At 40.3% G+C, this 576,716-nt stretch overlaps 4 protein-coding genes and 2 long non-coding RNA genes across 6 annotated transcripts; 1 reads left to right on the plus strand and 5 right to left on the minus strand.

The window, feature by feature from the left end:
- The first annotated feature begins 85,430 nt into the window (after positions 1–85,430).
- dpp10 (dipeptidyl-peptidase 10 (non-functional)) lies at positions 85,431–395,464 on the plus strand. The gene is made up of 26 exons (XM_085375032.1): positions 85,431–85,490; positions 264,790–264,904; positions 269,118–269,213; positions 331,044–331,138; positions 333,858–333,932; positions 356,521–356,573; positions 361,137–361,218; positions 365,594–365,714; positions 366,562–366,716; positions 369,673–369,770; positions 370,331–370,454; positions 372,446–372,484; positions 374,881–374,988; positions 378,374–378,465; positions 379,435–379,482; positions 380,047–380,168; positions 382,300–382,344; positions 386,011–386,109; positions 386,317–386,386; positions 387,537–387,731; positions 389,936–389,990; positions 390,202–390,301; positions 392,023–392,081; positions 392,754–392,826; positions 393,132–393,205; positions 395,327–395,464. Exons 1-26 carry the CDS (start codon positions 85,431–85,433, stop codon positions 395,462–395,464), a joined length of 2,391 nt encoding a protein of 796 aa, XP_085231158.1.
- Positions 110,977–113,122, minus strand: LOC146616498 (uncharacterized). The gene is made up of 5 exons (XM_085375146.1): positions 112,778–113,122; positions 112,500–112,655; positions 112,079–112,171; positions 111,555–111,590; positions 110,977–111,294 (listed from the first exon to the last, which is right to left on the minus strand). The coding sequence occupies exons 1-5, from the start codon at positions 113,120–113,122 to the stop codon at positions 110,977–110,979; spliced, it is 948 nt and encodes a 315-aa protein (XP_085231272.1).
- Positions 153,917–154,905, minus strand: LOC146616499 (uncharacterized). The gene has a single exon (XM_085375151.1). It carries the CDS (start codon positions 154,739–154,741, stop codon positions 153,917–153,919), a length of 825 nt encoding a protein of 274 aa, XP_085231277.1. The 5' UTR covers positions 154,742–154,905.
- LOC146616500 (uncharacterized) lies at positions 318,093–319,174 on the minus strand. The gene is made up of 3 exons (XR_014906972.1): positions 318,850–319,174; positions 318,708–318,774; positions 318,093–318,184 (listed from the first exon to the last, which is right to left on the minus strand). It is a non-coding gene; the product is annotated as an uncharacterized LOC146616500 (long non-coding RNA).
- On the minus strand, positions 325,620–326,685 carry LOC146616501 (uncharacterized). Its single transcript, XR_014906971.1, has 3 exons — positions 326,581–326,685; positions 326,439–326,505; positions 325,620–325,915 (listed from the first exon to the last, which is right to left on the minus strand). It is a non-coding gene; the product is annotated as an uncharacterized LOC146616501 (long non-coding RNA).
- A 17,342-nt stretch (positions 395,465–412,806) lies between the features above and the next one.
- LOC146616502 (inactive dipeptidyl peptidase 10-like) lies at positions 412,807–560,188 on the minus strand. The gene is made up of 26 exons (XM_085373762.1): positions 560,132–560,188; positions 485,874–485,985; positions 484,756–484,851; positions 467,916–468,010; positions 467,554–467,628; positions 452,441–452,493; positions 452,091–452,172; positions 444,648–444,768; positions 442,649–442,803; positions 439,330–439,427; positions 439,120–439,243; positions 438,987–439,025; positions 437,781–437,888; positions 437,244–437,335; positions 437,120–437,167; positions 435,395–435,516; positions 431,221–431,268; positions 429,750–429,851; positions 424,137–424,206; positions 423,656–423,850; positions 423,523–423,577; positions 423,319–423,418; positions 422,746–422,804; positions 416,026–416,101; positions 415,667–415,740; positions 412,807–412,923 (listed from the first exon to the last, which is right to left on the minus strand). The coding sequence occupies exons 1-26, from the start codon at positions 560,186–560,188 to the stop codon at positions 412,807–412,809; spliced, it is 2,373 nt and encodes a 790-aa protein (XP_085229888.1).
- Positions 560,189–576,716: the final 16,528 nt, after the last annotated feature.

Here is a 576,716-nt window from a genome sequence, read left to right on the forward strand (position 1 = left end):
ACGCAAGAAAGAAACACAAGGAGAGAGGAGCCAGGGCAAAGAGCTCAAATTTAAAGTGATGTCTGATAAGAGGTTTGAAACAGTTTTATTATCAGTAATTTCGTTATAATTCAAATTTTAACATTCCACCTGTGTGCCACGTTTCTTTAATACACTGAAGGTAAAAGCACCTCCTGTACAATTCATGTAGCCTCCTCACTACACTCTCTTTCTGACTCTTTTTAGAAATTGATTTTGAGTGATTTCTGGGTCACAGGCAGGAAGACGGAGGTGACAAAGAGGGACAAATTAGTACAAACAGAAATGTTTCATGCAATCCGATAGGTTGTGCTTCATTAGAATTTCTTGTTCTAATGAGCAACAAGTAGACCTGTAAAAATGAATAATATGAACCTATATTGAATAAATTCTACTGGGATAAGCAATTAACTACCTGAACACAGATGGAACTAGATTAAACACGTCACACCAAAGAGGCAAGGAGTAAAACTTAGGAATGATTTAAAAAATAAACATCACAAATTCCAAAGCAGGACATTGGAATTTAATAACAAACATTAATTTCAATCAGTACTCTAGTTCCTGACATTAGTTATTAGGATTTTAGCTCATTTCTGATTGTTTTATGGACTTTAATTTGTAGGTTCATGAATTGTACTGCAATACTCTTGATCAAGATCACGAATTACCAAATTCACTTCACATAGCGTCTCACCACCCTGTTCCTTCAATATAAAAGAGTAGTCGTTGCCAAATCCATTTAAGTCCTCCAGTCTGTCACTAAGGATGTATTGAATCCTCTCTAGGTGGAGGGTATCAGTCAGTGTTGTTATCCAGGACTGAAAGGTTAGCCCATCCTTTTTCTTCCAATAGAGAAGAATAAGTGAACAGAGGAGGCCGTAGGACAGGAGGTGATGACAAAATATTGCCACCCAAAAGTTCTGAAATTTAGAAGAACAACAAGGTCGTTGGAAGGACAGGTGCTGCAAAGCACACATCACAGCATCAAAACACTTTGAACACTATTTATTTAATAAAATGCTTGATTTAGGAAGATGTGAAAAATAAGGTGATAAATAATGTCAAGAATTGTGGTAAAATGGCATTATATTTTTTGTCATTAGTCACTAGGAATGCTGGTGGATTTTTTAAAATGTGCTATTACATAATACTTATTAGCAGTCCCAACGTTAACTACCAGATTATAAAAACAGAACCAAGTAAAACCACCAGATTAAGGATCTTCATCTTTGAAAAGTCCTAGCATGGCTTAATCCAGTGATTTCCCCCCAGTTTGTGATGATTAAAAACACAGTTATGGTCTACCACGATGGAGAAGAGACTCACACTCTTGCCCCTGATGAATGTCCTCACATTTAGAACACTTTCGGCGTTAGTACCCCTAGTCCCAAGTGATTTTTGGAATTTGGAGTTTTTACATCTTTGCACCCAGATGAAGGTAAAGCTTTGTTAATCTGCTGGGTGTAATAAGCCATAGTCAGTAATTTCACACTACAACCTCTGTTGCAAAAGGACACTTGACTGTGTTGTGTGCAGTGCAAATTTGGTTTCTGGACCTGATAAAATATTCTGCATATTTAGAAATGTTCAGTGTGTCAGCTGTGAGCAAATAGGCTTACTGCATGTCTCGACTGCTGTGCCTTAGGAAGCCCCACAGCCACAAGACTGGCATGCTTTATGCTTTTTTTATGGTGTCATAATAAATGTGTTCACCTGTGTGTTATTAAATTATTCTGTTATTATATGTTACCTTATATATGTAATCAAAGTAGTTGAATTAGAATACTGCTGTAGATCACATTATACCCTTTAATATAGAGTGTGTGAGCTGTATGTAGTTTAGTTCTCATTATACTTTTGAGTTAACAGAACATATTCACATATTAGTTCATTAGATAAATGTGCATCACTCTGTATCCTTGATCTGCTGGGAATGTGTTACACTGTTTTCTTGACATGCTTAAGTGTTGAATCATGAAGAGAAGGTTGTAAGCAGGAGACTCTGTGTCTAAAGACAGGGGAGATAGATAGACCACATTCCACACCCCCACCTTACAGAAAGCAGAGAAACAACTGCCGAGGTCATAACTTAGGCGCTGTAACAGAGAAAAAATGTGATGTTTTGGCTTTTACGACTAGCTGGGGGCCACTAGAGACTATAAAAAGCTGAGCAACCCGTCACCATTTTGAGACATGTGCCTGACCCTCTGGTAGCATCTCTCCCGTCCGGACGTTGTAATGCTCTTATTGTTGAATTGTATTGAAATAAATGATTGTTGATTGAGCATTTATACACCGAGTATTGTCCTTCCTTCAGCCCAAAGATTCAAAGAATTGGGAAAATTCAACAACTTGGTGCCGTGTGACCCGGATCTTTGGTGTGCTGAGGAGGTGCAGATTTGACCTTTGGTGAGATCGTGAGGCGAGGTGAACAGAGGACCGGTCCAAAAATAAAAAGGTAAGCACAGCCTGTTGTATTATAAATACCAAATGTGCATATTGGGCTTTCCAAATTAATCTGTTCGCTGAGTCACATGTATTTTCACAGTAAATTTGTCGGTGTCTGGTTTTTGGCGCAAGATACTAACAACATAAGTTGAGGCTGAATTCCAGTGTGTTAAATAAACTGCTTCTACCGAGATACTAATAACATACTACGTTGGACTAGTTGCAGTAAACTGCTTCTACCGAGATACTAATAACATACTACGTTGGACTAGTTGCAGCCACTTTACCTTCCACATTTAATTTTGTCTAATACTGGCTTCTGTAGCAATAATACATTAGAGTTTCTTCTGAAGACACGGCCATTAGTTCAGTACATTGAAGTCGAGGTTTGAAGTTTGTTTATGGTGTCGGTTACGTCCTGGCTCTTGCCGGCTATGAAATAGAAGTTGATTTAAGGAAAAGCAGATGCTGGCTTCACGGTGCGGTTGAACGCTGGCAACGCGAGAGCGAAACACGTCCGTAGGTTTGGTTTATGATACGGCCGTGTTCCGGTGGTGCGGCCGTGAAGTGCAGTAGTGGTTGGTGCTAATTTTAGTACATTGAACAGAGGCTTGACGGTGGTTTGTGGCGTCAGTCGAGTTTTTTTTTTAAGGGCTGCGGTCATAAAACAAAGTAAAATTTTACTTGCCAAGAAGTACATAGAGCAAAACCTGGTTTATGATGTCGGGTATAACTTCGGGGATGCAAGCATCACTTTTATGATGCGACTTTGCCCCGTTGTGGCGGTCATAAGCGCAGAGAAAGGGGTATTTTGGTCTATGGTGCAGTGTGCTTTAAGAAGATCTAATAGTTGAGCTCAGAGGTTTCTGTGCAAATTTCTGCTGATGAGGAGCGCTCTCTGTGTGTCACACTGATGGTGTAACGCGCTGTGTGTGTAAGGCGCGCTCTGGCCGTGGGTGAGGCGCGCTCTGAGTGTGCTTTTTGTGTGTGTGAAGTCTGAACACAGTGACAGTGACGGTTGATGTGTTTGATTAGGAGGACATTAGAGCAAATACACATTTTAGGATCAAAGGTTGATGCCTAGTGTACCTGTGGAACATTTTGCCCTAGGAGTGGCGACCCTCCTGTCCGTGGACGCGTGGCCAGGACCGGCGTCGTCCGGGTGCCGAGGTGGTGACTTGGGGAGGTGAGGGCCCCCGCATAGCTACGGAAATAACACTGGAACGGCCGTGTAATCACGGGTTCACATTTATTCCGGACTAGAACAAGACACATTTTGCGAACAAACGTTGAGTCTAGATTAGTAAAGAAATATAAAAAGGTTGAATTCCTCGTTTCAGTGGTTGAAATTGTTGTGTGCCTGTCCCCTGACGAGTGTGAAATTAAAATAAAGAGGGAATTTGGAGCCACATAGAGATAGACGGGCATAATTGGGTGTATTACTCTGTGGTGTAATAAAAATAAAAAGGAGAGATAGTAAGAGGTGTGCAGTGGAGAATTATGGAGGAGTAGAGAGAGGAATGTGTTGGGAGACTGGCGTACAGTTTACGCTGTCAAGGTAGGCGGGTTGCCTGCTTATCGGTTTAAAAGTGATGAAAATGAAATTAAAATAAATCTCTTAGTGTGTTAATACAGGAAGCTGCGGACCTGGACCAACTGCCCCCACAAGCACAGCGGCCAAAGCAAAATTATAGGTAATGGGAACCACACCCAGCACGAATCAGCAGCTGTGAAAAAGACAGCAGCGAGGAGAGAATTAGAGGAGAAATTAAGAGAAGTTTTAACACATAAAATTGGGGCCAACGGACTTGTGGAGGTTGGGAAGGCGTCCGGAGCATCACAACAAAAAAGGTGAAACAAAAACACACACAAGCAGAGAAATCTGAGAGAAAGGCTCCTTTTAAGGTAACGCCTAGTTTGAGAAAAGATAAAATTAACCTGCTTTTATACAAATGCACATACACGCAATGAAGAAACAGCTTACACTCATGAACACGTGAAGATTTTCCAGCAAGGTTAAAGAAAAATTAACATACTTAAATGATGAAGTCTATACATTACTGACAAAGAAACCCTCTGGGTTGCAGGACAACAATTTAACTAAAAAAAAAAAAAAAAAAAGGAACACTGGTCTAACCAACCAGGCAAGACACAACAAATTTAGTGGTTAAAAGATTCAAATTGTGACATGTTTTCTGTTGATTGATTAATATAAGTGATTACTGAATGAAAGAAAGTTCCTTTTTTGGGCTTTTAAACATGATCTTAAGAATTTTAACATATACCGGTGTTGTCCTGTCAACTTGGTGGGTTAGGAGTTGATTATATCGGGAGACAAAAAACAAAAAAAGGGGGAGAGAAGGCTGACACAGGGCCTGGCCCCATTGTCTCCCCTCTGAATAACACAGCCAACACAACAACATTTTCCTGTTCGTTTGTTTTTGTTTTTTGTTTTTTGTTTGTTTTTGTTTTGTTTTGTTTTTGTTTTTTCTATACATATTTAATTACAGGCTGCTTTGCCGGCCCTGAAAGCCGAGGCTGACTGGACTCCTGCTCTCCCCCATACGTGACACTGACCAAATGCTGCAACAGCTGGACCCACAACAACGACCTGAGAATGTCAACAGACCTGCAGGAATGTGATCTCATGCAGCCGAGACGGAGAGCACTAAACCTAAGGCCCGTTTCACTACACGGGGGAAAATTCCCAGACTGCGTCAGCTGACAGAGCTGTGACGAGACGCCCGCCAAGCCCGAATGAAAAGTAAGGCCGAGCGAAAGAATGCTGACCTTGATAACTTTGCATTCACACTGTGCAGGACAGTGATGGACCAACACGGATGATCGGGTGGCGAAAAAGGGCGTGACCGAGACAAGAGGAGTAACTGAGGACAGAAGGCACCTCAGAATGGACAAAAAACACAGAAGAAGATGCAGGTTTCACCTGCGGTGAACATCGACACTGGAGAAAGGACTGCCCCAATTGGGGTCAGAACCAGGACGGACTGAACTTTGGGCAGCAGCAGCAGCAATGGTCGCGAACGAACTGAAAAGGAGGGGGGCAGGACCCCAGGCCATGCTTCAGGCAGTGGTTTACCCAGAACACCAGAACAGGAAAGTGATGAACACAAACACCCACACAAACACACACATCTACATGCACTGACTCAGAATGAAGAGAAACAAACACACACACACACACACACACACACACACACACACACACACACACACACACACACACACACACACACACACACGTCTCCAAACACACAGATTCAGAATGAAGTGAAATACACACATGAACACGTGCACTCGTTGAGTGAGTGAGAAATGACACACACACACATATACACACACACACACACATACACACACACACACATTGGAATGCTGATTCACTGAGAAGTGATCCACATACACACACACACACACACGCTGATGCAATGAAGAATGCTTTGCTTATGCTGATATGCAAAATGCTGCACACAAACATCCCAATGCATAATTTTTATGAGGAGCCATTGATTACTTAGAATGTGTTATATGTCACCTAGAAGGCATTTATGTAGATTTTAGGAATAAGGTCTAAAAAAGTTTGGTTATGAAAACAATGTCTGTGCGTGATGTCTGTTTATGGCTCAAGGCCTTGACTGAATTCTTTGCTGTGCTTCACACAGCCCTGATGAGGAACAGTGGCACAGAGTGAAAATGATGAATTAATAATGTAAGTTTTAGGTCGGAGTACGGCATTTTCTGTGATTGAGTTTTAATTCAAGGAGGAACAAAAGGTGTTACGGCACCTGAGGTTCTCATTCCCACACAATATTGTCCCGGCAGGAAGCAAAATGTTCCTGTGAATTTCTGGTTGATTGTTTGGTTTTGTTTAGCGCTAGCTTGATTTTATCAGTGAGCTTTGGCTTGTGTTCTTTCTCGTAAGCGAGAGAGGGATAGTTTTATGCTTGGACATGTCTGCAACGGGCCCTAGTTTGTGTTATTTTAGTAGTATTTTGTTGGTTATGTCTGTTTTCGTTTTTGTTACAGTGCACTGGAGAAAAAACATCTGAGAGGTGTGATCCACCGGTGGTGATATGTTGATATTTTGTGAGTTTATGATTTAACAATCAGCTCTTTAAACAAGGCCTGAAAGATTGAAATTTAAAGCGCTATGAAATATTCTTACAAAAACAGTTGCAAAGTGTGCTTCTCCATGATTGTAATTGGCTTGGGAGAAATTCACTTATAGGGAACACTGAGAAGTTCTGAGTCTAAAAGGATTGCACCGAGTCAATCCGGCCCAAAAAACAACAAGGAATTGTTTTCCTTTAAAATGATGACGTCATCTTGCTGGTGATGGATGCTCGAATAGGTTGCGCGTGAGACTCCATTATCAGCAACATCTGGTATGAATGTGTATGGAGGTATGCATGTGAATGGACTGTGATGGACTGACGACTAAAAGCTTTGACTGACTTGATACTGAGACAATGACTGCACCTACTTTAGGATTAGTAAATGCCAATAAACAATTCACCCAGCCGACAAGAGAAGGGTGGATGCTTCGCTTTGTTTTGTTTTGTTTTTTCAGGAGCAGGAGGATAAGAGAGACTGGAGGAGGAGACTCTAGCTTCACATAAGTATGAACTGCAGACTTAACACTGTGGTTGCTGATTTTGAGTTACCGATGTTTGCATTAAGAAAACTGTGCTATATTAACTGTGTTTTGATTAAGGTATCATGTTATATTATTGGGAATGCCAAATGCTACAGTGGAGAAGACTTTTGATGCCACTCATGACTGGAACATGTTATTATTAACCATAGCAGGCCACTGTAAAAAGTCAATTAAATTTTATAGAGGAAAATCGCCAAAATTGAACAATACCTATGAATGACTGGCCACATTCAGAATAGAGATATGCAATAATAAACATTGGTCCACGTGATTTAGGTTCTCACTTGAAATAGTAAGTTATTAAATGTAGAATATAATCGACAGGGACATTTGATAGGATGTGGTACTGCAAAAGAACAAGAGCAAAGTAAATAAAGAAAATATTGTGTTTAGTTTGGATAAATTCAAATTAAAATGTACCATTACACTCAGAGGATCAATATGAAATAAAACATATGCAAAATTTGTAGGAAGTACATGACTGATAACTGTTCTGTCCTGAGCGTTTGTTTCTAGAGCACCCACTTGACCACACCAACAGTTTCTCGCCACCGAGGAGGGGTACTTGCAAAAAGAATAAAATAAAAATCTGAGTTTAACAAAACATTTTAAATGTAAATATCAAGATTACCTTTCTTTTTCCATGAAATGTGCTTGTGGGCACGCCAGCCATTTTGAAAAGGTGGGCAAAACAATTTGCAAGGCCACACCCCCACACATGTGATATAATTTTAAAGGTACTGTTGCCCTCTCTAAGAAACATCAGGAATTAGAGGAGTGGCAAGTAGAGTATGCGAGCTACAAGCAAAAACTAAAATGTGTACTACAGTGTGCAAAAATGAAATACTGGGTCATCAGGGGGACATGAGGGACATTTATAAAACTAAAAGTCCCACTAACCTTAAAGTGCACTTGAAAAGCTCACACAAGAAGGCTAACCTAGCTTACCTAGAAGACCTCATCAGGGGGAGCACACTCCCCCTCCTTGAAGAGCTCACCCACTCAACCCGCATCCCCAGAAAACAGCTAACCCCAGATAAGGCAGCGTGATGTATCCCGAGACAACAGGACTGGGACATCTAAATAAAGGTGTGAAACAATCGCCTTCAAAAGGTTATCAATTCACTTGAACCAAAATTAGGAACACTCGGTGCGGCAAGAGTTAATAGTTATTAGTCTCAACACCCAAGGATAACCAGAAGAGCATGACTGATATGATGGAACTGGGATTTTGTTACACTTAATTTTTGCAAAACACAAACAAAACTAAATTGAAACTAAGGATTTTCAGAAAATAAAAACTAAACTAAACTAGCAAACAATTGGTAAAAACTGATTAAAACTGATGAAAATTGCAAAACTATTACAACCCTGGTCCAGACTAAGATGGTGTTGGACATCTTCAGGGCAGAAAAGGGTTGGTGTGACCAAGGTGTGGTTTGGCTTGTTGTATGTACATTTCAAAATGTTACAGCTCTGGATGGACCAGTTACCAGGGCATGGAAGGATGACAGACTTTATTACATGAGGAGAAGGGACATTTTCGGGATCGAAGATCCTCAGGGATGACAAGGCTGGAGCAACGGTACTCGAGAGAAGAATTTCTGATACTTTCTGAGATATGATGTCACTAACCTTCTCTTTTAATTGTCTAGCTCCAATGAATTGACACATGGGAGTGTGTCAAAAAGGGGGAGTTGAGTTTGAACATCAAACAATGGTGATATGAAAATTTCTATGAGTTTATTTTTGTGTTTAATAAATTAGCTATGGTAAAACTTAAGCTTATAATGTGTTAGACTTAGAAAGGGTTCACTAATTTTTTATTTCTTTTACACACACATAGATTATGATTAGAATAAGTCCTGAACATAATATTTTAAACCAAATTTGAATCATTAGAAGAACAATGGATAACAATATTAGATTATCAAGGCTAGGGAGAGAGGTGTTTTGGTTTTCTGTCTCTTGCAGAGAAAGGAACAGACACCAGACGGGGACCCGGAGATGTGAGGACCCTTCACAGCAGGGACAGATGTAGGGACTGCCGAGACAGCAACTGGGGTCAAGTGTCATGACGTTTGGGCTCCTGGAGAAGATGGATCCCACAAACACAGCAATAACCATGAAGGGGTTGGCGAAAACCAGGAACACCAGACCAACGAGGTTCGAGAGGCTCTTGGCAAAAAGGGGGACACGCCGGTGACCCCAAAATACACAGATCTTTGTTTGAAATCGGGGCAGAATAATCCCCAGAACTGTGCAATGACTAAAGGGTGGTCTAACCCCGGAGGTCGAAGAAAGAAGCTGAGAATCACCCAAACTGGAAGACACTGGTAGCTGCAGCAATAAAAATAAAGGTTAAAAGCTCCTTAGACAGAGGTTCTAGTCTAAGTACATTTGAAAGGTATAAGGGGGCATTAAAATGGGAGTGGAAAACTGGAGCACCAAAATAAAGCTGTGGGAGAATTGGGGAGTGATGGGAGTGTCATCTGTAACTGCTGTTATGGTTGTAAATCTAACTTTGCTTGCATCTGAACTGCGTGAACACAGAGGTCATCCCACATATGGTCCACCCGTTAAAGGGGGACAGAGGGCCTCAGGATCAAGAAAACTTGGACCTTGCGACCCTGGAGTGCATGTTGTAAGTGATCTCTTTCAGAGATCAAAAGGGGGAATTATTAAATTATTCTGTTATTATATGTTACCTTATATATGTAATCAAAGTAGTTGAATTAGAATACTGCTGTAGATCACATTATACCCTTTAATATAGAGTGTGTGAGCTGTATGTAGTTTAGTTCTCATTATACTTTTGAGTTAACAGAACATATTCACATATTAGTTCATTAGATAAATGTGCATCACTCTGTATCCTTGATCTGCTGGGAATGTGTTACACTGTTTTCTTGACATGCTTAAGTGTTGAATCATGAAGAGAAGGTTGTAAGCAGGAGACTCTGTGTCTAAAGACAGGGGAGATAGATAGACCACATTCCACACCCCCACCTTACAGAAAGCAGAGAAACAACTGCCGAGGTCATAACTTAGGCGCTGTAACAGAGAAAAAATGTGATGTTTTGGCTTTTACGACTAGCTGGGGGCCACTAGAGACTATAAAAAGCTGAGCAACCCGTCACCATTTTGAGACATGTGCCTGACCCTCTGGTAGCATCTCTCCCGTCCGGACGTTGTAATGCTCTTATTGTTGAATTGTATTGAAATAAATGATTGTTGATTGAGCATTTATACACCGAGTATTGTCCTTCCTTCAGCCCAAAGATTCACACCTGACGTGTGCAGCGAGGTCTGGTAGTTACAAGACTGGCATACTTTGTAGTGTTTTATTATAATGTGACAAGATGAATGGAATATTAACTAAAAACCTTATACCTTTAAACCCCCGCCAGAACTGCAGGTGTGAACAGAAAATTCACTTCGACTTTACTTATGAACAATGCAGACTGTGCAAAAGTTTAAACTTTATCAAACAGAGCACAGCATCAACAGAACATGGATTAACTTAATTCAACCCCTTATTCCAGACAGCTTCTGTTTTATTCATTCTCAACTCTATTTCTGTCTTTTTACAGAGATATCAAAAGAAATCTGTCCATGACAACTTGAAACTACTGGAGTGTTGCTGATACAAACACCCCCTGAATGTAGAGATCCCCAACATCACAGAGCCCTGACTTCTTCTTTCTTGGTCTTCTTTTTATTTCTTTCATCTAACTATGTAACTATTTAAGAACATATATAGATATTTTTCTGGCCTAGTGTTGACTCTTTGATTTTATTGGTGATTGCCCTTTCTTAGTTATTTTATTACTGACTTCAGTCTATTGATTTAGTTTAGTTTTCATCTATATGCTGTCACGCTGCAGTCTGTGTGGTTGCTCTTGTGTCGTGCAGCGTATTGTGCTTCAACCTGGAAAAAAAAGGAGCTAAATCACTACAGTTTTGCCCACCTGCTGTGAAAGTGGCACAGATGATGTCCTCTGAAAGACTGACTGAACAGGTGTTGAACTGTTGAACGATGAATGTTGTCCTCACCAGCTTGTCAGTATGTAACAAATTTAATTTGCATATGAAGAGCTGCTGGGCTGGAATAACTGGATTTCATTTAACTCGACATTGACTATTTGTAAGGCAACTGTCCTGCTGCAGCAGTATGTAATGAATTTGAATGTTCGAGTCATGAATGTCAGTTTAGTCCCAAGCATTGCTCTGTGGGTGTTTGGCACAAAAAGCTGAACTAACGTGGATTTATAGGATCCCGTCATGTTTCTGACACTGGCCGCTGTTAGCAGCTCCCTCGAGAGGCCTTATAATGCAGCTCTATAACACCCATACAGCAGTATTTACAGCATCACCACTCAGCAAGCATTTGATATGAGCTTTTATTCATTCCCAAAGAGGAGAAGCACATTTTCCAGAATCGAGTTGCCTTTTTTTTCCCACCCAAAGACTCGGAAGAAAATTATTTTGTTCTCAAGACCACACACAGGCAGAAAACGCCATAAAGAGTACTGATTACATTAGCTAAAGCTGTTATTGCCTCGATACCATTACCTCTAACTCCCATGGTGATTTCCTGCTAATAGAAAGGTGTGTAGCTCACTGCATGTGTGGGTGAGTGCGTGCTGCACACCCACAGCTGTGGATGTGTTTGCATGTATTTGACATTATTATTTTCCTGACTGCAGGTCACCCGGCAAAATAACAGCATACATTGTGCACTGTGTTAATTATAAAATCTCAGTTATTTCCTGTAGTCGATAAGTGTGGAGTCTAATGGGGTTTTGTGGATTTGTGTCACTGACATGCTTTGGAGAAATGAGCTCAGGTGTAGTGACATAACAAGGGAAAATGCCAATTTACTGTTGTGTATCAGAGCTGACCTTATCAAGGTCCTGAATTTCATAATTCCAGAAGAAATAGCTGTTCATTATAAGTTTAATTTGACAGTCCAGTGGTGTGTGTCCTGGTGAACTTCTCATTAAAGAATCATAATTAATCATAGCGTGTGTGTGTGTGTGTGCCTGATATGATATTTCACAAATAGGTAGCCTTTATGCAGTGCCTCTGTGTGAGTGGTTATCTAAACAAAGGCCTCTGCGTGCTCTTAGACGGGAGTCACGTAACAGACGAGCAGGTTTTATGGATTCAGCTCAGTGTATTTGCTTCGACCTGACAGCCTGACAGGAAGCGCTGTTGCTCCAGCGGCGGCCTGCACAGTACAGTTGCAGGGGCACAAAGGTGACACGAATGTGCACAGCCGGGGTTCAAGTTGCTCAGCTGGTGAACTGCTGAGTGAAGATTGAAGTCACTTCACATGCTCACATTTTGCAGAAGTTCACACAAGGAGTATTCAGAAGCATCGTGATGCCACCGCTGTCAGGTGCAGTTGTGTCAAAGTGACAATTACGTGAATGCAGATAAAATCTGCTCCTCAGTAGAATTTTTTTACCTTCAGTTATCAGAGAGTCTACAGGTTGAAACGAAATGAATATAAAACTTTAAAGTCTGTTTTACGTACTATTTGAAATTATTTTAATCCAAACTTTAGATAGTCCAAATAATCCAAACTTTGTTGTCTTTTGAAGAAAAGATACTGAAGCTTGCCCATAGTGAAAATCGATGCATTTATCTTTTTAACTGCCTATCCAGATAAAGACTGGCCCAGCTGTCACAGGGCGAGAGGTGGGCTACACCTTGAATATATGGCCATGAAAGAGCCAAAGCAAAGAGACAGACAACAACCAGCCATGTCTTTAGGCTGTGAGAGGAAGCCCACGCAAGCACAGGGAGATAAAAACCTTTCTGCTGTGAGGTGATGATGCTAAGCACTGCACTTCTGCCTCAGAATGGACAGTAAGGTACGAATAAAGTTAAATCTAAGAACATTTCCCATGTGCACATAATAGTGGAACAAGACAATAAAAAATTGGAGAACTGCAGTTTTTTTTCTACACATTTTTTTTAGTCATTATAATATTAAAAGGTTTTTTCGTAAACTTGCATCTCCCCATTTTCACAGGCTGGCTGACAAGGCCTTTTTTATTCATAATTTTTAAGGTTTCTAACAGTAGATTAGGCTGCACATCTTCCCTGACTCCTACCTCCATTGATACCAGTTTTCACACATAAAACTTATGTGAAAGGTCCAGTCAAAGAAAAATGAAAAACAAAAGACTGAATAATACTTTAGAGTCAACTGGGATAGGCTTAAACTCTAAGCTGTATGAGTGGTATATGGGTGGATTTTTGGCCAATATCTATCTACAAATGTTGACTATTTGGGTAGTTAAAAATAAGTATTCAATCACCAGTTGATGGGGGATTGACAGAAGATGCTTGCTGTCACTAGGGGAAATCGGTTTCAAAGAGCTATTAGCTATAGCAGCATTGGTTGCTGGGAATTCTCACACTTTTCAGTTTAACAAAGTAACAAAATAATTCAATAGCTTTTACTCTTATGAGTAAATGTACATTGAAGATTTTCAGCTGATTGGAAATTGTTATGTTAAAATACTATCATGGTACAGTATTTGTTGGGTTATTTGACCTGGTTCATTTAACTTTATTTGAAAATATTAACACTGTTTTCCAGCGAGTTGTAGGCACAACGAATAAAAATAACAGTAGTTTCAACAAGCACAGAAGATTCAGAACCTTGACTTTCTAATATTGTAGGGTCTTTACCTTACAATACAAAGCACCTTGCTGTTGTGATTTGGCACTACATAAATAGAGTTGAACTAAACCGAACTGAACTGTGTTGATGATTAAAGAGAACTGACTTTAAAACAGTTCTTGTGTCAAACCTCGAGAAAATGTTGTGTAACTATCAAACTACTGCAACGAGTCCACAGGCAGCCAGGAAACATAGTAACAGCTAACAAGCTGAGAAACATGGACCGGTCTTGCCAGCCTCGAGGTCAACATTTGGTCTCTTCTGTGTACTGATGATCATGAACAGAAAGCATCAACAGCCCTGCAGGTATGGGAGCTGGTATAATCAAGAGTAGTCGAGTTGAGTTTGCAGTACACCGTAAGCCCCTCACCACCACTAGTAGCAAGCTTGCTACTTGCTACAGGTGCATTGCACAGATATCTGATTAAGAGAAGAATAAAATATTAGAACTCACAAAAACTTGAAGACTTCTTGGTTGATCTGTTAGTAGAATTAACCCAGCAACAGCCATATTATATTATTTTGTAAGATTTTTCTATTAAAATGTGCCACAGAAGGCACCATCCACCCAATTAGTTAATCCGAAGCCCCAAAAATGATCAGCTACAACTACCTAAGTGGGTGCACTTGTTAAGTTGTTATGTCACTAACTTTATGAAGACTGAAACTCTTTCATGTATTAGACTGGGAACCATTCTTACGCCATTTGTCTAAGCCCTCCACAGAAAATAAGTGAAGAGAATATTTGTATACGTGCTACATTTACAAGAAGATTTCACATTATTCTGAAAGTAATGACCCAACTGTTACCAAGTGCCTCCTTTTAGTGACACTTACTGTGTGAATAGCCTTGATATTAGATACAGCAAGGTTTAAATAAAACTTGAATTGCAGCCAGATCTCACCATAGAAATTATAACAAAGCGTAACCATGTTGTCAGTAGCCAGTGTGACGTACCCTATTAGTTTGTGAAGGGGTTGGTAACACTTTATAATACGGCTTGTGGTTAAGGACATATAAATCCTGTAATTTAATGTAATTTCATTGTATTTTGTTCAAAATTATGTAAATATTTAAATAAAGATAAATAAATAAAGGTAAAAAAAGAAATAATTATGCTATAAAGTATTGCGTAACTTCAGCTGTTTCACAGGAAAAGAGACACATCCATCATGCACATCAACAGATGTAAAAAACAATAAAAATAAAGCTTTAAAAAGGCTAGAGTAATCCACTCTGTAATACTGCATGCACCATGAAAAGTACAGTGTACTTACATCAAACGTGATGAGATATAATTTTTTCAGTCACTCATTGGTCCCTGCAGCACCACAGGTCCCCATCCAGCCAATCATGTAGGCGCTGGCATGCTTGGATTTCCTTGAAGGAAGCCGGTGTTCTGACAAAACACCCTACCTATCAAGCTGTCCTACTTGTTGTTACTGTGCATGTTTTGGTGTTAATAGTACACGCCTATTATTTGATCCTACCCCGATCTCGTGCGTGCGAAAAAAAGACTAGTATTATATGTTTTACTTCTTTATTACAGTTGATACTTGTTTTCCTTAAGCTGTTGTCAATTTGTTAACTTTTCAAGCTAACATGCGTTTTGTTTTTTGTGCAAAACTTCTGTAAACTGGCATACAGCTTAAACCTTGTCAATTAATTTTAGGCCTCCTGCAGTTAGTGGACACCACGCTCCGTTGTTATGTCGAAGAAAGTAATATTGCACTAGCAGGAGGCATGTTTTGATAGTGTGATTTGGCCATCAGAACATCCTACCTGTAGATACGTACGATGGAAGCATAAACCACATAAGGTAGTATACATTTCACTGTGTGTTATACTTGTATAACTATGCATGTGACAAATAATAAAGAACCTTGAACCTTGAACCTATATTCTGATAAGGTAGCATGGATTGATAGACATGACTATAAATTTACGCTACTGTATGATGTTTTGACAAAGTAGGACGTTTTGTCAGAACACCGGCTCTCTTCCTCCGAGGCCAGGGGCCGTAACAGTAAATTCAATTAAAATACAGTAAAATTCCATTTAATTACAGGAGAATTACACCCTTGGTCATGCATCATATTATAAATTGTTATAAAGTCCTGTTGTGATGTTGTGAGCCTTGAGCTGTTGTCATGTTTCCAGTTTTGAAACTGGATGTGAGAATGAAGCCCCACACTTATTGTCTGACTTAGATAATCCTCCTTTCTAGCACTTACAACAATCAAAATTAACAAAATGGGCTTTAATGTTCTATTCAGTGACCTGAAAGAAGTGATTAAGATCAATATACCGATCAGGAAAGTGTTCCCAGCGCTCGGAGCCAAAAACTGACAGTGCTCAGAAAAGTTCTTACTACTGGAAAATACTCTGTTAGGATTAGATGAGAGTGGCGCCTGGGTAGAACGCACAGGAGGCAGGACACATTTTTTCCGCTCGCTCGCTGTGACTACTTCAGATGACCTGCTCTGTTCTCATACAGGCTCAGCGGGCTGTCACAGACTCTGTACTCACGAGTTTCTGCCTGATCGTTAGCGTTTTCATTCGCACATCCTCTGAGCAGAACAGTTCGGGGCTGAGTTGTGCGTATCTTCAGCTTATCTCACCAGATGTGTTTGGGGTGAAAAGAAAATTGCTTGTAATTATTTTAATACTTTTTAATTGCAACTTTTATTTCACTCTTGGGTTCAGCTTGAGAGTGTGTTCTGCTTTTCTAATGTAATTTTTATCTCCACCCGGGACAGTAATGAAGTGAAAGCAATTAGAGTATTACAGTAATGACAGCGGATCATGAAGTCATTTAGAACTATTAAAATATGAAACGCAATCAGGTGATTCACATCAGTTCATTACTGGGATCATGAGAGCAACAGGGGACCTCGACTACCCCTCCACGCAAACGTCCTTGGACCTGATGATTATCCTCCATTGCCATCCCACCACCACCCATCCCCCACACACCTCTCTGTCTCTCTTCTCCTCCTGTTCCTCGTTCAGGTGTTTTTCTCTCCTCCTGCCTAATGATTCATGCTAATTGTTTTTAAATGGGATTTTTTTTGTGCTGGTGCACCTTCCATCTCTTCACTTCTATTATATGCACTGGACCATGAAAAACCAGGGAAAAAAACCCCAACAAAAAAATACGTCTAAATACAATTGCAAGAAAACTTGATGGGCTTTTGAATCCCTCCCTTTTTAGCCTTTACGTGAAATAGAAAAGAACAAAGAAACTATTCTGATATTGGTGCTGCAGTATGCTCGGATCGCTCCAAAAACTGCCTATGAACCTTCAATACCGGCATCACATTATGTGCCAAATGCAACAGAAGGCATGGTTATTTCTTCCTCAGCCACAGCAGTTTAAGTGGAAGATAATGAATGGCTTTGAACATGGAACGCTGTATCAGTTGTTCGCTTTGTTATCCAGTTTATGATTATAATTTCTGCTACAGTACATCCCAGCTCCATATGGCACATTTTAACTTTCCATATCCCTGCATTATCTTTTATTACTTGCCTTGTTGGCAGTGACACAAAAAATGAGAAGCGCCAAGAAACAGTGCCTAGAAACAATGCTCGCAAAGATGAAAGGAACAGGTGGGGAAAAGGAAGGGAGAAAAAGATTTTTTAAAACAAAATATATGTGTGCGTGATTTTTTTTTTTACTTCTTTTCCTCCAGCAGCTGTTCACGGCTTTTTAATTTCATCTGAGACTGCTGAGCGTGATGAGCTTAGTCTTGTTCCGAATCCCTTCACGCGGGCTTCTCCGGTGCACCCCCCCATGCTCTGATGGAGCTCCATGAATTCCCCTTATTGCTGTTTAATGGAGATGGGTACCCAAACAAATGAGCAGCCTTTGCCTGGCTCAGCACCATGGGTTCTCATTAATCCGGATGCTGAGACGCTGATGGCACTAATTTTTCAGACTAAGCGGCGTCTGCGCCTTCGCCGCTTCACGGCGCTCCCACAACAAGAGAGAATTTGCTTCAATCAGAGACACAGCCCAAAGGCAAAGAGGGTGTAGTGTTCATGTCACACCTGGTCTGTTGAGCTCTCTGCCTCACTGTTGGAAATCTCCCCCTACAGTGCCCATCTGTGTCAGTGGGAATGCACATAGTGATGCAGGCGTGATGAGAGTCCCTGCCTCAGTATTAAAGGGATTCTAAAGAGAGACATAAGTGCAAATTACATGTGAAATAAAATTTTATCAGCTTCACTTTCCTGTGTAACTTTTTAAAATTAAGGCTAAAAATAAGAGTCTGTAATAGGGGGAGTGCTTCAGAGGTAATTACACTGAGAAAAAAACACACAAAAACACTCATGAACAAGGTTATTTAGCCACATGGCAAATATGATATTACCACTAAGAAGAGATGAATACACTTAGCACAGCATGCGGTGGTCTAATAAATGTCTCTTAAGTGTAGATGTCAGTGCTTTAAGTGTAGCTCAGGAATTCAGGGGCTTGTTTCTGCCTCATTATTTACCATTTATACAAAATCTGGAATTGGCCGTGGATACTAATGGTGGAAGGTGGAATATATATGAGGTTGTTTACGTGAAGTAAATCCAATCCTGACTTCTGGAAATTGCATTTACGCAGTAAAGGTTGCTGGTAATTTGCAACAGCAAATGTGGTTCATACATTTAATCAAAATAGTTGCAGAGATCACATACTGAAAGCGGCAGTAAAACTCCCCAACAATATTTCCTCATAGCTGCTTTACAGTCATGTTTACAGTTATAGTCAAAAGTGCCAGAAAACAAGAGAAATGAGCTTTGGATGGATCTGGGTGGAGGCAGAGTGCTGCTAAATGACTGATCATTTCATTTTTATTTCATTTCATATGACCCAGCCTGAAATAATCATGAAAACTGATTCGTTTGTTTGTGTTTAGGGGCAAACATGAGTCTTTATTTGTGTCTAAGTCAGCACAACATAAAACCTGAATGGTTTTCAAGCGGATGTTTGTTTCATGCAGATGCGAGGGGACCATACACTGTATATAAAGGATGTAAGTAGCTGAAGTGACGTCACTCATTGGTCATCAAAGTCTGGTTTTGACAACTGAAGGCAAACATTATCTCGCTCACCATCTTGGTGTCTTGAAACAAGACAAGTGAGAGTTGAATTTAATGGGGAAGTGAGGGACGATGCGTACTTATATAGTAGCAATCTGTAAATCACGATACAGACACACCCTAAGGCAGGGGTCAGCAACCTTTAACACCCAAAGAGCCATTTGGACCCGGTTTCCACGCAAAAGAAAACACTGGGAGCCGCAAATACTTTTTGACATCTAAAATGAAGATAACACTGTATATATTGGTTTTTACCTTTATGCTTCAACTAAGGTGTGCTGCTTATGAAATCCATGAAGAGAAAATTACATTATATTTATGTAATTAACACATTTTGAACTCTTAAAGAAATATAACTAAAGGAAAGACACCCAGCTGAACTAAAACGATCCATGTAGCAAACAAAAACCGTTGTGAGCCGCCACCCTTATATCGCCTTTGGGCTTTTGGAGCCTTGACCTGGCTTTTAAAAAATAATTGGGAAAAAAAGCACTATTAAAAAGGAATGGACTTCATATTTAGACTTTAATGACACTCCCGGAATATCTGCTTCTGTTCTATGGGAAGCAGGGAAAGCTGTGATGAGAGGTAAAATAATTTCTTTCTCATCACACAAAAAGAAAGAAGAAAACAAAAATATTCAGGAATTAGAAAAAAACATCAAATCACTAGAAGAAGCCTACGCGTCCCACCAAGATCAGGAAACATTGAACAAAATATGCAAAACAAAACTAGAATTAAATGAAACTATTAATAAAAAAACACAATTCCTTATACAAAGACTTCGCTTGCAGAATTTTGAACACAGTAACAAATCAGGTCGATTTCTAGCTAACCAGCTAAAAATAAATAAAGAAAAAACAACTATATGTGCTGCTAAAGATTTATCGGGGAACACAATATATGATCCTGGAAGAATAAACAACATTTTTAGGGATTTCTATGAAACTTTATACTCACCACAAATAAACCCATCTAAAAATGAAATTGATCTGTTTCTTGACAACGTAACTCTTCCAAAATTACTAGACAGTCAAGCAATGGAATTGGATTCGCCACTGACGCCAAGTGAACTCCAGGAAGCCCTGATAAGTATGCCCAATAATAAGGCTCCAGGTCCAGACGGCTTCCCTGCAGAATTCTACAAAGAATTCTGGACAATTTTGGCACCAGTATTCCACAGCATGTTGCAGGAAATCGAGGAAAAGGGCAGACTACCACCAAATATGAATTCTGCCAACATTAGTCTCCTGCTAAAACCAGGCAAAGACCCTTTATTTCCCTCAAGCTATCGTCCAATTTCTCTTTTAAATGTAGACCTTAAAATAATCTGCAAAGCTCTCTCAAAGAGATTAGAGAAAATGACCCCCCTCTTAATTCATCCTGACCAAACTGGTTTCATAAAAGGTCGGCACTCCTCAACAAACACTCGTAGATTACTTAATTTAATAGACTACTCATACGATAAAAACATCGAAGCCATAATATTATCTCTAGATGCAGAAAAAGCATTTGACAGAGTTAATTGGAAATTTTTATTCGCAACTTTACACAAATTTGGTTTTGGAAACTCTTTCATAAACTGGATAAGAATATTATACAATTCCCCAACGGCTCGTATCAGAACAAATGACCAGACATCCTCCAGCTTCTGTCTCCTGAGGGGCACCAGACAGGGATGCCCACTCTCCCCCTCACTTTTTGCAATTTTTATCGAACCTCTAGCAGCAGCATTTAGACAGGCTACAACAATTAAGGGCATAAAATGTAAGAACATAGAACATAAAATCAGTCTCTATGCGGATGATGTGTTGCTTTTTCTGCAAAACACACAAACCAACCTCTCTGAGGTAATTACTTTAATAAACTGGTTTTCAAGAGTTTCAGATTATTCAATTAACTGGCCAAAATCTACAGTTCTCCCCATTAACTGCTCCTTCCATAATTCTTCCTCTGCCCCACTGCAATCCGGAAACATTAAATATTTAGGTATTAATATCTCTCCTAAGCTTTCAGACTTAACTAAACTAAACCACATCCCACTTCTAAAGAAAGTAGAAGGCGATCTGACTAGATGGAAATCTTTACCCATATCACTCATGGGAAGGGTCACCACTATAAAAATGATGATCTTGCCAAAAATAAATTACTTATTTTTGATGATCCCTAACAAACCATCACAAGATTGGTTCAGATCTCTGGATTCATATATTTCCAAATTCCTTTGGAAAGATAAACCCCCGCGTATTAGCTTAAAAACGCTACAAAGAACCAAGGATAGAGGAGGATTAGATCTGCCTAATTTTCACCAATACTTCTTAGCCAATAGGCTTCAGTTCATCTCAGAATGGTTAAAACATACCTTCTTAGTTGAGCCCTGGCTAGATGTTGAACAGGCACTATGCAAGGATCTAGAGATTTCAGACCTACCATTTATTAGCTCAAACATCAAAAGACATGAATGCTTTAAAAGTATCAACATCAGCTTTTCTCTAACAGCATGGTGGGAGTTTCTAAAAATAACGGAGTCTTCATTAATCCCATGCAAACGTACACCTATCTGGAATAACCCTGACATATTACAAAACAATAATATGATTAATTTCCCAGAATGGAGTTGTAAAGGAATTAAATACTTAGAACATATATTAGAGGGAACAGAATTTATTCCATTTGACAGACTAGTTGAACAATATGGGATCAACAAGACAAGGTTTTTAGAATATCAACAAATTAAATCCATAGTAAAAAAGAAATTTAACCTCAGTCAAGTTGAATTACAAACACCACTAAGTGCGGCACATTTTCTTACTCTTAAATCCCCCAAATTATTATCTAAAATATACAGAACACTTTCTAAATTAGATGAATCAATATCTCTTCCTACTGCAAAGTGGGAAGCAGATTTATCAGTCAACCTAGACCAAAACTTCTGGTCTCAGATTTGCTTAAAAACTTTTAAATTAATTAAAAATCCCAGTCTGCAATTAATACAATACAAAATACTTCATAGAGTGCACTATACAGGTCATCGGATGTTCAAGATGGGCTTTACATCTTCCAACAACTGCTCACACTGTCAAGGCAATACACCAGACAATTACATCCACGCTCTTTGGTTCTGTCCACCAGTGCAAAAGTTTTGGCGCGAGATATGTGAAGACTTATCAAAATGTCTGAAATGTAACATTCCAACCTCCCCCTTAGTGTGTTTGTTGGGCAGCTTAGATAATGTCACTGATGGTCCTTTCTGAGATTTATTTTGAATTTGCATAGATTTCAGTGAAGGATGCGAGCTAGTAGAGGAAGGAGGGTGGCTAAGAGAGAGAGAGAGCGCTTCCATTTGCAGCAGTGATACCGCCTATTTTAGAAATTCAATATCTGTAGTGTGGTTGAGAGCTGACAGTATAGATGAAGGGAAGGCGATGATGAGACCTTGCACTATGGGGTAATAACCTTCAGGGAACGTGGGCTGAGATGTAAAGTCCAAATAAAAAACCCGCAGATGTTCTTCCCTATGGATGCTCACATGTGCTGATGCTACATTCTCAGAAAATAAAGTACCATTTTGTACCTTTGGGGCAAAACAGCTTGTCCCTGGGGCGGTTCACTCTAAGGTGCTGCTGTTGTAACCTTGACAGAGAAAAATCACCAGGCACAAGGAGAGAAAAATACACAGGATTTGACATCTGTTCCACCCAATCCCTCAATGTTAAAGCGTTACCTAATGCAAAAGTTTATTCATCTTCTATTTATCTTTATTTTCATGCAACATACCACATACTTTCAGGCTGTAATTAAAATGCATTTAGTTGATCCAGCTGCATATTGCTGCATATCTCTGAGTCCTGTCTCCATGGTTGTCTTACTGTGTCAAGTTTGTATGTTTGAATCTTTCTCTTGATCTAACTTATTTGTTTTGATAGTTTCTTGGTTCATGTGCTTTGTCCTGAGTTTAATCTCCTTTGTCTTGTAATTCCTGCTTTGTTCCCACTGTGTTTCCCACATGTTTCCTGTTCTATTATCATCCGGTGTGTGTTCATTGCCTGAGTCTCCTCTTGTCTTTTGTTGTGTCCTCCCTCTATGCTCTACACTCCTCTGCTCTGTAGTTCACGGTTTTCAGTGTGTTTTGCTCCTGCCTTGCTCTGTGTATAATTTTTTGTTTTCGCTGTGAGTTACCAGCAATAAAAGCTGAGTTTTGAGTTCACATTTTGTCTCCCGAGTCCTGCATGCTGGGTTAGATGTCGGCATATATTAGTTAATCAAGGACCAACTTCCAACCTTCCTTTTATATTTAAAATCCTTCAGAATTATTTTAAGTCAACTGTGTGATCAGTTCCAGAGTTTCAGTCAGGATTTATAAAAAATAACACTAGTCAAGGTTACCAAAGATTTTTCCTATGGCCTCTGATAGTTGACTTGTGTGAATCATTCAATGCAGAATACACTCTTGCTATTAAAGGAATAGTGTTACAATAGTTACAATAACTATTTGTTATGCAGTATCAATACATTTTCAAATGGGTTCTGTGCTAGAACCAAACATGCTAGCATACATAAAAGCTTCCCTTAGGCAATATTATCAGAAAGCACTGAATACATTATACAGATGATATCCAGCTATATTTATATATGAAGCCAAATGGCACAGATTAAGTAGTTGAACTACAGGCATGTCTTAAAGACATAAATACCCGGATTACCTCTAAAATCCTTGTGTTTCTCATAATTATAGTGTCTAAAAGCATACTGTTACTCTGGATGACATGACCTCATTCTTTGAATGTAACACACTGAAGAATGTGGAGCCAGAATATGTCCTTCAACATTCACATTAAAGAAATATGGAGGACTGCGCACTGTGGCTAAAATTAGAGAGAAATGATTTCATAAATTGGTTACTTATAGACTTGATTATTGTGATTTATTATTATCAGGCTGTTCTAAAAGCTCCCTGAAAGGTTATCATTTGATCCAAAATGCTGCAGTGAGAGTACTGATAGGGAAGAGTAAGAGAAAACCTAGAAACCCAGAATCAAATGTAAAATCTTTCTCCTCACATACAAGGTTCTGAAAGATTAGACCTCATTGTATCTTATAGGCTTTATATTACCATATTATCTCAGCACTGCACTTCTCTCTCAGACTTCTGATTACTTATGGTTACTAGATTTTCTAAAAAATGGGAGGCAGAGCCTCTGCGGAACCAGCTCCCAGTTTGGATTTGGGAGACAGACATGCTGTCTACTTTTAAGATTAGGTATAAAACGGTCCTTAAACGTATAGTTAGACCTAGGTCAGTAGATCCTTAACCCCTCTTTAGTTTAGCTGCTGTAGGCTAAAACCACTTTGGGACTTCCCATGATTTTACTGTTGCTCCACTGCCCATGTTAATATGCCACAACTACATGTCATAAATTTTTATTTTGCCTTTCCTGTAGTTTGTTATACCTTTGTCTCTCAATGTTCTCCTGTGTTATTGCTTCCTTTCACCCTCACCCCCACAACCATGGGGGGCCAATGGCTGCCCTCCCTGCGCCTGAGTCTGTTTCTTCTGGTTAAAAAGGAGTTTATCCTTCCCACTGTCACAAAGTGATGTTCTAGGGGATTGTCTGGTCACTGGGTTCTCTCTCCAATGTTCCAGGGTCCTTATCTTACTAAAAAGCAGCTTTAAAGGATTGTTGCCATGTGCTGAACTCAGTTATTCCCAAAGACTGGGCCAGGCTCCCCTGATGGGCTATGAAAGTAGTGAGATAGTGGGTCACTTAACACTTTATGATTACAACAGGGTACCATTAACAGTTTATAACAACACCTCTTAAGTTTTTTTTAAATTGATTTTTTATGAAAATTTATTATTTTCTCTTGGATTTTTATTAGAGGGAAGATTTAAGATTGGATGGACCCCATAGGTGGGCTGCAGGACTCTTGACTTTGGGAATGGCTGAATAGGTTATGCACAGATATGTACCTGTGCTCTACTCATATTTGTGAGAGTGTAGCCTCCGCCTCACTGAAGAAAAGCAGCGTGTAAGTGAGGCTGATTTGCATTGGTACATCTTTTACAACTTTCTGATGGATGTTCAGCATCTGCTCATTTACACGAGATGATCTCTCAGCATGAACCATCATGCTGTGTTACTCCCACTGTCTTTTTGCTGCTTGAACGAATGTGCAGAAGTTCCCCAACACCCCAGATGAAATAGACTATTCGGAGATCATCTTTTTGGGTGGAAGTATCATCCCTGCAAAGAATTTTTTGCCCGATATTGTATTATTCATGAATTGTGCAGATTCTAATTAAAAACAATAACCAGATGCAGACAGTAAAATATCTGCAATATTGGGAGAGCTTTCAGTTATGACCCCCTGCAGTTTGTATTTTGCGGTGCTGTAATACATTTCAGACCACATTTAATCCTTTGATCATGAATGCCTTTAAAACATTTGATACAGAGAATGAAATTCAGTTGGAAGGCCTTGAGATTCATTCTGTGATGGATGCCACTCAAGAATGAATTTTTAAAACCTGTATGTATCTGCAGAGCAAATAATGAGAAGGTTACAACAAGAAAGGAGATTTCAGGACATCCGTGATTGCTTGAGAACGCAATATTCAATCAAAGAAAACTCATCAGTCCATTTTCTATACCCACGTTACCTTCCATCTTACCTTCTTCAATCCTTGCTTACCATCTTCTCTTGTAAAGGCCACTGAGATGGAAGTTTCACAAAGCCAGATTATTAACCCTTTAAGACCTACCATAGAACCAAGTCCGCCAGAGCTTATATTATATTTTTACATGCTGTGGAGCCATTTTTGGGAGCATTTCAAGTTGCTATACATCAATACAACCATTACAGCCTAAATTTTAATAATATGTCTGCATTAGGTGCATAGTAATTACATAAATTGCAAAAAAGTGCAATAAACTACAAAAAAATTGAAAATCGTTTTTGTTTTTTTAACATATATTTCTAGTTAGAGAAATTTAAGAGGCTTATCCCTCAAAACTGTAAATACAAAAAAGTTGCACAAACTAGTTTCCCACCACAGGAAATTTATTTTGAGTGTCTTCATAGTTTTATTTTTGAAATACACCAATTTTTATACACTGCAGGAAAAACGAAAATAAATATTATAGTGCAAATTTGCAAAATAACAGCATATGCATCAAAATAAACTATTTCCAGCAGTGCAATATGAGTCCTAAGCATCCCAGAAACGACACAGAAAGTCATAAAGTCAAACATAACTTTTTAAAACACAAGTATAGGCTCATAAGGCCCCGATCGTAAAAAAACTACATTTCCGCAAAATGACGTCACTTCCGGTTTCGGGCAGGTCATGCGGTCATGTGATAGTTCGCGCTGATGGACGTAGGAAGTGTTACAAACAGCTGATCGGATCGGCGAAGCGTGTTTCTGGAATATCATGTTTTTGTTGCTGCAAGTGATTTTTATGCAGTTTTTGCAAAGCTATATGTGGAAGGAAACTGTGACCTAGGACAAGCTGATGGCATCAGATGTAAGTACAACTCCTCCGGTTTCATATGCAAAAAAAATTATTGCGCTAGCTTACGCGGTTGCAGAGCTACCGGGATTTAAAAATATTTACGCAAAATGGAGCGTGCCCGCTCCAATCGGCTGTAAAGGGTTAATAAAGCTTTTTTATTTCACAATATTTTTACCTTGGGTTCATGATGTATTAATCAATAAAGAGGCTGATTTGTTCAGGACACTAAAGTGGATACACAATTTTCCTGCAGAGGAGCCATGTAACATGGCAGCAACAAATTCCTGTTTCTCCTAAACCGCAGTATATACAGACACATCTTAGCCCACAGTAATGCTCACTAATATAGCATTATTTTCTCTTTTACCCTCTTTTAACATAAATGACAAATATGTTTATTAGCTGTGGCATCATGAATACATTCTTTTCCTCTGCATTTTATCTTGCATTTATTATAACAGAGTACGGTATGCATAGTAAATGTGGACCGGCAGCAGGGTTCCCTTTGATGAATAATATGGTAGATCCCAGCTTTCGGACTCAAAATAACCTTATGTCATCCTTAGTTTCTCTCCAAACCAACAATTCGGTCAGTAATTTAATATCGACCTCAGATTGTTGCTGATATTTACCCAAAGTAAATCCAGGGAAGAGATGGTGAATGCTGAGGAGCTTAACAACTATTTCTGAAGCACCAGGAGGTTAATGTCATTGGAAATGAATTTTTAAACTCTGAAGCTGTCTGAAACGTTTTTGTTAGTATGAAAACTTTTACATAAGAGATCTGTGAGCCTGCACAGGTGCAACAACCAAAACGCTGGGTCTGTTTAGCAGCAGAGTGCTAACATTTTCCAATAAGGGAATTTTAAAAAATAATGTCGAAACGATTTTCTTTGCATATCTGATGCAGGTTGATAGACGACAAGTGCAATGGTAAGTCATTTACATGTTATCACCATACATCCATGTGCAGTTTATGAGTCATTTTAATACATGAGGTCAACATTACCCTTGAAATCTGACATCACCTCAGTGATAAAAAATGAGCACCTTGTTTGTATTTGTTGGGTTTTTACTTCAAACTCCTAATAGAATAGAAAGAAGGTAAATACACAAAAAACATATATAATAATTTGTTATAACTTGTTATAGTGGAGTGAAACCAAACAGCTGCTGCCTCTACTGTTTTGATCTTTGATGCCGTCTCGTGTTTCTCCCTCTTTGTACTAAATTCCACCGTTGTTTCCTTTCTGTTTTGAGCCAATGTTTAAACCAATCAGTCTTTTATAATTGCTGTCAAGCTCTGAGCTGCTAATATATATATTGCTTTAAGAGTAATACTTCTCTTTAAATGACCTTTAACAAACTCCATTTCCCACTTGTTTTGTGTGTTTGTGGATAAATGTCACCACTTCAGTATGACTAGTATTTGAAAAGGCTGCAGATAGAGAGAGCATCTCTCTCTCTCTCTCTCTCTCTCTCTCTCTCATCAGCTTCATTTTTCAGCATGAGAATCATCCAAACACAATGCCAGTGAAGTAAAAATCATACCCGGTTAAAACAGTGGAACACTATCATGGATGGCCTACCTCAGCATTATTGTAGTAGTGTGGGATCGTGATGACAGAGAATCGAACAAAAGCCAGAAACATCTAAAGAAGAGCTTTGAATGTCTTTCAAGAAGCCTGAACTATTCCTGGAGACTATTTAAAGGAATTATAAGAAAGCTGCCTGAGAGAGTTCAGTCTGTGTCGAAGAATAAAGGTGGTCACCCAAATGTTGACTTTCAAACTTATCAGAATTTTGCAAACTCTGTTTTGCCCTCATGTACTGTATTTCAATATGCATTTATCCCCCCCCCCCCCCCCTTTTTTTTTTTTAGCAAAAAAGTAAGATGTAACGAGAGACTCTAGATTTTTGCACAGTGGTGTGTAGGGAATACACCAAGTCACAAAGTTTTTTTTCTTTGAAAATATCAGAAAGTCAAGCCCAGCAACATGTTGCATTTTTCAGAAAGACCAGAGATTGCACTGAGTTACAGAAGCTGGAGAGAGACTGGTTGTCCCAGAGGGCTTCTGAATGTCTGATTTCAGGACTTCAGATCTCGATAGCAGTACCAACATTAGCACCGCTACTAGTAGAAATACTTTATTAGCAGCAAAGGCAGTACTGAAGAGGTACTTGTGCTATTGATCCTGTGAGGACAGCAGCATGGTGGCTTTACAATCCAGCCTCCCCTGAGAAATCTCTGCGCTGTTTTGCATTAGCAGTTTGTTACTGGAGATGCACTGAAACGCTGACACGCTGATAAATGTCCTGTCACCCGGGGACATACTTAATAAACATTTTATTAGCTCTCGCTAACAGCCTACGGAGGATCAAAGACATGCTTGTTTGACATTTGGATGCATTCAGCTGATTGGCAATTCATCATCTTGCTTCACACTCGGCAACGTTGCCCTTCCATTCATAATTTATCTGCCTATTCACTGAATGCTTTCTAATTCAATAAATTGCTAGGAAAATTGGTTTGGGAAATTCATAATGCCATTAATAATGTGCCTGGCCTTGAAATCTGAATACACAAATGCTGAGTTAAAGAAATTCAATTATGGAGAAAATAATTTGTTTTGTCTGTTTTATTGCTAATCTGTGACACGGTGAAGGGGCTCCTTTATTCCTTGGCACCGAGTAAAAAAATAAACTGTGTGTTGCGGAGTTGAATAAAATGAAAAAAATACTCACCATTTGCAGTTGACCACACAATTGAAAAGATTTAACCTGTGAACAAGCTGCTGCAGGAACATTTGAACACAAGAGGTGAGAAGTTTAACTTTGTGAAGACTGACGGCAGTTTTCAGAGTGTAATGGTGGACAGTGGCAGTCATAACTCACATACATTTTAAAATGCCACAGGCACGTTTTGTTTAAGGTACAGACATCTTTCTTAAAGTCTAAGGACACTCTGTCAGTTATGTAGAAATTGTTATTTGGCTCACAGAAAACTTGAAATGCAATTTTAAGATGTTCCAATTAATTTGGAAAGTACTGGGACATAGAAACTAAGGATGACTTAGGAAGGATGACCTCCACAGGGAAATTCTGCAACAACTCCACATTTATGATCACAATAACGTACTTACTAGTATTTGAAAAGGTGACTCTGCTGAATTTTGGTTCGAGGTCAAACTTGATTAAAGTCTGTTTTATGGGGTTTTATTTAAGGCTGCTTTATAAACAAATATCAACTAAACATATGAAGTGAGTCACACAGCGTACTGTTGCAAAAAGGCTCTGTCAGCGTACTCATAAATGCATTTTCATACATTTGAATTCTGACATTTACATATCCATTCAGAGCACAAATCGGGGTATAAATAGTATCAAACAGAATCTTATTGGTTTTACATATAAAAGTCTATCATGGATGCCTGCCACAAATGCCAAGCTGATGTACAAATGCCTCAGTCACACACCCACACACACACCCACATGGATAGACATACAAACTTGGTGGTTTCTCTGCTTTCATTAGTCGTGGTCTATTTTACTAAATGAGTAGGCTGATGCAGAATTAGAGTGTCCCTGCAGTGCGTCTTTCACTGCGGCTATACGCTCCTAATAACAGCAGTTTTCTCTGTATGTGTGTGTGTGTCTGTAAGAAAGGCAGAAAGCAAAGATACACTGGAACAGTGTGTGTGAGAGGTGCACAGGGAGTGAGGGGAACCTTCGCTTAACAGAGGTAACACTTGCCTCAGGGAAGAAGGAGAGAAAACGTGGCCTTGGCCATTTGTCATGTTTCCCATTTGCCTCCCTTTAAACACATTTTCTTTCCACAACCTTTCGCCTCCCACACACATGCATTCGCGCATCTATACATACTGTGCACATACGTTCTTGAACAATGACACCCATGTTTCACAAAGTGCTAATGAGCTCCCTGTACTGAAAGGATTCGCTAATAAATCTGCACCTACACAGCAAATCCAGCATGTCCAAATTAACACTGTCGGATTTGATTTCAACACTATTAAAGTGTCTATATGGGTCCACACCAGAGAGTGTTAATTTAACTCTTTTTGGAGAGTTGGTACGTTAACTCTGATTTAGTGTTAAACACCAAATCTGTCTGGAGTTGATAATTTAACACTTGGTGTTAAGAGTTTATATATTAACTCTCAAAGAGTATTTTAGTTTAACTACATAAGAGTTATCTTCTAATTCATTCTAAAAAGCGGGAATTTTACTGTTCTGAACTTCTAGAAATTTCTTTTGGAAATAAACATTTACTAAAAAGATGCAATGGTTTTTGAAAAACATTTATTCTGAACTGTGCACCACAATTTCAAAACATTTTCTGAAAGATGTAACAGTATACATGTTCTCACTTTCATTAGAATTTTGTTTATCAAAAGGTCTGACATGGTAAATGCAAATAACAGCATTCTCATCACTTATTTCTTCAATACAATATGCATGTCCTTCATTCATCACTTTGTGGAACTTCAACGCACTTCTGCTCTCCCCCATATTCCATCTTCACAAGCATATCCTGTGCGGAGTTTGAATAAAAATTAGTTGACACTAATTAATGGCACAAATAATCCAGTAAACAATTGCAGCACAGTAAAAAAAAAAGGAATCCTTTTTGAGCCATTACTTGTGTAAAGTATTTTCCCAAAAGACAAAGACACAGGCAACAGGTAATACTGAACTAAATGTAAAACCTCAACCTTTTTCATTTTTACTTAAACCATGTGCACAAAACTCTGGAGGGATCTATGCTAACGTAGAATCCAGTCAGGACGCCTGCTACTGCTGTTTGCTCGTTTTTTTTTTTTATTTTTTTATAGGCGATCGTTTTCAGGCTTCAAGTAGCACCATTATACCAACATTTCACATTCTAGACATTGTTTTAGGTGTATTTGACCAAATGTTTGACTGAAAATTCACATGCAAGCTTTTTTTCAAGGCTGTGGTATTTGCCCGCAAACAATACCCTTCAGCTAGCTAAAACAGAATATTATGCTATCAGCGAGCAACATGGCTAATGCCTTCCACACAGCTTTGTCTCAACTCCAAAGAGCCACAGAAGTAAAAGCTCATAATAATAACAATTGAAACAATCTTTGAAAAAATGACTTACCAAGCATGGCAAACAACTCAAATATGTAGAGCAAAATGTTCTGAAACGGCTTCACTTCAGCTTCGATTGGAGCCGTGCTGGGGGCGGAGTCTGTGAATTTACTCTATTGGTGTCATAGCCCCTCTAGGAGTTCAGAGTTAAGAGGTCAAGAGTTAATGTTTCCATTGTAACACCTCCAGATTTGACAGAGAAACACTCATTTTTAACACTCGATTTTAACTACTATCATTTTACACCTCAGAGTTACATTAAAAGAATGTGACTCTGCTTAGAGTAAAATTAACTCTACTTTTGCAAGAAGACTATTAACACCAAAAAATTTAACACTTTTGAATTTGCTGTGTAATGTGATATTGCCTGTTGCACACTTTAACTCCAAGAAGCTGTTCTTTTTGAAGTCACCCTGTAGATTTTAATGGTGGAAACAAGTCTTGAAATGAACTAACTTAACTGGTTCATTTAGATATAGTGGACTATATATAACAGATGGACACAGCCACCATTTCTGGACTAAGCCTGAATATTTTGGATGCCACCATGTTTTTTTTTTCTTTTTGGAACCAGTAGTGAACAAATTTGAACATTTGGTTAGCAAGCTGGCTCCACAGACTGTACAGGTGTAATACACAGATACCTGCTAATTAGCAACAAGGTTAATAAAGACTAACAAAATGCAAGGATTTCACTCACTAAAACCAACATACAGACCTCTCGGGTGGGCTTTACGCCATAGAATTCAAAGCTAGATAATGAATTTGGCCTACACCTTTCAGATTCCATTAAAAGTAGTTTAAAGAGAACCAGTAAACCAGAAACACAGTTTGAGAGGTCCAGTTACATGAGACTGAAAATGGATGGAATTTTTGTGCATTTGGTGTCTGATTGCAAAGAGTTGCACCAACCAAGTGGTCACTCACAGGCTGCATGTGCAGCACCTTCAAACTCTTGGTGACCACTTTCAATCTCAAGGTGATTGCACAGGTAGTCTGGCTGGAGACACCTGTCTCTAACAATCACAGCTTGACTCATACTAACTGCAAGCACTCTCTAACATGCTTGTGAAGGTTTGCAAAGAAATCCCGTCTAATTTAACAGGAAGGTTATTATTGAGTTGCAATCAGAATTAGTCAATCTGAGAGCATGAGGGTGGGAATGGATGTTTGTGTCTGTGTGTGCCTGTATGTCAGTGTCAATATGTCAGGTTGGGTATCAGACGCCACCTCTCTGGGGACACCTCAGGCCCTCCAAGGTTTGGAGGCCTATCTCCACCCACCACCACTTCCCCTGCCGGTGGCGGACTCCCTCAGGTGTCGGTGTGTTGGTGGTTCTTTGTGTCTGGGGGTGGGCGTCCGGGTACACACCGGCTCACTCCTTGGCGGCCGCTTGTCGGGGCCTGGGGCCTGGGGCTCGCTCGGGCCCCTTTGGAGGTGGGGTGCCCCCGGCCTCTCGGCCTGGGGCTCGGTCACTCAGGCACAGCTGGGGGCCGGCGGAGCTCACGGGCGCGTCACTGCAACTCCCCCTGACTTCTGCTCCGCGGCTGCTGGACGAGCCCTCATCTGGGACTCTCCTCAGCTCTTACTGGAACAGTGGCGCGGCTGCCCCTCTGTTGGTCTTCCATGGTCTCTTGTGTTCTGGGGGCCTCTGGATGTCTGGAGTTTTGATCTCCTCCATACCCGCTTCACACCCTGGAGGACGGGGCTGTGGCCCCCCCACACTCCCTAGCAGATCATTACATGGAGAAACCTTTGGAATGCAAGCATGCTGATCCACACAGGTATGCACACATGGGTATTCACAGACGCGGACTAAAGCTTTCTTGGCTGCTGCCTCAAAGCACACTGTGCGCTGTCTATCTTGCGTGCTGCACAATATCGTTTATTATTTAGTAAATATTGATATCTATGACTAGCTAGTTTATTGTGATGGTGCTTTGTTTTCTCTATTATTATGTTGCTCTTTGTTGTTTGCTGTCTCCTCTGTTTGTTTTTTTGTTTGTTTGTTTTTTTCTCCATACAGGTGACCCAGGAGTTCTTTTTTTTTTTTTCTCTCTCTTCCCCCCCCTTCTCACCGTCTCTTCTCCCCTTTGGTTTTCTTTCTTTCTCTCCCCCTCTTTCTCTCATTCATTCCCCCTGTCCTATTTATTAAAAAAAAAAAAAAAAAATGACAAAGGATGAACTGAAGCTCTGCCATCACGTAATGTCGCATACTGCTGTTTCTGATGTCATTTAGAAAAAAAAAAAAAAAAAAAAAAAAAAAAAAGAATTAGTCAATCTGCACCCTTGCAACACACTGTAATGCGTCCATTTGCAACATCTGGTTGCCACCTGCTATATTCTGGTTATAATTTTGCAGCTAAAATCTATTCTTGCAGCAACTACGGCACTATTCGTCAATGAATTTCTGAATTTTTGCTTCACATCAATGAGGTTCTGGCTGGAGTCTGAATTTCAGTAGTTCATGTTAATTTCTGGGTATGTAGACTGCAACAGATTTGTGACTTTTGAAAATTTATCACAATTAATTGCTGTGTGTAATTGTCAATTCGACAATATTACAACAAGAAGAAGACTGACTCCATTTTATTGACATTTCAACTGTCTTTTGATGCACCAAAGTTGTGCTGATGATGGCAACTGACTGAAGTGGTGCAGACCTGGTTCCCAGCTTTGAAGCAACCATTTCAAAAGAAACCACTTTAACAGCAATACTTTTTACTTTAATACTTTGAAATAGTGGCTCCGATCATCAGAGTGCTTGATGTTCCTGCATGATAGGAACATAGCTCCCCATGTTCCTATCATCAGAATGAATTACAAGAAAATACACTCCTGTACAATTATTATGAAACTGGAAACTATCCATAGAGACCAAATCTGTTCTTTTGTATCAGGCTGTAAACGTGTTTGTTCCTACTGTGAAGTTGGACACCTTAACATGGGAGTCTATGGGAACTCACTCAGTATTGGAGCCAAGTGGCCAATAAAGGTTGCTGCCTAGTACATATAGTACAAAAACAATATCATATCGTATTTTTGGAGTCTCTTCAGTTAGAAATGTTTCATATCAGGACCAATGCAGTCATGCGGACTGAACACAGCTCACAGGGTCTGAACTGTTACCCTGCTGTGATTTGATATTTTGTGTTCCAATATGTCTGCGTGCCCACCTGACAAAGAAAGATTCTTTCATATACCATACCCTACTTGACCACAGAAAGTCTGACACTGATACAGCGCTTCAGGTGCGACATTATTCAGAGCTGTCACACTTGAGCAGTTATTTGCCTTGCAGGGTTTTTCATAGAATGTATGCACTGTTTGCACTGTGCAGAAAAATTTAGGTGATTCTGAAATCATCATCTGTGGAAGACGCTTTGCCCTGGGCAAAGATAAGCAGTATACTCTGCAGCACTTGAGGCGCAATGGCACGATTGTTCTACTGCACCACTCAGTGAGGTAAAGGCATTTACTTTCCAATTCTGTGATAAACACATTGCTTCTCCTGGAATTTCTGCTATAATTTCTTCCTAATAAAAGCCTTACAGGTTCAACAGGGGAAATCTAACACACTCTGAGGATTCACACACACTATTGTCAGTGTTAGCAAATGCAAAAAAGTCATATGCAATTTTATATTCAGCACAAATATATATTTTTTGTAGAATAGTATGTAAATGCTGAAAAAAGTAGATTATAAACTATAAATTAGCATGACCTTATACATTGTGACAAACTGTGTGTGGATGTCAGGGACCAAGCAGTAAAGCATAAAGGACACCGGTGGTTTTAATTCAAAAAACGGGTTTTATTGACCCAAAAATATGAAAATATATTTAACAAAGCCAAAACTTAAACAGGCAGACCAATAAAAGAGGTCAACTCAACAGACTAAACTCAAGATAATAATTAACAAAACCTCAAACAAACATATGGTAAACTGACCTGCTGAAATGACACACAGGGGGACTTAAATACTGGTTTAGCTAAACCAAATGACACACACGGGGGAAAACAAGATGGCTGCCATATAACCAACTAATACAAAACATTTAAACAAACATGAAACACCCCCCAGGCAATGAAGCATGTGGTGCAATCCAATTAGGCTGTCAGCAGTACTTCAGGTCTCCCAGCCCTTTGCCACACCTTTTGCCAGACAGGAGGAGACACCAACCCCCAGGTAACATGTGTGGCATGCCATCACAGTGGATCAAGCACAAATTCTCTAACCTGCTGCATTGATTTGGACAGTTAGGTGGATTAAATTCTACAGTTGCCCCTAATAAAACACCCTTGAGTGTGTGTGCCTCGTGCCCCACATACAAGCTCTTCTGATGCGTCAGACTGGATGCCACTTAAGCTCTAGAGGTCTCAAATGTCTGTCAGCTGATCCACGGTAATGTAAATATAATCTACCACAACAGTTCTTCTCAGCTGCCTGGAGGCTTCTCATGAAATCACAATTATTGATCTGTCAGGCAACTCAAAAACATTTTAATCCCAGTCATCTTCACTGCACCACTGCGTCAGTCCCTGGGTAAAGACCTTACTGACCTTTAGCAGGCTCAATATGTCGTATGTCTGTCAACACGCTACACGGTTAATGTATAGTGGAAGTCATAAATAAATGTCTCCAGGCACGAAACAGCTTGGTTGCACCATAAGACACCCGGCTGGATACTTCTGACCTTGGCCAGGTAATATAACTCAGGCGCAAAAGGAGGAAAACTGAATGCTACAGTATGTCCTGTGAATTACAGTTTCACCTCAGCAGGTGGTCAGTCTTGGTTAGAAAATTGTTCTTTAAGTTTTCCATTTAGCTTTTCTAGAACTGAATAACACCTTTGGGTAACACAAGTGGAGACTGACATAATGGCAAAAAGTAAAATGTTACAGTTAGAAAAGCTAGTTAGAAAATGATTTTAAAAAACTTACAGAAGTTCATATAATGCAGAGTTGCTCAACAAAAACGGTATCATGTTATGTATGAAATATTAAATGTTTTCTCCAAAATGTTAAAGGAAGATTTCTGAATTGTTCCCAGAGCTACGGGAACAAGTTGACCTACAATGATCCCATAGTAGAAAAATTGGCTGCAATTTACTTGAAAGCACAACAAGGGGCGTAAGTAAACAAACGGGAAGAGTTCTTAACGAAAATAAAAAGCATCTTTGGTGCTGACATTTACTTTTAATTTTACAAATTAAAATAAAGCCCTTCAGTTTTTCTCACAATTTTTTAAAATTACAAAACTGTAGCATGTTGCTAATAGTTACTGATCGGTTGGTTAAGTATTCATGTCACACAAAATGGAATTCACCTTCACAACTTTGACAACAGACACCTATCAGCCTAATTTAGTTTTGGCACCTGCAGTTTAGTCGTGGGACCAGCATGTGCTTTGTGAGTCAGATGCAGCCCAAAGAAACCAGGTGTCAGTTGTGTGTCAGCAGCACACCTGATATCTGGTGCCATTAAAGGTGGACCTATGGCTGAGATCGGCCAGTCAGACTCACCCTGGAGTCAAAACCAGGTGCCGGCCACAATCTTTATGTGGCTTTAATTAATTTACTCAATTAAAAATGTCTTATGACTTACAAGAGGTAAAAGCTAAAAACAAAGCTGGTGTTGTGTCATAAATAAAATCAAGTGAAACCACGCAGCTTTCCACACACCCAGTCTCAGATGGATAGATGTGGGTGCCATTTTCGGGTTTCTGCAGTCATCATCTTGGTTAATAGTCCTGACCTGTTCCTGTTTAACAGGTAAAGAATTTCATCAAAGTTATATCAGAAAGATGATATTGTATATTAAGTGTCACTGTTTTAAATAGTCTTATTTGTATTAAATCTGTTTTATGTATAAGCATTCATCAGTGAGCCTGCACAAGCAACCTGAATTTAAGCAACATAAACATGCAGAGCTGCACAGCGTTGTGATGGAGTCTCAGGGTAGATAAAATAAAGTCAGAAGACAGAAGAAAGGATAGAGGCACTGATGCGAGGAGACTTGTTTAGTGACTTGTTTATAACCCTCATTACAACTCAAACATGGACAAGACTCTGGACTTCTTTCAAAGGATACATTGCTGCCAGTTTTTATCAATACTAATTTGAGATTTTTTGGCGTGGGGAGGGGCATTTTCCCCTTTATTAGATAGTGTAGTGAAGAGAAGGCAGAAAAGCAGGGTGGTCTTTAACAGATCCATATGCAGGCCACCAAGGAGGCGGACAAGCAACGAGTGAAACAAGAGAGATTTTAATTGATTTGCAGAAATAGATAAAGCATTGCAGGCAGGTTGAAGGATATTCCAATTAGTTGATGGGATTGGAGACAGTTAGAAGTAGAAATTGGAAAAGACACAAGCAAAAGATGCAGTATGGTGAAGAGACAATCCAACAATGACAGAATGGAAAGATACACAAAGAGGGCTGATTAGGAAATAAGGCAACACAGGTAGGAAGAAAAGAAAGAAAGAGGTGGAAACGAGGTTGGGTGGCAAATCAGGAAAGGAGGGACGAGAAAAAAAGGCAGGAGGTAAAAACGCAAGAAGAAAAAAAAACAACTCCCAAAGAAAAACAGCTAACGGTGGAAACCATGAAGACACAACACTGATGATTTCCAACATGGACTGACTCTGTGGCTCATGAGTCGTCCCTGCATTATGAGTTTTGACTGTCCTTGAACAAAATGACAGCTGCACTGATGCATCTAGCCAATGCAGCATCTCCATGTTTATCTCTTTGCACCTGACCCAATGATGAAGCTCCTTATTTAAGTCATTTCTCACCCGATGGAGTTCATGAGTCTGTGAATCCATTTAACCTTACCTTGGGCTGGCAGTCATGAATACCACAGTGAAGAGGGAGAGCCATTCTTCATGGACTGATGGTCACAGCCGAAAAATGTGCCGAGCCTGCCCGTCACATTGCTCTGGCTGACATACAGTGTCTGCTTTACTCTTCTGATCTTTCAGGCATGGTCAATGATGTGGAGAAACCCACATGCTATAAAAATATAATGCAGAAAACGCCCAACAGAAAGCAAGATAAAGCATTCTGATTAGGGTTTTCTCAACAGGTAAACTCTCAGGACTTAAATATGAACTACAGTTCTTCCATGCTTCCTTGCAAAGTGTCCTATATTTCCTAGTCATTGGGTTTTATGAAGGAAGTGATCGGAGCTGCCTGTACCTGTAAACCACACTGATAGAGCAGAGGTGGAATAAGTGGATGTAATAAATGCAGCAGACTATAGCTCAGCACAGACACCACCACATATAATGTGGCCTTGATGGGACCAGAAAATGCCTGTAGGTCGTCTCAGCTGTAAGTGACTCACTGCTTAAGATGTGGACACTCGAGTGCAGTGTTTAGGCGTCATATCAACGGATGAACACTCATATATCTCCGCTCTGACCCTCTGAAGCTCATCCATAAAATCAGCCCGGTAACACTTCAGTCATAAAGTGCAGTTCATAACAACTGATGTAGGCTGTCATAAAAACAGATGATGTTTATGGCTTTAATTAAGCTCCTTAACGGCTTAATTCTTCACTGATCATTTGTTGTTGCTCTTATCAAACCTCATTGCTTAATCTGTGATGAGAGTGATTAAATGAGACACAGATCCATTTCAGGGAGTTCACTGCTTCATCTCAATCTTACGAGATGCTGTAAAATGTTCTCATCCAGAATTCAATTTTGGTCGGCCCATTCCAGACAAAATGAAAATCAAGGAGCCTCCAAAGTGCTGTGAGTCAGAGCTCAGAGAACAGTTTCAGTGGCCTGCCTGTGTGACGGAGCGCAGCACTGTGACCGTGTGCCATAGCAACTTGGGGAGAGCAGCACAGCAGCGTTGTCACTAATGTTCAGGCGATGATGACTTCCAATTGGAGCTCTGATCACAGCCGGGCTTTTGAAATGTCTAATCTTGTGGTGACCCTGAAAGCTCGAAGCGCTTTGGCTCAGGATGACGCACCCAAACAGACAAAAGACAAGGAAATGAAGAAAAGCTTTTCATCAGTTTGACAGCGCATGCAAAGCATTTAGAAAAAAAATCCCCTCCAAATCCTGAAACACACTTCAAAAGAAAAGGAAACAAAAAAAGCAATTACAGGAGCAGACAGGAAAAACAAATCATACTTTAAGACTTTGTGTCCCTCTACAGTCTCGCCTTCAGTTTCTGAGTTACAGTATTAAATAATAGTTTTTTCCCCATAGAATTACGAAAAAAAATGGATCTGGCTACGAGTTTGTCACCCACTGGTGTAAATGAACTGCAAAGGTACAACATGAAGACACACACATCTAGTTTAGTTTTAACTAGATCACAAATTTCTTTAAATGTTTACAAGGAACTGACAACTCCAAAAGATGACCAGCCTAGCAGACAGCCAGTAGCTACAGCTGTCTGTATTTCACCTGTCAATCAAAGTGGCCACACCCCTCACATTACACGTTACCAAAATCCACATAGCTTAATAAACGGTTACCCTCGATTCAGCTGTTATTAAATGGAAATGACTAAACAGACCAACTCCATTTTTGTATTAAGCTGTAAGCATGTTTGTTTCCGCTGTTTGAATCAGATAAACATGGGAGTCTATGGGGCCTGACTCACTGCTGGAGCCTCATGTGGACATGAGAGGAACTGCAGTGTTTGTCTTAGGTTCTTTTTTTTTTTTTCTTGAATTCATAGCTTATTTTCCTCCAACATTTAAAATCACAGTGGCGGTGAACTTTCTTGACATGAAATAGCATCATCATAACCATCATAATGCTTTTAGGCATTTGTCAGAATTTTGCCATAATTTGTGTATAAATTATGGATAAAATACTGTGTGAGATCACAGAGGTCGTGACCTTTAGCCCTCAACAATAAAATCCGAATAATTTCTCTCTGTTAGAGTCCAAAAATATTTGTGCAAAATTTGAAGAAATTCCCTACAGGTGCTCACAGATTTTATGCTGGAATATGTGAATGACGGATGGTTTTACCAACTGAAAACACAATGTGTTCCAGTCATTATCACGGGGACATGAGCATACCTGCGAAAACAGAAAACAGAGAAGAGAAATGTGAGGAAGACAAAGGAAAAGCACGGGTGCATTCCCCAAAGAATAATGAACATGCTATGTGGGTTTTCCCCTCACAGTTGACAGACTTGCCAAATGATGATTTGGGGCAAAATAGTGCATAGTTTATTTACAGTTTACGAACCATAAATTGTTATATAATTTAAATTTTTCATACACATGCACAAGATATATTTCCAGATAAGTTGCGAAGAAAAACTTTGAAAATGTTGGAAAGTGCGGTTGTCCTTGAATGCATCATTGCTCAGCTGGTCTTCGGCACAGCCGGGATTCCTGCTTTGCGTCTTGGGCTAGCTTTTCCCGTACTGTGTCACCCATGATGTTTATTTTGATGGTAAGTGCTTCATGAAGTTGTACAAGTCACAGTGTATTGTCATCCCAGTGCATCAAATACAGCTTCTCTGCCAGGTGTTGTTGTTGCAGTGATTTGTGCATGGTGGCTTGATGCAATGACTGTGGCAATGTTAGACATGGAGATAACTGCAGTCCTTCAAAATGCCTGCCAAAGTCTGTGTTTGAGGGTTGAGAGGAGGAGGAAGCTGCAATTTGTGTCTGTATTAGAATGTTTTGGCTCAATTGTCACTTGCTTTTTAAAAATGTGTTTATTTATTTTGTCTTACTTTAAATAAAAGCACCTTGCAAAGTTTATGCACTGACGTATTTGGCTGGGTTGAAGAAAAGAAAGTGTGGTTTCAAATATGACAAAATTAAACCTGCATGTTAAAAAAGCTGCTTTAGCAGTGCATTAAGCTGCTATAAACCAGGTGCGTCCCTGAGCTTAAGGACGTCTTGGGATTATCTGTGAAATGACAACAACTTTGACAAAGTGGCAGGATTTGGTGTTGTGGGAAATGGATCATGTTCAGTTTTATTTTGTTTTGTTGATACCACGGCATTATAGTCTTTTGCTTATTACTGGCCTATTAATCCAAATAATATAAAACTTCTGAATCATGCAATCGGAATATTAAAACAACCAACAATTTTTCCTTCTCTGCTTTTTATTAGGGAATCGTGTTGTGCAGTATTTGTGCTCTCAACACTGGGACACATTTTATAACCACCTAGACATTACAGTTCAGTTAGAGCAGCGCCCTCTTTTGTATTTAAACTGGCAAGAAATTGTAAGGGTTGCATTGTTTTTACAAAATACCTCAATACGTCTACTATCTGCAAATGATAAAAACACAGAAATTCCTAATGGCAGCTGGAAGTGAGAAAGTTGTTGAGTGGGCAATTCATATGAGCTCCACTCTGTTCTTTAAAGCAGAGACAGCAGAGATAAATGGTGCACACTCAGGGGGTCTCCCATGAAAAAGTAGACTGGGGTGGAAGCTCACCTGGTGTCTGATGGAGCTCTGGATAAGGTCCATTTATCAGCCTGACTCACTGAGAGATAGGCCTGCCAGCATATCCACTGCTCACAACGGGCTATGTTGAATAAATAATGGGTGACACGTAGGAGTGAGGGAGTGCCCCTGCCATTGACCACACCTGAAACAGGATCCTCTGTCAGCTGGATGATGAATTGTTTTTGTTGGGCTGATGAGGCCCGTTTTCTGAAGAGGATGACAGCTGCCGCTTGTCCACAGAGCTGATACGAGAGGAATGAATGTTTCGAGTGCAGCTTTCAATTTTCTCTCTAATTTAGAAATGACTGTAATGAATTAGAAACATAAATTACTTGATGCATCTGTCACAAAAACTGGCAGCAAAATCTATTCTCTGTAATCCCTGTGAATTAGAGTTTATATTATAGCTCTTTGCTACAGTTTTCTCCAGCTTATGCTAAAACCCATGTTCAAGTCATTTTCATTGATTTTAACTTGTCATAAAACCAAAACACAGACAGGTGACCCGGTTTGGTGTGGAAGAACTTGACTGGCCTGCTCAGAGTCCCAACTTCAACCTGCAGAACACCTTTGGGATGAATTAGATCAGAGACTGTGAGCCAGGCACAACATCAGTGTCTGACCTCACACTTCTTGAAGAATGGTCAAAAATTCCCATAAACACTCCTAAATCTTGTGGAAACCATCCCAGAAGAGCTGAAGCTGTTATAAATGCAAAGGGTGTGCTGGCATCTTTAAACCCTGTAATACGATTGCCAGTGTCATTTGTATGATGACCAGATATAATAGATTATAATGAGTTTCCCTAAGTCAGCTGTTGGCAGAAGTATAGTCCTCCTATCTGAAAAACTTGTTCCACTTTTTAAATTAAACTTCTAATTTAAAAAAGTAGCTGCTGGTCCCTCGATACAAGAGTTAGCCTTTATGTTTGAGCTATCTGAAGAAGATTTTCACTGAAACGCTCTAAAATTCAGTTTGCTTCTGTCTATAAAGACATACTTTAGCATTCAGTCCAAGGCTACATTAATTCTTATTAAATCAGTAATATACAAAAAGGTAAAACACATGGATTCCTTATAGGCAGCAACACCTCCTGCTTAAATGTTGACCAGTTGTAGAGCTGCTCATTCACCTTTTCCCTTTTCCTCTTTTTAGCTATTATTAGCATTTCTTGAGCTGTTTGATTAAACAGTCATGAGGTTTGCAGCTGTTACATCGATGCTTCTTCAAATGAGGATGTTTGTTCCTCAGAAACATCCTGTAATTCACTGAGCATTACAGACTGAGGTGATACTATTACACAGTATTTCACAAGACCATTGTGGGATGGAAATTTTGTCTGACCTCCATTTTCAATAATAAAACAAAGAGTCAATCACTCCAGTCACAAAGAAAAAGAGTTTGTGTGATTGGAATAGACCAAATTTATCAACCTTACCTCAGTCTACCCTGCAGATTTCCTAAGACTCTGCATGCAGGCAGTTTTTAATCCCTGCTTGAGTTTTCCTCAGTGGTTTGGTGGAATTCTACCTTGATTAATAATGTAGCACAGTCTTCACATAAAGTGTCCAAAAATTGAGAGGCAGCCTTTTTACTTGATGCTCCTAAAACAGTGCAGGAGGGGAGATTTAATCCTTTTTTTGGGTGGGTGGGGGGTCCACAACATGTTAACATGAGTGGACCCAGAAATACACGTGGGGGTGGTGCAGCTTTCCACCTGTTGTAAGCTATCCCAACCTTGACTCATTTCTCATTTGAAAGCTCTCTGATGCATCTTTTTAATGTTTGTGGAGTCAGACAGGAAGGTTGGCTTAGTTGAGCTTTATAGATATGAGGAGGGAACACTGCAGGAGCATCTCCAAAGATGGACGGCTTGTCTAACTTGTTTTATGGTGTTATTTACATATTTATGAAGTAATTAATTTGTGTCTCAGAAGCTGAGATCAGTCGTCCGATCAGAATGAAGTACAGATATGGTTGTTGTACCCTGAGTTGGGCTTTCCTGATGGTGCTTCTTTTTAGGGTGTCTACAGTTTACACCACTTTCTGAAGGTGTTTTCAAAGAGTGAGTGGCCGTCACCGCTTGCTCTCTTAAAGGGTGCGTATATAGTGGTGGGTAGCTGAAGCTTTATTGGCCACACATGCTTCGATGCCACTACTGGAGTTTATGATAATTCAACTTTTCAGCTTGTTGCTGCTGCTTAATCCGTAACTCCAGGGAAAAAATATTTTACAGGTTATCTAAAAGAGACACCCTTTTCACCCCTAGAGCAGCGTTCCCAAACCTCCGCCCGAGCCGCAACTCTGCTCGGGTGTGAAATTGATGGTTTTCAGGGTTTTTATCGTTAACTCAGTTTCCCTGGGTTTTTTCCCGTGTTGTGGTTGTGTGTCTTATTTTGAAAGAAATATTTACCCATTACTATAGTGACCAGAGAGCATTAAGGGGCAGGTAGGAGGATGTTACTCTCAATGTTGTTGGCGCATTTCAGGAGGACGCTACTAATAAAGTTACACAATTACACAGTGAATTTGCATTTATTATTATATTTACAAAATACCACAGTTTTGTCTTGATCGTATCATTTTGTTGTATTTATCCAGGACACCAGGGCGGTCCATGAAAACATTGTCTGACATTAAACCGGTCCGTGGCGCAAAAAAGGTTGGGGACCGCTGCCCTAGAGCATGAACAGATCAATGGAGAGTAAAAAAAAGGAAGCAGTTTTGACATTCTTGATATTGGTCAGCATATTTACTTTATTGTTTTTTTTAGTTCTGAGTCTTCTCCCCATTCAAAGCTATTACTTGCCCTATTTAGCTATATAATAGAAAATGAGCTCAGCCACAATGAGCTTGTCTCGCTGCTCACACGCATCAGGTGTTAGCTCAGCTGATAATTATTGACATATTCAGCTGACAAGTCTCATATGGATCATGCTGTCTAACCCAGTGCTGTTAATCTACAAGCTGCTTTGCAACCCATCTCAAAGAGGAAATGGACAGACAGACAACTTGGCTTCTGCCACGGAAACTACAGGTGACTGCGGCAATCTGCTAGCTGCAATCATAATAAAGATTGTGTAATAAGGAGGGTGCTGCAACAAAGAGGGTGGTGCAGCATCCAATGCAGTGGAGGTTAAGAAATCACGTTCAGCAGCTTCATTAATTTGACAACACGTGTGGGTGTGATTTTCAGGAGAAAATGCTGAAGTAGAAGCATGTTTTAATAACTGGTGTTGTACTGTATTAATCTAAAGTGATAATCTTTAATATTAACAATATTAAATGGCTTTGAGTCCATTATTTCCCATAGGAATAGATGATTCTGCTTGAAACACCTTCAGTGTTTTTATTGAAACTCTCTCTCTGTCTTCGTTGGAACGAACACTGCTTCCCACAAGTATTGGAACAAAACCCAAGGCTAGTAAGTGCTAGTATTTATTATGGGCAATAACATTAATGAAGGTGCTGTGCCAGAGTCATGCAGTTATCGATAAATAATGCATAGCCTCTGACCAATTAGAATCAAGTATTATCCTTGGGCATTGAATACTTTAATATCTACAGAAAATGTTCTTACTCAGGGGCTGTCATTCACAAACAGTCCTTCTGTGGAGAGTTTGGTTATTTATGCCAGTTTATCCAACTGCATGGGTGTTAGAGATACTTATGAGTCATCTGCTGGATAAAAAGACCTTTTCATCTGGTTTTGAAAATGTGCAGAACCTTTATGGGGTGATGCTGAAATACGAACAGGGCTTGACCTTATTTAGTAAAGTAATCAAAAGTAGTTCAGCTACAGTGAACCCTTTAATAAAGATAAGAGAACAATCAAGCCTTCCGCCTCCTAACACAGATTCTCATCTGTAATTGAACGAGGCAAACAGTTTGTGAAGCGTTGAAAGCAAAAGTCACCATGATGGGGCGTAAACAGTCAGGATCAGCTTGCACACTATGCACCAGGGTGCATTTAGTAATGATTTAAATATTATTTTTCAGAGCAGTTAGATTAGGCTAAACTTTCTGAACCCCATGAAAGGTATTTAATTATTCATCATCTTTGATCAAATGATTGATGCCTCTGGGGAATGCAGAAATTAAGCTTTAAAGGGGCACTTCATAAAAAATGTATAATCTTTTTTTTGGTGTTTTTCTCATTGAGAGCATCTTTAATTTCTTATGGAGATTAGAGGATGTGTTCGGCTTGTGTAAAAAGCAGCAGGTCAGTGGTCATTTAAAAAGGCTCACAGATCTTACTTTGAAAGTACATTAACTCAGCTAAGAGTACTTTTCCACTAAGTTTGGTGACAATAACAAATCTCTGCGCTTTGATATTTTCTGCACCAAGTCAACCTGACTCAGAGCTCTCAGTGTGACATGTTCTCATAGGAGGTGATCTTTTGTGAGCGTGAATATCAGTGACTCTTGGCAACGTCGCCTCTCAGCTCAGACTGAGTGTGGTAAATGCTAGGACTTCATCTGCTAATTAACTTTTATAAACTTTGTTTCCACAGAACACGTTCATAAGAAACTCCTTGATGTTACAGTTCAGTGGAGAAAAACAAACAAAAAAAGCTCAAAGAGATCATTTAGATCTTAGATTTAAAAAAACAGGAAGCCGAATTGAAACAGATGCTATTCTTGACACAATCATGTGTCAGCCATGTAAGAGCTTGAGTCTTAAAGGATTCCAGTTTAATTAAAAGAAAAACATTGCTTTGGTTCCACAAAAAATACTCCTGGTGTGAAAAACAAAGCACTCCAGAGGTCCCAATTGTTCCTGAACATAAGACAGATTTTAATAACAACAGTCATTTCAAGCTAACGTGCCATTAAAAATGGAATTTCAAAGGAAATGCACTTATAAACTGTACATAAAAGATGGATGTAGCCACAACACTGTTGCCTTTTTGTTTGTGAAGTTTGTAAAGCGTCACAAAACACTGCATGTCTTTATAGCAGCAACTTGTTAGTCACAAAGTAGCCACGCCCTATGTCAAGGCTGATTTGAAGGAACCAAATGTCGACACGGAAAGCTTAATGAGCCGAACTCAGAAAACAACAACAACAATTAGTATCACAATATGCTGTGTGGGCTGTTTTATTGCGAACCCAAATGCAGAAACACAGGTGACGGGAGTAAGTGTGAGCAAAGCCAGAGGATGCAATGTTTCAGGAAGCACTAACAAATAGGGATGCACCGATACCACTTTTTTGGAAAACGAGTACGAGTACGAGTACTTGCATTTCAGTACTCGCCGATACCGAGTACTTACTGATTGACAAATGCCAGCCATTTGACTTTCTGGTAGTAATAAGGGAAATGTATTTCATATTATATATATTGCATACATTTGTATTTGTGTATTTTAGTTACAAATATATAATATTTCAGATGTAAAATAATCTTACATTTAGTACTGTATTTTATCAGTGAATACCTATAGCACACAGACTTTACCTTGGGTCAAGTATGGTGGAGATGAAGTACAGTGGGTTGGTCTCGACGTCACTGAAGCGCTTCTTGACAGCTGCCTGTAAGGTTGCTTTCATTGCCTTGACGCCGTGGTCCTTGTCTGTTTCTCTGTTTAGAAGTCTCACTAGCACAGTCACAGCTGGGATGACATCAGAGGCTAGTGCGTCGTAGCTGCTCACTTTTTTAGTGTTTACTAGAAGGTTTTAAAATTTCTGTACTTTTAGGTGACAGGAGACATGTGGCCTGGTCAAAACACAGAGAGCTGCACTCTAAAAGATCTTTAAACATAGTAAACATACCTTGTGTGCCACAGACTGCTCCCAAACACGAGGGGACAAGTAATACCTCTAAAACACTTAAGTTGGCTTTATTAAACATTAGATCTCTAGCTGGGAAAACATTAATGATTTAATCACTGAGCACAGCCTTGATTTTATGTTTTTAACTGAAACTTGGTTGGACCAAAGTAACAGTGGAGCTGTTCTCATCGAGACGACCCCTCCTAACTACAGTTTTATCAGTGAGGTCAGGGCGAGCAGGAGAGGAGGAGGGGTTGCTGTCTTATTTAATGAATCATTTCAATGTAAGCAGCTATCTCCTGGAAGTTTTCAGTCTTTTGAATATGTGCCTTTACAGCTGAAGGCCCCATCCAAAGTTGTGTTTCTTAATGTTTACAGGCCTCCCAAATACTGCACAGACTTTTTTAATGACCCCAGTGAACTGCTGTCTGTGATCTGTGTTGATTTTGACTGTGTAATTATTGCTGGGGATTTTAACATTCATGTGGACAACCCTCAGGACAAAGGGACTAAAGACCTGAGTAACACTCTGGGCAACTTTGGGCTGACTCAGCATGTAACAGAGGCCACACATAATAGAGGACACACTCTTGACCTACTGATCTCCAAAGGCCTGAGCATTTCAAAGGTTACTGTGTCTGATGTGGGCCTGTCTGATCATTACTGTGTTTTCTTTGAAAGTAAAATCTCAGCCCACACAAATATATCAACAACAGTGATCACAAAACGGTGTATAACTGAACACAGTAGTGCAATTTTTAACCAGGTCTTCCCATTAACACCTGACCTGCCCAGAGGGTCAGTCAATGAGCTCGTCAATAGCTTCAATGCTAACATGTTAAATGTAATGGACACTATTGCTCCCATTAAGGTGAAGGTTATCTCTGGAAGGAAAAAGTCTCCATGGAGAAACTCCACACTGGTGAAAAATGAAAAAAGAGATTGTAGGAAAGCTGAGCGCAGATGGAGAAAAACAAACCTCCAGGTTCATTATGACATTTATAAAAAGAAACTTCACAATTATAATTTACAACTGAGGAATGCAAGGAGGTCCTACTTCTCTGACATCATCACTAAAAACAGCCATAATGCTCGGGTCTTATTTTCTACAGTTGACAGGCTAACAAACCCCCCTGTGTCAGTGGCAGCTGAACTTCATTCGACCATGGCCTGCAATGACTTTGCCAAATTCTTCACTGCAAAAATCCAAAAAATTAGACAAGCAATTGGTACATCAACAGCAGATCCAGGATATGTACTGTGTCCACCAAAAAACTGTTTAAACACCATGAAACAGTTTCAACCTATTAACAGCAAAGACCTGGAGGACATCTTAGGTCAACTGAACTCCTCCTCCTGCTGTTTAGATGTCCTGCCAACAAGTTTTTTCAAAAAGGTCTCAAAGACTTTAGAGTCAGACCTGTTACAGATCGTCAACTTTTCTTTATTATCAGGTGTGTTTCCAGAATCACTAAAAACTGCTGTAATCAAACCTATACTGAAAAAGGACAATCTTGACAAGACACAAATGAACAACTACAGGCCGATCTCAAATGTCCCGTTTTTAAGTAAGATCATTGAAAAAGCAGTTTCTCAACAGCTCAGTTACTTCTTAAAACAGAATAATTGCTACGATGCCTTCCAGTCAGGTTTTAGACAGAACCACAGCACTGAAACCGCTCTGACCAAAGTGTTTAATGACATATGTCTGAATACAGACAGTGGAAAAATGTCAGTCCTAGTTTTACTGGATCTCAGTGCAGCATTTGATACAGTTGACCACAACATATTACTCAAACGACTGGAGAACTGGACAGGTCTTTCAGGAACTGTACTAAACTGGTTCAAAACATACGTAGAAAACAGGAAATACTTTGTATCAATAGGTAACTTCACATCTGAGCAGACAAGTATCACATGTGGAGTTCCCCAAGGTTCCATCTTGGGACCCCTTCTGTTTAACATCTACATGCTCCCACTGGCACAGATTATAAACAACAACAAAATAAACTATCACAGCTATGCAGATGACACACAAATATATATCACAATGTCACCAGGAGACCGAGGCCCTGTACAGGCTCTTGGTAAATGCATTGAGGAAATCAATGACTGGTTGTACCACAATTTTCTCCAGCTAAACAAAAACAAAACTGAGGTAATAGTCTTTGGCGCCAAAGAAAAACGATTACAGGTCACCAGAGAACTTCAATCTATACATCTAAAAACCACAAACCAGGCGAGAAATTTGGGTGTAGTGATGGATGCAGACCTAAACTTAGAAAAACACATTAAGACAATAACAAAGTCAGCTTACTATCACCTCAAGAATATATCAAGGATAAAAGATCTGATGTCTCAACAGGACCTGGAAAAACTAGTCCATGCATTCATCTTTAGTAGGCTTGATTACTGTAACAGCATCTTTACAGGTCTACCTAAAAAATCAGTCAGACAACTACAGCTCATTCAGAACTCTGCTGCTCGAGTCCTCACTAAGACCAAAAAAGTGGACCACATCAGTCCAGCTCTGAGGTCCTTACACTGGCTGCCTGTCCGTCAGAGGATAGACTTTAAAGTTCTGATGCTGGCCTATAAAGCTCTGAATGGTTTAGGACCAAAATGCATCAATGACCTCCTGACCCAGTATGAACCATCCAGATCCCTCAGGTCATCTGGATCCGGTCTTTTATCAGTTCCCAGAGTCAGAACCAGACACGGAGAAGCTGCATTCAGCTTTTATGCTCCTTATATCTGGAACAAACTCCCAGAAAGCCTCAGATCAGCTGAAACACTCAGTTTATTTAAATCCAGGTTGAAGACTCACCTGTTCTCAGCTGCATTTGAATAAAGCACCAAATCCACACTTTAAGCTTAAATTTCAAAACTTACATTTAACTACTGATTTTATCTACTGTTCTGATTTTATCTGTTTTGATTTTATATACTGTTGTTTGTTTGTTTGTTTGTTTGTTAATTAGTTAGTTCGTTTATTTGCTTGTTTTAATCAATTTGAAATCATGCTTTTTATTTGTTCTTGTTTCTAATGTCTCTGTAAAGCACTTTGAATCACCTTGTTGTTGAATTGTGCTATACAAATAAACTTGCCCTTGCCTTGCCTTGCCTTGCCTTAGTTAGTTCCTCAAAGGGGGTGAGGATGGCAACAGTAGTCTCCATAAGAGCCCATTGGTGAGCGGTGAGATAGTTTGGGAGTTCATGCTCGGACACATACACCTCCAGTACTTGCTTTTGTTCAATGAGGAACTGGAGCATGTAGTACTGGTATCAGTCCCCGGTATCGGGGGACTTTTAATGAGTACGAGTACTTTAAAAAATGTGGTATCGAGGCCGATACCAGATACCGATATTGGTATCGGTGCATCCCTACTAACAAACACGTGGAAACACACAGCTATGTGGGACAACTTAACAATGGATATGGTGAGGCTGAGAAAACAAACACAAGAGGTAATGAGGGAAGAGGAAAACAGGTGGGGACGATAGCTGAAGCTAACCACAGAAGATGAGACGAGAAAAGTAAAAGTCAATACAAGGCACAAGAGACAAAGACTACCAAAATAAAACAGGAAGTAACTAAAGATTGAGACAAAGACACTAAAATAGAAACTTGGCACAGATGGACACAAGGGGAAGAGTAAGAAACAATGACACTATTTTGTTATATATTATTATACACCTAAGGCAGAATAGAATGTGGTGATATTAACTGAAACAAGTAACTAAGGCTGAAAATACTAAGAACAATGGTGATCACAATAATCCCTTGACAAACTGAGAACCAAATGGAATATCAAATAATAACAGGGAGCAGTAAGTAAGTAAAAAAAGATAACATTTCAGGCCCGGCCATGAGGCTAGGCAGAGGAGGCAGAGACCGTCTAGAGGCTAGTGACCTTTACCTGCCTCTAGCGGTGACGGTGACCCTCAGGAAGTCCAATGGGGGGCCAGCAGTGGAAGCATAGATGATCTTCAGGCTTGGCTAGAGGTAGGCAGTTGCAACAAAAGTGGGACCCGTCAGGATGCTTGCAAACTGGCTGAGCATGATGATGGAGTGAAGTGAGACCCCTCAGGTGGCCTGGCTGACAGTGACCTTGGATCAATGTGGGGCAAATGGTGACTGGGGATGGGTGGTAGGACAAATTCTGTACACTACCCAGAAAAGGAACACACCAACATCCATACGTATTTCCAGACCTTAACATATTGTTAAAGAGAGCTAAAATGGCCACAGTAGTTGTGTAAAATTTTCACTTCACTAAATAAAATAACAAGAAATAGTACTGCACCAGGTGTTGATAGATTTGGTATGTGGATTATTTCAGAGCAGAATTCAGTGGGATGATGAATCTGGCATAAATCAGTTTCTTTTTAAATTGTTGTTGGTTTTTTTTTTGGCATTTGCCTTTTATTAGATAGCGACAGTAGAGACAGACAGGAAAGTGGAGAAAGAGCGAGGAAGACATGCAGCAAACGGCCACAGATTGGACTTGAGTCAAGCCACTGTTTTCTGGCTATGTGGCATATGGTTGCCTGCTCACTGGCGCCCCTAAAAATCTGTTTCTTAATTGTGTAGCGCATGCTTTGATGCACCTGAAATATTGGTCTGAGGGCAGACGTTCAGGCAAGTGATTGGCAGGGTTTGGCTGGAGCTGCAACATACTTTAGCAGACAGCCTGATGTATGTGTTTCTTTTAGAGCAGGACTGTGAGTTGGTGATCTTTGTGCAGTTTTTCTGCACAGCTATTAGCATACCATGAGTAAGAGTAGCCCTGCATCACACTTTGAGTGATGCAGGGCTTAAAGACAGGAGAGTTCTCAGGATATAAAGTCTTTGTTAATGAGGCAATGAGTGATGTATGTCCTTACGAGCTCTGCTGTGATGTGTTTGTACCCAGGAACCTGAAGCTAGAGTCTCTCCACCTCCTCTCCATTTATATTCAGTAGTAGGTGGGAATTCTGATTTCTCCTAAAATCAACAATCAGCTATTTGGTCTTTTTGGTGTTGAGAAAGAAGCTGTTCTCATTGCAGCACTCTGTCAGCTTCTGAACCTCCTCTTTGTATGCAGACTCATCTCCTCCAGTGACCTGTCCCAGCATTGTAGTGTCATCTGCAAACCTGACAGGTAAGAGGTTTACGTACTTGATTGTAGATGGAGACTCACTTTCACAGATTGAGCTCACATTCACACAGATAAAGGAAGAGAAAAGAAAAGGCAGATCCACGCACCCTGAATCACTTCACAACTTACTGTAAATGTAACCAGAATTTTTTAAAATGACCTCAGTGCTGTTCTGAGGAAGAAACGATTGCTTGGGGCCACACATCAGGACATTCAATTTCATAGACTTCTATAGAAACATCTTATTGTAAACAGAGCAGTTACCCTGTGCTGCCCATTAGCCAGACTGCAGGTTTATGGCACTTCCACATTGAGACAGCACATTTAAGTAATTCTTGCAACTGAGGAAAAAACGATTCACGGCTCTCCGCTGAATTTTTATTGTGTTTTATTGCGTGTTTCAGGTGCCAAAGGGTGGAAAGCAGCAATAAACTGTGGGCTCCTGACACGCAGTATATCTGTGGGCTCCAAGCATAAATCAAACCAGATGTCAGTTTTATCCAGACGTATTTCTGTGTTATAGTGGAGTGTGAACCATTCACAAAGCTGTAAGTAACTCGATTAGGCTTAAAGTAGCTTGCTATTATCTCTGGTGGTATTTGAATGTCTCCATTATGCGTTTGTTGATTCTGGATTAATATTGTTCCAGCTTTACTGAGGTCAACAACCTCTATATCAAGAAGCACAGACATGGCTGTTATTTAGCATTTTAGCATGTTTTAGTATGTCTTGCTCTTTACGTTATCTCCACAGTATGGAGAGCTGAAGCAACAGCTAAACAGCAGCTGATCTGTCATGGTCTCAGGCTTTTCTTTAGTTTTAAGTTTTGGATTCTTGTTTGTTTAACAAGACAGCTTGGCTTTCATTGTGTCAACTTGCTCACCAAACCCTAACTTTCTCTGTTAAGCGGGGCTTTCTGTTTCATGTTCTGAGCACGCTCGTGCAAAATGGGGTGTTTCGCTGGTTCGACTGTGACTCTTGATCTGCACAAAATGATTCCTATAAGTCGAGTCTACTCCAGTCAGAGATGTTTCCAGATGATTCTGATCAAATGATGATAAAACATATAGAGAACATACAAATCTAACAATAAAATGCAACACATTTGTAAATAAGACAAGAAATTAATTCTTAATTAGAGATTAATGAAGATTAAAAATAGATATCAAAAATCTGGTTATTTAGTAAAATAATTAAAAAAAATTATTTTAATAATGAGTGCACTCTCGGTGCTGTTGTTTATTTCTAACGTGACAGCAGCGGATTAGAGCGCTGAAACTTTAAACAGGATCTATTTAAACATTAAAGCTTATTGTTAGAAAGCTAAAGCTTAACAAGTTGCACATCTAAAACAATCTTTTCCCCCAGCAGAGAACCTACACATGCTGTAGATGAAAGAACCAGTCAAACGTGTTGCTTCCAGGCCTGCCAGATAGAGTCATCCAGCTTTGTAGCACAACAAACCCTGAAATTCCAAACTTTACATGGCTCAACAATGTATTAATATTGCTTTGTCACACACCCCTTTGTTCAGATTTTAATGTACTGTTGTCATGTGAAGCTTCACTTCCTGTTGTATTTGTGAATTCTGGTTCTGGTTTCATTACTGTCATGGTGGTGTTGAAGGTTTTGATTCTGCTGTGAGTTTTTTACTTTGTAGTTATTCTAATGAAATTTTAGAGTTTTTTTTTTTTTAATGTTGGTTCTTGATGTAGACGCCGCAGTATGTCTGACTGTCTGCTGTCATGCTTTTGGTTAGTCTTTTGTGTCAGGTTGTGTTTTTGGTAGAGTTTGCATACATGCTCATCACTCTGTATGTAAGCACGACAGCTGAAAAACCTTTGATTGAATACTGATCAACTTTTGTAGGGGCGTAGACTGGAGTCATGTTAACAATCAACGAAATAAAATACCCTTACAATGTCTCGAAGGAAAACGTAATAATTTATTGATGGAAGAGTCTTATAACTTAACAACTAGAAACTATATAAAGATTTAAACTATCATGTCACATTTGACCTCTGTCTTCACTTTTACATTTCACATCTGCCTTTCTTGCAAGTTAACCATAAAATGTGTTATATCTCTTTAGAAAGTGCTGTCAGGAGAAAGAGCAGCCTCATTAGTTAGAAATATATTGCAATGCAATATTATATAATAAGCTCAAGTTATTCATGTCCAATTCCTTACAAATCCATGCCTATTATCGATTGCCCACCCCTATATAATGTTTATGTAATCAAAGTAAACATCTGTCAGGATACCCCTGTCAAACTTTTACTGCACTACAAACTTTGTAAAGTACGTTTAAAGAGAATAAAGAAAAAATATATAAAAAATATCTATATTAAAAAATATATAATAATGTCCCCTGAAAATATAAATGCTTCCTAGAGGGTCAGCTGCCTCCGTGGAGTTTTGCGCTCTGTGAGTGCTTGTTTTCTTTCGTTTGTTTCTTGCTTTACTTTGAAGGTTACTTTTCTTTCATGTCACATTTTTTTCTTTCGTTTTTCTCCTTTCTTTTTCTAATTTTTAATATCTGCTCATGTCAGTATCTGTTATTTGTTTCCTGTTTTACTTTGGTTGCTGGTTTTCTCCTGTCTTGTTTGAAGTTTGGCTTCCTCCTTGTGACTGCTTCCCCTGCACTCCTGGTTTTCATCTGCTGCTTAGTGCCCTCACCTGGGTCCTCTTTTTTGTGTGAATCCTCTTCACATACAGGCTTTTTGCTTTGCTTTATGTCTCTGATGATCGCCTGCCTGAACAGATACATTAACTGCACACACCCATTGAATTGCTTTGTGGGTTTGCACTGAGAGATGGATTTATTTACATGTACAGTGCATTTAACAGACAATTTGGCAACTTAAAATTAAAATTAGAATACACACATTTTGGATGTGTATTTTTGACTTATTCATAATAAAGTTGGACATTCAGATTACTGAATATTCTCAGGAAAAAGAGCAAGAGTGCAGGATGCTGGTAGATGCTCTCAAAATACACAAGATTGGGAAACATGGCAGGTGAAGACAGGGTGGAACAACAAGCCTTGAGCACAGTGGAATTAAAGTTTTAAACAACCAAATGCTTTTTATGTATACTGTTTAACTCTCCAGACGTTTTGGTGCATTCTGTCTATTGGCTTCACTTTTCAGAACCAGAAGTTATGTCACGGTTTATTTAGTATAAATCAACTACAAACAAAGGCTTTTGCAGCCTAATAACTATAATACATTTATTGTTAGTTTAGTTGTATTGGGATGTGATATTGTGCAACATAAATCTAGACAGTAGTCCATCTCTCATTATTGATTTTTCATTTAATCCTTGATGTTGTTGTCCTGAAGGGGATTTCAGTGTTTTCCAATCATCATTCCTTTGCAATAGAAACATAAAAAAAATAAATTATTATTGAAAAAAATGTTTTAGTTCTCAGTATCACCACCAGCTGTAATAGCAGCTCAACACATTCTGTCCTTCATTTTTTTGCTGCAGGCACACACTTACAGAGCGCAGATGTATTCATTGCTTCCAGGCCAGATCTAATCTATATATGAGGATGGATTAGGTTATAGATTATTAGTCTAAAGATGGATGAGGACGATGAGCTGTGTGGGCCTCAGGGTTTTGGCTCTGTCACTGAGAATTCTGGGAAATCTATCTGGGATCTTTTACTTGGTTCACACTGGTCTGTCACGGAGGGGACATGCCCACTGTGGCTCCAGGGGAGCATTTATTCATGTGCTGGTGCACCATCGTGGAACATCTGCACCGTCCGTTTGCTATCTTATTGTGCTCTGTTTGCACAAAACGAGGGGAGGTGGGATGGGTAGGGGGAGCAGCTACACAGCCTACAGAGCATTAACCACTAACTTCTAATTGTCACAAGATGAAAGATGAGGCATCACATGCTGATCTTTTTTTCATCTTGTTAGTCAGCATCCCACAGCATGCAACGTTATTGCCTTTTTTAAGCACGCTCTGTCTTTGGTGCCCGCCGTGTCACAGAACCACTTGAAATGGGTTTTTCATGAGCCATCCTCACCCTCATCCACAGCACTTTTCTAATCATGGAAATTTAATTGTCTGCTGTGAGGGAAGCAGGAGAGCGACTTCATATGCATTCATCCTCCGGGTTGTTTGAAGGAAGAGTGGACTACGGTGACAGAGGACCTTGCATGTGGGTGGAGTCAGAAGTTTGTTGGAGGTGGGGACAATGTTGTCTGTTTGAAAATAGTTCCTCGGTTTGAAAAGTAAAGCTTTAGGTCCTGTTTTCCTTTTAGAAATCTAAGAAGTTTATATATGTCAGACATTCACATATCACAAATTCACAAAGACATTTTAATCACTGAGGAACGACCGAGCAGTATTTCGTTTAAATTGAATGCGCACCATGTTCTCAGACTGTATATAAGGACACCGCATGCCACTCATTGAATTGTGATGTTTTTAAAAGAATAATTTCAACATCTTTGCAGAAAATATATCAGTGACTTGTGAATCTATTCAATTCAGTTTTAACTATATAGAACAAATACCACAAACAATTGCCTCAAGGTGCTTAACATTGTAAGGTAAAGACCCTACAACAATACATAGAAAACATCAACAGTCAGATAATCTCCTACTGTGCTTAAGCACTTGGTGACAGTCGGGAGGAAAAACTCCTTTTAACAGAAAGAAACCAGGCTCAGGGAGGGGTGGGTCATCCCACCATGACCAGGTGGAGGTGAGGGGAGAGAGACCAAGCTAGGAGCTGGTACCACGGAAGAGGAGTCTGAAAACTGAAGGCTCTGCCTCCCATTTAAATATTATAGGAAACATAAGCAAACCAGCAGTCTGAGAGAAAAGTGCTCTATTGTGATGCTATGAGTCTATGAGGTTTTTAAGATGGGGTCTGATTATTCAAGACCTTGTATGTGAGGAGGAGGACTATAAACAGGGAGCCAATGAAGAGAAGCCAATATAAGAGAAATAATATCTCTTTTTCTAGTTCCTGTCAGTACTCTTGCTGCAGCACTTGGAGCAACTGAAGGCTTTTCAGAGAGGTTTTAGGACATCCTGATAATAATGAACTACAATCATCCAGCCTAGAAATAATAAATGCATGAACAAGTTTTTTTAAATTTTTTTTTTTAGCATCGCTCTGATACAGGATGAGTCTAACTTCAGAGATATTAGATAGAAATACAAGAAATCAATCCAACATATTTGTTTAATATGTGCATTGAAGAAGATATCCTCAGATATCCCCAGTGTTGTTGGAGGCCAAGGTAATGCCAGAGTAAGATCAGAATAAGTATCTGGTTAGACACCATGTTTCTGAGATTTTTAGAGTCTTAGAAACATGGTGGTGAATCACAAAAGAGGTATGTCCTGAATCTCACCCTCATTTCTCATTTATTTAACTCCACGGTACTGTGGAAAAGCCTCGAGCCATTCTTGTTTGCTGATAATCTTTTAAAGTTGTTCTTTGGACATTGGATGCTTTTTCACACATATTTAGTCACTGAACCAGATCATTTTTGGAATAATGTTTTTATTAAGCTGCTTAACACTGACCTATAAATCCATCAGACATATAAAAGGCACCTAACTCAAGAAAAAAGCTCAACACAACTCAGCATTGTCTGCACATAACAGACAGTTTAAAACTATTTTTAATTTCATAATTAGGCTCTTTGTTACCAGTAGCCTGTCATTTGTTCCCATTTGTTTAGACGAATCTGTGAAAAATGTCAAATACAACCCAATCTGAAAATCACCTTGTTGATGCAAAAATACTATTAAATTCTATTCAAAGAGCTATTTGCAGAAAGCTTGGTATATTTCAGCATGCTGTGTAACGTGTCCTTAAAATTCAATGAATATGGGCAAGGAGAGGACAAAAGAAGAAAACATATATTCAGTAATATGAAGAAAGAATATTGACACAGGACATCTGGAGCTTCAGCTGATCCATCGACTGTTCACTGAAGTCTTGTCAGAAATGGTCTCTGAACATGATACTGCAAGATGACTTAAAACTAGTGTTTGGGACTATAAAATAATCAGGGAAGTGTTTCTTGAGGTGTTAGATAAAGTGAGAAGTAGGCTGTATTCTCATGAACTTGTAGACTTCTAAAGAATCTCACTTTTTCCAGCCAGGGGACTCACCCCCTGCTGGTTGCACTTTGAGTATATGTGAGAGCTTCTGTAAGCCTTTCTTTAATTTTTGTCTGGTTCTTTTCATAGATATATAATTGTTAATGTTCAAGAACTTTTTCGCTCTACTTTACAGTCCATTTCTGTGGCCTGTGTTGCTTGCAGGTATTCATTTCAGGTAACAGGAAGAAAAAAAAAACTCAGACCAAAATTCACTTTGTGCATCACTGCTGCTTGTTAAGCTTGTTTCACTGAGGAAATGGTAATACGTCTGACTGAGACGTCTCATCTGCATTGTGGTGGCTCCAGAATAAAAGGATAGCATTTAAAGAGACTGTATTACTGCATTTAATCACACAATAAAAACTATTAAGAGTGGAAACGTAGCCCATGGCCAATTGTATAGCTCATGGTAATGTTAAGATTGGGAAGAATTAATGTCTTTTTTAACTGCAGTTACAGTGCCTACTTTAAATTTATTAGGACAAAATCTCCCAGAATACACTTTTTTTAAATTTTTGCTAGATAGCAGTTTGAGGTGTAGAAATCACCTTTACTGGGTTTATACCTTTTTGTAATTTGTCACTGCATTTTGCTGCAGTAAACAGTGACTGTATTCAGAGCTCAGACATCACGAATGACAACCTGCCCACGTAAAAATGTACAAGCAAACACGGGATAAAAAAGGAACATGTCAACAGGAAGACAGCAGACAGATGAACAGTAGTGAACAAACCAGAAGGAAAAAGCATCCACAGATTTTCTTTGTCCATTAGAATAAATCTACAAGACAATAAAGTGAAGGGGGGTAAATATTTTCTGAAATACTCTGTATTTAAAATTCCATTAAGTTGTCTGTTTCTTTGTTGTGCAGTAAAACACTCACAGATGGAAGCAAATAATCCCAAGTAATATAATACAGCTGGGTCTGCACATGTTGGAAAGTGAGACAATTTTCACACGAAGTAGATTTGAAATAAAACAAGAAACAACTGCAGACTTTCAGCTTTAATTAGATAGCTCAAACAAAAGTATTGGATGTTACAGAGTGTGGGCTGTTTCTTCATAAATTGAGCAGGTAAAAGGTCTGAAGCTGATTCTGAATGTGACATTTGCATTTGAAGCTGTTGCTCTGAATCCAAAACCAGGAGTCAAATAAGTGAAACAAGATGTTCTTGGGCTGCAAAAAGTAAACAGATGTGCCAGAGAGAGTGAAAACATTAGCAATAAATAAATAGAGTACATCCTGGAAAACACACACACACCAGTGAGCTCAGCAATGTAAGATCTGGATGTCAGTGAGGAGAATAGTGGCTTTAAGAACATTTTCACAGATGTAAAGAATGTAACCAATGGTAGCATGTAGAGCCAAGGTTACATCTGCAGTGTCTACATTAAAGCACTATGATTCACTATACGATAATACAGGACAAATTAACAATATATGTAAGTGACAAACAGCAAATGAATTCAACCGTAGCCACTTTGTCACAGTCCCCTGTAAATGTACTTGTACTCTGGGAAACCTGTTGGCTGGTGATATCCATGGGTTCCACACCTCAGTCAGTTATCAACAAATCTTTAAAATTAACATTTTTTGCCCTTAAATACAAAATTGATGCAGATTTTAGTTAAATTTGAAAATATGGGACTTTAATTCTTATTTTTGTTCGATCTCAAATTTATTTGGGACGTCAGTATATTCGTTTATTTGTCAATACTTCCCCCAACCCCTGCCTGAGTATATTTGCTGATTTTCTTTTTAGGCTAAATACATGCAAAGTTGTTGACTGCACTTGGAGTACCTCCTTATCCTCGGATTTTACTGGATTTCCCCATCTTTGAATAGCAGCTCATGTGCACAAACCACCCTGTCAGCCATATTCTAATACTGCCGACCAACATCGAGGTAGTGCTGAGAGGATTAGTGCCAAATACAAACAAAATAATCCAGGTGTGATGCTTTCATCTTCTTCTGCATATCTTACAGGCTTTTATCCTCGAGTCTCTAATACTTGGAGAGAGAGTCGGCATCTGTTCTCTTTATGGTTGTTTTGAATCCTGCAGTAATTATTCCAGCCTCTTCTCTAACATTTCTTTGCCGATTTTTCCTCAGAGTGCTGTACAAAGATGCACTAATTGTGAGTTATTTTTTCCATTAAACTTCTACTGTGGAGTTTCCATCTGTTTGTCATCTTGTACTACTGTTTTGCACCACAGCAGATTTCTTTATTTATCCCTAGCACATATTGTTTAATGGACCTATTTGTGTGTATTGTGCTGTATGGTTTTATTTATAAAGCTGGCATGACCTACAGCAGTTGGCTCTAATCATTTCACTTCCTTCTATTGTTGCACATCCACTCAAACTAATCATGTGTAATGGAGTTTCTCTGATTGCGTTCATTGGGAGAGTCCCATTGGCTCTTGGTCTAATTGCCAAACCTGATTGCTCATGTTCCATCACCCTCATAGATCCTACACCATATGGAGTTATTAACAGGTGCAAATATGTAATTTTGAGAGAAACTAAGCATGGTGCTTAATTCAGTCTGTCAAACTGCTGTAGCAAATTATGGCTCTGTGAGATGACTGTGCTGTGGGGTATTGTTTTAATTATGAGAGCGGATCAGTGAATGTTGAAGACAGCCACATAAAGAAGGGCCCTAGCTATTTCACTAGCATCCTGTTTGACTCCCAGTGTTGATGACCTGCTCGGTAAGCTGTTCCAAAAATGGCTCCTTGTGTTGACCCCAAAGTCCCCTAAAATATATGGTGAGATACAGCATCACATAAAGTGTCTCATCACCATCAGCACCTGTGAATGAACTGCAAACCAATTCATGCATGATTGTTTGCTAGGACCTACCTACCCATGCAGCAGAACACAGACGCCAGGGAACTGCAGTGAATGGTGTTTATTTACAATGACAGGGAAAACATGAAACACAGATTCGGGACGTGCAGGAAAACTGGCAGAGGACTTGATCGGTCTATGGGAGGAGAACAGAACAGAGTTAAGGGGTGAATCTGAAAGTCAAGGGTTAAAATATGTTAGGTGGAGAGTTGGAGAGCTTACTTGGCACAAACTGAAATACAGACTTGGATGGAGTGTTCTCGTGACCGGAGGCCGAGCCAGGTAAACGTGTAGGCAGGTGGTGGGACAGGTGGGTGAGAAATCCCAGTTCTGACCGAGGAAAACGATCTCCAGAGGCACAGGCAGGTGGAAGGGCAGCGTAGCAGGCTAGCGGAAGGAAAACAGGCAAGGAAATGAATCATAAACACTCGGCACTATATTGTGGCGTGCTGGGGGAGCAGCTAGTTCTCTCCCATCATGCCTTGGGACAGGTGCTGCTGTTTCGATGTTTTTGTTTTATTGTTTATGGTTATCTTACTTTTAACTGTTATCTTGAATGTTGTGTTTATACTGCGGTTCAAAGTCACTGACAGTAATTGTTTTATAGAATGAATGCAGTACCATAAGTGAGTTCTGTTATGCTGTTATTGACCATCGAAGCACAGTGTAGCATCAGCAAGTCTGTTTATTAGAGAGCGCCCCCTACCAGCTTGGGATCAAACAGCAAGCTCCAACTTTCTGTGGAGCTTCTTTGCTAAGATTCCTCTGCATGCCACAATGTTTTAATAATAATTTTTAAATAATGGGAACTAATGCTAGCTGTATATATTTATTTGTGATCAATTTGGTCTAATAGGGCTAGTGGGAAAAGGTCAGTAGGTGCATTGTGACCACTTCAGTTAATCAAGGGATGGATATCAGCTCTTCAGTCAGTTGGTTTCAGTAGATTACAGTTTTCTTTGCTGATTACAATCCAACCACAAACTTGGAAGATTATTCAATAGTAAGCTAGCAAGTCTAACATGCTAGAAAAGAAAGGTACATGAATGCTTCAGAGAAATCACCGTAACATTTCAAAGGCACATTTGGAGCTGAAAAATGAAGTAGAAATGCCTGAAAGTTTATTTCACTTCAGTGGTCACTTGAGGTTGGTTCCAAACTCAAGTTCATCCCCATAGAAATGAATTAATTTAGTTAAGACCTTAGAGACAGTGATCAACTTCAGAAGGAAGAGTATAGCTTCATGGTCATGATTTCAAACCAACAGAATGGCCCTAAGGCGTCCTCAGACTCCAGAAGCAGTTCAAAGGTTTGTTGACAAAAGTCCAAATAAATTTGCCTGATAGTGACAGAAAGAGCCAAGGAGAAAGAAGATGAGGGCGAGAGAAAGAATGAGAGAAGAAAAATGAGGGAAAGAGCACAGAAGTCAGTAGTTAATGTTCGATTGGTTGTAGGGCTAATTAGCAGGTATCATTGTGACACACCCATGTAGTTTTTAGAAGCAGCTTTAGGTAATAGCTTCCCATTACACTTGGACGTCTAAATATTTTTTTACTACAAGTTATCTTGGTAACTCCTTGATCTGTACAACCCAAAGAGAGCATTAAGATCCTCCAGCCAACTGCTCCTAATGCAACCAAGGTCCTGTTTAAAAACCAGAGGTGACCGTGCTTTTGCCATTGCCACTCCTAGACTCTGGAATAATCTCCCAGTTGATATCGTGCATCGGAATCAATTCAATCGTTCAAATCACACTTAAACTTGTCCAGCTTGTCCAGAATGCTGCGGCTCGCCTTCTGACTGGCACTAGAAAGCATGCCTCTATCACCCCAGTTCTTATTGAGTTGCATTGGTATATGCATATATATCGCATTGAATTTAAAATATTGTTGCTCACCTTTAAAATTATAAATAATTTAGCCCCTCGTTATCTTGTCGACCTATATGTTCCTGGGCGAGCCCTCAGGTCTTCAGCCCAATTACTCCTGGCTCAGCCTAGATCTAGACTTAAATCTAGGGGTGACCGTGCTTTTGCCCTGGTTGCACCGAATCTGTGGAACAACCTTCCTATCGCTATCCATGCGTCAGACTCCGTTTTATCTTTTAAATCCCGTTTAAAAACTCATTTATTCAACATAGCTTTTCCATCTAGTTAGTGTCTCTATTTTATATTTGGTTCAATTTCTTATTTATGTACTTTATCTTTTAGCTATATCTGTTCTCAGTAACTTTGTTCTTATATTCCCTTTTATTGCTGTATAATTAGTGCTCTTAACCTGATGACATATGTGGTACTTTGTTTATAGTGTTTTATTTATTGTCTTAATTTTCCTGTTTTTATTGTAAAGCACTTTGGTGTGCCGCTGGTCTTTTAAACGTGCTATACAAATAAAGTTGTATTGTATTGTAAACACACACCTGTTCAACTTAGCTTTCGAAGCGAATAGTCTGACTTTAATTCGGCCTGCACTACACCATGTAATGTAATTTTAATTGTAACTGTCCTATTTGTTCCTTCTTCTGCCTGCATTGTGGTTTTGTGAAGCACTTTGATGTACACTAGTCTTTTAAATGTGCTATAGAAATAAATTTTGACTTGACTTGACTTGACTTATACAGAAAACTGGGCAACTTTGACAATTGGCTAAAAGCTAGACTCAAATGCAAAAGGAAAGTTTATACACAGACAGGGGAGTATTTAGCTGATAAGACTCAGGTGAGGTGGAAATAAGTATATGTTGATAATGGTGAATTTTCCATTTGCTGTGTCATGCTCACATATGAACATTAAGGGGGATGGACTTAATACTAACAGAGATAATCTTGCCTGGTCAAGATCTGTCAGTGTTTTATTATAAGGGAGTGCTTACCGGTAGTCACAAAGGCCATCAGGACATGAAGAATGATGGTAATATAGTATGATGATAGTAATTCAGTTGACTATATGAGCCCTATTAATCTTGTGTGGGTGAAACCCATTACAGTGATTAAAACTCACACCACTGTCAGAAAGGGCAGCCTGTGGATTTTGATAGATTAGCACACACCAAGACCTTAGCTTATAAAACCTCAAAGTGTTCAATATGACATAAATTAAAAAAACATAAATTCGGAAATAAATATTATCATGAAAAAATGATTTGGAATAAATGCAAATCCCAAATGGAGACAGTGAAGGGAGTAGAATCTCCCATTCAGCCCATTTCTCCATCTGAAAGGTTTATGTTCCAGCAGACAGGAATACATTACAGCCCTGCTATAGCCTGCAGCCTCTGCAGTTTACACCACTCACCTCAATCTCACACAATCAAAAGAGCACTTCTTAGACATCGGCATTTCCTTCGATGTCTAAGGAGAGTTACATAAAGAGTTTGGAAATAAACTCACTGTGGCCCTACAATGCAACAACAGCATCATCAGAGGTTACCGAGCAGAAGGCCCACCACCAGCACGTAAAGACATCTATGAAGCTTAAAGATACCAGCGCTGTTTTAAGTGTTCTGTTTGTTAAATGAAAGAGTTCAGCATTCCCAAAGCAAGCCACATTTTGATCCAAAGTTACCATTGACATGTGAAAAAAGTAAATCCCAAATTGTTGATTTAGAGAAGCAAACATTTGATCATCTTGATAAAAAGAACCTGTGCTCAACATGGCACTCCATCAATCCTATAAGGGAAGTTTGCTGTGGAAAAAGTAACTACACCCCTGGCACAAAAAGCTAATTTTATTCTTTTAGGAATGATTTTTTTGGTGCTTTTTTAAAAATTCATTTTGCATAATTGTTTGGTGTGATGAAACCTTTGACAGCATTACTTCCACTTTAAAGATGCTTAGTTTTCGATTTGTAGTTTAATAAACAATTTTTAACAATTTTCTTTGCATGTCTCAAAGGTTATGAGATATTTTAAACAAGGAAAACAATACCCGTGGATTTAATTTGCTTTTCCTGTGACTGAATGCCTTCCTGTGTCTCCAGTGATAAACTCTTACACCACCTTTATTTTTTTTTTTTATCATAAGAGCAGAATAAAAAGAGTATAAAAACATCCTTTCTACCACAGAACTTTGAATTTTGAAGTCACCCCATCTCCTTGTGGTCTCAATGAAGATTTTGATGTAGGATTTTTTTTGTAAGTGGTGTAATTTGGCTCGTTTAGACTATTTGGTGAATGTCTGGCAACCAACAGTCACTGAGAAAAAGTTATTATTTGCAGGCTTGTTACAAGTGGTGATTGTTAAAGCTCATACAGGCCTAGAGTGGCCTAGAGCGGCGGTCCCCAACCTTTTTTGCGCAACGGACCGGTTTATGCCCGACATTATTTTCACGGACCGGCCTTTAAGGTGTCGCGGATAAATACAACAAAATAAAACTAGTACCGGTACCGAAAAAAAGAAGATTTATTCATAACACACGTGAAAAGACCCAGGAAAACCGAGTTAACGATAAAAACGATAACAAAATAACGCTGAAAACCGATAAAAACCCTGAAAACCATACATTTCACACCTGAGCCTCAACTCTTGCGGCCAGGTACCAAACGACTCACGGACCGGTACCGGTCCGAGGCCCGGGGGCTGGGGACCGCTGGCCTAGAGTATTCCGTGACTATTTGGCGAGTCGCAGTTGGAGGTTGCTGGCATTTGCCATAGTTGTCTTTTTACTGCCATCTTTATTCAAAATCCAATAATTACCAAGAGAATTAGAGGTAAAAATTAACTAAAAAAAATTTAATTCAAATGCAAAATAACAGAATTTTACAGGTTAAAGTTTAAACTTGTAGATGGTCAAATGCTGTTTTCGAACAGTCTGCTTTGATTCCTCCCATTATCACTTGTATTTCCTATTGCCACTTTAGAATATGATTGCAATATTGGAGGAGCTGTTTAGACCCATTTATTTTTTTTCTCAGAGATGGTATTATGTAACTCACAGTTGGAGTTCTCATATGCCTGGGATCAGCATGAAACCCTCCCAGTGAAATTATCACTACAGAAGCTTAAGAGCACCGTTAGTAAATGTAATTTTCTCTTATAAATAGTAGAAGGTACAAGCCCGAGTTCATAAAGACTTTGATGTAGACTTTGATGCTTTGACGAGTAACACAAAGCTTAACATTCTGTTATACGTCTGCGCAGAAGCTCAAAATGCTGTGAAAACTGAAAATGCAGTCTTTGATCGTGCCAAAATCATGTCAAAACATGATTTCTTTGAAATAAGGTTTAAATTTAAAGAAAAGGGAAGTAGCTGTCACATGTCACAAACCTATAGATCGTAGCCTACAAGCCCCCATTAGGCTAAGTGGAGCCCCTGCTATACATCAATAGACAAATCACATACAGGGTGCTCTATTTAAGCAGCTTTGCAACCCCTTGTGATGTTTGACATACTCAATGTCACACCTGTTCTGTCATTGATATTCCTCTGTATCTGTTCTGTGCTCTACATTTCTGCATGAGTGTGGAGGTCCCACAACAAATTCATACAATATTAATTTCTGCACATGAAAGAACATTTGGAAAAACTTTGCCATACCAGAGGTCCCTGCTGCTTCACAGCTCTAGAATTGCCACAATCACGTTCAGCTCCCGTTCCTGTCTTAAATATGCAAATTCAATGACTAGTGCCAAATCTTTCCATTTAGTTCCTCACATTCCTTTTGCCTTTCCATTTTTTTTAAACTTAACAAACTAAAAACCCCAAAAAACAAACATTCACACTGCAAACAGAGAAAAGTACAGTGGTATAAAAAGGCCATTCTGAGTTAAAAAAAAAACAAACAAACAAGAAAGGATATTTAGAGGAGGAAGCGCTCTGAGAAAAACAATTAAAAAAAAATCTACAAATTCTGAGATCAAAGCTGATAGTTTCATTAATAATAATATAGTAATATAGATAAAGTAGATAAATCAATAGAAGTGGGAGGTGGCTCTATCAGTTAGCTTTGACCACAAATTCTGGTCTCACATACACTACCCTTCAAAAGTTTTAGAAAACCCCAATTTTTCAAGTTTTTTATTGAAAATTATGCATTGTAATGTCACATTGTACTCTGAGATGAAAGCATAGTAGAAATAAGCAAATGGAGTTAAAAAAGAAATCATGGAATCAATTTAGAGACCAATTTATGGTGAAGGGTTGGAATAAATAAATGTGCACCTCTTCCTAACTGATTCAGAACCGCTGAGGCAATATTGAAATGTATTTTGCTGTATTTTGAGCAGCATTTTTTCTTCTTTTCTTTGCTAAATGAACTTCTGTATATTGTTTAAATGATCAAAATAAATAACCTAACAAACAAATAAGCAAACAAAAAAAATTCATTCTAAGCTATGAACTCATTAAAGTGGCCACTTTTAACAGATATAACAGCCGAACACACCCGTGGCATTCTTTCTACAATAGAAATCAAATATTCTTCAGAAAGTTCTTCCCAATATCTGTTGCAGAAGTTCCCATAAATGTGTGGCACTTGTAGGTTTGCTTTCACTCTTCTGTCCAGTTCATCCCAAACCAGCTCAATGGGGTTTAAGTCTGGCCACTCCATGTTTTCAAGCTTACCATCTTGTCTTTTTTTCCTGAAGTACTTCTGTCATAGGCAGAAGGCTCTTTGTCTTATTCTGATGTCTTAGCAATGACCTTCCTTGCGGCAACTCATCTGTCAAACCTGCAGCTCAAAGTCACAGTTGAAACTCAGACTTGCTTACTACGAACACTATTTAGCTACGCCGTTGTCCTGTGAACCACCTATCATGCAAGTTGTTAACTCTCAGAAACCTCTCAGTTTTGGTTTCAGGTCTGCCAGACCTACTGTCAGAATTTGCCCCAGTTTCTGTGCGCCGTTTGATGGTGAAGGAACTGTACTCACTGACACACTGACTTTCTTTGCCATTTCTCTGTAGGAAAAACATACATTTTAAGTGTTATGGGAAACTCTGCCTCTCTTCCAGTCTTAATTGCCTTTTTCTTGGATTTTTGTAGCAACACACTAATTTCTGCAGTACAATACTGTTCCACTGATTCTCACATGGATATGGTACCACAATGTGTTCCAACACTGCTTTTATGCAGACAGAGGGGGTTGTAAGTAATCCAGAAAAGTTAGAACAGCTGTAGGAATTAGTAGGAGCAGCTTAGTAGTTGATCAACCTCCTTGTGTTCCCTGAAAAAAAGAGCTGTTACTCCCCACATGCACTATTAGACAATTACATGGAGAAACCTTATGAACACAAGCTTTCTCACGCACACAGGTGTACACACAAGTGTTCACACAGGTGAGCGCGCAGGTACTCACAGACACACTCTATCTTGGGCAGCTGCTGCCTCTTGAAATATCTTGTATTTTTAATACTGTGTGCTGTTCAGTAACAGTGTCATTGCTATTTATGCATATACTGCTTGTTGCTGTGGTTTCTCCTGGATAAATGGTGTGTTTACAGTTGCACCCAACCATATTTGGGCAATGATGCAATTTCTGTAGCTTGTCTCTTTTTTTTTACCATCACAGTGGAGTTCAATTAAGATATCACTGAAGTGCACACTTTCAGCTTTAAATTAAAGAGTTTAATAAAAGCATTTAAGCAACTATTTACAGGATTTTTTTAAGAAGAGCTGCCCATTTTCAGTGGGTCAAAAGAATTTCTGGACATGCAACTTCACAGCCAGCTAAGGCCTGTACGCTCGTGATGTCATTACCGATTACGTGGATAAAACATCTGGAGTATGAGGTCCAAAAAGATCCTGTTGTTTTGATTTAAACCCTACTGTGTTGGCGTACAGACTAAAAATTGCACAAATTGTGTCACTGTTCGAATACATATGGACCTAACTATAAATATGACTTAACATTACTAACCTGCAATGTCCAGTTACTGCTGTAAGTTGCTTGGTCTTTGGTTTAAGGTAATCTCTTCATGTTAGCTAGTGTCACTAGTGTCATTTCACATTTCAACACCACCTAGCTAATTTGTTAGCTAAGTAGATTATGTGAAGCCTTATGTTGCTATATAAACAAAAAGCAGATTTCATGATATAATGTTTAGCTACAGCCATAACTGGAGCAGACTGGCTAATGCTTAACTGATTATTCTAACTTAAATCTACAAATGCTGACATATGCAGGTTATGCAGTAGCTACATGTCAGGATTTATACCTGTGTGCACTGTATTGATGATGAAGTCTAGTTACATTTCTGGGGACATGTATGTCAGGTTACATCACAGGGTTTTAGAAGGGCTATGATGTATCTATGGCATAGATTTAATACAGAAGGGTAAGTCTGTTAGATTCTGGCAGCAGATATAAAAGCTACCATAATAGATAGCTCCACATGTTTGATTTGGCAGTTTACTTCCCCCTCACCGCCTAGACCCCTAGGTCTAGGTGTATGATTCTCGCTTTGGGTGCGAGAGGTCCCGGGTTCAAATCCCGGACGAGCCCCCACTTGTTACTTCCCCCTCACCGCCTAGACCCCTCAGGGGAACGTAACACCAAGGAAATACATAAATCACTATACTATAGAGCCACACAGAAGCTGGTAGGAGCTTCTGTGTAAAGATAAAAATATCTGACTAAGAAGAAAAGAAAACCACTGACAGTGTGACATTAACATTACTCTTAGCAAGCTCTGATGTAACAATCAGCTGACTTTTAAAATTTGCTTATTCAGCAAATCATTATATTTCCCTTCATTGGCCTCCATATTAGCTCTTTTCATCTGGCTGCTGTTATCTTGTTATCTTTCTTTCAATTTTGTTTGTTTAAGTTTAATCTGTTTGGCTGCGGGTCATTAATGTAATGTAATGGATGTTGTTTGTTTTTTGTTTGCCACCTAATATTTTCCTCACCATCTGTAATCTGTTTCTTCTGAGCAAACAGGTAGATGAAAGAGCTGAAACTACATTCTCATTTCATGGTCTTGTTTCCCCTGTATGACAGGTAGGCTGCCAGCTTCATCATAAATTTAGCATAAAACATGTGTGTCGGTATCAGCGCCTAATGGTCCCTTTTTGTCAAGCTCCCGTCCGCAGGGTAACAACTCAGCGGCCATGAAGATTTGGACAGGTAATTCACTTTCCCAGCCACACTTTTCATGCAGGCAACTCAGCTGAATGCAACAGAAGGTAGAAATGGCTTAAAAATCTCATTTGGACTCCATTGCATGGGCAAGGCAGGCAAACCCCAGAAACGGTGACCCATGAAATCAGGGTGAGGACAACTGCCTCCACTAGGCCCCATCCTCATTATAACGTCTTGAAAAACTGGAAGGAAAAGGTCAGAGAGGGTACGAGAATGAGGAGATGTGAAATGCAACGCTAAAAATGTATCTCAGGACATATATATGTGCCAAAATATGTAATGGACAGTGTATGCCGTGCAACAAACATCCCAGGGATGCTGCGATTATGCAGGATACTGTACGCCTTGACCTTAAGCACAGTCTTGACATGGTTTGGGGGTATCGTGACTGCCTGTAATCAGAGTGTAGAGTTAGATGAAAGGGTTTGCTTTTCATTTAGTCTCTGCATGTTCAAAAAAAGTCAGGTAATCAGACATTGTTAAGCCAGCTTAAAAAATGCAAATTGCCAGCTTTTGGTTTCACAACAAAGAGTAAAGAGGGACAAGTCTTTGTGTCCCACTGAGCTGTGATGGACTCGGCGAGATGAGGAAGCTATTTCCCCTTCAAAGCAAATTGAACAGAATTGATTCCGTCCCATCCTCTGTGAGAGAGCGGCTTCAAAGAGAATGTTTCTCCAAGGCCTCGTAACTGATGTCATCTTACTGAAGCAAAACCAAATCCCCTACGTTGTATGTGTGATCCGGTCCCCAATGAACGAGCAGTTAATTAATTCCTCTAAAAGACAATTAGTCTCTTCAATCAAATCCTTTGGGCATGTTTGAATTTTGGTGAGTCCAGTTTTCCTCCAAAGCAAACGATTAATCACACGGATTGCCCACCGCGCTCATAAATAGAGCTTTCACACATCTACACACACACCAGAGTAGGTTAACCTTTCTTATTAGTGATCGCAGGATTTTGGTCATGCGTGATGATTCACACCACAGCATTTTGGGTGTTTTTTTATGACTCTTTGCACAAATGACTCATTAAACTTTAATGCTGATCACAATGCATATGCATGACTTTAAGTATTATATTTACATATCAAATGGGTCATATCTGCAGTGCAAATGTGCTCATGTTGTGATCCTTGCAAAGATCAGCTCAAAGTTCAAGATGTTTGTTAGAGAGAAGAATAAACACTCAGGCTTGGGTAATTCAGCATTCAAGGTTTCTGTGTTTTCACAGCTATATAGCCATGCTCTAGGCTACAGGTTTTTCATATCCATGGAAACACAAAAACCAAGCTGGATATTTCCCCCAAAGGGGCTAGGAAGGCTGAGGCTAGGAAATAAAAAGCCAGGAAACAATGAGACAAAAAGGAGTTCCATGAGGACAAACAGAAGGATCAGTATTCAGGTCAGAAGTTCAGAAATATAAATACTTTTTGCATCATTTTGCAGAAATAGAAATCGTTTTTCTTTATTTTTGTGTTGAAACCGAGAAACATTCTGCAAATTGCTATAATATCTTTCACACTAGCTAAAGTTCAATGAAATGTCCCCAGCCGTAAATGCATTTTTTTCCTTGAACATTGTATGTGTGTGTGTGTGTGTTTATTTTTCATTCATGAAACCTTTTTTCTAACCAACAGTGCTCCAAAGAAGCTTAGTAAATCGCTAGTTACATGTGTATAGCTTTCAAATATTTGGTAGCTAAAGGGATGAAAAGCTCCACATATGTAGGTTGTGTCCATTAGCACCAGCTTTTGCATGTTTCTCTTTTATGTAATGCAAAGCTCCCGGTAATCACTTTAATGCTCAGCACAGTCAGTGCGAAGAGAAGGCATTCACCCATTCACTGAGTTGGGTGAATCCAGTTTCGCCTGCAGGTACCAGGAATCTATTAGCCCCATCCACCCCTCTCTGTGCATTGAGCACTGTAAACTCAATGGGGCTTTGTGATAACGGAACAAAACCTGGAAGTCAATGAAAGAACTACTCCATGCATGCATGCTGTAAGGCATATCACCTGTAGCGCTACCCTTATAGCCACCCTAAGGAGGAAATATTAGTTACTGAAGAGTGATTTCAGTCCGATATGTTTCGTTTTTTTGCACCAGCAATGGTGAGGATATCTTTATATTTTCTATTATCCAAGCATAAAGATGCTAATTTAGTGGCATGATTAATTTCAACACCCAGAAATAGTGATATAGTTCAAACAAGTCCAATCAACATAAACGTGTAATGTGATTTTTTGGCGCTTGGAAGATAGTTCAAGCTCTGAATGGTCAGTAAGACTTATTTAGCAAGTGGTAAAAAAAGGCCTAAGTGGTTAACTGGCGACCTGGTGAATGTTAAGAAGTTATTAGGTTAATGGAAAACAATATCCTTGACATCATCGTCCATCAACAAAACCCCATTTTGCACTATCATATGTATGTTCAGTTTGGTGTAGCTGTGGGAGCCTGAAGGAAGCAGCACACATTGGCCTGCCAGTTGTGAATACGCTGGAATACAAGCTGTGGTTGTTGCACATCACACAGACTTTGCACTTGGAGGTGGCAGGTTAAAGACTGGCTAATGTTCAATCAAACTGCCTCTGACATCTGTGTCCTCACATTAACCCCCCATCAGGTGTTGTCTGGAAAGGTTCAGGGCTTCGCTGCATGTGTGAAAAAATTACCCGCAGATACATGCGTAACTACAAGATAAACGCACACCCCTGCATGTGACCCTACACATCAACACACACCCTCATCACCTATTCAGGCATGACAGATTAAAAGCAACCTGAAGCTGTTAGCATAATGAAAGTGTGCATCCCACCCTTGCATGAAACCAACCCCACACATTTATCCTGAACTCACGGTGCAGCCCATTAATTCATCTGCCAATACACATCTGTACTAATTACCAGAGTCTGAACATGTACATTCACCCACCATTAGTAATTTACACCTGGCTGCATGGGGCAAATTATCTTTGTTGCAAATGATCACCTGCCTCAAGTATTCCCACTAAGCCTCCAGTTTGTATCAAAACTTTAAAGGCTTCCTTAAGTATGATGTTATTCCTGGCATTAATACACTGCTGCAGTTTGTCTTCTGATTGAAATGCAGCCTCGCTTGTAAGGCGAAGACCCAGTCGAGATGCAACAGGCAGGTCTGGTATACAACATTCCTCTAATGAACCCTCTAGATAACAGTGCATGATGGGAAGCAGATGTGCTACAATTGTTCATTTAACCCCCTAGTCCTTTGATTCAGAAGGTCTCTCAATATCTCAACATGCTCAGCCATAGCTATCTGCAAACCAGGACCCAGGGAGACATGGGGAGGACAGAATGAGACAAAGAGAAAAATAGAAAGGAAAAAAAGGATGAAAGACATGCTTTTTCCCCCCCTAAGACAAAGAAGCAAAGCTGAAACGCCACAACACCAGAGAGCTGCCTACATGTTATTTATCAGCTTCTGAAGGCCACCGCAGACACATTTACTCACTGTGTCATGAAGAAACATTTTTCCCCTGCCAGCAGAATCACCTCATATCAGAGCCTTTCCCTGTAACTGAGAGTTTTCCTCTGTAGTGTAATAAGATTGTGTCCCTATATCCCTACCAACCATGATTAAGGTATTTTTCAATGTTAAATTCCATTATTGATGCACAAACTGTCAAGAATAGTGAATTAGGTGCAGTGAAATTGGGTGGATTCTGACTACTGTTCCTAAGGTGTGCCATTGTAATAGCTTGTATGAAAAAGTACTAAGACATCCTATTTCTCATTTCACAAGTGTAAAAATGACATTACACTTCTCAGATATCAAGGGAAATGCTTTGGGGGAACAATTAATGCTGGGCATGGGAGTTCTAGCCAAGAGTACAGCAATTAAGGTTTAGCTTTCACTTTTCATCTCTATTTGTCACATTTGCAAATAAACAAAGTGGACTCAAGTGTGAACAAATGGAGATGGACTGGCACAGAGATAAAACTGTAACATAACAAAAGGCATTGTTCGGGAAAGCAGGGGAGTCCAAGACAGAAAAGCAAAGAAATCCAAGAAGAGAGCCAAAAGGAGAAAGTAACAAAGGAGACCGAGGAAAGCAAGGGACTAGAGCCCTGGTGAATGTCACAAAGGCTGAGGATGCCATATCATAGCTGTATACAAAAGATGGACATGGCAACAATTAGGTCATGCTTTGGTTTTTGGGCTGTGCATTTTTTAAATGGTAAATGGCCTGTATTTGTATAACGCTTTACTAGTCCCTAAGGACCCCAAAGCACTTTACGCATTCAGTTATCCACCCATTCACACACACATTCACACACTGGTGATGTCAAGCTACATTGTAGCCACAGGCACCCTGGGGCGCACTGACAGAGGCGAGGCTGCCGGACACTGGCGCCACCGGGCCCTCTGACCACCACCAGTAGGCAATGGGTGAAGTGTTTTGCCCAAGGACACAACGACCGAGATTGTCGTAGCCGGGGCTCAAACCGGCAACCTTCCGATTACAAGACGAACTGCCAACTCTTGAGCCACAATCGCCCCATTTTTAAAACCAAAATAACTAACAGAGAATGAGGCAAATGGTTGTTGGGTGGTAACTTATTAGCTAATGCTAAAAACTTGGTTAGCAATCTGTGTTCATGTGAGTCTGTGCATTGTGTATGACAAACAGCCATGTCTCCAGTTCATCTTAACACCCCTAACCATTTATTGAGGAGGATTAGTTGTGAAAGTAAGCCATGAAGAAGGAAACTTTCCATAGAAGCTGTGTCTAAATATGTATATTACTTCACCTAGTTTAGTTCTGGGAGGAGACACAAACCCATCCTAGGGAGGGCACAGCTAGTATATTCCTAATGTTGGTCCCAAGCCCGGATAAATAAGAGTGTTATGAAGAAAGGAATCTGGCGTAAAATCTATGCCAAAACAAATGTGCAAATCTGTCTGCTGTAGCGACCCTTGGGAACAGGAATCAGCTCCAAGTATCTTCTGCTTTAAAGTTGGAGATTTTAGCATGGGAGTCTACAAAGATTCACTCAGTTTTGGAGGCAGCCTCAAGAGGCCAGTTGTGGAATTACGCTTCTATATTTGCTTCATTTTTCAGCCCTGGAGGTTGCAGCCCCTATGGAACTCCAAAGTGTTCAAAATTAAATAAATAAATAGGTCAAGATGAAATAAATAACTATGTGAATAAATAAGACACAGATATGTAATGTGAGAATGATATTGTGAAATCATGGAACACATTTTGAAAAAAATGCTCATTATTGTGAAATATATTGCATTCTGCTATATTAATTTACTTATTATTGTGAAATATTATTTCATGGTCATTATTTTTCACAATAACAGAGATTATTCCTGAGGCATTTTATTTATTTCCAGCCGTTTTTATTCCAAAATGTCCTTTTTTCAAAGTCAGTCTTTATTTCAAAATCCCGTTTTTCCCGATGGTCTATTTATTTCATAATGCGACTTTTTAGCAGAATGACTTTGTCTGTCAATCAAGAGAGACAGGGCGGAGCCAGTTGTGTGATTGGTTGCTCCTTTACTCAGACATAAGTAATAGCACATGAATTGTCGATTTAGGTTTAATGGTGCAATGCGTCTCCTATGCAGCTGGCGGCAGTATGCAGCTCAAAATAAAATTAAGGCACCGACAAATGCAAAACACTGGGCGCGAATAACGTTACAGGTGTATCAATTCTTGTGAAGGGCATGGCTGCAGGAAACAAGTCCGTTTCTGAGTTACTCAGAGAACTTGCTAACCGCTTAGATTGAACGTCTTCACCTCAGTCTGCGTATTGCAGCAGTGTACTGGAGATGAAGTGGTCCCTGGTCCAAGTTCTCATCACAAACGCAGTGTTAACGTTAGCAAATGCTAACGCTATCACAGCTAGCTCCACTCCACGAAACGCTGTTCAGGGTAAGTAACGATATGTTATTATTGCTTGGTTAGTCTGTCTGTCTGCCAAAAATGAGCTTTTTAATCAGTTCAGTCACAGATTTTTTTTAATACTGTTTTTTATCATAACAAAGAATTCTATAAATTAGGTAAGAGAAAATAATTGTCTTCTGGGTTAATGTCTGTATTACTATTTACATTGTTGTAGGTAATAGTTATTCATGACTGTTTTAAAGTGGCTTATGTTCTGTGCTAATATGGAAGACAAGTAATCTATGTGAAAGAAAAGAAAGCAATTTTAGTTCAACGTAGTGATTTTGTAAGTGGGTATAATTTGAAAATGCTTTTATTAGTACAGTGGATGTTCTTTAAATATTTAACATTTAAAGTGTGTGTCACTTTACAGACTCCAACTTCAGTTTTGGTTTGGTCTCACCGTTGTAGGTCATAACACAAACAAGTCGTCAAGTCAAGCAGCTGAGGAAAGGGCTTAAGGAAACCATGGTATGGCCGCTTCTGACAGAAAGATCAGACATCATTCCTCTTTTCTTACCAAGGGAATCAGAGACTGCTCCCTGTTGTGAGGTAAGGTCAGGTCACATCTTTTAACATCTGAATAGTAAAGGTTAATTTATGAAGGATGAACGTTAATTGTTGACACAAAACACCAATATACTATTTTATATGCTTGGGTTAGTTGAACAGCTGGGTTACATTTAATAAAAATACACCTAATGTTGCTGATACAAGATAAGTAAAGCTATAAAATGACTGTGGCCTGCCACAGAAGATGAAGATGAGGAAGAAGAGGAATGCTCTCGAGGATAAATGCAGAGTGGCAGGTTACCTTCGATCCTTCATTGAAAATGGTAAGTCTGCTGCGATAGGTATTTTGCCATTGGTTTTCTCTGATTATACTTTGGTAAATTACATACAGTCCAGCGATCTTGGGTCATTAACAAAGTACACTATAGTATAATTTTGTTTTGTTATTTGCTCCATGCAATACATAAAAAGAGTGGTGGCATTATCAGTTGCACTAGAATTGTATGTAGACTACTTTTAGCTTTGTTAACATGATATCTATAACAGCTACAACAGTAATTTGAGTGGGGCAAAAATGTCTGGTGCCCTGTATGTAAGTGGTCATCTTTTATGGTATTTTTCCATAAAAGATTCAAAGTAATGAATATAGGATGTCATTATAGTTTAAAACAATCTTCTGTTGCAGCATCTTGTGCACAACAAAAAGCCCTCATTGAGTTTTGGACAGGATGGGAAGTCCTACCGAGAGAAATGACTGTGGAAGTGGTCAACAGCAATCTTCCAAAGTCTTCCACCGGTTTTGAAGTACTACGCCTTCCCGCACACTACTGTACCTATGAGTCATTTCTAATGGACATTCAGGTGTGTCTCAACTCTACTGACTCAGGTTTTGGTCTGGTTTACGATTGATTCCATAACCACATGGTAAGATTAGACCATTTCTTCTTTCTTGCATCACATTACTGTATTCAGTGTTCAAAGAAACAGACAATCTAGTGAGTTCTAGTTCTTTTTAATACACTTGACAGTGAAAAATACAGAGTACAGGTGAGCATTTATGGCTTTTTTAATATAAACTGATGAAGAGTTAAGATATCAAACTCAGTTGTTCACTGTACATTATAAATTACACAGTATGTTTTGTTTATACTCGCTACTGGTACAAAAACATTTCTAGAAAAAATTATTTGAATTAAGATGTTACACTACTGTACTGTGTTCATTGTATTAAATCTGCTCAGAGTTGACATGTACTGTATATCCAACCAAGAGATGAATATCATTAAAGTGACAGCTGTATAAAACAAATCCTGTTTTATAGCCACTCACTGTTTTGTTGAAAATGAAATTGGTTATGCTGTTTTGAGTCAGTATTAGCTACAAAGCCATAGATGTAGAAATTTAAAAAAAAATCCTCCTGACATAGAAACTGATTAAATGTGATAGTGTCTTTCTACAAGTGATTTTGAAGTATTGGTAGCACAGCAGGGTCTTGTTCATTCAGTGCATGTGGGAGCTGAATCTCAGGAATGGTGATCTCATTTGATGGGCAGCGATTATGTGGTCCTGTCCAGTCCACACCATAATCCTCATCAACCTGAAAGAGCATGCACATGTTTTAAATCTAAACTGAAGAGCTGTTTCCTGCAGCTGTTCCTAGATGGACTTATTGAGTCTGCCAGGGCCTATGTGAGTTGCTTAGGCATTGGCTACCAACTAATTATTCATTCACCCATTCTAGGTCAGGATTGGTTCTCTTCAGGTATAACAAATTTAACTTTGTTTAAAGTATTGCCATCTATACCTGACAGGTGGGATAAAAGGAGAGAATGGCTTGGGAGACATTTCCACTTGCAGGAAAAAGATTTTTGGTACACCAACTTGCACAGTAGAAAAACTCATCTCCACTACAGATAGCAGAGTTCTACATACAAGAACAAATATGGATCAAATAGTCATGTACCTGTGACAAATCTTGTCCCTCCTTTCTGTGCAGCAACCAGAGGTGCAGGGGTGAATGGTTGTTTGCTTTTCTGAGTCCATGCTGATTCCATGCTTCCTGGAATGACTGAAGATGATGTTGAATGTGATGCAAAAAGCATCTGTGCAGAGCAAACAAGTGCATTCTTTCACCAGGGTTGAGCAGTCCTTGAATCTCCAGCTGGGTGAAGATGTTTTCATATACATCCCTCCACAGGCGCTCAATGCTGATTTCCATCTATATGCCAAAGGTGATTTGCTGCTGATACACTGTACTGAAAACGCCTTGCAGTCTTAATAGATAACCGTCGCATCTTGACCCCTTCTGGATTGACTCGTCTCATTGAATCCATCAGTCGAAATCCTGATTAACAAACAGATCATGTCTTAGTACTAACAACTACAAAAAGACTGTATTGTAAACACTAATGCATATGGGACAGATCATCATTGTGTCAGGTAAGTATCCAGGTGCTGTACAGATTTAGTGAGGAGAGAGAATCGTGTACAGACTGGTTCAAACAGGAACATAACTGCGTAACAGTGATAAGAAGATGCTAGTCATTTTTGATGCCTACATTAAAATATCACATCAAGGCCGGAAACTGATGTTTGGATATTTTAACAATATCAGCTTACTTTGAATGTATATGCCTCTGGATCGTAGATGTCCCATCATCATTCTGCAGTCGGCCACTGAATGTCCAGCACTTTTGAATCCAAATCCACATCTCCAATAGAAGAATTCCTATCAGATTTTCTGCACATAAAACATTTTTTCATATAACAGCAAATCTCAAAGTTTTCCAATTAATGCTGAAAGAACCAAGGATGTAAATGTATTCTTGTTTTAGCTTTACCGAAGACACCAGAGAAAGTATGATATCTATAATGCTGCTGAAATAGACAAAACCATTTCAATAAACTCGCTATTTAACATCAACCTTGTTATGCGTTATCAGAGAACAATCAACTGCAAACAGCAATGAAACATTCAACTATGTACTATTTAAAGCACTAATGACCCTGCTGTCTAACAAGATGTGATAAGTAAGTAGACTGTGGAAAGCTGGTGGGTCTACTCTCTGTGTAAAAGGTTCCTACAGGCTCCACTGACCCCAGTCTCCGAGTTAACACACTAACAGCTAACACTGCTAAACGTGTCTCAACGCCGAGATGGCGCCGATAGCTTTAGCCGTAGCTGCCCCACTTAGTTTAGACCGTAACAAAAAAAAAGTAAGCGATAATAATTCATTGTCAAACGTCATAATTAAGGTCAACATCTAAACAATGCTGTGTACAGAATCACACAGGTGCTCAATTACAGCATAAATTTACCTTAGACCTTCCTCCGTCATTTCCCTCCTAATTGTGCTCGGAGACACAGAAAACGTATCGACAATTACCTCGATGGTTATCCCGGACAGCACTAAAGTGCTGCACTGGGATTTCAAGACGTGGATGGCCAACATTTGAAGACTGTTCTTCCTCGGCGTATTCCAAACGAACACGGTGCTGAATTGATCTTAAACCTTCGACAATGCTGTCATCGATGCTAACATCTTGAAGAGCAATTATCATCCGGGCATTTCAGAAACATCTAAACGACTCAAAACAGTATCTACAGGTAAATGATCCCTCTCTATCTGATTTGCTTAAATGAGCAGAACTGGCTGAAGTTCACACCAGTCCGCCATCCTCCGTGACTTTTGACCTAGCACGCTGTTGCTAGCTGTATTAGCCGTCCGCGGAGGCGGTATCCAGGAAAACTAGTCGATGGAAAACGATAAGCCAATAGGTGCAAAGGTCCAGCCCACTTACATTGATTGACAGACAAAGTCATTCTGCTGAAAAGTCGCATTATGAAATAAATAGACCATCGGGAAAAACGGGATTTTGAAATAAAGACTGACTTTGAAAAAAGGACATTTTGGAATAAAAACGGCTGGAAATAAATAAAATGCCTCAGGAATAATCTCTGTTATTGTGAAAAATAATGACCATGAAATAATATTTCACAATAACAAGTAAATTTATATAGCAGAATGCAATATATTTCACAATAATGAGCATTTTTTTTCAAGATGTGTTCCATGATTTCACAATATCATTCTCACATTACATATCTGTGTCTTATTTATTCACATAGTTATTTATTTCATCATGACTTATTTATTTATTTAATTGTGAACACTTTGGAGTTCCATAGCAGCCGGGATAAAAAACACTAAAATTAAATACACTAGTACAACACAGGGATAATATGGCACAGGTGAACTCAATCAAAACAGTTACAGAGCTTCTAATGTAACAGAGAACTTCCTTTCTCTACAGTCTCAGTCGTATATTCTAAAAATGAAGCTGTGGGCTAAACATTTTTCCTCTGGAAATGTTCATATTTCAATATGAGAGCATCTTTTTGGTTTCATGTGGAATTGTAAATATTTTTTTTTATATCTCTGTCTATCTCATCAGAATACACACCTATCCATCTGTCTGAATTTCAGCCAATATTCCACAATGTGAAACAGAAAAACTGTAAAATAAAACAGGAAGCAGAATGAAGAAAGGTGAAGAATAACTCACACATATGCTCTATATGTGTGAGGTATTCTATATGTTGGGCAGAAAATAAGAAACAGCATTCAATAACATAAAGAAGGAGAAAACTGAGCATTGCAGCAGAAACCACAGGCAATTATAACGACAGACTCTGACAGTGAAAGCAAATAACTTTACAAGGGAAAAATAGGACAGCCCCCCCCCCCCCCCCCCCCCCCACACACACACACACACACACAAAAGTACATTAACAGTGTAATACACCATGACAGTAAATTCATCATTATCATCCTCCATCATGTGCAGTGTAATTATTTTAGAGTGAGACTTTTGGTCAGCATTGTGTCTGACAAGTTTCTCTATCATATTCGCCATTAAATCAAACCACAAACATGAAACGAGCACACCGATGATGATATCCATTTGCGTCCATTATCTTGTAGCGCAAAATGAAGACCAGCTAAATTACAAAGGCAAGGAAAATTTTACCCGAGGCATGTAATTACTGCCTGTAACTCTCCAGCCTTGTTGTAGAATCACTACCATTTCATAAATGCACTATATATGCTCTGCACAGGACTGCTCTTTATCTGCATTTAATTATGCACCAGAGAATAATATAATTAGAGCCATAAGCACTTAAGATTGTTGATGAATGTGAATTGAATAATTGAATAATCTTAATGATGGCTCCAAATTTTATTTGTCAGTAGGTAAGACATTTCTATAAGTGTAGTCCATGTTAAGTTTTAAACTACCAAAAAAATAACTAAAGATGGCAAATGTCAATATTATTAGGGAAAGGTTACATGAAGTCCCAGAGATACAGTATTATTGTCACATAATACATATCAGATACATCTTGATTTTACATTTGAGGATGCAGAATTCATTGCAAAAGGGTTCAGGATCTCATAATGTACAGGAAAGCACATGGTGGTGGGATTGCACTTTATATTTAAGAGCCAATTGAGATCAGAGGTGATTTGACACCAGATGAGATTGAAATGGTTGCAAGTGCATTTACCTACTTGAGACCAACATCAGTGTGTTGTTGTTATAGAACAACAAGTGCAAATATTTTTTTCTGGATATAATTTGTGAAAAATTAGATCAGGTCATGTGTGTGATCTTAATAATAAACTCTAATTTATGGGTGACCTGAATATCTAATGAAATTTACAGAGCTGTCAAATGAAAAATAGGCTCCTATATAGCAAATATTTGTGGATTATCTCAAGTAAATAATGTTCCAACAAGAACATGGCAGAAAAGTGATGGCACAGAAATCTCTAGTTGTATTAATTGACACATCTTAACCAATTACAATGTTGCAGTATCATGGGCCAAAGAAATATCTATACTGTTAGGGTGTAGTGCTAATAATTGAATGGAGCAGCATTTGTTGTCCTTTGTTGTGGGTATAGAACAAACTGCAATGATGCATAAATGTCTTGACTGTTTAGCTGTAAAACAAACAGTTTACTCTTGTGTTTATTGTTGCAAAAAGCCAGTTATTTTGTACAAAAATGTCTACTTTAGTGCAAACAGACATGATTGTTCGACCAGACACGGTACATGGGTACAATTATTTTTTTTTCACCCACAAAACAAATCAATTGAACTAAATTGTGTCAGACTATGAAGGAACGGCATTCACAACCAAAACAGATAACACAAGAAACGAGTAAAATAATAAAAAAAAAAAAAATCAACTTCAAAACAAAATCTATTTGCCCTGACTCTTAATCACAGATAAAAAAAAAAAAAAATACTGAGACGTTTGGATCGTTGTATGTATGTGTGTTGTAATAATGTATGTTATTTTCAAATGATGTTTTATTTCTCTGTGTAGGCTTTTAAAGTGCACTGTCAAAGCGTAAAGGTTTGAGGCCACAGAAAGAACAGCTGCTACATTGCTAAACTAAACTCATATGGCAATCATGACATAAGAGCTACAGAAGAAAAAAATTATGTACAATGAATAGTTAACTTATTTAAAAATGTGTGGACAGCATATACTACAGTGATTTACACATCACACTGAGACAATCTAATTCCATTTAGTTTATTAATTTTTGTGGATATTATGCTTACATGGTGCACCTGACCACGTTTATGCTTAATCAGATTACTGCTAATTAATTGATGTATAGCAAACATGGGCATATGTTGCATTCTGATGCTGGCTGGTTTATTTGACTCTGGGGCAAAATATAATAAAGCTGCTATGTTTAGCCTGCTGTGCCCACTTAATGGCAAATTAAAGGCGTCCAGGGTGCATTTGTGAAGAATCAACTGTAGCTGTAGAGTGAAACTGAGCTTAAGATAAAATAACATAATTTTTTGATGCTCAGTTGCAGTTTACAGGAGACATTTAATCCTGTGTATGATATTTGATTTTTGTGAGTTTTTGAGACCTTTACATCATCAGTGTCAAATTGCACAATAAACCTACCTTTAAGCAACAAATTGAACAATTAATATAAATTCCCTGATGTAACAAAACTGATAAAAACAAAATAAAATGACTTTTTTAAAAGTTTAACAAACACCCAGTTTCAAAAAATTATTTTGCATTGTTTCACAGGGTTAAGATAATGTGTTTCAGCAAGAATTCTGCTCCTTCTCAGAACCTTTTTGCATACTTTTGCGTATCTTTGTTGTAGGATGATTTCAGAGGTACTATAAAAGAGAAAACATATCAGACCTCTTCCTCCTTTTCCTTCTATGTCTTATGGTTATTGACTGTCTACATGACACCAGAGAAGATGCTGTGCAGCTGCTCACTGAGATCATGCTGAATACTGTCTTTGTGAAAATGTGTGCTGAAAAATAGTAGCCTTATAGCCCAAAAGATGAAGGAGCTGTATGGACTAATATTAATTTTTGGGAGTAACACATAATATATAAAATATTGCCAGTCAGACACACTGTCAAACAGTTACATGGTGGCATTTTAAGTGCATTTGCACAGTGCATGTATATGGGTATTACTTGCCTGCTTTGTGGTGTTTTTAGCCACATTGTTGATTTAAAAAAAAAAGTCAGTTTGGCAAACCTCCAACAGAAGTAAATTATTCTGTAATAATGATGTTGTGATACATCCGAGGTTTTCACCTTCGCCACCCCTTTCAGATTTTTCTGCAGCCGCCCCTGGTCACCAGCCACCACCGGTCATTTGTGCACATACCTACCTACATACCGCGCTGCGCGAGGCACATACAGTGCCTTCAAATGCGGTTGCGCGCTTCCACCGCACGGCAAACAAAGAGCGAAAACAGTGAGCATCCCTGGCTGTAGAGTTGCACCTGCAGGAGGGCTTGCTTTGATTCTTTTCTCGGCTGTTTTGTCTCACTTGGATAGGAGGACAGTTTGTGTCTGTGTCCCAAGATGAACCAAACCGCCACCGTATCGCATCAAGTGAAATGCCAGTCTACAAAGGCCATCAAGGTGAGTTGTATGGATTATTCTTATTCGCCGCGGTGAACTTATTGGTGATTTATCGAACTGTTTGTCGGCAGGAGCTCCGTGACAGCTCCAAACTTCAGTGCGGGTTTGGCGAGCGGGGATGCGCATTGACGCACAGCACTTTGGAGATGGTTAGGGGATATACGCGTGAGCATCCCCGTTACAGCAACATCGAGTTATTAAATAATTTTCCTTTATGAGACATTCAGATATAAAAGAAAGAAAGATAACAGGACTCCAGTGGCTAGGTTTGAACGAGAGACGTCCAGTTTGAATGCCTTGGATGAAGAGTCACACATTGGCGCAGTGGCGAGATTTCATTCATATCACGTGGTGCTTCTTGTTCTTATTTTGTCTGTATGTGCTGACAGCAAATTAGAGGATATCCCTTCGGACTTTAAGGTGGTTGGTGAGGAAAAAATGTGAACATTTGTGCCTTTGAAGGTGCTTAACTTTACCTGTGCACGGTCCCGGGAGATCATCCCGAATCCCGACCTGTTGTCGGGACAAACAAATTGATTTTAAACCTTCTGGAAGGGGGGGAGTAAGAAGTGCCAGCTCGTAAACGTGAAATCAAGACAGAAAGAAAGAAAGAGAGAGAGAGAAAGAGCGAGAGAAGGGATAGCGGCGTTTTCTTTTCCAGTCACGATCGAGAAACGTCTTCGCTCGGTGGCATCCGCATTGTCTTCGTATAGCGCACCTAAATCTGGGTTGAAGGAGTGTGAAATGTGTGTGTGTCGGTGTGTGTGAGGGGTTGCTTCTCCTGCAGCACGCATGTGTGCGCGCGCACGCGCCTGCGTTTGTGTGTGACTCAACAGCTCGGTATCGATTTTGCCGCGGGTTCTGCATCACTTTTCAACCTCCAAGTCCCACCAGAGAAATTTAGCTTGGGGCAAATTTATCGATCCTCCTTCCTACTGTCCCAAAGGCGAGCAATTTAGGAATACAAGGCCGAGTGTTTGGAATTACCCAACTTCAACTTTTGAATGAAACATTTTGTGGAAAAAAAAATTATTTTAATTGAATTCTTGAGGTATTTCACCAGTCTCAGGCAGCCATCATATACTGTGTGCACCTGGTGCCGTTTCCTTCTCCGGGACTGTTGAGCTGAAGCCAACTCTTCGTGTGTCATGTGGCTTTGTGCTGCTGATGGAGCTCAGTGCAGGATGCTCATAAAAGCCACTGTGCTGTGTTCAAAATGAGGCTGCTGTCACGTTTTTTTCTACCTTTTGGAGGAAGGGCATAATGGGATGCACCCAGCTGAGTTCAGGACTGCTCAAAATTCAAATACAGTACTCTAGTTCTTTTAATTTGAAATGTTATCTTCGACAAGACTTTTAATTATGTGGTTGGTTGGTGAAAAAGCAATTTTTCAAATTGCTTCTTCACATACTGGCAACCTGAGTTTAAACATGGTTTAAAGGTACTTACTGTAAATTCAAATTTTTTGTAAATTAATTGATCAATGCTAATCAACGCTCAGATACAAAAATACTTCAGTCTTTATTGTTTTGAAGAGGTATCAACAGAAGTTGAACTACTGTAGGCCTGGGCTGTAGTTACATGTAACACCAGTTACTAGAAAATTCTTCTTTTAGCTTTATTCCCATTCTCTCAAGAAGCTTTGCCTTTTCCCAGGTAAATGCTGTCAAAATATAACTGTTAATTTTCCTTGATAAATAAAGGTTAGAATGACTCAGTACACCATCTAGTGGTCTATACTACTATTGTGAGAAAGTACAGCCAGGCTCTAGGTCAACTTCAGTTGGTGTCTCTTAAACACAACACACAGATATTTTTTTTAAAATAAAGTCAAAACAGTCTTCTATTTACCTTCTGTTATTGGTGTTTAGTTTTTAAAGAATTTTAAAACATGAATTTACAATAAGTACCAATAAAGGAAACTGGTTCACTTGAGTCCTGTTTGTCTGCAGATTTGCTTACGCTTTCTGTCAGTTATTACGCTCAGATTCAGTGCAGAGATCTTGGAAGATTGTGAAGTTTTCTCCATGCTATGAGTCAAATGAGGGAAACCTGGTGCATATAACTGAAAATGTCACTACTTTACCAAAGCTCAGCGATGAACCCAGTGAAGCAGTGTATCTGATATGAGAAGCGTGGTTAGAAAGGCCAGTTCATGCTGCGGGCTGCAGACCGGCACATGGTCACTGGACTTGGTCTTATACCACAACAGGAGGTGTGTGTGTGTGTGTTCATGTTCCACATGTGCACGCTAGAAAGCATAACACCCAATAGCCAGTTTTCTTTGCTGAACTACATTAAAAAAACATAAGAAGCTGCAAGTGAAAGAAATATGTTGGTCTGTGAATACAAACGCTGCTGGATAATTGTCTACAATCCAAATAACGAGTTTGCAAGAAATAATGCACAATACACTGACCGGCATGAGATGGCAAACAAAAAGGGATCAAAAGTGAATTTTCCAAACACCACAGTGGCACAGATAGATGGGTCGAGGTGGTAGCACTTTGATATACCTTTGACACGCCAAAACCAAAGAAGCACAGGTGTTTTAATGATCACAGTGGGATGCTGTACTATTGTGCTTGCTGATTCAGCCTCCACCCAGATCCTGGAGTGCTGGGACTTCACTAAACCGAGCCTTCATCTGTGTGATTAATTAGATTTGCACTTTTCCTGCTATGTCCAATCGCACAGTCTAATCACCACACATCCACTGCAGTCTGACATGACTCAGAATTACATAACATAGTCTAACTGAAATTGAGATCACCCCTATCTGGCACACTGGGCACAAGTGGAGTACAGCACATACACCAGTTTATTTTTCTCAGCATATGCACTGTTGCTGTCAGGTCATGCTGGGTTGGACACAAGAGGCTGGACACAATTCCTAACAACACAGTAATGCTAGTTGGCGTGGATGTACGAGGCATTTTCAGGATTTCTTGGAGTGGCGCAGACCAAAATAAAAGTAGAGGGCCCTCAAGAAAATCAGAATATTTGATTACAAGTAAGTATATTGGAGAAGCAGGGTATATTATCGATTTAGTCTTCTGAAAGTGGTGACACTGCTGCAAACGGTAAACACAATTCTGGGCTTTTTAGACCTTGTACAAAACACTTGTGGGGTTGTTTTCTGGGGTTGGATTTAAACATTTTTAGCTTAGTTTTAACTGACAATACAACATTTCACATTAAGAGGTTTGATACTAGAGTGTCATAACATACCTCCACTTATATCATGCATTTTATTCACTCATGCAGCCAGTCAGACTGGAGCCACCCATCTTTTCCATTTGACTTGAAGTATCTACAAGCTGTCACTAGGATGGGGAGGGTCATTTAGGAGTCACTCACTGATTTAAACCAATCAGGATTGATGAATGTAATCAGAAAGTCATCTGGTGTTTGCAGCCAGTGCAAAGTAAACAGAGTGGGCAGGCGTTCAGCTCACTTTAATTTGTTCATATTGAAATACAGTCTGAAAAGAAGAAAAGGAAAGATTGAATGTTTAATTTATGCTACCATGAGTGTGTCCATTTTTGGAAGTATTTGCCTACAGAGTCTCTACGGACAGGGGTTTTCAACCACTGGAAACATGCTTACATGCAGTCCTCCAAACTACATGGTACTCAATGTGGGTGATGTTTTGCATCAGTTGAATGCTAATTGGTTGACAAGTAGGCTGGAACCGGGAAGGGGGAAACAGTGGAGTTCACCAGGAATGGGAGAAGAGAAAAAAATCCCCAAACACCCCAGATTAAAAAAAAACAAAAAAATGGAGCATGAGAAGAACACACAGGATTTTTTTTTAATTCGATAAAGATTATGACCTGCTTCACACCATCAGAGGTTTTGTTGTGTCACTTGTGGTCTGTCACTCAGCAATAATTGGCAGCCATATGCATCTTTACATTGTATATATACACTTTATGGATGCAGCTTGCTAACTAAGCTTGCTACAGTCTGTAGATAACCCATCACTCCATCTTATTCTCTAATTATCATGCAGTTTGGCTCTAACAAAACAAAATGGTGGAAGCCAAGGGCTAATAATGAGGCTTCAAAATGTAGAGCCTGCAGAGTAGTGAGTGAAATCATGGTAACCTTTGCTTTGTACATCTGTTATATACAGTCCTCAGGCATAGCTAGTAAATGTGGGCTGTTTAGATTCTGTTAGTGTGTGTTATAACGTTAGTTGTTCTAACTAGGATGACTCAATGGCTACAAAGTTCGCACGAGCTGATGAGAAGATTCACCCATATCTTCTGTTGCATGGAGAGCTGCTGTGTACGAATGCCCTGATGGTTTGCGGGAGAATCTGCTTTCTGAACGTCACCGAGCAATGCTTTTCTCTTTTCACACTTTCCCTTTCTTTGTTTCTTTGGGAGATTCTGAGCTGAGGCAGCATTTACGCTCTTTATTGTTTAAAACCGCTGCACATTATAACAGTGGTGAACAACAGCCCGGATGTCAGACACCCCGAGGCATCTGCTCCAGATCAGCTTGATGCTCTTTGCTTTCACCTCTCAATGAACCTGTCTCTATAATCAGTGAAACAAGCAGGGATCATAGACAGGATTAAGTACTCCAGAACTCATCTATGTTGCGCAAACCTCGCCATCTAATCTCTCCCATGTCTGACCCCCGTCGAGTGGCACAGAGGTCTTAACGGCTTTTTATCATCCTCTTAAATGTGCCCTCTTTGTAACATGGCTGTGTCCTTATGCCACGAGCCAAGATAAAAAAAAATCCAATTAGGAATGAGGCAGCAGATTTTTCGTGGGCCTTAGATCCTGTGGTCTCACCAAGTTTAACATGGCTGGCTAAAGCTCGTGCCATCAGCGATCTTTGGAAGTGTCAGGTCCACCCACATGCAGGCTGCAGTTATAAACCGGGATTGTCAGAGAGGCAGGGAGCTGTGTCAGTGCTCCACTCCTGCTGCATACATCAGTGTACAAGGTCGTAAAAAAGAAGGCGCTATATTTCTCCGGCTGTGCTGTTACACCGTGGACTTGAACTAACTTCACTCAGCAGGGATCTCGACAGAAAGTTTGGGCAAGAGTGACAGTTTTAAGTAAGTGCCAAAGGACTGAGTCTCTTTCTCTGAAATCCCAATTTTAGGATACTGTTTCATGATGACAAGATAAAGTAGATCTGAGTGTGAGTGTGCAGCTGTATCTGACACCCACTACCTTCAAGCCATTTATAGTCACATCACTTATGCTTCTTGAGTGACAAAAAGCCTGGAACTTAAAATTAAAGTGACACGAGTCTTTAAGCTGTGTGCACAAACAGTGTCTACAGTAAATAAGAGTCTGCTGGATGAAAACATCAGCCTAGAGAGAAAGATGACTGAATAGAGTTTCTGAGCCACAATGCATGAAACTCTTTATGAAAAATAGACAAAAACCTGTAAATGTCTGATATTCTGAACCTACACACTGATTTCTGTCACACATATTGTGTCATGCGCTGTGATTATTAAGTTCTAAAGTACTCCCATAAAAAACTAAGCAATACCTGATTGAGATTTGAACAGTTTCAAGGTCATCTGCAGTCTGTTTCCAGCACTGGTGCTAATGTCAGATTGTTTCTGGTGCGCACAGTGAACTTGGATCTGATTCACCTTCTTTTGGCTTGTGGTGTTTGGCTTTAGGTTTGCAAACAAAGCCCAAGCCACATCACAAGTATGAGCTGATTCTGAAGCTCAGCTGTTTTAGAACCGCACATCTGTCACTGACCAAAGACATTCAGAAATAAATTTCAATCTCAGATAAAAAAAAAAAAAGATAGTACTGTGCAGCAATACAGACTGAGCCACGTCTTATTTCTTTATTTTTTGCATGAAAATAAAATATTGCTGCAACAGTTTATTGAAATGTATACGCGTCAGTGGAAACGCAAAGTTTAAAAGTTGATAGGAGCTTGAAAGTCAATATTTCGTATGACCACCTTTATTCTTTAACACAGCCTGAGCTCTCTTAGACAGCTGTCTTGTAATTTCTTTAAGCAGTCTTCAGGAATAGTTCTCCAAGCTTCTTGAAGGACATCCAAAGCTTTTCTTTGACTGTTTGCTGCCTTTTGTGCCATCCTTCATCAAGCTATTGTTGCTATATACCTTCAGTATATTTATGTCTTTTAAACTATGTTCTCTTTTTGTACTTGAATCATTCACAGGTCAGTGTTAAGTGGCTTTACTAACAAACAAACTAAAAACAAGATACAAGGACTGGATAGAAAATATGTGTAAAAGCAACCACTGTCCAAAGAAAACCTTTGAAAGACCTGGGAAGTCTGGAAAAATATTGCACAAGGCCACTTTAAATATTGCATCAAAGTCTGGCTCCTTGAAAGTAAAATTAAAAAAAAGAGGGGTGGCTCCAGATGTTTGCACAGCACTGTCATATCTTCGGGTCCATATTTGACTGGGCTGTCTCTTTAGAGAGTTAATTTCATTGCGGCTTACCAGTTTTTATCGACTGCAAATTGCAATGATGAGTCTCATTGTGAAAATCATTATTTGGAACGCAACCCCAGTGATATTAAATCACTTGCTCCACATTACACCGGCCAAGTGGAGGAAAAAAACGTTCAGCATAGTCTGTCATGTCAACCATGAATACTGTCTGTTCTCAAAATAGTTTTCATTTCCCCACTGGAGATATATTGGGAGTTTAAACACTGACGTGCTTTGATCCAGCTCACACAGCGCCCCATTTCAGATAAAGTACTTTGACAAGTTCTTTTGCTGCAGCTGAAGTGAAAGCCAGTCCGATTTTAAAGATAAGTAATGAGGACATTGTTGAGACGCTGAGCAGTAATCAAACTCTGGCTTAAGTTGGGGAGGGGGGGTCTACTTCAGAGAAGTCATTGAACTGTTTAATGTGAAACTTGTCTATCTTTCATAGTGTCTGCCTTCCATGTGAAAAGCCAAATCCCAGCAGATGTTCCATTTATTCAACAGTTCAAGTGATGCTGGCTCGATTACTGCTGGTTGCTCTGTATTGCATAATGTGTTTGTGCTTTGAAAGCTAGACAATTACCAAATGATCCAGAATATTCACAGAGACTAGAAACAAAAACAAAAATGTTTCTTGGATAAACAAAATATCAAATTCCAAAACATCTCACTTTCAGTTACATTTCACATTAAATATACACAACAGCATGCACAGAATTTCCTTCTGAGCTTGCATTTCTGCCTGGAGCATTGTTTGCAGTCACTCCGCCAGCAAACGGCACCGACGGCTCTCATCTCAGTAACTCAGTACCATGGATGCTCGACAACTCAGCCAGCAGGTTATTGAACCTGCGAGGCGTTCCCCTGTTCAGAAGATATATCACATAAACAGTCTTTAAAAACTGCTGGGGACCGGCTCGCTCTGCACGTGATAGATTGCTGGAATCAGTCTCATAAGAATGATTGCATTGGCTCTTGAGTCAGTGAGTCTATAAATTACAGAGCTATGCCAGCTGATCTCAATATATTCTCCCCTCCGAGTACACCTCTGTCCCCAGCCTCGCTGAGGAATACAGCATGTGATAGATGTGTCCCTAATTTGTTTTGTGGTTGAGACATGTCTGACACTCATTTGCATAAGAGTGTTTTCTCCTGAGAAACTTTATTTGTCCCTGTAAAGAAAATTAATTAAACTCGCACTCATGGGACCTATAGAGTGTTTAATGATGTGTTATGACCTCAAACTTGAATATCTCATGAGCAGCTCTTAACAGAAATCGTTTTGTTTTGTTTTGTTATTGCAGAAAAAGCAAAAACATGCTGAAAAACTTAAGGATGAAAGAGTGAAATGAGTAAAAGATCTTCCCTGAGCCAGAGAGGTTTTCTTGGAGGTCACATTTTCCAAAAAGAGCTCAGTGTTCTTGGTGATTAATGGTTTCAGAAATTAAATGTTTCTCTTTTGAAAACACAATCAGAAAGATTGAGTTCACTCATTCTCAGTTTCTTCTGAGTTTAAATGTGTGCTAGAAATGAGAATGCAGTGCAAGAGAAAATACCATTTAGAGACTTCATTAAAACAAAAAGTTTCACAGTTTTTTTTTTCCAATAATAATCTTCCATTATTCCTGTAAATGTATTTATGTGTCTGTAAGATGAATTAAAGTCAGTCTGAGAGATTATCTCAGGGCCAAATAGGCTTTACAGCCCGCTGTGCAGTCAAATTAAAAGCCATAGATATATCATGAAAGTGAATCTTGAGGTGCAGTGTGAGAGTAACATAATGAGGGAAAACACCATCGCTGCACAGAAAATTATACAAATCTTTTTAGTGGTAATGATCATCTGCAATATTAAAGAAAGTACGTTTTTGTTGGAGTGGAGAATGGCAGGTGGGATGTCATGTAACGGTTTGGTGATTAGGATGCAGAAAATCTTTAGATTTACAGATCTAAAGTGTCTAAAGTGGAACCCATATGGCGGTAAATTCTTTTTTGATGCTGTATGAAAACTCTCCATAAGGCAGACTGTAGGTGTTCATATCCCACAAGTGTTGTTTGTTTTTGTTTGCTTTATTATTTTCATCTTTTGTGCTGTCTCCATATGGTTGTACCACATGCTTTCGTCTTATCTGGCTGTCCCGTTTTTGTTTTTTTGGAAGAAATGTTTGGAAACATGGATCTGACTTTGTGTTATTTTTCAGAAATCATCAACTGAAAGCAAACTTTGCAGTTAATCCCTATGTTAAATATAACATGCTGTAGAACAGGAATGGCAGCATTCTCAGACATGTAAATGTCACTTTCTTATAGTGAACATGTTCTGCTTTTCTTTTATTTTCTGTCACACATTTATTTTCCAATTCTACTCATATTAAACATAAGAAACCTAAATATTAAAACACAAGGTTATTAACAGAACACTATGTACTCCTGGGAAAAACTAAGTACAAGTACAAGTTAGTAGCAGACAGGTGATACTAATCAGGGGCTTTTGATTAACTGATTATCAGTAAGTGTGCATACATCTATAAAAGCAAATGCTTTAGCAGTTTCTGTTCTGCCGCATTGAAGTATGTTGACACAAAGCCACACTCTTCCCAGCAAATTTACCTTAAGGTCAGATCGTTCAAGTTAATCAAGCCAGTAAAATGAACTGAGGCAATAAAGAAGCGGTGATACGTGTGTTCTCCTGACCACTGAAATAAAAGTTATGGCCGACGCCCTATTCATTTAGATGGGTGATTCAGAATAACTGCACAAACAGGGTGCAAAGATGGCCAGAATAAAGCTGGAGTAGCAGTTTGGATAATGCTAAGAGAATGGGCTGTTACATCTATAAAGGTAAGTCCAATAAACAAGCTATAACTACCATCATATCAGTCACATGTTTTTCTTTTCTTTTTTATTTCATACCACTTGCAGCTATTTTCTATTAAACCACTCATAAGCAACATTACAGGGAGATGCAGCACAGTCACTTAACACTTAACATGATCACAAGAACATTTTACTCGCTATATTGCCTTTGGGATTTCTTAACTGAAGATATTTAAATTTGAAAAGTATTGTATTTGAAAGTCTAAATCCACCATTATGTTCCCCAGTAAGAACCTCATAAGCAGTTTATGATGTCCATTCTCATACAAACCAGATTTGGGCTCAAGCACACATGGCTGGAACTGAGAAGTTTCCATTTCAAATCAAGAGAGAAAAATTGTGCTTGTGGTTACTGCGTCCTCCTCTTACTGATGAAAGAAACTATGTTCTGCTTGGCAAAAGATGGAGCAATCAGAAGAAGGTGGGCTTTTGGAGAAGGGCCTTCAGAGTTCCAGGATACAGTAAGATAGATATGAATTATATTGAGCCATGAATCATGCTAAGCTGCTGTAGTAGAGTTAATTTGAAGCTGGAAATGAATACAATGTTTCCAGTACTTACTATGTTCATGTTAATTTTTCATACACAAGATTATGTATGAATGAATGTTTGAACCTGATCCAGAAGGGACACATGGAAAACCTACTGAAACCTGATATGAATACATTAATTTTCAAAAAAAGAGAAACCTGATCTGAGTGAGACCAAAGCACAGCCAGACCCGATATTCAAGGATAATTGGACTTAATCCTTCATGCAGTAGACCAGAACAGATGCTTACATAATGAGCTAATATGAAATCATGGAAACTAAAACAATTCATTTATATATTTCAAAGACGAAACTGCCAGACCTTCAACACCAGATGGAATAATCATCTTTTAACATTGATAAATTATAAATGAAGTCCTCATTATACATGAAAGAAGATTATATGGTCTATTTGGATCCACACAGGTAAACTGGTGCCTGGCAGATCTGTGGCAGCAAAACGAAAAACATTTCTTGAACATTTTCTACATTTAAAAACAGGGAGCTGACCTGAGATCCAGTCTGATTCAGGTGTCAGGTTGGGTTGAAAACCCCTGAAGACCTGTACAGTGTTGTTGCATCAGTGCAGTGAACCAAATCAAATTTTGAGAGGGGATTTATGAAACTTTCAAAAAGCATTTTCAAAATATGCATTGCACCTTTCAAAACTGAGAAATTGTGTCATAAGTGTGAATTTCTTTCAAAAAAATCCCAGTGAAAAATCAATATATGTCAAGAGGAGCACACAAGAAAAAAAAAAGAAGAACCATTTCAGATAGATCCAGATCTTTCAGTTTGAACAAGACGTACATAAGTACACACAGATGTGAGAAGACCATAAAATCTGTGTAGGCTGAAGTGAGTGTGACTTGTAAAAACAGATAAATGCTGAATCCATGAATTACAAAGGAATTCATCGTAGCTTGCAGTCTATGATGTTGGAGCAAAAATATAATTATATATTATATATAATAATTAAATGTAAATATAATAAACTGATGAACTCAGACACTAAACTTACCAGGAATTTCAGGGCACCTTTAGCTTTAGGCTCAATATGAAAAGTGAAAAAATCCCTCTTTCAATTCACCATTCTTTTTTTCTCCACATGTTCTTTTCTCTAGTCAAAGTCTGATGCCTAAATTACCTGAAATGCAGAGTTCATCCCCATCCCTATTTTGTGGCTGCCTCCGGAGTGTTCTTTTTGCTTTAAAGCGGTCAGGATTCTTATAGTTATTGTTGTGTGAGACCTTCTCATCCTTCTATGTGCATATGTGGAGGCAGAGACAGCAGCAGCAAGACCTCAAATATGAAAATGATTAAGACAGAAAAAGTACAAAAAGGAGGAGATGTGAAGGTGTGATGTGAAGGTTGCTGAGTAACAGATGTAGAGGAATGGTGGGAAGTACAAGACATCTTAAATAGAAAAACCAAATGGATGTGTGGTAAGAAAGCAAGCACTGAGATACACTGGATTAATCTATTCTTTGTGACCTGCCAGAATTAACTCTATCATTAAATGCAAACAATTTTATCCAATTCAAGGTTGTAGGGGGACTGAAGCCTATCACTGCTACCATAGGCCAGTTATACACACATATCAGTCTGTCACAGGCTAAAACAGAGACAAACAACCATTTCCACCCATATTCACACCTTTAGGAACTTCAGAATCACCAGTTCACCTAACCCCATTAACTGCATGTGTTTGGACTGTGGGAGGAAGCCATGGAACCCAGAGAAAACCTCAGCAGATTCAGGGAGATCACGCAAAGATCTCAAGGACCTTCTTGCTGTGAGGCAATAATGCTAACCACTGCACCTCCATCTTGATCGTTGCTGTATTAAATTTGTTGAGTTTCAGGTGAATTTTTAGACCTGGTATCACTTGATTGGAAATAAGAACAACCCTAGGTTTCTCTTCAGCACTGATGCCAGGCTGACAAAAAGTCAGAGTGCTGTTGTCTGTTGTCTAGTAATGACTTTGTGAATTTATTTACAAATAAAAAACTATTAGACAAAAAAATTAATTCGAACATCTAACAGATGTAAAATTATGTACATTAACTTTCAATATCATTGATATTTAATTAGACTGTTTTTTAAAAACTTTTAAATCTCAAGGTGGTTTACTGCTGGAGATTACTTCCTGTTATAAGGGAGTTTTTCCTTCCCACTGTTGCCAAGATGTTTCCTCACATGGGGGTCATATGATTGTTAGGGTTTTCTGTTTTCTTTGTATTATAGTAGGGTCTTTACCTTACAATATAAAGTACCTTGAGGCAACCGTTGTTGTCATTTGGCGCTATAGAAATCAAATGTTTCCAGTTGGAAATGTTAAAAAAAGAGAGAAAAAAATGCGCCTTCCCTCTTGAGTCAAAATCATTGGTTTCTCTGCAGTAACTCCGTCAATGAACAGCATGCTGTCTCCTAAAACGTTTTTAATGCAGTTTTGGTAGCTCCAGGCACAGAAACCACGTTTTAAAGTTCCAGGAAAGGATATCTTAAATTAAATTTTTGGCCAGTTAAACATACATATTTAATTTATATGTGTATTTATTTATTCTTATGTTGAAGTATTTTTTACAGTAGGATTGGTGAACCTGCCTATGGGTCACCACCTCAACACAATGACCTGTAGTGGTGTCGCGTAATTACACTCTTCCATCTTAAGCTGTTTGTCAGTCAGAATGCATCTACAGATACCTTGAGTTGAAATACATCTTTGAAAAACAACAAACATCAGATTTTCAGGTGATACTTCTTAAAATTTCACTTCATCTTTGCAGCACGGAGGAAAAAGAACAAATCTTTTCTTTGTCGAGGTAAAAGGTGAACAGGAGAAAGTGGATTTTGTCAGCAGATGATGAAAGGCTTCTTGTCGGCTTCTGGTTGGATTTGCTCAGCAGTGTTGACGTTGGACTTTACAGAGCTGTTGTGTTTTTGGAGTTGGGAGATAATAATTAGGGGAACAGCTGGCAGAGTGAATCAGAGGAGAACTTTTTGAAGTGAGGTCACGGCCTGGTGAGACCTCGTGCAGAGAGGAGGGAGCAGCCGCGGTTCCGGCTTTTTCTTGTTAACAGTGAGATTTGATGTGTTAGAGATTTGTGCAACACCACTGGCACCACAAACGCTGCTACTCCAGCATCCCTGCTGTATAATTAGGACAATTCCACCCTTGTGTTGATCTGAGGATTATGCTATAACTGTTGCATGTTTCTAATTTTTAAATAACACATAAAAGAAAAGAGTGTTTTCAGTTTAAATAAATAATTTCTTTACACACTATTTTTAATGCTGTTCCTGGATACATAATAATATAGAGTCAAACAGCAGCTTTTTCTCCAGGGGGCTGAAGAGTGAGTGTGTGTGCGTGTGTGTAAAAATAAAAAAAAATAAAATAAAAAAAGCTGTTTGTTGTTTTAATGTTTTGATGAAATTATACTTGAGGATGAGCCCAGAAATAACCAACCACACTGCTGTGAGCACATTAGTATGTCAGCCATATCGCCCATTTCCTTTGCAAAAGCAGTGAGCCCCCTGATGGGCGAGAACAAAATCCAAATGTTTTTATTCTAATCAGCAGCAGGACACCAACACCAAAGTGTGTCTGGGCTGATTTGCAGCTATCACAACCTCTTCTTGAATGAAGGTGGCTGTCTGATGTTGCACATATAGTGAGTCTGTGAAAAACAAAAACAGGTGTGGGTTTTATGGCAGGTGTAGACAGAGGTGGAGATATTAGTTGTAGCTCAGATGCTAACTATAGCTACCAAACCAAAACCAAGTCATTATTTCCATCACCTGTAGACGCTGTTGGCATGCTGGTTTTTGCTTGGAGGGATTTTTAGAAGCAGAGAAGTTTATTTTAAAGATATTTTCAAAGAAATGACAGCTATGGACCCTTTTAGGGACTTTTAGCTTAGTGTTTTCTTTTCAGTCTCCCTGCTCATCAGCACTCTTTTCAACATAACAGACAGCTGTTAATTTAAAAAAATAGTGTTCTCACTTTCTCTTCTCCAACGAACTCTCCTGTTTACAGTGGTGCAGTTTTTACCTTTCTAAAAGCCCCAGCTTACCTCCCCAACAGGTTGTAGCAGGTCAGCTCCAACCAAGATCCAGCTTTTAGATTAAATTGCTTAATAAGAAGTTGTAAGGAAGAGAAGTGAACCCCAGAGAGTGGCTGACTAACTGGTTTTTAGAAACCTGTCAAATATGCTGATGCTTGAGATGAAAGCAGAAGGGGATGTTAGCCACGACAATAGTCGATGCTCACAAAGTTCGTATAAGCACACAGAACTGTCTGGAAATCCGTTGGACAGGGGACTGGTGTTCATATTTTGCTGCATTTCCACCCCTTGCTTTCTAAAGCTTTTACTTATGCACCAAATGTACTTGATAAAGTTTAGATCCAAACACTAGGATTGGGAAAATGTTGTAATTTGGGTTAACTTATGGTCCATAACAGCATTATTAGCAAAGTTAACTGGATTCAATTCTGATGTTGAGTGTTCCTGTTTAAGCATCCATATGTGGCATACTGGAAGTTAAGTTTACACTTAAATTTCATTGTTTTTGACAAACAAGGAGTCTGTAAGGTGCTCATAAGTTAATGCAGTTAATTGCATGCGGACAACTTTCTCAGGCTTTTAAACGCAATGCAAGATGACTGAATTACATCAAGTTATTTTAGTTTACAGTTAAGTTTAGTTGCCAGTTATCCCTTCCATCCATTCATCCAGTCTGAGCAAAGATACCCAGACACATGTATGTGTGCATGTGTGTGTAACAGGTGTTACTGGCCTGGCTGTGGGCAGAGCTCAGCAGTCAGGCGGGAAACCATCTGTTTCACAGCTTGCCAGCAGTCTGTCCAGTGGTTTTCAGCCTCTGAACTCTGCCAGGTTTTGATGTTTAAAGCTGAGGGGGACATTTGTGGTGTGGGTACATGAACCAAGAAGAGGGCAGGTGCCAAACTAGTGGTGATGAGAAGTTTATCTGTTGCCTAGGACTAAAGAAAAGGACCTTTCTGATATTGAGTTACTGAACGATGACAACCTGTGGCTCTCATGCCTTAGGTAGAACAAAGTATGTTATTTGTGATCATCAGGCTGCTGATGCAATGCATTAATTTAACATCTCTTTTAAAACAGCACTTATCTTTTCCTACCTTCAAACTTCCACTCTTTTCATCACTCGACAGCTGTCAAACACTCTTGAATGTATCTAGTTAAAAGACGCCTTGTTCAACTGTTCTTTCATCACGTAAAACATCTGAGACTATTTCGGCATAGCAGTAAATATGTTTACCCAAAGCTTGATATTAAATTTCATGGTCTTATTTAATGAAGCACTCTAAAGTTCTATTTCAATGCACATTAAAATTCACTGAGAATGCAGAATGCTTAACTATTCCTTTTAAGCAGTAGCATTATGTAAAGGTCACATCACATTCACAAGCGGGATATGTGTTTCCCCGAAACACTTCCAGCAATACACTTACCCAAATGGTATGTCACATTTTGTTGTACTTCATCTGGAGTACAATGTTCTCAGTAGATGCATGTGAATACGCTTTTGCAGGAATGTTTATTAACAGTAAAGACTTACTCTCCCAGAGAGATGATGCAGTGGGAAAGAAAGCTGAACCACAGGAGACGAACTGGCATTAGTATGTGTTGTCGTCCTGATGTTACTGTAGGTATGACCAGCTAAGGGCCACCTAACTCTGAAAGGACTGTCTCCTGGTGATAAAAGACATTTCGAAAGGTTTTATTCAGAATGTTAGTGTGGACCTAAAAGGCATTCAGTGACATTTCAAAAGTAGTTTTCTTTAGTACTTTAGTTCTGGCAGGTAGAAAATATTCCTTTCATCTATATTTTAGAAGATGATACTGAGAAAAAAATTTGTAAATGTCGAGTTATCCCTTTAGGACAGAATATTTTAAACATAAATTGATATCATCTCCCAAAGTATAATGCAGAAACCAGAAGAATAATAAAATGCGAACTGGAAGAGAGTTAATTGTCAAATCATAATTGTACTTGTTTTTGTCAAAATAGCCTTGAGAAATAGACAAATAGGAGTATATGCTATATTAGAAATCAGTCTGATTTCATGAAAACATCTTTTTTTTTCCTATAATGTCTGGGTTGTCTAACGCTCATATTGTAGTGCTTTTGGTCTTTTCTTCATAACGAGGTACAGAGCTAGGGTTTGCAGAGTCTGCAGAAAGTGGTGCAAATACCTGTGAAGAGCCTTCATAATGCAGACCACGAAGGTCTTAATGGGACAGAGCTTCAAAGTCTCTGCATCTCTATGTCAGCCAAAGACATGGACTTCTGGGTCTAAAAACTGAAACCAGCACAGAAGTCCTTTAAATCTGCATTCTATTTAATGGCCACCAGAGGGCAATACCTATAGCCGCCCCTTTCAAGTCGCATTCGGTTTCAAAACATTAAAATGTGGATGATAGACGCTCTCATTTCAAGGCTTTGAAGTGTGGGCTTTAGAAACCAGCAGATGACGTCATGTAGACATTAGGATTGGACTGCTTTTGTTGGCACCTGTATGCTACATGCTTATTTAAGAAGTTTAAGAATTTAGACAAGGGTAGAAATGAAGATAATAACTGTGCCAAGATTGTTACACTAAATTATTTTATAGTGAAGTTGACAGTTTAACACAACACCAAAAGTAATGTCATAGGCTGATAAAAATGTTAGGTCAGCTAGTCAGCAATGTTTTGTTTTATATATTTGGTGTGTGTGTGTGTTTTAATTATTAAAGCATTCTTCCCCTGTTTCCATGTAGCCAAGATGGCTATGATTCAGGGTGAGAAGTGTACAGCTTTCAATGTTTACTGTAGGGTGTCTGTGGTGCTTTTGGGGACATTATAATTCTTTGAAACAGATCAGAAGATTTGGATGTGTTATGTGGGGACCTGGAGCAGGTACTCTGAAGTAGACATTAAAAAGAACAGGCCACAAAAATGTGGTAAGTAGGGATTTCATGATTTTCAAATATCTGAATACTGACCGACTTAAAAAAACAAAACAAAACCCACAAACAATTTTTGCAGCTTCTCCTTGAATGTATGTTTATTTTATTTTTTAAAACCTTTTTTACCATTTGCAATCCAGAAAAACAGAAGATGTTAGAATCTACCACATGCTGCGGTGTGGTGAGATTAGATGCACCATCTGGAGAATGATGCAGGCCATGAAGGTTCTGGAAACCAACCAAACAAAAAAAGATGTCTATTGTCTAGTGCAAACTCCACAAACCCCACAATACTACAGGTATGACTGTCATTTTAGAGATTTCAGGAGTAAAAAATATTCAAATAGTTCCCTGTAAATCTCAAACAGCATTTATGTCTGAAATGCCCATCTTTACTGGTAAGCTCAGCTCTTTTGATGTGTAAGATCTGAGCTCCGCAGATTGCTTGCTGAAGATTAAGGACATCTAAGTAATTTATTTTGTAACTGATTTCTCACTAAGCCTTGCGATCACTCCTGGGAACGAAACTACTTCAACAGAGACGGTAAAAACATTGATTTTGGTATAGCATGTGAAATTCTTTTGTAGCTGCGTGTTTAATCGACAGCAGGGGGATCAGTGGAGGATGATGTAAGCAGTAACACTGTTGCCTCAAATAAAAACAAGCTTCGGTAGATGAACAGGAGGAAAATATTCTGCCTGAAAAACTTTGTTCAAGAACTAATATTTATGTTTGCAGGTCAGGTTGCATTCATCCACATATAACGACTGAACCTGCAACAACGTTATTTATTTTCGGTGGTGATTAGCGATGTTTTCAGGAAACTCCTGACCTCCCACAGTCAGGACTTAAAGTGCAGGCTGCTGGTCAAGGTAGAGCTGATAACCTGCGGCACTATCTGACGTGATCCTTTTCCTCTTGGGGGTCTGTGTGGGAGAATGTCTTGCTTCGCTCTGCTCTCGGCTTGAAAACAACAGATTTGATCTGTCCAACTGTACCCACCATCTGCTGAAAGGTTGTACTTTAAACAGAATATAAGATGAACAGTGTTTTTGTCCCAGTGATTGTTATAGCTGCACCTGGTTGAGGAGGCTTTAGACAAAGAAATGTTTCAACACGGAGGACAGCTGCTCTTGTGGAGGGAAGTCCTTTAAAAAACCTTTACTTTGGAACCGGGGTGTTTTTGTTCTGTTACCCTTGTTCATTTGCCTGAGAGAAAAGGTGTTGATTAGTGTTGCACTTTGACATCGGTGTGTGAAAACCTGGCCAATTAATAGTGTGTATGAAAACTGTACTCCCTTCAGTGTGAAGGTTTTTCTTTCATATTTTTTAATAACTTAAATAAAAGTTGATAGATCCATTGGCAGGTTTAGATTTGTTTTTAATTATTTTTGCAAAGTTACATTACATATATGTATGCTTGGAATGCTTCCACCAAGTCACAATTTAGGGCTTAGGTTTGTCTGCTTTTTAGCCACATGCTAAAGAAGCCTGGTTTCAGAAACTAAAAGATATTTCTTACATGTATTAGGTTTTCTGTCGCACTGCATGTAAAAGGGTAAATAATGGCCCAAACCTAGTAATTAAAAAAAAGGGACAAATCCCTTTAGCGGTGGTAGTTATTATCACAGTTTTGTATTATGGAGGAGGTTGGGGTAGATGGGTGGCACAACAGGCCGAGTCTCTATATTACAAATATTTTTTGTTTTTTGACGGTTTTTCTAACACTAATCAAGTTGTTTCTGTAAAGTAAACCCAACTAAACTTTTAACACTTGTAATACCCACATCATGGAAAGGATGGTTTATATTTGGGTTATCTCCAGACATGGCAAGCTAATATTAGTTGTGTTTTAGTTTAAGATCACATTACATATGGTCTGTAGGTTGTAAAACTAGTGTAATGGACAACAAGTGCAGATGATGATTTTTGACTTATAACTAGACATTTGTCAGTACCCTAAAGCTTAATTAAAGCAACCTTTTACCAACCCCTTTAACTTTTTTACTTTTCTAACCGGCTAAGAGAAATGTGGTGTCAGTGCTTCCAGGCACCTGCATGTAGAATACATTAAGAACGTCTTGCAGTCCCAGTCTGGATATTCACTGAACAAAATAGCCTGGACTGTGAAATGAATGTATTCCTCATTGCCTTTGCAGTGGCCTCAGGCTGCCAAAGAACTCTGGGGAGAGAGAAAGGAGTTATTGCTAAAGTGTGTTATGTTCATGCTCTGCGCATTTGTATGTATAAAGTGCTGTACTGATGTGCCTGAGGAGGAAGCCAAAGCTCATCCCTGTAACACAGTAGAAGGGAGGGAGGAGGTGTCAACACACTAATGAACAGTTGTGTGCTACTTTATTCACGACTCCAGTGTAGTGACACAGCTGCAATAATAGGGACAGCACATAATGAGTTGAGTAGAATAAACAGAAAAGTGCACTTGCACATAACCACATACAAACTTGCACACAGAGTTGTACACACTGCAGAAGAGACTGTCTTCAAAAGACCGTCGAGAAAGAGAGCCGCTGGCCCCTATTGGCTGCCAGAGGTAGTGACCGAGAGTTGGAAAAATTCAGCTGGAATGATTTCAATTATTTAATGCGGTGGCTTTGAACTTTCTTTTTTGTTCTTGACTTTCACTCACTGAACCTACAAGGCCTTGGCATGATGGATATTTTTAAATATGTATTGTAGTGGTGCTATTCAGTACTACGCGCACTTTTGGACAGGTTTACAAAGTACTTCAAACTGTTTTAAGTTCAAACTGTTATAATATCTATGGCAAGTGAAAGTACTGTTAATTGGCTCTTTTTCGCTCAGCCTTATTAGATTAAGTTTAGTCTGTGTCATTGGTATCAAGAGCAAAAAGCCAACACAAAACCAACCAAATATATGTGCTTCAGTCTCACTTGCAAACCACCAAATGTTTTCTCATTTACAAAGAAATGAACTTTTCATGGTAAAGAGACAGAAATCAACCAAAAATCCAGAAAAAATGGATTTTTATACATCCATTTGTATGTCACTGAGTGAAATAAATATTTTATCCTGTAAAACAGGGGTGGGGGAACTCCAGGCCTCAAGGGCCGGTGTCCTGCAGGTTTTAGATGCGTCATTGATCCAACACAGCTGATTCAAATGGCTAAATTACCTCCTAAACATGTCTTGAAGTTCTCCAGAGGCCTGGTAAGGAACTAATCGTTTGGTTTACGTGTGTTGACTCAGGGTGATATCTAAAACCTGCATGACACCGGTCCTTGAGGTCTGGAGTTCCCCCACGCCTGCACTAAAATATAACTTAGTACTTGGTGGAGAAACCCTTGTTGCATGAAGTTTGAGACTGATTTCTTACTGATTTCTAAATAATCACATGAACACTTGTCACCATCAGCCTCTTGCGGTGAGTCTGTGGGAGCCAGAATTCTGGCTGGGTTGTAGGGGATCAAATACTTTTTTCACTCAATTACATTTTTATGACTTTTATGTACCGGTAATGTGATTTCTTTATCTGGATTCTCCTTTAAAATGAAACTACCATAAAAATGAGAGACGATTCATTTCGTTGTAGGTAAGCAAACTTACAATTCCAGCAAGGCATCAAATAATTATTTCTCTCACTTTATATTCTATATATTTAGTGGAGGGCAAGTGCCTTTGTAAAACTGATCTGCACATAATGAAAATCCTGCTGTATTCATTCAGAAGTAAAATCAGTGACTGACCATAAACTCAGATAAGGTTCTGGTGGTGCCATAGATGGATATAGGTAGAGGATCATTTACTTCAACCTTTGTGAGAAAGAATAGAAATTTTAGAGACTTCAATATTGGCTCCATTTTTGTGCCAAAAATATAACACGTAAATCCCACCTAAATGAATGAAGTGACATTGAAACAATATCCTGGAATTTCACTCGTGAAAACTGGAGCACAGATTTCGTGGACAAAAAACCAAACCAAACCCCGAGTCCATGACACCTGTAGGCCTTTTCAGGTATAACTTGCTGGACACAAACTCTCAGCATTTGTTGAGTTCAGTTAGCTTCAGATCTTTGTACTAAAGCCTCCACCAACTGAGCATGAGACTTTTAAGGTTAACATTCAGACTTTTTTATTTATTGGCTTTTTATGTAGTTCTTTTTACATTTCTTTGTGAAGCTGTCACTTAATTATCACTTCAGACTGGCAGCATTGAAGGCTGTCAGAACAGAAGAAGTCACTCATGTCTATTGGGGACTAGATAATCACTTCTCTTCCTCATGTACAAACAACACAATTCCCCAGAAAGTGAGCCAGTTCACGATGTAACAGGATTTAATGGTGGCAATAATCTCTTGCAGGGAAATCTGACAGGTGGTGCAATTTCCCAGGCCTTTGCTGTTCTTCTAATCTGGCCTCTAATCCCTTAGCATGCTCATAGCCCGACTTGGAATGACAGGCTACTCGGAAAATTATTTACTTGGAAAGAGATTATTTGGTGCGCTGAAAGGTGATGCAAGTTTAGCCGGGGATTGTTTTTGCCAGCGTGCATCTCCAGGATGTTTTGGGGGCTGACAGGGACACAACACCAGCTCTTCATTGGTATTCTGGAGGTGCTCTGCCTGTCTTGCTGTACTATACAATACATAGACTTTGTGACAAAGTTGATGAAGCATGCATTTTCATCACAGTGCCAGGGCAGAGCACCGACAGTGGCGATGGGAGCATTAAGCAGCAGTGAAGAAGGAAGTTTGGGAGGACATAAGCAGTGCAGAGTTATGCAATGTGTGTAAGATAGAGTGTAGAAACCATGTGTGTGTTTGCTTGTGTTTGTGTACTGCTGTATTTCTATATAATGAATCTGTGCATGGCATTTTGGGTGTAGCGTGCAGTATTTCTACCCATGTATTCACACATACTGTCCTCTGGAGTCAAGCTGAGTAGGAGGATTGGCCAGTTGTTTATATAATAAGCATTTTACTCTCATTACTTGTTAGAAATGAGTTATCACTTGGCCTAGAGTAAGCAGCTTACATAGGTCTAATCATACTACAAGAACTTATGGAATCAGATAATGTAGGTAAAAACCATGAATAATGTGAATAATGTGTAGGCTGTGTAGTATATATAACTGTCATGTCATTACTCGACTGGAGCCCTGAGTAACTGCCTACAGTGAATGAATGCAGATACCAACCTTACAGAAATGAAAGCCGCTGGTACTAATGCTGCTACTATTAGCTACATTCTGACTATTTCCTACTCCAATGTTACATGATTGGCCTAAATTTAATCAAATATTAAATCAAATGCAAAATTACTTTCTAGGAACCCCTCTTCTACCATAGATAATTGCTGGAGGATCCAATGATGACGCGGATACAGAGTATTTATAAAAAATAAAATGCGGGTGTTACTGTCTTTTGCCACAACTTTTGAAAGGCCAACGGTGCACCCAGCTTTGACCATGTTGGATGGTTCACCTTTATTTATGTTAATGTTAATCCGTGAGAGACTGCAGTCCCCATCTCTCACAGTTCGCTAAATGCAGCTACCTGTTCCAAAAGTAAAGACTGCCTGGTGGGGTCATCGGTGCTGCAGTGCACTGCTATTATACACTTATCTGTATAATTGTATCATCTGGTATATATAAACAATTTAGTGTGATATACACAGCCAGAGGAGACTGTTATCTGCGATGTCTGCTCCAGATACCACAACTTCTCCTTTCAATGTTTGACCTTGGCTGAGAATGTGTACATTTAACATTTTTCTCAGCATAACAAGGGACCCAACTTCTAATATCCAGCGCTGTGTATATACTTTTTTTTTTATTACTGGACTTTACTATAGGAACTTTGGACAGTTTAAAAAACGCTTATTCCTAAGGGTATTTTAAATTGTATTATTTTATGCCCTTATTTATAACCCATATTTATCTTATACCATGCTCTGATGCTACCCAGTCTCTGAAACAAGTCGTTCATCCTCCCTAAGCCAGCTTTCTTCTGATGGGCTGCCCCCATGAGATAATTCAATAAGTAAAAATAAGTAAAGAGAGCCCCCCTCTACTGTATACAGAGAAAAAGTCTGAAGCTAAATAAACTAAAACTGAAACCTGAGCTTTTTACTGACAGGGATTACTTATACATACACAGATATCATTATTTGAATGTTACTGTGATTATCCATCTCTCTAACAGTATGCTGACACACTAGCTTTAGACCCCAAACACGCTACACATCGCAAATCTCTCACATCTCAAAGCACCGCCGTCACTCCTAAAACTCCCCCCTCCCTAGAAACTAAATGCCATGTTGCCATATAATTTTTTTGATTGGTCCACATGGTACATTTTTGCACCAATGGGAAACGGGAGGGAGGAGGAGTTTGGGTTTTGTTTTTGCTCGCAGGCGGAGAGTGCTTTTGAGCGCTTTCCTTATAAAACGCCGTTTTTACCGTTTCTTCCCACAGTAAATATAAACAACGAAAGTATTCGGGAAAAGACCCAAACATTGCATATATTTTTATAATAACTCTGGTTTTACGTGGCCTATCAACACAATTTAAAAACTGGTATAAAGTCCGCACTTTTTCCGTCAATTGTCCTACTCACATCTCCAATGGTTGTACGCGTTGTCATTAACGTGGCTTCACTCCACATCAGCCGCTTTGTTAGCTAAAACGCCAGTGTCGGCACATAAGGACGCTGTCATAGTCTTTCAACGACGTTGATTAGCTGCGTATATACGAATGTGAATCGCATCATTGGCTGGACTATGGGATAAGGTGGCATCGTTCTAATCCCATACTGGAGCAGCCAGTCACTTACTGACTAACACTGCAAAACAGAATTGTTAACGTATTTCAGGGATTACACCACTGATCTACAGATTAGTAAACTACCAGCTCTACATATTGAAGTACAGCATCCTGTTGCTACTTTGCCATGGTGTGCACCAATGAATGCTAAAGGAGCGTGAATCACTGAACCCATGGCACCATTCTCCTTTCTTTATGCATCCCCCAGGGATCTTGTGGGTGCACTGGGGGTGCAGTTGGGTTTTGTGTGGGAGAAGCCCACCCTGTGAAACCTTGCAAACCCTGGTCTTAACTGCACCTCATGTAGGCAATTAATATGTGTAGATCAATTAATAGTTCATGAATCTGATTAGGTACTCTGTCGTTTAGCCTACTAAGCTCTAAGACTAATGAAAAACGCTCGAGGCATGTTTTAATACACCGCTATGTGTGGTGATATTTTTTTAGTGTGAAGGATGCCTTCTCGCTGTGTTTTCAGTTGATGTGGTTTAGAAGGATCAAATGACTCTTTCCTGTTCACTCAAAAAAATGAAACGTTGACTTTAATTAAAATTATTTTGTCAACAGGTTCCACGAAATTGAATTGTGTTAGTTTAAAGCAAAAGTCTTTAGGTCATCTAATTTAATAAACTTGCATTAAAGTAAAACAATCCTTTTGAAGTGAGCCAATTTTATAAATCTATTTAGGATTAATTAACAAGCAATATTTAAGACCACCTAAAACAAGTTATGTTGTATGGACATAAATTATGTATTTACAGGTTAGATAGATTAGATTCGTTTTGTGAACACATTTCTTGTTTGTGGTATTTAAATGTTAAATTTAAGTTAGATTAATTAAAATATTATATTTTCAGCGAAATTGTGCTTTACTAATTAGTTTTACACAAATCTATTTTGTCAACAGGTTCCACACAAATGAATTTAATACAAGCCACTTATTTTCTTTAATTTCCTTTATTGCCAAGACATTCATTAAACATTTCTTTAACAAAACAGCTGCACCACACATTATTAACCCATTAAGGTTAGTAACTAATAGTATGCACACAGATGCACCATAAAAATAACGATTTTAAATTAAATGTCTCTGCCAGAAACAGAAGAAAAAACATTTAAGATCACATAATAGGTTGACCACAAAACCTTTAACAAATCAAAATGAACTGTTCACCTTAACAGCCACAATCCTGGACGGCATCCCATGACAAATTTGTGAAGAACAGAATAAACAGGTTCCAGTCACCAGGTTAGATAAAAAAAAAGTAATAATAATAATAATAAAAACAAATAGTCTACTAATATTCCCAAAATGATATCACCATCCCAAATAAAACTTGAATAAAATATGCAAACATTATGATCTGACAATAAAACAGCTTGCCAGTTTTCAGTTTTTTGCAGCAGCTTAACAGAACTCATTTAACACTTGCCACTGACAGCATTTATTTTACCACTGTATAGGGAAAAAGCTCAAGTGGCAAACATTTTAACATGGAAAGAATTGTTCTTTTTTAAAATGCGGCAAAATGCACATTCATCCTGTATCGTCTCTCAATGAAACCATTTAAATCTAAATACTTTGAATAATCTTTTAGTAGGCCCTAAACCCCCCCCGCCCCCAAAAAGAGTAAAATCTCTGTAATTGCAATTGTTTACAAACAAATGTTTTAAATCTCTCTCAAATTTTGGTTCCCCCCCCCACCAAAAAAAAACAACATTTTTTAAACCAAATTTCCATTTTATTCGCCTCCCAAAAACTTCTGTCCATCTGACAGAACATTCATCCAAATAAAAGAAGGGTTGGATTATTCATACAGTTTATTCTTGAGCATCTGTACCTTTGTTGAGAGTCTGCTGGCATCCAGATGAAGGAAGACCTTCTGAAGTACCTCAAAGAAAGCTTTCAGTTCCCGAGGATAACTGAGATTGAGTGCATATATCACACCCATTAAGACCGCACACGCAGAGGCCATGTCTCCCAGGTCATGCAGAACTTCAACACCCTCGATGGTTATACCCACATCAGCTGGAGGAGTGCTGGCATCACCTCCTTCAACACTGATGGTGAAGATACCAAGGGTAATTTGTTCCAGCTCCCTTTGAACAGCTGTAGCATCAGAATCCTTTAAAACAGAGAGTAAAACAAAAACCCATCGCATTGGGAATTAGACACAAAAACACAGAAAAATGCATCCTTAAAAAAAAAAAAAGCCAAAGTCACCCTTTAATGAAATAAACACAATATCAGGAAGACTAATGATTCTGCACCCTGGTGCGCCATTATTTTCGACTACAGTTTTAACAAAAAATGTTAAATAAATAAATACTAAATAGAATCACCATTATATATATATATATGCATCCTCTAAGTATTATGTATTACTAACTTTTTAGTATTGGATTGCATTACATTGCATAACTCTTCCTGAAATGTGTGTATACATAAAGATTCCTGTTGAAAGATTTTATTATGTTTATGTATAGAAGTACATTTCATTTGAGGTTCTCTAGATGTGTTTGCTCTTTTTACTAGAGAAGTTACACTGTGCAAGCTCAGCACGAAGTCTATGCCATTGTATGTTATCTCTTCCTGCATGTGATGAAGTCTCTACTGTTATATGTTATCTCTTCCATTCATGTGACTGTGACGCAAACATGCTTGAGTATAAATAAAGGGTGGTGACTGCTGCGGAGTGTGAGTCTCCGTTTGAACTCTCACCCATGTGCACGTTAAACCTGCAAACCTGTCTGAGTGTCATTTATTCTGACCTGAGTTGCATTACAGGAAAACTCCTAACATTTCCCCAAAGCATTTAAACAGATTCCATGCAAATTATAACAATGTGACAACATTAGTTATTCAAGATTTGGTTTAATACAGATAAAGACTACGCTAAAATTACCAACCAGGTATTCTTTAAAGAGGATGCTTGGGTCTTCATTTAGGTAAAGAGGTAGTGCCCTGAGGACACACTCCCTCCTCTTTTCAATAGTTTCATTCTGGAGAGAGTGACAGAGGTACAGAAAGAGAAAACAGAAATACTTTAGAATGACACAAACTGACAGTATATGCAAAATGAATGACATATCCACTGCTGACACAGACATGTACACAAGACCAATTAATGATCACATGAATATTTAACATGTGGGCAGGGTTTCCACCATATTATACATATCCATATTAAGCAACAGAGGGAAAGACAAACTAATACGGCATCTTTTTTTGCATACCAAAATGGAACTTACAGGTACTATACACTAGCTGTTTAAATTTGAAAGTGATCTTATAATGCCATAACATTTTGCTGCGAACAGAAAAACGCACCTGTGTGGCTGGGGCCAAAATTTGCCTGATTTTCCTCCCTGCAGCGCCTCCTTTATTCTTGAAGACTTTTATTAGTTGGTCAGTGTATTGGTCAAGTTGTGCAAGAAACCTCGGAACCAGTGGAGCAGTAGTAATCCTTACAAATTCTGCTTCTACCTAAAAACATGTCAACAAACACAACATACTGTACTGTAACTATATTTATATATACTATACGTACACATATACATACTACTGGAGCCATTACAGCTTTTATTGTTATTTATAAAGATTCATACCTCAGCCACACTAAATAGTCCTGGCCATCTGATCTTGAAGTCGGCGATCATGGGATTGTTTTTGACAAGTTCCTGCCTCCTGTATGCAAAGGTCCTGGCCATCTTCTCTTTGATAACTATCTCATTATGCTTCTTCTTGACCTCAGTTAGCAATGCCAATCTCTCCCTTTCAAGGCTGTCCTGGGTCTCTCCAGCCGGATAAGGAGGACAAAAATTTACCTCTGCCTTTCTAGGTTTTTTGACAGCATATGCTGGGTGACATCGATCGGTTGGTTTGTGCTTGAGGGAATTAATGCTCACTTCTGGGCACCCCAAGTTTCTAAGCTTTGTCCTATAATTTGCCATCTTGTACTTGAGGCTAATCTTCCATCCGTAGAAACCACTGAAAGATCCTTGTTCTCTTAAGCATGGATGTGCTTTGATTAAAGCTTCAGCAACAGATTCTATTTCCAAGTTTGAAGGATATGCCTTAAACGTCATGATTTTCTCAGCTAGAGCTTCTAAAATGTCTGACTTAAGTTTGTGTCCTGGGTTCAGAAGAATTCCATTTGATATGAAAGCCTGGTTTGCACTTTGAAGTTGCATCTCCACGTCATACGGAAACTTTGGTATTTGGAATTCTGCAGGCCACTGAGATCGAGCAGTTTCGGAGTCAGAGGATGAAAGTAATAGTGTGTCAGAAGATGATAGTGACGTTTCTTCCCCACTTTGGTTCATCCCAACTTCACCAAAGTCTGAAGCATCAGTCAGACAGATGACTTTCACTGTGCTCTTGTCCTGAATATCATCCATTCGTTTAAGGTTGATAAACTCATTATCAAAGTCACTGTCCATGTACTGGAGTCTAATGTCCCCCTGAATATCAAACTGACGTTTGATCTCATCTGAAAGATCCTCCACAGACTTTGGCATGCCTGATGCTATCGTCAGTTTTTCAGTATTGTTGGAACCAAGGATGATCCGCAGTTTTACTGGTTCAGCCATCATTCGATTCCGTGCTTCAGTCTAGAAAAGAAAAAATATATATACATGAACATAAATCCAGTAACTACGTACAAAATTGAAAGTATTAAAATTGAGATGTCAACATCTCTGATGTTGAACTTCTACAACTGTGCCATCAGCAGCGTTCTGACGTATGGATTTCTAGTGTGGTTCCCCAGCTGCACCAAGGCCGATCAGCAAGCACTCCAGCGGGTGGTGAAAGAAGCTGGCAGAATTATTGGAACAAGTCTGCCAGAGATCAGTAATATCTTCCCAACTCGCTGTCTGAGGAGGGTGCACAGTATCCTGCGGGACCAACATCACCCTGCGCGCCACCTTTTCCATCTGCTGCCCTCAGGGAGAAGGTACAGGTCTATACAGGCCAGAACATCCAGACTGGCCAACAGCCTGTATCCACAGGCTGTGAGGCTCCTGAACTCTCTGCCCCCCTCTCACGGACAATAACCATATCCAACTTCTTAATAGCAATGAACTGGTCTGCATTGGTGCATCATATCTTTATTCTCTTCCCCCTCCTGCCCCCCCCCCCCCCCTCTTTCTTAAATAGATAACTATCATATCTGATATCATATCTCACAGTACAATAATATTGAATGGGTTGCATTGTTGTATTTTGTCATGTTTCTCAGGTCTTTGTCTGAATTTCTACGAACATTATTGCTAAGGATTGTCTTATTGCATTGGAGTCACACTGGGTTAAATATGTACACTTGGGTTTTAAGGGGTATTTATTATTTTCTTCTTTTTTTTTTTTGGGTTGTATGGAAGCCCCAAACGCAATTTCATTGTTCTTGACAATGACAATAAATAAATAAATACTAAACATGTTTCACAACGGTACTTAACAGAGAAGTGAGAAAAATTCTGGCTAATCTCAACATAAACACAGATTAAAGGTTTTCTTGTCTAGAAGATGTACTGATGGGCCTAACAGACTGTTAGATTCAACAAGTCACAAGGAGTTAGTGGCTGAACATCACAATAAAGCCAGATGCTACTTTAGGTGCTTATGCCAGTGAGATTAAAGTGCATATTGAGTAAGGTATTAATTACAGCTGTTTACTCACATATTCATTGTGTGCTTTTGATGTAAGGATATCTTTTCAATGTAACCATTCGAAGGGGACCAATGAAGTAGTCATTTAATGGGTACTTCTCTGCCAGTTCATCATATGTTATCAGGGACATTTTGCCACTTGTACATGGTTGCAGTTCAAAGGCCCGGTAGTGCTCCCTAAACCAAGACGAAAACTTGCTGACAATGAAATTCAGTGTACCCTGAACAACACATAATCTGATTATCTCTCCAAATTCAGGCAGCCCATCAGTAAAACCACAGATAACGATCATTCTATTTCTGTAGTTGATCCCTCTATAGTCTGCACTTTTAGTCATGTTTACTTCTGTCATGTCAGGATACATCTTTTTGATAGGCAGAGAAATGTCATCTTTCAGAACCTCAAGTGGAACTCTTGATGCACTTGACACTTCAACTCCAGATTTCTGTGGATGTAATGAGTGTAAGTGATAGGCAATCAGCATTTGATGTTTCCTTGACAGTGTTAGAGCAACATTCTTGAAACACTTGGTATGATGAGCCACTTCCTTGAAAAAACTGTGTTTTCCCTCAAATCGCATTGTCCATAATCCAACAAGAGGACCAAAACATCGGATCATCTGAGGGTAATGTTCCAAGTAGTGATGCTTTGGCAGAAGTTTTTTGTTGGGAAATGCTTCTTGATATTTCTGTCTGTGATCAGAAATTTTGAACTGAAGATATCCAATTGATTCTTCTGTATGGATCTGGGCAACAGCAAGTTCCACTATCTCCTTTAAATCCAAAATGATTTCCCACACTGGATCACCGTCAGGTATAACATCTCCAATCAAGAAGGGCAGCAATCTTAACAGAGTCCAATTTTCCGCTGCATTGCCACCTATTGTATTTTTTCTTAACAATGTTCGTGGAACAATATGTGGACGGTTTGTTTTATCTTTTCCCTTATAGGGAAAACTGACAATCACTTTATTTAAAGAGTCCAAAGTGATGTATTTTTTGGATATGAACATACCCAGACACTGTGCAAGTTCCACTGGAACAACACCTTCCAAAAGATCGTGGAGTATGTCAGGTGGATATCCAGTTGTCACATGAAAATGAGAAAGATTTTCCGTCAGCACACATGGCCTTTTTACTCCAACACAATGCTTTCCACTCTCTACTGCATGTTTGACATGTTCTTTGTGCAGGTCTTTGGATCGAAGAGTAAACTCTCCAGAAAGTACCGGTTTGGTCTGAAAGTCGCTGAAGCGTCCTGTGCAAAATCGACAAACATACTCTCCTGAAAAGCTCTCCACAAAACCTGCAATCCCATGAGCACCTAGATTGTCTGCAGCTACACACTGTACCGTGCCTTTAATATTTTTTCCAATCTGTGGGACAAATACCCCATGCTCCTCCAAGACTGCCAAATCACACAAAAGAGGTTCAAGCACTTTTTCATACCCATATTCCTTGACGTAGCTGCTTTTACACAGTATTGCCAAGTAGATGGATGACAAAGAGGAGTGTTGGTCTTGGGATAAGTTGCTTAATATCCAGTACACTGCACAAAGTTTGTGCTTCTTTCTTGAAGTACCGAGAGGGTTGCATACTTCAAAATCATCAATGTAAAGCATCACGGTAATTCTCAATTCATCAGCAGACAGGAACTGATTTTGTTTGAAAAATTCTCCATCTTGAAATGATCTGTATTCTTGTTGCATACTTTCAGTTTCCTTGGATTGAGCATTGTAGTTTTCTACTATGTCATCTACTATACCATTCTTTGTTAGGAGCTGTTGTAGGGTCTGCAGTAATGGTATATATTGGTAGGTGTGGTTGCTCTCCTTATCCAAAATATATTCAATTGGTTCAACGACATGGAACTTTTTGCTGAAGTACTGTTTCCGCTTAAAAGCAGTTCCAAGTGTACCCATATGTCCAAGTGTTTTTGTCAGAGGGTTAGAGATGCAGACTGCAGAGGCCAAATCCTCAATTTCTTTCACATTAAGATTAATATGACTTTGCTTTGTACAAAAATCTGTAACTATGGCATTTATTGCAGTCAGGGATGCAGAACTCATCAGGAAGTGCAAGTCCTGCAAAAACTCATCCACTGCACTGCTTGGAACATGGAGTACATTTTCCAGCTTAAGCAACATCACTGCAAATTTCTCTTCTATCATCCTCTCATCACTTTTAGAGATCCCAGTCTGAGACAAGTCTTGCACTTCCACCTGGCCTTCGTCAAATACTTCACTGTCTTCATGTTCCCCTTCAGGAGCTGGCCTGTTAAAACGGTCTCTTACTGTTACTATTCCACCTTTAAAGTCACTGTAAGAATAACCAAGATGTTTTCTATTTTTATGTGATTTGAATGTTCCATAGATGTTTGTCATAAATGTACAACCCTTGAACACGCATGGGACCGTTTCATTTGCTTTCAGATGCAAATTTATGTGACTAAAATACTCCTTTTCAGAGGTAACTTCAGAGAATCCACAAACATGGCAGTTGAATGTGGCCAGTGACAATGTTTGCTGTGATTTCTCTCTGTTATGAATCCTACAAAAATGGGACCTGAGTGCATTCCATGACTTAAATGTGCATGGACAACTAATATATGGGCAAGGATATGGGCGCCAGTGCCCATAATCTGGATGTTTTAATCTATAATGTTTAAGTAATTGGCCCCTAGTTGAGGTCCTTGCACTGCAACCTTTACACTGCCACATTCAGATCTGGAGAAGACATAAAAGTAAAGTAAACAAAACTTAACTCGTAAAACAGTTTTTTTTGAAAAAAGTATGACAGTTCACATACCACATGCAAGCACAGGCATACCACATACACCACATCAGTATAAGAGGGAGCAGGTAAAGGCCAGGAAAAAACTTAAAAATTATTGATTGAATTACAAGTAAATAAAATCTTACTCAGAAGAAAAGCAAGAGATTGACACTGCCATGTGCCAACTTTCTATAGAAAAAATTATCAGGTCTGTTGACCTTCTGTCTGTCCAGTTATTTTTCGTCAATAATTTCATTTAAAAAAAATGTAGTGTTTATTTAACAAAATTTAATTTATAACCATGTTGATATGTATAACTCTGCTAGGAAACATGCTGTCTTTACAGACCATTTTCATATAATACAGATGACTGAGAGCACAACAATGGTGTCACAGTGGCTTCTGGCCCTCAATTTTTGGATTTTAAATGTCACAACTTCATGCTATCATTGTTATGCTATTAGACATTTGTGTGATTCTCAAATTACAATAAAGCAATCTCAATAAAGCAAGTGGAAAAATATCCTAGAACCCCTTTAGCTAATCACTTTAACAAGCAAAGAAACATTAAAAATGTGTCTTACACATTCCGCAAAGTAAGGATATTAACATGTTAGCAGTTAATACAATTGTTTACAATAACCTGGGATAAACAGGCACACTAAATTTTATCATTTGTACTATTATATCTCATCTTATTCCCAGGTTTGCTCTATGAGGGACATACTTCATCTGTGCATCTATTCTGAGCGCAGTAAAAAAAAGAAATGCAAGCTCAAATGTTGCATTTTGTGGAGAAAATTATTTTGATCTTAGAAAAGTTTAATTTCAGCGAAAAAATTTCATTTCTGCATGCAAGAAATGTATTTCAGTGTTTGCTATTATCCATATACACACACAATGACAGCCCCTCTCGCTCAGTTGTTTGCATTTGCTCTTGATCAGATCCGCTCAACTCTCTGTACACCGTTTTAAATGTGCCACAAAACCAACCAATCACAGACTTGGATGCTAAAATTCTGATTGGCTGCTACAGTCTCCAATCAGCTTGCTAGCTACTACTTTCCAGAAACACGGTCCAGAATGTAGCTAAATCGAGTTTGGAGAGCAGAGATCTGAGCAAGAGCAAATACCAACTAGTGATGGGATTTCCGGCTCTTTTTGCTCGGCTCACTAAAAAGAGCCGCCTCTTTCGGCTCCGAACCGGCTCTTCAGGTTGTTTTGTTGCTTTAATTAATTTATTATTCACAATAATATAAAATTATGCACAAAAGGAATTACTAACGTAAAAAAGTGGTTTTATTTATATATGTTTATATATAAATATATGCGGTGGCCCCTAGAGACAAAACACGTACAAACTCCAAAACACATTTCTAGCATGAACTGAACTTCCAAAGCAGAGCTACTAGATCACTTAAATTACACAATTGAAAGCATGTGTGTATTGTTTGTGTATTTATACACAGGCACTCAAATATATTCAAATAATTTAAAAAAAAAGTTCATCTACCTGTTACTATCACACACCAAATCCGGTCGTTGGTACTTGCTGGATTGTGTAGCCACAAGATAACAAAAGCTCAACACTGCGCCCAGCATCCTGGAGCACTTCTGTTGTCTTTTGTAAGTGTTTTGAGTTTTTATGTGCTTCGGAGTTTGTACGTGTTTTGGAGTTTGTACGTGTTTTTACGTGTTTTGGAGTTTGTACGTGTTTTTACGTGTTTTGGAGTTTGTACATGCTTCAGAGTTCGTACGTGATTTGAAGTTTGTATGTGCTTTGTCTCTAGGGACCACTGTAAATATACTTTTATTTATTCACGCCACATAAAATGTAATAAATAAATCATATAATACAAAAATCAACTATTCACATTTCAACTTTTAACTATTTAAATTTTCAGCTGTTTCCTTTTACAAATTTAAAGTGAAAACAACACAAAACACTGCAAAACACAATTAAATATAAATTATAATATGAAAACAAAAAGAAGATGCACATTCTCTGTCATATGGGCCCGCATGAATCCGCACTTTCTGAATCCTTTATCATCTGCAACCGAAAATAGTTGTGGATGATTACTATACCTTTCTAATGTGAAGTTGTTGTCCCTGGCTCTCTTTCTCTCTCTCTCCTTCTGGCTCTGTTCCTGTGCTACTGAGTGTAACTACCGCCCCTCCCCCCTCTGCCCAGCGTAAAGCACAAGGCTCGCATGCAGAGTGAAGCAGAAAAAAGTGCGAGAGAGGGTGAGAGAAAAAACCCCCCCCAAAAAAACCCCCACGAGCCGTCACGGCTCGCGATAAGGAGCCGACTCTCGTCGTTCACGTCAAGGAGCCGGCTCTCGTCGTTCACGTCAAAGAGTCGGCTCTAAGAGCCATTTCGTTCGCGAACGACCCATCACTAATACCAACAACTGAGTGAGAGGGGGTCACGTCGTGTCCAAATTCATGTGTAGATGGATAATTGCAAACAATACATTTCTTGCACGCAGCAATGAATTTGGTTCGCTCAAATTAAAATTTTATTCACTCAAGAATTTTTTTCTCAAAATGCAACATTTGCGCTTGAATTTTTTTTAAAAATTTTTTTTACGTGCGCTCAGAATAGAGGCACAAAAATACCGCCCTAGATGTATACCTATACACACCAACTTTCCAATGGTCTCTCGGTTCCCTTGTTTGGATGACAGGATGAAATATCTGACATCTCTAACTTGTCTAAGACCCAGTAAAACTAACGCAGCACAAGCATAGACAACATATGTAACATGTCTTGTGCGACAAACACAACATATAACCATGCTCAATATGAAGATACTAGACAACATAGTCAAAGAAAGACGTGGTCTTACCTCTCACAAATGAAAATCCAACTGCAGCTTGCCGCCAAAACAACGTTTTTTCGATAAATTTCAAGTCTTGCGCATGAGCAGGCCCAAGCCTGTTATTCTTTGGTTTTTTATGACCTCTGTTGTTGGATTACTGCCACCTTGTGGATATATGAAGTATATCAATCCTAATTAACTTAAATTAAATGTTATGTCTTCAAGTAACACATTAGTCTTCTGTACAGACAATAATAGACACAATTATGTAGACTTTATTAGAAAAACATATTTTAACTCAACAAATACATATATTTTAAGTAAAATGAAAATAAATAATTATTTTAAACTGAACAATTCATCCCGTTCATTTTTTTGAGTGTTGGTAAGCTCTTCAAGTGACCCTCTCCTCTAGTGCAAAGGTGCTGCACATTTGTCTCTGGCAAAGACACAATGGGACTGCTTTGGTGGAGAAATGATACCGTGATGATTAAATAGCTGACTGCTGAGCTGGGTTCAGTAGTGATGGCAAGCTGCGGCCTGTCTCCCACAACCCATAATTAAACCATCTGAAGAGGCGCAAAGTATAGTGATTATTTGTAGTTGGTTTATGGCACATTCAGCTGGTGCCTGCAATACTTTCTTTATCTTGTCATGTTCCCTCGTCCCCTTAAATAAGCCTCGTTCGTTACACCCCGTTTGCCCTGTGAGGAGCTCTGTTAAAGGGCTGCACTTTTCCCACAGCTTGTGCTGGGTGGCTCAGGGCTCCATCTGCAGAATTCATCCACGGCAACAAAAACACATTCTTTGCTTTTTTGAACCACTTTCAATAATAAAAGAGAGGAGCTAGAAAGACCTCAAGTTTAAGAGAAAGTAAAAAAAAGTGATTTACATGTAAAGTCTGTAATATTTTTCTTTTCAGTCTGCGAATATAAACTGTAGAGAAATGGAAAGGTTTTAATGGCAGCCTTGATTTTTTTGTACCTTTTGCACTTGTAGGGCTGAACAGTAGATGAGCATGTTTGAAGAAAGAGCAGAAATATGCTTGTTGAATAGTAGTGAAGTTCAGAAAGTCAGTTTTTTTTCTCTTCCTTTTTAGTCAATAAGCTCGTTGACCTCTAAGTGTTCCCTAGTATTCTGCTTTATAGAGGAAAGATAAGATGGGTTTTGCACCGTTAGCCAGAATTTTGATTTCAAGGTTTTTGTCACGATGCCATTGTAGCTCCGCTTTAACAAAAGTAAAGGGGCCACTTCACACTTGTGTCTGACTGAAATGTAGGTTAAGAGATCAGTCAAGTCTTAAGAATTGTCAACTTGTCTCAGTTATTATTAGCCAAGTTAGCTGCAGAAAACAAAAGCATATTTACTTGACTTTATACACCTAGAATAGGAAATACAACTAATACTGCCAGTGCTGCTTTTGAACACAGTTGTGTGCGTTTTGTGGCTCTGGAGGGGCTTTCTCATATCTAAAAAGAAGCCTGGCGATGTTGTTGTGTAACTGAAAGCTTCCTACAAAACTCAAAAGCTATCGGCACGAACAGAGGGATGGATAAAATTAAAATAGACATGCAGTTATATACCGCTCTAAATTTGGTGGCTGCAATCAAAGAAGCACATGTTTATAGTGATGAGTCTTCCAACCTGAACCACCATATCGACCCCCTGAATACTAAAGAGCTAGAAACACAAACAGCACGTCTTTAAAGAAGCACTCATGACAGTTAATAAACATGTACGACGTTGCAATTTACAGCATTTATTATAGCAGCTAAAAATAATTTTCATAATAGTTCACAGTTTTTGCCCAAATGATATTTGGAGGAAATTATAAGACAATAATCCAGTTTATACTGTAGCACATGCAAACAATAATTTATGTTTTGGTTCCTGGTGCTGTTGCATGGTGTATTTAAGTAAGTAAAGTAAAGTAAAGTAAGTAAAACTTTATTTATATAGCACCTTTCAAGATAAAAATCACAAAGTGCTTCACAGAAGCTAAAACCTAAAAATAAAAATCAACCAAAAGCAAGTTTAAAAAGATGGGTTTTTAGCTGTTTTTTAAAAGCGACCACTGAGTCCACAGATCTCAGGCTCAAAGGGAGAGAGTTCCACAATCTGGGGGCCACAGTTCCAAAAGCTTTGTCGCCTTTTGTTTTCAGCCTCGTGTGTTGGACAGCAAGCAAGCCCTGGTCACATGACCTCAGGGACCTGCTGGGAATGTATGGATGTAAAAGTTCACTTATATATGTTGGTGCTTGTCCATGCAGAGCCCTGAAAGTCAAGGTCAAAACCTTAAACTGGATTCTGAATTTAACGGGGAGCCAGTACAGCTGAATCAGCAGGGGTGTGACATGGGAAAACTTGGAGGACTTGGTCAGAAGCTTTGCAGCAGCGTTCTGAACAACTTGCAGACGCTCCAAAGAGGCTTTACATAAACAAGTAAACAAAGAATTACAATAGTCCAGACGAGATAAAACAAATGCATGAATGACAATTTCTAATTTGGAGCGCGATACAATGGGACTCAGCTTAGCAATGTTTCTCAAATGATAAAAACAGGAGCGAACCAAAGATTTTACATGGGCATCCAAAGTCAGAGCTGAGTCAATACTAACACCAAGGCTCCTGATAGACGGTTTTGCAAATGTAGCAAGTGGACCCAAGTAACACTAGGTACAAAATTTTTAGGAGCACAAACAAGAACTTCAGTCTTCTCCTCATTTAGTTGAAGAAAGTTTCCAGCCATCCAACATCTAATGGAGTCTATGCACTTGTGCAAAATCTGTAGCTTGGAAACATCATGGGGCTTAAAGGAGATATATAACTGAATATCATCTGCATAGCAGTGATACGAAATGTCCTTAAATGTGCTCAATAAGTGTTGAAGAGGAAGTAAATACAGTACGAACAATAAAGGCCCCAAAACTGAACCTTGTGGCACACCATAGGCAAGAAAAGTAGAAGAGGAACTGTACTTAGAGGTAGCCACAGAAAAGGCTCGTTCATGCAAATAGGATTCAAACCAGTCCAAAGCAGCCCCTGATATACCCACCCAGTCTCTCAGTCTATCTAGCAGAATATGATGGTCCACAGTATCAAAGGCAGAGGTCAGATCCAACATCAACAGAATGGAGCATTCTCCTGCATCACATCTCATCAAAATGTCGTTGGAGACTCTAAGAAGTGCTCTACGAAAGCCAGATTGGAATTTATCCAGAATGCTGTATTCATCTAGAACAGCTATAAGCTGCTTAGCCACAACCTTTTCTAAAATCTTAGAAATGAGCGGTAATTTTGAAATCGGTCTATAGCTACTGAGAAGAGAAGCATAAAGCTTAGGTTTTTTTTTAACAGTGGGTGAATAACAGCATTCTTACAATAAACAGGGACCTGGCCAGAAACCAGTGAGGTATTGATAATTGTGAGCACACAGGGACCAATAGACTGAAAGACATTTTTAAACAAAGATCCAGGTAAAATATCAAGAGAGCAGGAGGATGCTTTCATTGAATTAACTAACTTGACCAGCTCAGGTAAGGACACAGGTAAAAATCTTTCTAAAATTACAGGCCTAGCTTGAGTTGGAGCAGACAAGAGAGACACAGAAGGAGAGATATTGTTCCTCACGTTACTGACTTTTTCAACGAAGAAAGAAAGAAATTTTTCACAATCTTCATTTGATGAAATTGGGACAGCATGTGGAGCAGGAGCAACAATATCACTAATTGTGTCGAATAGTACCTTAGGGTTACCTCTGCTCTTAGACACTAAGTCTGAGAAATAGGCCGCCCTCGCATCTCGAACTGAAGTGTTGAAAGTGACTAAAAGGTCCTTTAAATGAAGAAGATGGACATGCAAACGCGTGTTCCTCCATAAACGCTCAACCTTACGGCAGCAACGCTTTAAGAAGCGAATGCTGTCATTTATCCAGGGAGACGACTTTGAAACCGGAGCTAGTCTAACTTTGACAGGACAAACATTGTCTAAAATACAAAGACAATGATTATTAAAAAGATTTGTTAAAAAAATGAACATCTTTATAAGGAGATAAAACTAAATTAAAAGCATCGGAAAATTTAACAGCACTAGAGGAAGTTAAGATGCGAGAGCTAACCACATGTCGAATAGGAGAGAGTCTATCATTAGTTTGGTTTGCTGAGGGCACTGTACTGCTGAAACTGCCCTACATTGTTTATTTACCATACTATTCTTATAGTTGACTGTATGTCAAAGGTGGACACAGTCACACAGCATCACCCAGTATTTTGTGGACAACTGATTTTATGTCTTGAGTTTTGCATTTTCTTTGTTTTTGGAACTAGAAGTGACCAATCCACTCTCTTCTCAATACATTAGAAACGGATGAGTAATAAAAGAGTTGCTGCTAAGGGGGGGAGGGGGGGGGGGGGTTACCTTTGTCCCTGAGGTTACCTTATGAAATCCCTGAATTCTCCACAGCCAAAATGACACTCGGTGTACAGGCTCATTTTCGGCTTCACACAGGCACACTTGCAGAAATAACCAAATAATTAAGCTTATGTCACATATCCCTCAGTGCTACAATGATTCAAAAACTTTAATCTGCACTTACTGAGAAACACAACTGAATTGTATTATGGGAAATGGAAATCCATGTGGATTAAAAATCTGAATATGTAGCCGCCTCTACTGCTTCAGCTTCCATCATTCTTATAATGATCTGTCTCTCACAAGCTGCCCACCTCCATGAAAGTTCAATATAAAGTCAGTGGAAAATTTCTTTATTATGAACAGCTTACATGGCTCACTGTACCTCAATAAAAAATGGCCAAAATGAGTCTTGAGACAGCTCTGTGGCTGACTCCTTGCCTCCAGGTATTCCCTTCTGCTGCATTAGTGGCTGTATCTGAATTCTGCTTCCTCATTGTGGACAAAACCAAAAGATTTTTATGGTTTGAAGTCTTTGGAGATGTCCTACATCACACTGTAAAGAAATATAGAATCCTTTCACATGCAATCTTTATATTAGTGCTGAGACATAAAATCACTGTAGGATAGTGAAAGATAGGTAACAAAAGAAGACCTGTTACTTCCGAGCAAACGTGGAGATTTGAAAATAACAGAGTTAAAAATAAACAGGGAAACAAACGTGTTTTTTGCAATCACTCTGAGTAAAAATGAAATAAATTTGAGTGTGGCTGTTTTGGTAGTTACTGTGATTCAGTCCCATAAACACACACGCAAATATTAACTTTACTCTCACCTACTCATTCACACTCAGGCCGCTGTGAATAAAACTCACACTTAAAAACTCAGACACAGTCACACAGACACACGTGTGACTGAAATCTGGTGATATATAGTTGCCAAGGCGCTGACTTATTTATTTATATTCTCTCTAGATAGCTGATCATAAACCAAAAAATCCTAGAGAGGGGAGCGAGGTTGTAGAGAAGCAGCTTGATAAATGGTTGGGTGAAAAAAATGGACACTTGATAGGCCACTGTGATGGGAGAGACACGGATACTGGCCAGAAAATAATAACCCCTCCCTCAGCTGTGAGATAACACCTCAATCTGTCTCTTAAAGCAGGGGAGAAAAACGGAGCGATAATTCCATTAGGGGGCACAACCAATTCTTTTCAATATCTTTAGACAATAAGTGTGCTCTCGCGTCCCCTTCTCCGAATGTCAATTGTATCTGTTGTTGCTGCTGCTCGGGCCGCCAGTCAATATGTAAACCTGGCAGAGATGGATCGGTCGCCAATAATCAGTTTCCTCTGGGATTTGCTGATTACCAATCCTAGAAAATTGAATACAGAGAGCAGACAGAGGTGCAAAAATGCATTTTCCATTGCTTTGAGCCTGGGATGAAGCAGAAAACAGATGCATTTGTTGGACGTTGCAAAAAGCTGCCCTGTGTCCTGCCTGAATGAAAGGAATGAGGAGCTTAATGGGCTTCCTATTGCTTCTCATTGAGGTGAATGCTGTTCAGTTGTCCCTCATTCTGTGCATATTAAGAGAACTGCTGCTGACATCAACTCTATTAAATACAAACCCCCTTCTTCCTGAACTGCGTGTGCTTTGAATATCCGATCCAATCAAGGCACCCTGTGCAATTTCGTTTTTGTGTTCAGAATTATTTATGTGAGCTGCACGAATAACCAAAGGTGATGGTTAGAGTCTCACACACAATAAGCAAGCCTTCAGCATCCTTTCAGACGGGATAAATGTAGAATGAATTCAGTGTGCATTGGTTAGGATGCTCTACTGCACATATACACCGCGGCAACGTCTCGGGAGAGCAGCAGCTTGTCACGTCTCGGGTGTTAGAAGATCTTTGTTGCTGTTCTGTCTGTGAGAAACTTGCATGACGGAATCTGGATCGTCCTCAGTGAAAGCTGTTGTTTTATGTGAACACCCTGCTTGTGCATTTCCTTCTTCTTGCCAGCAGAAGTCACCATTGCTCTGCCTAAAAGAGAAGAAGTTTTGCCCTTCAAAAGCAGCTCCTGTTCAAAGTAGAGTTGGCTTGATGAACTCTCTACCAGATGGGAAAGCACAGTGTTCTCATCAGCAGGCATTTCTGAATAACCTTCACAAATCAGAGCCATTATTTTACCCATTCAGAATTCCATTAAAAAAATAATAAAGATGATATTATAGACGGACATGCAGGAAACTGAAGGGGGAAATACAGGACATAAAAAAAGTTTAAGACCACTTGAAAAATGCCAAAAAATAATTTTGCACGGTTGGATCTTAACAAGGTTCCAAGTAGAGCTTCAACATGCAACAAGAGGGAATGGGAGTGAGATAAAACGTTTTTTGAGCATGCAATTTATTGAAAACAATGCTTAAGCTGACACAGGCTTCATGTGGGCTTAAACTTTTGTTCAGGACTGAAATTTGCCTTACAGTGATTACCCTTTATTTAAAATGTGGTTGCCACAATTTTTGATCTTTTCACCTTAGTCAGAAGCGAGATTCGCGGTGTTTTAATTTAGCTTTAATGTGGATGGCTGTCTCAGTATATTTGAAAATGGAAAAACACCTCTGTGAAGCCTGAAGTCCCCAAAATGGTGAAAATTGATGAAACAATTGTCAGTCCAAAACTGATAAAACAATTGAATTCATTTATTTATGACTTCCTTACACTGAAAGTGCTATCCATGTGACCATAGTTGAAGTGACACATAAATATAGAAAACATCCATGCATACAATTAGAATGCTGACTTTGAATTAAATTAGAAAAATAATCAAAAAATTAATGAAAAATTGGTTTGAGGGTCACACCTTAACCAGCAGTACAATAAAAATCTTCTGATAGTTCTGTGCAGACTCTGAACTTAACCATGAATTGATGCTACAAACAGATAAACTGTGACCATGTGAGTTGAAGACAATGTTACAGATTTACTGTTAGATTTTCACAAATCACGTGTGTCAGATACAATATTATGTAATAATTTTATTTAAGGTTTGGTGTGCAACTCTTCTGCTTTCAGCTGCTGCTGTGGCTCCTGGTTACAGGAATTTAGGAAAAACTCCAGGAAAGAGTACAAAGAGCTGTAAGCAAGAAACACAAACGTGTTTGTTATATTTTATCATAAAAATTTGCTCTTTGAGAACCACTAACAGACTGATCTGTTAGAAGCTAAGCATTATGCTGAAAATATATCCTATGTGCAGAAAATTCTTCTTTCTTTTTAAATAAACGTATTTTTGGCACAAGATTCATTTAGACAGCGTGAGAGCAAAAAACTTTAGGTGATAGCACATGTCTAATGCCAGAACAGAAGTTGGCTATGCTGGTGAAACAGATCCCAAAATGTCACATTCTGGTCTTAACCTGTAAAGCCCGAACCATGAAATAATTGTTTTAATTTGTATTGTTTGTATCATTACATATTACTGGGTAAATTCCATTTTATCTAGAAGTTTACTGTTGGTTTGTGTCTCTGTAGAAAGAAGTGGCTTTAGAAAGATCTTTAATGCCTTCTTACCAAATAAGCTTTAAGTTCTATAGCAGCAGTGACTCACTGAAATGTTCCTTCTGAGGATGTCTGAATGTAGGGCAATGTCAGGTCTTTTTTTTTAATCTGCAAGAGGAAAGTGGAAGAAGAGGAAATGATGCCAAAATCAGAGATAGGAAAGCTAAGGGGGGCTCATGCTATAGACAGCAGGAGACGGTGAAACCAGAACAAGAAAATGTCACACTGCACATAGAAAGATAATAGCAAACTGCTCATGCAGTCATGGGATCACTCTGTGCACTATGGGGTCACAGCCGGTGCTTTTTTCATTGCTTCCAGGCCTTGCCGGGGTCTGACATATACACACATACAGGCATTTCTGCTGGCGTAAGCTCACACTGTCAGCATGGAGGATTTACTGTGAGCAGGCCTGGCTAACGAGAGGTCACGCAGAGACCCCTCCTCCTGGGTTCATCATTACTCCCGCCAGCCGCTGTCGAAAAATCGATTTTCAATTCTTTGACGGTGCGAGATTGAGGACTTTGCTTAATGCTTTTATGCAGTGTAACACTCAGCAAGTGATCCCATTTGGAAAATGTTTGGAGTCACCGTGTAGGGTGGTGTGATCAATGAACATAGCTATATGCGCCCCTCTGGTGATTAAAGTGCAAGCATCATTGCTTAGATCTTCACATGACCCCTCAGACTGCATCGCAAAGACAAGATGAAGATGATCCATCTTCATTTACAGCCCCTCATATCTGACTGAGCTGTTGTCTGTTTATTCAATTGATCTGTTCATAATGTTATGAATTTATATAAGGCAGAACGCCTATCTGCATTCCCCGCGCTCAGATCTGCCTCTCATCTTTCACATATCAGTATAATCAGCAAGAACAACGCTGATATTCAGAGCCTTGACAGTAAAACAGCAGGGACTCCTTGGCATACTAAATCACACACAATATGAATACAAAACAATGCTCCGAGCCTCTTGTGATGCATGGATGTGCATAATTATACAACGCAGGATTTTTCTCTCAAGGCACTCCTTTGTTTGGAAATTGTCCTTCTTTCTGACATAATGTTTTTTTAGTAAGTTGCCCCCAATATATTCTGTAAGAAATGGAGAAATGTGTATGATTTATTTCAAAGTGGCAGTGGAATGAATGTAAGGTTGGTATTATTGTATGCTACATGTTTTTTTTATTGTCATCAAATCCAATAGATAAAAACCAACTAATAATAATGTTTGTGTACCAAAGTCTAGATATAATATGTGCTTTTGCTCTGGGCCATAGAGCTCCATTGTCTCACATTAAAACTAATCAGAGAGCTCCAGTCCACACAGGGATATATGTTCCTCCATTACCACGAGCACACAGTGATGTCTATTTTCACTCGGCTCCACAAACACCATCCTGCTGCACTACGTATGTAAATTTGTAACAATACACCAAATCGGAGTTATTCCTCCATTAAAAATAGTCCCCAGACAAAATGCACTATTGCGTTCTGTTTTTTAAAACCTATAGGTTGCAGGTATTTAATAAGCTCAGTGGAAAGACTCCTTCAAACAGCTGTGAGGACCAAACCCAAATGTAGCTCCTGGTAATGTTTTGTCAGTGCAAATGTCTCATGGCACCGTTGCTTGTTAAAGACTTATGAAATTCATTCGTTCCCGAGGGTCTTTCGTAAGTCAAAAATTTTCGTAAGTCAAAGCACCGATCACGCCTTTTGAGTGAGGCGACGCTGAACGATAGGCTATAGGCTAATTGCTAACTAGAAGAACAATACGTCGTTCAAGTGGAACAGCGAAGCGCAATTACGAAAGCCAAGGGGTTGTCACATGATTCGGAAGGCATTATGGTCATTCTGGGCTCGGCCAACCAGAGCCAGCGGATTTCGCAACACGGGCATTTTGCTGTAACACGGGCAGAAATATTGCCGTTAAGTGCCTTTGTAACTTTTTAGTTTAACGGGGTATTCGTAAGTCGGGGTTCCACTGTATTGAGTATGTTGGTTGTAACTCCTGTATAACCGGGCAGCTGGTACTGTACTCTAATACAGCCAGGGGCTTCACATCATTCCCCTGATCTGGGCCAGCTTTTAAAAGCTGATAAATAACACAGCACGCAGGGAAGAAGGAGACTGTGAAGTGGTAACCTTGGATTTTGGATGATGTTTACTTTCCTAAAAAATTTATGTAGTAATGTAATTAGAAAGTAGAATGTAACACTTTAATACACATTGGGGATACACTTATTATTGAGCGACCAGCAGAGGCTGCAGGTTTAAGGCAATGTGGCATGGGCTCCCATCACCTGATAGATTAAACTCTTCCTGAACACAGTAGAAAATTCATTTTGTAAATTATGATCCTTGTTAGAGTCAGAAAGCAGGATAAAGTATTGGAGGCTTTTGATTGTGAGTGACTTGTGGTCGACAAGGCATCCATAATATTAACTGTCCAAGCTGGTGTGATTAAGCTTTCCAGGCATCCATTAAAGTGAAATAAATTTTTAGTTGAAAATGCAGTCTGTAATTTTATGGATTACACTTTGTCTGTTTCTCTCAATCATCCAGATAAACAAAGACCTGGCCTTCCTTTTCAAGCTCTCAAGACTGCAACAAGATTTTATCCAGCAAGCACATATACATCACAATTTGGACATCTTTCCTTATACCTCTAAAGGGGAAATATATTACCAGTTTTAATACTAGTGTGAAATGATGGTAGAACGAAAACAGATAACCAAAAAGACACTTAATAGTGGATGAAAATGCCGTAGGACTTCAACATGCATTGCATCAAAAAACATTTGTGCATCTGTACACATTATATATTATACTGTGGCCTACAACACAAAAGACAGTCTAAAGTTTGTCTGGCATGTAGTCCGAAATATCCTGCGGTCTGCAGCAGGGGTAAACTGTATATAAGAGAGGCATTCAAATGCTGTACATCAGAATGACCAGTCAGTGTAGGGGCTGAGCCCTATTGATTTATTCATCAAAGAGAAATTTTACTGATGTTTGGAGCTTGGCAGGTGTTTGGATCAGACAACAGTGCCAAAGTTTAGCGCTGAATCAGAATGATGATAGGCGGCCAGTGGGATTTTCGTTTGCGTGTGTGTGGAGGACAGAAGAGAGGCTTGAGCTCAATTCATAGCACCTGCAGGGAGAACTGATCCACTGGAGCAGCTCATTTCATGCTGGTGATGGAGAGAATGCATATGTATGGACAGGAGTGTCTTGGAAAAGGTGTCTTTGTTTATGTGCATGCGCATGTGTGTGTGTGCTTTATGTATGAAAGTAATGCAACAGCTGTGTTCGAGGCACTTTTAATGGCAAGGCCACAGAGCCATCTGGTGGATTATTATGTTAAGCCTTGTCAAGCCTCGTCTTCTGAAACGAGGCGGCCAAGCAGAAGCCACTGCTCACTTTGCTAAATTTAGACTTTGACATTTGGGAAGATTTTCTTTATAAATTAAAAATCCATACCACTGTCATGGTGAGAGCATAAAGCTACAGCCAGAAATGTGTTTATTTGCTCTCCTGACAACTATTTCTTTAGTAGTCAGTAAAAGAGAAGAAGAAATCCAAACTGCTTCAAATATTCATTAGTGGAGGAGTGTGTGTGATTTTCAAAGCAGAGTGTTTTCTCTTTTATATATCCCTCCCAAAGGAATACACATTGTGGTGCGCATGCTATATGGCCTACACATGTACTGTATACTCGTATGGTTGCTTCTCGCTCGCTGAAGTTCATCTGTTTGAAATTCTCAGCTTGTATCACAGTAACTATCAAAGTATGGCTGTGGAGGAATTAATTACACCACAAATGGTTACCCACAGATGGCAGCGGGAACCAATCAGAATTGATTTGAGCAATCCGTTAAGCATCTCTATCTGACCTGTGCAGAACACTACCTCATCTGATATGGACATTGTTATGCACTCCATTGATTGCCTGGTCAAAGGAACAGATAATTAAAATCTTTGTTTGTGTGTGTAAGTGTGTGTGTGCACGCGCGCGGGGCAGCCTTCCAGATAATCTGTAACTTTTTCTCTGCTTGTTTGAAGTATCACAACAAAGAAAATATTCCATAAAAGTTTTGAAAGGTGTGAAAAATTGCTTTGAACTATCTCCACCGGCTTCCAGTAATGTATTTCTTATCGCAGCTGCGGTGTCTGTAATGCACCGTGGCATCGTGTTGTTATTAGATGCATATTGCAACTTTTAGGGATAATTCCAATTTTCCATGAGATAGGAAGAGGCCGCTTCTTTGGCTTGAGAAAACACCAAGCCCAGCCTGAATAAATGCACCATTTGGCAATGCAGATACCATTATGTAAACCTTGCAGCTCATTTAAATCAGAATTTAAATCATAGTCACAACTTTTTACTTATAGCTTTCATTATTAAAGATGGTGCTGGCCAAAAATAAGCATCCTGTTTGTCAAAACATAACGTTTGTTCCTGTTTTGTTAGTTGAAGGTTTGAAAATATGTCAGTTAACTGGAAAGTTATTTTTAAGCATAACAATGATCCCAAACAAATAATGCAATTACAGTAAAAGTATACCTGGATACACACAATGGAACACTATCTGTCATGGATTGGCCTCCCCAGAGCCTGGACCTCAAGACAGAATGGAATAAAAGGCAGCCAACATCCAAAGAAGAGCTCTGAATGCCCTTCAAGAAGCTTAGAGAACTATTCCTCAAGACTACTGAAAGAAATTAAAAGACATCTAGGAACATACAATTTCTTATGAAGGCGTATTAAAAGATGTAATAAAGGTTGCCATCAAATGTTGACTTTCAAACTTATAGGAAGTGTAGAAACTCCATTTTCCCCCATATACTTTCTGTGATGGTCCTGGGTGTCTGGTCCAGGATTTTCAACATTAATGCAAATCAGTTTCAATAAAGGACTGGAGCCAATTTGTCATTTCCTACTGAAATATAAGCGACAGAGGGGTGGCCCAGGACTTTTGCTCATTATTTACTACTGATTACTACTGATATTTATACTGATTCTGTTGATTCAGTATAATTGTCTTTGGTTTGTTTGATCTTTTTAAATTATTCCTTGTAGATTACCCATCGAGTGACTTTTTGCAATAATACTACCGTCTTACTGTCTTAAATGTGCTATACTTATGTCTTTTAGACCTCACCTCCATCACCTACTTTGTTACCACTAATGCTAACACTGACGCTTCAAAATGCAGAGTACATAACTGACTGATGGTGACATGGTGCCTACATCGCTTTTTTATATAAAAGATGTGTTCTAAGCCTCACGATATTTAATTTTGGATTTATTTGGATGTTATGTTTGTCTCTCAGTGAGTATTCTGCTATAAGCAGGAACTCACCAGCTATCATGAGGAAAAGGCACGAAACAGAAAACCAGCAGAACAGATACTCGGAAAAATAAAATTACATCTTAAACCCCTCAAAGTAGGTCTCATGTGATGCTTGATGATAAAAAATTGCCTCCCTTTGCCAAACAACATTTTAGCCTCCAGTGCACTAAAGCAGCAGTTAGACTAAAATGCCTAACTGCTGAGAACCTTTTGAAACCAGCTCTCTCTTCATTTAATCTTCTTGCTCCCTAACCTGATTCCCCTTCATCTTCTTTGCCGACTGTGGCCTTGGGAATCTAATTCATGAGAGGTTGATGACAGAATGGGGCCTGCGGTCCCGTTAAAAGGCTCCTGTGCTTTTGCCACTGCAGTGAGATTACTGTGTTGTTAGAGCTGGACATCAAAGGATGAGTGTAACAGGGTATTTATGAGAGTGGTGTTACTGAAGTTGAGATGAGCTTGACGGAAAGTTATTTGAACTCCGACTGTATACTGTGACTACTAATATTGATACTTCTGGAAATATAACTTAACAACCACTGAAATAGAATTTGGCTATCTCAGATTCTGTGCTGATTACCAATTCTAAATGTCTAAGATACTCACCCTATTCGTGCACCATATCCTTTATGATAATGCTTTTTGAGTTTTAACACTTTTCATATTGTAAAATGTTAAAGGGAACAACTTCTTCTAACTAAAAATACTGATGCTATGCAGGCACATTTTCCCAAAGGGAAAAAAATCTTCATAGTGTATTCTGTGGATACTAATGGGGAAAACAATGTTTATATACAGGAGTGTAAAAAAAGTGCTTTTTGTTTTTAGGGAGACGGCAATCCTTTAGGAAAATAAGGGAGTAGCCAAAAGTACCTATTATCCCTAATTTAAAAACTTGTAAGAAATGTGTTGTAGTTTGAGTGAACTGATTCTTGAAATGCATTATTAAAATGTGCTGTTTTGCCCCATGGGAATCAATCTTTTTGTTGTACCTTGCTACCCTGGTAAATGTCCACATTTCTGAAATTCTGTGTGCCTAGTTTGTATCATTTTTTGGATACTGAAAGCTTCTGTGTGCATAATTTGTATTTTGCTTGTTTTTAAAACAAAAACATGTATTTGGTGTTTTCTGCAGAGGATGATGTATCGCAGATTTTGAAGCCTTTTCTGTGTCATGTTTCCAATGCTAATCCAGTGAGAAGCTATAAAAATAAAGTATTTCATTATGCTTGGCAAGAAAGCCACAAAGTCAGGCTTAACCAAAATGTGGTAGTTGGTAGGGTCAATACCTTTTCATGTATCTAATCCAAAACTTTCAAATCTTTGATTTACTTTATCATGTCTGTGGCTGCTATGAATCTGTAAGCTGCCATGCAGTCCACCTTCAGCCCATCCCCTCTGCACTGATGCCTGCTTTGCTCTGGACAAGGGGTCCTGGTGTTGCTCTCCATGCATGTGAAGGCAGGGAGGTCCCACAACAGAAACATCTTGCTAAAGATGAATTACAGCAGATAAAAGTGACAACCCTTTGATTATAATGGCCCAGGCTCAAATGTGATAGGCTCATGTGTAACTTCTGGCTCACTTTAAAAGTACATATGCTATTAAGCTAAGTAGGTGATTTCTTATTTAAAGTTCAGGCAAAGAAGAAGAGGCTGGTGTGCTTTTGGGAATTTTTTTAATGAAGTTTAAGTTTATCAGGCACAAACTTATTTTTCAAAATTGCCCACTGGAGCAACAGTAGAAGGCCTTTCCTCTATTTTGTCTCTTCCCTGCATAAATACATTAAATGCCAGACAGAAAATGCCAGCTCACTTTCACATCATTTTCATGGCTCTAGTAGAACAGAGCAGGAAAAACCTCAGTACCACTGTGCTGCTGTTGCTTTGGTCAATTTATGGTTCATATTTTGTTGCTATTGACCGGCCTTCAGAGAAGAGCTTCTGGGTTGCCTACAAAAGTGATTTCCCTCCTGCAGCATGAGCACCCCTTGCCCAGGCATGAAATTGACCTTGGCCTGCAGGCTCAGTGCTGAGATAAGCCCAAACAGGCGCGATAAAAACCCGATTCCCTAGGCATCCATGAACAGAGCAGTGAGAGAGCAACCTTGGGGCCATGACGTCAGAGAGGTTTTATTACCCCCTTGCTATTGGCTGGAAGAGACATGCAGATAGTCTGAACATAGCACACCTGCCACCTGCCTGCCTGTACTCTTGTGTGGCTTATTAAAATTCATGAGCTGTGTTGGTTTGAATGCCAAGGTTTATGGTAGTGTTCTCCCTCTGCATAGGTCCTGGGGGATGAACACTGGGAGAGATTAGAGAAGGACGGTGGAGAGAGATATGGGATCAAGAGGGGAAAGGAGTGAGAGGAAGAGATATAGAGGATGGAAGGAGATAAGGGAAGAAAAGAGGAAAGGGAAGTTCGAGATAGTGGATAGAAGTAGAAGACTCTGCAATATTGCCAGACAGACTTGTGAGGGTTTACACTTGGATTAACTTCAGTGTGTTTCAAATGTATCTGCACACGGCGAGTAGTGTTTAGAGTTTGGAACCCATTGAGGTCATGATTTAAATTACTAATGAAAAGCCAATTTTAAAAAATAACATAATTTAATTCAGGGGAAAGACAGTGTGTGTTCTATTTATTCATATGAAGTTAAAATCTAATTTGTTTTAATGAGGCTTTTTGTTTAAACATATAATGCAGACAAGGTGGCAACCCTGAAGTTGTGCCGCAGCACCAGCATGCCAGCATTTTAACAGGAATCTGTGATCTTTATAATTATTACCCTCATCAGAAGGATTATTAGTCTTTTAGATTCATTCAGTCTTTGTAATTTGTACTGGTAACATACTAGCCACTGCTAATAAGCTGATGCTGATTAGAACAGATATTTGGTAAAGTATTAGTTAAAAACTTAAAAAATTGGTAGACATGCAACACAGAGTATGACCAAAGTTATTATATTTCATCCAGATGTGGACATGAATGTGTGAGCCAAATGGCAGCAAATCACGTATTTGCAGAGACATGCAAGTTAAAATTAAAAATGTAATTCTGCTTGTGGCACTTAAGGAAAGGGTAAGGAGTTAACAACAACAACAACAACAACAACAACAAAAGCCAACACGTTTTGCCAAAGTCTCTGGTAGATATTTAGATATTTCACTACATCATCAAAAAATGAATCCTCACGAGCTGTCATCTTAGCATCCATCCATCCATCCATCCATCCATCCATCCATGTATTCTCTCCTTTTTGTAGCCTGTCTGAATGCAGTTTTGTTTTGCACTTTCCTTTATCTGTTTATTTATTCATTTCTATTAGTGTTATTTCTGTTATATGTGTAATATGGAAATGTCTCAGCTGACAGGCAGGAGGAAAGCTACACTGTAATGACCGTTGATTAAAATCAACCAGAAGACCAGGAGATGGTGCTAAAGAATAATTTAGGGTCTCATCACTATTAATGGTAAGTATAGTGAGAATAGCAATAATAATAATAATTTAATAATTTCATCCTTTGGATGTCATAAACACCACAAGCTTTTAACATTGTGCTTAAATTATTAATATCAGGCAGTCTAATTATATTAGAGGCATGATTATTGGAATTAACCAAAGTCAGTCACTTTAAATGTTTAGTGTTATATTCTGTGAATCCTGGGATGTGAGCAGGACCTGAAATACATTTTTGTCAGCGTCAAGGCAAGCAATCAATTACATTAGAAGGTTACCGGGACTGTCCACAAGTGAACAGCTGTAAGCTTCGGGTGACACGTGGTGAGTGAGCTGTTTCCAGTGTGGGCGCAGCTTAAAGCACTCAGACATTCAGCAAGGGCTGCAGTTATTTAGGAATTTATTACAATTCATTGTCTATATTAATTTGAACCCAGTGAGACATAAAAAAAATAGTACTGAAAAAAAAAAAAAACCTGACACCCCTAATAGTTTGACTTTTCCCCAATATAATTTTAAAAAAACTTCCTACCACTGTCATTATTGCCAAACTCCCATAGGTTACAATGGAGAAATCACTGAATGCCCCGTGTCTCTCTCTTATGTCTCGACTTTGCACACTATAGATCCATTCACCACACTGACCGCCACATGTTATTCTTTGCTTTGTTACATGAACACACTTCCCTGTATTAGCCCTGAAGATTGTTGGCATGTGTACTAGTACTTCTTAGGAATACTGTGTTGACGTGCACTGTAGTCTGACCATGGAACATGGCAAACATTGTTGAGACAAAAGATGGGTTATAGAGACAGCCAGAGAAGATGAGGTGGCAGGAGAGAAAAAAAACAAGTGTAAGAAACTAAATGAATTAGATGTGGCCCAGAAGAATGAATCTGAAGAGGTCTGAACTACAGCAAGCTCGGGCAAGCTTCTATAAAAGTCACAAAACATAAGAGGCTTTCAGAGAATAAAATGTTTGCGTGGTAGAAAGAAAGAAAGCCTGACCAGTGCAGGCTGCTGACAGTTAGAAACCTGGCAACCAAGAAGTGTACTGTGATGGATGGGGGGAAAGTACAGGTGAGTGAGTGAAGGGGAAGTGAGGTGTGCAAATAAGGAGAGAGGGATGCAGTGACTGAATGAGCGGGAGACTGACAGACTGAGAAAGTGAGGCACTGACTGAATAAGGGAATGGGACACGGCTGACTGACAGATAGAGAGAGAAGGCGAATGAGGGAGAGATTGGGTGACAGTCTTACTTAGTGAGACTTTGGATGGAATAAGAATCACAGAAATGTGATGGAAGAAGAGATGTGCTGTGTTTGGGCACAAGGGGGCATTGTTTCATTGAACACTGAATCTCACTCTGCCCTACAAAAGTTTATGATGATGGTCTGATGTTGATCAATATCTTTACATAAAGTTCATCTGTAAGATTGCCCAATGGACTGACATGTAAACATTCAATAAACCTTATTTTGCACACCACTACAATCATCCATCATGCATCCATCTATATGAATATGAAGTACTGTTTGTTGATATTGCATTCAAGCACATTGATAAAGGGTGTGAGGTGTTTCTCCAGGCTCAAGAAAAACAAACAAGCTACCGCTAAATCTATTTAAGCTTCGGGTACATTTATATACAACGTGGTGTATAAAAACATAGTAAAACTTCTTAAAAACACATTTTCAGAGTTCTGTGCTACATAAATTTTTAACCATGTCATCACAGAAATGGTAGTCCGTCTTTCAAAAGCTCCACTGCTGATTTCTTGTTCCAGACTAAACACTTCACAGAGATGCTGGCATAGCAGAACATTCAGTCTTACTGTGGACAGATTGCTACTAAATATCTCACTGGACACAGAAAATGTATTAAATTTGTTTAAAACAACAGAATCAGAATACTTTAATAACCCCTAAGGAAATTATGTGCTATATGATTATGTGCTATAACAGAGCTATAATATTAATGTTGGGCGAGTTTTTCCCTTACCTTTGCCTTGCCACACATCACAAAAAACACATAAATAAATAAAATAGATGCAAGTCTCTCTAAAACCAGTGCACTTTTTTCCATTAGCAATCACTTTAGATCATTTTAAGAGCTTGCTTGTCAACTGAACCCTGCAAAGCATCCAAAGAAGTCAAGCATCCAATTTTAGTGTGATGCAAACAACCTTCTTTTATAATATTTGTTCTGATTTACTCGAAGCTAAAGCACTTTTGAAGCCTATTTTCAGCAGATCGACCGATGTGCAGTAAAGCTTCAAGTTGATGTGCTGAAGTTAAGACCTGCTAATCAGGATCCTGAACTAAGGGCTGCTGTAGAGGTGTTGAGAACTACAATTCCAATTCTGAAGGCAGGAGACCATGAACAACACAGAAATAACTTTCTGTGTAGTTATTTACACTATTAGATCAGACAACTCTTTTCGTGTAATAGTAAGTTTATTTTTGTTAACAGTAAATCCACTTTGTTTTAATGTTAGCCCTACACTGTCTACACAACACTGTCAGCTGAGAACTGACTCTTGACACAGTGAATTAGAGTAGCAGTGAAACTAAGTAGGTGAATATCTCACACTTAATCAGCTGGTTATTAATGGCCTGTCAGTGCTGACTCTTAAAATAACTGAAAAAACAGGATCCCCAAACACCTCATTTAAATGGAAATGTACGGCTTTCCCCTTCGCCTTGCTTTTCTTGACATTTTCAGCAGTCGCAGTGAGATGCAAATATATGCTTGTAGGAAGAGTTCAGATGAGAGCCATTCCACTACCCATTAATCCTGCTACACAGAAGTTGGCTGCAAACCAGCCTAAAATGCACTAGGGGGCGCTTGCAAGCTAATCCTCAATATTTTTATACACTGGCTTCTAGACCTAAAAGTCCACATTTTATTTTAGTTTTTATACTGCATTGATAATGTATCTGAAATGAAATGAGATATCACTAGCTTACCTTAAAGTTGAGGTTCTCCTGGTCTATTAAGGATTTACAACAGGACATATGTCCTTGATGTGTCCTTGAGTACATTTCTAAATAATACCTGTGTGTAAGATGTGTATTTAAACCACAACAGAATCCACGTGTGTCTAATAAGCAGCTGGTGGTGGTGGCTGAAACTTTTATCTGAAGGCAGTTTCTAGAAAGGGTCTGTAGCTCTTTAGATTGAGCTTATGTAAGGGGCTTTAAGATCTCTCCAGTGACGCAGTAGAAAGGAGAAACTTGACTGTTATTTTGCATAAACTATGCATAACTTGACTAGAGGTATGACTGTTTATCTATTAATTTATTTTGTTGATAGCATGTTTTTCTGGTGAGATTATTTTGCATTAAGTCTTGAAGTTAATGCTGCAGTCACATCAGAGAAAACTGTGGTTAGAGACTGTGGCATGACATAATGATGACTTGTTGCCTTTGGTTGCTTTGAAGATGGGGACCAGGTGTGCACCCACTTGGCATCTTCAAAAAGACTTTGGTGCTTGAAAATGGCAACACAATGGCAATAAGATGGAGTAAGTCTGCTATCAGTCTGCAACTAAATGGAGTCAGGCTGGCAATTACATACAATCTGTGATAGTAAGGTGATTAAATCGGAATAATCTGTGAAAATTGCAAAAAAGTTGCAGTGTAGTTGCAGAGAAATTCACATTTACTGTCCATCATGTAGAAGAGAGTAGAAATCACAGAAATTCAGAAATTCCTCCTGAAATAGTGACATATCTGCTGCAGAATAGTGATGTCACAAAAAATGATGTAGGTGCTCAACATCTTTGCATTTATATTGGAATATAACCAGAATACAGCCAGTTCGTAACCAATTGAGTCTAGGTGAGCAAAGAAGAGTTGCAGTCATTGGCTCAGGCTGAGTAATTGATTGCAACACAATAATTTGTAACCCTTCAGAAGTCTGAGTGACTACAGTCGGACTGGAGCTGTTTGGAGTGAGGTTGCCCCACCGTACAGGTGACCTGTGCAATTGCCTTATGATTAAAAATAGTTAACTAACTTGCACTAGATCAATGAAAAAAAAAAACAAGATCAATGTAACCAGTCAGTAACCACTGACTTTTTCTAATTGCAAAAATGTTGCCATTCATTTTTACTCTAGTGTGACTGAGCCATAAGTGACACACTTTGACAAATGGTGCTATTTAAAGGTCATGTTTAACCTCCTAAGACCCAAACTCTTCCATGGCGTGCATTTTTAATTTCTCTTTGAAATTTGGGCTGATTGGGATCCGATGAATGCAAAAACAAAGAATTACCAGATTTTTTTTTTTTTTTACCTGATTTTTGTTTCTGTGAAAATTAGAGCCACATATGAGAACATTCGTCTAAAATGTCAATAGAACAGTGGCATTATAATGTCCTCGTAAGTGGATATCAGGCCCTTGTAGAGCAAAATTTAGTATTTTGGTCTAAACAACCCAAAATGTGATGTCCACATATGTGGACGCCAGGTCCTAGGAGGTTAAAATAGCATTTGATCTAATATACTGCATTTTGGATGCAGCCCTGTGTGTCCAAAAGAAGAACAGACATAACATGGAACTTTAAATGTATTTGCACATGAGCAGGAGTTACTTTTAACTTCCATCCATGCTATTAACTACTTAACCACACAGGGCAATGGAAGGACTGGAGCTCATCCCACTGGGTATGCTAGTGCTCACATTCACACATATGGCTTATTTAAAAATCACTTAACATGTCTGTGAATGTTTGAGGAAGCCTGTACCCAATCAGGAAGAGAGAAAACAAACTGCAAACTGCACACAGAAAGGCCCCAACTAGCCATGATATTCAAACAAAGAACTCTCTTACTGTGAGACGACAGTGATGACCACTGTACCACCTCAAGTTTTTTTTCTTAAAAGCACAAAAACGTTAGAAACTTTAAGTTGAAATTCACAATTAGTCTTTGAACACTGCATGGTTTTGCAAATAAATGCATTTCAAAAATCTGTCCCCACAACAAATAAAATGAAACCCTAGAAAATAACAATTACAGTGGTCATTAAATCGCTCTTCATACATACAGTATGAGCACTTCATTAATAGAAATTTTTTTTTACGCCTGCTCTGGTTCAGTACCATTTAAATATTTACAGCCCATATTTTTATACCTACTTTGGGGTCATAAGCTGCATACTTAAGAACTTCATAAGGGTCAATAATTCTGGCTTTGTGATCCTCCTCTACAGATTAGATGTTCTGTTTTGCACTGGCAATAATTAGAAAAGGCTTACTGGGCACGTCCTCACGGGTGTTGTCCCCAGAATGTGGCTCTTACGCTGTAAAACACAAAGTTAATTGCTGTGTTGAGTAGTTGTACAATTGACCCATCCACACTTATGTTCTTTTCCCCTCCTTCGATTTTTTTTTCCTTGTCTCTTGTACTCAACAACCTCTGTTTCTTCCCTACTTCTTTGCAGCCTCTCTTTGGGCACTATGACATGAGGAAATGAGTCCTATTTTAAGATGGGGCACATCAGACTCAAAGACCCTGGAGTGTCTCTTTCTCCTCATTGGTCTTCCTGTGGTACATTTTTTGCTGTTAATTATGCAGCCCCTCTTTGCACAGAGCTAGACATTTTCTCTTAACTAGATACAGTTTTGTTCATCAGTCCTTTTTTGAAAAAATAAAATAATAAACAAACCCCAAAGATTTTACACTTCATAGCATATTTTAACAATACATTCTGAAGCCTTGTGTTTGTTATCATGGCAAAGGCCTCATGGTAATATTTTGAAACCAGACTTCCTCAGTAAGGTTTTGACCTGACTGAGAAACTAAGGGATGCTCATTTGCTAGATTTGTCATTCCCAAGATGGGCATATTGGGGCTATTCTAAGAAGAATTATTAGCTCATTTTGAATTTGATATCAGTAACATATCTGGAAAAGTTGGGGCAGGACCATGTTCACTACTGTGTAGGATCCTCCTCTTCTTCTTCAGTGTAGAATATGGAAAAGATGTATATAAATCTTATAAAGTTTGTATCTGTCTTGTGTGAAACTTGTATGAAAAGCATACAAGAGTGAAAACAGATATAAGATCCTTTGAAAAATTATATAAATGAAACTTGTATGTTTTGGATACTTATTAAAACAATATATGAAAGTAATGAGAAAGTGGCCACTTTCATGAGTAAATCATATAAGCCTTATGTGATTTACTATATGAAGCAAGCCAAATCGGATGCAAGTCTTTTATAAGTTTTTTCTATTTCTTTTCCATATGGGTGAGGAGATCCATTGCTGGAATTTTTGGGAGAGGACTCTATTTTAAATGAGCTTTCACTTAGAGAAGACGGGGCAATGTCTATATCATCTTTACATATAACTTCTTTGCATGATATAGTTTTTTACAGACTGGTGAACCTCTGCCCAACTTTATGTCTAGAGACTGCCTCTCTAAGATGTTCTTTTGATACCAAATCATATTACTGATCTGTTGCCAATTAACCTAATTATTTACAAAATGTTGCTACAGCTGTTTCTTTTTAGCACCACTTACTTTCCCAGCATTTTGTTGCTGCCATCAAATTCAAAATGAGCTATTATTATTCATTAGCTCATAACATTTGATATTTTTTTCTATCTTCAACTATGAATAAAATATGTGTTTATGAGATTTGCAGAGCATTGCATTCTGTTTTTAAAGTACATTTTACATAGCATTGCAATTTTTTTTGGAAGCGGGTTTGTATAAAATGAACATCATGTCATATTCAATTTGAAATCACACTCTCATGAGGAAGATCTTTAATGAGCAATAGGGTGGATTTCTCATGGACGTCTACGCAGCCAGACTTCATGCTACCACGTGAGTTGCCCAGTGCTGGCCATTTAAAAGAAAAGAGTGACATCTTTGAAATGCCTTGTTTGCCTAAGGAACCGTGTGCATTTGAGAGATGGAGGTCTGGAGACATACGCAGCTGTAGGCAACTGTTAATGATCCTTCCATGGGTTCACTTGGGGAAAATTTGTTAGGACTTTTACTTTCTCTAATTAGATCTTGATGACCAAAGGCCCACTTTCAGGCTTGAGTTAAACTCAGTGACTTTGGGTTTAAGGGAGGGGAGGAATGTAGTGCTGCAAGGGAAAGGACGTGCTTGATTAGTAAAGCAACAAAACAAAAAATAATGCGGTAAATTAACGGGTTTATCCAGCTTCCAATCCAGTGAAATCGAAAATCCTAATTGAAATTAAAATCCTATAGAGTGCCCAAAAGTAAATAGCTCACTGGAGTTGTTAACCAAGTAGTGTGGACCAAATTGCCAAACTAGTGCATTTTGCTGTGCTGTGAATAACAAAGAGTTTATCTAACAGACTTTCTGTTCATGTTCTCCAAGTTTTGTGTGAAATGTTTTGCTGCTACTAATTTGACTTTCCCTGCTACTGTACTGCAGGTCTGAGCTGATCAGGTGATGGGGAAAGTTTCATAAATCTGCTCCCCAATTAAAGACGAGCATAAAAGAGAGAAGCACCCCGAAGGTGATGTGATTTAAATAACTCCTTTTAATAGGCAGTGGCTCGGAGGGGTTCTCTGGCAATTATCACTTGTGACCCACAGCAATTATCACCTGCTCCCAGCAGACAAAAGGCAATTTTCAACTAATTGAGTGCTAAGCCACAGGAATTGTGAGAGCTTGACCTTTTAGTGCTGGTTTGGAAGAGGCATGGCCACATTTTTAAGGCCAAAAAGCCATTTTGAAACAGTGACAATCAGCTGTACCTTCCAGACTTTAATGATGTGCAGAAAGCCTGGGGAGGGAAGCAAAACCCCAGGCTTGCTCACCGTATGACTGTACATCCCATCATTTGTAGAGCCTCCAAGTCTAATGGCATTTTAAATGGCATTTTGGTTTCACAAGGATTAGGTCAAGTCTTTGAAGTTTTTTACTCAATCAGCTGAAGATGGCCTTCTGTCACCAGGTGTTCATAATCACAACACTCCTGAGGATAAAATTGATCAGTTGGGCCGCATTATGTTTTTGCTTGTTCAGAGATAATCGGGAATATCAGCAAGTTATTTTCAGACTCAGGTGTTATGTTAATTTTCTGCTATTAGTGAGGCGGCTCATGTAATCACATCCATGTGCGAAAACCTGAGCAAATGTTCAAAATTTAAAACACCAATCAGCTTACGTATGAGTGAGAACCAAAAATGCTAATCGTCACCATGTTGAAGGTCACTTTTTGTCCTTGCGCAGCTAATTATATGAGCATTGTGAGTGGTAAAGTTGGATGGTTATTACACTGCTTTTCCATGATGCTGACATTTGTGCATCTCTTCACTCTCAGATGTGCTTTTGTTCTGCGCTCAGAAGCAGAAGAACTGCATTGCATAAAAGTGCAAATGTAATAAATCTTTAAGTTTCATGGTTTCATAATTAGCAGCCAATGTCTGATTTACATTCAGTAGACTACAAGATCTCTTAAGATGCAACACATAAAGCGATGCATGCTTTATGTAAGCAATGAACAATGAATGCCAGAAATTTAACTCGGATGAAACTAGAACCCCCAAACAAAATACAATAGATATGAGGTAAGGGTTTATTTTAAAAAAATGAGTGGAATAATTACAGACTCGAAAGAACCCTGTTCCTCCTACGCAGCCCCTCACCCACTGGAAGAATAGATACGGGTCTGTGTGGATAGATTTTACATGGCTTGAGCTGAGGGCGAGGTTGAAGTAGAGTAGACTCGTAGAAAAAGCTCATTTCTAAGAAATACCATAGCAGAACAGTTGGTGTGGGAGTGGTTCGGAGGCAACAGTCAGGCAATCCAATGTGGAGACATGTTGTCACGGTCTGCCAGCCAGACCGTGGGGATGTGGGGAAAGGAGGACCCAGGCGCGGTGCTCTATGTATAAACAGTGTGTTTATTTACAGAGTGGAACAAAAACAACAATAAATCCCCGTGTTCTCCCAGACTCCCGTGTCGTGTCTCTGCGTGAATAGTTCGTGTCTCTGTGCTCTCCGCTCCCGTGTCAGCACCCCCCGGTGCTCGCTGCTCTTCGTGCCTTCCACGCTCCTCGTGGAGTCTCAAGGAAATGATCCCGCGTCGGTGGGAGCTCCAACTCTCTCCTAAGTAGCTCCCCCGACGAGGCCTGATCAGCAGCAGGTGTGTGACTTCGGGTGTGGCCAGTCCTTCCGCAGGGCCACACCCCTCAGGCCTGCAGGTGGCTGAGCTCCATCCTCCAAGCATACCCGCAGAGACACACACACACACACACACACACACACACACACACACAACACACACACACACACTCTCACATCTACAAGCATGGAGAAGAGCAGCAGCAACACCAAAATACATATAATAATAATAATATAATTCATAACTGCTCAGGGATCCTGGGTTGCTCAGACCCAGGACCCTGACAGTACCCCCCCTCTAAGGGTCGGCTCCCGACGACCCCAAAACCAAAACAAAAAACAGCACAACCAACCCAGGGCGGGCGGCTGGGGGAACCAGGACGGAGGGCCAGAACCAAAACAAGCAAAAACAACAAAACAACAAACCGACCCAGTCCACAGTCTCAGAGTCAGACCGCGCATCCCGCAGCGGTGCAAAAAGAAAACGAAAAGACGCCACAAACAGTCACAGGCGGCCCATCAACACAACAAGAGAGTTCAGGGGGCCTACCTCGAGCCCAACGGCGGCGACGTAGCAGCTCCGGCGGACGGCCCCGGGTCCGGCGGTAGCAGCAAAACAGTTCAGGGGGCCTGCCACGGGTCCGGTGGCGGCGGCGCTGCTCCTCCGGCGGCCAGCCACGGGTCCGGTGGCGGCAGAACGGTTCTGGTGGCCTGCCACGGGTCCGGTGGCGGCGGCGCTGCTCCTCCGGCGGCCTGCCACGGGTCCGGTGGCGGCAGAACGGTTCTGGTGGCCTGCCACGGGTCCGGTGGCGGCGGAACGGTTCTGGTGGCCTGCCACGGGTCCGGTGGCGGCGGCGCTGCCCCTCCGGCGGCCTGCCACGGGTCCGTTGGCAACCAGAGGCGGAGCCAGACATTTGAAACACCCGGGGCTTAGCCCAAAGAGTAGTATGCATGTGGGATTTTTTTTTTTTTTTTTTGGGGGGGGGGGTGTAGAAATGACTAAAAGATTAATAGGCTCTGTTCAAAAAAGAATGACTTCATATAGGGAAAAATATATATCACATGTGCAGGACACCTTAAACTAGTTTTTTAATTAAGCAGCAAGGCAGAACAAGGTCAGGGCTGTATCAAGACACGAGGACTAAACCCCAATTCAACCAGACCCAGAACTGATCCAGAATTAAAACAGGACTCCAACAGTTCAAAATCAGGACTACTGAGGACTTAACCAAGACAGAACCAGAATCAGAACTAGATGATAGCACTAAAAATCATCATAGACCTGCACTACACTTATTTTTTAATTCTACCAAAGTCCACTATTTAGATTGAGAAAAGTTTATATAATTATTTAGCCTTGTTGTGCAAACAAGCCTGCAGAACTTAATAAATACAGAATTTGAAAAATAACAAACCTAAAAAGAAACACTAGGTACGAGATACATGAGGACCTATGATACGGTGATACTTTTGGTAAACAACCATTTGACTAACATGTGTGTCTCACCTGCTCTTGTTCATCTGTTCTGTCCTCGTTCTCCTCTCTCTCCCTCTTTGTGCTGACAATCATCAAATATACAGTTGAAACCAGATATTTACTCTTCAGATAAAAACACTTTTTTAATTGTAACATCAAATCAGACTAAATGTTTATTTTTTTAGATTGATAAATATAAAAACATATTTGTTAACTTTAAGAGTAAAGAGAGAAACTATCTGTATTTCTTAATTGCAAATGGCACCAAATTGTATTCAAACTTGAGCCACATTTATGGAGCGCCACAGTTCTTTTCCTGGTGTTTTGGTTGATATCTCTTGATTTTCCCATGTCAAAGAAACAGGCTCTGTGTTTTGCCTTATATGCATCCACAGCTGTGCCACCAATTTACTCACATGGACTCTACTAACCTATCAGAAGCTTCTTCAGCTCAGAATGGAATCGTCTGGAGTTTTCTTATTAATTAACAATAAATTTAGTGTACATGTACTCCTAAATTTGATGAAAGTGATAAAAATAGCTCTGTCTCTCTTTATTCTGAAATTTAACTAATTCAAAATATATTTCAATATTTATCTAAAACAAAAGTTTACTCTAAATTGATGTTGTACAGTAAAAATGTTTTATGTTTTCTCCCTAAAGTGTATGTAAATATCTGGTTACAAATGTGAATATCCTGCTGTGTACTGAAATTCCTCTTGTTTTGCATAGAAATATACTGAACAACATAGTAAGCATAATATATAAAATAACATTTACCTGAGTTTTTTCTTTGAAAGTGTCACGGTTCTGGGTCCGTTGGACCCAGTATTTTGAGTTTCTTATGTTTTGGTTTATTTTGCATTATGGATTAGTTATTTTCTGGTGATACTGTTTTGATTACAATTATATTCTGATTCTTTAGTTATCTGATGATGTTGATGATGATTATTTCTGGTTTAGGTTTTGTTATCTTGCCCTTATGTTTGGTTTAGGTTGCCTGTGCTTAGTCTTCTCTGCCCGTATGTCCCTCTGTTTGTCCATGACGTCATTATGCCTGTTTACAAGTCTGTCTCTGTCTGGCGTGTGCTTCCTGTCTTATTTTGTAGGTCTGTGTCCTTTGTCAGTGCGTTCAGCTTTGTGCTCTCCCTGTCTCGTCAGTGTAATCTACGTCAGCCGTGTCTCCCAGCTGTTTCCTCTTTGCTCCGTTCACCTCTTGTATTTAGTGTCTGTGTCTTCCCCTACTCGGTGTCGCATCGTTAACGTCTGTTCACCCTCATGCCGTGTGTGGATCTCCCTGTGTCTCTCTGTGAATTCTTAGTTTGTAGTTTTCCCAGTTTAGTTTTGTATTTCCTATGTTCTGCCTCTTCAGCAATAAAGCTGCTTTTTGAGTTTATTCCCTCGTGCCTGTGAGTCCTGCATTTTGGGTCCTACTCCTGCCTGCCACACAGCCGACCATGACAGAACGATGCGACCATTTCCTGGACCCAGCGGATTCATCCCGGGAACATGACCTCTCCCGCATCCACCGCCTGATCGAGCGGGTCTCCCACGCTAAGGACGCTAAGACTATGGCAGTTGGGATTAACGCTATAGAAGCGATCCTGGAGGGGAGTCCTCATTTGCGCACACTAAGGGGATTTAGGGGCTTCATAGACCAGCTGCATGAAGCCCAGGAGGTGCTACGGGCTCGGGAGCTTGCAGCTTTTGTCCGCGCCCAGTATTCTTCGCCGAAGCCGTTGCATCGGCAGCAGCCGCAACACAAGGAGCTCTCCGCGGAGTCGGCCGCCGTACAGCAGCAATTGCAACAGAGGAAAGGCGTTTCCGCACCGCGGCCACAGAGCTCCACTTCTTGCCGCTCAGGGCTTAGTTCACCTGCCTCCTGCTTGGCGGCGATGTGGTCGCAGGACGAGGACGAGGACGTCTTTTCTCCATCGTCACCAGTTTCTCCTGTCGCCTCAGCCCCTGCCGCCAGGAGGAAGCGGCGCCACCGCCGTCATTCCTCACTACAACCGGAGCCCAATCACTCGTCAGAACAGCAGGCAATGAGTAGTGAGGTGAAGGCGGTTTGTTCCATGGACGTTCACCCCGGCCCAGTAGAAAGAAAAGACTCCCTGACTCATTATGTTGATGCCTTTTCCGCTGAAGAACCAGAATGTATGGGCAAAACTCTGATTGTGCACCCTCTGTTGGAGCCTGCTAAGAACTTTTCTGTCGATACAGAGTTAACCCCGGACAGTTTGAATTCGGTTCTGACATGTACTGCTGAATCTATGAATGGCGCTGTGGGTTCGCAACCCAAGAATGGGGAGGGGGACTTAACGGGCTGTTTCTGCCCTGTTCTCTTAGAGCAGAGAAGCCTAAGCAGAACTGTTTCTTCTGAACTCCTTCAGCTAGTTAAACCGAGCCCTAGAGGCTCAGGGGAGCCTATACCACCCCCTGCATCACGCTCACTACAAACACCTCCTCAACCGTTAGCCCGTTCAGCAGCCCAGCTAGCTGTTCAGCTGCCCTCAGCTCAGTCAGCTGCCCAGTTAGCCACTCCGTTACCCGCAGCTCAATCATCTGCTCCTTCACTAGTTTCATTCTCCCCACAAGGGTCACTTCAGTCTTTCTCAACCCAGTCTCCTGCTGAGCAGCCATCTTTTCTCACTCGTATTAAGCAGGAAAACATGCTCAACAGGACTGTTTTCGTTCCTCGAAAGCTGGCCCGATTAGAGACATTTACTACCTCCAGGGCCTCCCCAGAGTCCGAGTTTCAACCCGCAGTTGACTCTGGACCCCTGGGGGCTAAGGAGTCAGCCGATGACTGCACCCAATTGTGCCTCCTGAGCCTAACCTATGTGTTGCTCAGCCCCAGTCGGCATCAACGCTGCCAGAGGCCCGTGTGCCTGCTGGTCCTGTTCTGTCCCTGCCGGAGGCCCGTGTGCCTGCTGGTCCTGTTCTGTCCCTGCCGGAGGCCCGTGTGCCTGCTGGTCCTGTTCTGTCCCTGCCAGGGGCCCGTGTGCCTGCTGGTCCTGTTCTGTCCCTGCCAGAGGCCCGTGTGCCTGCTGGTCCTGTTCTGTCCCTGCCAGAGGCCCGTGTGCCTGCTGGTCCTGTTCTGTCCCTGCCAGAGGCCCGTGTGCCTGCTGGTCCTGTTGTGTTCCTGCCAGAGGTCTCCGCACCTGCTGGTTCCGTTCTGTGTGTGCCAGGGGCTCCAGTGCCCACTGGTTCTGAGACTGTTTTTGCTGGGGGGCCCGAGGAGCCCGTCCAGCCTCCTTCCTCGTCAGCTGGGGGGCCCGAGGAGCCCGTCCAGCCTCCTTCCTCGTCAGCTGGGGGGCCCGAGGAGCCCGTCCAGCCTCCTTCCTCGTCAGCTGGGGGGCCCGAGGAGCCCGTCCAGCCACCAGCTGCTCCACCTGCAGCCTCTGTGTCTCCACCCACGCCAGCTGCAGCCTCTGTGTCTCCACCCACGCCAGCTGCAGCCTCTGTGTCTCCACCCACGCCAGCTGCAGCCTCTGTGTCTCCACCCACGCCAGCTGCAGCCTCTGTGTCATCCTCCACGCCGTTGCCTGGTCCGGATTCAGCATCCTCAGCGTCGCCTGGTCCAGCGCATGCTTCGACTTCATCCGCCTCGCCTGGTCCAGCCTCCGCATCACCTGCAGTGGCCTCCTCTTCAGCTTCCTCATCAGCTGCTTTGCCTGGTCCGGCATCCTCATCTGCATCGCCCGGTCCGGCATCCTCATCTGCATCGCCCGGTCCGGCATCCTCATCTGCATCGCCCGGTCCGGCATCCTCATCTGCATCGCCCGGTCCGGCATCTGCATCGCCCGGTCCGGCATCTGCATCGCCCGGTCCGGCGTCTGCTTCGGCGTCCTCTTCGCCTGGCCCGGCATCTGCATCGCCCGGTCCGGCGTCTGCTTCGGCGTCCTCTTCGCCTGGCCCGGCATCTGCATCGCCCGGTCCGGCGTCTGCTTCGGCGTCCTCTTCGCCTGGCCCGGCTCCAGCCTCCTCACCAGCCGCTGCCTCGGCGTCCTCTTCGCCTGGCCCGGCTTCAGCCTCCTCACCTGCCGCTGCCTCGCCTGGCCCGGCTTCAGCCTCCTCACCTGCCGCTGCCTCGCCTGGCCCGGCTTCAGCCTCCTCACCTGCCCCGGCCTCGCCTGGCCCGGCTTCAGCCTCCTCACCTGCCCCGGCCTCGCCTGGCCCGGCTTCAGCCTCCTCACCTGCCCCGGCCTCGCCTGGCCCGGCTTCAGCCTCCTCACCTGCTTCGGCCTCGCCTGGTCCAACTTCTGCATCGTCTGGTCCGGCCTCCGCTTCGCCTGGGGCTGCAGGGGCCACGAAGCCTTCAGGTCCCCTACTACCGCCTCCACATCGTCGGTCATCTGCCAGGCCGCTTGTTGGGCATCTCCGCCACCGTAGGCGCCCTCCTGAACACCCTCCTGGACGCCGCCACTGCCTTCCGCGTGGCCGGCCCCCGGATCTGCTCTGTCGCCGCCACTGCCTTCCGCGTGGCCGGCCCCCGGAACTGTTCGCCCGTCGCCGCCGTTGCCGTGTGCACGGTCGGCCTCCGGAACTGTACGCCCGTCGCCGCCGTTGCCGTGTGCACGGTCGGCCTCCGGAACTGTACGCCCGTCGCCGCCGTTTCCGCGTGCACGGTCGGCCCCCTGAACTTTTTGTGGACTCTTGGTGAGCTCTGGTTTCATTTTGTTTTTGATATGCTCTCCTGCGTTTTTTGGACTCTGGTGCTCCTTGTTTTTTTTTGTTTGGGCTCTGTCCCTCCATCCTGGACCCCCTCCGCCCGCCCTGGCCTGGTGCTTTGTTGTGCCTTTTTTTTGTTTGGGGCTGTCGGGAGTCAGCCCTTAGAGGGGGGGTACTGTCACGGTTCTGGGTCCGTTGGACCCAGTATTTTGAGTTTCTTATGTTTTGGTTTATTTTGCATTATGGATTAGTTATTTTCTGGTGATACTGTTTTGATTACAATTATATTCTGATTCTTTAGTTATCTGATGATGTTGATGATGATTATTTCTGGTTTAGGTTTTGTTATCTTGCCCTTATGTTTGGTTTAGGTTGCCTGTGCTTAGTCTTCTCTGCCCGTATGTCCCTCTGTTTGTCCATGACGTCATTATGCCTGTTTACAAGTCTGTCTCTGTCTGGCGTGTGCTTCCTGTCTTATTTTGTAGGTCTGTGTCCTTTGTCAGTGCGTTCAGCTTTGTGCTCTCCCTGTCTCGTCAGTGTAATCTACGTCAGCCGTGTCTCCCAGCTGTTTCCTCTTTGCTCCGTTCACCTCTTGTATTTAGTGTCTGTGTCTTCCCCTACTCGGTGTCGCATCGTTAACGTCTGTTCACCCTCATGCCGTGTGTGGATCTCCCTGTGTCTCTCTGTGAATTCTTAGTTTGTAGTTTTCCCAGTTTAGTTTTGTATTTCCTATGTTCTGCCTCTTCAGCAATAAAGCTGCTTTTTGAGTTTATTCCCTCGTGCCTGTGAGTCCTGCATTTTGGGTCCTACTCCTGCCTGCCACACAGCCGACCATGACAGAAAGAACCCTCGAATGTCCATTCTTATGTTTCAGTACATAACTGAAACCGATTTAGTCGGGGAGGGTAAGAACTGAAAATATGAAATAAACACACGTAAGCTAAGACTCTCTAAAAAAAAAAAAATAGCATTTGTTCGGCTTTTCATTTCGCCATTTGTTGATTCACTTGAAGAGCAAGTAACGTAATATTGGTCAAGTGATCAGTTTGATATCAATCTTTCGTGATGCACCGTCATATTTACATTATTTGTACGGTACGAATGATTTGCTTTGGTACCTGCTCAAACTTAAGCTCTCCTTAGTATGGCTGGTTCCGTCTCTCCAACAGCGCACTGACGGGCAGCAGCTGCCCCGCCCCCTCGCTCAGTCGCTTAGTGCCTGAGCTTGGATCATACCAATATCAGGGGGGGATTCACGCACAGTCGTAAATTCCCACAGTGTGCACTATGTGCTTCGAATATTGTGTGTACTTTTTGTTTTATACAGTTGTCAGCCAGGCATCTAACTATGAAAAAATTACACTCCAAAATACCCCGGGCTTCTGACAAAACAACCCGGGCTTAAGCCCCGTAAGCCACCCCCACGCTCCGCCCCTGTCCGCTGACCTCCTCGGCCGGCAGCGAGAGCTCCTCCTCGGCCGGCAGCGAGAGCTCCTCCTCGGCCGGCAGCGAGAGCTCCTCCTCGGCCGGCAGCGAGAGCTCCTCCTCCGGCTCGCTGAGCTCCTCAGCTGGCAGAGCGGGCTCCTCCGGCTCGCCGAGCTCCTGCTCGGGCATGCTGAGCTCCTCCGGCTCGCCGAGCGCCTCAGCTGACGGTGCGGGCTCCTCCGGCTCGCCGAGCTCCTGCTCGGGCATGCTGAGCTCCTGCTCGGGCATGCTGAGCTCCACAGCTGGCGATGCGGGCTCCTCCGGCTCGCTGAGCTCCTCAGCTGGCGGTGCGGGCTCCTCCGGCTCGCTGAGCTCCTGCTCGGGCATGCTGAGCTCCACAGCTGGCGATGCGGGCTCCTCCGGCTCACTGAGCTCCTGCTCGGGCATGCCGAGCTCCTCCTGCTCGCTGAGCTCCTCAGCTGGCGGTGCGGGCTCCTCCGGCTCACTGAGCTCCTGCTCGGGCATGCTGAGCTCCTCCGGCTCGCTGAGCGCCTCAGCTGACGGTGCGGGCTCCTCCGGCTCGCTGAGCTTCTGCTCGGGCATGCTGAGCTCCTGCTGCAGCTGGACGAAGTCTGAGGTTTCCCGAGCTTGCACTACCCCCCGGGCTTTACGCAGGGTGCAAAGGCAGGCGGAAACTCCCTTGAGCTGGCCGAGGTAGGGGTTTCCCTCCAGGATTGCCTCGATGGCGTTTAACCCCACCACTCCTGCCCTTGCGTTGGTGGTGTGAGTTACCCAGTCCATCAGGCGTTGGACGCGGGTGAGGTCGCTCTCTCCGGACAAGGCCGCTGGAGTGGGCAGTGGAATGGAGGCTGCTGCTGGTGGAGAAGATGGCTGAGCGTGTGATGTGGATGGTGAACAGGATGAAACGGTAAGCGGTGAGGTAGATGTCGCGGGGGATGATTCAGCAGGTGACGGCTGGATCACTAGCCGGGCAATAGGCTGAGGTACAGCGACCAGCTGGGCCGCGGGCTGCGCTTTGGCTACCGGCTGGGCAGCTGACCGTTGTTACCGCGCCAGATCCGCGGCCCCGAACCGTAGTAAGGAAACCTCTGGCAGTTACTTGACTCGCAGCCGGCAACAGCTTACTATACAGGTCAACTCCGCTAGCAAGAAGATCGAGGGAGGCGTAGGAAACTGCTTTACCGAACCTTTATTTCTCCTCCAAGGCACGAACACCGCGTACAGTGGGCTGAAACAGTTTACTCACAGCGGGCATCGCCGATACAACTTTGGCTGCCGAGGGAGTTATTATATTCCTTTTATTTACTTTCTCTTCGTCTCTTCTGTAGTTAACCGTTACTTTTCTTTTCCTTCTCCGCTCACCCTCACACACCCGACAGGCAGTTCCGCTACACACACCCGCATACATTTCCCATCAGGCTTCACCCTTAAAGGACCATGCCTGTAACACTACCCCCACTCTGGATGATAATTAAACCCTTAACATCATTCCAGCACATGAACCCCCCCATTAACAAGGAAACATACAGCATTCGTGCCCCCAGTCCAAAAATGGCGATCCTTAGGATGGAACAATCTTGAAGTAGACAACTGTCCATATTTTAAGCACAAGAAAACATAGGATGTACAGGGTTCACTTTGAGGAGGGTGCAAGTCAATGTCCATATCCCGCCCTTCACATAGACAGTATTCATAAAGAAAGACATTAAGGCACTACAGCTGAACGTTTACCCCTATATCCAGCTTTACCTCATTAGTATAAACAGTTCAAACAATAACTTGCAGCCCGTCGACAGCCATGTTGCCAGGAAACAGCAAGACAAACAAGCCCAACAGTACACGTAAGAATAGCCCCCTGTAACAACTCAATTTACAACAGTCATATCACTTAACATATGTAACATGAACAATTTTTTTTTTTTTTTTTTTTTTTTAAACTACTGAGCAGGGCAGCGATCCGCCTACACCCCGACTCAGTTAGGACATACTAGCCTAGTGACTGACCCAGTCACCAAACATGTCCGGCGCCCGCCGCACACGCTGTGGTCTGGAAGGGGGTGTGGACCTGAAGGAAGGGTGCTGTTCTGGTCCTTCAGCCCCATCCACGTAAGGCTGAACAGGGCTGGCTGGCAACCCACTACCATCTCCTTGAGCGGGTGGCGGAGAGCCAGCTCTCAGGGAAGCACCAGTATCTGGTTGATCTGCCCCAGCTGGGGTCTCCCACAAGTCGAAGGGGCCGAAATCAATGTCAGAATCGCTTTCGTCGAGCGCTGGAGGAGGCACCTCGGTGGGTGCTGCCTGGTCGGAGTCTTGGAAGACCCAGCTGTTGTCCAGCGGCGTTCTTGAGTGATAAGGCTTGAGTCTGTCGTGATGAACCACTTTAGCCTTTGCTCGGGGCCCCTTTTTAATGCAGTAGACTAAATCATCCAACAGGCCCACTACGAAGTAGGGGCCCTCATAGGAAGGCAGAAACTTGCGAACCTTGTGCCGCACTCTCTTGGTCCCTTTGATCAGATGCCACACTGCAGCGCCGACTGGATACTGAACTTGGCAGATATTCTTATCGTACTGTTTCTTAGCGCGCTCAACAGATTTCCCGAGAGCCTCCCGTGCCAGTTGGTGGGAAAGCTCCAGCCTTTCCCTGAGTTGCACCACATACTGTGGTGTAGTGCAGTTGGGGGTGTCGTCGGCCGGCAGACCCGCGACCAGGTCAATAGGCTCGGTTATCTCTCGGCCCAGAAGCATCATGTTTGGGGTCAATCCTGTGGAACTGTGCTTAGTTGCCCGATAAGCCATGACAGCATAGGGGATCATTATATCCCAGTCCCAGTGGCAGCGCTCCGCGGTGGTGGCTAAGGCCTTCTGCAGGGTAGCATTAAAACGCTCTACCTGGCCATCGGACTGTGGATGAAAGGGCGTGGTGCGTGTCTTTTTGATTCCGAACAGTTCACACATCCCCTGGAACACAGCCGACTCAAAGTTGGTGCCCTGGTCGCTATGCAGAGACTGTGGGGCTCCATATCTACATACCCACTCCGCAACAACCTTTCCTGCCACCGTGGGCGCTTGTGCATCGGGGACTGGATAAGCCTCCACCCACTTGCTGAAGTAGTCTTGTACCACCAATATGAATCGGTTATGCCTTTCTGTTTCGTTCAACGGTCCCATCAGATCGACTGCAATCCTCTCCATGGGGGCGCCAACACGTACCGTGCCCATCGCTGCCTGGGGGGTTTTTGGGGGCCGCGCCCTTTCAGCACAACTGGTGCAAGTGCGGCACCACAGGGTCACATCATCTTTCATGTTGTACCAGTAGTACCTATTCTTCAAGCGTGCCAGGGTCCTTTCTGCCCCAAAGTGGCCACCCACTGGGCCATCGTGCATCTGCTGCATTACGGAGTGACGATAGGCGTGAGGCAGAAGGATTTGGGGGAAAAACACATTACTTTCTGTACAGTGGAATTTCCTCACCAGCACTCCATCTTTTAGGTACAGTCTCTTCCACTGCGCCCAGTAGGCTTTGGTTGCGGGGCTGCATGCCGCTACATCGGCCCAGACGGGCCGACCTTCCCCTTTTTCCTTCCATTCCCAAACTGGGCCTATATCCACATCGTTCTTCTGGCTAGCCAAGAGCTGTTCTGGGGTCCAGCCACTGAACAAGCTAGTGTGATGGGACTCATCCACCCGGTGGATATTTGGGCAGGTGTCGTGGCTACTACTGGAACAACAGTCCACTGCTGCTACGGGTGCACACTCTGGTTCTGCTACCCGGCTTTTCCCATCGGTACCATCAGGCCCCACTACCCCCACTGGGGGCTGCCCTGGGGGGGTCATGCTGGTACCACAGTCCTCTAAGTTACACTGCACACCTTTATGCTCGAACCGGTCGCTGTTGATGGTGGGCTCTGGGAGTGTGCACGGGCATGAAGCGCGGCAGGGTCTCCTGGAAAGTGCATCCGCATTCTGGTGGTTTTTCCCAGGTCGGTGCAGCACCTGGAAGTTATACTCTGCCAGCTTCTCCAACCAGCGGGCCAGCTGGCCCTCGGGCTCCCTCAGCCTGGTCAGCCAGCGGAGGCTGCTATGGTCAGTCCGGACAGTGAACGGCCTACCCAGCAGGTACTGTCTGAAGTGGGAAGTGAACGCCACAACCGCCAGAAGCTCTCGCCTGGTCGTACAATAGTTTTGTTCGGTAGCCGACAGCCGCCTGCTCCCATAGGCCAAGACCCGCTCCTCGCCCCCTTGCACTTGGGAGAGAATCGCTCCAATCCCACAATTGCTGGCATCAGTGTCGAGGAAGAAGTCACCCTGGTCCAGTGGGTAACCCAGGACAGGGGCTGCCGTAAGCCGTCTTTTTAATTCCTGGAATGCTCCCTGGCAGTCGGCAGTCCAGTTAAAACGGGCATACTTCTTAGTGAGTTCGTGGAGGGGTTTAGCCACTGTGGCAAAGTCCTCCACGAACCGGCGGTAGTATGAGGCTAAGCCAACAAACTGACGCACTTCTGTGACGGTCCGCGGTGCAGGCCAGTCCGTCACCTGCTGGACTTTCTGGGGGTCCGTGGAAATACCTCCAGCAGAGATGATATGGCCCAGATAGGCCACCTGCTCCCGAAACAGGCAGCATTTAGATGGCTTCAGTTTTAGGTTGGCTCCACGCAATCTGATGAACACTTGCTCGAGCCGCTCCAGCATCTGGGTGCTATCCTGGCCCAGGACAATGATGTCATCTAGGTACACTAGGCATGTCTCCCACTGCAGCCCAGCCAGGACTCTGTCCATAAGCCTTTGGAATGTGGCCGGTGCGTTGCACAGTCCAAACGGCATCACATTCCACTCGAACAATCCCTTACGGGTACAAAATGCAGCTGCTTTTCGGGCTCTGGGGGTCATCTCTACCTGCCAGTACCCTGAAGTCAGGTCTAGTGTACTGAAGTACTTGGCAGTAGAAAGCGTGTCAAGGGTGTCCTGGATGCGTGGCAGGGGATAAGCGTCTTTAAGGGTTCGCTCATTTAGTGGTCTATAGTCCACGCATAGTCTGGGACTCTGGTCCTTCTTCTTCACCATCACAATTGGAGCAGCCCAGCCGCTATTGCTAGGTTGAGCTAGCCCAGCCTCCAAGCTCTGCTGTACTTGCTGGTCGGCCGCTATTTGTTTGTCCCCTGCCATCCTGCGCGGCGGGTGCTTAACTGGTGGCCCTGGCGTGGTCAGGATGTCATGCTGGACAACACCAGTGCGACCAAGGTCATTCGGGCCAGTGGAGAAGACATCACTGTAGGACCTCAGCAGGCCTGCCAGATCGTAGCGGGCAACGTGAGTCAAACCGGGGCTGCTCTCGGCGTAAAGGGCCTGCAAATGGCTTGGTACAGAAGCAGGGGGAGTACCATTAAGTTCGAGGGCTGCCAGGACCCTTGGTGGGCGACCCCCCGACCCCTCCAGGACCTGCACGGGCTGAAGAACCCCTGCCACGGCACCACGCTTTAAGGTGACAGCTGCGGCCCCAGGGTTAAAGACTCTGATTGGGATGCTAGAGGGTTTACTAGGTTGCACAACTGCGTGAGCTACCAGTACTTGGTGCTTCTCCACAAAGCCCTTTGTAGGGCTTAGCATCATGTCTCTATGGGCGGCACAGTGGGAGCTGGAAAACCCGGGGACCACATACTCGCAGCCTGGTTCCAAAACCGTAGTGCGTGCCACCCTAACAACAAGCACCTGGGGTCGAGGGCCTACGCCAGAACATGGTATCTTTTCATTAAACAGGGTTATCTCTTGGCGGCCGTAGTCTAAGCAAGCGCACGATTGTTGCAGGAAAGGGTGCCCCAGAATAACTTCAGTGCCTTCAGCCATGTCGGCCAAAAGAAAGTCTACATTTTCAACACCGCTCCCCACCTGTACAGGCAGGATGACCTCGCCCAGAACGGCCAATCCCTCTGGACCAATGCCTTGTAGAGTCTGAGCAATGGATGCCTGCACCTGAGGTCTTGACTCTGCGGGGATGGTGTTAAAATAGTGGAGGGGCAGCACATTCCGCCGTGCACCAGAATCCAGCAAGGCCCGTATTTCCCGTCCCTGTATTGCTATCTGGACACACATCACATCTTGGCCTCCGTTGTGGAACACTGTGCCTGGGTCAGGGGCTGGGCCTCTAGCAGCTTTTACAGGCTTTTGGGCAGGTGAGCGAGGAGAGGGGCAGTTCCTCTGTAGATGTCCTATGCCGGAGCAGTTATGGCAAACAGCCTCCTTCCTGCTTGACCTGTTAGATGTGCTCCAGCTTTGGCGCCCACGCTGGATAGGTCTTTGGGCCCTCTCCGGTGGTTCATAACTTAGCATATGAACACTCTCCCGTAATGCAGCTGTTCGGGTCCCCTGTGCTGTAGAGACTCGTGGCCCTGGCTGCATAAGCTGTGTGACTGCCCTGGCGGCCCTTTTCGTTGTCTCGAACCTGTGGGCGATTTCATAGGCTCTTGCCAGGGTGCGTGGTTGTTCTTCCAACAATTTCTGGACCATTTCAGCATCTGCCAAAGCATTAGTGAAGATCTCTACAGCAATGCAGTCCTGCTCCAGCTCGGAGCGGTTGGCATACACAATGGAAACCTTCTCGTATATATCATCTCTGAGGGTGTGCAGGGCCTCACCTGGTTTCCGGATTCTCTGCCGTAGCTCAATGCCAATGGCTGCTGCATGCTCTGAACACGGCCCATAGGCAGCCTCCACCTCCTCCACAATCCTCTGGTAACTCCAGCGAGCAGATTTGGGGTTTTTGTGGATTATGGCTCCAGCTGCGCCCCTCAGGCTGAATCTCAGTTGGACAGCCATGGTGTTCTCCGTCCAGCAGTTGGCCTTTGCACAGGTCTCGAACTGATAGAGAAAGTCTTTCCATGACCCTGACCCATCGAAATGGTCTGGTTGTAATGTGGGAATTTTCTCCTTGCCCCTCGTCTGTCCATCAGCACTACAATCTGCAAAACCCCCGTCTTGCACTACACCAGGAAAACAGCCGCGTGGCCCTGGCATGGCTTGTTTTGAACTGTGACCCTGGTCATGCTTGCAAAGCCCACACCCCCCATCTGGTGCTGGTATTGCCATGCGAGTTGTTGGGGAAAAATAGCCCTGAGCTGGCATTTCATAGCTGTACTGCGCAGGTTGGGGTATACCCGGCATAATGTGTAGCTTCGCTGGCTCAGTAAACGGCGTTTTTCTAGGGACACTGCAGGTACAGTTCATGGCGGTGAATGGCTGGCTGCATGGCCGAGATGTAACAATCCGAGGTGGGTGATCATGCGAGCCATGCTGTCCCACTGTGAGCGGTGTAGATGCAGTGTTACCAGGGCCTCCGCAGTCTGAGCACTGCAACTGCTTAAACTCACTGCACACTGCATTCTGCTTCGCTATTGGTGTTAAGAAAGGGTTGGTGTGAGCTGAAGGTGGCGGGGTGAGATGCCATGCAGCCTCAAACTCCGTCGTATAGACTGCTGCTATGCTCGCCGCTGGCGTTAACTCTATGTCCGTGATGAAGGGGTTGCTGCTGTGGATTCTATTGTTTACATAAGTGGCACGGTCCACATTAGCTGTGCCACTCTCTGGGGTTTCTGGCAAAAATGGGTTGCTGCTCTTACTGAAGTACATTCCCATGCCATCCCCTTCAGCATCTCTCGGAGCCGCCATTTTCTCTGTCGTCCGAGGGAAAAGAGAAAAAGAAAGTTCGCTCCCTCTCTCTCGGCGCTTTGCGGAGTTTTATCCCGGAAAAGAGCCCCCAGTGTTACCGCGCCAGATCCGCGGCCCCGAACCGTAGTAAGGAAACCTCTGGCAGTTACTTGACTCGCAGCCGGCAACAGCTTACTATACAGGTCAACTCCGCTAGCAAGAAGATCGAGGGAGGCGTAGGAAACTGCTTTACCGAACCTTTATTTCTCCTCCAAGGCACGAACACCGCGTACAGTGGGCTGAAACAGTTTACTCACAGCGGGCATCGCCGATACAACTTTGGCTGCCGAGGGAGTTATTATATTCCTTTTATTTACTTTCTCTTCGTCTCTTCTGTAGTTAACCGTTACTTTTCTTTTCCTTCTCCGCTCACCCTCACACACCCGACAGGCAGTTCCGCTACACACACCCGCATACATTTCCCATCAGGCTTCACCCTTAAAGGACCATGCCTGTAACACCGTATAAACATAGCCCCAGAGTAAACAGTTGAGGTGAGTGACGATGAATTGTCCATATGACTCACCACAGCCGGCTGTTGAGATGTCTGTGGATTTAGCTGCGGTGAGGAACGCTGGCGGCGCGAACGTCGTTTCCGTGTCGGCGTCGGGGCCGGCGTCTCAGGCAGTGAATCCACCAGCTGTCCGAGCTGGTGGGCAGCCTGAGGAGGAGAGTGGAGGTGGAGGGTGGAAAGTAGGAAGTCCAGGACCACCGCATTAAGGGAGTCCACCAGCCAGGGGAATTTAAAAAGCATCTCCTGCAGCCGCCTCTCCACGGCGCGACGCAAACCTTCCGCTGGCTTCTCCCACCACACCTCACATAGGTGGTACACTTCGTCCATAACTTCCCTCCTGAGCCTCTCCTCGGAGACCGCTGGGTCCATTAGAGGCGGGATCATTCTGTCACGGTCTGGCTGGCAGACCGTGGGGATGTGGGGAAAGGAGGACCCAGGCGCGGTGCTCTATGTATAAACAGTGTGTTTATTTACAGAGTGGAACAAAAACAACAATAAATCCCCGTGTTCTCCCAGACTCCCGTGTCGTGTCTCTGCGTGAATAGTTCGTGTCTCTGTGCTCTCCGCTCCCGTGTCAGCACCCCCCCGGTGCTCGCTGCTCTTCGCGCCTTCCACGCTCCTCGTGGAGTCTCAAGGAAATGATCCCGCGTCGGTGGGAGCTCCAACTCTCTCCTAAGTAGCTCCCCCGACGAGGCCTGATCAGCAGCAGGTGTGTGACTTCGGGTGTGGCCAGTCCTTCCGCAGGGCCACACCCCTCAGGCCTGCAGGTGGCTGAGCTCCATCCTCCAAGCATACCCGCAGAGACACACACACACACACACACACACACACACACACACACACTCACATCTACAAGCATGGAGAAGAGCAGCAGCAACACCAAAATACATATAATAATAATAATATAATTCATAACTGCTCAGGGATCCTGGGTTGCTCAGACCCAGGACCCTGACACATGTATAGCAAAATTTACAAAAAGATTAAGCCAGGCTGACTGTTACAAAGCCTACAATCAAGTGATGTGGACAGAAGCAATTGGATGATTACAGAGCCCAACCCTACCACCTCTAATACCAGAGAAAGGAAGGAAAACTATCCTAACTGAGAAGGAAGCAGATGTAGTGGATGTATAAATAGGGCTATGCGTAAAGGGGGTCTATTATACCCATTTCTAACTCCACCAAGCGTTGCTTTGCATATTATTACTTCCACCAAGGAAGTTACGTTTCTGGCAGCGTTTGTGTATCATTCAATCTGCTCAAAAAGTTTTGAATAAATTCTGATGAAACTTTATAGCAGTTTAGAGTCACATCATATTTACCTCTGAGGTAAACTCCTTGATTTATTGGTCAGAAATTGACAGAAATTCTTATAACTTAGAAACTATGATTCTTACATGTGTGGTGTGTATTCTCAGCATAAAGAAAGTACTGTTTAAATATTTAATATATCTTGTCACAGTTGACCTCTGACCTCACTTTCAAGGTCAACAGATTGATGTGAATCAGAATCAGAATCAGAATACTTTATTAATCCCGAAGGAAATTAGGGTTACAGCAGGCAGCACGCTAATGGCGCGTGCGCACTAAGGTCAAAGGTGAAGGTGAAGGTCAAAATGATAATAATGCTATAGAGCGCCAATTAAACCTATGTTTCTTTCTGCTGTTTATATTGATAACAAGAACGTGTGCAGGGAATAATATATGAGGTTCTAAATATAAAGTAACTTTGCACTCCTGACCTCTTCTTCAAGGTCAAAATAGGTCAAACTTTCTTGAAACGTCTTTTATCTTTAAAACTGTGCTTAAAATTGTACTGCACTGCCTTTTTTGTATTGGCAACATTTAGGAAATAATACTGGTATATGTGGATTCTAAATATCACATTAAAGTTGACCCAAGTTTATCCCAAAATGTGATGTATCTTTAAAGAAAGTGTTGTCAAAACAATTAAAATGAGCTGCCTTCCCAGTTATATACTGTGGTATGATATCACGCTCAGGTTATTCTCATCCAGTTATTTACAAAGCATTACCTATTATCCATTACCTACTTCTACATAATGTTTGTGTAATCAACATCTGTCATGCCACTCTTACCTGATTTGTACTGCACTACATATTTTTTAAAGTATGTCTTAAAAAGAACAAAGAAAATAAAATGAATATATACAAAATATATTACTTTTCCCTTAAAAGTAAGTATTGCCCAGAGGGTGAGCTGCTTTGGCAGAGGTTAACGCTCTCAGAGCTCTTGTTTATCTTACATCTTATAAAGCTCCTCAGTTCATCTTCTGCCTGCAACAAGCCTCTGTAGCTGCTCCTGGCTTCTTTAAGTTAACTTTCTGATAATTTGCGGTGTCTTACAAACTAAAGGTTTGAACAACAGGTGGTTGGGCGCTTTGTGTTCACATCTATCAGAGTATTTCTGAGATAACTACAATAATAGATACTCATGCAGAGCCAACAGTGGAGAAAATCTTTGAGTTTTGGCTAACTTCTAGATAACAGGGACTTTGTTGTGTGTACACTGACCTAATGATTTGACCACACGTATTATAAATGTCAAGTTAAATCTGAAACCAGTTAAAACATCTTAAAGGTTTAGTTATTTGATTTAAAAAAAAAAAAAATCACCAAATCTATTAAAATATCTTTTTTTTTTTGCATTTCTGTCTTTGTACTGTAGCATGTAATTGAAAGGGGCATGGTATGACAGCAAAGTCTTTCATTTCACTCTCACTGAAGCCAGATGAAGGAGCTATTTTGGGCGTGCTGAGCGTGCTGAAGGTCAGCTGAGACCGTGTGCTTTGATCTTGGAGAAAGATGCAGCCCATGAATGAGTAGGTGTGAAGCGCTTGCTTCAAAGTCCCAAAAGAAAAGAGATTAAATGCTTACATGTCTGAAGCTGTTCTTCCTTTCTCATTTATGATCAAGAAGACTTGTCATTTCAGTAGACTGCAAGATTTTACTTTGCTGTTATTTTTTGCAGTTCTTCTGAAGTCAGTGCCCTTCTGTACGGTGCTCATACGGATGGTTTTCAGAAGCTCCACTTCCATTCTGAAAAAAAAAAGTTGGTAGTATTTATTTGTCAGTAGGTGAAAACCACTCAATTTGTATTTATTTCGGCTACTGCCATCTGATGTTTTAGGAAACCACACATTATAATTATTTGATCTAGTTTGACTATTTGCTAATCCTGGCTAACTCTAGCTGGTTAGGTGGCTAGCTAGTTAGCTAGCTGTTTATTCATAATTTACTGGAATACTAATGCTATGCTAATTGTAGCTATTGAAACCTGACCTTACAGCAATAATACATCAGTGGTTCTCTTTTTGGTCAATCCAGCACATGAAAATCAAGGTGACCATGTCTTGATTTTTGCACAACCTTATTTCTTAGTGAAGTACCGCACATAAAATTGAATTCTTTCTGTAAAGTTGGGAACTTAAACATAAAAGTCTATGAGAAAACAGCCCTACTGCTGGTAACTGATCAAGTGATCATTTGAGAACCTTTTTAGCTTCAGATAAAAGTTTTGGCTAAAGAGCAGGAAAGGTTTGCACTCTTCTTCTGAGTTCCTATAAATAAAAAGTCTTTTTCTGTAAAGTTTTCTCATACTTTCATACCACGGGTAATCCATCATTTTGAGACCGCTTTTTTTGTTGGTTAATGACAATAGTAAACGACAAATAAAAGCAAAAATTAAGTCCAGGAGACATGTTTCATGGACGAAAGTCAATGTAGAGGTGACAAAGAAAGATACAAACAAAACTGTTTGATATCACCGAGTTTTCTCAAATGTTGGCTTTTTCCTTGGGCTTTCGTGAAATACTGCTGCTTTTAATAATTGGTTCATGTGTGGTGTTGTGTGTTGTGTTTTGCTCTTCATAGCCACCGTAGAGGCTGAATAAATCCTTTTGTAAAGCATTGATACAGACAGTGTTTTGTTGTACAGACACATTCTTATTCATTCATGCTGAATAGAAAGCAATATGGGGTTATTATAACTACAGATATGTTGGTCCTTGCCAGAAAACAACCTTTCAAAGACACATTCCCTAGGCGATGGTCAGTCAGGACTGAGTGTAGATGTTTATGGTCCACTGCTTGCAGAAATAGCAAACCCAGTCATCTGCTCCCGCTCGTGCTGTCTGGCTCGGCTGATCAGTGATTAGGTTGCCGATTGCTGACAGTCCCCGCGGACGATGGCAAGAAAATCATTTACAGTGTTACTCTGAAACATCATCACATCTCACTTTAATGTTGGGGCTATCTTTGTGGATGAAAACTGTCAAAACACAGTGAATAAAATAGACTATGCTCGCCTTCTAGATTGGAGATACAGAAATGCATATAATAAGCTTTTCTTGGTTCGATTTGGATGGGATGCAGCTTCTTATACTTTTTCACCTCTTGCTGACCTTTGCCTCCCACTATCAGATCTACTTATTTGATATTTGCCACAAATCAATCTCTCTGAAGCAGTCAGTGTTTCAGAGCTTCTCCTACAGCACACTGATACACATACTATCTACCTGCAGTAAAGTCTTTTCAAACCTCTCATACCTGCAAACTGTCTTTTAAACCTTACATACATATGTCAAAAAGCTAAAACTTTTAAATAAAACATGGTTTAAAAGTCCAAGAGAAATGATCTCTGAATTCCTGTGAGGTATAGCTGCGTTTTATTGACAATACAAAGAAACCTGATGTGTTTTTCGGGCCAGTCCTATGACCTGTTAAGTGTATCCGTCAGTCAGAAGCTCTGCATAGCTTCTCAAGGTTATGTGAAATTTCCTCTATGAATGGTTTTCTGCATGGCCTTAATGTTGGTAATTCCAGATGAAATATGTAACCTCTCAGGGTTCTACAATGAGCTCTGCCTTGAGTATCACAGGCTCATTGAGTCAGGTGATGGACAGCAGTGTTCATCTGCCTTTATTAAAATTATTTACCCCACCTTATTATTGCCAGACACATACCTGAATCAGAAAACCATGAAACACCTCATTTATTCTGTCCTTATAGTTATTCTACTTGTAATTCTTTGCATGGTAATTATTTTTGCAGATGCTAATTTCTGCAAATTTCAATTTGCCTGCAAGGGAATGTTTTTAGGGAATTATTAAGCAAATGCAAATTAGAGATGAAAGCTGATGAAGAATTTTGCCAATTAGCAGGTATTGCCTAAATGAAGAATTTAAAACCAATCAGACACGTGAAAATGAACGTTGAGATAAAAAATAACAAGAACTGATGGAATTAAATTATGTGTCCTTCCCCTGCTTATTACACTGCTCTTTTCCTATAGCACACTCTATAACTGACCTTTCATATGTAAATGGAACATTAGCCATTTTCTATGGCTCACAGTATAAAAGTGTTGTTGATGTATTTTCTGCTATTTCTTCATGTCTGTAAGCTCGGTCATTCATTTGAGCCAAGTCTGGTAGCAGTGAATTGTTTCTTGCTGCGCACATGTTAGCGTGGATAGCATGAAATAGCTTATTGATTACTCTGGTGCTGGGGGGTGATTAGAATTCATCGAAGGAGAAAAACCACAACAGCAGGCATGGAGACAAAATGCTCAGCCTGACCTTAAGGGCTCTACCTAAACTGTACATTTCAGTCAGTTGTTGTCCAGTTGCTCATCTGCCAGGACATCGGCTCGGGTGCAGAGGTTGACAATCAATGTGTCTGTATTGACGTTTGGGCTATACATTTATATAGAAATTGTGGCTGTATACATCTTCATAGAACTCTGCCGTGCTGAGATAAGACCTCTCTGTCTCAACTCAGATAATGGCAACCTGATACCTTTCTGTAACTGTGCACTCTGTCATCAATAATTTTTAATCCGGATTCACAGGTCAGATGCCGCTGATTTGAATAATGGATTCATTTGGTCTAACAGCCTAAAAAAGACACTGTCAAAGCTGTACTGACTGTAGATCCAGCAGACAAGGTTTTGCATTCCTAGTTGTGCTTGTACTCTGAGTCACATGAAGCAGCATGCAGACCATCCACGCAGCTTCATGCAGCCTCTGTATTTTTTGTACTTTTAAGGACAGATTAAATAGTAAATCTAAAATCTTTGTGCTCTTTTCAAAGGTTGTGATAAAAACACACACATAATATGATTTTATAGCATAGAATTTTATAGCTATATACAGATAATTAATTTGGTGTCAGCGTATGTATTTCTTGTTTTTTGCCATCTTATCCTACACAAAATCTACAGAATTTTAATAGAGCGATGTTACCAAACATAATTAACATGCATGGTTACTGGAATCAAATGTACGACACCGCTTGTGTTTTAAGAGAATTTCTCACACGTTTGTTTCATGGAAAAGAAAAACATTTTTAGAACCTTCATCAGTTTTCTGAAGTCACGGCTCTTCATTCATTCTCTCCAGCTGTGACCATAAGCAGCTGAAGGGCAAAATCTTTTCTAGTGGAGTAAATTTGAAAAGGAAAACTACTCTTATATTCATAACAGCAGGACAGAGGCAACTGAAGAAAGTAATGAGATTCCCTCGTCTTTTTCTTATCCTCATCAGCCTCATGGAGATCCTTGCTGTTTTCATTTAAACTCTTATCAAAGAAAAGGTGCTACAGGTTAGGTGCGCTAGCATGTTACTGTGACAATAAGCTGAACTCTTTTGGAAGTTTGTTGCATGGTGAACTTGGTGTGTGTCTTTTTCTATTCTAATCTTGAATTTTGGCTGGAAGAAATACATCCAGCCACTAATGATGTTACATCCCCAAATTATTTTTCAATCAGGACTAGATGTGAGCAAAAGAGATTCAGCTAATGTTTCTTGTGGATTAAAGGTATGCTGGGGCTTTGCTGCTTATAAAACTTTCAGGTGTGTTATCATTTAGTTTTGTTGTTTCTGGAGTTCTAGAGATCTTGGTCTATATTTGTGGAGTTTATCTTGCTGTTTTTTCTGTTCTCACTCCAGGAGTCATAGTCAGAATCTTATGCCTTTGGGTTTTATGTCTGGTTATTTATTCTTCCCAATTTCAACTGATTTCTAGTTGTAACACTTTTTGTTTTTATGATACATCCAGGGTCTTGAGGTCTTTTAGTGTTTTCAGTTCTTATTTATCTGTTAAGATGTTTTCGGTTGATTTAATCATGATTGTTTGTTCTCAGTTTTGCATTTTAATTGGATGATTAGTCTTTAGGATTCTTGCTCTTTGGAGTTTGTTATTTTTATTTGGGTCTCTATAGTTTTTTATTTTTATTTTGCTTATGTCCAGTTTGTAGTTTCATTCTTGTGGGTAATTACCTTGATGATTTTCAGCTGTGTCTTGTTTCCTTCCTGTTTCCACATCCATGGTTGTCTTCGTGTGCATATATGTAGTCTTGTTGTATTTTATCACCATGTATCCTTCCTGGTTAGTTCCCTGAACTTAAGGGTTTCAGTTGGCTACATTGTGGATCTATTAAACTATAAGACAAATCTTTGACTTTGGTTTAAAAGCCCAGTTATTTCTCCCTGTCTTTTTGAGTCCTGCATTTAGCTCCTATGGTAAAAAAAAATCTTGAAAAAGTCATTAACCTGATTGCTGGTAAAAGATTAGCTGATACTTTTTGGACTGAACAGTTTTAGTTGAGTAAGCATACTGCACATTTTTCCCCTCAGTGTGGCTTTAAGGTAAACTTGACATAATTCCTCAGTTGAATGAATCATTTTACTTTTCTGGAAAAACAAAATCAAAATTCATGTCTGTGAAGGTTCTCCAAGCTCCTAGAATATCAAAACAGCATTTCTTTCGGGTTGTAATCCTTTGTAATCTTTGTTTTGTAATGTACAATTACAAAACAGAACATGTGTAATGACTGAATGTGATTTGGCTGGGACTTCTTATCAGATCACTCTGGTTCTAGTGATGATGACAGCCAGCAGATAAAACTATTTAGTGTTTGATACATTCTACATTTCAGACAGAATTGTTGGCAATCATTCCCACTAAGACATACCAGAGAATAAGCAGTTTTTAGTTATCTATGATAGTTTTCACTTGCCTTTACAGCCCAACAAAGAAAATCTCAACTTTTTAGCTTCTTTTTGGGACAAATCAAAACATTAAAAAATATTGTTTAGATAAAAAGAAACATGAATACGTTCTCTCGAGACATTTGCACTGGGAGCTAAGACCAGAATACAAAGTGGTTCAGGCTATTGTCTATTGTATTTTTTCAGCCATAAGGTGCAATGCACTCTGACTGTCAAAGAGTGGATTCTGTTGATAAAAACAGTCTTCATTTTGTCTGTCTATGTTAGTTTCTTTGGAGGTTTCAGCAAAACTTGTCTTATCTGCCTTTTATATCTTATGTAAAGTACCTTATGTGTATGCCCTGTTGTTGAGAGGTCCTATGCAAATAAGTTGCCTTGCCTTCTGCAACTCTTTGGCAGAAATATGATTCAGTCACTTTGCATTAATAGCTAGGGGTTAGCACAACCCTACTTACACACATAGACAAACAAGATCCACTGGCAAGAATGCAATATGTAAAATAACAATAGACTTCTGAGCCCAGCCGTGTGTAGCCTTGTCTTGCATGGCATTCCTACAGCAGTATACTATGTAGTTATTTATTATTCATCCTCCAGATCTTTAATAAATAGGGACTGTAACAGTTCCTATTTGGTCAGAGCCAAACACAATGTCTCAGATCAGCAGAAATGGGTCAGCCTCTGTTCACTGTATTGGCTGAAATACACTGTTCTGCTTTTTGTCAATTTGATTGTCATAGATCAATCTGTCTGCACCCATGCTGAGGTCACAGCATTTGGCCATGCGACTGCATTGTGACCAAATGGATGTGAAATTGATATTGATCTTCTGGTTTGCCCAATTGTAGGTATTATTCATTCAGCAAGAAAGTCGAAAATACAGAAAACGGGTGAAGAGAAGGTGAGCAAGGGTAAGGAGGCTTGGTGCATTTATTTTATTGGGGTTCGAATCTGATAGTTTTGTTGTAATGACATAAGACAAGAAGACAAACAGTGTTTAGTGTTTATAGATGACTTCTAATCGAATGGATTTAAAGATCAAAATGAGTCACGGTGAATCATAACTCGCATTCCTTCTTGTTAATTCGAGCAGGTCAACACAGATCAAATGGTGTCTTGAGGAGAGGCATTTACAGATTGCTTTTAACCATCTAACATTGATATGGTACATATGAGTATGGATAAAATTAGAACTTTAGAGACTCTGTGCAAATACAACAAAACAAGCATTAATGTATTTCAAAAATGTACTTCTTGACTTTCCACAACTGAGTTTTCCATTCAATTCATGTTTTAGGAAAAGAAAGGGTACTTGATTGCATCCAAGACAATTAGTAGAAGCTTTTTAATACCCTTATCATTTAGAACATGGGTGAGAAGGAGCCAAAAGAGACGGCTCATATCAGCTTCTAGTACTCATTCCTCTTACACAGTCTCACGCTCACTCTCAAGTACGCGTGAGATACAAGCCAGTGATCACATGAAATTCTTAATGCATGCGCACTGCTACAACCCACATACGTGCTGTTGAAAATGTCAAGAAAGAGTCATGACTTCTGTTGTCTGTTTGATGGAGTGAAGAATAATGTCACACTGAAGAGGACAGTTAATGCGACACATAACGCTTTGGCTTTGTGGACGGAAGCGGCACTTTAAACCCTGTCTTTATTTGCTGGACTAGCCAGAAAGAGGCTGTAATTAGGAGATCCATTTGTAATATAAATGCTTCAGTGTGCAGTGAGGGGAAGTCATTGTCCCCTCTGCCTCATGAATTAATAATGAAAGACATCTCAGTGATGGAAAAGGAAGGGGTGGCATCTTGAAAAATGAAATATCTGACCTGCTTCTGTCACAGTACGGTAAAAGATTTCCCTCTGTGGTTACAGAGAGGGAAAGGTACTCTATAGGATGTATAAAAATGCAGCTGTTTGGGAACTTGTTGATTGTCATAGCTCAATGGGCAAGGCAGCAGCATTCTTGTACTGTAAACACCAGGTTTTGAAAAAGGAGAAGAAATATATGGCATTAAAAAGTTGCACAACATAAATCTTTTATGTTGCGTAAGCAAGGTTGTAAATGGAAAAAAGGGTGAAAAGGAGTCCTGCATTCTTCTAGAAGAAATTCTACTGGCAAATTGGGACATTTACCTTAACATAAAGATATATGAAAAATGAAGAGGACCCAAAATTTGCATCACCCTTAAACTGTTTTCTCAGTTTACCTGATAAATTTTATTTCTATATCCAGGAGTTCAGTGAGTCTAATCCCGTGACTTATTTCAGTCGGGACAGTTCAACGTGCAGGTTTTTGCATTAAAAGATTAAGTAGTTAATTTACCCATTCACTTCTTGTTATTGCTAGAAAGTGTAAACTATTTCTCTTGCTTTCAAATTGTAATTTTTATTGAGTTTAAACTTTAGTTTTGATGTTAACAATAGGAGATCAACTGATATTTTCCTTCGTGTCCATGGCACTGCCATAGACAGGCAGCAAGTCCAGGGTAAACCCCGCCTTTGACAGCTGGAGTGGACTCCAGACCCTCACGGACCCTGGTTAGCAGTCAGATGGATAGATAGACTGCTGTTTTTTCATTAATATGATTAATTAGATAAGTCCAAAATGGGTCATATTACATAACTTCCAATGCTTATGTGCACTCATGTGAATAACATGTAAAATGCACAACATTTTATATATGCATGGATAACTGGCAATTCATCATCATAAATGATCAATTACAACAACAACAATCTTTATTTATAGAGCACATTTAAAAGCCTTGGGCATACCAAAGTGCTTTACATAAAACAATAAAAGTTTCAAACATTGATAACGGATAAAAAAAATAAAAAATAACGAGTTATGTTCATAGATAAAAGCTACCAATAAGAATGACTACAGCACATGGGTAATAGCAAGATAAAAGCTGTACCACCATAATAAAAGACACCAATAGAAAGATAGGAGGGAATTAATACAAGAGGTCAATAGGTCACAGCAACCAAACAAACAAACAAACAAACCAGCAATTAAAAGGTGGAGAAGGCAAGTTTAAAAAGATATGTTTTAAGCTGTGATTTAAAAGAATGAATAGAATCAGATGCCCGGATGCCAATCGGGAGATTGTTCCACAGCACAGGTGCAACAAGAGCAAACGATCGATCACCTCTAGTCTTAAGTCGAGATCTGGGCTGAGCCAGCAGTAACTGTGACGATGACCTTAAAGCCCTAGCAGGAGCATAAGGGTTTAAAAGGTCCTTAAGGTAGCTGGGTGCAGTGTTGTTAGTAATTTTAAAAGTAAACAACAAAATTTTAAATTGAATACGATATTTGACAGGCAACCAGTGCAGATCGGCAAGGACAGGAGTAATGTGGGCAAACTTGCTGGTTTTGGTTAGAATGCGAGCTGCAGCATTCTGAACTGTCTGTAATCTCTGTAAAAGGGAAGAGTGGAGACCACAATAAAGTGAATTACAATAGTCTAGCCTCGACGTTACAAAGGCGTGGATGAGCTTTTCGAGATCTTTATGCGGGATATAGCGCCTAGCCTTAGAGATAAGACGAAGCTGGTAAAAACTAGATCTGACAACAGCAGACACTTGTTTGTCAAGTGAAAAGGAGCTGTCAAATAAGACACCCAGATTCCTGACAGTATCAGAGAGAGAACAACTAAGAAAACCAAAGGCATCTCGGAGTTTGGCACGAAGGGCATTACTACCAAAAATCATAATCTCGGTTTTCTTCTCATTAAGGATAAGAGAATTCGACAACAACCACTTCTAGGGTCACACAAACAATTTCACAGGACAGTATATTCTTAGTATACAAAAACAGTAATATTCAAGTGCTTAAATTATACTCTTAAAAAAATCTACAAAACTCTATTTTTTTTTTTTTTACAGTATTTTGCAGCATCATTGAGAATTGCTAATGACATACAGGGTAATTAATAATATACTGACTTCATGTCACTTCCCAGGAGTTCCCAGTAGTTTTCCGTGCTACCTAAAATTTCCTGTAAGTAGTCTACACATCCACTGTGAGTTTCACTGCTGCTTTCTAAAGCAGGAAAATGAATAGCAATACTTGTGCATTTCCCTAAGTAAATAATATGACTCTATCTACTACCAGTAGGTCAAATAATGTTGTTCTCATCTGAATCTATTTTATTTGGTGCTTTACATAAGATCACGTTCAGTTTTCTAAATGCAAATAACTTGCATCCCAGATTGCTTGTGTTTGTCCCTTTTGGTATAACTGAAATTACACTGTGATAAATAGCTTCTCCTTGGCACAATATTAAGCATGTCCTCTGCTCTAATAGTGTGATCTCAAGTGGTGGATGGCCTCATGATGATGGACTGTCTGTCCTCCAAACTGCTCGCCATCCATCCACATCTTGAACTGTGATTTGGCTAAATGTTTCCCAGCATTGCCGTTTGCTGCCAAGTTATGGTTCAGCAAAGATGATAAACAGAATCTATGCTGCCCGTTCTGGTCCTGATACTGCTATGTATGGAAAAGCACCTATGTGACATTGTTGCAGAGACACGAGAGAGATGCACAAAGGCAAAAACGCTACTGGACACATATAGAGAGGACATACAGTACACAGCTCCATCACAATGTTCAGCCAGGCTGCATGATGCACTATAACGCTGTAGATACAGATATTGGATGGCGAGTTTTCAGCAGCGCAATGAACCACAGCACCAATATACTTGTAATGCTGTACGGAATGAAAATGTAACCACACAGCACAACATATCCACTGACAGGATGCAATGACCAAAATAACCACCAGACACTGACAGCGGTCCCACAGGGCTAATAGCAGCTCTGTCCCCGCACCCCTTGGCTTAAAAATATAATGTCTGGGCACCGAGGCGATGCTGAAGCTTGTGTTGCCAAACATCGGCGTGCCATTATCACTGCTTCCATAGTGGCAGTGAGGCGGAGACATTTAGCAGGGTGTCAAACTCACTGGAGTCCTCCATCAAACAGCAGCAACCAGAATAAAGGCTCTGTCAGAAATACTGACAGCTGTAATATTTCACTTGGGCCCTGGAAGCCATTCCATCAGCCAAAACACAGAGGCAGAGAAATATTTCTTTTCTTTAGCCCCCACACCCCTTGTATGAATATATATGAATATTTTGGGGGTTATTGCATACCCAGTTGTTGTCAGTGTTGGGTTAATGCAGAGAGAGTTAGAAGAGCAATTTTCTTTTATGCTACCTTTGATGACATTCGGATTCAGGTGGACTTTTAATGGATACATTCTCTCATTGAGCACTTTTTTCTTCCAGTTTTAGTCATTATTCTTGCTCTGATAAAATGTTTTCAATTTTGCCTAATTGCATCTGGCAGGAGATTGAAAAGCAGCTTCAAAGTATAACTCCACCTTCCGTTATGGATGTTCCACTGAGGTGCAATTTTGCTGTTGCACAATTAAGAAAAGTGCAGGGGGAACTTTCATATCATTTATAGCATCTGCAAAGAAATCCAAGGGCAGGGCTGCAATTTTTAATCAATGTAAGTAAGTCATAGATTTACATTAATGCCACGTTTCTTAGCAGCATGGATTTATAGCTCGGCCGCATCATAGTCTTTAAAGGACAGTAGGCACCATCTGCTCTAATTTCTAATATAACCTTCCCACACCTTTAATTGTGATGCTACTGTCTGCTGTTTTGTGAGCAGGGATAATGGTGGGTTGGCAGGACAGAGGTGTGATTTTTTTTTTTTTTTTTTTTTTATTCTGTTTAAGACTTCACTGATGTTTAGCTGTCCCTCTGAGATCTAGTACTTTACCTACAGTAATGCACACTATCTGTAATTTAAACGTCATGTTTACCGGTCATAATTAGCAGATGTGAATGGGCTCATATTGCACTTCGAAGTGTACCTAATATTTTCTTATACATGAGGAAGACATATCATGTTCTACGTGTATTTCATGTTGTAGGACAGTCTCGGTCGTTGTGTCCTTGGGCAAGACACTTTACCTACCGCCTACTGGTGATGGCCAGAGGGGCCGATGGCGCGATATGGCAGCCTCGCTTCTGTCAGTCTGCCCCAGGGCAGCTGTGGCTACAACTGTAATAGTGGAATTGTAAAGCACTTTAAGGGTCTCGAAAAGCACTATATAAATGCAGTCCATTATTATTTTCATCAGGTTCAAGTGCTCAGAATACTCTCTAGTATTAAACCGCTTTTATGCTCATTTCCAGCTTCACATTCTTCTTCTTGTACTTTTTGCATAATTTGCAAACTATTCCTTATTTGTATTGTCGGGGCTTTGATTCAACCCCTCCAATCTCTAAAACAAGCCTTTTTAGCACCCTTGAATGCGTCTATCTTCTGGTTGGGTGCCCATTGTAGACAGAAGGATTGAACAGCAGGTGTGGGGTTTCTGTGCTCACAGTCACAGACGTGTGCCTGAGATGTTCAGATTAGGGACATTTATGACATTAGAAGATCTAAGAGAAGAAATAAATATCTGAAACTGAGTGTTTAGAGCTGACTGCCGCCTGAAAATTAGGAGTCTCTACTGATTGCCACCTTCATAGTACCCCTTACTATCAAGTCTCATTAAGAAATATTCTCATGTTGCTGCTTTTGTCTCACTTTTAGCCCTTAGAGTAAAAAAGGCAAGATCTGTCCTCTAACACACCATGGCTAACTGATTTAATCTGTTTTCCGTCATTAGAAAAGGTGAAATATTTGGTTCATCCCCTAATATAATAGTCCCCTATTATCTCATATATAAGTAACCTTACCTTTCTGAAAGCACCTTGAATGTCTTTCTCGCTGTATTTCCCCGACAACGATCATTTTTAATTGATGTCACAGGCGCTATACTCAGTGTCACTCCTGGAGAACCGATACAGGAAATTGCCATTCATTTTTCTTATTATATATTGAACTGTCCACAGTTTCACAGCAGCGGGAGAGCTTTATGATTACATCACAAAGCACGCGAGTGCACACATTACAGCTGGCTAACCATAAGCACACAGCATCGACTTAGCGCACATCAATACTAATGCATGCAGTGTACATGCAACCAATCTGCCAGTGCTCTGTCAATATTTATAGATGCATGGATCCCTCTGCCATCAAAATGCAATGAAGACCAAAACCATAATCTATCATTTAACACTGTCATGCTGACAGCAGGCTAATGGCTGCTGAAGACCTGACACTGATGGAGTGGACCAGGGGAATATTGTAGCTTATCAATATGTCACTTCCCCTTTGTGTGACATTACAAGCACAGTATAGGAAAGCCTCTTTATTTATGCAGACGCTTTAGGCAAGGAAGCCAAGAAAGCAATTCACCCCTTCAAGATGATATTAGACTCAAATGAAAATAAACATTAAAAGTACTGTGTAGTGGTTTTGAGTGCTAGCAGTGACCCCAGGAGTGGCTCGTCAAGCTCTGCAAGATACACATTGGATTTGCACTATTCAGCTCAAAGGTTTTCGCCACGCACCTGCTAAAGGCAGAAAGAATAAGAGTACAAGCATATATGCAAAATCCTGCTTTTAAATATTTTAAATTTGAATGTTTTAAGAGGAAAGAAATGCACTGAACTTGATTCTTAAAACCCATAGAGGCACTTTTGAGGTCTCATGTTCCCAGACTAACATTTGCTTCATATGAACTGCAGGTCTGTGTAATAACTTTCCTGTTAATAATCCGGTGCACTATCACTCAATTTCAAAGAAATAGGGAAGACGTTAGGGTCCTTGTGTATCACAAAGAACAAGGTGGGCTGTATTACTCTAAATCAACCCAATGAAGTGAACATCTTCCAAACATAGTGTTTTTCCTGTGGACAGATCACACCAACCAATGTGTACACACTAGATTTAGCTAACTCAGGCTGCTGAATCCTCAGGGATGGTCAGTTTTGTCCTCCAGTCTTTTTAAAGTCTTGTTGCTCCACAGGGGATTGCATAATGGCCAGTACAACAAGACGAACAATTAATCTTACATTCACCCTCTTTGTACTCATGCCTGCAGGTGAAGATCATTGCTCAGGAGCTTGATCACCCACTGTGAGGAAATCATGTTGTGTTGTAAGTGTATTTCAAGAAATAATTATAACTAATAGAAGAATGGACATGGGTTTAGGGTCATGCTTTTACCTGGCGGAAAAACCTATTTTATTTCAGTATTTTTTTAAAGGTCAGAATTCAGAGAAGCAAATGGAAGACAACAAATGTGGCCAAGTGCATCAAAGTGCATTTGTACAATTGCCCACTGTACAGTCATTATAAAGCATCAGTAAACTTTTGAGTCCATTACTGCTTGTAGCAGCTCTAAGCCTCTAACTGCTGACTTCATTTTAAAGACCCAGAGGATTGAGGATCGTATAAACGAATAATTGCCTTGTACAATCCTACTTAAAAACATTGAGCTTACGCATTACATCAATAAGTGTTTAACATTAAATCCTTATTTTTATGTCCAGCTTTGGACACAAGTGCACACTTATTTCTTGAACATTTCTGTTTCCTGTAGACTCTTATCTAATGGCAAACTATTGAAGTTGAACTTCTCTTCCAGAAAAGCTCTAAACTAAATTGAAAACGGATTTTGTTCGGAGGTGGGGTGCCCCCGGCCTCTCGGCCTGGGGCTCGGTCACTCAGGCGCAGCTGGCTGCCGGCGGAGCTCACGGGCACGTCACTGCAACTCCCCCTGGCTTCTGCTCCGCGGCTGCTGAGTGAGCCCTCATCTGGGACTCTCCTCAGCTCTTTCCGGGACAGTGGCGCAGCTGCCCCTCTGTTGGTCTTCCATGGTCTCTTGTGTTCTGGGGGCCTCTGGATGTCTGGAGTTTTGATCTCCTCCACACCTGCTTCACGCCCTGGAGGATCACACCCACAAACTACACCCTTTTTGGCTCCTACCTCAAAGCACACTGTGTTCTGTTGATCTTATGTGCTGCACAATAATGTTTAACATTTAGTATTTACTGTCATATTCCCATATATCATTGTGATGTTGTTTATTCTATTACTCTTGTTCTCTTCTGCTTGCTTTCTTTTTTCTTTCTCAGCAGGTGATCCAGGTGATTGATATATGCATTTTTTTTCTCTGCCCGTTCTGTTGGTTTTTGTCTTTTGCCCTTCTCCCCCGTCCCTCTTCTCAGCTGTTTCTCTTTCCCTCTTTTTTTCTCCCCTTCTTTCCCCCAGTCAAGTCTGTCTCGTATTCAGTAAGTGAAAATAAAATAAACAATAAAAGGTGAATCAAATGGACCATTACGGCAAGGCTGGGATGGTCAGTTTGGTAAAGTAAATCCGTTGGGCATCTTTCTTTGCCTTTAGACAACAATTCTGATGGCAAAAGAGCCAAACGGGACAGGCCAAAAAAAAAGAAAAAAAAAAAGAAAAAAGAAAACGAATTTTGTAAATCATAGAACCGTGATACAGAAACTCCAAACAACAAGAACATACTTCACTCTGTGCACGACACAAAATGAACAATTTAGCACCACTAAACTATACCCCGAAACACACAAAATGTTTTTTTTTTTGTTTTTTGGGTTTTTTTGTACAGCGTGTAAGATCTTTGGCAGAGGGTTCCAGCCATGGTTTTCTCTACTTTCTCTAAAAACAGTCCTGTACTTGCCAGAATTTCTGTTTTTTAATGACCTTTCCAACTCAGGACGATGTTTTGCCAAGACATCTCTGCTGGCTTTACAGATGCCCAAAAAAATAATGAGTTGGAAATAGAAAGCTACAAATTCAGTGCATATACAAATATTGCTTGGTGATTTTATAGATAGAAAACATAAACAAACGTTTTGAACTCGGGGTGGCTCTAGCTCAGGAGGTAGAGCAGGTCATCTGGTTGGCGTTGTGATCCTTGACTGCTCCAAGCGTGAAATGTTTGTTTGTGCATGCCTGAATAGCCTTGAGCAAGATACTGAACCCCTAGTTGCTCTCTAATGCATTCATTAAAGTATGAATGTGTGTGAATGTTATATAGAAAGCAGTTCAATGGGTGAATGAGGCATGTTGTATAAAGCGCTTTGAGTGCTCAAGTAGAGTAGAAATATACAGGAACCAGTCTATTGCACAGAAAATCAGTGATTAGTACAATAAAACCCTTAAATATCTCCAGTGGGATGGGAAGATTATATTGTTATATATGTATTTGTAACCCAAACATTTTACAATCATCATTACAATCCACCACCCTTAAAAAATAAAATAAAATGTTTAGATTCAGTTCACAGGCTTTGCTTTAGGAGAGTTCTACCTTGTGATGCTGTTGCAGTATAAGTCTATATTGTCCTCTCAATCATACCCACCACTTGCCTTTTTGGTCAGTTATAGTAAAATAGCATTATATTAAAATATGCTTAAAATAAAGCTGTTTATCTGGTGGCATCACATATGCATAAAAGTGCTCAGTCAAGATAATTCTAACGATGACACAGAGAGACTGTTTCCTTTGGTTGTATTTTATTAAATAAAGAAATGTCAGAAATAAAGTCTAACTGACCAAAAAATTCTGATGTTATCAAAAGACTTTTAACTTTCTTCACCCTTTCTTCAGAAGCACCTATATGTAGGACTGTTCAGCACTTTTCATCTATCACATCAGCAGCCTGGCAGAATATTTCCACTCCACCTCCGGCTGCCTTTACTAATTAAAGTACTTCAGTAATTGAACTTTCTATTTTCACCTGTACTCGTCATATGCTGGCATGAGTTAAAGGATGGTATTAACGACACTGCTGCCACAGGAAAGCGTGAGTGTGAGACTGTAATAAGGTCAGAAGAATTGCACCACTGTGCACGTGTGCTTGCTGATCTTCATGAATAGCTGAGCTGTTTTTTTAGATCGAAGAGGCACAGGGTGGATTTGTGTGTTGCTGCGTTGTAAACATCTGTGATCTACCTTGTGTGTGGGCACAGCGTGGCATATGTGCCCATTTCCACCGCACACTGAAATGATGAACAGGTGGGTCAGCGTGTGAAGAGCAGCTGTCAGAGAACTAGCCCATACATCTTCCCACACAGCCGAGGCATTTGCAGGCAGCGCACGGACAAAGAGAGACTATCCCCAGCTTAAGAGGCGAATTGCATTAGAAAAAAAAAATTAATTCAATTGCGTCTCCAGCTTGTCCTCAGACAAAAGATCGTCAGGGAAACAAATCATTGATCTTTTCAAGAGCAAAGAGGAGATGCTTGCTCGTTATGAATTTTCTCGTCGTGACGGTGAATTGTTTGCCAGTAGAAGAGGAGTGCACGCTTCATTAAATGTGTGAAATCCTGCACTGCTTTGACAATCACTCTGCAACAATCATGCAGTCTGATTGCACACTATATGTGTAGTCAGTACATGGATGAGTGCAAGCCTGTGAGAAAGAGCATGACTGAGATTCCCTGTGCCCTTGTTTGTCTTTCTATAATAGAGGCTCATTGGTTAAAATGTCAAGAGGAGCAGTCTCCAGAGACAGAGGAGCCACGCTGTGCTTCATAAGGGAAGGGCACCTTTGGCTGGATTTGTATTCTGCGTCCGATGCTATTCACCCAATCAAATGACATCACGGTCCTCAATCTCAACACCATCCCAGGCAGAGGAAATGAATAAAAATAAGTCACCAGAAAGAAAATAACAATCCTGCTTTGGTAAAATGTTCAAATTCAGCTAAAATATTAAGTGAAAATGGGACCGGTATTGACTGTACATAACCTCTAAAATGAGGATATAAATTAAAGTTTTCACATTTGAATTTGTAATGTCTGATTTGATTCCCTCAATTTAAAATGAAGGGGAGAAATGGAAAAAGCATTTTTGTTTAGAATAATGAGAAGCTTTTTAGGCATCCATCCATTTTCTTAACCACTTACCCAAGCCAGGGTGTCTGGGGGGCCTAGAGCCTATCCCACAGGTTAACAAGATGAGAGGTAGGTATACCTTTAGCAGGATGGTAGTCCATTACAGGCCAACACAGAAAGATAGACAGCACTCACATTCACCCCACATAACTTAACACCCGTGTCTTTAAACTGCGGGAGCACGCCAGTGTACCTGCAAGGAACCCACACTGGTACAAGGAGGACATGCAAACTTCAACACAGAAATCCCCAGCCAGATTTAAACCAAGCAACTTCTTACTATATGGGTAGAGTGGCAATGCAGTGATTAGCACTGTCAAACCAACTGAGTTACTGCAAAATCAGATTGCAAGATCAGGCAATAATAACCAGAAGATAAAAGACATCACATGTAACAGAATCGCTTTAAAGCAAGCCTTTAAAAATATTTTTAAGGCGTGATTTAAAGGAAGCCACTAATTCTATGAACCAGATCTCCTCAAACAGAGTCTCAGTTTTCAGATGGTGTCAGCAATTCCATGTGTCTCATCCAGTTGTGCTTTAAAAGTGATTAGTAACTTATTAAGATCAGTTCTAAAATGTACAGGAAGCCAAAGCAGAGAAACCATGATAGGAGTGATGTAATAGTGTCGGCTAAAACCAGTAGGTTTTGTCCTTCTGTGACCTTTCTCTGCACACGATTCCTGCTGTACTCATTATGGCCAAAATCCACTATTATTCTCAGACATACTACACAATTTGCACTATGCAACTCTACATCAATGGGTTCAAAGCACACTGGTGCCTCGCAATCTGCATTAACACATACCTCTATTACTTTCTACTCGAATGTTTACTCAGCAGTAGTAAGGTGCAGAGCCTCAGTGGACAGAATGTGCCATTTCCTAGTTTTGATGCCCCAGAAAAGAATCGCCTGATATACCTCCTTCATTTCTCACACGACCATCATGGTTTCACTTCCTTTGCTGGCCAGGTGATCGCAGGTCCTGACACTCCACTCTGCTCTTGTAACTATACAAGAAATGAAAGAGAAGCTCACTGATGAGGTAGGAAAATATGGTGACCTTTACATCCTGTGATCCTGGGAGTGTAAAGATCATTTTAAAAAGACATAATGAAGCATAATGGAGGTTGGTGCTCAGTGATGAACCCAAAAGATGTGACACAGCACTCAAGTGAAATTGGTGCATTTAACTTGAACCTTTTCCAGACACTGAATTAACTGGGAAAGTTCAGTTAACTCAGTAAAAGCAGGTAATTTTAAGTCTTGTATAAGTTATTTCACTAAAGAATTTGTGCTTGGTTGTTCATGTATTTCCTGCAGCTTCTTCTTCTACACAATTCAGCAACTAATGTTGCTGTAAACAGTGTTGTAAACTGTATTCCATTACAGTTACCATTTAAAAAGGTGGTATTCAGAATATAGTTACTTTGTTGAAATAAAGGGATTACACGGCGGTCTTTTCCTGTTTCATATGTTAGGCTATGCCCTCTCTATTTTTGGTAATTCCACGCCGGTGGAAACCCAAACAAAACACGCATTAAGAGCCTCTAATGCCTGGGTCTCAATCTCGCAGCCCATGTCATCCTCTACTTGCGGCCCGCATAATGACGTGATGAAATATTTTTAAAAATTATTGTTCCAAAAATTATTCAATATAGCGACAATAGGCAGAGTGTTTTACAATCATCACTCTAAAGAATTTAGCCTCATGGGCAGTGTAGCCCAGTTGTAAGTAAGCTATTAAGACTCGACTGTACACTGTGTTCGTCTTTTCCTCCGAAACAATAAGTTCTGTTGGAGCAGCCTTTCAACGCCTCTCTCTGTCTCTCGCTAGCAAAGTTGACCCCGACAACAAAGTAAAGCTAGTTTTTAGTTACGAGCCCGACACAGAATCCGACATATTAGCCAGAGGTCCCTTTACTACCGTTCGGAGCCGTGGATCTGTTTTATATAGGCATGGAATAGTTTTCTGTCATGGTTCGTTGTGTGGCAGGCAGGAGAAGGACCCAAGATGCAGACTCACAGACACGGGGATAAACTTAAAGAACACAGCTTTAATGCTGGCACGGCAGAACGTAGGAAATACAAAACTAAACTGGGAAAACTAAATACAAAGCTCGCCAAGAAACACAGGGAGGAACACACACAACATGAGGGAGAACGCGACGCCGAACAGAGGGAGACTCAGACAGAAATACACAGAGGGTAAACGAGGAAAGTGGGCACACACGGGGAACACAGGTGACACTGATAATCATAACGAGACAGGGCGGGGTGAACTGAACATGACATGTACAGGCACAGAGGTTCAGACAGGAGGAGAGAGAGCACGGGGAAAACACAGACATAACGGGCTGGGGAAACATGAAACAACCACAAAGGGAGACGAGGGCTCATAAATACATAGAGGGCACACAGGGGGGAGAGAGAGCGCACGGGGAGAACTTAGACATAATGGGCAGGGGAAACATGGAATAAAACATAAGGAGAGACGAGGGCTCACAGATACACAGAGGGGCACACAGGGGGTAAAAGCCATGAAGGGAAAACACTTAGGGAACAACACAACAGGGCAACTCAGAAAACATGGCCTAAATAAGGAACGAAATACAAAAATACAAGGAACTAAGAATACTGGGCCCACATGGCCCAGGACCATGACATCACCCCCCCCCCTAAAGGGCTGGCTCCCGACAGCCCAAACCCGAGAAACAAAAACAAAAACAGAAAACAACCCACCCAGGGCGGGAGGCGGGGGACCAGGACGGAGGGACCAGAACGGGAAACAAAACAAACAACAGAAAACACAGGAGCACATGACCATAGTCCAAATAAAGTTCAGGGGGCCGACCCAGAGCCCACAGGCACAAGAGTTCACGGGTCACACGGTCGGGGGGCCGACCAGGCGGGTGGCACAGGTGACAGAGCTGGTCCGGAGGCCGGCCGTGCGGAAGGCAGCGGCGGCGGCGAAGGAGACGACGGAGCAGTTCAGGGGGCCGACCGCGCCGAAGGCAGCGGCGGCGGCGAAGGAGACGACGGAGCAGTTCAGGGGGCCGGCCGCGCCGAAGGCAGCGGCGGCGGCGAAGGAGACGACGGAGCAGTTCAGGGGGCCGGCCGCGCCGAAGGCAGCGGCGGCGGCGAAGGAGACGACGGAGCAGTTCAGGGGGCCGACCGCGCGGAAGGCAGCGGCGGCTCTCCAGTGTCAGGCGTGCTGGCCATGGCCCGGTGGGCACAGGACCAGACGAAGCACAGGCTGAAGACTCAGAGGCTGGACCAGACGAAGCACAGGCTGAAGACTCAGAGGCTGGACCAGACGAAGCACAGGCTGAAGACTCTGAGGCTGGGCCAGACGAGGACGAAGACTCTGAGGCTGGGCCAGACGAGGACGAAGACTCTGAGGCTGGGCCAGACGAGGACGAAGACTCTGAGGCTGAAGCCGGAGCCGGACCAGGCGGAGCAGGAGCAGCTGATGCAGAGGCCGGACCGGGCGAGGATGAAGGCTCTGAGGCTGCAGCTGACGAAGCACAGGCTGGAGCTGCAGCTGACGAAGCACAGGCTGGAGCTGCAGCTGACGAAGCACAGGCTGGAGCTGCAGCCGACGAAGCACAGGCCGGAGCTGCAGCCGACGAGGCACAGGCCGGAGCTGCAGCTGACGAGGCACAGGCCGGAGCTGCAGCAGACGAGGCACAGGCCGGAGCTGCAGCAGACGAGGACGAAGACTCTGAGGCTGGGCCAGGCGTAGCAGAAGCACAGGCAGAGGCTGGCCCAGGCGTAGCAGAAGCACAGGCAGATGCAGCCGGACCAGGCGACGACGAGGCGGTCGCAGGTGGCGGCTGGACAGGCTCCTCGGGCCCTCCAGCTGATGCGGCGTGAGGCTGAACGGGCCCCTCGGACCCTCCAGCTGACGAGGCATGAGGCTGGACGGGCCCCTCGGACCCTCCAGCGGAGACAGGAGGCTGGACGGGCCCCTCGGACCCTCCAGCGGAGACAGGAGGCTGGACGGGCCCCTCGGACCCTCCAGCTGACGAGGCATGAGGCTGGACGGGCCCCTCGGACCCTCCAGCTGACGAGGCATGAGGCTGGACGGGCCCCTCGGACCCTCCAGCTGACGAGGCATGAGGCTGGACAGGCCCCTCGGACCCTCCAGCGGAGACAGGAGGCTGAACGGGCCCCTCGGACCCTCCAGCTGACGAGGTAGATGGCGGCGTGGGAGCCGCGGAGTCCTGGATGAGCTCATCCGAGCTCCCAGCAGGAGCTGATGCAGAGCCAGAGAGATTTGAGACCCCTGGCTGGATGTTAAGCTGACCAGCGGACCGTACTGCTATCGGGGACTGGGCTACAGGAGCTACTGGGGCCTGCGCCACAGGCGGCACTGGAGCTCCTGGGACCTGCGCCACAGGCGGCACTGGAGCTCCTGGGACCTGCGCCACAGGCGGCACTGGAGCTACTGGGACCTGCGCCACAGGCGGCACTGGAGCTACTGGGGCCTGCGCCACAGGCGGCACTGGAGCTACTGGGGCCTGCGCTACAGGCGGCACTGGAGCTACTGGGGCCTGCGCTACAGGCGGCACTGGAGCTACTGGGGCCTGCGCTACTGGCGGCACTGGAGCTACTGGGGCCTGCGCTACAGGCGGCACTGGAGCTACTGGGGACTGCGCTACAGGCGGCACTGGAGCTACTGGGGACTGAACTGGGGGTGACACTGGAGCTACTGGGGACTGAACCGGGGGTGACACTGGAGCTACTGGAGACTGAACCGGGGGTGACACTGGAGCTACTGGAGACTGAACCGGGGGTGACACTGGAGCTGCTGGAGACTGCACCGGGGGTGACACTGGAGCTACTGGGGACTGAACTGGGGGTGACACTGGAGCTACTGGGGACTGAACCGGGGGTGACACTGGAGCTACTGGGGACTGAACCGGGGGTGACACTGGAGCTACTGGAGACTGAACCGGGGGTGACACTGGAGCTACTGGAGACTGAACTGGGGGTGACACTGGAGACCCAGGTGACACTGGTGTACTGGGGTGAAGGCAGCGAGGATGCAGTCTCTCTCTTAAGGGAGGATCGAATGATTTAGCGATAAATCCTGACGGGAAAAGATGCCGATGCTGAAAATACCAGGCAGCGGGGGCTTCCGGGAGGGTAGCCGACTGAGCTGTGAAGGGCTGCGAGGGAGCTAACTGAACTGAGGGTGGCTGCGAGGGAGCTAACTGAACTGAGGGTGGCTGCGAGGGAGCTAACTGAACTGAGGGGGGCTGCGAGGGAGCTAACTGAACTGAGGGGGGCTGCGAGGGAGCTAACTGAACTGAGGGGGGCTGCGAGGGAGCTAACTGAACTGAGGGTGGCTGCGAGGGTGCTAACTGAACTGAGGGTGGCTGCGCAGGCGATAAGCAGCTCGCTTTGACCTCCGCCACACAAGACACAGCTCCTGAATGAACAGTCATAATGTCTGGAAAAGACACAGAGTCCTCACTCACCACAGCAGGTGAATTAGGAGTCCGAATGTCCGGCTGTGGGGTGGTGCGACGGCGGCGTGAACGCCGTTCCTTCTTGACTGCAGCTCCCGATGAACCAGACAACGGCGCTTCATGCGCGCCGGGCGGCGTCGCAGAGGCTGGTGAACTGGGTGCTGATGGAGCGGTAGATGAGAGTTCCTGGAAGCTCAGGGGACCCCCGAGAGCCAGGCGGGTTCCCCGGAAGATCTCCTCATAGTCAGGAGCTAGCCACGGCTTCCACCGGAGCTCTTCATCCAGTTGATCGCATGCTGCACGCTGCCGCTCCTCCAGGTCGAAATCCATGACCTCCCCCGCATCCTCGTGTGGCTCGTTGGAGGGCGAAACATGCCGTAGCGCGGGGCGACGGCGACGCGAACGCCGCTTCCTCTTTGAGGTGGTCGTGGATGAAACTTCGATTTCTGTGGCGACCGGCTCCTCGTCTTCTGACCACATCCGTGCCAGATAGGAAGCGGAGGACGGGTAGGTCGGTCGAGGCGGTGAGGGTGAACGACTGAGCTGCGACAGCGAAGTGGAAGCCGGCGAGTAGAGGGACGGCGCCAGCGTAGAGGAGTGTGGTGCCGTGGCGAACCTCAGCGTGCCGACTTGTATGCTCACAGCAGGCGGAGGGGAGGCTGCGCGGCCACGGGGCTGTGGTGACGCAGTCCGCACACCGGACCGCTGATGCTGCCGAGGGCAGGCTGGGAGGATGGTGCGGAGGAAGTCCGAGATCAGAGGGGGTAGCGCCTCCCATAACCAGGGAAAAACCGTGACGCTTGTCCCCAGCGAGGAAAGTAACTCCTCCCTCTCCTCCTCACTAGAGCTTCGGCTCCACTGGTAGCATAACGACTCCACCGCTTGTATTACGTCTCTGCCAGGAGTCGCTGGGTCCATATCGTGGTCGCGTTCTTCTGTCATGGTTCGTTGTGTGGCAGGCAGGAGAAGGACCCAAGATGCAGACTCACAGACACGGGGATAAACTTAAAGAACACAGCTTTAATGCTGGCACGGCAGAACGTAGGAAATACAAAACTAAACTGGGAAAACTAAATACAAAGCTCGCCAAGAAACACAGGGAGGAACACACACAACATGAGGGAGAACGCGACGCCGAACAGAGGGAGACTCAGACAGAAATACACAGAGGGTAAACGAGGAAAGTGGGCACACACGGGGAACACAGGTGACACTGATAATCATAACGAGACAGGGCGGGGTGAACTGAACATGACATGTACAGGCACAGAGGTTCAGACAGGAGGAGAGAGAGCACGGGGAAAACACAGACATAACGGGCTGGGGAAACATGAAACAACCACAAAGGGAGACGAGGGCTCATAAATACATAGAGGGCACACAGGGGGGAGAGAGAGCACGGGGAGAACTTAGACATAATGGGCAGGGGAAACATGGAATAAAACATAAGGAGAGACGAGGGCTCACAGATACACAGAGGGGCACACAGGGGGTAAAAGCCATGAAGGGAAAACACTTAGGGAACAACACAACAGGGCAACTCAGAAAACATGGCCTAAATAAGGAACGAAATACAAAAATACAAGGAACTAAGAATACTGGGCCCACATGGCCCAGGACCATGACAGTTTTCTATACGAGATCGCTGCAAAAAGTGCAGCCTTACCTAATGTCCACCCTACTGTTACTCATTTTATATTAAGATTTAAAAATGTAGTTGATATTTGTATGGTGAGTAGCCTTCAGTAATAGTAATAAATCACACAGCAATAGTACATTCATGGTAATATATTAAGTAATCCAAAGTATTCAGAATACGTTACACTCATTGAGTAAATTAACAAAATAAATTACAAAATACATATTGCGGCATGTATTCTGTAATCTGTAGTGGAATACATTTTAAAAGTAACCTTCCCAACACTGGCTGTAAATGGATGTTGCTTAAGATTGGGTAAAGCTGAATTACATACAGTGAGAAAGGGACAGTTCAAGCCCAAAGTGTCACGGTACTGGGTCATGTGACCCAGTGTTTGAGTTTTAATGTAACCTTTTGCATTCATTTGTGTTCTAGTTTCAGTTTAGGTCATCTAGTTAATTTCTAGGTTGCTGTTTAGTCCTTTGTTTCTTAGTTCATTTTGTCATCTTTCCCTGTACTGGATCTGCCATGTTTCATGTCTGTGTGGTTCTTGTTGTCAAGGTCGTGTCATGTCTACGTCTCCATGTTTCCTATTTTATTTTGAAAGAGTCTGGTGTTCTTTGTTCATTGTATTCAGTTTCACTTCCCCTGTCCTGTCATTGGGATCATGTGTGTCAGCTGTTCTCCCTCATGTGTTTCCACTTCCCCTGATCATCCCTGTGGGTATTAGTCTCTGTGTTTCACTCAGTCTGTGTCGCATCATCTGCGTTACCTTCCCTGCCCTTTGTCACAGTTTCCCAGTCAAGTCATAGTGAGAGTCACGGTTTCCAAGGTTATGTTTAGGTTTTTCCTCAGTCTCAGTTGTTGTATTTCCGTGAGTTTTCAGCCCTAAATAAAGGCTTGCTTTTCGTTAAGTCCAATCTTGTTTCCTCGCCTCTGTCTGCACTTGGGTTCTCTACTCTCTCCACATGGCCTGCCCCGGCAGCTCATGACACAAAGTAAATTTAGATGTTTTTACTCTGGCTTAAACAGCTATTTGTAAATAACTGTACTAGACTATTCTGGTAGAGAAATTTCTGCAATTTCTGGAATTTAACAACTCAGAAGAACACCTCATGGTTCCCACATTTGTGTCCTTTGCAAGAAATCCAGGCTCTGCAAGAAATCCAAAACATTGCTCTGGAAAACTGGAAGTCAGGAAAACATACAACAGAAAGGACCAAATATGGAAGAAACAAGGATGGAAATGTATCAAAGGATGTAAAACTGACAGCAGCAACAGTTACAAAGTAAACAAAAACACTTATTTCAGCTAAAACATAACACTCCAAAGCTACGGAAGTGTTGCTGATGTTTCTGACAGCATTAGGAATGTAAATACTAACAGCATTCCTCTCAGCAGAGCTGTAACATTAGCCACACACGTTTGATTTGACAAAAGGGGAAAAAAATCTCTTATATGAGGCAAACACCATTTAGTTCCATTAAACAGTCAGGCATCTCTACAGCTGATATCTCAAAGACTCTTTAGGGTGAATGTTCTATGACTTGCCACTTTAATTTAAGAGACAATTCACAGCAAAGTTTTTGGCTTTGAACTTCTCACTTTAACTATTCTGCACTCAAAATAAACAAGTTCTTGCAACTCTCCATCAAAGGTTTGCTTAATTTTCCTGCTGTGAGCTTGCATTTTGAACTGCTGCTGTATCTTTTTTGTTTTTGTTGTTTGAGCGTGTAGAGTCACATGTTGATGATAAAGTAAGTGCTGGTTGTTATTATCACAGTCAGCAAAAGCAGACTGTGTGGAGAGTGAATAGACAGTTGGAAACAAAACTATAATTTAACAAAAGGTGAGCTGTTTCATAAGGCTGATTTTTTTTTTTTTTTTTTTTTTTAAAGGCACAAAAATTGCATAAGGCAAACCGAGACGAGAATAAACTGTAACCTAAACTGGGAAAACTAAACATAAACATGAAGAAATCCTAAACATGAAAATGGAGACATAAATACTTGGAACATGGAACCATGGCGTGAAACAACAGACGAGCTGACAATGAATGCATGACAACAGACCACATAGATACACATGAGGGTGATGAGGGCAGTGGAAACACATGGGGATACAACTGAACATGACTCCACAGGGGCCTAAGACACACATGGCGGTTGGGGAATGAGAAACAAGGGGAAACACGTAAAGAAGAGGAGGCAGACACGACACTAACCAACATAGTGGGGGAGACACAGACATTCGAGGAACCTAAACTGGGAAACCTAGAGAACTCAAAGAGACCTAACTGAAGCTTAAACTATACAAATAGAACATAATAATACAAAAAGGCATGAAACTCAACATGCTGGGTCAAAGACCCCAAAACCATGACCGCTATAAAGTTAACAGTGTCACAGCTAATGTACAAAGCTGAGCGTTTTGTCTCTGGAGGAATTCCTGAGTCAAGGGAAGAACAGCAAATTACCTCAAAGTAACTGTCCTGGAACAAAAACATTATATTTACAACACTATTCAGTTACAGTAAAAACACAATTGGCTGCAGTGCTGTCATTGTTGATTCCCTTTAACCTCTGTTTGGTGAAGGTCGAGCATCACGCTATGATTCTGGAGATGAGTTACTGGTTATCACATGCAGTCTCCTATTAATCTTCTCTTAATCCAGCTGATATATAACCACAGTTTGTGCTTCAAAGCTGAGCTGTTGTGTAGAGGCAGAGACAGAGTCTGATCATGTGCAAAAAACATTGAATGCGAACCGTTGCAACACTCTGCCTCATGTCTGAAGTAAGGACAGTGAGATGGAGGATGCACAAGTGGCTGTATGTTTCAGTGTTATTTTGATACAGATCAGCATATCATTGCAGCAGGTCTAACAGACCACGCACGAAGCAGTAACTACACTATCCATGCTATCTAACAGGTTAAATAAACAGCTCACTGACTGCCGGACTACATGCACAGGTGTGCATGCTTTTCCACCTCACTCAGTGAGCGAGTAACAAAGTAGCACAAATAGTGATTTCATGAAACTAAGCACGCAGGATCCTTAAGGGAAAACTTCATCACCTTAAATGAAAGCAGTGTGCATATGGGAAACCCAATCAACAAAAAAATCTGGAGTGCTACTGTTCGCTTATCTTTTTGAGCCCTAGTGTAAGTCTGGTACTCCCTTAATAGTTTTATAATATTCCAGCAGTGGCTTACAACATATCAGGTGTGATTTAGTGACTTTCCAGTGACTATAATGAGGAGGAAAAGACCAGTTGCACTCTGGTGTGTAACACTTGTCCCTTCAGGCTCGTTGTTTTATATTTGGTTCATTTCTCCTCCTGTTCTTTTTCGGAATAGGGTTGAAAGTGCTCACAGAGGACCAGAAGGCAGTGCCATTAGGTGAGTTACTTGCTGCGGTGTCTTCAACATGCACTTGCCCTACAGTCCCTCCCTGTTCTCCTCCTCTGTGTCAGAACTGTCTAGCTAAAGCCCATTTCAGGTCTCTTTCCTGCAGCTCCCACGTTGCGGACTTAGGCTCTGACAAGCCACATTTTCCGCACTAGCAATGTAGTTACAATTCTTCTTTGGAGAACTAATAAGAGAAAGCCTTTGCCAGTCAAACAAAAAATCCAATTAAACAGCAGGTTTCAGTGCCAGTAATTAAAGAAGCTGAGCTGAGGCTGCTAAATAAGACACAATAAACAAAAAAAAAAAAAAAAAAAAAAAAAAAAAAGACACAATAAACACACACTTATTACTGCTCCTCATCCCATTGTAATGCGACTTTTGTTTCAAAGTTTTAATTCGTAGCTAACCTTACAGTAAATGTAAATGCTTCTCTTATTGTAACTCCAGCAAAGTACCAACACAAAAGAAAAGAAAAAAGAAAACAAAACAACATTTAAAGAAACTTTTTACAACAATTTGGGGCCGCACTTATTTCAGGTGTGCAACATATGTTGAGGTATATGTAACGTATATGTTGCATCAGCTGTATATAAAAGAAGGACATAGGCACCGTGACATCAGCTATAAGTTTGTAGTCATCTTGGGTTTTTAACACTAGACATCAAAATTGAAGGGCGGATCTATACTCTGGAAAAGTCCACAGATCTCAAAATAATGTTAGTGACTTGTTGGACACAATCTAGCCAAGTCAAGTGAGAAGTACAGCCCCTTTTTCCTAGAGTAGTACAGAAAAATTAATTTTTTTAATTTGTTCATTTGCCAGAAACTACAATCACATCTGTGTGCTCTTTTAAGCCTTTTATGTCAGTTAGTATTCAAAATCAGTCAATCAATAAATCAGTGAATCAACACATTAACATCAAATTGTAACATTTGTTGCAAAATTGCATTCATTTTATAATTCTGATTCAAAGATATGGGCCAAAAAACCCCAATATAACTAAAAGAAATTTAGGCTGTCTGAAAAGCTACACGCTGTAACATTCATTAATGTGCTGCTGTTCTGTGTGCTAAAGGTGAACACTATTGTTCTTATTTTCAGCCTAAAGGCTTGTTTATGTTTAAGTAACTTACTTGGTTATTTCTGAACACTTTAAGCTTGACAACTAGTCTTTCTATTGCAGTGTGTATTGCATGTGTATGCCCTCTAAAAGACAACTACTTTTTGTCTCTGATCAACACAACGCTGATGTCTGTAGGTGTTAGTTGCACATTGAGTCCCTGCTATTAAGCATCAGCAGATATGTTTTCTGTAAACACTGAGGCACAGACAGTGGATGTCAGAAAGCACACCACACACCACGTGCTGTTGCTTTGTCTTTACATGCAGGTAGAACACTGACCTGCTATTTCCTCCACATTCTTGGCAGAAATCTGTTTTCCCAGTCATGAAAGAAGAATGAGTGATGTGGCCGAAGCCCTCCCCTCCAATTCTTTCTCTTCACTGCCTCTCATGTATTTATTAAATGTCAAGCAGCCAAAAATTACTCTTTTTTTCCCGGTGTACAGACTCTTCAGAATGGGATGTTAGGGTTGCAACGGCGAGGCAGGCGGCACTAACCTGGATGGATGAGCACCCAGGACACAGCCTGTAATTTAGATTTCATTATGATAGTGGTGCAGGTACAGTAAAAGACGAGAGGCAGTTTGGTGATCCATCACAGCTCCCCACCATCTTCTTCCTCACCAAAGGATAGCGTTGCACGGTGGAGGAGAAGATGGTTGTAGCACATGGTAATTAATAGGATGGATTTGGTTTTTTAAAAGAGGGCTTGGGAATGGTGACTTTGTTTGTTCTAAGGCATGAGGCCTGCTGAGTTGCAGAATGGGCACTTGTGGATCAAAAGTTGGACTCTGATGAAAATTGATGGGGAGGTGAAGTCTGGAGTGGCTTCTAAATTAAGGCAGTGGTGAGGATGGACATTAGGGAGGACACTCCCTGTGAAGCAATTGATGCAACAAGACTTACATCAACTGTTCTGTGTCCCTTTGGCTCGCGACACAGCTTAAGAATCAGAGCAGCGGGATTAGCGTAATAACATAATTTCCCTGGGATAAAGCTGGAAACTGGTCAAAGCATGCTAATGTTCCAAATGGGTATTTAATAAGCTATGCAAAGCAAGTCAAGCGAACAGTGAGCTGCATACATTGCAGTCCTATTAAAACTTTACCACATCTCAGCTCTTACCTCTGATCTGTCGAGCTGCAAACCCTAATCTCGCTCCCAGCTGTACCTTTTTTTTTTTCTGATGCCAAAGGTCTGAATGTCACCTCCTGCAGTCGCTTGTTAATTAGATGTTGTTAAGATGTCCACTCTGCAGCAGCCTTATCAGTTTAATTGTCTTATTAATGAGCTTCAACGGTCTAAATGATTTAGTCTTGACATTTCAAAGACTTTTTTGATGAATTTGTACTCCAGCTATAGACAGTGTCCTGAATCATGAGCTGATCATAAATCTTGTCACAATTTCAAAAGCATTTTCAAAAACATCCAGAACATTTTCTGCCTTTTTCTATTCATGTTTAATTCTGGTTGTATTTTCATTCAAATTACTTTTGATTTTGAAAAACTTTTTAAGAGGCACTATTTTGCTCTTAGAAATACCTGATGAAGTTATTGTGCTTTGCACTCCAATTAACTTTAGTCAAATGCCAATTTGTTGACTGCAGCCTGTTGAGGCTGCCTTTCAAGTTTTATGCACTTTTGAAAAACCTTTTAGTATTGCACACAGGAACACCTCAAATCCACCCTCAAATACAGTTTCTGAAATTAGATGTAGAGTGCAGTAAACTGGATGTTGGGAAGAAAATAGATGGATGGGTGGACTTAGGTTCATATTCATGAGACATAGCATCCCAAAACAGATAAGTGAGCTACATTCTGCTATCAGAACTAGTTGTCTCCACTCTTTATGTTCAGTGTTGGTCAAGTTACTTGAAAAAACTAATCATAACTAATTACTGATTACTTCCCCAAAAAAGTAATTACTGATTACTTCCCCAAATAAGTAAAGATTATGCAGTAAAAGTAATTCTACTTTTACTGCATAATCCATCATACAAAATGTAATCAAATGGAAAAGTCTCTTTTTTTAACTTGTTTTATCAGTTTTAATCTTTTAACTTTATGCATCAAGCAAAAATTTAATTATATGCAACATTCTCTGACTTGAATAAATTAGTTTAACATTTAAACCTATTTTCTGCACATTCCAGCACATAAAATAAAATATTTTTTGTGTTTACACTCACTCTTTCAAATAGATGCAAGTAAAACACAGCAGAACATAAATAAAGTCAAAGACTCAGCGGTCCTGTTGCTCTACTTTCACCTGTAAAGCAGGACTACGGTAGGCGGAGGTTTACCCTGGTGCAGGTGTGCCGCGGTCAGTTGAAGAATCCGCGACTTTCTCTGTGAGTTTCCCATTACTTCATAGCGCACTCGGTGCTTGCTTGGAAGTTTAGGGGGTTTTTTCGCTGTAAAAAGAAGTTTTCTTCCCACGCACAACGGACGCTAATGTTTTTGTCACTTTTTATGGAATCAAACTCAAAGTAAGGTCAGTACTTCCACGCTTTAAACGCTGCACGCTCATACTCTCTCCCACAATCGATATGTGATCCATTGTTGATCTGCACACAGCTGTTGTCACTAACGGCGCACTCGCTTACGTCACTGTCGTGAGACATTCTCGCAAAAAATCACGGTTTTAGTAACGCAGTAACGCAGCGTTCCTACGGGAAAGTAACGGTAATCTAATTACCGTTTTTGCAATAGTAATCCCTTACTTTACTCGTTACTCGAAAAAAGTAATCAGATTACAGTAACGCGTTACTGCCCATCTCTGTTTATGTTATATAAGGCTAACCCACTGCTGCCTGTATCTTCTCCTAACTCTTAAATAATATTTAATTAAAATAATTAAAAACAAAAAACACACAAAAACCACGGGAAAACTATAAAAAATTCACATGCACTGAACTGACACGCTATTTTCCTGCACTCTCCTTACCTGTTGCGTATAGTCACCAGCTCTACTGCTGTGCTTACTGCCGCTCCAGTGAAGAACAACCGCACAACTCCCAAACAATCCTCCAGAATGTAAATTACCTTCAGCATCGCTGCCAGCTGAATTACAATTACAGTGCACACTTTATATTTTCCTTGATAGCCCGACAATCAATGCAATGCTTCCTGGATGGCAATAAGTGCAGTTGAAATGCTGAATCTCACAGGTAAAAAAAAAACATGCATTCTGAGAACTGTAGTCTGACTTCTTTTTTTTTTTTTTTTTTTTTTTTTATAACAACAAATGTTGAGACCTGGAAAATGTTATATTTGGAAACGCTGCAAATGTAACAAAACCAAAAACTCACAAAAACTCATACAGTGCATGCCTGCAGTGAAATGCAAACCAAAGGTCACAGTGAGAACTCAGAGTCTACAGATGTGGAAAATGCATCCAGTTGCAGTCAGTCAATGAACTATGTTAAAATCCTCAAAGACAGCTTGTCCTGTCTGCTTCACACACACAGTTCATTTCTGTACAATCCAAAACTATTCATATTAACAAAGAAAAGAACAGTTGTTCTGAAAAGGAAAAGCAAAAGAAGGAGTAAAGACGATGATTATTTCTAATTATGTCACAGGCTGGGTCTCCGACCCAGCACTTTGAGCTTTCTTTGTATTGTTCTCATTTTTTGAGATGTTGTTAGTTTTGTGGTATTTCCTATTTGCCTTTAGTTTAGGCAGTTATTGTTCCTGGGTTTTCTGTTTGAGTTCTTGCATTATTCATCACGTATTTGGTATGTTAAGTTTGTATTGTCATGTCTAGTTTTAGTGTTTCCTGTTTTATTCTGACAGTGTCATGTGTTCTTTGGTCATTGTATTTAGTTTCACTCCTCCTGGTCCTGTCATTAGATTCATGTCAGTCAGCTGTTTCCTCATGTGTCGCCACTTCCCCTGATCACCTCATGTCTGTATTTAAGCCTTTTGTTTTCTTCATGCCATTGTCAGTTCGTCTGTTTATTCTCACCAGAGTCATAGTCATAGCCTGTTTATTTTTCCACCTCGGTCATAGTTATAGTTTTTGGTCTTAGTACCTTTAGTGTTTTGTTTCTTAGTGTTTTGTCAGTTCAGTGTTTTGTTTCTTAGTGTTTTGCCTGTTTGCTTTGGTCTCTTGGTTCATTTCCTGCCGTCATCGCAATAAAGGTTCACTTTTCTGTTAATCATTACTATTCCTCGTCATCATCTGCTTTTGGGTCCTGTTTCCGCACACATCGGCGCACCCCGCCGTGACAGAACGAACTGACCAGTCATGGACCCAGCGGATTCTGCTCTCACCGAGTGTCTGGAGGAGACTGCTCGGATCCAAGCGATCCTCGACCGCTTCTTTACAGCGCCCGATTTGAAGAGCAAGCTAGTAATGATCAACGCTGCTGAAGCTATTATGGAGAGGGATCCCCGCCTTCTCCAGCTCCCGGACTCACCTGCCATCGTTGATGCCTTTACGAGGATAAAGGAGATGCTGCAGGCCCAGGGACTGTCGAGTCAGGAAATGGCTTCCAGCACCCACCAGTCACAACAACCCCACAATCAGTCATCTCCATTGCTGCCTCCGGAACCTGAGTGTGTTCGTGTCGGTTCGCTGAGATTCGCCGCAGCGTCACCACCTCTCAGCTCACCAGTTTCCACGCCCTCATCACAGTCTCGCCATACTCCTGTCACAGTTCAGCGCGAGGAAGCGCCGCACACCATAGACTTGGACGACGACGAGCGCCAGTCTATATTCTGCGCTCTCTTGGAGGAGGAGCTCCGGTGGAAGCCGTGGCTCATTCCGGAGCACGAGCACTCTTTCCGGGGAACTCGACTGGCTCTCGGGGGACCTCGGAGTTACCAGGGACTTCCACCCATCGCTCCGCCGTCTTCCACTCCTAAGAAAAAGCGGCGTGCGCGCCACCGACGCTCCGTATCACAAACGCAAGTGAGTGATTACATTTTGGCTCCTCATGTTTTCTCTCAGGAAGTTGTTGAAATTGACACTACTTTTCCGGTTAATGAGCCCGGCTATACAGAGACTGTTTGCCCTGGAAAAGCTAGCCATCAGGCTCAGCTAAGCTGCTGTGGTACTGCTATCCAGGCCGGTCTGGAGCCAGAGACGGAGGTACAGCTGGTGCGGCCAATTTCAGTGTCAGCCGGAGGGCCCGGGGAGCCCGTCCGGCCTCATGTTTCGTCTGCTGGAGGTTCAGGAGAACCCAGCCAGCTTCATGCTTCATTTGCTGGAGGTTCAGGAGAACCCAGCCAGCTTCATGTTCTGTCTGCTGGAGGTTCAGGAGAACCCAGCCAGCTTCATGCTTCGTCTGCTGGAGGTTCAGGAGAACCCAGCCAGCTTCATGCTTCATCTGCTGGAGGTTCAGGAGAACCCAGCCAGCCTCATGTTTCGTTTGCTGGAGGTTCAGGAGAACCCAGCCAGCTTCATGCTTCGTCTGCTGGAGGTTCAGAAGAATCCAGCCAGCTTCATGCTTCATTTGCTGGAGGTTCAGGAGAACCCAGCCAGCTTCATGTCTCGTCTGCTGGAGGTTCGGGAGAACCCAGCCAGCTTAATGTCTCGTCCGCTGGAGGTTCGGGAGAACCCAGCCAGCTTCATGTCTCGTCCGCTGGAGGTTCGGGAGAACCCAGCCAGCTTCATGTCTCGTCCGCTGGAGGTTCGGGAGAACCCAGCCAGCTTCATGTCTCGTCTGCTGGAGGTTCGGGAGAACCCAGCCAGCTTCATGTTTCGTCTGCTGAAGGTTCAGGAGAACCACATCAGCCTCGCCATGTCCAGCCTCACGCCACGTCTGCTGGCGGGCCCGAGGAGCCCGTCCAGCCTCACGCCACGTCTGCTGGCGGGCCCGAGGAGCCCGTCCAGCCTCACGCCACGTCTGCTGGCGGGCCCGAGGAGCCCGTCCAGCCTCACGCCACGTCTGCTGGCGGGCCCGAGGAGCCCGTTCAGCCTCATGCTTCGTCAGCTGGAGGGCCTGAGGAGCCCGTCTGGCCACCTTCTGCTTCACCACCTGTGGCTGCCTCACTGTCACCTGGTTCTGCCTCTGCTACGCCAGGACCAGCTCCAGCCTGTGCTTCGTCAGCCGCAGCTCCAGCCTGTGCTTCGTCAGCCGCAGCTCCAGCCTGTGCTTCGTCAGCCGCAGCTCCAGCCTGTGCTTCGTCAGCCGCAGCCTCAGAGCCTTCGTCCTCGCCTGGTCCGGCTTCTGCATCAGCTGCTCCTGCTCCACCTGGTCCGGCTCCGGCTTCAGCCTCAGAGTCTTCGTCCTCGCCTGGTCCGGCCTCGGCTTCAGCCTCAGAGTCTTCGTCCTCGCCTGGTCCGGCTTCTGCATCAGCTGCTCCTGCTCCACCTGCTCCGGCTTCAGCCTCAGAGTCTTCGTCCTCGCCTGGTCCGGCCTCTGCCTGTGCTTCTGCTACGCCTGGTCCGGCCTCTGCCTGTGCTTCTGCTACGCCTGGTCCGGCCTCTGCCTGTGCTTTAGCGTCACCTGGTCCTGTGCCCTCCAAGCCTCGGCCGGTACGCCTGACACTTGGGCGCCGCCGCCGCCTTCCGCACGGCCGGCCACCTGAACTGTTTCTACGCCGTTGCCGTCCGCACGGTCGGCCCCCTGAACGGTTTCCATGTCGCCACCTTTGCCGTCCGCACGGTCGGCCCCCTGAACGGTTTCCATGTCGCCACCATTGCTGTCCGCACGGACGGCCCCCGGAACTGTTCGACCATGGACTTCTGTGCCGTCGGCCTCCGGGCCGGCCCCCTGATCACATGAACTATGATTTTCTGGACCGTCACCCTCCGGGTCGGCCCCCTGAGGAGTCATGAACTGTTCCCTGCGCTCCTGTGATTTTTGATGGACGTTTTGTTTTTGGTTTTTTTTGGCCTTGTTTCTGGCCCTCCGTCCTGGACCCCCACCGCCCGCCCTTGGTGGGTTGTTTTTGGTTTTGTTTTTCGAGGTTTTAGGGCGTCTGGAATCCGCCCTTGAGGGGGGGGCTCTGTCACAGGCTGGGTCTCCGACCCAGCACTTTGAGCTTTCTTTGTATTGTTCTCATTTTTTGAGATGTTGTTAGTTTTGTGGTATTTCCTATTTGCCTTTAGTTTAGGCAGTTATTGTTCCTGGGTTTTCTGTTTGAGTTCTTGCATTATTCATCACGTATTTGGTATGTTAAGTTTGTATTGTCATGTCTAGTTTTAGTGTTTCCTGTTTTATTCTGACAGTGTCATGTGTTCTTTGGTCATTGTATTTAGTTTCACTCCTCCTGGTCCTGTCATTAGATTCATGTCAGTCAGCTGTTTCCTCATGTGTCGCCACTTCCCCTGATCACCTCATGTCTGTATTTAAGCCTTTTGTTTTCTTCATGCCATTGTCAGTTCGTCTGTTTATTCTCACCAGAGTCATAGTCATAGCCTGTTTATTTTTCCACCTCGGTCATAGTTATAGTTTTTGGTCTTAGTACCTTTAGTGTTTTGTTTCTTAGTGTTTTGTCAGTTCAGTGTTTTGTTTCTTAGTGTTTTGCCTGTTTGCTTTGGTCTCTTGGTTCATTTCCTGCCGTCATCGCAATAAAGGTTCACTTTTCTGTTAATCATTACTATTCCTCGTCATCATCTGCTTTTGGGTCCTGTTTCCGCACACATCGGCGCACCCCGCCGTGACAAATTAGAATGGTTATGAATATAAACAAACAAGCATGTTGCTTTGACATACACTGCATTCATGTGCAGATAACATGGTGTAATTTCCTTGATTTTACATAATCACAGTGTAATATTAAAGTGTCTGCTTGTAGTTAGCTCTGGTGATGAGATGTGATAGGCCAGCTAAAAAACACAAACACACTAAATGGGAGTGGCACAACAATTTCATTATTCCATTCAGCAGTTTCCTGTTGTCTCATGATGTGATTGAATTTTAGGCCTGTCTTCTTGACTCAGTAATTGCTCAACTCATTATCTAGCAATAGCAAAACCATTTGTTCTGTATTCATCAGGTAATTAGTTTTACAGATTAGTTAAAATGCATTTTTCAACACTCAGTTCAACTCAAACCCACTCTGTGTCACTTATCAACAATGCACAAATCCTCAAAAGTCTCAAAAAAAGAAGCAAAGAAAGTCATTGTCCTTCTTCTTCTTCTTCATCGGCCTCCACTGGGGCCACCGCTGGTTTCTCTTCAGGGACTGGCTCAGGCATGGTTATTCCTGTGTCTTCTGTTTGCTGCTGGAAGACTGAGGGCTTGTGGGGCTTTTTTCCTTTTTATTTCTCCCCTCTCTCTCTTTCTGTTATTCAAAGCTTTCCTGGCACTCAAGTCACCCACGCCCTCCAGTGAGCGAAGAGTTTTGGAGATATGACACCCTTGGGGAGTTCAAAAAGAGACGCACCCAGAGTGAGACCTTGTTAAGGTGGAGACAAAAGAGGATAATGTGATGTTGAAAAGGGTCACATTTGCAGGATGACGAGATTAATAGGCTTACTAAACCTGTTGAGCTTTTGAAACTTTGCTGGACACATACAGAATACACTGAAACGAGTACTAGGCGATTAAGTTTTTGACACTTTATCTAGCTCCTTGCAGTGTCAGACTAATCTCTCACTTATCACCTTTTATGCTCACATTAAAATTGAGATCAACAAGCAGTCTGACTTCCTTGTGAACTGAGTTTGTGTGATTTTAAGATTTTTTTTTTTTCTTTTTCCTCTCAAGAGGTAATTTGGGGCTTGATGGCATCAGGCAATCTGATTGTAGAAGCCTGCCAGCGATGTGGGCTTCGAGCCATCAGGCTGTGTGAGTGTAAAAAGCCACTATTTGCTTCTGTAATTTAGAGCCACGGAGAGTATTGTGGGGATTTAAAAATCATTTGACGAGGCTGCCATCCTTTCAGGAAAGCAGCCTACGGTATGCCAACAAGTGATTCAATTCAACCTGTCAGGCTTTCCACAAACAAATATCAAAACTCTTAAATCAGAAGTGAATGAGCAATCCGAGGCCTCTATCCAAGCTCGTATTGTAAAATGTAATACTTGTTTCACAGTGATGCTTAAAACCGGACAGCTGTAGGAATTTCAAATATACACAAGCATCTGTTCCTTTGATACTTTCGACAACCTGTTTGAAGGCAAATGAATCAGCAGCACTTTTCCACATTCCTGTGTGAGGTAGAGGTGATGGCATCTAACATGTGGCTAACAACCTCGACTCTTGGATGGAATGCAGCCTTGGCCTGCAGTTAGCTGAATGGCGATCCAGGCTATCCATCAGGACGGGTTATTTTCTCCACATCAGCTATGTTGTTCCCCTCCCACACAGAGCTGCGAGAGATTCGGCTTTGCAGCATGCAGTCACTCTGTCCTTTGCTCTCCCTCTTCATCGCTGTTCTGCTGTCTCGCCTCTCTTTTCCTCCTGTCCCCTTTTCTCCCACCTTTCTCTGTCAGATCACTGAAAAGCGAGAGATTCCCCTCAGTTGTTCCTTAATCCTGTCAGCTGCTCCATTTAAGGTTTTGTTTCTTTTTGTTTTGACAGAAATGCCTTGAGGCAGCAGTGTAGACTGCTGAGTCAATGCAGCAAGTCACTTTCTGTGTGCCATAAGCAATTTCAAATTTGAATTTTATTTCTGTATGTGAATAAACAAATGCAGTTTGGAGTGGTGCGAAGTATTTGATCTCTGTGTACCTAAGTAAGTACTTATTTCCATCCAAAATGAATATTCATTAAAAATTTCATTTTACCAAAATATAAGCCTAAGTACAAGCACCAGGTGAAACGGCACAAAGATGCTGCTGCACCAAAAACCGTCTTGCTTTGGCTGCTAGGAAATTAAAGGAGTTTTTTTGCACTTTGCATGGAAGATGGCAACTTCCACAAATGCTCACCATTTACTGCACTTTGTAGTTTATCTGCAGAAATCCAGTAGTGATACTTATTTGAAGTGCTCTGCCAGCAGTGAATCAGACTGCAGGTCAGCGAGTTCAACCTGAACATCACTGGATACATTATCCACACCGCAAGTGAAATCATGTGCATTTCACTCTCAACTGTTTTGACGTCTTCAGTTCGCCTTAAAAAAACGATCGTGCTGGGCTCCAAACATGGGTGAGAGCCAGCTGAGGCGATCAGCTGATGGTTTGGCTTCTTTCACTGTTTCCATGTGAGCAAGAATGTTGCTCTCCAGTTGGGTTGAAAGAAACTACAACTTTCTGCAGACTGAATGTTTCAAATGCAAATGCAAATGCCTTACAGTTTGGTGTTTAATTAATTCATGAGTGCAGTCACATCAACTGCAGGAGCAAGACCTGCCTTCTGTTCTACACCTGAATGTCCCCACCTGTTTCATGCCTATGCTGAACCACCTGATTGCTGTGTGGTAGCTCATTTCACCATGCTCAATCTCATGAACCTGGAAAACGCAACAATCTGTTTGGGATTCAGTGCTCTCACCCTGAAGAAGTTAACCACATTGTTGTTGATGTTGTAACTAAAATATTGAATTTTAAGCAGCTCCTGATGTGTAATACAATGCAAGGATACTCATTTCTGTCTTGGGTTCATTTCAGTCATTTTATGTTACATCCTATTCAAATGTCTGAAAACCATAGAAAAATTACAAGGTTTTAACACCTGCCAGTTTGTCCCATTTCAGCCCCAGTCTAACCAAGCATGCGGTCATCTCCTTGAAGTCACTCCCTGTCATAGTCCCTTTCACTGAGTGCGTCGCTGCCAAATAATCCATAATTGCTGCTCTATTAATGGATGTGCTAATCTCGGTTTTAAAAAAGCCCTTGTTGCTTTTGAAGATGTCTGTTTCTGCTATGCATCAGTCTTATATTTCTCAACATATTTAATCTTGTAATGGCAATCTAAACTCAAACGCACTAATCTGTTCTCCAAAAACTACGCCCATGGCTTTACCTCTGAAAAAGTCCACTTGTTGTTCAAAATCCTACATTCTGCGTCAACCTATTTTTTTTTTTTTAATGTGAGTTGACATCTTTCAGGACTAGCAAACTAACAGACTTTAGAGCTTTTATTGTCATTGTGTGGTTTCTTGCACAGCGAAACTGGGTAGCTGGACCACAAAGGTGCAAAAGTAAAGAAAACAATATACAACGAGGAAAAAGCAATATATATATAACAGCTCTCATAAACATCTGTGCGCACACATTTACAGTAAAAGCAGCCTTGCATTGACACACACACACACACATATATATATATGTATGTATGTATGTATGTATGTATGTGTGTGTGTATGTCTGTGTGTGTGTGTGTGTGTGTGTGTGTGTGTGTGTGTGTGTGTGTGTGTGTGTGTGTATATATATTTAAAGTTTAAAGTTTAAAGTTCTTCAAAATAAAAGCAAAGAAAGTTGTTTTCTGATTTCCCACAAAACTGCAAAAAAAGAGTGAGAAAAAAAGCAAGAATTATTTATTTGAGCTACGTAACATTGGTGGCGAAAAAAAACTCAGGATGGGTCACCACAAGCCTTCATTGGTTAGGATGAAATAAAATATATCTTTTTATTATGTGTACTAATGTATAGAAGTCTGCAGTGGCCAGGATGGCCTACTGAGCAACTCCACCTGGAGGACTCCACCAGAAAGACAACAATCAGACATTAAGCACTGAGAAGGTTGAGGACAGGTCGTGAACATGGAGCGCTGAAGCCAGAGATATGCACAGAAAAGTACACTATGAGAGTGAAAGAAAAGGCAGAAGACAGTGCAAACTAAGGGAGAGAGAAGACAGAGTTTATGCCTCGCAGCAGTGGAATTTAAATGAATGGAGAGGAGAAAGAGAAAGGGTTTCCAGCAGCCTGGCCCTATAGCAGCACAACTAAGGGATGGTTCAGGGCTACCTGATCCTAACTATACTCTTTATCAAAAAAGAAAAGTTTAAAGCCTGATCTTAAAAGCACAGATGGTGTCTGTCTCCTGAATCCAAACTGGGAGCTGGATTCATAGAAGAGGGGCCCGATAGCTGAAGGCTCTGCCTCCCATTGTGCTTTTGAAAACTCCAGGAACCACAAGTAAGCCTGCAATCCGAGAGCAAAGTGCTCAGTTGGGATAATATGCTACTACGAGGTCTTTAAGATATCATTCAGGCTTTGTAGGAGGAGAAGGATTTTAAGCTGAAGAGGAGCTGGTAACGGAGAAATATGATCCCCTCACTCTGTCTGCACTCATGCTGCTGAGGACCTCGAATGCTGGATTTTTACTTGCAATGGAGTATTTGTAAAAATAGTATTTAATCTGTGCTTTTGCTCATTTAATATGTGAACCAACAATATGAACAATAATAAAATGCATCAAAAGGTACTATAGAAAATAATGTGACACAGCACTGTGGTGTTTCTTCTGATCCAATTAACACTTCAATGTGTCTTTTTTTATTTGTATTTTTGTTTGTTGTAGTATGTGTACAACAAATGTGCAATTTTTTAATATCATCACTCTCACCACTGTTATAGAGGCTTTCTTTATTTCTTTTGTTCTTTTTTTTTTTTGTTTAACCACAGCAGGCATCTGTGAAAAATCTTTAAAAACTCATTGGTTTGGGCAAGTAGTGTACAAACAGCAAACACCAAGACCAGCTGGTAAACCTAATGTGTCCATCCATCCATATATCCAGTGTTTTCCAGTTCTTCCCGGACTGCTGGGGTCCTCCAGTTAGAGTTGCTCAGTAGGCCATTGCTGCAGACATTCTATAAATTGGTACACATAATTAAAATAATTTAAACTCTTTGTTTTTTAGCTTAAATAACAGTATCATCTGGTAATAAAGAGTCACCTGTTTCTTTAATGTAACTATTTGTGTTATTGCTGTCTATATTTTCTGCACATGCTTTATCAAAGTGAGAAAAGTCCCTTTGTATCTGTAAGCTTCCTGAATGTGAGGTTTGATGGATAAGGTGACAATGAAGGCATAAATGAATTAAACTGAAACCTGAGACTAAACAAACCTAAGTTCCACATCCACTCAGACTGAGTGGACTGGTATTCCCTCTGAAGAGCCTGGTGGAGGGCTATTGCTGCTGTTGCAGACACTGGCCCACTTAAGGGCCACTGGTGAGTTTCTATCTGGGCTATCATTGATCCCAAGGCAGCTCCCAGTTAATGTTTAAGCTACCTAGGGCTAGCTGTCACGAGCAACACTGATCCTCACTGATCTCATCTGCAGTCTGCCTCTCCCGTCTATTTTTGTACCCATGGGGGAAAAGTTTGCTACTCTAATTCCTTCCATGTCTGAGAAGAACATGCACACTTCTGTTAGCTCAAGCTCTTTACTCCTTTGGGGACTGAGCATGGAGGACTGTGGATATGACTCTAGTTGTAAGAGACCAGAATATTTCTTGCAGGAAAGGAGCCAGTGATGTTGTTTTGAATTTTATGTAAGATGTGAGTATTTTGCTGTGCTGCATTCCCTTCTAAATATGTTCACACGCAACTGGAAAGGTAATTTTAGCCAATCAGCATTTACTTATGATTTAAATTGTTGTGTTTCCTCAAATGATACAAGTTTTAGCTCCTTTTTGTTTTTTCTTACTGTTTTGGTATGTTTGCATTAATTTGCTTTCAGTGGAACTACCACAAACATAAATATACTATACATCATACAAAAATACTGAGCAGGAAAATGTCATATTTTGAGCAGTGAATGCGAGCGATGCTATTATAAAGTGGTTGTGCTGATTGCATGTCACCACAATAATGGCTCTCAAATTCAGTGATTCACTGAAAGCAAAGTATGAGAAATATTAATAATTACAAATATTTGCATGGTAAGAATTAAGCTTGACTCAGCAGTTTATTTTGTGTAAGTGCATCCTGAATTTCAAGGCTCTGTCTGATACTACAGTTGGATCATGGCCAGCTACAAATGCAGAACAGAAAGAGCTGCCATATTTTTGATTTGAATATACCAACTTTCCCACTAAGAGACCTTACTTTGGTAGTTGGTCTCGAATTTTTGTTTTATTTCCTTTTTTTTTTTCTTGTTTTTTGCTAAAAGGAAATCACAACAGTTTAGTCACTGATGACCAGCTAACCTGTCCCTTGTCTTGTGGTTTCTCTGTTGGTAAGAAGGCCAGCTCTGTATAGTTATGCCAGTGTTACCAGAGTCTTCGACCTGGACCTGACAGGCGCCAAGTCCATGACTGTAGACTGAAACATACAATGTTGGTGTTTTCTTGCTCTCGAGATCTGCTTTGAGCTAGATGGTCATGCTAACCAGGACCTTCAGCAGTGGGGAAGTGGTCATATGACAGTGCACTGAGATCGCAGAGGCTGGAGGAAAAACATAACAAGTGTCATTGCCAGTTACAAAAGTTGAGTTAGAGCTTGTCCACAGGATGAGAAATTCATGGAAGAGCCAGCAACTACTACTAGTGTTATTTATGTGGAACGAACAGCAAGAAATAAAGGGAGCAGGAGCATCCCCATGTCTCCACTACAAAGCAAATTCACTAGCCAGTATTTTCATTGTACATTATAAATATGCATCCATATTTATTGTGTTAATGTTTCACTTACACGACATGAAACTAAAGCTTGAGGATTGTGAGTTGTGTTTTACCTGCTTCTTATTGATTCGTCCATCTCCACCACCCGCCAGTCAGAGAGGGTTGTGCTAAACTACCCCAAGTGCCTGAGTTTCAAATATTACAACAGCTTTAAAACACTTTATCAAAAGCATTCAGAAAGCCTCTGGAAAAGTATAAATTTGTATTTCATATGGAGTTCAATTAAAGAGTTGTTTTCTCGTTAGGTTTTGAATAAAAGCCTATATATTAGTTGTATTATTAGGTTCAAACAAATGCAAATATGTCCATTTGCATCTGCTTGCACATGCAAACTCCTTCATAACAGCTTTTATAATTGATTCTTCCATCTTTCAGAAAAACCCCTTCCTTTATTTTTTAAAGATTAGAATATTCTGATTGGATGGCTAATCCCTTAGTCGAGTCAGCAGCATTGCAGCCTTGAGGAAAAGAAGTATTAAGGGCTTTCACAGTCCCTGAGGGAGACCTTAAATACCTCCCAGTTTCACAGTGACAGTCTCTCGTTGTTAAACTTTGGTCTAAAGAACTTATTTTATATGACTCAAAATAGATATTCTTATGTCGTACGTGCCTGGTATAAGCAATCTATGCATTGCCTACAGGCGTTCCTGTCTTCCCTGAAAGTACATCTTTAAGTCTTAATGTCTATGAAATACACATATCAATCTAGCGCATATTTTATTGAAATAGCATATGATGCACGAGTCAGAAAGGAAGGACATGTAAACCAGTAGGGACCATACCGTGCTATTACATTAGAACAAATCAGGTTTTGCCCAATCACCTCAGAGCCTGTAGGCGTGAATATAATGAAACATCCTTATGTGCAAAACTCGTGTCAGTAATTAGGATGACTTTACACAGTGCAAGCTGCCTTAGCTTCTGAAACATTGCACCCAATGTCGAAGAATGCCTGAGGGCTTTCCGTACCCTTTACACTGTAGCCAAATTCTCGCCTACTTCTGTTGATCCATGATGCACAGAATTCAGAAACAAGCTTTTGAGAAGTGAGAATGCTGAGCGCTTCGACTTCGTCACAAGAGCAAATGAGGCAGAATGTTTGATCATAGAGGAAGGGCTGGAGCTTCCCGTAACGACCCCGAGGCTATATTGATTTAGAATAAGGCTTTGTGTGTCTTCTAGCTGCATACATGCATAATTTGCCTTCATTATGTTTAGTGCAGGGGGCTCTTTGCCTATATTTCCAAGGCAGGTTTGTTTTTAGTGGCAGAGGATGGAATTAGGGAGAGAAGTGAGGGCAAGTGGGGAAACAAACATTTTAAATTGCAGACGGATGACTTTGTTTTAAGTTGTAGTTTTGTGTACTTTCACTGACCCGTGCTTTAATATATACTGTGCCGATGTATGAGAGGTGGCACATGTTTACTGTAGAGTTGGCTCCATAATGTGTGGTCACAACTATTTAAAAGTGCAAAACTGACAATTTTCTATGTTTTTATTGCTTTCTTACAATTCTTCGTACCTGCGTAACTCTTCGACACGCAGCGTTTATTTGTGTCCGTTGTTAAAGCTTGAGTGACAGGCAAAAAAAAAAAAAAAAAAAAAGCTTGAGACTGATGTACCCTAGATGTTCTAGTTTTGATTCTGTATGACGTTACTGATTGTGCATTGTGGCCATGACACAGCAGAAGGTCCACCCATATTCTGGCTTTTCTTCTGATTTTTTCTGGTTTTCAGCAGATGATGACCCAAAGAGCTTCAACAAGGCCCAGCATTGAATGAACAAGGTTTATTTTGAACTGTGAGCCGTGCACAGCTACTCTAATAACGTCTAAGAATATAAATATAGTGCTAGAAATGAGTACAATAGATTGCCTAAAAAGCATATTATTTAACTAAAGTAGTTGGAGTCTCGTTTTTTAGAAAGCTGTACTCAAACAAGACAAATTAGTTCATTTGTTGATGATTTTTCAGGATTGAGCTCTAGCACAGCTGTAGCACGATGATAGAGCTTGCAACTTAGAATACATGCACTATGTGTTTCCATGCTAATGAAAGTAAATGTTCCACTTTGTTTTGTGGCTAAAATATTTTTACACAGGTGTGGAGCTCTGTGGTATACAGCATAGAGAATCTAAGCCATATAAAGCTTTGGAAACACACAATAGTTTACACGGGACAATAAGAAACACAGTATTGATAGCCTTCTGTTTTACAACCTAACAAATAGGGCTTATTTGTGTACTCAACATCAGGTGAGACTCATCTAATGGCTCTTACAAATAAGTCCTAAAGCATCTATATCAACCTGCTCAAGGCTCTAACCAGCTGCTTAAAAAATATGAGTGTGAGTGTGCTGCACTTCTGAAATGTGGAGAGCAGTATATTGTTATAATGGAGTGTGAAATGCTGGACTTTATTGATCCCTGTGGGAAATTCTAGCTTTTCACTCTCTGCCTTCCACAGTTAGTGGTTAGTTGTTAGGAATTCAGTGTTTCGGCTGAGGACACTTGGGCAGAGTGATTGCCTGTGGGTGCTTTGCTTGGGCCTATATCCAATAAAACATCCAGCTTTTCTAACATTGATCGGATGAATTTATTTGTGATGGTGAAAAAAAAGGCTTTTCGACTAGTGTTTGCTGCTTTTGTTTTAAACATAGTATATGCAATAAAAAATGGAACTAAAAATCTACCTGATTCAGGTGTGTTTTACATTTTGAGGCATTCATGTCATTACAGAATTCAATATTTATTATTTACTGTGAAATATACCTGCAATTTCGACTTGGTTAAAGTTTTTGGGAAAAAAGTAACACAATGCACATCTTCCAAATGACCTCTGTAGTGTAGCTATGGGAGTGCTGTAGAAAAGAGCAATATGTCCACATTAAGAGACTGAATTTGTGGCTGTTGTGAAGTAACTCATAAGTTTGTCGGGCAGAAGGCTGCAGCTTCTGTTCTGTCTCAAATTGTTTTTTGCACATATTTTGCTTTTTTCCCCACTTGCTGATTTGTTTCATTTTTACTCCATATTTCCTTTTGTTTGTTTGTTTTAACAACTTGGTTTCAGAAAAAGGTAAAATATACTCATGCATACTAAAAAGAATCATTCTTACCCCTTGCAGTTTTAGATTCCTTGTCAACCAAGGCCAAGAAACAAATTCAGAGTGATGAAAAATGAAAAACAGTTCCTCAAACGGCCACTCAAAAGCCAGCCAGTCCCTGAAAAATTTGATGTTAAAATGTCCAAATTTACAGCAGATATCAATGCGATATCAACCAGACTTGAATGTCACTGGTAACAAGGTGTTGAGTATTAGGCAAAGAAATGAAAATGTTCTATCTTGTCAAAAAAATTATAGGAGCCTGTGATATAGAATACTTTTTGAAAGCCTTGCGTTGCCCCTCATTTCTTTATATTTTGCTTCAAAAAAGCAAATGTGATGTTGAGCGAAAGTTCTTCAGGTCTTTCTGAACGACTTCCAAAGTTCTTTTTTGGATGTTTGCTGCTTTTTCACTTATTTTCAGTCCAGTCATTATACCTGGTCATCTTCAGAGGAGTGTTAGTTTTTTCAGTATCTTGCCAAAATTAATATACTTATGAACGCAGAGTAGCACTATTAGACAGTGTTTGGGGGTTGTTATGGAAAATTTAACAATAACCTGCAACACAAAGGAGCAAATGTGATTTTGAGCAAAAGTTGAGCTTGATTTGAAGTGGGTTTAATAAACACATTGCAATGTGGAGAGAACCACTCCAGTCAAACACTAGGGTGATCTCTGAATTGTGGCCACGACCTTTACATCTTACATATAGAGACGCAGACAACATTTCACAAACTCTTACATGTTGCCCCATCTCGGGGAGGGGGCTATACCTCCTCCCTCACAGAGAGAATTATGACCTTGTTTTCTCCTTGGCCGTCACCTAAGGATTTACATCTATGATAGGCAGGAGGAGTCTCACTATCTGTTTAACATCTCCCATTACAATGGCCTCACTGTGTGTGTAGAGCATAAGGCCCCTCTGTAGTGAACATACATACAACTAAGTGAGAAAGTGACATTACTATTACTAATGTGATATGATTAAATATGTGATTAATACAACAGAAAAGAAATCTGCTTCCACAACACTTCCATGCAGTAAAAGCTTTGCAATGCGACATACACAGCTGAACAATATCAATAAGGGATTGGCCTCCCCAGAACCTCAGCTTTGTTGAAGCAGTGTGGGATCATCTTGACAAAGAACAGAATGACAGCCAAGATCCAAAGATGGTCCTTCAAAAAGCTTGGAGAAATATTCCAAAGGAAAATTCAAGGAAGCTCCCTAAGAGAGTTGAGACTGTGTTGAAGAATAAAGGTGATCATACCAAATATTGACTTTAAAGCTCATTAGAAGTGTACAGACTCTTCTTTTATGTCTTATATACTGTCTATCCACATATGTTTGCAAATGTTTCAATAAATCATTGCCTTTATTTCCCGTTGTCCCAGCAAAAGTATATAAATAGAAATACAATCACCGTTCAAATACTGCTCAAATACTGGATTTGACCCCATTTTGCCTCCAGAATTCCCTTAATTCTTCATGCCACAGATTCACCGAGTTGCTGCAAAAATTCCTCAGAAATTTTGGTCCATGTTGACACGATAGCTTCACAGAGTTGCTGCAGATTTGATGGCTGCCTGTCCATGATGTGAATTTTCCTTTCCAACAGATCCCAAAGGTGCTCTTTTGGACTGGGGTCTTGTGACAAGACTGTTTGAGTACAGTGAACTCATTGTCATGTGAAGGAAGCCAGTTTGAGGTGATTTGAGTTTTGTGCCATGGTGGTGGCCGGAAGCAGCCATCAGAAGTACACTATCATCAGAAAGGGATGGACATGGTCACAAACAAGCTATGTTGTTTAAATGATGAGCAGCTGGCCCAAAGTGTGCCAAGAAAATAGCTTCCTGTTTCAAGTTCAGCAGAATGTCTTGGAGAGGTCTACATGCTGAAATGCTAACAAGGAGTTGTATAGGTGTATCTAATAACAAGGTTGGTGAGTGTAGTTAAAATACATCCTCTTATACTGAGTGACCCCCTCATTAGGATTTCATTCAGCTCATTTAACACACCCCTCGATGGTATCAACAAGCACAGCGGGATAAGACAACAGTAATAAAAGGATTACACTAGCTGCAAAAATGAATGACGTTGCAATGTCAACAGCAGGGTGCCTCGGAGCTGTATAATCTGAGCCCTGTTGCATAAAATTGACTTAATGAATTAATGTTTGCTGGATGGAGCACATCGTGTTTCCTTGTAGAGACTGAAGCTTGCTGCAGCTCAGTGTGATGGCATTTGGCCCTTAATCAGTCCACCCTCTGCATTTATCCTTTCTAAATATAATTACAGTTACAGTTACTTTGATCTATAGCTAAAGATGACAAAGCCATAATTTCTCCTACTATTCATTACCATTTAGTATATCTGTTGCTACACAATAAACTAAATAACCCTGATATTCATTTTTTAATTGCAAAAATTATGCACCATGTCTTCCACATGGGCAGTTATTGGGAAGTATTTTTCAGTATTATTCTTATGGTCACTTCAAAGGGACTACTGGTGGTCATTTGGTAGCTCTGATCTTAGATTGTCTGAAAAACTGAAATTGCTGTTCAAATATGAAAGAAAACATGGAGAAAAGGCTGCTGTTTGGCTTAGTGACTGTGTAGATCTCAAGAATGACTAATCCATAAATACACACGATCATCTTTTTTTACATTACAAGCTATAAGCCTGGATCTCTGATGGTATGGGGTGTGCAAAATATCAATTCCATGATTACTGATATCAGTCAGTTTGGCTTGGTGCAGCTACAAAACAGGATGCCTTGCATCAAGGCACTTGACAGAAAACACCAATAAGAAATACGCAGTGAAATCCAAGGTCAAAAAATGTCATTAAAAAGAATGCCAGAAATACATATGACTAAAATGTTTGGAGAACTCTGTCTTCACTTGCTTGTTATCCCAGACTGAATCCTATGGCGCCAAGATCAGGCCTCTGAGTGCATTTGTTGCAGGATTGTGGCTAAACATGGTGCTACATGACTCTGGCTGTATGTTCCAGTTCTTCCTTGTGCGATGGCATCTGTGTTTTTACTGGTTGAAACCAAACCTACACTTTGGTTGCTCTCAACATTTCAAACATATCTTTGTTTTTGAGCTTGATTTACTTCGTAATAATAGTCATTATACAGGATTTTCTTGCACCGCTTCCAAAGCTGATCAAAGAAATACGTGTGCAGTATGGCTTGGAAATAAAATCCCTGTTTTCTATCAACACTGCCCACTTTTATCAGCAGCGACAGCTTCCCTCTGCTTTTGAATGCAGAACTCAAATCCTACACTCAAGATTACAGGGAAAAACCCTCAGGAAGAAACAAATCACTCTTTAGCATCTGTCATTTTGAGTGACTTTGCATTACAAGGAAATGTCTGCTTATTGCAGAAACTAAAGAATTGTACATGAAGAGTACCAACCAAGGAAGAGCTTGACTGCTATTTATTAGAGAGTCAGAGTGGTGATATTGCTCCCCATCAGAAGTGCCAGCTGTTGCTGTAATAATGTGATGTGCTGAATGTGAGCTGCTGGGGCTAAGCCACAGAAGCAGACACTGGAGTTTGGTCATGAAACTTTCATCAGTGGTGAGGTGGCGTGGAGTTCCTGAGTGTCTGCACTAAATTGCCCCAGGGTCATAAATACTTTATCAACAGCAGACACCTCGGCGAAACACCTCCCCAGGGGCTCTCTTTCCCTCCCTCTCTGTGTCCCCACCTCTCCATCGCCTCCACACTTTCCTCTGCTCTTCACACCCACACACTCTGTCTCTGGCACTCCACAACTGTACTGGGTTGTTTAAAATAAAGTATTTCATTCTCACACTCTGGGTACCTTAAAATTCAGTTGTCACGTTTCCAATTATAATATACTCCCACACAGAATTACAGCACATCCAGAGATGTTTTTCACTCTTCATTGTTGGAGTGACATGCTCGCCCATCTCTCACAAACTGATCTTGTCACTTTTTTTTCATTACAATTCACTGCAACCCCCCCACCCCCACCCCCCCAAAAAAACACACACACACACACACAAACATCAAACATACCCAAGCAAAACTCCAAACTTAGATCTTTTAAGGCACAGACTTTGATCTTCATGCTAGCAGTTCAGCCTAGCCTGCTTAGCTTTAATGCCACCGCCTTTATTCTCCCAGTGCTGTGCATCATGTTGTTAGAAGCAAGACACCAAGAGAGGTATTCATCCAAAGAACCTCTGCAGACCAAGCTTCTGCATGAGCACATTTATGGGGGAAGGAAAAAAAAGTGAGCGCTTGTTGTGAAGTGCACAGATTACACTCAAATCCCCTCATCAATCTGACTGCAATCAGTGCAACTGTAACTCAGCTGTGTCATGAATCCAGCTGAGAATGTGCTGGAAGTCATCAGTGACACAATGCAGATCGGCTCAGTTCAGTTTCGTGCAGTTTCTTTATATTTGTCTGTGCATGTTAAAGGTTTAAATGTTTAAAGTTTTGATAACTCTAGATAACATTCGGGAAGTTAAGGTGTCAGTGTTAATGTATACTGTGCAGTTAAATCTATTTTGGTTATACCATGTTATAATCAGTTCGTTGAAGTATTATTTTATAGCCACAGACGGCCCAAAAGGTGAACTGTGGCTGCTACTTGTTTGTGAATTAGTGTTACAATTACAATACAGACAATTGTTTTCTGTTAAGAGCATTTACATGTGCATGTTTCAAACAAGCAGAAATTCTATGTAAATTAAAAAATGTTAAGCAAACTGAAACCCCAGTCCTAGATGGGTCACCAGTGATGTTATTATATTGATTATTTGCAAATCACTTTGAACGTAAAAACATTTGATGTTGTAGTGGAGAAAAACCTGAACTCCTGACAACAGATTCCAGATCCACAGTGAGAGAATCTGGTGGCTTCGTTATACTTTGGAAAGATGTCCCTGCAAATCAATACAACAGTCTGCTGTGTGATCATCTTTATCTGCGATCAAGCACTTCTCTCCTGAGTGGTCACTTCCAGGATGACAATACTGAAATGGTTTGATGAGAGTGAAAATGAAACAGCTGTAATGAGAATTAGCTCCTCCAAGTCTGAAGCCATAGTTCTCAGGTGGAAAAGAAAGGGTTAGGAGCTCAGTGATTCTGGTAGAGCTCACAGTAGCGCTGCCGTGTCTCCAGATCTAAAGGAAACCAGTGGGGATGTTTTAGGCTTCTCCAACTGGGTGGAGATCCCTGGGCAGACCGTGCAGACCTAGACCATCCAGGAGAGATTATGTTTCTTAGCTGTCTTTGAAGAGGGAGGTCCAGGCACCTCTGCTTACACTTCTCTTCCATGACCTGGACCCTGACAAGTGTGAGAAAATGGATAAAAGGGAGGCTGTAAAATGATTTATACGCTGTTATGAGGTCATAAGATCTCAACATATTTGAACACCTATTCTGCACCAGTTTGTGCACGGTATATTTATTGGTGGCTTCACTACTGCCATTTACAAGCCAGCTGTCAGTTTGCTTGTTGATACAGAGTGAACAGCAGTGTTGTGAGGCTGAAACGGCAAAAGTCCTCCCTAAATATTCTTTTAATTTGAGGCAACCGTGGTCATTCAGTCACATACAGTGACGGCTGTTCTGTGTTTATATTAAGATTTTTTTAAAAAAAAGAAAGAATAATGAATAATGAAGTAGTAAAACGTAACACTGTTGTCTTTTCACAGGGTGCTTATGTGCACTAATTACAAATAATATTTTTCTTTGTGAACAACATATGGTATATTCTGAAAAGTGGGAGATAAGCTCCCTGGTGTCTCTCAGATTACTGCACAGATTAGTGATATCACAATGTACCTGTTTCCACTAAACTGTAGCTCTACATAACTCCAGTAAAGTGAGGCATTAAACCACTCAAAAGTTTAACAGTTTGCTGAGTTGCTATACTGAACTTAAAACTTTAATTTTCCCTAAAAACAAAATAATTCACTTATCGATAAATGCTGCATTGTAAAGTCTAAGGAAGTTCGATCTGCCGACAGCCAGTTCAAACTGTATAAATATTAGCCAAAAGCTATTTACAACTAAACAGGAAATCTCACTCTGTCGTTTCTGGGAAACATTGCCCCTGCTTGCATCTTTCCATTGGTTTCTAAATGCAAACACATCAGGTTTAAAATTCATTCTTTCTCAGCAACCTGTCCTTAAAAGCAGTGTGTCCATCCTGTGTTCATTTACTGTTTCGAAGTCAGCGGTATGCAATCTCATCCTCTCATCCAACCAAGTCAGAAACTCATAGTATTAAGGCTGAAAGAAACTTTGAAGATGCTTATGGAGGCTAACCAACTTAGATCCAACCTTTACCTTTAAATTAAACAATTTTCTAAAGGTTATCGCATATATTCATCATCCAAGCAGATCCAATGTGTGCATCACTCCCTCTTCCCAAACAGGCAAACTCCATTAGTCTCCCTCAGAAAGTGGTACACGCAAGCAAAGGTTAAGAGGAATTTATGCAAATGTGAGCTCCACTAATGCACTCAACACACCCACAAAAAACATGAAACAGATTTTTTTTAATTTTATGATTATCATGTCAAATTCTTTTCAGACCCAGAAACCTTTGTCTACCATCACAGATGACCGCCCGACGCTGTTTGTACGTTTGTTACGCTGCATGTTTACTTTATATTAATTTCACGTCTCTGACATTCTGAAGGTAGAGCTGCTCAAACAGAACGTCAATATTTGAGCATCGCTGTTTTGGGCGAGAGATATGTTTAGTCTGCCCTCGATGCGAGTGTGAAGGTCTTCTGCTGGCATTTCTCCCAGTTCCTTGAGATATTTGACAGGGGATTTACTCTGCGTTGTCACTGTGCTGGAGATGGAAGTGAATCCAAGTTCTTCTTTCTGAAAAGCAAATTCCACATTCTATGCCCTGTTTGGACTTTTACACTTAGAAAGCAACTCTTCCAGAATGTCAGGGGCCAAAATAGTCCACGGCTGGCCCCAGGACATTTGGGTTTTTCCCTGCCAGCTAATAACCTGAGTGGACAGATGTGTGGTGACAGGGAAGAAAATGAGTATTGCTAAACGTCTCCCCGAGCAGGGATTTGCTAATCATAGCATATCAACCTGAATTAGGAATATTCACCCCGTCAGGCTTTTGCTTTTTCCTAATTGTGGGCTTCATGTGTCTGTATTAAGAACTATACACAGCATTTTAGGAGTTTTAGTATTTTTGAGGGTGGTACAGGATTGTAAGCTTTTGCAAGTGTTGCTAGCTTACAACCTACGTTAGTAACCAAGCTGATTTCAGTTTCCACATCCATTTGTTTTTGGAGGTCTGTGGTACTAGAGGTGGGAGTAAAGTTTGCTCCCCTAGGCTTTGTTAGCCAGCAGTACACATAAGTATCAGGCTTGTTTCCTGAACTCTTTATCAGCCGGAGAAGATGCTGATGTTTTGACTGAGATAAGCAGATTCATCAGCAGTCTGTCAGTCAGAAATGTGATTGTAATATAAGAACAGTACTAATGGAATGCCAATTAACAACACTGTCAGTGTTTTATGAATGGTTTCTCAAGTGAATGTTGAAATCTGTGTTTCCACAAAGTCCGCTTCAGCTGGTGTAGAGTGCAGAGCTGAACGGACTGAAGCTCAAGACACAAGTTCACAATTAGTGTTGGACTGTGATTTTTCACCCAACTTCCTGGCAATTCTTATGAATAAGTGGATGTAACATTTCCAACATTTTCAAAATTCTGGGGTCTTCACTAAACGTGGAACTATCCTGGAATGTGGAAACAATTAAATTCAAAACAAACTGTTTAAAATTGTAAAGACATTTTGAAGAAGTGTGTGTGGTAAAAAAAAATCATCCCCTCAAAGCAGCTGATAAAAATCACTATCGGTGAAGATGGACTGAAGCCAGGGTCCTATGTTAAATCTACTTTTAGCACTGTTATTGTTTGGGGATCTAAACTATTCAGATCGCCACAAACTAAAACATATGGTGGTAGGTGGAAGGGGAATAGTCAGGGGCAAGAGGACATTAAATTAAATACATTTCTGTTGTCCAGAAATGTATTTAATTTTTTAAAATTTGAGGTCATATATGTGCTGCTCCCTGCTTCCCAGAACAGAGTCCGCTGGCGTGGTGTTGCGGACCTATGCTCCACCAGGAGTCTACAGGAAAACTGATTGATGTGCTGTTCAGATCTGCCGTGCTTAAAGCTGGAAAACAACAGGTTAATCCAGACCTTTTTGAGATAACAAGAGAATTTACAAAGAAATCTAAATGTGGAAATTTTATTTATGTATTTACACTCTATAGGGTTTACATTATATAAGACAAAAACATATCAGAACGTTTTTGTTGTTTTCTTAGGAAAAAAAGATAAGTAAATGATCAATTTTGCTTCTCTTAATACTATTGCTGCAGTAGCTGCACTATGTGGAACTGAAGGCTGACTTGGACTGACTTCCACTTCAAAGTGGATTGATTACTCCTGTCCACAAAATAGAGCACGCAGATCGATTTGTGTCTTTATTATAATACAAACAGACCACTTTTTCAACACTGCTATATTCCACTCCACTCCTGTCCAATGAGATATCATCTCTGCGGTTCTACAGACGGATAACAAATGAAAGATGAAAGACATCTGAGTACAGACTCTTCCACGGCGGGTCACCAAATGATTTTATGAAAATGATGATGGCTTTCACGATCACATCAGAATAGACTTAAAAAAACAACAACATTTAAACACCAAATGCAGGAATCTCTTTTGGAAAAAGAATGGGGAGTGTATAGTGCAGTGTATTTAGTATATATCAGTATATTTTGATTCATTTTGGTGATTCATTTTAGTCTCCCGTGAGTTTTCTTTTGAAACTGTGGAATAGAAAACAGTTTGAAGGGTAATCAGTAATGCAGGGCCAGTTTCAAACTGCTGCAGGTCTGAGAGGAATGCTTGTACATCTGGAGGCTGTCCCTGGAGAATGTCGAGCTGTCAATGAGTGAAAGCAGGGATATGATTAGAGCACCATGCACACATGTCTCCGTCATTGTTGGAGCTTAATTTTGAGTTTACATCAAAGCTGTGAAAAATGGAAACAACAAACAAAAAATATTCACAAAATGCTAGAAAAAGGTGAAGTTTGATTGCCTTTGAAGAAGTATGTGTGGTTAAAAAAAAAAATCAACCCCTCAAAGCAGCTGATAAAAATCACTGAAGATGGACTGAAGCCAGGGTCCTATGGTAAATATCTACTTTTAGCACCGTTATTGTTTTGGGATCTAAACTATTCAGATCGCCACAAACTACAACATATGGTGGTAGGTGGAAGGGGAATAGTCAGCCACACACACACACACACGCACACGCACACACACGAGCTTATTAACTGTGATTGAAACCAAGAAAAAACAGGAAAATATCTAAACACTTTTAAAGATTAAATGGAGTGATTTACAGCTTACTCGTCTTTTCTTAGCCTGTGCCTTGATGCTTAATAGCTTTAGTCGATATATTTGATTGACATTCCTGTTTAAATTACTTGTTTGATTAAAGACTTCTTTCAGTACTGAAGCACATGACATCTTCCCTCCCACCCATTGCCCGCAGTCTGGTAGATGTCAGAGTGCGTGAGAGTTATTTCACCTCACAATCCCTAACAAGCTTAGTAATTCAGCAACAGTCAAACGCAGATATAAACTATTGATCTTTGTCTGGCGCAGGCGTTAGCGATATGAGCCTTAATATCACCGCCTCTCATTCTGCCTGCCCGGCTTCCATAAAGTTGAGCGTCTAACCACAGAAGCAGACCTCGCTCTCTCATAAGCCCCGCGGTGAGCTTGATATAGCGGCGGGTTCACAGGTGTCATTTCTCCGCTAAGTACTCCAAACACCGACGCGATCGTTTCCGTGCCCTGCGCGTATTTTAACAACCGGCGGCGAGGCTTTTGTGAGCCACGCTCAATCCTCCCTTTATTGACCATTTAAGCTCCTCGCTCGCCGCCATCTGAAAGGCTCCCGTATAACAAAAGCAGCGGGTTTCTGCGGCTGGAAAGCGGCCGTCTCCCTGAGCCCATGGCCGGTGTTTAACGCACGACAACAAGCAGAGGTGGGTCGGTGTTACGCGCGCCCACAACAGTAAAGAAGAGGAAGGCTTTCAGCACCGCGGACAGCTCCTGTGTGCACCTTTCAGCACATGATGCTAACACGTCAGCCGAGACAGCTCGCACTGTCTTTTTGTCTTTTTTTTTTTTTTTTTTTTTTTTGAAACTTGGGTCCTGCAAAAGCATCCCTCCCCGGAAACCATCACAAGACCACTTGAACACTCCCCTCCTCCTTCCCCTCCTCCATTCCGTCTTGGGCTATATCCTCCAAAATACCAACATCACTGAGAGTAGACAGGGAGAGAGACCAGACACCCTGGAGAAGTGTCAGGCTGGTAAAATGTGAGAACACTCCGTCTTTCTCGCTTCAGCAAACGAGCGTGTCCGAAACTCTCCTCCCTTTTCCCGGAGGGGGGTTGATGTGAACGCACAGGGCTGCGTTGGCTTCTCGTCACACGCTCGCCAAGACCTCGCACATATTCAATCGTGACGGATTCGTCCCTTCGCTCCACCACTCCTGTTTAAGATTCCGCAGTTGACAAGACGGCGCCTTGCCCTCCCCGCCTCTCTCATCAGACTTATTTTGCGCCGAAAACGGGATTCTGTCCGCTTTTCTTTGGGATTCGACCAAGTTTTCCCTTCCGAGGAGTTTTACAATGACAGCTACCAAGGAGCAGCCGAATCAGAGACAGAATCAACCGCAGCAGGATGAGGTGGGCAACTGGCTTTTTCTTTTGACTTCCACTTTACCCTTGTGCTTTATGTTAAACTCTGCGGGATAACCTGTTCCGCAGCCCGTTCTAGCTTTAGGGTTTAAGGTCTGCTGAGAGGCCACCGCTGTGGCCACATCCACTAAGTGAAATGTGTAAAAATTCAGTGGCCGATCGGCTCCCCCTATCAAGCAGCATCAGCTTTCTGTGCAGATAATGAGGCTGTGGCTCCAGTGCGAAGGGGCTCATTCAAGTTGGGTGCTGCACGTAGTAGCGTCGAATTAATCGTGTCGTCGCCAGCTGTGCGCGGAGCTTATTGTCAACTGTCAGGACTGGGTCACAGAAAGCTTGAACGCCGTGGGCACACGCGCTGTCAGTGAAGGGGGAGAGATTGAGAGAGGAGCACTGCAGCTTGGGCGCATTGTAATTCAGCCGTTGCCTCCTGTCAGCTGCCCCCGACACCTTGAAAGAGAACAGTCCTGGAAAAATCACTTTATAAGGGTGGGGAAAAGAGCGCAATGTGCTTATTTTTCTATCTGCAAGACGCACATCAGCTCTACCTGATGTTCTCATCAGCTCATTAGCCTGCAGGGGTTAAACGTTCTCGGTTTGGCACCTTCACACAGGTGGCGTTGCGCACTGCAATGCTTTTTTTTTTCAGGGCAATAAGATCAAGACTGCAACTTGACAACCACGCACGTGGGTTTGCGCCAAACCGCTGAGGCTAAATCAGCTGCAATTAATGATCACCATCAGTTTTCTATTCATCCATCAGTTTGCTTTTCAATTAAAACAAATGAACAGTTCTATGAATGATGCAAATTCCATCTGTTTCACCCCGGGCTTTCCTCTGAGAGGTCCAAATATATTCTGGGTGCTCTTAATTGAATTCAGTCATGTAGTCCTATTATTCTAAGAAATCAAAACCTCGGCCTCATAATTGAGTTTCTGTGCCTGAAATATTAGAAGGCCTCATGAGATGTTGGTGAAGTATGACAGCTCACAGTTTTCTTTGCTCCATCCTCTATACTTAAAGCGCAGTGGATACTACTCAGTAGGGCTCTCAGGCTAATTCAAAGTCATGTTGTTGATTTCATGTGTGAGCACTGACTACTCATTTGATTAGGGATGATATTGTGTACCATATGTTCATAAATGCCAGAAGTTGTTAAGCCTGCAGGCAAGCTGACTGTGTTGGTGCTTTTATGAAGGCATTTCTGGCGTGTTTAAAAGCATTCAGTAACATAGTGGTGACTTCAAAGCAGCAACAGCATGAAGATATATAAGTGTGTAAGAATCACAAAGTCAGGTGATGGTATTGTGAGCAAAAATGTCAGTGAAGTGAAGACAGTTTGAAAACACTCTGTGAGTTTTTCGAGCACTTTGTGTTGGGAGCTATTGCATAAGATTTGTGCAGCAGGCCGGCGTCATGTTTGCAAGCATTGGGGGTGAGAGTAGTGCCTTAGCTGAGCCAAAGCTATTACTGTCCCAGGCACTGTCAACCCACAGTGAGTATGTATAGCTCTTTGGCAGGCTCTTAACAGGGTAACTCTTCATCAAAGTTGCATGAAGATGCTGAGAGAATTACAAAAGGGGAAAAGACGAAGGTGTCTCTAAATAATGGGTGAAGGAGAAAAGTGGGCCCTAAGCTGTTTTTTAAATGCAAAGTGGAGGACCGGCAATTCTCTTTTCATACTCTGCCTCTCTTTACCACAGTTGAGTCCATTGTTGTTGCATTAAAAGCCTTTTTTTCTCTTTCTTTTTTGTGGTTTTGTCATTCTGACAAAAAAAGAGAAAAAAGTAAAAGAAAAAAACCCCACAACTAGCCACACAAATAACACTGGTGGGAACTGTGTGACGCAAATCCATAAAACTCTCCAGCTTTTCACTTGCTTTTTTAAGATATCTATTATTTTGTCCAGAAGGATGGCAGCCAGCTTGTTTTTTTTTTTTCCTCCATCATCCAACAATTTGCAGCAATTTGCAAGAACCACAAAAATACCTCTATAACCAAAAATCGGACCCTTCTCTTAAATATCCATCTGTGCAAAAAGCCAAATAAAAGTTTTCAAAATTCAGATACATGAAGAAAAAAAATACCTGGGAAAAGACATCATCTCATTCTTCATGTGTGTTTTCACAGACATGACTGATGTGTCGATTTTTTGTTGTTTCCAAGGACACATAGTCGCTTTTAAAGGATTCTGACAGATTTCGGTTTCTCCTACAATAAAGTGGATATATATTATAGTTCTTGGCATGTTAATAATCCAGCTAGTCATTCTGATGTATGGTTATTGGTGTGTGTAGGTAGTAGCAACTATTGTCCCTGTTACAGACTGCAACTTAGTGTATGTGATAAAATGCAAATAATAAAGCTGACTTTAGAGTGGTTTTGGCTTTGGCTTAAATTCTATGAATTTTCTCAAATGCTTTCCAATGCTGTTAACATTAATGTAGGAATCAGGTTTTCAAAAAGGAGAATGTGTGCATGAAGAAACAAACAAACAAAACCCCCAAAATGAAACAATATAACTCATTCTGTTCTTCCCCATTTTAAGGAGAATGGGCTACAACTAAATTTCAGACTGCAGGACCTTCTGCTATTCCTGGTAACTGTTAGAGTTTGCCCCCTCCTACTTCTGTGTCAACACAGCTGAAACAAGAGACATTTTTTTAGTTCTTAGAACTCCATTTTTATTATTCCCTTAGAGTAATTACTTTCCCGTCATAAGCATGACATAGGTGTACTGTGACCAGTCCAAAATTAGCAATGTACACTGCAGCTTTTAGCATTTTCATTAACACTGGAACAAAACACAGGGAAATGAATCAAGGGAAGGCTTTACTGAGCCCGTAGCCAATGAGAGAAGCACTATGCATGTGATTTTTCACTCATCAGAAAAGTATTAGCTTGCAATTCCTTTCAGCTTGCAAAGCCACAGTGAAGCAACACAGAGAGAAAATGAAAGCAGGATTGGAAGAAAGTAAAACATGAGGTGACATTGAATTATTAGCGACTGGCTGGCTGTTATATCTGATCAGAGTTCCTATTAGCAGCTCAAATGCAAAAAAGAAAAAAAAAGAAGGTATTCAACTCCTGAAGGACCCCCCTTATGGGTATTTGTGCCCACCAAAATTCTTTGGTCTGGACTAAAGTGTTTTAAGATGCTGACTGATATGCTGGCTCTCTAAGCCATTATGTGCTGTTGTGACGAGCCGTTCTTATGCTGACTGTTAAGACCGAAAACAAAGCAGTTCACTGGGATTTGAGACAACTCTGTTTTTCTTCATTTTTATGTGTTTTTCCTCTGTGTGCTGTTTCAAAGACTGGCAGCTTATACACTGGAAATCGTTTGTCCTATGGTGATCATTTTATGTTCTGGACTGATGATTTGTTCAGGTGCACATGATACACTGACTATAATGACTGTATAAATAAATGTTTTTAGTGATTGACCTTGATAGTCATAAAAAGCGTTATAGGCAGAACATCTTAACTATTTTTGCTTTGCTTTAAAGAGAATACATGCAGTCAGCCAACTGTGAACGGGAGCAGTGGAGCAGTCTTGGCAGTGAAACCATACAGTATGGCCAATCCCTCTTTAGTTTCACTGCAATCTTAGAACAAACTGACTCATTTGACATTGGCTGATCTCACGCTGTGCAGCCTCCTTTAACCACACACACAATACAGGCTGACTGAGAGGTTGACCTCTCATTGCGACCCTGTAGCCAGCTCAGACTCTGTGCAGTCAGTGGGGTGTATAGACTCAGCACCTGGCCAGACAGAGTGTTCCCCTCGGCTTTGTTAATGGAGCCGTTGCTGTCTGTGACTGGGACTAGAGGCGAGCGTTAGGAGAAAAGGATGCCTACCCTATTGTGATTAAGAGGTGTGCTTGCACATGCTGTGATCCGGTGGCCCGGGAAACTGTAATTCACACTAATGGAGAAAATGTCCTGGACACTGCTGCTGCTGCTTCAGTGGCCTCAGAGACAGTTACTGAGAGAGGGAAGAACAAAAAAGAACAGGTTGCAAGGGAACTCGTGAGCATAGGTGGACAAAGAAAAGGAAATGTGAAGGAGGCAAAGAAGAGGGGGAAGGTGAGAAGACAGGGCCGGTTGTGTAAATGACAAATGGATTTAAAGAGGATCACGTGGAAGATGATGATGTGTGAGATGAAATGAAGTGAAAAGAAGATGTGTTAGTATGTTCAGGAGTGTGAGGAAAGGGACAGTTTTTTATCAATTGCTATGACTTATAGCAACGATAATGTGAAAACACTGTTAGTTTTGAATAATGATGAACTCACAGAAAAAAACTTTGTCTGCAAACAGAAGTTTTTCATTTACTGCTTAGTGTCCAGCTAATTTTTAGCCTCCCATAAAGATAATTTTGTTACAGAGATTTGCAGAAGGAATGCTTTTGCATCAGCGACTTTGCTTTTTTTCTTTGTGCTACTTATAATTTGCCCTTTCACCCTGAAAAACTGTAATAAGAAGGAATTCTTCACAAGCGCTCATACGTGACAACCAAGGAGTGACATTCGTCTCACTTTTACCATAAAACTTGTGCATCATGTTTGGATAACCTATGAACCAATGCAACTAATGGTGTTTTTCCTTGGAATGACATTCCTATCTGACTCATCAAGTGTCACATGTAGCACCAACATTAGTGAAAATTCACTTTTTTATTTGCCTCTTATGTGATAATAACTGCAGAGAAAAAAATAAAACAAAGGTGATCTAAGGAGCTTGGAGAGAGGCTTCATCAGTTCCTGAGGTCACCGGTGCCCAGAAGGGAAGAAGTCTCTTGGATGCGAGGTGAAACATCTTCACAAAATTTAAAGAAGTCCAGTCGTTTTCTTTCTAAGCTCCTTAGACTGCCATGACTGGATGACTGAGAACCTAAACAGACAAGCAAAGGTCTGCTTCCTGTGGGGTTATAAAGTATGCGTGTTAACCTTTGGGCTTCCAAGGTGCGGCCTTATGTTGAGAGAAATAATGTTTGTATCAGATATATAAAATAAAATATGTGAAAATATAAGCAAAACCAAATATTTAGTTACTGTTAAATGTTGACTTTGGATTATCTTATTTTTGTCTTTGTGGGTAAATTAAATGGATTCAACAAAAGGGAAAAAAGGCATAACAAAACAGAATATTGGGAGAAGAGACTGAAAGATGCTGCTAAATTAGGTTTATTGTTAATATGATTTGAATGCAAGATATCATTTTGTATAAATGGGTATATAAATATCAATTATATAAATGGGTAAATAAATGTTCAGCCCATTTCTGCATTGGGTTGGTGTCAGGTTGGCTGGCAGTGCTTGAGTTTTGCATCACATTTTTCCATCTTTTGGGCTGAATTTGCATTCAGCACATGCTGTTCAATCTCAAATCGAATGGACAGAGAGGAAGAGCTGCTATTTTTTGAACATTGCATAATCAGAAGCACTGCAAAGTGTCCCAGCCTGTGTGCTGACTTACACTCACCACCTTCCTGTCATAAGCTTGTCTCTGTATCCCGAGGCGACCGGTGCCCTGAATTAGCTGAAGCTGACACATGTTCCATCCTCGAAAGGATTAAAAGGCAATTACAGAGTTTGAGTCATCAGTTGTGACACAGACAAGGGGACAGGCTGCAGTCGAACCCGAGATAGCAGGAATTAGGAAGAGGAAACAGTCAGACCTTCTACTTGTGTGTGTGATAACAGGGTAGCTTGTGAGTGAATGGGTAGTTGCAGGTAAAGCACACATCTCAGTCACCACTAATTCACCTTTACCTGATATTTTATTGAATGCAGTGTTGGATGTAGATGTGTGTTTTTTCTTCACTGGCTTAAAAAAGCCCTAAAATTTTAAAATCACCCCAGGCAACTTTTTCTCCGCTCTAATTGAGATGCAGTAAATTTGCCTGAGCTGCTCAAACCATAATTGTGGTGCTGGGCATGTGGACCAATCTCACTTGAGAGTGAACCAGAGGATTGTCTTCTGAACAACAGAGGCACCAAAAGAAGTAATTACAACAACAAATGTCCTGGGAGACGCACACTCTCTCATGCAAACTCTTTCTTTCTTGCGTATTCTCTCCCAGCAAACATGGTTTAAATATCATGGAATGATGGCAAAAACTGCACTGTAGGTGAGCAGATGTTAGCTGATTTTGGCATTTCCACAGACAACAGTGGTCACGTCAGACTGTTTCTTACAAAGCAAGGATTGTTGTTTAAATTGTTGCCATAAAGAAGACAAACTCAAGAGTCTACATTGTGGAAATTGTATCTCTTTGTCTTTTGCCTGGTTACATTTCTTGTCTGGAGTCAAGCGCTATATCCCCTTTTTCACTGTTTTAGTCAGCTGGCTCAGTGTGATAAGAAGTGGACTCCAGAGCACAGGTCACACATCTGAGTCCCTTTTCCTCTCTCATAAGCTGGAATGTTTTATATATGTCAAGTTAGGCTACATAACTGAAACTGGAGATACCTCCAATTTAATGTGTTAGTAATAAATGAAGCAACATACATAAGGGAGATACTTGAACTTGTTTTACTCTGGCTCTAGTCACACAGGTCTCGAGACCAGTCAGCAGCCACCTGGTAACAATCACTTGCTGGGAAAGATTTGCAATCCCAGACTGAATGATTGATAAAGAGCGACTGATTGTAAAGAGGTATATATTGCAGAGAAAACTTTCTTGCGATTGCTTTGGTAGCTAGACGGTTGCAACGGCCGCGATCTTTTTGTGAGTTTTTGCAGACATCTTCCATGCAAAATACTTGCCAAATGATAGTGCAACACCAAAATGTAAGTAAAGTAAAACTAGTACCTTTTGAAATTTGTTACTTGAACGCATTGCACATTTCACAGTTTCACGACACCTGCAAGTATCTGCTGATAAGTTGCCATCTTCTGTATAAACTAGCAACACCTGTGCAACTGATTTCATTTGACAAAATACAGCAACCTGCTTGTGGAATATATATTTATCTCAAGTGATCAGAAGTTGCTAGGGGTCACCAAACAGTCTCTAGACCTACAGTGGGGCAAAAAAGTATTTAATCAGCCACCGATTGTGCAAGTTCCCCCACCTAAAATGATGACAGAGGTCAGTAATTTGCACCAGAGGTACACTTCAACTGTGAGAGACAGAATGTGAAAAAAAATCCATGAATCCACATGGTAGGATTTGTAAAGAATTTATTCGTAAATCAGGGTGGAAAATAAGTATTTGGTCAATAACATAAATACAACTCAATACTTTGTAACATAACCTTTGTTGGCAATAACAGAGGTCAAACGTTTACTATAGGTCTTTACCAGGTTTGCACACACAGTAGCTGGTATTTTGGCCCATTCCTCCATGCAGATCTTCTCGAGAGCAGTGATGTTTTGGGGCTGTCGCCGAGCAACACGGACTTTCAACTCCCGCCACAGATTTTCTATGGGGTTGAGGTCTGGAGACTGGCTAGGCCACTCCAGGACTTTCAAATGCTTCTTACGGAGCCACTCCTTTGTTGCCCGGGCGGTGTGTTTTGGATCATTGTCATGTTGGAAGACCCAGCCTCGTTTCATCTTCAAAGTTCTCACTGATGGAAGGAGGTTTTGGCTCAAAATCTCACGATACATGGCCCCATTCATTCTGTCCTTAACACGGATCAGTCGTCCTGTCCCCTTGGCAGAAAAACAGCCCCATAGCATGATGTTTCCACCCCCATGCTTCACAGTAGGTATTGTGTTCTTGGGATGCAACTCAGTATTCTTCTTCCTCCAAACACGACGAGTTGAGTTTATACCAAAAAGTTCTACTTTGGTTTCATCTGACCACATGACATTCTCCCAATCCTCTGCTGTATCATCCATGTGCTCTCTGGCAAACTTCAGACGGGCCTGGACATGCACTGGCTTCAGCAGCGGAACACGTCTGGCACTGCGGGATTTGATTCCCTGCCGTTGTAGTGTGTTACTGATGGTGACCTTTGTTACTTTGGTCCCAGCTCTCTGCAGGTCATTCACCAGGTCCCCCCGTGTGGTTCTGGGATCTTTGCTCACCGTTCTCATGATCATTTTGACCCCACGGGATGAGATCTTGCGTGGAGCCCCAGATCGAGGGAGATTATCAGTGGTCTTGTATGTCTTCCATTTTCTGATGATTACTCCTACAGTTGATTTTTTCACACCATGCTGCTTGCCTATTGTAGATTCACTCTTCCCAGTCTGGTGCAGGTCTACAATACTTTTCCTGGTGTCCTTCGAAAGCTCTTTGGTCTTGGCCATGGCGGAGTTTGGAGTCTGACTGTTTGAGGCTGTGGACAGGTGTCTTTTATACAGATGATGAGTTCAAACAGGTGCCATTCATACAGGTAACGAGTGGGGGACAGAAAAGCTTCTTACAGAAGATGTTACAGGTCTGTGAGAGCCAGAGGTTTTCCTTGTTTGAGGTGACCAAATACTTATTTTCCACCCTGATTTACGAATAAATTCTTTACAAATCCTACCATGTGAATTCATGGATTTTTTTTTCACATTCTGTCTCTCACAGTTGAAGTGTACCTCTGGTGCAAATTACTGACCTCTGTCATCATTTTAATTGGGGGAACTTGCACAATCGGTGGCTGACTAAATACTTTTTTGCCCCACTGTATGTGACTGAGGCTTTAGGCCACATAGTTGATACGTCATTGTTTAGAAATTTTCCTGTGTGCAACATGAGTGACATATTGCAAAGCCACAATACGAAGGGTACACATCAAGAAGAGATGATCAGCCAGTGCCTGATGTTGAAATATTTGCATGAGAAAGTGAAGCTGGGCTGTTAGCAGAACCTTATCTTTCTACTTTGTGTTGTCATGTCTGAGAGCAGTTGTCACCAGTGCAGGAAGCCTTTGTGTCAACCTGGACTTGGCTATCTGCGGATGTTGTCGAAGGTTGATCTGATATCCTCGTGTTGGTGTTGTTCCCAGATCATCATACTAAATGTTGTTCCAGGATCAACATTGCAAGTGACCAATCAGAATGTTGTGACGTCATACCTTTGCGACTTCGGGAAAAACCGGCGTAAAACAAAAAACTGTACTTAAGCTGCGTGAAACCGCCTCTGTCCGCCGATCAACGGACCCTGACCCTAAGCCTAACCGTAACCCTTTAATAAACAGTAAGCAGAATTGATATTGTCCTTGCAACATTGGAATTTCATAAATGCACGAATGGCTTGGGGCGCAAAGGAATAACGTCACAACAATGTGATTGGTCACTTGCAATGTTGAACCTGGAACAACATTTTCATGATGGTCTGGGAACAACACCAACACGAGGATATCAGATCATCCGTTGTCGAACGCTGTCAAACATTCCAGCAGTCTCATTTCTTTTTAACACCAAACTACAGAAATTAATTTTAGCTTCCTTCCTTAATTTTGTTCTCATTAATATTGACTGGCTGGCTCCTGTCGGGCTTTTTCCTCAGCAATAGTTCATCAGCCCAGCTCAGATGAAGTGCAGGAGTATTTTCTGGCAAACAAGGTTTTCTGCACTTCCAGGACTTATAGTAAGCACTAAGGGCAGTCGCAGATCGATTTCACTCTCTGGGCAAGATAATCAAAGCCTCATCTGAAAGGCCGGTGATATTGATAGCACTCTACTGATACATAGATAGACCACTGCATCTATTTATCAACTCTCCGTTGTATGTTCACTGAACATGGATGAGAGGAAAGTGTACAGACCTGTACAGTGTGAAGTGCAGTGAACACTAAGACCAGGTAAAGGGTGTCACATGTGGTTGATGTGACATTTTGTAACAGAAGCAGAACTCTAAACGACTAAAAGAAAGATTTTCAGTTTATTTCAACCCGCTGTATTTTGTGGCTATTGAGTCATGCTAACATTGTTGTGAAAAACCGATCTCTGCAGCTGTTTTAGAAAACAACAGATTTCAGGACAAGAAGTTCAAGCTCCAAGCAGCAGTCGAAAAAAACCTGATAAATGCTCCCAGTCCTGCAACTGTGCCGATTCCTCTGTCTTCTGACTCACTGTAAATTTATTGTTCTTTTTTTGTTGTTCATGTTTTAATAGAGAGGAGTCCATTAAGTTTATAGTGATGGGTAATTCATGACATTTTATTATCAGGATGAAATGATTGCTTCTTTTTTTTTCTGACCTTTTGTCTTTTGTTATTATAAATCAAGTGCACCTGTTTTCTTTCATGCCAGCTTGCACCTCCCTAAAAAAGTATCAAAAAACAAAAAAGCTCACTCAATATTATCATATGAGCAGTACTGACACATTATCAATATTTCATTTCTAAATATCACAGTTACCGTCAATACATAATAATCGTGACACCCGTAGCTGAAACACAGAATTTTATGGAGAGTGACTTTCACCTTTGTCACAGTAATTAACTCGAGAGAAGAAAAACAACACAATTAAAGCCACACACACATACACGGTCTCTCTCTCTCTCTCTCTCTCTCTCTCTCTCTCTCTCTCTCTCTCACACACACACACACACACACACACACACACACACACACACACACACACACACACGCACTAGATTAAAAAATCACTGGTTAGGGCTTTGCTTGGCTTACCTAAAATGCACATCAGTTCTTCCTTTCTGCACGGATTTAGACGCCACCACAAACTGTAACCATACCGAACCCTTAAACACTGAGCATGCTGTGTTAATTCATCGAACCATCCACAGACTTAAAGAGTAAATCTCAGTTTGTGAAGTCTGCTAAAATACACAGCAGTACTGTAAATCCATTCTCTGCCATAGATTCCTGTCGAGAAATCTTGTACTAACCTTGATAGCGAGCTACAGTAAGTCACAAACATTTTTTTCTGTCAACCTTGGAGTTTTCACAGCTCACTTACTCAGACAGACATCTGTCACACTCTTTTTTTTGGCTTGTTTTTCAAGCTGCCATTTCATGATTCAAGATGTCACCGACATCCAAAGATGCAATTAACTGCAGTCATATCACGTAGTTGTCTTTGAAGTTAAATGGTGTTATTCGAGGCGGGGAACTCGCTTGCTGTTCATAAACCCTATATGGAACATCGAAAACAACAGTGACTGTAATACAATAGCAAGTGTGTGTGCATATGTGAGTCTCCAGAGTCTGATACATCTTTTTCCTATTAAAACCACATCAGCGTGCCTCACTGTTGTACTGGGTGATGTGTTTATTCATTATAATTAACATGGGCACTATAGCTCACCGTGCTGCTGCTGTAAATATGAGACCATTAAATCAGGATTAATCTGTAGCGAAACATAGCCCCCCACAGTGCACTACTCACACCAGTTTGGGCAAAATTAGCTAAAAACTACAGCTGTTCTAGGAAACAGCTGAGCCTGAGCTCACACTCTGTGGGACTGATGATGATCTTGTGATTTGTTGACAATTACAGACACCGGGTCTTTATGTTAAACCACTGTGCTAGAAAGTAATAGAATAGAATATCTGTTTATTGTCATTGTACGTGTACAAAGAAGTTATCGGTGCTCCACGCCAACTGTGCAGGAATAAAATATAAATAGTAAAACAACAGGAGAAATGTATACAAAACAAGAGAAATGCACGCACTGGAGAACAAAGTGATTGGAAGTAGTGCAAAGAACTTGGTCTGGGTATAGAGTCTGTGTGTGAGTGGCCTGGGTGATGAGGGTTACTCAGACCATGGCTCAGATTGGCAAGGTGAGTGGGCAGGGGTGGGGTGTGGGGGGGGATAGTGTTTATTAACAACCAGCATTACCAGTATAACCAGTATTAGCTACAATGATTGCTGATGCAATGCATTTTTCTGCTTCAGAAGCTATTTTATGAAATCTGTAGTTTCTAAAATTAAGATGTCCATTGGTGGAGGATGCACAGATGCCCTGTGACAGCTGGGATAAGCTCCAAAACCCTCATGATTCTGGATTGAATAAGGGGTTAAGAAAGTGGATGGATGGAAATAAAGTGAAACTTAGCACAAACACTGCTGGAGACATTTGGAGCATTAGATGGTGAGAAGGGGTTCACCTTGAAGAAGTTGGCAGTTAATCACAGGACTGCAACAGACAGACAGACGATCATTCACGCCTACAGATAATTTAGAATCACCCGTTAACCTAACAAGCATCTGTTTGGGCTGTGAGAGGAAGCCAGAGGGAGCTTCATGCAAGGGACTCAGCTGGCCCATCCATTCAAACCAAAGACCTTTGTGCTATGAAGTGACACTGCACCCCTGTATGGATGGATGGATGGATGGATGGATGGACTTTAAAGCTTTTTTTTTAATTCTACAAAGACTTTTCTTTAAAAAGTGACCTCGTGTGGGAGAATGAATTGTGACTGCTTTCTTTCTGCAGTGCAGATAGAAATAATGTACAGTGGAAGTGAGAAAACAGAACCTCTGAAGAAAGAGTCAGGCCATCAGACAGTGATACTCACTCGTAACACTAGCTATTAGTAGGTGTTCTTTTGAAAGCATGGTCTCCTCATAAAGGACTGCGAACACAGGAAGTTTTACATCTTTTTAAATCTTATCCCACACCATAAATGTGTAGCAGCAACCCAAAGTGTATTATTTGTATTCTTTTATTTTTTCTTGCTATGTGTTTTGGGGTCATAACACTGCCAAAATGCAGCTTACCCTGGTACCGTGTGTTGCCACCAGACGTATCTAGAAGTATCGATTTTAGCGTTGTGTCATCACATTTGGCTTTTACTTTAAAAGTGTCCATATCTGGATGAGAGGTTGCTAAAATGCTGACTAATAGTAGCAAGGTGCATACATGAATTGAGTGGGTAGATAATGTTAATAAAAAATGCTCCAAAAAACACCAACAATCAAAAGGTCCCTTTCAATTACTCCAATTAGCTGATGAGATCCACAGCTAAGCTAACTATAAACATGCTTATTCCTGCTCTGAAGTTGGACATTTTAATGCTGCAGTCTATGGGGACCGACTCAGTTTAGGGAGCCTTTATGAAATCTGACAAACAATGCCTGATAGGTAAATATGGTTGCGTGAGCTGTTTGACAAGACAATGAAGGACAATGTTGTTTGCTGTGTAGGAAGCTTGATAGTTGTTCCACACCCTAAACAGGTCACAGTGCTTCCCATAGAATTGCATCTGTAGCTGTAGAGGATTGTGTATACACAGCACATATGTGTGAGCGTGAAAGGATGTGTGCCCAGGATTCTTTAACCTCCTAGGACCTGCGTCCACATATGTGGACATCACATTTTGGGTTATTTAGATGAAAATACTCAATTTTGCCCTACATGGGCCTGATATCCACTTACGAGGACATCATACTGCTACTGTTCTATCAAAATTTTAAACGAGTATCCTCATATGTGGCTCTCATTCTTCTTAAAAACAAAAATAAGGTAAAAAAGAAATCTGGTAATTCTTTGTTTTTACATTCATCGGGCCCCAATATGCTCAAATATCAAAGAGAAATTAAAAATGCATGTCGTGGAAGAGTTCGGGTCTTAGGAGGTTAAATTAATTAACAAATACCATGTATACTTGTGGCCTCTGCTTTCCTCCTGTAGACAAACACCACTTTCATTGTCTGCTCTGTCTTCTGTTCTGCAGTCTCAGTGAGCTCCAGTTCAAAATGAACCTCCACCTTCCAGAACACGGACTAACATTGACAGCTGCAGTCCGAGACAATAAAGCTGGAGTTTGTTGAACCACAGGATCACAGAGGGTCGTCCTAACAGTGACCTGACCAGTCTGTTCATAGAGACACCCTAGGCAGGAAGGGCCAGAAAAATGTCTGGGCTTTTCTAGGCTCTGTTCTATTTTCACACAATGGAAAACATTAAAATGTATTTTATACTTTTTAAGTCAGCTGTGCATTATGTTAAAATATATATTCAAGATTTTCTACATTTAGGACAACAGGTAGTTAATGGTTTCATTTACGGCAGCAGAGAGACATGGTTCCAGGGTCTGGAAGGATGATGATAACAGTTTAAGCTAATTAAAAATACCCTAAAAGGGTAATTGCTATATTCCACTGTAGGCATTGTCTTTATTTTTATTGTGACGGGATATTTTTGTCTTTGTGTGGCAAAGCGGGCCGTTGCCCTTTTTATTCTGTTGTCAAGACATTGGCCATCGTAATCGCCAAGCCGAGAGCCACTGTAAACATCACTGAGGGTGAGATCATCAAATCAGTTGCCGCTGCACACCTCTTCATCCAACTCCCAACTGTGCTGTCCTTCCCTCTCCACCTCTCCACCCCTCCATCCCCACTAATTCCCTCTCAACTAGCAATTTTATAGCTCAGTGCCTGCTGAATCCTCCAATGTGACCCTATAGGTATAAAAACCACACAGTGCCACTTTTCAACCACACGAAGAGACAATTTCCTGCCTGCTCCAGACGCATTCAGCTCCTTGTCGACGAGCTTCTCTTCCTATTGCTGCTTAATTCAGGCTCTCCTTTCAATTTTTATTTCTCCCGATAAATGAGATTTTGTTTCTGAATTGGGAGGAAATGGCTGGAGTCTTATCCACAGCCCGGAGTGTAATGTGCCTAGGAATGTAGTCAGCTGTGTCTAATTGTGTTGAGATTGGAGATTTGACTGCTGGGGACTGACAAAGGCTTTAGTGTCCACCATGTAAATGAACAAAAAAATTGCATTTAAATGTGTGCGGAAAATTCAAAGCAAAAGGTGATTAATAGAATTAGCTTTATTGTCCTGTGTCCTTCACGTACTATAGGTGGTTTGAGCTTAGATTTATCCACTATAGCGCTCTAATCCAGATGAATGCATTTCATTTAATCCTCTCCAGGCCTTTGTTTGTCTAATAAAATCAGTCATTGCTCTCTTTTTGCGCATCACTGACTTCAGTGATTAGAATTAGCCAGGAAGAACATTAAATGTCTTTTGGCAAAATTCACACAATATAAAAGTATATTATAAATCTCCAAGCTAATGTGCCCCGCAGTAGACTATTCCCATCTCTAAAGAAAATGACTGTTATTACAGGATGTCAAATGTCTCCTTCATAGATTTAATTATATTTCACTTCTGATACACTGATGTTTTTCTTACTGTAAACACGCCGGGGAGGATGTACAGCAGTGTGTGAAACTGTTGTCATCATAGCTGTAAAACAGGATCAAATATGAAAAAGTGCATACACACAGAAGGAAACAATTTGTATCAATGAAACAGGCGTAACTCTACAACACCTTTCTGCGATAGATTCGGTCTAAAAGAAACTCTGATGATTGTGATAAAATCTAAAAGATCATCCAGGAAGAGATTATTAGCAATTCTGTGGAATCTAAACGAAATCCAGTAATGTGTTGCGAGAACAGGTACAATGACATCTTGTTGATGTTCACTCTTGTCATCCTCACATTTGAATGTACCATCATGTTGGTTTTTACCACCATTTAATTTAGGACAAGGGCTCAGAGATGGTCAGATTACAGAGAGATCCTACAACAAACCTGGAAAGGCAAGATGTTCTGGAGAAAATGCTGAAGAAGTCTGTGGTTGCTTTGGTTCCCTTTTGCAATTTCTTAGATCTCTATATAGGTTCTTTCTGAGGAGCAACACCTATTGTTCAGGTTTAAGTCTACAGCAAGGCTAACATGACTGCAGTGATAATCCAGCTGGCCTGCAACAGCGCTGTGGTGACCATAAACTAGGTGTAAGCGTCTGAACATAGGGGACGTCTGAGTGAAACATCTACAGTTTTCAGGTGAACAGTTGAAGCAACTGGACGTGGGAGTAAATGGGAACTACTCATGACCAATGCTCAGCTGCACACTGATGCTCAATGAACAAAATCCTCCACAAGCGGACAGCGTTATAGAAGGCAAAGCATCTAATAGTCTAAATTATTAGAAGCCTAATTTGTGTTAAATATTGCAACCACACATAGAGAGACATTGACTTACTGCTCAGCCCAAAAAGTTTGAGATCCTCCTGGTTTACAATATATCTGTCAGACTGAGTGATTCATAGTTTTGTGCTATTGTTTTTATAAAGCCTAAATTTGAAATTAGATGAAATCCTATCAATTATTAACAGCATCTCAACTGGTGAGAGTCATTGTTGTTTACCGTTCATAAAGACAAATGTCAAAGGAACGCAGCAGCTAATTACAGTTTACTGTGTGACTTGGCGAATAATAGCACATCTGCTAAAAAAATGACAAAAAAATGCAGTGAGTAATCTCTGCTGTTTTCTCTTGTTGTACACCAACAAACAAAAACCACATCACAAAACCCTTCAAAATAAATCCATTATTTTGCTTCTACTTTCTCACTTTGAATAATTTAGACAGTATGGTACAAAACAACAACAACAAAAGGCATTTTAATTTCTGCCCAGTATTTTATACGTAAAGGTGGGGCAAAGTCAAAGCTAAACAACAACCAACTTAAACTACCATTCACATGATGTGACATGAAATGATTGTAAATGCGGCGTAGTGGTGAACATGCCTTACATGTGTAAGATCCGCAGCTGGAGACCGGGGCAGGCAGAAGCCCACCCTCAGGGGATCACAGGCTAGTGTACTCCTTGATCCCACTCGCGGATAAATGGGAGGATTTGCATCAGCAGAGGCATGCGGTGTAAAATCAGTGCCAAATCAAACCGCAGATCCATCTGCTGTGCCAACTCCTCGGGAATAAAAAAACAGCTGAAAAGATTGATCACTTGAATCACTTGAATCATATTCTATAATTCAAGTTTCAGTGAATACAGTATAAAGAAATACTCTACCTGGACTTCCTGCTACATAATACATGGTTTAGTGCTAAGGAAGTATCATTAATAGCCAAATATGAACAAAGTGTAATGAAACTGTCTCCTATTAATCGATGTAATTAAACGGGATATGCAGGGGGTTGATGTCACACAGGGTGATGTTAGGGATAGATCGAGGCAGGTGATCCTCTGTGGTGACCACTAAGGGGAGAAGCCAAAAAAAGAAGAAAGAAAACGTATCTCTGTATGCTGGAGTGAGCATTGTCAAGGTTCATTATTGACAGGATTGAATTATTCAGACTTTCGTAGGTTTTGGAAGACAACCAGTGGAGAACTTGATGTGCCTGAACTCCTGTATATACACAAGAGTAACCATTTTTAAAAATAGATTTCTTCCACTTCATCATTAATGATTTCACTTTGCTGGAGCTGTTTAATTCTTTAATTGAACTTAACAAATTTCCCACGTGTGGGACTAATAAAGGTTATCTTATCTTATCTTATCTTATGAAGGCCAAGTCAGTTTGGAGCTACACTGCTGTAACTGATGACTTGGCTGTGTTTGTTTCATACGCAGAGTCATCTATTTGCATTCGTTTTTAATGTGCCAGAGACTGTTACATGCAGGCCACTGAGGAAGATGCACAAGACTGTAGTTTCTTTAATTTAATGTCAGTTTACTGCAGTGACGCGAAGAAGAACAGAAAAGACCATTCAACATTGCATTCAGTAGTATTTGGTTTCACAACTGAAATTAAAGGCATTTTTTGCTAATTGCAAGCCTTGTGTATGTTTGCGTGTTTTTGTTTTTTAATGTGTTTGGAACAGTTATGTACAAGTCACAGTGAATTAAATCAGTTGGGAGAATACATAGTGTAAAGTTAACAAAAGATCATATACATTAAAGCTCTAAAGCTCATTAGTGTGTGGAATGTAACATTGTTTTTCTATTAAAAAGCAGCATATATTAATGAATGCATTGGGAGTTTTATGTTTATATTCATTGACTGACATTCTGGCTTTTTGAATTTAAGCAGACACTCGATTCTATTGATGCCATACTACAACTGAGCATTTTAAATGAATAGATTTTATACGTAGCTACAGAAACAGCTTCACAAAGGCTTTATTAATTGTTAAGACTTCTATTTCACCTATCCACGCAGCCTTGTTGGAAGGAAAATAATCAAACTGGTGAAAACTGTGAGAGTGGTTCTTGAAATACGAGGTGATAAACAAAAATTACTTTCACAAAAGATTTCTTTACAAAAACTGTCCTTCCACAGTGTGGTTTAGTTCTGTTCTTTTTTCCTTTTACCAGTAGTGCACTATAATGTGGAAACTGTTCATGGTTCTTTTGAAACGTCATCACTAGTACAGAAAATGTTTGCTGAATATTATATATGAATCATGAGGATACAAACAACATTCTTTTTAGCACTTTTCTTGCTTCGCCAGGAACTAATTTGACTCTATTCTGCTTCTGTAAACTCAGCACTTGGCTGTGCGAGTCATCAACCCTGTATACGTGAAACCAATATAGTGGGGATGGTGACTAATTGAGAATTATCTTGCACGGACCAAAGGCCAATGGCAGCGTCCTTGAGGGCAGGGCTAATAATGCTGAATACAATAAGATGACAACATGTATAAGCTTGCCGTTTCCTGTTGCCCGTTGGATCAATTTGAGATGTTAAGCCTCGGGACCCCAGCATGGCTTTGGCGGTAGCTGTCAGTGATTCACGAGGCAGTGAGAAATGGTATTTCATGGGCAAACAAAAATAAACCTGTTCAGATGACGTTATTTTTTTTCTCTCGCACCGACCTGCTGTTATTGTTAAAATGGCTCAGCCTCTGCTGAAATGCTGCTTGTCATTTGTCACACTATCGCCAAGGTCAGAGTCCAGGCGAGAGTAAGCTCACAGCTCTATAAATAGCCTGACTCCTCTGACAGAACCGCATGTGCAGACACACATCTGTGCGCAGTAAAGCCTGTAAAAATTAGCTTATTAGCAGGAGTTTGATGAAGCTGGCAGGGGTCTTAATCAAATGTCTCAGAGGAGGCATTAGCATTCTAATATTACGTATTGTCTCATCATCAGGCTCAAAACTACAATGTTTGCCTCGAACAAGGTGTGTGTATTAACTGAGCAGGTGTTGGGACATAGCTTCTATTTGCATACCTTGAAAGCTTGAATTCTGGTGTATTACTGAGATGTCTTGAGGCTTTCGAGCGCAGCAAAGCCAACTACAAAGGGCACACTCTGCAACAGCTGGAAGAATACTGAACATATAAATGCAGGACTGCTAAAACACAGTGATAACCTGTGGTGTTTGTTCATGTTTTTGTATTACACATTGATATTTTTTATCTCCAACTCAGAGGAAGGAAGGCTGGGAGCAACAGCAGGGTTACACTATCACTCTTATTTAAGTTTTTTTTCCTTGTGGACGTCTTGACTGCTTCTAAACAAGCTTTATACCTGGGTCATAAGACCCTAACAAACAAAATATGGGGCAGGGAGTATTCTTCTATTGGACGTCGGTGTTGGTAATGCGGATAGGGAGTCTAAAATTGTGGATATATTTAACTTAAAACACATGACTATGCAAGTCACAGGTTTGGCATTTGGCAAATGAAGAACAAACATACTAAGCAAATACAATGAGCTAAGTGAGAAGTAAGTAAGTGGTGTGGAGTTCTCTCATATTATAGGACAGAGAACATAGTTGAAAAAAGTCTGTCTGTAGCCCCATATGAAGTGGGAAACCTGCCCATCTCAGTATAGTTGGAGATGAAGGCAGGGAGAAGGATCTCAAAGACTCCTACATGAAAATCAATATGATAGTGGCAAGGATAGTAACTGTCCTGTCCCTCAGTCTCACCAGGAAACATATTATCCACTTTCAGTGCTGCCCTGATATATTCAGCTGAGTTGTTGCTGACATTCAATGTGGGCATTTCCCCTTTTTTCGACTGCTCCTATGGTTCGCCATAGCAGATCATCTGCCTTCATCTCAGCCTATCTCGTGAATTCTCCTCTGTCACACAAATCTTCTGCGTGCCCTTTGTGTGTCCTCCTCCTTTGCTTTCAACCAAGACTAGCACAGTTTCCATCAGCACCCTGCTGGCCAGCAGCACCAAAAGCGTTTGCCAAATCACAAAGACTGCGGTTTCCATATCAGATAAGTCGGGATTTGGGTTAACAGGGAAGATTTTGCCTTTAATGACACAACTCTCCACATTTATCTGGGTTTGGGCCCAGCATCACTAGCAGTTCATTGGCTTCTACATATACAGTACAATATCTACATATCCATCCATCCATCCATCCATCCATCCTCATCCGCTTTGTCCGGGGCCGGGTCGCGGGGGCAGCAGCCTAAGCAAAGAGGCCCAGACCTCCCTCTCCCCAGCCACCTCCTCCAGCTTATCCGGGGGAATACCAAGGCGTTCCCAGGCCAGCCGAGAGATATAATCTCTCCAGCGTGTCCTGGGTCTGCCCCGGGGCCTCCTCCCGGTGGGACATGCCTGGAACACCTCACCCAGGAGGCGCCCAGGGGGCATCCTTGTCAGATGCCCGAACCACCTCAGCTGGCTCCTTTCGATGTGGAGCAGCAGCTGCTCTACTCTGAGCCCCTCCCGGATGGCCGAACTTCTCACCCTATCTCTAAGGGAGAGGCCATCCACCCTTCGGAGGAAGCTCATTTCTGCCGCTTGTATCCGCGATCTCGTTCTTTCGGTCACTACCCACAGCTCGTGGCCATAGGTGAGGGTAGGGACGTAGATCGACCGGTAAATTGAGAGCTTCGCTTTTACACTCAGCTCCCTCTTCACCACGACGGACCGGTGCAGCGTCCGCATTACTGCAGCTGCAGCCCCAATCCGTCTGTCGATCTCCGGCTCCCTTCTCCCATCACTCGCGAACAAGACCCCGAGATACTTGAACTCCTCCACTTGGGGCAGGAACTCATCCCCGACCCGGAGTGGGCACTCCACCCTTTTCCGGCTGAGAACCATGGCCTCAGATTTGGAGGTGCTGATCCTAATTCCCGCTGCTTCACACTCGGCTGCGAACCGTTCCAGTGCGAGCTGGAGGCTCTCACCCGATGAAGCCAACAGAACCACATCATCTGCAAAAATCAGAGATGAGATTCTGAGGCCACCAAAGCGAAAGCCCTCCGCCACTTGGCTGCGCCTAGAAATCCTGTCCATAAAAATTATGAACAGAACCGGAGACAAAGGGCAGCCCTGGCGAAGCCCATCACCCACCGGGAACGAGTCCGACTTATTGCCGGCAATGCGAACCAAGCTCTTGCAACGGTTGTATAGGGATCGAATGGCCCGTAGCAATGGGCCAGACACCCCATATTCCCGCAACACCTCCCACAGGACACCCCGAGGGACACGGTCGAATGCCTTCTCCGAGTCCACAAAACACATGTAGACTGGTTGGGCAAACTCCCATGCACCCTCAAGTATCCTGGAGAGGATAAAGAGCTGGTCCAGTGTTCCGCGACCAGGACGAAAACCGCATTGTTCCTCCTGTATCCGAGGTTCGACTAACGGACGAACTCTCCTTTCCAGCACCCTGGCATAGACTTTCCCAGGGAGGCTGAGGAGTGTGATCCCCCTGTAGTTGGAACACACCCTCCGGTCCCCTTTCTTAAAGATGGGGACCACCACCCCGGTCTGCCAGTCCACAGGTACTGCCCCTGATCGCCACGCAACATTGCAGAGGCGTGTCAACCAGGACAGCCCTACAACGTCCAGAGCCTTCAGGAACTCGGGGCGGACCTCATCAAAACCAGGGGCTCTGCCACCAAGGAGTTGTTTAACTGCTATCTACATATCATTGTTAGATATTCAATTTTCTTCATCATCTAACTCCTGTATCAACAGCAGGAATTAGATGGCATTTCCTTCAGTCGCTGTGGTAGGATTTGTTTGTCCTGTGCTGGTGTAATGTCAGAACTGAATAAACACTTTTAAACCTAATTTTGGTGCAAACCACCAAACACCTTAGCTGTTGTAAGGTGTTAGCTGTGGGGTGGCTATAGCTCAGGTGGCAGAGCCACTAATCAAAAGGTCGGTGGTTCGATCCCAGGCTGCCTCCTGGCTGTGTGCCAAATATCCTTGGGCAAGATACTAACCCCATGTTTGCCTCCTGGTGGTGGTCAGAGGGCCTGGTGGCGCCAGTGTCCGGCAGCCTCGCCTCTGTCAGTGCGCCCCAGGGCAGCTGTGGCTACAATGTAGCTTGCCATTGCCAGTGTGTGAATGAATGGGTGAATGACTGAATGTAGTGTGAAGCGCTTTGATTAAAGCGCTACACAAATGCAGGCCATTTACCATTTGTAATCAGGTTTGACTGCTGACTGATTCTTCACGTGCAGTTTTTTCCAGTTGGTAGCTTTCTCCACTCTTACTTAAGGCGTGGCCTTAGCCCAAACAAACTGCCTGGAGAGGTTACCAAGATGGCTGCTGAGTGCCAAGAACTGCTTCCACAAGGATCTTATCATAAAAAGTGTCATTGTAACAATGTTAACAGCACAAAACCAAATGCAGACTCACTGCTGCTTCTCTGTTGTGCTCTCCTGCTTCTGTCATAACAATCCACTGTTATTTATACAGTAAGTTAAGGCTCCTCATGCAATTACAAAGACAGGTGATGTGATTATAGAAAATCCTCTGTTAGTGCACAGCTAAGGCAGGACTGCAGAGGGAGAGGTGTTAGGGTGGTGTGTGATCATCTGCTTTGGTGCTTTAACGCACACACGGCCTTGAAAACAGTGTGGAATAAAATCAGTGCAGTACAGAGATTGTGATGAGGCACTCCACTGATGTTGCACACGGAGACCAATTTACTAATCATGGGAGGCAACACTCACAGAGCTTTGTGAAGCGAGAGAAAATAATTCTGATGGTGTCAGCATCTTTTCTTTTTTCATATTTTTGTGCAGTGCTATCCACACTAAGGAATAAAAGTCAACATAATCTCAGAGCAGATGCTATGTCCCCCATAAGAGAAGCTGCAGGAAAACATAACTAGAAGATAACCCAGTGCTGAGTTACTTTTTATCAGTCTGCACTCACCCTGAACGCTGCAGTGTTTCCAGCAGTTGGACCCCTCAGGTCCTGCTGGAATTCATGCATGGAATAACATCAGCAGCAGCGTTATCTCAGCTATGCCTCCAATGCTTCCCTAACATCCCATGTGACAGATTATTTTTCGTGGTCTACTCGACCTGATGAATAATTGACTGTATTTATTGAGTGTGATGGTGTTTGTTCCAAAGAGAGGCAGCTAGAATTACAGTCGAGTCAGTTTAATTAAAAGAGGATTCAGATCATTGTTCTTGTTCAATAAATAAATAAATAACAAGTCGAGGAAGTCAAATAAAAGGTATGAATTTATGCGTGTGCAGGCATGCGGGGTGTGTTTTTGTTCTGTGAGAACAGATTCGAACATCCATTCATGAATTTTGTCGTCCCATTGTATGAGTTGTGAGATATATATTTTACACGCACAGTATAAGTAATCATAACTACTACACAGACCACTTCAGCAGTTCTCATGGAAATTTTCAATTTGTACATCGTTATGTATTGAATAAATATCACCTGCTGCTAATCTAATAAACCAACTTATTTTCATAACTGTTGAAGATTTGCTCAAAATTCTATAAAGAATTGGATTCTTCATGGAAGCTGAACTGCAGATGACAAAGCTGAAAGACAAAGTTAAAGCCTTCTCACTAAACCCACTGTACACATTTTACCGCTTGGGCTGAGCTGTCCCTCTGATGTATTCATGTCTAATCTCATCCACGTCACTTCCAATAGAAATCTTCATCTTCAGCTCTACCGCCTGTCTTTTTGTCAGTGTCACCATCCCCAAAACATACAACATAGCAGGTCTCACTACTATCTTATCATTTTTTTCTTCCACTCTTCCTCTATCCTTCTGTCACAAATCACCCTTGACAGTCATCTCCACCCACTCCACCCTGCTTGCACCCTCTTTTTCACCTCTCTTATAGATTGTCTGTTGCTTTGGATGGTTGAGTCCAGGTACAGTGAAATCATCGACCTTCACTTTTTCTACTCCGTGCAGCTTCACTGTTCACTCTATTATTCACACACATCTATTCTGCCTCACTTCTACTAACGTTCAATCCTCTTCTTTCCAGAGTACACCTTCATAGCTGCCTTCACTTTTTCTTTACTAATCCACTGCACTTCATGAATCACCAACTTTCCTCAGTCTGTCCTTCTTTCTCTCCCCTTTTCTTCATTTATCAGCTCCTCAAAGTTTTTCTTAGTATATATCTATGTAATCACTCTAACCTGCTGCACATCCTTTCCTGCTCAAACTCTCTGCCTAGCCAATCGATACAAGTCCTTTTCTTCTCTAGTGTTCAGTTTCACATACAGCTCACTGCCACCTCTTTCTTTGTTGTATGCCTGGCCTCTCAGTACTCCTGTCTGCTTTCAGTCATCTCCATGACTATCCCACTTTTTCTTTGCTGACTTCACTCACTGAATACTTTCCTGCACTTCATCATCCCACCTCCAAGTCTCATTGTCTTCTTTCCTCTCTCCAGAGGATACACTGAATACCTTCTTGGCAATTTTTCCAATCACTTCAGCTGTACTCTCATGTTCATCTGGTAACGCTTCCCCGCCACCCTGTCTCAGCTCCTCTGAACTCTGTGCAACATTTTTCACTCCTCAACTTCCACCATTTCATCCCTGCTTCTGTCTTCACTCGCTCACTCCACTTGATGTTCAGTCATCTTACAGACTACGATCCAATGCTGCCTAGCTACATTCTCCCCTGACACCAACTTGCAGTCTATTTCTTTCAGACTGAACCTTCTGCAAAAGATGTAGTCCACCTGTGTACACCCTCCTCACCCTGTGTTCCTCCCTCTTTCTGAAATATGTGTTAACCACAAGCATTTCCATCCTTTTCACAAAATCCACTACCATGAAACCTGCTGAATTTCTCTCTAACACCATGCCTACCTATCACCTCCTCATCACTTCTGTTTCCTTCACTTACATGTCCACTGAAATCTGCTCATACCACCACTCTCTCCCTAGAGAGGAGACTCTTCGCCCAGCTTATCTGGAATTCCTCTTTTTTCATCTAACTGACATGGAACATATATAGGGCCTACCGATGACAACATTTAACACCACCCCTTCAATTTCCAGCTTTGAACCCACGATCTTGTCTGACACCCTCTTCACCTCCACAACACTGTTCATATATTCTTCCTTTATTTCTCTTCCTAAACCACATCCACACCATAGTATAACAGCTTGAACACACCTCCGTTGCTCCTGGCCTTGTTTCATTTCCACCTGGTCTCCTGCACACACAGTATGTCTAACTTCATTCTCTCCATCATATCAGTCAGCTGTCTCCTTTTAACAATCGTAGCTCTACATTTAAAGCCAATATTCCCACCTCCACACTCCTGACATTAATTCGCTCTCGCAGCCTCCAAACACGCCTCCCCCTCTCCCCTTCTTTTGTCTTCGGCGAACCACCGGCACCCTGTCGGTCAGCAGCACTGGAGGTGGTTGTTGTTAACCTGGGCCCCAACTGATCTGTTATGGAAATCTCATTCTTGGTGTTTGATTCGGCAAAGATTTTATCTGGGCTTGTGACCGACAATAGAAATATACTGGCTTGTGCTTCCCCCCATGGCTGGCTTATATAATTTGTATTCATTAATAGATTTGCCTATTTTATCCACTTTAGCTCAACTGTATCTTCCCACAATCAACAGGAGAGCCTCAGTGTAACTGCTGGTTATGATCAATAACACAGAGATCAAAACATCCCAACAGAGAGAGATTCGTGTGATGTGAACTGTTGCCTGCTGATACCTGCATCATTTTCCTGAGTGTTCCTCACATGATCCTTTCTGATTTGTTATAGTGTAAAAGATGCTGACATCCTTATAATGGTTTAATAGCTCTAAAACAAGAGGGTAGTTAATTCTTGTTAATTGATAAATGATTTAATATAATAATTGTGTTCATTGATTAGAAACTGAGATTATTCTCAACCATCTTATTTTATCTCAAGACTTTAACATGTGTGCAAAAACAATTGCCATTGTACCTGCAAAAATCAAAGACGTTAGCACACAGAGAAGCCAGCAATGACAGGCACTGTAAAGACTGAGCGGAAGACAGGACTTCTTATACACCGAGGGCTAAATAGGGAAACAGGTGAAAGCAACCACACATACACACATATAATGAAGGAACTAAAACAAACAGACATGAGCTAAAAAAACAAAACAAAACAGGATGCAGAACTGAAGCTCATTACTAGAAAAAAAACAAAAAGTAAAATCAAAAATTCAGAGAGGTCATTATAAATAAATAAAATAAAATATAAAACATTTGTAATAATAACAAATTTTTAAAAGGAGCCCAAATTCAAATATATTCACAAAGAATTCAAAGCAACAATCATGACTTTGCCTCCTATGTCCAATTCCATTTCTGTTATTTCCAGTTCCAAGTAAATGAGCAAAACCTAAAGTAAAATATCAGAATAATTTAGATAGAGAACACAGTGAGAGCTCAGCATCTTACTTTGACTTATTCTCAGTCAGTAGCTAACACTTTTCATACTTTTGTTACTTTTACAATATGCAATGATACAATCGCTGTGAATATGAGACTCTATTTAAGGCTCACAGCAGGCATCTTGGAAATCACACTTTAAATATGGAAAATCATGTGGCCCGTACCATAACTGCCTGACACAAATCCTGGTATGATGTAAATATGCGAAAGACTGTTAGAGGAGAAAAGGAGATACTTTCTTGGGTCTTTGTCCTTGTCCCTTTACTTTCAGGAAAAAAAAAGAAAAAAGAGGGCTTTCTTCTTAATACAGCCCAGCCTTTCAGGAGGCTATTTATAAGCCCGCGTGTCCCTCTGTTGCACAGATACACACTTTTTATGTGAAATAAATGAACACATTCTGAAAACGAACGATGTCCTGGCAGAAAGTCAAAGATGAAAAAAAAATAGGCAGGAGACGAGAAGAATATGCCTCGAGGTAAACTAGTTAGAGTAATGTCACTGGAGTATATGAAATACCTCATTTTACCTTTAATTAGGTTGTCGCTCAGGTAGTACCCTCTAAAGTATTGCTGTATACTTGACAAATGTATTTATTTGTACAATCACCAAAAGAAGCATAAACTTGGATACCTATGAATTAATTTATTTTTTCTCACTTGACAGACATCTGAATATCACTAAGATAGAAAAAGCCACTTTCAGAGCTTTTTCTATCCTAGATCTTCCCCAACAACCAGATTAGAATCACCAATTAACCTGACATGAGTCTCTTTGGACTGTGGGTTACAGCTGGGTTTTATTCTAGCCATGTTACAAATATTCACATTTTCCAAAACTAGAAACCCTTATGTAACACAGTAAGGGGAATTGTTGAAAAGAATATATCAATGGGCCAATAGGCTCGACTATAGGAGCACAGGGGTGTGTTCAAATGAGACACAGAGACAAGAATGTAACTCAAAAGAACCAGCCAACTTTAGTGACATAAACCATAAGGTTGACAAGCACAGGTTAAAGACACTTTACAACGGTAGAAAGGAAACTTACAAAAATTAAAAGAAAAGTAAAACACAAACTACTAAAGCAATGACTTGGCCAAGTGTTATTTTTGGTTTTCAATGTTCGGGTTTCAATGCTCGGGTTTCAATGCTCGGGTGCACCCTAGTAACCTGACTCCTTAACTCTTATAGAAACAGATTACACAAATCCAATGCACATTCAAATGAAAATTTCACACTCTTTTCACATGTGGAGAATGCTCTACACAACAGCTCATTATTTAAAGTCCAAATAAAAAATGTCCAAGGGGTAAAGTCCAAAAAATTCCCAGGGTGTGAAAGAGAATAGGGATGAGAGAATGTCAGTCAGTGGTCTTATGTATAACCAGCTGTGCGTGAAAGTGTGAGTGATACAGTCCTACCACACCGCAAGGTGCAGCAGATCATCAAGTGGAAAAGAAGCGAATCTCAGTCTCTCTAAGTCCAGGTGGGAAGGCTCGCCATCTATTTCACTGGAGGAATCCTATTTCACTGGAGGAATCCACCTCAGGAACAATTCAGCATACAAAAAAAACCTGACCTGTCAACAGACAGGGTCAGAAGAGCAATTCAAATATTAATTATGCTGTTCTAGCTATAATTCACAACTTAGGATTTTGTTTAAATCACATTCAACATAAATTTGCAATAAAAATACTCAATTTTGCAAAAATAAAACATCTCTCTTACACAAACTATGCATTAAACCAAGTAAAGTCAGTGCATATGCATATATGTCGCATATGCGGCAATTATTAATCAAACAATTGAGATTAATTCAGTTTCTCAACGATAAAATGTGAAACAGACATGAACTAACTGAGACATACAACATGTGCTCACCGATCTCAGCGCATCACGGCCGAAGACAATGGCATAGTGTCTCTCGGTCGGAAAATGCAGGGCTCTAAATAACGTAACAGGACATGTTTTCTCTTTAATAACCGTAATACGACATGAAGGAAAAATAAACACAAGTTGCGCTTCAAGTGTTACCTTACTTCTGGAAGCAGATTGAGATGAACTTCCAGGCAGTTGATAGCAACCAGAGCTAACAAAGGCTAACAGTTTAGCTCTACGCGGTACTTTTTAAAGTCACCAGAAAAATGCAGCATTTGCCTGCTTACTCACTGTGGCTACTTTTAACATGAAAGGTAGCTGATAACCAGTGAACTTATGTGCAACACAGTTGGTTGCAACTTATATCTAATACTTTTTTTCCAGCTCAAAAGCTTCAGTCTCTCTTTTCTCCTGCCAGCACGCGACTACCTCCACACATAGCAGCAAACACAGAGCACGTAGGTGGGACATACAGCGGCAGACTGCTCTCCCATTGGTCAAAACATACTGGGACCTGTGCATTTCGATTGGTTGGGCAGGCTGTCCATCTCTCCTCATATCAGTCCTTAAAGTGGTACCCCCATTTTATGTGGGTTACACCCTCCCCTCTTGATGGTATGCCCGTCCCTGGGCATCTGCAGGGTGGCACTGAGTTACACTGCTTTGACCTTTCCAACATAATTACTAGTTGGATCTTCAAATCCATTTAAAGAGCTAGTCAATGCCTCACTTAGGCCTTGAAAAAGAGAATTCACCACCGTTATCAGAGGATTCCCAAGTGTCACATAATGCAGTCTCTTGGGCTTTGCTTGCAATCTGTTAGAACGACGAAGAGATGGCTCAGTATCTTGAAGTCCATTATTCTGGATCATCACAGGTTCAGGCTGTTCAGTAACAGGTCTGTTCACATCACTTAATCCTTCTTCACATGCTGCATCAGAGCTCGTCCCATCATCTTGAGGAGCTTCCTCAGACTGCTGCAATTCTGAACTTTGAGGAAGTCCTTTGGCTGAGTCAAGCCCATGCAATATGTTTGCTTCAGGTGAGTTGTCACGTTCAGGTGAGTTGTCACGTTCAGGTGAGTTGTCACGTTCAGGTGAGTTGTCACGTTCAGGTGAGTTGTCACGTTCAGGTACATCCTGAATCATTCCTTCACCTTCCTCTACAAGGGATTTAGTGGCAGGAGGATCAGGTGGAAGTGAAACTGTAGGCACCTCTGGTTCTGCTGATTGTCTGACCACACAAGGAGGTTTACTCAACTTGTGAGTTTCATGTACTGGGACATATACGTCGGACTTTGATGTAATGAGAGGGCGAAATGTCCAATCAGATACATCATCCATATCAGAGGGAATTTCATCTTCCCCCTCGACAACAGAACACTGCCTTGTTCTGGGTCTCCTGTTTGGATGGGTTTTGACTGTCTCGGGTTCTGCAGCTGCTGACAGAAATCCACATGGGAGAAGCAAGTCACGATGTAGAGTCCGCACAGGTCCATCTTTACCCTCAGGTTTAACTGTGTAGACCGGCATTTCTCCAGCTCGCTTAAGGACAATGTAAACATCCGTTTCCCACTTATCTGCCAGCTTATGTTTTCCACGCAGCTTCACATTTCGTACAAGAACTCTGTCTCCACTCTGCAATGTTGATTCAACCACTCGTCGGTCAAATCTGGCTTTGTTGCGACCTGCATTCTTTTGTGCATTATTGGTGGCAATCCGGTAGCTTTCTTCCAAACGAGATTTTAGGTTACCGACGTACTGGGAATGAGTCTGCTTAGTAGCATTAGTGGGCAACCTAAAGATTAAGTCAATGGGCAGTCTTGGTTGCCTCCCAAACATCAATTCATAGGGGGAAAATCCAGTCACGTCACTCTTCGTACAATTATAAGCATGTACCAGAGACTTGACGAAGTCTCTCCAGTGGAGTTTATCTGACCGATCCAGTGTCCCAAGCATCTGGAGAAGAGTGCGGTTGAATCTCTCAACCGGATTCCCTCTAGGGTGGTAGGGGGTTGTACGCACTTTCTTCATGCCAGTAAGTTCACAGAGTTCCTTGATGGTCTTTGATTCAAAGTCAGGACCCTGATCACTAAGAAGCTTTTCGGGAAAACCATAATGGACAATGAAGTTGTCCCAGAGACACTTTGCTACAGTCTGTGCTCGTTGATTTGGAGTTGGCACTGCCACAGCATACTTTGTGAAATGGTCAGTTATGACCAATACATCTTTCGTGTTTGAGCGATCTGGCTCTATTGATAAAAAGTCCATGCACACTAGTTCGAGAGGTCTGCAGGTCTTAATGTTTATCAATGGAGCAGCTTTCTCTGGAGGCGTTTTTCGACGAATACATCGCTCACAAGATTTGACCATTTTTTCTATGGTCATGTCCATTTTCGGCCAATAAAATCTGGCCCTTGCCAAGTCTACTGTTCGTTCGACTCCAAGATGGCCCATATCATGATGAAGGCTTGTAAGTGCTGTGGCTCTTAGCTCCTCAGGGAGCACAAGCTGATATGAGGTGTTGGGACCATCTTGCCGCTTACGGTAGAGCACCCCGTTCTGTATTTCAAGCCGATTTAACTCTCTGAGTAACAGGGGAAGTTCTGGTAGCTCTAACCTAAGGCTGGGAGGTGGAGTTTCGCCAGTCTCCAAGAGTACAATCACTGCATTGATAGCAGGGTCCAATGTCTGCTTTTGCCTCAACTCCTTCTCAGAAATTGAGTGGACAATGGGAAGCCCATCCACTTGCTCCTGTTGGAAGCAGTCGGGAATAGCTGTGGACTGGTGAGTGAGGGATTCAACTAAGGTCAACCCAGAAGTGGTGGATCCAACATTAGCTACGGCTGAGGTGACCATATGGCGCTCACAAATAGCCTGAATTACATCCAAGGGAACAGTCTCTGGACTCTCAGGGTTGCTCAGATGGTACAGTGTGAACTGCCGGATTCTCTCACTCTCCTTCTTAGATGCATAATCATCCTCTGGTGGACTGTGAGGACGGCGCGAGAGCGCATCAGCATCCAGATTTTGTTTTCCCGCTCTGTACTGAAGACTAAATGAATAGGTGGAAAGACTGGACAGCCACCTATACCCTGTTGCATCAAGCTTTGCAGAGGTCAAAATGTATGTAAGAGGGTTGCTGTCAGTCACTACTACAAAGTCTGTACCATATAGGTAGTCAGAGAATTTTTCCGTGACTGCCCACTTAAGGGCCAAAAACTCCAGCTTATGGGCTGGGTACTTTCTCTCACTCTTTGAAAGACCACGACTTGCAAAAGCTATGACCCTGGACTGTCCATCTTGTACCTGATATAAGGCAGCACCAAGGCCAATGGTACTGGCGTCCGTATGTAAAACATATGGAAGCTGGGGGTCTGCAAATCCCAAGATTGGAGCGGAGGTTAGCTTTGCTATTATTTGGTCAAAGGCCTCCTGACATTGAGGTGTCCAACGCTGACCAAAAGGTTCCTTTGGGTTGCGATACTCTGAATTTGCGTGTGTCCTTGGCTTGTTGTTCCGCTTCCTAATTGGTGGGTAGCCCGAGGTTAGTTCGTTAAGTGGTCTGACAATGATAGAGTAGCCCTGAATAAACCTTCGATAATATCCAGCAAATCCTAAAAAGGACTGAAGTTCCTTAAGATTTGTGGGGATAGGCCAGGTCTTTAAGGCCTCAACTTTGTCAGGGTCAGTCTCTACTCCTCTTGCGGAAACAATGTGACCAAGGTATTTTACCGAGGTCTGAAAGAATTTGCACTTTTCTGGTGCCAGTTTCAAGCCATATGACATCAGTCGTTGCAGGACATGTTTCAAACGCTGTTCATGTTCCTCCAGGGATGATGAGAAGACAATCAGGTCATCAATGAACACCAGAACCTCTTTGAGATTCATATCTCCTACACACTTCTCCATCAATCTCTGGAACGTCGAAGGCGCATTTGTGATCCCCTGGGGCATCCTATTAAATTCCCAAAATCCAAGTGGGCAAACAAATGCGGTCTTATTCTTGTCCGCTTCCTCCATCTCGACCTGGTAGTATCCAGACTTGAGGTCTAGGACCGAAAACCACTTAGAACCTGCAAGAGCACTGAATGCATCTTCCAATTTTGGAAGGGCATAAGCGTCTTTGATGGTCTGCAGGTTCAGCTTTCTGTAGTCTACACACAGACGAACAGAGCCATTCTTTTTACGAACGACAACAATGGGGGAAGCAAACGGGGACTCAGATTCTCGTATAACACCAGAATCAAGGAGTGCCTGTAGATGTTGTCTCACAGCATCCACATCATTGGGGTGTATGGGACGTGCTCTCTGTTTAAAGGGTGTCGCATCACTGAGTTTGATATGGTGTTTGACTTTGTCAGTGTGTCCAAAGTCCAATTCGTTCTGAGAGAAGACATTTGGCATGTCGTTTAACATGTTTGTAACTCGCTCCTTCCATTCAGTGGGTAAGGGCGAATCTCCAAAATCAAAGCTCAGTTCTGAGGAAGACTTAGCTTGAAATTTAGAGCAGTCTGGTTCTCTGACAGTTTGCTCTTTGTGTAGCACTTGCAAGATAGCATTAACATCTGCCAAAGGTGTTTTGGGGGGTATGACAATGTCATGGTTGGTTTCATTTCTCACTACGACAGGGAGAAGACACTGATGTTTGCGTGGTAAAGTGACTGCAATTGCTGAAACTAGCAAGCCATTTGGTAGTGAAGAGGCTGAAGGATGTTCAAGGACAACATCTCTTTGCATGTTCACGGGATTTACATTGACAGAGGCCTCCAGGGCAACAGTCTGTCCTGCAGGAACGACTGCAGGCATCTTACCTGTCAGTTTTGCACAACCAAGGCTACCAGAGTTAAAGTTTCTTTGTCGCATCTCAAGTATTTGGAGAACTGCTTGATACCCATTAAACAAAGGCTGAAAGGGTGAAAGCTTCTGGTAATTAGCATAGAGGGCATCAAGGGTGTTTGTGCCTATGAGTACCTGCTCATGGGCTGTAGAGCGGAGATGGGGGATAACCAAGGCCAGAGTGTGAACATCAATATCAGAGCCTACAAACTCTTTAGGAAAGGTGATGGTAAGCTCAACATATCCTAAGTAAGGGACAGACTGGCCATTGGCACCCTCCACTTCAAGCAACTCATTTAAGGGATGAATGGTCAGATCTGCAAGATGTTCTTCATAAAAAGACTGGGGTACAGTTGTGACTTGTGAACCCGTGTCCAAAAGACAGTTTGTGTCTCTTCCTGCAATAGTTACTTGAGCTGTGGTCTTAGTTCCTACAAGGCCATGTGGAAATTTTGATCCTTCCACTTTAACGTTTTTAATGGCAGGTTTCAGGATTTTGGGACTGACATTGCAAGACTCCACTCCCATATGTCCCTCTATGGGAGTAGGCTTCAGTTTAAATGTGCCTCACTTCGAGAAGCATTAGAGGCTTCCCAAGCAGCCTGTTTTTCTTTCAGCTGTCTTTTCTTAGCTGCTACAAGGGAAGGGTTTGGCGCTTTATCACAAACTGAGACGACATGGCCATCCTCCCCACACTGGAAACAGTACCATGGACGTGGTCTACTGTTAGCTTTAAATGTGGAGGGATGCTGACTGGCCACTTTTGGTTTCACACCGTGGGTGTCAGGTGTGACGGACCTCGCTTTTTGCTGCTTAGGTTGTTTCGTCTTATGATTCTCAGATACAAGACTGTTAAGCTGAATGCTGAGGTCAGCAACTTGTTGCTTTAGCGTCTCAAGATCAGATTTGTCCACCAGATTATTGGTGGTGTGTGCGAGTTGCACGTGTGACGTGGCGTGCTGCTTTCTAGAGTTTTGGGCAGACTTAGCATGACTAAAATGCTGCCTCATGCGGCTCAGTTTTGCAGCCTGTTTATCTTCTTCTGTCCTAAGAAGAAGCAGCAGCTCTGCAAAGGAAGGTGGGTTTTCTTTTTTTTGTTCTAGCTGAAGATCGATTATTAGTGCATTCTCCCAACAACCTCGAATGAACTGCTTTAAGAGCTGTTGGTTAAAATCATGAGCGGACACACCACCACGTCTCATGGCTCTACTTAATGCAGTGTGCAGCCTCTGCAGGAAAACAGAAGCTCGCTCTCCATCATTTTGAAATGTGCTCATGAACCTAGCATGCAGCTCATCACCATCTTCGACTGTTCCGTAGGCAGAGTCAAGCAACTCAAGATAAGCAGAGGGTCTAGACTGTGGACTCAGATGTTTAATCATCTCGGAAGCAGGAGGAAGCAGACTGTCAAGTATACGATGTGTGCAGTGCAGATCAGACACAGAAGGATCTCTAATAAGGATTTCAACACTAGCTCGCCACGTATCATAATCTGCCTCATGGCTAGGACGTGGGCTCTTGCCCGAATAAGCCCTGAGTCTACCAGATGATGCGAACTGGGGTGAGCTCTCATTGCTGCGCACTACATGCTCAACAACTACTCGCTGAACAGCAGTTGGATTAACATCAATTATGGGGCTAGAAGCGGCCCCAGAAGAAGCTGGAAGAGTCTGTGAGGGGCTGAAATCAGTCAGGTTTTCACTGAAATTGGGAGAGGTAAGAGATTTACTTGCGTTATTTGGTGATGTCAAAACTGTGGAGTCTAGAGGTACACCTGATTGAGGGTCCTCAGAAAATGAAACGTCTCCCTTGCTGGTTAAGTCTTTCTGTGGAAGTGGGCTCTGTACAGTTGAGGATTCTGGACCAGTTTGAGATGACTGGGAAATAGCACTTCCTGCCGATGAAACCAGATTTTTAAGTTCTTCCTTTAACATCTCCTCTAATGAATTTCCACTCAGTTTGGCAATTTCACGGAGCTGTTCCATGTACATTTTAGTGGCTTTGTTTCTGGCATCAAGGGAGTAAACACTTCCTAAGGCCTTTAACTCATACACGATGCCTGCTTGGGTTGTACTTGGAAGCCGCAGAGGTAACAGTGGCTCCAATGTGTGCATGGCAGTCTCATGTGTAAACTCGATTATTATGTGCTTATGGTAATCTGACTCAGGATCGTCTAGACGAAAGTAACGGTTGATGGAACCATATTTTTGGAGGAAAGTGGACACTTCCTCATCAGTCTCTGATCCTGTGAGCCCACTAACAACTACAGAATTGGGAATTCTGACGGATTCACTTAGTACAACATCCATTTTCTCTCTAGAAGTTGTAGCTCAGATTAAGCACTTTTAAACACCACACACAAATTGTCTAGCACTTAAACACACACAACCATGCTCCTGGCTGGCTCGCCAAAGCTCTCACTGTAACACAGTAAGGGGAATTGTTGAAAAGAATATATCAATGGGCCAATAGGCTCGACTATAGGAGCACAGGGGTGTGTTCAAATGAGACACAGAGACAAGAATGTAACTCAAAAGAACCAGCCAACTTTAGTGACATAAACCATAAGGTTGACAAGCACAGGTTAAAGACACTTTACAACGGTAGAAAGGAAACTTACAAAAATTAAAAGAAAAGTAAAACACAAACTACTAAAGCAATGACTTGGCCAAGTGTTATTTTTGGTTTTGAATGTTCGGGTTTCAATGCTCGGGTTTCAATGCTCGGGTTTCAATGCTCGGGTTTCAATGCTCGGGTGCACCCTAGTAACCTGACTCCTTAACTCTTATAGAAACAGATTACACAAATCCAATGCACATTCAAATGAAAATTTCACACTCTTTTCACATGTGGAGAATGCTCTACACAACAGCTCATTATTTAAAGTCCAAATAAAAAATGTCCAAGGGGTAAAGTCCAAAAAATTCCCAGGGTGTGAAAGAGAATAGGGATGAGAGAATGTCAGTCAGTGGTCTTATGTATAACCAGCTGTGCGTGAAAGTGTGAGTGATACAGTCCTACCACACCGCAAGGTGCAGCAGATCATCAAGTGGAAAAGAAGCGAATCTCAGTCTCTCTAAGTCCAGGTGGGAAGGCTCGCCATCTATTTCACTGGAGGAATCCTATTTCACTGGAGGAATCCACCTCAGGAACAATTCAGCATACAAAAAAAACCTGACCTGTCAACAGACAGGGTCAGAAGAGCAATTCAAATATTAATTATGCTGTTCTAGCTATAATTCACAACTTAGGATTTTGTTTAAATCACATTCAACATAAATTTGCAATAAAAATACTCAATTTTGCAAAAATAAAACATCTCTCTTACACAAACTATGCATTAAACCAAGTAAAGTCAGTGCATATGCATATATGTCGCATATGCGGCAATTATTAATCAAACAATTGAGATTAATTCAGTTTCTCAACGATAAAATGTGAAACAGACATGAACTAACTGAGACATACAACATGTGCTCACCGATCTCAGCGCATCACGGCCGAAGACAATGGCATAGTGTCTCTCGGTCGGAAAATGCAGGGCTCTAAATAACGTAACAGGACATGTTTTCTCTTTAATAACCGTAATACGACATGAAGGAAAAATAAACATAAGTTGCGCTTCAAGTGTTACCTTACTTCTGGAAGCAGATTGAGATGAACTTCCAGGCAGTTGATAGCAACCAGAGCTAACAAAGGCTAACAGTTTAGCTCCACGCGGTACTTTTTAAAGTCACCAGAAAAATGCAGCATTTGCCTGCTTACTCACTGTGGCTACTTTTAACATGAAAGGTAGCTGATAACCAGTGAACTTATGTGCAACACAGTTGGTTGCAACTTATATCTAATACTTTTTTTCCAGCTCAAAAGCTTCAGTCTCTCTTTTCTCCTGCCAGCACGCGACTACCTCCACACATAGCAGCAAACACAGAGCGCGTAGGTGGGACATACAGCGGCAGACTGCTCTCCCATTGGTCAAAACATACTGGGACCTGTGCATTTCGATTGGTTGGGCAGGCTGTCCATCTCTCCTCATATCAGTCCTTAAAGTGGTACCCCCATTTTATGTGGGTTACACTTACCTTCCCAAAGAAGTCCCATACAGTCCCTATAAAAAGGTGACAAATTGAATCTAACCCTGAGTGCGTTCATAAGTTCCTAGCTACTTTAAACTCTAAATTTATATTTTTTTATTATGTTTTTGTTCTGTGCTAAACACAGACTTTCTCCTGATATTGTATTTTAAAAAATACAAGTAACGATACAAATTTGGTAACGTGGACACACCTTTTAGCTCTCAAAGGTACTTTGAAGTGCAGTAATCATCCCCCAGGTGTATACGTTGCAATGATTTTTGTGTTGTGTTGGATGTGGGATAAATGTGGCATATAAAGAAAGATGAAACTTAAAACCATTTATATTTTATCATGTTTAATACGAGAGAGCAAAAATGCAATTTGTGGTGTAGTGTAATTATTAAAGCCATAAAATAATGACTGCACTGGTTATTGGTTGGATTTTAATAAAACAGAGAAGAGAGGCCCCAGCCTGCCCTCCAATCAGCAGAGATTTATTGTCACGGTCTGGCTGGCAGACCGTGGGGAGATGGGGAAATAGGACCCAAACGCCGGACTCTTCAGTGCAACAGTGTTTATTTACAAGGTGGTGAAGTAAACAACAATAAATCCCCAGTTTCCCAGACTCCCGTGTAGTGTCTTCTTCCCAAAAGTCCCCGTGTAGTGCTCTCTGCCCCAGTGTCCCTGCACTCCCCGTGCTTACTGCTCCTTCTCGTCCCACACTCCTCCTGAGGGGAAAACAATAGAGGCAGCCGTTAACACTTATCCCAGCAGGCATACACTCACACTTGACTTGTTTGAAGACTGACGTGTAGTCAAACGCAATAATCCCGCGTCGGTGGAAGCTCCATCGCTCATCTAAATAGCTCCCCCGACGAGCCCAGATGAGGAGCAGGTGTGCGGCCAGGACTTCGGGTGTGGCCAGCCCTCAAGTTAGACCACGCCCCCAGGGCTGAAGGTGCCTGTAACTTGGCCACAGCAGAAAGGCAAAACACACACACACACATACCTGCCTACATACAGATGTGCATAGGGGCAGTGCAGACAACACACCAAATAATAATAATAATAATAATAATAATAATAATAACAACAATAACAATAATAGTCAGTCCCCACTGCCCACGGACCCCGAGTCCCCAGAGCCGGGTCCGTGACAGTACCCCCCCTCTAAGGGTCGGCTCCCGACGACCCAAAACACAACAGAAACCACAACCCAATCACCCCAGGGCGGGCGGCGGGGGGGAAACAGGACGGAGGGCCGGAAAACCCCAGTTCAAAAGTCCAACCACTGCCATGGTGGCAGCAACAGTTCTTGCGGCCGACCCAGTGGACCGCAAGCAGGCAAAACCCGCTATGGGTCAGGCAGTGGTGGGAAAACCGTTCGGGCGGCCTACCTCCAACGCTTCAGGCGGCCTGCCACGGATCCGGTGGCGACGGCGTTGCAGTTCCGGCGGGCGGCCACGGGTCCGGTGGCGGCGGCATTGTAGCTCCCGCCTCAGCACAACCCATGATTCTCGATGTACCGGCCGGGCTGCAGGACGTGGCGGCCGGGCTGCAGGACGTGGCGGCCGGGCTGCAGGACGTGGCGGCCGGGCTGCTGGACGTGGCGGCCGGGCTGCAGGACGTGGCGGCCGGGCTGCTGGACGTGGCGGCCGGGCTGCTGGACGTGGCGGCCCCTCCGGCACGCCGACCTCCAGCTCTGGCTCAGCGGATCCCTCCGGACCTCCGAGCTCCTCCGGTGGCAGCGCGGGCTCACCAGGCTCGCTGAGCTCCTCTGCTGGCAACGCCGGTCCCTCCGGCTCATTGAGGTCCGCCAGCAGCGGTGCGGGCTTCTCAGTGGGTGGCTCCCTGAGCTGCTCCGGCTCACAGTGCTCCTCCGGCATTAGCTCGCTGGGCTCCTCCGGCTCTAGCTCGCTGAGCTCCTCCGGCTCTAGCTCGCTGAGCTCCGGCTCTAGCTCGCTGAGCTCCTCCGGCTCTAGCTCGCTGAGCTCCTCCGGCTCGCTGAGCTCCACAGCTGGCGACGCGGGCTCCCCCCGCTCGCTGAGCTCCTGCTCGGGCAGCGCGAGCTCCACCCGCGGCTCCCGCTCGCTGAGCTCCTGCTCGGGCAGCGCGAGCTCCTCCTGCGGCTCCCGCTCGCTGAGCTCCTCCTGCAGCTCCCGCTCGCTGAGCTCCTGCTCGGGCAGCGCGAGCTCCTCCTGCGGCTCCCGCTCGCCGAGCTCCAGCTCCGGCTCGTTGAGCTCCTCCAGCAGCGGCGCTGGCCCCCCAGCTGGCTCGCTGAGCTCCTCCGGCTCGCTGAGCTCCTCCGGCTGCAGCGCGGGATCCCCCCGCACGCTGAGCCGGTCACCCGGCGGTGACGACGGCGACATGGCAGCAGCAGGCGGTGGATGCGGTGGCAGAGCAGTGGATGTGGAAGGTGGAACAGATGATGACTGACCGACTAGCTGGGCAGCTAATTGAAGTGAGGGTGATATGTCCAACATGAAGGGTGGAGAGGAAAACAATGTTACCGCTGGCTCAGCAATTTCCAGGGGGCCAGAGGCAACTGAGGCCTCCGGTTCAGCCTCTGGGGAAGCCCTGGGGAGAATCTCAGCCTCCCGATTGTCTGTAGTGGCAGGCTCATGTTCTAGCACTGGGTCCGCAGCTCCTCGTGCGGTCAGTCCAGAGTCAGCTGGTTCTTCCCAAACCACAGGAGTGAGGTGAGCTACGGTTTGACGAGGATGACGCCGGCGCCGTCTCTTTCGTGTTGGCGGGGCAAAGGAACCTGTCCCCTGTTCATCTGTGACTGGATTCGTTAAAATGACAGGGTCCGGTCTACTCACTGTGGTGACCAGCACTGCCGGTCTTTGGTCTGCTGGCACAGAGGCCATTGAAGAAGTGAGAGGAGATGGAGTAGGGCGCCGTCCTCCTTGCAGTGGAGGGTCCAATAGGTGAGCAGCAAGCGGCGGTGGGAAAACCTTCCGCCTATTAAGAAAAAACCAGGCAGCAAGGGCTGCCAGGGAGGCAGCCGCATCCTCCTTGCCCGGACAGCCTAAACCAAACAGTTCAAAGCTAGAGCTAGCCCTCAACACAGTTACAATTTGAATTAGTTTTGCAATGTCCAGAAAGCTCATGGAACAGGTGGTTGAAGACAGGAAGGCATCAAAAAATACGACCTGCATGTGTCTCTGATGTGGATCCGCCGCCTGGATAATGCTCCGACAGTATTTCCAGAGCTGGGCGAGCAATTCCTCCTGTGAGACGGTCCTTGAGTCCGCTGGGCCCATAATGGCGGGATTATTCTGTCACGGTCTGGCTGGCAGACCGTGGGGAGATGGGGAAATAGGACCCAAACGCCGGACTCTTCAGTGCAACAGTGTTTATTTACAAGGTGGTGAAGTAAACAACAATAAATCCCCAGTTTCCCAGACTCCCGTGTAGTGTCTTCTTCCCAAAAGTCCCCGTGTAGTGCTCTCTGCCCCAGTGTCCCTGCACTCCCCGTGCTTACTGCTCCTTCTCGTCCCACACTCCTCCTGAGGGGAAAACAATAGAGGCAGCCGTTAACACTTATCCCAGCAGGCATACACTCACACTTGACTTGTTTGAAGACTGACGTGTAGTCAAACGCAATAATCCCGCGTCGGTGGAAGCTCCATCGCTCATCTAAATAGCTCCCCCGACGAGCCCAGATGAGGAGCAGGTGTGCGGCCAGGACTTCGGGTGTGGCCAGCCCTCACGTTAGACCACGCCCCCAGGGCTGAAGGTGCCTGTAACTTGGCCACAGCAGAAAGGCAAAACACACACACACACATACCTGCCTACATACAGATGTGCATAGGGGCAGTGCAGACAACACACCAAATAATAATAATAATAATAATAATAACAACAACAATAACAATAATAGTCACAGTCCCCACTGCCCACGGACCCCGAGTCCCCAGAGCCGGGTCCGTGACATTTATTGAGAAATGTATTATTTCTGATGAGGGTGTAATGACTGTGATAAAGCCCAGTTGCTGTCTTATTCCCCCTGGTAGGCTAAACATCTATCGGGCCCTTCCACTGTTTCCACAGTAATGGTAATGGAGAGACTCAGCAGGTCCGAATTCTCTTAGTGGTTCTATCATCGCTTGTAATGAAGTTAATAAATTGAAAATGATGATCCAAGAGTAGCTAAATAGGAAATTGGGGGAGAAAATGAGATAGGGAAAACGTGCAAAAGAGAGGGTGAAAGAATCTCACGCACTGTGGCACAAGGGCAATTTGGAGTTACTGTCAGTCTTCAAGGACATGTCAGCCTTTTGTGGTACTAATGAAATGAGCAACAGCCCAAGTCCTGATATTAGATGAGTCTTATGAGTCCAGAGGGGGCTGTGAATAATGTAACAGCACATGTATGTAATGGTTACAGTGAACTGCTTCAGTGTTTAGGAAGTCCGTGTTCACTTGATACTCAGCGTAGGAAAAATTAAGTGTAAATCTGCCAAAATTCGACTAGATTTGGGTTGTTGTTGAAAACTCTGTGGTACCTTGTGTTCTACGAATAAAAACCTGGAGGTGCTTCAGTCATAATTGACTCATCAGTCAATATATGAGAGTGCTTAGAAAATGGATTTCAGACTAAATCTGAGACAGTTGCAGCTTCTCTTTTTTTTTTTTTTTTTTGGAGCAAAATTTGGCTCAGATTGGCAATCATTTTAGACCACTTTCCCTCCAGCCAATCAGAGTGCAGTGGTGAGTTGGTGAGCAGTAATCGCTGCATTTCAGCTGCAGGGTTTTGTGGGTAATTGAGGCCAGGAGGATCTGCGGAAGGAAGAAATTTATAGGAGGGGGCTTAATTCACGTTATCAGAGGCAGCAGATGTGGTGGAAGACCCAGTTTAAGACTTTCTAACACCAGGATTCAGAGATGGAGTTGCAGGCAAAAGCTTCACAAACTCTCCTGGATAGCTATTTCTCTGTAGATAATATCACACAGAAACGCACAAACACACTCGACAATCAGTCAGATTTCTGAAACCAAGCCCTGCTGTTTTCAGTATCTGTAAAAGATGGAGCAACATTTCTGTCTGATTCAGAAAAAATTACCCCTGACACTTGCGGAATTTTTTTTTCATAGGTCAGAAGCTGAAACTCAAAGGTAAGGTTGGCCAAGTGGTAATTAAACCATGCAAATACTCTTCAGCTTTTCACCATATCAGAGTTTCATTTTTCAGTTTTACAGTGTGGCTCATTTAAAGCCCTCCATTGCAAATCCTCCACTGTGTAGGGGATTGGATTGGAAGCACAAAGCCCTAATGTGACCTATGTTAATAGGTACTGTAAGTGAAACCAGAGTGCACAGAGTGTACAATATGTGATGATCAGGAAGGACTTTTGTTTTTATTAAAAATAAAGCTATTTGTGTCATATTTGCTGTCTGGTGTTATTCTTCTTATTGGTATATTCACTTTCAGTCATTCAGTCATCGCCTTCGATATCTCCCCTCTGACCTCCACCTTTTTTCTGTGTGTCTCTCTGCAGGACCTGGGTGGAGTGAGTCCTCCTCAGAGGAACTGGAAGGGGATTGCTATCGCTCTGCTGGTCATACTGGTGGTCTGTTCCCTCATCACTATGTCTGTCATCCTCCTCACACCAGGTAACACTCAGACTTGATTGTGATGAACTGATGTTTTAGGGGGAGTTTTGTTTTTCTGCATCTACTTGCACTGACAAAATGTCTTCAGCACAGTCTACAATTTAATCATAACCGCATAATTTATGCTTATTAAGATTTAATCAACTGAGTAAAAATTATACAGCCATTTCCGACTCGCGTATTGTAATACCCATCTCACATGTTTACCTAACCTTCACAGTAAACGTTATTTATGTATCACTTTTGTTCATTGTTTTACAGTGTTTACTGTTAGCTTCTGCTGCTGTTCCTAAGAGGCAAAAAAAAATCAATTAATGCAGATTTAAGGTGTCGAAATCTGTTTAAAATTCTTTCGTTTGATTTAAAAGGCAGTGGATGAATAGTTCACCTTTTCTGGTGGTCGTTTCCTTAATATCTATCTGTAGGCCAACTTAAAGCCACATAAGTAAATATTTTCATGTATAAAATGGCTAAGATGAAACTGAAATATGAACTCATCGTTTTTGCCTTATGGCCCCCACAGGGTTGTACTACGAAGCAAGTTCGACATAGCTGGCCAGAGATAATAGGTATCACACTGGTGGTTATCAGCTTGATCTATTAATCGAGGGTTTCTGCTTCAGGCTGTTTGTACGCTCCCATAAGATGGGTCATTTGATGCACCATTTGACTCTTCTGCTGCACAAAGTAATCTGATTGAGTCCGTCTGACTTCAGTCAAAGGGATCAGGTCACGGAGGGAAAAAAAATATGCATAGTAAATTGTATCTAAATTTACAAATTACTATGTACAGTACATTTCACCACTTAACACACTTCCAAAACTGCTGTTATTCTAACATGAAAGCTGCACATGAAAGCTACATTCCTTACATGATGACCAGGGAGTGCATTTAGACCTAAACCTGTCCCATAATGAAGTGCATGAGGGGATCCATTCAGTTTATGGCCAAATAAAAGTGAAATTATTATTTTTCACTTACTAACTCAAATTTCTTTTCTGTGTAATAAATGGGGAAAATACAACCAGCAAATGAACCTGACAAGATATTTATGCTTTATCTGTACCACCAATGTAAAATGTAAAACCTGCCATAGAATTTGCACTGCTGTGACTACCTGGCTTCATTTGGTGGTATAAGTAACATATTCTTGAATAGCCTTGTGTAACATATTCCCTCTGTACTGGTCCAAAAACATATAGTCATCAGAAAAATGAGTCATAGCAAATCAAAACTCTGAACACTACCAGCTACTGTCCAGATCCAGAGGGGTGTACGATGGGGCATGGGAAATGGCTTACTGAGCTGTTTCCACCCTAAACTCTGTATAGTGGCACTCTTTTTACCTGGCTAAATAACCATGGTAACTTATGCTGAACACATAAGCTAGTCAGGAGCAGGTTATGTTCTGATTTTCAGTTTTAACATTTTTATTTTTCATTTTAAATGATTCTTTTATTTACAGCATTTTTGAGGTACACTACAGATTCTCTGGTGGGTTTTTTATATGTTTTATGTGCAACATATTAAGCCATACCGCCTTAAAACCACTGAATGAAGCACAAACTGTCATAACAATGTGCATGTACTAATTTAGTGATGAAAATTCCCAAATGTTGTTGTACTTCTAATTTGTTGGTGAGGTACTAAAACACAGAACACACAGCAAGAATACCTGATCAATTAATAAATTCATTTTCACTTTGATCTGCCACAAACTAAAGTAATTTCCAAGTGTCCTTTGTTATTATTAGTAGTATTATTATATTTAATGGTTAGGTGAACAATAAATTAATTAATTCGAACTAAAATGTTCATTTTACCATCCTGGGCAATAAATCTATACAGATAATTAACAATTTTCTTTATAGATTTTTAATCATTATTCATCATCCTCAGCAACTGAAAATGCCTCTGACTGGAGAAGGTGAGAGGCATTATCAGTGTGTGAGCCACACAGCATGCATGAAATGACCCTTTTTGCAGTATGCGAGCGTGCATGGAGACTGAAGCAAAACCTGGATTAACACAGAAAGCTGATAACCACTGTTGTGATACCTTTGCCAACTTTGTGACAGTGAAAACTTTGGTTTAAGCCTGAACGTATCTTACTTTTCCATCAATTAAGCTTCATAGAACACCACTACACATTTGAGGTGTGTAAAAACACCCCTCTGCTCGCTATCTGAATGGAAACGCAAATGGACACTGCTTGACACTGGACATTGTGTGTTTGTGTGTGGCGGGAGTGTCCTTGCTTAGACTGCTGAAAAACCTAGAAAAGACATAGAAAACAAATGGATGACGAATGCTTAATGGAAAAAACTGAGGCAGCGTAAAACATATTCTTTCTGTGTCATTCATATTCTCTAGCGAGTATTTTACAAACTGTTTTGGGATCTCTAATTTCTAGCGGTACTACAAAACAGGTAACAATTTCACATAATTGTTGAACCTAAATAGCTTATCAAGCTCTTCTCCCATTTTCACACACTGTACACTGTATATGTGCTTCAAAAATATCATTTTCTCAGATGTAAAATCATCACAATCCGCTGGCCATGCAGCCACTCTCTCCCCAGTGTATTCCACGGTTGGTTAGACTTTCATTGCCTCCATAAACAAACATGCTGTGTGGAGTTATCAAGGGAAGCCAATATGGCTGACATTCAAAATGACTTGGCCCTCTTATTCTGCTCACAATCAGCAGCTGTTCTATTCAGGAGAAGCTTACAATTGGCATGGTCTCTTTCTGCTAAAGGCTTAACATTTCATAATTAAAAATGAAACATTTCCAGGGTCAGCGCTGGAACAGCTTAAAGATTTTCTAGCCCAGTGATGATCATGTTAATGAACGAATGAAATGCCATTGTGACAATGTGTATCTTTTTCACACACATGGATTTCTTTGTGTGTTCATGTGTAAATACCAGTATGTACATCTGGATTAACAGGACACTCAACATACTGTATTTGCTCGTCAGGCAAGTGTAAAAATCCATCCAGTTATATTTTCTTCCTACAGTCATTGGACAAAGGAAGTAGCATCCAGGTGTCGCTAATCAGTTAGTGTGAGCACCTCTATAAAACTATATGTTTTTTTGTAATTCAATGGTCTGGAGATGTGTGTTAACACAATTTCACAACCTTTCCAAGATTGGACCAAATTTACCCCAAGGTGAGAGCTCCATCTCAAACTCTACAGGCCTCAGTTAGAAAGTGGTCAGAAGTCCACACCTCAAACCGATCGAAATACTGTGATTGTCATGATCCAGTGTTTGTGTGTTCTGGACTTATGAAAATTGTTTATTTACTGCTCTCTTGAACTCTGGGTTTTGTTTCCTAGTTTAGTTTGCTTTTTGAGGGTTAAAGCTAGAGAGACTCTCTCTCTAGCTCTCTCGGGTCTGTCTGCAGTCTGTGCTATTGTTTGTAGTGTCAAGTCGTGTGTCTTAGTTGTGCCTCAGTGTGTTTCCTGTCTTATTTTGATGGTCCCTTGTCCCTGCATTATGTTCAGTTTTGCTTCCCCTATCTCATTATGTCAAGTTTGCTCCAGCTGTATTCCCAGGTGTCTCCACTTCTCCTAATCATCCTCACACATATATACTGTGTCCATCTCCCTTTGTTTGTTATCAGAGCACCTGTTCTTCTCTGTGTCTCTCAGGTTTTGTGGTTTCCTTGTGTTTCTTAGTTTAGACTTCCTGTTTTGCTCCTTGTTCCAGTTTTATTTAAACAGAATAAACAGTTTGTTTTCAGTTTAAATCCTCATCACTCGCTACAACAGTGTGCTACCCGTGGACCACACAGTGGTGGTACCTTAAGATAGCGGTGAATTAACAAATCCCACAAAACCGCAACTAACTGAAGCAGCATTTTAGTTCCTAAACAATGATGCCACATTATTATTGCTAAAGGTGGTCCTATAAGCTACTGAATTGTGGGGTGTTTGTCATGTTGTAATGAAAGATCTGCAAAAAACTGGATGATTTTTGTTTTTTCACATCCCAATATGTTAAACCGTCAAACTACGAGAGGGTGTATTTTCTTTTCCACATGGATGCTGATGGTGAAGCAACTAATGCTGGAGTTTGATTTGAAATTGGATGCATGAAGGATGATTTGTGTTTAATAAGCGGATAGAATTTGTAACATGTGCATTTATTTTTATTTTTACCAGAAACAAACAAATTAAATTTATGCTTTTTTGTTTTTCAGCTGACAACCAAGCTGGAAGTGACACTAAAATGACTGTGGAGGATTTGTTCAAACCCGAGTTCAAAGTCCATGACCCGGAGGCCCAGTGGATCAATGGTGAGTAATCCATATTGACTGTACCTGTTTTGACTGTTCAGAAGTTTTTAGCTACGGATGCAGGGAAGTTCCGCAACGGATAAAAGGCACTGTTTACCAGCCTCGTTTGTAATTCTAACGAGACAGAGGAAGCAGCTTTTTTTAAAAGCACAGATAAAGCTGCTACAAAGCGTTACTGCCTGCCTGTTCCATGAAATGACAAAAACAGCATAAGCGAGTCATTAGTTGAACTATATAATGACTCAGGCCCGGTGCAGTCTACTGCTTCATGCTGCTGTACATATATTTATACAATACACACTCCTACTTGACATTAATGACATCTGGTTGAGTTCTAAGTGTACTCTGTATGAAGAAACAACAGCAGACCTACCATTATTAGCTCAAACATCAAAAGACATGAATGCTTTAAAAGTATCAACATCAGCTTTTCTCTAACAGCATGGTGGGAGTTTCTAAAAATAACGGAGTCTTCATTAATCCCATGCAAACGTACACCTATCTGGAATAACCCTGACATATTACAAAACAATAATATGATTAATTTCCCAGAATGGAGTTGTAAAGGAATTAAATACTTAGAACATATATTAGAGGGAACAGAATTTATTCCATTTGACAGACTAGTTGAACAATATGGGATCAACAAGACAAGGTTTTTAGAATATCAACAAATTAAATCCATAGTAAAAAAGAAATTTAACCTCAGTCAAGTTGAATTACAAACACCACTAAGTGCGGCACATTTTCTTACTCTTAAATCCCCCAAATTATTATCTAAAATATACAGAACACTTTCTAAATTAGATGAATCAATATCCCTTCCTACTGCAAAGTGGGAAGCAGATTTATCAGTCAACCTAGACCAAAACTTCTGGTCTCAGATTTGCTTAAAAACTTTTAAATTAATTAAAAATCCCAGTCTGCAATTAATACAATACAAAATACTTCATAGAGTGCACTATACAGGTCATCGGATGTTCAAGATGGGCTTTACATCTTCCAACAACTGCTCACACTGTCAAGGCAATACACCAGACAATTACATCCACGCTCTTTGGTTCTGTCCACCAGTGCAAAAGTTTTGGCGCGAGATATGTGAAGACTTATCAAAGTGTCTGAAATGTAACATTCCAACTTCCCCCTTAGTGTGTCTACTGGGCAGCTTAGATAATGTCACTTCAGAAAAGAATATAGCCCATATGATCTTCACTGCCCTATGCATAGCCAAGAAAACAGTCCTCATGAACTGGAAAAATAAAAATAATCTTAATTCTAACCAATATAGAAATTATCTATTAGATTACATTAGTCTTGACACAGCCTCTGCCACCACATTAGATCAATTGCTCTGGGCCCCTTTTATCAGCTCCATCACCTAGTGGGGGTGGGGGGTCATAGTTTGGTCCCGCCTTCACTGATGTGATTGGTGAGGGGGTAGGGACAGGCTTAGGGCGTCGGGGGGTTCCCCGGAGGCATCTTCCTTGGGGGGCTCAACCCGGGGTAGCGGTCACGTCCGGTTGGGGGCTCTGTTGGCTCTCAGGTGACTGTTTCCTCGCGGCTGCGTGCAGCGGGGCTAGGGGAGGGTCTGTGCTGACGGACGTGGGTTACTGACCTGGCAACCTGGCTGCCCCTGGGTGGGTCCGGGATGGGCGTGAGGTTCTGGGGGCGCTCCGTCTCTGGGCTGGGGCCCGGGCCGGGCCTCGGGGGCTTGGGTCCTGGTTGGTGTGTTGCCGGGGTTGTGGGCGGGTGGGTGCATGGGGGCCCGGCCCTGGAGCAGGGTGCCGCCGGTGCGTCGAGCCGCCTGGGGGGCTCTTCAACTGGTGGGGGGGATGGTCACATCTTGCAGGAGCTTTCTTCTCTTCAGGAACTCTCTGCAGGAGGGGGAGATACAGGAGAGGTGGAGGAAGATCTCAGCCTGGGCGTTTACCGTCTTATGTAGTCTGGAAGATGTGTGGATGGTGGGGTGGGTGCAGTTTTCTCTGTGGTGGGGTTGGGTGGACTGTCCAGGGCTCTGTGGAGCCGGAGGGCGCTACTGCACTGGGCCCCGGTCTGATGGGCCTGGGCCCCCCTTCCCTGGCGGGTCGCGAAGGGTGGGAGTGCCTACTGGGGTCAGCGGGGGAGCTGGCCCCAGGAAGGGGTTACCTGCCCCTCCCTTCCTTCCCTCCCCATCTCCAGCTGCCTCCCTCTTCCCGCTCCTCCACAACCACTCACACATGCAGGGCCTTGGAGTGGGGGTATGTCACCAGGGTGCAGAGGAGGCTACCCCCCCCCCCCTGTCCCCTTCTGGCTGCCTCTGCCTCAATTTTATCCCACAACTTAGACATTCACATTATTCACACTCTCATTACACATACATATAGGATCTTGGGGGTGGGCACAATCACGGAGTCCAAATTACCATCAGGGTGTATACCTCACCCCTGACGTCGTTGCCCACCTCTCAATTTTAAATACACTTAGTCATTGAGGGCTAGCAGGAGGGACTATGCGCTTACCTGCTGCTCCTTGGCAGGTAGCTCCATGCCCTCCTGGGTTTTAAATGCACCTTAGAACACATATGCATCAACACTACAATGAGCGGGTGGAGGGAGGTTTGGAGTCTTCTCCCACCCCCATTCTCTGCGGCCTGCTGGAGCGGGAGGGCTAGTAGGAGGAGTTGGCCGTCCGACTGCGGTCTGGGGTGTGGGGCCTCCCTGCTGCTGCGGAGTCGGGGTGGTCTGCCTCTCCCCACCGCAGGGAAAAGGGTAACACCACCTGGGTCTGGGTGCAATTCCCCCCTCCAGGGGCAAGGGTACCTAGACCCGGTTTGTAGAGTACGCTTGGGGAGTGTGATTGTGTGTACAGCGTCTCTTTATGTCTGTCTCCACGTTGGTTGAGTGTGGAGTGAGTGCATATGAGAGCATGAGGGTGGGAATGGATGTTTGTGTCTGTGTGTGCCCGTATGTCTGTGTCTATATGTCAGGTTGGGTATCAGACGCCACCTCTCTGGGGACACCTCAGGCCCTCCAAGGTTTGGAGGCCTATCTCCACCCACCACCACTTCCCCTGCCGGTGGCGGACTCCCTCAGGTGTCGGTGTGTTGGTGGTTCTTTGTATCTGGGGGTGGGCGTCCGGGTACACACCGGCTCACTCCTTGGCGGCCGCTTGTCGGGGCCTGGGGCCTGGGGCTCGCTCGGGCCCCTTTGGAGGTGGGGTGCCCCCGGCCTCGGTCACTCAGGCGCAGCTGGGGGCCGGCGGAGCTCACGGGCGCGTCACTGCAACTCCCCCTGACTTCTGCTCCGCGGCTGCTGGGCGAGCCCTCATCTGGGACTCTCCTCAGCTCTTACTGGAACAGTGGCGCGGCTGCCCCTCTGTTGGTCTTCCATGGTCTCTTGTATTCTGGGGGCCTCTGGATGTCTGGAGTTTTGATCTCCTCCATACCCACTTCACACCCTGGAGGACGGGGCTGTGGCCCCCCCACACTCCCTAGCAGATCATTACATGGAGAAACCTTTGGAATGCAAGCATGCTGATCCACACAGGTATGCACACATGGGTATTCACAGACGCGGACTAAAGCTTTCTTGGCTGCTGCCTCAAAGCACACTGTGCGCTGTCTATCTTGCGTGCTGCACAATATCGTTTATTATTTAGTAAATATTGATATCTATGACTAGCTAGTTTATTGTGATGGTGCTTTGTTTTCTCTATTATTATGTTGCTCTTTGTTGTTTGCTGTCTCCTCTGTTTGTTTTTTTTTGTTTGTTTTTTTTTTTTTCTCCATACAGGTGACCCAGGAGTTCTTTTTTTTTTTTTTCTCTCTCTTCCCCCCCCTTCTCACCGTCTCTTCTCCCCTTTGGTTTTCTTTCTTTCTCTCCCCCTCTTTCTCTCATTCATTCCCCCTGTCCTATTTATTAAAAAAAAAAAAAAAAAAAAAAATGACAAAGGATGAACTGAAGCTCTGCCATCACGTAATGTCGCATACTGCTGTTTCTGATGTCATTTAAGAAAAAAAAAAAAGAAAAAAAAGAAAAAAAGAAACAACAGCAGTGCTTTTGTTTAGCAGCATAGGGATGACATCTCTCTGTCGTCTCTCCTGCTTTGTAATTGAGGCTCCCTTTAACAGCCGGCAGACAGTTCACTTCTAAACAAGGCTGGCATGTTTCACCTCAGCCTTACCTTGCATCTCGTTATGCAAATTTAGATGTAGGGATTTATTTTCCCTCTCCTTATTTACATTGTATTGATTTGTTATTTGCCAGAAGGGGATCATATGTTAAGCCTGGAAGCCCTTGGCTGGAAATAAACCACATCAACTGAAGTGCAAGTGAATCTGATTATGGTTTGCTTAGAGGGAGGGAGAAGATAACGATACCTCCGAGGGAAAGGATGGACAGGATTGCGGCGTTCCCGCATTGCTCTCCGCCAGTCTCCTTTCCTTCCTGCGGATTAGTGTGTTTGTTTTGGCTTTCCTCTTCGCTGCCCATTGACTCAGTCTGCGCCTGAGGGCAAGGGAAAAAGGCAAGGCCTTTCTGTCCATCAATATTTCATTCCTGGGTGACATTTTTCCACTATCTTTGCAACGCCATCTCATTCCCTGAGCTGACCTCGGGCTAGACAGAGAAAGCACCAGTGTTGTGAGATGAGGCAGTCAGAAAAGTCAGCTTTATAGGGTGGTTTGTGGATGGATGGGGCAAAATAGACCCCAGACAAATGGGAGAAGATAACAGACAGACGGGCGAGAGGAAAGATTGATCACTAGGATTTGGAGCAAAAATGAGATTTTTTTTTCTCCCTAACCCAAAAGCTTTAGTGGGTTTGCCTGAAAAGTCTTCAGTCTCTGTCTGTATTAGAGATAAATAGGTGCATCCAGTGTTTGGACAGTTACTTTTAAACCATTTTTTACTACCGATTACAGACAACATGCTTTTAAAGATCATTTTTAATGTACTTCATTACTAAATGAGCATTATGAGTAATGTTTTGGATTGCATCTACATTACCATTAAAATCTAGAATCTAGTATTCAGCAAATTACACAATAAATGTAAAAAAAAAAATGGTGTTTATGATGCTGTGTGTTTCTATTCAGGCTCCTTTTCATGTAGTTCACTGGCGCACTGCAATTTTCACTGTTTGCTTTGTAAAATCCTGGGCGACAAAGAAACATTTGACATTATTTCTGTGTTTTTAGTCTTCAAACTTCATTTCTTTATCACAGAGAGCCTGTTATGATCATTTCCAACTCCATATTTTCATTCTTTGACTTTATTAGCATTGCTTCAGTTTCAAAGGTCGAAATTTAGTTCATCCATTCTTGAGTTCTGAAACAGGCTGTTTGAGCCTCTTCAACTTTTTTCTGATTGGCTGAATATCCCAAATCGAATATTTCCACAGTAGGTGGGTAGGCCTTCTGTGCCTGAGGTGACCACATTAGGAATGTTTCATCCAATGACATCCTACAAACTGAGGGAAATAAAATATGTCCGAAAGCATAAAAGTTTAATTGAGAGGCCTTACTGTCATTATTTAAAAATCTTAACATGTTTAATATGAACTGCCACCACTGGCACACATTAGTAGCAGGTTTGTTATGGTGATTGCTGTGCATTGAAGTTGCCAGTATGGATAACTTTGTTTTTTACAAATCTGACCACAGTTTCCATTTGGCTCACAGCGCCCGCTACATCACATCCCTTATTCTTTCCATGTCATAGACACAGATTCACTCCTTTTGAACACATCATATGGTGTAATTCCAAAGACATACAGTGTGTTTGGTATGATATCTGAACTAGCTTACAATCTGAGGATTCTGTGGAGAAAGAAAATAAGATCTCTGATGTGCTATTAACTAGTAAGATTAAGCAAATATGAAATATGTATTTTTAAACATTCTTTATATATGTCAGTGAACCAGATGTTTTATTTTATTGGGCTGGAGTCAGAACATGAAACATTTTTTTCACTCAGCCACACAATAAAACTTGCATTTGAATGATTCACTATTTAGTATTACACAAAAATGAAGCATGCTACTGATCCAATGAAGCTCCAATGTGACTATGTGTTACCAAAAATAATTTTTTGTTAATAAAATTCTTATTTATGCTTACACTTCTTGTGTCAAGGCACATAAAACATAATTGACACATATGTTAACATGTCTGGATCCGTCGGCATGACCAGCTGGTTTCAGAGCTCCACAGGAAGAGAACTGATTTAATCAGTGGCACTATGCAAATAGACCAACTGTTGCAAAAGAAAGGTTCATTTTCCCAGCTCTAGCTTCCATGGTCATTACACAATGTCAGAAAAAGTGGTCAATATTTGGTAAAATGTCAGCCCAGCATAATCATGAAGAGCACGTTTGGTTTTTTTTTTGGAGCCAGTGAAACATTAAGGTAAAAGAAATGGAGGCAAAATGCCTGCTTCAAAATATATGAGGTCCGTGTTGCTTAGGTTGTTTGTAAGAAGTTTGAGTGAGTAATGTATAAAGTATGTGTTAGCCTTTTCTGTTGGTCCGAACCAAATAAGCAAAACAACGACTGTGAAATTGGCAATACGAGTTAAATATGTGAGTGTACGGGCCCCTTAATTCATACTTCAGCTAACAAGTGGTGACATGAGGTTATGGATGGATGGGTTGCTACAGTCCGACATTACAACTTGATGATATGTGAAATGGAGTGCATCATTACAGATTAAATTTGCTGCTAAGCGCGCTGTGATTCATCAGGTACACCTCCACCTCTCTGGCAGTGAAGCAAGGTTTTCTCAGGATATTATTGCCTCAATTGCCTCACATTGTTGATGATGATGATCTTTGAAGACTTTGAAACATCTGTAAATCAATCATTGATAATACTACTTATAGATTGCTTATAAATAATCCAGTTATTAAGCTGGTGGATCTTTTAATATCATTTCAAATTGATGCTGTGGCTGATTTAGCCGATCAGACAGAACAATTAAACTCATAACAGGTGAACTGAGTAAAATTGTTGATTTTGTTAAAATAGCATGTTTTTTAGGAAAGTCCATAAGTCCAAGCCAGTGTCCTCCCCTAGCCAGATAAGTTCTCTACAATGCAGAATCTGTTCAGGAGAAACTCAAGGAACTTAAGTGAGAACCAGAGGAATTTAATCAGCCACCACACTCCCCAATCCGATTAAACGAGAACAAGCCGTGGCTGCCCAATCCTGCAACCGCTAGGATTCAAATGATCCACTGCCAGATTCATCGGAACACCCCTGGAGGTCCTGTGTGCATGCACTGATGGTTCAGAGCTATTTTGGCGGGACGAGGGGAACCTACACAACATTAGGCAGACGACTGGGATGTTGTGGCTGGTCGGGGTACATTATAGCAACACATTTGCAGAATGCCATTTGTCTTCTGTGTGGTCTGACATTTCTGCAGCTCTTCTCTGAAATGCATTGTTATTCTGATGTGTCGAGGGTTGTTATTGATGAGAACCTGTCTGAGGATTACAGGGAAACAGCTGGTTAACACTGGGCAGATATGGAAAAAAATGACACTGATACTCCTCTCCAGCTGTTGCTTGTGAAGACTTGCATATGTGTGAATAGTGGATGTATATTTGTTTTTCACACTGAGGCATGTTACTGAGAAAGTCACATTCAGCTGATGCCACATGTGTTTCAGTGAGCGTCATTTTCCATCAGTATTGTCGCAAACTCCACTTGCAGGCTGGGCGCCATCAGACTGTCACTGACAATCTGCTGAGAGGAGGGTATCATATTGTGTTTGCACTGGCCCAGCTTGGACAAAATAACACACCAGTTGGCTTATATAAGCTCGCAAAACCCAAAATATTTCAGCATAATAAGAGTGTGAAATGAAACAACACATTTTTGACTGCATTTTATTTGTATATGAAGCAACATATAATATGAACAAGATATGCAGTGGAAAAATACCCCTACTGATAATGGCAATTCAACTTATTTTTACGTAGTACAAGAAAATCATGAGGTTCAGAAACAAGTAAACTATTGACTGAAGAACAAGTTAAATACACAGAGAAAAAAAAAAAATATATATATATATATATATATGTGTGTGTGTGTGTGTGTGTGTGTGTGTGTGTGTGTGTGTGTGTGTATATATATATATATATATATATATATATATATATATATATATATATATATATATATCTTGCACATTTTCAAAGGGATTCAATTTGGGCTTTGTGCAGGCCAGTCAGTAACACACTTTGGTCTTCTGAAGGTAGTTCTTCACCAGGAATGATGTATAAGACTCAGTAGGACCCAGAACTAGTTTTTCTTTTCCTGATATGAACTGGCGTTAGAAATGGCACATCCTTTTTAGCTCACATTAAGGTCTTCACTATCAATATGTTTGTGTGTCCCACCTAAATATATGAATTTATTTCTACTAGCATCAGCAGATTTCCATATACACAATGACTCGGTTCATTACTCTTAGTAGAAGAGTGTAAACATTTGCAAAACACTGTTTATGTAATACTGCAAAAAACACTCCCATAGTCATATTCATGAACTCTGAAAGCAGACTGATTGAGCAACATGTACCTTCCTTGAGGATGAGTCACAAACAAAAACATTACTAGTGCAGAAAGTCCCCCACAATACTCAGTAGGAAAACATTTCACTTGGCATCATGAGGAAAAGAGAAGCCAGAGCTTGAGGAAACAATTGCTGAACAATGTGTTCAACCAAATTAGTTTACTCACACAAAGTTCAGGTGGAAAAAAACCCCAAAACAAATCAGCATTTATTTTGAGGGATTTGGATTTTTAAATGAGTGTCAGAAAATCCTCCGAATTAGAAATGTGCCTTTGATATAATTATATATACCCTCTTTGTTTGTCCCGCTACTTAGACATATAGATTGCACTTTATACATCTAAGTCTATCAGCATCTTTTTACATTTGAAAATTTGCACACTGTGCTTGCAGTATGCAGCTGTGCATTTACCATCCAGCCCGCCCACGAAATCCAATGTTCACCTCAGTAAATGTCCAGCTCTGTGGTAATCCCTGTAAATCCATTATTGAGCCATTAACTGTCAATACTGTTCACCTCAAAACAAATTACCACTTGACTTCACCTGTTTACTAGTGAGCTGCATCACCTGTCAGCTCTGTTCATTCACTGCAGTCAAATTCGCACTTTTTATTTTATTACCTTACAGGCAGGCTTGTGGCTGACAGATTAATAAATCCCCTCTGGACTGTTTGGGTGCAGGATTTTACTGGATGGCTCCAAGAAATTTGTTATTATGTGAAAATGAAACTGGGTGCTGAAGTGCATCAGTGTGAAAGATTTTTATTTGTGTATTATGTGGGATCATACCATCTCAGTTGCAAATATAGTGCATACTATAAGTTAATAGTAACAGTGAAACTGTGTATACCTGTGTTATTATCAAGCTAAGCTGTTGCCTTTCCAGGAGAAGCCTCGCAGCAGTATGTTTTTATTGTTTTACTTTTATCTGCGACTGTATGTTATTAATATGTGAAATGCTGGTAGCTACACTAAATAGACAATAACACTTGGAGTTGCAAATGCAATAAAAACAGGTGACGTTTGCTGAAGGAGCGTCACCTGACATCTTAGGTCGAGTGTGCATCCTTGATGATGAATAAATGATTTCCTGCTCTGGCCTTATTATTGATGCTGGGTTCAACTAATGGAAAGTCCCAGTTTTTATTCAGCATGTCTTTAGCTTTATTCGTACAAGATCGCGGCTCATACTCGACATCATCATGAGAATATATTTAACATTTATATGAGTCTAACATCAATTCTGTAACCCCTGTGACAGTAAATATCTTCAGGAAACCCTGTCCCAGGGAAATTGTTGGTGCATGCGTACAAGAAGCGATTCAATCATTTTGCATTGCTTTTAAGTTGAGTGCTGGTCATATACTCCATTCTCTGGTTACTTAGGCAAACCTCTAATATGTTTAGTAACAAGTCATATGTCAACTGCTTCTGCTCTGATTAGTCACTTCATTCGCTCACCATGAAGGTGAGAAAGGTTATTTTGTACTCTGTCCACATTACAGCATCTGTAATTGTTTCGCCCTTGGTCGCTTGAAGTCATCATCTGCTTCTATGGACTCTAGTCACCATCTCACTGTGAATCTTTGAAGCTTCTGGGATGAAGAGCTTCGTGCTCCCTTATCCTTAAACCAAAATGCTCACAGTATTAAAAGCTTAACCATTCTTTAGAATCAGTGGTTCTCAAATTGTCGTGTTATGCAATTAAACTAGGTAAAAAATATCACTTTTGTGGGGGAAAAGCAAACAAAGGATGGCTGACACTGTTGCACTCATCTTTATTTCATTTAAAATTCTGCTTTTTTATTGTTAATGACAAAAATGAAAGATAAAAATGATGGGAGTGAATTTTTTTTGGCTTCTGAAGTAGGGCATGCCAGAAAAAAGTTGACAACTATTGTTGTATAGAAGCAATTTAAAAGCCTTTTAAAAACAATGCAGTGTTGGGGAAGAATACTGAGAGAAGATAAAGCTGCGTTTTTTGACACAAATCACACACACAAAGGTATCTCTGCTTCCTGTCAGACTTTTTGCATTCAGCCCCAACAACTTCTACTAATGAGCTGACACATGGGGCGTACAGCAATCCTGCTGTAGACGTAGTTGTAATTTTTATTTACAATTCATAACGTCTTCTCATCTACTTCATACAAAGTAGTTTTTGCAGTGATCATATTAATGAACCTTCAATGGCTTTGATGTGAGTCATTGGGAGTAGAAGGTCTGCAGTGGAAAAAAATATGCAGTTTTTGGATGTGAGAGGAATACCGAGCTTCAGTTTGACTTATTTTGCTGTCAGTCTCAATCCTCTATACTGGCAGCAAAACACAGGCAGAGCTGACCGACCACAGTTCTTTTGGTCTCAGCGTGCTACCTCTGTGGCTGTGACAGGCTGTTACATTTTAAAGCCTCTCCCCACTCAAAAAGACTTTTCTACCTTTCTGTTAGTTTTCTTTCACAGTCCACAAACATCCTAAACTATATGCATTAGCCAAGTCAACTTTCCTTTAGAGAAAGCTTATAGTAGAGCTCGATCGATTGAACCCCCGAACCATCCCTTACTTATGCTGCTTTAGGCTCAGGCTGTTGGGAAACCTCCACCTGCCAACTGGTCACAGCAGATGGCAACTGCTCACTGAGCTTAGTTCTGCTGGAGGTCTTTTCAGTACATCATTGGGGTCCTCGCTCTGATATTGTGAGATGATTAACCTTAGAATATAAAACCCCTAGAGACACCTGTAGCTGTGAACCACGCTTTAAAAGACAATTAAATCAAATTTTAACTTAAATTTAAATTCAATTATTGGTCATCTGTCCAGGGCACCTCTGTTAACCTACCCAGGATAAACTCATAGTTGTGGTGGGATTTATGTTATGGTTGATACTAGGAACCTGTTTCCTCGTTGAGACGTGTCCTTCGATATTTACACACCCATCATAGCAGCATAGATATCATTTTAAGAAACTTAAACCTAAACCTGAGGTCATTTGAAGTCAGATCAAGTACAAATTAATAAACACATCTGAATAGCATATTTAAGGAGGCTTATGTCAGCTACAGCACAGAGGGCACTGAGTAAATACTTCCTTTTGTTGCTCCCATTAAGGTGAAGGTTATCTCTGGAAGGAAAAAGTCTCCATGGAGAAACTCCACACTGGTGAAAAATGAAAAAAGAGAGTGTAGGAAAGCTGAGCGCAGATGGAGAAAAACAAACCTCCAGGTTCATTATGACATTTATAAAAAGAAACTTCACAATTATAATTTACAACTGAGGAATGCAAGGAGGTCCTACTTCTCTGACATCATCACTAAAAACAGCCATAATGCTCGGGTCTTATTTTCTACAGTTGACAGGCTAACAAACCCCCCTGTGTCAGTGGCAGCTGAACTTCATTCGACCATGGCCAGCAATGACTTTGCCAAATTCTTCACTGAAAAAATCCAAAAAATTAGACAAGCAATTGGTACATCAACAGCAGATCCAGGATATGTACTGTGTCCACCAAAAAACTGTTTAAACACCATGAAACAGTTTCAACCTATTAACAGCAAAGACCTGGAGGACATCTTAGGTCAACTGAACTCCTCCTCCTGCTGTTTAGATGTCCTGCCAACAAGTTTTTTCAAAAAGGTCTCAAAGACTTTAGAGTCAGACCTGTTGCAGATCGTCAACTTTTCTTTATTATCAGGTGTGTTTCCAGAATCACTAAAAACTGCTGTAATCAAACCTATACTGAAAAAGGACAATCTTGACAAGACACAAATGAACAACTACAGGCCGGTCTCAAATCTCCCGTTTTTAAGTAAGATCATTGAAAAAGCAGTTTCTCAACAGCTCAGTTACTTCTTAAAACAGAATAATTGCTACAATGCCTTCCAGTCAGGTTTTAGACAGAACCATAGCACTGAAACCGCTCTGACCAAAGTGTTTAATGACATATGTCTGAATACAGACAGTGGAAAAATGTCAGTCCTAGTTTTACTGGATCTCAGTGCAGCATTTGATACAGTTGACCACAACATATTACTCAAACGACTGGAGAACTGGACAGGTCTTTCAGGAACTGTACTAAACTGGTTCAAAACATACGTAGAAAACAGGAAATACTTTGTATCAATAGGTAACTTCACATCTGAGCAGACAAGTATCACATGTGGAGTTCCCCAAGGTTCCATCTTGGGACCCCTTCTGTTTAACATCTACATGCTCCCACTGGCACAGATTATAAACAACAACAAAATAAACTATCACAGCTATGCAGATGACACACAAATATATATCACAATGTCACCAGGAGACCGAGGCCCTGTACAGGCTCTTGGTAAATGCATTGAGGAAATCAATGACTGGTTGTACCACAATTTTCTCCAGCTAAACAAAAACAAAACTGAGGTAATAGTCTTTGGCGCCAAAGAAAAACGATTACAGGTCACCAGAGAACTTCAATCTATACATCTAAAAACCACAAACCAGGCGAGAAATTTGGGTGTAGTGATGGATGCAGACCTAAACTTACAAAAACACATTAAGACAATAACAAAGTCAGCTTACTATCACCTCAAGAATATATCAAGGATAAAAGATCTGATGTCTCAACAGGACCTGGAAAAACTAGTCCATGCATTCATCTTTAGTAGGCTTGATTACTGTAACAGCATCTTTACAGGTCTACCTAAAAAATCAGTCAGACAACTACAGCTCATTCAGAACTCTGCTGCTCGAGTCCTCACTAAGACCAAAAAAGTGGACCACATCAGTCCAGCTCTGAGGTCCTTACACTGGCTGCCTGTCCGTCAGAGGATAGACTTTAAAGTTCTGATGCTGGCCTATAAAGCTCTGAATGGTTTAGGACCAAAATACATCAATGACCTCCTGACCCAGTATGAACCATCCAGATCCCTCAGGTCATCTGGATCCGGTCTTTTATCAGTTCCCAGAGTCAGAACCAGACACGGAGAAGCTGCATTCAGCTTTTATGCTCCTTATATCTGGAACAAACTCCCAGAAAGCCTCAGATCAGCTGAAACACTCAGTTTATTTAAATCCAGGTTGAAGACTCACCTGTTCTCAGCTGCATTTGAATAAAGCACCAAATCCACACTTTAAGCTTAAATTTCAAAACTTACATTTAACTACTGATTTTATCCACTGTTCTGATTTTATCTGTTTTGATTTTATATACGTTTGTTTGTTTGTTTGTTTGTTTGTTTGTTTGTTTGTTTGTTTGTTTGTTTGTTTGTTAATTAGTTAGTTAGTTTATTTGCTTGTTTTAATCAATTTTAAATCATGCTTTTTATTTGTTCTTGTTTCTAATGTCTCTGTAAAGCACTTTGAATCACCTTGTTGTTGAATTATGCTATACAAATAAACTTGCCATGCCTTGCCTTGCCTTGCCTCTTGAACTTAAGTGTTGAGGCTGGTGCACTAGGATTTTGCAGAAATACAGAACTTAACGTGAAGATGATCTTTGGCACCAGTGTGTCTCCCTCGTCCTCTCTCAGTTGACACATTTCATTACTTATGCTGTGGGGCACTATTTGGAGAATTTTTTTTTTTTTTTAATTCTGCACCTTTTAATTCTAAATCAAGAATCTGGCATGCATTGCAAAGTTGTTGGCTTGATTGCTGATGACTGGGCTGTGACCCAAGCTGCAGTTTTGTGGGGTGTGGTTTCAATGGTACATTTAACGTTTTATGCCTCTAGGTGGATTTCATGGCTGTGTGGTCTTAAGATAGAATATAATATCTTAAAAGGTGTAAACCATCCAGATATCACATGTCAGTACCAGATCACGCTCTGCTTTGAAACTGATCTTTGTGTGCCGGCAGACTTCATTGCTGGATGCCTAATCACTCCACTGTTTAGTTCAGTAAGTCTTTTAGCATTGAGCCAACAACCCACCTTGATTTTCTTTCATTTTTATGATTAGCCACATAATTACGCCAATTAATTTCTATTCCCCTGCCACTCAACTTGGAGGAAAAGGAAGAAAAGGATCAGTTTTTCAGCTGCCATAACCTGCAAAGAGGCTTGCAACATATGCATCATAAGCAGGGAAACAGGGTCTTGGAAATAGGGAAATGCATTCTTTTTAGCCCAGTTTTCCACTTGCTTGCTTTTGCGGGATCATTTTCAGGGGTTAATTAGGAACTGCATGCTCTGGTACCTCCCATTAATTAACATTAGAGGCTCCCCAGGCTGTGCTGTTAACTGCTGCTAAAGCGTCAGTGAAGGGAATACGGTGCATGGTTGTGTGCATTTGTCTCCTCGTATATGCCAGTGCATATAGCACACGTTTCACAGTGGGAAGGTTGTTAATGGCTGCATGCTAACGTGCGGCAGCTCTTCAGGTTCCAGACAGCTCAGATGCATGGACATTTTAAATCTTTCTGTTCATTTTTTCCGCAGATAAGAAATTGTGATTTGAAATGTCTCCACGTTTATGTGAACCCCAGTGCCACCCAGCACTAACACAGAGTCCTCCTAAGCCTCATGTATCTCACATTCTTCTCCATCTTCCATTAAGCTCCTGTAAGCCCATCCTATTTTTGCCGCTCCTGACATGCCCATTATCACTGCTCTGAGCAGCGAGAGACACTGATTAAAAGGGAGAGATTGAATTCTCCACTGTTCTCCCTTTGCCCTTCCTCGCTGTGTGCGATTTTCAACAGAGACAGTGCTGAAGTCAGACCATGGCCATTAGTGCATCAGGCGTTGGTGATTCACTGCTGAGACAAACTTCTAACAAAAAAAAACATTTTCTTTTGTGTAGGCTGAATTAAGGATGCTCCGTTTTTTACATATTCCGCCCCTCCACAGCTGTCACCAAAAATAGTAAAACACACTTTGTGGCCCAGGTCTGTTAAGATGTTGTCATGTATTAGCATATGATGTTTAGGGTGGAGGGAAAAAAGGGAGGCAGAGAGCATAAAACACAGAAGCAATAAAGTGGAGAAACAATATCGCTGTCACACTTTGTGGAAAGAGCTTTGCTTGTCCATCAGCCCGAGACACAGAGAGGAAGGAGGTGTATTACAGCTGAAAAAAAAATCCCATGGATTGATTTCCCACTAACAGAAAATAAAATCATCAGTGTCTGTCCATGACACAAAACTTAACATTGGGAGGGAATGCTCACTCACCTTTCACTGGCATTGAAAGCATGTGTTTTTACATCAAATAGTACAGCAAAGTGTAAATCGGATCAAAAAGAGTGCTATTTATGAGTTAAAGTATGATTTGCAGGAGTCAGTTGGACATTGATTGAGAACAATTTTTCACACGTTTTCCATATGCAGAGAGGCACCCCACATATCAGAGTGATGCTGAAAAATCAGTGTAAATGCATTTGTTACTTATAGACCGAACTATTGCAATTTATTATTATCGGGCTCTTCTAAAGGCTCCTTGAAAACACTTCAGTTGTTTTCTTATTTCTCCCATATTACTGTTCCTTCATCGGCTCCCTGTTAAATCCAGGACTGAATTTAAAATAATTTAAAATACACGATTTTTTTTATATATATTTAAGTAAATGTCTTGTGTGAACTCTCTCCTTCTCACCTACTTTGAGCCAGTTCGTGACAACCTATTATCACAACAAAGCAGTTCTCTCTGCAGGTTTACTTGTGATTTCTGAATTTTCTAAAAGTAGAATGGGGCTCAGAGCCTTCAGCTGTCGGGGTCCTCTCTTGTGGATCCAGCTCCTAGTTTAGATTTTGAGAGACAGACACCCATTCTACTTTTAGGACTAGGCTTCAAACTTCCTGTTTCTTGTTTGTCTTTGTTTTTTGATCATCTTTGATCCCTTCCTTTCTCTTCATCCTTCAAACATCAGAAAACTATATTTATAACTGTCCTCAAACCAAAAACCCAACCCACAACATCCCACTTAATGTAAACTTAACTAAAATGGCATCACAGCAAGGAATTAAAGGCTGAACTACCAAAGTGAGTATACAGGGAGAGCAGAATTATTAGGCAAATGAGTATTTTGTCCACAACATCCTCTTCATGCATGTTGTCTTACTCCAAGCTGTATAGGCTCGAAAGCCTACTACCAATTAAGCATATTAGGTGATGTGCATCTCTGTAATGAGAAGGGGTGTGGTCTAATGACATCAACACCCTATATCAGGTGTGCATAATTATTAGGCAACTTCCTTTCCTTTGGCAAAATGGGTCAAAAGAAGGACTTGACAGACTCAGAAAAGTCAAAAATAGTGAGATATCTTGCAGAGGGATGCAGCAGTCTCAAAATTGCAAAGCTTCTGAAGCGTGATCATCGAACAATCAAGCGTTTCATTCAAAATAGTCAACAGGGTTGCAAGAAGCGTGTGGAAAAACCAAGGCGCAAAATAACTGCCCATGAACTGAGAAAAGTCAAGCGTGCAGCTGCCAAGATGCCACTTGCCACCAGTTTGGCCATATTTCAGAGCTGCAACATCACTGGAGTGCCCAAAAGCACAAGGTGTGCAATACTCAGAGACATGGCCAAGGTAAGAAAGGCTGAAAGATGACCACCACTGAACAAGACACACAAGCTGAAACGTCAAGACTGGGCCAAGAAATATCTCAAGACTGATTTTTCTAAGGTTTTATGGACTGAGGAAATGAGAGTGAGTCTTGATGGGCCAGATGGATGGGCCCGTGGCTGGATTGGTAAAGGGCAGAGAGCTCCAGTCCCACTCAGACGCCAGCAAGGTGGAGTACTGGTTTGGGCTGGTATCATCAAAGATGAGCTTGTGGGGCCTTTTCGGGTTGAGGATGGAGTCAAGCTCAACTCCCAGTCCTACTGCCAGTTTCTGGAAGACACCTTCTTCAAGCAGTGGTACAGGAAGAAGTCTGCATCCTTCAAGAAAAACATGATTTTCATGCAGGACAATGCTCCATCACACGCGTCCAAGTACTCCACAGTGTGGCTGGCAAGAAAGGGTATAAAAGAAGAAAAACTAATGACATGGCCACCTTGTTCACCTGATCTGAACCCCATTGAGAACCTGTGGTCCATCATCAAATGTGAGATTTACAAGGAGGGAAAACGGTACACCTCTCTGAACAGTGTCTGGGAGGCTGTGGTTGCTGCTGCACGCAATGTTGATGGTGAACAGATCAAAACACTGACAGAATCCATGGATGGCAGGCTTTTGAGTGTCCTTGCAAAGAAAGGTGGCTATATTGGTGGCTGATTTGTTTTTGTTTTGTTTTTGACTGTCAGAAATGTATATTTGTGAATGTGGAGATGTTATATTGGTTTCACTGGTAAAAATAAATAATTGAAATGGGTATATATTTGTTTTTTGTTAAGTTGCCTAATAATTATGCACAGTAATAGTCACCTGCACACACAGATATCCCCCTAAAATAGCTAAAACTAAAAACAAACTAAAAACTACTTCCACAAACATTCAGCTTTGATATTAATGAGTTTTTTGGGTTCATTGAGAACATGGTTGTTGTTCAATAATAAAATTATTCCTCAAAAATACAACTTGCCTAATAATTCTGCACTCCCTGTAAAATCTAAATGTCAAAAAGTGATGAGATCACTCAAAAATGGGAGAGACTGATGAATATGTGCTGCCATGTTTTAGTGTGGGCTGTTATCTAGTAACAGAAGAAGAAAGTTTTGTTATTCGGGAAGGGGAGAAAAACTGGTTGGCTTTATTATATTAAACTCCATCAAATGAAAGGAAAATATTGATAAGTAACTGAAACCTCCCAGCAAGCTGATACTTCCCATCTTCCCTTCTTTTCAGTCACTACTTTACTGTATATGTTTTCATCCTCACCTGTGCGGCTCCTTCCACCTGCACAGGTGCGCATAGGGTTATAGATAACACAAAATATAAACCAAGAAGGCATCACCTGGCTTCTGCTGACATTCACCTTAGATATTTAAGAGACACCTTTGGCTTCAGAAACCCTACTTCTATTTTACCCTACCACTCCTCATTGTTAAGGACGTAATCATGCAGACATGTCCTCACTAACTCTGATTAACAGGTAACGTCCAGGCCACACAGACAGGATTAAAAAAATAAACCACAAAGAAATCCCCAAAACATAATGCAATAACAGCAGTTTCATATGAATTCAAAATAACTTATAGTTTAGGGCTCTTCTCAGATTTTACTCAGAACAGCTGAGTCCTGATGTATTGATGAAGATTTTTGTAAATGCTGGTAATTTCTGCTCCCTGATGAATATTGTTGTGCCACGATAATAAGGGGAAATTCTCTCTAAATTGTTAAAGGCCATTCAGTTGGGTTCTAATGAGGCAAGGGTATTGATTGGCTTTCACCTGGCTGTGGAGGGAAGACAGTGATATATTGGGGAAGGTGAAGAGCTGGCAGGTCTCAACAGCAGGCCTCCAGTGAGTTAAAAGCACCAGTCTTAACCCATTCACTGTGAGAGTACTCAGCTTGCTTAATGAGAAGAGCAGCAGAAACGTTTCAAAGGCTGTCTCCAACTACTTCGTCTCTCTTATTTATTAAAATTACCCACATTTCAAAATCATAAGTGTCTGTTTGAGGATAAATGGAAAAAATGTCAGGTATTTCCTTCTTACCTGCCTGTAAAACCGCTTTGAGTCCAGGTTTGTGAACTTTAAGGTCAACATTTTAGACCTGGGCCCTATTTCAGGAAGCCGGTTTAGAAAACTCAGAGTGAAAAACGATACTCAGGGTTGAGTAACCCCGAACTGTCCAACTCGGAATATTCGGTTTCAGAAAGGCTGATAACAATTAGTTCAATCAACGCGGAGTTGCTTTAACCCCAAGTGAAGCGCGCGGACGAGGATACATAAAGCCCTGATAAGCGGAGCACAGATTACGCGAGTCACCATGGAGACGGAGGGAAAGAAGGCGCGGTCAATGTATTTCACAGCGCTTGAGGCCGAAATTCTGATGGCAGCATATGCCGATAACATGCAAATTTTGCAGAAAAAAGTAACACAGCCACAGCTGCAAAAGAAAGGGAGCATGCATGGCAAAACATAGCCGACAGAGTCAATGCGTGAGTGTTAATATAAACATTGATCTAGGGATTTCCACCCATTTAACACGTTATTTTATCATATGTTATTTTATTTGTTATTTTATACATTTTATTTTGTGATGTGATGTGAGCGCAGGTGCAACCCAACAGGCCCCAAACGTGCCTGGCAGCAAGTAAAAATGAAATATAAAAATATAGTCCAAACAGGTAAGGTGTAATTGTATTATGAGCCATAGTGCTTGGTCTGTTTGTCCTATGTAAATCAATTGCAGTTAGAGGCTACATTAATTTCCCCTCTGTAAGCACTTATTGAAATTATCTGAGCACATTACAAGTACATATTTGCTTACTCTGTATGCTCAAATGTGGCCCGTTATAGCCAACAGAAAAAAAGCGGAGGCCCGAAAAACAGGTGGGGGTCCTCCACCACCACCACCACTCACAGAGGCTGAGCAGTTGGCCCTCAGCCAAAACAGTGGGCGCCCTGTGGCCGAAGGCATCTCTGCGGGGACATCCTCTGAGTCAATAACCCCGCAAGACACAAGTGCCTACATAGGGGGTAAATTCAAAATAATACATGATGTGCATACATCCTTTCTTCACAGTCACCTTTGCATTGCTACTCATTCATTTGATAAACTCTTTACCATAATGGATTATTTTGTAGTGAAGTTATTTTCCTACTGATTTTGCCTTCCCTCAGTCTTGGTTGTCTTTGAGAGCATAATGACAATGAAGTGTAAGGTGCTTGGTATGTTTGTTAATTGCCATTTGGTCCCTTGTAAGTTATAAGTGACCTGTGTAAACCTCATATTCTATCAGTTGATGGTGATGGTGTACTGCATCTGGTGCAGCCTCCTGTTGAGCCAGACCAACATGCAGTTGTGAGTAATACTCCACAGATTATATGAGTTTACAGTAGAACAGCAATGTTGTTTATTTCTTTACTACAGGAAAATAATGAAGAAACATTGACAGCTGTTACAGAGGAGGAAGCAACAGAGACACTTTATGAGGTTTACATCTTTTAATACTTTGTGTACAGGAAATACAGGCGACCAATAAAGCCAGTTGAACAAAAAATCTGTTTATTCCTCTTTCAACATGTTGAGGTGATGGGTCAAAAGAAATGATTGTGACATATGGTGTCTCTGACTGCTCTTCCATCTTGTATGTCCGTGCGAGGGTCAGGATGTTCATGGTTTGGATCACTGCTGATGTTTGGTTCAGAAGGACAGTGTTCTCCTCTAATTGTGGCAATGTTGTGAAGAATCACACATGCCACAATAATGTCACATGCCCTTTCTGGGGTGACCCTGAGTCTTTGCAGGCACTGTAACCGGGCCTTAAGCATTCCGATAGTCATTTCAATTCTGGCTCTTGTCCTGCAATTAGCCAGATTATATCGCTGCTGTGGGCCCGGTTCAGGGTCAGAGTAAGGGGTAAGCAAATAGGGTAAACATGGATACCCCCTATCACCAAGCAAGTAGCCAGTGAACTCTCCTAAGACAGAAGGATACACTTCTGAAGCAATTGGTCTTTATATATTTTAAAGTATTCTCAACTCACCATGTCCAAATTTTGTGCTCAGTGTACATTCACGGAATATTTGTGAGTCATGGACAGAGCCTGGCCACTTGGCTTCCACATTTGTGATAATGTTGGCAGCATCACATATGATCTTCACAGTGCAGAGAACACAAATTAGCATCCATTACTATAATGAAATAATTTGTTAGTTTGAAATGCTACAGGGAACTATGTACCTGTACATTAATGCTGTGGAAAGACTTCCTGTTCACATAGTCTCCTTCATTTACTGAAGGAGCAATGATTGGAATGTGAGTGCCATCTGTACAGCCAATCACGCCTGGGAACCCTGGAAATAAATGTAAAATGTAAGTAGTAGTCCAAGTATCACCACATCATAAATTAAGTTTTGTTCATCCTGATACCTGCAATTTTGTGGCATCCCTCTTTGATGAATCTTGTGGGTCTATGACCGGGGAACACCACAAACCAGTACAGGAGACGTTTCAGTGCAACTGTAACATTCCTGACTGCCCGACAGACGGTAGCCTTGGAAACGTGCTCAGCGTCACCAATATTATACAGAAAGCTCCCGTTTGCAAAAAACCGAAGTGCAATATAAATAATATGTACAGAACTGAGAGGATGTCCACGATGTGTCACATGCGTAATATATGGCCTGAGGATGTTATCCAAATAACTTAGAGATTGTGCTGAGAAACGGTAACGTTCGCACAGACAATCATCAGGAAATGATAAAATGTCCAAACGCGCTCTAATCACTCTCTCCCGGCGGAGAGCTCTGCGGAGAATTTGGGCTTCACGATCTACTGGCTCTTCAAGGAAGGGACACGCCATGTCCGACACTTCCTACTGTCAGGTTTCCGACAAAGGGGCGGAGACAGTCAGGGTTAGTTGTAGTAAACCTGCTAGGGGGCAGGTTAGCTTCACGGAGTGTGTCGTCATAGTGACTCACTGAGGCTTCATCTGAACTCGCTTTGTGAAACCGAAAACCCAGAGTTTTCGTTAACTCAGGGTATACTTACTCAGTTTTTCCACTAAACCGGCTTCCTGAAACAGGGCCCTGTTGAATGCTCCTCACAGCATTTTATCTGAGGCTAGAGGAAAGTATGGACTGATTTTGTTTTCATTATAATAATAAAAGTAGTAGTAGTAGTAATGATAATAATCGATTCTAAACTGCATAGAAGGTAGTGAAGGGAAGGGGAGAGGATAGGGTTGATATAAGCTGTTTCCATGGGCTCTGTTCATAGGCTACTGTACCCATGTCTGACTTTGAGCATCAGTTGTTGACTCCCATCCTTTAATTCCAGAGGACAGTCAAAGTAGGAGTCAACAGAAAGTGGTCACTATCACAATGACAGCAACTCTTTAGACTTTACAGTTTACACTTGAATGTGTATCAGGCTGTATATTTCAGTCACTCAGCTTGAATTTGTGTAACTCTGCCGTTTATTTCTTCCTGCCCATGTTGCACACTCTTGAGGAAGCGCCATGATAAATGCAGTTTTTGAGCTGTCACCTGTGGTAGAAAGGACAATACCTAAAATGCTAGATTCTGATAGTGCATCTGGTTTATGTCCACAAGTTCAGACACATGAAAAGCTTTTTTAAAGCATTTTTGACAGCATTTTTAAATTGTTATGACAAATACAATATTATCGAACTCCTTAGCATTCTTGGTTATTATTAGTAAGTACAAGTGTGATCAAATAATAATAAACTGTATATCTTATTCAGTCAGAATTCAATGAGCTCTGCCTGGGAAGAATGCTGGTCTGTAAATATGACAATGCTTTCTGAACCTTAAATTTCTCCAAGTCATTCTGCTCGATCTTTTCCTCTAACTGATTTAACACAGCACCATATATTTTGCACTGGATTTGACATTTAACATTGACATTTTTAATCCCTTTAAATTTAAGCTAGTGCCAGAATTCACCTAATTAGTCCCAGAGTTAATGAAGGTTCATTGTAGTGGGGAAAACTGGCATTTACATATCCAGCCTTGATTTGAAAGCATTTCTTTGGGAAACACCTTCAAACATCTAAAACTCCAGAAAATGGCCACTTTGTTATTACGACCAAGCTGTTATTATGATCTATTGTTCTGTTCAAAATTTAATCTAATGGCATGTAGAATAAGTCCACATATGAAAATTGGCTCACTGGAAACTTAGAAAAAAGAGCATTGTAAAGTTTATATCAACCTAATAAGGTTCTTTTTCTACCCAAATCATGACCTTGTTCTAACAAAATGGTCCTCGACAAATTAATAGGTAGCATAGCAGTGACAGTAAAACATTTATGCTGCCTCCTTCTGTCAGTTCTGGTGATCATTAACAGCAGAAGCACTTGGACATATAATATCAGGAATTTATGTATGGTAGTGTCATGGTAAAGGCTGGAAAGGTTAAAAATTGTTCAGGTAACAAGAGATCTAAAAATACATGAGAAAAAGTGTTTTTTCTACTTATCCAATTCGGGGTTATGAGGAGGGAGGCTGGAGCCTATCCCAGCTGTCATGGGATGAGCACACCCTTAGATCTCTAATCTATCGCAGGGCTAACACAAAGAGACAGATAATCATTCACAATCAGAATCACCAATTAACCTAACATGCATGTTATTAGACTATAGGAGGAAGCTAGAGTACCTAGAGAGCACCTATGCAGGCATAGGGAGGATATAAGCTCAACACAGAAGGGCCACAGCTGGCCTTTAATTGTTGTAAGGTGGCAGTGCTAACCAACAAACCACCACTGTGCCACCCCTACTTTATTTTGAGCCAATCGTGATCCTGTCTTGAAGACTGTTGTCAAGAGTTTACCTCCTTTTTCTAAGAGTTGAAAAACATGGCCTCCAATCTGAGACATTATCAAAACTTACCTGTTAACCTATGGTTGGGGTTAGAGGAATGGTTAGAAGTAGGTTCGGTTTTGCATTAACCACATGCTAAATACTTAACTAAAATATTATTTCATCTTTCAAATGAATTCCCATAACTTTCTCCGGCACAGTTTTTCTGTTCCAGAGGCTTCTTTTTTCTTTTCAAATATTCTAAATAAGTAAAAGTTTTATAAAAAGAGAGAAGATAACTTGACTCCCCAAAACCCCAGCCCCACTGGTGACCAGCTGAATGTTAAAAGGTTAAGCAAGCACATTAACTAGACTCAAATTCTTTAAAAAAAATAATAATTTCAATTTATTCAGCAGTTCATAGTTCACTGTGTAATTCAACCAAGGATGTCAGCAATAAGACTTTTCATGTGTATACAGTCTGAAACTTCTCCTGTTTAATCAGTGGTCCCTGTGCGGTGGTATTCAGCAAAGTGAACCACAGGAACAACATTTTGGTACAACGGAATTAAGATTTCATATTCATAGTTATTTATTATCTGCCTCAGGCAATTTCTATGTCTATGGAAGCTCATTGCAGAAAGGGACTGATGAATATCTACATGTATCACAAAGAAGTGAAGGAGCAGAAGTAATAGAAGTGAAAATGATTCTTTCAAGTTTAACCTCCCCACCGTTGAATTTCTTATCAAATGTATTTGGAGTTAATACTACTTTCTATGGATCAGTTGTGGCTGGTGTCACTCAAGTGTATATCCACTTTACACACAACCCTCTGAGCAGCTTTTCCCATGGGTCACTAAGGCCGATGCATTATGGAATGACATTCATATCTCATCGATAACCTGCACAACCCCACCGCAGGGCTGTGACATTTCACTTCATTAAGTCCCCGGTTCATTTGTTGTCTTGCTTCACATACAGGGCCTGAGCGAAAAGATGATGGTTGAGGATGAATTAAACATGGCGGGTTTAAATATAGACTTCTTGAGACAAAGGCGGCTCTATAGGCAGTTCATCCCCAACCTCCTCACATCCTCTGACATCATCCTCCCACTGACACTAGTGGCAATGCATTTTAAAGCGATCAGTTGACTGACAAGGCAAATACTTTATAGGGTGGTGTAGACTAGTGCAGACTCGATCCCAAATGTGCAGCATTCTGCAGCTGGAACCACAGAACATGTATAAATCCATAACTAAATTTTGAGTCCTGTTTCATTCAAATTGACAAAACAGTTTTTACACCTCTCATTGTAAACGTTTTTCTCTTAAACATTTATCTTTTAAGTAAGAGGCTTGATTTTAAAACAAACATGGCAGCTCAATCTCAGAGCCCTCTCTCCATTATATCAACATATATCCACTGTGTCAGACTTGCCTCTCTAACTTTGTCTCTAAACTGTTTGACATGAGCTGTCCCTTTGAGGGACATCTTCAACTTTGCCTCCTGTCTTATCAGTGACACTGAGTCCAAATCATACCTCATAACAGGTCTCACAACCATCTTGTAAACCTTCCCTCTCACTTTTTCTGCTATCCTTCCATCACAAATCAACCCTAGCTCTCATCTCTACCCACTCCACTCTTCCTGCACTCTGTTCTTCAACTTTCTTGTGCAATGTCCATTGCTTTGGATGTTAACCTGAGGTATTTAAACTCATCTACCTTCACTACCTTTATTCCTTGCAGCTTCACCTTTCTGTCTGTCTCCCTCTCATTCACACACATTTATTCTGTATCGCTTCTACTTTCATTCCTCTTCTCTCCAGAGCATACCTCCAGGCACTCTTCCACCTTCTCCATACTCTCATTACACATCAGAATGTCATCTGCAAACATCATAGTCCTCAGATACTCTTGCCTGACCTCATCTGTCAGCCTGTCCATCAACACTGCAAGCAGGAGGCAAAGGGTCTCAAAGCTGATCCCTGGTATAATCCCACCCCCACCTTGAACCCATTTGTCAATCCTACTGATTGCACATCCCGCCGCTGTCTCGCTGTCCTCAAACATGTCCTGCACCACCTTCACATACTTCTCTGCCACTCCTGAATTCCTCATGCAGTACCACAGTTCCCCCATGGGCACCTTTGGTCCTACTCTTTCTGACCTTCTCTAGACATCAACACTCTGAAAGCAAAATTTAAACTATAATTCTTAGCATGGAGCCATACTTATGATCACTAATCGTCACCTCTTCTTAACACTTTCTCTTTAGCAGTTTGGCTCACCAACTGCATCCCTCTGTAGTTACTACAGCTCTGCACATTGTTTCTGACAGTTGGTACCAGTTTTTATGCCAATGAAAAAAATATACTTTGTTACAATGTACTAGTTATTGTTGATCTTTAATTGAAACCCCTTTTTCTGACTGTGATTTTGGAAAGATGTCAGTTGGTAAAAAGTTAAGGGTCTGTATAGAAAATATAAATCAAGCCTGCCACAGCATCGTGCCATCTATCACGTTTTGTCTACCTCATGATTTATTTTCTTGAGTCAGGTTTTCATATTGTGGATTTGAAGGAAGAAATCTAATCAGGCTGAGGCCAGCACAAGTGAAACATCCATTTATTCTTTCCACTGCAGTGTCTCAAGTTTGCTCAAGGAAAGATTAAACAATTTTCAATTTCCACTCTATTTTAGTTTTAATTACAGGCAAGATTTTGGAGGATGCAATGTCAGAGATCCAGGATATAGGACCAATGAGAGGTGTCTGTTATAGGATGAAGTAGGCAGTTTATAATTTGAATTTTTTTTAAGTAATAGTAACACAGAATTAAAGGAAACTGTAATCGAATAGAATAGAATGATTTTAATTTTTTTTCACTGGGTACAATGACAATAAGGTACCACTCCCGTCTGTGTGCACACACTTAAAAAAAGCATTAGCATAACAATGTCAATAAATAAATGATAAAGACAAACACATCCACACACACCCATGATAGACATATTGTCCTGTTGTATTCCACTGATCCATAATTACACAAATGCTATTATATTTATTTCATTTTATTTTTTTATTTTTTTGCCACAAACTGTAAAATCAACCATAAAAGAGCAGAAATACATGAGTGTCAGTCAAATATTGTTAACATGGTTATTAGTTGCCTGTTCACACAAAAACTGATTTGACTAGATTAAGACCACCAAGAATATAGAGGCTTTTTGGGTGCAGCTAGTCTTAAAGAACAAATTTACTATAAAATTGAGAACTAATCCAAATAAGGTTTTAAGATTCGTTTGGTTACTCCAACTGTACAACTATGAGCATAGTTCATAAATCCATTTTTGCACCATAAGAAAAATCTGTTCTTTTCTTTACACAGTGCTATCCATGCCAGATATTGTTTACATATTTATAACTGAAATGACAAAGAGCTATGAAAGTTTATAGTGCAGCCTGTACATTTGGTCCCCTTTTGTTGGGTCATTAATTGTTTTGGTTGCCTACTTAATTTATAACCTCTGTTTTGTGAACGTAATGTGTTTGAGTGCAACCCCTACTGTATTGGAAAGTGACAGTATAATGTACACGTCTCAATTGTATCTTTTTTCTTTTATGAAAAAACAAGTGTCAAAGTTGGTAGTTGAATTATGCCCCAGTGTCATGCTGTTTCTCGTCTCCGATAAACATCTGAAATTACTAGGTTGCATGATTAACACGTTTAATGTTGTGCACTTTGACAATGACACTTGTTTTGCAATGCAAATCAGAGGTGGATCATATGAGAGTTGCTTTTAGAGCAGACTGAAGAGAAATTAATACGAGGAGTCAATGAGCAGCAAAAGCTCAGCTCTGTCTTTCATCCGGCTTGAAAATCAACGCCCAAGTTAGAAACAAACACCCACGCATTATTTACTGTACGGTGGGTCTTGGAAATAATTAAGCACCACTCAGCCACTTTAGCAAATAAAAGGCAGTGCTTGCTACAGGTGAGTCTGAGTTTCAGGCCCACCAAGAAATTGTTGTTGCAGTGTTTGGATTTAATGTTAAGTGTGGCCAGACCACATCCAGTGATTCAGTTTACCATTCATGGTGTTTCCAACTGCACTGAAAGAACAAAGTAAGTGGGAAATGGTGAACAGAATAATGATAGACAGATAAAAATCTTATTAAACTGAAGCTAAAGTGAATAGTTTGTATGCATACAAGAGGCAGGCATGAAGAGGAACATCCCAGCACTGTGGGGGGCAGACTCACAAGTCCCATTTTTACGTGTTATTCTGTTATTGGTAGAGTTGTGTGTTACAGTGTTGTATTCACACTTTTCATAATTCTAGTGTTTTCATATTTTAGCTTAGTTTTACTCTTTCCTTTGTCTATATGGCTATACAGGCAAAGAGAGGAGCATTTCATCAAGGGCCTGTACTCCAAAGCAAATTCACCATGACCAAGATAGTTTTTAGTTATCTGACTTCCATTAAACTAACATCAGTGATCAGGTGAAGTGTTAACAAAGGTTGTTATCAATAAGTCAACCCATGGTTTCCCAATCAAGCTGCAAGTGCAATCACATGAAAGGGGTGGCGTAACACCATCTAACTAATCAGATACATGGAGAGGTCTACTGGCAACACAGTTCTTTTTTTTTTTTTTGACAAAAAAAGAATAATATATAACATTCAAAAACTATGAAGAGGTTAAAGGCATTATACAGACTGAAAGCAGCGCAGCTGCTGCAGACAAAAGCAGTGTTGTGAGTGTATGTAAGAGAGACCTGTCCACTAGTTTAGGGTTAAAAGCGCTATATGGCTGTGTGTGCTGTAAGTGCTTTCGCCAGTAAGGCTGGAAACCTCATATATACTAAAAATATTGCTAGTATTTTGTTGAACTTGATGGAATGACTTTTTTCCCACACACAATAATGAAACAGCTGAAATCATGTCACTGGATGCTCTGTGGAAATATTGTGACAGCAGTAGTAGCAGCTGACACTGTCAGCAGCATAGGCTGTATATAAAAAAAACTGAGGAAGCCACTATGACATCAGCCATTGGTTTTGGACGTAAACACTGAAGCAAGAATTCCTGCCTTGCACAAATGGCCTTTGGCTGTTTTGCTTTTTTCTTTCTAAAGCCTAAAATAACTCCATGCAGCTGACATGACATGACAAGAGCTGCTGACAGCTCTCAGATGTTATCCGGGCGTGTTATTCATGACACGGTGCTCTTTATGGCTCTACATGCATGCGTATGTAAGATTTAGACTAATGGCTTATATCAGATAATACACAGGTTAATTAAATAGATAACTGGATGCTTTTACATTTAGGTGCTCTGAGATTAGATCTTCAAAAGACACATATTTGTCTCATGATGGTTAACTAGTTACTAAGTTCATAATTGATCTGTCTCATTACATTTCTGTACTTTTACTACCATTGTTAATTCACACCATGTACACATGACATGCAGGGGTGAATATTGTGACACATTTTCTGCACCAACCATCTATAAATTTTGTTACTGCCTGTACAAAAGTAGCTCATCTGTCTGCTCAGGCCAGATGGAAAAGGCATCATTACTATCCTATATTGATGACAGGCCATTGTGAAAAGTAGATACTCACCAGTGCTGAAAGGAAACCTGTCTTCTGGTCTCACAATCTTCAAAACTCTCCAAATTAGCTGCCTGGCTTATTTGGTCCTTATCCGGCTTGCAGACATCTTTATGCCTTTTTATTTCTCCTGCATCTAGCAACAAGAGCCAGAGCCCTGTTACTGTTGCCACTTCAGTGAGTAGTCATAATGTTTATATGAAAGCGCCCTCCCTGATCAACTAAACAAGCAAAAGCAGCTCAAACTTTAGCATATTTACTTGTATCCTTCCATCATATTCTTAAGGCCTCATAGAACACCTATGGTTCCTGAATTTTCTAAAATTAGGATGAGAGGCAAATCCTTCAGCTATCAAGCCCCTCTCCAGTGGAACTACATCCCAGTTTGAGTTTTGACCCTCAACTACCCCTTAGTTATCCTGCTAGATCTCCCATGATGCACTAGAGGAGTTCTCCTCTCTTTTCACTATTCAAGAAGTTTTATTTATATATATATATATATATATATATATATATATATATATATATATATATATATATATATATATATATATATATAACACAAACACCCAGCACGCCCCTGCGGGCGGTTTATCCTTCAAGCTCGGGTCCTCTACCAGAGGCCTGGAAGCTTGAGGGTCCTGCGCAGTATCTTAGCTGTTCCCAGGACTGCGCTCTTCTGGACAGAGATCTCCGATGTTATTCCCGGGATCTGCTGGAGCCACTCGTCTAGCTTGGGAGTCACCACACCCAGTGCTCCGATTACCACGGGGACCACCGTCACCTTCACCCTCCACATCCTCTCGAGCTCTTCTCTGAGCCCTTGGTATTTCTCCAGCTTCTCGTGTTCCTTCTTCCTGATATTGCTGTCATTCAGAACCGCTACATCGATCACTACGGCCGTCTTCTTCTGTTTGTCTACCACCACTATGTCCGGTTTGTTAGCCACCACCATTTTGTCCGTCTGTACTTTAGCAAAGATATATATATATATATATATATATATATATATATATATATATATATATATATATATATATATATATATATATACACTCATCCCCCAGCCAGTTGTGGAACATGGCTACTCCTCCCTGAGCTTGTTTCTGCCGGTTCTTCTTGTTAAAAGAGAGTTCTTCCTCCGCAATGTCCTAAATTAATGCTCTTAGGAGTTGGAGTTGGTTTGGATTCTTTAATTTCGATTACATCAAATATCACCTGCCTCTTATTGAGTAAACTGGAAATTAATCACATGCCAAGACAGGGAAAATAGCCTGTCTCGGTATGTGGTTGATCGTTAGGAAACAGCCAGATAGCCCTGTGTGAATTGCTGTCATCTGCACTTCATTTCTTTTTTCCATGTGGTTCTTGTTGAAACTGACAATAGCCAGAACCATCCAGTCAAGACAAGCAGTGACGTAGTTTGTAAAAAGCCAGTGAAAATGCTTAACCTTAGACCGTGACCACCGTATATTTACGTTTTCCAAACCTTTGTCTGTTTTATCTTAAATATTGTGTGTTGACTTCGGAAGTAAATAAAATGGCATAGTGCAGTGTGAACTCGTCACCTTGGAGGTTTTCCAGTGCAGTTTTAAATGTCTTTGTGCTAAAAATACAGATGTGTTGTTGCGTATAGCTCCGGGTTTTTGCCTGAGAAACTGATATTGCACTATCTATTGAGTGCCGGTAAGGAGAGGTGACCTAGTGATGAAAGACCTTGAGATAATGGAAGTGTTCCTGATCGAGCCACGGGGGAAGTGCAGGTTACAGGCATAACTGCTGACTGCACGGAACAATTCAGCATCCAGGTGCTGGCTGGGAGGCAAGAAAGGCACCTTTGAAGAGCACTCTGCCTCTTCCCTGAAGTGGAAAAGCAGTCCCTTTAAGGGAAGAGCAGGACCAGTTTGGTAACATTATTCTCAAAGGAAGGTTGTGTGTTGTTCACCTGCTTTTGTTGCTGACATTGTTTTAGATGATGGTGACAAAAAGGGAGGAGGGGAGGAGAACAATGGAGATGCAAAGGTAAAGGAGAACCGAACACTGTGCATATTCGAGCTAGAGACTCTCACACTTACACACTACAAAGTTTCATGTATCCAGAGAAGCAGAATAGTTCTTACTTCATCTCTGTTTTTTCTTGGATATCCAGTGGCAGAATTGTTATTAAGGTGGGAGAATTAAAAGAAGCAGATGGATTAAATGATTGACAAGGTGTTCTTGTGAGCAACCCACGTGGACCAGAACTACCCTGTTCACTACCTGCAATTCTGAGCAGTGCTTATGAGCTGAAATGGCATTAACCTTCTGAAACTGAAAATTTCAAACGCACTTGCAGAGGCTGGTTCGACACAACCCCAACCAGTCGATTGGAATGATCCAAAATGGCTTGTTAAATAAGGCTCAGTAATTAATTAAATCTCTTCATTGATGAAGTCTAAAGAGTTCGTGTTGCAGAGGTGTTGTGCTAATCTGGCTCTTAATCTTCCAATCTAATCAGAGAATGCTGCACTGGAGGGAAAAAGAAGTGAGTCAGAGGCTAGAATAATGCAGAGGTGGGCTCTAATTTAAGGCTCATGTCCACTCTTATTTTGTAAATCAACTTGCAGTGTTAGACTTGGAGCAATAGGAGGCCCATTATTGGATGCTTTTTGTAGCTTTCAGTGATTTTACTTCACGCTGAAGTAAAAACTGAAGAAATACTAAGTGAAAAACATCTCTAAAGCAAAAATCCAGCACATTTTGCGCAAGCTCTGAGTAACCTGTCAAATATTATGGATTCAGATAGATTAGTATTTTGACAAACTCTAAGTAGACGAGTGTCATTGGAAGATGTTCAGTTTGCTTATATTTAAATCCTATATTGCATATTTGTCCCTACTTGCACCCTTATTAAGCCTTAATTATACATTCTACTCTGGTCCACTTCCGGCATAAATTTTGTCATCGGACTGTAAATACGAGGCAACATCTGTTTGCATGCTTGCCCATTTTATGTAACTGCATCGATCTGCCAGAGAATTTACTTGACAGAGCACCAACTGCACATGCACCCCAGGTGGTGAATTTCAAAGAAGTATAACAGTAACAACAATTTGGCCGTGTTGTCTCTTCTACTTCTCCATGTCCACAATACAGTTTAATCAAGGCATTAATCAATAGCCATTAATGCCACATAAGTTTTTAATTAGCTTAACTCTAAATTTTAGTGAAGCAAATTCAGCCAGTCGTTTAAGGAGAATTTCAAAGACTTTCTTCCTTTATTTTGTTACTTGCTACTTAGTAATGATAGCTAAATTGAATCCTATACAAGCAACAGTAGGTGCATTTCATAGTACAGCCATACTAAGAGCTAAGTTTGGCCACAGTTAATAATCTACATCATGTTTGTGTTTTTTATTATTCATGAATTTGCTTTTTTTTTACAAAGTAGTCACATCAAGACTACTGCATTCAGAGGCCTAACGTAATAATCATATCATAGACAATGATATGATTATTATTTTTCTCCTGCAATAATATATATTACACCTCTGTTCTCCAACTTGGTTCCCACTGCATTTTGTGGAAAGCATAGTGTGGTGAGCAGCTGTAAGATCCTCTAGCACAGAGTAGAGCAGGCAACAAAAACAGAGATGATGCTTATTATTAATAATAATAATAATAATAATAATAATAATAATAATAATAACAATAAACTTTATTTATAAAGCACACTAAAAAACCAAGGGTATACCAAGGTGCTTGACAAAAAATAAAATAGGAAAAAGGAGATGGGAGGGAAAAGAGAAAGGACCTGGCACGTATCAATTATAAAACCTTGACAATTATAATATATAAAAGTAGTTAACAAGCATAACGGATAAAAATGTACCAATGCACACCAAACGTTAACTAGGTGGAAAAGCAAGACTAAATAAATAAGTCTTCAGCCGTGATTTAAACAGTGGCATAGAGTCAGACGCCCGGATAGCAACAGGAAGATTGTTCCATAAGACTGGGGCAGCTACAGCAAACGCACGGTCGCCGCGAGATTTCAGCCGAGAACGAGGTTGCTCCAGAAGAAGTTGGGTAGCAGACCTAAGTGCTCTGACAGGAGTGTGTAACCTAAGAAGCTCATTGAGGTAGCTCTGCGCCAAATTATTAATAATTTTGTAAGTGAAAAGTAGTATTTTAAATTGAATACGGTATTTAACTGGCAGCCAGTGCAAGCCAGCAAGAACAGGAGTGATGGAAGAAAACTTCCTGCTACCTGTCAAAAGGCGTGCCGCCGCATTCTGGACAGTCTGCAATCTAACGAGAAGGGAGGAGGAAAGGCCAATGTAAAGAGAGTTGCAGTAGTCCAACCTGGAAGTCACGAATGCGTGAATAAGTTTTTCCAGGTCATTGTGCGGAATATAGCGCTTAGCCTTAGAAATTAGGTGCAGCTGATTAAAACTAGACCTCACAACAGCAGACACTTGCTTGTCAAATTTAAACGAGCTATCCAGTAATATGCCCAAATTACTGGCATAATCAGAAGGGGAGCTAGCAAAAGGCATCAGAGCAGCACACAATTGGTCGCGGGGGATTTTACTATCGAACACCACGATCTCCGTTTTCTTTTCATTCAGGACAAGCGAATTACTCTTGAACCAATCTTTAACCTCACGCAAGCATTCACGAAAATAGTGAAAAGACATAGCAAGATCATCAGTAATCTCAAAATAAATCTGTATATCATCAGCATAGCAATGAAAGGCAAAATTATACTTCTCAAAAATTGCTCCAAGAGGGAGCAGATACTGTATAGTGAAAAGAGAATAGGGCCTAATACAGATCCTTGAGGCACAATACAGCGTACAGGTACCGAGGAAGATGAGAAGTTGCCCAAATTAACCGAGAAAGACCTGTCAGCAAGATAAGATTTAAACCAGTTGAGGGCAGTGCCTCTTATACCCACAGTATGCTCAAGCCTTAGTAGAAAGTCAGAAAGGAGAATATAAAGTTGGTTTCAAAGCTGCTTGCAGATGCACAGTGACTGGAGGAAGGTTTAAACTAGGATGCCCTATATGAGATCTGATCTGTCTGGTGATGCTGTCATTCGGTTAGTTTACATTTTTTTCCCTCTTTTTTTAATGATCAGATTGTTTTTGTGGTAGGTTATTTTTTGCACCTGTTATTGTGTACCGTAGTTGTGAGAATCAAAATGTTTTCCCTGCATTGACACTCTTACCATTTTAAGACTATTCAGGAAGGTGACTACAGTATTTTTAAGGCCATTAGTGTGAGAGACTTTTTACAGAAAACTTTGCCCTGATAGTCCCAGGGTATTTGGAAAATATACCGGAGCAAGAGCTTTTCAAGGGTCAGTAACTATGGCACAGAAACTTACTTCAAATACTGGTTGCTCCAGTGAAATGCCACGTTTATTGGAGAACTCTTCAAAGCCACATCAGCATTTCTTGTTTTCCTCAAAACTAGTCCATAGAAATATCCAGAGGAAAGGCCATGGTTTACTGATGTCCCATTTGAATACACTCACAGCACCGTTCTCATCCCAGGCCTCAAATAAATGCTCATTGCCACTCATTAACAACTAGTCTGGAGTGTTTGTTGAATTAGTAATGTTGTTGCCATGCAGCTCTAAATGAGCTCTTGTGTCATTAATCTACTGCTGTGCTTCTCTGTCCCTAGATACATTTATTCTACCAGAATAAGTAAAAAGTCTTCATTATCCCCAAACTACAACTGAGTGATGTGATGAGAGACTTTAGGGAATGTATTGACATTTACTTTATCTGCTGTGGATGAGATCGCATGGAAGTCTGATGGAAACTTGTTTGATGTTTGAGCAACTAAATTATGAATATTATGATCTATAAACATCTATACTGTAGGTTTGTGTGTGTGTGTGTGTTTTTAAATCACATGTAGTGAGACCTTATATAGCTCCAAAATTTAAGATATTTCATAGATCAACATTTATTAAAAATAAATATATACCCACAATATTACTTGCCTGTGCAGTTAATCCTGGTGAAATTAAAAATGCTTTCTTGTGAAGGTGTAAAATGTTAAACAGTGCATCACACTTAACACTGTTGGATCTAGCAGTGGCACTGAATCCTTACATCCCAGCACACGCTGCCGTATTTACTGTCAGCATCTGCAGAACCAAGCGCACGTGTTCTATCTTTAACAAGCTGGCTTTGAGCTTGACCAGCTGTGACATTTGGTGTAACCTTAGGGACTGCAGACTGCAGCATTCGGGCGTTACGCAACCTTGGCTAAATAATTCAGTGTGTGCTATGCATATTACATTGTGCCCAGGGTTTCCACTTGGCCCCTAGATGCTGCACTCAATTGGCTGAGCAACCTCATCTGCCAGTAGAAGAGCTCTCAGGCTAAAATTTAGCTTATCACTGTTTCTAACCTCCCACCTGTATTTTCCTAGGAGACTACGGCCAGTGAAGCCATAGCAGTGTTTGGAAAAATTATTGTATTCCAAGTTCAGTACACAAACCCTTTTAGTTTTGTAACATATCATTGTGCTGGAGTAGTATTAAAATGTCTCTCTTTGTGTTTTTAGCTTTAAATACACAAAACATTGACTTTGAAATACTACTTGACAAGTAAAAATACTATGTGGTGTAGTGGGTTGTGGCATGAATAAGGCACGGCGGGACCACGGAGCGACGTTCAGAGCCAACTTTATTTGATTCACATCACACCACCACCAACCCCTGAGTCCCCGTGTTTTAACACGGCGGGCGTGATTGCGGATGCCGTGCAGGTGCGTCCGTACGGCCCCGCAGACCACGCCCCACCACATACCCCCATCACCCGATTGAGGCCGGGGAGCAATCCGGCCGAACCTACTCCCCCCCGCGAACTGGGGCGAGACTCGGCCCCTACACATCGGCGCCCTAGCCCCCGACCAAGCGACGGGGGAGCGTCCGTTCTGGTGGCCGCCCGCGCATCCAGCGGCAACGGCGAAGCTGGTCCGGAGGTCGGCCGCGTAGCAAGCGGACACGGCCCCACAGGCATGGCCATGTGCTCCTGCACACAGGCGGCTGGGCAGACGTCAGGCGCGCAGAATCGACTGGTGGCGGCGAGGCTGGACTAGCCAGCCCGCCGATCCCCGGCCTAGCGGGGCTGTCCCGCTCCTCTGCCTCCAACTCCGGCTGCACCGGCTGCCCTGGAGCAGGGACCTCCGTCTCCCCGCACAGCTGCTCCGCCACCGCCTCCGCCACTCCCGTTTGGAGCGGCTCCCCGCACTGCGCCTCCGCCCCCAGCAGGCACCGCCCCTCGCCCCCCTCCGGGTGGAGCGACTCCTCTGCCTCCGGCAGGTGTAGACCCTCGCCCGCCTCGTCCTCGGCCTCCGATTGGAGCGGCTCCTCCACCGCTCCCGGCAGGAGCAGCCCTTCACCCGGCTGCTCCTCCTCCTCCGGCAGGCTCGGACCCCCGCGTGGCTCGTCCACCACCTCCGGCTGCCGAGGTGACCCACACGGCTCCTCCACCGCTTCACTGTCCTCGAGACACACTTGTGGGGGTGGCGCCCAGGCCCAGAGCAGCGCTGCCAGCTCTGCCATCTTCCCCAGGTGGCGTTCGCTCTCCTGCCGCAGCTCCTCCTGTTGGCGACGCACCTCCGCCGCCTGCTTCCGCTGGGTGGCCGCTATTTCGGCCACCATCTCGGCCAGCTCTTTCCTTTCCTGGCTCTGGTAGGTACCCGCCATGCCGCCTCCCGGGTTTCGGCACCAATGTGGCATGAATAAGGCACGGCGGGACCACGGAGCGACGTTCAGAGCCAACTTTATTTGATTCACATCACACCACACCACCACCAACCCCTGAGTCCCCGTGTTTTAACACGGCGGGCGTGATTGCGGATGCCGTGCAGGTGCGTCCGTACGGCCCCGCAGACCACGCCCCACCACATGGGTAAAGTCTGAGATGGAGAGACAGCCAAAAATTGCTCATAGCTGACTATTAAACATGATCTCATCAGTTATAAGTTGTTACTGCCACAACCACCAAATATGTGGCTGCAAGGATTTACTATAATGCATCTTATGATTATATCAAACACTAGAAGCATGTGGATAGAATTTAAAATACTGTGTGTTGAGAACATGGCATAGTATCTAGAATCTAGTGTATCTTATTTTGTTCATATAAAAAAAGTCACACGTATGAAGGCCTGCATTATAACATTACTAAAATAATGCAGCAACTCCAGCTTTTATGCACGTGTTTCTTGCTGAGAAAGACCATAGCAATTCAGGTAAATAAGAAGAGACTGACTGAGAAGCAATGTTTTTGACTGAAGGCATAACTCTTGTGTACATGAGTTCCTGAGGACTGAGACTCAGGTGGAGAGCTGTGTCATTACAAACTATTTGACCATACAAACCTGAAATCTGTGGCTAACACAGCTAACCTATATGTTATGTTAAACAGCACAAAACATTATATACTGTGAAATCATGAGCCATCATGAGGGGTTAGATTGCAATACATTTTACTAGTGAACAATCCTCGCAGTCTTATTTTGAAACTTTAATTGCTGCTAACGAGCTAGCTCAACTAGTCTTCCCCTATTAGCAGATTGATTGGGTACCTCTTGAGGAGATCCTTAATGTCATTGAGTTGTGTCAAGCTTTGGTACAAGCCACTGGACAGTCTCCAACTCAAACATGTTGGTGCATAGGTGGTAAAAGTATTCTTTGTTCTGCTCTTAAGCTCATAGTCATTGGTTATCGTCTCTGATTAGCTATTACTGCTTTGCTGAGTTCACAGAGGCTACAGAGCAGAATACAGTCACCAGCTGTAGTCCAAGACAGTGGAGTGCAATTTACCAGAGAGGCAGATGATTATTGCTTCACTATTTATTGTCACAACCATGAATAGTATCTTTTGTTGTTATATTGAGAAAAACATGGGCATGCTTCCTGAGCATAGTGTTCCCCATATGTGAGAACACCCCCTCCCTCGCAGCCGCTATTACACACTCTAATTCTGTCCAAAACAATGAACACTGAAAGAACATTTATTTATTTATTTTTATTTTATTACCAAGTTGCTGTAGAGTTCAAAAGAGCTAAGTTATAAATTATTTAAAATAATAAATAAAAGAATGTCAAGACTCAGTGTGGTTTAAAGTCAGAGAACATAACAGGGTTTTTAAAATGTCGAGTGTTGACAAAGTGCAGAGAGGAAGCAGCACTCAGGTCCACAGTTTAAGAGCTGTAATTGCAGAGGCCTGGTCACTTCTGTGCTTTAAGGTGGACCTCAGGACCACCTGGGCCATCTACTTGGCAGACCTTACTGAGCTTGTGGGAATTTGCAAGTTCAAAAGTTTAGATAGGTAAGGAGGCTCAAACCATTTGTTGCTTACGGCTTTCTCGTTTACTATGTAACCCTCTAATGTACAAAACAAGGCATTCCCAACATCTCTCACTGACTACTAAAACTTTTTATCTGAAGTTATGTAGCTGTGCTGAATACAAATAAGAGAAGGTTTTGCAGAATCAAGTCTAACAGGTCTTGCTTGGCTATAGGGTTGTTTATCCACAAGAGCATTAGTGAGGTTACTAAGGGTTTGCTGTCAGTCAATGCTCCAGCTCCTTCCAAAGGTGTTTGGTAATGAAGAGGTCAGGACTGTGTGCAAGTCAGTTAGAGCTGGTCAGATACAACCCGTAGGAACATATCCATGGCATGAGACGTACCATAGTTGCAAAACAAGGCAGGTAGTACATAGCACAAAGTTAAAATCAAAAAGTTTCCTATATGGTTATAGACAGACAGAGAAAGCAGAGAAAGCAAACGGAAACAGAGCCTAGGATTCAGGCAGAAAATTAACTACATCATACTGTGACATGGTATAACAAGTGATACAATATACTGACAGACTAACGAGCAGACAGGTGGAAAATATCATGTTATTCGGCAGTAGGAAAAACATTTCAAATAAAATATTTGAAATATTAGATTTAAACAGAGAAGGCAGGATGAATGAATTTTAAATGATCATCCACCAGTGTTCTGTTAAAATTGGGTTTGGTTTGGGTTAAAAGAGATTTCTTGATAAATGTTAGAGGACATTCATCTGGATGCAAAAAACAATGAAGATGCAGCAAAGCTAAGGAACAGTTATTTTTTTTAACTGTCTTGTTTTTATTTGTTTCGTTTTTTAACTAAACCAAAAATAAATAGATAAATAAATGAAAAAAAAAACCACGTTTAAATTTAATTGAAATGATGGTGAGCCAATAGTATCCACAAATTTTTTTTTTGTTCAATACAAAAATTATATTTTCCATACCCCACCCGATTTTAGAGCCGCTAGTTTAAAGACATTTTGATGATCGAATTGAAAGATTTAAAACAAACAGTGCCGTCCTGTATTTAAACTCATCCATCAGCCCCGACCTCCTCTCTTTGCAGCCTGGCCCTGGCAGTATTTTATCAGACTTCATCAGTTTACCCCTGATATTATTTTGACCACTACATGATACTGTTAGTTAACCAAATGTAAAAAATTTTATATTTTCTGAAACAACTGATGCTCTCTTACAAAATCTATATTGGTCATGTAACAATAATATAAATAAGCATAAATGGATCAGTGAGGTTATATTTTGGTAGCTGGCTATGAAAATAATAATGATGATCATTTTTTACAGACCTTGCTTTGTATACAGGGATCCTTCTCATCCTAAATCAGGAGAGGATCATCCCAAAACTATGACAAAACATAATTCACAAGAATAATAATGAGAAATGTTTAGATGTCACAACCAGGTCAGAAAGAGTATTACAGTACTATGTGTGGACATATATTAAAGAATAACTACCTATTATTATTATGATAATTTGAAAACAGACCAAGAGTCTCACATTTTAGGTACAAATATATTATATTTGCTCTGTTATTACCATTTCCTCAAGCGATCAAAAACAGGCACGTTTAGGAAATGTGATACACTATTATAGGATTCTATAGTTAGAACTGAATGCTGTTATTCCTCCACTGCCTGCAGTCTCCTGGCAGTATTAATCTTTTAATTCCTGACAGTTATGGCAGTTATGTGGGCAGCAGACTCTGGAGCTGGACAGTTAAAAACCCAAATAAATCTGCTGCTTTCAAAGGAAAATTACAATGAGTCTTGTGGCTCACTAAACACAAACACTGGAAGGGGGAGATATCATTACCCAAGTCTTTCTTATTTCTTCAAGCAGTCTTTTTCTATGGCTGTTCACTGAATGGCAATGAATACTCACCCGGGAGAGAATTCCGAGGGATTATTAGTATTTTAGGGGTTGTCACTGAAGTGGCAGGATTTTAAGGCACACATTGTATTTGTTTCTCCCCTTTTGGTGTTCTCCAGGAACACTGAGGAATGCTATATTTGTGTCAAACATATGTCAGATATTTGTTTGTGGATATGAAGCCCAGCTGGGTTTGGTGACATTTCTCCTTCGAGCTAGATACAAAAAGAGTTGTTAAAGAAAAGCATCTTTTTTAGAACTGTGGTCTGTCCACATGTGGCTGACGTGTGAAAGATTATCAGTGAACAGAGAGTTTTCACTGTTCTCTTTCAGAAACAAGTGGAGCTGACAGTGAAGGTGGATGTGGTGCAGTACAAAAATATGGCCCTATTGTTAGCTTGTAGTTTAGCATGGCACCCTATTGTATAAATATGGTTGCTTAATATGTGCATTGTATGTGTGTGAAACTCACTCAACAGGAAAACAAATGCTGCTGGAGTGTTGTTATGGATAAGGACTGTATAACTATCTGAAGTATAAGGCAACAGTAGTTTGATTACACTAAATATTGCATTTCCTTTTCCTTAGTCATAATTTAATACCAGGCTATGTCTGTTCTATTGACTATTGAAGGTGACACAGCCCATCTGCTGTGTTTTCCAAGATGATGCTGTGGTATCATGACGTGGTGCTTCTATTTAAACCAATCTATTTTGTTTAGTCTTCAGGTAAAAATGTGATAACAGTTACCCTGAATTTATTTTAATTATAACAGTGTTCTTTTTTGTGTGTTGTTGTTTTCTGGGTATATGCAATGTTGGTCAAGTTACTTGAAAATAGTAATTAGTTACTAATTACTGATTACTTTAACATGATACACAACCTGAATACTAAAAATAATAAAGCAATAGACCTTTCAGCCCAATTCTATTTTTTCTGCATAATCCATCATATAAAATGTAGTTGAATGAAAAAGTCTTTTTTTAAAACTTGTTTTATTAGTGTTAATCTTTTAACTTTATGAATCAAGCAAAAATTTAATTATATGCAACAGTCTTTGAATTGAAGAAATTTGTTTAATATTAAAACCTATTTTCTGCATATTCCAGAATCCCAGTCCCATATTTAAGCTCTGTAGAAGTTACCCACCGAGAGGGACAATGGACCCCCTAATGATCCTCTACCTAATCACATGAGCCACGGTGTGAAAATGGGTGTAGGTCACAATCAGCCAAGGTTTCGGCTGAGCTCATTGCGAAACCTAGCCCCACCCTATCATGTGATTTCATGAGGTCAGATGGCCCAGGATGTGAGTGGGTGTTAAGGCGCCTGGGAAGGGATCTCAAAACTGGATTATAGATGGCAGACAGTTGGTGTTGTAACCCATCGCCTCTGTTCAAAGATGGTCACTCACAGTGGACATAAATGGCTTGAAAGAGGAGTAAAATAAGTCGTTTATGTCCACTGTGAGCGACCGTCTTTGAACAGAGGCGATGGGTTACAACACCAACTGTCTGCCATCTATAACTCTCTCTCGATATGATTGTTGATATACACACTGCCACGGACGTCGCACGCTCGTATGTCATTGTCATGAGACAATCACAGACAAAATCACAGTTTAGTTACGCAGTAACACAGCATGCTTACGGGAAATTAACAGTAAAAAATTACCTTTTTTGCAGTAGTAATCCCTTACTTTACTAGTTACATGAAAAAAGTGATCAGATTACAGTAACACGCCTCATGTAACTCAGTACTTTTTACTGCCCATCTCTGGTTATATGTGGTTATTAATTGATTGTTTGATATTATGCAGTGCACTATTCCCATTAACTAAGATTATGCACAGCAGCAGATAGATATTTACAGAGTATGCACAATCTGTCACATTTTTATGATGTTTCCTCTGCCTTTTACATATGTTTTTTGTTTTACATATTGTCTTTTGTGCCCTCACAAATTCTTGATGTTTCATTTCAGTTTTATTTCATTATTTTTTATTTATTTATTTATTTTTGTAAAATTTTACTTCACTTATTCCTCTGTGAGTGCCGTGTTTATCATTTACAATGTTTATTGAATCACTTTAATGCATTCACTTAGTCAAAATCCCCTATGCGTATATTGAGATTGATCACTTCTACTGATCATAAGAGGCCATCATGAGCATATTCGCCCATTTCCAAGCACATAATCTGACTACTTAGAAAGATAATCTTGATACATTGAGTGTGCATAAATATGTAAAATTAATCACGGCTGTTAGATACAAAGTTGATATAGCTGGTGTTCCCATGAGGCCCATTGCCTGCACTCATAAGCTGCACATACTGTAAAGTGACTATGCACTCACTGCTTACCCTTTTTTCAACAATACAACTATTATCATGGATTTTTAAAAGGGCACAAACCGCTGCGGTCATTTATTATGGCCTATAAATGCTTTCACCAAAAAAGGTGAATAAAAAATCCACACTTTTTAAGTGTCCACTCTTTTTTGACTGAACCACAGTTGCTGGCAAAAAAAGACACCTTGTGATAGGACTCACATCAAAGAAATCCACTTAAAGATATAAGACACAAAGCTAAGGTCTTAAATTAAGCCCTATTCAGGAGAATTCCTATCTACTCTTCAAATAACTCAGATACTGCAGCTGCATGTGTAGCATGTGCTGGGTACAGTGACCATTACTTAAGTCTACATAAGCCTGGTAGAAAAAGTTGAGGTCATTTATTATTCATCGGGTTACAGACGTAGGACATTACTTATACATTAGAATCTTAGCTTGTACTTTTTCAGATAAGAACATTACATTATTTAAGGAGACAAGTGCAGAGCAGTGCAGAGACCTACAGTAATGTTTTAAAGATCACTTGAATGAGTTCCTTTTTATCAGCTCTAAATATTAATTTCACTCCCGTAGGTAGGTGCTGATTTGAGATTTTACACTGCTGAACATTAAATGGCAATTAGGTTGATAATTCTAGAAAAAAGATGTCAGTATTTTTGGAGGGATTGTAGTTTTGCTGCAGTAGTTTTTCACGTCATCAATCTGTTTCCTCCAGGTAGGCTAATTTAACCAATTTTAGTAATCTGTCATCCATAATATAGCTGTAAGATTTTAAGGCTGTTATCCCCGCTCCCATTATATATAGCAAAATTTTTGCAAGAATGTGTGCTATGTTAAAGTGAGTTCCAAAAATATGAAAGCAAGCAAAATTATATCCCACGCATAAACCATGATGTTGTTGCATAAACCTGGTCGTAATCAGAATGTCTGAGGATTTGGAAACACATCAGAACAGAAGTTGTGACATGTAGCATCTGAGTGAGTAATTTAACTGAAGCAGATTCCTGGCAATGACAAATTATTCTTGGGTAGAAATGGTTAGCTTTCCCTGGTATTCTTTCACATTCAGAAGAAAATTACATGGATTTCATATGGACTGGGTAATGTGTTAGGAATGAGAGTATGACAGTCAGCGGTAGCGATTCCATCATCAACCAGGATGAGGCCGGGCATTGTTGTGCCCCAGAAGGAATGCAGGCCCCACTGCACCAGTATAGGGTCTGACAGTGGGTCCAAGAATTTCTTCTCGATATCTAATGGGGTATCCTAATGGATATGCCGCCCAGACCATCCCTGACCCCAAACTAAAACAGTCATACTGAATGATGTTACAGGCAGCATAACATTCTTCATGGCTTTTCCAGACCTTTTTAATCTGTCACATTTGCTCAGGGTGACCCTCCCGTCATCTGTGAGAACCTCTCAGTTCTGGTATTTTTTGGCAAATACCAATCAGGTTCCACGGTCCAGGTTCCTCAGTTCACCCTCATCCCTGTTTCTGATTTTTTTTGGGTCAGACTTTCATACCAGTGGCCTGCTGGAGATTATTTTGTAGGGCTCTGGCAGCAGATAGTATGGCGGTCCTGCTGATGGGTTAAGGGCTTCCTATGGCCTTGTCTGGCTCTCCTAGAGCAACTGCCTGTCTGTTGAAATCTCCTCCATTCTCTTCAGACTGTGCTGGTAGACATAACAAAACTTCTGGCAATGGCACTTATTTATGTGCTCTCCTGGAGGAGTGGGACTTCCTGTGCAACCTCTGTGGGGTCCTAGTATTGCTTCATGCTATCAGTAGTGACCCAATCCATATGCAAAACTAGTTAAAATGGTCAGAAAATGTGTCAGAGGCCTCTACTGGCAAAACCTGTTGTGGGGGTTGTGTCATTGCTGGCCCTTAAATCACCTGTTAATTTCACTAACACCAAAGCATCCGAAACTGATTAACAACCCCATCTCCTACTTAACTGACCACATCAATATCCAAGAAGTTTAATTGACTTGACACTATCAATAAAACAAGTTCACTTTTTTATTTATTTTAACAGAGCTGTGATCCATTCCCATTGCTTGTTGAAGTTGCAGTCAAATAGTAAATTATATTTAGGAAGATTCCTAAATGACTGAAGTGATTCATAATAAGAGCTGGTCTAATTCTATAAATATGAAAGAACAGTGCTTCAGTGTTACTTTATTACTTTATTACTTATTATAATTACATAAATTGTAATGTGTAGTGTTGTTTTACCGACTCATATAATTTTTAAACTTTCAGTAACTTTTAAACTTTAAAAGGATCCTCGCTGTAGTTAAAGAAGTTTGTTTTGAAGTTGTTTCCTGTGTGAAGCACCTATAACACCGGTTTAAAAATGTGTTCTATAAATAAATATAATTAAATTTGATCAAGTGAAATTGGAACTCACTTTGTATTGGACCTTATTTTGGGCATTGCTGCATAGCCAGTTTTTAAGAAAATAATTTTATTCAGAGATGAGTTCAAGTGGATGAGTTCTTCACCAGGAAGGGTTGACACAGGTGAGCAGCTTTTCTTTATATAGTCATTTAATTTAATTCCACCTTGGTAATGAAATTATATTTTTCACTGGGCTGTCAACCTTTTTACAACCTGCATAAAAAAATACGATTACATGTGGCAAAGTGCTTAAGATGCTTTTTTGGTACTACATTTCAAAACAGTGCCATTTTTTTGTGGGAAAATCATAAGAACAATGTCTGCCATTGCATTAAAGCAGTGGTGTCAAACTCAGTTGCACAGGGGCCAAAACTAAAGGCACACTTTAGGTCGCGGACCAAACAAGATAAACATTTTTTGAACACACTAAAACAATGGTTTTTTTTAAACATAAATACGAATAAAAACAGACAGTAACATTATTCCAGAATAAATGGCGGTGATTTAAACCTTTAGCTCAGATAAAGTTTACGGTCTGCGTTACGGTGATCATTACATGCTCCATTTTTAGGACTTTACCACACAGTGTTTCCTGGTGTGTGATGCAGTAATATGCAGTTAACTCATGGTACAGTTCTCCTCTTGCATCTTTACTAGATTCTACATCCTGCACAACACCAGCGCTCCATCTGTTGTCCCAGGGCAGTTTCATGTCAGTTACACTTTGAAATACGTTTTCATAAATGTCTTTTCCTGTCGTTGTCCCGTGCATCGATTTAATGTCCAATATTTACACTCCATGGATTCAGATGGTCAGCTGTGCAATGTCCAGCATGTCTGTACTTTCAATCCACAGCAAGAGAGTATGCAATGAAGTTTTTGCTTCTTTCACACAACTGTGTTCTTAAATCAGTGGCCATCTCACCAACCCGATCAGCAATCATATTTCTCCTCAAGCTCACATTTGCCAAAATCTGCGTTTTGTCTGGACACAAGACGCACACCTTCATCATGCAGCTCTTCAGAAACTCTCCCCCGGTAAATAGCCCGGTGTTCTGGCTGTCTCCTCTGCTACAATAAAACTTGCTTTCACAACAGCTTCACTTTGTGATTTTGCTCTGGTGACAAACGTCTGCTGAAATGTCAGATTCTTCTTTAGCTCTTCTACTTCTGTAGTTTCTGCATTTCAGTTTTTCAGCTTATGTTGTGACTCGTAGTGCCGTCTTAAATTAAATCCCAGCCACATTAGCTCCACAAATAATAAATGGGTTTACCAGCAATGTTTCTAAACATACAGTATATTCAGTCTCCCACCAGTGCTGAAAGGCTCTGTTTTCAGAATCAACTTTTCTCTTGTTTTCAATCAAGGTCAAGAAAAGCTGTGCAGTCAAAGACAAAAGGACTATTCAACCGATCTCGCTTTTGATAGTAAGAAACTGGGTTTGGAACCTATATTTAATATATTTCTACGAGACAAGTGTACTGAACACAAAGCACTTCTTTGGAAACCCGATCGTTTTTTTCCAATGCAGGATCACATAGACCAAAAGTGTGAACACAATTATATTGAAGATCAATTTTTGAGAAACAGAAAAGCACCTTCATCCTACACACATAATTGATTAAATATCATCCTGGTCACAGAGAACGAGCAGCACCTCAAAGCTTTGAACTCTTGATCAAGTATCTTAGGGAAATTCCCAATAAGCTCTTTTCCATAGTTTACATCTGTGATGTGGGGGAGTCAAATACATCATTATTATTATTATTATTATTATTATTAATGTTTCAAAAATTAAGTATTTTTAATCACCTTGTCGCTCACTTGCTCACTTGTTTGTAATGAAAAATATTTTACATCCAAACCAAAGCCAAGAGTAAAGCAGATCAATCTTAAAGTATTTTGTGTTTCTTCATTTGTTTGCTAAGACTGTATCAGAAAGGTGAAAAGCAGTCAGTACACCACTGACTGAAACACAACATCTGGAATGTTTGGGATTAACCAGTAAAGACGGCTACTACATGTGAAGTACAGCTGTTACAATACCAATGGCAATGAATAACCTCTGGGACCCAGACGTGACCCTTACCCTGATCCACGCATTGTTTGCTCTCACATAATTACACTGCCAGTGAGCCGAGCAAGCAGAAACGAAACCAAAGAAAGTAGTTTTGTGCCTAAAGCTAACCAAAATGTAATCACATGAAGAAAAAAATCAATAATAATTTATATTTTTTGAAAGGAACCTAGAACATATTTACACTTTAATATTACGAATCTGGTTGAGGGATCCATATAGTATGACCGATTCTAACCATTTATTATAGTGAGATATAAGTGTAAAGACAAATCAGGGTCCACCATCATTACCAGGAAGCTTAAGAAATAAGGAACAATAAGACAAATACTGTAATACATTCAGTAGCGGTTTTTGATACGGGCGGTTGCCCGAGGAGGTGGGGGGCGGCATCACGAGCATCGGCAAAAAATAAAATAAAATAAAATAAAATAAAATGCTCGTACTCATGCTGCCCCGACGTCATGCCAGCGCATATTGGGAATGGCATAGGCACCGATCGGTTTTCTATCGCCCATTTGCTGGGAGTAAGGGCGCCCTCCGTTTGCGAGGTGCGCCTGCTGATTACGGCTCAGGGAGGAGGGCGGGGCGGCGGGGGATTCTCTGTTCTGGCTGGAGCAGCATCTAATAACCAGCTCGCAGAGGGAGTGTTCGCCCAGGGTGGCAAACAGGCATAGGACCCCCACTGAATACATGTACGTTTTGTGTGAGTCTAACAATGTAACACAACATCACAAGTTTTAAGATCAAAAATATACTCATCTATAAACAACAGGGTAAAGAATGAGTGGTGGCACTCGGGACCTACAAATTGGAGCCAGAGTTTTGGCACAGTGTTCACAGCTGTTGTAAGTTTGCTGTTGTCACTGACATGAATGTAACACCTGCTTAGTATAGTAGGGTTAAACTTATAGACTAGATTCGAGAGGAGTAAAATAAATTTGAGAGAATTGAGTGTTGAACAGCCGGCAGATTTATTACAATGTTACAGTGGTGCAATAATCCAATGTAAACAGCATAGAAAATTAACAGAAGATCAACAGAGAAGAGCGCTCTTTTGAAAATAACAACAAAATAAAATAAAATAAGTAGTCTCTTTAGACCTGACTCCTGATGAGCAGGATATTGGGAGTTCAATAGTTTCCCAGAGAAACAATCCGTATGAAGTAAGCAGTTTTTGCTCTTGCTTATCTGAAATCCTGCGATTCGAAGTAATTCTGACTGTAGCTCTACTCCTGCATCCAGAACAGCTGGCCACACTGCTTTTGGATTCGCCAAGAGTTTTCACAGGGTCTGGCTCGCCATCCATATCCAGAACCACTTCAGATCCAGGATCACAAAAAACCAGTCTGCACATACAGTACAGAGCAATAAAAAAATAGTTCTTAACAGTTTTTCTAAATAAAATGAGATCTCATAAAGTTTTCAAAATCAAGTACACTGTCGTTTTAACATTGTTCTGTCTCTATGAATTCCATTTGTATTGCTTTACAGCATTACAATCAATTGTATTTAAATACCCCTTTTTAAGGCATATGTAATCACATCATGAAATGTTTGTAACGTAACTAGTTTTAAATAACTTATTTACATGTATTAACCTATAACTGAAATGACAAAGTGCAGAAAAGGCACTGGACAACATTTATGGCTAAAAGAGAAGTGCATCCTGCATTAGTTTTGCACATTTGTGAAGATGCCCAATCAAATAGACAATAAAATAAAATACGACATTCCATTTCACACACGATTCAAGTACTCCGACTGGTTTTAGCTTTTTTTAGACAATACGGAATTCGCACTGTTACAGTGTTTACCACATGTAAAATTAGCATAAGTTTTCCTGCTAACTTATCATCTCTAGTAACTCACCGGAATTCCCAAGAAACAAATACACGCTCTGCCTGGTTTTGGTCGAGAGTAAAACACATAAAGGCCTCTGAAAAGTACATAACTTTAAGTTAGAGACTGTTGAAAATACTTTATAACACTTATTTTATACCAAAAGACTCACTGTGTAGCTTGTTATTTGCTCTCGGTGTCTTGCTCCGTTTTGCCTAGCTTAATGCAGCAACGTGCTTTTGTTGCATTCACTGAACTACGGAAAATCAAAGTGTGTTCAAGGGGTGTCGGAAATAATAATACCAGGTAAAAACAAGAAAATACTAGTAACCATGTCTATAGGGGTTACACCCTCCCCCTTTGAATAAACATGAGTGCCTTCATGTACTTAAAATGTATCTAAACATCATAGATTTGAGTGTTTTCATAGCTACTAAACGACTCAAGAGCTTGGTTAAAGTTATCCAGAAATCGTTGTGCAAAGGATATAAGGGGTTGACCCAACTGGGGATAATGAAACCGTCCTGGGGGTCGCTTTAATCTCTCAGATTTTCTCACTTGAGGTGTTTCAGGAGTTATTTCAGGTGTTTGTTCAGCATGTTGGTCAGTGATATTTTCACTCTGCTCTATGTTTTCTATCTCAACATCTGGTTCTCCTTGAACTTGGACAATATGATTCTCTCCCATGATGTTGGAGTGAGATTCCTCATTCAGCAATTCAGGTTCAGTTTGATTTCCCTGTCCATGGTCATTCTCGTCCGAGATTGTCTCTATTGGTTGAAGCAAAGAGTTGTCACTTTTGAGCGTACATGGATCATTTTGAATTTCGGAGCTTGTTGTCTCATTTTGCACATGGGAATGGTTTTGAGTTTGGTCACAAATTCTGATAAACGTCTTGGTTTGGATTGAGGGATGACTTGAAATGCATTCATACTCCTCCTCAGACTCTGACATTTCTGTATCTTTAGGTTCAGAAGGGCTCTGCCGAGTCTTAGGTCGACGTGGAGGTTTGGGCTTTGTCTCAACCTCATCCTCAATGTCTGAGAGATCACCACATGCAAGTAAAAGGTCTCGATGAAGAGTCCTGCTCGGACCACCACCCTTCTCCGGTTGGACCACATACACAGGAACATTTTCCAGTTTCTTAACAACACGGTACACCATGTGTTCCCATTTATCGCCAAGTTTGTGTTTACTGCGCAAACGAACGTTCTTGACTAAGACTCTGTCCCCAGCTTGAAGTGTGGACTCTGACTTTTTTATCAAACCTGTTCTTGTTTCGCTCAGCAACTCTCTTGGAGTTTTCGAGTGCAATCTGGTAACTTTCCTCAAGCCTAGCTTTCAGATTGCGCACATACTGGGAATGGGATGTTGGTGAGTCCCCTGTAACTGGCAACCCAAAGGCAAGGTCGACTGGTAGCTTGGGTTTTCGACCAAACATTAGCTCGTAAGGGCTAAACCCGGTAACCTCACTCTTTGAACAGTTGTAGGCGTGGGTAAGAAGCTTGACAAAATCACGCCAATGAATCTTTTGCTCATCCTTCAGAGTGCCCAGCATACCAAGCAGGGTGCGATTGAATCGCTCAACGGGGTTACCTCTCGGGTGATAAGGACTGGTCCTTACTTTTTTAATGCCTGTGGTTGAGCACAATTCCCTAATAACATGTGACTCAAAATCCCTCCCCTGGTCACTATGGAGGCATTCGGGGAACCCATAGTGAACTAAAAAGTTTTCCCAAAGATTTTTGGCCACAGTGGTTGCCTTTTGGTCTCGGGTGGGCAAGGCCACTGCATATTTCGTGAAATGATCTGTGATGACCAACACGTCTTTGGTACTCTTACTGTCGGGTTCAATAGAAAGAAAGTCCATACACACCAATTCCATTGGGCGTGTGGTTTTGATGTTAACCAGTGGTGCTGCTTTTTCAGGCAAGGACTTCCTTCTAACACAACGACCACAGTTCTTTATTTTAGTCTCAATATCAGCACCCATCTTAGGCCAATAAAATCTTGCCCTCACTAGATCATGAGTCCTCTCCCACCCCATATGACCCATATCATCATGGAGCAGCTTGAGAACAGTAGACCTAAGAGAGACAGGGAGTACAAGCTGGTAAGTTGTAACTGAGTCACACTGTCGTTTCCTATACAGAAGGCCATTTCTCATTTCAAAACGTTTCCATTCTCTGAGCATCAGTTTTATGTCAAATGTTTCAGACCTGTTTTCGCATGGTACATCAGCACCAGATTCTAGTAACTGAATGACGTGGTTTATGCTTGGGTCAGATCTTTGGTGTTCTTTAAGCTCATGCTCAGAAAACAAGGGAGCAGCTACTTGACCAGATGTTTCAGCATCACTGTATGCATCAGGAATGGCATCAGCACTCATAGCCAAGGACTCAACCAGAATGACACAAGGTGAGTTCTCACTGTTCTCATTGAGAAGATGCTTATTACATATAGCTGCTACAGTGTCAGGGCATACACTGTTAGAGCTTGGAAGGGATCCGAGAAGGCGTGAGGTGAGTTGTTGAATCCTGTTTTCCTCTTCCAATGTCACACTATCTGCAGCCAGAGTTTGATGAGGCCTCCGTGATAGGCCGTCGGCATCCTGGTTAGCCTTCCCAGCTCTGTATTTGATTTGGAAGTTGAAGGTAGACAACGCTGCTAACCAGCGATAACTCGCTGCGTCAAGTTTTGCCGTGGTCAGAATATATGTAAGCGGGTTGTTATCCGTTACAACGATGAACTCGTTACCGTAAAGGTAATCATGGAATTTTTCGACAATGGACCATTTCAGAGCTAGAAATTCTAGCTTATGAGCTGGATATCTGGTCTCGCTTGGTGTCAATCCCCTACTAGCATAGGCAATGACGCGCATTTTACCATCCTGCTCCTGATAAAGAGCGGCACCCAGGCCCGTGGTACTAGCGTCAGTGTGCAGAGCATATTGGAGCTTTGGATCTGCAAACCCCAATACAGGGGATGATGTTAACTTCTCCTTAATGCATTCAAAGGCTGACTGACAAACAGGTGTCCATCTGTCTGCAAAGGGTTCTCGAGGATTGAGATATTTAGAAGTGCCTGTTTGTTTCTGGCCTTTTCTGAGAGGTGGATAGCCACATGTGAGATCGTTTAAGGGCCGGACTATCTTTGAATAGTCCTTAACAAATCGACGATAATAGCCTGTGAACCCTAAAAATGACTTCAGCTGTTTCAAGTTTTGTGGCACTGGCCAGGTCTTGATAGCAGCAACCTTTTCAGGATCAGTCTGCACACCATTTTTGGAGACAATATGGCCCAAATATTTAACTGATGTCTGGAAAAAGCGACATTTTTTCGGGGACAACTTTAAGCCATATTCACGAAGACGGTCCAAAACATGCTTTAGCCTCTGTTCATGTTGCTCGAGGGAGTCTGAGAAAACAATCAAATCGTCTAGGAAGACGAGTACCTCCTTGAGATTAATGTCTCCCATACACCTCTCCATTAACCTCTGAAAGGTGCTGGGAGCATTTGTGATGCCTTGGGGCATTCGATTGAACTCATAAAACCCCAGTGGGCATACGAAGGCTGTTTTGGCTTTATCCTCCTCCTCCATCTCTATCTGGTAATAGCCTGACTTCAAGTCCATGACAGAAAACCAGTTTGAACCAGATAGGGCGGAGAAGGTCTCTTCGAGGTTTGGCAACGCGTAAGCATCTTTTACCGTTTGCACATTAAGCTTGCGGTAATCCACACAGAGGCGTACCTCACCATTCTTTTTCTTGACTACAACGATGGGGAATGAGAAGGGAGATTCTGACTGTCTTATTACCCCAGCATCGAGAAGCATTTTAAGGTGTTTCCTGACTGCTTCGTAGTCATTTGGATGAATGGGCCGCGATCTCTGTTTTATAGGCGTTTCGTCTTTAAGCTTGATCTTATGCTTAACTTTAGTGGCATGGCCAAAGTCGAGATCGTGGCATGCAAAAACGTCACGGTAGGCACTAAGACTCTGCGTGACCCGACTTTCCCATTCCTTGGGCAGAGGTGAATCGCCAAAATCAAAGGTCAACTGGTCACTGGGTAATGAACATGAGTCTGCCGACAGGCTGCAACAGCCTGCAGAGTTTGCACTCGACGTGGTTTGAGTTTCAAGGACTTGGTCTGCAATGTGTAGTTCAGCAAGAACGCAGTTGCCAGGAAGGATGATGTCATGATCGGTTTCGTTTCTGATCCAAATAGGATGCTTGTAAGGACTTTGACGTGGCACTGTGATAAGGCAGCAATCGACAAAGATTCCTCCCGGAAGGGCTGAGGAAGTTGGCTGCTCTACAACTGCCCATCTGTCAGTGGTTGGTGAATTTAGGTGGGCGTAACTCTCTAGGCAAACCCTTTCATGAGCTGGTATTACGTAAGGTGTGTTGCCCCTCAGTGTCATTAGTCCAAGCTTTCCTGTGCTTTTTGTTTCATGTCTATGTTCAAGGATTTTTAAAATCTGACTATAGCCATAGACAGCTGATGAAATAGGAGTATCCCTACAGTGTTCCTCATATAAAACATCAAGGGCATTTGTACCAATTAAAACTGGTAAGTCTGTGCTGGAACGTAAATCAGGGACAATGAGAGCTAATGTAGAAATTTGGGGCTCAGACTCAACAAACTCCTTTGGAAAGCCAATTGGAACTTCTACATACCCTAGATAAGGTACAACTTGTCCATTTGCACCCTCAACATCTAAGTCACTGATTGGCTGGATGGGAAGATCAGACAAATGTCTCTGGTAAAATGAGTGTGAAATAGTCGTTACTTGCGACCCAGAGTCTAACAAAGAATTGCAACTCACTCCAGCTATGTTGACATTAGCTGTGCACTTCTTGCCAATTAAGCCCTTTGGAAAGCTGGAATGACGCATACTTGTTTGTGCACAACACTTTTTTGTTGGGCGGTTTTGAGTGGGACTTTTGTCGCTTCTAGTTCCAGTTTGTCCCTCAACTGAAACAGGAACTAGTTTAAATCAGAGTCACATTGGTCTTCCCAAGCTTTTTGTTTTACCCTTAGCTCTTTCCGCTTGGCTTCAACAGTACTGGGATTCGGCTCATTGTCACAAGAGGGAGCTATATGGCCATCCTCGCCACAGTTAAAGCAGAACCATGGGCGAGGCTTTTTGTTTTTGCCAAAGCCTTCATTTTTCAACGGAGAGTTCTGTGTTTGTGCCTCTTTTAGCTGCTGTTTCTTTACAGCTTTTGGGAACTTTGCCTGAGGTTTCTTTGCAACCATGGTTTCCATTGAAGCTTTTAAGGAACTTAACTGTTCTTGCAGTTGAGCAATTTGTTTTTGCAGTTTCTTGGCAGATGCTTGAGCGGAGCTGTCAGTAGCAGCAGCAGCTTGAAACTCAGTGGTTGGGTAAACATTTAAAGGATTGGACTGCACCTTTACTTTTGAAATTCCCAAGTGCTGCTTCATGCGAGTTGACTTGGCTGCCTGCTTATCTTCCTCTGTTCGCAAGAGTAAAAGCAGCTCAGAAAAGGAGGGTGGACTGGATTTCTTTTGCTCTAGATGGAGGCTAGCGATTAGGTTATCATCCCAGCATCCCCTACAGAACTGCTTCAAAAGCTGCTGATCGAAATCACTAACTGGGACTCCTCCCCCTTTTACAACTTAGTCAAGGGTAGTCTGCAGCCTGTGCACATAGGCTGAAGGTTTTTCGCCAGCATTTTGGTTTGTACTCAAGAATTTTGCGAACAGCTCATCAACGTCATCTACAGTTCCATATGCAGAATCAAGCAAGCTCAAAAAGTCTTTGAGGCTGGACAAGGGACCCAATTGTTTAACAATGTTTGCAGCTGGCGGTAAGAGGCTGTCAATGATCTTCCGTACTACTTGTCTTTCAGGAACAGAAGAATCTGCAAGATAAAACTCAACATGACTTCGCCAAGTGTCATAGTCAACCTCCGTATTAGGGCATGGAGTTTTTCCAGAAAAGGACCTGAATTTTACAGAGCTTGGATAGGATTGGGACATATCAGTACTTTTGACAATGTGCTCCACAATGACCCTCTGGACTTCAGGTGTGGTCAAGTGTTCAGGGTTCAAAATAGGAGCTGGTCTGTCAGTAAGGGAAGGATTGATGGTGTCAGTGGTCAGAGTGGGTGGGATAGTTTCACTGCTTGGTCGTCTCAAAACAGAACCAGGTATTAAAGGGACTGGGTCATCTACTGAAATGACCTTAGAGGGGGCTGTACCCTCCCTTTCCCCAGCAGAGGCCTGAAGTTTGTTAAGTTCACTAAGTAGCATTTTCTCATAATCTACCCCACTCACCTTAGCAATACCCTTTAAATTAGAAAGGTAATACTCTGTAGTACTAGCCGTTAGCTTAGCACTGTAAATTGGGGATAAGAGTTGGATGCTGTGAACTACATTTGGGTCAGATGTTGTTCTGTGACAGGGTAGTTCACCCTGAATCGACTCAATGGCTGTGCCATACTCAAACTCAACTATAACTGTATCTTTAAAGTCAGGGTCAGAACTAGCAATTTTCACTGTTCGTGCAATAGAACCATAGTGTTGCAAAAACTTAACAACTTCTTCATCAGTCTCTGTACCAGAAAACCCACTGATTAGTACAGCATTTGGTACCTTGATACGTTCACGTTCAATGACATCCATGTTACTTCAGTGGAAAAATGTGCAAAAATTGTCATAAAACTGCCAACTGTGTGCCAATGATTGGATTAAAGGCATTAAATAGCCAAACTCCTCCTGGCTGGCTCGCCACTTTTATGTAACACCTGCTTAGTATAGTAGGGTTAAACTTATAGACTAGATTCGAGAGGAGTAAAATAAATTTGAGAGAATTGAGTGTTGAACAGCCGGCAGATTTATTACAATGTTACAGTGGTGCAATAATCCAATGTAAACAGCATAGAAAATTAACAGAAGATCAACAGAGAAGAGCGCTCTTTTGAAAATAACAACAAAATAAAATAAAATAAGTAGTCTCTTTAGACCTGACTCCTGATGAGCAGGATATTGGGAGTTCAATAGTTTCCCAGAGAAACAATCCGTATGAAGTAAGCAGTTTTTGCTCTTGCTTATCTGAAATCCTGCGATTCGAAGTAATTCAGACTGTAGCTCTACTCCTGCATCCAGAACAGCTGGCCACACTGCTTTTGGATTCGCCAAGAGTTTTCACAGGGTCTGGCTCGCCATCCATATCCAGAACCACTTCAGATCCAGGATCACAAAAAACCAGTCTGCACATACAGTACAGAGCAATAAAAAAATAGTTCTTAACAGTTTTTCTAAATAAAATGAGATCTCATAAAGTTTTCAAAATCAAGTACACTGTCGTTTTAACATTGTTCTGTCTCTATGAATTCCATTTGTATTGCTTTACAGCATTACAATCAATTGTATTTAAATACCCCTTTTTAAGGCATATGTAATCACATCATGAAATGTTTGTAACGTAGCTAGTTTTAAATAACTTATTTACATGTATTAACCTATAACTGAAATGACAAAGTGCAGAAAAGGCACTGGACAACATTTATGGCTAAAAGAGAAGTGCATCCTGCATTAGTTTTGCACATTTGTGAAGATGCCCAATCAAATAGACAATAAAATAAAATACGACATTCCATTTCACACACGATTCAAGTACTCCGACTGGTTTTAGCTTTTTTTAGACAATACGGAATTCGCACTGTTGCAGTGTTTACCACATGTAAAATTAGCATAAGTTTTCCTGCTAACTTATCATCTCTAGTAACTCACCGGAATTCCCAAGAAACAAATACACGCTCTGCCTGGTTTTGGTCGAGAGTAAAACACATAAAGGCCTCTGAAAAGTACATAACTTTAAGTTAGAGACTGTTGAAAATACTTTATAACACTTATTTTATACCAAAAGACTCACTGTGTAGCTTGTTATTTGCTCTCGGTGTCTTGCTCCGTTTTGCCTAGCTTAATGCAGCAACGTGCTTTTGTTGCATTCACTGAACTACGGAAAATCAAAGTGTGTTCAAGGGGTGTCGGAAATAATAATACCAGGTAAAAACAAGAAAATACTAGTAACCATGTCTATAGGGGTTACATGAACATAAACAAAGCACGGTACATTTTCTGTAAATGATACACCCTGCATGTTTAGAGTCAGTTTTACATGGAAATTTAAGAGCGAACAGTGTCACTGTTTTTTCAGCATTATGGCAAAATTGGTTAACTCAGCAGTGTATAGAGATGCAACTCAGGCTTCATTTTTGCACCAGCTCCTAGGAAAATGCCAATCTGTATAAACACGAGAATATTACTAATGAAGACTAAACCCACAATGTATCTACTTTACCTGTATCAAGGCAGACTGACTGCATCACAGCTGTGTCAGGTAGCATCTTGAAATGCTGATGTTGAGGTGGATTGCAAGGTATTTTGTAGATGTGCAACTATTATAGCCAAATGAAATACCGTATTTAAATTTGTCAATTTGGTATATAAATCCAGTAAGAGCAGGACTATTGCAGTAGCTGATGTGGCTCTGCACTGAAATGAGCCTGCTTCAGGTAATACCATATTCTACTGTATATGTAAAAACAACTATGGCCATCATCTGGATCTGAAAAGACACGCTTTCTGCAAATGCCATCTAAGGTATGAGGCTGTTTCGTGTTATTAAGAAATATTCATTGTAATGTTCTGTAACTTTATTCAGACATACAGAAGCTGTTCTGGAAAGAGCCACAGTGTGTGCTGTATTTGACACTAAGCACATGAGACTGAACAGCATGACCAATATACCGAAATCTTTTGTGTGCCAATCGATTTCGCCGTCTTCAATCAGATGTATTCCGTTTCAAAGGTTTTAGGGTTGCAAGTGTGACTTGGTGAGATTGCTGTTGTGACATTTATCAACAAATGAAAAGGTGGAATATTCTGACATTGCGCAACTGTGTTAAATTGCTGTCAGATTACTGGAAAGAACATCTGAAAAGGGCCAAAAACTTGTGATGGAAACCTGAATGGAGAATTGTGCTTGTTCAGGCAGCATAGTGAAATTTTAGCTCACATTAGCTCATTCAACCACAGGCTCATTCATCATCATTCATCAGCCACAGCTTCCATCCAATAAGGTCCAGTCATTTTTATGCAATTCATTCAATGCACTTTTATTTGTATAGCCCAACCAATATTAAATATTGCAGCTGAAGGGGTTTGACAGTTATAAAAACATTATCACCTGACATTTCTTGCCGTTTCCTCAAATTTGCAGCTAAAGCGCCATTCACCTCTGTGACTCTTTTCTTGCATACTTAACTTTTAAGATTGTCAACCTTTATTTGTGTATCTGATTGTTCCGAAGATGTTACTTCCCTGGCAGGAAACTTGGCCCTGTTCTTTCTCAGAGCTGAATATTTTGAATAGTTTTTGAGTACCCTGAAGATCCTGATTCAAGAGGTGCTGTTGCTACGGAGATGAATGTCTAATGTTTGTATTTTGCATTGAAAAATTCTGTTGTACAGTAAACTACCACAAACTCATCTCCAGTTCATGCCATGCAGTATGAGCTCCTCTACTGATAAAAATCTACTGAACAAGTTTTACATTAAAAGAAGATAATATAAAAGTGAGTTTGGGTATTGTGGCTATCAATTGTGAAATATTCTTCGGTCATGCTTATTTGTTTGTGCTACTTCCACCGTAGATTTATATACTGAACCCTCAGCTGAAGTCAGATACACTTTAGTCGTGGTTATATGCGACTGTGATGAAATGATAACATTATTACTTACTTATTAGCAGGTTAACGTCATCTGAGAAAAGCCATTACTATTACTTTATTTATAATCCTCAGACTATCTTTAAAACGTATTTAATCAAGCTTATCAACAACACATTTTCAGTTTTTGCAAGTGTATATATCTAAATATATATAAGGAAACATATTAATTCACAACCGTTGTCTTTAGAGTTCGAGTGTTATTCAATTATGTTATGGTTATGTTTAGGTGAATCAATCATCATCTGCTTTAATACAAAGCAAGTCCATATATTTATTCCCTTTCTTACTCTCTATCCATCACAACCTCCTCTTACTTGTTCTGCAGTTCACGTATGTTTTACATTTTTTGTTCATTGTTTGTTTTGCATAATCCACCCAGTGATAACTTTAGAAAACGGTTATGATATACTAAGGCAATCATTTAATATAAAGGTAACTAAAGATCTATTATTTATCCTAAAACATGGGAGCAAAACAGGAAAAAAAAAAAACTCCGGCAAACAAAAACAAAATAAAAAAGATAATAAATGAATAAAAAACAAATAACTTAATAAAGCCAAAAAATTCCATCAAATAGAATAAACAAATATTTCAATTAACTAAAAATAGATCTCAAATAAACAAAATAAAGAATAATTGAAATGATTAAATAAATAAAAGTTGAAAGAATAAAGTAGTTTCATAAGGTCTAATCAAAACAAACTTAAGATAAGATAAGATAACCTTTATTAGTCCCACACGTGGGAAATTTGTTTTGTCACAGCAGGAAGTGGACAGTGCAAAAGTTATGAGGCAAAAATTAGAATACAATAAGAATAAATACAGTACACAACTGTACAGAATAGAATAAAATAAAATACTATATACAGTAGAATAAAATAAAATAAATATACAATAAGATAAAAATAGAATACAAATACAAATACTATATACAACTGAGTAAAAATACAAAAAAAATACAAAAAAATACAAAAAAAATACAACTTAATAGTAATAGTAATTTTTATAGATAAATATCAATAGCAAATATGAAAATGGCGTCATAAACTTGAGTATTAAAAACAACAGGCAAAAAAACAGAATTTTATTTTTAAAACACAGCAAATCCATGGATAAACTTTCCTATACTGCAGATCTCAGTATGGTGAATCAAGCAAAATTAATATTTACCTTCTGATAACATGTCTTCTAACATGTCTTTGGATGATCTTCTCCTAAATGCAAATGCAGCAAAAAGAGAGACATACCTCACAAACAGTTAAACAAATGACACACAGACTGCAGCTCCAGCCTGCTGCGACACTTTGATAGATGCGTTTGGGGCAAAATGCTGGAGATATATATAAGCGGGATATATATAAAACAGATTTTAGCCAGAAGCCAAGGTTTGGGACAAATTGTTTTCACCTGACAATGGCACATAATGAAAAGCCAAAAAAGGATTAATTATCTGGGAACAATAAATGTTTGTTCCAAGTGTCCATTAAATGTTCAGATATTTCACTTTGGATTGATAGCTATCCAGCAGAGCTAGCCAAAGAAAAATCTGAGGGTGAATTCCCAGAGAAGATAAAAATTTCAAGGTTAACTTTGTTGCTGTTTCTGAGAGCTAACTATACTGGTCGGGTTTTTTTTCTTCTTTCAATACTCTTTGTCACATCTCTGCCACCCGCTGTTTTTATGGCATTGCTCACCTCACTGTTTGTTACACCAGAGATTCATTTGTCCTTTTGTTCGATTCGTCAAACCCACATTTTGTCACTGCTTCAGCCTCACTATTTGGGGCCTTTATTTGCAGCTAGAATAGTACAGGAGCTGCATTCATACAAGTACATTTGAAAGCCGGATGCATAATTTGAACAGGTGAAACAAAAAGAAAAGTATACTTAATTGCTGGTGCATTTTCTCCCTGTGCCTGTTAATTTGGAAGCTGCTGTTTGTGATGATGGAAATCTGCTCTTTACATGGATAATTTCACTATCAATAACATGAATGAGGAAAATTTTGCTTATCCCCATCAGATTTCTTTGTCTTTCACTACACCGAGCATTAGGATTGTTAGTATAATGTGGATTCACTCTGCTTGTATGAATACTATAAATGTGGATGCATACATTCCTTGACATTTATGGTTGCCTGTGTTTCTCAGTGTTTAGCTTTAATACAAACCAAACAATGCAGTCACGTCCATCCAATTCTGCTCTGTACAAAAAGATGTTTTCCTGGCAGCGTCACACAATGCTGCTCCCATCAATACACAGCATGCCGCGCTACCTGCGAGATGAAAAATCTGGGCATTTCCTTTTGTGTTTGTCTGACAGTTAAATCTCACTTTTCATGCTCGCAGTTAATCACATTACATCACCGTCGCTCAAACTCGGCCCCTTTTGGCTGTCTGCGGCGTTTTTACTGTTTTTTAATTTGAGGGAACAGTGAAGCTGAAAAGATGTTGTTTTTAATGGCATCTTGACAACTCTAAACAAATCCACAATGGCTGCTTTGCTTTGTTCTTTCAGTTTAAAGTTTTTCTCTACATTTTTATGACAGCTTTCAGAATTCATGCAGGTGTTTTTTTTCTTTGTTCTCCCTTTTTGTTCACACAGACTCTGAAGTCATCTACAGGAACAGTGACGGCCATGTCATCAAGTTCAACATCCTCACAAATGAAACAGAGATCGTCCTGACAAACGGCACATTTGTAAGTAACTATTAGTCTTGTTTACTGGCTGGTGACTGCCATTCAAAAGTTTGGGCACACTCTATTCTGGCGTGTCTATAGGAAATTAAGAAGCCAAAACTGTCTCAAATATTAATTCACTAGCTGGGCCCAAGTCCTCATTTAAGGTTTGGTAGCATTTTTAGTAGATAAAGGTGAATAGCTTAATCAAGAAATGAGCTCCGGTTTGGGGAAGGCCCCGATGGGGACTGGGCCTGGCAGGTCCCCATGTACTAATGAGAAGTGAAAGAATTGAAAAAACGTGAGGGAGGGAGGGTGGGGCATGAAAACAAGAACAAACAGCTTGTAGAACTGGAGGAGTCATATATAGATAAGACCCAGAATGGGTGTGTTTGGAGGCGGGGTCCGGCCCCTGACATTTAGATAACTTCTCTCCAATTGATAAAAATATTTAAAGGTACATTTTTTGCATTTTGCATTTGTGACCTTAAAAATAATTTCAAACTAAATGTAAATAAAATCATCAAATTTGACTATTCTGCTAAATAAAGATCATGCTTTATTTTCATGTAACACCAATTTGTACCACAGGTTGGTGTAGAGAGTCAGTGTAATGTTTAATTTACTAGGCAGAAGAAAGCTTTTTCATTTAAAATGGTAACTTTGCAAAAAGAAAACTATGTAAGCTAATTGAGGTAGAAACTGAGGGTGAAACATAAGGTAATTCAAAAAGAGTTATAGAGATATGATCAGCCCCTAACAGCCCTTGGTAAAATTTTGTCTCTGGTGAAAGTTTAAATCCTCTTTGGATTGGTCTTAAATGTTTTTCATTAAGATTAAGAGAATTTCCATTCAGTTGATTTTTTTTCCTACCCTCTACATATTTAGGTTGCACAGTGGTGTTGCTCGTTGTAGACTGTACTCTGTAGTTTCACTTTCTGGCATTTTGGGTAGAAAGGTTAGAAAAATAAAAGCATGTTAATCTCTACATGAGAGATTTTGACTTTGGAGTCCAGAGTTTGGTTTCCAGGGGCAGTGACTTTGTTATTAGGTGGTTCTTGCCATGAAGAAGGACCTGTGATGTGTGTGTCGGGGTGGGTGTGGGGGGTTGCTGTAGGCATCTTTGAAGATTTAAGTCAACACTTATCTAGCATGACCACAACAGCGTGATTCAGATACACGCATCGTATTTTGTTTGTACTTAAAGTGATCTTCATTTGTTGAGCCAAAACATACCCAGTGTTGTGAAGGTTATTTTTAAATGTATTCCACTACAGATGACAGAGTGCATGGCCCAAAATGTAGTTTGTAACGTATTCTGTTAAGTTACTTAATATGAGTAACATATTCTGAATACTTTGAATTACTTGATATATTGTCATGCTTTTTACAACTACATGAATCTACAGGATGGGCCATTTATATGGATACACCGTAATAACATGGGAATGGTTGGTGATATTAAAGTCCTGTTTGTGGCACATTAGTATATGTGAGGGGGCAAACTCCTCAAGATGGGTGGTGACCATGGTGGCCATTTAGAAGTTGGCCATCTTGGATACAACTTTTGTTTTTTCAATAGGAAGAGGGCCATGTGACACATCAAACTTATTGGTAATGTCACAAAAAAAACAATGGTGTGCTTGTCTGTGAAGGTTCTCAGTCATCCAGGTCATCGTAGGCAAAGGAGCTTGCAAATAAAAGCGTCTGGACTTCTTTAAGTTACTTGAAGACGTTTCACCTCTCATCCGAGAAGCTTCTTCAGTTCTAAGGTCAAATGGTGGAGAGTCCCAGATATAAACCTAGTGGGAGTAACCCCCCACAGAGGGACAAAAGGACCCCCTGATGATCCTCTAATCGCCTGAGCCAAGGTGTGAAACTGGGTGTGGGTCCCAATCAGCCAGAGTTTCGGGAGGGATCTCAAAACTGGATTATAGCCATCTATAATCCAGTTTTGAGATCCCTTCCCAGACACCTTAACGCCCACTCACATCCTGGGCCATCTGATCTCAGGAATTCGCATGATAAGGTGGGGCCAGGTTTCACAATGAACTCACACGAAACTCTGGCTGATTGGGACCCACACCCAGTTTCACACCTTGGCTCAGGCGGTGTATCCATATAAATGGCCCACCCTGTACTATTGCTGTGTAATTTATTGCTATTACTGAAGGCTACTTGCCACCGAGCTAACATCTTTAGCTGGTGTTAGCTGAGGTTAGTTCATAGACAGCAGACTGGTAGACTTGATGGATAGCATTAACAACCTGCTAGCTGCAAATAATCATGTGCAGTTCTGATGTAACAGGACACTTACATTGGAGGCTCTTATTGCGTGTTTTGTTTGGGTTTCTGGGGATTCATAGAATTACCAAAATTAGAAACAGGAAAAGACCACTGTGTAATCCATTTATTTCTACAAAATCACTGTATTCTAATTGTCACCTATTTAAGCGGTAACTGTAACAGAATACAGTTACTCATATTTTGTATTTTAAAGACGTAATGCCGATACATGTATTCTGTTACTCCCCAACACTGAACATACCTGCAGACTAATGATAGCTGACAGTTGATTGCATCAGATCCCCTGATCTTCACACTCAACTGACCTAATGTAAACTCATCGAGATTCATTGGTTGAGTAGGTGTACTGAAACTTTTCATTGGTACTGTACTTTAGAGTTGATCTTTTTTGTCGTATTGTAAAATATTTCTTCTTCTTTATTATTTTCATCAGATTAACTTCAACGTGGCGAAGTATGCAGTCTCCCCTGACCTGAAATATGTGCTCTTCGCATATGATGTGAAACCGGTAAGTTTGTTAGATCTGTACAATCATCATTTTTTTTTCAAGAAGAAAATACTCTTATTTTTTTTTATTATTTTCTTATTTTTCCATCTCTGTCATACTGAGACTGTTATATCTACATATGGTGTGTATAGAATATGCAATGGAATGCAGACACTGGCTGCCCTCTCAGATGGGTGGAATGTAAATAGATAAGTTTGGGCTGTTGGTTTCATACCATTTTTTTATGTTGACTTAAACTGTGCCTATAGGACTCTGCGCTTATTGAGTTTTTGCTTTGTAAACAGACAGCGACTCTTTCAGTGCACAACATGCTCAGCATGGAACAATGTGGTCACTGCTGCTGGGAAAAAGGAGTCAAATAATTTACTTGAAGTCACAGTGAAACTGAAATAAATGCATTTTCGTATTTTCTCATTGTGTTCCTGACTGGACTGAGTAGACTTCATGGGCAGGTTAAGCCAACCATGTGCTTCAGATATAGTTGGAATTTTGGTACATGGTTTAGTGAGTGTAAAGCAGGCTGTGATCCATTTAAAAAGGAAATGACTTTCTTGGCTTCAGTGTTGAGACAAGTGTTGAGCAGATCACCGAAAATGTTTTTTTTTATCTTATTGGGGGGAAAAAGTAAGATGCCTGCCAAGATTTTATTGTTTTTATTTATCCCTGGTTAGGCCCACATCTTGTATTTTCATTTATTTATTTATTTATTTTCATTCCAGGCCCCATGTGACCTATAACATAGTCACAAGTTAACCACATAAACCATGGTGGGCCCTGATCTGGCTCATGAAAGCCTGTGTGGGGCCAATTATAGGCCATAAATCCATGTGGCTCCCACACACACAAGATCACTCTTTAAATTACCTATGAATAATGCTATAAACTACATTCTCACTTGCATTTCATGGGAAATAAATGTTCTAATATATTTTTTTGTTGCCTTGTGACCGGCAGTATGTCCAGATGTCTAGGGTGTACCTCCTCCCTCCCTAGTACTTTCTTAGAAATATAATTCACAATGTAGTTTAGTTGTATAGGAACTTATTTTGGGGAGTTAGATTATAAACACACATATAAATACAATGTTGAATAAAATGAATGAATAAAAGTACTTAAGAAAAGAACTCCTGATTGAGGTTGTCATACAGGGTTAAACAGAGAGAGAAAAATAGGGTTTTGTTGTAAAGGAAATTCTGAATCTTAACATATTTAATCAGTAAAGTGTCAGGAAAGAAATTACCCTAATGAGATAGGACAGGTTCCTCAAATTCTAGATGCTTGTGGTTCAGGACTAAAGCCAAAAGATTATCAACAGAAACTTCATGTGACATCTTCCAGAACATGGAGGAGGATTTGTGCAACGTTACAGAAGGTCTAAAATGCACAGTGACAGAAATATAATGATATTTAAAGAGCAGCAACCAGCGATTTATTGCCTCAGGAAACTCTGACAGAAAAAAAGGTGAATATGAGGCTTTCGGTAATGTGGGAAGAAGAAGTGACAAAAGTGAAATTAGAAAGCAAGAAAGAGCAGAAATGTATGTTCGGTGAAATAAAATCAGCATGAGTAAAGAAAGCTAATCATCTGAACTTTGTTATTGCTATTGTGTTTTGTGTCATTATGTTATACTTTTATAGCACATAAACTGTGGAAAGATAATCTGAAGGAAAACTAGAATGTAAATCAACAGTGAACTGGCAGTAGTTTAATTTAACCCAAGAAGAAAGGGAAGTAATTTAAAAGGAAGTTTAATCAGAACTTCCATTTGGAGTGGTTGTTGTGCTCTAAATCAAGAAATACTTCCTGGCTTGATTATGCACTGAGAAAAGGAAAAACATGTACTGCTGTATTTTCAATTGTAATTTAAATTATACATTATTTGAAAGCAAGCAACCAGTCATTTTAAGATACAATATTCACTGCATCAATAGCTGTTTACCTTGTCATAAAAGCGACTACATGGTATTTTCTTACCTTGTTATTTTAGGAGCACATGCTTAAATTGCATGCTGTACCCTGTTTCCACCTTCACACACATTAAATAATTATTTACTGCCCATGCTGACCCCAACCCTAGCTCTACCAGAATATGCAGAGAATATATATGCAAAGAAAAGAAAAATGCCATTCATGAAAAAAAATAATTTTTTAAAGATTAAATTTTTACTGTTCTTCAAATCATGGTAGGGTTAGAGTTGACACTGATGATAACTTTGAGCTCACAAGGTTAAAGGGACTTATGCGTGTATTACATTGCACAGTGACAGTGATATGTTGGACACAGACAGAGCGCAGTGCAATGTGATCTGAATTGCCTGCGAAAAGTACATTTACACAAGAGTAGATTGAAAACATGAAGTATGTGTCCCCTGCTTTTTAAACAGGTTTTAATGTTATGAGAAGAAATTTTTAACCCCTTTAACAGAGGTTAAAAATCAAGCGGACTAACTTACAATTTGTCTTGTCATTCAAATGCTTTATTTTAAATGATTGCAACCAAAAACAAAAGGAAATAAAAGAGCATCACCAGATGTTGAAAGACAAACCCATGCTGAAATACATAGTTGAATAAACATCTAAGCTTCAGTCCTCATGGGCTTAATAAATTTTGACGAGGGCCAGGGTCAGGGAGTGATTAAAATTCCTTTGTGGCTCATGCTGAGACTGGCAGATCACGTTTATTCACTAATAGAGCAGCGGGGCAAGCTTGAACCATAATTACCGGCTTTCCATCAGAAAAGAGTAGATGCAAAATGAGATATGCAAATTGGACCCTCCACTCTGGAAGGGATCAACTGTGAGGATTAGTGACAAGGAGATTAATCAGAGCTGATTTGCATATTTTGAATGAAGGGTTAGACTTACAATTTGGAACAATAAAGTACACCGAGTGGCCGGAAGCCCAGCTTATATTTAGCACAAGGTTATACTGACACAAGAATCTAATAGAAATTGCACTGTTGGTCCATTTCTAATCTAAAAAAAGGAAGCATATAAAATTGCTGTTAATTTAAAATGACTTCCTGTGTGCCTTGTTAAATCCCTTGGCAGCAGTAGCTGACAAACAGTAGGCTTTTTTTTTTTTTTAACTAATAGGCAGTAGCAGCGGTATTGTGTAAAAACACCAGCCTTTATGTACACTGTCCTGCACCTCTAGCACACTTTGAAATTAAACTATGCAGCTAAATCAAACAGCGAGGGAACATCTTACAGTCACAGCTTTGGGTATACCAATAATAAAACATGTTAATACAGTCCTTCCCTTTAGGATGTAATCTTCAGAGGCTGTAAATCAGAATCTTTCCTACACAAACTGACTTTGTTTATTTCCTTTGATATTCAACGTGACTGCCTCAAGTTTTAAAGAGTTAAAGAGACTTGATCTGGTGACCCATAAATAATGGCAAATGTTGTGCTGTGCATTTATCCTTTTGAAGTGCTGATGAATAATTAATAACATAAGCAGGATGCATGCAACAAACTTCCTTATAACAGAACACGCAGCTAACATCAAACTCAAGAAAACAATAATTCAGTGAAAAAAATCACTTCAAATTACAGTGGAAAGAAATAAAAAACAATGAAAGTATTTATTTATTACAAATAAATAATTAGATGAATAGTTTTCCACTTTCATTTTCAGCAGACTGACTGTTTCTTGTCTGCAGAACTTGTTTTATAATCTTTTTTATATTTGTTTTAGTTCTTGGGAGCTTTTATTAATTAATGCAAAATATTGAAAACTTTTTATTTATTTATTTATTTTACAAAAATTGTAATATGTTCTAGCTTATCTGTTGTGCACATTATGAAAAACAATATTAAATTTGGACTGTCTCCATTCGAACAAACAAAGAAAAGTCTTGGAAATAACTAATAAAATGTCACTGTCATGACTTAACTTTCGAGTGCCTTGTCATATAAATATGAAAAACACAGTTTTAATACATTCAATTAAAGGAGACACCTGTAGCATTAAATTAGTTACATTATCCTCATGAAAATGCTAGGTACATATACACATTTTATTTCAGTAAATAAAAATATGAAATGGACAGGTTCTTATGTAAGTCTTTGGTACTTGAGCACTCAAAGCACTTTTCTTCTACACCTAAGAAACATTCACAAAAATAAATGAAAAACAAAACCTAAGACTGATATAATTCCTGAATGTCTGTTGCAGTAGTCTTTATAAAGTGATGTTTTTATTGCATGCTGCTGAATTGCATTCCTAATTGTAATTGTCATCTGCATTGGGATTTACCTACAAAACTAAGACTCTGTCAACTCATGCTTATTCCACTGGAACTGGAAGAGATTATGTAGAAGCCAGGTGCTGCTAATCAAAAGCATTTAGTTAATTGATAATCAGAGAATGTGAGCAACTCGATAAAAGCAGATGTTTTGGCAGTTTGCTGGTGGGCAAATTCACCTCACGGTCAGATTGTGCATTAAGCATAAAATGCAATACCAAATAATAATGGTCAGCATGGTGATGGAGGGGCGATGATTTGTGCTTGTGTTGAAGCCACTGTTCCTGGGCACTTTGCTGTCGTCAACCATGAACTGCTCTGTGTGCCAAAGTCACATGTGAGGTCATTTGTTTGACAGCTAAAGCTTGGCCTAAACTCGGCCATGCACATGAGAAAGATCCCACAGCAGCAAATCTACCACAGAATGGCTGAAAAAGAAAAGAATCAAGAATCAATCAATAGCTCCTTGAAATGCTGTAGTGGGACGGTGAGAGTGCTGTGCATAAATGAATGCCTGCAAACATCAATAAACTGAAGCAGTGTTCTGGAAGAGTGGACCAAAACTGTTCCACAATGATGAGAAACTTAAGTCACACAGAAAATGACTACTTCAAGTTATGAGGTGTACTTAGGTTTTCACAACTGTATTTCATTCTACAGGGTGGGCCATTTATATGGATACACCGTAATAACATGGGAATGGTTGGTGATATTAAAGTCCTGTTTGTGGCACATTAGTATATGTGAGGGGGCGAACTCCTCAAGATGGGTGGTGACCATGGTGGCCATTTAGAAGTTGGCCATCTTGATACAACTTTTGTTTTTTCAATAGGAAGAGGGCCATGTGACACATCAAACCTATTGGTAATGTCACAAGAAAAACATTGGTGTGCTTGGTTTCAACGTAACTTTATTCTTTCATGAGTTATTTACAAGTTTCTGACCACTTATAAAATGTGTTCAATGTGCTGCCCATTGTGTTGGATTGTCAATGCAACCCTCTTATCCCACTCTTCACACACTGATAGCAACACCACAGGAGAAATGCCAGCACAGGCATCCAGTATCCGTAGTTTCAGGTGCTGCACATCTCGTATCTTCACACCATAGACAATTGCCTTCAGATGACCCCAAAGATAAAAGTCTAAGGGGGTCAGTCTTGGGGGCCATTCAACTGGCCCACAGCGACCAATCCACTTTCCAGGAAACTGTTCATCTAGGAATGCTCGGACCTGGCACCCATAATGTGGTGGTGCACCATCTTGCTGGAAAAACTCAGGGAACGTGCCAGCTTCAGTGCATAAAGAGGGAAACACATCATCATGTAGCAATTTCAAATATCCAGGTTTCCATTGATGAGGTTTCCATTGATGAAGAATGGACCCACTATCGTTGTACCCCATATACCACACCAAACCATCACTTTTGTTGTCCCAACAGTCTTGGAGGGATCCATCCAGTGTAGGTTAGTGTCAGACCAATAGCGGTGGTTTGGTTTGTTAACTTCACCATTCACATTAAAGTTTGCCTCATCACTGAACAAAATCTTCTGCGTGAACTGAGGGTCCTGTTCCAATTTCTGTTTTTCCCATTCTGCAAATTCTGTGCGCCGATCTGGGTCATCCTCGTTGAGATGCTGCAGTAGCTGGAGTTTGTAAGGGTGCCATCTGTGAGTAGCTAATATCCGCCGAAGGGATGTTCGACTAATGCCACTGCGACATGCGGCGAGTGCTACGCTGTGGGCTCTTGCTGAATGATGCTAGGACAGCCACTGATGTTTCTTCATTAGTGACAGTTTTCTTGCGTCCACATTTTGGCAAATCAAACACTGAACCAGTTTCACGAAACTTAGCAAGCAGTTTGCTAACTGTAGCATGGGAGATGGGTGGTCTCGTAGGGTGTCTTGCATTGAAATCTGCTGGAATGACCCGGTTACTGCGTTCACCAGATATCAACACAATTTTGATCCGCTCCTCAGGTGTTAACCTCTTCGACATGTCAATGGCTGTGAACAAAGAGAAACTTGTAAATAACTCATGAAAGAATAAAGTTACGTTGAAACCAAGCACACCATTGTTTTTCTTGTGACATTACCAATAGGTTTGATGTGTCACATGGCCCTCTTCCTATTGAAAAAACAAAAGTTGTATCCAGGATGGCCGACTTCTAAATGACCACCATGGTCACCACCCATCTTGAGGAGTTTGCCCCCTCACATATACTAATGTGCCACAAACAGGACTTTAATATCACCAACCATTCCCATTTTATTACGGTGTATCCATATAAATGGCCCACCCTGTACATGGAGGAAAAGTCTTACCTTTTGTGCAAAAAGTGAGAGAACTGAAGTGGACATAGTTCCTGCTGTATAGATTTATGATACACTGTTTGTGCGTCTCATCTATTGAGGAAAAAAAAAAAACTAACTCAACATGACACCTTTGTGATGAAGGGCAATAAAAGCTGCTTTTCCAGGAGAAGTAAATTGCTTCTCTAATGGGTTCATCTCTGGTGCATTGAATGAAATAAAACATTCATCACGTTTCTTGGCCAATTTTGCATCTTGGTAGAAATGTGTCAGTCAAATTCACCCTCACCCCACTGTCCCCACCCCAATCCATTCTAATCATTTGCTTTGGATTGCATTTTGCTTTTGAAGTATTTTAACAACATATATATAGAAATAACAGTATGTGACCTCAGTCACAGCTGCAACATTGTGTGCTTGTCTTTTTTACCTATCCTAAGCAAAGATATAGGCAATAAAAAGAGGTTTTATTTGTCTATATAGGTTTATCTTTTTGCTGCAGAGTCAAATCCACATTATATGTTTAAAATTACAGTACTGAGTCTGACTATAGCTACATTCCTACCTAAGATGAAGGCTCAGGCTCAGCTGATGGAGTCAGAGAATTACGTGGACTAAAAGGCAAACAGACTTAGTCGGGCTGTTGGGCCTCAGGCAGCCTGAGCAGCGTAGATCCGTCACGAGGAGAGACAGAGACAGAAAGTAGATTTCCCCATTTGTGCCCGTGACTTGTGTTGTTACATCATTTGCTTGTTTTTATCACATCAAATCAGCTGCATTCTTTATTAAAACCAGGTCTGATATTTCAGCAGTATGCAGGTCAGGCAGATGAAACAAAGGTAAAAGACCTTGGAGACCGCAGCAGGTCTCCAAGGTTTGATAAGGTGTTGCATGCATAGAATAAAAAATGCTAAATGAATACATACCTGAATGTGGCTTATGCTGCATATCTTTTTGAGCATTTAATCCATTTGAAAAAACGAATCTTTAACAACTGATTGGTTCAATCAGTCGTCTGTGTAAAGTATTTCTGGAGTACTGTTTTTAGCCTCAAACAAATACAAATTTAGTGTTCTGCTGAGTATTACATGTGGATGAGTTTCAAGAATCAGTTTTCTGAGCACTGAATTTTTTTATAATGTGTCATGTTTTATGGGGAATTGAAAAGCATATCTGTAGTTTCTAAAATTTGGTTCATGTCTTTGAACTTGGAATGAATTATTTTTTTTAGACCTGGGGGTAGCATAAAAATGTTCACAGTACCACATTAACATCCATGAAGAACTAGTATTGCAAAAAGTACTACACACTACATATAAAATCATTATTGTTTAAGCTGATATTATAATTGGTTTTTTTTTTTTTCATTTCTTTTATCTTATTAGTTGTTTCTTATTTTCAAATCCAGAATTTATAGAGGAACACTATCACTCATGTCAAGTCTTGGTTTTTGCCTCTTGGTAAATGTAAAGTCCAGTGTGCTCCATTTAGGTCTCTGCCAACACCTGTGAGAAACAGCTGGAGTTAATCAGATAGCTGATATTTTTATGAAGGATCAATGTTCAAAGTGACAGTTTCAGATTGACTGTAATTTGACACATTACTGTTCTATAAATACTGATTAGCTCCACTTTAAGGACAAAAACTCACCTTAAATCCGCATGTGTGGAAATCACAAAGACCACATGTATTCATAGACTAAGTACCCTGATTACTTGGATTGGTCATGGGTTTTGGCAGGTTTAACATCACAGCATAATGCATTATGTGATTTTCCCTTCAGTATTGTGAAAGTTGTACAGAAATGGTTTGAAAAGACAACATAAGAGCCCTCAGACACCACTGTGAGTATGTGAGCAGGGACTGGAACTTAGCCAGTGCTTCCACATTAACTCCAGTGTGTTTGTTCATGGTAATGAAAAGCCATGTGGCTCATTAATATTGTCTAACAGCAGGACAGCAGAGGATTTCTACAGCAGCCACTCACTGGTTTTAGTCTTTTTTTATGTGGAGTTTAATAGCAAAAATCCTGATTCTTTAACCACCCATAGGTGTCAGTGAGGTTTTCTGTCAGACTTGCAACCTGTTGCATCATCCTAGTGCATCATGGGATACACTAAAACTCCCTCGAAATATAACAAATATTAATCCTGAAATGTGAAATGTAACCAAAAAAGCATAACAGCAAAGAAAACCAATCTTTCTCTGTACACTTCTTTTAAATTAAACTTCTAAACAGGTATAAGTAAGTACAGCTTACCGACTTTATCGATTACACAGGTGGTGATCAGCAGTATTCACAGTGTTTCAGCACATCCTGTGTGGATGCAGTAAAATTTCACTTATGCCCAAGGCTTAGCCAGAGATACTAATGAAGGTGAGGAATGTGCTGAACTGTTATTCCATTAAAACAATTCAAATGATGAACACCCAGAGGTCGACATTTTATTTTAACAGATCTTCCCAGGGAATTAGATCATTACAATTATAAGCACACTATAATAAGCAGAGGCCATTGCCTTAATTTGTTACAATATGAAGATACTATATAGCTCCTCAACAAAGTAACACTTGATATAATTTGATACAGTGGAACTAAAACCATGGAAAACTATGCTGTCAGGCATGTTATTAAAGAACTGCAGAGGTATCTCAGATCAAGAAATAGGATGCAGTATGTGAAGGATGCTTACAAGAAGCAGTCTGTGCACTGATTTGATAGTTTACGGTTGATTTTTAGATAGTTACTGTGCCAGGATAGACACCGGATATAAATGATCAAAAACTTGAGTGATTACACATGAAGCAGTGGTATTAATGTGTCCCATTATATGTTGGAATGAATTAGCTTAATAGGCATTTGAATAAAACCCAATTATATTTGCAATTATACTATTTGTAAGTGATAGATGTCTTGGATGACATCTGGAAATCATTTCCTTTAATTTTTTTACAGTAATAATTTAATATAAACTAATTTTCAGTCCCAAATTAATAAGAAACATAATGCTCCTTTTCTTCAAACAGATTTGGATAATATCTTCAAATAATAGTAATTAGTATCAATAAAGATTGATTGTGGTATTGATTAAATATTGAAAAAGTAAAAGCACAAAAATACCTCTTCCTTAAAATAAATTCTAAATTAAGGTGTTGCATATAGTGTTATCTGGCAGGTTGGCAGGTAACACCTTCTCTTCATGGTTCAAAACTCTTGGTATTGTTAGCTGACGATAACTTACTCATTTTACAAAACGAGTAAATGATTTTTTAGAATGAGCAGCTCACAGTTATTAAAATGCAGTGAATTCCATCATTGACTATAACACTTTATCATGCAGTCTGTTTTTAACATTAACATTCCTTTCTCTGTTACACCTCCCTCCAGCACTCTGTTTCCATTAAAAAATACAAATATGACAGTTTTGTTTTGCATTTCATATGCTCTTGTAAACACATATTGCAATCAGTTAAATATTTTAACATCCAAATTTGAATCTCTTGTCAGTCACATGACACAATAGAGGTTTTCCAATACGCACATGCAAGATTTTTGTTATGTTTTGCACAATTTAGTAAACTGACTAAAGTCAGTTTTGTATCCTATCGAAATCGTTCAAAATTATTTATTTTAAATGTTTTTTTCCCCTAATTTTTATGAGCTTGCTGTAATCCCATGCTTTGATCTATGGACTATACTGTGAAGTCTGTGCTTGCAGTTAATCGTAACCTCTAATGAACGATGAAAAGAATAACAAAGAGACTTGGATCTGCACTAAAATAAGCAAACCGGTCTCCTGCTAATCATGCACTTTGATCCAGTGCTGCCTTTGAACTAATAAGTTGTTTTATAGAGTGCAGCCTTTGTAGTTGCTGTTCATAAGCTACAGCGGTTTTAGGTGGTTATGTGGATCTGATGTGAATGGAGGAGTTTCCTGCTACAAGGTCCAGGAGAAAGCTCGTGTAGCCTCACCTGTCTGTGGGATTACATACTGTTATCTACCTACATCTGTATCTGGGAGTGATTAAGCTTGAGAAAAGCTCATAATCTCTAGGTTTATGTTTGTCACTGCTCACAACTGGCTGGTGTTTTCTTAGCCTTGCAGACACCGTGTAATGTTTGAAATCTTTGCTGCCTATAGTGCTATTTTACTCTATTTGTATGCCATCGCTATATATAAGCTGTTGATTTAAGTATGTGTGTGTATCTGCATTCAAATATAGTGGGAGAGAGAGATCTCCTTCTCCTAACATTCATATATTCTGTTCTTTTTCCACTGAAGTAGAGGGAACATGAAAAAATACATAATTAGGTTTAAGCTATAAAGACACAGAAGTGCGTGGGTTTGAAGTTGACAGATTTTTCACAGATTCTGAGTGACAGCCTCTACTGATTGCATGTCAAGGCATAACTGGATTGAAAGCTTACATTTGTTCTGCATTTTTCCAGCCATACCAATGCAACACTTCAAGCTTGTTTCTGTCTGTCACTGGAAAAGTTCAAAAGCCATTTACCTTCTGAGCAGTCTTTTAAGAAATCAACAATTTTGCATTTTCATAGCTGATCAGTTTATATTCCAGTGTCCCAGTTTGAGGAAGAATTGCTAATAAAGGATCAAATAATCTAAGTGGGAAATGGCAGTGGGGAGTCACAGATGTAATGCTGAAAACAAAGAGGGAAAATGAGAGAGAAGCTATCTGTGCTGTCTCTGTTGAGCCCACCTGGCATTTCAAGGAAAAACAAACCACAAATATGTGAAAAGCAGAAAACAAATATCGTCCTGATGCACAGTTTTACGGTGGAAAACAGCACCTGTGTCCCAAAGCAACATCTCTGCATTCAGTTTAATAAATTTCAAATGAGTGTGAACGGTGGCTGCTGCACTGAATGGCGATACCCACTATTATATAGGCTATCAGCATTTCTCCAATAATGCCAGCAAAATAAAAGTACCCCTTTGGGATTTTGTTGTTAAAGCAAAACACCTGCATTCCTGTGTCCTTAAATGCCTCTTGTTTGGTGTACTGCAACCATAACGGATGAATATAGCAATATTCTGAGACATGTAAACAAAGGGATTTTCACAGAAAATAAACAAGCATCAAGCTACATAGGCTTATGTAGCTTAGGTGATGTGAGATAGAATTTGTCTGCGAGATTATCCGAAGCTGATATCTATCCTTTTGATATGTGTGATTGCAGTATCCAATTGCAAACAATGTTACAAATCAATAGGGAGGACATTCTCTAAATCCAGATCTTTATATTTTTATGACATGCCTGTGGCTTAACTTATCAGACTGTTTAACTCCTCTCTGGAGGGGAGAGGGAGGGGAAACAGGAGGACAAAGGAGGGGGGAACAACTAAGCTGTAGTGCCTCTTCACCTCACTGTACAATACCTTGTGCAATACTTTTTGTAAATAGTCAACAGTGCAATAGACTCAATACTTGAAATGTGCAATTCACTTGTATTTTTATTTTTTATTCCTATTTATTCTATTTATCCCCTTCATATATTTTATTTATATTGTCTCTGTATTTATATATATGTGTGTGTGTGTGTGTGTGTGTGTGTGTGTGTGTGTGTGTATATATATATATATATATATATATATAATATTCTGTAACTCTGTAACTTCTGTCGGTGCTGTGCTTTTTTGGAAATCGAATTTCCCAGAGGAACCCACCCGAGGGATTAATAAAGTTCTATCTAATCTGATCTAATCTTATTGATTTGTATCATCTGGATTTATGGATTTAAAAAAGCTGAGTATCATCTGCATAACAACGAAAATGTATGCAGTGTTTTAAGTAAAGGTTTGGTCCTGGCACATAATCCTGTGGAACTCCACAAGCGCAACCTTGGACTGTGGGAGGAAGCCGGAGTACCCGGGGAGAACCCACGCAAACACAGGGAGAATGTGCAAACTCCTCAGCGAGATGGTGAAGTCAAACTCAGGACCGTGTTGCTGTGAGGCAACAGTGGTAACCACAACGCCCCTTCAGTGTATCACATTTCCTTTAATACCAACAGTGTCTTCAGGTTTCTGTATTAAAATATTATAATCAATAGTATTGAATACTGCTCTGAGGCCTAGCAGGAGACACACAGATATGAGTCCACTGTCAGAGGCCATAAGAAGATAATTTGTACCCTTAACTGCTGCTGTTTCTGTGCTACGATGCACTCTTCAAATAAACCATCCCTCTGCAGATGAATAACCTGCAGTTTCACAACTACTCTTACCGGGATTTGTAAGTTTTGACCACATCAAAACTGAAGTAATAGAAGGCTACGCTATTTGCAGTGTAAAATTATATTCTTTAAATATAACCCTATCAAGGATCTAAACTAAAGAAAAACTAAAAATCCTCAAGCTGTGAACAGGCTCTTGGTGTGCCTTGTGTATTCTATCTAAATGTGCTTGTGATAATGGCAAGCAAAAATATAAACAAAGACAAACAAAAATATAAGTTTCAAAGCCCACCTCTTTATAGTCCCTAGAGCTAAAATTACCATAGCTGCCACATAGTGACAGGAGAGTAGGATGTCAGCTTCACATATCCTGTAATGTAAAGCTTTGTTATTCTTTGGTTGCCTTTTGGTAGACATGTTTTCCCTTCTCACAGAGCCATCCAGGGAGCTGCTTCCACTACACTATTGATTTTTATAAGTGGACTGATGCCCAGCAGGGGAGGGGAAGGCTCAGATGCACTTCTTCTGTGGTGACATCCATGAAAGTTTTGTTAAATGTCTGTAGATAGTTTTTTCTTCTTTTTGTCTCACTCAAAAGAGATTTTTTTTTGTCATACAACAGACAAAACATATACATATACATACATATATACTAGGGGTGCAACGATATTCGTATCGATATTGAACCGTTCGATACAGTGCTTTCGGTTCGGTACGCATATGTATCGAACAATACAATTTTTTTCAATTTTTTTTTTTCAATTTTTTTTTTTTTTTTTTTTTTTTTTTTGTGTCCCGTTTGGATCTATAGCCATCAGAATTGTTGTCTTGAGGCCAAGAAAGATGCCAAGAGGATTTATTTTAAGTGGATCATCATATTGGTCCATTTGATTGACCTTTATTATAATTATGAATTTATTTTATTTTCAGTTGCAAACGGGACAGACATGACTGTGGGATAGGACAGGGGGAAAGAATGAAAGAAAGAGGGGGAGAGAAAGAAAGAAAACCAAAGGGGAGAAAAAAAAGAACAATACAAAATTTGTAATTTATTTTATCAACTTTCCTTCTGACGATGCTGTCTGTGTTGAGCGCTCAGTGAATCTGCATTTGACTACTCCGCCTAGGCTCGAGAGTGCAGCCTAGGCGGAGTAGTCGAACGCAGATTCACTGAGCGCTCAACACAGACAGGATGGTCAGAAGGAAGAGCGCAGGGCAAGCTAGCGAGACAGAAGTGGACCTCCCCACCCTCATTCAGATCTGGCGTTTGGAATTATTTTGGTTTTCATGTGACGTATGACCCTGAAGGTAAGCGAGTCATGGACTAAAGTAAAACAGTATGTTGGATGTGCCATGCAATGCTCAATTACATGGGTGGGAGCTAGTGTGTTAGCGCAGTTAGCTCATTAACGTGTTGGCCGTCTAGCCCCTCTGTATAGGGTAGCTCGTTAACGGAGATTTGCCGTGTTGTGGCGTTAAGGTTATTTCAACGAGATTAACCTGAAAGCACTAGTGGGAACACAACGAATATGACTGCACATTTACACCGACATCATCCTAGTGCAAAGACAAAAACAAGCATGCATGCTACAAACTTTAGCCGAGTCATTTAGACAGCTGTTAGCACAGGATTCTCCTTATGGAGACCTGATATGTTTAATATGCTGCTGAGAATATAGCCCAGAAGAAACGGATAGTATAGCTTTTATTTTGGAAAGAGACATTTCTCTGTAATAAACTCTCTTTTCCAAAGATGAGTGATTCCTCAATCAGATACAGGGCTCGCAATATCGCTAGCCCGACGTCCCGGGGCTATCTCTCCCCTGCCTGTCGGGCTATTGTAGGAAGGAAAAATATATGTCAATGCTTTTGCATTCTTTCAGAAATGTAGCTGGGTAATTATGTCATTGGGTGAGCCACTGTCAATATGTGACATATTGAAATCGTGTTTGAATTTGCGCTTGTTTTTTTGCTTTCACTTTGCAATCGCGCGAACTGTGTATAGAGAGCGACAGCACTGATCTGTGAGTGATGATAATTTGTGCACCAATTCCTCTGACATCGTCTTATTAATTGTTAGCTTACTATGCAAACATGACAAGTGAAATCTCCCGCAGCTTAAACATGTGAGAGGTTGATCGCGCAGAGAATCGCTGAGCTTATGTGAGTGCGGCAGGATATATATTTCACTACGATGACCTGGATGATTGAGAACCTTCACAGACAGATATATATTTTAGTTCTGCTGAGCCAAATAAGACAGGTCAGGGTGAAGAAGTGACAGCCAAAGAAAAGCTTACCACAAAACGGAGAAGTTATGACAAATCAGACTATAAGGCAAAAAGAAAGTGCAGCTTTATGGTTTCATGGACAAAAGAATTTCTGTGGCTGCAATATGACGAGCTAAAAAACAACACGCACAAGGGTTAGGGTTAAATTTAAAAACTGTACTTTTGTGTTAAAATATATATTTATAATTTTAATAAATGACAAATTAAAAAGGCATGAACATTTTTTTTTGTATCGAAAAAATATCGAACCGTGACACCAAAGTATCGAACCGAACCGAACCGTGAATTTTGTGTATCGTTGCACCCCTAATATATACGTACATATAAAACGCACTGTTTTTGTCCGCTAGAGTGAGATTTTCACGGCATATTCTGCACTACATCTCTGTGCGTTCATCATTTGTTTGAAGCCAGCTCACCTCCTGCAACCACTTTTCCGAGAATACGCGCTTCTTTTGCGGTTCAGACTCCTTCTGACATTTGTTTGGAGGTGGAGGAACACCAAAGTAATTGCTTAAAGGAGCTTGCTTCTTCGACATTTTTAAGCCTTCTAAACTAATGTCTGTCCTCCTCCAGAAAATCTTATGTACGCAAACGCACGTTGCAACTTCTTATCTGGTGTGCGTCTTTTATCTTGACAGCGAATGCGCACCTTCGGACCATTTATATGCACCCCTGCTTATAATATATGCATTTTTTAAACAGGTTCATAAAGTAAAAACATAATTTCACTGGGAGGGGTTATGTTTAATGGGAATTCAAACTCCCAGTTAGATTTAACTGAAACGCTTGTTTTTCTTCCATCCTTCACTTTTATTTATTTATTTTTTGACAAAACATTTATTTCCCACAAGCCTAAAAAAGGTCAGTTACTTGACAGACAGAGACCAGCCAAATGTCCTTGAGTGTGTAAAAAGGATTATAACTATATACTGTCCTGACTGCAGGCACCTTCTCTCTTGTTTCTGTTTACAGTCACATTCTGTTTTGCATGTTTAATTTTTATTAGTCATATTAGTACTAATATGGTCATAGAATGACATGCACATTAATAAGAACTTTTTTTGTCCTTTTTTTTTAAGTTACATTATTTATAATGCTTTAATTTAGTAAAATGCACTAGCCAACGGGAAAGATGTGGAAGATACTAATTTATCTCTTAATATAAAACCCATGAGCATAATTGTTTTAAAAGATACTTCTAAAAGAGACTAAATTAAAAACTGAGCTGTGAAACAGTGACTTTGGCTTTCACAGGGTTTTTGCTGCTATTCATGAAAAATGCAGTTGATTAAAAGTTAAATTTCTATGGTACTTATGCGGACAATATTTTTCAGGTTAGGCTATATTCAGAGTTCCAGTTGCAAATGAGGTGGAAGGTTCACGTTTCACTGAATTTTTTTATTTACTTATTTATTGAGTAATTCTTTTGTAACTGAAAATTTCATATACATTCAGTCGTTGATTTAAAAAATGTGAGCAGATATTTTTATTGTTTGTAATCTTCTGCTAAGTTTTTTTACACTGCTAGAATCCCAGCTACTGGAACACAGAACACACCAAGAATACCTGATCAATCAACTTTTGTCGAAACTGATTTCCACGTCTCCTTTATTGCAGAATAGTAATATGTAAATATTTAATATGTAAATGCTCTAATGTTCAGGCACAACAATAGTAATGAACTTCAGTACATGGGTGCACTCAAAGTTAAAACAATTAATTCAATTTAACATGTTTGTTTCATCACTTTGTAAATTTTAGGACACCATTTTTTGCAGTATTAGCTTATTGTCTTCTTTTCAAAAGTTTTTAATTTTACTGATATATCTTTATGTTATTTAATGGTTTTTATCATGATTTTAACCCTAACCCTAATAAAGTATGATGTGAGTAAGCTGACAGCTGGCTACACCATATAAAGACAAGGGGAGATAAGAAAAAGCAAACTGTGATGTGCATGTCAACTCAGCATTTGTGAACAACTCTGATTTGTTAATACTGAAAAAATGGACCTACAGTATACCTCCCACAGCTCTTTTTATAAGTGGGTAATATAGGAAACAGTAGACTAATTATATTGGAATTCATAAAATGTACCAACTTTATATTACAATTCTGAAATTACTAATGTTGCATCATATTTTGGGACTTGTAAGCAATGATTGTGAAGAATCTATGTTAAAAGCATGAACTTTACATCTGAGGCACAGTTTGAGCAAAAAAATATGAATACTGTAAAAAAGCCTTTGGAGTTGGGCCCTTAATTAAATTAATTCAGCTGGCATCCATTCTGTCGTTTTGAGTGGTAAATGTTTTCTCTTTGAAGTTGATTTAGAGAAAGAGGTTTTTAAGACCATTAACTGATTCATATTATAGACATATATTAAGATTGCAGTTCTGCATCTAGAACTAAGACACAGTTTAAATTTCCAACACGTTTTTTTTATTAAAAATACCCCACTAATACCCTCTTAATCATGTGTTACATACATTTTATCATCTCATTACCTTTTCATATCTAATACCTTTTATCACATTTTCAGTTTGCAGCTTAAGATTAATTACGCTGACACCTGTGATCTGTAGTGTTTTGCTTTATCAGCCAAAAAAAGTTAATTACAGATAACAACTGACCTTAAGATTTTTGTTGTTTTTTTAGCTATAGTTACAAAAACTGAAATCACTAGATAATTAAACTTTGGAAGAGGGTACTTTAATCCTTTTAGACAAGAATCCTTGTTGTGATGTTGTCAAAGGTGTTTTTTTTTAAACATCCAGCTTGCATCCGTACGTTCGGTTCTTGACATTAAATTCTTCTTCACAGCATTGAGTGCTGAAAATGTCACAACCTTTTGTTTTATTACGAAGTCGGCAACAAAGGTCACCATACCCATGTGTGCTCTACACCTAAAATTAATGGCATATCACTGAAAAGTTCATTTGGGGCTTGTAAAGACTGTTTCATGTCAAAAAAAAAAAAGAAAAAAAAGAGGAATTTTCAGCCTGTCAGGGTTTGAGAAATGTGTATAGTGCACTATGAAGAATCAGGTTTTACTTCCATGCACAGTTCTCCGCTATACTGAAAGATATTTGTAATAAAGCCTGTAAATTTATATTGAACACACTCAACCTCAGTGTTAGCCACAATACATTCAGTATGCACTGAGAAGCTACACTCTGCATAAAGTCGATATAAGTCACTTGGACCTTGGTGAATCTTCTTTTCTCTAACCAGTAATTGACTCTCTTGATGAACAGGAATCTCTATTATTGATGTTCCAACTTATTGTTATTGGTTGTGCTTTAGGCATCATAACCAAAGCTTTATTGCAGTCTTTCAAAATGTCTTTTGACTTCCATGATTGTAAGAAACATCTGCTTTGTTTCCTCAAGTGCTCTTATAAAAATATAGTGATGTTTTCTTCAGGGATTAGACTTAATCCTCATTAGTAAGTGAACCTATTATTATGCCATTTCATATTTAAGGGAAAGCCGACATACCGTTATAAAAAAAGGCTTAAACCTGCAATAACTTGTCATCTCAGTGCAACAGACATAAACTCTGGTAGATAAAGACCCATTAAGTTTTATGTATTAAGCACAAGGTCAAAAACGCATTCTCTCTCCTTTCCCTCCTGTTTTTGGACTTGATTGAAACATCCTCATGGTTTGTTCTTTAAAAGTAAATACATATATGCATGTGAAACAAAAAGTATGGGCTTTGTCATTTCTAATTTTTTACATATAAAAATATAATAAAATTTATCTGGTCTCAGCAGATCTTAAAATTAGATAATTACAACCTCATATGTTCAACAACAAATAGCATGTTTTGTCAATTATTTCCCCAAAAAGTTAGATACATAAGCAGCGTGTGAAAAAGTAAATAAATCCTTAGTGCGGCAATAAAAATTAAGGGGGTAAGTGGCAGGTCATGAGCAAGTGACCACGTCTATAATAACAGAAATTTTGGCAGTTTGTTGGTCAGGGGCATCCAGGTGTTTGTGGACTGATGGACGATCTGAAGTTCATCGTTCTACAATGAGAAAAATTTGTCACACATGGAAAACATTCTAGATAGTATCTAATCATGAACTTCTGGAACAATGTGCTTTTGGCATATAATACCAGGACATAAATATTTAGCAATAATGAACAAAAATACGCAGTTTTTTGTATTTCCCAAACACCTGATGCTGCACCTGTCAAGCATGGTGGTGGGGTGCATAAATGAATGCCAACAAACCTCAATGAAATGCAGAAATACTAAAGAGTCAACCAAAACTCCTCCACAATGATGTGGCAGAGTGAAAGTAAAGTCATACAGGAAACAATTACCAATCATTGTTCATGTTACTTACTCACACGGAGTGTACTTGTACTCAAGGGTTGTTGTTCTTCTCTGGTTAGAATTTGAAAAATTAGAACCTTGTAAACACAAAATTATTTTTTTATTATTATTTCCCAAATGCATAAAACCTTAGAATTAAAAAAGGACAAACTGTAACAATTGTAGACTAAAATGAACGCGACAACTCGAAAGTCTTTTTTTAATTATACACAGATATTTGCACCACATAGTTGTTAAACAACCATGAACCACATTACACAAAATGAACTCTGTTACGTATTGAAGAGTTTTTATTGTAAATGATTTAAAGATGTTGTTATGTCTGCACGACATCTACCTTTGGGCTGTTATAAGCTTTTTGGACAAATAAACTATATTATTCAATATTTTAAGAGAATGTGATCACAGCATGCGGTAAATACACAAATCCATATCAATGACAGTCGCATAACTCATGTCTGAAATAAATGAACTAGCATGCCTGCCTCACTGTAATTCTTAATGTGAAGTCTGCACATTTTCACATACCTTCTCTAACAAATTCAATTGTAGCTTCTTAAAACAGGAACATTATATTTCATCCATAATTACCACACACTGTACAAAGCAATTTAAACTCTGAGCTACAGCAGTGATTGCCTCTTTGTTGTGTTCTATATGCGTAAATCTCAGTTTATATTAAAAGGATAAAGAAGCTATTTTTGTCTGCTTACTCATTCAAAAGGAATCGCCGCAGCAGGTAGCTCTGCATGTTTGATTTGGCAGATTTCTTTACATTGGATAACCTTCCTGACGCAGCCCCAAAGGGATCTGTGTCTCTTCCTAGGATTGAAGCGGGCAGTTATATTGCTGGGATATGTTAAATAAATATATATCTGGATTTGTCCATATAGTAATACATTTTTGGATGGAGGATATGTTTCATAACATCTATGAGAAGCTCTGTATCTGTGAGAAAACAATGTTTACCAAGTAATACAAGCTGAGGAAGTCAAGTTATGTTCCTGTCACAGGGTACCGGGGAGAAAACGTGCCAGGAGGCATAAGGTATTTAAAAAAAAAAAAAGATTAAATTGGTTAGTCTCTTCTTGGCTTGCACAGCCTGAAGGAATGGGTCAAAGTAAATCTTGGACAACACCTTCCACGATGAGTCTTCGTAGCCTCTGGCTCATCCCCATGAGTCTGACCGGGGACAAATCAAAGATCTCATTTGTGCCACTGGAGTGTAGAGTATGTCTTGCAATAACATCCACAAACAATTTCTAAGGGCAAGTCTCTCCTTTTCTTCACTTGGACGATTTGTATGTAAGAATTCTAAAAGATTTTAGACATTTTTAAGCAGCACGGTGGCACGGTGGTTAGCACTGTTGCCGCACAGCAAGAAGGTCCTGAGTTCAATTCCACCATCAGGCCGGGGTCTTTCTGTGTGGAGTTTGCATGTTCTCCCCGTGTTTGCGTGGGTTCCCTCCGGGTACTCTGGCTTCCTCCCACCGTTCAAAGACATGCAACTTGTGGGGTTATAGGTTAATTGGATAATCCAAATTGCCACTAGGTGTGAATGTGCGAGTGCAAATGGTTGTCTGTCACTGTGTGTTGGCCCTGCGACAGACTGGCGACCTGTCCAGGGTGTACCCCGCCTCTTGCCCTATGACAGCTGGGATAGGCTCCAGCGCCCCCCGCGACCCTGAAAAGGATGAGCGGAAGCGAATGGATGGATGGACATTTTTAAGCATATCTTAATATAAGTTTAGTGGTATACAGTTAGCTGAAATGTAGTCTATCAACCTTGTCACTGAGTTTGTCTGCATTATTGCTAGTAGTTGGATTTTGCCTGGATTCTTTTTAAGCCCTCACATAGTGCAAATGTCACAGATGTTGTGAAATGTGCTTGTGTCATCTTCATTTCTACTCAGTTGCTGTACAGCATACAACAGGGAGCACAAGCATTTGTCAGAGTCATCAGAGTTAGATCAACTTCCCTTCCAGCTTGGGAGATCACTCATGTTGACTTGTCATGGCTATTTTAGTGAGAGCCCCCATCTGGGGCTCTGCAGAATTCATAACCTTTATGCAGATTTCATGTCATTAAACTCTGTTTTTCCTCCTTTTTCCCCTTTTAGTTTTCTCACTTAGTTTTCAGACTGTTGTTTCAGATAAGGCTCTTTGATGCCTGAGGATAAAGTAATAATACTGGATCATGCTGAAGATCGATTGCTCTATCTATTTTCAATGTTATGAAAAAGTCATAAAGTTTGGGGATGAAACTGGTTCACCTGTAAATAGATTTGTACTTGTTTTTGTATTTGTTTGTAGAGAAAGAAATAATAAGGCTGTAAAAAATATTGTTTTACAGCCTTGAAACAGTGGACCATAAGATTTCAAGCATATATCACTGACCATTTGGAAGGTTTTGTTGTCTTCATGTCCTTTTATAGGTAAATCTAAACTTTAATATAGTGGGAAAGGAAAAAATAGACTTCTATCCATCAATCCATCCACTCAGCCATCCATTCCAATCAAGGAAAATGACAATACTAACTACCTTTGGTGAAACAATTGTACTCATTTTGATGAGTGGAATAACATTATGTCTCGGCTTACATCAATTCCCAGTCAACTGCAGCTCTGAGCTGCACTAATATTTACATTAGTACAGAATGTCATGTCAGAGTTGGCGCTTGTAAAATTCCTCTGCTTCTTTGTATCAGAGCTGAATACTTGAGTGTCTTTTTCCTGATGGAATGCAAAAATCTGGGCTGTTTCTGTCCCCGATCACTAGCCACGGTCAGAGGTCTATTATCATGTCAAGCACAGCTTCTCCAGAGGGGGTAGGCGGGTGGTGGTTCAGACAGTTTACATGCACCCCTCTGTCATTTTGAATGCCTCTCCCTCGCTCCTTTCCATCTCTGTCTCTCCCGAGTTTTGAGCACATAGGCACTCGGCGATGATGGGTTTCTCAGATGGAATTAAAATGTCTCGTCCCACAGCTGTCACCCATGCAAATTGCATTGTCTACAGATTCTATCACAGAGAACAGCCAGCAATCTGTTTTCTTTGATGCCTTTCTTCTTTTCATTTTTATTTTGTCCTGATGTCATTATCGTGACACTTCTGCTTCTCTCGTTAACGCTTCAGTCATATTTTAATCTTTCTTCCATTCTCTCTTTATTTCACTGCAGGTTTATCGCCACTCCTACATGGCCTCCTACAGCATCTACAATATTCACACTCGGTAAGTGTTCCTCAGCGGTTACTGAGGGGCAACCTTTTTGGTAGTAACACCTGTCATTAGTGGAAAAATATCCATGACTCACAGGGGTTGACAAATTTGTAGAACACAGGAATTTTTATATAAGCTATGTACAATGAATAGAGTACTGTGGGATCAATTTACATGCTGTGACACGCTTGAAACAAACTGTATGTCTGTTAATTGGATTGTTTGTCTTGTTCCAGATGTTAGCTGACTGAGATTAATAAACAAGCAGACCCAAGCTGCATTCTAAGGGCCCCACATGTTCAGGGAAACCTGCCTGCCTAGAGTTTCCTCTTGTGCTATACTGGAGTTTATTTGCATGATTCGAAATCATCTTTGTTTATCTTATACTGGGCCATAGTGCAGGCCCAAAGTTCATCCAGTGGGGAGAGGGGTACACCAGAGAGCCACTTGTGAGACATCACACACAGTGGCGCATCTGGTGGAATCGCAATAATTGAGTTCATGCAATCAGCTCAGGCGAAGCTGAAACACAATGGAGTCATCTCCAATGCATTTCGGGGGTTACAGTTGTTTTAGCTACTCCAACAGGGTATACACAATATTAGACAGGTGCTTTCAGCATCGTGGCTGTCAGGGTATTGTTCACCTAGAATACATTTATTTTGTTGAATAATTAGCTGAGCAGAAATTCAAATCCACTGGATAATGGAAAGGCGTAAGCTGCCATTGCCAGTGTCCTCACTGCATAAGCTTTCCTTCCATGTGCTATCAGCCTGTTGTGGGATGAAGAAAATATGAAGAAGGATAGAAACAGGTCATGAGCAGAAGCATACCACATCATCTCTCACATATGGTGGAGGTGATGTTATGTTGTGTGGCTGTAAGTAAGCAAGGAACTGCATCACTGGTGTTTATTGATGATGTGAGTGCTGATAGAGGAGCTGAATGAATTCTGAAGTGCATGTGGCTGTACTCTCTACCCAGACTCAGCCTAATGTTGCAAACCTGCACAGAACTTCACAGTGCAAGTAGATACTACTACTACTACTACTACTACTACTACTACTACTACTAATACTACTATTACTACCTGTTTAGATGTACAATTTAATGTTAATAATTAGTATGATTATCATTGATTTGAACTAATCCTAAATTGCAAAATGATCTTTGTTATATTTTTACACTAAAACAAAAGACAGATTTTATGGGTGTGTATGTATTTAGAGCAAAGGGGTAAACCACCTTTATGGTTTATACATTTCTGCAATGTAAAATTACACACAAGTGCAAAAAGTACAAGAACTGTATCAATTGCAGTCAAATAGAGGAAACAACACATCCAATGGAAAGTAGTAAGTTGACTACCTCAAGTACAGACTGGGAATATTTTTTGTATATCCCCAGAACTCTCACTAGCTTGTGCAGAGTATTGAAACTTTACCATTCTAAATTTTATGTTCAGTCAAAATAAAGTTTGAAGATCAGCCTGCAGTCTGTGGCATCCCGCTGCTTTCAGACTGATTTTCCAAACATTCTGCACAAAGTCTCAATCCAAAGTAACAGTCCAGGACATGCTCAAATGACTTCCTGCCAGTTTCATAAGTCACAGTCATGAGCGGGATTCTGACTACTAATCAGAGAGAGATTAAAACTTTATACAGCTGATTGGATTATCCTTTTCAAACACGAGTGTTATTTTAGAAAGCTGTGCCATTTTGGGGCATTGCTCTGGCATTTCCTTTTAATCTCTGTCATGTCTGTGCTGATATCAGACAAATGGGTCTATGGCCAACTTGGGCTTATTTCAAAGTGCATGCCATTGTCAGCTAAAGCAAGAAACAAACTGATACAAAGCATGTGCTATATAAACATTGAATAAATAAAATGGGGGGTGCTCCCCTAAAAACTGTTTTTGCACATTTGTTTTCCTTTTTTAACCTCTGACTTTAGATGTATTGGCCCACTGCTGCCATTTGATAAGGTCACAATTGTTGCACCTGTAACTCAACCAATGGCTAAAGTAGAGAGGCAACCTTGATTAAAATGCACTGTTGCGCATCATTTCTGTTGCATGAAATTTGACTAGAGGTGGGCAGAGTTGACGCTCAGATGCTTTAGAAAAGGTTTAGCAGCATCGGTCCTTACCATCTCACTGACATAAGGCTGTTTTTCACTCTCCAGTTTTTAATATAATTCCATTTGGTTTTTCAAAATTATTACAGAAGGGCGATCGTGGCTCAAGAGTTGGGAGTTCGCCTTGTAATCGGAAGGTTGCCGGTTCGAGCCCCGGCTTGGACAGTCTCGGTCATTGTGTCCTTGGGAAAGACACTTCACCCGTTGCCTACTGGTGGTGGTCAGAGGGCCCGGTGGCGCCAGTGTCCGGCAGCCTCGCCTCTGTCAGTGCGCCCCAGGGTGGCTGTGGCTACAATGTAGCTTGCCGTGAATGTGTGTGTGAATAGGTGGATGACTGGTTGTGTAAAGCGCTTTGGGGTCCTTAGGGACTAGAAAAGCGCTATACAAATACAGACCATTTACAGACATCTCTTGTCTTCGACACATGACTGAAAGGCTTTTCCACCCATTCTAACAGGTGATAAGCCTTAACATAATCTGCCAGAGACAACAACCTACTGGCAATTTACAGTGGGGCAAAAAAGTATTTAGTCAGCCACCGATTGTGCAAGTTCCCCCACTTAAAATGATGACAGAGGTCAGTAATTTGCACCAGAGGTACACTTCAACTGTGAGAGACAGAATGTGAAAAAAAAATCAATAAATTCACATGGTAGGATTTGTAAAGGATTTGTAAAAATAAGTATTTGGTCACCTCAAACAAGGAAAATCTCTGGCTCTCACAGACCTGTAACGTCTTCTGTAAGAAGCTTTTCTGTCCCCCACTCGTTACCTGTATGAATGGCACCTGTTTGAACTCATCATCTGTATAAAAGACACCTGTCCACAGCCTCAAACAGTCAGACTCCAAACTCCGCCATGGCCAAGACCAAAGAGCTTTCGAAGGACACCAGGAAAAGTATTGTAGCCCTGCACCAGACTGGGAAGAGTGAATCTACAATAGGCAAGCAGCTTGGTGTGAAAAAATCAACTGTGGGAGCAATCATCAGAAAATGGAAGACATAGAAGACCACTGATAATCTCCCTCGATCTGGGGCTCCACGCAAGATCTCATCCCGTGGGGTCAAAATGATCATGAGAACAGTGAGCAAAGATCCCAGAACCACACGGGGGGACCTGGTGAATGACCTGCAGAGAGCTGGGACCAAAGTAACAAAGGTCACCATCAGTAACACACTACAACGGCAGGGAATCAAATCCCGCAGTGCCAGACGTGTTCCGCTGCTGAAGCCAGTGCATGTCCAGGCCCGTCTGAAGTTTGCCAGAGAGCACATGGATGATACAGCAGAGGATTGGGAGAATGTCATGTGGTCAGATGAAACCAAAGTAGAACTTTTTGGTATAAACTCAACTCGTCGTGTTTGGAGGAAGAAGAATACTGAGTTGCATCCCAAGAACACCATACCTACTGTGAAGCATGGGGCTGGAAACATCATGCTATGGGGCTGTTTTTCTGCCAAGGGGACAGGACGACTGATCCGTGTTAAGGACAGAATGAATGGGGCCATGTATCGTGAGATTTTGAGCCAAAACCTCCTTCCATCAGTGAGAACTTTGAAGATGAGACGAGGCTGGGTCTTCCAACATGACAATGATCCAAAACACACCGCCCGGGCAACAAAGGAGTGGCTCCGTAAGAAGCATTTGAAAGTCCTGGAGTGGCCTAGCCAGTCTCCAGACCTCAACCCCATAGAAAATCTGTGGCGGGAGTTGAAAGTCCGTGTTGCTCGGCGACAGCCCCAAAACATCACTGCTCTCGAGAAGATCTGCATGGAGGAATGGGCCAAAATACCAGCTACTGTGTGTGCAAACCTGGTAAAGACCTATAGTAAACGTTTGACCTCTGTTATTGCCAACAAAGGTTATGTTACAAAGTATTGAGTTGTATTTTTGTTATTGACCAAATACTTATTTTCCACCCTGATTTACGAATAAATTCTTTACAAATCCTACCATGTGAATTCATGGATTTTTTTTTCACATTCTGTCTCTCACAGTTGAAGTGTACCTCTGGTGCAAATTACTGACCTCTGTCATCATTTTAAGTGGGGGAACTTGCACAATCGGTGGCTGACTAAATACTTTTTTGCCCCACTGTATATGGAAGTCGTAACTGTTAATGGTCAGTCAATGAGCTAATAATATTCAAAATGGGGGCCTAGGAACCCAACAATATTCACTTTGGCTTTACAGGTTTGCTGTTATTACTCATTGTTTTTGCATTGTACCCCCCCCCCCCCCCCCCCCCCACACACACACACACACACACACACACACACACACACACACACACACACACACACACACACACACACACACACAAGTGGTCTATTGAATTGCACATTTCCATAATTTTCATCTAAAAAAGTAGCCTAGCCATTATCCACCAGTGGATGTTGAGTGATTATTATCCTCTATTTACTCTTTTCCTTACTTTAGGGAGGTTTGGGAGCTGGACCCTCCTGAGGTGGTTAACTCAGTTCTCCAGTATGCTGCCTGGGGGGTGCAAGGCCAACAGCTGGTGAGGACACATAGAGAATCTTTTCACACCGTAAACCTGTTTTTAGTTCCACTTTGCACTGCTTTCACTACACTGGGTTGGATGCCATTTCTTTAAAACACTTAGATTTGGTATCAGGTATCAGACACAGGTAGATAACAATAAAAAAAGATATTTAAAATTTATTTGTAACATTTACAAGGTTATGCAACTTTTGCACAGCCCTGTTGTTTCATGGATATGTAAGATTTACTCCAATTAAAATATTTTTCATTCATTTTTGAACATAAGTATCAAATTACATGGATGAAACAGATACGATTTTTATTTATCTATTATTATAAGTTTTTGTTACTCAGTTAAATCAGTTTAGACACAAAATCAATGGCTTCTCTTTGCTTTTGCCAGCACATTTGTTGCTGAGTCCTACAGTCTTTATCTGGCATCCAGTAAACAGCCAATTCACAGTTTCTACAGAAAAATAAAATAGTGCGTTTTGAAGGATCAGCGACTCTGGAACCCACAAATTAGGAATTTATCTTCAGCTCCAGGCCTGTGGATGACATTGTGTCACATGACTTTCCACCACGCCGAACGCTGTCTTTGTTTGTGCCCTGTTGCCGTCAATTTCGTGCTGCTATTTGTAATTCACAATGTCCTACTTAACGTGCTCAGGTTCACATTTTTGAGGGGACCCTAATTAAATGCTAATTTTCTTCCATCATACTTTTTTATGTATCTGTACAGGACAGATGGGAAGGCTGTTTTGTTGACAGCTAAAAGGCTTAAAAAGCATAGTAGAGCTGCAGTGTCCATATTTGCAAATTTGAGTGTGGAATATTTGAGCATAAATCAAACACGACTCCATTAGGAAGTCATTATGGTGATAAGGAGGTGAGGTAGACATATGTGAGGATTTTTTAGCTCTTGAGTGGCAAGCACAGCATCATTAGGCGGAAGTGCATCTTTGGAAACAATGACATGGCGTGTATTTCGCTGTAACCGGCTGTAAGTGAGCTTCACAGTAATTCTTTGGGAATTTGTGTTTTCTCATTAGGAAGATGTCTGAGAGTTATGACTAGAATATGTATTAGTGCTGTCCATTCATCACCGTAGAGTCTTAAAGAATGGATTGGACATGCACAGTGACACTAACTAACAAGATAATGACTTTTCACAGTTTACAAAGTTGTAATTAAGTCCCATTTGAGCGGCTTACTGAATTTTAATTGTAACACACTTTTTAACATGATGGCTAAGCTTCCCAGTAATTCTTAGATAACGTTGGCAACTTCCACCAAATCAAAGTGTACTTATTTTAGCAAAGAATATGAGCGTAACAATTCTTGATTTTAAAAAGAATCGAGGAGTTTTAATGAGTGCCTACTGTGCTATTATGGAACTGGAAATTAGTGCATATTTGAAGTATGAATAGACCAAAATCCCCAAATCAGTGAAATACAAAGATTTTAGAAAACTGTCAAAAACCTGTTTTAAAATATTATTTATTAGGACTGAAAGTCTCCACGAAGAAATTAATCAAGTACACATTCATACATTGCATGAGGAATGTAAATTTGCTTTATTAATCAAAAATAATAATAATCTGCTCTGTTATTTTGTGAAATGGCTAATTTGAAAATTTATCGAAAAAAACAATTATAATTCACCATTAAACATAACAATTCAATTAAAGAGCTTGCACATACTGATAATTAAATGATAACAAGAACATAAAATGATTTGGTAGTTGGGAAAAGCCTTACATTGGGTGTTGGTCTAATAAATTTGGTAACCATTGTACCTTAGCAATTTCTCTCTTTTTTTAGCCATAGTACATTTATTTCCTTTGTTGCTAGAAAACAGATTTTTACTTTTAAACGCAGCCTTGATTCATATATTTAAATTTTACTAATAAACTTATTAAACTTTGGCAAAACATGTTTCTTTTGTAGTAGCTTGTATTGTTACAAAGTCTACTGTATACATATAACCTATCTTGGTTTTTGAGCCTATTTAAAGTAGGATACTTACAGGGAATATCGGAAGCATGGACTGTCCCTGTTTTACACAGCATGGTTGCTGTAAAATAGTACAACCTTTAAATGACCAGAACTTAAAATTTCCTTATACATACATACATTGTAAATTGTGGCGGATTATGTTATACATTTTAAACCCCATAATGTCACCATCTACTCTTATTGTTTAGAACCATCCCCATTTTCATATAATGTCAAATATTGAAAATTATTTCAGGTACTGAAAACATTTGTATAGTTTCTTGCACAATGGGGAAGTATGAGATTGCGTGTAGCATATTAATTATTAAAGCACTGTGAATTCCGCATCACATTCCTAACTATAAGAAACGTTCCAAAGAAATTGAAAAGGACTTGCTTTCAATTCATCAGACAAATTTTCAAGTCAACCATTTTACTGCTTTACTTACATGAATGCTATCTCCAGTTAGTAGAGGAAATTGTTGCGGTTGTTACATGAAAAACCCAAAAAAGAAATTGTGTTGTTTAGATTATTTGAAACTGTTTTCCTTTTTATTTTTATTTTTATTTTTTTGTTATTGCTGACATCACTTCAAGCCTCTACAATTTAATCCAACCTGCAGCAATAAAACCTCAAATGTCTGATAATCTTCACTTCACAATCATAATAATAAGCCCTCACATTTTAGAGAACCCTTTAGCACATGCTGCACAGACTGCCTACTGGACTGATGTTATCTGGATGTCTTCCAGCCAGACGGCAGAAGGCTCTGCTGACTGTGAGGTTATGTCAGTGCATGGAGAGGCTCCTTGCTAATGAATTCTTATGTAAGATCATATAAAGCAACAGACTTCTGGCTTTTGGGAAGGTCCGAATACAGATACTTCTTTGATCTGAGATAATTAATTTTTTGGTTCTGGACAGCTACATGTACATGGAAATCCTAAGAAATCCACAAAGTCTGTTGCTTAAACCCTCCCCAAGTAAATTTTACCACTTAAACCTTCCCAAGCATTTTTTTAGTGGCTTCATTTAAACAAGTGCTAAAAACCAAACCAAGTAGATTTTAGTCCCTAACCTACTTCTTTCTAACAAGTGAAACAAGTTCAGAACTTTTCCAAATAGGACATAGACCACAGTCTCCAAGTATTTAAAAGACCACCATTATCTCTGGGCATACAACGTTTCCAGAGCCAGTGCAACATTTGGTGAGACTCCTGTGGTCTTTGAATGCCCCATGAGCTCCTTTTGATTGAACATGCCCACAAAGTTCCTATAAATCAGAAGACCAAACTCCCAGAAAGGCTTCTTCTAAGACAAAGGAGTGGTAGCTCATACCATCTCAATGCTTCTACCCTTTCTCTAAGGGTGAGCCCAAGAACCCCACTGAGCAAACTCATTTTGGCCTCCATTCGTGTACTTAACCATTCCAATTGAACAGTCTTTTCATGGATACACACCTCTCCTGGATTGGAGAAACCATTGATGCTTTTGTGCCACTAGAGATCGAAGGGTGGCTCACTCGTGAGGATCTTTTGGGTGAGACTTGATCCACCAAGCCAAGCTAAACACCTTTGAAAAAGATAGCACGGTACTGCCAGCCTCTCCCACCATCCACATGGATGGGCATTGCGGTCAGGTGTAGTATTAGCCAGGTGGCAGACAAAAACAGGAAATTGGGTTTGCCAGCCTTTGGCTTTGTAGACTGGTCCTTAAGTTTTCATTCGTATTAGTGCAATACAATGACAGATGTCTGTGCGACCATGGATACAATACAAACAGAAACTAAATCGCTAGTGCTTTTATTAGTGCCAATTTAACAAATGGCCAAGCTTAAGTTGTAGCCCAGATCTAATTGATTGAGCCGATCTCTCATGTCCTGCCAAAATAAATAAATAAATAGAAATAAAAAGAGTTAGGGAACTCTGTCATGCTAAATTGGCACTAATCTCTAAAAAAAAGTAAGACATGGGCCCAATTCCAATGTCGACACTCACAGACTTGGGGACTTTGAGAAATCCTCCTGATTTTTTGAGGGCAAATCTCTGAACTTTAACATCCCAGTGGTAGATTTTGTGATTTTAAAGTTACTGTTGAGCTGTTAAGGAGTAAGAGCTTACTTTCATAAATAAAGTACACAGAACATTAGCATTAATCACTTGGCTTACCAGCACTGGCTCGCACTTTTAATCCTAAAAGAATTGCTTGGATGCTGAGCAGATACTGTGCACATTTAGTGTAACTGTTAATCCAGTGCATGTGTGCTACAGTCCAAACTTTGGCACATGCTTAATAAGTTTTAGAGTCATGCACCAATTTTTCGTTTGGCAGCAAGTCCTTATTTCTTACTGTATCATATTAAGTTGTTCCTGTGTGTGCTTTGTCTCCGTAGATCTACATATTTGAAAACAACATCTATTATCAGTCGGATGTCAAGAGTAACTCCCTTAGGTTAACATCCTCGGGAAAAGACGGGGTCATCTTCAATGGAATTGCTGACTGGCTCTATGAAGGTACCTATCAGTTTTCTACAAACATTTTTTCACATTCTGAGAATAAGACTAGCAAAATTGCGTAGAGTATACATTTATCTGGGTGTTGTTTGAAGAAACCAGGCAAGAAAATGCCAATTACAGACAAACCTTTATGCATGTAATGACTTGCTGAGAAACTGCTTTGTGGCAGTGAGCTTTAACTATTGGGAAGTTGGAATAAAAAATATGTCTGCTTAATTTCAAAGCATTGACACACTATCTCATTAAACTAAAAATTCTTGTGTTTAGAAATGTTACCATTATTAAATATTCATAACGTTTGTTCTGGTGCTCATATCTCCCCAGTGGGTGTGAAGAGTCATTTTATGTGCTTTAAGCAAACACGCACTGCATACACTTAGCCACTTTGCCCCATCTCTCAGGAGAAAAGAAGCTTATGTAATTTTTTTTTTTTTTTAAAAGGCAAGCAACCTCAGTAACTGCTGTTTTCTTGTTTTTCTCTTTTATTCTTAATTATGTTTGTGTAATAAAGTAATTTACTTATCTGTGATTCTTGAACCCAGATTAACACCTAATTTAACACAAATTCTTCTAGCACCCCCTTTTTTCCACTTATATGTGTTTGGTTTTGTGTTAGGTCTTCAAACACAAGCGTTTTCTCGTTATACTAAACTGAGCCCATTTACAGTACAGTTAGTAATTTAACTAATATTAGCTGATGCCTTCAAATTTGGGACCTCGATATAAAAATCTTCACATTGTGACTTTAAGAACAGCATTTATGTTGAGCTATTTTTAATACTTTCAGCCCCCCCCCCCTTCATTAATTTAATGATTAAAACTTTCTGCTGGTTTTTCCAAACAGAGGAGATCCTCCAGACCCATGTGGCTCACTGGTGGTCTCCTGATGGAGAGAGGTTGGCCTTCCTGGTTCTCAATGACACTTTGGTTCCCAACATGGCTTTACCTCGCTTCACTGGCATGACATACCCAAAAGGAAAGCAGTACCCCTACCCCAAGGTAACCGTCACTTAGGCGACATCCATGCATATAACACACATACATTATCCTTTATCCTAAATAAAAGGAAGAGGGATTTAAATACCTGGTGTCAACCATCCAAGTCAACAGACAGTGAACAAAAGAGGTGACTTAAGAGAGTACAGGCAGAGTGGAGTGGGTGGAGACGAGTGACAGGAGTGATTTGTGACAGAATGATACCATCAAAAGTGGAAGGGAAGATTAACAAGATGGTATGGAGACCTGCGATAGTTTATGGTTTGGAGACTGTGAGCCTAACAAAATGAAGGGAGGCAGAGCTGTAGCTGGTAAAGATGGAGATGTTAAGATTTTCACTGGAAGTGACCAGGATGCACAGAAATAGAAATCAGCATGTCAGAGGGACAGCTCAGACTGAGCGGTTTGGGAGCTGAGATTTGGACATGTGGACAGAGAAGGGATATTAGAGTGTGTCTTTTATCCTGTCTTCCTCCCATCAACCCCCAACCGGTCGCAGCAGATGGTTGCCACTCCCTGAGGGATTTTTTCCTTACCCCTGTCGCCAAGTACTTGTTCAAAGGGGGTCGTTTGATTGTTGGGGTTTTCTCTGTATTATTGCAGAGGTTTACCTTACAATATAAACAGTCTGGAGGTGATTGTTGTTGTGACTCACTATATAAACAGAGCAGAATAGAATAGAACTGGGATTCTTGGACAAAGAATTTTGAACATGGAGCTACCAGACTGGATGGAAAGGGGAACCTCAGAGAAGGTTTTGGGTGTAGTGTAGGAGGACATCCACAGGGTTGGTGTGACAGAAGAGGATTCTAGAGCTAGGGTGAGGGGGAGACAGATTGGGTTCCATTAGTCAAGCTAAAAGAAGAGGAAGAATAAAAGTAAAAATAAAGCAGCTGGTGTCAATGCTATCATGCTTCAGCTTAATTTACAGAAATATAGTAGCCTATAAGATATGGTTGTTTACGTTATTGTGATAATACAAAATGGTTTTTTTTTCTGCTCAGTGTTTTACTTGCTGTTGTTGTAACACACTTTTTTAGTTTAGATGTTCTTAAAAAAATCAGCTGGTTTCGTATGTATTTGGCTACACAGAGAGAAGAATTCCGTGTATATAATGGATGTGATGTAGAAGCACTTGTGTAGAATCCTCTTAGAAAACAACACCACATATAGCCCAACAGGACTGACACTTGTATGGGTTGAATGCTAACTGGCTGAAAAGAGGGCAGAAAAAGGAAAGGGAACCTCAGCGGAATTTGGGGGAAGAATAATGGGGGAAATTGCAGTAGATGGTTTTTATTGTTTAACACGCATTTCCATGACAGCGTGAATGACTACAAGAGCTACAAAAGCAAGAGTTGCCCACAGAAGAGTTTTTCATGACACTGCCCCCTGGTGATGATAATTGTAGATGACCATTTGTCATCTGTGTGTAAACTATATTTAAGGCCAGCACATAGACTTTTGGTAGTCTATTCACATAGAAGCTTCTCTGTATTTCTGAGTTTTTTGGTAGTAGATGAGTTTGATGACGAACAACAAGAGGCACCACTTGCAAGACAAGCCAGTGAAGAGTTGTAACTTGTTTCCTGCTCCAGTATGGGTAGAATTTTTCACTGAGACAAGAATGATTACACTTTTATATTTTACCTTAGCTTAAACAGTATAATAACGGCTGACCTAGTTGTCTAAAAATCTAAACAGCCACACTGATTCTAAAGCCATATTTAACATTTGTATTTTGTATTTAATATTTGTTTATATTATTTAACATAAATGATCCAACAAAGGAATAAAGAATTTACTTAGTGTTTCGTGAGAAATAACAAATGTATCACAATAATTTAACATGTGTTTAACTATATTTAAATAACCACCAAAAAAGCTATTTTTATATAAGAATTGTGTAGTTAAATGGTTGAAGAGGAAACAGAGACAGCCAGAGCAAGTAACAGATGGCTGTGGGGTCCTTGGCTATTGACTTTTGGATATTTATCCACTGACTCAGGTGTTCAATAACCTGATGACAGTGAGCACCAAGGATCTTCTGAGCCGTTCTGTCCTGCAGCTCAGTGAAGTAAGCTGATCACTGTGCATCTCTCCACCAAACACCAATGACCCCACTTTCCTTCCTTTTTAGCTATTTGTCCAAAAGCCAAAGTCCTTGTCTTCCCCTCTGCCTCCCAGTGCAGTATAAAAGACACTTGCCATGACTGACTGGTAAAACATGCAGCATTTGCTGGAGATCTCAAAGGATCTAAGCGTTCTTAGCTAAAAGAAACAGCTGTGCCCCTTTTGGTAGAGAGCATCTATGTTCAAGGCCAGTTTAGTTTGTTGTGCAGATGCCAACCTGAGTATTTATAGGTCTGCACCATATCAGTATCCTATTAAACTTCTCAGCTGTCATTGGGTGAAAGGCCAGGAACACCCTGGTCAAGTTTGTGAAAACATTTGAAAATAAAATGCAATATAGCAGATATGAACTTAATTCAAACAATACCCCTAACGCTTTAAACTTTGCTCTAAATGCATCTGGTCAGCCAAATGAGGAATCATAGTGCACGTTTCCAGTAGTGTTAAAGCTGTTTAGGTAAGGGTTTTTCTAGGACTCCTCTGTATGCAGAATAATGTTGAAATTGTCAAGTTTAACATGTCTGTTTGTCATGTGTACTTGCTTTAGTTTAAGTATTTATGTAGTGTTTCTTCTTTGTCTTTTTTTGTATCTGTTTTTCAGTTTGTGTGACAAAAAATTCTAAATTGTTTCCACATAATAGCATAACCATATGTGCATTTAAGTTTTTAAAGACTACTCTCAATGAATTATTCATTCGAAATCACTTAATTTGGCAGCACTTTATAAGTCACAGTTGCCACTTTGGAGAGTGTTGCATAAAGTATTTTTCCGCAGCAGTGAAGTGACATTTCTGTCTAAACTCTGGACTGTTGGTTCTGCATGCAGGCTGGTCAACCCAACCCAGCGGTGAAGCTCTATGTAGTCAACCTTTACGGGCCGACGCACACGTTGGAGCTCATGCCTCCAGAGACACTCAAGCTGCGGTGAGAGGAGCTGCATTTTCCCTGCCAATCTTTTGCACCAGCTGCTGTGCCACTTAAAGGGACATTTCAAACTTCAGATGATCATTTTTTCTCACTCTTAACTTTGCACCTGTAATTGGGAAATCTTTCACTCTGCGCATGTAGTTGTTAAAACTGCTTTCAGTTCTTAAAATGAAGAAGAAAAAACAAACAAACAATGACCAATTGGTGTCACAGTTATTTTACAACTGCAAATACCATTTAGAAATCTTGCATTACTGTGTGCCAGAATTGAGTGGATATTAATGAATGTTGAAAGTCTGCATGCCATTTACCAGCATGATAGGACTGTGTGGAAGAGAACTAACAAAAGGAAAAAAGCAGCTTGACATTGAGGTAATTTGTAGAGGTGTAAAAACCAGTGAGCTCAGCTGTGCAAATGGTTCATTTTCTTAAGTGTGTAGAGCAGTTGTTTGTAGTTGTTAATAGGTTTTAGATGTGCTAAATTAAAAAAGCATCTAGCTTGTGAACATGTAATTACAGGACATGATATGACCATTATGATATAATTTTTTTTATAGGGAACATTATGTAACAATGGTGAAGTGGATCAGCAAGACCAAGACATCTGTTAGATGGTTAAACCGGGCCCAGAACATTTCCATCCTGACTGTGTGTGACACCACCACCGGAGCCTGCGTCACGGTCTGTGTGTGTGTTTTTTTGTGTGGACAGAAAAATTGTTAACACATTTTTCCTTCTTTTATCTCATGTTATAAAGTATCGCTAACTTCCTTAATATAGAAAAAAGACTTATTTTCTCAGTTTTTGATATAACAAAGTATTCACTCATGTTTAAAAACTTTGCAGCTAGCACTTAACTAAGAGATCATTTGACCAAGGCTAGATCTGCCTTGTGAGTTCGAACATCTTATCTGATTTTCAAGGTAAAACTCACGAGCATTTTTTTCTAAACTTGTCTTTCTTAACTTCAGCTCTTGTTACTTTAGATCCTTTTCTTCTTTGAGATCGCCAATTGATTGTTGTCTGCTTTGTTGCTGTGAGATGAAGATCTAAGTAAGGATAGGCAACAAGGGTGGCATCTTTTATTCATGTTAAACAGAAAGCACATTGATTGTTTTTGCATGACTCTCATTAACCTTTTCAGCAGTTACACAGACATGTGTTATCTTCATTGCACAGGCACCACATTAAACTCTTAATGTGATAGAGTGTTTAGTTATGATCAAAGAGCTGATGTTAAGTCTTTACTTAATATCTCGTGTTTTGCTTGTGGCAGGTTTGAGTATTTCTGAAACCAGATCACTAAAAACTGACAAAATATAGGACTTCATTAATTTTTATATCACACAAATATTAATGGAAGCATTTAAATCCAGAAAGTTTCTACTGAAATAAGTTCTGTATATGGGAGGAGGCTTAATTGCTGCAATTAGAGGATTCTCCCCACAGAGGACCTGTGCCATGCAGACTCAGAGAGATGTCTTCCCCCTTGTAATAACCCCTGTAACTGTTATTATGGCTGTAAAGCTTATTACTTAGCTGGATTGTTAGCTTGCCACGGAGAAAGTCGGGTTGTTCGAGAAAAATGTGTGTCCCAGAGACAGTTGGGAAGTGGTTGCTGGAGGTTGGTGCTGAAGATATGGTTGATGCTAGCTGGAGTTTGTCACAGAGTACTGTACCTACCTGTAACTGCTTCAGTCGTTAGCAGACTGCCAAATTGCCAGTAGTTTGCATGGAAGATGCTGACTTTTCTGGGAACACTCACTAGCTACTTGCAAATTCTAGTTTGAAGTGTGCATTGTTTACTTTTCAAAGTGTCTTTACCAAAGACAAGTTGGTGTCTTTCATACATATAACTGGTGACTGCGACCAGACTGCTAGCGACCAAAACTATAGCAAGGAGGGGTTTGGTACAGCGCCTAATACCTCTTTGAGAACAGTTTCACCCAATGGCTGTTCAGTAACTTGTCGTTGAGTGATGAAAACAAAACTTAGAAACACAGGTACTTTTGGCCTTCCTGACGGAAAAAGTTTTAAAAGCACTCTTTAGTTTAGAGAAAAAATTCCGCCGAAATTGCAGCACAGTTCCACATTCTCTCCATATTTACTGGGCAACACAGAGCAGTGTTAACCTCGCAGTTGAACCGTGGGACTGGACAGGCCGCTCTCCAATTCTGCACTTTTCTGATTTGGTGTGATTTGCATGGACAAACACGCTGTCCAGCCAAGAGGCAGCTTAGATGAGGCCTGGAAACAGCACCCAGAGCCCTCTTGCCAAAACTCTGGCTTCTGCTTATGCATATTGGTTTGAAATGAGGGTTCAAACTGGGAATGATGTCCCAAGTGGTGTGTTAAAATAAACAGCAAAATAAGGGGGCCATTACATGACAGATGATTATGTCTGGAAAATGAGCCACTGAAGTGCTACTCCAGCATCACTTTTACACAGTATTAGAAATATACCACTTATGTAAATATTTTGCTGACATAAAAGACCAATGATTTTGGGAAAGAACGTGATTACATCAATTATCGTGCAGTTTCCAAACCACAATGCACCAAATAGAAGCAGAAAATAGAACCTTGAAAGAAAGGCTGTAACAGATGAGAAGATCTTTATGATGTGGCTGAATTAACACTCATTTGACATTTTGCTCTGATGTGTTTTTCAGAGACATGAAGAAAGCTCTGAGCTCTGGCTCTCCAAGCAGGTAAGCTTCTCTTTATTCTACATGTCAGTGCCTGTCACTTTGAAAAGCTTGTGCTCCATTGCTGTAATTTCACTTGAAAATCATGTCTGCTTCAACATTTTTCAAAAATTACGCAACACAAAGTAGAATTTCTTAGTTATCTGTATTTATATAGACACTCTCAAAGTCTCTGTATCCCTGAAATATTGAAACTGACTCAAGCACAGACTGAAAGGTGAGGCGAGAGCAAAGACTATTCACATGTGTGAATTTTCCCTTTTCCTGACTCTATGGTATAGACAAAAAAAAATACTGCAGCCTGTTTTTCAGTTGATTTATGAGGCTCATTTAAAAAAATGTTAAACTTTATTCTTGAGGCTTTCAATTCAAGAAAAATTTAAACTGTTAGCATCCACAAATTAATATAATAAGTAAACATTTCATGTAAAAAGTGTAATTTACAAATAATGTGTTCTTTTTGTTCATCAGCCCCTTTGCTTTATGTTGGAAGGGCTATGAATATTCAGTAACCCAGTGCCAAATAAAAGCCAGAACAACACACAAACATGTTTTTGCTACTTTTACATTTTGATAAATTAATTATATTAACTATCATCAGTTCAGATTTAAATCAGTTTCCCATTTATCTATGTTTTCATTTCTTCCTAAGGTGGTCTGCAGTCAGCTCTGAGCTTTATCAGAGCAGTGATGAAGGCAGAGTAGGAGAGTTTCTGGCAGGATTTGATCTTGTAGTCCCGGCTGGCTCAAGCAGTGTCTAATTTAACCAACTGACATCCTTGGCAAGCTGCGTGTATCGGTAAAGGTGGTAATCTGACAGAAGCTCAATTTTGTGGTTGTGCCAGTGCAGACAGGTCTTTTGCTAATGACTTTCTGTTCAATACCAATATATAACATCATGGAAAAATCCATTCTAGTTAATCTATCCCAAACTGAGGCAGAATTTAGAGTTTAGAGTAAAGAGGGTTTCTATTTTTCACAGTTTTGGTTCCAGAGATTTAAACTTTTCTTCAAATATCATGTGTGCAGTGATGTGATTTTGTGTTGTTTATGTTCAGTAGTGAAAATTAGAGAAACTAAAAACACAGAATTGCACTTTAAAAATTAAAAATAGACAAAAGTCTACATTTGCTGAGCAATTTACAAATATAATCACATTAAAGGTTTCAATTGTATTATTTTATTATTATTAATAATATTAATAATTATTTTTTTTAATTTATACGGTACCTGCTGACTGCATTATTGCATATTTTTCTTCTATGTTAATCATTTGTAACTATTATTGTAGTTTAAATAGTGTTAATAATGTTTTTCATAATGTTAAATGTGGATTTTTGTGTAAATTTTACTCAGATGATCATGGCTTTTAAATCCAAATTTAGTTGACAAGTTAAAACTAAAATTGCATCTTTTTATGGATTTTACAAGGACTGAATTTAAACTCATTTTAAATATGAATTTATTATTAATCAGTGAGCATTTAAATTAGTTTGAAAAATGCATATGTCTATTTTTTTTAGATAAAATATCACATGACATTTTATTTGGCTGTCATTTTTTTGTTATCAGACAACTACTCCAGGTATGCAGACTAAGACTACCTTAATTCATTTTAAGAATATTTTTTTGAAGAATAAAATCCCTCTTAAGAGAAAAAATGTGAGTTATGGTAAAGGGTTAATCCAGCCCATAAACTTTGTGTGTCCTTTAAATTTGAGGGGCTAAACACATTTAAAAAGGCGAACTTAGCATCACCAGATACATAAATAGAATCAAATACCCTATGAATCACATATCACCAATGATGCCCCTTTCATTTCTTATAATGCCCCTTATTTACATCTAACTCCCTCTGCACTGTAAAGCCTGTCTACATGAGGCAATGCAGGGCTTCTGTTATGAATTTAAATTCCCAAAATCCGACCACAGTTTAGTAGCTGTTTTCAAGGACTAAACTTTTCTGTTTTTTTCTTTCTTTTTTACCACTGTCCTGCTTAAAGTGCCACATAGAGTTAAATCATCCATCCTCTTTCCTCACTGCCGTCCATGCTAACAATCCATTTTCTTCCCACAAAATGGGTAGTCACTCATTTAGTCAGTCAACAGTCTCTTTATATACAATCACTGCAGATTGCTACTTTCAGGTAAAAAAGTGGTTTGGCCATCTCTCAGCTGTGGAGGCCATCCGCGCATAATTTCCATCCACTTGTTCATGCAGTTGGCAACTATGTAATGTATGCCTCTGAAAGCAGGACTCTTCAGCATGCTCCACAGCTTCTTTTACAGATACACTGGAAAATGTGCAATTTGTCTAATGTTCTAAGAAATAAATAGGCACATTCTGGTTCATCTGTTAAAATAATATTAAATATATGACACATATTTGCTTTCTACAGAATCAGGAACCCGTGTTTTCCAAAGATGGCAACAGATTCTTCCTCACAGTGCCGGTCAAACAAGGAGGACGAGGAGAGTTTCATCATATTGCCATGTTCACTACGCAGGTGAATGCTGAATTCATAGTCACTTTAAAGCTATATATGTATTGTGTAACTACTGTGCGTATTCATTTTCCTCAGTAACTACAAGGTATCCTTTGACAGTAGAGCGTGACATACCAGTTTAAGTGCTGATGGTGATAATACTACTTGTTTAGAATTAGGAAAACGCAGGCTTATATAAATCTGACAAAGTGCAAGTCCTGTGGACTCAGACCACAATCTCCTGTCTTATAAACATGCGACATGGCCCTGCCACCCCTCCAACCTCTTCACATGGACTTTGTAGGATTCAAATTTGCCCATTATTGTGTGTCAAGGCAACTAAGACACTATGTACCTCAAAGTGAGATAAAACCAATATCTGACCAAAGTCTATAAAGGACTGAGATCAAGACTTTATGTTAATGCGATGGATGTTGCATCAAAGCCGCAGCTAAAGTCACCTTTATTTGTGATGCTGTCGAATTGTTAATTAAAATGTTGCAATAATCATCTATTTCATGATAGCCCTCATCCCTCCCCCCACCAACACAAGCACAAAATCCAATAGCCTGTTCTCATCAGCACAGATATTAAAGTTTTCCCATGCACATCCACAGATCTGCAAGTTGTATGCAAGATTTCAGTGATGTTAGCAGAAATAAGCAGGGTTATTTGAAATCTGTTTTTAACTCCCTCAGATTGTTTTCCAATTATGGGAACTCGTTCTCCAGTGTAAGAATTCATGCAGTATTAGTTTTTGCAGAAATAAATCTCTGGCTGAGCCTGTTCGGTCTGTAATGGATTTGTCAGGTCTGATAAATGTTCTAAAATGTAAACAGGCTGTTTGGGCAAAAAAAAAAAAAAGAATATAACGCAATATTTTTATATTAAAATAACGACTTTGTTTTGATATTTGTAAAAAATAATAATAATAATAATAATCTTCACGACTGGAATGATTATAATAAATCTGTTTTCTGATGTGCATGGTCAATTAAAGTCCACCGAACCAGAATGTTTTGTGGCTTTATGACATCGTGTCAGGTAAGAATCAACTTCTTTCAGGGAAATAAAGATGCAAGCAGACTGAGAGCTGTCATCTCTGCGGGGTATCCTGATCTCCCCCAAGGTTTTCCCTCCCCTGGACATCCCAGCAATGCCTCAGTTAGGAGGCATCCAGGAGGCATCCTTGTCATATGTCCGAGCCAATTAATTCCTTTCAATTTGGAGTGGCAGTTGCTCTACTCTGACCTCCCCCTGAATAACCAGGCTCCTACCTCATCTCTAAGTGAGACCCCAGACACCGTTTAGAGCAAGTTCAATTCTTATTACTTCACTCATGACGTGTGTAATAATGTAATAAAATTGAGATCCTTGCTTTCATGTGCAACTTTTTTTTTTTTTTAAACACTACAGACCGGTACAGCGATCAAATCGTCGCAGAGGCTGCACTGAGCCCTCTGTCAGTTTGACTTGTGATTCCCTGGAAACATAAGTCATTATTACACTTATGATTAGAAGATTTCACCAAAATTTTCTCATTCCTAGAAAGCTGAATATTCCCATTTTGTTAATGCGGGTGCTGTCTCACAGATAGACCTAAGACATGAGTGCTGTGACAACCAAGTTTAGGCAACAGCGAGGTGGGTCTTGACTGCTTGGCATCATTTTTCAGTATTGAGGGCTTTTGTTGTTAAGATGCATACTTTAACTGAAACCTCATTTTTGTGATAACTTCTGTGATTACTCTTCTGGGAAAAAAGGGGGCTGAGCCCAGACATCGTTTGGAGGAAGTTCAGTCTTATTCTTTCAGTCCCTACTTACAGGTCATGGACATATGTGAGTTTAGAAACATAAAGCAAGCAGTAAATCAACCACTTCAGCTTTCATCCTGAGCTTTCCCTTCACCACAGCAAACCAGTTCAAGGTTTCAACAGATACTGCACAAAAACTCACATGCCAGCAAAAACGCTACTCAATTTGCTTTATTGCAAAAAGGGCCAACATGTTTAGGGATCATCCTAAAACTAACAAAAAATACACCCCACCGTTCACGGGGAAGGGCTGCCCACTTCTCAGATGTGTGCCTTCCAGAAACTAGAGTCCAGGTGTGCAGACAGCTGGACTGATTAGAACAAAGGCAAATCTGTTTTATTAGATGATTGAAAAACAGTGCCAAAGGGCTTTTAGATTAGAACAGCAGCAAAAAGAAATTGGAGTTTTTAAAACCTTTTCAGCAGGAAGAAGAAACCCCAAGCCTCTACTGTCTGCAGCAATTCAACAACCAGCAAAGAGGCTTGACTCTGAGCTGAAACGAGCAGGACTCATAGCTGTCATTAAAGATGCAGAACCTTGCTTGTGTTACTGTTTTTTTTTTGTTTTTTGTTTTTAGCACAGTTGTAAACTGTGAAGTTTCTTTTTTAGTCTGTCAATCTTTTAGCCATTTTTCCAAAGTTGATTGTGTGCCTTTCTTTGTCTGCCTGGCTTTTGTGATTGGGACGTATTTAACATCATCTTCTTTGACATTTTCATTTAAACTGTTATTTTTACTTTTTAGAGCTTTTCAGTCATTATTAGTGCCTGAAGGATGTAAAAACGGATTGATTTTTAAATGCCAGTTTTGTGCCTAACTTTGCTTAACCCTTTGGTTGCCAGATATTCTATAACCCTCTGAATAATGAAAGCTTTATTGGCTTGAGCCAAAAAAAATCTGGCACCACCTTAACAAATGGTTTTCTTGAGGATAGTCCAGCAGTCTCGCATGTTAAAGTCTGACACTCCGTACAGCCAATCATCCACCTGGTCTTCTCCCTGAAGGTGCATTTAAGCTGCACGCAGAGCATATTTCACCCACAGTGTCTCTCCAATCTCTGTTGTTGTGCTACAAACAAACAATGTACTGTCTGGCATCTTTGCTACAGTCACGTGTGAGTGCAGTGCTCCTGTGTGTTTGTCTGTTTAAATTTATACATTTATTTAGTCATGAGGACAAAAATAAACCACAAACATCTAACCTGTACCAGATTTGTATGAATGTCTCCACAGCTCATGGCCAGGCTGAACAAACAAATGTGTACTGCTCATGGGTTTTAACTAAAAATTTATATAATTCTATGACTATATGTAAATCTTGGACATATTCATGTACAAGTATATTAAAAACATCCAAGGAAATCCATTGAAAAAGGAACAGTGTACTATTTTATTGTCAGTAGAGAATCAGAGCTATGATGGAATCTACTGATTGATTCAGCTCATAAATATTTCCATTTTGTTGGGTTAATGACTGATATTTTTCTGGCATGGGCACTTTTGAATATGTAGTGTTTGACTGACACCTGAGCATGAGTTAAGTGATGGCGCTCAGTCAAATGACCCTCTACTACTGTTGTTCTGATTTTTTCAGTTCAGAGCTGATCAAAATGAAGTCCGACATCTAACGTCTGGAAACTGGGAGGTGACAAAGATCATTGCCTTTGATGAGGACACCGATAACCTGTGAGTGTGACCGCAAAACTCCCCCTAAAACCTACAAACTTTACTGACCTCAATAAAAAAATTAATTAAAAAAAAAAACAGTCATCCTCTCACCCCAGAGTAGTTAAGAAATCGATAGTTTGGGTTTCTTATAGCACACAACTTGATTTTAAGATTTTACGGATCACCTTTAAAGCATGTATGGTTCTGGGCTCAGGCTACCCAGGAGAAATGTTGACCCCATATACACCAGTCTGCGGGCTTACATCCTATGGTGGAGCCATTCTGGCCGTTCCAATGTTGATGCTTAAATTAAACCTGGCAGTGCCTTGACCATCAGGACCTCTCAGCTCACCACAACCTGCATGAAGAGATAAGGCTCGCAAATGATAAGATGAAAAAAAACCAACTTAAAAGATGACTTTTCTTTTTCCACTCTGTTTCTCTTATTCTAATTGTAATTTTATTTCAGTTTTATTATTGTCCATCTGTTTGATTGTTCTGTTTTACTTCTCTAAGAAATTAGGAGCTTGTTAAGGTGAAATTTGTACCCTCCTATTCATAATTCCTCTAATCACAGAGTTCCTGATCGTGGTTTCAAGCAGTGATGTGTTTTGCCAAGTCTGTGACCACAAGCATGCGTTACTGAATCTTACTTAGCTAATCTAATGCTGTTGTGTTTTTAAAAGATCGAATAGAGCTGACCAGAGTGCTGATCTTAAATGTTTTTAGCCACAAACAAATAGAAAAATTTAATTTAAAGAAAAAAAACAACAATAACAAGAGTTGGGTTGATAATGAACAAAGTAGTTAGTACTGAATTGTCTCCTTTTCTCCTTGGTTCACTGTGGATGCCACACATGGCACATGTGTGTTTTAGTAATTAAATGTATGAATTTCGCTTAAACAAAGAAAACAAGGAGATAATGAGCTTCTGTGTTTAATTTAGCATATCTGTTTGCACTAATTATCTTTTATGTCCTCTAACAGTTATTTTCTCAGCACTGAGGGTTCACCACGGAGACGGCAGCTTTTCAGGTTTGCATCATTATTATTAATTAAATAATTTTTATAAAATGATTAAAAACTTTTCGAACTTATATCATGAGAACTCAAGGGACTTTTATTAGTAGTAAATTTACTCACATGATGATGATGATGAACATGGGATAAAAAAAAAATATTTAAAAAATGGTTGCAAAGAATTTTTCACTTTCACAATTGTCACATTATTCTTACATTGATATATGGTTGACTTTTTGGAACTAGTAGAGATTAATCTGAATATTTTGGCCACTTTATCACCAGTTCACACATAAAATTTGTATTATTAATCACCTCCCAGTTATTTTTCTGACTACTGGTTAAATATAAAAATGCCAAAAAACTGTGAAAAATGTGCTTTATGTAAAAGAGTAAACTATACCAGCCTGTAACGAGACAGGTAATACTTTCCAGTTGGATATGATTTATTACTGGTTTGTTCGCTTCGGGGGAGTTATCATGAAAAAAGATCAAGAAATATGTCCTTTACTTTCTTACTCAAAAAGTTTTATGTGCTTTGTCTCTTTTTCTGTTTTTTAAATGCTCTTCTCTTCTCAGTGTTAAAACTGTGGGCCTGTTCCCCCGACGGTGTTTAACATGTGAACTGAATAAAGCCCACTGTTTGTACTTCGACGCTGACATCAGCCCCACGAACCAGCACATTATCCTCGACTGTAAAGGTAGGCCAACCAGTATCTCACTTTAAGGGCCATCCAGTTTTCCTGCTATGAAATGCCCTTTCAAATTGCTGTCAGAGTGTCTTTGGCTTTCATAGGGTGACAGACTTCCAAGTGATTGGGGTCTTATTATGAAAAATTATATTATAAAATAGTTCAGGGATTTGACTCTGAGGTTCAAACGTGGGCGTGATTTAGAGAATCACAACAGTCTGGTGCAGACAACAGTCTGCTTCCACCCACGTTGTTAGATCAGGGAATGAATTTAACCTCTTAACAACATGCAGGCTACCAGTAATACACACAGGGGTTAAGGTTAGGTTAACACCCCCATCTCGGCTAGCCTCCACACCACATGTCCACTAGACCTGCTAGCCGATCCTTCTTCGCCAGACCACGTTACGATACATCAGCACATGCAGATACTTACATGATGTTGGGATGATTCCACATCATGGCATCTGGCCTGTATCACCTAAATGGACAGTTACATTAATAAAAATTAAATCTTTACAATTTTAACCATCTAAAGCAATTTGTGTGGCGCTTCATTCTATTACAACATAGCTGCAGATGGCTGCTGGTTTAAAAAAAATCAAATTAGGATTATGTTGTGTTTTACGTTCCTTATTTATTCAGCATCCATTTATTTGTCTGGCACATGCCTGGGTTTGCTAGTCATGATCTGTCACCCTCCTGATTCAGTTTAAAATTAATCTCTCATCAGTTTGAAATGAGAGTCATAAAATGAATAATTAGCGACTACATTGTGTGTAATCGCTTTTAGGGAGTATTATTGGGCAACAAGTAGATTATTTAATGAGGGGTAACTCATATTGTTTGTGGTTTCAATTTATTTTGAACAGCTGAAAGCTCTTCATGCGCAGGAGGCATTTGGGCTTTGGCGTGATGATATATTGGACAATAACTGCATTCCCTTTCCCAAAAGCAATAAAAATAATGGAGAAAGCTTGTTGTCTTCCAAAGGCCAAGTTCACGTAATCCTGACAAGCTTCTTCTCACACCTGTTTTCATCAGCACAAGCCTCTTAAACCCACTCATAAAGTGATCTGATTGGTTTACTGTTTTCTAGCAGGTACATGCACAAAATGAAGCCATTTCTCTGTGTAACATTGGGTCAAAACTAATACAGCCCACCAACAGATAAGTGCAAGGAAATAAAGGAAAAGTTGGTTTGTGTTTTAACTCAAAGAAAGGAGAGCTTTAAGTACAGCACACCTGCCATCCTATTAACCTCTGACAAAGTATATTAGAGAAGGGCATTAACAAGTACTGGCTTAATTTGATATTAGGGAGGCATCTCGAGTGACCTTTAACCCCTAATTGATTTAAGAAAATATAGGGAAGGTGACATAACAGCTGCCTACAGTGGCCTTTTAGAGCAGCTTTAAAGGAGCCCCTTTACATATATTAAATACCATTTAATCGTAATTGGGCAAACTGTCAGGTGGAAATGTTATGTGACGGCTGTGTGCAGGCAGGAGAAGGACCCAAAGTGCAGACTCCGGAGACAGAAAGTAACTCAAAACAGCTTTAATGCTGAACTCAAAAGGGTAACAAAAACTAAGAATACAAAATACACCTACGCAGACAAAACACACAGCAAGATAAAGGTAGATCGCGACAATGACAAACTGAAACACAGGGCTTAAATACATAGAGGGAGCAATCAGGGAATGGACAACAGGAGGGAAACACAGCTGGGGCAAATCAGAACTGACGAGACAAGGAAGCGTAAACGGAACACACTGAGATAAGACAGAGACCTTCAAAGTAAAACAGGAAACGCATAACACACACTGAACAAAAGACAGACTCACATGCAGGCACTACAACAGAGGGAACAGAGACGTGGGACCAGGGCAGGCACAGCCACTGACTGGAAACAGGGATATAGCGGACAGGGGAGACAGCAACTAAGGATTACACAGAAACAAACCATAAGACATGACTCTAACAAAAACCCAAAGACTAGAAATTATAAATAATATAATAAACTCAAAAACCCTGGGTCAACGACCCAGGCATCCTAACAGGAAATGTCTCCAGTCATGATAATAAAGATGCTGGAAATTGCTTAAATTACTTAGATGCTCTTTTTGTCTCCTTTCAGGTCCAGGAGCACCTACTGTGATCCTACACAGTCTGAATAATTCAAGTAAGTTTATTTGTATCTCACATTTTAGAAAAAGTAACTCAGAGTTTGTGAATGAGGCGACATTCAAACACAATAGGCCTCTTGCAAGAACTGTAAATGTTATTTTCCCTTGACAAGCAACATGGGTGGGTGGAGGAGGGTGTATTCATGGAACTGACTGCTTTAATTTGAATCTATTTTGAGTTTAAGTGTAAGTGTTGTAGAAACATTTCCAAACAAAAATAGACGACAAAGTCAAATCTCATAAGACTTACCCGATGTTCCTGTTCACCACAGTTATTTTCAGCCAAAATCTCTGTTACTGTCTTCCCCTTTGGGTGACTGCCAAAGAGTCACTGGTCGCTGTGTTTCGGAGAATTTGTAACAAATATAGATTTCACTGATAAAAAGGAAATTTCTCACAGAGCAAAGAAACTCTTCTGTTTTTCTTTCCCAATTTTTATGAATGGAACTGACAGTCACAACAAGTAGCCTCTATGCTAATGACAACATTTCTGGAACTTCATGACCAAGATGAATTTTCCAGGCTGAAGCAAGCAAGTTAGAGAAGTTCAGAGAGCTTAGAAGCTCGGCTTAGTAGACTTAATAAGGCAAATTTATAAGTATTCAAGTAATTTATGAATATGCACTTTTTAGGTATACATATTCAGCCACTTATCAATGCAAATGTTGACATCTGCCAATCACATGAAAGCAACTGTTAGAGTCAAATTGTTAAATGTTGTCATTGTGTTACTTAAATTTGTAAGTCTTGGTGCAAACTATGTGATCAAAGACATTCCTTTGTTTCTGACTCCCTCCCCAGCCTGTTGAATGGCGGGGGAGGCTGTAGTGTTTTATTATAGGCACATCCTAGGTGAAGGTTCTGTTTTCTTGTTAAGTAAACTTCCTGCCTTTATGACCCTTTGGTGAGCAGGAGGTCACACAAATGCACCCACAAACACAAACACTCACGGGCACCTACACACACACACACACACACACACACACACATTCTCGCACATGCATACACACATATACAAGGGCACGACACACCACAGGGGGTGTTACAATGGGTGGTGCCTATGTAAACTGTAACTGTAGTCAATAAAAGGCTGCAAGGAAGGCTGTTTATTTAAAGTTAGCTAGGAAACAGGTGAGGAGCGTTCAGCTCCAAGAGCCTGGTTCCGACCAGCGTCCCTTGCTAGCAAGTAAAATTGTTCGATTACTGTTCATCTTGCTTCGTTAATGGGAATAAGTCTCTAAACCAGCGGGGCCTGTGGAAGCGCAGACCCAACAGCAACTCTGGCATGTAGACATGGATGTCCTGCTGATTCTTAGCATCAGAATGGAGAAGAAAAATTACATCAGTAATTTTGAAAGTGACAATATTGGTGCCAGACGGGTTGGTCTGAGTATTTCAGAAACTGCTGATTGTATAGAAAATTATCAGAAAAAGAGAAAATATCCAGTGAGCATCAGTTCTCTGGATCATAAAGCCTTGTTGATGTCAGAGGTGAAAAAAAAAAGCCCCAGGAAGGCAACAGTAACTCAAATAACTACTTTTTACAACTGAAGTATGCAGAAAAGCATTTTGAACCTTGAAGTAGATGGACTACAATAGCAGAAGACCACACCACATGCCACTCCCATCAGCAAAGAACAAGAAACTGAGGCTACATTTCACATGGGTTCAGTGCACCCATATTGTGATGACTGCTTCCAGCAGGATAACACAACACGTCTCAAAGCTCAGATGATCTGAAACTGGTTTCTTGAACATGACAATGCATTCCTTGTACTCAAGTGGCCTCAATAGTCACCCGATCTCAAACCAATACAGCATGCGTGGAATGTGGGATGTGTTGGATTGGAAGATTCCCATCATGGATGTGCAGCTGACAAATATGCAGCAACTGTGTGATGCCATCATGTCAATATGGACCAGAATTGTTGAGGAATGTCTCCAGCACCTTGTTGAATCTGTGCCACAAAAAATTAAGGCAGGCAAACTACTTCTAACCAGGTGTACCGTGAGATTCAAATATTACTAACCCTTATCTGTTTAAAGTAGGGAAAATCCTAAAATAGAATGAGTCCCATTTAGTAAAAGGTATGATTTCTGGAGAGGGGTCAGCAACCCACATGTCCTGATTTACATCGGTACAGTTCAAGACATTTACTCATTAAAGCCACACCTAAATGCAGAAATAGAGGGAACTAAACATCTTTTCAAGCATTTAAAACTGTAAAAAAAACCTGTAACAGAGTCTCTCTTTTACCTAAAACAATCCCATCTTTTCTGGAAATAAAAGCAAATAGTAAAGAGTTTCTGTAAATATCCTCACATGCAGCGTCAGATTCCTATCCTTGCCTGACAGTCGATTTTGTAAGTGGCTGGGTGGGCATTAGGCCAAGGAAATGTAGTTGGTATAAGACCTAAATACAAGCTGACAAGTATTTCCTCTTGAATCTGGTCGTACGTCAGAGCCAGCAGAGCTCACACGACAGTCACACTCGGGAAAATAGTGGTTGGAGACTACGATGCAAACAAAGTGATTGCGAACATGTGCAATCAACTTGCAGTTTCCTTGTCTGGGAAGTTGTAGCTTTGTGGAAGGTACATTTTGATACACATGAGTTATATAACTGCACCTATTGAAGGAGGTACAAAAAATGAAGAAGCATGAATGTTGCTCTCAATATGTGTACACTGCTGAGAAAAGACTGGGAGAGATGCTTTCACTGTGTACTGATCTATGTATACAAATGTGACTAAAAGCCTGAAACACTGGAAACCACTCTGCTCATTGTCAAAGAGTAGGGGATGAGGGTGCCGCGTGCCCAAAGTCTGGTTGATAAGTTGGTCGTCACAACTACTTGCAATCAGTCTCCGACAGCAAAAAACAATTTACTGCACTCAGTCACCCACCACCAATTTTTCCAGGTTGTAGGCTCTTCCATTGACCACACAGTCAACAAATCCAGATTTCTTTCTTCTATTTTTGGCATGAAAATGGACACACACACTCTTTTTCTCGTTATCCACATGTATGTGTTGTCTCCCAAGGAAAAAAAAAAAACAACAACAACAAAAAAAAAAAAAGAAAAGAAAAGAAAAAGTTAACAGCTGTGCTGCAGAAAAAGCAATTTGCACAGGGTTATTAGGACAGTGCCTCCATCCACAGCTGGGAACTCAAGGCCTCTGGCGGTTTCATAATGAGACGTCTATTGATTTTGGGTTTTCTATTAGAAATGCTGGATGAATTCCATTTCATTTAGCTGCTGTTCAGATGGCTTGAATGGAAAAATGGCCAAATCAGAGAGTCACTGTTCATTACATGTGGAGAAAATAGTGGGACTCCTGTTTTTGAGGCCAGAAGCTGCTGTGTGTAGAATGCCTTTCAGAAATTGAACTTTTTGAATTTATTTTTCTGTGCTCATCCAAGTTTAATATTGGCTACATTATTGTAGTTATTCAGCTCTCTATGAATTTGCCACAAAATAAGACTATTTCAGAAACAATCCCCTAGAATCAGATCTTATTTGTCTGACATACACTTTCCATCTCATCTCATTACATCACAGCCTCAAAAGACAATTCCGTACAGGTCATTTGCATTCAGATTATTGACAACAATTTTTGCACTCTTTCATCTTTTAAACACATTGCCCTCATCTTTACAGATTACTACATCCTTGAGAACAACTCTTTGCTGAAGGCAGCCTTGAAGTACAAAAGGATCCAGCTGACAGACTTCAGAACTGTTCCAATGGAACATTTTGGTGAGGAAGTGAGGGGGTAGGGCTAAATAAGTATATACTTCTGCCTACTCCTTTTCAAACAACTGCATGGAAAGATTTTATGAAATGTTGGTGAATGTATATGTTTGAAATAAAAATGAACTGAACTGAAGTGTAGGTTTCTGTGGTGTTAGTGTAACTCACTGGTGAACTGCAATACATCGACTTTTCTCTCATTTCTTGTTACAGATTTACCTTTGAAGATCTCGTACCCACCAGACTTCTCTGATTCCCGCCACTATGGACTTCTGTTGGTCGTGTATGTATCACATGTGCTTTCTACTATATCTCACAGTCCTTGGTCAAGTAAGAGAGAACAGAAAATGTATGAATATTTAATGCATTCGTTTCCAGTTGTAATCACACTCCTGACCGTAATTTGCATGTAAAGTAACCGGGGTCATGTTAAGTCAATCACAGCGTACCTTTGTGGCAACCTGTGATTCAGTCTTTTTCATATCCATTTGAATAATGAACCAATAAAAGCAAAAATAATCACTGACAGGATGAAGTGTTCTATGCCAGACTGATTGTAAAGAGAACCTATTTTCCTTATTTTCTGTCATATAAAATGTATGTAATAAAACTGAAAGGTTGCACTAAGGTCCAGATGAAGGAAAATAAACATTATTGTTAACTGTTAAACAGCTAAAAATAAGTCAATGTACCATACCTTTGCACTGGGTCACATGTTGCATTATGAAAAAAGCTATTTCAGTCTTTAGAAAGAATCAGCTTAGAAGTCTTAGAAGTACTTGTCTTAACTCAAAGTAGATTAGACCAACTTCTGAGGTAACTTTTGAAAGTAAAACAAATGAGCAAAAATGCTAAACTTGAACAAATTCCTTAATAGTATTTTGATAAATACCGTAAGCCTGTTATTAGGTACTTTCAGTCCAAAGAGTTCTAATGACTCCCTGAAGGTTGCTGCCCACCGAGGAGCAGTGGAACAAGATGAAGGATGTTTGTGGTGCAAGCTGTGCGTTTGTTGTTTGTCACAGGCTTCAGGATGACAACCTAATTGGAAAAGCAGGGTTTCTTCCAGAAAACTGACCAGCCCTAGGATGGTTAGGGTGATTGCAATTAATCTGCACTTGATTAATGTGGCGCTATCTTACCACCAACCACTATAACACTATGATGTCATTGCACACACACACAGTGTTTTTTTTACTTGTTTTCTCATTTCCTCCCTACATTGCTTAGCTACATGTTGACAGCCAAGGTAACAAGCAGAGAGTGAAAATTTTGAAATTTGTCTTTCATAATTTTTTCTTTCATTTTTAGACCTCTTTTACTGTGGAAGTTGTATCAGCTCAAAAAGGAATTTCTTCCAGTTACAGAGGTTATATGACCAATGCGGCTTCATGCTGCCTGAAAGTGCCTGATTATGTTTGTTCTCTGTTCAGTGACGGCGCCCCTGGAGGTCAGGCTGTGAGTGACCGTTTCTCCCTCAGCTGGGACTCGGTCCTCGTCAGCTCTGACAACATCATCGTGGCCCGTCTGGACGGCCGGGGCGGCGGCTTCCAGGGTCAAAGGATACTGCACGAAGTTCACCAGAGACTGGGAACTGTTGATGTTCAGGACCAGATTGCAGCAGTGGAGTATGTTATCACATCCATTTTATTTTACTTTTTACTTTTTATTCTTGTACTTTGAGATAAAAAATTCAAAATATGTGCAAATCCCCTGAACAAGAGCTTTGTAACTCAGTTTGGAATTTAAAGCAGAATGCCATCCTCTTTTTATTTGATCTGAATATTTCTGCACTACTGTGTCTAATTAAAGTCTTGAAAATGGTTATCAAGTCAAGAATAAAGGAAGAAATCCTTTAAAGAATAAAAGTTCCAGATAAATTCCTTTTGACATAATATAGACTAGACTTAAATTGGAAACCATAGTGTAAACAGTTTCAGATGAAATCATAAGAGGTTCTGGATGTTTCATTATTTGGTTTAGGAGCTGCCAGTTCAGACAGCACATGGATTTAACAGCAGACAATACATACCTTTGGTAAATACTGTAAGATACTGATTTCCTTTGCTGTTATTTCCAAAAAATACCTAAATAACAACAAATTCAGAATGTTTATCTTAATGGATGATCAAAAAATCTATGCAAAAACTGTCACAACTCCCCTGACTAAAAAAAAATATATAGATATATATTCAGTTTGTAACCCTTCAGACATATTTAATGATGGATAAAGAATACTTTACTATGCATATTTATAACGCCAAAGTAATTATAAGTAACTTAAAAAGCAAGTGTCAAAATCATATGTTGATCGTTACTCTAATATTTGTATAATACAATTATTACAATTAATTTAAGCCAGTGGTTCTCAAAGTTTTTCATGGTCCATTTCATTAGTTAAAAAACCCCAAAGGTTGTTTTCATTCATGAACAGTGAAACAGTTTCAAATACAATTTTGATAAAATGGTGAGCATAACAGGATCAACTAACTTTTTTTGATTTTTCCCAATAAAAATCATATTTACTCAGTAAACTCCATGTTTTTTCCACTGCTTGTTTGTGCTACACCGGAAATTGCTCCCACCAAGTGGAGCAAGATTGTCACTCTTCCAGGAGAGAACCCCACGATACGTCCAAAACAAAAGCTTATTCCCCTCTATGAACAGACACTTTGGAACCTTTTGTCCAAGTGATGACTATCAAACTTTCTCAGTGTCATCTTACAGGAATTGATCAATGTTAAAATGAATAAATAAAACAGGTTATAGTTTTTTTTTTTATTATTTAATCGTCAAATTCACATGTTGTACACAAACAAAGCACTTTGCTGGTGGGCAAGGCAGTAGTAAGGCAGTAGTTGTTGTTGCTACTGTTTGTACAGTAAGTTGCAATAAGTGATCAGTGGACTATAAATTCTCTGCTCGTTCATGCTAATTAAAAAAATAAAATCCTGTCAGCCTCTTTGTCCCACAGAACTCTTTGAAGTTTATAGACACTCTGCTTAATTTGCATTTTATAGTCAAAACAGGGAGAGTCAGGCACAGCAAGAATATGGTGCACACTGAGGATGGACTCTAGTCTCTTAGGAGTCGGGGCAGGGTCACCATTAGCATTTTTGCATTTAGCCAGACTCAACATGTAACGTTATGATGCTTTTTGATTTGGGTCTTGCGATGTGATCTTTCCTGTGAGTTTGTTGATCGAGAATTATAAAGAAGGTCAAAAGGAGCTGCAATGTCTTTGGGTCTAGAGAAAACATATGAGAGGGTTGCAAGAGAGGAAGTGTTGTATGAGGAACACAGGAGTGGAAGAGGTGGTGAAAGACATGTATGAGGACAATGAGACAATGGTGAGGTGTGTAAAAGTTACAGGGTGGGATTGTATCAGATATTAGCTCTGAGCTGCTTCTTGTTTGCGCAGTGATGTTGTACAGGTCGACTATGATCCTTGCAGATGACATAGTGGAGTGAGGGTCAGGGGTGATTTGTGATTTTGGATTTTTGATTCTGTTTTAATATCAGTTTCATATCAGACTTTACACATATACAGTTGATTTTTTTTTTAACCTTCTTTAGGCAGGAGGAGGACTCTCGGGATTTAAAATCATTTGCTTTACTCTTGTGCTCAAATTGATGGTGCAGTCATATCGTCTCATGCATGTTTATGAAGGCAGGAGATGTATCCAAGAATAAAATCATTAGAACTCACTGAAGTTTCTGCGATTTTTCAAGTGTTTTTTTTTATATTTATTGATATCCAATTCTTGGTTCCTCCCATGCAACCACATTTAAGAAGTTCTGTAGGTCATATAGCATGTGTGTGTTTTTCCAGTTACATGATGAAGTTTCCATACATTGACCGGACAAGGATAGCAGTGTTTGGAAAGGTGAGCCTCCTTTTTTTCCTCCATTTTTCTACTTTTAATTTGCGACCATCTAAATTCTATTCTTACTTCCATTGCTGAAATTATTAAGTGCCAAGAAGCTACTTAGTAAAATTTCTACTGAGTGACTCCAGAGATTGAATCCAAGTTCATTTTTACACTCGATGGATTTCAGCAATTAGAGATGAATAAATGTTTGTGTTTGCTCACTTAGGGATATGGAGCCTACATAACATTAATGATGCTGAAGTCTACTGACAGCCTGTTTAAATGTGCGTGTGCAATGTCACCAGTGACCGACTGGAAACTCTATGGTGAGTAAAACATCTCTCAAAAGAGGTTAATTCACATTAAAGATACATTTTACAAGCTGCAAAGCAAATGTAAGTAAAGATCAGTAAAACTGCTGTGGTGGACTTTCCTGTGGATTGCATACATTGTGGAATTTCAGACCATTGTGTTGGTCCACAACAATAAATATATAATATATATAGGCAGCATTATGTACCACACCAGTTTTATTTGGCTTGAATATTCTAGTTACTAATGTGCACTTTATTTCTCTATACTGTAACACAGTACTATTGAACATGTTCTGGTTCTGCATTTTTGTTTTTTTAAGTGATATTCTTTTTATCTTTATACTTTTTAGTGTCCCCAGTGTTTCATTGTTGTTGTTTTCCCATGTTTTCCCTCTGGGTTAGCTCCCTCGTCTTCCTTGTTTCTGCTTCTGGTTTCGCTTTGGGAATTGTTCTTCCTTGCATGTCAAATAAGTCCTAGCTTCATGGGTACATTTGAATAGTCTGCTTTGGTTAGGAAGGTTTCATTCTGGCACTCATAACAACTGTTTGAATTCTTCAGATACTAAGCAAGAGGAGAGGAGATAATATCATCCTACAATTTATAGCGATGCAATATCCAACCATTCCTTAAAAGATCAGCATAGTTGGAAAAGTGGTGGAGCATATTGTCCGTTTCATACCCTAACCTACTGATATGTATTTTGAATTTTTAATCATTGAACCCCAAGGTTAGAACATTAAAATGCTGTCATGAAGTGCTTGCTGTCCAGGTGTTGTCTTTCATGAAGAACAGATTTATCCCTAGTGTGGTTGGACTCTCTCCACAATGAGTTTCTCTTTCTCTTAGTCTTTATCACTTTATCACTCCTCTTTGGTCTCATTAAGTGTTTCTCATGAAGGCCAAGGAAAAATGGCAAGGAAAGTAGAGATGCAGTAATATTTTGTCTCTGTCTTCCCTCTAATTCCCTGATTGTTTTCACCTGTGTCTTGTCTCCTGCTTTTTCTTATTTCCGTGCTTTGTGATTGTACTCCCCTTGTTGTCATTTGCACTGTGTGAGCTCCCAACTTTAACAGCTCCTATGAGTTTACCAGAATAGAGCATTTTTAGACAATCATGAAACGGTTGGTCCTGATTTATCATCACCATATTGCATCATCATCTTTATTCATTAAAACCTCAGTATATTTTCCCAAACATGAATTATGCATCTCATGTGTAACAATTTAGACTCATGTCTACACCCAAAAGCAAAACTTAATTCTCCATATTGAGCAGTGCTCAATATGTCAATGACAGCCAAAAACTAATCTGTATTTCTAACTGTCAGAAGCAAATGAAAAAGACATAGCTCATGTCTGCAACATCTGATGATTAACGGGCAATTCAACCAATTAAAGTACACAGTAAAGTGACAAAGTAAACCTAGATCATTTATTAATAAACTGAATAAATGTAAACTTTATTCTTCTCCTTTAGCCTCTCACTAAAAATGACCTGTTTATTTCTGAAATCTGAGTGTGAGATGAATCTGACCACTGTAAACATTGTCCTCTGCAACACTGAGATGACACAGATGACTTTTTCACCACCACAAGCTGCTTTCCTTTTTACTAAAAGTATTTAATTTGGACCCTGAATACCAGGATCTCCACTTTGTGCAGGTACTTAGCTGCAGCTGAAGCACTGTGTGCTAGTGGCACTGTTAAGATTGTCTCACTTCTCATTTGCACAGCGTCAGCGTTCTCTGAACGATACCTCGGCATGCCATTACGGGATGACAGCAGATATCAGGTGCGTGTTTACGGCTTCCACGAGCATGTTTCCTGTTGATCTTTGAAAACGTTAACATCAATGACACACCTACAGTTAAGCTCCTGCAGTTACTGAAAGCAGCTGCTATCAAAGTCAGAGGCAGCGATGCTTTACTTTACTTTTTCTTTTTTTCTTTTTTAATGCTCTGTAGGATTTTGTCACTCATCTGTCTTTGGTTACTCTGAACTCCGGTGTGTCAGATCACATGCCGAAGTTTGGGGGGGGGGTTTCAGCCGCAGCGAGACTGTCGCTCTCAGGCCTCTTGATGTTCAGCTATCAGATGTACTTTCCTCCCAGTGTGATAGGAAGGAGGCAGTGAAGAAGAACAAAACACTTTTTTGCACAAGCACAAACAACAAATCTGACCCTGACAAGTATTTCATGGCTTCTGCTGTACCACACCTTACATTTTCCTCATAATTTATGCAATCTGTGATATTTCAAGAACAGAAAATAATATCTGTGGGAGATGCCTTATCACTTAAAGATCTCGAATTAATTTGAATGACTCTGTCGGTGTGTGTCTGTATGTAGAATGTAATTTAGTACAGTGCCATTCATTTGATCACATTCTGCATCTTTTTTTATTTTCATTTCTCAATGCCAATTAGCATATCTATCAATTAATTATCTCCCCACTCTTTCTCGCAGTTTTCCAGTGTGCTGCAGAATGTTCAAGCTCTTAGGGAACAGACACTGATGCTGGTGCATGGCACAGCAGATGGTAAGAAGCAAAATAAATCGTAGATAAAAATGAAAATACGCTATCTGTGGTGCATCACTGCTGAGCACAAAGAGGCATGCAATCCTGGAAGGTAATGAGGCAAATGCTTTTTAATCAAAAGATAAATGGAAAAGTGGGTTATCTAAATTGATGCTGGGATTTCCAGAGGAAAACATTCCCTGATTAACCATGCATGTCGGATTTGTTGAGGCATTTCCATTCTCCCAGAATCTGATTGTCTGTTTTTTTTTCCCAGTTAGGATTCAGGCTGAATCTTGCTGACATTTTTCTCTTTTTACTCCCAGCCAATATCCACTTCCAGCACACTGCTGAGCTCGTCAAGAACCTTGTGAAAGTTGGAGCAAACTACTCAATGCAGGTGTGTAACCCAGAGATGTCATCACTAGGTTTTTAGAGTGCATTTGGTAGAAAACAATGACCTATGGCAATGATAAATGGCTCAACTGTTATACAGTGTCAAAATAAAATAAATACATTTTTTAAATAAAAGACTTTCCATATTAGGTTGGGTTTTTTTTACAGAATATTTTCAGTATTCTTTGGCCATACCTTGATTTTAACCATTTAATATTCACGGAAGCGTCCTTATTAAATTTTTTTTTAATTAATTAAGACAATTACGAGTAAATTTTCATTTCTTTTTTACTTTGATCCTATCTGCTCTAAATATATATTTTGCATAGCCTCCCTCACACTGACATTTCTTTGGGTATCACATATAAGCTATAAAAATGCAAGTTGATGCAAATAAATAAAGTAGAAAATCTACACTTTGATCGCATCTTGATTACTTCATTTAAAATCCCCTGTGGTAGTGTACCAAAGCACAACTGCAAAAATGGTGTCTTTGTTCAATGAATTATGAACTATGAATTTTAACGAAATGTCCTGTTTAGGTTGTGTTAAAAAAGAAAGCATAACAGGAGCATGTTGATCTCATAGCTCTGGCATGATTAGTGTTAGGCAGAGCATCTTATAGTTGTCGCTTGACTAGAATAACGTGTGGTGGAGCTCATATAGCAAAGTTGTGCATCCTAAATATAGCACCTGCTCATTATGTAAGGTTTTCTTTAAAATAAGCAGTAAAGATAACTTACAGAGATACAGTCCAAGCTGTTGTCTTTTCTAAATGCACGTCCAGCTTGTTCTGATTCCCAGGAAACTGTGACAAACGTGTGTTGTTCTTTGAAAGTCACTGACATGTCTCAGTTATGCAAAAGCTTCCCTTTGGTGGTGGGTTAGTAAGATTGGGTTGTAAGTTTCAAGTGCAGATTCCAAACAGGAGATGAACCTTGTGGCTAAGAAACCACATTAGGAGGCTGAATAAGCCTCCTAATGTGGCCTTGGTAGGTCTCTAAAATGTGACCGTTATCTCTCAGCTGCCTATATTGCAGTTGGTGCTGCATTAGAGGTACAGCATTAAAAGCAACCTTGTTTTCACTGATGAGGCACTAACAAATTGGCATTTTATGATGCTTCTTGACAAGAACGCATGTGTGTGAAAGAAACAAAATATGACAAGGGTTCAGACTGAGAGAATTGAAGTTACATGGTGTATGTTTTAACCACTGCATTACTAGAAATCTCCTAAGTTGCAAGATTACGTCAAGGATTTTTTCAACGTGCTCTGATCCCATTCTTTTAGATGCTAATGGTGTTGCAGAAACACCAGTGGCTGTGGTGCACTGACGGCAAGATGTCCGTGCCGCCAGTGCACCACAGCAATACTGAATGCTGAGAGACAATAGTTGTCTTACAAGAGTCCATACGGAGGTTGGTAAAGTGGAAGGTAGATGACCATAATTTAATTCAGACCTTTGTGTTTTGTGTTGTTTTTTTACTTTTTCTCTCAGTTGCTGCATAGTTTTAGGCTTTGATTGGGAGGGGTTAAAGTATTCCACTTTATGAAATTAACTCTACTCTGCTATTAATTTTGGCACTTTGTTTAAATGTGATGCAAAATAGGAGGTAATCCCACCTCACTCTGCCCAGAAGCCAGGCTATACAGCAGAAGACGCAGCTGTGGGATTCTAATGGAATAGACAATGATTATATATCACTGCACAAGTCAATGAAATGAAATGTTTGAGTAACAGTACACTTTGAGCAAGAGCAAGTTGTGTTTCTGGCCACCCAGTGAATCGAAGTGCAGATTATGTCGAATGTTATTTTTCTCTTTTAGCACTGTTTTCATTTTTCCTCCACAAAACAGCTGCCCTTTTAGCTGCTAAATACCCCTATATATTAACCAGAAAGTCAATAACTTTGTCTTACTTCTGTTTGGTGCAAAGGAACTAGTCTGTACTGTGTTTTCAAAGCTTTTTAGTTTAGTCCCACTAATAGAAGCAAAGAACATGAGAGGAATGAGAGTGAACAAAAACAATAAGCTAAAAGACACAAAAAAGACTCCACAAACCTGAGATGGTTGTGTGCAATCAAAGTACCCTGAAAGCTGTTTTCCATGTCTTTTACCCACCAGATCTACCCAGATGAGGGACACTTCCTGTCTCAGCAGAGTCGTCAGCACCTCTACACCACACTGACCAGTTTCTACAGGGAGTGTCTGAAGGAGGAGTTGCTACCACTACCCGATGAAGAGGAGGAAGAAGAGGAGTAGGAATGTGTCTTTGGGAGTCAGACCTTTGGCAGAGCTTGAAGAATTTTGCTGAAATCCGTCAAGGCCTTTCGTGTTTGGACCAAGTGTTTAGCCAGAAAAGGACACTGGGGTAGAGCTGCTGATGCTCCCAAAGTGTGTATGTGTGTGTGCGTGCGTATGTGTGTGTGTATGAGCACTCCTGTGTGTGTGTCTGTGTATGTGTAAATGTGATGAAAAAGATAGCTAAAGGACACAACAAGTGACACTTGCATTGCCGGGACTTGAGGCGCGAACTGTCGTCTAGCATAGAGTCATTTCAGTTTTGGGACGCTCAGTTTCTCGGCAAAGCACACTGAAGATCTGCTGCAGGTTCTCCGAGCTGCAGTCATTCACACTTAACCAAGTGCATGGTTCTTTTTCCCCCCTTCGCCTTTCAGCTTCACTCATTCTTGCCATGTCAGTCTCCTTTGTGGTACTGCGACACTTTGGAAGACAAGAACACCGATATACACCTTTGATCTCACTTCTCTTTTGGTTGTTGTATCGTTGCACAAGGAAATGCTCCAGTCATCTGCAAAAATGTTTAGTCACGCAAGTTCACTACAACCTGAGCAGATCCTGAATAAGTGCAATTTCCTGCTGAAACCCTCTGCCATCGCCCACCCTGAATGGAAACAGTGTTTAGAGGTCACACTTTATTGTACAGCAGTCTTGTGTAGACATGTACAATGCCTTATGAGGTTCAACATACTGTAATATTACTTGCTGGCAGTGGTAGTCATCCATTAGCAGTGTCATGTTAACCTATGTCAACTCAGGTCCTCGAGACACGGTGTTGCAGTCAGTTTAGAAACTCTTAAGTTTGGGATGAAGATAACAGGTTTATAGGCCATATAGTAATTTCAGTTTCAGGCCACACTGAAAAAGCTCTCCATCTTAATATGTGATTTGAACCCTTAAATCAAATTGCACAAGTTTAAAAAGGTGTGAGATCATTTTCCAGTGCATCTCCACCAGAGTAAAGAACCATTTCACGTATTTTTGGACACTAAAAGACATTCAAAAAAAGAACTAAGATGGGGAATTTTACAGTGTCAGTAAGGTGTTTGCATGTCTACAGGGAATGTGTCAAGTGTTGCCACATTTTGTACAGTACAATACAGCAGAGTGTGTACATAAATATATTTTTAAGATGTCAGATCTCATAGAAAGTTTAGTCTATGGGGATGGATTGATTTGACCTGGACGTCTTGTACTTTCATTTCTTTTCTGTTTTCTTTCAAGCTGTTGATTTTCTTCTTAGGATGGATTTTGTAATGCTTGTTCTCGTTCTTTTTGCTGTTTTAAAAGGGAAGGGTTGAGGGTTGAGGTTTTGGGGTTATTGTGATTGTCCTCTAGTGATGATTATAAATAATAAATAATAATAATAAAAAATGTAAAAAAAAAAAAAAAAATGTAAAAAAAAACTAAACAAAAAAAAACACCTTTGAGTTTTTCTGGTGGATTGAACACAAATAACAGAGAACCAAATCGGCTGCATTTGTTTGCAGGACTGAGCAATTCAATCTAAAGTTTCATTTGTTTGTTACCTTGGCAGTCACATTAAAGAGACCCAGTCATCTGTCATGGCCATGGGCTACCTGCATTAATGATTTAGCAGGCAAGATCTTCTTATTTAAAGTCAAACATACTTGCATCAACACTGCATGTCTGTGTGCATTAATCACTGCCTGCACTTACAAGCCTGAATGACCAAGCAGATGTTAATTCTTAAATTTGTAGTAGCCAGCAAAATGTGTAACAGCTATGGTGGTTCAGAGCTCAAAACAAACATTATTGGTCGTTTTTTAAGGAGGAATGCATCAACATGGCAACCTAGCCAGATGGAAGATGTTGTGAAAAGGTCTATTTTAACACCAACAGTGATCAGTAGGTGTTTAACGACAAACAAATATTTCTCTTCTCTGAAAGTCCTGTTAGTCATCTCCTGAAGATGACGCTCCTAATGGAGACTTTGTTTTTCTTTCTTGTCTAATGAGAAAAAAAATCTTAATAACCACATGATGTCAACGCAGATCTAAAGAAAATAATAGGACAACCGAACAAAGTCAACTCACAGTTTTAGATCTTTCAGTTCTAAAGTTACTGGTGACATGGTTACATTTGGGCTAACATCTACCTCTTTTTGTGGACTCTTCACCTGTTTGGTAAGCTTTGAAAGAAGAACTGCAAGGCCAAAATGCATTTATGACATTTTAAAAATTACAGTTTCTGGCTTCTTAAACTGGACTTTGTATTTTCTCCACGTGTCTCTGTGGATTCTCTCTGGGAAATCATGCTTTCTCCCACAGTCCAAACACATGCTCATTAGGTTAACTGGTGATGATAAATTGACTGTAGGTGTAAGTGCGATGGACTGGTAACCTGTCCAGGGTGTAGCATGCTTCTTGACCTATGGCAGCTGCAATATGCTTCAGCTCCCAAATTGGAGAAGCATTTAAGAACAGTGCTTGGTTGCGTGGAACTTGTTAAGGTTCAAAATATTGGGGATGGAAACAAGAGAAAAACCACAATAACAACACTGGTCCGGCCGGGTTGAGTCAAACGATGATTTTAATGATCACACGCGTGGGAGATGGACACTGATGCAGACAGCCTCAAAATCTCAAAATGGTGGAGCATTGCTCAAACTTTTATAGCCTCTGGTGCCTCCACCTTATCATACAAAGCCTAAACATTCACATGCTTTCTCTCACACAGCGCCTGAGCTACGACCTTGGCTCCCTGTTTATCTGCTCCTGCTGAAATGGGGCAGAAAACTCCAGCACACTCTGTTCTCTTCTACTCAGACAAATTAGATTTCTTATAACTCAGCAGTATAATGCATCATAAAACAATATCATTCATTCACAACAATTCAGCAGTTTAATGTAATGCAAATCAGTTTAACTAATGCAATAGTTATCAGCTTCTTCTGATTCAGGAGAATAATGCAAACTAAAACTACATAATAATTCACAATCTTTAATTAGGGGTATAACATGGCATAAAATAATATTATAATCTAACAATTCCCCCTGTAGCCCAGTGTGGCCGGGTTCATCTCTTCTCACTCCTGAGGTCCTTTGTCCCCCTGACGGGCAAACCATATGTAAGATGACCTCTGTGTTTGCGCAAGTCAGGTGCAAGACAAACTATTACTACAAGGATAGCAGGTCCAGATGACACTCCCCTGTTCTCCCACAGCTTTATTTGGTGTTCCCTTATACCATTCAGACGTAGACTACAACCTCTGTCCGAAGAGCTCTTAACCTTTATTTTATTGCTGCAGCTACCAGTGTCGTCCAGTTGCGTGATCCTCTGTTCTTCTTACTTCAACCTCAGGGGTTAGACAACCCTTCAGTCGTGACACAGATCAGGGGATTATTCTGCCCCTATTTCAAACAACGATCTGTTTATCCTCGGGTCCTGTGTCTCCCGTGTATCCTCCAGAAAAGAACAGGAAGGCGTCCCCCTTTTGCCCAAGAGCCTCTCGAACCTCGTTGGTCTGGTGTTTCCGGATTTCCGTCAACCCCTTCATGGTTATTGCTGTATTTATGGGATTCATCCTTTTGAAGTGACTAGCTGGAGCCCAAACGCCATGACCCTTGGACCCAGTTGGTGTCTCGGCAGTCACTGTATCTGTCTCTGCTGCGAAGGACCCTCGTATCTCTGTGGCCTCGTCTGGTGTCTGTTCCTTTCTCTGTAAGAGACAGAAAACCAAAACACCTCTCTTCCTAACCCTAATAATCTAATGTTGTTATCTACTGACCTTCTAGTGATTCAAAATTGGTCTAAAACATTCAGAATGTCCCAGGGACTTATTCTAATCATATCTTATGTGTGTGTAAGCGTGTTTGCATTTAGCCCTCTGCACTCAAGGCGTTTCCTACACTTTATCAGTCTGGACAGTCACGCCGAACGACGCTTCTGACCTTCAAAAGGCCGAGTGCCAACTCGTTATAAGCACATTTGCAAGGTGTGTCTGAAAATTATTGAAACCCCTCTTTTTAACAAAAGACAAAGAAATTAACAAATCTTCTAAGCGCTATTCAGTTCATTTCAATGAGTAATGATTAAACATGAAAGTGATAGTTTATGCTTTTTCACTGATTCTCTAAAAGGTCCGTCTTCTCGGACCGCTATTAGCTTAAGCTTTACCATTCCTAAATTATTAAAGACACAAATGAAGTTATAAATTGTTCAAATAATCCTGGTTTGATGTTAAAGCTCAACCTTCCCCCCCTTTTTTGACACATTCCAATGTGTCAAATCAACGGAGCTAGAACATTCAAAAAAAAAAAGTTAGGCAGCTACAAAGTTTCCCAGACTCTTAAGGTGATCCGCGTGTAACGTTCTGACTCAGGTATTTAATATTTTAATAAATGTCGTTTAATTAACTGCCACTATTTAAACTAACCTTAAAGACATAATTGAAGAAAAGATCACAAAGAATAACATGATATCAATGTTATGTAAGCGCGTGTGGCCTTCTATGCTCGAAGCCTTTCCCCTCAATAGATCAGTCAGACATTCGCGCTGACTGTAGCTTTTAACCCTTATTAACTTGAGCACAACTCTACAATGAGCAACAAGTTGCAATATGTATAAAAATGATCATGGTTACACCTGCAATGAAAAATTATATCATTATCCTAACACCTGTAAATAGAAGATTCATCAGAGGTTATAACAATCACAGGAACACAGATGTTAGTATAAGGTCAAAAGCTTCAATAAATGATCATCAATGCAATGCTTGTTGCATGATTCTCATACAATAATAATGCTGACATTAAAATAACAGTAAAACACCCCCTTTTGTCCCATTTCACTTGACACCTAAACGTTTATAAATGCCTCTTTTATTCTTGATTTTATTTCCCCCTTTTCTCCCCTTACTGACCACAGCAGGGGGATCTTAGTTTTGAATCAGCCATGAATCCAGCTCACCTGATTCATCAGTGAGCTCCACCATCACTGGCGTCTGACAGGGTGGCGCTGCATACTCTTCCTTTAATGTCACTATTTTCAACCTGTTAATGAGAGTGTTTAAACCTAAAGTCGACTACGTCCACAACAAGTCAATACAGCTGTAAATGTGGCCAATTATCAATCTATTACCAATCAATAACAACAGATAACTTCTATTTTATGCATGCTTTTAATCAACCACTCACCCAGAGGATCTCCAATCCCAGGAAATGCCTTCTCCTCCTTTAATGAGTCTGTCCTCCTTCCATGCCCTGGTAACTGGTCCATCCAGAGCCATATGATCTCAAATATACATACAACAAGCCAAACCACACCTTGGTCACACCAACCCCTTTCCACCCCCAAGATGTCCAATGCCATCCTAGTATGGACTGTCAAATGTGGCTTTAACGCTGACTGTTCTGACAATCCATTTTATAACGTTCCTGGTCAGATTTGCCAATCTCTGCACCAGGGTTTTAAACGTTTCGCCATTTTCATTAGGTTTTATTTTTTATTTAGTTTCGACTCCAGATTTTCAATTTTTTGCCAGTTGTAATTAGTTTTTACCAATTCTTTGCTAGTTTAGTCTAGTTTTTATTTTCTGAAAATCCTTAGTTTCAATTTAGTTTTATTTGTGTTTTGCAAAAGTTAAGTGTAACAAACTCTCAGTTCCATCATATCAATCATGCTCTTCTGCTTATCCTTGGGTGTTGAGACTAATAGCTATTAATTCTTGCCGCACCGAGTGTTCCTAATTTTGGTTGAAGTCAATTGATAACCTTTTCCATGCGATTGTTTCACACCTTTATTTAGATGTCCCAGTCCTGTTATCTCGGGATACATCACGCTGCCTTATCTGGGGTTAGCTATTTTCTTGGGATGCGTGTTAAGTGGGTGAGCTCTTCAAAGAGGGGGAGTGTGCTCCCCCTGATGAGGTCTTCTAGGTAAGCTAGGTTAACCTTCTTGTGTGAGCTTTTCAAGTGCACTTTTAAGGTTTGTGGGATTTTTTTTTTTTTTATAAATGTCCCTCAAGACCCCCTGATGGCCCAGTAATTCATTTTTGCGCACTGTAGTACACATTTAGTTTTTTGCTTGTAGCTCTCCTACTCTACTTGCCACTCCTCTAAGTCCTGATGTTTCTTAGAGAGGACAACAGTACCTTTAAAATTATGTCACATGTGTGGGGGTGTGGCCTTGCCAATTGTTTTTCCCACCTTTTCAAAATGGCTGGCGTGCCCACAAGCACATTTTATGGAAGAAAGAAAGGTAAGCTTGATATTTACATTTAAAATGTTTTGTTAAACTCAGATTCTTATTTTATTCAAAAAATAAACATCTAGTAAATAATTTCAGGGGTCTTTAAGAATTAGGCTCATTTACTTTCACAGGGAACATGACTAATTTATTAATGTGTGCTCTACACATTGGGACTTTATATTTATATTTATTTCACTTTTTCCTAATACCCAACTTTTGACCAAGGCGGAGAGAATTCTTAACACAATTATTAAGGGAGATTCAAACATAGATTTTTCAAAATATGAGAGGGTCAGGACCCACTAGAAGCCACACAAAGATTATCGAGATGCAGTGGCAGATGTAATAGAGAAAGACACAGGGCCACCTGAAATCTGTCATCCTATCTGGTGCAAAACCAACATGTAGTAGAATCTGGAATTTTGATTTTGAGTTAAAAATAAAATATGGGTAAAATGCAGAAATCTTTTCCAGTAAAGTAAAAAATAAGAGTCGCAATTATAGTTGAATCCATAACACCTAATTGTTTCTACGAGATCACGTCGTTGCTGAGAGTTATCAGTGATCTCAATGTGTGAAAAGAACTCACAGTATCTGGGGTTTAAGCTCCTCTTAGCTGAGAAACCTGGGACAAACATGTGAACAAGACCTGAATAATACCAGTAATGAAGACTTCTCTCCAAAGATCAATAAAAGGAAGCCCCAATCTGATGAGAGTCTAGCAAAATATGGTTCACTCCACTTGCCTGAAATGGTTAGCAGTCCAAGGCATTTCATTTGTAGAATGATTGGGTACAACAATGAAACAGATGTGAGATGAGGGAAGTGCCAAATGTTCCTTTGTGTCTCCAAATAAAATCAGTACTTCCTCAGATATCCTAAATAAATTGACTTTTGTGAACTAGAAAGTTCAGTGCCATCACTTATTCCTAAACCAATAGTTTACAGCTAGTGAAGTGTCAGTGACTTCTGGGTTGGTCCCTGATCTTCATCTTATGAGATTGTTATTTTAATAACACTTGATTCATTTAAAAGAAAAAAGAATAAAAAAGAAAAAAGAAAAAACGAAAATATTTTCTCCCTGTTTTTTCTTATTCTCTGGGTCTCAGGAGGACATTACGTCCCTCTCCACTACCAGACTCTTGTTATGTCTACAAAACAGTCATATTAAAATCATCCTCAATTCTATTCTGGCGCTGTCTCCCGACTTTTCCTGACCTGATTCTGCGCGTGGACGGAGCAGCAACACAGACGACTCGACTAACGTACTACCTTAATTTCACTACAGCAGGGCACGCACACATCAATGCAACCAAACACATTTTGCTATAAATCCAGTTAATTTTAGTTAGTTTTGTGAACATTCAGTACAGTTTTAGTTAGTATTCCTTTTTGTTTTGATTTTATTACCGTTAACGCAAATTTTTTCCACTTCTACTTTTCGTTATTTCATTTGTTGTCTTTAATAATAATAATCTCCTCTGCACCCTTGAATAAACACCATTAACATGATCAACCTTTTGCTGCTTGTTTTTTCACCATCTTATTGAATCAAATACTTCATGCTTATGTGGTTTACGACATTATATTTATCTAAATCTCCACTTTGTCTCTAAATGTTTGAACAATTTTTGAGGGTCAAATTTTGAGAATTTGACCATAGTGAAAGTTATTGCGTTATCACCCCCTTTGGGGATTACCTTTTTCCAGTTTTGATGATATTCCTCCCCGTTCTTTATTTTTTTGCAAGTACCCCTCTTCGGTGGCGAGAAACTGTTGGTGTGATCAAGCGGGTCCTGTAAAAACAAAAGCTCAGGACAGAACAGTCACCAATCATGTACTTCATTCAAAATTAACAAATATCAAGCTTCATATTGATCCTCTGAGTGTAATGGTACATTTTACTTTGCACTTCTCAAAACTAAAAACAATATTTTCTTTATTTTACTCTTGTTCTTGTGCAGCACCACCCCTCAGCACATGCCCCTGTTATTTTATCTTACTTTTAAAATGTTGACTACTTCAAGAAAGCGCCCAAAAGACGGGGACCAGTGTTTATCATTACATATCTCCATTTTGAGTGTGGCTGTCTATCATTCCCCTCTTATTCATAGACCTCGGTGGAGGGTTTTTTGTTTGTTTTTTCTTTATTTCTCTAAAATTAATTCACTCTCTACATTGACCCACTATGGTTAATAATAACATGCTCAGTCATGAGTGGGATCAAACCTTTTCTTCACTTTAGCATTTAATATTCCCAACAATATAATGTGATACCTTAATTAAAACACAGCTACTAAAACACAATTTCCTTAATGCAAACATCAGTAGCTCAAAATTAGCAACCAAAGGGTTCAGTCTGCAGTTCACACTGCTGTGAAGCTACAGCTCTTTAGTCTCTGTCATTCTTCTGTTCTTGCAGACAAAACAAAGCAAAACAAAACATCCACCCTTCTTTTACAGGCTGGGTGAATTGTCTGTGGACATTTAATAATCCTAAAGTCGGCACCGTTTTTGTCTCAGTACCAAGTCAGTTAAAACTTTTAGTCGTCAGTCCATGACTTTTAGTCGTCAGTCATATGCATACATCCACACACATTCATACCAGAAGTTGCTGATAATGGAGTCTCACGCGCAGCCTATTCGAGGCTCCATCACCAGCAAGATGACGTCATCATTTTAAAGGAAACAGCTCCTTGTTTGTTTTTCCTTCTTTGGACTGGATTGACTCGCTGCAATCCTTTTAGACTTCAGGATCAGTGTCCCATATAAGTGAATTTTCTCCCAAGCTCATTATAATCATGGAGAAAAAATACTTTGCGACTGTTTTCAGTAAGAATATTTTATAACACTTTAAAATTCACTCTCTCAGGCCTGGATTAAGGAGCCGATTTGTTAAATCAGGAGCTCACAAAATACCAAAATATCACCACCGGTGGATCACACCTCTCAGATGTTCTTATCTCAGTGCACTGTAACGAAAGCAAACACAGACGTAACCAATTAAACACTCATATAATAACAGATACTGGGGCCCATTACAAACATGCCCAAGCATAAAACCATCCTTTTCTCTCTCAGAGAAAGAAAACAATCCAAACCTCACTGATAGAATCAACCTAGTATCAAACAAAACCCAAAGATCAACCAAAACTCCTTTTTGCACCAACAAAACATGTTGGATTTACTTGACTCAATAGTGGACACTAGTTACACACCAACTCTTTACTTTGGCAAAAACGTAAACAACTAAGTTGAATCAACACAACCTTTTCATAATCTCTTCGAAATAAAACTCACACCATTCATTCATCATTTTCGCTCTGTACCACTGCTCCTTGTTAGACTGTGTGAAGCACAGTAAACAATTCAGTGGAGGCTTTGAGCCATAAACAGACATCACGCACAGACATTGTTTTCATTATCAAAGTGCTTCAGACCATGTCCTCTAAATCTACACAAATGCCCTCTGCGTGGCATGAAATACATTTAAGCAATAAATAATCAATCAGTTCTTGCTGTTGTAACCAACTCCGTATTTGGATGTTTGTGTGCAGCATTTGTTAGTAAAGCATTCTTCATTGCATCAGCGTGTGTGTGTGTGGATCACTTCTCAGTTCATTGAATCAACATTTTAATTTGTGTGTGTGTGTCATTTCTCCCTCAATCAACGAGTGCATATGTTCATATGTATGTTTCTTTTCACTCTGAGTCGGTGCATGTAGATGTGTGTGTTTGTGTGGGTGTTTGTGTTCATCACTTTCCTGTTGTAGTGTTCTGGGTAAACCACGGCCTGAAGCGTGCCCTGGGTCCTGCCCTCCTCCTTTTCAGTCTGTTTGCATCCATTGGTGCTGCTGCTCAGAGTTCTGTCCATACTGGTTCTGGCCCCAATTGAGGCAGTCCTTTTCTCCAGTGTCCAGCATCTTCTCCTTATTTCGCTCCTCCTTAACTTGACCCTTTTGCTTCGGTCTTCCTTCAGGGTTTTGATACGCAGCTCAATTGTCTGGATGTCCGTTTGTTGCTTGCAGAAGTGCGACTGCTGTCCGTTTGTTTGCCGGTGGAACGGCTGACATCCAGAAGGTGTATAGGAGAGTCTGCAGCTTCCACCTCCCCAGTGGAAGACCTCAATCTTTGTTCTGTTAGTTTAACACAGGCCTCAAGGCTCTCTGGGATCCCTGCTTGCACTTTCAAGCCCACGGCTCAGGTCGTAGTCGTGGTCCCATTCCAGGGGAATGGAGTCCATGGTTGTTTGGGCGTCTCGGCCCGAGCGTTCAGTCCGGAGCTGGGCAGCCCAGGACGCTGAGCGATCGGAGGACGGCAGAGGCGACAGGAAGCCATCCCCCTAACGTTTGCTCCATAGCAGACCGGACAAATCACACTGCTCATCTAGCTCCAAGATGCTCCGGCCTGATTTCAAGTCCGGTGTCTTGGACTCCAAGCCTGATGGGTTCGATTTTCAGCTAGCTCCTCCTGGGCCATGCTCAGTTTCTGCTCTGATGCCTCGAGGTCTTATTGAGGGCAGAAACCTCAGAGTCTTTTCCGTAGAAATCAGATTAAAGTCCATTGATGTTTTCCTTGCTTTGCTCCACGGCCTTTTGCGGCTCTGCTGTTCGGCTCTTCTCAGAGGTCAGCTCCTGGCCGAGCCCCGACACCTGTGCCTTCAGCTTATTTTCTCCTGGTGTTTTGTCCATTCTGAGGTGCCTCCTGACCTCAGTTACTCCTCCTGTCTCTGGCACGCCCTTCTTGCTGCCCGATGGTCATTGTTGGTCCGTCACTGTCCTGCACAGTTTTAATGCAGAGTGGTTAAGGTCAGCATGGTTTTGCTCGGCCTCACTTTTCATCTGGGCTTAATGGGCGTCTCGTCACAGCTCTGTCAGCTGAAGCTGTCTTTTTCCATATGGCAAGAGTGTCAAGAGTGTGTGAGAGGGGTGTGTCCGATCAGGCACAATGCTGGTGGCTTTGCGAGTGCCTCGTTTTCCAAATCCAGATGTTTATTTGTCACGTACACAGCAACAGAGAGAACAGTCTGTTGTTGGGATGGCTGAGGTCTTTCACGATCTTCCTGGCCTTGGTCCAGCACCGCCTGCTGTAGATTGAGTGCAGGTCAGGGTGCTCGGAGCGGATGGTGCGCTCAGCTGATTGCACAACCCTCTGTAGAGCTTGTCTGTCCGGCATGGTGCTGTTCCCGAACCAGACAGTGATATAGCTGCTCAGGATGCTCTCAATAATTCCTTTATATAAGGTGGTCAGAATCGGTGGTGGGAGCCGGGCCTTTCTCAGTCTTCTCAGACAGAAAAGACGCTGACGGAAATCTCCCCGTGTAGTGAAACGGGCCTTGGATTTAACTCTCTCCGTCTCTGCTGCCTGAGATCGTTTTCCTGCAGCACTGTTGACAGTTTCAAATTGCTGTGGGTCCAGCTGCTTTAGCATTTGGTCAGAGTCACATCGAAGATGGTAAAGGAGAGAGCAACGATGGTAGAGGGGAGAGCAGGAGTCCAGGGTCAGCCTCGGCTTTTCCGGGCCGACAAAGCAGCCTGTAATCAAGCATAAAGAGAAAAAACAAAACAAAACAAAAACAAACAAACAGGAAAATCATGTTGTATTGGCTGTGTTACTCAGAGAGGGGAAAAACAACGGGACCAGGCCCTGTGTCAGCCTTCTCTCCCCCTTTTTTTGTTTTTTCTCACCATATAATCCTCTCATAACCCACCAAGCTGACAGGACAACACAGGTACATGTTAAAATTCTTAAGATCATGTTTAAAGCACAAAAATGGAATTTTCTTTCATTCAGTAATCACTTGTATTAATCAATCAGAAGAAAACATGTCACAATTTGACTTTTATTAACCACTAAATTTGTCGTGTTATCACTGGTTGTGATTTTTTTTTTTTTTTTTTTTGAAGTTAAGTTGTTGTCCTGCAACCCAGAGGGTTTATTTGTTAGTAGTGGATAAACTTCATTATTTAACGGCGGATGTATGTTAAGTTTCACTGCTTTAAACTTGCTGGAAAATCTTCACGTGTTTATGGGTGTAAGCTGTTTCTTCATTGCGTGTATGTGCGTTTGTACATGGGCTAATTTAACGTTTTTTCTCAAACGAGGCATTTCTCTAGCACGTGCCTCTCTCTCACATTTCTCTGCTTGTGTGTGTTTTTATTTCACCTTTTTGTTGTGATGCTCCAGGCGCCTTCCCAACCTCCACAAGTCTGTTGGCCGCAATTTTATGTGTTAAAACTTCTCTTAATTTCTCCTTTAATTCTCTGCTAGCTGCTGTCTTTTCCACAGCTGCTGATTCTTGCTGAGTTTGGTTTCCATTACTATAATTTTGCTTCGGCCGCCGTGCTTGTGGGGGCAGTTGGTCCAGCCCCATAGCCACCTGTATCAACACACTGAGAGATTTATTTAATATCATTTTCATCACTGTTAAATAGACTAGCAGGCAAGACGCCCACCTTTGCACTGCAGACTACATGCCAGTCTCCCAACACACTCCTCTCTGAGTTTCAGCTTTAAAACCCAACATCATTCACACCCTAGTCATTCAAAACCTTATTTGTAGTATCATAATCAGCAAAATCAGCGTTTTAATTACAGGCATGTATCATTGTTTGCAAATCAAAATTATAAAACTCAAAAACACGCTAAACAGCAACAAAAGTCCTCTGTGCGTGTCACCGCTCATTTGCATGTTCACACACCGTCTAAAAATAGCTCGCAGCGCTGCAGCTGCACGTCACACAGAGTCTCACACAAAGCTCAGGCAAAACTCTATTATTTTATATTACAAAGACGTCTTATATTTACAATCACTGACAGGCCTGACAGATTCAGCACCTAACAAATTTCGACAAATTTAAAATAACGGGTCTCACCGAAGAAAGTCCAACTTTTTTGTAGTCAATCAAACAGTATCTGTTACTTCTGGGAACAGTTTCTGACCTAACTTCTAAAGAGCGCCTATACAATTTCGACAAATTTAAAATAACGGGTCTCACCGAAGAAAGTCTCACTTTTTTGTAATCAATCAAACAGTATCTGTTACTTCTGGGAACAGTTTCTGACCTAACTTCTAAATCCCTAACTCAATTTAACTTTGTCCAAACAAGCACATGACACCGTTTTAAACGATGAGGAGACTCGGTAACTCCTAGCTTATTTCAGGATGCCCTGTACCCCACAGATAAGCCAAACTGAACTAACCCTGTTCGCCGACAGGTCAAGACCGCGCGTCCACGGCCAGGAGGGGGCGTAACCCCCGGGCTATGTGCTTCTTAGCAGACTTCTGGGCTGCCGTCCTATAATAATTTTAACCTAACCGATTTTGAAAAATTTTACCATAACGGGTCTCACCGAAGAAAGATAACTTTTTTACGACCAATTAAACAGTCTCTGTTACTTCTGGGAACAGTTTCTGTCCTAATTTGTAAAACTATTAACCAGTCTCTGTTACTTCTGGGAACAGTTTCTGTCCTAATTTCCCTACCAAACTACCTGAGCCTTCAGCTCAATATCCAGGGACTCAAACCCAACATTATTACGTTCATATTTACTTCAACTTCATTAAATACTCTTAAGCAACTTTAACTGCATAACACACGGTGATTCTCATCAAAATCAAAACAGACACTCTACCAGTAATTTCAGTGAGTAGACTTTAATTTAGTCATATCCAATTTGGCACATTTTGGAAATAATTCAACAGGTAGTGCCTTACCTTTAGATAAGCCGGCTTTTGTCCACTCAAATCAGACCACTGGCTCGTGCCTGTCCGTTCGACAACCTCGGACCGTCCAAACTTTTAAATTCCACCCCAATACCACAGGACGAGCCCCCAAGCTGTTAAGGTTCAAAATATTGGGGATGGAAACAAGAGAAAAACCACAATAACAACACTGGTCCGGCCGGGTTGAGTCAAACGATGATTTTAATGATCACACGCGTGGGAGATGGACACTGATGCAGACAGCCTCAAAATCTCAAAATGGTGGAGCATTGCTCAAACTTTTATAGCCTCTGGTGCCTCCACCTTATCATACAAAGCCTAAACATTCACATGCTTTCTCTCACACAGCGCCTAAGCTACGACCTTGGCTCCCTGTTTATCTGCTCCTGCTGAAATGGGGCAGAAAACTCCAGCACACTCTGTTCTCTTCTACTCAGACAAATTAGATTTCTTATAACTCAGCAGTATAATGCATCATAAAACAATATCATTCATTCACAACAATTCAGCAGTTTAATGTAATGCAAATCAGTTTAACTAATGCAATAGTTATCAGCTTCTTCTGATTCAGGAGAATAATGCAAACTAAAACTACATAATAATTCACAATCTTTAATTAGGGGTATAACATGGCATAAAATAATATTATAATCTAACAAACTACAAAGCAACAAGCCAGTGTTCTTCAAGTGCCATTCCAAAGCCCAGATAAATCGGGAAGGTTGGATCAGGAAGGGCATTCAACATAAAGTATTTGCCAAATCAAGAATACAGATCACAAAGATCAGTCAAGGCTTTAATTTTATTTATGTAGGATGAAATCACAACAACATTCCACAAGGTGCCTTGTATTTTAAGGTAAAGACCCTACAATGATACAGAGAAAAACCCAAACAGCAAACAACCCCCCCTCTGAGCAAGGACTTGGCGACAGTGGCAAGGAAAAACTTCCTGTTTAAAGACACAGGATGGGGTGAGGGTGTGTTCAAAGGCAGTGAGAGAAGACATGCAGAGGGTTAGTTTGAGCATTTTTAGCATTTGGCTTGAACACCACCAAAGTCTAGGCCTCACCCTAAAAGAGTAACAGAAGTTAAACATATACTGTGTAGAGGATGAAAAAAAACCTTTTATACACATTCACACAACAAGTACCCACTTTTAAACATCTGCAAACAAACAATAACACTGCTCTTATCAGTCTGAATGTTACTCTCCTTAAACATTTTTTAACTTGAGAAAACAATGTGATCACAACATCAGTTTAATAACTGCAGCACATTTCCACCACATAATATGATGTTTTAAAAGTTCCCAATGATGATCAAATTTCATTTTACTTGAATTCCCTTTCCTTACTAGTAATACTTTGAGAGGTGTGCTTATTTGCTTAACATTGTCACTGTTAGGTACTTTCGGCTTAAAGGTGATTTGAGCCTAAATCAGACTTAATCAGGCTAGCAAAGAGCTGTTACAGAAGCTGCAAATGAAACGGTGGATCTCTGCAGGATGCTGCGATATCTATGTTGATGAACTGTTACTTTAAATTCTGAGTAAATCTCCAAGAGTTTTACCTGCAAAGCCTTGTTGTCATTCAGTATTGGTCTCATATCTAAACGTCTCAGCTGATGTTTAGATGTATCGCTGGGAAGCATTGTTATGGATTCTCATTGGATGCGGCTAATTGGTAAATTTGCAGAACTGGTGCTTCTAATGAACATATCTTTTTGTAAGCACCACTCTTCTTTTCTAAAGGCAATACTCAGAGAGCCAGTCCCACCACATTTCTTGAAAATGTTCAGATTTTTTGACCTTCATGTCTTAAAGTAATGCTGGATTCATGTTTTTCCTTACTTAGTTGAATGGTTTAGCAGTGCTATGTTAGTACAGCAACTGACACTATGTCAGCATAATATAACTGATGATAATACAACTTATAAAAGCTGGAAAAAAAAACCTTGAACTATTATGGAGACTCCCTACTCATCAGCTTTTAATCTGCATGCCATTTGCTATGCTTAGCACATCCTGACAGCTCTGTATGAGCCCCAGCTGCAAAATTGCCATTGATCCAGTCATATCACTCTGTATCGCTGAAGCAAAGGGGAACATTTCAGTGATCTATACTATACTAGTTACATTAGAGTGACCTTGGAGCTTCATGAATATATGCACTGTCACTTTAAAATCAAAATAATCTATTAATGCAACACACAGATCTAAAAATGTCAAGTTTGTCAGTTTATTTGAGCGTACAAATGTTTCCAAGTATACAAATGTCAACTACAGAGGGCAATATATATATGGTACATGAGATGCAGTTTGTCAGGCAAGTGTAGAAGTGTGAGCAGCACAGGGTTATGGTCAACAAACAATCAGTTTGCTACTGAAGGAAAGATGCAGTATTTATTACAGGAGTTCTGTTGTGGCCAAAGCGCACTGTACAGCATAGACTGCTTATCTTACACATGAACTTTCTCCATTCTCCACTTTAATTTCTTTTCACATTTTGTGGATATTAAACACTGTGTGGAACAGTAAAGGTTCAAGCTGGTCACAAACATCTGAAATTTATTCATCTATTTCTAAAAACATAGATGAAGATATTGTTAAACTAAGAAATCTTCCCTGAATAACACAATTAATACTTTTAATATGTCACATGGCAATGTGCACCCAAATAGCAGATTCATCTTGAACAGACACACAGGTTCCTTCTAACAAAGATAAAAGAAGAAATACAAAAAACTAAGACTCACAGTAACTTCCTTTTTGAAACTTTCATATTAAAGGTTTTCTTTACCTGATTTAAACAGCATGGCTAAACCCCATTTCACTCTCTGTTACATATTGTCATACGATATTTTTGTATTGCTGTGTTTGCCCGAAGCTCAGAAAAGACTATATGAGGTAAAGGCACCTGCAGGAACTGTTTGGTGATTCGGTCTGATAGTGATACGATTTGGTGGATTTATAGGTGATTTTTCTCTGTTCACAGAATGTATTCACATGAATTCACAGTAGATTTCAGGAAAGATACAAAAAAAAATACAAGTTTCTTTGATTCCCTGACATTTGTATGCATTACATGGTACAAACATTCAAAACAGAACTCTAAATGGTAGTATAATATTAACCTATCTTTTGTTTTTCCCCACAACCTCAGATTCACTGCTCTAACTTTCTTTGCATTCCAACAAATGTGAAGGGACCTAACTTAAATATTATAGGTCAGTGGGGTTTTATTAATCATTTTTATCAGGCAGCAGATGTTCAGGGAAACACAACCTCTCATCGCTGGCTCACTACAGCAGTTGCTCCAGCGCACTCTCCATAAAACCACCTTACCACAGGAGCTTACTTGGAGCTAATCATCTTCATTGTACCCCTCCTCAAAGCAGCGGTTGAAAAAGTTCAGCACTGAGCTCAGAAAGTAGTGTTGACTCTTTACTGAAATAATGTTGTGTCCTTCATCTGGGAATATCTAGTCAGAAGGAAATGGAAAGGAGAGTCATTATTTCTTTGTAATAAAAAACATAGAAATGATGTATATTCTAAGTGAAAGAAAGGAGTTCCAAAAACAAAATAAAACATTGCCTTGATATTAACATCATAGTACAGCCAACAAAACTACACCAGCAAATACCAGTTAGCATTGGTAATAATCAGCTGACATTGATGAAAGACAAGAAAACAATGAACGGATGAACTGGTGACAGTATGTTCTGATCTGCGGCTAAGGATCTCCTGCTAAGATCTTTTTGCCATATAGCACAGGGAACCTTCACTTGTCTTGTAGACTCTAACCACTGGATGCGCTCAAAGGACTAACATGCTAACACTATTAGGCAAGTGGTTATAATGTACTGACTAAGCAGGAATTGTGAGAGTTCAGGCTGGGCTACTTGTGTTTTCTCTTTACACATTTGAGCAGAAACTGTTCAGAGGTAACAACATAGCAAACATGCTCCAGTGCTACCCTATGGTCATCAGGATCCACACTCCGCACCACCCCAAATAAAATATGCAAATACAGTGACTATATAGAATCAATCTAAAGTGTATAAAGGAATTGAGACACTCATGTTGAAGAATACAATTACTGTAATAAACTAATTAAAAAAATTAAAGGAACACTTTTTAATCAGAGTTTAGCATCAGTTACATTTTATAACTTAACTTTGATATGATATTGATCTGTTCAGTTAAGCAGCAGAGGGGCTGTCAATCAGTTTCAGCTGCTTTGGTGTTTTTAAAAGCTCCTCTAGTGCAACAGTTACTAGAGGGGTAACAATGAGAGGATGGGAATTAGAGAACCCCCAAAATAGTAATGGCTTTGCAAGTTCTTTGGTGTTTTTTTTATGGTTTTTTTTTTTGTTGTTGTTGTTTTTTTGCATTTGGCTAGCAGGGCACTGCTGTGAATGTATCTGACTAAACAATCAGAAACAGACTTTATGAGGGTGGTCTGAGGTACCAACATCTTCTAGTGGGCCCTGTGCTCACACCACAGAGACTGATTGGCATTTGCTACAGCATTCCAGAATTAAGAATCAGAATAAAAATCCAGCATGATTTTCCCATGGAGATCTGAGGAGTTTTCAAAGTGTTGTGATTTTTTTGTACAATTTTGTTGAGCAGTGGGTGTTAAACATGACATGTGACCATCACGATCATGTTCGGGGGAGTAGCATGCATTTGAGTGCAGGGAGATGGCATATACATTTATTTTAATGACTTTACACCCTCCTGCTGATCAACAGCTGGTAGAAATGAGAGAAACTTGACTTATAACATGAGTATACACCGAATTCCTTTTTAGTATGAAAAGTATCTCAAAAGAACAGAAGTGTAGGGGTCTGAGCTGTACCATTAAATGAGTTTTTATTTTAAATACCTCTTTTTAATTGGCTACATCACTGTGGTAGCCAGTTTAAAAGAGTGTATAACTTGGTCTGGAGCAGATTAAGTTTTTTTTTTCTTACAGTTTTCACTGCTTCATTTCCAAAAGAACATAACATTACAAAGTAGCTGCCCTTTTATACGCAACCCGCCGAGGCATACCTTACTAATGCCACTAAAGAAAGCTGTGATGGAAGTTACAGTAGTGTAGTGTAAGTCACAACGTCACATGAATGTGAACGCATTCAGATGATGATTCAGAAAATATGTCATCTGTTTTAATGCTGGTATTAATCTGCTGCCATGTCAGTTCTACACTGCTGAAACTCCAACTAAAAGACTGAAAATTGATCAGTTACATTTTTCAACTGTTTATCATATTTCATGTGCCAATGCCAGTGCCTTAACATTTCTCTTTAATCTGGCCTCATTTAAAAGTGATTTCCACATCTCCATCATCAGACTACAAGACTGTGTCAGACTTAAATGCACTGAAGCCTATAATATTTAAATGTACCTTTAATGTGGAGCTTGCACATCAGTGCACTCGTAGTGCAGTTGTTTCTTTCTAATTAATAATATTAATTGTCATTTATATAAATTCAATAGTAATGGCTCTTAACTTATTTCAGCACCATGGGTGTTGCCATTAGATTTATTTATTTATTTTTATTCTTCATAGGTCTCTGTGGCTAGTTTTTCTGACAATGTTTCAGTTTGAAATAAGCACTTTCTCATACAGAGAAAGAATCAAAAGATGTCACATGCAGTTTTGTGTACCCAACTAATGCAAATGAAAATCAAGCTGAAGGATCACAGTTTTAACAGACTGGGGGAGATCCAGTAACCACTGCAGAGGCACAAATGCAAGGGGGCATGCCAGGACTTTTACTGAATTATCTAATTATCATCTTATACGAGAAGATGATTTTGAAGGCGAAACCGGCCACATTTAAAACGGATTTTTTTTTTTTTTTTATCTTTAACCACAGTTTGTAAAATCTCGCTGACACAAAATAGACTGTTTGGAAAATTATTCATATAAACGTTGCCTAGCATCTGCTCACACAAGCAGCTGTCCACAAACATTGCTTTAATTGCCAAGACCTGATTATCTTGTGCAGCAGAAAGAAACCATCACATATCTGACCACACTGCTTTCTGATATGGACACATGGGAAAGCAGAAGCTTTTGTTAAATGACTTTTCAACCTTCAGAGAATAAAAATAAGAAGGCTGGTTGATAAATTCACAAACACAGCACATGGGTCCGCTCTTGTTAGGGAACTGAAATGAATGTCATGCAGAGAGGAGATGGCAGAAGTCACCTGGAGAGTGTAGTTAATATTTGATGCAGACAGCAGTTTGACCAACTCAGCAGAATGCTGGAAATGAACATTGGCTGTCAAGAGAACAAAGAGTTGCAATGACAATTTACAATGCAATAACTTTGCACAACAACCATTCACCCCATTATGCAGAGCATTGTTAGGAATTCAGTAAAATAAAAGAAATGCAATAGTTAGACTAACACTTACAGTTTTTTTTCCTTTGCATTCATTTTTATGTTAAATTTGCAAAAAAGAATTGTCAGTATGTACTTATTTACAGTTAATTTGGCAGTAAACCCTACTTAATTCTACAGCTACATATCTGCTTCATCATGTTTATCTATTCCCATGCTCACCATCTGCTGTGCCGTGGATAATAAGAAAGTTCAATGGACTTGCAGGTCCTGTGATGTTGCTGAGCAGACTGGAAATCTGCAGGAGACAGTGAACAGTCACCACCCAGTGCAGAATCAGACACAGCTTAACTATATCAGATTTAAATCTAATAAAACAGCTCATAATGTTGAAGCCATTAGCATAAAACTTTGGTTAGAAGACAAGAAACTACATCTTTAAACAGCATCAGTTCCCACTCATAAATATTTATAGCAACTTCTATCAGATGCAACCAAACACAGATGGAAGTGTCAGTAAGCAAGGGTGGATGTACTGAAGTAACAAAACTGTCAAGTGACTGAGCAGCAGAGATCAAAGCTTCCCTTAATGAGTTTTAATTTTGCGCTGCCATCAGCAGAACTTTGTACTTTGCTGATCTTAAACAGAAACTTCAGTTGCAAAGGTGAGAGGAGAGGCAGTTTGGACATCTTAAAATCTGTTTGCATCTGGTGGTGCAGTGCTAGAAATACTGCGGAAACAACAGTTTTGATTTTTCTAGTTCAACCCAGACCAGACCAAAACAAACACATTTTTCTTTTAGTGCCTGCAGTGTTATTTATCCATGTAGATTGTTTTTTCATTAAATTTATTGGGCATAATTTAGAAACGCATACACCTGTGTTTATTAGAGCCCATAATTCACACTGCATGACAGAACATAACATAAAGCCAGTAAGTCTAAAAAACTCGCTGTGGACTTTGGACTGTGGCAAAGCATAGACCAAAGCACGGCCATAGAAACATATCTAAAACTTTGAGTGATCTAGGAAGCACAGTGGTCTCAATTAGGGCTGGGCCATATTATACCGGTCACGGTAATACCGGTATAATGTTAGGCAACGATAGGAAAATGAAATATCGCGATAGAATATGAGTAAAACGCGCATGCGCAGTGCCTTTGTTTTCATACGCACATGGCCGATTGTTGAGTGAAACAGATGAACCAGAATTGGTTTGTAAAAATGGTGCAACTTCAGTGATGTGGAACTGGTTTGGTGTTTGTCCGTCAGATACACGACAAAGCACATTTTTTTTTTGCAGAACATGCAAGCGGCCGTCGGACTAAGATGCCCTTAAATCTGGGAGTAATCTGGGTCCTAAACTCCGTATGCTTCAGGTCAAACAACACTGCAGCATCACTAAGAGTTAAAAACTGTCTAAATTCTTTCATCTTTAATAAAACGATCAGCATTGCTGCTTTACCAGGTGTAACTATGAAGTTTAACTTCCAGGCATCCATGAAAACAAAATGTATTACATTTAACGGAGTTAGAAGCTAGCAGGAAGCTAGCGGAAGTTAGCTCGCTAGTTACCTAAGCATGATATTGCATGTTCTGACTGAGACATTTCTGAAAAAAATCAAACGTACAGCTCTGCTATCACTTCCAACATAAATGAAGACAGGAAACTAAACAGCAGTGACGTTTGTAGGGTTACTGAAGTTGGGCTAGCTGGTATATAATAATGTGCTACGTGATCGCTAGCAACACAGCTATGTTAGCATAACATAAACAGTGAAGCTGGAGGACGAACACTAACACTTTTCCACTTATAAAAGTTAACGTTAAGGTTCCTCATGGTTAGAGACAAATGCAATCGCATGGCAGGATGCTGTAAAAGGACCAATCTTCAGTCAGGAGAACAACTGAGATAATCCATCCACAATACGAGGTTAGTCATTAATATACTGCAACAACATGGGAATAGAGCAGCTGCCAGAGAATTCAACATTAATGAATCAATGGTACAGAAGTGGAGGAAGCAAGAAGAATGAGTTTAATAAAGTTTGATTTATCTGACTGCTTTGTTTCGCGTAATGTGCCTTATAATCCTGGGCACCCTATGGTCCGAAAAATACGTACTGCACACTGCAGTTTAATGTTGCAAAGCACCTCTTATGTCAGCCCATTTCTACTGGAAATGCCTTTTGGTTAAACTTTCAGCAAGGAATTTGCATTTGCACTGTTACATTTTTATAAAGCTTTAATGTACATAAAAACCAGCTTCTTGTTTAAGTGAAAATAAATGATAGGTTGTCTTTTTGCGCTAGTAATGTTGTGGAGTTGTATTTTGTCTCGCATCAATTATATCGTTGGTTATATCGTTATCGCAAATTTTCAAATATATATCGTGATAAATATTTTTGGCCATATCGCCCTGCTCTAGTCTCAATAACTGCAAAATGAAAGATGATTGAAACTACCAGGACTTTTAACTGTTATAAGGTTCAGACATTGCCAATGAGATATATATATATATATATATATATATATATAAACAAAAACACCCAGCACGCCCCTGCGGGCGGTTTATCCTTCAAGCTCGGGTCCTCTACCAGACGCCTGGGAGCTTGAGGGTCCTGCGCAGTATCTTAGCTGTTCCCAGGACTGCGCTCTTCTGGACAGAGATCTCCGATGTTATTCCCGGGATCTGCTGGAGCCACTCGTCTAACTTGGGAGTCACCACACCCAGTGCTCCGATTACCACGGGGACCACCGTTACCTTCACCCTCCACATCCTCTCGAGCTCTTCTCTGAGCCCTTGGTATTTCTCCAGCTTCTCGTGTTCCTTCTTCCTGATATTGCTGTCATTCGGAACCGCTACATCGATCACTACGGCCGTCTTCTTCTGTTTGTCTACCACCACTATGTCCGGTTGGTTAGCCACCACCATTTTGTCCGGTTGGTTAGCCACCACCATTTTGTCCGTCTGTATCTGGAAGTCCCACAGGATCTTAGCTTGGTCATTCTCCACTACCCTTGGGGGCATCTCCCATTTTGACCTCGGGACTTCCAGGTTATACTCGGCACAGATGTTCCTGTACACTATGCCGGCCACTTGGTTATGGCGTTCCATGTATGCCTTGCCTGCTAGCATCTTGCACCCTGCTGTTATGTGTTGAATTGTCTCTGGGGCATCTTTACACAGCCTGCACCTGGGGTCTTGCCTGGTGTGATAGACCCCAGCCTCTATGGATCTTGTACTCAGAGCTTGTTCTTGTGCTGCCATGATTAGTGCCTCTGTGGTGTCTTTCAGTCCAGCTTTGTCCAGCCACTGGTAGGATTTCTGGGTATCAGCCACCTCCTCTATCTGCCGGTGGTACATACCGTGCAGGGGCCTGTCCTTCCATGATGGTTCCTCGTCTCCCTCCTCTTTCTTGGGTTTCTGCTGCCTGAGGTATTCACTGAGCACTCGGTCAGTTGGGGCCATCTTCCCAATGTATTCTTGGATGTTCGTTGTCTCATCCTGGACTGTGGTGCTGACACTCACCAGTCCCCGGCCCCCTTCCTTCCGCTTAGAGTACAGCCTCAGGGTGCTGGACTTGGGGTGAAACCCTCCATGCATGGTAAGGAGCTTTCTTGTCTTTATGTCAGTGGTTCTATCTCCTCCTTTGGCCAGCCTATTACCCCAGCAGGGTACCTGATCACGGGCAGGGCGTACGTGTTGATGGCCCGGATCTTGTTCTTGCCATTCAGCTGACTCCTCAGGACTTGCCTGACCCTCTGCAGGTACTTGGTGGTTGCAGCTTTTCTAGCGGCCTCTTCATGGTTCCCATTCGCCTGCGGAATCCCCAGGTACTTGTAACTGTCCTCTATGTCTGCAATGTTGCCTTCTGGTAGTTCAATCCCCTCAGTTCTGACTACCTTCCCTCTCTTTGTTACCATCCGACTACACTTCTCCAGTCCGAACGACAGTCTAATGTCATTGCTGTATAGCCTGGTAGTGTGGATCAGTGAATCGATGTCTCGTTCACTCTTGGCATACAGCTTGATGTCATCCATGTACAGGAGGTGGCTGACAACTATATATAGATACATATATATACATATAGAATAGAATAGAATAGAATAGAATAGAATAGCCTTTATTGTCATTGTACAGAGTACAACGAAATTGGAGTGCCACTCCCTTGGTGCAAGTTTCAATAATAAATATAAATGTAAAATATAAAAAGTACAAAAAAAACAATCGTAAGTACTCAAACAATAGTATGTACAATATATACAGGATAGCAGCATTAATATAATGACAGTATAAATAGCAGCATAATATAATGACAGTGACGGTATGGAATAGGTTCAATTGTTTTTGTGCTTATTTACTACGGTGATAGCTCTGGGAAAGAAGCTATCCCTGAATCTGTTTGTCCTGGTTTTATGTGACCTGTACCGTCGGCCTGACGGTAATAGTTCAAACAGTTGATTGCTGGGGTGAGAGTGGTCCTTGATGATATTGCCAGCTCTGCTGAGGTACCGAGAGTTTGCAGTGACCTCCAGGCTGGGCAGAGAGCAGCCAGTGATCTTCTGGGCTGTGTTGATGACCCTCTGCAGTACTTTCCTGTCTGCAGCTGAGCACCCTGCATACCATGTTGTTATGCCGTACGTTAGGATGCTCTCTATGGTGGCTCTGTAAAATGTCACCAGCAAGATATATACATATATATACATATATATACATATATATATATATATATATATATATATATATATATATACATATATATATATGTATGTGTGTGTGTGTGTATTAGAGGTGGGAATCACCATACATCCCACGATACGATATTATCACAATACTTAACGCACGATACGATATTATTGCAATTTTTTAAAATATTTTGCGATATTCAGATTCTGTACATAAAGGTAAACTTTATCAATATTTATTTCATCTAATATCAAAGTCTCACACTCAGTCTCTCATTTCAGTCAGTTTTATTGTTGACAAACTGAACGGTTTGTATTACAGTCTAGTCCAACTTAACTGATTGCAACCATCTGGTACAATTATAGCTATTCTGAACTATGAAATTTATGAAAACTATGCAGCCCCTTCAGCAACAGAAGAATTTGAAAGTAAATTAAAACAAAATATAATTTTACATTAAATAAAAAAGTTTTAAACTTAATTAATATAAAACATGTCTTAAATTAAAATAAGTAAACTGTCATGTTTATTGCTGCCCAAAAAAAAGTTAAACACATTTGGACAGTGAAGGAATGTCAGGATTCTTGCTCAGAAAAAGGATCAACATGCTCTGAACTCAGAGCATGTTCCATTCCACAAAATCCTTTTTTGTAACAAAATATCGATTTCTGCCGTCCCTGTATCGATACATTATTAGCAAACAAAATATCACGATACTACACAGTATCGATTTTTTCCCCCACCCCTAGTATATATATATACACACATATAGTTGACGGCTGCACATAAAAATAGCAACACAAATAAACCTCAGCCACTACTGGAGAAGAAGTGAATTCTACAGCGGCACAAAATAAAAAAAAATCAACACATATTTATTTTTAACAAAAATTCAGAAAAGGCACAGGGATAATACATTTTTTAAATTCTCCACAATCAGTGTGCACTCACTAAATTAAATTATGGCAACAAAATGAAGGTTTTGCAAGCATGGCTTGCAAGTATGTAATCCCTTTGCTGCTGCAAATTGTGGTGAAAACTTGATTGTGATTGACAAATTAAAACTAGTAGGCAAAATTTATAAAAACAGACACACCTTTCTACGATCCCATGACTTACACTGTACATTATAAATTATATACACTGCAGGACTTAACCTAAAGCCTGCAAGTACAAGAAACTCACTGGAGACTTCTCACTGTGCTGAGATAAAGATCAAGGGAAACACAGAAACTGAAACTTTAAGTGTTCTAGGGAGCATCGTGACCTCACTGACTGTTTGGAAACATCGGAAATGTTCAGAGAGACAGGAGTCCAACCAAAGTGAATGATCAAACAATGAGGGCTTTCATAAATGAAGTTATTAGTGTCCAAACATAAAGATTTGAAGAACTTCTCTGCAGAAAGAGGTTAAGGAATGATGACCACCTTAGCAGTACTATACCAGCCAGGTCTGTATGTAGCTACTCTGAATAAAAAGGTGCAGCACGATAGTGCTTAGTGTTTGCTAAATGTAAAGTTAAAAAACAAATGAGAATATACTATGATCTGATCAATCAAAAACTGAACAACGTGTGCCATCAGCTGTTGTTATCAACTATTAATACTTTGATACACAGAATCGTGGTGGAGGTAACTTCATGGCATGGGTTTTCTTCTCAGAGGCAAAAACTTGGAAACTGATCATAACTGGGGAAAAAATGAAGTGCAAAAAGAGTGAAAGTTTGTATGAAAACTCTGAAAGAGATGGAGGGCTGTATGCTGCAAATATAGAAGTAGATTTACAGAAATTCTGTTGTGGCACTGACAGATAACTTGCATGAGGGTTAATTTCATGTGGTTAGTTACTAACTGTGCATTTTTGCACTGTTCAGTGCTTTTTCACACTATGCCACATCTGCAACATCTTTGGTTTCCTACCACTAAACCCAGTCTTGTCCCTTTACATATTTATCACTTCCACTTACCTGGGTAACTTCTACACCATCTGTTCACTTTTGAACCACAAATACTTACAGGAAAAAAAAATTAAAGGGATAAAAAAAAACAACTCTCCCCTTTGAAGTGTTTCCTGTAAGTATTTGCTGTTAATGTGAAAGTTTTAAATCCTGTCATCAATCTGTGAGTGTCTGCATTCAGTATTCTTGTATTTAGTATTAGAGTTGTGACATAAATAAGAATTATTAGCTAGATATGAACATGTTATATGGAACATAATAACCCAAAAACCCACCACTAACATACAAGTGTACCTGGTATTTGTGGTCCTCTCTTGCTGGAAAGCCAAAGTATTTCTCAGTGAAGGCAGACCCTTTATCGAAAACCAGAATAAAACTGTTAACAGACATGGCATTGTTGTTTTAATTAACACATGATTAATTTAATATTACTTCTTCACTTCATGGTGGACAAATGGTGACCATTAATAACCAATCTTACTGCTCAGTGGAACCCCGACTTACGAAATTAATTCGTTCCCGTGGGTCTTTCGTAAGTCGAAAATTTTCGTAAGTCGAAGCACCCATCTCGCCTTTTGAGTGAACGATAGGCTATAGGCTAATAATAGCTAACAACACTCGAGTGAAACAGCTAAGCGCGAGTACGAAAGCAAAGGGGTTGTCACATGATTCGGAAGGCATTGTGGGCATTGTAGGCATTGTGGGCTCAGCCAATCACAGCCAGCGGATTTCGTAACACGGGCGAAACACGGGCAGAAATATTGCCCTTCAGTGCCTTCATAACTTGAATTTTTCATTTAACGTGGTATTCGTAAGTCATAACTATAACTAGTGACAATATTATTGTAAAGTCTTGAATAAGCTTACCATACAATCTCCAGTTTGTTATAGGAGTGACAGCAATGCCACACCTTAACACAGAGCTGTGGGAAAGGACCAGGAGTGTGGACAAGAAGCCTCCATATGCCTAAAAAAATATAGAAAACAATGTTTTTGTGAAAAAAGAATTAAATAAATAAATAAATTGCTAATTTTTATGCGTGTTTTAATTTCAGTTAAAGAGGCTGTTACCTTTCCATAAACTCCAACTCTGTTGGCATCAATATAGGGCAGCTTTACCAGATGCCTGAAAATTAAAAGAACATTAACTAAATGTCATTTTGTACGTAGTTTGTATGTAAATATTATCTGTACCAATACATACTCGAGTGCTGTGAGCTGATCGTGAACGTCAACAGTTCCCAGTCTCTGGAAAACCTCGTGTAAGATCCTCTGACCCTGGCAGCCACTGCCCCGCCCATCCAGATGGGCCACAATGACATCATTGGAACTGACCAGAACAGAGTCCCAGCTCAGGGAAAAACGGTCACTCACAGCCTGACCACCAGGGGTGCTGTCACTTTGGAAGGCAAAAAGAGTTTAGAGCGCCAAAGTTTTCATGAAAGGATGCAAAATAAACTACAAAAATTGAAGAAATAATAACAACAACCATTATGTTTTAAACACCTAATGGCCTCTAAAACATTACTCTTATACTCTTCTGGAGAGGAGGGCGGTCCCTATCTTTAGGTTGGGATTTCACTGTAGTCACTGTATAAACTCACTCTACAGTTCTTAACACTTCAACTGAAGCAGTAAGGCCGACAATGAGGCATTCTCAAAGTTGTTAAAACAAAGTTACGTACAGGACAAGTAAAAGTGGGTACTCCTTCGCTTCATCCAAAGCTATCGGGACGATTAACTCCAGGCGAAGTGCTGCAAAATAAATCAGTGTTCAGCATTCAGTCCAGAGGAGATTTTGGTGAAGATTCAGAATAAATTTTTATATGCAATGCATGTACATCTATCCCTCAGACTACATCAAAGCTCTGTGCGCTGCAAGGTCAACACATCATTTATTGGTTAATAAAAGAAATGGGAGAAGAACTGAGACTTTAGAGGTCAAGGCAGGTAGCACAAAGCTGGTATTTGAAAAGATTTACATTCATTTTAGCTTTAGTACATCCTTTAAATGGTACCATTTAATTCAGTTGACAATCAAAGACCGCGTGACTTGAGTCACCTAAGTGGACAGTGCATGGAAGTTTTCTCTTTTTTCTATATAATATCATAATGTGTGATGAGGTCATCAAAGTTTAATTTGATAAATAGAATACAATAGATTAAAATAGAATAGAATAGTCTTTTATTGGTATTGTACATGTACAACAAAATTGTGGGTGCTCCATGCCAACCGATCAGAAATAAAATATAAGTGCCAAGACAGCAGGAATAAATAACAAACAGCAGAAAAATATACAAACTAAAGGAAGATATGTAAAACAAGACAAAATGCACACACTGGAGAATAAAGTGCTTGTAAATAGTGCAAAGGACTTGGTTTGAATAGAGTCTGTGTGTGAATGGCCTGAGTGATCAGGGTTACTCAGACCATGGCTCAGATTAGTAGAGTGGGTGGGCAGGTGTAGTGTGTGGGGGTGGTAGTGTTTGTTACCAGTCCGAATGGCCCAGGGAAAGAAGCTGTTTATAAAACCTGAGGTGTGGGGACTGAATGACCTGAGGTGCCAACCAGAGGGCAGTGGGTCAAATAGGTGGTGGGCAGGGTACAAGGGGTCTCCTGTAATCACCCTTATTTCCTAATTATGTTCCAAGTCTGGGGACATATTTATTATGGATTTTACACATATATGTAAACAGAAGGAAGGAAGAAGGAACCAGCCCAAGCAAGATGGTGTAGCTCTTCATTGTAGTATCCTAAATTGAACATCAGAGGAAGATAAAATATGACGGGGAGGCAGAGAAGGCACCTATACTTATTAATTGGACAGCAAGCAACAGCTAAAACACCTGATAATTGACCCTTATCACCACCATCACCAAGAGAATAATGCACCAATAGAATAAACCATGCTAGGATGCAAACAAAACAAGAGCAAAAGAAGAAAAACAGGAGTTCAGTAATACTTTTGGAAACAGCTCTTGGAGTGTAAATGATTGAGTGCCAATGCTGAGTAAGAAGCTAAATACATCACATTTCTTCCCAATTTAGGAGGACAAAAGCTGTTATTTGGTAATGCTTGCCGTTTTGTGATGCGAGTCAGTGGCGGTCCCAGCCTGTTTGGCGCCCCGGGTGAACACTCCCTCAATCTATAATTGAGTGATCTGCATATATTAGTGCTATTTCTTAATTGTGTAAAATCTGTAATATAATGGATTGTTTGGAGTTTAGTCTGTTACTGTTGCTATTTTTACCATTTCTTCTTGGAGCAACTGTAACCCACATCATTTCCTTAGGGATTAATAAAGTATTCTGATTATGATTCTGATTGTTTCAGGATACATGATTCTGATTGTTTCAGGATACATGATTCTGATTGTTTCAGGATACATGACCTGCCATTATCCAATGGCAGGTCATGTATCCTGAAGCAATCACCACAACATAACCTAATAGACCTATACGTTAGTTCACAGATTCGCTTTGTCTAGGGTGTATTTCTATGTAGTGTGTGAATGTGCCCATATGGAAAAGATATATATAAATCTTATAAAGTTTTTATCTGTCTTGTATGAAACTTGTATGAAAAGCACATATAAGATCCCTTGAAAAATTATATAATGAAACTTGTATGTTTTGTATACTTACTAAAAAAATATATGAAAGTAATGAGAAAGTGGCCACTTTCATGAGTAAATCATGTATGTTTTTACTCTCTCGCGCTCACTTTTCGCATACAGAATTTCGAAAAAACATTGGTGCAAATTATAACTCTGTGTCATAATGTCTGGTGTTTTTGTGTTTGTTGGTTTGTTTTTATTTTGTTTTATTTTGCGAGTTGGTTATTAGATGCTGCTCCAGCCAGTCAGTGAATCCCCCGCCGCCCCGCCCTCTCCTCCCTGTGCTGTAAGTACCTCGCAAATGGAGGGCGCCCTTACTCCCAGCAAATGTGCGATAGAAAGCCGATCGGTGCCTATGCCATTCACAAAATGTGCTGGCTGACGTCGGGGCACCATGAGTACGAGCAAAATTATTTTTTTTTGCCGATGCCCGTGATGCCGCCCCCCACCACGATGCCGCCCCGGGCAACCGACCGTGTCGCCCGTATCAAAAACGCTACTGATGCGAGTCATGTATCATCCATCACTAATTCTCTAATTTGACAGACACTGTTAACATGTTTGACAAGTTTCAGGCAAAACAGTACACTTTTTTTGTTCCTACTGCACAATTGGGCAACTACACTAAGATTAGAGTTGGATGTCTCGAGACCGGTCTTGAGACCACATTTACGTGGTCTTGGTCTTGTCTTGTTCTTGTCTTGGTCTTGGATCCCTCGGTCTTGTCTTGGACTTGCCTCAGATCGACATAGTGGTTGGGAGATTTGGAGTCAACAGTATCCATGACACACAACGTAACGTTCGATAATGTGTCATGCGCAAAAACATCAGCTCTAAGAGCCGTGCTTAGAGAGTGCTTTGTAGTGAATCAGAAGAGTCAACTCCCATTGAACGAGAGCCGGCTCCTCACTTAATTTCCTTTCGCTGCTCAGCTCTCACACAGTGGCTCAGCTATGCTCGAATCCCTCCATATTGTGGCCAATCACATGCGAGGATATAGGATAATATCATTATGTGAAAAACAGAGAGGGTGAGAGACGCGACAGTCAAGTGGAGCGTGCGTCTGTGCTCTCTGTAAGTCAGTGAGACAGTAGACAGCGGTGAGGAAGGCTGTGTGAGTGCATCGCAAAAACACATAAATATGCCCGACACCCATAAACGAAGCAGCATCTGGCTGAAGTTTAAAGACTTTTTTTTTGTCTCGGCCTTCGTCTTGACTCGGTGTGTCTAGGTCTTAGTATTGGTCTTGTCTCGGTCTCGGTCTTCGTCTTGACTCGGTCTGTCTAGGTCTTAGTATTGGTCTTGTCTTGGTCTCGAAACCCTCTGGTCTTGGTATTGTCTTGGTTTAGGCGGTCTTGACTACAAGTCTAACTAAGATAGTCTGGTAATACATTGTCCTCTGATGGTGAACATTTTAGTTAACATTTGTAGAAGACAATCACAAAAATAGAGACTTAGGAATATTTTGATGGCAAGGAATTGCCAAAAATACTCATAAGAATCGGAACTTTTATGTAAATAACGAATAAATTCTTCTTTTGCCACTTTGCAGGCCAGTTATCCATCCATTCATCAATAGAATTCCCAAGCCAAAAAATTCCAAGCATTTCAGGCCTCCTCACATTGGAGCATGTGTGGAACACCTGACCTTGGAGGGATCGAAGAGACATCCCTGTCTGATTTCCAAACTACCTCAACTCACTCAAATTCTTGAAGTGGAGAACAATCACCCTCAGACTGGCTCCACTACAGACAGGCATATTGGTGGGCTTGAGGAGATCCTAGAACTATTCCTTCCAGTGGGAAGCTATGCCATCAGTTCAACTTCCACTATATACAGTATATATACATTGTGGGTGGGAAGTATTGTACAGCATTCTGGCACCTCCTTCAGGTAGTAGGGCCACAAGAAGGCTGGCCCTTGTGGCTCATATGGGCTGAGCCTGGCCCCATGGGCTAAGGCCCAACCACCAGCTTGAGCTCCTCCCCTGGGACTGGCTCCATTGTGGGGCCCCCAATCCTTTACCATACCTCTTCCTGAATCCGGTTGTTCAGTTTGACGTCACTATCAGTGTCTGGACCTAAACTCCGCTGCAGGTCCATATATCAAACGATCACTATGGCATTACTGAGAGTTGAAAAGCTGTCTAAAGTCTTTCATCTTTAATAAAATGATCAGCGTTCTGCTCTACCAGGTGTAACAATTGAGTTTAACATCCAGGCATCCATGAAAACGGAATTTATGACATTTAACGGAGTTAGAAGTTAGCAGGGAATTAGCTCGCTAGCTTCTATCTAAATACAATATAGCATGTCCTGACTGCGGGATTTTGGAAACAAATTAAAACGCACAGCTCTGTTATCACTTCCAGCATAAATGAAGACAGAAAACTAAAAAGCAGTGACGTTTGTAGGGTTACTGAAGTTGGGCTAGCTGGTATATAATGATGTGCTACGTGACCGCTAGCGACACAGCTATGTTAGCATAATATAAACAAGCTAACTTTTTTTCCACTCGATAAAAGTTAACGTGAGTGTTCTCGGTGGTCAGGAACAAATGTAATCGCATGGCAGGATACTGTAAAAGGACCAAACTTCAGCCAGGAGAACAACTGAGATAATCCATCCACAATACGAGGTTAGTCATTCATATACTGCTGCATGGGCTGGGCTGTAGTTACATCCTAAGGTTTTAAAAACTGAGCTTAAATAAATGATTAGCGGTAATAAAAGCCGAGGGAGGTCAACAGTGATCACTGACTGTTTTAGGAGCTTTTTGAGATCAAATAGAAGAAAATACATAACATTAAACATGTTAACAACACAAAAGCCATATTAAACGCAGACTACTTTAGGCCCGGAAGTAGGATTCGTCGCGTCATCACTGAACAACCGGATTACACTTAGTTTGGCTCTTCACTTAGAAACAATTTGCCTTGGAAGACTCTAGCATGGGCAAATTGCCGCCATGAACATAGCTCACTAGAGTACACAAACCTCTTCACTTAAATAAGATGGTAATTTGTGATGGGAGACACAAGTAATATAATACGTTTTCAAATTCTGGTGCAGTTATATTTTAGGTAATATCATTTGTATGACAGCACATGAGACAGAAAATATTTTTTATGCAAATTTACATTGTGTTTATTTTTGATAAGGTATTCAGATTTTCTGTTCCCATTCTTCCTTATTCTCTCATCCCTGAGAAAGAAGAAGCGGTTTATGTGAAAAGTAAGCCTGTGATTTTATTTCTGTTTAGCTTTTTTACGATGACATAATCACCAAACAAAGCTCTGCACCTGTTCACTCTGGTATGTTTATCCTAAAAAGATCTTAACTACTGAGCTCATGGGGATGTAATTTGCTGGAAACTATCTCAGTTATTGCTTTACATGCTGTTAAGGAAACAAGTTACAGTTACCCTACCTCTTCAGTGTCAGACAACTGAGTTTCCTGAACTTGGATGGAGCAGAAGAAGAAATGTGTTTTTCCAAGTGTTGTTATTACTCATTAATCGTCATGGGAGAAAATGTTAGAGTGGAGTGGTGATAAGAAATGTCTACTCATGCATACACAGACAATGAAAAACCAAACAAAAGCTCAAAGATGAATCTGAACAAATCGTTATTACAAATCACAACTTTTGCACATCATTAGAGAGGAATAAAGTTTCTTACCAAAGTTGTTGATTTGTACAGTTCTTCTTTCCCACTTGGGTATTGTCCTGTTTATCAGTGCATTTTTTAATTCTCTGTTATTTTCCAGAATCTTGTGCTCTGCTGGATGACAGCACAAGAAGAATTACTATTACTTACAAGAAAGCAACAAATATAACATCTATTAAAGAAAGCTTGTGTGTGTCTGCTAATTACTAGGAAAAAGAAACTGAACACGTCAAGAGTACCTCATTTAAAATCTTATTGACACTTATAATTATACCAAGAACAAGAAAATCAACAATATGTCCTCCTGTTCCTTTCATGTGTTTAGATGAAGAATGTTGTTGTTTATCTAATCTTACAGTGTTTCTAAATACACTGAAACAAACACATTTTCTTTCCTGACATCTAATTGTGACCACTCTGTCAGCTTAGTAAAGAATAATTTTTGACATAATATCAGCAGACAGACAATCCTTGAGTCTGTCTGTCAAAATTACAGTTTTAAACATTACAATAACCTTTATTTCATCTTTATTCCAGATTCTGCACTCTTAAGTAACATATGGTTGTTGTCCCCACACATGCAACTGACCAATCGTGTTGTTGTGATGTCTTAGAGCTGTGACGTCTTGGAAAAAGATGATTCTCTTTTTTTTTATTGCTTCTTGAATTGATCCTGCCAGTTTCATGTAGAACTTTCTACTGTCAGCATACATTATTGAATATTTCTTAATCTGCCTGTGTTCGTATTTGAGTCAGTAGTTGAAGTTTGCTGTCATGCTATCTGGTAAAAACGTAAAGTAAAAAGGCTTTTAGAAGTTATATAAAAATACTAAGGATCTGAGGATACAAAACAACTTCTTTTCATGGCATATCTACATCATTTCATGACACACTCACTTTAGATAAATCTGTTTGACATAAATTTTCTACAGTTTCTAAGATTCTGCTTAGTACTGAGTCTTTTTCGAAGTTGCAAAGCTATGACATCACAATGACAGTTGGAGTGATTGTCCTGAATACATGATTCATTCACACTTTGAGGTCCAAGTAATTTAACAAGTTGTATTAATTTCTGTGCACTTTGAACAGTGCACTTTGGACAAATGTTCCACTACATAAAAATGTGAAATGATAATACCAACTCTCAATCTGGAAGTCTGTAGTAGCGGAAGAAGTTGATCATTCCCCAGAGGCTGTTCTGAGTGCCTCTGATATATACTCAACAAAATTTCAAGCACTTAATGCTTCACCTAATTGCATCTTCATGCCCATTTTATAGGATTACGTAAACCTGCTGAATGATGATTTAATGACTTAGTCTCACAGACTTAATCTGCAAACGTGTGCTGACCAATTAATGCACTTTTCAGACAGGCAAAGTGTACTGACAGTGGAAAAAATCTATCTGGGCTCCCATATAAATGTAATGAGTGAAAGTCTAAATAGTAGATTTGTTTAAGTGTATCTGTGCAGGAAAACTTACTGTTCATATCATGTAGTTTGTGGAGAGTTGTTTGGGGTATTCCAGGTCCTGTAGAAATGTTTAAATATTAGTTAGTTCTGTGTTTTATTCTCAATGTTGTATTTTCCTTAGAAGGACATTGGAAAGAAAGAAGAAAGTGAACACTAGAAAGAATGATAGAATAGCAAATGAGATATAGATATAAAAATAGGCCTCAATGGCATTTTCTTTTACTCCTATAACTGTCATGGTCCCTGGGTCTTTGACCCAGCATTGTGAACCTAATGAGTTTTGTTATCTCTGTTTCTAGTTCTTGGTGTCTAGTTGGATTTTTGCTAGTTCCTTTTGGTGTCTAGTCTGTCCTAGTCTTATTTCTGTATCTCTGGAAGTCAGTTATGTCTCCATGTTTATTTACCTTATGTCTTCCCACTCTTGCCCCTGTACCAACTTGTCACTTAGATTTTGTTCAGCTGCACTTCCAGGTGTGTCCACTCTGCCTAATATCTTTCTGTGTACATATTGGCTGTCTCCCTTTGTTCTTTGTCACATCCTTCCTCATGTTGTGCGTAGTCTCTGTCAGTCTGGTTTGGCTTGTACTTCCTACCCTGCAGCTCCATATTTGTTTTTTCTTTTGTTTTCTTTGCCTTCTTTAACAGTGAGACAAAAGCTGTGATTTTAAGTTTAATTTGTCTGCTGACTCCTGCATCTGGGTCCGCTCTCTGCCCCAGTCCATGATAATAACTTAATTATCTTAAGGATAATTCAAACATAATTTAGGTTATCACAAGAGATTGTGCACTGAACACTCAATCAAACATAACTTTGGTCAGGAAACTGGTTTATTTGTCTTCTCCATGGACTCCCTCCAGAAATGGTATAGTAGAGTGACAAACCATTCAATGAGTGCTGAGCAAAAATCTATGGGAGAATTCTAAAGATGCAATGCAACGATGACAGATGTCCTGCATCTGCCTTAGAAAATCCAACCAATGGTCCAAAATGGAAAGATGTGAGCCAATCACGCTGGTTGTCAGATGCATCCATAGAGCCTCATGACCAGGGATTAAAGTAGGATTTGGCAGGTTGGGGAACCCTAAGATGAGGTGTAGCAGAGCAGCATGGGGAAAATAAATATTTAGATATATACTTAGTAACATAATAATTTGTTAAACTCCAGTAGATTTCTTTGTGCACAGGTTGACCTGTGCTTCTACTCCAAAATTCACTGCTCTCTGAGGATATAAGCATTTATGATGTCTTTATGACATCATAAAGCTAGTATTAAAGGTAGAATTTGGTGCATCTAACTAGCATCATTACCTTAAATATAAATTTCTGCTACCCTTGACATACACAGTAACATTGCCCATAAACATCACAGCCTGCTTCACACATTTCGCTAGCAGACACATTTTGTGACAAACTGCATAGCTTGTCTCTGTACAGATTCTCCGTCATTCAGATCAGTGTTTCCTAAGGAGCTTGAGATACTGGGCTTCTTTAAGTTTCCCCTGGGCTTCTTTAAGTTTCCCCTGGACTTCTTTAAGTTGAAGATGTTTCCCCTCTCATTCGAGAAGCCTCTTCAGTTCTTAAACTAGAGAGAGAGTCCCAGGTATTTAAACCTTAGTGGAGGTTAAGACAAAAGCTGCTTCATCCCAAGGACAAAGGTCCCAAACACAAGCTAAGCCACATAGTGTATGCTGTGAAGTGCAGTGGGGAGTGCTCAGACCTCTACATGGGAGAAACCTAACATCCACTCCATAAATACATGGCACAACATAGAAAAGCCACCTTGACAGGATAAGACTCAGCTGTTCATGTGCATCTAAAGGATAAAGGTCACTTTTTTCAAAGATCCCAATGTTCACATTTTGGACTGAGAAGACAGATGGTTTGAAAGAGAAGTGTAAGAACCCATGTCCACTATGAACAATGATCTTTGGATAGAGGGTATGGCTTAAGACACCAAGTGTCTGCCACCTACAACGCGTTTCTGAGATCCATTCCCAAGTGCCTCAACCCCCACTCACATCTTGCTTCAGTCCCGTCCAGTCACTTCCTTTCCAAGCTACTTAGACTGCACAGATTGTCATGAGAAGTTTTTGCTAGAGAAATGTAAGAATTGGTAGATATTTTAGGGTGACCAACTGTCTTCTTTTCCCCGGACATGTCCACTTTTCACGTTCTGTCCGGGGCGTCCGGGGGGATTTTCGAGATTGATAAAAATTTCCTTTTCCTATATTCCGACAGAGGACCCATGTGTGAGACGTCATCCCCGAACTGCTGTTTTGTGGGCGCTTGTTCTGCGCTCACAGACGGGACTAACAGCGCGCATCAACGTGCCTAATGATGTTTAAAAGACCCCAAAGCGCAAGTGCATCTTTTCAGACGAACTGCAAAAGAAATTTCCCTCCTACCGACCATAGCTGGACTGGCCATCGGGCATACCGGGCATTTGCTGATGGTGATTTTTTTTTTTACGGGCCAATGGTTTTGTTGTTGTTGTTGTTTTTGTAACGGTATAAACAATGAAAGGTGGTGGATTGGCCAGATGTTTGCAGATGTGTAAAAATAACTCGGTTGTTTGGTGGTGTCTATGTCGTAGCTTCCACAGAGGCCAGCAGACGGATGAGGGAAAGGGGAGACAGGAGGAGGAGAGACTCGAGGCGGCCGAGTGTCGGGTGAACTAAACTTCAGGTAAGAAGTTATGACCTGCAGTCTATCTGGGTCAGATATAAACCAAGTTTAGGTGGAGTTTATTTTCGTTGTGCTGACTTTTTATAGTCAGTTACAATAACTCGTACTGCGTACTAGCTAGCACGACAGAGTTTCTATACAGCTGGGCCGGTGCTATAATGTTACTGATAGTGATATGATATCAGTTTGGATAAGTGGTGAGAAGGAAACATGAAGATGAAACCAGGAGTTGTCCTTAATGAATCATCAGAGCTGAACAGGTGATGGAGAAACAGGGTTACCTTTAAGGTGACACGAATGAGTTGAAGGGAAGTTATTAACTGTTTCTGAGAGGCAAATAACACCAGGATCCTTTTCTATGTAGCTGACAGCTGGTAACTGTGGAGGGACGGGTCTAGCAAAGTTTTGCCAGGGGGGCCAGGTAGGGCATTAACAGGGAAAGGGGGGCTCAAAGAAATACTTTTCTTTCTTTTTCTCATTTAAAATGTCTCGCTTTTAATAAATAATTTCCTGAATCTTACAACCAAAGTTTTTATCTGATGTAAAATGTATAGAAATCATACATATACCAACAAGACAGTCTTTATGGCTTTGTCTATAATACCTGGTGGGCCGGTCTCTAGTCAAAATGCACTGATCAATTTTTTTGTCCCAATCAAGCCTTCATAGCGACCCAGTACTGTTATTTTTTCTTATGCAGATGAGGCATTATTTCTGTACCATTATTAATTCCAGAGGTTTTTAAGTGGGTTTTTTTTGCACTTGTTGACTTGTAAAAGCCTATATGACATATTTTATTTCATAATTCATTAACCGCACAGAGAAGGCTTCTTTTAAATATGTTTAATATGTTTCTTTAAGCAAGTTCTTCATGACTGAGCTAAGTGTCCTCTTTTTTGGAAATCAAAATATGGTCACCCTAAGATATTTGCAATACTTGTTGAGCCTAGATTTCATTATTTTCTTATTAAAAATCAGGTATCTCCATGCTGACAGTCTGCAACATATAAAAAAATTAAGTCACTGACCAGTAATATTGTTAACTGAAGGTGCTGGAACGCCATTGTGAACAGTTCTGTCCCACTTTAACCACCTCTCAATATTTTAGTTAAGTTGAAGTGTAGCTTTTTTTTCATGCTCTTGGTTTGTGCGCATAATGTGAAATAATGAGGTGTATGTCCTATGGAATGAGAAATATGCATTAATAGTAGTGCTCATTGTGACTGTCCAGTCACCTTCGCCTTTACTGAAGCCTCTATCCACATTATTTCATCTTTCATATCATATCATTTTTTGTAAACCTTTTCTTTTCATTACCCCCTAAGAGCATAAAATAAATTTCAGGAAAACTAAACTTTATTTTTCCCCCACTTTGGAGCCAAAATGGCAACTAGAAGAACAGTAAAGATACATTGTAAAGTCACACAGATTCAGCTGCTCAGATATCGTAACCTTGATATAAAGCACTTGGTTATGGTGTTATTGCTACATGCGATACCTCTGCAGTTGAGAAGAACATGCTGATAGGTGGGACTGAGCACAGCATCATGGTAGGAGCATGTTGATTTGAAAAGGGAGCAGGTTAGGCATTCTTTATGAAACGGATCCACACTGGAGACCCTGTTTAAAGAGAACAACATATAGCTGAGTGAGAACAAAACAAGTCTAGTATAGATGATTTATATTTTCTGAGTTGTAATCAGTCTATTTAGCTGCAGACAAAAGATAAAATGAGGAAAAGTAAGACATGGTAATTTGAAATGGACTTTCATTCAACTGTTTTAATGTATGACATCAAATTCTTACACACAAAGAGAAATGACATATTTTCATCATGTTTCTTACACTGATATTATTCACTAGCTTATAAATCATTATCTCACTGCTCTGTCCTGTTCTACAATAGTTTATGGACCCCCAGAGTGCAGAATAAAATCTATTCATCACAAAGCTAGATTAGTGCTACTGCCATGCTTTCATAACAGTGAATCAACTAGAATTTTGGAGATTTGTGTGCCAAAATATAAAAGAAAATGTTGCATCATTTTTGGTTTGATGCGGAGGATGAAAAAGCTACACTTTCCTATCTGTGCATTCACCAAACACTTTATAAGGATCACTATTCTGATGCTGCCTGGACTGTTGACACCGATCATGTTTGGTTCATGGATTCATGCTGTTTGATACTGACACACCATCTGCGGTCAAGCAGAAATCATCAGACCAGGTTACAGTTTTCACTCTAAAGCTGTCCACTTGAGCTTCACATTTCTGTTCGTAGCTGACAAGAGTGAAAGATAACATGATCTTTTGCTGTTGTAGGCCTTTAACCTCAACTTTGGATGTGTTGTTCAGTTTGAACTGCTTTTTTGCTCATCACAGTAGTAACAGGTAATAATATGACATCCAAAGGCTTCTGTAGCCTAGTAGCTTTTCTGTCAGTTCCAACGAGTCTGGCCATTCTCCTTCAACCTCTTATAGACGCAACATTCCTATTTTGGATCTTCTGCTCCCTGTATATTTGTGCCAGCAGGCTCACTAAACTCCTTTAGGCCTAACTGTTGTGGTAGAAATCCCAGGAAATCTTTTTTTTTTTCTTCAGAAATACACAAAATAGCCTAGTTGACACCAACAATAATACTGCACTCAAAGTACCTAAGATCCATTCTGACTTTAATTTGAAGTATAACCAAAACTCATCACCTGTACTGTATCTACAGACCTGTCTCCATTGCATTGCTGATACTTATTGGATGACCGGATATTTGCAGGTGCTTTGGTGTTGTCTAGCGCTATCACCTCAGCATGTGGACTTTTATTTCTTTAATCCATATGCAAGCCACAGTGAAAAATGCCAGTTTTGGTTTTGCATAGGTAACATGGCATCCAAAAGATTTCCACTAGATTTAACCTGCCTGGTGTCCGATGCAATAGTCTTTGGTTAATTGTACAAAGGCCGATCCAACAAGACTGTGCTTCAGTTTTGTTTTTTCTTTTAATGAAAGAAAGAATGGCTTCACGTTTGCTGAAAGTTATCATGAAGTCTTATCACAGAGTTCAAAAACCAGTGGGTGATGTCATTGCCTGTGTCTTAACTAATCTGCTTAGAATTTTGTAAACTAAGTTTTAGTAAGAAACCAATTAAAGGTATTTCCACAACATCATATAGTTGCTTCATGTGTGATTGTGTCTTCATGCGAAAACTGAGTAATTGCTGAGGTACCTGTACAAGTGATGTTGAGTAGCTCCTGTCTCTGTACTCAGGTAATAACTGAAAGACATAAACTTAATCAGCTGCAAAGAATTATCATAGTGTAAATCTTACAGTGTCAGTAACTTATGCTTACACAGAGTTTGTGCCCTCGTCATAGGCCAGAATTTGAGAGACTTCCCAGCTTCCTGAGGTCAGGTGCCGCATGTTTACTTCTTGACTGTCAGACTGAGAAAAGTAAGAAAGAACACAACAAAACAGAGAAACTATGTTAGCATGACTTCTATTGCACTCTGTGTACCTAAAGGTGTTAACGTTACTACCTAACCCTTTTATTCAATCTCAGACTTTGCTTATTATCTCTGCAGGAAGATGCATTAATCTGGCACACAGTATCCATTGCTTCCAGTGGAACTACCATAAAACACTGTGCTTAATTTTTTCAAGTAAATGTATTCTTTAGTATCTGGTGTTTCAGGAAATGCAGTTAGGATGTAATTTAAAATGATGAGACTTCAAAATGGAATCATATGAACTGCATGAATAATTGTAAGCCCTTTCCTGTGGGCATGACAGATAAGGGAACAAAAATAAACAAGCACACCAACATAAAGCTTTTAACTGGAAACTGAAAACACCTGAGTAAATGTATTCATTTCATTAAAAGTTTTACTTGGTTGGAGATCATAGTGATATGGTTGAATGTCCCGCTGCCACCGTGCTTCAAGGGCATGGTGATGAATAATGTTGTGCAGTCCTTGGAAAACACTGGCTCCTCCCTCTAGGAAAAAAAATAAACAAAAAATGTATGATATCATTACGAAGAAAATAACTGGAGCATCATTTCACTTTCATTAGTTCAATTTCAAATAGAATGACAGCATTAGAAGGTTTCCTTCTAATGCTGTCATTTTTTGTCGTCTTACAAAAAATGATTATAAGAGAATCGGTCATTATAGCCACCTTATCATTTTTGCATCCCAATTGATCTGCCATATTTCCATTCACTTTGTTTATTTATTTATATAGCACCAATTCACAACAACAGTTACCTGAAGGAGCTTTATATTGTAAGGTAAACACCCTTCAGTAATACAGAGAAAAGTCCAAGAATCAGATAAAGCCCTATGGACAAGTGTTCTGGCAACAGTGGGAAGGAAAAACTCCCTTTCACAGGAAGAAACCTTCAGCAGAACCAGGCCTGGAGAGGAGCAGCCATCTGCAGTCACTAGTTTGGAGGTCCTAAGTAAGATCAGTGCAGTGCAATAAGATCAGGTATTTATTACTTTCTTTTACTGTTTATTCAAATGAGCAATGTCTCACTGTTAAAAGGTTAACTTTTGTTGTGACAAAAGAGGGGAACAGAAAATCTAGTTTCTGTACAAGTGGAATGTCTCCACTCCTACAGTGATGTCAGCAAGGTCAGCTAGCAAGATAACAGCCCAACCTTTACATTGTGGAAGTATTTGATAGGGTGACAAGTAATGATTATACTTATCTGTCAGCAGCTACAGAGCATGCTAAAGAGCTCTACTTCATATTTTAAAGAACCACCTAGAAGCTAAGAAAAACTAGTTCACAGCTACAGGTCAGAAAGAGCAACTGTTAGTTTTCTGCTGAGGCTCTCAATCTAAGGGAAATGAATGAGGTTATCACTCGTTACTGGGTGGAGGAAATGCCTCTAATCTTTGCAAGCTAAATACAAAGCATTGTTAGCTGATATATGTATAGATATATAATATATAATCAGCTATATATAGAATTAAAATATGTGTCCCATAACATTAAATTAAAAGTAAGTAGTATCTTAAAAGCATTTCTTACAAAAAAATAAATGAAGAAAAAAACTATTTAGGATGTCACTGACTAAAGTCCTCACCTGACGATCCAGCCACTTGTCCGATGTCATCACATGTTTCTGAATTGAAAAGATAAATAAGGTTATAAAACCTGTATATATTTACTATGTTTTTGAAGATTAAGGAATTATCGATGATAATTAGGTTTCTAACCTTTGTACAGATGTCTTGTGTTACATCACACAGTGAAAGAATAGACATGTTTTGAGCTCGATTCACCCAGCGTACGCTCAGTCTCTCTTTTGTCACCCACTTCACCATGGTAATGTAAAACTCACTAGGGAAGACAAGCAAATGGTGTCTAAAACAAGCCCGAATCATCAAAATTTTAGTGTTACGTCCCATAAACGGGTTAAGTCATACCTTTTCTCAAAACTGTCAGGAGGTTTCAGTTCAGTTGTGAGAGCGCTGCCATCCAGAGTGACGACATAGAGTCTGACAGACGGATTGATTTGGCACATCTAAAGTGAACACACCATAACTTTATCATTATATTCAGGATCCTAATCAAATCTGATGTAAAAACCCACAATACACTGCACACAACGAAGGGATCGGAGTCAACACTGAGTAATTGTTTGCTATTTTTATGTGCTTTCATTTATGCCAATAGGACTTCACAAGGGAATACAATGAGAATATTAAAAAGGTAGACAACAAACTGTGCTGCGTACTGTGCAGCCCCTTGGGCATGTCAGTTGTTTCCCTTCACTTAAGCATCCTTCAAAAATGGAGCTCATTAGTCTATATGACAAAGGAAATCTCAAAAATACAAAGCAACACATCACAAAGATGACAGTAATTTGTCGTAATTCATGTCTTCTCCAATCCTTCACTTTCTTTTCTTGTGAAGATACATTTTTTGGGGGGGAAAACTCCATCCTGTTCTGTTGATCACATTTGCCACATAAAGGTAAGACATGATAGAGCAGTAATTTGATGAAATAAGCACATCTGAAAACTAGCAAGAGTAATGTTTTTTATATACTTTCTACTACTGTAACCCAGTAACTTACTACTTTGTAGTTTATGTAACCAGTGATAATCAAAATATTGAGAGATGATTACCAACTGTCTTTTATCTTAAGGTCCCTTCAGCCAGAACCCCAAACCCTCAACAACAACTTTAATGTTTTTAGCTGAGGTGGCCTTGTTATAATTTTGTGTTTAGCAATTCTAAGTCATAGTTAACCATTTTAACCATCCATCCGTCCGTGCATCCATACATTTTTTAAGCACTTATCCTGTCAGGGGCTGGGTCTGTGACCCAACGTTTTGAGTTTATTTTGTATTTTTGATTTTCTTATGTTACCTGCATGAATGCAAACTTGTGTTGTTATTTAGTTAGGGTTTAGTTGAGTGGTATTGTAGTCTATGTTTCATCTATGTCTTAGCCTTCATGAGTCTTTTCCTGTTTGTCATGTGTGAGCTCCTTGTCTATGCAGGTTCCCCTTGTGTTTCCCTCTCCCTCTTGTCTCCCTTATCCGTTGCCCATGTCCTTCTCCCTGTGTTCCTTTCTGTTCCCCGAGTCTGTCATGTAATTCATGTCTGTGTGTTCCACGTCCTATTGTCAAGTTTGGTTGTCATGTCTGTGTCTCTCTATGTTTCCTGTTTTCATTTGAAAAGGTCTAGTGTTTCCATGTTCAGTGTGTCTCCCCAGCTGTTTCTGCTTCCTTCATTACCCTTCCGTGTATTTAAGTCCTCTATCTCCCTCTGTTCTTTGTTGGGTTGTCTGTTGTCTCCACGTCAAGTCATGTCACAGAGTTTTATTTCTACTGCTCAGTTTCATGTTTCCCATGTACGTGTTCAGTTTGATTCAGTTCCGTCTTTCCCTTTTCTGCTTTTGGATTCGCCGTACAAACACCCCGGCTATTCCGGCCATAAAATATCAAGTTGGAAGGTGGGTGTAGCTTAGCCCTTCCTCTCATAGGGTAAGAGGTAGTATACTGTCTGTACTGGTTGCCAATTTCTCACAGTAGTGAACTGTATCCTATCATATTTGTTACATTAATTTCACTTGTTAATCTGTTTGCAGCTGTTAACGACCAATATACATTTCTTTAGATACCTACTTTATTTGTTCCTTTAGCAGTGAAACCATTAGCAAACCATGCTTTTAGCAAAATTTGCATATGCAACTGTACCAATGCTGGTTTACCTTTAAACATACAACGTCTACCTCTAAACTGTTTAAGCACTCACAAAAATCCCCTCTGTCAAACTGCAATTTTATATCCCATTTAGGAGATTCGCTTTAATACTCTGAGCACCACAACTGCTCAGCTGTGTTCAGAAAAAGTGTGGCTTCAGTTAAAATCTGCCTGATCACAACTTTAACCATGCACATTAAAAACTTATACTTTGGATTTGTTCAAATATGATGCTAAGGAGTTCTGACTAATGATTCATTAAGTCAGGAGTGGGACTGTGCTATCTACTATCAATGTAATTATCAAATTTAAGCATGCTAACATGATAAAATGAGATGATGAATATTAAAAACAACACATAAATGCAAACATTTTTATGGTGAGCTGCTTAGCTTTCAGCTCAAATGACCTGTTTGTACAGAAACTTACACTCCCAAAATCCAACCGACCACATAGGCTGGTTAATGGCTCATTTTTCTCTTAAATTATTTGCCTATAAAAACAAACCATAGCAATATCATCGATTGTGGACTGAGTTATGATACAATTCTTGAGACGACTGTAATACTGCATTTCCAATGTGCATCTCTGGCCTTGTTGTTCACACATTGAGGCTGGTCAGGAAAATCTAGCATAGGCCAGGGTGCAGTGTGGAACAGTTTGTCACTATTAATAATGTGTCCATAAAAGACTCCCACTGGGGTGTGCTTTTTACCATGTATTCACTCACAGAGGAGACACCCACACAAATTTAACCCATAGTGACTGGCCCAGAGGTATAACTGTCAGACTGCCGAGCAGCATCACTGCTCCCAAAGACAAAATGAATGAGAAAGCAATTAAATCTCTGCTTCATTTAGTCCCATAATATCTCAACTCTGACCTCTCTCAAGGGTGTAAGCAACAAAATGTCAATGTAGGTTTTTTTTTATTCACTGGATGGGCAATTCTAAGATCAGGAGCAGTGCTTCATTAACAACACATCTTCCTTCCATTCCTCCCCATCTGTGGTCAGGTCTAAACCAACAAATGAGGTTGCCCTCCACCTGACCCTCATTCTGACAGTTTTCCTCAACCAATCTCCCATCTAAAAGGCATTTGATACGCTAAACATCCACATCAAGAGATGGGAGGTGTGTTAACTTGCCTTGCTGAAGCGTATCATGCTTGTTTCCCTCCCAGTGCCACAGATTCCTGCAGCCATCCCTCTTCAAAGGGAGCAAGGCAGCGCTAGCATGAATTAAACAACAAAAGGATTCGCTAACCTTTATGGATCAGCTTAAGGAGAGAGCCAGTAGTTGTATTACTGATCGCACCGGTTTGATACAATATAGCTGCAATAAAAAAGAACACTATCCTCTTTTCAGGTTATAGTGGATTCAGCTGGTTATACAGTACCAACTACTCTAAATGCAGGTTATTCTGGGTGGAACAGCACATCTGAGCCTAGCATCAGAGCAGTGATGTCAAGTTTTTACTACCTTTAATTTTATAATTAAACACAGTTTAAGCTTGACTTTTATGAGTCCCACCTTTGGATAAGGATACTCTTTCCCTCTAGGGTAAAGGGAGCCTGTGAAACGGGGGAGGAACATTGTAGGGACCAGGGAGTCGTTGATGGTGAGGTAAGCCAATCTGGAGCCGTCTGGTGACCACCAGTGGGCCACCTGAGTGTGCAGTACCATCTCTGCAAAGACAAACCAAAACAATCTGAAAGCCCAAGTCAAAAGAAATGGAAGTTTAATGAGTTATTTTTTTAAATGCAATGTACACAATACTCAGATTTTTACATCAACTTTTTAAAATTAAATGAAAAGTGGTGAGACTTTAAACAAAGTACAGTTTTACTGCATAAAAATAAAAAATATTATTTGCATTTATTTGGATGCATTTACAATAAAACAAACTCAAATAATAAAACGCACAGATAATAGTCCTATCAGGTTGGTTTGAACTTAAACTGTAACTGTATCCAAGATCTGCTACAATAAAACACTCATTCTGGTCCTGATCTTTGGGCAGTTGAAGTCTGTATATGAAAAGAAGCTTATTTTTGTAAAAGATTATGTCATGATCCACCAGTGGCTGTCCTGGGGTGTGTTGCCTGACTCCAGTGGTCACCTGATCTTCACAGACATGCACACGCATGTGTGGCTTATCACGGCTGATAAACACCAACCATACTTAAGGAGCCTGGTTGGAGTGGTGTGCCTCACTGGAGCATTGCACTTACTAGTGTTAGTGTACCCTGGCTTAGTCTCTTGTTGATCTCCCTGTGTTCCTGAGTGTTTCTCTGATATCTGTCTCAATCTCCCTTGTATAGACCTGAACCTGTCTTCCCTGGACCCTTCCCAGTTGAGCATTCACTCTCCAGAGTGAGCGTAGTGTTGGAGTGGACGGTGTGGAATCTGGATTTGGATTGTACATAGTGGAGTGTGAGCGTGTGTTCCCCTTTTCCCACCTCTGGACCTAGCCTTGGAATCCCTGGAGCCCTCTTCTCCCCATCTCACTGTACATATGTACATATCACCGGTGTTGTAAATAAACCCACTTGTTTGATTGCACAGTTCAGAGTCCTGCCTTTTGAGTCCAGTGCCAGCATACATGACAGATTGAAGAAGACTTAGGTTAGGGACTTCTAAAATCAGTTTGCTTCTGTTGTTACCTCATGTCGATCTCATCAGCAGTGATCTGAAGAACCTTTTGCCCATATAGAGGTTTCTTTCCACAGCTGCATACATGTTGCCTTCTTAATAAGTGGTTACTGTACATTATTGCACATTACTAAGGCTGAGTGGGACTACCACATCCATTTCTCCTATAATTTCTCCATGATGACCAATGAGTTTGAAATTCAGCGTCTTTTTTCTGTTTTTGTTCTCTACCAGGTAAATATCTGTCTGAAGGTAATATCTGTCTGTTCAGCACTTAAAAATAAACGTTTTAACAGACATTTTATGTAAAACATCAGCAAGGAGCTACACAATGAAACTCTGAAAAGTCTAACACTACAAAGCTTAAAAGTGGCAGAAGGTTTGGACAGAAGTTCTCTGAAGGTTCTTTGAGTGAGTTGAACTAGTTATCACCAAACCTGCAGGCCAGTGTCTGTATTTAGTGGTGACTTGAACAAAACTGCATTGCTGATTGCAGGGGGATGATGAATACACAACAACATCAACAACAGGAAAATGTCTGACAATGTTTGTGGAACGTTTCATTCAGATTGGCCTGCTTGTTGATGAGGAGATATGGTACATACTTCTTATAATAGGATGTTAATATATGTTTAGGATTTAACATTAAGATAATAATAGAAAAAGAGTAGTACATTAAGTATAGTATAGTAGATTAAGATAGGATGGTACAAATCAAACAAAAACAATGTAGTCCATAAAAAAATGATCTTAGTGTTTGTACTTTCATTACAAAGATTTCTTGAAGAGGCATGCAGAATCTTACAGAATAGTAGCTGTGAACTAAAAAGCAGAAACTTTTCTGTGGCAGTTTGCGACCCTGCAGCCTCATACTTACCCTCATAGAGCCAGTCTGAGATGCCATTGAAGACAACCCCCTCCTCCCCAGATGACGTGAGCCTCCACGAGCTGCTCTGAACATCCATTTGGTAGTAGATGTTGTTTTCAAATATGTACACCTGTGGAATAGAGGAAATAAAAAAGTTAATGTATTAAGTAAACAAAAGAGAGAAGATACCGTAATGTATGAAAACAAGAGAAAGATAATACCAGCTTGTATTTATGTCCCCAAGCTTGATTTATTTCATGTATTTTAAGATGCATTGCTTTTTAGACATGTACTAGTTTTAAAATTATGGCCCAATTTCTTTTTGGGCCAAGGTGATGGAACACCTCCACTGAACAAATTGTCAAGGCTCGGCTGTGTGGCAGGCAGGAGTAGGACCCAAACGCAAAACTCACAGACACGGAGATGAACTCAAAATCACAGCTTTAATGCTGGAGTGGCAGAACATAGGAAATACAAAACTAAACTGGGAAAAGTAAACTAACATACGCAGAGACACAGGGAGATCCACACAACATGAGGGACGACGTCACACTGAACAGAGGGAGATGCAGACAGAAATACACAGAGGGTTAACGAGGGGAGTGGGAACACACGGGGAACACAGGTGACACTGATAGCCATAACGAGACAGGGCGGGGTGAACTGAACACTGACGGGAGAGGTGAAACAGGGAGCACAGAGGTTCAGACAGGAGGAGAGAGAGCACGAGTAGAACACCAACATAACAGGCAGGGGAGACACGGAATAAACACGAAAGGGGACGAGGGCTCATAAATACATAGAGGGGCACACAGGGAGACATGAAGGGCAAGGGATCAAAACTAGAAGCCATAGAATAAATCACACAAGTACAATAATACGAAAATCACAAAGAACTAAAAACGCTGGGTCAGGAGACCCAGGACCGTGACAGTACCCCCCCCTCAAGGGCTGGCTCCAGACAGCCCAAACACAGAAAAACAAAACCAAACAGAAAACAACCCAGGGCGGGCGGCGGGGGCCCAGGACGGAGGGCTCGGAACAGAAAACAAAGAGCACAGAAAACACCGGAGCCCAAGAAAACAACCCAAAACACAGAGCAGTTCAGGGGGCCGACCGTGCGGAAGGCAACGGCGGAGACGCGGAAACAGTTCAGGAGGCCGACCGTGCGCAAGGCAACGGCGGCGACGCGGAAACAGTTCAGGAGGCCGGCCGTGCGCAAGGCAACGGCGGCGACGCGGAAACAGTTCAGGAGGCCGGCCGTGCGCAAGGCAACGGCGGCGACGCGGAAACAGTTCAGGAGGCCGGCCGCGCGCAAGGCAACGGCGGCGGCGAAGGAGACGACGGAGCAGTTCAGGAGGCCGACCGCGCGGAAGGCAGCGGCGGCGGCGAAGGAGACGACGGAGCAGTTCAGGAGGCCGACCGCGCGGAAGGCAGCGGCGGCGGCGAAGGAGACGACGGAGCAGTTCAGGAGGCCGACCGCGCGGAAGGCAGCGGCGGCCCTCCAGTCCCAGGCGTGCCGGCCATGGCCCGGTGGCCGCAGGGCCAGACGAGGCAGCTGATGAGGATGCTGGACCAGACGAGGCAGCTGATGAGGATGCTGGACCAGACGAGGCAGCTGAAGAGGAGGCTGCGGCAGACGAAGGCTCTGAAGAGGAGGCTGCGGCAGACGAAGGCTCTGAAGAGGAGGCTGCGGCAGACGAAGGCTCTGAAGAGGAGGCTGCGGCAGACGAAGGCTCTGAGGAGGCTGCGGCGGACGAAGGCTCTGAGGCTGGGCCCGGAGCTGGGCCAGACGAGGACGAAGACTCTGAGGCTGGGCCCGGAGCTGGGCCAGACGAGGACGAAGACTCTGAGGCTGGGCCCGGAGCTGGGCCAGACGAGGACGAAGACTCTGAGGCTGGGCCCGGAGCTGGACCAGGCGGAGCAGGAGCAGCTGATGCAGAGGCTGGCCCAGGCGACGACGAAGACTCGGATGCAGCTGGACCAGGCGACGACGAGGCGGTCGCAGATGGCGGCTGGACAGGCTCCTCGGGCCCTCCAGCTGATGCGGCGTGAGGCTGAACGGGCCCCTCGGACCCTCCAGCGGAGACAGGAGGCTGAACGGGCCCCTCGGACCCTCCAGCGGAGACAGGAGGCTGAACGGGCCCCTCGGACCCTCCAGCGGAGACAGGAGGCTGAACGGGCCCCTCGGACCCTCCAGCGGAGACAGGAGGCTGAACGGGCCCCTCGGACCCTCCAGCGGAGACGGGAGGCTGAACGGGCCCCTCGGACCCTCCAGCGGAGACGGGAGGCTGAACGGGCCCCTCGGACCCTCCAGCGGAGACGGGAGGCTGAACGGGCCCCTCGGACCCTCCAGCGGAGACGAGGAGGTGCTGGCCGGGCTCACTGGAACCCCCAGCGGATGAGGTAGATGGCGGCGTGGGAGCCACGGAGTCCTGGATGAGCTCATCCGAGCTTCCAGCAGGAGTTGATGTAGAGCCAGAGAGGTTTGGGACCCCTGGCTGAATGTTAAGCCGAACAGAAGACCGTATTGCTATCGGGGACTGGGCCAATGGTTCAGGTGCGAGCTGAGCTACTGGAGATGCGGATGAGAGTGGGAGCTGAGCTGCTGGACACACGGGGACCTGAGCTGCTGGACACACGGGGACCTGAGCTGCTGGACACACGGGGACCTGAGCTGCTGGACACACGGGGACCTGAGCTGCTGGACACACGGGGACCTGAGCTGCTGGACACACGGGGACCTGAGCTGCTAACGGTGGAGAAGTAAATGACTGCACAGGGGACTGAACTGATGTCTGTAGTAACGGTGGTGGTGAGAGTGGAGTAGGTGGTGGAATTAATGACTTCACAGGGGAATGAACTAGAGGTAGTGACGGTTGTGGTGCTGGTGGTTGAGTGGGTGACTGTGCTAAAGGAGGCTGCACTGGGGACACCGGAGACTGCACTGGGGACACCGGAGACTGCACTGGGGACACCGGAGACTGCACTGGGGGTTGTAGTGGAGGTGTAACGGGTGAAGGAGTGGCTGAAGTGGCTGTGGGTCGGACGGCTAGTGGCTCAGCTACAGGGTATGGCAACGGCAGGGCTATGGGTTGAATGACTGGCTGAGTAGCAGCCTGAGTGGCTGGGTGTAGTGACGGTTGTGGTGGAAGAGAAACAGGTGGCAGTGTGGATGATGGAGCTAAGGGCGACTGAGTGGCAGACCGAACTGATGACTGAAGCGATGGTAGAGGTGAAAATGGAGCTTGTGGTGGAGTTAATGGCTGAGCTAACGGGGACACAGGAGACTGAACTGAGGGTGGCTGCGAGGGAGCTAACGGAGCTGTGAAGGACTGCGAGGGAGCTAACGGAGCTGTGAAGGGCTGCGAGGGAGCTAACGGAGCTGTGAAGGGCTGCGAGGGAGCTAACGGAGCTGTGAAGGGCTGCGAGGGAGCTAACGGAGCTGTGAAGGGCTGCGAGGGAGCTAACGGAGCTGTGAAGGGCTGCGAGGGAGCTAACGGAGCTGTGAAGGGCTGCGAGGGAGCTAACGGAGCTGTGACGGGCTGCGAGGGAGCTGGCTGAGCTGGGACGGGCTGCGAGGGAGCTGGCTGAGCTGGGACGGGCTGCGAGGGAGCTGGCTGAGCTGGGACGGGCTGCGAGGGAGCTAACTGAGCTGGGACGGGCTGCGAGGGAGCCGACTGAGCTTCTGGTAGCACAACAGGTGAATTAGAAGGCTGAATGTCCAGCTGTGGGGTGGCGCGTCGGCGGCGTGAATGCCGTTTCTTTTTCCCCGCAGATGGCTCCAAAGGGCCGGGAAAAACCACATCCGGCCGGTGAAACTGACGCGGCTGCTCCAGGGTGGCTGTTGTCTGTTGCTGCTGGGCCAAGTCTGATATTTCCCGAGTTCGCGCCGCCTCCCGGGCGTTATTCAAATTGGCCAATAGGTCCAAACATCCACTGACCTGGCGGAGATGAGAATTTCCTTTGAGGATTGCTTCGATAGCATTTATCCCCACAATCTTGGCCCTTGTATTGGAAGTGTGAGTTATCCACTCGACTAGGCGTTGGACACGTATCAGATCGCTCTCCCCGGGTAAGTCTGCTGGGTCCATATCTGGTGACGTCGTACTGTCAAGGCTCGGCTGTGTGGCAGGCAGGAGTAGGACCCAAACGCAAAACTCACAGACACGGAGATGAACTCAAAATCACAGCTTTAATGCTGGAGTGGCAGAACATAGGAAATACAAAACTAAACTGGGAAAAGTAAACTAACATACGCAGAGACACAGGGAGATCCACACAACATGAGGGACGACGTCACACTGAACAGAGGGAGATGCAGACAGAAATACACAGAGGGTTAACGAGGGGAGTGGGAACACACGGGGAACACAGGTGACACTGATAATCATAACGAGACAGGGCGGGGTGAACTGAACACTGACGGGAGAGGTGAAACAGGGAGCACAGAGGTTCAGACAGGAGGAGAGAGAGCACGAGTAGAACACCAACATAACAGGCAGGGGAGACACGGAATAAACACGAAAGGGGACGAGGGCTCATAAATACATAGAGGGGCACACAGGGAGACATGAAGGGCAAGGGATCAAAACTAGAAGCCATAGAATAAATCACACAAGTACAATAATACGAAAATCACAAAGAACTAAAAACGCTGGGTCAGGAGACCCAGGACCGTGACACAAATAGGTAAAGGATCACTGCGACTGGTCCATTGATAAAAACACACTCAGAGAGTGGCTCATCTAACACAGATAAATATGGGAGAGCTCATAAGTAATGAAAACTACTTTGTCATTAGCACCATGACACACTGCTGCAGGGCTTCCTGGTGAACAGTTTCCACTGGGGGCAGGTATAAATACTGAGGAAACGAGATAAATATGCTATCGAATGCTTAATTACCTTCCTTGTCTTCACTGGAGAAAATAATGGACTGATTATTCGGTGCATGATGCATGGCACGTTGGAGGCATTACTCACACAGAGAGCTCCAGTCGCCCAACAAGATGTCTTTCAGCAACAGCTTGATTAGTGAAACTGACTTCTCCTCACAATAATTGTTTGGTTTAAGGGTAGTTTGTCTGTTCTCTCAAGTCACAAACAATCTTTATTCAGGATTTTGTTTTGTTTTTTCTCCCTGCTGAGCAAAGAAAAATTTCAAACCTTTGTGCATGCATAAAGGCCTGGGCTCCATCTCATTCTGTTCACAGATCTTTGAGTTCTTTTGCTGATCACTTTCTCCACTGATTGCATCATCGTGTGATGTATAAAATATCAAAAACTAGTTTATATTCTGGTCCTGATGGTTTAGGATTTGAATGCTTGGTTAATAGATTCGAGTTTGGGTTTCTGTATTCCAGTATTTGAAGCATTGGCTGTTATTTTTTTGAGGGTTAATTCTTGTGTTGATTATATTTTGGATCTTTGTCCTAATCTTATGTCTTAACCCTGTAAAACATGATTCATGAAATAATAAGAAGATTTACATCACTCTTGCCTGTCCAGTGTTCTTCTATATTTTATTTTGTGTGAGTTTCCTTCTCTTTGTGACCACTTCCTGCTTTGCTTTGATAGTTTGCTGCTGTCTCTCGTGTTTGACTTTTACTTTTTCCCTGCTATTGTCTTGATTATCTTCAACCATGCCTGCTTTCCTTCCAGATTCTCACTCGGTCCTCCTCAGTGTGTGCGTATGTGTGTGTATAATGCTATCCTTCCCTTTAGTCCAGGTCTTTATTTCTGTCCATCTGTGAAGCATCTGTGTCCTTCCCATGGTGCTCGATACTTTGCATTATTTAGTGTGTGGGTTTGGATTTCTAGTTTTTTTTTTCTTTTTCTTTTGTTTTCTTTTTTTTGTTTTTTTGCATTCTGAACTGAATAGCTTTTATTGCATCTTTGAATCCACAAATATTAACAGTTTGACCCTCTGAGATCTATGTCATCATTAGTAATAATCATAACTATATACATTTGAAGAAGGCAAAATTGACTTGTTGGGAAAAATGTTAAAAAATGTTAGTTAGCTTTTGATATAAATAAATAAATACAAAAATAAACACCAAAATACTAAATATTTTGATTGCACTGGGGCTAGACTTCACAGAGAAAAATGAGAAAAACAAGCCAATTACAGTGTTTTTTTTTTCCTATAATGACTTATCGAAACTTTGACTTCATAATGATCTAAAAGCAACAATTCTAAATGGAGATGCAAAAAAAAATCTTTTTCATTTCTGATTGAAAATGAATGACATTATGTTTGCTTTTGCTTTTTTAGCTTGACAATTGATTTGTGTCTCAATTATTTCTAAATGCCTGAAGCCTAAAGCAATGTTAAGAAATTCATGATGGGATGGGATATAGCTCATTTGCAGTCTGGGTGGTCACTGGAAAAGCTTAAACTTGTATATCAAATTACATTTTATATAGTTTATGATTTCTGACTCTTCAAGGATGATTTATTTATGCATTGTTTTTCATATCCAGAGGCAGGATTTTATTGTGAATATTTTGCATGCATTTGTTTAACTGTAATATTTATGAGATGAAAAGAATTATGGGCTGGAATGATCTGTGCTGCAATGGCTGAGGAAGAGATGCATACCAAATAAATGCAGTGTGATAAGTTACATTTAACGGGTTGCAATCAGTGGTTAAATAGATGTTGAATAATGGATTGGTTTTGAATGTGTCCAGTTTGAAGCCTTTGCTTTGCTTTGCTTATCTTTCCTTGTCCATACTTTTATCTTGCTGTCATTCTGATACAAGTTCATCTTGGTTTCATTTCTCCAAGGATTGTTTTCTCTTTCTGAACTCTGCAGGCTCTTTCAGATGTTCTCTGGCACATTCTAATCTTGCCTTATTGTTTCTGAGTTTATCCGGTGTTTTGGAGCCTTTTGTATTTCCATTCATAAAAGTATCTCTGGACTGTAGACAGAAAACGATGCACAAGAATGTTCTTCACTCAGTTAGATGTTGTGAAGGGGTCCTTGTTGTGTCCATTTCTTGTTTTAAAGAATGAACCAGATTCTTGATTTTATCTCTGTGACAGATTTGTTTAAAGTTTCTTTGTCCCAGTGATTGCATCTCTAACTTGCCTTGACATTCCTGTGGACCTCATATTGAGAGCTTCAGTGAATAACAAAACTGCTCATCAATCAGTTATTCAGTCTTTTTTGAGCCTCTGAAAGTGTGGGGCTGTGTATAAAACCCTTTAACAACAGTTTTACATCAACATTACATTTTAAATTTTTGGTGGACTTCAGGAAGAACAGCTTTGCTTTAGCTAATGTGACAACCTATAAACCAAGCATCCAGGAAAGCCTATGGAAACCAAGGGAATAAATCCTGAGGTAAACTAACCACTGAATCAATAAAAGCTTAAGAATATAATTCAAGCATGGTTGTTTTAAGATTTAGTGACCTTTATAAAGCTCTACAGTCACTTACCAGTTGTTGACCCCGAACACCCCATGAAGCAAACTGGAGCACTGAGTCAGACACCTCTGGAGGATTGAGCTCCCGCACCTCCCTGATGTAATGGTAATGATAAAAGTATCACAAAATCAGTCTAGCAATCACTGACACACTGTCATTGAAATCTCAGTGAGGTGAACATTAGCTCTGCACTATCAGTTTAACTTTTAACCTATATTATATAAGATTATATTCATCTGTTAAAGATAGCATGTTGACATTTTTGTCCTAAGATGTGTGACACTGGTGCTCTTAAAGGATGGTCAACTGAAAAAGAAATCATCCCATTATATTATTTAGGATTTATTTCTATGTTTCCTTACCTTGTGTATAGATTGTAGAGGAGGTATGATGCCAGGAAAGAGTGCTGGTAGACCTAAAAATAAAACACACAAACAAAAAATTTTTTCAGCAAATGTCAGCAAATTCACATTCTGAGACTAATGTAGAAAACACACCACAAAATATTTTTGACATTTTTCATGGTATTTTAGTCGTCTTTATTCTCTTGGAGACTGCTAATAACAGTGTGATATGCTGTTTATGTGCAAATAAGACACACATGCAACCATTTCAATTTGGTGAGGAAACTATAGTCTCCAATGGGATATGGCAGCTGAACTGTTGATTGCAGGGTAGTGCTTTAGTTCTTTTAATTGGTAATTCTGCTTTCATTCACAAAAGAGAACACAAGTTAATGAAACATTTTGGCTTTCTATTGAAGCAAGAGAGAAGTCTGAATGTACTAGAATTTTTTTCACGTAAAATGCTGCTAATTTTGTTTTCCAAGGGTTGACAACTAGTTATTGTTTATATAAAGGATATAGCTGCAGTTTAAAAAAATTATTTACTTTTCATCAGTGTGCTTCTGCTTCATCTGTAGACCTGTGATACTTGTGCAGCCTCAAATTCTCTGTATTTAATTGGACAGTGACAGGAATAACACAGGATGGTTTCCAGTTTTAGATAAATTACAGTGAAATGGTAACAATGCTTTACTCTTCTGTCATAGAACCTATGATGAGAGTACTTTATCACACATGCAGCTGACACTCTGGGGCAACAGCTGTGATTGGATTGCATTAGTGGCACTTAAGCCTGACAATTGCCATTTAAAAAAATATGAAAACAACAAATTGGTCTCTGGAATAGATTTGTATTGAAGTAATCTGATACGTCTAGTAAATAAAAACTTAAAATCTGACAAAAACTAAGAGAGGATGGAAAACTGAGGAAATATTTGAAAGCAGTGAGAGTAAACCGAAACAAGAAGGTTACAAACTGAATAACTGAAGAATGAACTTTGATTGACTGATTGATTGATAATACTTTATTCATCCCGAGGGAAATGAATGATTTGATTTGATGTTTCTTTGATGATTTTGGGGACCGAAGACTTGCACTTATAGTACTTCTATACATTTTACAGTTTATAAATAAGTAGACATATTCCACACATGATTTATCCACAAGGATAAAGATTAGGTTATAGTGGATGTATTGGTCAAATACAGGACATTCCCTCAGCATAATCATCAGAATCATCAACTAATAATAAACAACACAAAAAGCTGTAAATATTATATTATATTATATTATATTATATTATATTATATTATATTATATTATAGTGATATCTTTTCCTGTCTAGTTTGCACTTTAGTTTTGGGTGCCTGTTATAGCCAACTTTGTATTTTGTATTTTGAGTGTTTATTTAGCTTCAGCTTCTATTTTTCTCTCTCATATTTAGTTTTCTCACAGTCTCCGTGTTTAGTGTAAATCTTCTTGTATGCATGTTTAGCTTTATGTCTTTTAGGTTTTTCTGGTTTTACTTTGATCAAGACTTTATCTAGTGTGGTTGCTTTCCTGTATCCAGTACTCCAAGCGCCCATTGTCATTGTGTTTGTTATATAATCTTGAGTGTTTGGTGGCATGTTCTTGTAAATTGCTTTTCCTGGTATCTTTTATGTCTCTGACTGTGTCTTTTGACTGTGTCTTTTGACTGTGTAATTATTGCTGGGGATTTTAACATTCATGTGGACAACCCTCAGGACAAAGGGACTAAAGACCTGAGTAACACTCTGGGCAACTTTGGGCTGACTCAGCATGTAACAGAGGCCACACATAATAGAGGACACACTCTTGACCTACTGATCTCCAAAGGCCTGAGCATTTCAAAGGTTACTGTGTCTGATGTGGGCCTGTCTGATCATTACTGTGTTTTCTTTGAAAGTAAAATCTCAGCCCACACAAATATATCAACAACAGTGATCACAAAACGGTGTATAACTGAACACAGTAGTGCAATTTTTAACCAGGTCTTCCCATTAACACCTGACCTGCCCAGAGGGTCAGTCAATGAGCTCGTCAATAGCTTCAATGCTAACATGTTAAATGTAATGGACACTATTGCTCCCATTAAGGTGAAGGTTATCTCTGGAAGGAAAAAGTCTCCATGGAGAAACTCCACACTGGTGAAAAATGAAAAAAGAGAGTGTAGGAAAGCTGAGCGCAGATGGAGAAAAACAAACCTCCAGGTTCATTATGACATTTATAAAGAGAAACTTCACAATTATAATTTACAACTGAGGAATGCAAGGAGGTCCTACTTCTCTGACATCATCACTAAAAACAGCCATAATGCTTGGGTCTTATTTTCTACAGTTGACAGGCTAACAAACCCTCCTGTGTCAGTGGCAGCTGAACTTCATTCGACCATGGCCTGCAATGACTTTGCCAAATTCTTCACTGAAAAAATCCAAAAAATTAGACAAGCAATTGGTACATCAACAGCAGATCCAGGATATGTACTGTGTCCACCAAAAAACTGTTTAAACACCATGAAACAGTTTCAACCTATTAACAGCAAAGACCTGGAGGACATCTTAGGTCAACTGAACTCCTCCTCCTGCTGTTTAGATGTCCTGCCAACAAGTTTTTTCAAAAAGGTCTCAAAGACTTTAGAGTCAGACCTGTTACAGATCGTCAACTTTTCTTTATTATCAGGTGTGTTTCCAGAATCACTAAAAACTGCTGTAATCAAACCTATACTGAAAAAGGACAATCTTGACAAGACACAAATGAACAACTACAGGCCGATCTCAAATCTCCCGTTTTTAAGTAAGATCATTGAAAAAGCAGTTTCTCAACAGCTCAGTTACTTCTTAAAACAGAATAATTGCTACGATGCCTTCCAGTCAGGTTTTAGACAGAACCACAGCACTGAAACCGCTCTGACCAAAGTGTTTAATGACATATGTCTGAATACAGACAGTGGAAAAATGTCAGTCCTAGTTTTACTGGATCTCAGTGCAGCATTTGATACAGTTGACCACAACATATTACTCAAACGACTGGAGAACTGGACAGGTCTTTCAGGAACTGTACTAAACTGGTTCAAAACATACGTAGAAAACAGGAAATACTTTGTATCAATAGGTAACTTCACATCTGAGCAGACAAGTATCACATGTGGAGTTCCCCAAGGTTCCATCTTGGGACCCCTTCTGTTTAACATCTACATGCTCCCACTGGCACAGATTATAAACAACAACAAAATAAACTATCACAGCTATGCAGATGACACACAAATATATATCACAATGTCACCAGGAGACCGAGGCCCTGTACAGGCTCTTGGTAAATGCATTGAGGAAATCAATGACTGGTTGTACCACAATTTTCTCCAGCTAAACAAAAACAAAACTGAGGTAATAGTCTTTGGCACCAAAGAAAAACGATTACAGGTCACCAGAGAACTTCAATCTATACATCTAAAAACCACAAACCAGGCGAGAAATTTGGGTGTAGTGATGGATGCAGACCTAAACTTAGAAAAACACATTAAGACAATAACAAAGTCAGCTTACTATCACCTCAAGAATATATCAAGGATAAAAGATCTGATGTCTCAACAGGACCTGGAAAAACTAGTCCATGCATTCATCTTTAGTAGGCTTGATTACTGTAACAGCATCTTTACAGGTCTACCTAAAAAATCAGTCAGACAACTACAGCTCATTCAGAACTCTGCTGCTCGAGTCCTCACTAAGACCAAAAAAGTGGACCACATCAGTCCAGCTCTGAGGTCCTTACACTGGCTGCCTGTCCGTCAGAGGATAGACTTTAAAGTTCTGATGCTGGCCTATAAAGCTCTGAATGGTTTAGGACCAAAATACATCAATGACCTCCTGACCCAGTATGAACCATCCAGATCCCTCAGGTCATCTGGATCCGGTCTTTTATCAGTTCCCAGAGTCAGAACCAGACACGGAGAAGCTGCATTCAGCTTTTATGCTCCTTATATCTGGAACAAACTCCCAGAAAGCCTCAGATCAGCTGAAACACTCAGTTTATTTAAATCCAGGTTGAAGACTCACCTGTTCTCAGCTGCATTTGAATAAAGCACCAAATCCACACTTTAAGCTTAAATTTCAAAACTTACATTTAACTACTGATTTTATCTACTGTTCTGATTTTATCTGTTCTGATTTTATATACTGTTGTTTGTTTGTTTGTTTGTTTGTTAATTAGTTAGTTAGTTTATTTGCTTGTTTTAATCAATTTGAAATCATGCTTTTTATTTGTTCTTGTTTCTAATGTCTCTGTAAAGCACTTTGAATCACCTTGTTGTTGAATTGTGCTATACAAATAAACTTGCCTTGCCTTGCCTTGCCTTGCCTCTGTTTGGACTTTTTGGATCATGTTTGAAACTTGTTTGAAACTTTGATCAGCCCGACTTTCCTTTTGTTTGATATTATACCTGCAATATTCGGCAATTGGGTCCTTTGTCTACAGTCTATGCACAAACTGACAGCTTGTCCTCACAAAGCAATAGCGTTGTCCTATGATGATAGCACATGACAGAAGTTGTTAGTACATGTTTTGAATCTGCTTTTCTGCTTTGTGGTACAGTAGTAATGGTGCTAGAGAGTATCCTAGCCCTCTGTGTGACATTAGTCATTAGTCTGCGAAGTTTAACTAAAATGCTGTAAGCAAAACAATAGTCCGTTTCCCACAATGTATACTATAAATACTACTTGATTTCCCATTTAAAGGTTTCAGATATATAGTTGTGCAAGACAATTCTGCCATTACAAATATAAATGTGTCAGAATGTAATGTGTGAATAATCTTTAATTGATCATTTATAATCAAAGATAACAAAAGGATAAAGCACAGCCCTCTCAGGAATAATACTCAATTGATAATAATAATATATGCATTTGAAAATCAGAAATATTTTTCACTTTTCAGTGCTCCACAATTCAGCATTTTAGAAATGACCAGAGAAAATCCACTCACAGAGCATTTTATTTCGGATTCACTGAGATAATGGTCCAATACTGCAGTGTCTCGGCATGCTAATCAGTTGCAGCATTAGCATAACAATATTAGAGTATGCACACCCAAGGGGTGATAAATGCTGTAGAGCTCCTCCATTCCCTGCAGTAAAAGCTCAGTTATATGGAGCCACCAGCCTTCACTCTTAATTTGGACTTTCCTCTTCTCTTTACCAAAGAGAATTCCCCAAGAAGGAAAAAAGAAGCTTCCCCTTCTTCAAAAAAGACGTCAGCATCATTCAGGAGACGCCCCTCATAGGTGACAGCTCTGTGATGACTCCCTGATAAGACTGTCAGCCAGGGGTGACACATGAGTTGGGAGGATGTTTGGAGAGACTGTTTCAGACAGCAGGGAGGTGTTTGAATGTGCTGTGTGGTAGTGTCTTCTCAGCAGACTGGGGTTACTTGCCACTTGTGAATAATTCGTTTTAGCTGTCTTAGAATATCGCAGTAGTAGAGTCTACTGCTCAATCAAGACTAACAAAAAGCATAAAAAATTAACTGATGCTTTTCTCATACCTGAGTCATCCTGATGCTGTCACAACTTGTGTATCTGATACTGGTACATTAATATGGTTTGCAGAGACATGAGGAAAATGTCTTGGAAATTAAAAATTAAAAAGATGTATAAAATGTTCAAAATATCAGTTCTTACATGCTGTGGAAAGCCCACAAATGTATTTTAGAAGATATTGAGTGTGCAAAATCGAACAATCTGTGCAGTTTTTTCCTTTTTTTAATTTCCAGTATGACTGGTGTATTTTAACCTTGTGATTGATTTTTTTTTTGGGAGTTGATCCATCCATTGGTGAGGTCTAACTATTTTGAAAGGCCTGAAAGGGTCAGGCAGGGTGGAGGCTTTTGGAGCACAGTGACCTGATCGCCTTCTCTTTGGCGTCTTCTGTTTTTGCCTCTATGAAAGGCCTCAAGGACGATCTGGCTGCTTGTTAAAAGCAGAGAAACACTATGCTCCTTTATCTGAAAGGTAGATCTAGGAGAGACAGGAAAAACCTAACATTTCAGGAGGAATGTCAGCTTTAACTAAAGTCTAAAGTTGGCTTGATTAAGGCAGCAGTTATTTTGAACAAATTACATTTTCACTCCAATTTGTGCAAAACTATTTTTTTTTCTTCTCCTTTTTGGTAGCTTTGTTAGATGGTAAATAACAAAGTAGCACAGTGCCCTCCAACTGCCACAGGCATTTGCATTGTAATCATTAAAATTCTTTTTAAAAACTCTCAAGCAAGGGTTAAGCAACTATATTGAAAAAAATCTAGACTGCCAATTCTCATTTGCAGTATAGTTCACATGGTGGCTTCTGAACAGCTGTGCTACTAAAAACACCATCAAAACACAATCACTAATCAGACGAGCTTGTAGGTTTTTATAAACGTGCTAACAAAGACCATGCGACAAGAAAGACAGTTCGGTTTTTCTCCATGATGATAGACGTTCATTTGTAGTTCTGAGATGTACTGAGCCATTTTTACTATTGATTTGAAAGTAACAAGTGCGGAAAAGACAAATGAGGCTCATCAAATGCATTTCTGCATAGTTTCAGAGATCAACTTTCCTCAATGCTTTTGCTAATGGACGACTGCGGTAATTAGCACTCTTTGCTCACTACACTTCATTAACATGCACGTCCTAATGAAAAGCAATCGATACTCTGCAAAAATCACCAGCTCAAAAAGTAAATGTACCAGTACAAGTTCTGACAAATGTCCTTTTTTAATGTCAGAAGGCTGCTGACCGTTAAAAAAAACAAAAAAAAATGGGCAGAAATCTATGGAAACCTTTGACGCAGCAGTATAGTACAGCAGAGAGAGAGAGAGTATGATTATGATAAATTCACGAGACAACTGGAGACAGTGGTGCGGGGGCATGCCATTACTCTCCATAGATTCAGGCTGTCACTTTCATGATGAACACATCTACTCCGTCCATCTCAGGAGGAGATAGCACCTCTAAATCTCTGTGTCAGTCCCATCAAGCACACAGAGCTCATTATGAAGCCTGCTTAGTTCACCGACACCAAGATGTTCCTGCAGCCTACAGAATGGAAGAGTGGGGAAAGACACGTAAGGTGATTTGCAACAAGCAATTTCACTGCTTTTGAATGCAGGCACAGCATTAGTTTTCCGGTGCGATAAATGAACAGTGTTCCATTTTCTATTATAACTTCTTGCAAGCACCATAAAAGATTCACACAGTTTCTTCTGCATAACAAAGTCACAGCTGCTCTTCTTTTCTAAAAGAAGAAACCAACAGGAACTGTGGAGAAAAGACTGTTTGATGGGCTCAGGTGCACTCTGCTGCTAACAGTAAGCACTATTTTAATCACAAAATGTTCCCTGTTTATTGTGTTATGCACTTGTTTTTGCCAGTTTGCTGTCAGAGTGGAACTGCAGTCCTCCAGAGATGAAGTGAGATCAGACAAATGGAAATTTGAATTATGGATTTGTTTGTGGAAAAAATTGAAATTTTCCACATCAATGCTGATTTTTAACCAGATAATTGCTTTATAAGCATATTATTATATTAATCTGAACTCATTTAAAGATTCATGAATAGCATTATCATACAGTGTTCCTCAGAGTGTATTATTTACACCATGAAATATGATCTCTGCTTTAATGATAATGTTAAAAGATGTAAAAAACATTATTTAAATTTGATTAGGAGCTCCACCTGCTGCTGCATTAAGTGCTTCCATTGTCATGGTATCACTGACTGAGTTAACAGGAACGAGTTACCTAGTAAATATGAGGTAAAATTTTATGTATTATTGGGGAGCTACCTGGAAATCTCATTACCGTTATCATTATAGCGGCTAGTAACTAAACTCAGGAAGAGAATACATTGTATATAGATGTTGGTAACAGGGGAGGAACTTTCTAGAACTTGATGCCTAAATTTGTAGGAAGTAATTAAACAAGAGTTACTAACCTGGTCACAAGTATACAGTGCTTGTATTTCCATTCCATTCCAGATCTGCCTTCTTATTACAGTAGTAATTGCATAACAAGATGCTATTATTTACATATATTTATGAAGCAAATAGTTATTCAGAGGCTGTGAAAGGAAGGGTTGCCATCATTTTTTGGTATCAGCAGAGCGAAATGTGCGTTGGAGATAAACTGCTGAGCAGAAACAAAAAAATCTAAGCATCCAAAAGAATATAGTACATAATCAGTCAATAAGCAATACTGCATACATGCAGTATTGCACATGCTTGCAGTCACTATACTAAACAGCAGAGTCAAACATACACTGGCACGTTTGTTTGTTGCAGTTATGGACTGAGTGTTGAGGGGGTGTTTGCATCTGTATTCACAGTGAAGGACATGTGGTAGTTGGACATTATTCCTCTCACCTCAAATGATAATGTTTTCCTTATATATCGGGTGTTGCTTGACTCTTCATGTGAGGTGGCAGACCTGCACCTTTAACTGAGCTGACAGGTTGCCAGAACATGCTGAGAGTGTTGATTTTTTTTCCTTTTCACCCCTTTCTATTTTTACTTTCTCTTGCTGGTTAGTTTTAGGCACTAAAATGATTTGGAGAGGGTAGGTAATGATTGCTCTTTGGGTTAAGTGTGCCCGTCCCAATGTGCCATTACACTATGTTTTGTGGTGTGTCAAGCACCACTGTAAGACAAAGGTTAAGCATAGTGGAAAAGATTTGTGGGCCTTACTGATGTTGAAATTTATCCGCGTTCGTTTTAAAATTATAAATTTCCTCTAGCAGGAAATAAATCTGTTGTATTATAATAAAGCTATTATTTTTTATTGTTATTTCAGCTTTGCTTTTTTTAGTTATCTGTTCTTTAATATCATACAATAAGCTTTCACTGCTACAGAGAAGAAGCTGTTGTAAAAATTAAAAAATATATCTCCTCTTTGTGCATGTGCAGAAAAAAGATTCAAATGTAACGCACAGTTTTCTTCTTTGCATCAGTGACACTGACACCCACACTCCGTTTGGAAGTCAAGGTACAGGAGCACATTGTGACCCAATCTGCACACATGGGTGTGGTTAAACATTAGCACAAACCAGAATCAAACTCAATCAGAGGGCAGATAGTTCAGTTGAATTTATCTCAGCAGCAAGTCCCGAAACGTAGATGTTACATTTTCAAGATGATAATCACACAGGTTCAGGTGGGTTTAATCAGATTCTATAACACTTTGAAGAACAGTAATTAAAATTCATAGCTGTAACTTCAGCTGCACAGTGTGGGAACTCTGAGAGCTTTACAGTTTTACAGTTTTCTTCTTTGTATCTGTACACAAATTTTCACCCAAAGTCAACTCTTACAATTTTGTCGCAGATCTTATTTAAGAGTTGGATGTATGTTATCATTTTTTTTCTATAAACTTTAATGTTTACAACATGTACACAGACTCCAACCTCTTATTCACATATGGGATATTATAAATAACAATTACAAATAACGAACAAATAACAATAACAATAATCAGAATTGGCTGTGAAGATCATTGTAATATTTAGTCAATTCGTACAGGATCGTGATTTTTTTTGTATGTTAGACTATAATTATCCTGCTGCAATTAACAATCTAAATATCACAGATAATAAAATGTGCTTGAGGCAAGATATTTTGAAATTTTCCAGCTTAAATGTCAAAAAGCAGATTTACGTTGCATTTCTTACTTTGTTGTTTGCATTCCATTCTGTTTTTAGTTTAGTTTAAATGCCACAAACAATTTAATTGACATACAGTGGCTTGTAAAAGTGTTCGGCCCCCTTGAACTTTTCCACATTTTGTCACTTTACAGCCACAAACATGAATCAATTTTATTGGAATTCCACGTGAAAGACCAATACAAAGTGGTGTACACGTGAGAAGTGGAACGAAAATCATACATGATTCCAAACATTTTTTACAAATAAATAACTGAAAAGTGGGGTGTGCGTAATTATTCAGCCCCCTGAATCAGTACTTTGTAGAACCACCTTTTGCTGCAATTATAGCTGCCAGTCTTTTAGGGTCTGTCTCTACCAGCTTTGCACATCTAGAGACTAAAATTCTTGCCCATTCTTCTTTGTAAAACAGCTCCAGCTCAGTCAGATTAGATGGACAGCGTTTGTGAACAGCATTTTTCAGATTTTGCCACAGATTCTCGATTGGATTTAGATCTGGACTTTGACTGGGCCATTCTAACACATGGATATGTTTTGTGTTTGGGTTATGTTTAGGGTCGTTGTCCTGCTGGAAGGTGAACCTGATGAAAGACCTACATTTACTGAACAACGCACTGAATGTCCCACTGAATGTCCCACTGAACGACCCATTGACCCACCCACTGAACTGAATTTGGTGTTGAAAAATGTTTCTTATGTTAATTTAAGAGGTGTTAAAACTGACCAGTCGATTTTGACAGGGAACACTAAAGTAAGGGGGTGGGGTGAACACAACCGGAGGGTTAATGACACCTTTGCCTTTGTATTGTCTTTGTGTTTAGAAGATTTTTCCAGCTGCTGACTAATTAACATTTGATGTGCTCCCAAGTATTTACAGCAACAATATATATGTGAGTGAGCTAGCTCACTGCATATGTGATATTTGCTTGCAATGCCTGGCAAAAGGTCACTTGGCACATATTTACATAGACTATACAAATATTATAATTGGCATGTCCAGAATTTGGTCAGGAAATATAAGGAGCTTAAGGAGGGTGATGAAGAGACTCACAAATGTGCAGATTCTGTATGGAAATCATTTATGGCTAAATAAAGTATCTGCTTTTGTGGGCACTCTGCCTTGATTGCAGAGAGCCAAGAATGGTGGCCAACCCCTTTCAACCCCTGAGGTTTTCCAACAAGACGGCCTGTTCTCGAACACAACCAGGTGAGCAGAACACGCTGCACAGCCACAGCAACAAAAATGAGGAACACTGAAATACTGTGGATTTGGAGCATTATCTTTTTATAGGTGATATTCAGACTCAGTTTTTTGAGCAGACACTACATGCCATGCATACATGGAATTTATGGCTGACTCATGAGTGTATTATCCCTGCAAAGAAACTGATGTGACTGTTCTGTCTGTTTTGGTTTTGGTTTTTTGTGTCTGATTTTTAAAATTATTATGTAAAAGGAGGTGAGGTGGAGATGGAGCTTACACCAGTTTAGAAGCGATCATTTTGGAAATTGGAATTAATCTACATGGCATACTGAAACAGGAAAATTTTGGAGAAATATTTTGGTTTTTTGATTCTCAAAAAGATATTACAAATTAATCTGCATTCAGATATGTTTCTTGGTCCAGGGACTCAATTCATGAATAACATGAGAATTTTCAGCCTTGGTAAAAGCGCATAGTCTTAGCATGCTTTTATTTGAGAACATTCAATCAACAGATCTAATCTTTTCTTGATTTTCTGTATCCTGTGCAGTCAGACTTCTGTGGACCTTAAATTAAAATATTTATATAGTGTATTTATTGAGTAAGCCTGTTTTCATTGCACTTTGTTGCATTTACTTGATCTATAAAGATAAAAACAGTTTGTAAAATTGGTGCACGGCTCTATTCAGCTTTTTTTTTACCCAAAAACACAAGCTACAAAACATTCAAACTTTATGGAAACCAGGAACTACTTAGCCCAGGCAACACGGACACTGAGCATAGAGCTAGGTGGATGGCATGACAAAGAACAGAGGGAAAATCAGACAATATACACACACACACAATATGACAGGGGAACAAACCACAGTTAGGAACACAGGTGACAAAAGTTAAGCAAAACTTAACATCATACACACCGGGCAGGAGACTATCAAAGTAAAACAAAAAGTAACACACACTGCAACTAAGACACATGGGCGTGACACAGAGAACAGAGAGAAACACATGAACAAGACAGACTAAACATGTGAAGTGGAACAAAGGGCAGACATGAAAACAGTAGCCTAAAGCCTAGATAACAAAACTAAGCCCAGAATGGACAAATACTGAGCATAGCAGAATGATAACCAAAACCTGGAGCACAAACTTAACCACATAATAACAAAAGCCAGCATAACAACAAATACAAAATTCAGAACTATAATATAAAGACAACAAACTAGAAAACTCCCTAACATTCCCAAAATGCAAAAAGCTGGGTCACAGACCAAGGAACTCTACACCTTGTCATTTTGTTTATCATTCCTTGTGCTATTGACCAATAGTTTGGCGTCATAAGGCCAAGATTCTATTATATATTATGTGTATCCATATATATGTGAGTGAGCTAGCTCACTCACATATATATTGTTGCTGTAAATACTTGGGAGCACATCAAATGTTAATTAGTCAGCAGCTGGAAAAATCTTCTAAACACAAAGACAATTATCTACTTCAATTTGAGCGATGGTTGCTAAAATTGTAGTGCCCAGCGGATCATAGAAATGAATTAGCTTTTGTGGTGTCCCAATGCAACCTGTAATGTGCTGATATTAAAATTGGAAAGCGAATAGTAAAACTGCAGGGCACTGATCAGTCGTTGTGACGTTATGTTAGAAATTCAGGACACTGAAGTTTATGGTGACATGTCATGTTTCAGAATGGAGATTGTTAACGTTAATAAAAGTGAATATAAGGCCTGATTTACATGATTCATATCATTCACAATTTAAAGTAATCCTTATTTGTCTTATATAGTGTGGTCCAGAATTTAATTTCAACTAATTTTCACATATAATGTCTTGAATTCTCAAACACGTAGCCTGATGCAGATAACTCTTAAGCTGGAGAGGAAATGGCGTGTCACAAATTTAGAAGATCATCATTTAGCCTGGAGAAATAGTTTGTTGCTTTATAAGAAAGCCCTCTGCAAAGCCAGAACATCTTACTACTCATCACTGATTGAAGAAAATAAGAACAACCCCAGGTTTCTCTTCAGCACTGTAGCCAGGCTGACAAAAAGTCAGAGCTCTATTGAGCCAACCATCCCTTTAACGTTAACTAGTGATGACTTCATGAAATTCTTCACAAATAAAATTTGAATCATTAAAGAAAAAATTACCAATAATCATCCTACAGATGTAATATTATCTACAGCTACATGAATATTCATTTAGACTCTTTTTCTCCAATTGATCTTTCTGAGTTAACTTCAATAATTCAAACCTTCAACGTGTCTTTTAGACCCCATTCCTACAAAACTGCTCAAAGAAGTCCTGCCATTAATTAATGCTTCAATCTTAAAGATGATCAACTCATCTCTAATAATCGGCTGTGTACCACAGGCCTTCAAGCTGGCTGTAGTTACTGTTACTTAAAAAGCCATCTCTAGACCCAGCTGTCTTAGCTAATTATAGGCCAATCTCCAACCTTCCTTTCATATCAAAAATCCTTGAAAGAGTAGTTGTCAAACAGCTAACAGATCATCTGCAGAGGAATGGTTTATTTGAAGAGTTTCAGTCAGGTTTCAGAGCTCATCACAGCACAGAAACAGCTTTAGTAAAGGTTACAAATGAGCTTCTTTCTTCACCCAGCTCTATCTATCCATGAAGCCAGATAACACACACTAATTAGTTAAACTGCAGGAATGTCTTAAAGACATAAAGACCTGGATGGCCGCTAACTTTCTGCTTCTTAATTCAGATAAAACTGAGGTTATTGTACCCTGCCCTGAAAATCTTAGAAATATGGTATCTAACCAGATTCTTACTCAGGATGGCATTACCTTGGCCTCCAGTAACACTGTGAGGAACCTTGGTGTGATTTTTGACAAAGACATGTTCTTCAATGCACATATTAAACAAATATGTAAGACTGCTTTCTTCCATTTGCGCAACATCTCTAAAGTTAGAAATATCCTGTCTCTTAGTGACGCTGAAAAACAAGATCATGCAGTTATTACTTTCAGGATGGACTACTGTAATTCATTATTATCAGGATGTCCTAAAAACTCCCTGAAAAGCCTTCAATTAATCCAAAATGCTGCAGCAAGAGTCCTGACAGGGACCAGAAAGAGAGAGCAGATTTCTCCTGTTTTGGCTTCCCTTCATTGGCTTCCTGTTAAATTCAGAATTGAATTCAAAATCCTGCTCCTCACATACAAGGCCTTAAATAATCAGGCCCCATCTTATCTTAATGACCTTGTAGTACCATATCACCCAATTAGAGCATTTCACTCTCGCTCTGCAGGCCTACTTGTTGTTCCTAGAGTATTTAAAAGTAGAATGGGAGGGAGAGCCTTCAGTTTTCAGGCCCCTTTTCAGTGGAACCAGCTTCCAGTTTGGATTAAGGAGACAGACACCTTTGTCCTGTTTTCCTTCTCTCACCCCAACCGGTCGCAGCAGATAGCCCCGCCCCTCCCTAAGCCTGGTTCTGCTGGCGGTTTCTTCCTGTGAAAAGGGAGTTTTTCCTTCCCACTGTCGCCAAAGTGCTTGCTCGTAGGGGGTCATATGATTGTTGGGTTTTTCTCTGTATCTATTATTGTACGATCTACTGTACAATATAAAGCGCCTTGAGGTGACTGCCGTTGTGATTTGGTGCTATATAAATAAAATTGAATTGAATTGACTTGAATCAGTCCCTATCATATCTTAAAGACCTCATACTATCATGTTGTCACAATAGAGTGTTTTACAGTGGTTGTTAGAATTTCTAATCCAAAGCTCCCAGTTTGGATATGAAAGACAGACACCCTCTCTATTTTTAAGACTTTGTATAAAACTTTCATTTTAGATAAAGCTTATTGTTAAGGTTGGAACAGAGACCCCTGAACCCTCTGTTAGTTAAACTTCAATAGGCCAAAGATCCTGGGACCTTTCCATGACACTCTGAGCGTTTTCTTCTTCAATCGCCTCTTTTTTATGTGTTTACACATCACTTTTGCACTGCGTCATTAGTAGTTTTCATGGCTGAATATGTTATATTCTCACAAATCAAACCTGCTAATTTATTGACTATATGCCTTAAAGTTATACCATCATGCCAGCTCTGTGTTGACTTACTGAACAAAACGATATCTCCACAGTTTGCAGTTCATGGTTCATGAACTGCAAACCTCCAGTATAAGCAGCCTCAAGCCAAACACCAGTGAATGTATACAACGGGAATATTAAGAGCTTCTCACCTGCTTGACATCATATCCCAAAAGGACAAAATTCAGATCTGGAGAAACTGCGAACTTTGACGCTTTAAAAGTCGCCTGTGGGAAGAACAAGAATATGAGAAGAGTGTGAGTTTTTAGTTGCTGCTGTTGTTTTCACAATGAGCCTTTTCACGGGTTGCTGAACACCTACACTTTTCAAACTAGTCGTGTCTTGATGCATCAACATACACACTCTGATAGATCAGTGCATGGAGTGGCTTGAGTGGCCTGAGCTGGGTCACAACGGCTGCTCTTTCCAAGATGTTGCAACCCACAAAAAAGTCTTGCATCACAATACTGACAAAATATGTCATTGAGATTTTTAATTTTTATTTCTTACTTACAAATGTTGTATTTTTCAACAGAAGGTCTGTCTCGTTGGTGCGTGTGTTGACTTTGAAAACGTCTCCATCCCAGCTTCGAAAGATTATTTCATCCTCTGTAGGACAGATAGAGGCATTAAATTGATATGCAATGTTTGTATGTAAACAGATATGAGTTTTTCAACCTGTTTTTCAATGGTCATGTACTGAACATAAACCGGGAAACCTACACATAGATTACATGAATAAAAACAAAAGTCACAAGCATGAAAAGGCAATCAAGTTCTTCTCCTATCAGTAACAATGATTTTTTTTATTAAAAAAACATAAAACCATCACCTATTATTGCTATAACAATAACAATAATAATAATAATAATAATAATATAATAAAAATCAAGATTCAAAATATTTTCTTCTTTCACAATTCCCAATGAACACAATCTCTTAATGAACAAAATATTATTTATTGGAGGTGGGGTTTTTTCCCCTCTGGACAGAAGAGGTCTGTTTAAAACACATGAAGTTTTGACTGCAGCTGACTGTGTTTATTTTTAATGTTGCCGAGGCAACCTCAGCCACATGAATTTGTGATGTGGTCCTGAAAGTTTGCATTATTTATATAATCTAAGATTGCATACTTCAGAAACGCTCTCATCTGCACCTCCGTGTCAGATGGGTATTGGAACCGGCTATTTGTTTGTGGATTAGGCTCGCTGTGGTTTCTATTACTTCTGTTATCTCCTTATTTCTTTGTGCTGTTTTCTTCCTTTGCCTTCTGTGTTCTCCCGTCTTTATTCTCATGTCTTGTGTTAGTCTTTCTGTCTTCTTGTTATAGTTTAGAAATTTTAGATTTCTGATGAGCTATGTTTTGGTTTTACTTTGTGTTTCTTGTTTCCTTTCTTAGTAAGTGTCTCTGTCTTTATCGTATTTGCTTGTATTTGACTGTTTCCACCTGTGCTTTGTTCTGCTACTAGCCAGTTATGTATGCATTGCTCCCTTTGCCTGTACTCGATTGTCTGTTGCTGTTCCTCATCTTTGTCCTGTTTTTTCTAGATGCAGGAACTTTTAATGGGAATTGTTACCATTCCAAGGTTGCTTATGTTGACCATATCTTTGCAAATAAAGTAAAAACTGGAGATGTCTTCTTGTTTTCTCCCATGGAGTTTTCAGTCTTGCCAGATGCACTGCTCATATTATGTGTGGATTTTAAAACACATATTTGAATTTTTCTGAAGCTGTAGTCTCATTTGTTGAAAGTTGTTTTATAAAGTCCAGAGGCAGAAAAGGTTAAAATTCATTTTTCAAGGTGCTCAAGGTAAAATTAGTTTCTTCAAAGTAAAACTGGTCAGCAGATGATCATTTTGTTCCTGATGAATTGCAACAGTTGAACTTCTCACCTTTTGACTCCAGAAAATATTACGGGACTACATTTTCGTGCAGCAAAATACAGTTCCAACCCCCACACATCCACTCACCCAAGTTGGAAAAAATGTTTTTTCAAAGTTGCAAACTAAGTTAACAGCAAAAATTAGAGCAAGCAGCTAAAACACTGGGAATGAGAAGTGCTAGATTCTACAATAGAATACACATTTGTCCCACAACCTAAGTGATTATTTAGGTAAGTAAAACTATGTATACTGGTTTGAGAAAGGGTAGCGTACTGTCATCTGAGGCCTGTACTATGAAGTGAGTGACAAATGTATCTTTGTGTTATCAGGATTCATCTACTTAACACTGCCAGTCAGGGTTACTGGTCACTTGAAGCTAGATATCATCTCACTAAGTTAACCCTGGATTTCCCCTGTGTGTTCTTGTGAAAGGGGTGACACTGGCAGCATCTGATCAATCACAATTCTGAATAAGTGTCCTGGTGGCAAATAAGCTCATGTTATAAAGAGAGATAAATTATATTATGAGAAAAATATAAATAGGCTGAAAGCAACACATCTGCTGCAGACAAAGCAATAGTATGAGTGAGTGGTAGGGAGGAAAAGCACTGTTGAGTAATTTAGTATTAAAAGCGGTGTATGAATGCATAAGCACTTTATGCGCTTCAGTGAGATTGAAAAAGGTCTTTTGATATTTGAAGCCAGGAAGGAAAGCCAGCAAAAATCTGTAACTGTGTAAGCTAACTAACTTATCAATATCACAGCTCTGACATTAATCCACAGGAGAATGAGATGAATTGAGGATTGGATTTATTTTATTAAAACACTCTTTAACAGACAGTTTTAGTTTTCTTTCCTTCTGTTGAAAACTCGGTGGTGTTTGACAGTCAGAACAAAAATAAAAGTAAAAGCAGAATCTAAATGCAGGATAACCTGCATGTAAATTTGGTTTAAGATCCAGAAGTACAAATAGGAACTCTGTTTTAGGATCATAATGTGTACAGAATAATCAAACTTTTGTGGAATTATTAGCTGCCAGTTAAAAAAAAAACAATGAAAGGAATATAATTGTGTCTAAGAATTTATATTTAGTACTGGTGCTCCTCAGCAAAAGACAAAGACATGCTACTGAAAATGTTTAGATCCACGTGCTGACAGAGTATAATGGATCATCTGGGAATAGTGACGCTATTTTCTTGAGAACTGATTGATCAGTGATTGGTGGTGATTTTATACTTGTTGACAGCGTACTCTGGAGCAGGACTACTCAAGAACAGAAAATAAATGCAATCATCAACAAAAAAAGAAGATCAAAATGCAAGTGACCAACAATAAATCTGTATTGCTACATGAGAGGAAACACTTGTGTCATTTTAGGAATCCTTTACAACAATCTGAAAGGAAAGTAAAATGTTGATTGCAAAGCATCTACTGTTAATGTTATTTGTAATGGCTTTTGGCATGAAAATAACACCTCAGTCCAAGGATAAGCACTTCAATATTTTCTGTAATATACTCACATATCTATATTATTGCTAATATATATTGTAATATATCTATATCACTAAAGCACTTCTGGATGGATGCAAACTGCATTTCGTTGCCCTGTACCTGTGCATGTGCAATGACAATAAAGTTGAATTCTATTCTATTCTATTCTATTCTATTCAACCACCGACCATGTGTAAAGACCAAAAGTTTAGAATTCCTGGTAGACATTAAACAGATAAGTCCAGTCAAGGCAGTTTTATTTATACAGAACATTTAAAACAACAGTAGGTGACCCACTGTGCTTTCCAGGCAAATGTTTCTGGTCTCCAAAAACCCAAATTAAAAAAAACACGCAAAAGTCACATAAGCAAACATCACGAAAAAACTTTCCTGGAACGGCCTGTCTAAAAAAAACTCAGTTTTCAACAGTAGAAACAATAACAGGAGTTCCTGCAATAACTCTCATCTAATCCCAAACCAGCATTACAGTCCACGGAGGCTGGAATTCCATTAATGCATTTGACAGGTCTGAATCATTCCAGGGCCCCTGTCTCATGTAAATGTCAACGAATAAGCTCGGAGGCATCAATCTCAGTCAAGAAAGCCGTTGACTTTCAAACACTCAAAACACTTTAGAGTATAATGACAGGAAAATAAATATGAAATACAGACGGATTGCTTGTTTTCAACAGGCAAGCAAATCCTCAAAAGGGCTCTTGTCATTTAGAAACTCCTACCCACAGTAAAACAAACCACAATCCATTTTTTTCCTTCATATTTTATATGCAGCACGTGTAGCAAATCACTGGTTATAAAAAAAACATTTTAAAGCAGAGGTAATTGGAAAAATAGGGCTAGTGTCCTCCTGAGTTGAGGACAATTCCTTGAGAAATTGCTTCGAGGATAACGGCAACATGTAATCTCAGATGTGATTAAAGTGTCTCAACTATTCAATGACTTGCCACTTTTAGGCAGAGGACAAGAATTAAGGAAGTACCCACTGCTGACACTGTTTCAAAACTGACAAAAAGTCATTTATAGCTCCCAAAGTAAATATAACAGGGTGAAGAAAATATTAATGTTTCACATTGCAGTACTTTCACCAAACACTGATGTCCTTGTCGATCACAACTGATCAATTGAGGAGCGAGATTTATTTTAAAGGTTAAATGAATGCACGTCAGGGCTGCAACCAATGATTATTTTCAGTGTCACTTCATTTAACCTTTCTCAAATTAGCCAACTAATCATAGGATCTATAACTTTACATAAACTGCATTTTTGTTGTTGTCAAAAAATCAAAGATATTTACAAGCAGCAAATCCTCGTGCTTGAGAAGCATGAAACCAGAAAATGGGACTTCAGAGATTAATTAAAATAGTTGCCAATTAAACAAATAATCAATTTCTCAAATGCTTCTTTCTGCTTCATTGCTCTTCGGTTAAACTGGAGGCACAGAGTTTGAGAGATGTCAGTATTTGCCACACAGGGACTAGTGCATCTAATGACACAAGATTCTGGGATTTCAGAGCTTTGCTCATACTCCAAATAAAAGTCTGAACTTTTTTTGGCATTTCTTTTAAAATGTGTCAACATCTGGGAAGAACTCAGTTTGTGCTCTGTCACTGTTATTTATTAGACTGAGATGTTGTCAGTTGTTTGCAAGTAATAGCAAGGTAGGGGACGTGTGCTTCAGAGTGCTTAAAGTGCCAATTTTGAAGATTTCTTGTTTAAATAATGTCACTATCTGTCAGCAAATGAGATAACACAATGGTGAACCTATCATACACTGACACAGCACAGTACAGTATTTATCTATTTCCAGTATTGTGATCTGGATGTTAGTGGCTGTTAGTCCTTATAATCCTCTCTCATTATTGTTGTAAAGTTTTCTCTTCCCATGGTTTCCTGTTTTATGAGCCATTTGTGTTTCCCCAGTCTGCATTTTATTGTGTGTGGCTTGATTCTTGGTCCCTTGCTTCTTGATTCATTTTACTTCTTGCTTAATTTTCAAAGATTAGTCCCTGTTTGGTCTTTCTGTTTTCTTTTACCTCCTTCCATATTTCACCCTTTATTGTTGTTTAGATTTCACCTTTTTTCAGGATTGTTGCTGTGTGTATTTAGTCTCAAGATATTTGGTTTTTGTACCATCTTTTGAATTTATTTTATACTTTTGGACCGTGGACTCCATCTGATTTGTTTCTTGTTCATTATGAGGTTGAAAACAAAAGTTTTTTAATTTTAGTAACTGTCGCTCCATTTCATGTGGTGTCTGAAAACAGGTTTTCACTTGATCATTAACTCAAACCATGACACTGGCAACTGGTAAATATTTTCCTCTTTTAAAAGACAAAAATTTGGAGGTTGGAGGTTGGAGGTTTGGGGTTGGCGTTGAAACAAATCGCACCAGAGGCCCATACTTGTGTCATACACATCACAGCAGTTGCATAAATTTTACTACATCATAAGTTAAAAAAATGTGTTGCTTTACTAAGTATAGGCATTGACTTTCTTAAGTTTAAACATTATAAATATCTGGTTGAAATTTTAAAAAATGTCATGATTTGGGTTGAAATGCAACCTTTGCCACATATTTTAAAGCTTTTCTTGGTTGCCATGGTGATATCTCCCTGCTTTCTCTGCATAAAACAGTGCTTTTGACGAATACACTTCCTTTTGAGATGCACTGAAAACATCTGTCTTCATGAAGAAAAAAAAAAGATTTCTGTTTTGGTGACTTTTCCACATTCGGTTATAAGGTTGCACTGGAAAAAACACAACAGTGTCATCGTTAGCATTATTCCACAACAGGTCATTTTGAAATATCACAGGGAGTAATGGGAAAAAAGAAGGAGCAGCCACTGCAAGTGGTTAAATGAAGAGCAGCAGGTGACAGGCTGTACACCTCTTAACTTCCCAGACGGTTACCAGCTTTGATTTTGATCTTTCTACACTGCACAGAGTGCCAGTCTGTGAACAGCAAGGCACAATGAAAGACACGCTGGCTCACAGAATGAGCAAAAAAAAGGCCAATTATTCTGACATCTTCCACAAAATGACATGGCTGTCTCCAGAATTCTGTCACCTGTAGTATTAAACTACATTTACCTTGACTATCTTTAATTCTAGGCACTGCCAAGTTGACAACGACTGGTATTGTCAAATAAATAGGTAAGCTAACATTACACAGCATATCTGTGTAGGCCCTCAGTCAGCATTAAACACCTTTTAAAGTTGATGGCAAAGACGTTAGAAGAATGCAAAATGTTTCCGTCTTTTAGCTTTACTTTGTTTTCTATTAACCCCTGAGTGCAAAAGCAGATAATTCCACAAGAACATGTGGAAGCAACATTTCTGCCTGTGATTGATTATTGTGATCCACCTTATACTCCTCCTCGGTTTTATGGAGTGTTGATTCAGTGCATCACATTCTGAATGTTCTTGAGGTCCTTGTAGCAGCTGCCGATATTCACAATTGGATACACTCGCTGTTACGGTTTACTGCAGATAAGCCTTGAAAAATTTGAATCAGTTGGTGAAAGTAAGTTGGCGGTCAGAAAGTCTCAGCACTGGCGGAGCACTGCAGAGCCATTCGTATTAAACAATAACCCTGTCAGAACCCTGCAGATATAATATGAACATATGGTGCTTTGGAGCAATAAAAGTTTGTCTTGTTGTACCTTTCTGATCGAAGTGGACCTAGTAATGAATGAGTAAAGACTTAAAGAGCCCTTGGCAGAGTGTTTATTATGCATTTCAAGAACGCAGTGAAGCAACTGAGAGAGAGACCAGAGACTTGTTTTTCTCTCTGTCTGGCAGAGTTTCTAAACATGATTTTATTTTTGCCTTTACTAGTGTGTATAAAATCTTTATCCCTGATTTGATGCCAATAAGTCAATAATTGGGTGTTCTTTTTGAGCCTGGACAAAAGGTTGACATGCATTTCATTGTGGAGAAGCTATCATGTCTTGTGGTGATAATGTAAATGCATGAGGTGTTTATGATGAAATCAGCACTTAATTAACAGAATATATACATCCCCCAACCACTTTATTATTTATGCCTAGCTAGCACCATGGCTACACATCCATACTCTGAGTTCTCACATTACACCACATCCTACAGGTGCTCCATTGGATTGAATCCTACAGGTGCTCCATTGGATTGAATCCTACAGGTGCTCCATTGGATTGAGATCTGGAGGCTATGGGGTCAATTTGAGATGATTTGACCTTCGTCACATAAAATGTTACCCTGCTGAAAGCAGCCATCAGAAGATGGGTTATATTGTGGTCATAAATGGATGGACATGGTGAGCAACAATACTCTGTGGTGTTTAAACGATCCTTACTTAAATGTGCCACAGAAATATCCCCCATTACACCGCCTCTAGTTTGAATAGAGGTGGTGTAATGGGGGATAAACAGTTTTTGAAATACTCGAGCTCTTTTTAGCACCAACAACCAATTCACGTTCAAAGCCACTTAGCCACCTTTCTTCCCCATTCTGATGTTTGATTTAAACTTTAGCAGTCCTGACCATGTCTGCAAGCCTAAATGTGCTGAGTTGGTGCTGCTCTGATTGGCTGATTAGATCTTTCCATAGACAAGCGGTTAAACAGGTGTGATTGGTAAATGTGTATTGTTCCAAATCACTTAATCTCATGAAAATTAACACATTGCAGACACATATTATATTGTTATAATATAATATCTCTGCCTCAAACAAAACGTATCAGTTCATTTCAGTTTCAGTTGTAAAACTACTTTCAGAAACTAGTTCTACAAAGATCTCATTGAGTTCTGTGTCCTTTTACAAAGAAACCTATATTTTGAAAAAAGCCAATTTTGAAGTGCAAGTTGGCTTCCTCAAAGATTACTCTGGGACTTTTATTCTGCTGAATGTAAGACAGGCAGTATTTGAGAGGACCATATAGATTTGCACAGTCCGACTTTCAGGAGCAGAAAACTAAGCATGACCGAGAGGAGCCAACCGCAGTGGTCCTGTCACACAAAGGATAGCTCAGACAGCTTGAAAGCACCACTACTGACATATGGTGTAAAACCATTCACCAGAGAGCCTCTAAAGAATAAAGTCCTTCCATTATGATGAGTGGTACTTGTGTTGATGTGTTTTTCATGGTGAGTCTGCAGGGAGAGTGCATCTTGGCCTCTTTATAGAAACAAACAAAACTATTAGATTTCTCCCAGTGTCACTTAAGAGTTTCATTTCCAGTAGTTGACTATAAACCAATCAAAATTCACTGATGATAACACTTTGTGTTGAAGAAGTAAAGTTTACTTTTAAATTATTAAAAGGAGAAGGAGAAGGTTTCAAAGGCATGTTTTCAATATCTCTAATTATTATTTCAGTCATTTAAAGCAGACCACATAGTAATTATATTGCAGGCTGTTTGAGCACATGTAAAGTGGGTAATGGAAGAAAACAGGAAAAGAGAAGAACATCCTAAAATTAAATACACATTACATTGCCTTCATTCTGTTCTGAGGAAAACTCTGATTTGGTTTGACACAGTAAGTAAGCAGCTCAGATATGAACTATAGCTTGTCATTTCTTGCCAATAACAAGCTATAGAAACATCCATTATTATTGTAGCCTGATCTATTGAGAAATACAGATAAACAGCCAGTGTTGGGACTAACGCGTTATTAAGTAACGCGTTACAGTAACTACGTTATTATTGTGGTAACGAGCACGGTAACTAGTTATTATGCCGAAACCAGGAACGCGTTACTCGTTACTGGGATTTAGATAGGCTCGTTATTCGTTACTTTGTATGGTGGCTATCGCGGAGCTTCCACAGATTCAATAACATTAGCAAGTGTTGGAAGCCAGCAGGTGGATGAAGGAAAAGGGAGGCAAGAGGAGAGACCCGAAGCGGCCGCTGGTCCAAGAGTGTCAGGTGAACTGAACTTCGGGTAGTTATAACCTGCAGTCCATCTGGGTCAGATATGAACCAAGTTTAGTATATATCAACTTCCGGCGCCCCCCGTGTGCGGCAGCCTGTTACAGCAGCTCTGCTCATTCTGAGTTTCTTTCTTTCTTATCTTTTTTCTCGTAATTTTTTTATAACTAACGTATTAGTAATTAGACTCTGCAACCATGTTCTACCGTTTTGTGCTAGTCCTGGTCGTTTTTCTCAGTTTATTTCTACTTTTTTCACCCGTGTCTGGGGACCCAGAGCAGAGATCCTTTGTTTACAGTAAGGATCAGCTGTTAGCGCTGAGTCCTGCAGCGGTACTGCCGGCGGACAGACCCGATATTCCCAGCGAGCTGAGGAGGAAAAGACGGGGGTGTCGTGCTGGGAAGGAGCGCCGTCGCCCGAGAAGGAGACGTTATCGACCATCTCTTCCTTCTGTAATTATTGGAAACGTAAGATCTTTGCCCAATAAGATGGATGAGCTCATGTCGCTAACCTGGTCACAGAGGGAGTACCGGCAATGTAGCATCATGATGCTAACGGAGTCGTGGCTAACATCGCTAACTCCGGACACAAGCGTGACACTACCGGGATTCCAGCTGCTGCGAGCGGACAGGACCAGAGACAGCGGTAAGAGGAAAGGAGGGGGACTGGCAGTTTTTGTGAACGACAGATGGTGTAACCCTGGGCACATCACTGTAAAAGAGCAACTCTGCAGCAGAGACATTGAGCTGTTAGCCGTTAGCATGCGTCCGTACTACCTGCCCCGGGAGTTCTCGCATGTTATCGCGATAACAGCGTATGTCCCCCCCCTCGGCCAACGCGGATGCAGCCTGTGACTCTCTCCACTCTGTGGTCAGCAGACTGCAAACACAATCACCGAGAGCCCTTCTCATAATATCAGGGGACTTCAATCATGCCTCACTGGACTCCACACTGCCCACCTTCACCCAGTATGTGACCTGCCCAACCAGAGTCAATAAAACACTGGACTTACTGTATGCCAATGCAGAAGAGGCATACAGTTCATCACCTCTCCCTCCCCTGGGCAGATCTGATCACAACCTGGTGCACCTTGTCCCTGTGTATGAGCCCTTAGTGCGCAGGGAGCCACCAGCCACCCGCACAGTACAGAGATGGTCAGAGGAGAGCGAGGAGGCTCTTAAGGATTGTTTTGAGTCGACTGTGTGGGAGGTGATTTGTGATGACCACGGTGAGGACATCGACAGCCTTACTACATGCATTACTGACTATATAAACTTCTGTGTGGATAACACTGTACCTACCAGGACTGTACGGTGTTTCTCCAACAACAAACCTTGGATTACCCCAGAAATTAAAACCGTCCTCAAGCAGAAGAGGAGGGCCTTCAAATCCAGAGACAAAGAGGAGTTGAAAAGGGTGCAGAGAGAGCTGAGGGGACTGATAAGGAATGGGAAGGAGAGCTACAGGCAGAAGATGGAGTACCAGCTTCAACAAAACAACGTTGGTGAAGTCTGGAGAGGCCTCAGAACCATCTCGGGCCACAAACAGCAGAACTCTCTGCCTGGGAGGGATGTGAGATGGGCAAATGAACTGAATCATTTCTTCAACAGATTTGACTCAGCCATGAGGCAGTCTGCAACATCGGCTGCAGACTCACCCACCCCCACTGCTGCTGTTCCACCTCAGACACTTCACACCTCCTCTATTCACCCTGCTCACTCCCCCCCACCCCCAACAACAGCATCCAATACACACTCAACACAAGGCTCCAGCCTGTCTCTCTCAACCACCCAGGTTAGGAGGGAACTGAGGAGGATTAATGGCAAGAAGGCAGCGGGTCCAGATGGCATCAGCTCGAGGGTCGTCAGGTCCTGCGCGGACCAACTGTGTGGGGTGATGGAGCACCTCTTCAACCTGAGCCTGAGGTTGGGAAGAGTCCCACAGCTCTGGAAAACCTCCTGTGTTGTACCAGTGCCAAAGACTTCACGCCCCAAGGACCTCAACAGCTACAGGCCGGTGGCTCTGACATCCCACCTGATGAAGACCCTGGAGCGGTTGGTCCTGGCTCAGCTTCGGCGCCTAATAAGCTCATCACTGGACCCACTTCAGTTTGCCTACCAGCCTGGCATTGGAGCGGATGATGCCGTCATTCACCTCCTACATCGTTCCCTCGCTCACCTGGAGACCGCTGGAAGCACTGTGAGAATAATGTTCTTTGATTTCTCCAGTGCCTTCAACACTATTCTTCCCTCGGTTCTAAAGGACAAGCTGGTGAACTCTGGAGTGGACCATCACCTCACTACCTGGATCCTGGACCACCTCACCGACCGACCACAGTATGTGAGGACTCAGGGCTGTGTGTCGGACAGGGTCGTCTGCAGTACGGGGGCCCCACAGGGAACGGTTCTGGCTCCGTTCCTCTTCACCATCTACACTGCAGACTTCTCCCACAATTCCACCCAGTGCTTCCTGCAGAAGTTCTCTGATGACTCTGCAATAGTCGGCCTCATCACTGATGGGGACGACAAGGAGTACAGAGGTCTGACCCAAGACTTTGTGGACTGGTGCCAGCTGAACTACCTCCAGATCAACGCCAGTAAAACCAAGGAACTGGTGGTAGACTTCCGCAGGCACAAGCATTCTCCACTGCAACCACTGAACATCCAAGGTATGGACATTGAGGCTGTGGACAGCTACAGGTACCTTGGTGTTCATCTGAACAATAGACTGGACTGGACTCATAACTCAGACGCCCTCTACAGGAAAGGGCAGAGCAGGCTGTACCTGCTGCGGAGACTCAGGTCGTTTGGAGTGGAGGGCCCACTCCTGAAGACCTTCTATGACTCTGTTGTGGCTTCTGCTATCTTTTATGGCGTGGTCTGCTGGGGCGGCAGCATCTCTGCTGGGGACAGGAAGAGACTGAACAGGGTGATCCGAAGGGCCAGCTCTGTTCTAGGATGTCCTCTGGACCCAGTGGAGGTGGTGAGTGACAGGAGAACGGCGGCTAAGCTGTCATCCCTGATGGACAACATCTCCCACCCCATGCAGCAGACTGTGACAGCACTGAGCAGCTCCTTCAGTGGGAGACTGCGGGTCTTTCCTCCCCACTGCTGTCAGACTCCATAATAAAGACTTTAACTGATCAAGCACACACATCCATACATATGCAATAATACTAAGTGCAATAATCCTTTCTGTCATCGTTGTATTTTTACTCAGTTGTATATAGTATTTGTATTTGTATTCTATTTTTATCTTATTGTATATTTATTTTATTTTATTCTACTGTATATAGTATTTTATTTTATTCTATTCTGTACAGTTGTGTACTGTATTTATTCTTATTGTATTCTAATTTTTGCCTCATAACTTTTGCACTGTCCACTTCCTGCTGTGACAAAACAAATTTCCCACGTGTGGGACTAATAAAGGTTATCTTATCTTATCTTATCTTAAGTTTAGGTGGAGTTTATTTTCGTTGTGTTGACTTTTTCGTACTGCGTACTAGCTAGCATGACGGGGTTTCTATACAGCTGGGTGGTGCTATGTTACTGATGTTGAACTTTATTTTGTTCATAAGGTTAATTATTAGAGTTGCCAACCGTCCCGTAAAAAACGGAATCGTCTCGTATTCAGAGAAAATATTACGCGTTTCGTATTGAGGTGAAAAGGAACAGTTTGTCCCGGACTTCAGCTACAATGACAAAGACACAAAGCTGGAGTTACTCTGTGTGTTTGCTGCACAGCTGCCTCTTCTTCTCTCATCCTCTCACCCTCCCTCTCCTGTTTCTACTTCAATCATGAAACTGATCAATGATCAGCTGATCGGCTTTTCTCTCTTGTTTATTTATTGTCCACTTTGCGCCAGAAAGAGGAAACCAGCAGATGTCGCGGTAAACAACAGCAGTACTTTTAAGCTTGATCAGCTGTTGTTAGAATTTATTTAATATTAATTTCTAGTATCAGCTGATGTTTGCTGGAGCCACAGCTGTAAACCTGCTGGTCATGATATCGGTTTGAATATGTGGTGAGAGGGAAACATGAAGATGAAACCAGGAGATGTCCTTACTGAATCATCAGAGCTGAACAGGTGATGGAGAAACAGGTTTACCTTTTAGGTGACATGAATGAGTTGAAGGGAAGTTATGAACTGTTTCTGAGAGATAAATAACCCCAGGATCCTTTTTTAGGTAGCTGACAGCTGGTAACTCTGCAGGGGCGGGTCTAGCAAAGTGTTGCCAGGGGTCCATGTAGGGCATTTAAAGGGAAAGGGGGGCACAAGGAAATACTTTCTTATTCTCATTTAAAATGTCTCACTTTTAAAAAAATAATTATCTGAGTCTTACAACAAACAATTGATAGATTGATGCATATATACCATCAGAACAGTGTACATCACTGTCACAACAGCGTTTATTTTCATTCAAAGGCTTTATGATTTTTCCTATAATGGTGGGCCAGTCTCTAGTCAAAATGCCCGGGGCGATTTTTTTGTCCCAGTCCAGCCCTGTATGCAGCTCATCTTCAGTCTGGTGTTACCTACATCTTCCAATTCAGAAGGCAGAATTTCCGAGTTCTGAGTACAATCGAAAGCACCACGACTGCAGTTTTTGTGTTGGATGTAAAAAGCAGGCTAGGATAAAATCAGGCGTGGGATTTCTCTCGTGGAAATGTGCACATAATTTTTTCCTTTCTATTGGTAGGTGGCACAGTGCACTTGTGGCAAGTAAGCAAGCTAGAAGACTGGCAATCTTGCTGGGTATCCAGTTACGGAAGCAACACATTAACAAGAGAATTCTGAGTAAAACCAAAGTTACTTTCCCTAGTAACTAGTTACTCTGAAAGTAACGAGTAACTTGAAGTAACTGAGTTACTTTTGATAGAAGTAACTAGTAATGTAACTAAGTTACTAATTTAAAGTAACTTACAACACTGTAAACAGCATACTCAAATAAACCTCCCATTCTTAATCCACATGGTTTATTTTGATGTTAGCTCCACCGTGTGCAGCTATAACAATTGAAACTCTTCTGGGAAGGCTTTCCACAAGGTTAGAATTGTTAGCAGTAATTGTTTATGGCAATTTTTTGAAAATTCTGGAAGAAGTACATTTGTGAGGTTTGTGAAGTCCAAGTTCCTGAAAGACAACCCCACACTATAATTAACACAATGCAGTCAGACCCGTATCATTCTCCTGGCATCTAACAAATCCATTGCCAAATGGAGAAGTGTGATGTCTCAATCCAGAGAACATGTCTCCACTGCTCTCTATAGTCCAGTGGCAGTGTGTGTTACACGACCGCATCGAATTCAAAGATCACTGAGCTTCTGGACACTCTGGTGTGCAACCTGGCGGAGCTGGATTGACTAAAATAATAATGTCCCAGAAGGTTTTCTAGTGGATTAGGTCAGGTTGGTGTGGTAGGTAGGCAATGTTATCAATTCCTTCATCCAGGAACTGCCTACATACTCTGAGCACATGAGGCTGGGCATTGTCATGCACCAGAAGGAACTAAAGACCCACTGCACCAGTATACAATCTGCAAATTGGTCCAATGATTTCATCTTGATACAAAATGACAGTCAGAGTGCCATTGCCCAGCCTCCATGGATATGCCTCCCCAGACCATCACTGACTCACTATCAAACCGGTCATGCTGAACAATCCATGCTCATTAGACTTTCCTGGGAGGCACAGCAAAAGTGTCTGAAACAAATTAACAAACACCTCTGACACTTAACTGATCAGATCTATATCCCTAAAGTTTAAATGAGTTGATGCTATACTCTGATCAAAAAGTGTTATTTTCTTAGCCGTGTATATACTTTATGTAAAAATAATATAACTGCGTGGGGAAAAAAACAAACTGTAACATCAGGTCAAGTTTGATTATCAAAATTATTGGAGCTTTGGTGGATTATAAAGATTGTGGTGGGGAATTTTATTTTGCTCTCTCTTTAAAGTCTTAGAGTATCCAGAGTGAAATTGTTTGCTTAGCTGTACCATAAGGTTTTGAGCAAAGGTTTTAAAGCAGTCTGAAGTCCTTAGTGGCAGTAATAAACTCTGATTACCTTGTTTCACCACTGTGCTGGTATAACTCAATGAGTTGAACAGGTGACATAGATGGAAGATATTTACTCCCTGTCTTCTGCCTGCTCTCTGTTGCAGCTTATGTGCCGTCTCTTTGCTAAAAAGCTGTACATATGATGTATGTCTTTCCAGCTTTAACACATTACTAACTCAATAGAGTGCAGTCAGGTCTACTACATTACATGTACTATATGCTCATAAGGTTACTGGAACCCTGCAAGAGGCAATACAGCAGTCACATTCACAACACTATAATCTTATTGGAATGTACATGTATAAATTAAAAGTGAAACTTTCTTAAATATACTTGAGGTGCTGCGAAAGCTATTTTCACTCATGCACTGCAGCCTGAAATTATGTCGACATTACCCAGTGGGGGTGGATGAGAGAATGCAAATGTCCATCTTAGTTAAATGGTGTTTTACTGCCAGCTTCCTAATGCAAAGTCTGTGTGATGTCTGAGCCCAGGTAATAGTGCAATGTATTCACACCTTGTGTGTAGTCATCCTGTGTGCTGCCTGATTCTCTTGAAGTTTGTAGGAGTACATGCATGAAAACAGCTTAAGAGACAAGCTGGCTCACAGTTATTTACAATCATAAAGAGTGAAAGTAATGGTCAAAGAGACTAGTGGGCAAATAAATTTGCAGATGCTGTATATATATATATATATATATATATATATATATATATATATATATATATCTCACAGTGACTGCATTTCTCAGTGACTTTTTTATATGTTAGACATATAAAAATGGCTAAAATACAGTCTCAGTGAATATAAATACCATAATAAAAAAACTAACTCATCCTATATGATGTCCCTTTTTGCCATAATATACTTATTAAGGGTTTACGTGACATAGTTGTACTTCCTGTCATCCTTACTTTACTGGGCTTTAGAAATTATATTGTAACAAATGGGAAATATAGCACTTTTATGTTATTCTAATGTAATTTAGTTTAAGCAGCTACAAAGTAAATAACTGTTTACAGCACAGAGATTCAAGCTTGACTAAAGACTCCTTATAAAGATAAAGACTCTCTTTGTAGCATCCCAGTGAGGCCACATTTTACCTGAGGAATTCATCCCTGGATCATTTACAAATATCCAGAATACCGCTGTGATTCTTCTCATCGGGTACCCTAAAAGATCCTGTATGAAAACAATGCTGTCTTCACTGCACCGTTTCCCCATAAAGTTTAGGGTTTAATTTAAAATTTGGCGGTTACTTTCAGAGCCTTCCATGGTCAGATCAGTGAGCTACTACTAAAATCGTACGTAACATCTGGATGTATGAGGTCTGCTGATTGATGCTTAAAGATCCTGGTTAAAGGCAAAATGACAATGTGCTTTTGAGGATGTGACCCCAAGTCCTGGAACTCACTTCCACTGAACATAAAATCTGTGGACACTATTGATACCTTTAAGAACTTAAGCTCCACCTGTTCAGGGTTACCTTTATTTAGTTTATACCATCTTAATTGTTGTGTTTTTTCTGTATTGTAAAGCACTTTGTGACTTCTGCTTTGAAAAGCACTTTGAAAAAAACTTCATTCAATTCAATCTGGATCTGTTTTGCTAAAAGAAACACCAGAGTGATGAATGCAAGTTTATTTGATTGTCTTCTACCTGAACAACAATTAAAATGGAAGAGCAGAATGAAAAAAGAAACACTAAAATTAAATAAGCCTTTTAAAAATACCTGACACTTTGTCAGGAGTTATAGCAATCCATTTTGCAATAAAAGGCCTTGTCTACTCAAGAAAAACAAGAGTGTAAACCCTAATCACGCTGAATGCAGGGCACTTTTATGGCTCACTCTGTTGAGAAGGTAACCTGTACTATTGTAATAACATGTCAACTTTCATAAACAGTATTATAGAGTGAACTTTTCAGATAACTTCAGGTCTTTACAGCGTTGACTTGGGGTCTGAATTCTGGTGTTTTAACATACTCACCACTGATCCACTTCGCATCAGGATCATGTATTTGGAATTTTTTTTCAAAAAGGTCATCCAATGTCAGTGGTGTACCAAATAGTTTACCACCATCATCTAAGAAGAAAGTCAAAAAGAACAACAACAAAACAGTTGTTAAGTATTTTCTGGTAATTTGGTGTTTAAATTAAAAAACAAATCTATAATTAAATTTCTTCAGTGCAGTGAGGAAATGTAAGATGACATAAAGATAATTAAATAATGTTTAGTCATACTTGCACAAACGCCATTTTTCATAACTGATTGGGAAACAAAAAATTCTGCTGAGTGACAACTCAGGCAGTAAATCCCTTCCAGATGTTGTCTTACACAATCCTTTCTTAATTTTTTTCATAACCTTTTTCTCACACTTTCCCAGATAAACAATTAAAACCTGAAGTGATTTACCTCAGTCATTGTCTTCTGTGCTGTGTACATTCACTGCAGTGAATTAATAAATATGCTAATGAAGGCAGAAAAACAGGAGTTTGCAGACAGTATGCAAATTAGGAAAGACACTATTGTAATATAGCCAAGACTGATCCTTAAATACAAACTAAATAAATATCCACTTTTTTGCAGTGTCAATGCTAATTCTCCTGGCACAACTTACAAGTGATGGTAATTTGTCATTGTTCACTGATTTTTAAGGTGCCAGTCAAACGTTTGCCACAGCAGCTATACACTCATGTTAGGCAGTGATAAGGGTACATTACATGTGTTTGTAAATGTGCATGCAGATCTGATAAAAGGAGAAGTTTTATTTATCTGATTGTTTTACAAAATGTTTAAAGCCCATAAACATTCTAAAGTGATATCCACATCAAGGTTATCTACTTTTCACCATGTCAGCTGAATCAAAGCTTCAATTCTGAGCATTTGGCTCAATAAATGTTATTTACTGTATGTGCATGTGCGAGGGACTAGTCCTTGAGATTAGCATTTGTTTTTTAAGAACATATGCCTACACAAAACTACAAAATTAAATATAAAATTAAATATAACATGAACCTACATGTGACAAAATAAAACAATTTATTGTTGACAAAAGTCAACGATAATTTATTAACTAGATGTGACTCATCTACATGGGGTCTCACCTTTTGACAGCAGAACAATGGACAGTCCGATGAGTGACAGCACCACTGCAATAACCAGCAGAGAGATGCCAATGCCTTTCCAGTTTCTGTCTGTTGCAATAGGTCCTACGTTCTACACAACAAGAAAAGAAATCAGAGAAATAGAAATAGAATATCAATCATAATGACATATTAATACAATTATGATCATGAAAATAATGATGATAATACTATAAAATAGTAACATATAGGAGATAAATATATTAGACCTTCCTCATCTGCGGTTTGCTGAATTTTTAGCCACACATGCTTACGTGGAAGTTATGGATCATGCAAAGTATTAATGGTAGAACACACTGAGCTCAGTTCAGATAAAGGCCAATGTTTGTACCTAGCCTTCTTAAAAGCAGAATTCATATTAAGATGGAAATGTTTTTAGGAAAAACATGGTACAACTGAACAATTTCTGCTCTAATTGTTTTTATTCAGCTCTTTCTAAACCGTTGCTTTCAATATGAAATTACTCAGTGCTCATGGCTGCAACACTTGAACACTTACATTACTTTTATTTTTACTATGCACATTACTGCTTACTTTTCAGCCACTCGGTGTAGTTTTAATGAACCTGATGGGGATGAAAATAAAGTACTTGATATACAATTCTTGGTAAGAAAAAGTAAGTAAAAAGAACCACAGAGGATCCCAGTCATATTCAGCACCTTGTGAAGGTCATTAATTTGTCACATGCTCATAGAAGGCTAGACTGAAAGATCTGCTTTCTCACTACCTAAAAATTAAACATTCACAATGACAAACATCATGCTTACTGTGTTATGTTTTCCAGATATAGATTTTTTAATGTGTACAATGTGTTTATGAATGTATGATTGTTTATTAATGTAATGTGTTTATGCTGATTTCCCCCTTCATTTTCACTTTCTTGGCTCAAATAAAGCTTTTCTCGTTAGTCACTCTCAGTAGTTTTTTCTTTTTGTTCTACAAAGCAATTTGATAGGGAAGGCATGATTCACACAGTCGCTTTGCAACACTTCATCTAGAGATGGGATTTCTGCAAGGCACTGATGTGAGCTTTAATCTTGAAGGACCATTAATTAATGATTTTTGAGGCTGATGAACTGACAGGTCTTCCTTTCCTGGGGCGGTCCTCACGAGAGCTGGTTTCATCAGAGGTTTTTGAGAAGCTTTGAAGTTCTTCAAATTTTTTACACACTGAATGACTTTCATGTTTTAAAATAATGATGAACTGTGTTCCTCCTTTATTTCATTGAGTAGTTCCTGCTAAAATACAGACTACAGAAGAAGCTGAATTGGGTTAAGCAGAACAGAAGTAAAATTCCACCCATTAACTTTGACAAGAAAAGTTAAGAAATAATTTCGCCTAACTGCTCAACCCCATATCATGGCAAAGTGTGCATGCGTAGACACGCCAGTCCACCATGCCTCTCCAAAGCGTGAAATGGACATACATGCAGAAGTTGCGGTACCAGCAACACATTAAAAGCCAAGATGTTGCTAGTGACCAACAAAGGTATGAAGTACATTCCAGGGTCGTTCTGTGCCACAGACAATTAAGCTTGGTGGCTAACATGTATTTGCATCTGAATGTGTTAATGTCTGTTTAAAGGCTCTCCCTTTGTTATTTTTATATTGGTTTGAAATAAAATATGTCCCTCTGCTGTTACTGCAGCTTGCAAGTCCATTGGAATGGCAAAGCGTGAAATGGACAGTGTGTGTATTGCACACACTCTGAAACATACTGATACTGGTGTGAAACACTTTATGAAGCTCCAGTTTAAGGCAAATACTGACTGCTTACAAGTATGTAAAACTATGTAATTTTAAATATGTTATTTAAAAGTTAAGATGTCTCTAGTAGGGCTGAGTATAGTCACTGATTTCTATAATGGATTCGATTTCGATTCACAAGGTCCCGATTCGATTCATCTCTGATTCTCTTGTGAGACTTCATCAGAGGTGTAAGTGTAACACTGGGTTACATAAGCATCAGAGCAGGTGCCTTTGTGTCAAAGGAACTGAGGATAAAACACAGAAAAACATGAAGGAGATTTTCCTGGCCTGACTTTTTATAGCAGATAACCTTAAAAATATTCTGCAGTAGATCATAAAATGAAGAAAACCATGAATCAACATATGAACATTACCTGATGCTGCTGAAGTGAAGCAGAGCAAAGTTAAAGAAGTTTTTATTAGAGACATAACTCAATGTTTTGCAATTTGGCATAATTTGTAAAAGTTCAAATTTCTTTGGTATCGAACAGCAAAAATTATAATTTCTTGTCAGATGTCGTTTTTAAAAAAATGATGGTGAGCAATAAGCAGGTAATTAATGCAGAAAACTGAGATTTATGATGGTGAACTGATCTTGAAGAGCTGTGCAGGAAGTGTGATTTTATCATGGTGGGAGCAAAACAGCAAAAGTTAGAAGGAACTAATGACAATGTTTTTCAAACATAAAGCATAGTTTTGATCTGCTTTTGCTGCTGGTTCAGTGAATTTTGGTTGTTTTTTTGAAACCCACCCCAACTCTCCAGTACTTTTTCTGCAATAATTAATACAAACCTTAAGCTTTTAAACTCAGTTTGATATTTTATTTTCCTATTTGTTTGTTTCATTTGTCCTTTCCAGTTTCTACTGTTCTTACAGTTTGATATTTTCGAAATCCAAATATTCATGAATTTCAGGCACACAGTTGCTTGTTTTGTCAAGTAGTTTTTTGTTACTTGAAAAGGTTAGGGCTGTATTATTATTCATGCTATGCAGTTACACAAAATAACAAATGTGTAGTAGTAAAAAGCAAAATGACTTGGCATGATATTCATATAACATTTCACCATACCAGGCTGGTTTTTTACTGTGCTGAGTTTGATGAATGCTTGCATGTAAAGGGGTCAAAACCGCTCTCTGTAGACCAGACCCATTTCTGGACATGTCTCAAACTCTATCTTCCTGTCATCAGTTATAAAGCCTTACTTCATTTGCTTTGACAGAGTGGTGTTATAAATAAATCTGTCTCGCCTACAGAGCCGCAAGCTGCTAAATCTCTTCTGTGTGTTTATATTTGCTTTCAAAACCCTTTAATTAGGAATATGATTCCAAGATAAACATCCTGGAGCTTCACCATCACAACATCGCCTGCATTTCTACTCTACAACTTTAACCATACACCCAGTCCCTGTGGCATATAGTTATTAAATTTCTGGATCAGTCACAGCATAAAAGTAATTTTTCCACAGTGGACACTTCTCCTCTGGTGTTGGTTGAGCATGATTTTGTTTGTGGCATCTTTGTTCTCGTTGTTTTGTTTGGCGTCATTAACTAGAGAAATCCTCATTACACATCAGGGAACATTATATGTCATTACGATTTCCCCCATCACATCGTTATACAGTATTCCAGTCATACACTGAGGCTTTTATGTTCCTCATATCCTGCAATTCTGGGAATCCCATTCTCCCCTGCTGTGAAAATGTTGCTTGGAATAAAATGTGTCCATATTAAAAAACTGATTGAAAATGCCATTAAATAGCTCCAGTTTGAGAGTCTGAATCCAGTTTGATGTAGGTCACTGTGAGAATTCCAGAGCACTTGCAGCCAAGAAAACACAGAAGCAAAAACAACTGCACCCCTCTGAGAACACACCTTAAGATGTTTATATTTAAAGCTGTAATTTTATTGGACCATTGGTTGCCCATTTCCTTTGTATAATTTGTTACACAATGTACTTCCACTTTCTGAATGAAATTTAAAGAAAACATTAACATAAAAACCCATGAATTAAATGTTCTCCTCACATTAGGATTAAAGCTTTTTTGTAGGAAATATCCCATCCAACCATTTTCTTAATCATTTATCCAGCTCAGGGTCAATGGTGGGGGCTACAGACTACCCCAGCTGTCACAGGCTGAGAGCGACAGTACACCTCCTACATTCAATCCTACTGACAATATAGAACTACCAATTATCCTAACATAGTGACCTAACAGGAAGATCACTGGTTCAAGATCAGAAAAAGACACAAATCTCTGGGAGGCTAATGTTGGGAAGGGCATCCATGCTGTGAAGGAGATATGCTTCATATAATAAATCTTTGCAGACACAGGGAGAAAATACAAACTCCGCTCAGAAAGTCCCTAGCCAGGAACCTTCTTTCTTTGAGCGTTCCTTTATATTTATAAAATATCTGCAGTAACACAGCATTTAAAGTTATGTCATTACAAAATTCTGTCCAATCAAAAGACAGCATCCATCAGGATTTTAAGGTTGTTAAAAAAAACATTTCCTACACCTCAGGTACTGAGCTGTCACAAGCAGAAGCTCAACAGGACTTAATTAACTTCATATCTAATATCGGCTGTGGTATCCAGCAATCAGACTGTATACAGGTACTGAAATAAGCAACTGAGATATTACCCATTGGTTTATGAAGTACCATTTTGAACCCTCAAGTTTAGTGAAACATACACCATATTAGAGGTTTACATTGGCAACAGGAACTGGGAATTTCCACTAGCAACGTGTCAGGCATGTAGTGATGCCTAACTATTGTGGCCTCTGGTGTGGATGCCCCCTTAACTGGATCTGGACAAGAGGTCAATGCTCCTGTCCAGATTATAGTCCTCATAGAAGTTGTTTTTAAATGGGAGTACACTGGATCCAGAGATTTTTTTGTTCCCAGACAGCACTTTGTACCTCAAGACACATGTGGCTTCATTTTTCCAAGCCACTGGCTATGTCCATCATTTATATACAGTTTATGATTTTAACTTGTAAGTACTGCTCTTGCACTCAGTGGGTAATGGTTGCAATGTAATAGATGTCCATTGTTGTCAGGTGCTTTAACATTGATTCTGTATAGCAGCTCGCAATGATTTGTGTGAATATGATTGACTATCATATCAAATATAGATGTATAGATTTTTCTGACTCTTTTGAGTCAGAAAAAATGTGATCGTATATCTCCCATATGAGACACTGGAGATAGCTTCTCCTCATCTTTAAGATGCCAACGCCTTCTGTTTCTCTGCACCATGCCAGAGGGCTTCCTGGTTACAAAGCAACACCATAAATCCAAACAGATACTCAATACTGCATAACCTGTCAAGAGAGGCAAAGCATTTCCTCTCTGACTTCCAACAAACTGAAGTGCACATACTGTTTCTCTTTTTTTCTTTGTGACAGTACCATGTGATTTTTACCTCAAGTGAAATGCACTCCGCTATCTGTAGTATTGTGCCAGGTGCTGTTTTGAAGATACACAGCTGATGAAATTGAACTGCACAGGAAAAGAAGACATAGATGGGAAAGCTGTATTATGTTACAGAGCAGCTAATCTGTGTCATGATCTTCATCTGAAACGAAGGCCTTTAGTTCCCACTGTGTGCCTCTGGATTCTTTAAGGGAGAAATGAATGTAAAGCATCCTTGCTGCCAGACACACAAGACAAACAGCAGTCACCTTTGTCTAGCTCAGTGACACAGAAGCAACAAAGTTCAGAAGTAACCTGGTGTTTATCACAGTGTGACTTCCTGTTCTATGTTCTTCAGGTCAACAAGAAACCAGGCCTCCTTTATCAGCCACTGAAACCTAGCTCTGTAACTCTATGCACACCATTTTGTTAGTCTGTGTGGTGAATGAAAAAAGCAAAATGTATTTCAGGTGCGAGTTTGTTGATGTTTGTATTCCTCAGATTATATATACCGGTAAATAAATCCAAAAATATTACTCATAAGCATTTTCAGCTAATTATCCATGTGTCCGTCATGGGCTCAGTATTCTAAGCAGAGATACGCAGACCTCCCTTCTCCTGCAACCACTTCTAGTATCTCTGGAGGGACACACAGCATGCCCTGGGTCTTCCCCAGAGTTTCGTTTTAGTTAGCGATGCCTCATATACCTCACCTAATGGGTGTCTAGGAGGCATCCAAGTCAGTTGTTTGAGCTACCTCAACCAGATCATTGGATCAGTTCAGATTGATCTGGATCAATGTAGAGGAGCAGCAGCTCTACTCTGAGCCTCTCCCAGATATCTCTAAGGCTAAGCCTAGATAATCTTCAGAGAAAATGAAGAAAGTTTGCTTCTGCAAGCTAAATCCTACAGTATATCTTATTCTCTCAATCACCACATACAGCACAAATAAGCTAATGGCTGAAACGTTTCTGTAGCACACTCATATTGACAGCTTAAAACAATCCAACTGTTTAGGTTATTTCAGCCTACATACAATTGCTTTGTAACCAATCTCCATTACAGCTGCTCCATTTTAAGCTGCTTTGGACAGGGCTGCGATCATTGCTGTACTGTGTTGTGATCCTGCACTGTGTTTTTTGCTGGGGTCTTGCTGCAGCTCCCCAAACTTTAGTTTGACTGAATGATGTAGCTACTTTTCAGTCAGTTTCATTCAATGTTAATCCTCAGACAGAGGGTGTTTTCGAGAAATATTATATTTCTCTTATGAAATATTGAGTCCTAGAATAGAATCATAACACTAATTATGCATTACTGCATTATGCACAAAAACATTTTTTTTTCTAGTAAAGTGATACAGACAGAAATTTATAATAATTTTACAATAATAAAAGGCACACTGCCTGAAAAAGATCATTCACCCATTAATAATCTTATATTTGTGCTACTGCGGCAGCTTGCCATTTTGAGAGTATTTATATCTGCTCTTGATATCATGTTATCAAGAGCAAAGTGCAGAAAAAAGGGACGGACTTTTCAAATGGCTTTTCAAGCTATATTTAGAAAAGCAAGGGAAAGAATCTGCAGTGAACTGCTGTTTCTAAGATTTTCAAAGCAACAGAACAATACTTTGCAAAACTCCTTGACACGTAAAACCTAGGTGAACTCATGATGTTCAGCATAACAAAGCATTCAGTGCAACAGGAGAGCAAGAGCTTTCAAGTGCTTTGACAGACTGGATCTCAGTTCAGGCCATGAAGTAAGCCTCTTTCTAATTCCATTGTTCTAAGAGTTATTATATCCCATCTATAAGTCAGTCAGTTTACAACATGCTTCAATCATTCATTTTCAGCAAGACTAAATCAGCATCTATACAATGTTGATCTACAAGTGTTTTTTTTCCAGTGTTTTCCACTATGACACGATGTTTCACTTTTCCACAAACTCATGGATGCTCCAGATGTTTAGACAACAATCTCTGGATCACTGTGAAAGTAAAAAAGAAAAATCCTGATCATCTGGATTTTTTGTACTGTACTTTAAAAGCAGATTTGAAGTATGCATTTTTAAAAATCAGAGGTAATCATAGTGAAGCAATATTGTCAGCAATTTAGCTGAAGTATGACACTCCATTATGACACCACTTTTTCCTAAATTTACCTGCTTTCATATTCTCCAGACGGCACTTTCATCTGGTGTAAGCAGACAAAATATTCAAAAGAGCACAGCTCATATAAACACAGTTTCAAGGATTTCTTTTCTAACAAAAGACCCACACCAATCCCTGCTGACCTTCACTCCTTCCAAGTTTCAAAACTGATTTTAAGATTTTCCTACTAATTCTGCATTGGCCTTATTGCTGCTGGAGATTTTCCAACAGGGCCTTATTAGTGGTTCTTATAGAGCTTTCCTTGTCACTCTGTATTTTTAAACCCCAGTATAAGGTCAAAGGTATACAACTGAGCTACTAGGAAGTTTGGAATCTGAAAAAAAAAAGTGATTTCTCTGATCAGTATGTGCATTTTAAGACACTTGGAGGGCAGAAATTTCTGCTGTGGTCTGAGTCTTTTCCCTTTGTGTTCCTTCACTATCCCTTCACTCTGTGCTTTGCTTTTCAGCCTCTTTCCCTGGGTCTGTTTGCTTTCCATAACCTGCCCTCTCTCTCTTATCTCCTCCAGCCTTTGGTGCCCATGCCTGACAGCAATAAGCTCATCTCATTCCCAAATCCGTCATCTCATGATGCAAACATAACCCCAACAGCACCAAGAAACAACTGCTTGAAGACAAAACAAAACAAAAATGTAATTTAGATTTTGATGCGGGAAAGTAAAAACATAAAAAAGTAAAAACATAAAAAAAGAAACATTTTGCAGGCATGAGGGATACAGGGCACATAAACTGTTGATAGGCATCATACTCTTGGCATATTAGCTTGTTACTTGAAGTAAAGAGCAAATGAATTAAAGATGAGAAAGGTTTTCTTCATGCACAGTGCATCTTTTGCCTTTCCTTTTCCCTCCAGGTTGAAGGACATTCTCCATTTACAACTCATCTGACGTGGTCTAACTCACTGCAGTGGTTTTAACTTCACAAATATTTAACTTATTTAACCCCCCTCACTTCAGCTTGCTCATCTGTTGACAATGACAAGCTAAAGAAATTGAGTGCATGCTGTGCACCAATCCAATATTTTACCGAGCAGTTTGGCAGACAGGAACAACATTTACATGATGAATTGGCAGACTGAAATATTCTAATAAATATCCCAAAGGCTGAATTTGAGAGATAATATATCACCTAGCTTTGAGTGTGGAGCCTGGACCACTTGACATTTTTGTCATATAAAAGCAGGGAGGAATGCTGTGCTTCAGCGGTTATTCAGGACACTGACTATTAAGAGAAAGCAGGAGCAGGAGATGTCCTTTGGTTGCATAAAGAGGCCTGCAAGGTTCATCTTTGAACATTGTAATCTTTGCAAACAAACCTGGAGAGATAAAGCGGTCTGGTACAGATGGAGCAACAATGGATTCATTACTCATCTTAGGCAGACATGGGGTCATCTCATGCATACAGCTATAGGTGCAGGAATCCGAGGATATTTGTTACATATTAAAATGTCCTCAGGGGGTAAGAAAAAAGCCTCCCAGCGTGTATCAGTGCAATGTGGTCACTTGAGTATTTTGTGTCCCTATTCTTACTGTTGATTGTGCTATTGTGTTTCACATGATTCTGCTGAATTTTCTTCCCACTCTTCCATTGTTCGAATACAATCACTCATTATGAGCAGATGTGGTTAGACTGCAAGTGCTGTTATGATTACAGTTTTCAGAGACGTGCCTTTTGCATGCTGGGAGTGTGTCTCCTGTTACCAAAAAGGCCACTATTTAAAGTGAAATTGCTTCCTGCTGAGTTCCTTCCTACTAGCAAACCCAGTTTGACACATTATTATCACAAATGACCAGATGAAATAATGGCCCAGTGATTTAGATTCTCTCCCAGCTTAAAATTTATTTGTGCTGTGAAATAAAAGTAAGTTTATTTATACAGCACATTTTAGGAAAGACAACAAAGTGTCTTAAATAAGACATAAAACATAAAATGTAATGAATCACACAGCAATGTAATTCATTAGAGTTTAAAAAGGACAATAAAGAGGAAAATATACAAATCAAAAATAATAACAAAATTTGTACATGCAAATATATACAGAATATTAAAAATAATAATTTCATTTTTAAAAATGCATGCACTAATGGAAATTCTGGAATCAATGAGAAGTGAAGTAGAACAATTTGGACTGAAGTCTGAAATTAACATTACTGATAATTAATTCATAGGCAGTTCAGTCCAAATCCTTGTGCTTATGTATCCATGCAAGCCACTGAATGACTTTCTGTGATTCCAAAATACTCCAAGAACAGTTTTTAAATCTTTGTATAACTGGAGGATATTTATGCACTCACAGTTATTAAAACTCAGAGCCCAACTGCAAATGCTTTCATCAGAAGATATCATAATGTAGATCAGTGTTTCATCAGCATATAGCATAGGAATAGTTTGTTGTTTTTAACAAGACGTAAAGAAATGTTAAAAACAAGATGGATGAGAAGAGACCTTAAGAGAAATCCACATGCCATTTTTTGAAGTATGCATTCGAAGAGCAGAAACAAAAAGCAGTCCCTATCCTTCAAATGAGATTGAAACAAGCTTAACACAGTGGCACAACATTCCCAGTTTTTCACTGTATCTAGTAACATAACATCATTCATGATAATATCATCACAACAGACATTTTGCCCTTTTGTGCTTGAGTGGATGGCATTTATATACCTTTTAAGAGCACTAATGGTTCTGTGGTGTGGTCGTGACTGAAAATATCAAAACAACCTTTAGATGTTGTTGTGATGTGAATAATTAGAGTTTCAAAGTCACACGTAGACATTGTCTAGGTAGTACTAAGAAGTGGCTCAACAATTGTGGTTTTCAAACCCTGTGGAGAAAATAAATGGATGTAGCAATGTTGAAAGTGTTGACAATTTCCAAAAGTTTTGATTCCAGGCAACATTTTTGAGTGAAAAAATAAGGCAGCAATCATTACAAATGGCAATTATGGTTTTTGTTTTATTAAGAAAAAACACTTAATGACAGTGGTGCCACCATCATTAAAATCTGTGTTCTTAGCTTTGAAACCAACTAAACAATTAGCCAAGCAAGGAAACCTACCTGGAAAACTGGTGTTTTCAGTCATTGTGCTTTGTGATTAAAACGTTGCTCTCTGATACAGAAGACCATTCACTCTATCACCACAGCATCCAATAGTAAAGCGTGTCCTGTGTCAACTGTGTACTTCATCCAAAGCTCTCTATATAGTTGTGTAAATTACACTCGCCCTGAGAATAAAATATACATTTTACTGTTGAAAATGTGGTGCCAAAATATCATTTAAAATACAAAATGACTTTTAAGAACCCTCAAAAATGGCATTTCTATCTTGTCCCAACTTCTTGAGCTTCTTTGTGAGGTAAGAAAATAATCTTCTTAGCTCATAAGTGTTTAGTTTGAATTACTACTTGAATTATTACTTTGAGTGAAGATTTGAAAATAAACACTTAAATCCCTTCTCCTGTCACTCGTGAACAAGACCCCGAGATACTTAAACTCCTCCACTTGGGGCAGGGTCTCGTCCCTGACGAGTGGGAATTCTGCCCTTTTCTGGCTGAGGACCATGGCCTCAGATTTGGAGGTGCTGATTCTCATTCCCACCGCTTCACACTCGGCTGTGAACCATTCCAAGGCGAGCTGGAGGCCATCACCTGATGAAGCCAACAGAACCACATCATCTGCAAAAAGCAGAGATGAGATTTTGAGACCACCGAAGTGAAAGCCTTCCGCCACTTCGCTACAGCTAGAAATTCTGTCCATAAAAATTATGAACAGAATCGGTGACAAAGGGCAGCCCTGGCGGAGCCCATCACCTACACACATGTAGACTGGTTGGGCAAACTCCCATGCACCCTCGAGTGTCCTCGAGAGGAGAAAGAGCTTGTCCAGTGTTCCGCGACCAGGACGAAAACCACATTGTTCCTCCTGTATCTGAGGTTCGACTAACGGACGGACTCTCCTCTCCAGCACCCTGGCATAGACTTTTCCAGGGAGGCTGAGGAGTGTGATTCCCCTGTAGTTGGAACACACCCTCCAGTCTCCTTTCTTAAAGATGGGGACCACCACCCCGGTCTGCCAGTCCAGAGGTACTGCCCCTGATCTCCACGCAACATTGCAGAGACGTGTCAACCAAGACAACCCTACAGAATCCAGAGCCTTCAGGAACTTGGTGGCAGACCTCGTCCACCCCAGGGGCTCTGCCACCAAGGAGTTGTTTAACTGCCTCAGTGACCTCGCCCCCAGAGATTGGCGGGTCATCCCCTTCGCCCCCAGACTCTGCTTCTGCCACAGAAGATGTGCCAGTGGGATTGAGGAGATCCTTGAAGTATTCCTTCCACCGCCTGACAATTTTCTCAGTCCAAGTCAGCAGCACTCCACCCGCACTATACACAGTGCAGGTAGAACATCGCAGTCCTACCAGACTTAGTTAGCCTGTGGGACTCCGGAGGCAGCTGATAGGTACCGACAGGCCAAGCGGAATGCGGCGTGGGCGGTGGCGGAAGCAAAAACTTGGGTGTTGGGAGTTCAGAGAGGCCATGGAAAAAGACTTTCAGACTGCCTCAAAGAGATTCTGGCAAACCGTCAGGCGACTCAGGAGGGGAATAAATGAAGCTATGTTTTTACTGTTCCTCTTGTGTCGTGGTTTCTGGACCGGACCATAACACAGACAACAACGTTATTATAGAAATTGATGAGGCAGACCTTTGGTGAAGTTTCTCATCTCATTAATCTCATTAATCTCATCGGCTCAATCAGGAAAAAGCTGGTTTCTCTTTGCTAACTTTGTGACTGCATGTGCTATATGGAGGATTGAAACAACTGTTGGAGTAGTAACTAAGAGAGGAAGTCTATTAGTTATCAGAATCAGAATCAGAAACTTTATTGTCATTGTCATGAGAACAACGAAATTAAGAATGGTCCCCGATCATTGCATCATCCCTAGCAATATCAAAATATAAATAAAACAATAAAATTCAATAAATAAAATAGATAGAATACTTAAAATACTAATAAGATATAACAGTAAAACATTCACATACATTCCCACACACATGCTTCAGACCGTGCATAGATTAACACAAGAGTGGCGTGATGGACATTTTTTTGTAGTATTCAGATGTGTTATTGCAGTTGGATAACAGCTGTGTTTGAGTCTATTAGTCCTTGCTCTGATTGCCCTGTACCGTCTGCCTGAGGGCAACAGTTCGAACAGGGAGTGGCCAGGATGTGAGGTGTCTTTTATGATGTTTTGGGCCTTTTTAAAACAGTGGGCGTTGTGTAGAACTTCCAGTGTGGGGAGAGGGCAGCCAGTGATCTTTTGGGCGGTGTTAATGATCCCTTGGAGTGCTTTCCTCTGAGCCCCTGTGCAGCTAGTGTACCAGATGCATATGCAGTAAGTTAGAACACTCTCAATGGTGGCTCTGTAGAAGGACACCAGCAGTCTCTGTGTGATGTTATTCCTCCTGAGAATTCTCAGGAAGTACAGTCTCTGTTGGGCCTTTTTCAGCAGCTCGGAGGTGTTCACACTCCAGGAAAGGTTCTCCTCTATATTGACTCCCAGGAAGCGGAAGCTTGCCACCCTTTCTACACAGTCCCCATTTATGAATAGTGGTTGGATCTCTGCCTTTTTCCTTCTGAAGTCTATTATGAGTTCCACTAATTTGCAGTCACATTAAAAGAAAATAATAATTAGCACAGCTCAAATCTTTTTAAAACCATCTGATCCAAGTCAATGTCAAATACATTATATCATAAACCTGAAATATCCGAGTTATTTCAGTCCAGAGTGGCGCCCTAGAAGCAAGAGATATAGAGGCTGGAGGGTGTGTTATATTAGCACTAGAGGCTCTCAGTATGGTAGAAGCGCTGCTTGCTCTGTTTTTCTGAATATGTTATCGAGCAGGCACAGCTTGGCTGCTTTGTGAAGCAGTGGGTGTTTATGGTGGAATGTATATACTTTTTTGTGCTTGTGCGTGGAGGGCCATATGGAAAATAAGGAAGGGAGTTAAAGTGCCTCCATAATGTAACAACATGAGAAAGTGTTCTGTCTCCCACTCTTCATTCTCACTGCCAGCTTTCTTTCCTGCTTCGGTGGGCGGTATTCAGGTCTTCTTAGTGTCAGTAAACATGAAGACATATAAGCGTATGATCTACATGGCCGACGTTCATTTCTGTGTCGCAGAGCTGTGAGTTGCATGTTCCCAAAAAAAAAAAAAAAACAACATTTTTTTTCATTCCTTCAAAGTGATTCTACTCAGTTTTCTGTCAGCAGACATTTGATTCAATTGGAACACTGGTGACATTACGTATTTTTGCAGGTAAATTGCTGCCCTGCAATTTCTGAATTCCTTTAGTAAATTTGCAGGTTCTTGCAAGACTCTAAATGTAAGAAGTTAATGTAAATGCATTGTTTTTCCCCACAAATTGTTGAATTTCTTTGAAACAGATAGCAACACAAGTCCCAATTTGACCTCAATCAACTGCAAACCGATAGCACACTATTTCCATCTTATTGCTATTGCTGTCTTGACGCTGAATGCAAAACTATAAGACTTTCATTATCACTTTTTCAATGACAAACATGCACAGGGAAGCTGGTGTAAATGGATGGTTAACCCAAACTCTAATCTTTAAAGAATAAATAATAAAGCTTAATTCTTTGTTTTCCCTTAACCCAAACACAGACAACAATTATCTGTTGTACACTTGAATGCTGACTGAGGAAACACTTGAATCTTATTCAGTGACTTTGCTTTCAGTCAGTGCATTGTTTAAACCATGTTATTAAATGATTCGTATGACATTAGGAACTCTTCGCAGCATTTCTTAAACGAATTAGTAAATCAAATTAAACAGATGTGCAGAATATCAACAGATTTTTCCGTTTTTCCATTTTAAACCCAGTATTCTAAATGACGGGTAAGTAGAAACAATTTCTAAGTGTTCTTGTCATCTATGTCTCTCCCTTTCTGTGTGACATTTAAAATGTGCCTTCATTACTTGTCCCTCTCACCAAAGTCTATGCCCATTAGTCAACACAGCAGATTCCAGGCTCCACCATGAACAATTGTGAACATTAAGGAAAGAAAACTCTCAGCCACATTTAATGAATTAATCTGACGGGTTATAACAAAGTGAGTTTTCATGCGCAGACAGATTCTCCAGACTCATTTGCAGAGGTGAGCAGAGCCAAATTGAGGTCAAGAAAAGGTAGTGATGTTATCAGCCAATCCATCTCTTTTCAATGAGCTTTTTAATTAAAAGAAAGAAAAGTCCGTTAAAGGTATTCTACTCATCCTGAAGGCTTGCCTAAACAGGGAAGGACTTCCATTTTCACGAGAGGCAATCAACTGATTTATCTGCAGTATTACAGGTAGAATGATTTGCTTTATGAAAATAAAGTCAGTCTGGTATTTTATCAGTACTGAGGATTTTGACAGCCAGAGGGATTAATGTATTGCTACCTGATTCCTTTTTGGTGATTTTTTTTTTAATGCTCTGTGTGACAGATGAATGTCAATTATTCAGCTTCTATTATAATGATTTTGTCAAATACTGTCTGTCCAAAGTTTCAAGTTGCTATCATACTTTTACTTTTAAAAAAAAGTGTTTTAAGAGCAAGGATTAATGAATCATGGATGCTGACAGACTTTTTTGCCATCATTTTTTTTTTTTAATATTCTAATGCTAGATCGCCGTTTAGCAGTTTTACCTTTGGTGAAATGCAACATTTCAAACACTAGATCAGCATGAATTGTAAAAATGTGTGCATGTGCATACAAACAACAAGTGAAATCACCTTTTTAGACAAAAAATGCTGGTTTGGATTAGAAATTACTAATGTACTTACTTTTTCATCTTTGTTAATCATTTTGTCCAACAAGGTTAATGTGTTTTCATTTCTGTTTGGTGGTCTGTCTGTCTGTCTGTCTGAAGGATGCCAGAGCTAAAGAATAATTCCTTACATTTTGGTAAAAGGAATTTTTATTTCACCCCATCAAGAGAAACTTGTGTTGCAAAATTGTTTCCTGACTGAACTTTATTTTTGTTTTCAGCACCTTGATGTCAGGGCGCTGGATGTTAGCGCCTAGAATCACCAGAATAAAACGTATCCAGCAACCAACCCACAGAATAAAATACTGGGAAAACTATACAATCTTGGGTTTGCTGTGGAGACCAAGTTTCAGGTTGGCCATTCTTGTATTTTGCTCGTTTGTGTTGTTGTGTTTGCACATCTCTGTTGCTTGTGGGGCTCGCACACAAGAATTTCACTCGCATGTGCTGTGCCAGTGTGCCTGCACATGTGATGTGACAATAAAAAGTGATTTGATTTGATTTGATTTGATTTGAGACCAGACATTGAGTCCCTGGCCTGACTCAGTGCTGGTGGTTCCCAGAGAAAGAAGAGGCCATAGACACTGTCCAAGAAGAATAAATGCAGCAAGAGGTTCTAGGCTAAAAATAAACTCTAAACCCATTGGCTCTCCCCTTCCTCCACTTCTTGCATATTCATTGGCTAGTAACCAATGCATTCAATAAGGAGAGATCAAATGGAGTAATTTGTACATGAGTTACTGAGACAGAGAAATTAATGTATTTGGTGATTAGACTCCGATGACCCATCATGGAACAGAACAGAATCCCAGCAGTAATAGGATTTAGGACAGGATCCCACCAAATCTAGATGCTGGTGGTGGTGTAGACTGAGGCTTGGATGGGGCTCTGACTGAGGTGTCTGTGAGGTGGAGATGGGAAGGAGGTGAGTCTAAAAGGGAGAATGACGGAGAACAAATTAAGCAAAGTAGAGGCTCATTGGCCTAAAGATGGGGAGCACAAAAATTATTGGACTAATGACTGGAGTATTGATGACAGTACTGGCTGACAACACAGGAAAGAGGTAGTAATGTAAAGAACAGAAAAGCAGCCAAACACCGAGGAAAACAGCCAGATAACTGATTACACATAAGCTTTATTCCTATTTCAATCACTGACCTCCTGTCCATCAACATGGTTGACAAGAAGGCAGAATCACAGAATGTTTGAAAGTAGGAGGAGTACTTTTTATTCTCATGTTCTCGCTATAAAATCTAAGGGTAGAAAATTATAATGCTTAAGGGTTCTGGCTTTCTGGTTAGAATGCTAATCTCAGTAAAGATCTCTACAACACAATGCACAGATACTTTTGACAAGTAGTCATTACTCTTGATTATTATTCACATTCTGTTGAGTCTGCATGTTTTAAACATTTTTAAACTAACAGTCTTACATGATGATCTAATGATATCATTATGGTATCATTAGCCTTGGCAGAATCACTGTTGTGTATAATAGCTTCATAACTTTGCATAAAGTGAAGAAACAAACAATTAGATATCTTCTAAAAAATGCCAGAGGACCAAAGTTTTTTTTAAATGTCTGCACACAACTATGGCAAGTGCCTACAGATGAGCAAACCTCAGTCCCAGAAGCAATAATGAAACGAAATCATCATTTAATATTGCCATTGGAAAAAAAAAAGATTATACAGCTTCTCTTCTTACAGCAAGCTTTAGTATGCTCACTAAGATATATAATATACATTTTAACAGTCTACACCAAAGCAAATGGTTCTTGTTATTTAAAAAAGTAAATATCCTATTTTTTTTAAAATGCCATCCTTCAGTTAAATTTATAATGCTGATGTGTGTCTGATGATAACCTCTGCCAAATAATCTTAACCTGCAGTTTAATTGTGGTGTAACATGTTAATCTGTGTCTGTTCTATGTGGCAACTTAAGATGCCAAGAAGCAATTATTTAAATGTGAACAAAGCTGAATGAATGCTATTATAGAATAAGGTTTCTGTGTTTAACTGACCTCTGCAAGTTCAAATCACTGCAGTGTGTAGTCTAAGCTAACTGTTGCATAATAAATTTTATGAGCACTTAAGCAAGATAGACACAGGTCACATTCTCTACATAAAAGACTCCCACAACTCCAGCAGCAACCTTTCTGTGGTTCTTGTTCAATAAGATAGGACACACTAGGTGCTGAATAAGGTGTCAATTTAATGTTGTCGCTGCTGATGTTGTCAAGAATCACCAATATCACAGAAGGATTCAAGTCTTTGACTTTGAAAATGTCACCAAGGGCAGACACACAATTTAGAAAGCTTGTCAACAACTAAAGAGTAATTTTAACCTTGAGCAGTGAGGAGATCAACCAGCATACAAAATCAAGTTCTAGTTTTTCAGACATGTTGAAGGAAAAGCTCTTTTTCCAGTTCAAGAAAAGAAGTCCTACTCTCACACAAAGTACTTGATTTTTTCTTATAATCAAACATCATTATAGTTTAGGTTGAGGCAAGGACTGTAGGTCACTCCAAGGCAATGAAATGCTACTTATTTTGGTGTTTAGAGAATATATATTTCAAATACATATTCGAGGTTTTTAAATGCTTATTTCATAAACAAACACAGTTTGTACATCTGATGTAGATGAGAAAAGTGGAATACCAATTATAATGCAAACAGGACCTTTGTTTCGTAATATGTTCTCTGCAAGTTAACTTTCTGACTTAAATATTACCTCAAAAGTTAATCCTCTTGGTTTGTTGTGTAAAGTAAAAAGTATAAGAAAGGAACGATGCAGTACTTTGTTAAAGGTCAGGTGAAGACAGGAAATGTTAAATATCTACACCTGTGTCTCATTCACTCAGCTGCTCCCATTATTAACCCACTGTGTATGAATAATCCTGCCTTGTCCTCAGTCTCTTCACAGTGTCTATTGTGTTTTCCTTGTGCACTTGAGTTTCTGATAGCTCATTTGTTTTCTTGTCTTCTGCATCAGCCCAATAAAACAGCTTACCTTTTGTTTGAAGTCTGCCTTCATGTGTTTGAGTACTAATCCTGCAAACCCTGAAAGAAACACTACAATTTCCTGCATTACATCTGGGTTCATACGTAATATTTAACCAGCAATTACATAACCATGCAGATTTTAATTGAAGAAAAGCTGCATTAAATTAATAATAATAATAATAAATTTTATTTGAAAATAGCGCCTTTCAAAGCACCCAAGGACACTGTACAACAAATAGAAACACAGAAACTGGAAATATACACAATAATAAGAATAACAGATAAAAGTAAAGAGCATACAGAGGTTTAAACATAAGCAATTTTAAACAGGTGAGTTTTGAGGGTGGACTTAAAAAGAGGGAATGAACTAATATTTCTGAGGTCAGGGGGTAAGGAAGTCGAGGGGCAGAGCAACTAGAAGCCCTGCCCCCTAAATTAGAACAAAAGGTTTAGGAAAACCCCACAAAGGGAAAAAGACAACACTGTATGCGAAACAGTAAGTAGAAAATGAGGAATTGGTCATTTCAGGCTATGAGCTCACAATCTTTCAAGCTTCCAAAATATAGCTCAAGTAAAAGTAACACTGTTGCCTTTTATCTTCTTACCAAATAAAACTAAGTGTAACTGTCAGTCTCCTTCTGTGTCTAGCTTTATTTGTGCCTTTCAGCACAGTGACAGTCCTCAGAACCATAAAGTACTTGCCTTCCACAACATAATAATGAGGTGGCTACGTTTTGTCCACTGGCATGTTTTTTGGCAGGCACATATCCTGTCTCTCCTCACCATCTGCTGTCATGAGAGGCATTATGCGAGGGTGGACCTTTCACAGAGTGGCACGGAGATGAGAAAGGATACTGTATCTGACAGGGAGGGGAAACGATGCACCGCCACCTCTTCATGCGGCACATCTTATTAACCTATCCACCCTGTCGACAACGGGATCATAATTAATCTTCATTGAGTCACTGGGCTGTCTGGCTGACAGGCTAAATGATTGGGGTGGAAGAGGGCGTGGATAACAGTGTCCTCCAAGGTGGCATCAGAGTGGGATTCAATGGCATTAAATAGGAGGTTGAGGAAACACAGCAAGTGGTGGTTTATGGCAACTGTTGACTCTCAAAAGAAGTGCAGAGCAAAAGAACAACAATGGTTTAAGTCCCATGGTTATTACATAAGTATGAAAGTATTAAGCAAGCTGCAATGGCAGTCAGTAGATCAACCGTATGGTGCTGCAATTCAGTTTAATGTAATGCAAGTTTAATTTGCCTCCAGTGGCTTACCATTGCTTCAGTATGGCAACCCACTCATTTATTATAATTTATACCAACCCCACATTCCTCAGACAAAAGATACAGGGATTTGTTTACATCCTGGCAGTAGCTGGAGGGTGATCAATTCACCAAATCGATTGTAACTCCTTTTGAGCTCATCAGTTTATTGCATTGCAAAACAGCCTGGAGAAAAACAATTTATTCCACCAGTAATAGCAGGCATGCATGCGTATAATGTGATTTCTGCTCAACTCATATCCACTGATGCTTTCAGACTGTTTTTGAAGGTTCGACGGGCCTTCAAAAAGAGATGCTGAATAAAAGATTTGAAATATAATCGCTTTTGGAAAGTTATCTGCTAGAGTAAACGTCTAGGAAGGGAAAAATCAGCAATACGTGGGCTATAAAGGCCACCTTCACACATTGTTCTGTGTCACAAATTTCAGTGATCGTACAAAGAAGACTGTATCTAAAAGATGAACCTAGCCACCACTCACTGGTTCTTACTCTGATGATGTGGTTTAAAAGTAAGTTCACCGAGTTTGGTTAGTAAGCAGCTTCCATAAGGAGCAAAAAGTAATAGTAATCTATTTAAATACTGCAAGCACAAAGCATTTAAGAACTAACTGAAGCACAGAGAACTTGGATGTTCTGTAAGACATAGAAAGCCATCGTAGCCTATTTGTAAGATATTTATTTTACGGTGATCTAAAGGCACTAACATCACAAATACAGTTGACAGATGAAAAGTATTAACTGGGATTAGGACTAGCAAACAGCTAGCAGCTAGAATAGCCCACATCTACATACTTGTTCAATCATATCAAAATTTAAGTGTTAACTAAATCCAAATTCACAAATTATGTAGAGACCAAAACCATATTTTTGCCACTCTGGAAACTTGAGTTTTGGCCATTTATGTTTCAACCCAAGAGTGATTGTAAAGGGGGCTGTCACACAAGGTCCTCTAACCAATTACATTACCATTATCAGGTGACTTGAAAAATGTGACTTTCTGCCACTTGTTATGTGCAGTCATGTCATGGCTAACCATGTGACTATACAGAGTCACGTGAATGAGGGTTCAGCCACTTAGTCTAAGTCCCTCTGTAAACCAGCAGTCACTTGGTAAATATGGGAATTTTTGGTGAAAAATCTTCTTGCCATTTCTTTTGGTGCTTTAAGATTACCACATGCAGCCACAGGGTGCATGGGTTTATGTGCAAACATGCATCATTAGCCAAGGAGTAATACATTTTAGAAACTGCTTGGCTTCAAAGTAAAAACTGCACTTTTTGTAACCTGTGGGCTGCAGTGCTAAGGCACAACTTTTAATTAAGAATACATTATTTTAATTGTAGTGCTATATATTATGCTTAAGATGATATCTATAGTAGATATCCCTTTGCTCCATAACAGCATGATAAATGATTCCAGCCCAGGTTGACCCTGAATAAGTGTCAACAATTTGATGGATATCAAAGGTTTAAAGAAACACTTGATTAAAAAAACCTTATAACAACACTGTGCTCTTCTTTTTGCACAAAATCAGTGTAAAGCTTGCTCAGAGATAAAATAATCACATTTGCTTGTACCAATTTCTAGACTCAATATAGTGTGTGCATTACTAACTAGTTCTGCACTACTACCCTGAGAACATAGGATAGTCCATGATGTCAGTATGTCAATAATGGTTTGTTAGCTTCTGGAGAAACTCAGCTGGATGCTAATATTATCTCTTAACATAAGGAAATGCCAGGATTCCACTTTAATGGGTGATAATTTCAGTTATCATCTTTATAGTAGCGCTTGAAATCCTTAACCCTCCTGGTGACTTTATTTGGAAGTCTCTGACATGGTGCAGTTTTGTTATCCAGGAAAACAAACAAACTGCAGGCCTTAATATGCTTAAAAGAGGACTTTGCACAAGAAAGATAAAAAAAATCAACACTCATTTCAAGAAGCGGAAAATGATATGATATTGACTGGATATGCACGTCTCGTTAAATCTAAAGAAAAACTGTTGTTTGCTCCCAGGTTTCCCCAGACCTTTTTATTACGTTTCCTGTCTTCACCTGACCTGTAAAACAGCCCTATTAAAATGCATTCTGCATTCCTAAAATGTCATTGGATGACTCTATAGCTTTCTAATAAATTGGCAGTAAGTTGGCGTCAAGTAAGACCCACAACACAAAGAGCATGTCACTTCTTTTTTTTTTTTTTTTTTTTTTTAAAAAGACTGTCTGTCTTTGTTTAGCAATTATGTGGACAAATGTTTGCAGGTAATATTAATGACATTAAGATACAATCTTTAGTGATAAGAGGTTGTTTCCATACTGTGAACACCTGCATATTTGTAATCATTTTCACAGGTTGAGCTGCGTAGTCAGCCAAGTCGCATTAAGCTCAATAACCTTGTCAATTTATCCAGTGAATGGAAGATATGGCTCATTGGATCTGTAATACCGTCAGGCATCAATTGGCTGATAAGTGATTTTGTGGCAAAACACAACCATGACCATGGCACAGCCTGTCTACCCATCTTCTCAAACTATTTTCTTTAATTTATATTCACATAATTTTTTTTGTTGTTGAAGTAATACTACATCATTGATAGTATTATTTAATTTTCTCAATGAAAACAAAAGTTATAGAAGTCTTGATTCATATGCTACAGCAAGCTAAATACTAAATCCTCTGGTAAATCAGCTGCTTTACCAGTTTTTCTGTTTTAGCACAAAACATTAGCTCGGCTCTCTTACACTTGTCTACCGAGAAAACAGTGTGTACCTGCAGGTTCACTTTTACATTTGAAACTCCAGCTACACCTTGACCCAAAGATTTGTGGAGCCATAATTACCACCATGTTTTATACCTAAAACAGTGAAGTTTAAGTTTACTTCCATGTCTTACCAACCTCATACACAGTAAAGCTTTGATGAAATTTAATAGGGCGCCAAAGATCAGAGTCACCAAATTAGTATCTGACCAAATGTGAAATGTGGTCACGATCTCTGCCTCTTTTCCTCAGTTACAGACTTATATAATGTGTTGTAGAACATGGTCAAGTTTTTCTTTTGAATTTGGAAGATTAAATGTTATAACACCAGTGTATGAATTCTTTCATCGCTACAGACACGTTTTTGAGGTCACTTGAACACAAATGAAAACAGTTCTGCTTTTTGTCCATGTGAGTATTTGTGCTGAATTAGAAGAAATTCTCCTAAGATAAGATATATATCTGTTTTTTTTTTCCTTTTCTGCATTTGTAGGCATGTCTTAATGGCTGAGGATACTCAAAAAAGGGAGCAATAAAAGAGTGAAACAGGAAAAGTCTAGACACAAACCCTGAGTGGGCTTTGTAACTTAACCTCCAGAATGGCATTAACCTGGTTTGGTGAACCCCTGAACCCCAGGCATTTTATCTCTGTTTAAGGTCTGAAATAAGAAACAGGGATGTAAACACTTTTGCTTAGGTGTCTTTTACATCAACAAAAACATCTGCTTCAAATAAACTACACATACCCTCCAAAACATGTTTGGGGAAAAAACATGTGCTACAACAATACTGATTTTTCTGCTGTGATTGGAAAATGACTATTTGCATGATGCACATCATGAACCCGCAAACACCGTTATTTAGTTGTTCAGCCAATGACCACTGCTGCTGTTTTCTGATGTTACAAAATCTAATTTGTTTTTTTCAGTTTCCTAATGTGAGCAATCTTTCTCTGAGTCACCTCAAAGGATTCTCAGTCAACACTGGTACTTTTCCTGTGTTTATTCCTTGATTCAGAGCTCCCCAATTATTATTCCCCAAATGTTAACAGACTGGAGGAGCTAGTGGAACCACTTCCCTTTTTGCCAAGGCCATTTACATGTTTATCTTGCATAAACTATTTTTTCCCATGTGCTGCAAATCATGTAATGGCTGTTGGCTCTATTTTTTTCTTTCTTTTTTTTTTTTTACTATTTCCATCATTTCCACAGTGATTAGCCTTGATAATTTACTGATTTCATAAAATAAAATAATGGGATAAATGCAAAATTCAGAGACAACTGCAAAAGAAACAGTAATAAATTGTGCCAGAATCATTTCAATAATGCCCATATATTGGACTTTCTGGAAGTGGAATTGATACTAAGTGAATTAATGTGATGAAAGTAAATTAAGAGAGTGAGAAATGATTATTATCTATAAACTGGAAGGTTGTAATAAATGTGCTGCATCTCCATAATTAAACCACTTACTTTATATTACATTTTAGCTATTCATAAGTGATGGGTTGGTTCTCATACACTGACATTATATGGAAAAATCATGTGATCTTCATCACCAGCAAGAGTTTGAGCATCTGTAGAGTCACTGTTTTGTTTATGTATATGACTGCAGTACAGGTTTGTTTCTGTCTCAGTGCTGTCAACAACAGCAGGCAGCAGTTATCAGGCTTGCAATAAATATATACATTAGCTTGGTAGTTACAGTCAACATAAATAATATTCATTATGTGAACACAAACACAGCACCAAATGAAAACTAGCATGCATGCATACTTTTCTCATTTCAAGAATTTAATTTCTGTTTCAGGATCCACACAGCCCAATACCTACAATTGTACCCAGCAGCAGTGACGGCAAGCCCTTGAGTGATTCAACTGAGGTCAGTGTCCAGATGGATGGACAAAAAATGATTCTGGAGAGTGGGGAAATGGACATTTCATTGGCGATGGGTATTGTCTTCTCCCTGTACCATGTCTACAATGTTGCCTATCCAAGTGAACTAAAAAAGACATTTTGCTTTTTGGAGGCATTTGTTCTCAACTTGGGAACTCTGACTACACCTGTACCAGTAGCTGTGCAAAGAGTGGCAAATGCATTAAATATCTCCTAGATTGCCAGCATAGTGCAGGTGAGAGACTGAAATTGTCCCAATGCGGACTAACAAAGGACCATGAGTCTCACATTAAACTTAACTTACATAACTTAAGGCTGCAGTTCGTTGATAATTTAAATAAAAAGATTGTTCTTGAAATAGTTTTACTGAAAATGCAAACATGCTGATGAAAATGTGTTGTTTAATTGTCTGTTATGAAAGTATTGCTATTTCTAATGTAATAATTGTTGTTTTATCTATAGTATAATATTTATATGTATTTATAGTATAGTAAAGATATTTAATTATTACTGTTTAAATGACTTACATGCTATTATTAGTAGTGGTGTTGTGCTTTTGTCTTTTTCTGTAATACAAAGTGCCAATAAACCATTAATATATGCCTATGTGCTTGTATTTATTTTACCCTACTCTAGTTAATTCAATTTAAGATGCATTTTATTTTAAAAGATTTAAAATGGTTCTTTAAAGAACCACTCAAAAAAGCACCATTTTAAAAAAAGGTTCTTTGAAAAACCTTTAAAGGTGCCCCAAAGAACCATTTCTTGATGGTTCTTTGGGGCACCTTTAAAGGTTCTTCACTGAAAGAAATGGTTCTTCAAAGAACCATTGTTTGAAAGGTTCTTTGTGGCACCAAAAAAGGTTCTTCTATGGCATCAGTCTAAAGAACCACGTTTGGTTCCAGTTGGCACCTTTAATTTTCTGAGTGTGGCTGCACATCTGCAGTCAGTCTTGTATGTATACTGTATAATATGATTGCTTTTAACCTGGCTTAATGAAATCTGGCTTTTATCTTCTGCAGAGAATCTTTCTAGAGCCTATGTGGTCAGTGCTGTTGCCAGCATTTATGGCTGTCCTGATGTTTACTATGTGATGCTAGACACCAAAGAAACAAATACAATTGTAGGATTATTCGCTGTGGTCTTGTTTTTCCCCCCAAAAGCACATTCCCTCATGTCCATTCCTTCCAGGATTTTGTGGACATTTGTGAGTCCTTATATTAATACTATGATTATTATTCCTGATATGAACTGAATTGATAACAATGTTATTTTCTCACTGACAAATTCCAAAACTGCTGCGAAAAGCCCCTCACTCTGGGCCACATTGCCCCCAACAACATAGCTTCTGACATTACTCAGATTATGCAATGGTATTAACCTCCACACTGATAAGTTTGCAGTTCATAGAAAAATTGCATTTGCATTGTAAAACACTCAGAAAACAAAACTATTGTCAAACTTCTAGCACTATATGCTAGAAGATGATACAAATATTTGTGATAGCATTAACCGGGACTTCCTCAGCTCCTTGCAGTCAGGATTTCAGATAAAGTTTGGCTGTGATGATGAATGAATATGATGTGACAAAACTCTTTGAGCGAGCGACAGAGGGATTATGTCATTCACCGTGATCATTGATTCAGACCTGTTCCTGATGGTGGGCAGAATAGCTGGACAGAGATCAGTGCTGCTGTTGTAAATTTGAGACACCAAATTATAGCATATAGAAGAATTTCTTATTAAAAGGTTAGCAAATTCATTAGCATTTTCTTTGGCTGTCTAACAGATATCAAGCTGTGTGTGGAGCTGATGAAATGGTAATGTGATTCAATGCGCAAAATCACAGACATACTGAAGTCTTTAAAATGCAAAGCTTCTCTGTGTACAACTCTTAAATTATGGACAGTTGAGCAAAAATCGCCAACCATATGATGTTGAAGTCATCTAACCACCCATGGAGAAATAATCCCAAACTAAGTCATAAAGTGGCACGTAACAGCATGAAATCACATGCCTGGAGGGAAAACTTCTATTACTTTGGACTTGTGTTTTAATTAATAGTTGATGATTAACTATGGTAATCTTTTAATACTCACTGCTGTGTGTGCCATGTAAGTCTTGCTTTTCAGCTGCTTCCAAGTTGGTCAGCACCTCTATTTGCAAGTGAACAGCTACAGAAGTTGTGCCAGCTCTTAAAATATTTAGTTAAAAGTTTTTTATTAGCTGCACATTGAATTAAATGGAAAGAAGACCTACTGTATGAGGGGAATTTGGAGAGAAATTCTCTCTGTAGATAATAATGAAATATGACTAAACTGAAAATTACTCTGCAAAACGCTCTGAAATTTGTATGACTTTTTCTGCCCTTATATTGCAGCTCACCTCACCAACTGTAGCATAAATCTTAAAGAATATAATCTCCTCCATCTGTCCATTAGAATGGCATGCTTAGGTGTTTATGCAGAAACATTCCAAAATGTTCGTGACTCACACTGAAACTAATTCATTCAAATATCCTGTCAATTTGTAGTAGACAAAAAGAGCCTAAGTTACATATGTCTAGAGACCAGTCAGTCTCTAGGAAAAATTGTGCATTCTCCAAACAGTTGGTGAGTAGTTGGTAAAAATCAGTGGTCACAAAGAGGGTATTGTACACACAAAACAACGTGATTGCTTTTGTTTATTAGCAAACCACGAAGATGTTGTGAAACTTAAATAGGTCGCAAGTTGGAACCAAAGACTGGTTCAACACAAATCCAAAGAGTGTCCATTTCACAATCTTCACAGTTTCAGAACCGCTTAGCGAGTATTTGGGGAGTTTTCGCAGACAAGTTGGCATCCTCCATTCAAACTGCAGACAACCTGTAATTTGCTATAGACCAAAGAAACTGATATTATATAAGCAAGTAACTTCCTGCAACGACTCACCAACCAATCAGGATATACACATTTTTCCCAATTGGTCTTCAGGCCTGCTGTAGCATCATCTCACAGTTACAGGGCATTCACCAACCAGTCTCTAGCAACTGGGGGCTAAACTGTACATTAAACATTCATGGTGAGTTTAGGTGGTAAATTGTAGTAATGAGGACAATGTCAGAAGTAAATGCTTTCAAACTTTTATTAATGGGAATTTACATTTTTAATTGTAATACTGTGCCAAAAAAAGGGAAAAAGCTAAAAGGGAAAATATGTGTACTCCCTCCTTTGTTAGATTTTCTGTGCAATAAGATTTATTTTAAGAGGACTGATATCTGTTCTTTGTACTGAACAGTCTCTGAGAAAAGTAATTATATAGCAAACACAAGCCTAAACTTCAGAAGGATTCATGATCAACTCAGAATTTTGCCAGTGGCCATGCAGAATTCATTATCATCATCTCTGTGCTTTCTGAAAATAGTGTCTCATGTTTTCCATCTACAAGTAAAAATTAACTGACTGCTGAGCAAATGCTCCACAAAGACTATGTCTTTGTTTTGCATCAGCATTTTAAATGGGCTGAATTAGTTCGGGACAGCATCTTACACAATGTATACCATGATTTGCAAAACGCGCTGTGCTAGATTATGTAAATGGGGGGGATCATTTAACTATATAGTGCAGTGTGATCACAGAACTGCTCTCTGAGAAATAAACTTTCTTCACTGATGACACAGGAAGCTGTTAAAACCTTCTGGAGGCTTAGTGACAAGGCTATAAAACTCCAGAGAATATTGGACATGGTTGTAGTAACAGCCTCACAGACTATTTTCGATGCCTTAATAGCAGGAACAATCTAGTTACGTTCCCGAGCCAAATACTTTGCTGTGTAAATCTGGTAAAATAGTGTAGGAGCAATTTACCAGGTGCTTAGGAGTGAATTACATTTCATGCCTTGATTTATCTCCAGGGATAGCGCTTAAGTCTATCCAGGACTGCGTGATACAATTAAGCATGCAGGAGGTAGTGTTTGGAGCACAGATTAGTATTGAAACCTTCTTGTTATCTTCAGAGACATTATTATACAGCATTCATTAAGAGAGGGTCTAGTACAGGCAGACAGCCTCAGAGAAGCTCTTCGTCAACCTATCCACACGAAAAAAGAACGTTTTTTTCTTTTGTTTACCCATATTAGGGTCAAACAACTTGTGTGATTTTTTCCAACCTCCACCATCAATCAACCAAGCACTTGCTTAAAAGAAGAAAAAAAAAAGAAATAGCTTATTGGCATTTTTTTTTTTTTTTGTAAATATGAACTGTCAATCAAAGAGACAAAAAAAAGAAAAAAGAAAACTCAGAATAAACAGTTTTGGCCATTAAATATTAAGATCTTATCATCTTCTCTTGCACAGATCTATTGTTTCCATGTGGATGCTATTTTTAGATTACTGTAGAGAAGTTTTGTTATGTCCTCTTTACTGGGGAGCATGTTGGATCTGGATTGACATGCAGATCAAAGGTCAAGTTCAGTGCAACATTCAATAGCATAGCCCCAAATCAGTGTCAAACAAGTAGTTACCCGGGAGCTTTCAGACCTGCTACAGAACTTTTCAAGCCTCCTGTGGAACAGTAACAAGTCATAGCAGTGTTTCTTGATTTCTTGACTTATGGAGTCAGTCCAGGTATATAAGCAACCATCAAAGAATATTCCAGCAGTAGCAGGGTGTGATTCTGCTCAGCTGCAGGAGAGATGGAGTAGTGTTATTCAGGGAGCAGTGACAGGGAGTGCTTTTTGTCACAGGTGATGCATACTGACTAATCAACCTCTTCCTTTTAAAAGCAGTAGCACGCTGAGACCTTGAGTCTTATATATGGACTGCAGGAGAAAAATGGCCATGGTTGGCTGAATAGATCGCTCAGTAAAATCTCTCGTTACAGTTTGTTTGGGCATGGATGTGCCAAGATGGTATAGCACAAAACCTTTATGCTCTTTTTAGTGTATGAAATTATACAATTGCATTTTTAAAATATCGCCTAGATTTGGGTTTGTGCTGTGGAGAGTTTTTAGGTAGTGGAATTACTGCTATAATTACTTGTACATAATTTTCAGTCAAGAGAACACACCATCTGTTACTGATTCACCAGTGGATGAGCTCACTTCTTTTTTATTTCTGTTCAGTTTAGTGTGTGCTAACCAGCTAGCCCTGATCCTTCTAGTCTCCTTTTTGCAGGCTGTCTGCAGTACTCGACTTTATTCGGCTGCCTCTCCACAGGACATCTCATCCCAGGATTTGAATTCCAACTCTACCACTGTGAACTCCAGCTGGTTACATTAGTCCTTGTACTCATCTGGAGATCCACTGACAGCTGGAGGGCCACTCCAATCAGAACAGGTGGAGAGCTGAGTCATGTGCACCTTCATCAAGCTCACTGAGGTTGCAGAGCAAGACACAATAAATACCAACGTCAACTGCAGTCCAAGATGATAGAGCTGGCACTGAAGTGGTATCCAAATAGGTATTAGTCCTTTATTGGCACATAGGACTTTGTAATTACAGTATTTAAATTGTATCACAGTGCAGTGCTATTTAATAATTTTATAAAGCATGCATGATGACTTTTGGCCTGAAAACACTACCCTATAATGGTACCGAAAAAATAGAGGACCCCAACAATCAGAGCAAGCGCTCTGGCGGCAATGCGGAAAAAAAAAAAATCCCTTTTATCGGGACGAAACCCCTGGCAGAGCCAGGCTCAGGAGTGCCGCCATCTGCTGTGACTGGCTGGGGGTGAGGGGAGGAAGACGGGACAAGACACACCGTGGAAGAGAGCCAGAGATTAATAATAACTAATGATTAAATGCAGAGTGATGTATAAACACATAATGAGTGAAAAAAAAAGGTGAGTGAAGACAAAAAACTCAAGCATTTTAGTATTAATTAGTATAAATATTTACTATTTAGAAATAAAGTCATTTTGAAGGCAATGCTAAACATATAAACTAAGTTCAAGCTAAGAAGATAACCAAAATACTAAATTCTCCAACCAATAAATGTACAAGCTGTTCTATATCAGCTGACCTCGAGTGGTTTCCATTGCTGTCAGAGGAGCACCTGTGGCATCAGACTAATGTATCACAGACCTGCACGAACAGATGGGCTCCACAACATCGTTAGTACTCAGAGTCCACGGGGGCGTCTGTGGTATCACTTTCTGATTCAGCTCATATCATGAATATTCATGATTCTTTCAGGCACTGTGATGAGAGCGAAGGCCAAAGTTCCACTGAGCATATGTGGCTGGATAAGGAAGAAATGATCATTCTCGCCCTCATTTATTACTGAATATTTTTGGGCACATGATTGGGAGGGTAGCACATGGTCATTTGCAAGGTGACCATCCCACGTGAAAATGTGGATGATAAAATGTCTCTGTGTAAATCTCTCATTCTCACTCATCTTTCACTGTCTGTCGACACAGCTGGTGGGACCAGCAGCTAATGTTGAACTTATAAACCAAAGAGAATGGGACATGAAGGTGATGGACTCCTCTATTAACCAACTTGTCACTCGTCGTCTCTTGACCCATCCTCGCAGACAGAGAGGAACATGCCTTCCACTACTTTAGAAGTCTGCACCTTCCTTATTTTGTTTGCTGTTGCACATTTTAATCTGCTCCGCTGATTGCTTTTTCGCCTGCTTTGGCTGACAGCCCTACAGAGCCTAATCACAGAGGCCAGAGTTTTATGTCACCGCTGCCCAAACACAATCAACTGGACAGATTATGCTAATGTGCTCACATCCGAAGACCAGTGTAAGCCTCAGTACTCACATATTACTACAATCCCAGTCAAACGCATGTAGCAGACAATTCATTTTCACCTAGGATTGGCTGTCTTTACAACATTTAACTTCCACCAACAAACCGCTTGGGGGATAGAGACAGGATTCGGCTGTATTTTAAGTACATTCTACAAGCGTAGATTCAGGAACTAGATGCAAACTTCCAAATCAAAATTCACACATGTTACATATGAAACAATTCCCAATGTCTGTGAAATGCACAGTGTGAGTGATTAAGTAAATATATACAGTTTGCACAAGTTTGAACATTAAAATAGTGCTTTGTGATTGTCCCAGTAACTGAAGATGTGCTTTACAACAAACTTGAATAGTGACAGTTCTTTTTTTCCTTCGCTGTCTTTGTCTCACAAGAATGAAGATGTTACTTTTGAGCATTTTTGCATTCGTTATAATTAGGGATGGGTATCAAAAACCGGTTCTTGTTGAGAACCGGTTCCCACTGTTTCAATTCCTTGGAATTGTTTGCCATTTTTCGATTCCAGTCGCCCCAAATGATGTCACCACATTGCGGAGCGTCATTTACCTGGCAGGAAACATGGAGGTTCAAATGCTCAAAAGTTTGACAACTGGGCAACTTGCAATACTTGCAAAGTGGATATTTCATTTAAGGGAGGAAACACCACGAATATGCAAAAGCATTTGCTCACAAAACACGTGATAACCTTAAATAAATGTCATGTTTTTAATTCCGCTCCGGACTCGTGAATCTCAACCCAGCAGCAGTGTAACGTTTGCACATCCTCTCCCGTTAATGCGGCAGGTAAATAATCAACTAACAGTGCATGTTATGTTAGCGCGATCTGCCTTATTACAAAACCTGCCATTACTGTGCATTTAGGTGACCATGATGAGAGAGACAGACAGAGTCTGGCTCAGATGCTGGCAGCTCTCGCTGCAGTCTACTGTTAGCGTCTCCTTTCAGGCCAGGATAGACGAATGTCACCGAGCAGTGACTAAGTTTGAGGTAAAAGGCTTTCACCCATTTGCCACAGCAGATGCCTCCGATTTTCGGTAAGTGAATGTGTTTAATTGTAGGCAGGGACATTACTGGATATTCTTGTGTAATTGCTACAGAATAATTTATGTTATACTTTGTTATTGCTACAGAAGAATATTTATTTTATTATTTTACATTTACTTTTTTTTTTCCTGGGGACCCTGTGACACCCCATTGAAGAGCCGTAGGCTGGATCTCTTAAGATCTCACTGTTGGGTTTGTAAGGCCATGTTACTCCTAAATTTCTATCTTGTTCAAAGAGAAGATATAAAACAAAGTTCTAAGCTAATCGACCTTGGTGTTCTCCTTTTTTAAAAAGAATCGATAAGAGAATTGATAAGGAATCGAATCGTTAAACAGAATCGAAAATGGAATCGGAATCGTGAAAATCTTATCAATACCCATCCCTAATTATAATTAGATTATTGGGTTTGATTTGCAACCTCTCACTAGAAAAAAAAATATTTAGGCTCAGTAGATAACAGTTTCACTCCACAAAAGTCTACCAAAATGCCCTTGGCACCCTTCAACACATTGAAAAATGTCAGCACGAAAACACACAATGTGATAAACAACAAAATAGTTTCCCTTAAAATGTCCGGCTCTACAGAAAAGTGTCTAAACTGTATTTGTTGAGTGTATAATGTGAGAGTTAGACTGAGCCAATGTGTCAGGCTAATGGAAGTCTAATGGAACCTGCTACAGCTGATGCAGTGCACAGAGTAAAAATATTTTCTGTGACTTTTTCAAGGTCTCTGGCTATAAAAGTATTTTTATTCAGAAAAAAACCAGAACATCTTAGTTTTTAGTTTTGACCTTTCTGTGACCTGGAAAAAATTTAATTTAAATGTAAGCTTTATGATTGGCTTTATATTAATATAGTCATATTTTAGCATTTAGAGGTAGCTAATAAACCATTGAGGTGGAGGTTTTTCAAATTATGAAAAATCTAGAATTGTTTAGTGGTAAAAAAAAAAACCAAAAAAAAAAACTTCATAGTCCACATGTGGATTCAACAAATGACATTAAACCTTCTGCTAGAAATAATGACTGAGGACAAATGACAAATCTGAAAAAGGCTTTGTCTTGAGTTGTTTGCTGTGTTTGTCCTTTTTCTGAAGTGAACCCTTAAGAATGTGGACTGTGTTGTTTTTGATAGGAGGAGCTGTTGTTTTAGTCTCTTTGGGTTTTCTGTCCGTTTGTCATTGCTGATCATTGTTTTTTGTTGTTGTTGTTAATGAAGAAAAAAGCATCAGTTGTACAGAAACAACTAACTCAACCATCTTTTCGAGCACAATAAGGCTTTCCAAAAATATCTGTTTATCGTACAGTATTTTTATCTGACTGATTCTGTGGACCTACTTTTTTCCTCCACTGTGTAAAATCGGCTGACACCACTATCCCAGGTTGTCTACATTGAAGCCTTAGTATTCATTACATGTTTAGTTGAAAGTTTTGGACTCTGGGTTTTAACCAGTATTGATATTCTGCTCCTGTACAGACCCAGTGACTTTGATGTAGCTTCACAATTTCATGGCTTGCACAGATCCCTATTAGTCCACCAAAGTTTGTAATTGTATTTTCTTATTTCCGTAGCAAAGCTCAAATTGAATCAAACCAACAGGCTGACATTTTAAAAGCCAAGATCACCATTTTTAACCTTTTTACACTCATCAAAACATGAATGTTCTTGCAGATGTGTACATTTAAAATGTTGTATGCCTTGTCCTGATCTTTTAACAATTTCAGTGCCGTAGTTCTTTAATGAAATCCTTGGCACTGACCGAATATTCTTTTCTTTTTTCCTGTACTGAACATGTACTGCAAAGCCTCATCTGAATTAGTATCCTGGATGTGTACCGGCAGAGGCAGAGAAAGATGCAGACATAGACCTTGAGGAGATAGAAGCTCATTAGAAACATGAAGGAAAGAGGTGGGACAGCACACTGCCAGCACTCAACTACGCACCTCTCACTTTCCCTCCAACAGCAAATGCACATGTACATCTTTGGGATGAATAATAGATCCCCACATCAAAGTGGGGACTCGCTCTGCGCTTTTCAATGTCCAAGGCTTGAATAACCCAGTCCTGCAATTTCTCCCTTTCAGTCCCTGCTCAGCCAAGGCTGTCAACCCCTTATGGTCTAACTTGCTTTCAGCACTGTCCAGCCTAAGAGACAAAGTGTATGTTTGCCAGCATGAATGTTTAAAAAGGACCAGACATATAAAACATCCATATGAAGATTAGACCTCTGATGACTGTGATATCTACAACTGCACTTTAGCTATATTGGGCTGTGTTGCAGGAAATTTGTCTAATTGCAAATGCTGTATATTTTCTTGAAATATAATATATGTGATTGGTGATAAATGATGTTATGAATGGGAAACATAATTTCAGTTATCTGTTCCCTTTGTTTGTTTGATTTGATTCATTTGCACACACACTTGTAAGATTTTACTACAAAGGCATGACTAACTGTAGAAAGACATGTTAAAGAATAACAGGAGAATAAAAGCATTTTTAATATAACTCTGATTTCAATAAAACTAATTCAGCAATGGTTTAAGATGTCTTGTTTTTATTTGTTGAAGAATATAATGTGCATTAGAACAAAAAATTCTGTTCAAAAAGTTGCAAGTTACTGGATGTAATAATTGTTTTGTTTCTTTGCTTGTTTTCAGGCAGAATAAAAAGGGTGACGTGGATGTTCATCGGCAAGATGGCAACAGGGAGCCATAATAAACCTTTTTTTGTGTGTTAAGTTTGTCTTTTTAATACAGGAGCGTACACTACCAATCAAAGGTTTAAACACTCCTTCTCATTTAATGTTTTTTCTTTATTGTCATGACTATTTACATGGTAGATTTGCATCAAAACTATGAACAAATACATATGGAATTATATACTAAACACATAAAGTGTGAAATAGCTCAAAACATGTTTTACATTTGAGATTCTTCAAAATATCCACCCTTTGCTTTGATACTCTTTGCATTCTCTCGATGAGCTTCATGAGGTAGTCACCTGAAATGGTTATCCAACAGAGTTCCCAGAGATGCTGAGCACTTGTTGGCCCTTTTGCCTTCACTCTTTGGTCCATCTCATCCGAAACCATCTCGATGTGGTTTAGATAAGGTGACTGTGGAGGCCAGGCCATCTGGCGCAGCACTCCATTACACTCCTTCTTGGTCAAATAGCCCTTACACAGCCTGGAAGTGTGTTTGGAGTCAGTGTCCTGTTGAAAAATAAATGATGTTTCAACTAAAGACAAACCAGATGGGATGGCATGTTGCTGCAGGATGCTGTGGTAGCCATGCTGATTCAATTCACCTTCATTTTTTAATTAAATCCCCAACAGTGTCACCAGCAAATAATCTCCACACCATCACACCTCCTCCTCCATGCTGATGTAGAGACCATCCGTTCACCTTTCCTGCATTGCACAAAGACATGGTGGATGGAACCAAAGATGTCAAATTTGGACTCATCAGACCAAAGCACAGATTTCCACTGGTCTAATGTCCATTCCTTCTGTTTCTTCGCCCAAACCAATATATTTTGCTTGTTGCGTTTCCTTAGTGGTGTTTTCTTAGCAGCTACTTGACCATAAAGGCCTGATTCACACAGTCTCCTCTGAACAGTTGATGTAGAGATGTGTCTGCTACTGGAACTCTGTGTGGCATTTTATCTGGGCTCTCATCTGAGGTGCTGTTAACTTGTAGTTTCTAAGGCTGGTGACTGGCTGATGAATTTATCCTCAGCAGCAGAGGTGACTCTTGGTCTTCCATTCCTGGGGCGGTCCTTGTGTGAGCCAGTTTTGTTGTAGCCCTTGATGGTTTTTGCGACTGCACTTAGGGACACGTTCAAAGTTTTTGCAATTTTCCAGATGACTGACCTTCAATTCTTAAAGTAATGATGGAATCTAGTTTCTCTTTACTTAGAATTCATTTTATGGCAAGAACCAATCAGCTAACAGTTGTCAAATAGGGCTATCAGCTGTATACCAACCTGACTTCTGCACAACACAACTGATGGTCCAAACCCCATTAAGAAGGCAAGTTTTATATCATCTGATAATGTGAAGGTCAAATTTATTTATATAGCACATTTCCAGATAGATGATGCTGTTAAAAAGCAACAATGTAAAACAATAATAAAAACATAAATCAATGACAGGAAAATAAAAGAATTAAAACAATAACTAAGACTATTAAATAAGACCAAAATGCCTGGGTCATAGTGTTGTAAAAACCAGGGCATAAAAATATGTCTTTAGTAGCGATTTAAATCGATCAAGTGTTTGTGCACATCTAATATTTAGGGGAAGACTATTCCAAAGTCTGGGACCTGCCTCAGAGAAGGCTCTATCTCCACGAAATTTGAGATTAGTCCGTGGGATGGATAGCATTAATTTTGAGCTAGACCTCATGGTTTTTCCTGGAGCATATAGATAAAGGAGCTAAGAAGGGGTTCGGGTGTTAAGTGACTTAAAAATAAAAAGTAAAAGTTTAAATTGGATCCTGTAGGAGACAGGAAGCCAGTGTAGAGAGCTAAAACTGGAGATATATGATCTCTCCGTTTGGTGCCAGCTAGCAGGCGAGCAGCTGCATTTTTGGACCATCTGAAGACGATGAATGAGAGCCTGGTTGAGACCAAAATACAATGAATTGCAGTAGTGCTATCTGCAAGTGAGGAAAAGGTGAATGACACGTTCGAAGATGTCAGCAGGGAGGTATGGCTTTACCTTGGCTAGCTGTCTTAACTGAAAGAGGCAGCACTGGAGTACTGCACTCACCTGCTCATTCAATTTAAAAGAACCACCAAGGTAGATACCGAGGTTTTTTACATGTTTTTTACAGTAGGAGGAAAGGGGGCCCAGAGTGCTATCAACGTGATTATTAACAAAGTTGCCAAAAATGACATCTTCAGTTTTATTTCGTTTAGCTTTAGTCTCTGATAACAACAGAGAATATATAAATTCACTTTTTTTTTTCATTCATTGTTCAAAACTATAATGAAGACAAATTCACTTCATTGTTCAGTTTCAGCCAATTTCACACATCTTTCATGTAGTCTCACTCGTTTGGTACACTTAAGATCGAAGTGGGCTGCATGTGGCCCACGATGTAAAATGACTTTGACATCCCTGCTGTAGACAATAAACTGAAATGCAAAGATTTTAAAACTGCAGCGTTTCTGTTTGACAGAGCCATGCATTGGTATTTGCTCAGGAAATAAACCATGAGAAATTCTAATTGTGAGGTTAGTATGTGCTTCACATATTTCACTGTCTAAAGTGAAATTGCAGTGTGAATGTTTTAAAGTTGTTTTGATCTAATGGGCTTTGGCAGCATGAAAATTAGAATACCTTAATATCACAAAAACCATCTTCAGTCTTCAGCTTTTCAACATTCATCAAAAGCCCTCACAGAATCAGATGTTTGATGTCCTTTCCAAGTCAGACACTGAATTTTCAGTTTCTTATGTATATTAAACAGGGATGTGTCTTTCATCACAACGCCATAGTGTGGCTGCTTGCCTTAAAATAGATAGTTGAGATTTTAAAGCTATATTAAGTATGCTAGATTGAGTAAAAGGCAGACACCAAAACAAATCCCCAACAACTAGTCTGGTCTCTGTCAAAAACACGTCATTTGTCTTATTTCCATTGCCCTGCCTTGTATTTGCACAATTCTCTCTACTGCGGTGTGTCACTAATCCCACATATACAAAATTCATCACACGGAGTATATGCTATTTTCATTTATCAAGTTCATATAGAAATGTGTTGGCAAACACTGCCTAACTTACACTTATAGTAGAAGCTGAGAATGATAGCAAGCCTCTGGAGTCCTCTTTCTTTCAGTACCTCTTATATAAAATATTCATTGGAGCTTCTCTCCTAGTTTTTCCACAAACTTTTTTTTGGCTTGCTGCAGGTTTGACTCTTTCACTACTCGCTTGTTTCGGCTCAGCTCAGTTGGCTCATGTGAGCTTATGTGCTGCTGTTCACAGTTTTAGAGGAGGGCTGAGTGAGTGGATGGAGTCAGTGAGAGCCTTTGGGACTTAATTATACTGACCAGCAAACCAAAACAATACGCTGAGAACAGCTGAAAGTTGAGTAGAGCTGCCAAGTGTTGATTCCCACTGGGACCAGCAGTGCTTTTGCTTTACAGTGGAAGTCATTTAATTAAGACCACTGTCTAATTAGACAGGATACTGGTGTTTCCACTTGAGAGGAAAGAGAACACAAACAAGATTAGTGATCACAAAGATGGAATGAAGAGTTGAAGACAAATGAAAAAGTATGGTAGTTAAACTTGATTTGCTCTGCTGGCTTAAGGCAAGACGCAGGATACACAAAGGTAAGGTCATCATCAAAACAGACAACCACTCACAACCAGAAACACCAGTTAACCTAACACACATACCTTTGGACTTTGGATTAAACCAAGCAGCAACATTCAGAACTGAAAAAATAAATGAATAGATAAAATAAGCCAATGTGGAAGAACCAGAAACTGCTACATAAAGTGAGTTCTCCCCCTTAATTAGCTGTGTGAAGAAGCTTAAAAATACATTATGTTTGCCTGTTCATCCCATTCTTAATTTGTAGGGTTTAATATGACGCTCGTTCACCCTTTGCAGCTATAACAGCTTCAGCTCTTCTGGGAAGCCTTTCCATAAGGTTTTGTTGTGTGTTCATGAACATTTTTGACCATTATTCTTTGTGAGGTCAGACACTTGTGGTACAGATAGCATCTTATCCCATCACCACACTGGAATTCACTGAGCTCCTGACAGTGACCCCTTCTTTTACAAATGTTTGTAGAAGCAGTTTTTGTGCCTAGGTGCTTGATTAGAACACCTGAATTCAATGATTTGGATGGGTGAGTGAATAAATTTGGCAATATAGTTTATTATCAAAATGTGTTGAAAATGAGCAGTTGCTGTTTTCTTCTTCCTCCAGCTCACATCCCCCAGATTTTTGGGTGAATACTTAATGGGACAAAATGAAGCATGCAAGCCCTAATATCTGAGTAGCTGGTGCTCATGTAAAATTTATGGTAGCACATTATTCTGTTATCTAAATAGGCTCATTTGTAGCTCCAAAAAAAAAAAAAGATGCTTCATCTGTCTCTCATATACAGAAGAATGTGCACAGTCCATAAAGAAGGGCCGCAGCCTCCGTGTGTTTGTCTGAGGTGAGCTGTTGTATGCTATGCTGTATGTTTCACAAAATAAAGTTGATGAACCAAAATGGTGTAACAACACAGAGCCAAAAACCACCTCGGGTTTTATATAAATGCACACATCTTTATGATTTTGTTTAATCAAGAATGGATGCGAGCACATACTGTACAGTAAGATATTGTGCCCAGCAGAAAACTACAGTAAAAACTTGCAAAAGGCAAAAGGTGAGAACAGACTCATACGTCTGCAAGTCACTGTGTTTTGCATGTAGGAGCATTAATCTCTCTGCATGCTTCATGAAGACACCTGCACACTGTCAGTCTCATTATTGTGTAAATGTGTGCAAGCATGAGTAGCGCTGTGGACAGACCTTCAGCATGCACACAGGAGAAGAAGAAAGCAAGCTACTTTGTTAAAATGCTAGCAGTATCTATTTTTTCACAGTATTATAACCTTATATGTTGATTTCCACTCTTCTTGTTCTTCTCAGATTTATAAATGTTTTAGTTATCCATCAGTCAATTTTGGGACGAAGCAGAAAAAGAAGGGACCGAAACGTGCATCAGAGTGGCCGCAGAGTAAGTGACGTGTACGCATTTGGTGATACTGCTGCTAGAAGATTGAAAATGGGTGAATTATAGGTCTGGTGTGTCTTTCTAAAACAAAAAGGAATGTTATTCAGAGCTGCTCCAAAGTACTAAAAAATGCAGGCAAACATGAACTTAAAATCCAATATGCTGCACTTCTGGAGCAGACCCCTGCTGTTTGAATAACTAAATGTGCAGGAGACGGTTTCAGCAGCATATACTGCAACACATATAGTATTATTTTTCTGGAGGAACAGAGAAGCTCAGACCAACACGAGTGTTTGTCTTTTGTTATTTTGTTTGCTGTTCTTCCTTACATTTCCTAGAAAGAAAAAGTGCACATCATGTGTCATGTGTCGAGAACACAAAAGGTTTGGTTTCACTGACACTATTGTGACTTTCAGGTGAATAAGACAGAGGAAGAGGTGACTGCTGGGCAGAAACCTTGACTTCAGAAAACATAAATTTCCATAGATATGAGACAAAGCCCCAGCAGTGCCTTTGATATTTCATGGAGCATTTCTTCACCCATTTGATTTTGATAAGGTTATAGACAGTGTGGCAGATGGAGTAGCAACCCCAGTAAATATGCCTTTTCGAGCCAGGGAGTCAATTATGGGCAGCAGATGACTGACCTCATGCAAGCTGGAAATAAATATGTAGGAGATCATCCAGATGAGGCTGGAATAATAGACTGGTGGAGGAAAAGGCAAATAATCACCCAAAATGCAGATGAAAATAGCTGGGTGCTCTGGGGCTCCTTTGAGCTGCTGTGTGCTGTGCTGGTTTCAGTCACTAGCTCGAGATCAAAGAGGATGTTCTGCCTCACTGGTCCACCTGAAGAAGCTTTTGATTACAGTTTGCTACCTTGAGTCCTTCCTCTAGTTTCAGGAGAGAAAGAAGAAGTGCTGATCAATTTAATGAGGGTGTAGTGAGACTGAAAGGATTAGAAAGAAAATGTAGGGATTTTTATGCGAATCTTTTATTGGATCTTTAGCAACTACACAGTTAACCTTTCTCTACAAATATTAGGCTTGTAGTTGAAAAAGTCTCAATCAAATCTGCCCTCACTTCTGTGAAGTTTGAAATTTTTCAAAAGTGTGGTTTTGATTCAGTTTATTTGATAATGGGAAGGATCTTAGCTGAAGTCACATCAGCTGATTGATGGAGTCACTGGGGGACTGGGACTTGTAAATAGCACAAAAAAGTGGCATCATTATGGTTTGGGTTATGGATTACAATTGCCTTGGTTTATTTACTTTAATGACTGACCAGAGGTGTTAAACATACAGCTGGGTGGCTTCACAAAGTGTGAAAATCACAGAGGCAGGAGTTTTGTTAGTTTTAACTGTAGGTTTACAAAGACACAAGTTTGCTTAGGAAGTCTCCAAACTGAGGGGAAGTGACCCCAAATATCAATGTGGCAGGCACAATACATGAACTGAGCATGCATTAGAGCATCCTTGTAATGCCATCATCCAACTACAGTGATCATCTGGACGGTAGCGCTCTCACTTGGTGTCCATTTTCACTGCAGTATTGTATCACTGCGCCCCTCCCCAATCAAACCAGGAGTAATAGCTGCATGTTCTCCATAAACTGCTGCCCGTCTGAGTGGTATCCAAAAAAAACAACAACACATGGGCTTTATAGATAGTTGGGGAAAAGTTTTGAAAAGAAAACTGGGCTTATTATGAGAGACTGTATCCATCTTCATTTCTAGATATTTGTCAAAATTTATTAAACCCTCCAAAACGGGACTATCTAGAGTTGGAACCAGGAAGCAGAGTTGCAGTCTTATATGCCTGTCGGCAGTTTCCTTCCAACTCTTATCCCCCAAAACCTCATCCCTATAGAGGTTGTGTCTGCTCCTGGACCACGAACAACAAAATGAAAACTATAAAACTGTAAAACAAAAAAAACTATGAAATATAAACATTCAAAAAGAGAGAGCAATGGCCACATAGGAGGAGTGGCACAACGCAGAACGGGTACCTAAACTCTACTCCATCAGAGGCAGGTTATCTCGTCAGCAGTGTTACATCCTTGTTGCATTTGATTCTAGATACTGTGTCTCATTTGAGAAAGATAAAGCCTCAAATGGGAAGTTCTCACAGATTGAGGAAAAAAGAAACAACCCCAGGTTTCCTTTCCCTACAGCTAGGCTAACAAAGAGCCAGAGGTGTGTTGAGCCTAGTGTTCCTTTAACAGTTAACTAGTAATTACTTCATGAATTTCTTCACAAATAAAATTCTAACAGTTATAGAATAAGATTTTTCAGAATTGTCCAGAGATGTGAGATTACGTACAACAATTTTGAAAACTGTTGGTATTTACTGAGATGCATTCTCACCTATCAATCTTTCTGAGTGAACTCTAATAATTTCTTTCTTTAAATTTGCCCTTTAGACCTCATTCCTACAAGACTGCTCAAAGAAGCTTCACCACTAATTAATACTTCAATATGAGTTTTGACTCTTTAATGACAAGCTGTTAAACCCACAGCTGAACTCTGACCAGTACACTGCTGTGATAAGTGCTTAAGATGAACTTTTATTTTTGTCCATCTTCTGGACATTGTAGTTTCACCCCAATAGACCCACATAAACAACATCATCCACCCTCACGTTAAACACTTTACATGCACTCAGATTGCCTAAGACGTTCTCTTTTCCTAAGCCCTTATGAATTCTCTCTATCTTTCTTCACCTCATGACATTTTCCATTGTGGTCAAGGAAACGTGATTAGGAAATAAAATAGGAGATGATTATTTACTCAGCTACAGCAATGGATTCTTCAAGAACGCTTTATTTATCTAATTTGTTCCTCCTCATTTCCTCAATCCCTATACTTGTATCTTTACTCAAGGGTGCACAGGTGTATAAGTGTTCTTTTATATAAAAAGAATTGTGGCACACGGCTGGAATTAACAAACCACGGTGTGAGGAGGACTCTAAACAAGATTTTTTATTCATTTTTTCATATAGTCATATTTAAGATGATCCTGCACTACAACACTTGTGATGGGTGAGGATGTGTTACTTCATTAATCCCTGTTGCTTCCAACAGCCCTTGTATCCATTCCTCATCCCTTCTGGTCACATCTCTGGTGGGTGAGGAGAGGAACTGTAGATGCGCATTTTGGTAAGTTAAAAAATCTTGTACTCATAGTGAAGCATCCAGGATATCATCACAGTCTTAATTCCTGGTGTTTCTCGCATTTCTTTCCTTCTGTATTTATCTATTGTAATTTCCTCATTCGGCTTTAATTGCATCAAATCAAATCAAATCAAATCACTTTTTATTGTCACATCACATGTGCAGGCACACTGGCACAGCACATGCGAGTGAAATTCTTGTGTGCGAGCCCCACAAGCAACAGAGATGTGCAAACACAACAACACAAACGAGCAAAATACAAGAATGGCCAACCTGAAACTAATAAATATATGTACAATATATATACAATATACAATATATATACATTCTCCTGTATCCTGGTTTGGATCCCCCTTTGAGTGCCTTACCATCAGTATGATAGTGTATTGAGGGATTGCCAAACTGTCTACTATAACTTCCAGTGTCAAAATAGCAGTATAAGGCTGCATGCTGTTGCATTACTGGAAGACCTCACAAGTGTCCCTTTGTGTTGGTTGACTTTCTACAGTGTTCCTCTCTAGCCCATGTGTACCAGTCATATCCTTGGTTTAAGGAGATTTGTAAAGGTTACTGTTTGGTGGTTTTACTGCTTCCACTTTAGATCAAATTCAGCCCATTTAAAAATAAATAAATAAAATAAAAATTTGGCACCCAGCATTCTGGGTTGGACTCGAGGCTACACATTAAAAATCCTGTGATCCTTCCAGTTTTGACCTCCACGTCTACCACAGTCAGACCTGGAGCTCAGTGGCATTCGAAACCACTGAGTTCTTTCCGACAAACTGAGGAACCCTTCGGGACAGAGAACCGGTTTTATTTTGCCAGACAGAAGCTGAACTTAGAGCCAAGTCATGGAGCACATGAAGGTCAGACAGGTGACTACAACACACTCACTGATGGATGTGACTAATATGCGTTTGTGGGCTTCATCCACTATAAAGTTTATAACATTCATACATCTCTGCCTGCTCTGCCATAAGGATGCTTCGTCTGTTATTTCTATTGCCTGGTGATGGAAGAGCGAGCCTACATTTGGCTGCACATCAGCCCAGTATTTGCAGCATTAACGTTGCAGTGAAATCATCTAAAGTAAATGCTTTGAGAAAACATGCAAAAACATGAAGTAATTTTCTTGCTTGAAATATAGCATCTGCCCTCTGAGGAGACTAAAACACACAGTGTTGTCACTAAGGCCCTGCTCTGCAGACATGGATGGCCAAACATCTCTGATGAGTGCCGTCAATAGATAAATAAATGGCGCATGGACGAACCTCACAGTGTCAGATGTGCTCAGAAACACACTGGTCCGTGAACGCCTAGACAGGTGCAAAGCTGCAAGACATCCCGTGATATCGCTCTGAATTTTATTTTATTATTGTTTGTTTCAGAGGAGTGATTTATCAATATTTTTTCATTTAGGTTAGAATTAAGACCCGCAGAGAATGAAGTTGCATCTGGGTTATTAAATGAACGCTACACAGAGCTAGTCTTATTTTTCTGCAAATGAAGAGAGATTTTCAATAATCATTACACTACAGTCTGTGTTGAATATGGTATATGCCAAGAAATCTGTGATATCTATGTTACTGACAGTGTCTTAAAGCTGCGCTAGGGAAAAGTTAAAAAAGAAGAAGAAGCAAGAATTTGAAAATAAAAATCCCTCCTCCTGCAGTTCTCCTTTTTCTTTTTAAGCCTTTCCTAACAGAAAGCAGGGGTATAGGCAGGTCCCTCGTGCCCCCATGGAAGCTAAAAATAACTGCATGTTAGCGTTCAAAGCCTGTTGTCCCACTGCTTCTACACCCTCTGCAGATTTTTTTAATACTACTTGATACAACCCGCCAAAGATCTCTGTTAACAGGTGAACTATCACAGTTGCACAGAAGGTAGAGTTTGTGAAATCTCAGGTCCTTTCTATTCATCCAAGAGATGATAGGCTGGTTTTAGAAACCTACAAAGTTTATGTTTTGAGGTCAACAAAGTCTTGGTTATATAAGGTTCAGGTTTAACAATCCGGGGCCCGTTCTTCGTACGTCGCTTACTACATCCAAGATCAAATGACACATCCAAGATCAAATCATCGCGCTAACCGTGAGCTCGCTAATCCGGTTCCCCGAACACACCTGCTGTTGACGATTACTACAGCTGGACGCAGGAATGTGACATCACTGGGTGTCGTAAAAGGGGCTACGCATCGATAGTAGAAACATTGATCGTCAACCCGCTGATTGGTCGGCGAAAATGTCGAAGGGGCGTGCTCGGTATTTTCCGGCAGCAGAGCAAGAACTCATGAGTGAGGGATTTCAGGAGTTTCAGAGTTTAATTAAAACGCAAGAGAACACTGCAAAGGCTGCAAAAGCAAGGAGAGAGGGCTGGCAGAAAGTTGCTGACAAATCAAACTCGTAGGTAATTTAATAATAATAATAATAATGGATTGGGTTCATATAGCGCTTTCCAGGGCACCCAAAGCGCTTTACGATACCACTATTCATTCACTCCCACATTCACACACTGGTGGAGGCAGCTACGGTTGTAGCCAGGCTGCCATATCGCGCCATCGGCCCCTCTGGCCAACACCAGTAGGCGGTAGGGTAGATTTATCATATGACACTATATTGTCCAATATCATATGGCATTATATTATATTATAATATGTTATATTATATCCCCTTTCACATTAGAGCCACAACAGGACCCACAAGAACATGGGAACAAGTAAAAGTGGAATACAGGAGTATTCTACAGAATGGTAATATTTATCTCTTAGATTGCTTTGCGTCTCTTGGCAAGGTAATACTGGCCTGTAATACTCTGTTAGTTTGTTCATAACAGCAACCAAGAAAAGGGCAGAGGAAAAAAAGACAGGTGGTGGTCCTGCACCCCCTCGTCAACAAGTTGGTTAAGTAAATAATACCCTCACGGGAATATCGATATCTCTCTATGAGCACACTGTCGCGCTGAGCTAAAGGATCCTGTCTGTCCCGCAATATACGCTGAATTCTGAGAACTCTCCTTATCAATCTTGCACCTTCCGCAATGGGTGGCTCGCGTATACGGACAGGATATGACTGCGACAGACTTCCCAAATCCACCTTCGCTTTTATAGCCGTGGTCTCTCATCTTGATTACACGAAGTAATTTACAATTACTACTCTGAAATATGAATTACATCTGTAATAATCACATACATGTAATAGAATGTTAATAGTACATTTCCCTTTTTTAGGAAATGACCTGTATGTATCTGTGTGAAATCAATAAAAGGATCAAGTGCTGCATTATCTTTAGTTACATTGATAATATTTATTTATGGTGAAACAGTGGAAAAATATCGCTGTTGCTTTCGTATAAATGAAGCGGACATACCTGCGTGGCCGCGATCTAATCCTGTTTACATAAAGTAAACCTGCTCCCGAGCAGGTTTACGCTTACGGCTCTGTTGCTATGACAGCAAGTCCCGGATGAGCTTCGGGGAACCGACTGATCCAGGATCACGCGAAATCGTCAACAATCTAATCCGGCTAACCTACTTAGCGAGGTACGAAGAACGGGCCCCTGGAGACTATGATTAGCATCTGTTTAATCCTTTTGCAGTTTGATTTTTCTTTCGCTCTTTTTGCTCTTACTGATTTGTTTTAGTTCCACGTTCTTTCCTTTTGACTTGCTGGTTTGGGAAAAGTTCATAGGCTGGTGTGAAATGTATGTTTTCACAACAGTAGCTCTGCACGTTTAAAGTCCATCAAACTTTGTCACAATCCAGAATGTTGTACACTCTGGGATGCACACTGTAACTGAGACACTCGAGCGACTTCGACAAAATGCATTTGAAGTATCGAGAATGAGAACAAGCCCTGGGCACTCGTGTCATCTGACTTTCCAGCTCCTCTCGCTGTATAGCACATTTCAGCATCGTTGAGCTCATTATGTCGGTTTTATCATCTTTCAGCTTTATCGCTTTAGTCACTTTCATCATTCACATCAATGTTTTTTCTTTAGTGAAATTTCCTCAGTAAATCCGGTGTACACTACCTGCTCATTGGCCCAGCAGCGGAACAAAATGAGCTCGTGAACAGATGCTGAGTAGATAAACTCTCAGCCTGCAAGCTAACATGTTCAACGTATCAACATCATTAGCTAATTGTTTGTCAGTGTTTACAACTTGCTTCTCTTGGACCAAAATCCTCTTTCTTAATCCCACGACGAGTCCAGAATTCACTCGTTTGCCAGCAGCCAGCTACACCAAGCCTCCCTTTAGCTCGTTAAACGTTCAGCTGTCTTCCGCAGCCACTTTCTTTACTCTTGCAGTGGTGTATAATCAGCGTGTGTGAGCTTGTGAGTAGAGAAGGCAGTGACTAATGATTGACTCTATTAAGCCTTTCACATTACAGGCAGTCATTTAATTTAAACAGTTACTGTGATGTGTCATTTTGTTGTGTAAGGACTGTCCTTGCTGTACTGTGTACAGTATAGTAATATATCTAATAACTTTTATAATTACCGTTATACATTTTAATTTAATTTTAAAGACTAATGTTGTTGACAACCTCATATCTAATTAACTTATCTTATGGCAACTCCATAATCCCCATTATGACTATTAATCAGGATTTCTTAATTGTGCTGGCTTAGACTATTAGCATAAATTATCAGGCACTGTACCGAGTCTTCTCCATCGGGGTCCAGTTTCTGCCCATTAAGGATCTGACTTAACATAAAAAGGGAGGGAGAGAGAATAACAGAGGGATGTTCCTACAATTCCTGGATGTCTTTTCAGAGTCATGAGAGCTTCTGGTGGACACGTGTCTGCTCTCAGTGAGTATGGCCCCTAATCCTCCACAGGAAAAGGAACAAAGCAAAAGCATACATTAAGTCATCTCTTTTTGTTCTGCATGCATACATTTTCTTTCCTGTGGTTTTGTATTCCTCTTGTGTGTGTGAAATAAGATGAGATAAGATGTCCATGAAGAAAGTATGAACGAGCTGAAGAACTTTCAGGCCCTGGAGGGAGGTATAGAGAGGGGGCACTGGATGACTTTAAACATATCTCCTGAATGCAGCCTCGGATATCTCTGCCAGAATTTAAGCTCCCCAAAAAGAGATAAGAGAGAAGCCCAAGTGCATTTGCCCAGTGTAGCTGCTATTTCTTTTTCTAGCCAGAAATGCTCCATATGTAGGTAAGGGGTAAGGGGCAAGCTCCAGGAAAATGAACCCAACAAGGAAAAACTGCATTTCCTGCATTGGCCACATGAGGCTGACTCCAAAACTTTAATCTCAGTAGACTCCAATGTTAAAATATCCATGTCCCTCTCCATAATTAGAGAATTATTTCTTTTCATAACTCATCCATCTAAACATCGACATTAGGAGTCAGGCTGCCTTGATAGACCGGTGGCCAGGAAGCCAATCACTGTCTGTTTGGACTCATCTTTGGTAAGCATTTGTAATTAAATGGTCTAACTTATAATATGACTTCATGTGAAGTACAGGTACTTTGGTGAGTAAAATATTATTTTATTAGTCACTTATGAAATACTATCAAATCCAAATAATTCCGACTCCAAAAATCTAACAAGTCAGCAGCTTTAAACTAACGGCTGACATCACTGTGACTTCAAATTTCCATATTTTAGTGTCTGTGAGACGTCAAATTCAGAAAGTGTCCATCTTCCTCACTCCTTCCTCTTGCTTTAACACATGCTTTAACATCCCTATACATCAGATGACTGCAGAAATAAAAGAAAAAAACATAAATTAGGCTGATTTCTGTCACTGAATTGTCATAACAATGTGAGCCCAATGATAAGCCCCGTGTTCAAAAACTTGGTTATACAATCAATCTTAGCTCAATCAATTACCTTTTCATTATCACAGGGATAAAACTGCTCTGCAATTACCTTTGTGCAGCTGGACAAAGGAAGACTTCAAGACAGTTGCTGCAAATGCTATAATCAAGTAACAGCTTCTATAAAATGTAATTATGTCATTGTTCTCTCAAAAACAGACAGACCAGCTGATTCAAGGATATATGTCAGGGCTGAAGCTTTACTATCGTCCCCCATCCCCCCATCCCTTAATTTGTAAGCCTGGTCTATGCGATCAGTGATACCAAGCAGCTTTTGCTCAGTGTGAGACTGCTCCCTGCTGGTTACAGCCACTTATTACAGCAGTTTCCATATACAGGATCAGTACAGGCGAGAGGTTTTCAGACTGGCTGTGCAGATAAAATGTTTCCACAAAGGAACGAACAAATAAAATAAAAAATCATTAAGGCAGGATGACATGTGGACACAGAGGACCTTGGTGTTATATAACATCGTGCATGACATTAATTTTCCTTTAGGGCCAGAAAAGAATCTCAGAGAAAGGAAAAAACAACATGCAATGTTGCATCATCTAAGCTAATTAGTGTGAGCAAGCCAGCAAGTTTATCTGCTATCCTCAGAGCAAGTCACACTAAATTAGCAAGACAGCATTAGTAAAGACTTTAGCCAACCACAGACAGGAAGTTCACATTAACATTCACTATTTGATAGAAAATCATATTTTGGTATGTCCCAGTCCTTCACTGGCTCTCAGCTAGAAAAAGACGGCTTGGGGTTGTGGAGGAGATCAAACATCTTGTGGTGTTCAGAAGTGGGGGAGAATGAGGAGACTCAGTCATTTAGGAGGGAATCAGATTTGTTTGTGCTCTCTCCTCAACATCGAAAGGAACAAGTGATCACGTAGTTACCAGATAGTTCAGTCATCTGTCTAGGTGGCACCTGATGCCTAATGAGTGAGGCATTTTAGTCATGTCTTATCAGAATGAGAAGAAACCGTAAGACAGGACAAGAAAAATGGAAAAATTATGATTTGGGAAACCCTGGGTGTCCTCTAAGATAGGTAGCTGGGGAGACGATAGTCTGCACATCTGTGCTCAGACTGATCGCCACCTGACTCTGAAGTAGAAAATGGATAAAAATGTCAAGTTCACCAAGGAAGACATAAAGGATAACTGTTTGCCTTTCCTGGACTGTGCTGTGCACATTGAAGAGAATGGCAAACTAAACATCGAGTTTACCGGAAGCCACACACATGGCTCAGTACCTCCTCTTTGACTCCCATCACCCTCTGGAACACAAACTTGGAGTAATTAGGACTCTACACCACCGGGCAGAACATGTTCCCTCTAAGCCTGAAGGAAAAAAGAAGGAACACACACATGTAAAGGAAGCACTCAAAACGTGCGGCTATCCTAAATGGGCGTTCATAAAGTCAGCAAAGAGGCACAGAAAAGAAGCTCAGACACCAGCGAGAGAGGATAAGAAAGACAGATGCAACAACATTGTCATCCCCTATGTAGCCGGTGTATCAGAAAAACTCAGGAGAGTTTTCTCCAAGCATGACATCCCGGTGCATTTCAGACCCAGCAACACACTCAGACAAAAACTGGTTCACCCGAAAGACAAAACTCCAAAACACAGACTTAACAATGTGGTGTATGCTGTACAGTGCAGCGAGGAATGCCCAGACCTCTACATTGGAGAGACCAAACAGCCACTTCACAAGTGCATGGCACAACATAGAAGAGCCACCTCCACAGGACAAGACTCAGCAGTCCATCTGCATCTTAAGGATAAAGGTCACTCTTTCAAGGATGCCAATGTTCACATTTTGAAAAGAGAGGACAGATGGTTTGAAAGAGGAGTGAAAGAAGCCATCTATGTCCACTGTGAGCGACCATCTTTGAACAGGCGGTGGTTTACAACACCAACTCTCTGCCATCTATAATCCAGTTTTGAATTCCCTCCCCAGACGCCTTAATGCCCACTCACATCTTTGGGGGGATACTCCCACTGGGTTTAAATCTGGGACTCCCCACCATTTGACCTTAGAACTGAAGAAGCTTCTTGGATGAGAGGTGAAACGTCTTCAAGCAACTTAAAGAAGTCCAGACGCTTTTCTTTCCAAGCGCCTTTGACTAGAAAATGGGTGGATGATTTGAAACTCAAATAAAGTTATTTTATTAGCTGCTGTCCTGCCATGGACAAAGCCTAACCTGGGAAAGCAGGGAAACAGGCTGAGACAGAGCCGATGATATAAAAACATTAGGCAAAAATATTCAAAAACAACTAGAAGTCAGAAAAAGCAACGTGTCAGTGTCTAAAGGAAGCCACAAGCAGTTCCTTCCTTCATTCTTCTTTTAATATTTGTTTTTGTGTCAGTCTTTAATTAATTTGTTTTTTTAGTGACTTGTTTTCAGCATGTTCTTTGTACTGTGCACACATTGTTCACATTTGGTTTGCTTAAAATTTCATAAATATTCATTTGTAAATGTTAACACGGCGCACTGCCATTGTTTTATTATGTCAGTGAAGAGAGAGATAATATCTCTGTGTACTCATACTTTAAACATGGAATGTTTGTGTGTGTGTGTGTGTGTGTGTGTGTGTGTGTGTGTGTGTGTGTGTGTGTGTGTGTGTGTGTGTGTGTGTGTGTGTGTGTGTGTGTGTGCGCACGCACGTGCCTACGTGTGTTCATACTCTTGGTTTGAGATTGAAGCTACAAATCACTCATGGCCTGTGCAAAAATATTGGATTGCTTTCAGGCTGATTCCCCTGTCGCTGCTATTGATTTAAGATGGCTAATTCAATGAGCATATACTAACATAACTGGAGACTAACAGGAAGCCCCCACCGTACATCTGTCCAGCAGCACCAGCAGCATTCCCATCACACCAGGTCTGGATCTATTAACCAGCCTTGACTGTAAATGCCCTACGGCACCCCTTTTAGGTGACAGTCTGCAAATGACATCATAGATCCTCAGAGTAAAAAAGAAGGCCTCTCCATCACTAGGACGTGTGATTTATAAATGTCAATGAAACTCGTTCTAATGGCTTTGTCTTTATACTGATTTTTCTTAAAGCAACAGCACCTCTGAGCTCTCTGCTTTACTGGGGAAGATTGGAAGATTTGTATGAATTTCACACACTGCTTTCAGCAACAAACATTAAGGAAATTTCAGTTTTTGGTGGAAAAGTTTGGTGAAAGTAAAGTAATTGGAATGCTGCCTTGGGGGATTTATGCTAATGATGAGGTGAAGGTTTTGCTGAATAACAAAGCAAACACCTCAGGCAAAGTGATATAAGCAAGTTCTGAAGTTAAGAGGTTAAAAAAAACATTTGCATGCCAATGATGCAAGCTCTCGTTGTAGAATACCAGATGCACATTACAGATGTTTTCAGTAAACAAGACGTTACAACAGTTAGCACAAGCTAACTAAAATGTTAACTACCACTATTAAGTGAACTGATCCTTTTTAGCTGATTTTAGAATAACTGAACATTTAAATGACTAATTTCACAGGTGTTATTCGACCTAAAGTTGATTACTTTATCAGACACGTAATGGCTAATAGACGTTTGAACTGAGACGGAGGGGCAACCTCTCGAAAATCTGTATTCCTATGTTAAAACACTCAACTTCAGAGCATTAAAAACCATATTTAAAAAATTAATATTTTAATTTTTTTAATAACAAATACATCTTGATGTTTAAATTAAAATTTCTGGATCCATTGATTTCTAGGTGTGCCGATCAATATCTGTTAGACCTTAATCACTACTTGAGCCATTGTACTGGATCACTTCAACATTTTAACGTATTATGTAAGTAAAATGTTGGCTCTACGTAATCACATATACAAAATGTTTGCGCTTCAGTTTTGGTGAATACAATTCTAATACTTAATTAGTCCATTAATTAGCACTAGGAAGTATGTCTGTGCATTGTACCCATACAGTTTATGAATGAATATTGCTGCTAAATTTGCTAGCATTTGATCCTTATGATTACATACGGTGGCCCTGAGAGGCCAAACGGACTGCAACTTCAGAAAAAATGCTGCAAAAAGAAAAGCACCTGCAAAAAGAAAAACACTTGCAAAAAGAAAAACACCTGTAAAAAGAAAAACGCTGCAAAAAGAAGTCCGTTTGGCCTCTCACGGCCACCGTAATTACAAGATAATTTCTGTTTTCAAAAACAAGCATTCAAGTGACCAAACCAGAAAGCCAAGCTGGTTAGTGACATCGTAGTGGCTACATCCATGTTTTATGCTGATCTGTGGGGAACCTGGACGTGGAGGTCAACTGCAGCTTGAAATTAAACCACAGAACACATGACATGTTTCATGTCCATGTGATGGACATGAAACATGTCATGGACATGTTTTGTGTGGTTCTGGGTCAAAATTGACAATTGTAAACTTTTTAATTAAACCGTTTCTATTGCACCACTGTTGTCAAGCTTGGGCTGCTTTCCATGTTAAACGTCTGGTTTTGAATCTGGACCAGATGGTATTTCTGTTATATCGTTAAGCCATTTAATGATATGGTGGAAATTGAAGCTGCATGCCACTCATTTTTATACACACAGTCTTTTCTAAAGGGTCTTCTTATCATATCTGTGGCCATGTTGAGTTATCTTAACACGATTTGGGGCTATATAAGTGGAAGATGAACAATGTGTAGAGCTGTGGTGGCAACTTTAGTCATGTTTGTGCATCCCACATTGAGAGAGGTTCAAAATTGGTTGTTGTAACACTCCCTCAAGCAAAGATAGGCTGTGACTGCTCCACTGACCTGTGTCTACAAACCAACCAATTCAAATGCATCTTACTAGGTTTTTTTTCCCACATTATCTTCATAAAGAAAATGTGAAAAAAATATCCAAAATGAAATGTCTTTGACTCAAAAAAATGATTTAGTTGAGCTGTGGCAGCAGAGGCGTTTTGTATGATTTGTCCTTCAGTTTCTATCATGACTGAGCAAAGGATGATGTAGCACAGAAACAGAGGTTCTTTTAAGGAGGATTAGCATAATGAGGCAGAGCTGCAGCACGTTAAATAGCTTCTTCTCCTGCTCCTTCCTCACCTTCACCTCAGATCTTGTCTTTTACCAGAAGGCTGGATGACCGCCACCAAGATTAGACTCTGCAGGACATTGAAACAAAGGACGCAGATGATAATATGCAAAAGGTGTGACGCTCTGACATTGGGTGCACACAGCAAGCCTGTACACCAGAGTGTAATCAGATAGAGATACGGAGAAGCTGCACAGATTGAGAGTGTCTAAATGAAGGTGCAGCGAAGGACAAAATGGTAGATACTGAACGGAGAACGCGAAAGGTGAGTGAAGCGGTACAGAGCTGCTAACAAGCCTTGAATGTAATCAATATTATTTATGAGAAGGTGTGTGTGTGTTTTTATGTGTGTGTGTGTGTGTGTGTGTGTGTGTGTGTGTGTGTGTGTGTGTGTGTGTGTGTGTGTGTGTGTGTGTGTGTGTGTGTGTGTGTTTGTGATAAGGAAAATAAGGGCTTAAGCTCAACATAGGTGAGAGAATATCTGCAGGAAAGTGCACACAGCTGAAGAAGGTGAACAACTCTGGTGGAAAAAGTTGACCTGGACCAATAGCAACACGAGCATCAGGATGTGCTGGAGTGTCCTCTCCAGCCTGAGTGAGGACAGTTTATAGTTTAAGGTCACTGAGAAGCAGGCAGACAATCATTCAAATCTAATCATAAACACCCCATTTTATTTTCTCTAAATTATAACTGTAAAAATTCTGATCCCAATAAAAAAAATATTCCATCTTCTCTTACCCACATGAAGCTCTTATACCCATTTATACATTTTTGTTATTTTTTTTATGTTTTTTATTAACTTCACAGATTTTTCTTTTATAACTTTTACCCATGGATCTAGTATTTTATTTAATATATCTCTGAAGGGTTTTGATTGACAACTCAGATAAATATTTTTTGTGGTTACTGTTCTTATTCGTGTTATTTCCCTTAAGAAAAAACTACCATCTTCCTTTCCAGCTCCATATTTTTAATTTTGGAAATTCAGTTCAAAATAGTCTTTATCTGTCTTATAGCTGGGCCTTGGTCGAGCCCCTCAGTTCATACAGTGTAGACTCTTGTATCGACTCCCCTTAAAAGCCCCTCACAAAACAAAGTTAAAGAAAATAGGGGAAAACATAGGTGCCATTTAAGGCCTTTAACTTGTTTTAATCATAGCTCATCATGTCTGGTGTTTTATTTTGCCTTTATATTATCATTCCATCATTTGATATCTGTTACATAAAGTGTTTGCTTACGTCACATTTTTGATCATAGTATAAAGCAGGCTGCACTTGAATGAATAACTTACAGTCCTGTCACACTCAAACAGTTTAAATGCACTTGGTATGACGTTCTGTTCATGCACAGTCATGCAAAATTGTGGCAATTTAATTTCTAATCAAATTGTCACAAGAGAGAGTCTAAGAGAGTCTAAGAGAAATAATGGCCATTAACATCAGGTTCTCAAACTGAACACATTGAGACTGCATCAGTGTACAGAACATTTAGCTTCATAGAGGCGGTTTATTTTCAGTGTTTCTTCTTCAGATTCTTTTAAGTTAAAGAAGCCTTTCAGTGGTAAAAGCATTTTGTACGTGCACTCCCAAGGGAGCCACCAAGAATAAAATTTTAAAACGCCACCAGGAGAGAAGGCTGAGGCTAATCTTTTTCACTCACTCACTTTCCTCTTCCCTTTTTTCCCATTTGGTTTCTGGGCTTTTTTGTTTCCTTAGCACATTTCACAGGCATTTTCTCCAACAACAAGCCGTCCCATTTCTGAGTTACTATAGAAGCCATCCACTTTTTTTCCCCAGAGGCTGAAAACAACAGCTGTGTTCTGGAAAACCTTTCATGGGATGACAATTGCTATTTGAGAGGAGAGGAAGCACCTCCGTTCCAGTGGCTGACTTATTCAAATCACTCCTTCTGTGAACAACTGGGAAGATAAGGAAGCAGCCATATCTTATTAGGTGTAATCGTAATTGACAGGTATCCAAAAACAGATTAAGCGCACATGGGTTTATGTGTGCAACATACACAAGTATCTGTGTCTCATTTCTTTTTGTTGCAGCAAAGTAGTGCTCAGCCTGCTGAAATGTAAAGGCAGAAAATATAATCTGCAGACACAAGTATAGTACAGCTGTGTGAAGCTTTTGAAGCAGTCAGTTACTGACAGATAAAATAAATTATACAGCAGAGCTACAAAGTTATTTTCCATTTTCTGACAAGAAAAATCTAGACTAGAAATATAAACTAAAATAATTATGGAACCAGCCATGTCTAACCATCAAGAAACTGGACAGTGTTATTGTTAAGGTTAGTGTCAGTGGCAACTTACTAAGAGCCAGCTCTTTATATAGACAGAAGGATTGTAAAAATTTAGTGTACACAGGGGCAACAGAGACTCACTTGCATGCAGCCAGCAGCACGTAGCTCAGTGGTGATGACGCTATCTTTAGGCAGAATACTGAAGACTTGAACAGAAAGGGGTTAACTGTATTTATCAGAAAGAAGAACTAGGCTAAAAGATAAATATCAGCACAAACATAGTTGTTGAAACTGCCCCCTGGTGACAATACACAGCTACAACATCTAGACGTAGATCTGTCTTTCCAGAACTTTCTAGTTTTTGACTCTAATGGGACTGTAATTTATAAAAGGAGCATCATGTTTAAACTAGCGATATCATCCTCGTGACCTTGTGTGATAAACACAATCACATATTGTCACAAGTTTAGAAATGCATTCCATTAATATATTTTGTCCCACTGTATGTATTCTTAGGAAATAAAAGGTAAATAACTGGTCTGAGCTGAAAATAGTTGAAGTTGTTCTGGAGGCAAATATATGCACAACGCCTTACTGAAATAGTTTATGCATATTTTGATTTATTTTTCCATCTTTTCCATCATTTAATTGTTGCATCTTTTCAAGTCTGAAATGAGTCATGCTAACCAATGCTGAACTTTTCTTGATGTGATAAATGCAAACTGTTAAATGGGACATTACTCATGCCAGGAGGTGCGGTAGTGTGATGGTTTTTGGCTCAGCATCACACTGGGTCCAAATCACCTCAGTGCTCATATAATGGATTTAGTTTCACGCCCCTTTTATCCAGGAAGTGTGCTTAATTGGTAGGATTGGTGAAAAGAAAGATCTCAAAGCTGCAGAATGGCCAGTTTGATGCTAAAAATACACATTTGAAAAGTAATTTCCATTTGCTCCCAGTCAAGGGGTTTAGGCACCATCTGGTGTTCCTAATAAGTTCATAATGATTCATTACCTGCTTTAGTTACACTCTTGAATAGTTATGAGATGAGACTTCACACAGCATCACTTCAGGACCTTAATATTGCTAAACCCACCAAGGTAACAAAACTACTGTTCAAGAAGGCATTGACTGTGGGATTAATTCAGTGTACTTCCACTGTACACAGAATGAAGATGGATCAAACAGCATTCGTTATGCACGTCCTTGTAAGTCCACCTGTGTGTGAATACACATCTGCCTCTGCTAGCTGGTTAGCGGCTACTGACTAACAAAATAAGAGTGAGAAGGTGATAGTGTATTGGTTATCAAGTTTATTTCGAGACAGGGACGAGATATAAAACTATGCCCAACTGAACAAGCAGATCCATCAGTTTTGCTGATTCCTTGAATAAGAAGCAAGAAGAAATTTTTGATCTCCTGACAAATAAGGTGACTTACTGTGTGATACAGATGGTTCAAGAAGTCTGTGCTTCAGTTTTGTTGAGTGAAATTCTGTTATTTCATTAGTCTGTTCCTTACCACTAATTAACATGCACGAGTCGGTTACTCCACATTTTCCTCCTGACATGGCAGCAGCTAAAATGCCAACTTCGAGGCTTTGAAACCAACAGGTGATGAAACGGTGGCTCCATACATCTTTTATAAACCCCCCAATGATCTGATTTTAGCTGAACAGTGGAAGCAATTAGTGTGGAAAATGAAAAGTAAAAAAAAAAACATTTGAGAAATTGAGGTGTTTTTAGCTTGTATGATTTTTATCCTTTTACTTTATTTCGCTTTGTGTTCATACTATGCAATAGCAGGTAGTGCAATATATGAAATACCTCATACAGATGGGATTGAATCTGAAAGGTTTCAGTTATATACTGTAGCTCAATTTGTGTTTTGCCCATGAAGTTATCAAAATATCATAACCATGAATGGGTCTATCTAACTTAACTTATTTCACAGTCCGTGCTTCCTCCTTAACAAATCACCCTGCTGCTGCTGGCACCACTCCCCCCCTGACCCAGATTCACACTGAACACTTTGTAAATAATAATCCAGTTTGTCCATTCAGAGTCTGCAAACGATGAGGGAAACACATCTATACATCAGGACTGAGACATGTGCCTCAGTAGCTTGGCTCCCCAGAGTGAGATCCTGTTCCCTGAGTGAAATCTGGAGTCGGCCCACTCTCTGCCTCTGCAGCTCTGCTCCCTCCCCGCACTCTAAGTCTGGATGAAATTCACCGCTTGCAGACACAGCTTTGTTCTATTTTGATACAGCCATGGCATCCTCTACATTTCTCCCTTTGACAACTTTTTTACATTTCTTCTTACTCTCTTGCCATCCGTTGCTCTCAAACATGTCAGTACTTTCTTTTACCACGTTTTAAGTATTGGCATTTGTCTCCCTACACTGTTAAGCTCATTAACAGCGACTATTTATGGAGAGGTGAAAGACATGCAGGACAAAAATAATTAAATGGAGAAGACACATTTTACTATGGTGAAACACAAAGTAAATCTTTTTCTGATATTTTTTTGTGATCATCGAAAACCTCTTCCTGTCTAACAGCACGTAGAGGAGACCTGCATGTTTTCCATTCAGTGCACCGAGTCTCATCCACATTGTCAGGAATTATACATCCTCACCTTCAGATATTCAAATGCTTCAGTGTAATTACACCATGGACTGTTTAAAAGACCTGACATTTCAGGAACTTTGAAAGGAAACAAATTATCATAATTGCAGTTTGAATCTGCATAGCACAAAATTTAATGACAGCTCAAAACAATTAATTTGTTTGGGGGGGAAGAGTTGGTGTGACCTAGTTTAGAAAGTTAGTTGTTTTCTATAGGATGCTGTTTGTGTAACAATGCATCACTCCTGAAAATAAATAATTTTAAGGGGCTCACAATTAATGGCACTCCAGCCTTCACTGCTTTGACAAGAGAGCATGAGAGAGCATTTTCAGATCGGCTTACCTGTTCATTAACCTTTTTTTTATTTTCTTTCTCTTCTGCAAATATTAAAGGTCAGCAACAAATTATTATTCTCTAGCTGATGATTTACCTGATAAAAGGAACATTGATGTTTTTAAGCATTTTATTATCATTTCTAATTATATTCTAAGGTTTGGAATGAGGTCATTCAGAGTGGCCCAATTTCCTAAAAGTAAACAAATACATAAAAGTGATAGAATGTGTCGTAACCAGAGATGGGCAGTAACGTGTTACTGTAATCTGATTACTTTTTTCAAGTAACGAGTAAAGTAAGGGATTACTATTGCAAAAACAGTAATTAGATTACCGTTACTTTCCCGTAGGAACGCTGCGTTACTGCGTTACTAAAACCGTGATTTTTTTGCCAGAATGTCTCAAGACAATGACGTATAAGCGAGTGCGACGTTTGTGACAACAGATCAACAATGGGAGAGAGTATGAGCGTGCAGCGTTTAAAGCGTGGAAGTACTGACCTTATTTTGAGTTTGATTCCATAAACAGTGACAAAAACATTAGTGTCCGTTGTGCGTGGGAAGAAAACTTATTTTTACAGCGAAAAAAAACCCCTAAACAAGCTCCGAGTGCGCAACGACGTAATGGGAAATTCACAGAAACTCGCGGATTCTTCAACTGACCGCTGCGGCACACCTGCACCAGAGCAAACCTCCGCCTACCCCACTCCTGCTTTACAGGTGAAAATAGAGCAACAGGACCGCTAGTCTTTGATTTTATTTATTTTCTGCTGTGTTTTACTTGCATCTATTTGAAAGACTGAGTGTAAACACAAAAAATATTTTATTTTATGTGCTGGAATGTGCAGAAAATAGGTTCAAATGTTAAACTAATTTATTCAAGTCAGAGAATGGTGCATATAATTTACTTTTTGCTTGATGCATAAAGTTAAAAGATTAAAACTGATAAAACAAGTTTTTAAAAAAAAAAGAGACTTTTCCATTTGCTTATGTAACCCTGGTTAACATAGCTAACAACAAATAAAAGCCTGTTAGTAAAAACAGTCATAAGAAATATATTACAGGTGATAAATAGTCAATAAATAGATCATAATGGTTAGAAAATTCATTAAAAACATCAGCAATGATATAATTCATGGTATAGGATTTCATTTGTGTTTAAAAACATGTTAAAAGGGTACAGAACTTGCTAATTCATGGTGTTTTATGTTAATTCAGGTAAAATGGCTAAAATATGTGTTGAGACTCTTATTGTGAAAGGGCACGCTGCAGCGTGACTCCTGTGATTAGCCACACCCAATCGGGTTGTTCCTTCTTTTTGATGCTCGAGAGGGAGAAATGCAGACAGTCCTTGCAGAGCTGCTGCTTAAATGAGTGAAAAAATAGTAAAAATAAGCCAAAAATCTACTTAAAGCCATTTTTGTACTCTGGAGAATGTATTTTTGTTTTTCCGACCTGTCCTTGCCTTGGTGACGTTGTGAACATAACCGAACGGGACTTGGTGAGTTCAGAAATTGTCTTTTATTTCATGCAAGAAATTTTTGTTGTATTATATTGCTCATTTCATGCAAATGGAGAGCCAAGGTAGCAGATTTATGTTGTTTTATGTTAAAAACGGTGGATTCGTGCTTAAACGACACACAGGCTGCAGTTCAAAGGCCTTTGACGGTGTTTCAGCGCGCCATATTGGCGTCACCTCATTTACGGCTAAATAAGCTGGAAAAAACGGACTTTTACTGTTATTTAAGGGCTACCCGTGTGTTATTTTCGAATGTTTATGCACTTTAGTTTGTTGTTATGGTAGGCCATTAAGGTTTGGATCGGGAAATGCCGAGCTAGAATCGGAGTTTGATCCGCTGAGCGAGAAACAAGATGGCGAGCCACCCACGGACCCATTGAACTGTACCGAGCAGGAAAAAGGAAAACGCCCCCTGCTGGACGTTGAGCTCTTTCGCTGATAAAACTGGTAGGATTAATCCATACACCTCTGCAAAAGAACAGCGGACTTTTCAAAGCACTGGATAATCATTCGGAGTAATTCCAGGACTAATAGTTAAAGGACACAAAGACAACTTTCTTTTGTTTATTTGTTTGTTTAAGGGATTTATTCAGCCTTTTGCTGAATTGTTTTCAGTTTTACATTTATTTATTTATTTTTGTAATTTATTTTGGTCAACCTTACATTTTAATGCTGTAATGGTGTTAATGGAAATGTAAATAATTTTGTTGGGTTAAAACAAAATAAGAACTGGTTGAGAATTTAAAGGTGAACCTAGACCAAGATTAAATTAAATCTTGGGCCTAAAGAACCGAACTTGATTTAAAATAACACAGTGTTAATGCAAATAGATCAAAGGATAAACTTGAACTTAGAACTTGAAATAAATAAAACAATAACCTAGGTTGAAAATAACATCCTTCTAAAGCCAAATAAAAGGTTTTGAGATAAATAGGATGAACTGACAGAACATACTGAACTAAAAGGGGGGAAAGAAAAACCTTGTTTTCTTAAATGTGTGATGTTGAATGTTTTATGTAATGTGTCTATAACTGTCTATTCTCTGTCTTCACAAAATAATAAGCCGGCAATTTAAACGTATTTACTGGTCTGTGGTCTTTATTACATGCTACGCTCATTACTGCTCTAGTAGTCGAACCTAACTGGTCCTAGTATACTGTAACGACTCCAGAAGTGTTACACTTACATTTTGTATGATGGATTATGCAGAAAAAGTAGAATTGGGCTGAAAGATCTATCGCTTTATCACCTATTCAGGTTTTTAAAAAGTAACTAAGTAACTAAGTAACGTATTACTTTTGAAAATAAGTAATCAGTAAAGTAACAGGATTACTTTTTGGGGGAAATAATCAGTAATTGGTTACTGATTACTTTTTTCAAGTAACTTGACCAACACTGGTCATAATACTGTTGACCATTTGTTTTGCTTTTTTCATTTCTTGTTTCAGCATTGGCTGTTTGTTCACTTCCTGTTTTGCTTTGGTAGATGTTTTTCTTATTTCTTTTTGTTGTTGTTGCTGCTATAATTTTTCTTTCCTCCTTCGTGTCTGTTTAACCTGCCATCATTCCTTTCACCTCCAAATTACTTTCACAAACATATGTATACCATCTTGTTTGTCATCCTTTAGCCAGTCCATCATGTATAAATAGTCCTGCCTTCCATTTGTCAAAGTGTCTGCTATGCTCCTCTCTTTTGTTTCTGCCTTGCTTTGCCTCTGTGTGGTTTCTGTTCTCTTTATCATCTTTGTATTCTGGTTTTGTTGAACTTTGTCTCAATAAAAGTTTGCCTTTAGTTAAATATTCAGCTTTATCTCTACAGTATACTTAAAAAAATGTATACTTTCATAATTTAAGTTACAAAAAAAACAGTAAAATGGAAAAGTATGTATAGCTCTACATTTGCCACATCCTAAAGGTTTATAATGTTCTAATAAATTATATGGCTGAAAATGATTGACAGGTGCAATCTTTCTTATTTAACCTTCTGAAACCTGATATCCCAGGTCTCATGTCCTTTTTGTATGATAGCAACATGCACTCCAATAGCAAAAAGCTTTATAAGACCTTTAGAAAATAAAAGTGCCTGGATTGCTATGAGTGTGGCAAGGAAATTGAGAAATTCTTCCAGGATATTCTGTCCCAGCAACAGAGTAGCAAAGCAAACTGTCTGATGCAAAACAAAGAGCTCCTAAATTTTATCACAGCATCTGCAGGGTCAAAGTACATGTGTCTACAATCAGTAAGAGGCTGCACCAATTTGACCTGCATAGGAAGTGTTCCAGGAAAGTCTTTGCTGGCCATAAACAATGAAACACTACAGTTTGCTAGAGAACATACAGAGAAAGAGTGGACAGAGATTTTGTATTTATTCATTGGCCACACGAATGGTTGATCTGTTTGATGCTGGCCAAAGACCAACTGGTTAACTGGTGCAAATGTTCTGGTTTTGGTTGATTAATATCTGAAAATGAAAGCTGATAGGATCACAATCCAGTTTAAAGGTCCATACCTAGTTCAGACCACCAAAAAAAGGTTCCAAAAGAAAACGTGTGTGGTTATGGAGTCTGTTAAGTCCAACAGAATGTGAACAATATCACAGCAATCTAGAAGTCCAAGACTACTTCCCACTTCCTATAAATCCTATTGTATAGACGCTTTTATACTTCGTGTCAATTCAAATGAAACATTTAAAACTGAAAGTGGTATGGCTCAATGACGGTTCAATAAGTGTTATATAACTACATTTAACATTATGCAACTGACATTTTAAGACATGCTAATCAGTTTCATTCAACCAGTAGCTAGCTGAATACATTTATTCATATATTTATAAATTTATGACCTTGTTCATTCCATTTCTCTCTGTGGCTTCTACATACCAGCAGCACAGTGAACACAGTAGGCACATGTACAATCTTTAGGTTGCCAAACCTTTAATTCAATTCAATTTTATTTATATAGCGCCAAATCACAACAACAGTCGCCTCAAGGCGCTTTATATTGTACAGTAAATCGTACAATAATAGATACAGAGAAAAGCCCACAATCATATGACCCCCGATGAGCAAGCACTTTGGCGACAGTAGGAAGGAAAAACTCCCTTTTAACAGGAAGAAACCTCCGGCAGAACCAGGCATAGGGAGGGGCGACCATCTGCTGCGACTGGTTGGGGTGAGAGAAAGAAGACAGGATAGAGACATGCTGTGGAATCTTTAAACAGATAATATCTGCCTCTTCCTTCTGGTTTATGGTCAAACCAAAAATTTTCATGACATTATAAAGACACCTTCTTGGGTTGGCTAATGTCCCAGTATCTGTGCCCTACTTTCTGAATTCATCTGTTATTTGTAGTGATTGTAAGTGATTTCCTCACCACATAGACTGCATGCAAAATATACACTCAGTCACCACAAGTCTCAGTGTCACATGTCACGAGAAAAGGATGGATCTGACTGAAAAACTGAAGGATATTGCACAACCATATAGTAATGTCAGCAACCTTTCAGTCAAAAACTCACAACATACCCTGCATTTCTCTTCAGACTTGAACAGGGGCCACAAACATTATGCAAATTGCAAATAAACCTATAAATTCATCAAGACAGTGTTTCCTGAAGTCATCGATCAAGTGAGTTGAGGGCCGACCTATATACAACTGAACCTCTTGGAAACCAGAGACATTGCCCCCTGCTGGCCATTAGAAAGATGGTCTGTATTTGTATAGCGCTTTACTTGGTCCTAAGGACCCCAAAGCACTTTACACAATCATCCACCCATTCACACACACATTCACACACTGGTGATAGCAAGCTACAGTGTAGCCACAGCCGCCCTGACAGAGGCGAGGCTGCCGGACACTGGCGCCACCGGGCCCTCTGACCACCACCAGTAGGCAACGGGGGAAGTGTCTTGCCCAAGAACACAACGACCGAGACTGTCGGAGCCGGGGCTCGATTACAAGACGAACGCCCAACTCTTGAGCCACGATCGCCCCACATCCAGCCACTTGAGCTCCACTTTACAGACCCAGAAGCTTTATCAATCTTTTGTATAGTCTCTGCTGTATATCAGCATCATCATTACCTTCTGGTTATTCGCAATGCAATCATTAATTAAATATACAGAAATAACTGAGGAAGAAATCAGGATGAGCACCTGCAGGGAGGAACGCACTAAATTATGTTGAGCAACACTTTTCAAATTAGCATTATTTAAAGATGAAATGGCATATGAATAAAAAGTCAATGTGCATGTTACCACTTTGTTTTGCCCTTTGTGTGTCATTTCACCACAAAACTGATACCCTGACCTTTTCTAAACTCCCATGACGGTCTGTTGTACATTTAACAATGTTGCTACAGTTGCTCCCTGGTCTCATACTGCCAGGCAGCTTAAGAGACTGTTGACCTTTTCACACTTGCCCTTTATCAACGCGCTGCCTCCAGGTCAGCCTTTCATCAAACAGTACTCAGAGAAACCTAATCACACTGATCTGCTCATTGACTGCCTTATTGGCTCCTTGCTTTCTGTCTTGTAATCAATATGTCCAAACCTGCCCTCCATTCAAGAATGACACTAGATCTAGGGTCACTAGATTTTATTAGATTTTAGACTCCTGCAGGGACGGTCCAGTCACATTTTCAGTGTCTTTGTTACCAGTTTTGCTGTTACTGAAGCAGAAATCCAGACACAAAAAGAGGGCCCTCTTCTGCTGCACTCCTGTCTGTATTAATACTCTTGCCCATTAGCAGCTTTAGCATTTTATAAATCCAATTCACCTCTAAGTATTGGATGACAGCTATTTATGAACACTACATTTTATGGCATCGACTTTCAGCATGCTTTTATTTTGGGCCGAAACAGTTTTCTACTCCATTTGAACACAAAATCAAAGCATTGTACCAAACTGTGTCCTGTCTTATGATTGACGGGAAGAGGTGTCGCCCCTTGCTGAATGGTTGCCTGATTGCTGAGTTTGGCTTCCAGGATTTCCAGAGGGGGCAACTGCAAAGCGTTCAATTAGGCTACATGCCTCACTGCCTCTCTTAAAAGAGCAGAAGAAAATGGATATAGAAGCTCTGGAGCTTTGAAGGTTTTTATTTATTTAATTCAAACGCCTATTAAGGGGGAAAGAATGTCAAAATTGAGATGCCAAAATTACTCTGAAGACCAACTGCAACCGCTGTAAATAACTGTCTATGAATCTTAGATGCAAACCTGGCAGCTTATTTGTGTCACAGTTTCAAGAGCTGTCGCCATTGCTGTGGCAGCAGAGTGGAACTGAACTCTGGCAGGGAAAGCAAACATGTTTGTGTCGATGGCAGTTTGCAGTCAGCCTCATCGACAGATAAAGGTGGACTGTGTAAGATGTGGAAGTGCCTCATAACACAGATTCCCACATGGTAGTCAAATTGAATTGCTGTTCACATGCACTCCAGAGTTTCATTTCTCCAACCCCAAAAGAAAACAGCTTTACGCACTCTATGGGATGAGACCCATACTTCGAAAGCACAGTAACTCTGAGATTGACATCAACAAAACATACTCTATATCACTAACATATTAGTGTTAAATTGTCCCGTAATGAAAACTAAAAAAATATTATTTATGTACTTCTTGTTAGTACTGTCAAAAGTGTCCAAAAGGCGTATGTGGTCATTCATTCATTCATTCAAGTCCGACACAGCTTTGGACCATCTGAATACTGCACATCTGCAAATGTAAAAGATGTAACTACTCATACAGATACAAATGATAGAAGGTGTCATTTAAAAAAAATAATGTGGGATCCATGAAGCTTTTCCCACTAGTCAATTCATAAAGCTTATTCAGTGTCTAATCAACTTTAAGGTTCCACAGTTTCACCATCTACTAAAAAAAAAAACAAAGATAAATTTCCAGACTGTGCAACTTCATCTCTCAGGAACAGAGTTACATTCCTCATCGCTTTTGTCCTGTGCATTCATTTTAATTTAGTTATGATCTTATTCTTCAGAAAAAAGTATATTGGCAAAATAGGTGGCGAAAGATATCGGTCAAATAAATGAACACTGCCAATCACTGAATTTAACTGAGGTTTCAGCAGCAATTTAATACTTTGGCCGCTCATATGAAAGTTTCTAAAACAAGAGAGGGTAATGAAATCAGCGCAGCTTTCTACCACGCATGTTTTATTATAATTAATTTTAACTGAAGTTTGTGCATTTAGATGAGACGTGGTCTGAGATGAGGAGACAATAAAACAAGATTTCAGACCCTGGGACTTGCTTCTATAATAACATAGACTGTATATACAGAGATGGACACGGCCATTGTAGAGCATCGAGGTAAGCAATTTGTCCATCACCCTTTCAATGTTTTGAAAGCAGACTTCTATTCCATCATGTCTTTTCCACATTAACTTTACATTTAAGATGTATCTATCTCTCTTCTATATACAGTCCATGTATAACACCACATTGGGTTAAAATGTTATTTCCTTCCTATCTTAACCCAGGATATAACCTAATCCAAGACTTGATAGGAAATTGCTGTAATATGTCACCCAGATAACATGTAATCAACATGCAAAGAGAAAAACACTCATGCCTTGCCCTCTAGACAATGATGCAATCTATCAGAATTGCCTTTCTGCCTTCCACCTGTCTTCTTAGCTTTGTGCCTCATGCGCCTCACAGAGCCAAGCAGGGAGAGCTGCTGGGAAACTGCAATCACAATCATCTCCTTTCAGAGCAAGACTCAGATTGGCTCTCCAGCTGTTTCACCAATTACAACTTTTTCACTGGCACTGACACCAGAAGATCCAAGCAATATTAAAATGAAGGCTGCTTTGATACTTCAATAAAAAATACTCTGTGAATACTGAAGTAGTGATATTGAAGTTATAAAAATTGTCTTTCTAATTAGTCCGTTTTTGTTTGTCTTTTTGTGGAACAGTAAAAATAAAGTGGTGGAAATGGAAGTTGAACAGGGCTTACCACGTTCACATACATCTGATGACAAACCCACTTTCTTATCCTGTCTTTGTTGTTTGTTTCTCCAATTACAATAGTCTCGTGGAATATAAGGAGCTTACATACAACAAGCCAACAATACAGCTGGCAGGGGCTGAGTAAGAGTTGAATCAATTTCAAGGTTTTTTTTTTTCTCATGACTTCATCATGTGGACAGCAGCCAGCGTTGTACACAAAGCTGACAGCTGGATTCATCCTAAGCTGCATTTCTGCGGTCTTTCAATAGCAATTGAAATCCTGTTGTAGACTTTCTGTCTACACCCATACATTCTGAAAATGAAGAAGCACAACAACTTGTCTAATATTATAACGCATCAGTAAAACTACAGTCCTTTGCTGTCTCAAACGTTTTGAGCAGTTAAAAAATCGGTCAATCATTTGCAAAAAGCTGTTTACTTTTTAATTCCACTCTTAAATATTCTTGCATAAAATTTAATAGTGTCATGTCACCTTAAATGTTTAAGAATGCCATTCTGTATTCCCTTAGAGGATTTTCTGGTGTTTAATTCATGTCTGTTGGGTGAATCTGTGGTTTGTGCATGCACATAGAGCAACTTTGATAAAGCTTCAAGAGTTTTCACAGTTGACTGAATGTCTGAACACCCCTAGAGAGCTTGGTACAGTGTCAGAGATGCCTTTCCATATGTTGGTTTTGGTGAAAAGGTCTTGTTCATGTATTCTCCTGAAACATTCTCTGCAGGGAGTAAGTGAACAAGAGCCCGACTGTTCTGCCCATCTGTCCCACAGTGGGGACTCGCTTTGGTGCCTGGGTGTTTATCAGGTGAGCACTAATGTTCCAAGAGGTTTTCCCTTGAATTACACACCAGACTATCTCTAAAAGAAGCATTGTTGCTCTGCATGCTTCATTGGAGGGATCCAGAAGTCTGCTGTATTTCAGCTGAACTTGTCATTCATTCTTTGGATGTGTTTGTATTTGTATTATTCATACATACAAAGCCTCTGTCCAGGAATTTCTCACCTTTCCCACACTGGAGGAAATAAATTAAAGCTCTATGAGTAGGATTTGGATTGGCATCCTACATAATAAATAAATATCCCATTTAACATCCTCGCAGCAGCTGTCTGATGTGGGAACAGGCAGGGCTCACTGCCCTTGTGAAACTGATGTTTCTGATGTTGTTGACTTTATGGATTTTATATCTGATACTTAACAGCAGGGTAGGGCTTTGGCTAGTTTATTTATATATTTATTTTCTCTTGGCGAATAAGTTGGGTGATTACTCTCTAAAAATTGAGAAAGTAATGGCTGGGTCAAAAAACCTTTAATATAAATAATTTTTGTTTAAGCAGCTGGGAATGGGACTGAAAAAGCCTTCCACCTCTCCTCAATCCACAAAGCTCCAGACCCCAATTTTTATAACACGGGTGGTAAACCCGCAGACGTACAGAGCCATGCAGCTCTTGGGCACTCTCAAATGAGAACTTACTCTTTGCCTGGCCCTCTCACCCAGGACCAGATTGCCTGAGAAGACTCTGTCTCCCAGAAAAACTGGAACATGTGGCCTGGGAGAAGGATGGATAAGAGACATTTGACTATCAGTGGTCTATACGTGAGATAGATATAAAGAAAGAGAGAGAGAGAGAAAGAGATAGCCTTGGGCACAGAGTATCTTAAGTACAATCACAGTATAATGATTTGGATCAAATTCTGCAGGTTTTCTTCTTGTACCACTGCAACATGAAGCACAGTCCAGGAAATTCAGTTTGATTAACAGATCGGTAGAAAATCTCTGCTTACATTGTGAACCATCATGCAGGCACAACTGATAGAACAGCTGGCTCACTCTGCATTTCCTTGGCATGAGCTGACATGTTGGCGCTCTTACTCAGTAGCTAGTTTGAACTTATTCCAATGAATATAAAAGGGATAAATTTTTTTTCATGCAGGGTAATGGTGGTCTAAATAAAACCTTAGTTAATTGCTCAGTTTATACATGCTAGCCTTTTTCACAACTGCATTTCAGCCTGTTGACAATACCTGCATGCAATAAGCCAAATGTATAATTCAGCTAGATTCACAGATGGTACAAAGTCTGTGTAATGTCCAATTGCTTGCATTTGTTATGTAACTGTATTCACAACAAGCGAGCAGGAATCATGTGTTCTGCCTCCTGCACTGCCTGAACCAAAAGGAGTGTCCAGTAAGGAAAAAACATCTGAACCTCACTGTCTCTGTTTGGCAGAGAGAAGTGCGAGAAAGAATGACACAGTGATGTTCCTAAAGCTGTAATTTAAAAGTTACTTAGCCACTATCTATCTATCAATTACCTAACACAACGTACTACAAGAAAAAACTAATATAAATAAAATGTGATCTTCTCAAACTATAAAGAAAGGGAAATTGTTGAAATTAAGTGAATGTCTCTATTTAAAAAATTTCATGATGTGATATTATAGTATATAATATATATTATATCAGAAATCTGTTCACTATTTTATACAGATTATATCTGTAAGGAAGCTGACTAAATATTAACTGATAACTTAAGGGTGTACTTTGAACCTTCACAGACTTAAGGGTGTACTTCTTCCCACTCCCTTTCAACATGTAAATGAATCAGCAGTAGCAATATTGAAATGTATTGACTTTTGTATAGTATTTTTTCTCTCTTATTTTCTTTACTAAATGTACCTGTATATTGTTTACATGTTTGAAATAAATTAGCAAACAAACAAACACAAGTGGGTCTTCACTTACAGTATGTTGTTCTCACCTGTTTACATTATTCAAAATGCAAAAACACTTAAACAGCTGTTGGAGGAGGACAAATCCAGTGTGACAATGTGAGGACAGATCCTCACATTGTTTTCTTTTTTTGGGTTTACAAGGAAAGATTAATGAATTTGTAGGTGTTTGAAGATGGCTCGGCCACATCCAGACACCTTCCTGACCGCTCCACTAATTACTACACATAATGTCCCCTTTGTATATATTTACCTAGTTACTGTATATAATGTTTTCTCTCTCTTTTTGCACAGTCGAGGAGCGTGTCACGACACATTTCACTGCATGTACTTGTATAACTATGCACATGACAAATAAAAGATCTTGAAACTTGAATCTTTTAATAACTAATCAGCTTTAATTGATCAGATTTACCAATAATTTGTGGTTCTTTAATTTTTTCGATATGGTAATGCTTTCTAATCCACCCAACACATATTAGCCACTTAAGATTTATCATTAACAATACCTGTAAATAGATTTGTAAGTTTCCTAATCTAGATAATCACAGTAAAGAGAGATAAAACAGACAAAAATGTAATAAAAACAATACAAAAAAGTTAAGCCAAACCCTAACAAATCATGCTGTGAGCATAAGGCAAACACCCACTGTTCCAAAATGCAGCATGTGCCTTTTATCTGCATCGTTCCCCACAGCAGATGGAGTCCAGCCCCAGAGCACTTTTATATCCTGGTGACATATTTCTTTTGATAACAACATGCCTGCGAGGGAATCCAAACAAAGTAAGACAATGGCAATCTGCAGTTCACAAAAAAAGTGTGTGATCATACACTTCAAGACTAAAGCTGGGATAAAGACGGATACGTAACACTTAGGAAGCTCTTTCTTAGCTGTGAGTCTTGCCTCAAGTATATGGGTAGTCCACTAGGGATCATCAGTCTGGTAAACGCTTTATCTTTTGTTACACCTGGCTAATGAAAAATGTACATGTTGGAACATGTAAAATTCAGTCAAAAATAAATACTAAACCATGCAATATATTCAGCAATTTTAGTTATGGACACAACACTGTCCTTGATAAACAAGTACTGACATGCTGAGTCACAAAATGGTTGCTGTGCTGATTCCTAAAATTCCAACACAAATCATAAAATCCAGTCTGGTAAATATATTCTAGTGAGTGCTGAAACTAAAGAACCATATCTAGCTGTTAAAAAGTCATCTTTCCAAAGTAAAAGGATCAAGCCACTGAGGGGTATATGAGGAAAAGTATGGACTTATTAACACTGAGTGAATGAATCATTCTTTATCTATATACTTTGATCCCCCAAACCTTTCATTTTTGCCCATTTCTGTACTGATTTGCATTGCCATCACAAGTCAGTATGAGACATTTTGAGTAATCCAAATGTAACATATGAGCAGACACAACTAATCTGTGTATGAACACTTGATCCAACAAGTGGTAAAAAAAAGAACACTTTCCAATAAGTTACAGCTTACATAGTCACATGATGTTTCCTTTCTTTGCTGGAAAATCAATCTTTAAGTTATTTTTCTGGGAAACTCTTAGTAACAAAATCTCCATTAAGCAAAAAGACAGTGATTGGTGCATCCTGGCAGTCGTGGGTTAAAGGCACTCAACAAGTAATCGCAGCACTTTTGAGTTAGAGACTCAGAGACTCACACTCAGAATCTGTTTTCCAAAAACCCTTCATCTCTTCTCAATCCCCCACTCCAACTTCCTGGAAGAAATTTGAATCCCTACACATGATTGGGGACTTTTTAAAGAGAGGTTTTTTTGCAGGGAAATAGTAAAAACAAGTAAACAAAACTAAATCCATGTAATGTTCAGGATGTTCAGAACCTATCTTTAGGATAACTCTGTCTCAAATGTACAGCTCACATACAATTTAATAGCCTGGACCAAAGGAGGCAAGAAAATGAACAACCATGAGCAATAGCCCCGGGCAATGCATGCACATTTATTTCTCCACCAAAGCCCAAGGGGGGGCAGTGTCACAATTGTCCTCAATTTCCATTTTCTTTGCAGCTGGTTTTAATGGCCACTGAATGCTGGATGTAATGAGACAAGCAGAGACTGTAACATATAGCCAAGGTGAGTGAAATTAATTTCTGCTCCTCAGAGAGAACTCTACATTTTCAGCCACACTAGTAGTGTGAGTCTAGAAATAGAAACTTCACTTAGTTGGTCCATTTGTTCATTAATCTGTCAGTCAAACACTTCCAGGGTGATGTCTCTGAATTGACTCGACTCACTGCTTCTATATATAGAACATAAGGAGCTAATGACATTGATCTACTGGCTATAAATGCGTCACACTTTCAATTTGTTCAACATTTAATATCCTGACACAGGACTGCTTTACAGCTCAGCATATCCCAATGACCTTTGACATATCCTGCACGGGTGGTGTGGATGGTTTCCCACAAATTTATATTATGTCACTGGCAAGTATGGATGAGGTCATGTTTGGATGTGCAAGCATGTGGAGAAAAAGGAGGTTCACATGCTTTCTTAAGCTGATTATCAAATAATTCCCTTTAGCAATTTCACCATAAAACAATATTTAATATATACAGTCTCTTCAGTATACCTCTCACGCTGCATTTGAACTGTCACTTTACAGTCTGCCAGGGGAAGTCCTTGTTTGTTTCTGCATTGTCCGTAAGCTTAGAACACGGGTATATGAAACAGTTCTCCACCTTCTGCAGGTTCTGGTTGGAGCAGACCTTCAGAAATGGAGAATAAGGACTATCATGGTCACCTGCATGCAGCCAGACATGCCCGTGGTCTGACAAAGAATCTGATTTAACAACAGGAGATTTAAGGCTAAAAAAGAATTTTCTGTTTCCTGTTGTATTATGAGCTGCTCAGCCATTTTAAATGCCCCAGAACGGGTCCTTTCATGATCTCCATGTTCAAACAGAGAGGCTCAGTCCTAACAGAAGAACCTGTTAGAACATGCGAGGTCTTCTACAAGTCTGAGTCTTTAATTTGTTCAGCTCTATTCTTTGTCATTGTTCTTCTTTTAGTGCACTGTTTTTGTGCTATTATTCAGCTCACTTTGTTCTGTGTATCTCTTTGCTTCTAAATGCTGCCTTAATCCTTTTTCATGTCTCAAAGCAGTTTGAGCTGCTTTACTGTTGAACACTGCTGTAAAATAAACTTGAAAATTGTGAGGCTCATATTCATGCACACTGTGTGAACAGTTTATTTTTTGTTTGATATCATATCCAAATCACCCCCTGTATTTATTTTTCCTGCAGCATAAAAGAATCTAACCGTGTATGCTGAGAGCACAAACATCCCTAAAGATAAAGTTTGAGCTGACCTATAAACTTTAATAATATGTAGAAGGTTGCCCCACCTTCAGGCCACACTTGCTGGCTATGAGACCTTTTTCACATTTCAGTTACTTCTGTTATCTGTTATGCAACAACCTCTCCTGTCTGACAAGCAAAATCTTTACTAAACACCTCTATACTACTAGGAAGCATCCCAAAAATAAGCCCAAAAATTCTGATAGCAAAGTCACTTTCACTTGTTTCACATCAGGAAGTTCTATTGAAGGCTTCGACATTAAACGTTAATACTTGCACTGACATCTTTGACTATATAGTTAAACTCCCATAAATCATTTAATTAAGTGGATGCACCCAAGAAGCCATTTATCCTGCTTTTTGGTTAATTCATTTATCCAACATGGTGTCTGCACTAAAGGAACACAGCTACCGATCATATCTCTAAACTCTGCCTGCAGGTATCACACCAAGTGACACAGAGTCTCCGTGTCATTTAAATGACTTTCAACTTTCTCCACGTGGCTCGATTTTAAGTTACCGTAACTTATTCAAGCAGCTGCAAACTTCCAGATAAAAGTTCTATGCGTGTTTCTAAGTCTGGTAGTTAACCCACAGTGGGATGAGTAACAAATGCATCCTCAATCAGGCAACATGGACGAGATGAAGAAAAAGAAATTCGCTCCATCTCAGTCTTTGCTTACCTTTCCCTCCACTGAGTATCTCCGAGTGTGCTGCACTGCTCCTGCGCTTTGATTCATGTTTCAGCACCGCGGACAGCTCCAGAAATAAAAACGATCCAAATCAGTCCGCAGATCGACAAACTGTAGCTGAGACTCCGCACAGACACCAACTGCCCGATACTTCACCGCTTTGCTTCAAGCTGTTTACTGGTTCGTCGTCTTCCCTGCGACACGCGTGGCTTCTCAGCCAATGATGCCTTGTGCGTAAAGACTTGCTCCGCTGGTGCGCCAGCTGTGAGTGCGAGCGGGGGACACAGCCCACTTATCCCTCACTCGCCAAGATAACATAATAAGCTAGGAACAAGCTGGTAGTCGGACAATAAACATAAATATTAAAACTTATAATCCAGCAAAAACATGCTTTTTTCTGATAAACATAACCCGATACTGGACTTGACGTGACGGGGTTACAGGCACCGGAATTAAGCCCTTTCTAAAAACTGAGATAAAAGCACGTCTTTGCATGGGGAGATTACATAACATGATAAAACTGATTACAACAGCTTCCTGCATGTTTACAGAGCTGCACATCTGCATAAGACATCTATATTCGTTTTTTTTTTAATTTACTTTTTTCTAGCTCCTTTATTTCACTTTCTTTTTCTTTTATCTCATTTTACTTAATTTATTGAATTTAATCTATTTTGTTATCTGTTATCCAAGTTTGTTTATTTTTTGCAAGAGTTTTGACTGCTGTAGTGGATGAATTTGCTCACTGTTGGGGGTAAATAAAGTATATTTTCTCTTTCCAATGTTTTTTCAGCATTTTTTATCCACCCTTGGAAGCCAGAGCCAGTGGCAAGATTTTGATGTGGGCCAGTCAATCATAACTGCATTACTTTGATTGTAACTTTATTTTAAGAATATTTTGATGCTGAAAAATTTGTACCATTCATTATATTATCAGGCTTTAGCAGGACTTTTATGTCAGTACAGAGTAACCATTTTTGACTCAGATTGCAAGACAATTTTCAGGCTCTTGTGCACTTTTCATCTAATACGTGTGTAAGAGCATGGAGCTCCACAGGAATCTGATAATCATGCCCGGTGTTTTCTGCACCAGATTTCTAAACTGTATTTCTCTCTGATCAGACTCCCCTGCTTTGAATACCATTTTTGGTTAATAAGGCAGAAAGAATTCAGCATGATTCACACACAAATCCTAACTGACGTGTTAATAATTAAGAACACAGGTACCCCAAGTTTACAGCATCAGTGTTGAATGAGTACAAAACTGTTTGTGTTCAGACACAAAATAATGCCATTTGTGGGTTTTTTATGTGAATCTTTTTTGCTGTGAGCCTGAAAACACACAAAGAAACGACATGAGCAGTTTTCTTTTGATGCCTCCAGATAACCACTCTTTCATCTTCACGATAAGAATCTGCTAAATAAGGACCTTAATGTAACAATCTCTGACTTCATAAAAGCTGCTTTCAGCTGCTGCCTTATTGACTGCCTCAGCGGGTTGCCCCACATGTTGATCTGGCAGATTTTTTTTTTAGACCAGATCCCATTCCTCATGCAGCCCTAAAGAGATTTGTATCTCCTCCACAGTCAGACTTATTTAGCATTGCTGAAAATGCACGACTTCGATGTATTGTGTGCACATTTTGTTAGCCTTCGCATATTTAATGCCGTTAAGTTACTTTTTAGCAAACATCTTTCACACTCGCCCCGTTCAACATAACTGGCAGAAAAACTGTCCCACAGTATGATGCTACCTCCCCATGCCTTCATCATTACTCCTTGGGTAGCTGTTGCCAAATAATTTTTCCTCACCTGACTGTAAAAAAAGCTCTTTTTTTTTCTTTGCCCATGTGGTCACCTGCAAACTTTACATCAGTGACAGGCCCTGACACGACAGGCCCTTTGTTCTTGGAAAGCAGTCTGTCAGGCCACAGTGGTGTCAGACTAGCTTGACAGCAGACGATGGCACTAATGCTCCAGCATGGCAGACTCATGCTTTGGTGGCTGTTCTAGACCATCCAAACAAATGTTCTCTCAGGGAAGGATGTAACTTCTAAAACAATTTAAGTCTGATGACAATCTTTATTTATTGTATTGTTTAAATTATTTTAATAAATGGCTCCAAGAGAGTTTTCTGGCTTGTAAGATGTCCAAACTTCTTTCTCAGATCTCTGCTGAGCTGCTTGGATATTTCATTGTACTGTGTGTAGGTCAGTCTTACATGTGCAGTGAAACAGAACCATTTTTGATGTTGACCAGGAGAATCTATCAGCTGTATTCAGCTGTGCTCACTCACAGAAAGTTAAGAGGCTTTGGCACTGACAAGTCAAACGTCTGAGCACCACTGAATTAATAATGGATGTAGATATATTTTTTGACATTGTTTATTTCATAAAACCTTAAATATAAAAAAAGTGCAGTTCTGGAGTTTTAAAAAAAATGCATGTTTATATGAAACTAAGATTTCACAGAGATCATTAAAAGCCCAATATTGTCAAAACCTTCATGTGCACCTTTCATGATGGCATATAAACAGCCAATCAGAAGTGACAAACTGCTTTAATAAGGAAGGATAAGTTGGCATAAATCAGGCCTACACAGTATGTGTCGCTGAGTAATAAAGACTGTCAAACAATTGTTCTTTTTTTTATTGCCACTTTTGAGGCATCTCATAGAGCATGAAGAGTCAGGACAGGTGAGAGAAGAGACAGTTTACTTAGTTAAGTGGAAAGACAATATGAGAAAGACGTATCCAAAGGAAGCAGGTAAAATCTTATAAAACTAAGACAGGCAAGATGAGTCAAAGGCTGGCAGAAACAAAAAATAGGGCTGCGGTTGCATTTTCAGTTTTGCTCAGGAAAGTTTCTAACATGTTGAAGTGAGCTGGAAGTATCACTGTGGCAGCTGTAATAAGAGCTGTCTAAATTCTCTGAATACTTAGGCAAGGTCCTTCACTGCTTCCTTCATTGCTTCCTTATCTGGACCACCTTTATGAAAGGAAATGTAATTTTGTAGAATACAGAAATGTCCGACTTCTAAACAGCATCTTCACTTATACACTAGATACTTGATTGAGGCTCTTTTAACATGAATGACTTTGGGCTTAAACGACTAGCACCAGCACATCACATGTACCCCAAAATACTAAAGACCAGACTGGACTTCGAGCACCTTGGAGTCTGTGCCTCTCCACTCTTTGACTGTGGTTTCTGAAAGAACTGTAACATTTAGTTTAATCTGAAAAAAGAACTTTGGACCACTGGGCATCAACTTTTTCAACTTAGCCCAGGTGAAACACTTTTGTAGGGGTGTGACAGTTGTAGCTCCTGTCCTAAAGACATCTTTGTGTAGTGGCTTTTGATGTTCTGACACTCCTTATGACGTTCTCCCAAGTTCTTGGATCACTTTTCATGAGAAACCTCTCAAAGCTGTGCTTGTTCCTGGTGCCTTTACATCTTTGTTGAATTAAATTACAAACAATAAATAATATGCTTTTTGAATTTTGAATGCAGTCAGATTCTCTGGGGTTCTTTTTGTTCCTAAGCCCTTATAAATTCATCACATCTGTCTTGACCTTGATGAAAAACATCATCATAATTATTTTTGACTGTTCGACCATAACCAAGTGACTCCAGTGGTTGGTCAGGTGGTGCAAAGTGATTGTAGAAATACTAGTAAAAATAGTATCAGGTTAGTGTATACCTACATAACAGCATCACAAAGGCAGCTATGAATCATCAGGGATAAACCAATGACAGATCTTGCTGATGAGACTCGACGTGAAGCGTCTTGATTATATGTATGTCCACGGAGACAAAAAGCCAGGAGATAAACCCCTGTGGAGTTTGTAGGCTGGTGATAATGTGGGGAGGGTGGAGGAAAGCCAGCAGGGAGGAAAGATTTAACCTTTCAGGTGAACCTCCTTGAACATGCTGAAGGGCGTGTGGATATATGGAGATGGAGGGGTGTGCAGTCGCAGGTCTGAGCGTCATTAGAAAATATATCAGCTCTAAGAATGAAAACACACTTAGATGTAAGATGTGGATGAGAGGAACCATGGAGATGTCGTGGAAATCTATAGGAAATGTATTATTTTGTACAGAAGAAGCCAGTATAGACAATATTGTGTAAAAAGCAATAAATAATCAGATAAATGTAAATTACACTTGACATGTAGTGCACCTGTGCTTATTTTCATTATAAAGTAAAGCTGCTCATTGTCACTTGTATGTAAATGTATATTCTGAAATCTAAATTAAGATCCAAAGCAACTGGCAGAAACTGAAACTAAACCACATGAGGATAGTTTTTCATTAATAAGAAGACCCAAAAGCATCAATGCAGCTTTAATTTATGCTAAATGCTCACAGATGTTGGAGGTAAGACACAATATCATTACACAGCAATGTCTCAGGAAATACTTAAAGGAATCTTTCTAACCCACCTTCTGTACTATAACATGGTGTAGCCTTCAAAAAATGTTATCAACTGAAGAATAATTCTTCTTCTTTAAAACTATTGCAAAATGTTTCCTGAATAGGCAACAGTGTATTTATATTCCCTAGATCTCTGTTCCCAAACTGCCCCCCTGGTGTTTCTTAACCCTTTCCTCCCTGGAAGTCTCTAGAACATGAGTAGCTGTATCCACTATTCAGGGACATCACTACCACTAAAGTGAACACAGCACTGTTGTCTGTCGTTCAAATTTGGTAGAGTTGTAGATTTTGTTTAACAGGTTCAATAATCCTGATGTGATTTATTCGTTGCTATAAGATGAGCGAAGAGTAGAAAACATGGCCTGGTTAGTTTAAATAACATCAAAGTATGGATCCTGTCATGCTGGTTCAGGGTGACAGTGGTGGCCCTTATTACTGACTGACCAATGTATAAACACCAGAGCCTATTGTTGACAAACATGTCCATCCCTTTGTGACCACAGTCTCCATCTTCTGATGGCTGCTTCCAGCAGGATAATCCACCATGTCACAAAGTTAAAATCACGTCAGACTAGTTCATTGAACATGGAAATAATTTCACTGCACACAAATAGCCTCCACAGTCTTCATCATGGATGTGCAGCAGATAAATCTGCAGCAAATTATGTGACACTATCAACTCCTACTGAATATATGCCATAAAGAATTAAGGCAGTGGGTAGTGTATATAACTCAATGAATAACACGTTGCTAAATGTGTGTCTCACACATTTAGCAACGTGTTATTCATTGAGTTATAGATTTATCCCTTACATTTTACTGCTGCCAGTCTTAGTGTCAAGCTTTAGAGGAAAAAAATGAAACAAATAGCCACATGTGTCCTTTAATAATAACTACAGCTCTGACCACAACTCCATCTTCAGAGGTCACAAGCAATTTCCTGGGCCCTTTCCTTGCTAAGACAAGAAGGCCCACAGCTTGGCATTTATGGGAAATATCTCCTGTATAGTACTTCCTTTTTTGTTCCAGGTTGTGCTATTATATAAAAATGACACTCATAAAATGCACTTCCTGACAACGTCTGCGATCCATAATTTAATCAAAGCATCAGTGCAAGCAAGAAGCTATTAACCACTAACAAACTAACCTACCTTCAAACTTGACCTCCATTACATTTTAAGATACTCAGCATGGTTGGAAGATGTCTCACATATTTGTAGGTTACACTTAAAAAGACTGAACATGAGTGACATACGACTAATACCTCTCCACAGTACAACGGCAGCAAGCTGTAGTTTCCAGTTTTTGTCCTCTCTGCCTGCTGATCTCAACATCAATAAGTAAAAGCACTTTGAAGGCAACTGCTAGCACTCACTTGAAAGCATGTGTCCAGTTTTAGAAAGTGGGATACGTGATCGTTTGATGCATGAAGGTCAAGATGTGAGAGGAAATGTGTCACTGTCCAACAGCTACGCGCTAAAATGTCACCAGGAAGTGCAAATGTGTACCCAGGCAGACAATAACAACATAAAAAACGATGAGCTGTAAGTTCCTGTAGTCACATTTTTATAAATATATGTCTTATGGATTTTGATTGCTAAGTTTAGTGTCCACGGTGTACAGAAGTAGCATCTGGTAGATGGAAAGAAGGGACCTCAATCTAGTCATAGCCTTTCTTTAGCCCAAAAGCCACCAAATATTGGGCTAAATTTAGTCAGACTGATTCTGTCCAAATTTAGCCCCCAAATGGGCTGTTTTGTTCTCTATATAGCCCCAATACAGCCACTAAATCAGGATTACATTCAGCACAGCAAAAACATAAAGTTAAAAACATGCAGTTTCTCATCTTTCTATGTCTTTCAAAGTCATAAAATTAGGTTCTTTACAACCAAAGAAATCGAAGGTGAAAAGAAGACATTTCAGGGTTTTGCAAAAATGTGTTAAGAGAAAACAAATCCTGAGCATTCAAAGAACTTGTTTTATACTCCACAGCACAAGTACTGGGGTAAATTTGGGTTCCAGTTTCCAAGACACTTCTGCAGGAAGAGGGGGGCATGGGGGGCAGCTTTATCACATCTCAGCTTGTAAGCAGAGTTATGCATTCGGCTTCATAGCACTTTTACTCCTGTAGCTCTATTTTCTATGTGCAAAACAGGTAGCCTTGGTGGTCAGTGCTGAAAAATCATTTCAGCCAGCAGCTCAATATACTGGATTTATATGAGATTTCACACACTTATGAAAAATGGTGAACTGGTGCAGTGTTCCACAAATGAGAATTTGGGTTTCAAGAAGTCATACTACTTTTTTAATCCATTCTTTAATTTTTACATGCATCTAGAAAAGAAAATGTACACTATAGGTAGGGCGTGAGTGGTTTTGGATCAATTTACCCATCCAGATTTTGTACATTTTAAAAATTAATTTCCAGAAAATCTAGAGGTGAACATGTAGACAAAAGTGCAACTCGTCACAGTCCAACGGAAAATGAATGAAAATAGTGTAAGAAATGGAAATAAGACATCTGTGTTTAATTGTGCGAGTAGTGGGTACAGGCTGTAATGATGGCATAACAATGAGTCAGCATGAACAGTACCAGGACCCTGAGCTGAAATACTATTTGGAATTCATTTCTTCTATTTTTCATGTCCTTTTTTATGGGGGTAAAAAGGTCTATTTCGCCTGCACTTGCCAGATCATCTATTAAGCCCTTCTGGACATAATGCATTTGACTTCTTTGTCTCTGTGCGGTCTGTCCTCTTAAAAAAAAAAAATCCTGTCTATCTTGCTTTTTGGATGTTTGCCTGTGTGTTGTTTGTTCTTTTGGTCATACATTTATTTTGATTGCTTACAAAATGCTGCCTTCTCGTCTTATATAATAAAATATTCCAACCTACCTGCCTTCTCTTAGAGTCATGCTTTTTAGTCTCATACTGAGCCATTACAGCAGTAATGGATTTTGCCTTCAGTCAGAGGGGTTTTTTTTTTATTATCATTATTATTATTATTATCTTAGAAAATGGACTGCATAAAGAAAAACTGGGCAAAGCCCCAAGGTCTGAAGAGAAAAGCCAATGCAAAGTGCCTCAAACCTGCATTTTTTTCTAAAGGCCTAACTGTTTAGAAATCTATGGGAAAACTGCTTTCTCTGGATATGACCTTACCAAGCACTTTCCTGGTGAGTTTAAGGTCCACATCACCGGTTTAAGATCTTCTTTAATGCAAAATGATGTACTTTTTGTAAACACTGTGCCCCAGAGGATTAAGCAGGGTGTGTTCAAGAGTGCAGCTATCTTCTAAGTCACAAGCGGGACACGTATGAGTGTGCTGTCAATAAACTGGACGTGGCTCTGATGGAAAGTTCGAATGAAACTTTTCAGTCATTGCCCCCAAATTCTGGAATGACCTCCCTGCCCATTTTATGATGCCCCCAATGACCAAGGACAATATGAATAGTTTTCACGAATTTCAAACTATTATTTTGAATGCTGCACATGGTCTGCAGTGACTGCACCAGAGTCAATGCAGCATAATCTGACAATGTTCCAAAGAGCTATCTTGTGATGTCTGATGTGCTTGGCTTCCTCAGTCTTCAAGCACCCTCATAAATGTTTGATGAGGATGAGGTCAGGTGACTGTGGAGGAAATTAAGTCAGCACTCCTTCAGGATCTTTGGTCTTCAAGTACTTCTTCAAAGCTCAGAGGTGTGCTTGGCCTCATTATCTTGCGACAATATGAAGTATGACCCTTCTCATGGAAGGGACATACTCTAATCCCTTATCTGTCCAAGGTGTGTGTGTGTGCGTGCGTGCGTGCGTGCGTGCGTACGTGCGACAGGTGGAGACTGCCAATTGGCCAATTTGGAGGGGATCACTGGATGGAGAGCAGCCTCTTAAACTCCGATTCTGCCCTCTCCTTGCCTCTTTTGCACTCAACATTGAGCAAACAAATGGTTTGCCATTTGGTTTGTGTGTTTCTGTCGGCAACAGAGTCCCAAAGTTGAGTTGCAAATTCTGACATCTGTGCCATTAACTCAAACCTTCTTGTGAACAGACTTTGTAAATAGTAAATACTGAACACAGACTGTAAATATTGAGCAGTTTACAGCAGGTTAGTAGGAGTGAGAAGCCCCTTATGTTGAAATAATCGTTAGGGAAGAGTAGGGATCATTTGAAACTTCTGTTGCTTTGGGCATTGCTCTCCTCTGAAGTAAATAAACTGCATCTCAGCATCTTGAATAGTTCTCTGCCACTGGCCCTATGTTATGTTAGACAATAACATGATATATTATTGTCTAGATTACCTCTAGGCCAGGGACATAACAGTAGCAAGTGTGCCTCTAATCTCTGTGCAGGCTGACAGACCAAATGGGTGTTTGCTATCTTAGCTGCTGTTGTTGCGTCACCACTTCAGCTTTCTTTACTGCAACGTCACTGTAAAGATTTAGACTTTAAAACACAGTGGTTGGAGCTGTTAAGTGTGGCAAAGTTGAAAAGATATCCTCAGCTTCAAGTTTCCCCAATCAATAACTCATAGTTAAAATGCCATAGAAACACAAACGTTTCTCTCCAGCAATATTAAACAGCATGGGATACAACCAAATGTTGCAGCTCACCATTTGAAACATCAGTGTTTGCTTGTTATACTGCAGGTCTTAGTCTTGAAGGGAAAAAGCCTTTTAAATATTCAAAAGTTTGCATTTAAGGATTTTGTTCATTGCAATGTGTAATGTGTCGTACATCGATGGTTTTTGTTTGCTTATATTAGAAGACTTAGAAGGCTGATTGGGACCCACACCCAGTTTCACACCTTGGCTCAGGCGATTAGAGGATCATCAGGGTACTCCCACTAGGTTTATATCTGGGACTCTCCACCATTTGACTTAGAACTGAAGAAGCTTCTCGGATGAGAGGTGAAACGTCTTCAAGTAACTTAAAGAACTCCAGACGCTTTTTCTTTGCAAGCTCCTTTGATTAGAAGACTTAGCTTGGATAAAAAGATAAAAATTGCTTTTGCAGCCAAACTACAGCCTTTTCTTGAACCTAGCCAAGTAATTTTTAGTGCCCTAATATAACCGGTAGAGTAAAAATTAAAGCAATAAGCACACAGAAATAATGCAAAGTGCAATATGTCAAACGTGTCCGCACTCTGCAGTGGTAATAAGGAAATAATGCTCCCCTGCAAACTTGAGGTGCAGCCACATCTGTAACAAGTGAAAAATGAACACATGAACATTCTGATCAAAATCAAATGAATAAACTTTTTGTTATAACTTCATACAAAAGAAAATTTAAAAAAAAAACCTAAACTGTGTGAAAAGTCTTCATTAACTTTGTATCAAAAGCTGATTCCTGACATGAACCAGTCTGCACTCTGTTTTGGTTCAGACTCAACCGCGTCTGCAACCCAGGAGGAAGAGCTCTCAGTCAAATGTGATTTGGAAAAGGAAAAGAAGGCCAAAGTAAGAGCATTTTCTGCACACTCTACATTCATCCTCTCTCACTGGAGGACACAAATGTGACCGCACAGTCAAGCAAGCAGATATCCAGCAGCTGCGTTTTCCCCGTATCCACCTTCAACGTGCACATGCTGAATGGTCTGTCCCTTTAAGTAAAAAGAAAAGTCAACGTGGTTTTCCCAACATGCTTTTATATCAAGCCTGTTACAGGAGATCAGCTGCTGTGGTGGATATGCTGCAGCTTACAATAAGCTGATTGTGTGCGCTCTGTCCTGCCACACTGACCGTGCCCTCATGGGTGCCAAATGTACTCATCCCTCTGACTCCTTTCTAATCTGTGGCCTGCGGATAATGTGCCTGATGTTACATAACAATATTTTTTTTTCTCAGACCTCTTCTTATTTGAATCACACTTGCAGTCAGTTTATTTTTGTTTCTTTTGATTTTACTATATTTATCTTTATTTCAGTGCTTTTTTTCCCCTCCCTGTCTCATTTGTGTTTGATCATTTTTAGACACCAAATAGAGTCTAAATTTGTATTCTGAATCCAGCACAAAAATGCAGGTTCACTAAATTACTGCTCCAAAGAGGCGCATGATCTTCCTCTACATGACAGCAGTGCACAAGTTTGACTGTCCACTCAGAAATTCCTTTTAAACTGTCTCATCTGTTCCTCTTCAGCTCGTGTTCATACGCAGCATGGGTATGCTTTCAAGGTATGATGATCGATTCCTCTTTGATCTACATGACAGAATTCTGCCCTGCTGATGCAGGAGGAAAAGCACCAGGTCCTCGGTCAGAGAGTGGTGCTGTGTCAGTCCAAACCTGACCTCCTGATGTCCCAATCTGTCCATCAGTCTGTTGGACCTACTTCCTTCAGTCAGCTACAGGAAACAGAAAAGCGAGGTGCATCTCTCCTTCACTTCCCTCTTTTTCTTTCTGATCCCTTTCCGGATGTTTTTTTGTATGTTCTGCAACTGCCACATCTTTTTTTTCTCAGCTTTTCAAGCCTAGGCGAGAAAATGCTATTTGCACACACACACACACACACACACACACACACACACACACACACACACACACACACACACACCTGATGTGTTACACTTGAGCCAACCCGCGCGACAGCCGCTCACAGTCATTAAATAAATCTCCACCCCCACCACCCTCAAAGCCAGACGCCGTTATTTGTGTCCAATGTTTCCATTAGCCGTATACACATCGACTGATGCGGATTCTTGTTACCTCTCATACAGAGGAGAGATATTAGTGTGAGATTGATGCAACTTCTCCCCCACCGAGATGACACAAACAAAGAGCTTGTCTCTTCTCTTTGATGGATCCCTGGAGCTGTCAGTGCAGCTGGAACTTTGCAACTGGAACTTAATCATTGGAACTTATTTATTTATCTCACATCCTGTTATGGGAAAATGTTTCCCCCTCCAAACAGTAAATTATTACCACATACTTTATGGGCTGTTGCTGGGGGAAAAAAGATTTCCTGTGCATCTTTTGAGCCAGTTATTTACATATTCATGTAAATTACACCAACCACAACTTCCCATCATGCATGTGTCTTCCCTTGACCTGATTTGGTTAATTTGACAGTTTTTCGAGATAAAGTAATTTTAAGTTTTTGTTATTCTTTCCCTTTCCTAATGCATATTTGCAGTCTGAGCACAAGGCCATAGAAACAGGAGTCTGGATTGATGTACTTCGGGAAACCCAACTGAGAAACCAGTGATTTGTTAAATGCTGAACACATTAGCATTCCTATTACCTTGTAAAGCGAAGGGTTGGAAAATCATGACAAATGCAGAGTAACTTTTGTGGACACCACAATCCAAACCACCAGCAAGCTTTCTGCAAACATTTTAATAAGATTTGCAGTCATATTTACTTAGTGTTTGCCAAGTAATTTTGGTGCCTATGCCAGATCAGGAGAAAGTCGAAACAATGAAACACTGAGTATATATGTAACACATGAACATATTATTCTGGAGGAAAGTCTTGAGAACTAGGCCAGTGCCTCTGCCAGCTCCAAAATGAGTGTTACGCAATATTTTTTTCATGTATTTTTTCATGTAGCATGCTTTTTGTTTTGTATATGTTTTGGACCAGCAAATCTGCTGATCAGAGGGTGTACAAGAGACCCTGCCAACCCTCTAATTTGCGGCAACTGCCTTGACTTGTAAGTGTTCAACCTCTTCTGAAGTTGTACTTCTCTAACTTTACTACATCTAAACTTACCTTACATTTAAACAGTGCAGAGTTCACTTTCTGAACAGGCATATTTTAACCAGAGATGAAAAAAATAACCCACCGATGAAGCAAAATAAAAAAAGAAGTACAAAAATTTTAGAAAATTAAAGCTCCTAATCAGGACATCAAATGAAGCATCCTGGCTGTGACATACTCCATCACTTTGTTTCCCACTCAGTGGTAATTAGTAACCATTGTTCTGCTGGGAATTAAAGGCTGTCATATTTTTCATGGTGGCTTTAAGTGGAGCCTCAAACAAAAACCAAAACTCATTTTTGTTTGTCATTTTCATATGTGAAAGTGCTTTAAAACATACATCAAAAATATTAACATGGAGAGAAATGTTGATTTACTTTGTTTTAATATGATTTTGTGCTTTGGACCATCACATTTAAAGCTGCGAGACTGAAGAACTTCCTAGGAATTTTTATATTCTCATCACATGTGCCATTCATCTACAGGACCTCTGATAGGTTTGTAGCATAAACCTATTCGCTGGAACGTTAAGGACAATCTGCTACACAGCAAAAAGCAAGACTCAAGGCACCAAAGTTCTCTGGTTTACTCATGCATGAGGGAGACCTGGCTGGAGCCAAGTGTCGTTCCACCACTTGACCACCATCAGACTCTCAGCCAGGTTTCCCCACAGCACTCCTTTTATTGTGGTTACATGAATATATATATATATATATAGCATCTTACATAGGTATACATGTAAACAAAGAATACTGTGTGTGTGTGTGTGTGTGTGTGTGTGTGTGGTCAAAAGGGTCATATAACATAAAAGCACAAAGGCAAACATCCTTGGTCAGGAAGAGGGTAGACTAGACCCCCCCAGTAAGGAAGTCCAGCAGTTCATCTAAACAGAAAAGCACTTAGACTAGAACAGACGTAGCTACGTTAATCCTACCATAAAACAATTAAGACAAGATGCGACCTCTTCCCGTGCTCCCAGGATGTAGGTGTGCATTCTAGTGTGGAATACACACCAAGCCTCTGTAGCCTGTTAAAGGTCACACAACTTATCACTACACAATTGATTATACACCTCTAAGCATATATGGTTAAATGTTTCCTAATACAAATGACAATAATAAACTCTAAACCCAACAACCTCCTCTCTATTTCTGCTCCAAGAAAGTGCAGAATCCCAAGCGTACCCCCCATGCTTGGACTTATACCATCACCACACCTCTGACTCTCTTCAGAGACCACTGTCTCATTCATCACCAATGATCATTAATGCATTTTACATAAGGCCACCAGTCATACAGACCTATCCAGCAAACATGCACCCTTGGTGCACATGAACCCTTGGTAGCGGGTTACATAGTGTGGACCTTGATACTGGCATGAAATCTAGGGTATTTAAAGGACCCACAGCTTACTAACAGTATGCCCACACTTTAGCTGGACTTCCCTACTGGAGGTCCACCCAGGCCTCATACTACAGTGTCTAGATGTGCTTAGAAAACCTTTCCTAATAAACTGGCATGATATTTGTTTGATCTCTTTTAGAAACGAGTTAAAATAAAATCACCCTGCACATTTTATGGGAATGTACATTACAGTAAGTGACAGAGAAGACAGAGATTCAGCCTTGAACCCACAAAAGTCATAGCAAGGAATCAAATTTCTCCTTTTGTGGCTTCTCTGCACCATTTGGGACGGGCACCATGGCACACTTACAGTCTGAGTGCAGGCCGACAGAAAGTGATTAATGCCCAGGTCTATTTAAAGACTTTTTGTAATTACACAGAGAATGGGGGAAGAGGAACTAAGTCTACAAAGCCCTCACAGCAAGATGTGTGTGATGGATTGAGAACAGACCCTGTGACACATGCACTATAGAGAAAATTTTATTATATTTTAATGATGTTTGACCTAGTATTTGAAAGAATACTGTGTCATAAGTACAGCTTTGGAAATTGGATATCTGGTCTGATTAAATGAGAATAAAAGTGTATCACAGTGGGAGCAAATGATAATACATTTGATTCAGTCTTTTTCATTGCATATTGAAAATATGTATTAAACTGCAAAGCCTTGTCTTACAATCCCATTTTATTGAAATTGGCCATGACTATGAAATGACTTTGAGAAGTTGCAACAGCATACTTGATTTAAGAACGCAAAGTCTAATCTTTATAAATTTTGGGCTTTTATAGATTATAAACCCAATTATATGAATCACTCACTTAAACTGACATGCGGGAGCCATTATTAACTCTCCAATGGACTCCAAAGACATCCTGTAAGCTTTTGTAAGGCAGTATAATGTTTTCTCACAATTACTACACAATTACAGGGATTTTTCTCTGCTCTTTTTATCAGTAGATATTTGGGTGACTAATACAGTGTATTCTGTCCTGCTGAACATTTTTAAGTCCTTTGTATCCCAGAGTTTTAGGTTCTAATTGTAGTTTCTTGTCCTGATCCAGTTCATTGTTGTCCTCTCTCATCCCGCTATAGCTTAGTTCCATGAATGAGCTGTAAGCAGGCAGAAAAGCAAAGACATTATTAAACTTCAGTATTATTTTTGGCACAGTTTGTGTAACCACTAAAAGGTTAAAGCATGAAAAAGTCAAGATGATCAACCTGAACCTTATAGGGGAAATGGACCTAGTTTACACCCTCTAGTGAATGTGGGATACTTGCAAAACATATATGAAACATTCATGGCTCTGGAGAACGCTACTTGAAAAGTAGTGGTCTTTTTAGACCTCTGTAGCTTTTCACCCATAATTGTACAAGTGTGGCACAGATTGATATTTTTATCTCAAGTTATATTTTGGAATGTGTATGGTGATGCATTTACATCCAAAGGCATCACATTATGCTGTTTTGTCACATGACAGCATCTCACCGTTACACACGAGGGATGTTTTGGTGTTGCTACAGCAATACTGGATGCTGAGAGAGAAACGTCATACTGGGATTCACAAACAACACTTGTAACAAAAACACATAATATGTTAAATTTACTGAGTAAAGTGTATGAACTAACCAGTCAACATACATATCTACCAGTGAGGCACCAACAGGGATAGAAAACCTAAGTGACACCTTAGGCTTTATAGTACTTCCTAGATATCTTTCAAATTTTCTTTTCATAGTTTTAAAATAATTTATTACATGCGTTCATGTCCATGCGCCATGAGAAAGACAATCTCAGTCTCAAACACCTCTCAGGTCCCACCTCTTACATACAATCTCATCACTGTGGTCTCTTTGTAAATACTGACCATACTTTTTACTGACCTTTGATTTCTTCCTATGACTAGAGAACACTAGCTGCCTTGTTTTGCCATCAGTGAACACACCATTGTGAAATCTATCTCTCTTTTATAAACAAAAGCCAAATCTGACCATCATCACTGTAACATAAATCATTATATATTAATAATGGATACTTTATTGATCCCCATGGGGAAATTACTTGTTTTTCTCTGCATTTGACCCATTCACTCAGTGAAGCAGTGGGCAGCCCACTAAGCAGGCGCCCGGGGAGCAGTGTGTAGGGACGGTACCTTGCTCAGGGGTACCTCAGGGTAGCCATTAAGTGGATTCGAACCGCCGACCTTCCGATCATGGGGCGACCACTTTACCTACTGAGCTATCCCTGCCCCGCTCTTCATTAAGATGAAGATTCAGCCAGAGTCAATTAAAACAGAATGTTGCTTATTGAAATGATACAGAGCCAAAACAGCTGTTACCTTTGGCAAAAGTACATTATTAGAGAAACACCTTAAAATACTGATTTGTTGGGATTTTTTTTATTTTTTTTTTTTAGCAAGAACTTAAAAAAAAAAAAAACAACAACTTGATTTTAAGAGGAAGAAAACTCCAGCAGAACCAGGCTCAAGGAGCAGCCTCTAGTCACAACTGGTCGGGATAAAAGAAAAGCAATAAACAAGAAGCAATAGACCTTAACGCCAGGATAAACTTTGGTTAGGCCCCAGTTAAACAGACCTGTCAGCAACCACCAACCGCTAAAATGTGTATTCCCCAACTTTCATCCACAACTGCCGAGAAAATGCTGCAGATTTCTGCCAGTTGCTGCTTCTACTGTTTTCACAGAAGTTGAAGTAGTGAAACTGCGTAAACTGCAATGCATCACACTTTTCATAGTTTCACTCCTGCTTGACCAGTAGCTGGTGAGTGTTCAGGGCGTTTTTTCAGCAAACTACAGGCAATCAAAGTAATCAGAAGGAGATTTTTGGAGCACATTCGTCATTCATCTAAAAATTGGCAACAATCTGAGAGCAAGTGCACCTCTTCCCCCAATCAAGAGAGCCTTTTTTCCCCATCATTTTTACTAATACTAATAATTACTGTATGTCTTCTTTCCTTTAATGTCCATACACACAGAGATCAAACCCATAGTTATTCGTAGTGACTGTCTTTGGTCTTTGTGCCAGC

The sequence above is a fragment of the Diplotaxodon limnothrissa genome, linkage group LG16, assembly GCF_057381915.1.
Source record: "Diplotaxodon limnothrissa isolate DT_005_m linkage group LG16, D_limnothrissa_male_GT1.1, whole genome shotgun sequence".
Lineage (NCBI taxonomy): Eukaryota > Metazoa > Chordata > Actinopteri > Cichliformes > Cichlidae > Diplotaxodon > Diplotaxodon limnothrissa.

What these genes read in the sequence shown, in the direction of transcription:
- dpp10 (XM_085375032.1), top strand. Translation starts at nt 85,431, where the DNA reads ATGAACCAAACCGCCACCGTATCGCATCAAGTGAAATGCCAGTCTACA. An exon ending in TGCTGACTGGCTCTATGAAG is followed by an intron (nt 365,715 to 366,561) that starts GTACCTATCAGT and finishes TTTTCCAAACAG; the next exon opens with AGGAGATCCTCCAGACCCAT. An exon ending in GACCGACTGGAAACTCTATG is followed by an intron (nt 390,302 to 392,022) that starts GTGAGTAAAACA and finishes TCATTTGCACAG; the next exon opens with CGTCAGCGTTCTCTGAACGA.
- LOC146616498 (XM_085375146.1), bottom strand. Translation starts at nt 113,122, where the DNA reads ATGGCAAATTATAGGACAAAGCTTAGAAACTTGGGGTGCCCAGAAGTG. An exon ending in TTTTGGCCCCAGCCACACAG is followed by an intron (nt 112,172 to 112,499) that starts GTGCGTTTTTCT and finishes CACTCTCTCCAG; the next exon opens with AATGAAACTATTGAAAAGAG. An exon ending in TCCTCTTTAAAGAATACCTG is followed by an intron (nt 111,591 to 112,078) that starts GTTGGTAATTTT and finishes TTTCAGGAAGAG; the next exon opens with TTATGCAATGTAATGCAATC.
- LOC146616499 (XM_085375151.1), bottom strand. Translation starts at nt 154,741, where the DNA reads ATGGACTGGGTAACTCACACCACCAACGCAAGGGCAGGAGTGGTGGGG.
- LOC146616502 (XM_085373762.1), bottom strand. Translation starts at nt 560,188, where the DNA reads ATGAATCAAAGCGCAGGAGCAGTGCAGCACACTCGGAGATACTCAGTG. An exon ending in GATACTCAGTGGAGGGAAAG is followed by an intron (nt 485,986 to 560,131) that starts GTAAGCAAAGAC and finishes CTTGTTGTGTAG; the next exon opens with AACGTAGGACCTATTGCAAC. An exon ending in CATTGTTCTGCTGTCAAAAG is followed by an intron (nt 484,852 to 485,873) that starts GTGAGACCCCAT and finishes CTTTCTTCTTAG; the next exon opens with ATGATGGTGGTAAACTATTT.